Source organism: Falco rusticolus, chromosome 4 (assembly GCF_015220075.1).
Source record: "Falco rusticolus isolate bFalRus1 chromosome 4, bFalRus1.pri, whole genome shotgun sequence".
Taxonomy (NCBI): domain Eukaryota; kingdom Metazoa; phylum Chordata; class Aves; order Falconiformes; family Falconidae; genus Falco; species Falco rusticolus.
The window spans coordinates 108,910,771-109,487,486 of NC_051190.1; the positions used below are offsets into that span (position 1 = coordinate 108,910,771).

General features: G+C 40.0%; 3 protein-coding genes and 2 long non-coding RNA genes across 12 annotated transcripts; 3 read left to right on the plus strand and 2 right to left on the minus strand.

Annotated features, from left to right (window-relative positions):
* Positions 1–110,841: 110,841 nt before the first annotated feature.
* Positions 110,842–118,540, minus strand: LOC119147801. The gene is made up of 2 exons (XR_005104155.1): positions 116,795–118,540; positions 110,842–111,434 (listed from the first exon to the last, which is right to left on the minus strand). It is a non-coding gene; the product is annotated as an uncharacterized LOC119147801 (long non-coding RNA).
* Positions 118,541–118,899: 359 nt separating this feature from the next.
* Positions 118,900–313,954, plus strand: JAZF1 (JAZF zinc finger 1). The gene is made up of 5 exons (XM_037387217.1): positions 118,900–119,136; positions 225,678–225,750; positions 283,193–283,389; positions 304,369–304,538; positions 311,625–313,954. Exons 1-5 carry the CDS (start codon positions 119,022–119,024, stop codon positions 311,799–311,801), a joined length of 732 nt encoding a protein of 243 aa, XP_037243114.1. The 5' UTR covers positions 118,900–119,021; the 3' UTR covers positions 311,802–313,954.
* A 1,002-nt stretch (positions 313,955–314,956) lies between these two features.
* TAX1BP1 (Tax1 binding protein 1) lies at positions 314,957–381,366 on the minus strand. Of its 7 annotated transcripts, none has more exons than XM_037387212.1 (19): positions 380,869–380,972; positions 380,167–380,274; positions 377,584–377,767; positions 362,593–362,695; positions 358,076–358,263; positions 356,339–356,497; positions 345,152–345,300; positions 344,929–345,019; positions 343,412–343,597; positions 339,924–340,151; positions 338,463–338,609; positions 337,147–337,240; positions 335,832–335,950; positions 334,459–334,584; positions 332,651–332,722; positions 327,099–327,273; positions 326,632–326,780; positions 316,776–316,861; positions 314,957–316,123 (listed from the first exon to the last, which is right to left on the minus strand). In XM_037387212.1, the coding sequence occupies exons 3-19, from the start codon at positions 377,758–377,760 to the stop codon at positions 315,922–315,924; spliced, it is 2,451 nt and encodes an 816-aa protein (XP_037243109.1). In that variant the 5' UTR covers positions 377,761–377,767; positions 380,167–380,274; positions 380,869–380,972; the 3' UTR covers positions 314,957–315,921. The 7 variants fall into 7 exon arrangements, with proteins under 7 accessions (XP_037243109.1, XP_037243108.1, XP_037243106.1 ...); XM_037387211.1 differs by having other exon boundaries at positions 380,127–380,274; XM_037387209.1 differs by lacking the exons at positions 380,167–380,274; positions 380,869–380,972 and adding an exon at positions 381,243–381,366.
* Positions 381,367–381,522: 156 nt separating this feature from the next.
* Positions 381,523–385,449, plus strand: LOC119147800. 2 transcript variants are annotated; one of them, XR_005104154.1, is made up of 3 exons: positions 381,523–382,306; positions 383,513–383,691; positions 384,491–385,449. It is a non-coding gene; the product is annotated as an uncharacterized LOC119147800 (long non-coding RNA). The 2 variants fall into 2 exon arrangements; XR_005104153.1 differs by having other exon boundaries at positions 382,147–382,306; positions 383,513–383,665.
* Positions 385,450–398,079: 12,630 nt separating this feature from the next.
* HIBADH (3-hydroxyisobutyrate dehydrogenase) lies at positions 398,080–482,950 on the plus strand. The gene is made up of 8 exons (XM_037385153.1): positions 398,080–398,212; positions 406,595–406,755; positions 411,620–411,729; positions 414,147–414,268; positions 468,942–469,075; positions 469,630–469,706; positions 476,613–476,769; positions 481,959–482,950. Exons 1-8 carry the CDS (start codon positions 398,131–398,133, stop codon positions 482,115–482,117), a joined length of 1,002 nt encoding a protein of 333 aa, XP_037241050.1. The 5' UTR covers positions 398,080–398,130; the 3' UTR covers positions 482,118–482,950.
* The last annotated feature ends 93,766 nt before the right edge of the window (positions 482,951–576,716 follow it).

Genomic DNA, 576,716 nt, shown 5'->3' on the forward strand with positions numbered 1-576,716 from the left:
AAACATTAAGCTTTCACAGCAGAAGTCTGCCTCAGAAAAAAGCATATGTTCACTATTGTTATTAGATAAGACCGTGTCTGCGCAGAAAAATCTTGAATTAAGGGTTTTTACCTTTCCTCCTTCAGTTCCTGCTGAACAACATTAAAACCAGACGTCTAGGTTACTTCTGAGAAAGAACCCACGTTTTGAAGTTCTTCATCCATGCTGTTTGATATTAGTAACTTAAATACACTACATACATGCTCTCTATACACATAAGATAATTCTGCATCCCCATCCTTTAAAAGGTCAGCTAGGTCCTCGGGAGCTTGCAAAGTGAAGTTCTGCCTAAAACTGCAGCTTCCCCCCAGCAGTTCCAGCCCTGTAACCTTGAACTAAAGCCTGGGGGGGAGCTCCCAGCTCTCAAAGAAAACTGAAGGAGGAAACATTCACCCTCAGAACACTGTAAGCAGTTGAATTCGGGTCATTAGAATGGCAGTATCCCTGACCAGCATAAAAAAAAAATACCATTTTTTCATAACAGTCTAGGACATAAATAAGTCAATTCTTCCAGAAGTGTTTCGAGCCTGTTGGTACAACTGGTGTTACAAGCTAGAATGTAGCAGCTGGCCCACCTTAAAGCACAACATACGACTTCTGCTTACAACTGTGCCTTAAATCCCTTAAAATTCAGCCTCACTGCAGCCCCACTTAGACAAATACTTGAGTTGTGTTTGTGTCATTTTTTCATAAAACAAAGAGTAATGCCTTGATGGAGAAGCAGGATTTGATTTTAAAACCACACAAATCTGCAGAAGGACAAGTGCTAAGGTGACTCAACCATGTTTTCATTTTTTACAACTACAATTCATTGCTTCCTATTATCAGGAATATCTCTATCACACTCGGACCTGTTGTTAGAAAAGCTTTACTTTCAAAGAGGTGCTACCAACCCCTGCAAACAATAAATACACTGCTAACCTGAACATCAGCCAGACCTGTACTAAACAGCAATTATTTTCAGTGCCCTAAGTTCTCAAAAAAAAAACACCCCAAACTTTTGGATGATAACATTTTCTTTTTAATGAAAATTCATTCTAGTGGACAGCATTAGCCTGATGGGATATTTTCCTACTTGTGACCTAAAAAAACCCAAGAAATAAAAAAGGCAGCAGAGTATCCTGTACCTGACTCCACTGACTCCCAGAAGCAGCCTCCAGAAGTGAAAAATTTATATTTTTATTTGCCCTTTAACCCCCACAGGGTCACTGTCTCTTAAAGGTGATAATCAACTGATTTTCTTGATGTGGACATCTCTACCAACAACTGGCCTGAGACAAGTGATTTATTGCACCAAATATAGTCAGGTGTCAAGAAAGACCCTAACGCAGGACTAATCTATCTATCTACACAAGGCTAGAACAGAAATAACTAAAATTGTGCCTAATCTACTCCTTTAAAATTATTCATATCCTGTTTTGATTTAACTTACAGCTATGTTAACCTGAAATAGGATACTCATAATCAGAAATGAAAGAGTATGTTCACATAAAGGCTCATACTAAAATAACTAAAGGTGTTAAATTACTTCTAATTTCAGTTATTTCGGTTCCAGACTGTGCATAGACAAGCTCTTCAGAGGTGAAGCAATAAAAATGCTCTGAATTACGTTATCCTGTCTGAAAAAAAAACAGCAGCATAGAGATAACTGACTAAACAAACAAACCCCTGCAAAAACAAAACTAAAACCTCCAGCTAACTCTGATTTTCAAATTCAACTCTATTTACAGGATGTGACCCGGGATGTTGCCTTTCCTAAGGACCTTTTCACAGAAAGGAAAAAAAAAAAAAAAAAAGAGGGAAAAAAAGCTACATGTAGATAATGAAAGGTTTTATCTGATATCTCAATTAATCCTGCAACTGAAGCCCTGCCAAGGGTTCCTGTTACCCCTTTCTCCCCTTCTCGGGGGAGAGTGACAACTGCATTTTCAACAGCAGAACAACAGATGAGACTCGGTTAAAGAAAGCAAGATAGTAACAATTCTGGTCCCAAGTGTCCAAGTGAATTTCAAAACATTACCAGGAATTATTTGGGGGTTATTTTCTCATTGAGTATTGCAAGACTTCCCTCCCTACCCTGAGCTTGAGCTTTAGTCCCTAAATCCATCAGTGCGTGCTCTGATAAAAATCAAATGATTCTCAAGCTTATCTAGACAGATAAACATGGACTAAGCACCAAAATCACATACTCGATGAGGGCTAGAATCCTGAGTGTGAGGACAGACTTCAGGAAAACATGGACTTGGGTTTTATTCTCAGTACTTTGAAAAGGTGTCAGATTCAATGTCTAGTCGTTTACCACAAATGTACAAGCAACTGCTGGTTCCCACGAGAACTACTCTTTGCAGACTATTTGGAGACACTAAACTTAAAAAAATAATAATAATAAATTATAATCCAGAATGGCTATATCATGTGTGCCCTCCAGGATGCTGCCTAGCATGACAACCCATATAACATGTTACCAGATAGTACCATGGCCTCAAGACAAATTGCACCACGCAGAATTTGTATTTATGTGTGATGCTATCACCGCAGTTGAGACTGTAGTATTATTGATTCTTTTACAATAGTAAATGAGTGAAAGCAACCGCCTACTGCCTAAAATTTTTGAGAGGGTGTCTGGTGCTTGGCTATCTTATGGCAGTAATTCAAGCTTTCTGCTTGAATGTTGACCAGAAATAAGCAGCTGAAGATCTGGGCACCGTGAGTATGAACCTCCTGCATCCCCCGTTCCCGCTGAACTCCACAAGAGCTGCGGATGTACAAGCCATGTAGGATGTCACCCCAGGTTTGCAGCAGGATGGGAGCTCTCAGCAATGGAGGTGCCTTCCTCACGCACAGCACAGTTTGCACAGCATCCTTTTCAAGATGCCGACATGCACCTCCCATCCTTCAGTTCAGCATATAGACAGTCGCACCCAGCCTCTGGCACACCGTTTGCTTCACATGGCTCATGCTCATCTCCTTTTTCCACAGTGTGTGCAGGTGGTTCAGCATACACGAAGGAAATAACCAATGGCAACGTTTCAACTTCACCTAATACAAATAAATCACAGCAACCCTTCCATCTCAATTAAGGTGCTTATTAACCTTCGGGATCTTAAAAATTCAAGTTATGCTCGCGCACCTCTCATAGCACTACATATGACTGCTGCAATTAATGTACATGAAGAATATCAGGCAAACTTACGATGACTGAAAAGTTAAAAAATTGCTCCGGCTTGGATTTTTTACTTCTGTTATCAATAGCTTAATTTACTGCAACTTTGTGACCTCATTGAAGAAACAAACAAGGATTATAAATAAAAGCGAGCACTAATATTGATATGTCAGCATTAGTTCCGATATTATTAACAATAGGCATGAGTGCATTATGCAGCAGAAAAGGGGGCTGAATTTTAATAGACATGTTAACAACATCTGTCAGCATTTATTGCCCTATTGTGACCACGTAAAGAGCCTTATTGGCAGAATGTGTAAGTGAGGAAATCTGCTACACTGTTGTTAGTCTGCCATTCTCCTGACATATCACTCTGCTTAGGAGAAGTTAAGGTATGGTAATTCGAAAAATACACAAAAATACGGAAGAAACACAGATTTCTCCAAGCCATGTTACACGGAAGAGAAACAAGTTCTGCAGCAAGCCAAGATTTTCTCCTATTCCTTGATTTCTGCATAAGATACTTCTAAACATTTTTTATTATAATTAATAAAACTGAAGACCACAGCGAGGAATGCAAGAACATAACAAAGAAATAAAAAGCAAACAAAAGAAACAAAACCACCCTCAGAACACAGCAACCAACTACATCCTCTCTCAGCAGCATTCAGAGCGAACTCCCTGAGGAGTCTCCTCAGGCTCCTCAAGGAGACTTTGCAGAGCCCCACGATCATCCTTTCTGAATCAGAAAAATAGGTCCAACATCTAACACCAAGAAAGTATGCTCCTTTCTGTCTCTCTCTCCCCCTTTTTAAACTCAGCAGTAACCTTACTGCCATACTGGTAAAAACATCAAGCAGGCTTGTTTCCTGTTTCAATGTTATTCTTGAAGTGGGCTGCAGTAAGAATCTGATTTTCATTGGGCTATTATTATTTGCAGCTGCGCGACCTTTTTAACCCTCTTTTAAAAGTGACATTTCAGCCTTCAACCTCAAGCTGTCTAAATGTTGCAAGGTTTTCAGTCCTCTGATTAACAGTGAAAAAGAACTGATGGGGAGGTGTATACTACAATGTGTCTAATACAGGTCAGTGCACCCATGCTGCCATTTGCACAAGTGAGTAATTACACTCTTACAAGTAACCTGTTCGTCGAAATTAATCACCTGGGCACATGCTTACAAGACAGGTTTCTTCAGCCTGGTGTGACCAAGGTCACTGAGATTTCCAAATACAAGTATAAAGTACACAGTCGCTAGCGTTAGCAGCAGTATGCAGAGACATGAGCAATAAATGAAGCATCACCTATTTTTTAGGGTCATGGCCACAATGTAAAAAAAAGTGAGAGGAGACATGGCTATGCTGCACCTGCGAGTATTAAAGAACCCCACTGCTACATGCAGCACTTTAAACTGCTAGTCGTGGCTATTCAGTACAGCACTATTTATAGATAATTACAGTGTTATTATGAATGCTATTAAGACTTGTTCATTTTGGAAGTGTAGCACATGCAGGGGTAATGGCTACAGTTGTTCCCAATATGTTCTTGCATGACCAAAGCCAATTTTAAATATCGTTGCGCCGAAACGGTGCATGGTAGCTTTCATCAGCACGGGCTGTTCGCTGGAAGCACTTGTTTTCTGAAACCAGCATCATGCTTTCCACATGCACGCAGGCAGGGCTCATTATCACAGCCCTGCCTGCTTCGGCTGCTACAAGGAAGGGTCTGTCAGCATTTCCATTAGAAAGCCCCTCGTTTCAGGATTAAAGCATTTCCAAATGGTTCTGGATGCTGGAAAGCAATTTGTGTCTGGAGTCCCCAAGAAGGACTTTAATATGATGCACATTTGAGCTGGGGCTCGAGCCCTCACTGGTACTCCAGTGAGATTTTGTGATTGCATTTATGACATTTATATGTGGAAAAACACTCAGCTTGGGCCTTTAAAACAAATTCATTTGTTTTAAAAGAAGAGAGCCCCATAAATCTTCAGGCAGAGACGAGTGCTCTCAAAAAGCGGTTGATGTGTGAATTGCCTCAACAGCAAGCAGCCTTCGGTCCTCTCCCCGTAGCTGGCAGCACTGTCGCCCAGCAGCAGGCACCCTCTGCCTGGCACTGGGGGGTGCCTCGCTAGTAGCCCCTTGCCACCTGTGAAGTCACTGGCCACTGGCATACTTCAAGATCATTTGCAAATGGAGTAACAAAGAGATTCTTGTTTCACGCTGCCAGACACCCCGGCGTTTTTTAAAGGGCCACTCTGTTTGCTGACTGCCTCTCTGAACAAAACCCAGTGCTGGGAAGGCTCCCCAGAAGTCCTAAGGTTTTGTCCCATCTCTCTTTCCCAGGTACACCCATTTGCCTCCGAATCACCTGAGGAACAAGAGGGTTTGCTCCCCTGCTCAGCACTTGGCTGCTAAACCCCACTGTTTCTGTTATCAAGGAAAATCAAGTAGCTGCCTCCCACCTTCTGCCTATGCGGAGTTGCTTTCTTCTCACGAAAGAGCAAGCAGAGCTGAGGATAACTAAAAAAAGAAGGGGCAAAGATAAGAAATTTCAAAAGACAGCAAGAATGAAATTGGTAACTTTGAAATTGCAGGGAGGGGCAAAGGGAATAAGAAGAACCCCAAAGGGGCTGCGGGCAAGGACCCACAAGTGGAAATGGAAAAGAGGAAGAAAGTGGAAGTAAGGACTGCAAACCACTGAGGACTGGGCTGAGGAAAAGGAAGAAAGTAAAAGGATACCTCACTCAAAATAGAAAGCAGATGACCTACTGCCTTCCCACTAACAGCAGCGTGAGGGCCCAACGTTGGACATCACCCATGCAAGAGTATTTGGTAGGGGGCACAGTCTGCCCTCTGCGCTGGATGAGCTGTGTCTCAAGTCTAGGGAAAACGCCTGACTCTAAACGATTACTCTACACGTCTTGTGCTCTCCATTTCAGTATAGGAGACCCGTCATGGATTTACTTGATTTAGAGCAAAAAGATTTGCTGTTTGACAGAAATGACCATGGGCTTATTAAGCACAGGCAATAGAAGACACAAAAAAAAAAAAAAAAAAAAAAGAAATATGAGAATGAAGGTAGAGAGTGAATTTAAAACAAAACCACAAAAAAAAACGCTGCAAAACCCCAGCACTTCTGAAACCAGTTCATGAAAGTTATCTCAGCACATAAATATTCTATAGGAGAAATCAGATCTTTATGGGGCAAGATGGCTATTACTTCAACTCTGGAAAAACACTTTAAGGAATAATGTGGTTATTTTGCACTCTGCGATTGGCCAAGCAGGGCCAGCCTGACCTGGAAGCAGCCCAGGCTTGTAGCTCTGCAACTGTCCCCCACTGATGGCATTTGCAGAACAACCCTAATACCTGCTCTCCCTAGTTACAAGGCTGAAACAACACAAGAGACCAGACTGTAACCTTGCTGACAGCACAGGAGTTTGCTTAACAGAACATGCAGCAGCAGCAGCACGAGCTGTAGCAATATAACCACAAAGTCAAGCAACGCAAGGAAAAGGCACAATTCGACAATTAATATTAAACAACTCCTGTATCACTTCTCCCTTTTCCCTACATGCAATTTTCCTTCTAGCTTTTCAGTGCTGGAAATTCAACAGCTAACCCAGACCTGCTGAGCTAAACCCAGTATTTGTGTCTGTGGACTTAATGTGCCCAATGTCAGGGAGAACGCCAGGTGTCCATGGGTCATCTATATCATCAACGGCATCAGAACTTCATGTTTATCTCACCACGAACGAATACTGTCCTTGCTCTGTATTGTCAGGCGTTCAACTTAAGTGCTCGTGTTAGAAGGCTAAGTTAGACTTGAGGGCCTCGGGGCGGGGGTGGGGGGGGCGGAAGGAAAGGCTACGTTAAAGCAGGATTCAAACGCATGCCTTAAACCGTCCACTACAAAAGGACTCTCGGCTAACTGTCTCAAAAGCTTCACCACTCAAGACTTCTTTGATCAGATGCATGTAGGTGGTGATAATATCTGCCCTTACTTAAGTCACTGTCCCTCTCACAAATTGTTCTGCAGAAAGGGAGGTGGGGGAACTGCGGAACAACTGCAGCAACACAAGTGACGGGGCTTCCAGAGACAACGCTAACAGCTAGCATTTTAAAGGAAAAACATATTTGCTCTGTTCTTTCTGAGCAAGTCTTGGCTTCTCCATGTTTGGGACGCAGTCCCTCGGGGCACAGAATATGCACACAGAAGTTAAACCCACCATTAGCTGAAATCAATATTTACTACCAAACTCTTGAAAAATTTAAAGGAGAAGATACACGCAGAGAATGCCATTCCAGGCTCTTACAGTCATTATTAACAGGGATCTGATAGCACCCATTCTCTCTCACTACTAATTGTTAATGGGTTACAGCACTACAGTGCAATTTTGGATGCCCTACCGTGTTGCTAATAACATACAAAGTCTGCTTAAAATTGTATCGACAGTTACTTTCCAGGCTAAGGGATAAAAAAAGAACAGAAGTTGCTTAGCCTGTCAGATAGCCTGCCCCAATTTTCGCTCATCTCCCAAAGGTTACTAGTGTTAAGTGAGGTGGGTCCTCTGCCTCCTACAAAGCCCTTCACGAACGCAGCCCCATTCTCAGAGCTGTAGAAGTCACTATGCTTCACCTCACCGGTTCCTACGCCAAGAGCATTACTGTGGGTGTAGGAAAGAAAAACAAAAGAGTCTTCAGATCATCTTCACACGTTAAGATGGTTCACCATGCCTATTGCTGTGAAACAAACAAAAAAAAAAACCAACAAAAAACCAACAAACAAAAAAGACCTACTTCAAGGAAAAAATGCATGTGTTATGCACTGGAGAAGATCTCCAGGATGCCTGCAAAGGGCAGAAAAGGCAGCCACAACTATGGCGAGAGATGAAGCCCATGAAGCAGAGGGTGTCAATGATGAACTCCCAGTAACATCTGGCAAAGAAGCTAATCTTTTGGGACTTTCCAGTGTTGGCAGAGAAGTGTGTTGTCTGTCCCTTCAAAGGCTGACCTCATTTCTATCCTTGGGTTAATGGCATGCAAAGCCCTCTGCTACACTTACTTTTTTCACTCTTGCCCCCACCCCCAACAGTTATTATTAAACACCAAACAACTTTGCCTATTGTTGTAGTTTGCATACAATTTCATTAAGAGTTTTCCCTCCAGGAATAATATTGACTGAAGGTTTTGAAGGGTTGTTTTGTTTTTTAAGTGTACTGTAACTGCAGTATGCTAATTGCTTTGGTTTATGATACACAAATATATAAAAGAATTCACCTACCTTGCATGCAAATAAACACTTGGATTTCCAAAGGGAAGGAAGAAAAAAAAGAAAAAAAAAAGAAAAAAAAAGAAAGCATAAAAGATATCCTGGGGGAAACAACAACACAAGGCTGCTTAGCTGACTTTCATACCAGAAGCAGTTAGGGGCTTTAACACAAACTTTGAAAATTCTGCCAGCCCAAATTTTCTTTCTGCTTTATTATATAAAATAATCCCTAAACCAGAACTCTGCAAACCAACTTTACACATTTTATGGATAAAACTCTTCAATCTGTATATTCAAAATAATTTTAAATTAAGGCAAATCTCACTTTTTGCCTTTTTTTTTTTTTTTTTGGCTTTAAAGTTAAATACAAGACAGCTTAAGATTTTCATTACATAGAAAAATGAGGCCATTAATAAATCAGCTACAAGCCATTAATTATTAACTTTCACCAATTTTTAATTACAATTTTAAAAGATTTTTTTATTATTATTATTATTATTATTATTGGGAACTTCTCTCTCTTTAAATTGACCCAAAAAAATCTTGACTCAAACCTTCAGCATTCACTGTTCTTAGTATAAGATAAAATCCTCTGGGGTTAACAAATCTCTGCCGAGAACACTGGCAGCCCGCATGTCCCCTCAGGCAGTACTCAGCACTAGAAAGTATTAGACATTAAAAACCAAAAACTGTTCTTTTCAGCTCTGACAAATCAAGGGCAAGCTGCTTTGCAGCACTTCAAACTCTGTCCGTGCAAAGCCATCTCCAATACATACACCTTTTCTTCAGACACTTAGTTTCTTGCCATCATATAACGAGTTTTACTAACGACATCATAGCAACCTATTTCAGGTAAGTTTCATTTAGATTTAGGCTTATCCATGTTTTTTAGGAGGTAAAGATGGAGCCATCCTACTGTTAAAATACTTGCATTAAAATAACAGGGTTTGAGTTTTGAAACCAGTTTAAAAAGCAGTTACTAAATCAGTCCGTACTGTTTGTATTGAATATAGCACAGCACAGCTGAGCTGTAGAAGGGCAGTATGCACCCAAAGTCGCAAGCAAGGATTTGCTTGAACTAACTAGTAACTCAGAAAAACAGATACATTCAGAGAAGCTGCAGGTATTAAGAGTTTCTGTATTTTGGCAGCCCATTTACCCTTTACAACCACCAGCTCCTTCCGGAAATTTTTTTGCCAGACTGGAGGCTTTCATCTCACCAAAAGAGTTAAAACTATTGACCCCAAGACCAATTCACAAAAGTTTATGAAAGCCTTCAGGTATTTTAGCCTTAGTCTCCTGGAGTACCAGAAGCAACATCAGGAATCACGGGATGCATCCAGCGCAGGTACCATCCACGAACGATGCCCTGCTGCAGGCAGGGACCTACCCAGGGCTCCGAAATTGGGACCCCCTACCCAGACCTGGAGCCAAAACCGGCAGGAGAGGTGAGTGATGCCTGGGGCAGGCAGGCTCAGTGCTGAAGCCCCCTCCTCTCCCCCCATTACACAGGCCAGTGGCATAGAGTCCTCTGCAACACCACAGGACTCCGTCCAGCTAGCACGGGAGCACAGGCTGAGGACCGTCTGCCCCAGCAATTCAGGTATCTGACTTGGAAAGAAACCAGGATGGCCCACACGGTGCTTGGCAGACATCCAAAACAAAACAAAAAAAATCTAAACCATTTTGTGCTGCTCCTCCCCCTGCCACGGACACCCCAGCACGGCTCTGGTGTTCCCCTCTGCCCTGGATGTGTCCACAGCCCTCGGGTCAAGCTTCTCTACCGTTAAAGGAGCTGACCCAAAAAAGGGGCTAACTTTGATGAGAATCCAACACAGTTCTTCAAAGACTGTTTTGCAAATATATGCCTGTTCTGAGCACAGAGGCAGTGATCCCTATCTTCCCTGCAACTCTGGTGAAAGCAAGAGTGCCCCAGAGGTACCGGTGAAGGCTGGAGGCACTCCTCCAGCCCCAGCACTAAGGACACCCTGCAGATACACTTGATGCATGCGAGGGCGAAACAAAAGTCTGTCTCCCTCTCTGTACCCTGAATGCAGTTCAAACATCAGCATCTCAGAGGAGCCCCGGGGTAGGCAGGGATGCGCCGATGCCCAGGGCTGGGGCTGCCCTGCTCCTTGGCTGCGGAGGTGGGATGGTACAGCTTGCGCACTTCTAGATAGCCTGTCTAGACAGACCTCAAGCCCTGCTGCAAGGAATGAGAGATTTGGGATGCAGAGGTAACGGGACATGGACACAGTCATTGCTCCACTGCCACTTGACAAGCAGGGGACATCTGACATAGGTTGCCACTTTGCTCTCAACTAACAGAGCTGCTGCAAAGCTGCTACCAGTGGTTGGGCAGGGGGATGAGGCTGCTTCCCAGAATCAATTGAAACAGTGCCCATCATTAGGCAAGTGCAAATGCAAACTATGGGAAACCCTCCCAGGAGCAGCCAGCCAGCAGAGAGAACCGCTCGGCAGGCACTGAGGAGAGCGCTGCACTGCAGGAGCAAGCGTGTGAATCTGTGCACACGTGTGTGCAAATCTGTGGGGTTGGTAGGAGTGCGCAAAGTCACATTTCTTTCCCTCCTGAAAGGCTGCAAGTACCTCTCAGCAATACAAAAGTCTCCAGAACTCTTCTCAGAAGATTGCTGTACCACATTAAAAAATATCAGCCTTTCTGGCTGACGGATTATTGCCTCCGTTAAGGAGGCAGTACATCAAAATGGAACAATTCCCAGGCAGCGATTAGCCACAAATTTCTGGCAGTGACCAATCCATAACTACAAACAAGAATATTAAAAAATGACACATATGAAAAAAAAATATTACTTTTCCTAAAAAGAAAGAGGCAAAGTAAGGAGTAATTCTCCATAGGCTGTACATTCACAATCTGCGAACAACTCACAGCAACTTATAATGTACTGCAAGAGTAAAGCGGTGAAATTCAAACATCCCTAAAAACCACAGATTTGTAACTTGCGCTTATGTAAATACACAGCTTTCAAGCCTCAGCCATCCCGGCCATAGCTCTTCTGGGAAAAACGAAAAAAAAAAAAACTTGGCTGAGATTTTCAAGAGCAAGTGGTGATACTGAGCGCCTCCAGTTCTTAGGTGTCCAATCAGAAATACTTTAAAAGCCTTCATTTTCAACTCATGCTGCACACACCCTCTTCCAATCATACCCCTTTAGGGAATATTTATCTTAAAAAGCAAGCAAAGAAGGAAAGGTCAGGCACATAGACATTATTTTCTTCATTCTTCTCTCGGTATCCTCTCTGACGTGAAGTTGTAATACTATGCCAAAATTATAGACAAAAGGTTAAAGAACACACATGTGAAGACTTGAGATATATTATTTTTTTAAACAGAGCTTAAAGATGCTAAAATTCATAATTAACTGCAAGGAGCTGTAAGTATGTTATCCTTGTAGTTTCACCTGAAAAATCCTAGCTTACATGATTTATCCCGAGTATTGCAAAGTTGGTGGCAAAGCCAGGAAATAAATATGTATATATATTTATAGTTACAATGTACTGCTTAAGATCATTATTTTGGGACTGCACTGCATAGATTGATCTGGCTTTTTGCATTTTTAATGAATATAATTTATCTCATTTTGAACTAGGGTGCAGAGAGTTATGAATAACGAATTCTTTGTATGAGAACTTAAAATGGAATTTTTAAAAAACCTAAAACGCTATCTCAACATATAATTGCCTCCATTTTTAAAAAGAGGATTTAATATATAAGCTGTTTTGATGGTCTAGCAAGCATATGAGTACATAATTCCTTTGTGTCCCCCCCCCTTGCAGGAACAGAAGATCACTGAGATTTGTACCAGGCCAGTGAAAAAATACCCTTGTTTTGAAAGTAATCAAAATGTAAGCGTTAACATTGCCTAATAAAATAGATACTATAACCCATTACACAAAAAACCCAGAGCCATGACCTTTGCATACAGAATCACTAACATTGCCATCTATATGCCTGTACAGCAAAAATGTATGGATGCCTTTTATCAGCTGACCAGATCTATCTATACTCCACCGTACCTATGCTACAGCAGTAACATAAGCACAAAATAAAGGCATAACCGAGGTGGCAGAATTCCTGTGAAAGCAGATTTTACAGGTTAGTGCTATCAGTGACTGCATCCAATAAAGGGATCACAAACGCGGGCTTCAGTGTCGGGAACTGCAGAGCGTGTTCTGGAAGACGCTTTCAACCCAAGCGCTTGACGGATCCTCTCGGCGTACCGTCTGCCTCGGGGCGGGCACCTGAGCAGGGTCAGGAGTTTTTCTCACAAAGCTGTGTTCTGCACGATACTTCTTTCCAAGTCTACGCTAGCAACATGAAGGCTATTAGGTCTGTATACTCTAGCTATCTTAATTTTGCGTGACACGCTATCCGGTATTTTTATAGGTAAGGCTAGGTTTTCTTCACAAAGAGCACTATTTATACAAAGTTTCAGATACTAATACTTCTGCATTTAGCAATGCCACAAATAACTTCCTGAACATTAACATCACTAGATTTTATTTCAGGACAATTATAAATAGGTTAGCAGCAATTCTAAATAGTTGCTATTATCTTCTCATGTTAAAATGGGCAAAGAAAATGCTTATCACCCATTTTGGTTGGATTATCTAAATAATATGAATCTTTGCATGAATTCTGCAGAACAAAAGATGTTTGGAGAGTATTGAGAACAAACGGGACTATGGTGAGTCTCCTTCTAAGGACTACCATCCACCTCTTCTAGCAGACTCTTATGCTACACTTCCCTCCTTCTCCCCTCCCTTTCTCCTTTCTCACGTACTGCCTTGGTCTCACACGAAGAAGCCTCTGGTCTTGGACCATTCATTTTGCATTTAAATACATAACAATTCATTTTATGCATTTTGGTATTACTTCACAGCATGCATGTGGCTGTAGTATATAATGTGTTAACCAACTTTTTTTTGTTCCACTGTTTAAAAAAAAAAATTAGGTCCTTCTCCAAGGCACTCTGATACTGCACCAACACCTTTGGCATTGTCTTGGCTGGGCTGCAGACCGAAGAAGTTATCTCCTTTATGTAGGCAATGGTAAGAAAAGAAGCAGCAAAATATCCGTACTCAAGAAAGAACATCTGGGCTAACTAACCTACCTAAAATACTAGCAACCTTCCTGGTGTCACTTCACAAATAATGAAAAACATACCTGGAGGTATAGGGTGCATCTTCTATTTTAAGTTAACGTGCAAAAATTTTACTGAGCATTACCTAGGCTGTAACAAACACAAAAGAGCAAAGATCGATACATTGAAAACTTCATTTCAATTATTGCTTGTGAGAAGTATTCACAGGTTGTCTTGCTTCTAGCACCAATGCTTAGCTCTTTAAGCAGACTCTACATTTTTCTTTATAGATTTCAATCTATATTTTTTTATATGAATTTATATTCAACAAGGGAGCAAATGAGTCACTTTGGTAGGTAAGTATCAGAGCAAAGGCAAAGAAAAAAAAAATGCAGTTATTGTGGTCCTTCACACTAACAAGAAGGAATGTACTTCATGTTTTTCAAGAAAGTTCTATCTTTTTTCTTAGTGGCTTTCTCCAGTAACCTCATTCCCGTTCTCTTATTTTCCTACCAAAAGAAAAGAAAACGGCAAAGAAACTGAAACCACAGTGGAAAAAAAATGTGTTGGTGAGGACGTTTGTGTGACAGAGTTCAGGGGAGAATTATGGAATTATTTGGGTTTCATCCTCAATGCAGTCTTTAGGGAATTTTACAATTCCAGATCAGCTCTTCTGTTCACACACATGATGCAACTGACAACAAAATCCGTTTTACAGGAGTTGACAGGGCAACATTAGTAAGGTCATCACAGCTTCCAGACAGAGAACGCAAAACTCTTAAGCAACAACTCAAACCTCATAGTGATGAAGAACCCAATTTCAAGAGGGGTCAAGCCCATTTCACTACTGGATATGACTCCGTTATCTGGGGGGCGGGGAGGAGGAAGCAAAGGAAGCCAGACTACATACGTGCTGGCAAAGATCCCTTCTTTCCTTCAGTACTTTTCACAAAGCCTGTATAACTGGTGCATTTTGATGGAAGGCTTTAATGGTGTGATAAACCATAATTGGTAAAATAATTATTTCCAATTTAAATCAAATCCGTTTTGGAGGGCTTTACCAAGTTCTGCCCACAGATCTACTATAAGCAAGCCTGGGTAGCAAGACTAGTTCAGGCACTTGCTGATAGAGCGTGAACATGAAAATGCATATCCACCACGGACTGTGATTTTACAGTAACTTTTAAAGAAGTATGGGCTAGAATTTTGCAAGACTACTCATTCTGGTGTGTGAAAATCCCTTTGGTGTTTTCCAGTTAATAAGGATGAAAGAAGGGGGAAAAAAAAAAAAAAAAAAAAAGAGGAGAACAGAACATGGGAAAAAATTATAGGGCTGCATAGGCAGCCTTGAAGGAACATGGACTGAACAACCTTTGAAGTACCCAATTCTAAAATGAGATCATATGAGAACTTTTTAAAGCAATAAAAGTCAAGCCTCAGAAACAAGTGTAAGTTACAGCCTGAAGTGCTTTATCACAGCTCCATGAACCTTCTTCCATAAACCCTAGTTGTTTTAAAAGTTTATTTACTTCAAGGCAAAAATTGAACTGATTCTGGGGGATGAAAGGGTGGAGCGATCTATAGCTTCCCAGAGATGTGTTAATAAATAAGACCTGTATCTCATGACATCCAAGTCATTACAGAAGGAGAGTTGTCTCCTGCAAGGAAGCATTTTTCACGCAGGGGTAAGCACAAATACCAGTGCCTTACATGCTTCTTCAACAAAACTCCTGCCCTCTGGAGAGCAAAGCCTTCAATTTAACAACAAGCCTATAGGTATGTAAGACCATGAACTTCCTTCAATAACTTCGAAGTCTGTTGTCTCAAAACATTACGCCTGGGCTAACAGCACGACTGCTGTGCCACACAAAATACCAGAGCTGATTCTGAGGAAACGTGCCTGTTTACACGGAATGATGTAGAGCTGGGCAGAGATAACCAGCTCACATTGTGGAAATAGTATTAGCACAACGCTGCCCTTGAGCTAATCAGCCATGTCTTTCAGTGGGGCTAACTAATCCACACACAAAAAAAAAAACAAAAACAAAAACACTGCTAATGTGGTTATGCCCCCTCCAGATAAAAATCTGCCCAGTCATGCTAATCTGAGAGGCTTCTGGTTTGTATGATGCACACATAATCAACTTGACTTTAAGAATCTGCAGCATCTCCATCTCAGTCAATCATCCCAAACTTCATCCGTAATCAACGGAGAGAAACAGGCATATGAACACTATCCACTTGATGTAGACTCCACATCAGGCAGAGAGGAATCGTGAGCTAGAATTGCCAATTTCTCTCTACAGCTCTGAAAGAAGCCCGGAGGATCAGCTCAGACACCACATAGATGCCTGTATGCAGTCAGAAAAAAACATTCCTCCCCACCCAAAGTTGCTGCAGCTGTCTGAGCTTTGATAACGCTGGCTGCCTGTCTGCACACTGCCTCCAAACCTAGGGATAACAGTGCACTGGGGGGAGGGGGGGAAGGCAAAAAGAAAAGCCTGACACTGTTGCCATTCATATTCCTAAAGCACATATTAGAGAGGAAGTCATACGTTAAGAAAGTGTCCAAGATGGGTCACCTTTTTTTGCAACCAGATGGTGTTTTGCTGCCACCAGAGCAGAAGGCTGGCTCCAACCTCCCTGCTGCCATTGATGCGGCACCAGCCGGCTGCAGGACTGACTGGACTCAGCACCATCCCAGGGGAAAGGAGGGCTTCGCCCTGCGCAGTGACCTGCCCGATCACCTAAGAACAACCCTCCAGCTGAGGCCATGCAGACCTTCCCCAGGTGGAAAACAACCGTGACACGGAACCCCAAGCAGGGTGGGATACCACATGCCATGGGGTCAATTCAGCCCGGAGACTGCCTAAGGTGCTCAAAACATGGCACGTTTTATCACTCTCCTTCCCCCAAACTCCACCTTCAGATAATAGCTGTAAAAGATACCACTTTAGATACTGATTGACCTTGTAGGCTGTTGCACACAGGAGTTACTTTTAAGTAGATTTAAATGATAATCTTATCAATCTAACTTGCATTGGGAAGCAGTGACAAACTCCTAAGACTTTGTTTCCAGCCTCACGGTTTGGCTGCCAGCAGGTCCTTTAAGACCCAAGTTTTGTACCTTACACATGCAACTATTTGTTACACAGTTTTAAAGTACGGTGCAGGAGCCCCGGGAAAAAATAGAGCTAGGCAGCCAGAGGAGAGAAATTGTTCAGCTCAGAGACTTGCTCAGAGCCCTTTAGAGATCTGGCCCCATGTTACAAATGAGATAAGAAGTACAGAATTAAAAATTATACAAATGCTGAACCACTTGTTTTAGAAGTTTTAGCAAAATGAAGGCTTAAAATTAAATTCTTCAAGTCATAAAAGACTTGTTACAGTAGGTTGACTTCATCCTCTAAGGCAACTTTCCCTCTTTATTCTTAAGCCTTGTAACACCCTACAAGCCCAAGGGCACCCCCGCAGCAATCTTTGGAGAAAGAAAGACAGGGAGAGAAAATTGTCCTTGGACTTACTTAGCGAAAAGGAGGCTAAATCTGGGACAGGGAAAAAGGTTTGCATAGAGTCAGAGCTCTTGTGGATTTGTAAAATCATCCATGCACATGGAATATATTGAACCTTGAACCTAAACTAAGGTCAAGCAAGTTTAAGGCTTGATACAGATGTTTCACAGAACTGTGGTAAATGAAGGTGAATGTTACTGTTAAAGCAAGAGAAAAAACAAGCTATAAAAATGGCTGGTCGATTGTTTATTTTTCTTTTCAGTCCATTGTCGAGTTTACTTTGTCCCCCTGAAGCCCAGCACTGGTATTTCCTGCATCTGGGTGATGACAGCAATCTCTTATACACCACATAAAACAGATTTAGAAGTTTGAAAGCTAGTCCTGGCCTGGTTTCTCCCCGGAAATATATCCCTCCAGCACAAGGGAATATTTGAATTTTCCTCATTTGTCTTTAATTTATAAAAATACTGATTGCCTTCTGGTGGAAAAAAAAAAAAAAACAAACAACCAAACAACAGTGAAGTACCAACTACCAACCTCTCCATAACCAGTGAGAGAGCTTTTGATCCAAGATTACTTTGTTGGGTTTTTTTTTAAATTAAGTTACAGAACAATCCAAAGAGAAGTCCCTCAAGGAAAATTAACATAATGACTTTTAAAATAGATACTATGATCACTTGTGTTTAGCCAATTACTTTTCCTCCTTTGGCATGAATGTATTGGAAATGGTGCTCAGAAAAGGGGCCAAGACCTTCCAAGTGTTCAATGCCATGACAAAGCGTAAGCCAATATGGAAGAAATCCCCTTTCCAAGCAAGTTCTGACTAACAGTGATAATGTTATTGGCTCTGAATCTGGAATGAGTGTCAAGATTTGGCAAATGCAGGAGATATGCAAGTTTGGAAATAGTTTGGAAAAGTTAAAAACTTTTAGGAGATCCACGGTAAAATAATGCTGTAATAATAATAATAAGCACTCTTCAGTTGCAAAGACCTTAGCATAAATAAACTTTGTGCTGTTTTTGGCTGTGATAGAGTTAATTTTTTTCATAGTAGCTACTATGAGGCTATGTTTTGGATTTGTGCTGAAAATAGCGCTGACAATACAGAGATGTTTTAGTTACTGCTGAGCAGTTCTTAGGCAGAGCCAAGGGCTTTTCTGCTCCTCAGCCCACCCCAGCAGTGAGCAGGCTGGGGGTGCACAAGAAGCTGGGAGGGGACACAGCTGGGACAGCAGACCCCAACTGACCAAAGGGACATTCCATACCATATGGCGTCTTGCTCAGCATATAAAGCCGGGGGAAGAAGAAGGAAGGGGGGGGACGGGACATTCCGAGGGATGGCACTCATCCTCCCAAATAATCGTGATGCGTGATGGAGCCCTGTTTCCTGGAGATGGCCAAACACCTGCCTGCCAGTAGGAAGTAATGAATGAATCCTTGTTTTGCTTTTCTTGCGTGCTTTTGCTTTACCTATTAAACCGTCTTTACCTCAACCCATGAGTTTTCTCTCTTCCCTTCCGATTCTCTACCCCATCCCACTGCGGGGGACTGAGCAAGCAGCTGTGTGGTCGCCAGCTGGGGTTAAACCACAACAACTTTCAACATCAGAAGGTAGGGAGGTGGTGTTTCCTCTGTTCTACTGCCGGGGCACATTGCAAAGGGAATCCAGGGGAGAGACGGCATCAGTATCAGAACAAATTAAACGAAGAGATGATGGGCCATGAAGTCTTGCATTCAGAACAGAAGAAAATGAGACAGGCTTGAAAGTTAAAAATGTAAGGAGGGCCAAGTTGCAGGTAAGACAGGAGGAGTATTTTTGGTCTTCCCAAGCTAACTATATGAGTAAGGGGGTTACAGGATTAGCACACCTGCTTCTGTAAATCAGCTTTAAAGCGGGTTACTGGCTTTGTTTTGTTTTCTCCACGTTCCCACTGAAGCCTCAGGAATCCTGGTTCCAGTTCCCCGCTGGTCCTTGGGTAATCATCAGTGCCCCGATTCATCAAAGCACTCGACGGCATGCTTAAGTTTCAGCACACACAAGCACTCCCAACTCTCAATTATCCATGGGTGGTTTAGCCAGATTCAGTGGATTAACTACACTACAGACAGAGAGAAACACCGTACCTGGTGCTGCACAGCACCTGTGAGGCTCTGGCAGGGCCCTGAGGTCAGGTTGGTGGTTCAAACACTGCTCTGCCGCTTAAATATTACCATGAGACCGATGCAGACTAGTTTGCACTGTATCAAATTTACCCCCATAAGACTCAGAGCACCAGGAAACATAGTCCAAAGACACCCGAGTAGCTCTTCCACAGCCAGGTCTGCATCAGCGTGGTTCACCATGGGTCATGCAGATGGGGACTGCCCTGTGCTAAATCACCACAGCACCCCTGCACCCGGCCACCCAGGGAGAGTCCTGCCCCCCCCCCGCCCCGGCACCTGTAGGCCAGCAGATGAAAAGCAGTTGATTCCCACTGACTTTACTAAAACTGCCCACAAGTTCAGAAACGTTAGAGACGTATTCTGTAGTATTTTGCACTGACAAAAGTAGTGGGCTATTTTTTATCTTCAAGAAGTTTCGCTGTAGAAGCAGAATCCTCTAGCATCGATAACCAGCACCCAATATACAAAAAACATGGCAACAACCAGCCCGGTGGGATAGTTGCAAGGCAGAGAGTTAAAAACAAAGACACATGTAACTTTTAGAAACAGAAAGTACTGGCAACATGAAGGGATTCAGACTACCAAACATCCTAGATTTTCAGACAAAATGCATTGTACAAACATAGGAACAAGACCTAAATTCGTATGAATTTTTAAAAGCTTTACTACTTCATTGCCCCATCATTCCCCCAGCCTAACAGTGAATAGGGAAGAAATGGACAAAAAGTGAATGAGAAAATTATGTTTAAAATGCTGGAAAATGCTTGGAAAAATTATAAATTGTGTACAGTCAGTTCTGTGATCTCAAATAAAATGATACTAGAGAAAAAATTGATCTGATGCCATGAGACATTAAGAAGGAATAGATGCTTACATTGGAGAACTAAGAATGCAGCCACTCGCTTCAAGTTTGAGAGAGACAAAAATCATTATTCAGAGCAAGAGCATTTGTAGAATGATCAACAGAAGGATAAAAATTTAACCCAAGGTAAGTATCTGCAAACAACACAGGCAGCTGAATTACACCCCAAAAGGACCAAAACAATGATAAATTCTACTGAAGATTAAGTACCTACAGACGTGTTTGAAGACTTTAGAGGGCAGAACAAAGACAGACTAACTGAGATTGCTGGCACCCTGATCCTGTGCACAGGATCTGGAAAACATCAAGAAAAGCTGAAAGAAAAAAAAATCCACAGACTATGGACAACTGTGGGAAACAGAACCACTGTATATACTAAATCTGCAGTAGTCCTGGGGAGGGGGATAAGTAAGTAGTTCGTGTAGTTGTATGGGCAGTGATTGAGGACAGAAAAATTCCCTATAAAAGGAGAATATATGGCATGTAACCTAGGCAAAGACTGTCTGTGTACAAATACTATACAAGAAAACTATCAGCTATATCTGCAACTGTGCTACTGGATCAAACAACTAGCTAGATTCCAGCTGGCTTGTGGAGCCAGCTGCAACATGATCACTGCAATTGTGATGAGCAGCAATATTAGATGAGAGAAATGTGACCAAGTGCTGGTGATGCACAACGCTGCCAATAAGAACATCATGAAGCAAAAGATGCTCTCATTTGGCATTTATAGCAGATGACTCAACAGGAGTACCACCCACCGCTGGGCAAGGGGGCAGAGCAAGACACTGATCTGAATGCAGTACAACACCGTAACTCCTTCTTCTAATACCCTGAGGATGAATAGACACTGTGGGCCATGCAGTGCTCTGGCTGAACACATAGGTTAAGTTTCAAAGACAAGAACACCTAGAAAACAAGGTAGAGCCAAGCGAAACCAAGCTAATACGCAGTGTTTTTCCATGCTTTAGAAGAGCTGCTGAATCCAGCAACCCTGCGAAAAGGCTGTACCTGTAGAAACTAGCAAAGACTAGATCAGCTGCTTAGCAAAAAGAGGGGGAAAAGAACAGAGGATGTACACCAATTAAAAAGTGCTGAGAAAAAAGGAACAGCAAAGAGGTCAAAACCTATTAGCACCAAGATCTATCCAGGGCATCTTTGTTTATGGCGATAAAAGTAGGTCTGGCACATTGCCACATCTATTGCCTACCAAACATAAACCAAGGGCACCTGCCCTGTCTACTGTAAATTGGGCCAGACGTGAGATGAGACTTGTGTCTTAGTGTTGCTCTCATTGCAGGGGAAGATGTTCAGGAAGAGGCATTTCAGGACTGTAAGAACTGGTTTCAGTTATTCCTAAACACAAGTGGAGCAGGAGGCTGAAAACCAGTAAGCTGAAATGGAAAAGCAATACGACTTCCTGCTTTGGCCATGGGGACTCAATGCTAAACCCTAAGAAATCCAAGACCTCCAAGAAACACCCGGACACAAGTGGATTGAGTGTTTGACCATCGTTCCAGATTTGATATGCATCAGCGATGTGATGCTGGTATCCAGCAATGCACAGGGGGTGGGGGTGGCAGGGAGCCTCAAGTCAAAGCCTAGATAGCGAAAATAGGCAAAGGAGGCTGGGAGATGCCAGCTCTAAGGCAATACAAGCACGAGAAGCAGCCAGAGGAAAAACATGAATAGGGAAGCCCAGGAACAAAGCTACCCACCTATAGACTTCTGTTAGTAATATCTAGCAGACACATTTAAAAACCAAAAAAAAAGTATGTGAAATTAAGAAGGCTCTAGCAGCTAATATGGACTAGAGCAATCTCTGCAGTTCATGTTTAAGCCATGAATGTGCACCTGGTCACCAGTCATAAGTGAGAAACAACCCTGTCTCCCCCAGATAAACAAAAAAAAAAAACCCAACCCACTTGTGAGATCACACTAATGACTACAGCTCATGCATAGTTTATGTGCACCTGGATTTAGTGATAGACAAAGCTGCAGTACTCCTGTAAATACTTATCTCACTAAAAGTAGCTTCTCTTATCCACATGGCATCCACTTGCATTAATACCCACAATATTGTACATGAAATACCCACATGCTCTGTAGCGGCCACTACCCCTTCACAGCAGGAGTCTCTTTCCTGTTTCCCAGTAGTATGTTTTGTATAGGACGGAAGAGCTATAAAACAAAAGGTTTTCCCTCACACTTGTCCTTGTAGTGGCCAAATGTGTTACCATCACAGGCCTACCAGCAACTGGGAAATCAATGACAAATACTGCAGTCGTTACACCCCTGTATGTACTTGTGCTCCATGAACTTGTTTACATACTGTATTTGTTAGTATACATTTGTTTACATACTTTCGTATGTAAATAAATCTCTTTCCTATAGTACACTGACTAATTATGTGGTTTATTGTGCATTGTTAGAAAATAAAGTTTCTAATGTGTTTACTTAAGGGTCCAGCACCAAACTACGACATATCACAGACGTAAGCAGTGCCTGTATTACTGGTGCATATAGCAGTATGTGTCGTGAAAAGAAACTAAAGAGCAACTAAATATTCAACAATAAAAGCACTCACTACAATTGCATAAAGTTATTCATAGGCAGAAATCTGGCCTACAGCAGCAGTATGTAGGTCTGAAGCAAATACCTTCCACCAACGGAGCACTCCGAGCTCCAGCTGACCACAGGGAGAGCAGCGTGCACACAACACAGCACCTTCAACTTCCAGGAACGTGTCTGGCTTCACTCTGAAGTTTCACATTCAGAGTTAAAAAATTTCCATGTACGCATAGTAAATAACATTACAAGAAGTACATACACGCATAAACACAGTCTGCTAGAATGTCAGATATATATTTCATGTTCAAACTGGGCATAGCAATAAAATATGCAGAATTATTTCACCCAAAAAATTAAACTCTCCTTGTCTGGCTAGGAAAAATTTTCGATTATTTTCAGCACGCCAGCTGTTAGGATTTTAAACTAGCCTAAAGTGTAGATGTTACATGCTTCAGAACAGCAGTTATGCAAACACCAGCACCGCAGTCGTAGGCTGACTCTGGCAAGCCCTCTTTGCAGGAAGCCAGGACTGTACCATGCCATAGCTCCTTCGGAGAAAGGCTTCCAACACCGAGCAAGTGGGCAGTGGATTTACAAACTACAGTCTCTTGACATGGATGAATAATGTGACTTTACACCACTGAAGAATATAACCTCCTCTCCATCCCACGTATTTCCCTCTTCCTCTTCTCCAGAGCTGACTCCTGCAAGCAGGATGGAGTAACTGCAGCAGGTAATTACGTGTTATTATTGTTGCATTAGAGTGAGTAGCTATTCAGTAAATTAGTACATGATATTAACTAAACCTAGTCAGCTGAAGAACACAAGAATTGCTCTCAAAGTAGTAATTAACAAATTATGCCTGAACAGGTGTCACTTAAAGAGTAAGTCAGGCTATCATTTTTCTATAATTCACCCCTAAAACACTGACTTCTTCCATACAGTAAACACAATTTAAGCAGATGGTATGTTCTCAAAAGGTACAAGACCTTATGCTTAAATAAATCAATGTTGTTGGATGTGAAGCCTTACACTGGGAGTCAGCAGAATTTGTGGAGCATCTCCTTAAGATGTAGGAATGATTTACTACCATGCTGAGAGAACAAGCCCAAGATCTAAATCTTGCTGATTAAACTCCACGCACTCCCAGGGAAAAAACAGAGCTCTTGTTTGTGTGTACAAAATAATCACTGACACCTATGATGCTCTGGGTTTGCGCAGAGTAGTCTACTATCACAAAAATATTGGGAGCCCTATTAAAGCATACAGCATTTTTAATGCCCTGTGGCAGAAACACGCTCATTCATTGCCTTTTAATGTTGATCTTGCAAACACTCGGTTCTCTGCATAGCTTCCCCGCTCTTCAGGGAGATTTCTATCTGCCTTTGAGTGCCTTGAGTTACCGCACACTTGTGTATCTGGAACAAACTGACAAGAGGAAACATTTAGCTTTGGACCAAACGTTGCTCTAGAAGGCATCGGCGGAACGGATGGAAAATGTTAAATTACAGAAAATGCTCCGAGTTCCTAAATCAACCCAACAGCTCTCTTTGCAAGCCACATTTCACTGGGGATGTTTGTTTGGTTTTTTTTTTTTAAGAGGGCTTTCTCACAGCAGATAGCATCCGCCGCTGGAACGGCGCCGGTCAGTGTCCACGCCTGTGTGAGCGTGTGCGTGTGCGCTTCGGGCTCCCGCAGGCGCGGTGGGCAGCGCGGCCCGGCGGCAACCCGGGCATCCCGCACCGCCCGGGCATCCCGCACCGCCCGGGCATCCCGCACCGCCCGGGCATCCCGCACCGCCGCTCCAGCTGCGCCTCCGGGACGGGAGGGCCGGGGGGGCGCGTGGGCCGGGGAGCCGGGCCGGGGGGAGGGGGGGGTGGCGTGGGGCAGGGGGCCAGGCCGGGGGGGCGGGCCGAGGGGGCATGGGGCTGGGGGGGCGGGGGGGGCCGTGGCAGCTCCGCCCCGCCCCGCCGCCAGGCGCGGGCTGGCAGCAGCCTCTGCTGGTGAGTGCGCGCAGGGAGGCGGCGCGGCCGGGCAGCGCAACCCGCCGGCCGGGGCTGCACCCGGGAGGGGCTGCACCCTGGGCACGGGGCTGCACCCGGGAGGGGCTGCACCCTGGGCACGGGGCTGCACCCTGGGCACGGGGCTGCACCCGGGAGGGGCTGCACCCGGGAGGGGCTGCACCCTGGGCACGGGGCTGCACCCTGGGCACGGGGCTACGCGGGCCGCAGCCGAGCATCGTTGCGTTGGGGGGGAGGGGGGTTGCACAGCATTAAGTGCTGGCAAAACACCCCGGCAATGGCGAGGAGCGGTGTTTTGCCTCCAAGTGCTGTGATTCTCTTCCTCATGCCCAGCTAGAGAAGAACACGAGAAGTTCCTCCAGGTGTTCGAACCCTCCTGTTGGGAAACTGTGGAAGTAACCCAGGCTGCCGCCAGCGACACGAGGAGGCACCGCTGGGCGCGGGCAGATGCGCACAGCCTGCAGTCACTCTCAAAAAGCCTGGAGAGCAAAGACAGCAAACTCGGACCTCTCCCTGCATAGACTGCAACAGTGACAGCGTATTCGTACTATTCATTTCATTTCATTTGTCTACCAAACCACATAACTGCGACGAAAAGCAGAGAAGGGAAGATGCACTCATTGTTTTGAGGCAGAACCCCCAGACCCACCAGAAGCTGCTAGAAAGTAAACCCAGCCCTAACACCAACATACTTGCTGTCTTAATTTGCTGGTGAAAGAGTTGCTGAGTGAAGCTCATTTTCCAATTGATGTGATTAGTATAAACAATTTAGCCTTCATTACCCACCATGTTTAGCTTTTCATGAGAGTATTTTCCAAGCCTTTGGAAATGCAGAAATTACAAGCATCTTAGAGCAGAGTCCCAGCAGAAACAGCAGCAATCTGATTAATACCATACCAATTCACTGCAAGACTTTTTTATCCAGCTGGCACAGGAGAATCACCTAACCTGAATAATTTATTCCATAGGAAATCACGCTCGCTACACAACCAGGTAAAGAGAACATTAAAAAATTAAAAGCATTTAATCATCTTGAAAGTAAATTTGTTCTAATAGGCAGAAAGTTAAACAATAGTATTATATTGTAAATAGTGTAACAATGTTTACAGCCAGAAGAGAATTTGTCTTTTGACACAAAATACCTTCGCTGACTTACTGATTGATCTGAACTCACGTTTTCCTTTTGCTTTGAAACTAAAGCCAACGTTGTTCTGGAGTATTCTTTTCATGATAAGAAAGCCTACCTTATCTTATGGCAAATGAACTTTATCCTGGAGATGCGGGAGGGGCTGAGAACATCACTGCCTGGGAAATATTAAGTTTCCATACTTTCACCCCTCTTCCAATTCCCCTGGGGCTGTTTCCTACAAAATTTTTTTCAGCAGCCTTAAGAGACAGAGCACGGGAGGCCACCAGATGATGCTTCTCTAGGAGCACAGAGCTGCTCTCCTTGTGAGCATGGCCTAACAGAAAGGAAAATCCCATCTTGCAAACTGGGTCCAGCTCACAGGGAAGGAATATTCACCCACCTGCCACAACTCCTACCACCACTTGAATACCCTCAGAAACCTGCAGATTCCCCTTCTGCTCTGGTAAGCTGGTGTTTCCTGTTAGAAACACCGCAGCACACCATGTTTAGACATAATTATGACGACCCTAGATTTGGGGGAATCCCCCAATATACGTGCCGCAGCTTGCACTCACGCAGGGAGCGCAGGCAGACAGGCCACTTAGCGAGAACGTTACAGGAAAAGCCAGGGCAAGTGATTTGCCTTCCCCCTGTCCAGCAGGTACTAGTGAAGGGAGGACAGATGCCTCCTGCTTGGCTCAGAGTCAAGTGAGTGGCAAGAGCTAACCCAGCCCGAACTCTTGATGCAGAGCCTTGGCTCCCAGCAGGTCCCAGGTTTCTGCTCCAGCTGATGCAAACAGAGCACATGGTCAACCGCCACTTGCAAAAACCATACCTGTGGTGACAAGCAGGCTCCCAGCTAGGCCAAGCAGACCTCTCCTTTCCAAGTTTGAAGGAATGAAAGCAAAGATTTTGGACAGAAAGCCTTGCAGATTGGTTTTTTTTTTTTTTTGGTTTCATCACGTGGAGGGGAGGCGGTGAGCTGTGAGTTTCTGAACTGCTAACAGATTTGTAGCTGTAATTTCACCTGCATAAAGTTGACTGTCACACAGGTACCTTATAGAAAACCTAAAATGCATTTAAATTGAACAGAGTTCTCCCATCCAAGCTACGCACAAACAAAAGTTAACAGTGAAGGGAATCCATCTTCTCATTCACCACATCCACAAGGATTCATTGGGCCTTTTTTTAACTCCTCTAAACTTCTTTGACTTTTACCTACCACTGCAAGTACTCACTCTCTCCGTATTTACAGCTTCAGTCTTCTACATTTAGTAAAGGTTTTCTTCTCCTATGCTACAGGCTCTGCATCTTTTTTTCTTTTCTTTTTTTTTTTTTTTTTTTTTCAGTTGTACATGGAATTCCCCTTTCAGTCAGTGCAAGGCCTTGCGCTGATGAGCAGTAGGGCTTTTGTGGCTGGTTTGGGGGGAAAAAAACAAGCAAGACAGCACATATACAAGCTTCTCTGACAGAATGTAAATCTGATGTTATTAATTAATTTTGAGTTATCCTATCATAGTCAAAATCGGGTACAGAGAAGAAAGTACCTCCTTTCTATTCCGGCAGCACCTTAATTTGGTGGCTGCAATTTAAAATGACAAATCCTAATACTAGGATTGCTATACTAAACTTGTATTAAGACTTTTATTGTAAAAGGTCAACAGCTCTAGCAGGAATGGATTCCACCTGTGGAGGCTGAGTTCATGGCTTTTTCAGAGCCTCCACAAAACCTGAAGGCTTTGAAAAAGAAGCAGATTTCACCTCAGGCAGTCTGACCCTGGCTCTACCTCACCTCCTGCCTCCAAAGCCCCCATTAGATAGTCTTCATCTTTCTCAGTCCAAGAACAGATGAGAAGACTGGCTCTGAGCTCTTCCACATCTCTATTAGTAAAGATTTATCCCTCTCCTGCTTTGCCTTGTTGTTGCATCCAGTCACCTTATAACCTCTTGGTCTTGTTCTGTAGGATTCAGTCTCAAAGAAACATTCTGCAAACACTTGCTCATGTGAGCACGGACAGAGCCCTTACTTTGCCCACAGGATAGAGCTTTCAATATTAACATTTAAGATGACGATCAACTTGCTTGTTAAATTACTAGATTTCCAGCTACAAAGAGTTTGAACCGAAGGGGGAGATGCAATTAAAACACAAAATTAAAATAAAACTAAAACCACCCCAAGTAAAAATAAAAAAAAAGACTTGCCTGCATGCTGAAAAATAAGAGCGAGTTTGGCAAAAAGGAGTATGCCAGGACACTCCTACATGTAAATTCTTAGTGGACAAATTTTTGAGAGGTTGCTGACACAAACAGAAACAAAGAACATTGGGAATCGTAACACACCAAGGAAACCTCTTTTTCATCTTGCAGAAAGTTGTCTTGCCTTAGCAGTATATATTTTAACCTCCATGTGATCATACTGAAAGAAAGCATTGCTTTTAATTTTTCATGTTCTTGTTTGAAGCAAAAATACATAATATACATTTCACATTTACACCCTGCTCCCCCTATATACCTTTAGATATTCTCAAGACAGTTATCATGCCTGATGTCTGCAAAGGGCTCAGCCTCAGCTGCCCACGCCATACATGTACAGTAGTCATGCGGCAATCAGTTCCCATTAGGTAAATCAAATTTAAATTCTATCCCAAGACAAAGCACTTCAGTCGCTGGCTGCGTGTGGTTAATTGATACGCTCTGGACAGAAACTGAAAGCCATGTTAGCAACAAGTTAGCCTGGTTTTCAGTGTTTGGGGACGAAAGGAAAAATCATTATTTATTGTTAAGCCTCAGATAGTGGTTTTGTCCCCCTGTACTATAGCTACTTGCATCTGAAAGGTATACCAGCAGTTTTTGTAGGTTCTCCACATACAAAAATCACGTAGGAGCAAGCCGTGGTAACTAACTGATAGAGCCAAACTAAAAAAATCATCATCCTTCATCAACAAAACCCCAGACTGAGATATTTCAAGCTACCTAGAAGATTTTTCATTTGTTTTTAGAGGATGCATGCAGATAAACTGACTGGACTTTTTCTTTTTAATTGCATTTTAGATACCTCTGGGATCTGTCTAAACTCTCCTGCACAATTTCTCAGCTTTTTAATTAATTTGGAAGTAAATATGTTTGTCTAATTTCTAAGATTTGTATGTCAACCAAAGGATCTTGTAGTTACTCTTTTGACCAAGTGAGATTTTGCAATCTGTTTTTTCAAATCAGAAAGAGGTAGCTTTTGCATCTTAATTTGGTTAAAGAAACAGACAACACCAACTCCCATTGAGAAGATCCTGAACTCTGACAGGAGGGGTAACCAAATTACCAACGCAACTCCTGCAGCAGCAAAAGTCATTAGCATTGGTCATGAAGCTCAATTAAATGGATCATGCAAAAACTAACAGCCTGAAATCCTGTTACCCTTGAAGCTGAGAGCAAAAATCTCAGATTCCAGTGGGTGCATTCGTAGGCTACAACCTTGACAGAGAAACAACCTGGAGCTTTCTAATACACCTAGTAACCACTTTCCCAAGGACGTATGTTATCTACATATGATCATATCCAGCCATAAATGTAATTTTCTGTGTACTTAGAGGAGGCGTCTGAACTGATTTGCAGACGGTGCTGCCAGAAGAGATGGACAAGCCACCAAGAGACTCTACAGCAGTCTTCTAATAATGCCTGCCTTTTACAGAGCCTGACCTCTTTTCACCTTGTTAAAAGCAGTAAGTAGTAAGTAATAGATCTTGTCAAAGGTTACTCTGTAGAATAACCTCTGGAGATATTAGATAGAGGTGTCCAGAGAAATACCACAAAAAGGTGCTGACAAGGAAACCAAGGGGATTATGATTAGGAAGTGTGAATAAGCTAAGGTTTCAAACATACTCAGATTTTGGTTAGAAATGCTGAAGTACAGGAAGGAAATGTTCTACATACCATCAAGCCACCAAAAAACACACTTAAAAAGACAAGTTAAAGAGCCATCACATGGAGATTAAATGCTCCACAAGATTTTAAAAAAGCTGCAAGAAATGTAATTCCACACGTAACTAGAATTAGAACTAACTTCCTCCCCAAAACCCAGCATGTCTCACGACAAAAATTGAGAAACTAAGTTGCTCAAAGGCAAACAAAAAAATCCATACCTATAAAACATTAATTGTTCCTTCAGCTCCCTTTTAATCCACCCTTGAATATTCAAATTAATCTAACCTTCTACAAGAACTTCTACTAGATAATTCTCAACAATAGGTTTCCATTTAAGTCATCTACATTAACCCTAAAGAAGAAATAAATTTTAAAAGACCCTAAAAACTTAAGCCAGTAGCGTAACCAAGACTACTCCATTTTACTCTAATTCCCGAATTTAACAATTGTGCAATGATTTAATTGAAAAAAAATCTGAGATATTTCTGACCACGTTTCTTAGAGGACAGCTTCTACTAAATCTATTCTCAGCAAAACGGCCATACAAAGGCTTGGTTTCTTTCAGCCAATTTTTTCTGATCCCATCAGTTGATTAAGCCGATTCTGCCACTGCCACTCCAGGGAAGTCAGTCATCCTCTCTGTCCCAGTCAGATCCAACCAGATCAGACCAACGTCTTAGGAAATATTCAGAAGATTCTGGCCAACAAAAGGCCTACTACCAGCCATTTGAATGTTCTTCAACCAATCTACCGCTTCCCAAGACGACTTGCCCGCCCCCACTGTCTTCCATGCCACAGCATTCTATATTGTGCAGACAAGATTAAGGTAAAGAGACACCAAGCCCCCTCAACCAGAGTATGCCCCCAAATAAGGGTAAACATAAAAATGTTTGCATCAACCCAAAGACTTTATCAGCACCAAAAAAAAAAAAAGAAAAATAATCTCTGAAAGATTTAGTGCTCTTGTGCCTTCCTTAATATAAGTCAATATTCAAAGGAGACGTATCTCATTTTGAAAAAATGTTGAAATCTGGTATTTTGACTTTTTCACATATTTTCCTCCCCTTCATTTTGGCTGAAGCTAGTCACAAAATTTGATCTGTAACTGTGAACACTTTCAGGCCTCTGTGTTTTTCAGTGAATTTCCTCATGCAAAAGTCTTTGGTAATGTATGGGGTTTTTTTCCTCAAAAAAAAGCCACCAGTTTGTCTGCACGGGACAGATGAACTCCCCTCCAAAGGTGCTGCTTGCAGGATGCCACCGTACCCCTGGCAACTGCTCCCTGATTTAACTCAGGGGCTGCAGAGAAACCCTGTGGCCCAACTGTCTTCTCTGCCCAACGGCAAGGAAATCCCCTCTGCGCTAAATACGGGGCTTGGCAAGAGACAAGAGGCTCCGTCAGGACCGTGCACACTTAGAGGGCCGTTCTCACATACGCCTAACTTGAGAGCACAGACGGCTCTAATCAGAGTTGTCATTAGATGGAGAAATAACAGTATTTTTAATGTGTGCACCAAAAGGATGATGCTTTTTAGCATATAATTTGAAGATAGGGCTATTAGGAAGGCACAGGGTATATCAGGAAAATGCTATCCGCAGAGTTACAAAAGGCTAGCAAAGCATTGCTATTTGCATTTTCATTTACTCTTTCACTATCAGCTTTTATCAAAGAACTGTTCTTTCCATAGTGCTGAGCACGTCCTTTACCTTTTTCCCTCCCCAAGCAATAAGCTACACAGTTTACTGCTGTGTAGCATTCACTGGGCACACAAGTCTGCCCGTACAAACCAGTGCCTGACTGGAGCATTGGTTTTGCTCTTAAAATTCTGCAACGGTCAGGCTACAAATGATCGATATTTTACAAAAATGTGTTCTCCATGTGATACTTGCCTATTTCATGTCCTACACGGCACCGAAGCCTCTGTAAAATGAAGACCTGGTCATCTCCTGTCTACGCTTTACTAAGCACTGGAGCTAGTAAAGAGTTTGCTTGAAATATTCTTGGGCTTTCGGAAGGCGACCTGAAGCCTGGTTCAGCATGGCCCCTGGCAGCCAGACGACACAGCCACTACGGCTCAGCAGCAGCATTCCCAGTGCCACGTCTTCCCCTGTTTAAAGAAGGGTGTTTCCTGGAAAGAAGAGATACAACAGGAGCGTCATCGCACTCAGCATGCCAAAACCAACGCTTCACTGCAAGGCATCCATCAATACATTTAAGCTGTCTGAAACCAACATAGCAAACTCAAATTTTTAAAAAAATAACAAAAGTATCTATAGCCATGATAGCTTGGATAAGAGACAGTCAGCAGCATCTCTCACATTTTCCGTCATTATACATTAATTTAGCATTAATTGCAATGCTCAAAGTAATTTCTCCTAAGCTTATTCTGTCCCTGAAAACTTTCAGTCTGCTGAAAAGCGTTTGGCTGACAGTTGCACTGACTAAAACTCTGAAATTGAAAACTGGAAGACTGACAGCCTAGAAATAGGCTGTCTTAATATTTTGGAATACCAGCTTTTTGGGCAAGAAAAATTGTATAGAATCAGACAGCATGAGAGAGAAAATAGAAGCCATAGCATGCTAACTGCTACAGTGTGAGCAATGTTTGCAAAATGTTTCCTTGTGTATCCCGCAAGCTCCGCTCAATTTAGGTCATCCAGTAAGATGGTTCAAGTTGTAAGGCCATGGTATAGCAGTAAAATAAACCTATCTGGAACCCCTAAATTTTAGAGCATATTAAGTTGATTGACTCATCTGGGATTCATTGAGTAACTGTTCATGTTAAAAACAACCCACCACAATTTTTCTTTGAGGAATGGGAAAAAAAAAAAAAAAAAAAAAAAAGAAAAAAGGTGTGGGCTTGCAACATCATTTGATCACTTACTTTTCACAACACCTATTTTACTACACATAGCTGCATTAATTAGCCCCAAAGCTTTCTGATTTAACACTGGGGAATACAAAATCATTCTTGATAACATTAAAGATCACTTTCATCAGAATAAAATAGGAAGCGATCTCCTTATTTTGTGTAACGTAACAGACCAGGAATGTTTTCTCCTCCAAAGCAAGATTTTTGTACCGTTAAGGTATGTGCAGAATATCAGGCCCTCATTGCCGCTCTTCACGTTGAAGGACTCCTTGAGGGCTACAGAATTAGAGCACGTACTTTTTGGCTCTCTATTGAAGAGACGGAGGGTATCTCAATCTAACAAAGAGAGCTTTACTCCCAAGAACTTGCTAGGACTTTGAATTAATGAGGAATTAAGTTTAATCTCAGCAGTTCTACTAAACTTTGGAGAAAAAGGACATAGTGCCACTAGTCCCCCGAGTACCCTCAACACCCATTGACTTCAATGGGGATTGAGACGGGTTCTCCTTTCAGGTGACACAGCACCTGCAGAATTAGATCCAGTCCCCTTCCCCTTCTGCTAAGAATGCATTTTTCCCTCTAGGCGCCCTGATTTTTATTTTGCTTTGACCAGAGATTAAATTAATGTGGATGTTTTGGTGCTGACAACCTCCCTGTCAAATTATATAGTGACTTTCTCATGCTAAAACTTGTTTGTTTTCACACCGTCATCACTGATGATCTCAGCACAGCACCACTCGGAGAATAATGGTTTAGTCAAACGCAAAGCCAGCAGAGGAACATAAAACAATGTTGTGCTTATATAGGGCCTACATAAATAGTGCTTTTTTAAAAATGTTTGGCATGAAATAATAGTTGTGGGTTGTTTCACTTTTTTTTTATACATCAACCTCTGATTGTTGAGGGTCCGGATGAACCTTTCCACACCAGAGTAGTTGTAAGGCCTAAACCTTTACGTGACATCCTCCCACAAAAGATATGCAGAAGTTGCCCATTGTGTGCCATTAATAAACAACTGTGGGATATACACTCCTCAACACAAGTTTCCAAGAAGTCCATGGTTTCTACTAATTTCAAAAGTTACAGAACTGACCCTACATATCCTGGGACAAATGAAGAAAACTGGACCGAGTGTAAATGATTAAGGCTTAGAGGAGGCAGAGGTTGTACACTGGACACTTTCCTACGTATTTATGATGTTTTTTTCTCATTCAAAATTCCCTGTTGATTGCTATTTAAAACAAATCAGGGTAGCTCAGGGAGGTGATGACATTTTTCCCGATTTCTGAGGACTTTGCTCTCGCTCCCAGGTCAGCCTGGGAATGTGCAAGACGCTCGAGTGGCCTGGCCTTGCTGTCCTGTGCTGTGAACAAATATTTCCACTTAATAAAACTGCAGGGCTACACTGCCTTCCCAACTTCTTTCCCCTTACACAACCTTTTTTTTTTTTTTTTTCAAAATGAGAAAAAAAAAACACACTAAACCACCAACAAAAACTTCACAAATCAAACAAAACCAAAATCTTAAGGTATTATTCCCAATTCCACAAAAAGCATTGTTAAGAGTGAAAACTGCACATCATCAGGAACAGAATTATATCCTGCCATGTTTCACTGAAAATCTTGGTGGGCTTTTCATCTACATCATGCAAGCCTGAGGCCAGAGTGGTGACTGTCACAGCCAAAAAGACACAGACAGATAGATGATGGAGAGTGCAGACTGCGCACCCACACATAAAGCGCATGAGAGGAAGGAGAGTGCACGGAAGGAATATTAATTGAGCACAAAATAAGTATTCTCAATATACCCCTGCCTCTCAATATCCCTTAAAAGGTAGTCACAAGATGAGGAGAGCTACAAACATGTTCATCTTGGGGAAACAGCCATCCTTAATGTGACATGTCAGGTTATTACTTTAATAATGGGATTTGCACAGCGCACAACTGATAAGCTACGTTCAGAAAAGACCCCGTGAATCTAATTTTCTTCTCAATGAGTGTTACTGCAGTTGGTAACTCTACAGATTTCAATAGAGTTGCTCCAGATTTGTATTGGGGTGAGTGGAGAATTAGGCTCTACTATGATATTTTTTAAATCCACAAGAATGTAACTCTCCTTACCCAGCCATAAAGCCCATAGCTCTTTTGATCCTTTGTACTTTCATAGCAAGTTATTTAGAGAACTTGTCTTTTAAAGATTCACATCAAATCATTAAATTACTGCTTTCTCTCACTTTTTGTGATAAACCAGCAATTACTCGAATTTAACCTATTTTCATGCTTGAGTCCATGTGCTGCATTATTAGCACTGAAGAATGAAAGAGCAGTACGGGAACTGCAGAAAGTGGTTTAGGTTTTACATCATTCATTTTTTTCCCCACTGTCTTTTTAAAATACCTTTCTATTGCACAGCCAGTAAAAGAAACTTACATTCACCTTATTTAATAACAGGTGACAACTTAAAGACAACCTTTAAGTGCTGTATAGATATGCTTAAGGATATAGAATTAAGCAAAGAAGGAAAATTCCTTAACTTGTTTTTAACTACAGAGTCTTCTTTTTCCCCCTTTCTGTGCACTCTCTGGGAAATGATGGAAGTCTCTACAGATGTCGATCCTGATGTCTTCAACCTGAAAAAAAATCATATGCAAATGCCACCACCACCAGCAGCAGCAAAAGGAGCTTCTTTTTTTTTAAGTCACAAAAAAAGGAGGTTGATGTGGTGGTTGAAATCCTCACAAACCCTTAACAAAGATTTCTTCTTCCTAAACAGTCACTCAGTAATGAACGTAAGCACTAGGTAGGAAACATATTTCTTAAGAAAGAAATTTATTATCTTTCCCTACTCCATTGCTCAGCTTTTAGTTTCTTCAGGTTATATGTTACTGTCATTCCAAAAAAAGATGCTTCCTCTATAAGTGAGGTATTGGCATGCCCAAATTTCTAATACAGACTGCTCATTTCTGGACAAGCACAATTCCAGGCTCTTTGCCATCACACACTCAGGTCACCTTTGGAGCTCCTGCTGGGCTCCTAAAAATATTTAGTGACAAACTCATTCACTGACCTGACCAAAAGCAGGTCCAGATTTAACCAACCGGCTAAAATTAATTAATTCAGAGTAGTACCTGTGGAGGTATGATGTACGACTAGAATAATCTGAAGGGTCCTCACCCTGCAACTGACCTGCTGTTGAAGATGACTTTTTAAAAAAAGTATAAGTGGAGAGGTATATTTGGACCTGGGAATATGGGTAACTAGTTCACAGATGACTGAACTTACTGGCAGTTGTTTTGCAGCATCAATGAGCAACCAAGTGACCTACTAATATCATCACCCATATCTTGGAGCACGCTGTTGCTTACTTAGACAGAAGACTAATCTACAGGTAATTACACATATCAACTCAGCGCTCCCGAACTGAATGAATTAAAGCACAATAAAGGGAAAAGAGAGAGAGAGAGAGTACAATATTGGTAATATCTCATTTAGTGCTTACTGTTGTAGCCACTCCATACAACACATCCTAAACCCAACCTCAGATTCCGTTTATTGTGCTACAGAGCCCCCTGTGTTGAGCATCACATATTAACTAGCATTACTTATATTTGGCCAGGATTAAAAAAACCCGCAAAACCCAAACAACTCGGAAGTTAAATCTAGGAACCACTGGTCTAGGTTAATTTCCCACACAAGCCAAATTAATTTCTGAGTACTTGCAAAGAGCTCAGAAAAAGCTGGCTATGAACAACGCTGCCTTACATACAATGAAGGAGTAACTGAAGGCACAAGCCCACAAAATAAATAGGTAAAAAGGCAGCTTCTTCCTCTAAATGCAAAGAAGTTGACCCTAATTAAAAAAATTTCTCTGTATTAAACTTAGCAGCTGTTCAAGGATGACCAGTTTAGGCTCAGTAGTACATCCCTGGACAGCAAACTTCAAACACACAAACATACCGAGACTGGGACCATGCACTTGGTCCAACTGCATCGAAATGTTCACTGCGTGGTGGCAGCCAAAGACAAGGCCCTCAGGAAGGAAAGAAACTGACATGAGAGCAGAGAAAGCCGTTTACGCAAATACTGCAAAGGACAAAAAGGCAACAGAAACTATTTGTAGAGTTTACATGGGGTAGAAAGCTGAGGGTGAGATCAAACCATGCCCTTCCTGAGCTAGCAGAGGTCTCGGTGCCCTAATAAAATCAATGAAAACATTCAGAGCCAAAGAAAAGCACAATCAGCTCCTGATGCTGGCAAAGGTAAAAGGACTTGCAGTATTTTCCCCAATTAAATTCAAATCTCATTCCTCCTGGATTCTTCTAAAGCCATTTCCCTTCTTCTCGCCCACGGAGTGGAGCACTCAGGCCAGGCAGGGCTGCACCCCACACCTGCAAACACCTTAGGTGGAAGGGTGTCACAACAGTGACACGAGCTGTCTCAGGGGCAAGATTATTAAAACTGAACACCTAGACAAACACTGCTGATGACAACGTTTCGCGGCATTTATTTTGAAGTTGTGTGCAGGACAGACTTCTTGAACAAATTCTTAAAAAAATACACGACGGAAACAAAACCAAAAGCAAAACATCTTTTAAGCTAAGGAAATTGTTGTAAGCTTTCAGTGTTTTACTTTGAAAATCCTACAACCTTCAGCAAGATCCTTGGAAAATCTCTTTGTGTTTATGAAACAGCATTCAATATCACCATCTAGAAACCTACAAACCAGTGCAACCAACACCTCCTAAACTCTCTAAGGCCAAATAACAGCTGCATTTCCCATGTGACGGGTAGTAATAAAATGCTGATCTCAGTATTTTTAATTACAGAGTAAATAACACCTTAGTGAAAAAGTGGATGTACTATTATTTTAAAGCGTCAGGGTTGCCCCTTCAACCTGAGCCACGATAGGAGCAAACATCAGCGCACAGACAACAGAACCTCCTTGGATGTAACAAGACACAACAGCTTATCTGCTTGAACAAGTCTTTTCACCGCATTACCGAATAATTATGTGTGTTATGTTGTGCTTTTTATGTACACCTGAGAATTTAAATAATTTCTTTGATTTTATATATATAACAAAAAAAAAAAGTATTTCCATAACAGCATTTTGTTTTTACATGTCAAGTCTACAAAAGCTAATTTCTGCTGTAATGTGGCTAATGTTCAAATACAGCGTGATAAGATATTGTCTGAGATCATTGTTTTGTACGTGTCAGAGAATACTACACCTTCAAATTTGTAAATTAGCATAGTAATGTAAGTTTTGGTAAGAGGAAAAAGTGTTTTCATAGTTCTTATTCCAAACTGCTGCTTTAATTTTGTCATCAACTTCGATCATTTCTCAAGGCAGAAAAATGCAAAAGCTCTAAAAAAGTATTTTAGGGCTAGAGACCTAAAAACCCAACAACATTATGATTTGCAGCGCAGAATGCACAGTTTACCTAGAAACCAGCAGGGTTTTTTCAGGAGTTAAATAGCATGCAGCATGGGGAGAGAGAGAGGACAGATCAACAGAAATTTTTTTGAGATACTGCAGAGTGGCAACGACCTACCGAGCTGTCTCATCGGCCCTGTTGTTAGAAGTTACAACGGACAGAATCTAAAAGCATTTCAAATATTTCCACTAGGACATTCATTGGAATGAGAGTTTATACACGAAAGATTAAGCCAAATCAGCTATCTTGATTATATGTCTACCTGTTAAATTAGTATGAGAGAACCAAAACCAAAGCAAAGCAAAGAATCACCTGGGCCTACGAAGCAGAACTGAAAGACCTGTTGCTTTATACATGCATCCATGCTTGCAGCAACTGCGTCTACTGAGTAGAGTGTTCCTGTAATGAGTTACAAGGAAAATCAGAATTTGTGGGCCTTGAGAAAATTCATGTTTTGTTCCAATAACAAATCATATGGTCCTTAATAATAATAATAAAAAAAATGGTTTAAGTAGAAACAGCTTTGCTCTTCCTTATTACAAATCTTGTCCAGAAATACTTTTCTCACAATAAAGGGTTTAGAGGAAAGGCAGTCACTGAATTAAAATTAAGCTTGAAAGGTAGCTAATAATACATAAACATAGGTATAAGTCCTCAAAGAAACAGGTTTATAGAAAATCAGAAAGTTAACGGCAGAAATTAGAGACACAAGATGACAAAGATTAGAGGAAAAGTATTTCATTAACTAAACGGTTTTAAAAGCAACAACAACCTTGCAAGAACTCTTCTAATAGTTAAGATCCTCATGCCTTGATCAGGGGCACAGAGACAGGTTTTTAAAGGGGGCCACAAGAAGACAAGTTAATAACCAAGTTTCAAATCATTCTGCAAGACTTACTGAGCTCACAGAGATTCTGCCCACACAAAGCTGAAAGGTTTAGTATGTAAAAGCTGCCTCCTGAAGGCACCGTGAGATTGCCTCTCCCTTATCAACTCCAGAGTGAGCTCTGTCTCTCACGGAAACGATCTTTTGCAGAAGACTCCTCTGCAGTGCGCAGGATAAACGTAAGAGATTGCAGTGTCTTTTAGACCCTCAAAGTAGGAAGCGAACATCACATTTTTAAAGTATCTATTATTCTTCACCTGTGAAAGTCATTCTGCTAAATGGCGATACAAATAAAATGATATGTACAATCTCGCTTCTGTCTTTTCTTCTGAACATGATTTGGTTCCCTTTTAAATTCCCCAGGTTAAATGAGCAAGGTAGAGTTTGATAAATTGAAGCTGAACTGTAAGTGGAAGTGGGTATTTTGGTGAGGGGGGAAAAGGTTCTGCTTATTCTAAATGTGTAAACTTTTAAAAATACTGCAATTTTAACTCCTGGCAGAGCCATCCAATATTCAAGGGTGGCAGACAGAGCTTATTGCCTTTTTTATACGCTATTACAAAACTTTCTTATTTTAAGCATTAGCCTGACTAGTCCTAACAGTCTCCAATTAAAGATGTAACAATAGGAACAGCAGTTTTTTTCATGCCATAAGTTCATTATTCCTATTTCCTGTTTCACTGAAGTGTTTCATTTAAAGTTTTGAAACTTTATCTCCACAGATGCAAACAAACAAACATAAATCCCATATAAGCTAACAGGACAGCAGAAACAACCCCAAGTCTATGGACAGCAGGAGATACCAGTTCTTCACAATCCATGCATGATAATGAGTAATGAGAAATGCCTGGTTAGTTATCGTAAAAATAGACTCCTTACCATTCTCTGTAGAGTACAGTCAGGTCCAAGTTGTTTTGCTCAACCACCACACCAACTGTTCTTTCTTTTTAGTGACTTTCAAAAAAAAAAAACCAAAAAAAAACCCAACCCAAAACCAAAACACCTCACCTTGCCAGTGATAGCTTGGGGAAAAACTCCCGAGACTTTTAGGCTTCAGTAATTAAGGCCATCGGAACTGTACTTCATTAAAGCTATGAAACAGTTCAATCAAGAGTCAGGTCCCAGGTTGGAGCTATTTGCCCCTCTCTTGTTCTCTCCTTCTTTCTCTCACCGTTTCTTTCAGTAAATGAGACTAATTTTTCCAGCAGCCTTCAACTCACTAGATTAACTGACATGGAAAATGTGACTACAAACTCGTAGCGCTGTCTAGCCTCCAACCCAGCACAGAATCAACTTTGTTGTAAGTGTTGAAGGACACCTAGCATGCTGCTACTTGCTAAGTTCATAACCCAGGACCATGTACTCGCAAGGAACAGGACTGCGCCATCTAGTCAGCTGCCAGCAGGCTCTGCTCTGCTCTTGGGAGCAGATGCTTTAGCACTTGGGAATGTTCAGTCTCTTAAAGATTCAATTGTGGGTTGGTTGTTTTGTTTTTTTTTTAAATAAAATATCACTACTGAGATAATCCACACCTAGTGGTATGGGAAATTTAGGCTATAATAGCGCAGCGAACTTCTACATCTATCTTTGATTTACAAGATAAAAGCAACTTTTAAATTAAAGAGCCTTTCTGCTAATAGAGCTTATTATGCCAGAGACAGGAATGATTTTCCTAGAAAGTTGTCCCTGTGTGCATGCCTATTATCTTTGCTTTCCCCCTTCCACTAATGAGCGTTTATCTAAAGAGCCTGTTAATCCTCTGATGTGTGCTTCTGGTCAGAGGTAACAGTTTGAATAAAACCACTAATCACTTATCACTAATCACTGATCATTAATCACACTTTTCCCTAGTGCTTTGCGACCTGTACAGCTCCCCTTAGGATTAAGGAGTCACAAATAAGGATTTTAGCCATTTTTTATAAAGAATTTCCAGCTTTTGATGCCGACAACCTCATTCACCACATGAAAGTTACAAAATACCGAGCAGGGAGTTTCAACACTGTACACTTTTCTACTGAAAATAAACCATACCCGTATGAAAGTGTACCTCCTTCAGCAAAATCCAGACAAATTACGCTACAGTTTTTGCACTCAGCTCTAACCTTCCACCTCTCAATTTTCTTTCAGTCTGGCTTCTGGGTTCTTTCTGCGTGACAGTGTCTTACAAGAAAGTTTTCCTCCACCACTGTTAACTTGACGCACTGCTGCTTGCTCAAATGGCCAGAGAAGGCAAGTCTGGTGCAAGCCAGCGGGTGAGTATCTCTCTAAAAGCTGCACGGCCTCTAGGAAAGCCCAAGCAAGATGCTTTGCAGTAATTATATGCTTCCGTTCAAGCTTTAATTACATCTAGCTAAGCACTGTTTCTTACTGAAATATATGAAAATCTTCTGATCTTGCTGCTTAATACTCCTAATATAGCATCTGGATTAAAAAAAGAAAACCACCGAAAAACATATGGACATTTCATTTTCCTTTATTCCTACCCCCATCTTTGAACGACCTCTCTCTTTCCGATTGTAAAGCTTATTAAGCCCTAGAGATGAAGGATCACTCACCATGCTTGGACATAAATAATGAGGAGGCACAGTTTAGCAAGTATCCCCTTACACTCCTGAAGCTTTTATCGTCCTGAAAACTTCGCTGGGGAGAGAGACCCCTGTAAGAGAGGACAGTGGCGGGCAGGGGGGCGCGGAGCTGGGGCGCGGGGCAATGAGCGGAGCAGCGGGGCTGCGGAGGGGGGACCTTGTCAGCACTCCCCCCGCCCGGCCCCGACGGCATCAGCAACGGAGCATCAGCCCCGCACCGGCCCGCAGCATGACGTAAGGGCCGGGAGCAGCCCGGCACCCGGGGCGTCGCACGGGGGACGGCGGCTGCCCCGCGCCCGCTCCGCGGCCACCGCCGGCAGGTCCCGGGCTCGGCGGGGGCCGCCCGGGCGCCGCCGCGAAACTTGTCCAAAGTTTAGGGGCGGCGAGGAGGGGGACGGCGGGGCAGCGCGCCGCCGAGCTGTCACCGCCGGGGGCCGCCGGGGCACGCCGAGGCGAGGAGCCGTCCAGCCCGCCGCGGGGAGACCGCGGCCGCTCCGCCGGCACTGCCCACCCGCCGCCCCGCTCGGGGCAGCGCGCTGCCGGGGGGGCTGCCCCGTCCCACCCCGTCCCATCCCCGGGAAGCGGCGCGCACAGACTTCCCAAACTCCCGAGGTGCGGGCGGGGAGCCCGGCTGCCCCGCGGCCGTGCGCCCCCGGCCCCCCTGCCCTGCCCGACCCTCGGCGGGTGCGGGGGTCGCTCACCCACGCCCCTCCCCCGGGCCTCAGCGAGGTGCCTCAGCAGCGAGGCACGGCGGGGACGGGGGCGCGGCGGGATCCCCGCCTCGGCGGCGGCGCGGCGGGGACGGGCGCTCCCGCCCCCGGAGCAGATACGGTGGCGGAGCGAAGAGCCCCCGCGGCCGCAGGCTGCCCCTGCCCCAGGCGCTCACCCCGGCGCTGCTGCCCCGCTCCGCGCCGAGCAGTGCCCAGCCGCGCCGAGCGGAGCCGTGCGGCGGAGCGCGGGGTCGCTGCGCGCCGCGCCGGGCGCTTCCCGGGGCAGCCCCGTATTTTTAGGAACTTACCGCCCGGCGCGGCGCGGCGGGGACGGGACCGGCAGCGCGGCCGGAGGAACCACGTTGGACTGAGGGACGGTTACAATACGTTCTATTTAGAGAAGCATTACATCACCCTCCGTGACGTCACGTGGGATTCCTGAACTTCTAAATCATTGCGGTCCGTGCCGGGCGGGCGGGCGGGGGGGGGGTGAGGGGGGGAGCGGCGGAGCGCGCGGGGCTGGGGCGTGGACTCGGTCGGCCCCGCCCCCCCGCCGGCGCGGGGCGGGGGGCGGAGCGGGGGTGATCAGCCTGGAAACAATGTCCCGCCCCCCGCGCGGGGCAGCCGCGGCGGGGGCGGGCACTGCCCGGGTGGGGGTCGGCCCGCGGCGGGGGCCCGGGCCCGGGGACGGGGGTTCGGGGCCCGGGACGCGCAGCCTCGGGAGCGCTCCGGAACTTGGCTGTGGGTCCGCCCGGGCGGGGGCTGCCAGCCCCGTCCCCCTCTCGCGGGCCAGCGGCTTGGCAAGGCGCAGCGGGGCGGTGCTGGGGGCCGGGGGGAGCCGGGGGGAGCCGGGGGGAGCCGGGGGGGGCCGGTCCTCCGGCCGCGCCGAGGGGCTGCCCCGCTGGCCGGCAGGCGCGGAGCCTCCGCCGAGCGGCAGCGGCAGCGGCAGGGAGGGCCCGCGCTTAGCCGGCGCTCGGCTCCTGCAGCCCCGAACTTTGTGGGTTTTCGGTTAGTTCTCTACCTAGAAAACGGCGAATAGCGCAGCGTCCGAGCCGGGGGGGGGGGCACCTGTCCCGAGCTGCAGCCCTGCCCGGTGTGCCCGGCCCACGCGTGTCCTGCCGGCGGGCTCGGGTGCCGGGGCGGACCCAGGGCGCCGGGGCAGCGCAGTAATAAAAGAACCTTAACTGCTAGGGTCAAGGATTTCACCGCTTTTTCAACGCTTAACATGCTGCATCTAGCTGACGATGTGTCTGTGTCATTGCACGGGACGATGACCAGCGACAAATTTGCTGTTGCACCCTGCAGCTACTACCACCTAACTGTCCCCGCTGCAGCTACCCAGAGGTATTCTTAGCGAAGGTACGCGTGGTAATTAACTGTATTTGGCTGCTGATTCATGCCAGGAGGTATGACTTGATTCCAATGAAGAGTTTTAGCACCTAAGCCTGGGATGACCCATGAGGAAACCTCAGCATTTCAAGGCAGGGTCTTAGAATCTCCAACATTCTGCACGGTTTGGTTCTTCTCTAATACTCAATTAACAAGAGACAGTAATAAAACATGTACTGCCAAAAGCAGGAACTACTTTTCAAATGGCAATAATGCGGCACTTTACTCCCAGTAATACTATCTTTCGCAGGCTTCTATTAGGCTATCTAATAGTCATCCTCAGCTTTTAACAATTCCCTGGCACTTCCCGCAGGATTTAAGCAGATAGAACAGATCCTATCAGTGACTGATGATAGGGTTCTGAACTCATTTAACTACTTAGGCTAAGGCTCAATGATGCTGTCACTGTAGCCTTCCTTTTGTCAGGTCTTGATTGTGAAACTGCAGACTGCGTGCAAAGTACCTTACCTCTAAACGTCCTGAAATTATAAACCTACAGATGACTAAACTAATATTGTAGTTATTTCTGTCACACAGGACAGGGTTTTAACACGCAGAAACACTGCAGTTTTTCCAAGGCTATGACAAAAAGATTTTAAGTGTGGAGAGCAGCTCTGCCATCTCTCATTGAGATTTCAATCATACAATTGTAGTTACTTGGGCTTCTTACAGACATGCAGGCAGAGACTGTGGCTGATGGATGGGTTTCCCTGGGGTAGGCACAGCATTTTTTTCTCCAGGTTTCTCAATGATACCAAACTGGAACAGGCAATGAACAATCAGATGCCACTTCAAGGATACAGGGCCCAAATCCATCAGCAACCTGTGCAGTAAGAATCAATTATGGCAAATATTTGACACAGACAGAGCAAACAAATCCTAGGTGAAGTATTAGCCAGAGTTTTATTTACCAGCCTAGTGGTGGTGCTTTCTTATGAATGATATTGTAGACCCGTGTGACTTGTACACAGATTATAGTGAGTAAATAAATGGACCCATTCTGGGTGTGCATTGTGCTTTCGTCAATAAATTCTGTTTAAAATTCCTGCCTTGAATATTCTGATGTCTTTCTGCCCTGTCCAAAGTGTTGTGCAAAAAGGTTTCCTAATAAGCAAGATGAACAGGACTGGCCACATCAGTGAGATCGGTAACTTTGTGTGCCACATACCTGTTGGACAGATCGTACTGTTTAAAGAGCCAGGCAGCTTTCAGCAGGGTTTTGTGTGTGTCTGCTGCTGGAGGGTTGTGACAAATGCTTTGATAGGTGTTACACTGTTTTCAACTGGCAGCAGAGCAGAGATTCTGGGTTCCTGAAATGAGTCTCAGGTCCGGAGGGAAGACTCTTGACTCTTGAAATGAGCTGTAGTCCAAGGGGATGAATGAGTACAGAGTAGAGTCCAACGGTTCCTCTTGGGTTTAAATCCGCGTGCAGTATGTGTCCACATATCGTTGCCTCCCCTGTGCCCAACTTCTCCTTCCACTCGTCACCCTCAGATCCTGTTGCTCTCCTCGCTCTTGAGCTGTTTCTTTCTCTATTTCCACTTTCCTTTTGCCTGTTACCAGCCTTCCATCCATCCTAAGGCAGCTGCTCTGGTCTCTGAATGGGGATGTGAAAAGGAAGCACTGAGAGGTGATGCAGCTTTGTTTTGTTCACTTCAGTGCCTGGTGGTTGAGCAGTTCACAGAGGATAAAACGTGTCAACCCCTTCAGCCTGAGGACACCAAGCCGAGAATGGACATCAAGAAAATGTAATTGCCGAGTTCTTTCTTGTCAACAAACTGCGCGATGATGATAAGCAAGAGGGAACTCCCCTGCCGCAAAGCTGCTGCTTTCAGCTTAGCTGATGTCTGCTTCTGTGTTGTACGGCTGTGAAGAACAGCTCTTTAAGATGAACTCCTCCTACAAAGGTGGTTTAGATTAGCTATCTACTCAGCAAATGAGGAATGTAGGCAGAGTCAGTTGCCACAGCTCAGCTGACAAGCCATAACTTGGAACATACAGGGGACAAATTTGGGCAAATCTTACAGGCTCATCAAAGGCACCTCCTGTGACCAGCTAGATGATTCTGCAGAAACTTCAGGTTCCTGGCTCCAAAAGCGCTAGGATGTTTCCAGCCAAAAAAATCTTGTGAGGATATGGTGTTAGCAGAAAAACTTACCTTTTCTGGAATGAGTTGAATTTTGGGAAGCAGCTTCCAAAATACTCCCGCCTAGGGCAGGGCACCTGCAGGGAAAACTCCCATCCTGAATGGTTCAAAATTTGGCAATGTTTTAAGCGTTGAGAAAACTTACAGTGGAGAAGTACTGAGCAGGTTCACTACAATGACGCACTATCTGTTTTGTCTTTAATACTGTGTCGTAACTAGTTTAAAGGTAAAAAGTTGGATGCTGCTTTTCTATTTCTATACTCACGCTTTTATAAAGCTCTTCTCTCCGATGACAAAATCCCTACTTCATACTTTCTGGCATTGTATGTTCTAATAAATGTTTTCCAGATAGGTCCTTTGTAATTTTTATTCTTTAAGTATAAAACCCCAAAAGAAGAACATACTCTTACGGTAGTAGCTTAATTGGTATGAAAACTACTCAGACTTTTGCAGTGAAATGAGTAGAATGACATTTTTGGTTGATTGATAGTAAATGACAGTAGTGCTGTTTCAGCAAACACCTAAAATCTTTGTCATATCATTAAAATCACTGGGAAGTCAAGATATTAAAATAATTATAGGAGTTTTGTATGTCAATATCAGTCTCAGTAAGACACTGTTTGCTGTCACATGAAATTAATACTTACTGCTGGCACAGCTGGATTATTTACATGCCCGTGCTTCCTATAACATCAGTTAACCATATGTTAACTAAGCATGCTGCCGTGTTGAGTGTTACTCTCGGCTTTGGCAGTTTGCATTGTGCTTGTTACAGTCCTGTTCCAGACAATATCTTTAGTCTAATCGAACAGTAATTTATTCACCTCCTTACATGGCTACTAAAACTATCAGATCTCCACATTTATCATGTGAAACTAAACCTGCAGAAAGCTAAAAAAAGAAAGAAGTCAGTCAGCAGCTCTTCTCTTTAGTAAGAGACTATACTATCACCTGAATGAAAAACTTAGAATAAAACGGTAGAGGGAAAAATTGATTTCTAGGTCTTAACATATGCTTTAATCCATGGTGACAGTAAAGTGCTGTTTAAAAGGGTGGTGAAAAATATGCTGTTTTAAAGTATAATAATCCTAATGAATATCCTGAACAAATGTAAATCTCGGTTTTTTATGAAAGACTCAATTTCCTTAATTAGTACATCTCTGGTCAGATCTCAATCTCTACTTATTTGGTAACAGACTGAAAGGGATGTCAGCAAAGGGGAACCAAGTACTCTCGGCGGTTTCAGGGGCTGACTAGGAAGTACTAGATTTTTCCTCAAAGCCGAGACAGAAACTGGGAGAATTTCAACATTTAAACCCACTTCTATTAGCTGAAATATAACAGTAAGTAATGTTCCTGTTCAACCATGTCATTTCTCCAGTGGGCGGAGAGAAAAGGAAGGCGTGATACATCACAGGGATGTGAAACAGTCCCTGTGGGTTTTCTTGCTCTAAGTACATCGCCTCACCCATTCATCTAACGGTCTTACCTTTACTTAATGACATTCCTGTCTTAAGCAGGTGACATAAAATAAAGGGAGAAGCACATGCAATGCAAAAAAAAAACGCTTTGTGAGCGAAGGCTAAAGGGTCCTATTTCTTCTACATACATCTATAGTATGGGTTTACCTGGGAGCATATCCGGCCCCATAAGTTCTATGCTTTCTGAAATAAATACGCCTAGTAGTACTTCCTGATTTTTACAACATCAAATTGAAATCTTAACCCTCTCTTTTTTCTGAATGATTAGTTAGACTCTGGCACTCCTACAGATACTGGGTGACACTGAAAAAGGATCTAATAAGGGATTCATGCCCTCTTTGGCAGTATTTATCTGCAACTGCAAAGTGCCTTGAATTTGGGCGAGCTAAGCTCTCACCACTTCTGTGCTGCAGAAGCCACAGTCCAGAAATGTTGCCATTTCTTTTCCACTTCCTGGAAGTTTCCCTGTGAAGTATCAAATCACTTAACACCAAACTCCCCTGTCGGAACTGAATTGCTGAGTGTCTGTAGGACAAAACCAGTGTGTATTACTACTGAGAAGCAATAGTGCTAGCTGGTGGAAGGAGACTTGTTCTAGACCTGCAGGCTTTTAACCCATGTTAAAGATGTGTTGATCGGGTACACCTTAGTGAACTTCAAGCAACACTTGACTTGAAATGATGGCTTTAACACTTCCCAAGCTACCTAAAATCAGTCTTATTCAAAGTTTCTCCTTACTCTTGGTAAACTTAAAGAGAAGTCATAGGTTAAGCTTGTGCCATATAAAACGAACAGGCAGGAGAACGGAGAGGCACAGTCCTTCCTGCTGATAAGATGCAAATGGGAGCTAATCCATGCAGAAAGGTGTGTACTGGCCTCCTGAACTGGGAGAGAGCAGCCAGGGTGCGTGCAAGGCCCAGGATTGCAAGACAGAGGGCTGTCTCTCCTCTTCTTTCATTTCTCTTGCTCCACTCACGAGGGATCCCGATATGTCAGGAAGCACACCGTGTTTGTCCAACCTCTTCTCCTTCAAATCACAGTGTACATTTGTTCTTAATACCTGTGCTGAGCACTCACGCTCTCTCAGCTTTGACACGCAATGCCATTTAACTCCTCACCCTTTGTGCATGAGCGGGTACCCGATGGTTCCACAAGTGGGTCTGATCTCAGATACCCAAACAATCTCTTCATCGTAGCTGTGTGCCATGTGGTCTTATTCCAGGACATAGAAAAGCCAGACGTCATACTTCCTTCTACCTCCACAACAATTCAAAGAACACTTTGTTTCCTCCACACTCGGACACCGCTATTTCATGCTTTTTTTCAGATGAAGTAACAAAACTATTCACTTTATTATTCCTCCACAGAGCTCCTGCACAACTTCTTTTCATTTACCCTCTTTGATGTTATGCTTGTTGGAATAATCCTAGTTATAGTTTAATTGTTTTGCGCATGAATATGGAAGACTGATTTGATACACGTTTTTTTGATAGTATAGCTCCAGTCAGACACGTATGGAGTTTTATATAGATTTTTGCTATTTGGGCTTTGGGGGTCTGCTTTTTATTGTCTGGGTTGCTTTTTCGAGTCTTAGGAGCAGAATGAGAAATAAGAGGTGAAAGAGGTGACATTTCTGTATGTTTCTGAGAGTCTAATTTAGACACCATATTTAAGCAAGAAGGAAAAAATGCAAATTCTACAAATACTAATCTGCCTCATTTGGCCCCATCTCTGATTATTAATGGACTGGAATAACATAGCAGCCATATTTTAAAATTGTGGGGTCATGTGGCAAAAAGATCTTACAGATATTATAACTGCAATTAACTTTTTTTTTTTTTAACAGACATTCTCTTACCAGTTCTCTTCTTGGGCGTGTCAAGAATGTCAGAGATACAAAGGTTGCTCTTCCTCCTTTAAATGTGCTGTAAAGATGGCTCATTCACACCTTCACATGACTCACTTGGAGGTTTTTTGTTGCACAGAAGGGGAGAAAATAATCTGTGTAAGAGTCCACAGATACTTGATTTCAGGTACTTCTAACACTGTCACATCAAGGTATGAGATAAGGAGAAATACACGAACTGTCCTAACAAAGATGTTCCACAGAAATTCAGGTTATGTTGATCAAGGGTAAAGGTGTAGACTGTCAGGGGCTCATTTTCTAGCCCACATGTGAGGGCTGCAGAGGGGTTGTGATGGAGCCTCCCCACACAGTTAGTGGATTTATAACCCCTCTAAAAGTTCTCTGCATAGTCTGCTTAGTTAGGCTTTGTGCAGGGAGAGTCAAATTTCTGCCTTATTTTCTAGCTGAAAAGTTGAGAAGGAGATAACGAGGAATAACTCCAGCAGTTCTCATGTAATTGCAAAGTCCGTAATTGTGACAGCGCAGCAGCAGTGAAGTGTTTGCTACCATGCAGCACTGCCAGCATTTCACACAAATGTCAGTAAATCAATAATGCCTTTTTAGTGTGATTTGGTTTAGACACATGTAAAGAACCCTATCAGAAAGAAATAAAAAGCCATAGGAACCCAAGGGTTAAAATACCCTTTTTTTGAGAAGAAAATTACTAAAAATCATATGAAGTAAAACAAAAATCATTCTGCGCTACTAAACCTCGTCTGCCACTAAGAACTTACATAATATACTGCTGACATCATGACTATATAAATTACACAGCACTTTCACATGTGACATAGAGATTACATTACTAGTGTATGAAAAAAACCTTTTAACTTCCGATTTTTTAATTTAGGATGAACTACTGCAGTATGTATTATAAAATTAGATACGCATACCAAAACAATGACAGTAGTTTGACTTTTTATTACTTTTACCCTAACAGGTGCAAAAACATTCATTTAATCAAAAGGTTATAGATGCACAAAACCATTTTTGGAAAGGATATAGCTTTGCTTTCATTCTTGTGACACAGAACGTGCCATGGGTTTTATTTTAGCTGAAGTACAGAATCAGGTTTGTTGTGTTTTGCTGCTGTAGATCCATGGGTAAAATCCCGGCTTCACTGAAGTCACTAGGAAAACTCCCATGGATTCAGTGGGGCCAACATTTCATCCCGTGTCTGTAATCAATCATTAAAATGTAGCGGGGTCCAATGAGTGACTACACTGGAAAAAAATTACAGCAAAATACTTGGAGTAGTTTGGAGAGTTGAGACTCAGGCATTAATGCCTCTCCTAGTTACTCCTAGAAAAACATTTACAAAACTCATACGTTGGTGAGTTCCAGATTGGATTTTAAAAGCATGTTCCATATTTGACATTAAAAAATACATCAGTTTTAACTTTGTCTCTTTCTCAATTATTTACTTGTTACTTTTGCAAGTTTCTTTTGCACATTTTGTTCTTTGATCGAAAAGGAGAAACATTCAAGTATCTTCACGTCTGAAATGAAGACATTCATTAATCTTAGATAGTAATGCAAGAAAATAAGACAGATAAATATTTGCCAGTTGTGTATTTTACTTTGCCATGCATTAAGTTTGCCTCCAAACTTCAGCATAATAGTATGAAAAAGAAGAAATGGCATATGAGAGTGACAGAAGATTGAGAAAGTAGGACAACAGACACACGACGTGGCATGAACCCCGATTTCCTCTTCTCCTCCCCCTCCTCACAGATCTAGCAACACACTGTATGCTCCAAAGACAGTTATATTTGCAATGTAATAGTCAAGACAAGCAAATTTAAAAGGATTTCTAAAGGACAAGGTACATGAAATGCAGTAAAAGCTCCAAGGAGAGGTTTTTCTTACGTGTTACAGAAAGTTACAAATAAGACACTTATTCAGACATAGCTGAACTTCAGCTAAAAGCAATGCTAGCAACTAAATCAACATTATGTAAATAAACAAGAAATTCAAATTCAGACTTACCTGATACAGTAAATTAACTCCTTCTTTTGAAAGTGATGTATTTCATTTGTAAAAGCAAAATTAGAAGTAATTCCAAGTACATTCGCCATCATAAAAGTTTCTCAAGGTGCTGCCAATCAGTTACAAGGAAGCATAGGTGGAAGGGGGTTCTATATGAGCAGATAACAGGGAAGCATAGAAATTTTATCTCATCTTCTAGCTCAATGAATGTCCACCTTAAATCCAAGGGAATTTTACCTGAAAAACCACCATATGAACCAGGTACAGAGTGCCCATTGTCCCCATTTGTATAGCTGGAGTAGAGATATCAGAGTCTGAAGAGAAATCAGAACGGGGAATAAACCAGCTTTTCGTATTCTCTGCTGCTAGAAAAGATGAATGCACTTAAATATCCAGGGTGGATTACCTAGCTCCTTTAAGCAAAGCGCACCACTAGAAGTCATTCAGCTATAGCAAGGTTGATAAGAAATGCCTTTAGGAAATACGTGGGAAAAGAAGGAACTTGTTTTTCTGAAGCTGTAACTCTAAACAGTTTCAAGTATTGTTTTAGTAGTGAAGATAAATAGCTAATGTCAGAAAACACCAACACAACTCTTGCCAGAAGATCCAATGACACTCAGTACAAGGCAGCAGGAAACAAACAAGCGCTGTAAAGATCACAAGGTTAGAATGGCAATTAAATGGCCAGGCAGCAACAGAGCTGGTTTTCTTTAGCAAAAATACCTGGGAAAACACAGAAATGTACCAGCTTATTTGTGCGCAGGAGAGTAGAAAAAAGAATGCAATTGTGACTGATTGAGACATCAATTTGTTTGTGGAAAGCCCTAAGAGATGGCAAAAAGCCTGCTGGAAACTCAAGGGGAAAAAGACTTGTGCTGAAATCCTAGACTCGGTGATGCTCATACAAGTTTTACTATGAATTGCTGACTCAATGTTTACATCCCAGTTTTTCCCCACTGGGGAGGACATGCAGGACACACCAGGTAAGACAATCAGAGACAGTGAAGAAGTGCTGTGAGTTACTAAAATATACACACAGATCAACGCTGAGGCCGTCGATGACTCAGGAATGAAATTACAAAAAAAAGTTTGTCTAGAATCTGTTGCTGTTAAATATTTCTAGGAGAGAAAGACTCTGGACAAGAATAATTTTGGAACAGGGAGCTAAGCATTTCCTGAGGAGTTTCATTTCTTTTGGAAGCATTGGGCTTGAAAGTGGAGCAGAAAATAGCCAGACAAACCATGAGATGTAGCATGTGGGGACATCTTCAGGGAATCAGAGAAGACAACTGATCAGAGATTATGGGGCTATTATTAGATACTTGGCCGTAACAAAGTCATCCTTCGTCAAAGATAGCAAATGCTAGCATCTAATTATATTTTTGTTTACCATATATAGAGAAACACAGGACAATTTTTCACGCTCTGTAACCAGGAACTTTATTCAGTGTATATAAGCACTAGCTTCTACTTTGTTACAGTGTGTTTCAACAGCGATATAAAAATGAGACAAAATATGCTAAATTGTTCAATTTGAGATAAGTTTTAAAGACTATTGTAAACTAAAGGAAAAGATCTTTAATTTTTTGTTTTGAAACAACTAATTAAAAATACTATCTCATTGTGCAAATCTTTTTTCTTTTAAATGTGTGGTAGTTTTTAAAAGTATCTGTAGTCTGTGCCTGCACAGACACAGCCTGTATGGGGTAATGCAAACTCTGAGCCAAACCTACAATCAGAGATATTAACACAACTGATTACACTGATGGAGTGAAGCCACTATTTTTATCTTACCTGAGATAAGGCACACAGGATATAAACTGCTGTTCAAAAGGCAAGGGATAAAATAAATAATTAAAAAAAAAAAAAAAAAAGAAGAGGAATTAAAAAAAGGAAAGAAAATTTATTTTAAAGCTACGGCAGCAGTGAAGACTAAAAGAAGGGAGAGAAATTATATTAGTCCCATTCTCTGTCCCCACAGCAGCCCAGAAAGGCACAGCAGGAGGCAGACAGAGCACCTCATAGGGGCTGGGAGCTGCAGGGCCAGCTGAGGCAGATGCACGTGGGGTCACCTGTGGCCCAGAGCACTATGGGCAAACAACCTTCCACCTTAGAGCAATTAATAAAACCTCTTAATCCCCTTATCCTACAGAGTACTCAAGGCACATTTGCCAAAGACACCTAGGAATACCCCCCCAGCACCATTCCTGCCCCCAGCACCTCCAGGTCCTGCAGGGAGGCACCATGAAAGCAAGGCAGCTGTAACACAATTAAAGTTTGGGAATTGAAAGGTTTTTGACCAAAACCTGCCTGCCTTTACCTTTGATGCCTTCCCGTGTGGTGAGCATTAGGTAACATCTGTGTCTAGAGATGAAGAGCCAGATCTGTTTGTTGCATTTTTAGTCACAAGGGTTGTGTTTTACCTTGACAGATCCTGCACTTTCAAGACATATTTTTCCTCCTGTTGTTTCAGAGCTTGTGAAGCTCTGGATCAGAAGTAGAGCTTGAGTTTCTCTACCTCTGTCATATCTGGCATTGAAGATGAAAACATGCAAAAGTCTGTATGTGCAGCCCACCGTGCCAACAGGCGTTTGCTTGGCATGTAACCTTTGTGATACATGGACTGCTGGGATCCCTTGCTGCTGCCAAATCTAATGTTTTAAAGCAAAGCTCTGGCTCCTCTGAAAACAGCTGTAACATTTCGGGTGATTTGGATGGGGGTAAGACTTCACCCCTGAGCTTGACGATGGGAATACTCACTGACCTACCTCAGCTGCTGACTTCAAGAACACAAACCTGCAGGGAACAGTCTTGTTCTCAGCTACTGATAGAGTGACATAAGGCAGACTTTTCAGACATGAAACACTAGCTTTATGTGCCTTCAGAGCAAAATGTTAACTCCCCACTTCCGTATTAGCTTTCCTAAATTAATTTCTCCAAAGACAGGAAACAAAAATTAACAGAAATTTTGTATCTTAGCCTAGATATAAATGTCAAACAAAACCACCCTAAAAAATCTGCGAGGAAATGAGAGGAACATTGCATCTGATTGTTATGTGGTGTTGTTTTTTAATCCGGTAAATGTAAATGACCTCCCCTTTTAATTATTAGCCTAGTTGCAACATCTTGTTGCTGGCATTTTCAGAAATTTCACTAACCAAACTAGGTAAAAGAACCACTGGTTTTAAGCTAAAATGTTAATAATACTTGTATCAGAGCCTCAACTACTGAAGTCAGAGTAGGTCCCTTGATTTCAGCAGTTAACTACCCCTGATTAATGTACTCAAGTCACAAAATAGTTTTCATTAGACAACTTCCTAAAGTAGATCTTACAAACTTGGCGTCTTCTAGGACAGGGAACACTGGTAAAAACTTGAGAATATAAAATGCTCAGTTTTCCTTTCATAAATACAATCTGCTGTGCTTTCAGCACAGGCTCCATCCCAGCGTTATTTCACAAACACAAGGTATTCTAGAAGGCGATCCCTCCCGAGCTTCTCCAGTAAAGCTGTACAACGTACATGATTTATCACCAGGTTATTTGGGAATGTCTTTAATAGGTGCATCTTACCATTTTCAAGATACAGGTTAAGACTCAGGCTCTGTTTCATCTCCAGTGGTAACAAGTTCTGTAGCTCCAGGCCTTCTGTTAAGAATGCTTGTGCTGTTCCCCACCAGTTACATCATCCCGTTCATCCCAATTACATATACTGCAGCTGATGTAGTGCTTTAATAATTTGTTTTATTTGTGCACTGATTAAAAATTTCTAGATCAAACATTTAATGAAAAGCTCTCCAACCTGACAGGTTTGCTGCTGAATGCAGTCATTTACAACTCAAACTTTATAATAACCAGAGCAAGTGCTGGAAAAGCTGTTCATGCCAAATGCTCAGCAACTGACACATATAATCTTATATCTTTTCATTCAGACCTTTTTGTAAAAAAAAATATCTGAGACCTAATTATATTGGTTGTAACTGTTCTGAAATGAATGGTGGCAGGAACTAATACTTGTTTATTTTCTTTCCTGACAAGTGCTCTGAATAAAAACAGTTTCTAGACATGATGGAATGACTTTTCCTATGACTCAGACACATTCAACGAAATAAGGTTTGAAGAAACCAGAGCTTGTTTTCTGTCTAACAATAGCAATTGAAAATACCCAGAACTTTTAAGTATTTATACCGTTTAGAAATGTCGGACTAAAAAATTACATAGGGAGGCCAAAAAGTCTCCAGCAAACAAGTTCTTGCCCTACGCTTTTTCATTTGAGTGAGATATTGCACTTACTCAGTTAGGCTTATTTCAATTTAATGAATTTCTCTTTTCAGTTTGATTTTCTATTTATTTTTTAATTTGCAGGTGCCACTTAAACTAAACAGTCATATTTCCAATTGGCAACATATTTAATGTTCTTCGCAACTCCAGGGCAAACTGGAGTTTTAAAATATACTAGTCAACAATATAAGAAAGGCACATAAAACTTCATGTTTATTGCCATGTTGCAAAGCTCTAACTAGGACACTTTTTGCAAGCTGCTTAGCTCCCAGTGCCTCGGTTATTTCAGCTTTTCTAAGAGTGAGCTACCTATTCTGGCTCTGGTTTATAATTAAGTTATCCTAAAATTTTGTTATTGCTCTGCAGTTAGTAGTTTAAAAGAAACTAAATATCACTGAACATTATTTGAAAACTTAGTATAAGTGTCTACTGAAAAGAGAGAGAGAGAGAGGTGGCAATTCAAGTACAATAATTGCAAAGGCAGGAAAACCTGCTCAGAATACGTTTTTTTTTTAAACTAACTTATTAAATACTTTTGTCTATAGTCTTCCCTCATCCCTAATATACAAGCATATTGTCTGATCCCAGGAAAGCACTCGGGCTGCCAATTGTACTCCTGCAATTGCAATTAAAGCCACTTGGCCTTTCACCTTATGTCTCATGCTCAAAATGTTCAAGATGTATAAACTGCAATGCACAGCTCTTGTGTGTGCTGTATTTCTTTGCTAACGCTACCTATGGCCCGTCTGCTCTAGCACTGAAATCCCACAGGCAATTTTTCTGCACAGATGCCCCCTCCGAGCAGCCTTTTTGTGGCGTGTACCGGAGTATCAAATTCTGGCAAGGCACTAAAGTCATGTCTAAAACTAAACCCCAGGTTTAGGACGGCATGGATGCAGCCTTGGTGAATAAAGGGTCAGAAGGCTACACTCGGTAGGGGCAGGCTTACCGCAGGGCTCGGGCACGGTTAGTTTCGAGAAGGATGGGAGGAGAGCGGGGCACGTGTGCTGCGGGCCGCCCGGCCTCCCGGGCCATTCCTCATCGGAGGGCGCCCTCTAGAGGGGCACGGCCCCGCTGCCGGCGGCCCGCCGCTCCGCACCGCCACCGCACCGCCACCGCACCGCACCGCCGACCCCGCGCCGCTCCGCACCGCCGCTCTCCGCACCGCCGCTCCCGCACTGCTCTCCGCACCGCCGCTCTCGCACCTCCGCTCTCGCACCTCCGCTCCCGCACTGCTCCGCACCGCTCCGCACCGCCGCTCTCCGCACCGCCGCTCCCGCACTGCTCTCCGCACCGCCGCTCTCGCACCTCCGCTCCCGCACTGCTCCGCACCGCTCCGCACCGCCGCTCTCCGCACCGCCGCTCCCGCACTGCTCTCCGCACCGCCGCTCTCGCACCTCCGCTCCCGCACTGCTCCGCACCGCTCCGCACCGCCGCTCTCCGCACCGCCCCGCACCGCCGCTCCCACACCACTGCTCCCGCACTGCCGCTCCCGCACTGCCTCGCACTGCTGCTCCCACACCACCGCTCCCACATCACCGCTCCCTCACTGCTCCGCACCACCTCTCCCGCACCGCCGCTCCCGCACTGCCCCGCACCACCGCTCTGCACTGCCACTCCCGCACTGCTCCGCACCGCTCCCCACCGCCGCTCCCTCACTACCACTCTCCGCACCGCCGCTCTCTGCACCGCTGCTCCCGCAGAGCCCCGCACTGCTCCGCACCGCCGCTCCTGCCCCACTGGCTCGGCTGGGCCACGCTGACCATTGTGGATGGCCAGGCTTGGAGCTCGGCTCCTTGGTGCAACCCTGAGGGAAAGGAGCCACCGCAGGTGTGATGGGGAGGCAGGAAGGAGAAGCAGGAGGGAAGCAAATCCCCACCATCGTCCCCAGCGGCGTCAGCAGCACCGTTGTGCTGCTACTGAATTGAGACTGATGCCAATACCGCTTGTGAAAATAGCCAGATCATTGGCGTTCATGCTATTTACAAGAGAGCAGTTACGATGAAGCTGTCCCAGATTATTAAAATGCAGCTTGGCCTATAGGAAGGACACATGAAAACCACCCTCGGTTAACTGGCCCCTGAGGCAGGCTGCAAAAACCTCATAATGTAGCCTACGGCCGCCTTTCTTCACAAGCTTAAAACCTGCCATGTCCAAGGAGCCCGCCGCTGGCTGACGTGCTTCACCACCACCGAGAGCAGCAGATGGATTTCCAAAACACAGTGAAATGAGAGGTGGATCTGAGGGAGGGAGGTGTTTCACATTGACTTGGAGTTAGCCCTTCTGCAGAAGTAGAAAGAACTAGTGTAAGCTCAGGCTTCCAAGGATGAACAGGAGCAGCACAGCCATCCCCTCACTCCACGTTTGGGTGATGACATATGGGCCTCACAGGCAAAGTCCAGCCTGGTCTGCAGGTGCTGGAGCTGTGCTCGGCGCAGCAGTGCCTCAGCACCTGCCAAGGGAGCCTCATCCCACCGCCCTGATGCTACCGTGTGCATTTCTCTCACCCATCCCAAACATACTTCACCTATGCAGGACACGTATTCATAGTCACAAACCAGAACACTGCTACATTTTAGACACCATTTCTTTGGTTCTACTTTCATACTTAGTATGAATGTACTTAAAATACTATTTCTACTAAAGTATCTGAAATATATCAAGGCCTGATGTCAGAAACAATGTGTAAGGTAATGACAAAGCATGTTGTACCTACAATACTTGCAGCATTTTCAAGTAACTTAAAAGGTGTTCTGTAATAGCAACAGAGCATAGCATAGATGTCTACTTCTCTCATGGTAATCCATCCTCTGGAAGAGCACCACTCCCTCCACCAGCTACAGAGGAGTCTGGATAAATAGCATAGCCGAGCTTCATGTAGGTTTCAGACGTACAGGATAGTAGAGATGAACCTCACCTCTAGTTTCTGTAAGACTTGCAATTAACTGATCTGTTCCTTAAAGTCTTACCTTCCTATACCAATGGACAGCTGTACTTGGCCACCCTCCCTTCCAAGTAAGAAAGCAACGTCATCACTTAGCAGACATTTCCCCCGTGCAGTGGGAAGGCAGGCAGATGCTGCTAGCATTAACCGAGCTGGTGTGTCTGCACGGAGGGGTACAGAACCTCTGCAAGGACCCCAGCTCCCTCCTGAAAGCAGATGTATGCTGTGAGGTCAGCCTCTTACCGGGATGTATTGGCTTAGGCAGAACATAGTGCTGACATGACTATGCTGTCTCTGATTCTGGTCGCCGTTAGACCGAGCATCTGCACTTACCTGTAGCCAGCCTAAAGCAGACATAGAGATTTAGATCAAAATTGCTACCTGGAGTTTAGGAAGCTGACTAGCTCGGATCAGTGCACAGCTGATCCTGTATATACGTAACGCCACAGAAAGCCACAAACGGGGTACTCCAAAGACAATTTCAGTGACACTGTTGAAAGAAAAAACAAAACCTCAAAAATAAGCTTAAGTGGTCCTAATTTGTTTTCTTATCTGTGTTCAATTAAACAAGTGCAGTTATTTTCTGTTTATTTAGAGATGACATTTTTGTTATGCCAGAGTTTTATTATGTTGTCCAGCTTCCAGAGAACAAAGGAGTGTGTTTATAGAGCTCTTACCTATAATTAGTGTCACACAGTTAAACAAGGGACCTCTGTTTAATAACTGCCAAAGCTGTCACACCTTTTTTCAGAATGAATTTCAGTGATGGACTGCTTGAGCCACAGTTTCTTTAAGAAGTAGCACAAAAATGTGTTACTACTCTAGACCTGATATTCTAACCAACCATATCAGGTGGCAGGCTCTGCCCACAGTGCCAGAGCTCAGAAAATGCTTCCTCCATTATATTTCCACTTAATTATTCCTGTACTTTTCAATAACTTTGTGTCATAAAATCATGGCATATAGTCGATTTGGATTAGCTTTATCCTACCAGGTTATGACAGACTTTCAGCCTAGTCATTAATCTGTCGTCATAAGTTTTGGAATCATATAGACGTGAGAGCCAGCCATATTTAAATTGGGAGGGTATACTTTTTTATGAGTCTACATTTAATTAGAATTCCAATAAAAGTGACACATCCATTTGAGGCAGGCTTAATATGCTGAGTTTAACTTTTCTTCAAAACACCTTTCTTTTAAAGACAAATGTCTGCAAAGAAAAGCAGTATTTTCTCCAGGCATAAGAATCTCCTTGGCCTTTCTTAAGGAAATATGGTCCCCAGGGCAAAGGACCCAGCTGATACTGCAGCTCAGAGGAGACTAGGGAGGCTGTTGAACTAGTCAGCTTGAGTTTATCGCTTCCTCTTGGCCATTTACTCTCCTGCTGTTGCATTAGCAGTGTGAATAGTGAATCAAGTTTCGTAGGGCCAAGTGTGACAGAGCTGTATTAGGTGTTACCAGTGCTACTTTTGCTCCGTAAAGGACCTATAAGCTGGTGGTAGATCTCTCCATGACTCACACATCCTCTTCTTCACTCTACATAACTCTCCTCCCTGCTTCACATGGATCTCAGAGAGCTTCTGGCTGATGCTGATGCATCACCCACTGCCCAGGATGCTCCTTGCAGATGAAGGAATGGGGAGGTGATGAGGATGAGTTTGGATGGTAGGGAGTACAGGCAGAAGAGGCAATTCGCAGTCACAGAAACAATGTTCAGATAAGCTCTGCACCTACCCGTTTCCACAAGCCACCAGGACTCTCACAAGGCATTTCTTTGTCCTTCAGATGAAGACGTGGGTTAGTTTCCAACCTGGTCAACCATCCCCACCAAGAGGATGAGATTCTGGTCCCTCCCGGGAATCAAGGAAATAGCCTCTGCTTTTCATGGCCAGTCTATCAGCTCCCACAACGCTTTCTTATTTTTCTGGCCAAGGCAACAAATGGCCTCTCTGTCTAAGGACTTCAACTCGATCAGAATCCACACCTGAAACACCCACACCAAACTCACCATCCAACTACCAGATCTTTAGTCCCTTGGATGGAAAGACACAGGCCATCAGCATCACCAGCCTTAGCCAGCCTGATACATTTTAATTTATGTGAGCCAAAATAACCTATAAAACCAATGCATTTTTAAACAATTCTGACAGGATGAGTAACATTTGCTGCTTTATAGCAGCTAGTATTTTTTCCTATTTAAACATATTTTTATTATAGAAAAATAGGCCTGCTTAAAGTTACATTTGATTTTATAACACCCTACATTAAGGCCAAGATTTAATACCTGAAAACTGTTTATGTACACTTTAAAAATATTCTGAATCAATGAGCTCTCCTTAAACTCCAATGAGATAAAAGGTGCTATTCTTTACTTATATGTAGTTAAGGAAACTTTTGAGCTCAGCTCACCTTATAAATATGTTGCAAAGTCATGCACTACATTAAATATTTACATTATTTTCAGTCTTTGCAATTGAGCAAGTTCTGATATTTACATTTCTCCTGACTGAAACCACTTTCAGACTCTGTTGCACGTCTGAAAAAAAACCCCAGTTTTCCTGAGTTTGCCCTGAGCATTTAAGTTAGCTCGCAGGAGCAGGAAGACTCTTTGCTTCATTTGCACTGCTAAGAAATGCATGAGACAGTTGAAAAAAAAAAAAAAAAAAAAAGCAAGAAAACTGATTTCTTTCCCTGTTGAAATCATTGAACAGAGTATATCCTTCAACAGGATCAGATCTTGGAGGAAAGGCACCCACTTTTCAAACAGACAGGAAGACACAAAGGTTTCAGAGGGTGTGATTCCCATTTACTTCATCCCTCGTTGATGACTATGAAAGTGGCTGGGCATTGAGCTGGCTGGGCACTTGCAGAAATCCTTCTGAGGACAAAGACTACTTTACACAACTCTTAGGTGCCATGCTTGCTGTGCCCAAACCTAGTCTGTGATATCATTATGGTTTCTTTCATAGAGTCATTAGCTTTACTAATTTTGCATGCAAAACAATGATTCCATAAGTTATCTTCTTTACTTCATACTTTCTGACAAGTAAATTACTAAAATTGATAATGTTAGCTTTTGACCATTAACAGCTAAGTTACAGTTTCCACCTAAATGCAGCTTGGTAAAATTCCCAGTAAAACTTACAATTCAGTAAGTAAGAAATGCTTTATTTGCCATTTCTTAAGATGAGTAAACGTAAACATTGAGAATCTGGATAAACATTAAACTATATAATTGGTTAAATAAATATTTCTATATGTATTGGGTCCTTTTTGGCTAAAAAAAAAAAATCAAAAAAAAAAGTACCAAATAGAGTTTGAAGAGTTAATTTGTTTTAATTGCTTTCCTAACCAATGAAAAACAACCTTTCATAGGAAAAGCAGAATAAGTTTAAGCATCACTATTTTAAAAATAGAAGCTTACTGCTTATATCATTGTTAAAACTGGGAATTCAAATTACCAAGTATGGGATTCCTCTGATCAACTCTGATATGTATCTACATCTGAGTTTAAAGGGCTCTAACTTTCACTGGGAATAAAGAGGTGATTTTAGGGCATGCTTCCCCTCATCTTAAATCAGGTGAGATGGACAGCATTAGATACAGAACAGAGCTGTTCAGTTGGAAGGGACCTATAATGATCTTCAAGTCCAACGGCCTGACCAATTCAGGGCTGACCAGAAGTTAAATAAAGCATGTTATTAGGGGCATTGTCCAAATGCCTGTTAATCACTGACAGGCATGGGGCACCAACCACCTCTCCAGGAGGCCTGTTTCAGTGTTTGACCACTCTCTCCATAAAGAAATAGTTCCTCACGTCAAGTCTGAACCTCCCGTGGCTCAGCTTTGACCATTCCCACGCATCCTATCTCTGGATCCCAGGGAGAAGGGATCAGCACCTCCCTCTCCACTTCCTCTCCTCAGGAAGCTGTAGGAGCCATGAGGTCACCCCTCACAGGACATTCCTCCCAGCCCTTTCACCAGCTTGGTTGCCCTCCTCTGGACACATTCGAGGACCTTCACATCCTTCTTAAACTGTGGGGCCCAGAACCGCACACAAGACCCCAGGTGAGGCCGCACCAGCGCTGAATACAGCAGGATAGTCACCTCTCTGGACCGGCTGGTTCTGCGGTGTTTGATGCCCCCCAGGGCGCGGGTTGCCCCCCTGGCTGCCAGGGCACGCTGCTGGCTCACACTGAGCCTGCTGCAACCAGCACCCACCCATCCCGCTCTGCAGGGCTGCTCTCCAGCCGCTCCTCTCCCCAGTTATACTTGTGCCCAGTGTTACTCCATCCCAGAATCCCACATTTGTTTTTGTTAAATTTCATGCCATTAATGGTTGCCCAATGCTTCAATCTATCTGGATCCCTCTGCAAGGCCTCTCATCCCTCAAGACAGTCAACAGCACCTCTCAGTTCAGTATCATCATCAGACTTGATAACGGTGCATTCAACTCCTGCATCCAGATCATTGATAAAAAGACCGAACAGAGCTGGCCATAGAATTGGTCCCTGAAGAGCACCGCTGGTGGCCAGTTGCCAGCTGGCTGTAGCCCCATTCACTACAACCCTTTGAGCTCTGCCCTTCAGCCAGCTCTTTACTCAGGACACCATGTATCCATTCATCTCACAGTTGAACAACTTGTCCAGAAGGATGCTGTGAGGGACAGTATCAAAAGCCTTACTAAAATCCAGAAAAGCTACGTCTACTGCCTTCCCTTCATCCACTGATGCCTGAGCTGTTTCCCTTGGAAAATGATAATAAAACAAAACAGCATGAGAACAGCAGTAGTCCATCAGAGCTAAGGTCCCTCTAGCCCAATATTCTGTCTCCAAAGTGGCCAACCCTAAGTGTCTAAAGGAGAGTATATGAGCAGCGCAGGTCTACTTCTGTCAGGGTTCTGGGGGTGCTCATAGGCCTCAGCAGCTGGGACCTGTCTCCCCTGGGACAAGCCTCCACACCACGTCCTGCCAAAGGTCCAGGGGATGTGTCTCAGCTCACCCTGGGGCCTTCAGACCCACCTGAGCGATGCTATAGGTGTGTCCATCTCTGACCCTGTCTCCAGGATGGGCCTGGGACCTGCACTGCACATTGCCACTCTCCTGGATGGACCCCTCAGACCTAGGTCATGGCTTTGTCATGAATACTGCTAGGCATAACATTGCATAACCCTTCTCTTCCCTTCTCTTCCCTTCTCTTCCCTCTCTCCTCTCCTCTCCTCTCCTCCCCTCCCCTCTCCTTTCCTTTCCTCTCCTCTCCTCTCCTCTCCTCTCCTCCCCTCCCCTCTCCTCTCCTCTCCTCTCTCGCTTCTCACTTCTTTTCTCTCACAATGAGTTGAATAATGATGAGACTGTTATTTGCCTGAAACGCCAGGGGGTTTTCAGCTCCAAAAACACTTTCAAGGACACCAATCAGAAAGGTTACAAGTGGTAACAGAATTTTGTGTATTTAATCTGTTTCAGAGCTGATGCTCACAAGCATTAACACAATGGGCATGCGTAGCCAAAAGCAGGCTGATGTTTAGCTTCAAAAACATCCCTTGCAGTCTGGCAGAGGAAAGCCACAGAGCTACAGAAAGTAGCAGCAGGAATACAGGCTAAGCAGTCCCTGTTTCCTGAAGAGTGAGAATTTGAAGAACGAGGATCAGTACTGATTATATACAAAAGAAGAGATGTGTTACCATGGAGTATTTTCAAAAGCATGGCACATATTGATCACAATCATACTTCTTGACTTCAAAAAAGTTGTCTGCTGTGCTTCTTGGCTAGCAATGCATGAAAAGGGTTCTGTTGCCTGCCCAGTGCTTGTATGGCATGCAGGGAGAGCTGGAGAGTGGCAGTGCCTGGTGAAGCAGCAAGCCTGGAGCCCTGCCAAGCACAGGTGGTTTTGCACAAGCGAGAACACCAGTGGACATGGAATGAAGGGAAGAGCAGAGCTTGCTCCCACACAAACCTGCAATGGGAAAAAGAGCCAGAGAGAGCCAGGGCATGAGGGTGCCTTGGAGGTGCAAGAGCAGCCAGCAAGAACCTAGCCAAAATGGCCCAGAGGAGCCCTGACACGGGGTTGTGCTCAATGCTGCAAAGGCTACAAGAAGCAACCCCTGGGGGCCACCCCTGAGGCTCACCCTGGGAGTCTAGAAAGCTTCCTCCCCCTGGGTGCAGGGCACAATGGCCACCTTCATGGAGCACGAGCAGCAGGCACCTAGCCAAAATGGCCCAAAGAAGCCCTGGCAAGGGGCCATGCTCAATGCTGCAGGGGAAGGCAAAAAAAAAACCCCAGCAAAAAGAGTAGCAAAATGTCCCCAGCCTCATTGACCCTGGGGGCAAGAATCCTGCTGTGCCAGCAGGACACCAGTGAGTGCTCCAAAGCACTGGGGGCGGGCACTGGGACATCTGTGCATCCCATTTCTTACGGCTACTGCCCCTGGCTCTGCAGATGATAAGGATGGCAAGCTCTTCAGTGCTCCTCAAGTGCCAAGAATGCATTCCCTTGGTCTTGCCACTGCTATCCAGCTGAGAAAGCCTGATAGCCTTGGGCATCGCCAGGTGTAGGTGGCTCTTCTTATCTCCTCAGGAGCTTGTATCTGTTCCTCAAAGGCTGAAGCAGGATTTCCATCCATTAGTTGAGCTTTGAATGTGGCCCCGCTGGGAGCTGGAATTGCAGTGGAGAACTTCCAGCAGCCTCCTCCAGCCTCAAGTCTTCCTCCCTCAGCCTCCTCCAAGTAATTTCACTGGCTCCTCAAGGAATTCTTCTCAGATGTCTTCGGGCTGCCTCCAGGCCAGCTCTGTCACAGTGGCAAAGCCAGGCAGGCTGGCAGCGGGATGCAGGAGGATGCCTCCATTTATCCTGCTGCAGGGCATTGTGGCCGCTGTGTTGGTGGGTGGTGGCACTGTGACATGGGGGTGACAGGGCTCCCCACAGCCCCACCTGCCACAGCCCTGCCCACTGCCCCTCCACCCAGCATCCTTGGGAGAAGTGCCTGTGGGGTGCTGGCCCTGAGGCAGTCCCTGTGCCCAGGAGGCCCAGGGGCTGTCTCTGCCCTTGGTGGCCACGCATGAAGCACGGCTCTTGGGTGTCCCTGAAACATCCTCTGCCATTCCGGTCCCAAGGACAAAACTAGTGCTGTTAACTCTCCTCTCAGGCCACGGTAGAAACCAACCCTGCACCCAGAGACCACTGCTATTAGCCATGTCCTCTGCACCAGAGCTAATGTCCATGAGCTCGTGAGGACCAGGGACATGATCTGGCTAACAAAAACCCTTTCCCAGCAGGGTGGAGATGGTTTCAGCAGCTGGAGCCTGGAGGAAAGCAAAAGTGTAACCAGAGCCATAGGTTAGGATGGATGGTGCCAACAGACTGCCATGAAAATAATACAGGCTTTGAAAAACAAGGGAGCAGAGGTTGCACTGGTGTGGTGGAAAGGTCAGTCATTTTCAGATCTAGAACATTCGGATCCGTGCCCCAAGCACAGCCAGGCAACGATGACCCTTCCAAGCTAAAAACAGCCCATTGCTGCTATCGCCATCACATCGGCTTGTCCAACTGAAACCAAGCTGTGCAGCTCCTCTGGGACCCCATACTGATGGGCTGTGTTTATACAGAATAGAAAACATGCTTCAGCTGCGGAGTAAAACTTTGCTCTTTGGTGACTTAACCTATCTGAGAGATATTTGTCTACCTCATTTTGTGGGAAGGTGTTCATATCCTATCCAAAACCCTAGCAAATCTCTTTTTCCTTTAGGATTTAGTATTTTTAGTACTGAATGAGTAAGGAAGGTACTATTCTTGTCATTTTGTATGGTTTAACTGTACTTTCCTAGGCCAAAATGTTCCATGTCCTTTGATTTAGCCAGAATAAAGAAATAAATTTTAAAATCTTTCATTTTTAAACCTACACATGCCGTAGGTTGTTTTTCCCTTCACCTGCAGTGAACTGATACCTATCAAAGCCACCTCTGCCGCCAACTTCTTAAAGATATCCTGGCAGACATGCTCATTTTAGGCTGGTCTTCCTCATTTGCAGTGATTACTGAGTAACCTTCAGAAGCCCACCTGCACCTAGGCGAGAGCTGGTTAATCAGCAGCATGCTGGCAGGAAGATTTCTCATAGCCATCTCTGCTAAAGAGCTACATAGAAATGCAGAAGATTGCACAGAGTCAATCACCTGACAGATATACATGTAATTAAAGAAAAAGAAAGAGGTCATGAAAATACAGATCTAGAGGAACTATGGGGAGGTAATGAGATGCTTTTGGCACTAAGGAGAGTGTCTTTTACCTGCATTATCAGACAAAAGAGTTACAGCCCAAACTGCAACCTGGATTCTGACTTTCACTCCCAAACAAGTAAGGGAGCATGACCTCAAACAGCTTCAAACCCACAGTTATGCGACTACCACACACTACAATGAAAACACCCAAGAATGCTTTAATACCTCGCAGACAAACCCAGAAAACCTTCTTGCTCTGCCCCACACATAAACATTTACCCTCCAGTATTATACTATTCCTATACGCAGCTGTCTCTTTCTGCAGCCTGACCCAACGGCCTTACATGTCTATTTTCCTTTTTTTCCCTGTTAATTCCTGTTAAAAAAAAAATATTTCCTGTTAATCAGTTATTTGTGTTAGTGTGATTTATTTGCTTGCAAAGTGTAAGCCTCCTCAACAGGGTGTAGGATTTTTCACTCGTCCGGATGCTTTCCCTCTTGCGTAAAACCTCAGGTGATTCGTACAACTCTGCCCAGACCTCACAGGCCATGGTGATGAGGCTCTCTGTCTCTCCAAAAGCCTTATTGAGTATCACACTTGAGATACTCTTAGCCCAAAGCTGTTAACTGAAGGAAATGACTGGTCCAACATCAGTAAACCCCAACTGAAGAAGAGCTGCACGTAGGAACTTTGACAAAAGGAGGAAAGGGACAAGGTCTGTCCACAGCTCACCCACAGCATCCTTCTGTCTAACCCACCACGCTGTGCCTTACCTCATTATGCAGGAGGTTTCATCCCAAGTGATTAGGCAGCAGTGACACCTAATGCACAAGCTGGTAATTTGTTTTAATACAAAAATACTGAAGGTCCCTCTGCCTTCCCATTTCTAGAACCAGGGTGTACCCTCATGGACAGTTTGCAAGTTTTAGTGAGTTTCCTAGTGGCTCACGGACACAAGCCCATAGGCACGATTTCTGAGCACCTGCTTATCATGAAAGTCAACAAAAGGTTTTGAAAAAATATCAGACATTCTTCTGCCATATAAATGTGGTTTGGTTTAGTGCTCTCCTTTTAAAATTTTAACTGCTTAATTTGCAATTATGGTTACTTACTCATCTCTTTTAAATTCAGATTTGAAAATTTATTTTTAAAATAATCATAATAAATAAATACATATTTGCTGCTGAAGCTTTTTTTAACTGATACCAAGCACTGAGTTGGAGGAGTCTTTTCCCCACTCCATGGAAACAATATATAAATATATAAATAAATACAAATAAACTCACGACAAATACAGGCTCTTTTACAGCTCTAGAGAGAAGAAATACTCCTCATTTCTATTTATTCAGTTTTGCCAACTCAATAATGAGTTCAATCAAAGCAAGAAACTGATTTGGATTTGAATAGCAGGAAAATTTATTTTACTTTTCCAAGCTATGAATAAAATAGCTTTCATGTGCTAGTTTCTGATGGGCTTTCATGTGCTAGTTCTAAAACTGAATAATGAGTGACCAGAAATAATAAGTCAACCATTTATTGATAACATTTCTTTAAAAGAAATCAGTTTTAAGTTAATCATATTTTTTCTATGCATCCAGTATATTCCACATACTTTTTCTTTTTGGCAGATCAGATTGTTTTCAGAAAGCTGGTTTTCTGCACTGTTACTTGAATTTCTCTTTCTTTCCAAAGGCATTTCTACCCAACAGTGAGCAAGAACAAGTATTCTGATAAATAAGATCATTTACTATTTTATAACATAATAACATTTATGAATTTTCCTTAAGTTTTAAAAGGCAAGTTCTATTTTCACTTATACATGAAAATAAAGCCTTCTGTTGGTTAGCAAAAAGAAATATTGATGAAGCATAAAAGCAATCTTTAATTGTAAATCAATATATATTAATATTTACCTATCAAACCCCTAAATTCCTTAGGAAAAAGAACTAAATTATAAAAAGGCAAAACAGGATGAATGTTGCTTATTAAAACTGTGGTCTTCTGGAGGTTAAAATCTTCTGTTTAAAACAACGAGCTCTGCTTATTACAGCTGAGCTACTTGGGAATAAAGGTATTTCTCTGGGCATTGCTATATCCGTTTCTGTGGTTCTTTATACTTTAGTTTGGAATTTTGAAGGCTGGTGGTGATTTTGAAGGTTGATCACGATACAAGGTTTTCCTCCATTACGAACTATTATGTAAACCTAGCTTGAATAAGCTACATAATTTTGCCAAATGATTCTTGAACCTTAGCCAATAATCTGATTAAAGAGAGCAAGAACTCACTTTTTATATTTAAAAAGTGTGTTTGGAGAAACTCCACTGGTCATTCAGACTTCATTAACCTCCAGGTTAATAATTCACATTCTGTCCGTTATATTACATCCTGTCTTCAGGCCAAATTCACCCCTTATACATTCAAACTTGGGGAAAAGTCACTCAGAATGACTATTTGCTCAGAAACCAGTAAAAGTAGAACAAAAAGAAAGAAAACGTATTACGTTGCAGGCCCTTAAACTTCTACAAATGCACTCTGCTGCTGTAAGTCTCCTCTAGAAAGTTCATAGAGCAGCAGCTCTCAGGTGAGAAGAACAATGTAAGAGTGAATTTAAAAACTAAGAAGCACAAGACAGCAGCGCAGAGCAGGAACTGTAGAAAATAGCTTTCTTACCTAATGTGTACCCAAAGCATTACCGGCTATGCTGAACTGATTTCTGCACACTGTTAGAGGAGCAATGATGATTCATAGAAAGATAATACACTGAGCTATCTCCGACAGAGTCCATAGCAGATCTTAACAGATGGGACAGATCTCCCAGTGTGCTCCCCCGCCAGCATCCATTACCTCTATTGTAAATCCTGAGCCAAAACATTACTCAGTGCGTGACCTGTCCATTCACAGAAGTCATATGCTCCTTTGAGAAGACACAGGGAGTAGAAGCAGGAGGGAAGGCAGATTTTACGTAAGTCTTCTTTTTTTTTAATGCTGTCTACAGTTTCCTCTGTCCTGAATCCCGAAATGTGTTACTTCCGTGTTCCACTTCTTCACAGTGCAAGATGTATTTGGCCTTAAAGACATGCTGAGCCTTTTGCAGAGGAACAGCTTCACTTATACTCATCTACATCTATGAATCAGATAAAAGTCTGAAGGGCACAAAGATTATTTTGGGAAAAAAATCTTAATATTCATATGTATCTCTAAAGTCTCAGACTGGAATACCATGCCTTATCCCCCAGGTTTTCCTTGTTCTTACCCATCCCCATCAGTGATGCCTTGTGCTGAAAGACTTTGAACAAGGAAACAGATTCAGTTTATCCTTCTAACTCATTTGTGTCAAGAGCAGGTCAGTTCTCTCCCTCCCTCCCTGTCTTTGAACTTCATTGGTAGATACATTACAGCAGAAAGTAAAACAGTACTGTCTTGATTTTTCCAATGCAGGATGACTGACATCTAGGTGATAGACAGATCCTACACACTCCTTTGAATGACTCTTAGAAATATTGTAGTCCCTACCACCTAGAAAAAAAACAGTTCTTTGCTTATTTTTGTTGATTAGATCACAAAAATCCAAGACACTATTTCCAGGGAGAAAAGAAACCAAATAATCTTTGGTCATTATTTCTGAGAGCAGGCTAGACTTGAAATGGATAACATATAGTTTGAGGCTTGCCATTTTTTTCTCTTGTCCACTCCCTGCCCAAACACTCGAAGTCAAATGCATCCGTATAATCTACTTATAAATGTTTCCAGACTTCCAGACAATGCAAAATGATACTCATACCCAGCTCTGACAGCCTTTTTCACAGACATTGCAGAACATTGTCCAAAATGTGCTGATTTGCAGACACTTCTTATACTCAAATCTAAGCAATTTCACATCAAATATTTCTTGCAGGTCTAATTTTAGAAAAATTCCTGAAGACTATTATAATGTAACAAAATCTAACGTGAATGACCCAGCAAAGTGAAGTATAAAAAGCCTGCATTAATATTCAAAAGCCTGGATATTCAGTTCTTAGAGGTCTTGCTTCCCATCAGCTTTTGCAATGCTTTAAAAAATGAGAGTAGTACCAACAGCCGAAAGTTAGAAGTTGGGTTTTTTTTATAAGCTAATGTTTGAAAAAAATTAATAGGTGCCTAATACACCTGGATGAAGTATTCATACACATGGCTGCCTTCTGTTTCTGTGAAAGTGTTGCTCTCACGGGAGTCTGTTTTACAGCCTTTTGGTATCTGGCTATTGACAAGTCTTATATCAGAGCAAGTCCGATTTACATTTTTAGTGCCAAAGACCTTAAGAAACCACAGATGAAAACAAAGTAGGTTGATATCATACAAAGTATACTCTGATCTTTAGCAACCACAAGAAATGTGTGTTGTGCTGCCTTTTTTCCCATGAATGTAGCACTCACAAAAGTAAACCTCAAGAATATTGTTTCATTAGGAATCTATATAACTTTTACTGCAAGTTATCACCTGACTTGGATCTAACAACATAATTATAAATACAAAAGGATGATGAGTTGACAGTATCACAAGACCGTTGACAGAAACCAGCAAGTCAGTAATGAGCAGTTCTCAAAGATATACCGCATTGTTTCTTTTAAAATTCTTGATTATGACATAGATACTACCAAAAAAAATTTTTAAAATAAGTCCAAGATCATCTCTATTTTGCTGACAAGGTAAGCAGACAGTGTTTCATTGGAAACTGTTTTATTACAGAAAGGCACATATATTTTGCAATAGCCAAATAACAAAAACAAAACAAAACAAAACAAAAACTTTTAGGAAGAGCTGAATAGTGGTCCTTTCTTCATAAAAGTGAAGAAACAACTGACATCTTTTACTATGAGAAGTCATGGAAGTATCCCTGAAGAGGGAAGAGGACTTCATAAAACATAGGTGTCTCTTGAAAAATTGCTTTTTCAAGCAGAAAGAAGCAGGTGAGGATGCTTCACATCCCTTCAGACTCATCTAGTTGACCCAGAATATCTTTTCTCAGAATACAGGGATGCAAAGCACAAATTAGTATATATATATATATATATATATAAAAAGGGTAAAGCAAGCAAAACTATCAGAGCTGCACAGCAGCCCTGCACAGCAGCCCTGCTGAGTCAGTTCTCATGGGCTGGAAACAGGACCCTATGTGCTGAAGGAGAATTGACAGATTACCTGCTAATTAGACAAGAATTTAGAGTGATGGTGGATTTCCAGATCAATTGACAATAAAAAAGTCAGTGCACACTATGAGAAGAAATCAGGAGACAAAGCCATGGATGGCTGAGAGATCATATGTTCAGTAAGAAACACAATGATACTTAAGAATAGCAGGAAAAAATATTTATTGGAAAATACCCTCTCCATATACCATCTCTATGTCTTAGTCCTAAGACAATGCCCTAATAAACTAAAAATTTAAATAAATAAAAAAGCCTGGAGAAAAAAAGAAGAATGTGGGGGGAAATCTAACCACTGAGATAATGTTTGCTAGACAGAAGGGACCATATATGAGCTAAGCAGAATACACCAGCCTTTACAATGAAAAATCAGCTTTATTAAGAATCAGTTGATTTTGCCTTCTTTTTCTGCATGAATCTATAGATGGATAAATAATAGTTTGTTGTGAACAGGCAACACATTAACAGACTAGATCATAGGCTTCTAAGCAAAGAGGACTTCTGGTGTCATAGCCATGTAGGATGGTCGTAATGACTGGGAAGCAGGAAGACTGCTGTTCAGTGACCCAGTCCTGAGACAGAGAGAGGGAAGGAACGATTCTTCCACTACCTCAGGAGCCAAGCCTGTTACCTGGGAGCTGAACTCCTGATGGACTAAAAGCTTAGTCTATAATTATGGCATGCATCATGGATCAAACAAACGTCCCAGATATGACCCGTGCACTTTGAAAGCTTTGGTGCAGCTAACGCATCACAGTCATTCAATAACATTTTCTATAGACTGGATTTCCAGCATAATCCTGTGTTTTCTTAACTTTTTGAAACCTTTGCATTTTGGGCTAATGCCCATTCTGGGGAGTAGTACTGTTAAAATCAAAAAAGGAACAAGCAGAATGGCTGTGAAAACTTTCAAAATGAAAAAAAAAGTTTCATCATAGGACTGTATAGAACAGTCCTGTTTTTAAGTTTGGTACTTGGAGTGATGTGGGCACTAGTGCATTGCTGGCCTGAAGAAAAGATTAGAATTTTTTTTTCATATAATGTGATTATTGAATTATTACATACTAAGCATACACAATAAAAACATTAAAATAAAAGAGTCCATGCGATCACCTAGAAAGAGAGGCACTGGATAGATACACACAGCCAGGAAAGCCTGCACTAGCCTATATTGGTATTAGGAGACTTTAAAACCTCACAGGGTAAATTGGCCACCACATCTCAGCTAAGTGTGAATGCAGATAAATAGACGTATGGCAGAGAAACAGAATGATTCCAACTGAATCAATGATTTCAACAACTGAATACGTGTGTAGGCCTGAAGAAGGAGCAGGTTTAACATGCATAGTTACCTCTGCTACCTATAACAGTTTTGAATTTCAGAAATCTCTTGAAATTCACCTAGTGTCATAGAAAATGACCAACAGGCAGACTAAATGTCTCTATATACATATGGAGATATATATTTATAACTCCATATGTAGCAATCATAGTCTACCTGTCTCATACATATTATTCTTCATAGAAGCGTTTCTTCCTTATGATCCACACATCCCTGAGGTTTCAAAAGCTTCTGAAGGAAAATGGTACTGGAATTATGTAGGGGTCTCAATGTTCATTAGCAACATTTGCAGGTCTACAAATCAAAAAGTTGAAACCCCTCCACTTGGAGAACTAATGAACAAGAAGTAAGTTGTCTTACTTTGTAAACAGAAACAGATTGAATTCACCATGGTGCAACTGTTTCATTTTTATCTTTTCCCCTTTGTTGTTCTTCCCAAAGAATAAATCAAAATATTTCAACAAAATTAGTTGGAAGAAAATGGGTACTCATAAAAAGAAAAAAAAAGCTGCCCAGTTTAGTCACAGGGCTCCAACTCCAGTCCGTTACTGTCAATACCTTAGGCTCAGAATAAAACTTCGCCAAGCGTGTCCTTGATAGGATTTGGGGTAATGGGAAGAAAGGGACCTGCAGGTACAATACAGGACACGCTGAAGACTGGGGTTGATACTGCACAGAAATACAGATGATGTTTGCTCAATATTTATACTCACAGAAAAATGGTAACATCCTCCCTCTAGTACAGAATTTGGTTAGTCATGACAAGATAAATTGACCAAAGGTCTTCAGATCTGAGTCACTGGGAGCAGCTGGTGTTTAGCAGCCTATGTGCTAGATACCAAGGAAACCTTAAAAACAGGAAATATCAAAACCAACTCAAGAGAGTAGAACTGTTGTGAATTTGTACTTTTCTGATTCATTCAATGATTTGCAGATGTCCTCCAAAACCTATGGCCAAGTTATAAGAAGCTAGGCAAGCCTAGTCTTTAAATGAAGCTGACCCATAAGTCACAAATAGCAGATCCAAGCTAAATTGCTATGGATTTTTTTCCTGCCAGAGAAGACAAATGAGTTTCTAAGAAGTTTCAAATTATCTTGTTCTTAAAGAAACCTGTATCCCAAAATCTATTGGTAAAAGAAGTGGTAAAGTATTCATTATTATTTTTAGAATTTCAGTATTTACATTACAGCACATCAGCCAAATACAGATCTGCAGCCAAAATCTTCTCTGCTACGTTGGTGTAAATCTGAAATAGTTGACCTCCTTTCAGGGAAAATTTAAACTGATTTCACTGAGATCAGAATTTGGCTCCTAAAATCAGCAAGCCCAACTCTTTATCAGCCCAGTTTGATCCCATGATTCCACTCCGTTGGAAAGGTTGGGCAATTTAGTCTTACTTTGCCTTCAGGACTGTACAATGATGTTGAACAATTCAAAGGGCATCAGCAAACACCACTGGTCTCAAGAAAAGTCTCTCGGACAGTTGTTAATCCTTAGAGGAACTAAGTAGCAAATACATACATGAGAAAAGAGCTTGTTCTCTCCTCCTAAAATAATGTGAATGACAGAATTCCTGCCTTTGGAGAGAGAATTAGTGTGTTGCTCCAATATTAAGCATGGGGAATAGAAATTTCCTCCAGGAATGCAATTTATTTACTGTGCTTTCAGCTGGACAGAATTTGTTTCCCCTGTATTCTGGGGGAGCAGGGGGGAAGACTTTCTGTTCTATTTTAATTAAAGATATGTGTACACACAAGAAGACCTGCAGATCCAGGTATCTGTTCTTCTTTCCCTCCTCCACTGCAGGCAAACTTTAAAAAATACAAAAAATCATAATTTTGTAATTACAAGTACACAGGAAAGCAACAGCCTGTATGTTTTACTTTGCAAATGAGCTATTGCTGACCTAAAATCAACCTTTACTTTAACATCTGAGAGAACAGTATACTGAATTAGAGCTGAGTACAGCACTACCACCCTCATCCATAACACTGTTAGAAAACTTCTTAACCTATGGAGACTAAAACATTCTTCCTCTCTCTGGAGTAAGTTCTTCCCACCAGCTCAGGAGGTTTATTGACCAGTTGTAAGTAACATTAAAACTATTACGAAGCCTCTTAAGCAGTAAATAAAAGAATAATCAAAGGATTATGGAAGACAGCCCACCATCCGTGGGTAGACAGATTTAAAAATAATTCCCTAAAGACTACTGGGTTCTAAATTGACAATTTTATTTAAAGTAAGGGACCCAGACATTGCCCTGGACAGCCAAGTCACTTCAATGCTCAGATAAGGTCAAAAAAAGCAAATAAAAGGTAAGAGGGCACAAGAAAAGGGGTGGTAGGAAATGTTGCCATATGAATGATGCCATTATTTACATCAGGAGTTCATGCTCCTCTGCAAATACAGGTGGTACTATGAACGCTCTCTCAATAAAGACACTGTAAAATTAGATGGAATTAAGAACTGGAAGCAAAAAAGGACATGAAAAAAGATATCATAGAAAAAGAACCTGAAGGCACTGAAGTTGTCTGCTTCAAAGAGAAAACTAACTACAAGTCATCATAAGAGAATACCGGTCATCTAGGAAAAAAAAAAAAAAAAGACATTAATTTACATTATACATAACTAAGTAGGCAATCAGTGAACAAACAAAAGGTAGTAAATGTAAAACTGCAGGAGTGGACTTTCTTTATGCACAGTTCATCTGCTGAACCTTCTGAAGCCAAAAATTCAGAAAGGAAATGGAAAGACAAAAAATATGTAGAAACATTTTAATGCACAAATGCTTCATTGATACTCCAAAGAACACAGTACAAGTCCTGATTCAAAAGTTTCTGAAGGCAACGGAATGTTTTCTATTCGTCTTGAACTCAGATGAGCCTATTGTTATGAATTTCCATGATTTGTGAGAGAGAATATAAATCCAAACTTTAAAAGAATACAAATGTAGTTTCTGTGTTGTTATTATTATTTCAAAAGTACTTGTATTGGTTTCTCCCTCGGGATAGATAATGGAAATGGTATAAAAAGAAACATAATGAAAATGAAATTTGGAAATAAAATTTACCAGAAAAAGAAGCAATATCAAATAACAGCACTCCCAAAATTGAATGCAGTTATGGAAAGTTGCCATCTGAAGAGCTGACTTGTTCACATCCATTACTCAGAAACCACTTCGAAGATGGCAGATGCCTAAATGTGTGATACTTAGTACTTCATAGAAATCTACAGTAGATGCAGACACATGTAAGAAGTATTTCAGCTGTTTAAACAATCTGTTTTGCACAGAAAAGCTTTTGATCTTTTGGCTGGTAGTTTTCATGAAATATGGGGAAAGAACTTAAATGTAATAACACCAATAGTGAAAACAGTACATGGAGGCACCTGAAACAAAAACAGATTGGTAAAATTAACACACACATTCACACACACGGAGGAAAACTGGAACAGAAAATAAAATAAATGTAATTATGCAGCTCAATTCACAGAGCAACTGGACCAAAACCTTAGTTATTTCAAATACTTGCAGCATTGTCCCCCAGCAACTCAGATGTGTGAAAACTGTCTTCATGAAAACTGGAATCTATTTGTACCTTAGTGACTAATAACAAAAATCAATGCTCCTTTGTCCTTGTAGCAAGCATCATGTGGGCCTTTATCTCTAGTGCTGATCAGCCAGAAGAGCAAGGTGGCGAAAGACAGCAGGTGGAACAAAGGAGCAAACAGCACAAATAGGAAATGAAAGAAAGTGAGAAGAAACAAAGGAGACAGCAACATAAGTAAAAGACATAAAAAACCACAAACTAATATAATATCTACAGATGAAGTGATATTTCATCTTAAATTCCATTTTTTTGAAGTCAGAGAGGGATTTCCACGGCCCATTGACCTTGTGTTCACCTTTTCCAAAGGGCTCGGTTTCATTCACCATGCTCTACAGTTACAAGGACTTTGAAGTCTGCCTAACAAAATTTTGCAACAATGCTAATTACTTCACAAGTTTTTCACCAGGTACTGAAACCGTGTTTGCTACAGGAGTTGTTCCCCACCTTTATTTCTTTTCCTAATTTAGTACTGAGAGAAGAAAAAGACAGATATAACCAGAGAAAAATGTTCAAAACCACAATTTAAAAATATTTGCAGAAGAATGAACACACATACATACACTCAATGAAAACTAGGTGAACAGAAATAAATGAAGATTATGGGTGGGAAAGAAGTCTTGCATAGAAAGCAATGAAAATGACACAAAGTGCTATGGAAACTAAAAGAAAAATAAAATATGACAGAAGAAAAAATATAAGGCAACAACATCTGATTTAATGAGCGTCTAGAAATATGATAAATATTGTAGCTACTGAGATCTGAGATAACCCTGAATCTGACTCCATAATTTTTCCAGCTTGATTTAGGAAAATGCTTTAAAATGGACTTGTTGGCATTTAAAAACCATTTTCAATCAATGCAAGACATACAATCTTGAGTTACCTTGCAGTTACAAATTGATAAGATCACACAGCTGAGTGGTAAGTCACTGCAGATTTTTTACTCCCATCCCATCACCCCAGCCAGAAGCAGGTCAGCTGGGGGATAGTGGGGACAGCCTGAGCCGCAGGCATGGGGCATCTCACTGGGGATTAGGATGGGCTGAGGCTGGACCAGGATGTCCACCCATGGGTGGGGGTCAGGATCTGCAGGGTCTGTGTCCCAGCAAGCTCCTCCAGGCCCTCAGCAATGGCTTGAAAAACAAGACTTGCTTCCCCTTAGTGTCTTTCTTTGCCTGCTTCCCACTCCAGAGGAGTGGTTCCAGAGGATAAATGGTTGCCTCTGTAGTGTGGGCTCAGAGCGGGTGCCTGCATTAGACGAGAGAACAGATAGTCCATGATCCTTGCAGAAGATGGACTAGAGGAGGAGGAGGCTTCACACCCATGAGACAAAACTGAGAGGGGGTCCCAGAGGTAGAGATGGAAAGAGAAAGCTTGTAAACCCCCAAATCAAGTCTTTAATGGACCCTTCCACTCAAAACATTACTAACTCCACCCAGTCCGTTCCCTCAGCAAAACCATAATGCAAAATTTAGTAGCCCCTTCATGAAAACCCACATAGCCCCTACAAAAACCCTACTAACTGTTCCCAGCCCTTCTTCCCTCCCCATTCTCCTTTACCTGCTCCAAAACTTCTCACCCACCACTGCAAGACTGAGTCATTACGCTGCTGAGAAACTTTGAGCCAGCTCTGGGACCAGGTCCAGCAGCAGTACAGCTGCTCTCACACGATGGTGAACCTGAATCATTAAGCTCTGCCAGACATGAGCCACAAGGGTATCTCAGCACACAGACCCGCAGTGCTCCTGCTTGTCAGAGAGTTTATTAGCCCAGGCAAAGTGCCAGACCTTGGCAGACCCATGGGTCTGTGGGATGCAAAGCTTCAAGGTGTGGGAGCACTTCATACTTTTCCAGGTTTTCCATTAATTGAGGTTAAACTGAATTTGCCAAAGGGCTGACTGGTCTTGAGCTATTTTTCCCTTTTGGTTATTTTCTCTATAAACAAATTGACTTAACTCAGCATCTATTATAATTCTTTCCATAATAGGTTAGAATCTAGAATTCATGGATTATCACTGAAAAGTTTTGTGTCAGTCTTTCCACCTGCTGCTCTGGTACCTGGTTCAGTCGCGCTTTTGAACAAACTGGTAGCCTAGCTGCATCTCCAGTTCAAACTGCTGCACCTATGTGAGCAATTCAGTTGTTTGAAGGTAATCTTGAAACCTCCAAAGTAATCCATGTTATGGATCCAGTGCACAGATCTCCTTCTGCCAACCCAGTGGTCATAGGCCCAGTGTCCACCCTCCAACTACACTCCAAAAAGAGGAGCCTGGGGTAGGTTAATGACTTGTACAGGTATGATATACTAAGTACTTGGGTTACTGAGCTCCTCCACCCTTTTTTTCAATTTCTTATCAGCCCAGCTGTATATTATTTGGATTAATTTGATTGTAACATACCCAGTTCCAAGGGAAAACAGTATAATCAGAGAATGAGTTGTCAGCATTCTTTCAGAGGTTAGTAGGAAAGAAGTCTTCCTCAGAGGATAACACAAAAGATGTTTTTCTTCCTCCAACAGATAGAAAAGTGGAGGACAAACTGAAAATATAATCTAAAGTTACATAAATAATAAATACAACAGAAGTTACATACTTCTGTGTTATGTCAGAAGAAGAGTATATGAGAAGCAACAAGCCATAACCCTGCAAAGGCTAAGGAAACTATGTATTTTGTTGATTTTATGAACCAGGCTTAATTAGACAGAATATGGATTCAGAGACTTTGCTTTACCTGGAGTGTTAAAGGCTAAACTGACACGTCTTCGGAAAAGGACACAATGAGGCAGCACGTCCACCTGGTGAAGAATGAAAATCTGCTGGATAAGAGGGTTTGTGTTTTAAAATCACTTCTGCAATCACAAAATATACATCTCGTTATCATTTCTAGAGCTTCCCTTTCATGTTCCCAACAGAATCAGACAGTTGAAAGTAACTAGCATTATCATAATGGAAATAGAATTCCCCCATTCTCAATATAGAAAGTATTTTAGTAAGGTTACTTAATCATGATGAGATTCACAGTACATCAACTTAGTCTAGAAAAGTGGCTTTACCCCTGTTATGTATAAAATTTATTACAATTTCTTTTGTTGGTACCTTAAAAAAAACCCCAATCCCTAACTTACAGAAACTTAGCACTCTTTCTCTGACTGAAGTTTTATAATACGTTTATTACCATGGTATCCAAACACAAAAGAATTGTAAAATCTCTCTGTAGGAGCTTTCAGTTTTCTGCAGAGAACAAAATGGATGGCTTGCAAGTAGAGGAAGTGCAAGAACCATTACACTAATGATGGCACCAGGGAAAGGTGGGATTTTAGGACAGCATGTCAGAAGATGGACCCCTCTGTGTGCCAGTTTTTCTACCTGCATAATGAGTTTAAAGAGCACAATCATGTTCCTAGAGTGTTTGAGCTTTACAGAAAAGAATTTGTTATGGAAACAGAGACATTATTACCCTACCAATATCAAGACAATGACAGCAAAAATGCATAAGACCTTCTATGTTGAGCTTGAACAGAGTTTCAAGTTTTCGTAGTGCTGCTCATGCTGAATCTCCAGGCATTTACTCTCACTTTCTCTTTCATTTTCACTGTTTACATTGAAATAACTGCTGCTGGCCATACTCCACATCAGATGAAACAACAAATCAAACTAACTTTTCTCTCTTACGATTTTCCTAAGCATTATACTTTCTGTGACTACAGACTACCGGGTACAGAACAGAGTTTCAAATTCTTCACCAAGCACCTTATATTCTCTGAGTCATTCCCTAACAACTGTGTTCCCCCAAACCAACACGACACTGCAAGATAGCCCAGAAGGTAGACTTTCTCGAACACTTCAAAGAAGCATATTAAAAAGCTTTTGCATGCCAGGGCGGGGGAAAAAAAGTGTTGTAAATAAAAAAGGACGAAATGCAACTACTGGAAAATGTGCTGGAACTTGTCTCTCTCAGAGTAACCCTTGTGGCACCCTTACATTTGGTGTTATAATCCAGATACCCACTTTGCAGTGGCACTATGCCATGATCCGTAGTCACAAGAGGGAGCGTGTTTTAAGCTATATAAACAGTGGCTCTTGGAACATGGAAGGACATCACTACACGCAATTATCATTAAATAAAATGATCCTACTCTTTTAAGTTAGGACATAACATAAGCTAACACCCAATATTGTCAGAAAGCTAAGGAACATAGCAGACAAAAAATAATTTCTTTCTGGAAAGAAAGAATGAAGATAAAAATAAGCAGGTGAGTAGATGGGTGCACTGTTTATCTTCTCTAGGAACACTTCCATCTACCTTTGTCTAGTTAGCTGGAGAACTCTGGCAGTTTCCTATTCTCTTATTTAGCAATCATGAAGACAGATCTATTTTCAACTTGGATTATCTAAGAGACATTCCTGCCCTGATTGACTACCAGTCACCATATACAGTCACAAAAGAGCAGCATACAAGCTTTCTTAACAACACTATCCCAAAACTGTTCCACAACAGTGACTTTCAAGAGAAAAAGAGGGTGTAATTCTAGTCTTCTGTCTTTGCTGAGACTTGTAAAAGAGCAATTACTGAATGGAACAGCTGCCAGCTGAGAAATGGAACTACAGAAGCATATGATATGCTATCCATACAGACAGCAATCACTTTATTCCAGAGATTAATTCAAATTAAGATACGGTTCCCAGGACAGACATGAATTGGTGATCTAAAGGTGAAAAGCTCTGCAGCTAACAGAAACGATGCACCTTTTTGCTGCACAAGTAATAAACTATACATTGGAGATGTCCCTGACTCCTGGAGAAGGACCAAAAGTGTAGCAGTGTGTTCTGACCCACTGCAAAATGCAGCTAACAGGAATACACAAATCATCCCTCTGTTGTAGTTCAGAGCGTACAAGTATTTCATGGTAATTCTTTCTGTATTCAATGGAATCAAAGGAAGTATATTACTTCCTGGGAAACCACACATCTTGTTATGTTAGTTGGATTTTTGCTAAGCACATACTCCTGTCATCTGATATTTTGTTATTAGCAGATCCCAGAGTTGTCTTCAAAAGGTAATTGTAAATCCTTCAAAATTAATTTTTTTTCTAAATAAGAAAGGGTTGATTTGTTGCAAATTGCTAATGAAAACAGTAATTTAAAAAATACAAATATGTTTCTTTCCTTATTGATTCTGCTTTATAGCTGAAATGATGCAAAATATTATCCCTCTATATCACAGTTGTTGCTTTTCACACAATTTGCAATCCAGTCTCTGAGATTTTGCAGTTGTCTTCCTCCAGGCAACGTCTGCAAAAACTATACATTACTACAACTCTGCATAGAATCAAAGTCAATGATAAAATGGAAAGTGGAGATGGAGGAGGAAGGAACGAGAGAAGATCAAGCCTGCTAAACCATTGATTTATTAGCATATAATACTGAAAACCTTCTTCAAAAAAAAAAAAATGGCCCACAAGGTCTGTTTTTGATAACTTTGCCTAGAAAATCAAATTGACATATAGGGATACATTTTCAAAGCAGTGCACAAAAGTTTTAACAACCTGATTCCCATTGACATTAATGAGTCACATGGCTGAAATCCGGCACAGTGCTTTGAAAATATACCCTACAGCCTTTTAAGCCTGCTTTGGGGAAACCAGAGCACTTGCCTCCTAAGTAACCTTTTGGTTGCAAGTCCCAGTTACAGCTATGGGCTCTGTTCTTCACCTGCTGGAGGAAGCTTCCTCCCGTGCTGTGTGAAGATGGCCACAGCAGAAATGTTTTGTGGCTGTGCATGATGCTGCTCCAGTGACAACTCTGCTCCTCCGTGACCAGGGCAGGGTGTGGGTAGGGAAAGGAACGTGGTCCAATGGCCGATGCCATAATTGGAAACAGCTTCCAAAATGGTTTTAATTATGATGAGATTTGGCCTGGCATTTACTGTAGCCAGACTTAAGATTGCCCAGCCTTCTGTCCCGAGCTACAGTCTCACTGTTGCGGTGCAAAATCTTCAGATATGTCAACAGGCTCAAGAACTGTAATTCTCCACCCCCACCCCCCTTTCTCTACTAAATGGTGCTACAAAAGCAAACAAACAGGGAACTTTGCAGGGAAATGTGGTAATTGTATTATACCAGCTACTAATTTACCCCTTCACACAGTCTCACCTGCTTTATATCCTTAGTCCATCATAGCAATAACTTCACTTCCTCATTCCTTTCTTACCAATAAAATGAACATTTGAATTAAAACAATTCCTGTCTAGTGAGAAACAGGAAGAAGTTTCCCCTCTCCTCCTGAAAAAAAAAATAGATAAATCTATTTTGGAAAGCGTAACAGCTTGAAATTAAGAAATGGAGAAAGCCAGTAACAGAGCAAATTATTTGCAACATGCCTTTACTGATGTTAATTAAACGGAATGCTATTTATATCTTCTCAGACATAAGGAGAGGATCTTATAAACCTTTGAAATGTTAAACCTGGACAATCCATAGACACTACGGAGGAGTGTGGGTTTTGTTAAGCCTGAAAACATTTGGTCATGCAAAAACTGTAAATACTTCAGACATATATCAAAAGATAACATAGTTAATGACTAAAAAGGATGCAGTCTTTGGCTAAGCTCCATGGCCAGAGTTCAGAGCATTTTTGGTGAGCTGCTTGGTTAGATGCCTTAGCAGATCAGCTCTGCAAAGAAGCAATATTGTCTCTGTGTGGGACACAGGCACCTTTCAAAGGCTGTCCCAGGATTACTTTCTGTGATGGGTTAAGGCAAGAAGCACAAATCAAGGTTTGGATTTTTGCTGTAACTTCTTTCCAGCAGATGGCTGACCAGTGCTGCTCAGGTATTAGAAGCCTATTCCCTTTATTAAAAAAAAGAAAGCATTGAGCTTGCACAATTAGTCTGGAAAAAAAAGATCACAGAACTGGAAAGCAACACCGATGCCACCTTCCTGCACATGAACTACAAATTTATATTTTGAAGATAGATAGCTGTTTAACATCTTTGTCGGTGACAGGGACAGTGGGATTGACTGCATCCTCAGCAGGTTTGCCGACAACACCAAGCTGTGTGGTGTGGTTGACATGCTGGAGGGAAGGGATGTCATCCAGAGGGACCTTGACAGGCTTGAGAAGTTGTCCTGTGAGAACCTCATGAAATTAAACAAGGCCAAGTACAAGGTCCTGCACGTGGGTCAGAGCAATCCCAAGCACAACTACAGGCTGGGCAGGGAATGCATTGAGAGCAACCCTGAGGAGAAAAACTTGGGGGTGTTGGTTGACAAGAAACTCAACATGGCCCAGCAATGGGCATCTGCAGCCCAGAAAGCCAACCATGTCCTGGGCCACATCAAAAGAAGCATGGACAGCAGGTGGAGGGAGGTGATTCTCCCCCTCTACTCTGCTCATGTAAGCCCCACCTGGAGTACTTTGTTCAGTTCTGGGGTCCCCAGTGTAAGAAGGACATGGACCTGTTGGAACACGTCCTGAAGAGGGCCACAAAGACAAACAGAGGCTGGAGCACCACTTCCATGAAAACAGGCTGAGAGAGTTGGGGTTCTTCAGCCTGGAAAAGAGAAGGCTCTGGGAAGACCTTACAGCAGCTTTCTAGTACCTAAAGGGGGCCTACAAGAAAGCTGGAGAGGGACTTTTTACAAGGGCAGGTAGTGATAGGACAAGGGGTAATGGCTTTAAACTGAAAGAGGGTAGATTTAGATAAGACATTAGGAAGAAATTCTTCACTACAGGAGTGGTGAGGCACTGGAACAGGTTGCCCAGAGAACTGGATGCCCCATCCCTGGAAATGTTCAAGGCCAGGCTGGATGGGGCTTTGAGCAACGTGGTCTTAGTGGCAGGTGTCCCTGCCCATGGCAGGGGGGCTGGAACTAGATGATTTACCTGCTTTGGCAGGGGGCTGGACTAGATGATCTCCAGAGGTCCCTTCCAACCCTGACCATTCTGTGATCTTTAAGATCCCTTCCAACCTAAACCATTCTAATGATTCTATGACGCTATGATTAATGTTGATATAGTTATGTTATATAGTTAGGCATAAGCAATTTAAAAGTGCAGCATTTATCTTCCTAAATACACATGAAAGAAAAAAAATAAGTATTTTGTGCTCACTCTTAGTCCACAGCCAATGTAGCATGATGCAACTCAGCTTAGTTCCCAACAGGCACGTTACCTTGCATCTACTGTGGTCTTTAGTACAGACAATCACTCAGACTCAGCTGGGGCTTGGTAACAGGTTACCTTGATTGTACATTTGAGAAACTGGAGAATAAATAGCAAGGTATGTGCACAATACAGTACAGGTTAGTAACAAACATTCAATCCTACTTTTTTCTTTCAGTGTAATCTGCACAGGTAAAGTCACATAATTTTTTACAGGGCCGTTGCATTTGCTTGCATTGCAAGTGTTAACTCTTCCTGTGTGAACTTTTTTCAATAAACTGCAATAAACACCCAGTAGTCATGTACAAATTAAAGCACTACTTTCCTCTACAACAGTACTTTTCCTTTTTTTTTCAGTTTTTGAGTGAGTCTGGTTTTGTTTGTTCAGTACACTCACTGGCATACATCATGACATACAAAAAGGTAATACAAAGTGTTGCATCATTACCAGGAGCCTTATCTAAAACCAAACCAAAACAAAAAAGCCCACTTTCTTTTTTAGAAAAGGTTCTATAATGTAATGGTTGGACTATTACTTAGTTTACATGTTGGCTACACCATTTTCCCCAGCAAGCTCTGGTCAGCGAAACACAAGGCAGACTAAGAGACCTGTGACGTGACTTGGAACAATGTATGAGGTTACTCCGTTTCCCTCTATTAATGGCTGCCTTTCTGCAGAAGGTTACTGCTTCCCGAGACACAGGACCTGACGGCATGAATGCTCAGCCTTTTCAGTGGCTAGTAAAACAGGTTTATATGGGCCATCATCAATGGAGAAGACCACGAAATTCCCACAGGTTCTGTTTCTGCTTTGTAGATAAGCTTCATCTAAGGTAACAGTGCCTGTCAGTTTTAATAGCAAATTTATAGCAGTATTGGGACAAATACATTTAATAAATGAAATAAATTAGGATAAATAACAATTCTTCTAAGATAACATTTTCTTTAAAATTTCTCTGATATCTTTCATGTTTTGGCAAAACCTGGATGTGACACATTTCCTTCTACTTTAAGAATTTTTTATTCAGTATTCTAGGTTGAGTTTCAGGAATAAACAAAGGAGAAAAAAGGCAGGGAAAGAATGTGCTGCTGGCTGCAGACTTGTAAATGCAAACACAAACCAAATAAAAATGAAAAGTATTTGCTACTTTGCTTTACACAGAGAACAACACCACAAAACAAATTTTGCAAATTATTTGTTTCAATATTTTGAGGAAAGTCAAGGACTTAGCCCAAAGTCATAATTTTGTAACAGTTCTACAGCCTTGCATAACAAAAAGCTTAATTTAGATGTTTTAAGTACACAGAAAAAATATTCAAAACTATCGATGCTCGTAAGATGCATTCATTCTGCCTGTTTTGAAATAGCGTAACTTAATAAGCTGTTAAGAGTAATAAAGACAACATATTAAGGAGTTGAGAAAGAAGGGAGAACACAAGCCAGACTTTATCATCTGAAGAAAGTTGCAACACATATTTCTGGTGAGCAATCTTCATGGCCCTTTCCAGCAGTATTAACATATTACAGTGTAACTTTCTCATTCTTAGAGTCCCTTAAAAAACAAAAAAACTCCAGTAGATGCAATCAAGGGAACCGGCCATTGAGTATGGCCTTCTGTTCTAGAATTACATTAAAAATATTATGTCCAAGGGTTAATAACAAGGATGGTGTTACTGAATCTGTTGGTGCAAATCAAGTTACAGACATAGGAGTTGAAGGTTAACAGCACAAAGCAAACAAAGTTCGTTCATCCAACTCTAGAGATGGCCAGTCCTGAGCTTTATCTTGCTTTTCTAAAATCCTCAGAAATAAAAAATAACATTGTTTTGTCTTTCCTGCAAGACATCGGCTTGGACTGCTCTGCAGTCCAAGCACTGGTTCATAGATCCCTTACAAATCCTTGGGAAAAAGAAACCCCTGAGAGTACCGAACTCCATCTCTGTGCAAAATGGATGTCCAGCATACTACATGCATGGAGCAACTACAGTGAGCCAGTAGGCTGGCACTGATACCAACAGCTGTGCTGGCTTTAGATAGCCACATCCTTGCACACATTTAAATTTATGCCAGGGCTTGAGTTTTTCGTGAAGCTGAAATGTGTTGTATGTGGCAAATTTGCCACTGCTTTGGATAGTAGCTTCATCTAAAACATTTTATTAAACCCTGTGCTTCACCAGTCCTTCTAACAAAAGGTGCAGCCATGGGTGGACACCAGCTCATTCAATCTGACCCAAGGCTGTCCAGCTCTGAGTCTGCTCTAAAGCATTTGCAATACAAATGATGTGCTGTAAAGTCAGACCTTTTGTCATTACCCATCTACCATAACCTGTGGCCCACCCAGATTTCTGTTCCTAGCTAGGCAACTGTTTCCAATGGCAGAGTTACAACATTATAATATACTGAATAACACATTTCACTTGTCTCAGGTGATTTATGATACTAATACTTTTGAATCCCTCTTCTCGTAAATAGTGGAAATTAAACTTTTTACTTTATTTTTCTTTTCTACCAGAGTTAGCAACACTAATATGTACAAAGAATATCTGAACTGGTAAATAACTAAGACCTATTCAGAACAGTATGCATTTTTAGCTCAGACCAAAATTTTTTTTCATTTAAATAAAATAGAAAGCAGACAGTTAACTGTGTAGGTCCTGTCTGATTAGGTGCAGATATCACTTAACGATTACGATAAAACAAGGGCTACGTTATAGAGGTTGGGAAGAGAAAACAGACAGCGGTCATTATCTACTGAGTGTGGTTTCAAGGTGATGCAAACTATTCATTTTTCCTGGAACACTGAATATAAGAAAAGCAATTTCCTTTGCCATATTAAATGGATAACTGAATGCTTTTGCCTACAGTCCAAAGCACTGCTTCAGAGCTATACAAAAGAGAAGAGAATGAGAAAGAGTGGACAAGTAACCTGAGAAATCTGAGGATGGTTTCCCTTTGGCTGGATCCTCTCCTTGCAGAAGGGAGTTCAGCAATATGTCCCATAGAAAGCTTCATGCAACAGATTCTTGAAAAAACATACTATCAGATGTAGAAAAGAGGTGGCTCCATAACTTCAGTAACTGTTCCAAATCACAATAAAGGTCCAAGCCTTAGTTGCTTACATAAACATAAAATAAAAGGTATTTCCTGCCCCAAAGAGGTCACTATTTAAGTAGGCAAGGCAGACAAAAGCTTGAGCAAAAATAATATTTATGTTTCCCTAACACAGTTAGGAAATGCAGCACTAACTGATGGAATCCATTGTAGTCCTAAAATACTATTCACATTACAACCTACACCAGGTCATAACTTTAAAAGTAGCTTGCTGGGTTGTGGCTTAATACTTAAATATTGTGATGCAAAACACTTAAATCACAAATGTCACCTACTAAGTGTCTATTCACAGACCCAAAGGGATATTGGCAGTGCACTGAAGTTCATGCTGCCATCCTCAACAGTTATGACTGATTGAGCTAATTTAAAGTTAGCCCACATAAGTAAATCCAAGCTGCAATTACACCTCCAGATAGAAGTATACCTATTCTCGGTGACTTGCCCAGTGCAGGAAATAAAAAGACTGCAAGAAAGCTAAGGTCTGAACAAGGATATCTGACTCCCAAACTGGTGTCTCGCAAGCCTACCCTTACTCTCTGGGATCTTTTTACATGCAAAAGCTCATTCCTGTATCTGTAAAATTCAGATTGCACTATCATCTCTGACTGTGATGTATGGGATGTAGGAAGCATATGAACTCAACAGCAAGAGAAACTTTTCTTCTTCCCTCATCGCTCAAGTCGTAAACAGCTTCACTGCCAAGAAAGCCACATAACACATATGAATGCCTGTATAATTTGGGTACCTCATACCACGTTAGACCCAGCTCTGGATTTATACAGCATTGAAACGGGAGGAGGGGAAGGACAACACACCTTAGGTTGTCAGTGATTGTTCTGGGCTTGGGCACTTGTACTCTATAGTTTCGTGTTACTTCTAGATAAAATTTTTTTAAGTTAATACACTCCATAAAAAGGCATGCATTTAAAAATAAGCTTCCTTTCAAAGAAATTAAATCTCATGGCAGCTTGTTAATTAAACTGTTAGCTTCATGGAACACCTGAACAAACAATAGCAGCAAATTTCTGACATCAATATAGGCAACCTTGTCCAGAATAGGTTTTGAGCTGCTGAGCTGAGTAATAAGGACAACATATTAAGTAGTTGAGAAAGAAGGAAGAACACAAGAAGCCAGACTTTATCATCTGAAGAAAGTTGCAACACGTATTTCTGGTGAGCAACCTTCATGGCCCTTTCCAGCAGTATTAACATTAAAGAGTGTAACTTTCTCATTCCTAGAGTCCCTTAAACAATAAACAAAAACCAGTAGATGCAATCAAGGGATTTTGCTGACCTGCATCAGGTGAAAAATTCTGTCTCTCCAGTGATGGCAACAAAGACATTTTCCTGCACACCCCAAGGTGTACCGCTGGGTAGCAATCCTCTTTTGGTGGGCCACTAGCCTCTTCCCTGCTGGCACTGGAGCAGGAAACACGCATTGTGTGAAACACTGTTCTAAGGTAGCTCACCGACAGCCAGCAAGAGCCATCTTGCATACCTATTGTCAGCTTTAACGACTTTTAGCACAGCCATTTAGTTGCAACATTTTTTTCCCAGCAGGGGATGGGGCAGGGGTCAATATCTCCCATCAGCATTTTGACAGCTTGTGAGTTGTGAATATAGCTGGACAACATCTTACAATTCTGCAGACCTATGTGAAGGGAAGCAATTTTACATTTTACATTCAGAAGGCTGCACAGTGCTTCACACTGGTGGCCAAAGGATTAAAAGATAGATTAAATTTTGATAAAGAATGAAAATGCTTTTTTCAAGTCTTCCCATCTTTGGATTTTAGCAAATTCAAATTCTGTCTTTGTTTTTCTTTCTTTACTTTTCCTGAAGTAAAACATTAATTTTTTAAACTATACTTAGATTTCTTAAATTATTAGACTCTTAAAATATGTAAGATGAGCTCCTTAAAAACACCCACTTCTTTAACTTCAGTTAATTTCTTTGTAATAACCATCCCACTGAGGTAAGCCATGAAAAAAGCTTTACTTTTTCAGTCACACTTTTGTCAAAATTCTCCATTAAATCAACAGGAGACAGATCATCTGTTCAACACGTGGTTCAAAGTACTCAACACAGATATCTTCAGTTATATATATACATATATACATATATATATATATATATAAGTTCTCCCAGAGGCAGGAGCCATATTATTCATTCTCTCCTTGCCCGGAGAGCTCTGATGGAGAGGTCTTCAGGCACCTTTACAAAACAGCTCTCCAAGAATGGGCATTAGGCTCCTGCAACTGAACTTATCTTCAGAGCCACTTCTGATCTGCCATCCAAGTGAGCTGCATGCTATCTGCTTAGTTTGCCTGCAAACGGTGCCTCGTGAATACTATTCTACAAGCATTTCTCACACCTTCCACCTCTTTGCTGTTATTTCTTATCATGATGCCAAGTGGTGGGATGCATTTCCACCACAGAGAGCAAGCGGCTCCAGCAGGCTTGGCCATACACCTCACATGGGCTCTCCTGTTCACCAGGAATGGCAAAATCCACTGAGGATCAACATTTACTTGTCCTTTCAGGGAAACTGGGACATATTCAATTTAGGATGCACCTGTGACAGCCAGGAAAAACACTGTCCGTGTTTCTGGATGGAACTGCTCATGGACAGCAGGGAGGGCAGCAAGCGGACCTGGAGGCACAGGGACCAGGGACTGCATTGAGTTCTCTCTCTGTCCTTCTACAGGTACATGAATCATAGCAATGGGTGGTATTATAGAGGATCCTGCTGACTGTAGCAGAATTTTTTTTTCAGACATTTTCAGGGAGGGAAGAAGGACCAAGTCTAGTTGGACTGAGATTAGTTCAGGTGTCAAACTTAGGTCATTTAAAATCACAAATATATTTGATATTCAAATCCATGGACTGACTTTATTGAAGCAGCACCAATTCCAGCTGGAGTCATTACGACAAAAAGTGACCAGGCTACTGAAGATTTACATGCTTAGTTTTGAAGGCTGTTATCCTCTGGGCATATTGCAGTCTGACTCAAATGAGTGGCACTAAACACATACAATCAAGACCTCTGTATTGATTTTGCAAAGCTGTTGAAAAGCACTAGAATTTTTTTCTAGAAATACATTATTAAGGTAAAGTGATTTAATAAACCTTATATCACACCTGCATTCAGCCAGGAGCCATGCACACCTTCTTGGCTTCTTGTAAAGTCTCATGTGAAAGCGGGGAGCAGATATTCAACTGTCTCTGATGTAGGAGGATAGAAGATAAATACAGTAAACTCGAAGATTTTTCAGGTATAATTTCCTTCAGTGGTTTCCAAATGGTGGCCAATGATGCTCTCGTGCCTGGAATATCAGCCTGTACTTCACTGTTTCTGGATACAAAAAAAGGAAAAGAACAACTGGGAACTACCCATGTTTAGATATGTAGTTGCAGTGGTTTGAAGCTTATGCTGCTTCAACTGCGAGGCAGTACAGTGCCCCCGCTCCTCCTATCTGAATGACTCATACTGAAGCAAGATCTTTGTTCAGATGTGGTCCTCTGTGGTCTCTATGATGTTCTGTGGATTTGTCAAAATCTGTCCCTTTCTATAATGAAGCAATGCTGTATGTTGATGCAGCATTCATGGGTGATGTTCAAAGTTCAACTATACCTCTTGCACTGGAAGAAAAGCTGTCCTGTAAGAGCTGATGAATGACGTATGCAGCAATGTACTGGGATGTTTACTGTTTGACCACACGGAAGCATATAAGAGCATGTTTCAGAAATCAGTAGGGTCATTGAGTTACATAGCACTGAGTTGCTGACATGTTCCTTAAGGAAAATTAGGTGTGTCAACACAAGCATATCCACTTCCAGCCCAACCTGTCTGAAGTGATTAGGCTGCTCAGAATCATGGGACTCCTGGGAGAAGACAAGGGGAGGAAGCTAATAGCTGTAAGACAGGCATAGGTAGTGTTAACTGTTGTGTTAGATTGGGCTCCTTCAGCCAGGTTGCCCTTTCTTCTTACTTAGCACTGAATTTGGCCCTGAGATGGACCTTGGCTGACTGACTTTACTACTGGGCAAAGACTGACCAAGGGAGATGCACAGGAGTGAGAAATCAGTCAGATCTTCTAAGAAAGTGTGAAAAATAATTTGGAGTCAGCCTAAGTGAAAGAGGTGTAGCAGCCTTCCCCTACTAGGGGTGGTGACACAATACCAAATACAGAAGGGGTGCATGTTTATAAAACTCAGGACAATTTTGATGTAGCTAGTCCAGTTGCTATTACACTACTTGTCTTTATCTATTCAAAATTGTGGCATTTACAGTGGTAAACATTAAAAATACAATACTCAATAGTGACCAATGTTTGTGCCCCATAGTATTCAGAGAGGACAGAAGCTCCTTCAGAGGATCTGATGATTGGCAGCAATAACGCTTTCATTTATACTGCTTCTTTGTGTGAATGTAGCAGCTGGAGAAATTCTTTGACTGGTGTTCTTGAGACTAGAGACACCAGAAGAGAAAAGCATGCTCATATAAGGAGGTTTGTTTTGCTTCACTGCTAATATGACCATGTTTCAGTACAAGAATTAAAATTGTTTATACAAAAAGAAATGTCACTCTTGTTCCTTTGCATGAGACTGACGTGTGCTCCTCCTTCTCTCTCTGAAGGCAAGGCTTGCCAGTGGTTCCTGTTGGGATGGCACAAGGAAAACTCTTCTTTCCTTTTAGCTGTGACCTGATCTGAAACTGATGAAACAGTGTTTTTATGAGGCCCATTCCATGTTTGATTTCTCTGCTGAAACTGCTAGCAGCCATGCTCCCCCTCAGGATAGCTTTTCCAAAGCCACCTCTACACTCTGGAATTTGCTAGTGTTCTCTGCTATCCTTTAGTTTGCTCTTGCTTGTTTGGTGGTTTTATACTTTACCTGGGGTCTTCACCAACTTTGTCAAGTCAACCTGATGTAGCAAATGCTGTATCAGCCTGTAACTTAGGTGACCTCAAACAAGGCTGGAAAGCAAAAGGCACGTGGTAGAGATTATGTTGCCTAAGCAGATGAGACATGTATCTTTCAACAGCACTGGCCATGCATTTGGGAAGGTTCCAGAGATAGGACCTGCTTGCTGGTTTAAGTCACTAGGACCACAAGTGTTATTGCCAAAGGGGCTGCATCCAGCCCATCCTGTGAGGTTAGGGTGTAAAGGGATGTTTTTCATATTTCTCTGTAATATTTTGACCACTTAAAAAAGAACAAACTAGCAATACTGTAACAGCAACGCCTCACTTAACACTGAGGATGTTATTTCTAAATTGGACAAGAAGGTTTGATAATACCATTTAAATCATTTTACCTACATTTCTAATGTACTCACAAGAAGCCCTAGTGCCAACCTTTTAAATCGCTGAACAGAAGGGGGAAACCAAAACACTACAGTGGTAGTGAAAAAAGCTGCTGCAGGAATGTAGTTCTACTAACTTTGCTGTTACATACCTGTGCATCTTCAAATAGTGAGATTTAAAAAGTACCTTGGTAAAAAGAATGGGTTTCAATACACTGCTTGTTCTAAAAGTTATTGAAAGCAGGCTAAATGTAATTTAACTGTTCCATTGCCAATCTTCTGGAATTGTTCCAGGACCATCTGGATAGGTATTACAGAGCTGAGCTGAAAATGTTAAATACCATAATAACTTGATCAGCTCACCCAGTATGGGTCTAGAAGGTCCTGCTTTGTGCTTCAGCCTCAGACTGAGGAAGGAATGAGTTACTTAGGAGAACTAAAAGGCTACAAGGAAGTGGGATGAAAGAGTGAACTTCTGCAAAGTGCTCAGTTAAGAATTGTCTCAAAGACAGAAAAGGGTGATATATGGGAACCTTTTTTTATTACAGGTCATCATATGTAGTAGCATTTGCATCAGCCTCAGTGCAAGATGAATTCAAACCACAAGCAGAAGGTTAGTTGTTATACTAGGTATACAACTTGGCTCCTCTTAGTTACCAGAATTATTTCCTACACTACTAGAAACAACACAAAACTCTCTAAAAGAAAATACACTTTGCTTTTAAGGCACCTGTCTTTTGATGATTGTCTTCAAGGTGTTTTTGAATCTCACTAAGAAAAAAAACCCACACAAAAGCACAGCTCATACTCTCTCCTGTTAGTGTCAGCTATTTTTTAATTTCTGTCTATTATTACAAAAATGTATAAAGCTACACTGGACATGAGCACTGATGCAGTCCAGTTCCTCCTAAAAACAACAGTTTTCAACATTTGGTTTGCTTACAATTTCACATGAGAAGGTTTAAAGAACAGTACTTCATGTATATTAGATGCCAGCTAAATTTAAAGGTCTTCTGATGCAAATTATTGCAATCCTGCTGAAGTCTGAGATACCAATTTAGGCTATCAGATGATAGAGCCTTTAATATTCCTAATAGTGCAAGCTGATGAAAACTGACCTACAGTTACCCAGTTTTAATTTTGCTGTTCTAAAATCACTCAAATTTCACTCTGATATGTATAATATGAATGAGATGGGTCCCAACAGTATCACACTGCTGGTTTTTGAGGTACCAATGAATTGTCACTGCTGGTGTTGGTTAGGCTGTGGTTTTCTTACCTCAGTCAGCTAACCTCCAGGTATACTGCTCTAGCCTGACTTCAGAAACAGGACTTCTTGTCCATACATATGTCTTATGAGGGTGAAACTTCTGCTATTAGCAGATCATATTAATTCTGTAACAATCTTACGATTCTGCTCCATCAGTATTTGAAAAACCTAATGGTAATGACACTAGTGTGCATTAACTGGACATGACCATTTCTGTACACCACAATCATCAGCTCTTTGTATCAGCTGCCAGAGAAGCAGCAGAAATACAACTCTAATCTATCTTGAACTACAGTATTATGATACCATATTTGTGACATCATATAATGAGCAACCCAAGAGAAACATTTGCTACTTGCATTTTCTTAATAAATAACACTTCTTAAACTCAGAAATATAGCAGTTGAAAACCAAAGCCATAGTATAAATAGTTCAAAATTCTTTACATTTTCATACACAGACCCAAGCACAATGCAGAATAAATTGCACTGCTTTATCATACTTCTTTTTTTTTAACTTGGGCATTTGTTAAAAAAACACAGCCTATGACTGGAAACCCAGTTTACTCCTCTGCAATGACTTTGGAAAACTAACCTTTTAGTAACTAAATTTAGGTGTTATACAATCTACATAACCACAGGCTTAGCCAACAGACTGCTATAGGACAAATTAAACTTTGCTACAATTCACTTTTGCTTGGAAAAAGTGTTACATTTCACAGAAGCCACAAGAAAATTGTTGTTTAAAAAGAAAAAAATTAGGATAGGTTTTCATAGTAGTAACCACCAGTGAGTTTTCACAGAAGTTACTAGAATTCTTCCAGTTAGTTCCTCACAGAATTTAGCCCAGAACTTCTAATTAGAACAGTAACTTTTGGGTATCATTAAGTAACTTGCTGGCCAAATTATTCTCAAGCATGCTGAAACCTCTGCAGGCTTCTAATGTTCTGGTTAAGTGTAAAATTTCATTATTAGAAAAAGTTTAGTGTATCAACTAATGTCATATTTTGGAGGCAAGATCTTGGACATAAATCTGGAATTTTGTCATAAAATGAACAGAAAAACCTTCAACTTCTTTCAAAAGTTATGTTACACAGACTTTTAGAACAGATTGAAAAAAATAAATTATTTTGGTTCCCTCTACCCTTCTGAGGGAAACAACTACACTTTAAGATAACAATTAACTTCTGAGAGACTCCAGGATAGGACTTTGTTTTGTTTTTGTTTGCTTGTTCCACAGATAGTACACTTCTTTCCCTACACCTACACAATTTAAGCATCTGTCTGTAGATAGAATTGGCTGCACTTTTTAGCTCAAGCCAGGGAAGCTCCATTTGGAAGCTTGTATCACCCTGATGCTCTAAGTTTATTTTTGCTTTGTGGAAGAAGGGCAAGAGTAATAACTACGTTCTCTCCTTCTGGGTCTCAGTATACAAGTCCTCATCCTGAACAATAAACAATCACAGATAGCAAACACCCATGATTTACTAAAGTTAAACTAAATTTGAGGCATGGTAGCATATGTCTGCTAGTGCTCATGCCTGTCCTTGTAAGGCCAGTCACTGCCTTTTGGGGAATTGTTTCTTGTTTGGTTGACAAGAATTTGACTTGATTAATAAAGCAAGGGATAAACGTCAATACAATACACTTATTTCTCTGGTTTCAGAAGTCCTTCTGTGTCCAATCACAATTCAACATTCAAATAACCTGGAGTGAGAAACCCTGCAGTAAGCAACCTTCCTATTTGAAGGAAGAAGAGATCCTGCTCTCCTGTTATCAGACACACTCTTTGAGATATGTTTAGTGAAGCCAGAGTGGTTTTCAGTGTGCAAGCGATCAAGAGTGAAGAGCTCTTGCAGTTTCAATTTCTGTCACAGTTTTAAATAAGTCTGAACTACATTTTTACTGCGTTTACTACAAATTCTGAGGACAGAAAGGTTTTGGATTTGTGATACAGTAAAAAAACGTGAGAATTTAGTTTTCAGTGGCAGTGAGAGTAGCAACTCAATAGATGGAACTTCTGGAAAGCAACAGTTCTGTCTTCACACAAGAGCCTGTTGTCCCAGAGGCAGAGAGCTTGCTAGCTGAATCCCAGGACAGTGTTAAAATAGCTGTACCTGCCCCTTGCTCACAGCTGGCTTGCAGCCAGTAAACTTGGAGTGTGGGACGAACACCTTCTGTCTGTCTGCAGCTCTCTCTATAGATATATCCCGAGGCTTCCTGAAAGCAGCTTCCAGCTTCCTCAATTTTCAGAGCTCAGGCTTAGAAATGATGCCCATGGGGTACTTTTAGCAAGGATATTTGGTTATTGTTTCCAAACCAAGGAATATAAATATGTAGCATTGGACCACTCTTATTTCACTCATTTTCTATGCTGTGTCCTGTGAACCTTTGACAAACATGGCGTTTTCAGCACTGAATTTTCCTGCCCACCCCCCAACTTCACAAGCCTCATTAACTGAGATACAGGGTCATTTTATGAGTCTCAAAGGAGCCATAAAGAATGGGAGGGGCTCATGGCATTGTGCATGGTTTTTGTGGAACAGGGGGTCAGAAGTGCTTCACAATAAAAGCCTGGAAACCAAAATACAAAGAAGATAAATGTCAAATCAGTTAAGTCTTAGTATGTCATTCAGCAAATTCTAGCACACACCTCAGCCAGCTCTAACAGTTTTAAAAAAAAGCTTGTACAATGCTGTATTTGGAAGAGAACCAGTGAAAGACCTCATCCCGTCTGAAGAGCTGCAGAACACCCTCTGGCCCTCTCTCCTGCCAGCCACCTCCTGCACACACCTCAGCAGCACACACCTCAACATCTGGGGGGACAGATCTGAAAAGCATTTTAAAAAGGTCAAAACCACAAACAACTGGGAATCAAATCCTTGATTTCTTTTCAGTGATCTCTGTTGATCACCAGATAGCACTACCCTGGGAAGCACTTTTCTTCTCCAACACATCCTTTTGTAATGATGGCAGGATTTGAGATTTAGCGATTATTCCATTTGAAGAACAAAGGATAATGAGAAGAATGCACTTCTTCCCCTTATCACCAACTGACACAATGAGCATCCCTGCAACACTTGATACAATCACACACCACAAGTCCTATTGCCCAACAGAGTTTGATTTGCTAAGGTGAATGCAAAGCCACTGCAAAAAAGCATTTTTAAACAAATAGTCCTATTGACAACCATAATGTTAATGCATAGGATATAGTGCTCATCAGGCTAAAAGATCATTACATCTATTTCTTAGTTAAAGGTTTTATTTCCAACAGGAAGTGTTGGGATTACTGTGCATCTGCTGTGCATCTTTGTCTAATTCCACTGCTTCACCTCTTTTGGAACTGCACCTCTTGAAACTCATTTGTCACACCCCAAAAGAGACAAGTCAGCTCAGAAACACCTTAAAAATCCACTTGGAACAGAGAACTTCTACAATGAGGAGAAAGGACTTTCCCATCACACTGTCAGAAAAACTGGGAAAACTCCTAAGAGAAGTGCTCATATTGTTCATGACACTGGATGTCTTTCCAGGACTGCAACTAATTCCCAGCCTCATCTAACACTAAAAATGGATTTCAGAATTACTCAGACTAGGAAAATACATTGCAAGGTGAAACTTGACTTGTGAGCTCATCCCACATTTAGAGAACAGGAAACATGAAATAGTCAAGAAGTCTCTGAAATATGCAAAGTAAAAGTGGAAAGATCAAAAAGGAAACCACAAGAGGGCAGATGGACTACATAATGGATGATGAAATGATTAAATACAGAAGGAAAAAAAGGGAAGGTGTCCTATCTCGTAAGAGAAACCTCATCTGGGGAAACAAGTATTTTATGTAGAAGATGACAAGTTAGGAGCATGATAGGAATTCCACTTTTTCCACTTATAGGCTGTGGAATTTTTAGTAGCTGAACAGTGTTATATCAATGGTTATGGAGATTTGGAGGTCCTCCAGTTATCCATGGAAATGATTGACATATACACCTTTGCTCCCACACGCTTTAGCCTCTCTGGAGGGACTGGCAATCAAAGTGACAATTAAATCCTTGGTCTTGTGACAGAGACTTTTAAATACTCACCAGCAATGAAATCAGAGCTCAAAGGATAGGCCAAGTCTTTATTCACATATAAAGTCACAGGAAACTAACCATTTGGAAGGAGACTAGTTAGGAAAGGAATTGTTTACAGGAATAAGAGATACATGGCTGGGACCATACGCTTACAGAGACTTTCTTCACTTATGGACAACACTGTGGTTTTCTGGAAGTCCCTTCAAGTTAAAGGGCTCCCTTACTTCCATGGGGTAGCATTCACCTGTATTTATTTGACTCCTACAGGTCTAGTCAATGGCTGTACAGGAAGCTTTTAGCATGTTTTTGCTTTCTTTTATGTGCTTGAGCTCTGGATCAGGCCCTTTCAGATTCTGAATTTTCTGTGGGACACTCAGCTTTGGGTCACAGCAGCTGGGATCATGCCAGTTCCCATCAGGGCTTTGCTCAGGGAAATGGTCTGGACCTGCAGCTTTCACTGCTAAAGCAATCTGGCAATTCTAAAGCTTTCTTAAAAAGCAACGTTGCCAAATTGGATGGCACTATGCTGTGGAGAATACAAAGTAGGGTCAGTTTATAACCTAAAAGATGTAGGTTAGATGCCTGGTTAGCTATTTCCAGGGTCCTTGACTAGAAAAGCCTAAAATCACCAGCTGTCACTTCTACCAAATGCAGACTGCTCATCTTTCATTAAACGCGGCTATGTTCTCCACATTAAAATATTACAAAAACCTCCCAATCACATTTCCAATCTGCTATGTAGGTTATTGTAAATGTATTTGAGTAATCTGTAAAACTTCTGATTTCAAAGGTGCCTTTTTTTTTACGGTTACTCTACTGTCTTTTTTATTCTTCCACTTATTCCCCTTTTAATCTTAAAGACATACAGTAAAAAAGAAACACATGCCTATGCTAAAGCTTCAGTCCAAGTTCTGCTTTAATTCACAGGAGTTTTCTGCTGATTTCAGAGGGATCTGATTCCAAAAGAGAATACATGTTTAGAAAAAAACTTTAGTAAGATTAAACTGCACATTTCTTGACATCAGATCACACTGCTACACAGATGACAATGTGAAGGTCATGTGCTCTGAACAATACAAATATTCTCAGCATGGCTGAGTTTATGGCAGCAACTGTCCTAATCTCAAAATCTACAGAAAAATTAGTCGGAAGAGTTTGCACTAAGTGTAAAATGGGAAGTATCCTCATCAGGAATGTATGGTGTCTGTTATATATATATATGTCTCCAAATGTGAGACTGCAAACACTACAGGAGCAAAAGGTTGGATTCTTCCCTGGTTTATAATGTTTTAAATCAACAGCTTTCATTGCATTAGGTATATACTGGCTTAATCAAGAGTTAATTTTGACACAGAAAATTTCAGAAATGAAACCACAGCAACTGGTGGAGTGAAGGCTTTACATGACAGGTGATGGGACTGGAGACACTCAGCTCTCAGCTGCTTTTTCCAATCTCACCTCAGTAAGTATGATCAAACCACTTACTAGCACTACAACTATCTTATGATCTTTGTAAAATGAGCTTGTTGTTAGCTCAGCTGCTAGTGGATATCTGACAAAAATCGCACCACACCTTAAGTTTTTATTGTTGTTTCGGGTTAGCACTTCTAAATGGCTAACCTTAGAGATAGCCTCCTCAGAAAAGATTTAATATATATGCATGGGGCAACACAGAGAACCCTGGACTTCTGATTTCCACATTCATACGAACTATGCCAGAGAATCTGAAATATCACAGTGCCATGTCTGATGGAACTGATGAAAAAAGGTAGGTTAAATGATTGTATATATTCAAAGGTAATGGAGGAGCTAAGGAATCCGAGATAGCTGAGCTTGCCTAAACATCAGCAGAACAAAAGGAAGAGCTCCTTGGGATGTTGTTCCTCACACCTTGCTGACACAAGTTCTTCCACAAGGTTGCAAAGCCCTCAGGAATCCCAGCTACTAATCTCTGCTCCCACACAGCGCACTTCCTAAGTGGGAAGGATCCATAGAGCTACCTCTCTCAAGCAACACAGAAAAACCATCGTAACTTCTGATTCTCTGTCCAAAACTGAGGAAAAGAAAAGCCGGGGAGAAGATTGGCATGTGGTCACTTCTTAGCTGATCATACGTGATTTAGTTCAGGACATGAACTAAGATTTGAATCCATTCCAAGTTATGGAATCAGATGGATGGTAAATGTAGTTTACTAACTGAACAGCTCCATTGGATACCATTTTCTTTTTTTTTTTTCCCTGCAGTGCTGTGACAAACAAGTTTATACACAACTCTAATACTCTGTTTCAAGTTTCTGCTTTCAGTTGTTCATAATTTTGGTGCTGTCAAAACAATGTTAATAAGGTTAAGTTGCCTGTGTAATAAATACTAAAAATATCAGAATTAACTCTGACCCTCTGTGTATAGCAGAAAACAAGCTATCACATAGTATTTTTTCTGTAATTCATGTACTGCATTGGGAAAATGGTAAGCTACTCTTTCTAAGACACTGATCTGGTTCCAGATCTGTTTCTCTCCCTTATTCTGCCACAAAGATGTTATACAAAATATCATCACGAAGGTGCCTTTCTGTGTTTTAGTCAAAAGACTACCTAAGCTTCTTGAAAAAAATCTGGGACCATCTTTTGCAGCACTTCAATGAAACAATCATGTTTCATCTAAGTAAATGGCTAAACCCACAGAGTTTGGGTTTGACCATTTTGCTTGCATTGTTGTACGTACAGGAATACAGATGAACAGTTTTGCAAGCCTTATAGTCCATCAGTAGCTCACAGACCACAGGTTAAAAAGCATGGTACTTCAGGATTCACTTAAGCTTGTTGTAGCCTTAATTTTGACATTCACTGAAGAAAGCAAACTTGATTTTGAAAGCTTAGCATTTTATTGTTTATTTGTATGTTGTCACAGATTTTGCCTATAAGGTTTGTAGATGGCTGGGCTTGACTGCAGGACACTGTCTCTTTAGCTGCTTCACCTCTGAAGCAATAAGCATAGCCATTTCCCCCAAATTCTTATGTATAGATAGAATTAGTTTAGCTTTGTGCAGTACGGTTGCTATTTGTAGAGAGCATCTTCGAAGAAAAAGAAAAAAGAAACATTAACGCCTTCCTATTGTTTCCTGCATTTCTATCATTTGCTTTCTTTTTTTGTATCTGATACAACTAGAGAAGATTTTTTTCCCAAGCAGAGCTAAGAATGAATCACTGTGATTCTGCATTGCTTCTGACTTCAAGACTCCTTGAAGTCCCTCATTCACAAAGTGAAGAAATCTTGCTCTAGGGGACAGATCGTATCCCTTGACTCAATGATCACAGAAAATCCACCCATCTTAGGCAGTCTTCTATAGTACAGAGGAAGAATCCATGCTGAGAAAAATCATTGTTATGCAATCTGTAGTGAGACCACTTACCCACCTATACCTCTTGAGCTCCATAAAACTTACACACAAAAGCTCTTAGGTAATGGTCATGGGACGCACCACCTTCTCCCTCACCAACCATGAATCTTAATTTTCAGTCCCCTGTGAATTAAGACCTGTAGGAAACCAATCTTGTATTTAATATACAAAGCTATGGCAATTACTGTGTGACTATCAGAAGACTAATTTATCTCAGGTTGAAAGTATAACTTACAACAATTTATAACAACCTTACCCAGAGTGTTAAAAATGGTCTCTTTCTATCATGTAACCTATGGAAGAACATCTTCAGGAATTAAAAATACCCTCCAAAACATATCATGCTTCTTTAAAAATTCATGAATTATATTACTTACATTGAGTTGTGAATCAAAGTGAAAACTAGAATTGAAGTGCATAATTTCTCATGTCAGACAGCTTATATTCTTGATATGTGAATAAAAGGAAAAATAAGATGATGCAGAGCTTTCCTATGACTCTAAAGGAGATTCCAGCAGAGCTAGAGTCAGAACAAATTAAATAATTCTGTCATTATACTCTTTGAGTGTACCTAGGTTAGCAATTTTTCCATGGAAACTTTCTGTTTAGATTTCTATTTTTCACGTAGCCTTACTTTTTGAAGTTACAGTACAGCGTATACTGAATAATTAATATACTATATAGTGTATATTGAATATACTATCTAGTTGAGCTTATGATTTGATTATTTTTATAAGTAATTACATATCATATATATGCAATCCATCCCTTTAAGAATAACATGTGACCCTGATTGTACAAACCATTTACAGAAGACAATTATTTTACAAGGTCTTGGTTATGAAATGATGAGGTGGATTTTGTAAACAAAAATAAAAAGGCAAAGCTTGATCTAATAAACCTGTATTTCAAGGAAGCAACGCAGAGAGAACTAAGTTAGTATTTACTTGTGAGTGTTATGTGTTAAGTACTGCAAGTGAGGTATACTTTACTAATCTGACTCAAGCCAGAACAACAAGCCTACTTTATTCATTTGGTGCTTCTGTTCCATCTAGGAGATATGATAGTTGGGGAACCCAAAAACAGACACTTAACATACAAAGCTTTGAACTCCCTGACATATTCAGCAGAGAGGTCAAAGTTCTGTAGAGATTAAACTTTTCCCATAGAAGGTTCAGGCACGCTGTCAAGGCGGCCAGTATAGGAAGTCTAGTGCAACAGCTGTCCTGCAAATAAATAGAGGACAATATTTTCCAGGGATTTGATATCTTCATCAACGCTTGTCAAGATGGACTTAAGCCCACAGAAGAGCAGTCCTCTGTAACAGTGAATTATTTTTTTCCTCTAGGCTATACATATTTATTCACCCAGACAAGTTTGAGTTTGCAGTACCCCCTGCTGTCTTTGAGAAATCCATGTGTTTTCTGCTGTTCAATATGCTTGAGTTGTCTCACATGCATAGATGACATCAGTCCATTTTCCTGATCTATTCTTTTCACCTATCTTGCCGTAAAAATGGACTTTTTCAGCAGTAAAGCTGCAGTCTTTTTAAAGTGAAGATTAAGTTTGCTATATACAGCTTATTTGCAAATCCACAAAATAGCAATGAAATGTTTCACAGAAAAATGTATGGATCAGCAGTTATCTGCAAAACTTCATGCACAAAAATGGAGCCACATTTAAGCCCCAGCAAAAACTAAAGCAAGTAAAAAACTTGAGACCTGAAGAATTTAAAATGTATGCTAGCATAGAGGCTGAAACCTCCCATGGGCCTTGAATGCTCTGAAAAAGTTATATAGTTTATTTACAGTAAATTAAAGTTTTTGCTTCAGTCATATTGACATTCCTAGATGAAGAAATGAGGGAGGTAAAAGGTACCAGTCTATGAAAACCAGCATAGCCATTCAGCAAATGCTGAAGATCAACAGGACTTAATATATTTACTCAATATATTTATAGTGCAGTGTCCATAATACAGAAGCTCATTCAAAGATACATATGCCACAAGAAATATTCTTAATTTCTTTTAAAACCCTGCCAGGATTTTAGTTTTAACTGGTATTTGCAGTGAAAATATAAAAGGCAAGAATCTATGCTTACAAAATGTTCAAACTGGTATTCTTAGGCCATATTGCAACCCAAACTCCCATGGTTTCCAGCACGAACTACACTTAAGGAACGTGAAGTATACTGAACGTATTATTTCGGCACACATCTCAAATAAAATTCCATAGGCCAGCTTTGCCACTGGAAGGAAAGAGATTTTTGTGAAGGACAATAGTACTTCATGAAAGAACCTTTGGCCAATTAACTTAAAGGATGCCATCACCTGTCTCAGTAACAGACTGACAAAAGTTACTTTGGTAGTTGCCATTCATAACAGGACTTTTAAAAATAACCCCATGCTCTATGTTGTAAAATATTGATCATAATTGTTCATAAATGGTCAGCTTTACTGTACAGAGAAGAATTACAATCTACTTAGCAGTTTTTGAGATTTTTAAAAAACTTTTCAGGAAAAGAAGAGGAGAGTAGGACTGCCTAATTATTCATGCTTAGAATTTGCTTAGAGCAATATATCATGCAACATTAAAACCACAAAATCAGAGAATAATTTAGGTTGGAAGGGGTCTTTGCCTAGAGCAGGTTTCTTACAGCCTTGTCCAGCAAGTTCAGGCACTCTCCAAGGATGGAGATTGTTCACCCTCTCATTCCAGTGTTTGATCACCCTCATGGTAAAAAAGGTTTTCTTCATATCTGATTGGCATTTCCCATGATCTAATTTGTACCTGTGTCACTTTTCCTGTCACTGTACACCACTGAGGGTCTGGTGCTGTATTCTCTGCACCCTCCCACTAGGTGGGTCGCGAGAATAATTAAGATCCCCTCTCAGCTTTCCCTTCTGCAGGCTGAAGAAAACCTCTCCCTGCATATCAAGTGCACCAGTCCCTGATCATCTTGGTTGCCCTTCACTGGACCCACTATAGTATGTCAGTGTCCTTATACTGTAGGGTCCAAAACTCACAGGTAACATGTAAAGGCTATTATATATTCTATAATATACATACTAAATATGCAGATGTATAAAAGCAGAGACAGAGAGGGAAAAGGCAAAAATACTTTGCATTCCAAAGTGGTATTGTCTTTTGATTAGACTTTCATTTTAGGCCCTCATTATTTCTATTCAATTGTTTTCACTATAGATTCAAATTTAATTATGCTTAATTTTCATTTAAATAATTGATTGTATCTGAGGCAAAAAAAAAGTTGCTATCTGTGGGTCTTAAACTACAGGCACATTTAATTCTGGGTGAAAAATCATAACGCTGTAGTTGCTTTTCCCTTTTGAAGGCAGAAAGGTAGAAGCCAAACTCTGAAAACACTCAAATTATTTAAAAAACCATGAAGTGTTTGGGAAATTAGCATTAACCACACCATTATTCTAGAACACACAGAGTGAATGTTCATACAGTCACCACACATAACAAACGAAACCAAAAAACCACCAATGTTCAGTAATGTGGGCTGGCAGTGACAAGCTAGAGCATTCCCCCGTGGAGAGAAGGCCCTTTCTGGAGTTTACTTCCTTCTAAGATAGCATGGCTTCTCGCCTTCGCAGGTCTGTCCAAAGAGCTTGCTTTCAATTTTGTGGTTAATATACTTCCAAGAATTATTATTCCAACTGTGAGGGGGAACTCTTTTCTTAAGTGATATAAATTACCTTGTGCAAAAAGTGGTGAGGACAGTCTTATCCTGGTCCAGGCCAGGCTTATTTCAGTTTGTGTTACATCAACTACTTTAACCAAATGGAGACCAAACCATTTCTAAACCAAATAAAATGCCTTTGTAGAGGTCTGAAACTGCATAACCTAAGTAGAACAGTTTGGGGTGGATATAATACAGGAGGCCAAGTTTTTGTAAAACCTTATACAGTGGAATAAAATTAGAAATGGGGGGAGGGGTTGCATTATGAGGGAAATCACTATTTTGCTCCTTTTTTTTTTTCTTTTTTGCTATTATCATTGTGCTTAGCAATGGATCAGGACATTTAACAATGCCTTTTTGAAAAATTCAAGAAGCTTCCGGAGATTTTATTTGGAGAGACATCTTTTTTCTTTTTTGTTTATCATCCATGCACCACTTCCAATTATTTAAATATTGCAGGTATTTGCAGAGGTACTTGACATACTACTACAAGCATTTTCTGTAAGCAAAACACTGGCTTCTGCATGTTTCATTATTTTACTTCTCTAATGCCTTTTTCTCTTTCTGATCACACTAGTAATGTAGCCTCTGTTAATTTTAGAAGTGAAAGACTTCTAAAGGATACTGCACCTTGCCTGGGTACTTATTAATGCCTGTTCTTGTTAAGTGATTATACAAAGATTGTTTGTACAAAGCTCCACTGGCTTAACTTAAATGGGCTCTTTTTTAAAAAAAAAAAAAAACCAAAACCACCACCACTATGTATTTAGGTCAGTACAAATTCCTGGTTGGAAACGTTTAGATAATCTGAAATCTTTAGCTACATAAACTTTAAATACTTTACTGAAAAAAGCAGTGTCAATAAAAAACTTGTGCTAAAATTAAAAAAGTTGATTTTAAGAAACCCAGTTGCATTTCTGAGTAAATCGGGCCTGGCAAATTCCCCCCACCTGTTTTTATTTTCAGAGAAGGAAGCACGTCGTCTCACTACTAGAGTTGTACAGCTATAACCAATCGCTCCATGAGCGTGCAACCTGATTGCTTTTCTTTTGTTTCAGATGGAATTGAAAGGAACAGCTTCAGCTGCAGATGAACTAAATTCCCGTTTGCAGAGATTTAGTGATTTCTGCTTCTTCTTTAAGGGTTTGCAATCTTGCTGAAGAAATTTTTTAAATACTAAAAGAAAAAAATAGGTTCTCAGAGATACAATAACTAAGGTGTGCTTCATCTGTATTAGGCAACACATAAACCTAACTCAACAAAATACATTTGTAGTATTTTATACAGATCTGTTAATAATTAGGTATGTTGTAAGTTTTACCCCTATGCTTTTTGCTATATAGAACCACTGCATCATTTTTTTTCAAGTTCTCCTAGCCTCTGACATTACTGAGGCCTTCTCACAGCATTAGCCCTTGACTCTCCTGTTAGCACACTGAGAAGGCACAAGGCACTGATCTGCAGTCCAGAATTACAAAATACAATCTCCTCTCCCTGTTAGGTTAAACGGCAGTTTCATCCTTGGAACACCATGCTGTCAGAAAACCTGGTGCTCCACTAAACAAGCAGACCTATCAAAACCCTATCACAAATAATGTAAACATATGTGTGTGTGCATATTTTTACACGTATATATGTATATGCATATATGTATACATATATATAAAAGAATGTATGTGTCTGTGTATAAAAACAATATAAACCCCCTTTGTGAACAGTTCCCAGAATCCCAAACATCAAATCTTTGCTCAAACAGCACTCAGCTGCTACAAGCAAAGGAGTAAAGTAGTCCTGAAACAGAATAAGCTTGGTCTACTACAAACCAGGGAAAGAAGATCCAATGGCCCAGGGTTCTACAGAAAACTGACTTGTCACTACTCTTTCCTTAGACCATTCACTCTCAACCTACTTTAAATTTAGGGATGCCAGAGAATCCTTGTGCTGCTTCTAATGAGTCCACAAAAAAACCCCAAGGTCTTTGTTTGTGCCTCTGTTAAAAAAGCTTTAAGGGATCTACAAACACTAAAAAATTACGGGTTTAAGCCAGACACCTCAGCTGGCCTCAGGTGCATTAGTGTACCATAGAGTTGACTCGGCTAATTAGAACTATGGTCACTTACAGTTTCACAGTTCACAACCAAGAGCTAAAAATGAGTCCGGAAACCTGAAGGAGAACAGTGTAGACCATAAGGAAGACTTACAATATAGCTGGGAAAGAGATGATGCTTAATAAGCAAACCACCCATTTTTTCTGCAGTGGCTCCAGTTTGTTTGAGAAAGTTTTCTAACAGACTAGTCTACAGGAAAATAACCAACATGTATAATGTTACAAAACTGCACTATCCTACTGATTTACAATACCTTCACAATCTTCTTTGTACTAGTTGTCAGCTTCCCTTTGCACTGGGTCTTCTGTCCCACGAGTTCATATCTCAAGATGGAATGAGATTGATCACATCCACCCAACCCCTCACTCCCCCGCCCCCCCCAAAAAAGTATGGCCTTGCCATCCTTGAACAGGCAGCTTCTATCCCTGCTGACAAGAGAGGAAAGAATGAGCAGCTACGCATCTAGCAGGGTAGTCCAAGACTTCCTGAAATCAATGAGACAGAAAACCATCATTATTTCTTCCAGTTGTTGTACCATGTTGCTCTTGCTTTGATGAAGTCACAACTGGTGGCTCTCATATGCATTAAATGAGGGGAAACAGCAGGTACTGTATGGAACTCAGTGAGGCGACAATCTCTGGCCACTGGAAATGCTCAGCAAGATGAGAATACCACCATCCAAAGAGTAACATCCAAGACAAAATCATTTTGTGATCCAAGGCAATAAAGACGCTTAATGCCATCAGCACAGATCTTAACCCATCTCCAGGAGGAGATGCCACTATCTCTTCTGTTCCCCACTCAGCAAACAAAATGATGTGGGTCAGGAAGCACTGTGGCCAAAAGACAGTATGTTAACTGTCCTCATACAGCCTCAAAACTGAAATGGAAAAATGCTAGGTAACATCTGGTAATAAGAAGAGTATTGGGTAACAATTAGCAATCGATTATCAGTAGACAGTAAGGAAATTGTGTGCTTCTTCAAGTTGAGAGTTTATGGTTCTTAAAGAAACATTGACAACTACTGTCACTACAGGACCCAACATTTTTCCATACACTTCCAGAAGTAAAAAGATGAGCCTCAAACAAAAGGAATTAGAAGTGCCCCCAAAATGTCTATTATTCCAGTGAGAAATGCTTGCAATGAGAATGTGGCCCTCTGCACTTCTACTCCTCCCCTGCAAACGAACAGTTCTGACAGAATTAAGCAGCATCACTCACAAAGTAAGAGGCAGTTTTCTTGCAGTGAAGGATATTCAAACAATTTGGATAAGCAATGCTGGTCTGGACTGACTTAACCTGTCCAGCAAAATCAAATCTGCTGATTATGATTATGCAGATGCTGTGGTGAGAACATAAACTTCCCCATTTCTTAAGCATGAGAAGTCTGGCCTGATGAATCCAGAAATAGATTTAGCCTGGAGCGTTCTATGAAATAGACCTCTCACTTGAAAATAGCCTGCACAAGCACAAGTCCACTTTGCAAAATGAAGAGGGGCACTGGAAACATGCTTAAATCAATAATAATGGCAGTTTTCATGGATAGATAGTCCTTAGATTCACTGAAGTCCTTAAAGACAGGTCCTTAAAACTCACTACCATGTTAAATGCTCCCACCTGGAACTTAAACAGCGGTGAGTAAAATAAAGGCCATTTTCTTCCACTTGACCAAACCGTCTACATTTTTTGTAGACCAATAAACTGCCCTTTTTCCTGGTTTTGATTTGTCCTGGCCTATTAAGACAATACACAGCAGTTAAATACTGTCACCTACACTAGCCTCCTGTGGTCCTCCAGAGATCATTATTTTTATGCTCAGATGCACCGCTGGGAGGTGGGGGAATACAGCGTGCAGACCCTTCTCTGGGCTCATCACCATCATTTCACCAAAGAAATCATGCTCTCAATAATTGGGTTGAGCCACCATCATAAACCTTCTGCAACATTAAAGGTGCACAAGACAGCCAGTGCAGAATCAGGGATATTGCCTGAGTACTAATAGTCCTTTCAATATGCTTATCAAAAAAACCAACATCCCAGAGGAGGGAGGAAAAAGTATTTGGCTTCTGCTTTTCCAGACAGCAGAAAAAAAAAGAAAATCAGAACCAAACCAAAGTGAATCATAAAGTCCCCACTGCCAATTTTGATAGTTTGACACTGCAGATCAGAGGGAAGAACTGTACTCAGAAACCATCATTAATGCTGCAAAGCAATTGTGAACTGCATGTAAACCCATGAAGGTGTGGAACCCCTCCGACCTCAGCTGGGGTTAGTTAATGGACGGGGAAAGGAATCCATCTGCTTTCTATGATCGGGGCCTAAATCAGCAGTAGAAAACGTGCAGTGTGAATGTTAGGGTACGGATAGAGTTCCACATCACAGTCTGCTCTACTCTTGTCTCTGAAATCCTACCCCAAACGAAAGCTCCAACAACTTTTACAGATCTATGATCATTTACTTCAGCTGAAAGAGCCCTTCTAATCTAAGTTGAAAGATTTGATTATTCTTTTATCCATATAAAAATTACTGTGACAATGCTCAAAGGACAAAGCCAAGCAGCAACATCTGACTGCTAATCCAGTGAGAAGACAGAAAGAAAATAGTTATATACTAAGAGTTTTTAATTAAATTATATTTTTTCTGAGTTTGTACATCAAAGAATCATCTCAGGTTTAAAACTTAAGAGGCAATATTTGTGTGTATACTTCCAAGACAACACAATGTGGAAATGTTTCTCAAGCTACAGCTAAGCTGGAAATGTGCCACACAAGCCAGTTGAAGGTGAAGTGTGAGCCTGCCAATGCTTGAATACATTTTTACTATCATCATAAGGAGTCATATCAGTTAAACATGTAAGAAGCCTCTAATTCTACTCTTTGATAGATTCACACATCTATATACCCCAAAACTATACAAAATGAAGTACTAAAAATAGAAGTAGAACAAAAAAAATCAACACATGTATGCATTGGTGAACCTTTTTCAGAGAAAAGCTAAGCAGGCTTTCTGTTTATTAACCTTTCCAAGTCTTTTTCTGGTACAATTTTTGTGTTCAAATTATATACTGGAAGATGGATTGGTACAGAGAATGAATTAAGCACAAGTAATCTGAACTCCAAACAAGAGCAAAAAGAAGTGAGTGACCTCTCACAAATAATATCCATTCTCGTTGGACCACATACAGGTGAAATGCAGGGATAAGGATTTTTGTTTCACAATGTCCTTTGATACTTTTGTGGGGATAGCCGTAGTCTAGTTACAATATTAACACACAGCAACTGGAAAAAGAACTGAAGATGTTGCGATTGTTATCTTAGATATACATAAACATATATTATAAAGATACATTTCCATATAAGAGTTTTGTAAGAAAGAAACTGAAAATTAGTAGGGCTTAGTATATAGCTTTTGGGGGTGTTTTTCCTTCTGTAAGATCAAGTATTTCAATTTCCTTGTTTTTTCTTCTGCATAACTGTAGTTTGAAAAAGTTGCTGTTGGACAGTCAGTAGTTTGTTTAGGTTGAAATATGGTGAATTTGTGAGATGCAGATATAAAAGCTGGAAATAAGAAGACACTTTAGCATTCTACCAGTGCTTTATAATACCTTCCTAAAGTACCACTAATTTATCCTCTTTTATTTCATGCCTTTCCTCACTAGGAGCTCCTGGCATCTAACGTAGAAGTGTGTTAGCTTCTTTTGTTTCGTAAGATAACTAAATCAGGAGATGGTCTACAGAGTGAGTAATGTCCAAGTTTGTTTCCAAATACTACATTATGTATAGGCATTTTTGTTTGTTTGTTTATAAAGCAGACCCATGACTTTCCCAGACTATGATGAGTAGTTTTTTGTTTATGTAAAGCAGGAGCTTCTGCAGCTGTTTACAGATGATATTCTCCAAAGTGCTGAATACCTAAAATCACACTGAAGCCAGTGGGTATACACCAGTCAGAACGTACACAAAATGAGTGGGGGTTTCAAGTAATTGTGTATCTTGCAGCTTGCAACTCTTATACATTGCTGTACTGGTGAGGAAAAGGATAAATTTTGTGGAAACATGCCAACTTTTTTTTTTTTTTTAGTGTAAGATTTATGACGTAATACATACTGAAAGGTATCAGAAGAACACCTTCAGCCCTCACAACTGTGTATTCCTCTGAAGGAAACAAGGGAGCTTTTGGATCATCTTGGCACTTCTCTTCAGTGGGCATTCATATTTTCTATGATACAGAGTTGCACCCCTTGCCTAGAATGGCAGACAGCAAATAGCATCTTCCTGGAAGCGTTAGATCCCCAGTCTTGACCATCTGTCATTTCCCATGTTTCTCATACTTTCTCTCCTTTCCTTTCTATTTTTTACTTTCTATATTTTTACTACACTGGCGAGTTTCCTCCTTTGGGATTTTTTTGCACGACACTATTATAATTTTCCACCGTAGTGTTTCTGAGATTTTTCTTGTTACTCTTCTTTTCCTGTTCAATAGCTACTTCCAATGATACAATGTATTTGTGGATTTGAACAGGTGATTCAAGTAAACCATGTGCGGCAATCTGCCCAGTGGAGGCCACAGTATCTTCATAGGACCTCAGCGGCTACTGGAGAACTCCATACATTTTCACTAGCTGATGTTCTTCTGTTCTTTCATACAGGATTGTAGTGGTCATATTCAGTCCTCACAATCCATGTGATGATAATAGGCATGTTATTTGTATCTCTAATTTAAGCTGTCACAAGAAATACACGTTTCTTTGACAAACTACCCTTGGTGGTGATTGCAAGTGATGTGCAATATTTATGCAGCTGAGCTTCTGATAGTTCATTGGCCATGGAAGATCATGAGAGCTTTACTAAGATGCGGGTTTCTTTCCTTTGCAAACAAATCTTATTCTGAACTGTGGATCTCCTTTCTAATGATGTCAGACTCCACAGTCAATGATTGCCAACCCTCCTGTTAACAAAGTTACCGGATTTCCTTTCCTTAGAGATTGAAAACCATCCCTAGTGCTGTAAATTAACTTTATGCCAAAGCAGCCTTCTCCCTAACCTAGTTTAAGAATGTGAGAAAGGCACGTCTTTTAAGAACAGGAAGAATCCCCTGTGTAATTGCCTGCTTGAACACTAGGGATTCTCTGACCCTACATACTATTTAGCAAGTGGATTTTTGCTGGCGTCTATGCCTCAGTGCAGAATTCTCCCTGTCACTGGTATTCTTGGCTCAGTGAAGAATTTTTAAATGGGAAATGCTCAGGCTAAACAGAAGAGAGTCTGTTCTAAATTTGCAGGCTCTAAAATACACAGCTCCCTGTGACTAGGAAATCCAGAAACGAAGGACCTGGATTTTCCTAGATAAATTTTGATTTGGGGCAGAGGAATAGGCGAATAGGAAGGAAAACATAAGATGGCATGAAACCACATGGGACTTGTGTACCACGTCTTTGCACTCCAGATCACTGATGCAAGTTAGAGTTGCCTTAGGATTGCTTTAAATCACCCTGTAACTACAGCATCCTAAATGATCTTTGAGGTCAGAGGATGAGAGTCGACACTCTGTCATTTGTGATGACACTTCTACTCCAAACAAAGAAAACTAGGAAGTGCTCATTCTAATTTATGATTTATTTTTGTGAGAATGATGCTATAATCTCGATGCATTTTGGAATTAATTTACCTTTAATTTACTTAATTCTTATGTCAGTAGATGCCATGAAATCTGCTTACAAGTTGGGTACACCATTTATGAAGTGAAAGTGGAAAAGGCAAAAATTTCAGAATGACATAGGCTTCTGCATTTTTCAGATGCTGTAAAAGCTATTAAACTGAAAGTTTCACTCTAGTATTCATCTTTATTAAAGAACAAGTTTACCTTTCATTGAGATAAACTTACAAATTTGAGTTATTTCTCTAGCCAGTTATTTTTAAAACCATATGTTAATTACCTCCAAACGTCTGAACGAAACAACATGAAGGGTTTTAGTAAAGTATTCCACTATAACCCATAGTAAGAATAGAGTAGGTTATTTAATACCTATATAATTGCGCGTTCTTGCAAGAGACCACTGAAATAGCTTTTATTTTACAATTCCAAGGCAAACTAACACTGTAACAATGGTCTATGCTATAACATCATGTTATCTCCAAATTTCCTGAAGTAATCAAAACAAGAAAATTCCTTTTTCCTAGGCTACAGGTAACTGGAAATACAGAGGCAACTTTGATCTCCTGTTTATCTGAAACTTTGTCCTTCTGAAAATGTGGAAGTCTCTCAGAAAGTTCAACGAAGCAGGATTTCTGTCTATTGTTTTGGGGCATCTGGAACTAGTGGGGAATACAGTGCTTTCCCAGCTTAACATTTTGTTTTTCCATTGCACCCTGAAGCTACACAGTGCACTGCCAAGAGAAAACTAATTCAGCAGTATAAATTAAAAATAGGATTCTCATGACACAAACTGCATAAATATGTTGTACTTGTATAATTATTTTGCAGCAGTGATATGTCTCTGTTATGAAATCTTCCCAAATCGTGCAACATTTCTTATATGGCCAGTATGCTGAAGCAAGTAGAGATAAAATGATTAAAATTGTTATTGAAAAATGAATCAGTAATTTTTTTAGGGGTAGGTGTTGTCAACCATTTCTTTGTAACAGCCAATTATGCTTGGTTTATTTTTTCTTCAGAACAAACATAAGTAGATATTTTCAAGTATGACTTCAATAGTGTAAAAATCAAAACTGTAGTAAGACTGCAATTTTAAAAGGTTTCACAGATTGATGTTATCCTTGTGCAAGAGTCATAAAAATCTTTCATTAACACTCCACTATTATCAATGCAGCTGAAAACAAGTACTTAAACTATGCTTTTAAATAAGACTCTGAAGCAAGTATTGGCTTTTCCTTAGAGGGGTGGTATCTTCAATAAAATTCTTATGACACTCAAAGCACCAAGGGCAGCAACTATCAAGTTTCTCAAATTCAGATGTCTAGCCTTCCAGAGAGTGCTAGGACAGAATAACCAGCTTTTGGGAATCCAGAACAGTAGTTGGTAGCAATCTATCCCCCAAAAAGGCCCAGCAGTTACAGCAGTTAATTACCATAAAATAACTACTAAGTTATTAGTAAAAATTGGTTATTAGAAAGACCAGCAGCCAAAAGTCATTGAAAAAGGTCTAATAGCCAGACCACCCAAGGAGATAAGGGATCTAAGACCATAAACCCATCAGTTTAAGGAAGAAATGAATTTAAATTACTCTAAACACATTTCTCACTTTATCAAAACGGACTTAAAATGATGCACAAAGATATGAAGAACAGATGTAGTCCTAACATACGCATTTGTAAGCAGGTAATCAGATGATCTAGAAATCTTCTCAGTTAATCAGCTCTTAGCCTTGTACAGAGGTCTGAATAGCAGCACATCCTTCCTCTTTCACACAGTCCTGCTCTCAGTTGTGCCTAACAGTCTGCTTAAGCTGAAATAATTGTTAAACCAAGACTCTTAGGGGTCTTCAAAATAACTTCTTCTAAAACAAATAAAACAGGGCTTACCAGCCATTTGTGCTTTTTCTCAGCTCCATTTATTTGAAGTATCCTTTAAGATAGCTATTACCACCTCTGAAAGGGATCTGCTCAGCAATTAGCCCTGGCTTGACAAATCACTTTGGTCTAATTTCCATTTATTTCTCCCACAGAGCAAAAGACAGGGGCAACTACTGAGCACTTTGGCAGTGTGTCATATGGATACCCTTGTTCTCTATCCCAGTAAAGCTTGAATAAGAAAATGATCATTTATAATAAAGAACTTCCAAATATATTTGATCAGGTAAGCTACTGATAAGAAGTTTGATAAAATTACTTCATCTCCCAGATATTTGAGGAAAGAACAAGTACAGGGGGAAGAGCACGTGTTCCTTCTACAAACACCACTTATTATCAGGACATAATGTATTTTGCCTGTAATAACCAGATGGTAACACAACAATGGTGAATCAGGGACGCTATGAGTTGTTTGGGGCATTCTTCACTGGGTTTGTTCATGCCCATCTGTGATGTGCCTGGTCCCTTGCCTTGACACCGAAACCAGGGGCAGAAGGCCCTTACGTAAACTGGGAAGAAATCCCTCCTGATTCTACGGAAGGAAAAAAACCCGTTCCAAGTGCTTAAATCATAGGGGAAAAAATGTGAAGTGGTTTAACTAACCTAACTTCTAGTGAAGCCATCAAAGCTGAGTATCTACAAAATCAGGCCCCTCAGAGTCGGAGAAATAATTTCATCAAAAGATACTGACCTGAATCCTTACCCTATGGGATACTAAGTAACTCCTGACTCTCAAGCTCTTCCTGATGGCTGCAAGTTAAGTGCTCTCCTGAGTTCAAAAGGTCTCAAAAACCCAGAGAATTTAGCAAACAATGAATGAAAAGAGACCTGCAGCTAACTGAACAAGTTCACATGTCAGACAGCAATCATTACATTGTCTATTGCTAGCAGGTGGTTAACCACCAATGTTTATTACTTCACAGCTACAAAACCACTTTGATTTCTCTGTAGGTGACCAGTGTTCTTTGTTAACAGCTATTAGAAGTTATTGCTATCAACCCAATGTCCATCACAGTTTTGTTTCATAACAAATAGACTAAAATACACATCTGTTGACCTTGACAGATCAGCTACACGAAATTCTTAATACTCATTCTGATTATTCTCAATTTCCTGCCTTATAAATTTTCTATTTGAATTATGCCAGTGATCAACACCCAGACAGTGCCTACTCATATGCAAACAAAAATGTAAAATCTACAGTCCTGATATTGTTTACAGTGCTGAGGATTCATGCTTACCAAAACCACTATAGGTTTAAAAAGGCCTATGTGTTTGACCATGCAAATTAGTCTCCAAAACTGCAACTTATTACAGAAGATGCTTACCTTACCATTTTACTCCTCCACTCATTATTTATTGCTTTATGTCTTGATCACAGGGACACTTGCATGTACGTGATTTTTGTGGCATTGTTCACGACAGCAGCTTGGGTGGCATGAGTTTCCAGGATCATGGCCTTAAGCAGGAACAACTCCTCCTTTGCTGAGTCAACTCATAGTGAGAAAGTTCCTTTGATAAAATCAGAAAGACAGTGGAGAAATTAGAAGAACAGTAAACTGTGAAGTAGCTATGCTTGAAACAGGTGGATCAAATAGCAGATGTCTGATACCAAACCTTTACGTATTATTCAAAAGAATTACACGTTTTCATGAAATGGGTAACAGCAGCAGTTCCCCAAACCTCTAGAGTACAGGTCAACCACAGTCAACCTTGAAAATGTACGTACTATGGACTACCATGTGTCCACATTACCTTTTTTTTTTTTTTAAGCGCAAAATCTACATCATCATTATTGCTCTGTGGTTCAGCGTCTCATGGATATCCAAACTCTATTTACAAACTCTAGCTCTATGTGTTGAAGAGAAGGCTTCTACACATGATATTTTTCTGGAAAATAGAGTTTGTGCTTGTTTTGTTTTCCTCGATATAAACTAAATGGAGTGGATCAAGAAAAACATTGAATGAAGGCAAAACATCGGAAAAATATTAAAGTGAATGTGTAAGAAAATGACAAAAATAATGTCCAAGATAAAGCTTGTTCTCTCACCATGAATGAATAGGTTCTCTGATATACAGGACACCAGGAAGTAGCTCCAAGACTTTTCATGCTTTAAGCAAATAGGCAAGTACTCATCTTTCCCTTCACTAACCACCTTGCTGTGGTTTTGGGCTTTGCTATTCTCTGGCTCCCGCAGCACTGCCAGGAGCATCCCCCCTGCACTGTAGCTAATAGAACAGGCAAGGGCTCTGCTTACTCTTAAGCACATGCTTACTTTTACAGAGATGAGAACAGCCTGGGACTGTTACCCATCAGCAGGATCAGTGGACTCACGACTGTACCATTAAGAGAGCCTTATGCAGATTTTGAGGATTTTTTGTCACACTTTTGCTCAAAATCATTAATAACACTGCAGAACCGTATAAATATGAGGAAAAAAAGAGAGGATTATAAAACAGAAGTGGGAAAAAAAAAGCCTCCCTGACAAGCAATTTCTTTTTTTTTTTCCCCCTTTTAATTTTAAATAAAGCTGTCTGTGAATTTGAGCCTAGGGAGACCTTCATTAAAATCAATTAATCAGTCAGGCTCTCTGCTGAATAGCTTTCTGGAGACAAGAAGTCAAAACAGGGTTTGGGAGCGAGGTGCGAGTGACTTCTGCAAACTCTCCCCTCAGGGCCGCAGCCTCACACCCCTGCCCCGCCTAAACGGGCATGTCGGCGGCCGCCGGGCGAAGGCGGGAAGGACCCGGCCCGCGGGCTGGAACCGGCTGCTCGGGGGGGCCGGAGCCCACCTAGCGGCGGGCGGGAAGACCCCGCTGCCCCCGAGGCCTGGCCGGCCGCAGGGCGCGCAGGTGCCCCGGGCCTCCGGCTCGTCAGCGGGCAGGTGAGGGCTGTGTCTGGCGGCCTCCGCTCCCCTCAGGGAAGGGGCGGCCGCCCCTCGGTTTGGCGGCCTCGGCGGGGACTGGTTGCTTCCCGCAGGGCGGCGGAGGTGACGGCCGCGTCAGGAGCCAGCCCGCCGGCCCCAGCACCTACCCCGGGAGCGGCTCCCCTCGCCTCGCCGGCCACTGCAGCAGCCCCCCACCCCGCCACCACAGGCTGAGGGGGAAAGTTAGCGGCGGGGCGCGCCCTCCGCCCCTCCCCACCCCCGCTCGGTGCCGGACGGCAGCTTCCGCCGCCCCCGCGGCGAGGAGGCGCGGGTGTCCCCCGGCGGCGGCGGGCGCGGAGGGCGGCCCGGGTGCCCTGCTCCTCCCGCTGCCGGCGGCCGCCGCCGGGGCAGCACAGCTGTTACAGAGCCGCGCTGGTCCCTCCTCCCAGCTGCGGCTGCCTCATCTCCCCCCACCCAGCCCGTCCCTCCCCTCCGCCGCTCCCGACGCTGCTGCTGCCGCCGCCGCCGCCGCGGCCGCCACCTCCTCCTCCTCCCCACCCCCACCCTCTCTCTCGCGCTCCCCATCTCTCTCTCTCCCCGTCCCGTTCCCCCCTGCCCCCGCCTCTCCCCGCCCTGCCGCCACCGGCCCTGGCAGAGCAGGCACCGCAGGGGGATCTCGATGTAACACCATGACAGGCATCGCCGCCGCCTCCTTCTTCTCCAACGCCTGCAGGTTCGGGGGCTGCGGGCTCCACTTCCCAACCCTGGCGGAGCTCATCGAGCACATCGAGGACAACCACATCGGTGAGTGCCCGGCGGGGCCGGGGCAGGGGCCGCGGCAGGGGCAGGCGAGGGCAAGGCAGGGCAGGGCGGGCGGTGGGGGCGCCCCGCAGCGGCGGGCGCGGGGGGCGTGGGGGCCGCGTGTGCGGCGGCGGCGGCGCGGCGTGAGGCGGGGTGGGGGGGGCACAAGGTGCAGCGGGAGCCGGGGCGCGGTGGCGGCCGCCCGGGGAGGGAGGGAGGTCGGTCGGTCGGCGGACGAGGAGCGGCAGGAGCGGTCCTGCAGGCGACGTGGAGCGCTCCTCGGGGAGGCGGCGTGCGGCGCGGCGGCGGCATGGGTGGGTGCGGGGGAGGCGTGCAGCCCGCCGGCCTGGCGAGGGGGAGTTAGTTTGCATTAGCAGGAGGGAGTGCAGAAGCCCGGAGGAGGCGGTGGAGCAGGGAGGAGGACGGGCACAGCACGCCGCCTGCTGCTTCCGCCCCGGCTCTGGCTGTCAGGGCTCCAGGGAGGGAGGGAGGGAGCCGCCGCCGCGGCAGCCATTCCGCTTCCTCCTCCTCCTCCTCCCGCCGCCGCCGCCGCTGCGTCCTGTCAGCGCTGTTGCTAGGTGTGGTGGGGAGGACGGGTCGCGCTCCGGCCGCGCCGGCCGCCGCAGCACTGGAGGCGCCTCTCGGCGGAGCGACGGCGTGAGGGAGGCCGGGGCCGGCGGCGCGGTGGGCGTGGAGGGAGGGCCCGGCGGCGGCGGGCGGGCGGGCGCAGCCCCGCCGGTGCAGCCCCCGGGGCCGGCCGGGCGGGAGGCGAAGGCGGCCGCGCGGGGACGCGCTGCCGTTACCCGCGGAGCCCAGGCCAGGCCACGGCGGGCGAGCCGGGCAGCGCCGCGCTGGATCATCACCTGTAGGCTCCCCGACCCCCCCCCGCCGCCGCCGCCGCCGCCGCGCTACGGCCGCCGCCCCCCGCTCCCCTTAGCTGCCCGTCCCGCCAGGGGCGCGGGGGCGGGGACGCCGCCGGGCCTGCGGGCGGCGGGGCGATGACTCGTCAGTGCCTTCCCGGCGAGGGCGCCTCATGGGCGGCGGGCGGGCGGGAGCGTGCGCAGGGGCCGCCGGGGCCGCCCCTCGGCAGAGCGGGCGGCGCCCAGGGGAGGAGGGGGCGGCGCGGCTCCCGGCCGGCCGCGGGCGCCAACTTTCCCTCTCCCCCTGCGGCGGGACCTGCCTGCCCGCGCCCGGCCGGGCCTGAGGCGTTCCTGGCGTGCGGGAGGGTCCGCCGGCCGGCACCGCGCCGCCCGCCCCGGCTGCGAGGGGAGCGCCTGGGCGCTGCGCCGGGCACGGCACTGCCGCGGGGCCGCCGCCGCCCCGCACCTTGGCGCTCCGGCCTCCGCAGGTGCGCTGCCGCGGCTTCCCCTCCGAGGCGCCTCGGCTTTCTCTTTTTGCTAATAAAATGTAATGCTTAAACCGCCAAAATTTGAGCTACTTCTTTGAAGCAGACCGAGTTTTAAAATCGGGGGGGAGAGGCCGAAGTTTTAAGTGCCCAGGGGCTGGAGACTCCCGTGTTTCACTAGAGATACAAGGAAACGTGCTGCTGCAGCACCGTGCCTTGCAGTTTATTAAGTTTTAATAGGCGGGCCTGAATACCTGAAAAAAATGACTGAAGCTTAAATTGCAAGTGTAATGTTACATTAATGTAATGTTATAGGTCAGCGAGATGAAAGGTGTGGTTCTCATAATTATCACGATGCCTAGTATGAGGTAACAAAACCACACACCGCAAAACTCTGTAATTTATGACTCGACGTGGTGCAGGCATACTGTTGTGATATTGTTGGGGTTTTTGTGGATCTCAGATTCTTAGCTTTTCCTACACAGTGTGCCACGTTACGCCAGTAAAGCTGGGGGGGGGGGGGGAACAGTTTCCCAAAATGAAAGCTCGTAAGTCATCTAGTGTGGCCCTCAACTGGATTATCAGCCTTTAGGTGCCACAGCCCACAAGGTGTCAGAAAAGATACGGTCCAGCCCATGTGGTCTGTGCATTGCTGTTTAATCCCCAGTCACCAGTTCTGAGACTTCTCTGCAGAGAGGAGCTGAAGTACTGTAATTTCTTAATAATTGTGTATTCTACAGCCAGTATTCATTACTTTTTTTTCTCACCTCAAAGTTAAAGTATTACAGATTGAACACACATACATTTAATTGAGTATGTCTTTGCCAAGACTTGCAGGACACACAACTGAAACTTTGCACGTACCGTGTCACACATGCAGCTGATTCAGTACAGGCTGGTGGAGAATGACATAAAGTCACTTATGTTTCATCTTTAATCACCTGAGTGTGATGGTAGGTTAAACTTGACCTGCTTGTGAATACAAGATGCAGCTGTGTTATGTTACTCACCTGTGTCAAATACTGGAGGAATCAGTAGGGAGTTACACTGGTGGCACTGGGTACGGATCTCAGTTCTCAGGTGGAGGCTGAGCTGTATGGTTTGGTGTGTGTGAGGGGGTACTGGCATAGCTGGAAGGATGAGAATCTACAAAAACTCACCAGAGAAGTGTTCAGCCAAAAGGTGGTTAACCTGAATAGGAGCTCATGTCGGAATTACTTTCTGGGTAAGTCTGATGCAAGCAGCATCCAAATTTTGCTGTCATACAGGTCTAGAAATATGTGCTAATTTTTTTGCTTTAAAAATGGACTGTATTTTTTGGCATATAGAGCAAAGAGTAAAATACCATATAAAGATGTATATTGCTTTGGACATTCTGTGTGTGTGCTGCAGGAGTAATGAAAACTTGATTGAGTTAATGTATTCCATTATTAGCTTAAACTGAAGTGGGTGAGTGCTGGGCAGGTGGTGTTACGGTGCAGATAATAAACTTGATGCTGCAAATAACTCCGGTGGGAAGGTGTGTATGGCATGGGCTCTTGATGATCTGGTTGCTGCAGTGCTTCTGCTCTGCCACATTTCACGGGATGGGTTGGTAATCATTCACTTCATCAGTGGAGTGCTGCTAAGAACTTCATCATTTTTCAGAGCCGTATTGTGTCTCTGAAAAAGTGGCAACAAATACTTACCAAGGGATGTTTTTTTGGTCAACCTTGCAAGTAAGGCTCAATATAAGGCAACACTGTTGGGGCATTCTGGGGACAGAACATAATTGGTTTCTTAAGGATTCTGTAGTTGCTCGTCTTACGCATAACATACACTCTTGAATAATCATATGGTAATGAAATAATTCAGTGTACAAGTGTTTTTTTTCTCTTAAATTGTAGTGGCCACCAAAAAGTATCGGTGCGGATAACTTTGGGAGAGTTGTGCCCATTGGATTAAGTATTTAACTCTGAGGTGGTGCTATGCATTATCGGCTGCTTTCTGGGGTTGGTGTTTATGTATTGAAGACTTGGAAGAATTAGGCTAGCTCGGGAGTGGTGCTCTGGTGTCTTCTGTGATGCCCTACTGCAGTGAGACCTTCTGCAGTCTCTTTTAGTCTGTAGCAATACTATCAAACAGTGTATTCACACCTTCTGTGGCTCACAGCTGAAAAGAGACATTGTTATTTAAAACTGCTGATTAGTAAATGCTGCTCTGTGAGCTTTTTCTTCCAGCATGTTGTCCAAGCAACCTAAAATGCTGTTACCTTCTCTGCGAGTGTGCCGAGAAGAGAGGCTGTTTGTTAGGCCATCTCGATGCCTCTTGGTTTTAGCTGTTCTGATCCCTTGTGGGTAGATTGGTTGACTTTTCTGATGTTTCTAGTCTGGGAGCAAAAGGCCTAATTTACTGCTGTTTGCCAGATTCACACTGTAAAATGGAATGGACTTCATCCAGGCAATTCCCCATAGTAGTGTCAAGAGAGGAGAGAAAAAAAAAAAAAAACACACCACAAAACCCTCTAAACCCAAAACCAAAACCCAACCCTGAACTGCTGAGTATTCAGCTGCGCCAACATGGCAAATTTTACTGCATTTCTGCAGTCCTGGCTGTGTCTTCAGCTGTGTGTTAAGAACAGCACCTCTGGTTGCATGGAGTGTTTGTGAAATGGCATTTAAGTTTAAACGTGGTATAAGTAATCTTCTGGGGCATTTTCAGCTGTTCATAGAGGTCCAGGGGGTCACATGCTTTTGATTCTTTGATTTCTGGGTTTTGGGGGGGGCTTCCCCCCACTCCAATTTGATTCTTCCTCAATCTACCCATAGCTGAACTGCATCCTTTAGAGTGTGTGTGTGTGGGGCGAGTAGCTCCTTAAAGCTAGTTGCCAATACAAAGTTTACTCTGATGCTGAAGAGCCAATATTTAAACTGAATCTCTTAATCAGATTTTGGTGACATCAGTTTCTTCATTTTAACTTTTGCTTTGTATTTATAGTTGAAGAATATTTTCAATCACATGTGCAGGTGAGATGGTTGCTTCTATGAGCCACTATGTGTTCACTTGGTTCATGAGTACTGATACGCCATGTGCATCTGTGTAGCTGTAAGGCTGTTGTGAGCAGTCCTGCTTCTCATGAGATTCGTCGAGCATTTGAGGAAATGGATGTGAATGATATGAGTATCGGAACATACAGTGGTGGACCCAGAGATGGAAAAGTGGGTAGGGAGAGATACAAAAGGTAAATCTGAAGACGCTGCTATGTTAGTGGAAATAGAGTTTGTTAATGGTATTGCACTGAAACTGCTAGAAGAATTTGAAGGGAAAAAAACCCCCAAACCATCTGCTTGTACAGTAATTGTACAAACTGAGATGATCTACTGTTGCTGAGTATCTCATCATAACTTTGTAAGAATTCCCAGTGTTGGATAGCTTCCAGCGAGGTATTTGTGTAGTATTGGTGTTGGAACTGGGAGCTGTGATGCTTCTCGTCAAAGTTGACTTGATTCCCAAATATTAGGATGGGTCCTGCAACAAAACAGTACTTGCTTGTAGGAGCAGAGGCAGCTGCTTTTCTAAGTGGTAGGATTAGCGGAAAAATAAAACTTCTTCAATAGAAGAATAGTTGCAGAAGACAGACCAAATGAAATACTACCCATCGGGAAAGTTCAGGTCGTATCGAGCAGGAAGGAGGCTTATGAAATTCTGTGTTTGATGGTAACTTTGACATTTGCTACCCTTCAGTGCCTTCAATTCTTATTTAATAGTAGACAGTCAAGGGGCCAGGCCGCACAGCAAAGAGCTCAAGTGGTTTAATAATCCATTGCTGAATGCATGCAGGTTGCTTAAAGTTGGCCCTTTCAGTATTTTCTCGGTGATGCTAGTAACCCTTGTGCCGTGTCCTTGCTTTGATAGTAAAAGGTGTTGAATTTACAGGCTGGCTGTGAGCATATGCAAAAATGGCATTTGGTGTTGCTAACAAGCGTGCCTCGCTCCCCTCTCCTGTGTTGCCCAAACTTCCACCAGCAGCACGTTGGATAAAGTGCAGGATGACGTAGATCACAATTCTATATTGGAGCCCACAGTATGTTGTGTAAAACAAATATAAAAAAAATGCAACCCTTTTATGTTGCCAAAGGTGAGGATGAGGGGCTACACACCAGCATTTACGGTCTGCCCAGCAAACTTAAGTCTGTGTGAAAGGTGTTGTTTGCTTGAAGCTGAGCCCTTCAGGAGAGTGTGAATCTTGTTTAAGTGGTTACTGTCATGTAACTTTCTTTTAGCGTTTGCTCAATGTGTAATTTAACATGAGACTGGCTGTTTTAATTGAAGAGGTGATAGATCCTAACCCAAGGCTTTTTACACTGGGAATGATGTGGCAAGTAGGTGTATGGCGTGCTTTGTTCCGTGTCTGGAAATGGGAGGGCGGACCCGAGCTCAGTTGCCAGTAATGCACATGAACGCGTGGCCTTGCAAAATAAATGAACAGTTACATGTGTTTACCTCAGCAGTGGTACTAATTATGTTCATGGAAAGCAGCTTTCTGCATTTCTGGTTACATTTATCTGAAGTTCATCCACAGTACTTTTACATCTGCGACTTTTGTTATTTATTGAAAATGCATTTCAGAGTCATGTGGAAGGATGTATGTTCCAAGGGTGTTAGTTACTCGCTTTGCAAGTTCATCTTGTGAGAAAGGCTCTTCTATTTCAGGAAGGCTTTCCCATCAAATAGTCTTTTTTGACTAACAGTTCCAATCGGCACTTTTTTCCCCCGCTTGTAATCTCGAGCAGAGCAGGTTTTTGGATTATTTTCCAGTTCCAAGTGTGGTTTCCTTTGCTCTTCAGTTTTGAATTTAAATTGTGGTAAAATATAAGTGCAACATTTATAAAAACATTCTAGGTTATATTAATCGTATGATGGTAAATGGAATTGCCATTAAACTTTAACTAAAACACGATTTTTGATACTTCTGTGAAGTGAAATCTGTTCTTGTTCTGAGGTCACCAAGTACATCGAGGCTAAGGCATGAAGTATTTTAATGGCATAAAGCTTGAGTGGTGTATTTTCTAGGAAGAAAGTGCTGAAAACAAAATCTGTGAACATGCTGCAAACTGTTTTTTCCTTTATAAGAGTGAAGGCCTCACATAAAGCTAGTAGGGATCTTTCCTTTTTCCTTCCCCGGCTTGAGTAGCTTTGGGTGAGGCCCATTGCAGGGCTGCATCCCTACCACTGGCAGAGATTGCAACTCCTGTGCACCAACAGGCCTACAGAGATACAAGTCAGAAAAACTAAAAAACCATCAGGTAACTTGTGGCAGAAGGTTTATACTTCACTTGTGCGGGGCATACTCACCTTTGTGGGGGAAACTTATAGTGATGATAATTATCATGTGTATTCTTCTGGGCGTGAGAGGATGTTTTCGTAGCTAACCTGCAGTCCATACGAGAATTGTAAAATAATTAGGTGGCCGCCAGTCAGATAATCTTTTTTTCACTTCGTTATTTCATGGGGAATGTGAAAAGACCAGGAATTGTATAAGTAAAAATAATTTGAGGAAGAGGTGATGCTGGGAGACGAAGGAACAGATCTGTTCAGTCTGTAGACTTATCTTACCTACTGTTCCTTCCTCTTATGTAATATAATGCAAGTACAAACAAGTAATCAGAAATATTTTGTGTCAAGCTGCAGAACACTTTAATGCAAAAGAAATAAACAGTGAAGGCCAGCTGCTTCCAGTGTACTCTTTATGTTGCTCCTGAGTGTGCTTTTTTTGTTTGTTTATAGATATTTTTTTTGAATATGCTTTTTTTCACTGGGAATTAGTTTTATTTGTCTCTAGTAAGCAACGGTAATTCAAAATTTGGATGATAAATGTCTAAGTAAATAGCGGCTATATACACTTTGTGAAAGGCAGAGACAGAAATTTTAGTGTTAATTTGAAACAGTGGCAATTAGAGAATTGATTTGATAAATCAGCTGTGTTTAACAAAAAAAAAAAAGTCCTTGGTTTTGAGGGACTGTCTCAGTGAATAATTTCACAATTAAAATTAAACCACCAATTCCTGTTACTCAGTGTCTAATTCTATCTTGGGACTTTTGGAAATGCTTTCAGGGGACTAGATGTGATTTATTACACTTTTCTTTAGTAAAGAGAGGCTGGAGCAATATTCTGATCTGTAGAAGTATTATTCCAGTTTATGGTTGAATTATTTTTCTTTGCTATTACTATTTGTGTTCTTACCCGGAATTCTTAGGAGGCTCCTTCTTAACTTTGTGCCATAATAAACAAGGGGAATGGGTTTCTTCACCAGGGATGCTGATGACACCGTGGTGCTGTTGGTGTCTCTGATGAGTGCCCAGGATGGAGTGTGTTACTACTGTGCAGTTTCATTTAAGATACTGTAATTCATTGAAGAATTAATTTGACTTAAGTACAGGTGTTAGTTATATCTTTTTGATGTTCCAACTTGTGTTAAAAAGGATGGAGTAGACATAAAAGAAATTTAGCAGTTTAAGGGGAAAAATTGAGTGGATTTTGAAGCCAGGCTAGTCAGTTCTCTATGGCCAAAAAGATTAGAACTCAATTGTGCATGAATTTGGAAGCATTTCTTCTGATTTTGGGAAAGATTTCACTGCATGCTAATAGAGGCCATCTTATTTTTTAAGTTTTCTGTGAAAAGCGGAGTGCTTTCATTTTGACATGTTGGTGTTGCTGAAACTGCTCCAACAAAATGATTTTATTTTTTTTTTTAAATTTATGAAATATTTGGACACTTCTGAGATTTCCCTCTCCCCTCCCCCCATTTTCTTTTCTTTTTCCCCCACCCAAGACCTCTTTGTCAAACTTAAGTTGCAAATGTTTCTGTTCCTTCTGGAAATTAATTTTTTCCCCCAGCTTATTTTAACAGATAGTAAAAATTCTTTGACTAAAAATTGAACTGCTGAATATCCAGGTATGCTGTGGAAAGGAGAAATAGTTGTAAAGTATCACATCTTCAGTACTGTAGTCACCATCTTACTTTCTGGGAATTACCCCAATAGAAGCAAGTGGAACTGTAACCCAGAAACCGGGAGGTGGGTTAAGGATTTAAGACGCAAGAGATCATGCTACATAAGATTGGCATGGGCCCATGAATGTGGACCGAGCCCATCATGTGGTAGATGACAGTGGCATTCAGTGAATAACACTATGCCATTATTTCAGTTATTTTGATGCGGTCCTGCTGTGTATCATCAGAGTGTGTGTGTGTGTATTAGCGTTATGGGAGTGACCTCACAATGCATTTAAAGCCTTCATGTAGGTATGAGATGCTTGACGGCAGGTGAAAGCTGCACACCGAATTACTGCGGTCTACCCTTGCTTACTTTGTCTTCAGATCAAAGGACTGATGTCAATCCAAGTGACAAACTTGTAGGGAAACCCTGACAGTTCATATGTTTTTTCTAGCAATCTGTTGAAGTGTTGCAACTTCCCTACTTGCTGTTCAGTAGAGAAGTGTCTGCTGCCTCACAGGCATCATTGATGGTTGTACTGGGTTAAACTGGGTGATGTAAGAGTTGTTAAGGTCCCAGTTTTGATGGGGGGTGGGGGGGAGTGAACCACTCTTATCTCTCTCAGTTTGTGGCCAGGGAGCTGGTTTATCCTGTTTAGCTCTTGGGATGCCTGCAGAGCCTTCCTACTGAGGCATCAAGTCTTCATTATCTGACCATATATTTTTTTTTTTAATAGAGGGAGGGGAAAGATAAGTGGAATTCTAAGGAAAACCCCAAATAACTGCTTTTTCCCATAAATTTGTTTGGGCCATACTGCAAGAGCTTCCTGACTCACTCAATGAGTATGCTAATGTGAAAAAGATGAATTTGTGGAAGAGGAGCAAAAAATCTCCACAGCAGGAACAGCAGAGAAAGGGGAAGAGGCTCAGGAGTATGCTGCTTCGTGCGCCCGGGCTGGCAGTTACTCATCCAAATGTGGAGTACCATGGATGTGGCAGGGTGGACCAGGCGTTGACAACTTCATTGACAGTAACAAAGCCACTAAAGATTGCTTAGAACTACTATGATATTTGGAAGGAAAAGGGAAAGCTGAAAGATGTTTACAATAAAATCCTATGGTTGCACAGCCTTCCAGGGAGGAACTAGGAAGATCTGGGGTCCTTTACTATAGTTGTAAGTGCTCTGTGCTCCTGGGAGGACATGGGGCAAGGTAGTAGTGTGATGATTGTGGAGGGTGGGAAGATAATGTTATGTAGGGGGGTTTTTTGTGTGCACTTTCATTTCACATGACTATGGTAGGGGGTCTTCCTTATCCCAGGCTCAGTGTAAGCACTTGCTATGCTTCAGAGAAACTTTCTAGCTGTGTTGTAGGACTCTTGCCACGCAGCCCTAGCATTGCTAATAATTGCATTTTCCTTACACTTCTGAAAATCTCTTAAATTGATTACGTACTCCTGAAGTATGTAAATGCTCTTTCAGATGCGAAATGCTGGCACTATAGCTGTTATCAGTCCTTGTGATTTATCTTCAGCAGCCCTGCTTAACAGTGGTTCCAGATTTTGGTCTCAGTCCTAGGGCAGCTATCCAGGGAGTTAGCTACCTGTACCTGTCTTCTTCTTGTTTCAGCTATCCAGAATAACCCCTTTCTTGCTGGCAAGTTTTTTGAGAGGGTGCAAGAACCTGCCTTCAGAACAGATCAAATACCCCGTCTTTGCTGACAGTTACCTTGGGGCAATTACCTGGGGTTCTTGCTAGACCCGATTCAGTGAGGAGATAAAGTCTATGTTGGATACTGTGATGTGGAACATAGTTATATGCCAGGGAGCTTTAGTGGCTTGCTCAACCTGCTTCTAGAGCCAGGGTAAATATCAAGAGCTTGCTCAGGTATGTGACAATAATTGGATGCCCAAGATGGGGAAAAGGTATTTGTTGCTGTTACCTTATGTGGATATTTTTGGTTGCATTCTTGTATTTTAATTCTAAGTGGTTGGATTTTAACTATTTAAAAAAAAAAAAAAAAAGGTTTTGACCAATGTTTACCTGAATTTTAGTTCTGCAGCAGTTTTCATACCTGAGTTAGAAATCATCATGAAAGATATGGGCAAGGTATACTGTATCTGCTCTTGCTATACCTGAACTGTACATATGGCCTCAAATGCATTTCAAATATTAAAACAAATATAATAAAAATGAACATTAATTTATAAGCTTAATGAATGTTTTGGAGATATATTGGGTTAATTGATAGCTGCATTTTTTTTCCTCAGTGGCAACCCAACTTTTTCCTTTTTTTCTTTTTTAAATAAAAAGTGTGCTTCCTGTAGCAGTTACACCCTAATTCTACACTATTCCACTGACCTCTGAAGTGTGGGTGTACAGCTAATGCCCCTTCTGTTCTTGCAAACAGCACAGTGTGCCAGCCACAGGATTGCTTACTACCACCAGGTATTCTGGAAACAAAGTAATGCCTCTTCCCTGATCCTGCCTATATGGAAGCCATAGAATTTGCATCTGGAAACAAAATTCCCTTGCTCCAGCTCCCAAACCCTAAGGAAAGGAGTGGAGTGTTGCCTGCAGTGGTGTAAGTGGCTGCTAAAGATAGCTGGTACCTTGTGAATTCAAGACTGGGCCCAAACACAAAATTTTGCAATTGCTTCTTCTGTAGTAGCAGGTGTGCATAAATATTGAAGGTGTGTTAGTATTTGTTCATAATCTCTACTGGTGTTGCGTGGATAGAACAATGGCATGGAACTGCCTATACAGTTTTCTAGAAAGGATTGTTAACTTATGTCATGTAATTTAAAATTTATTATGCAGTCATTGTATTCCATTAGACATGTTATCTTGATAATTGGGAACAATAATTCATGCTGATCTTTCTGTATGTATAATTTTAAAATATTAGTTGTAATTGAAGACCAAGTGAGTATTTCTTTCAGAAGCCTGCAGTGATGCAGGTGGTTAGGATAAGAAGTGAGAACTGAAAAGAGGTAGTTAGAAAGAGCTCAGATACTTAGTTTTGGCAAATTGACACAAGATGGTACACTGAAGAGGTAAGAAGAAAATAAACTTTCCAGTGTCTGTATTTTGGGAAGACACTTGTGTGGGATTAGTCATCCTTTCATGACTGCAAAAACAATATACAAACTGGGGGGTGGAATTAAAAAAAAAATATTTGTTTCTCATCTGTGTTGACCTGTGGAACAAAGATGGACGTTTATCTCTTTCTTTCTTCTGTTCTGTCCTAGCTTTGCTTCCTAAACCAGGAAAATCCAGCTCTCCTCATCACCTGCTGTCTTTCTTCTGATCTGCCAAGCTCTGACTGGTGGTGGAAGGAAGGGGATTATGAATTCCATACCTACCCATTACTGTCCATGGAGGAAACTGCTCTGGTGGTGTTTAGCTTTTGATCAGCAGTTATGTTCAGCAGAGTGTTCTGCTACACATACACATAGATCCACAGATCACAGACTTTGGTTCTGGGTACCCCAAAGCGGTTTTTCCTTTGCATGATAAGTTTTCACCTAGAAAGGTGTTACACGTGCATTCTGTGGTAGAGTTGGTGGTACCTGCTTTAGGCTTTTTAGGGAAATCAGAAATTGCCTACTGTTCTGTTACTGCTTTAATAAAAAAAAAAACAAAAACCAAACCTCCAGCTGGTGTGTGTGCTTACCTACTGCTGACCTGTCTGACTGTTCGTTCTGTTCTCTTCTGTTGCTCCACAGATGAGTGGTTTGTTGGAGCCTTTCTATCAGGCTGCTGCTGCTGCTCCTCTGTCCTAGAATCACTGAACCGCTTCACCCTGTAAAATCTCAAAGTCGTCTTTTGTTGTAAATGCTGGTTGGTCTAATTTATTTATTTTTGATGCCTTGTAGGGCAGGTGTGGCTTAGAAACAGGACACTTAACACAGGCATAATAGTATGTACTGTACTCGCCATGTCAGTACATTAACCATATAGATACAGAAGGTGCCTTTCTCATCTTCATGTGTGCATTATGTTTGGCTTTCAAACTGAAGAACTAATGCAGTTTCAGGGTTGAGGTGACTTGGATCTGCACATACTGGTTCCATTCTTTACTGATGTCTGGTATCTTTTTCCTAATGCTCACTGTCTGTCTTCTAGAGAAAACAAAGCAGCAGGGTATAGCAAGGAGTAAAGTTGAAGAAAAGTTGAAGCAAGGAAGGAAGGGAGTTTGTGAAAGACAAAGGATTCTGTCTTTTTTTTAATGAGCTCTTTAATAGGAGGTCTTGGTTGGAGTTTTTGAATTTCAGAAGCTAGGCAGAGTTACCTGTCTGAACAAAAACGTTTTTTTCTTGCTAGCCAGAGACATCCCTAATTCAGGAGCAAGTATACAGGCCACCTACTTTCTCCTGAATCACTTTGGGGTTGGATGTTTGGGTTGTTAATGCAGTCTGCTTGTACTTGATGAGATTGAGCTCTTAGTGGATGCCAAAAGTATCCTGAGTACACTGCCCACAAAGTCCTTACCTAATTTATCTTGAAAACCTCTCTTGTTCATATTAACTAAACACCTCCTCCTATCAGATAATTTCTGTACGTTATTGTGGCTACCTTTTCACACTGTCTCAACTTCTCTTAGTATTTTGAATTACCCTTCTCTGCAGGTGACCTGTGGTGGTGCTGGTTTTGAACTCATTTTATGTAGCTCTGTATAGAGGCAGCTCCATAATGATCTGTATGTAGATAACTCCCCTCCATATTTTCATTTTGAAGCAGACTACATACCTGAGACTTGAAATTTTTTGCTTGGCTTTGCTGCTCAGGATGCTGAGAACCATATGTGCTATCCAAAGGGCAGTGTTCAGAACACTGGCTCCAGTTACTGGTTGTGTGTGCTGAAGCACTCCTGGTGAAGAAATAAGCAATCTCCTACTTGATAGGATGTATCCTCTTCCAAGAGTACAGTACACTTTCTCTTAAGGTCAGTTTTAAAGCCATCCTGTTTGGAGTCCTTGTATTTGTTAAATGTTGGGCTGGTGGCCCATCCCTTGTAAACAAGCATTGTTTTGTTGCTGCTGTAGTAGAACTGCTTTTTTTAATTATTCTTTTTGTTTGTTTGTTTTTCTTCTCCTCCTTTCCCTTTCTCCTTCCAGTGGTTCTACAGCAGAACAGATCTTTTCTCAAGATCATAAAGGCCTTCCCCTCTGGGTACCCTTTAGTTGCTTCCTACCTGGTTGTGGTGGATAGGTGGCTTAGTAAAACAAACTTCTTAATAGTACCTCCTCTGGTAGGCAGTCTGCAGCTAATTTTGAGACTGTTTATGTGGACCTCCTTTCCCAATCTGTACACTGATTTACTCACCATGAGCTCATTGCAGCTTCCCACCTTCGAACCTCTGGACTTAAGCGGCTGCACATCTTGCATGATGGCAGTTTTTAGAATCCAGTAGGCAGGGCTAATGTCAAGCACTTAAGAAAGCAAAGTGGTTGGTTTGTTGTTTCCACCCCAACCCCCAACTTTTTCCTAAGAGCAGAACATAAGCATCAAGTTCATTACGAGAAGGTTTCACATTTGTGTTTGGGTAGATACAAATCTGATTTGGATTCCTTTTCAAGCTAGACTTCTATCTCACAAGCATCTGAGACAGCAAATGCAGTGCACCAGGTTGAACTGCTCTGTATTGTAAGTTTTGAGCCCCAGAGCATCTTACAACATGGCACATGAAATCTGCTTCTCTTGCTATCCTTCTTGCGCGGTGGAATATAGTGTGTTGTTGATCATTAGGCAGATGAAGCCTCACAGTCCTCCTGTCTCCTTGCTCTCTGCTAGTTGATGCTATGTTGTCATGGATTTGCAGTAGGATGTGGAAAGATTGCTAAAAAAAAAAAAACCAGCTAGTGAGTAATCGTGCCCTAAGCAGTATGAATTTACCTGGGCAGACAGCATACTGCCACTTCTAGTTGAGCACATACCCATGTGAGTTCAACAAAACAGGAGCTTGACCGTACGGTATCTGATGGACTGTCACATGCTGGCGGACACTGAGACCCATGCACTCTTCGGTGCCTCCGCTTGCACAGGTGTTTGCTGGGCTGTGCATCCCGGAGAAAAGCGCAACTGTGATACTGTTCTGTTTGTAACACTTTGACTGTCATACATCCACAGATACACTCTTGAGTTTTCTTCACTTTGAGAGGGGAGAACGGGTGAATTGGAGGATGACAGCAGGTACCCTAAGTTTTGCATAATCAGCATAGGATACTTTTCTAGAGGGGTTGTTATTTAGGAAGTGCTGAGCTCTTCACCCTCTGAAAACTGATGGTCTTCTGTGGTGTCTCTTTTCGATATGGAGTGCGTTTTTAAAATTGACATACGTGCTTTGGTTGAACAAAGCTGATCAATTGTTACGTGGAAAAACTGTAGTACTTACACTGACTAAACTGAGCCTGGCTGCTCTTCCTACCCGGTGGCCTGAGAAAAACCATGGTAGCAAGAGGTAATCTGTATAGAGGCAGCTCCATCTTCCCTTCTTGGATGCTGTTTCTGGGGCTGGCACAGGGGAAAGCACAGAGCTGTTTCTGTGCTGTAGAAACGCAGTGCGCTCAAATCAAATCTCGTGATCTGATGGACTTTGTTTAGTAGGCACTTGTTTAGCTGTAATTTTGTTTCTGTTGCTTAGGATGTGTTGTAATATGAAAGACATCCAGTAATGATGATGTGACCTTATGAGAATGGCTTGAATAACACATTGGCTGGCTTGGGGAGATGTGGACTTCAGCAGATATCTTGGTTTGGAGGAGAACACAGAAAAGCCTGTATGTTTGCCTGCCTCAAAAATGTAGTAATAATGAAGTGTGTTGTTAAGTGCATGTTTGTCAGCTGTGTTCAAGTGCTCAGATAACCGCAGTGCTGGTCACAGTTTAAGGAGTTAGATAAATAGTATAGTGGCTTGCAGTGTTTCAGTGTCTGTGTGGGGCTTCGATTTGAGGGTTGCTTGTGGGTGTTTCTTGAGAAGGAGCAAGTTCCTACACGTTTTGTGATCTGTGGGTCTCTTGCTGAGTGAGTGTGTGTGTGTGGCTGGCTGGTTTGTTTTTTTTCTTTTCGGCATATATCCAGTGTTCCCAAAGAACTGAACATGCCAAAGATGACTGCTACAAATCATCAATGCCTTACTATTCCATAGGGATTTCTGCATCATTTCTGACTTCCATCATTTCTTCTCTGCACCCAGCTTTAAAGTCAGTTGACTGAGGATTGGGAGTCCTGTATTTTTCTTTGCCATTTCCCACAGCTTTAGCTGACTACAGGTGAGCAGATAAAGCATTGCCATATGCAAACACTTTTCTCTGTATATATATGGATCACAGAGGAAACACATCTGTTTATTAAATACAGCGTAGAAGTGGAATTCACATGTTTTTGTCTTTATGTAACTGTGAACTAGCATTACTGGTGCAGATTGTGTCTAGTGGGGTGAGAGAAATAGCAAAGCCTGTTGCAAAGCAGGTTGGAATAATATCCAAACTACTTTTGTCTACACAGTGCTAAAAGGTCTGGGGATTTATAAGATTTGCGTTGCTTGTTTTGCCATCTGATCTCCTCCTTCGTGTCTGTTCCATTTGGTGTAATAGATCTCAAACTTTTGCTTCAGCAGTAATATTGTAGAAGAGAAAAGAATAAAATGCCAACTCTGTGTGGTGGTGGTGGGTTCTTTTTTGAGGGTGTGGAAGGGCTTTTTTGTTTGATTTTTTTTTTTTTTTTTTTTTTTAAAGCTGTGCCACTTTTCCCTTTCTTGTGAAGTCTTTCAACTAATCTTAAATTTGGTGAAAATCCTAATTCTCAGCTTTCCTACATCTGGCCGTGTCACTGTAGAAGTGAAAACATTGTTCCAGATCTTGGTCTGATTCAGGAGCATTCACCTTGATGAGATCCACCTAGGTGGGAGGAGGAGGGGAATACTCTATTACAGAAGAAAATGCTTGAGCTCCTCACAAGTAAAGTAAACATACCTTGCACTTAAGCAGGAAAAGGGTTGGTGGGTGACAATGGTAGGATTATAGTTCAGTTGATTGACTGTAATAATAAACACTAATGTTTGGCAGTGTGTCTCTTTCATTTAGAAGTGACTGCAAGGATTACATGGCTCAGCAAATGAGAGGAGGAGAACCAACCTGGGAAGGTGGAACCAGTCTTGGACTGGTGGCAGGGCTGGGTCTTCTCCTTACAGGAATTATGAGGTGCCAGAGAGGTGCATGCGCAGGAAAGATTTGTGTACCGAGGATGTAAAGAGGTAATTTGCACCTCTCAAAAGCAAAACCTTTGGATGATCCCTGACACTTTTGGATTGCACATGGATGATTTCTCTGCTGAAAAGATCCCAGTGAGCATATCAGGAGACACAGGGTCATAAATAAGCCTATACATAAATATATAAAAACAAACATATGCCTGCATGAAGGATGTTTACGCTTCCTTTGTCTGTGTGTAAATATGTTACATGTAAGTAGATGCTTTGGTTTTGTTTTGGGTAGGAAACTGAAGTCTGGTTTCACTGTCAAGGAGGCGTGATCACAGTGTTAAAAATAGGTTTTACTCTAGAGAGAGTAGATAAATACTTTCTATTTCTGATTGCCTTTTTTTTTTAAAAAAAAGATGTTTACAATAACTATACTCTTGCCATTGTTTGTCACACAAATTGTGCTGCTAAGGCTTTGATAACTATCTCTTGTCAGTTGGTTGTGAAGATGATCTTAAATAGTCCAAATATGTGGGCAGGTGAGATGACCCATAGATATTTATTCTAGCAGCCAACTATTTTAACTTCTAAGCTTTGTATTGTGTCTGTGAGCTTTAATTTCAGAGCAGTGTCTATGAGAACATTTCTGAATCCAAGGTTTAAGTGCTCCATTCATTACGTGCTTAACTATTTTTATAAGTTGCTCTGTTTATTTCTTGCTGTCTTTTAAATCTTCTATTTTTATATTTCTTTGGTGTTGATTTTTTTTTCTGATTTTCCTGTTCTGAAGTTTATCTGCTTAGAGCTTTCGATGTGGCAAATACTGAACAACTTTGCTATACGTCATCTGACTACAGTAGGACTTAATGACTCTTACACATTCTTACCTGTAGCTGCATGGATTGGACAATAAATCATTGACTTTTTGACACTGATAACCAGAAGCTGCTGTAAGATGTGTGCTAGTTGTATTTGAATGTGGCTTGGGGGGGGGGGAAGGTATACCCTGAAGGAGATGGAGAGTATGAGAGAGAAGTTCCAGAATATTGGCACTGTGAAGACCAGCAGACTGTTGTGTGTAGGGAGTAAAGCTCCTGAGACTGGCAGACTCCTGAGTAGGCAGCAGTGCTCTGAAGGCACCGATGCAGAATTTCAAGGGGGATGATGGGTTTTCAGAAGAATGCAAAAATGCCTGTGAGCGAGAGGTCAGCAAAGGGAAACTGCCTCTCTCTGCCTCCTTTTTATCCTTCTCTGAAGTGATGGGATCGTGCTCTCATGGGACTGTGCTTCCATTGTGTGGTATCTGGAGCATGTGATCTGAAGTCAGGATCACAGGTACTGACAAGGGTATCAGAGATGCTCAGAGCTATTCTGCAGACCCTGACACAAAGCTCAGAGGGGTCAGCAGACACCCCACCACGTCTGGGTCAGGCTCAGTGAGCTTGGACCAGGATGTTGTGCCAAAAATAGCCCTAGGAAGGTGAGGGAGAGATGGAGACCCTGGATCGGTAAGAAGGTGCTGTTTCTGACTCTCTTACTAGAGTTGGAGAAGTACTTTATCTCTTTTTTAAATGATCTGAGAATATATTTGACTTTGTATTGAGTAACAAAAATGTGCTGCCACGTTGTTTTGCAGAAAGAGAAAAACTGGAAGAAGAAAGAACTGATGAATAAAACATAAGCAGTGGTTGGACTGAGATTGTAGGAGTACTCTTTCTTGCAGTTACCAAACCTTCCTGTCTTCTATTTTGTTTTTATTTTTCATGCCTCATGTATCTATCCTCTCTGTTCTTTATAAACTTCAAGAATTGAACTAAATGGAGTCTTTGATGCAGGGGTAAAGGATTATATTTGCTAATAAGAACAGATTAGCTAGTTCTTTTAAAGCAGAGCTGTATTAAAAGATTCCCGAATGATTGCTTTTTCACCCAGAAAGTAGTGTTATGTTAAGTTCTGAAGTCACTGAGGATCAAAGAGGGTGCTGATGAGCAGCTCGTCTCTTAAAAAGTGTCACTTGCCTCATCCTTATACCCTCTTGGTGTGCCTATCCTGCATTTGCGTTTGTTAGACAGGGTAGCTGGAAAGGAGTGTGCCTATGATACTCGGTTAATTTAAAGATGCTTACTGAAGCTACTTGTTCCTAAATCAGATAGTTTTATCTACTGCCCGTAAAAGAAGCTATGGCAGAAATCATAGGCTATGGACCTATGGTAGTTTCAGTGAATCAAAACTGTATTGTGGTCTGGCCTACTGAAACATGAATTATGCTCATACTCATTTTCTGTCTTCCCCTCTTTCTGTCACCCTCCACCCCTACACGCTTCCACCTTCCGTCAGGAGCGTGAACGGTAACTGAGGTCTCCCCCATCACAAGGCAGGGCAGTGCTGCTGGGTCACATTCTGTTCTTGAGCAGCACATACAGTTGCAGGTGTGTGGGTTTTTTGGTTTCCTTTTGCGTGGTTGTTTGGGTTTTTTTTTTCCCTTCTCTTAAATCTGCAGAGGTTTGCCTGCAACATAAAAGATTAAAGAGCTTGCCAGGGTTATTTAAAAATGTGTGTGGTTATAACCAATTTTTACATAGACTCTAGTTGTGCCCTTCCTCAATCCATGTCACTTCTTCACATGAATGCTAACATGCCTGAAGACCCAACAGGGGGTTTTCTGTTGACTCGTAGGTTATGTTAAGTGTAAATGTTGCCCCTGGTGTTAGAGGGCTAGAGTAAGAGTTGTGTTACCTTGACCATATTTACCTCCCAGATGACAACAGGGTTTTGTTTTGATTCTGTTTGCTGTAGGTCCTTATGACAGAATTGTTTTCTCTTATAATTCACTAGAAGAGTTAGGAACTTGGGTTAATATTTTGCAGTCTTTATTGTATTTTTTGCTCCAGTCTGTTTTCCTTTCTCCTCTGAGTTTGCTGCTCCCCACCCTTAGTCCCTCTTGCATTGATTTGTCCTTAATCCTTTTGTGCCTCAGTTTTGTGCCTTATTCTGCACAGGACTGAATCGAGGTCTTCTGGATCATCACAGTGCACAGGCAATTGTGTCTCATAATCCTGTTCATAAGTGTTTTGACTTCTGTTTTAAAACACATTATGTTAAGGCCTCCCATTAAGAACACAAAGTGTGGTAAAAACTAATTTTCTGCCATGTTGTTCAAATTTCCTGTCTAAATCTGGGTTAGTGTTTCTTGTCTCTTTCTATAGGTTTTCTCTTTCCTATTTCAGCATCAAGCTTACCACATTTTGCCCTCTTCTTTGTGGCATATGAAACTCAAGGAGGAACATTTCAGTTGACCTGCTGTGGTCTTCAGGAGTGTGATGAGTGGTAATAAAACCTTTTTCAAATTAACTTTGACATTTGTCATTGTTTTAAGTATACCAAATTGAATGCTGGCCCTAAGCGTATGTGAGCAGTTACATGTACAGCTATGGGCTTCAGGTGTCGTTTTTTCCAGAGTAAAACTTTTTCTGTGGGCCACTAGTTAATTTAAGGCATTTTAATTTTCTCAAAACCTCAGACCCTAGTGCATCACACAGCTTGAATAAGCATACTCTCAATTTTTAGGAGGCCCCACAGCACCTCACCTGAGCGATTCCTTTGAGATTATTTCTGTGACGTTATTTCTTTCTATTAAGGCCTGCTTATGGAAGTAATGGTTGGTTGTTGGTTCCCTGTCTGCATTCAATTATTTTCTGCTGATTTTTAAGTTTCAGTTGTTTAAAATCTTTGTGTCTAGAACTTTCTTGGCAGTGATAGTCCATATGGTGTAGGATAACTTGTGCATGTCTTGCCTTTGTTTTGTTTACATAGTTTTGTTCTGTAGCAAATGTTTCTCATGTTACTTGTAAATGCGCTTTTTCTCTAGGAACTTTGCATGCTGCGTAAGAGTCAATTATTTTAATTGCCAACTGCAAATGTCCTGCTGGTTCAGTAACTAAAACTTTTTATCTTTCGGTCAGTTGTGGGTACGAGCTCCCGACCCGTTGTGTCATAGTCTTGAGGTGAGAGTCCAGTTAGCTAATGATCTTTCAACACACAGCTGTCACATCACGTACACTGATGGTGTATTTAATGGTAAATCGTGCAGTCAATTATTTAAGTCTTTCAGATTTTTTTTAAGGTTCCAGCTAAAAATATAGTTTGGAAAAAATCTGGTTGTTAGCCATCTATTCAGAGAGAGTCATAAGGTCAAAGATGATTTTGCTGTGTTTAATTATAGTACCATATGGTCAAATAAAGTTACTTTTTCAGTAGAGTGGATTGTTGGAACCTAAGTGTGACCGACTTGCTTTCTGACTGTAGAAGTCACTTGAAAAAAAGTATTAATAAGGAGAGAACAGTATTAATTGTCATGTGTATGTACTATACTACAGGAGTTTCTGAAAGATTTCCCAACAAAAATCAAATACAGTATCCCAAGATTTTCACAAAAGTTGGCATTACTCTCCTCTTTTCTCCTATCAGAAGCTAGATTTGGATGGAGCAGCACATGTGCAGCATAAGGGTGAAGGATCAGTGAAGTAAGGTCTAGAGCTCCTGCTGCTTCAGGCTTTGCTGAAGAGAACCAGCTCATGTGTGATCAGGGTGCCTCTCCAAGACATGAGCTGTATCTTTGAAATGACTCTGGCTAATCCTTGTCTGGCACATAAGTTTGTAAGCAGTGGGGGAGCAGGCAGGAGATGGCATGGGAGGATGAAGCATTCTTGTGTGTGTCATCCTGGGTTTCCCTTCCTTCCCAGCTCTTGGTCAAGCCCAAAAATCACTTTCAGCTCTGTCCCAGGCCTGTAATTTTGAGATGGGACTGGCTTTTTGAGAAGGGGATTATTTGTATTTAATATGGATGGAAACATTTTTACTGATCGCACCTTCTCAATACTCAATCTGTTGTGCTCATCAATTTATTAGAAAGTCATCTGCTTCAGCTTTTAGGATCTGACATGGCTAAAGTTTGCAGCCTGGGTCTGTAGAGGGGAGGGAATTATGTCCTGTATAAAATATTTAAATTAGCAACTCTAATCTGGGATAGAAAAGATAATCCTCAACAGGCTTGTAATAACTATATTAAAACACTGTACACTGGAGGAAGAAAGTGCTTTTGCTTTTATTTAAAAACATAGCACCATAAAACGTGAGAAGATGGCTGATGTATGCTAAATTACCCATTTCCCACTGATGTAGATGATTCTGTTGCAAATCCTGATCATGTAAATGTGCTGGACTGGTACAGGCATGTCGCAGTGTCTGATCAGTGCCTGATCAAGGCACCTGCCTACATTGGTATGGAAATCAATATCTCACCCTATGGCCAAACACAAGTCTGTGTAACGTCGTAAATGTAAATCCTGTGTTTAAGCCTAGTGTGCTTGAGATGATTCAAAAGAAAGGGTGGTGGTATCTGTTAGAAACTAATGCTACTCTGCTCTCGGCTGCAGGGGTTCCTGATGAGTACTGCTTTGTCCTGAAGTGTGTGCTTAGCTTCTTGTTACTTTTGGTTAACTTGTGGTAAATCAGCCTGACGTAATGCAAATACTGTAAACCAACGTATTTTAATGCCCGTATTGTGGAATGCTGCAACAAGAAGGAACGTTTTAACATTCCCTTTGAAGCATCTTCTATGTTTTATGCGAAAATAATCTAGCCCTGAGTGAATGCATACCTGACTAAGGTGTTTGAATCCCGTAGTTGATTAACTGTGCAAAGAATAAACTTTTAGACTTTGGGAGTAATGTATATTCCTTTTGCCCCACCTCCTGTTTTGTGGGGTGTGTTTTGTTTTTGTTTTTAATGCAACAATTGCAGCTAAAAGAGGCAAGAAAACTTGCAAGCTGTCAATGACTGCATGATATTATAAGCTTTACAGTCTCCCCTGTGCTGTATTTCCTGTAATTGGCACGTTCTGTGACTAAGAAATAAAACAGAATTTTCACTCCATTGTATTTGCTAGCAACACAAGGTATGGCATTCAGATAGAGTTCACATGTTGCACTTTTAAACTGTTGGAATTTTGCATACAATCCCAAAGGCTTTATATTTTTGTCTGTTTTGCTCTTAAACAAAGAGGGAAGGAAGGAGATGGAGAAGGTTATTCTCTATCCAATTTCCATTTCCTTCTGTCTTTAGAAGGTTTGTAATAATGTTGCTGTGTACATGCAAATGATGTTAATCAGGAGATTTTTGTATCAGCTTTGTCAACGTTTACATTCACTTTACACATTAAATTTGCATTTGAAAAGGCCTGTTATAATCAACATTTAAGGGATAACATAGTCAAATTTACATTTGATTGAGTAGAAATGTTAAGTAATTTTAGCTGAGCTGTTGCTAGGAAACAAGCCAGTGTTTTTTGTATATTTTTTTTTTTATCCATACTGTCTTTCTCTGTAATTGGCAATTCATCTGGTAATACAAGAACACCAACAGTCAAACAGTATAACTAATATCTTTACTACATTTCTTGATGAGTAGTTCTACTTGTCAGGAATTAAGGTGAAGTTTTGGAGAAATATGCCTGTAAATGGTCTGATAGTCATCTACTATGTGTGTGTGGTCATGGGGTAGGATCAGCTGTTTGACTTCTTTTAAAAAAACTTCTAAAATTTTAAAAATAAAATCTGGATGTTTTTATGATAAGCTATCTTTTCGGTAGTATACTAATGTTCCCTTTTTTTTGTGGTTGATGTTTATAATGTTATTTGCCATTCAAAGAACATCACATAGCTGCCCAAGAACTGAGTTGAGTTTTATTTATGACTCCTCAGGGTTTGTGTAGTGTACTGTTTTTGTCCTTATCCCGGGTGATGATTTTGATAATTGTGTTATTTTCATTTAAGTGGGCAAAATGAATTTTAGCTGCAAAAGGAAATCTTCCGATTTCGGGTGTGCTCTGGCTGTCAGTTGTGTATCTCCTGGAACTTGCAAGGAGGACTCCACAGCTTGGCACTTCGCAGCAGTGTTCATCTGGCAAAAATGCTAATTAAAGGGAAGAATAGTTCCTATTCATATCAGTCCCAAAGCATTTCAAGTGCATTATCTGTGTGGTGCATATAAATGTGGCTATCCCCTGAAACTTGTTACAAGGCAGTTGAAGGAATGTGGCTCCTTACAAGGCTAAATGGAGACTCTCTTGCCTCCCCACCCCACTGAACCAGACAGATTACAATTTTGCTGTAGATATACTGTCCTTCTTGCTTTGTGTACCCCAAAGCTTTTTACAAGACAGTCGGTCAGAGGCTGGTGGTACGGTGGCTGTAGGCAAAGATTGCAGCTGTTCTTCACATGTCAGTAATTCACTAGCATCCCTGGGCACCCAAACTTCTGCAAACCTGGGGAGAGGACTGGCCTGATAGTATCTCCCTTTTTAATTCCTTCTGAAAGAAGCGGAAATTCTTACCTTTCCACCTTCATGGTCAAGTGAAGTTGGCAGATAGGCTTCTACCTCGCATGCAGAACTAAAAGGATTTTAAGTCTCAGCGTGACATGTAAACCTCACGGCTTTCTGGCCGGGGCTAGGAGTGCTGCTGGCTTTAATTTATATTGACAGTAGTTTTGGGGCTACTATTATTGCAATGCTCTGTAAACAGTACAGGCATTCCAGATCCATGCTACAGGAAAGACTGCAGATTCCTTATATTTTTATGGTCTCCCAGTGGTATGGGCTGCATTCCTCAGATTCTGAGTAATCCATGCATGTGCAAAATATGTATTATAAAATCTGATCAGGCAGGGCCTACTGTCTAAGTGGAGCAGATGTGGGTTTCCTTCAGCTCTTAGCACCTGTTGCATTCCTTACTGGAAAATGCTGATGAAAATAGCTTTTTCTCACTACTCGTTCTATTTGTCTTTAAAAATACCAACCAACCAACCGAAAAAACCACCACCAAAACCCCCCAAAAACCCCAACAAACCAACCTAAAAAAAAAGCTTCCATGGTGCAATGCAGTTGGAAAGAAAGCTCAGACAGCTAATTCTCATTTGCATACCTAATTTTCACGTGTTGATAGGGTGTGAACATGTAGTTCTTCAGTGGCTTTCAGACTTGAGGAGGAAAGGCATATGAGCTGTGTAGCTTGAGCCCCACTACAGAGCAACGGAGAGCTGCATTTATGGAGGGTACGTGGATTAATTTGGTGGTAGAAGGTAAGGAAAGAACAAATGAGGAGTATATCTGCACATCAGCGTAACAGAGTGTTCCTTGTTCATAGAACAGGAGTAAGAAGAGCAAACCCCCGTGCTTACATGTAGCAAATTCTAGTAACTTTAAATAGGCAGGAGAATTCAGATGCTCCACCCAGCATTTTTAATGTTAGCCTTGTAACATGCTCAGGCTGAGTGCAGAAAACTAGCTGAACAAATTTGAACCAGGGAATCGATGACTGTATTACTGTGGAGTGTGGGGCACATCATGTGTGGATGCACGTATGGATGCATGTATGGGTGGGAGCTTGTGCGTCTCACTCCTTGCGTGTCTTACTTGTGCCTCCTCTTCCGTCAAGTCTTCAAGGCATAACTTCATCTAGCTTTCTCAGTATGAAATCTTGGTGGAGACAGAATGCGCTTACAGATGTCATATGTGTCTACATAAAACTTCCTGTAAAAAATTAACTTCTTTTTTTTTTTTTACACTGAGGCCTTACAGCCTTAAGGTATAGACAGGATCTCAGGTGGGATGCATAACAAAAGACAGGAGCAATCACTTAGCAAAGCTGTCTGGTAGTTCTTTTTAAGAGTTACTTTTTAAGTGGCTGTTACTTCCCAAGAAACTTAATACCTTGCACTGGTCCCATGTCTGATGTGAAATGTTCAAATAGTGTATGTGGTTGCCTTTTGGGATGCTGGCCACTGATACTACATCAATGTTATGTAGTGCAGGTGTACAGAGTGTAGTGCTAGCTTCTGCTAACTAGCATGCTTACAACTCCTTTAGAACTTCAACTTCTGTTACCCATGGGTTTTTTTTCTTTTTTTTTTTTTTTTTTCCCCTGGAACAGTGACTGCAATACAGAACAGGTGTGAGGTTTTGCTTTGGTTTTTTTTCTGGACAGTATTGTACTGGAGATTGAAACACTGTCTGATTTTACAGGCATGAAGATACACAAAAAATATGCTAAACTTTTTTTTTGGGTGCTGGATTGAATTTTTTGTTATACTTGAATTTGTTTGTTGCCCACACCTTTTCTGGGAAGGGGGAGGATAACCTAAAGATGGATACATAAAGGCATAGAAAATATACTATGTTATACTCCTCTTCATTAGAAAAGTTTCCTGACCAAGCAGAGTCTCTTAAGTAGGTGAACTTACTTGTTCACCCCTTAATTTTCAATACTAGTAATAAAATACCCCTGTGTTTTGTTGTTTTTTTTCCTTTTTTTTTTTTTTTTTTTTTTCCTCTCTAAATTGATCTCAGGACCATCTCTGAACCTCTTTATAGTTCTTTTCCTGGGTATATAGCAGTGCTTATTCACTCATGCATTCACTGTGTTTTATTTTCATCTTCAGGAAGGAAGCCCAGGACTTGGTATGTGTCCCCAGTTGTGCTGATCTTTCAGTGGTTTAGTGGCTGTATGTTATTATATGCTTGTAGAGCCATTCATTTTATTAGTTGCTGCTTTGTTTAAGCTTTAAAGAACTCTCTTTGTTACTCCTGTCTTACTAATTAGCTTCTATTGCTGTAGTTATTACTGAGGTTGCTTACTGTCAAGTGACTAGTGGATTTATTTTCTCCATGTGCTTACTGTATAGCTGTTTCATGGTGTTCAGTTTCCAGGTGTTTGTATGTACCTCCCTCCTGAGAGATTCCAGTGATGGTGCTGTTTGTAGCTGCTGGCAGATAGATGTTTACATGATTTCAGTAAAGCTAATTTCTTCGGGGGTATCCTTCTGCAGGACAAATTAAAGCACAGCAGCAGTGGACAGCCAAAGGGGACTCCTAATACAATTGAAAAAAAATTACCTAGAGTCTTGAATATTTACTGCAGTAGTCAGGTTTTTGAGAGTAATGACCTACTGGATTTATAACAGTGCTTTAAATGTGGAGGAAGCAATCTTTTTTTTTTTTTTTTTTTTTAAAAAAAGAGTATACTGATGAGATACAAAGGTTGTTTATGTATTCCTTTGTGTTTAAGCCTCTTTGCAGGAGGTAAGCATGATAGCAAAGCCCTAAAAGCAGATATTCATCCCTTTCAGTGACAGATTGTTAACAGCAATTTAAATATATCATGGAACTCCCTACAGCTTGAGATATCCAGCATATTTTCATTGCATGGCTGCAACATAATAAGTATTGTCTAACGTGAAAGTAAAAGGATTTCCAGCTTTCTTCCCCATAAAATGTTTCAGCTTAATGGGTATAAAAGGCACGGTCTACCCTTCCCAACTGATGTGAAGTATCAGTATTTCTGTTTGAAATAGTCTGTAAAATTCAGCTCCATGGGCACTTGAAGGTTCAAGAAAGAAAAGAAAAAACTTCTAATCTCGATAAAGCCTGTAGCTGATTTTTGGTCAGAGCTGACCTCTCTAAAGCTCTCATGTATACTATTAATACTACAGGCAGGTTGTGTTTGATCAAGGTCTTCAATTATAGAAGAGCAGCGAGGTTGATTATTGAAGGCAGGTATATTTGCTCTGTTATAATGATGAAATTCCATGTGTGAATGAGATGAGAAGCAAAGTTGTATCAGTTCTAGTGATATTCAGTTGATAGTTATTAATAATCTGCTTGAGCTTCTTGTAACTCTGCAGCTTCTTCCTCAGGAGGCAGCACAAATTATTGAAAATGGTCGATAATGTAGGTACTGAGAATAGGCTCAAAAAGCAGGGAGGAGGGGACAAGAAGAGGAGGTTTTTGTTCTGTCTTTCCTCTTTTCATGACATCACAAAATACTGTTCATTGGGTGTTTGCTGTATTCAAACATTGGTGTGTATTTGGTTTTGGCTCCCTAAGATATTATTCAAAACTTTTTTTTTTTCCAGCTTCATTCAAAAGTATATTTTGCCAACTTATGGTTTAATGTATAGGTGTGTGTGGGGGGTGTGTGTTATGATGTAATGTTATATTAAGTCAGCATCATTATATTTGTTTCTTTGTAGGAGCTCTAATTATAATCTGAACCTCTTTTATTAGAGGAATGAAGAGGTTGAGCTGGTTGCTAAACTTGATTTTGCTAAATCATTGCTTATGTCATTCTCTTGCCACATTGCCAAGAGAGTGATTTTTGGCACCCTGGTATGAAAATGATGATTTAGCAAGATTTTTCTATCCAATTTCTGTATGAGGCTGTCTGAAGGCACGCTGTAAAAGGTGAAACCCTCCACAGTCTGTGTATAAGGGAGACAGAATTGTATTTTCATACCCTTGGAGCAGAATAGGCAGCCTTTTGAATTATCTGCTGTTTTGGGAGCTCTGGCCACTCTCACCCATGGAGGGCTGCTGCCTCCTCCTCCTCTGTGTTGGTGGCGAGGGCCAGCTCCCTGTCCCTCCTGCCTTGCTGATGCGCTGGAGTTGCACAGCTGGTCCTGACACGTGAAAGGGTGGCAGAAACGTGGCATGTGAAGGTGACTGGCAAACCGCAACTCACTCACGGAACGTACATCCCTACAAAAGCAATAGATACTGTCCGGGGCTTGAGGGAGGGACTTGTCCTATATGACTCTGGCTGGAGGCCCTGACACGGTGTCCAGTTAATGATGATGATCACTTGAGGAGCAGAAAGTTTGTTGGCACCATGGGGTAGACAGAGTCTAGCAGCTTGTCTCCTGTATATCCTTCTGGATTCTGGACTGGCTGGTCCCTGTGCTATGAGGTAAAGATTGTTCAGTATTTTTCTTCTGGTCTTGGCTGTGGAAATGAATTTGACCCCAGCACTGTGTCTGAGATCATCTCATGACTCTGCTACCTCCCTCTTCTAATGCTTGGTTAGTGTGACGACAAGTCTGAGGTTTTTTTTTCTTCCCTCTAGCCTGGTTTCACATGCTTTCTCTAGTATATGTAGACCACTTTTCTTCCGTCTTTTTATTCCCCCACGAAATTATTGTTCAACTAATTTTCTTTATCACTGTAACTTCTCTTAAAACCTTCTAATGAACTTCATGCATGATATGATGAGCTTCAGGTAAATAAAGGAACGGCATGCCCACTTCAACGGCAAAATGGACAATGTTAAAAAGGATGTGCGACCACAATTTTCCATTTTATTTCCATACCAGAAGGAATCCTCATGTTCTTCCTGCATGAACTGGGAAAGAGAGGATAACTGAAATACTTTGCCTTAGACCTGACACAACTCTGGTGTCAATGAAATTTCAACTACTTTGTTTTCCAGGCTCTTTCCATGTCCAGCCTAGCAGAAAAACTCAATCAATCCTCACCATGGAGTCTAATTCTTATGTATCTGAATATGCAGGAGACCCCAATCTCAGATGTGTAGGGGTCTTCTGAGTCAGCACCATCACTTTCAGGCCCTCAGCTAGCCACATACACTACTTAAACATTTGAAAGCCAACCCAAGGAGATCAGAGTTTATCTGCTAAACTACCAGCTGTGCCTGTGTATGAATTCCCTATGAAGCAGAACTAGATGGGGCCTCAAGCTTCAAAGAGAAAAACAGTCCTGTCAGAATATGCCCTCTTGTACTTTATGGTGAGGTATCCACTCTTGTATTTCTGGACTACCTCTCAAAAAACTCTGCTTCATCCGAGAAAAAAGCCACCAGTCCATTCTAGAAGATCAGCCAGGAACCCCAAAGTGGCACTTAAAGTTTTTTGTGTGCCAAAAGAGCTGGTAGTGGAGCTTGCTAGTCTATGTCCTCTCTCCTGACCTAAGTTTCTGCACCTTCTCTGAGCCAGACCTCTGTAACCTTCCAGTCTTTGGCACAGATGCTACTTCTAGCCCCTTCAAGGCAGAGTGCATCCGAGGTTTCCAAGCCAGGATATCTCCCTAGGTTTCTTGCTGCCTCTGAAAACCAACTTCTGGATCTTCTGAAGGGAAGAAAAGTATCTGCTAAGCTGGTATGGCTCCTGGCCTGTGCCATGTCTGGAAAGGGACAGCAAAACCCTAAAGGCACCTAGGACATTGTGAACTTGGGAGGACTGGTTGTATGCCCTGTTGTTTGATGGTGGGGAAGAACGTCAGCTTCTTCTCTTTCAGCTGTCCCCACTGGACCATCACAGGTTATTAAGATTACTCAATCCTTCAGGTTGGAAGGGACCTTGGGAACTCATGTAGTCCAACCCCCTCAAAGGGAACACTGAGTTCAGGTGAGGATATTCTAGTAATATCCAAACTTAAGTGGCTGTCTCAATTGGCTGAGTTAACCTTTTTAGTGTATTGTACCTCTTGCCTTAAAATGTGTGCCTCAGTCCTCTTGGTGTCTGCACCTCGTGGGGCTGCCTTTTGCTGGTGATTCTGAATGCAAAAGCAAAATCCCAGACCCGAGGATTCCCCATGCTTCGAAACCAGCCTTGTCAGCTCTTGCCCTAAACTGCACAGTGTTCTTCAAACTGGTGGCAGCCTGGCACAAAGTGTGCTGCCTGCTTGCTCTAGCAAGTAACGTTAATGTGAAACACCTGCAGTTTCCTAAGGATTACTTACTTGAACAGGCTTTACTTTCAGACCGAGATAATTTTTTCTGACTTCATTCTGGCAGTACCCTCCAATGCCTGATGTCTATGTTCTGATTTTTGGGAGTGGATCTCAGTTTTGTTGGTATCCATTCTACCCATGGCAATCCCCAAGGCAGCCAGAAGCTCAGTGCCATCTCCGGTACCCGTTGCATCTGCAGACAGCGAGTTATCAAGGTGACATGTCTGTGGTATCTCTGCTTCCTCAGTCAAGCTGCTCACGTATTGAGCTGAGTTGCTGTGCTGCTGAGCAGCAAATGTCAAGCCTGTGCTGCTGGGTAACGATATCACGCTGTCCTGTAATGGGGAATCCTCAGTAATTAAATGTCACAGATAGCAAATGGAATGTCGACTTTATTTAAATTTTTATTTTTAATATAAGCAGAGCAAAAAACTTCGGCTCTGGATTACTGCTGTGGTTCGTTCAAACGTCCAGTAACACACAAACCCAACTGGTGGGTCACTCTTGCTGCCTGCCACTCCGAGCAGGAAGGATGAGAAGAGTTGCACAAGCATGCCAAGCGGGCTGGAGCAAAGTGAACTGCAGGGGATTCATCACTGCTCTGACTTCATTGCTACTTCTGATTTTGCTGCACTCATCCGGGTTGTCGTTGAGAAAGTCCAGTGCAAATTGCACCTAGAACATCAAAGCTCTGCTTTTCAGTGTGGCTTCCAACAGCATATAACCCTTTTTTGAGGGATGTGTGTGGGTGATGGTGATGTTGTTCTGTTTCCTTTTTTAAAAAAATTATTATTATTATTAAGGTGATTGCAGAATATTGCCAGTAGAAATCTGTTAAAAGAAAGAGAATTGTGAAAACAATCAAAAAAATTCCTAAATTTAAAAGCTAGTCAATCCCCCTACTACTTGCTGCAGCTCCCTGTCTGCCTGGACTGTTGGTCACGTTGCAAACGCCCAGTAAAGTAAACCTGAGGCATCCGCTGTGCACCACTTGCTGAATTGGAGCTGGCTTGCCCTCTCCAGCATTATGATGACACTACTGAAAAGTGAGGAACTTCTTCAAATTACTGTTGGGATCTGAAGCCCACTCGGGCTATTTCCTCCATTCTCTTTTCATTACTTTCCTTTTTCTTTTCTTTTTTTTTTTTTTTTTTTCCCCTGACCCTCTGTGCCCAGTGGTAGCATGGAAAGCTGTGAGTCCAGCTGTGCTGGAGACAGCATTTCAGCGCAGTCATGGCACCCTTTATTCCTAGATGTGAAAAAAATGTGGGTCCCCTTCCATCTGGGGAGGTGAAGAGCCAGCCTTCCTGCTTGGGTACCTGCCCTCTCCATCAGCGGTGTTTCAGGCTGAAAGCAGTATTTTGCATCTTTTTAAAATACAGTAACACAAATTTTTTCCTTGTCAAGATTTTTTCTTAAAAAGAGGGAAGAAAAATATTTTTTCAGGAACACAAATGCTTTCTTCTTTGTGGCTTACATTGTTCATCCTGTACTGATTCGTAACTGCGTTCCCTGCCTACAGTGTGTGGTGCCAAAGCTGCCACTTGATGCTTCATTGGCACCATCTGAACTTTTTGGGGGAGGTGGGGAAAGGGATGGAGATGGCGCCTATTTGACAGCAAAACATGCTTAACACAGGTGGGTTTACGGGGGAAGAAGCTCGCCTTCCCGTGTCCGTTCCTGGTACGTGGTCTGACACCATAACTCAGAAGGGCACGGAGGTAAAATGTTGGGGCAGCAAACTGATGTCCCTGTGGACAAGATCTTCATGTTCCCTTTGCTGTAGGGTGTTGTGCAGTGGTACATCTCCCCTGCGGGCTGTGCAGGGCTGCGTCCATCGCTGCGCCCATCGCTGCGCCCGCCTGTCCCTTGCTCTTCAGAGGTGCTGGTGGGTAGTTTGTGATCAGAAGTACTTGGTTCCCATCTCTTTTATTTGATGGGATGCACTATTATTTTTCAACCTGAATATAGGTTATTGAAATTTGGGGTGGTTTTTTTTTCCCTCCCCCTCCTGTTGCCAAAGCCTAAATCACACCTGGAATTTTGGGAAGAGCCGTAAGCTGGCAGGAAGAGCTTTGCTTTTTACTGAAGAAGGGTTCCTAGGCTGCCTTGCCGCTTCCCCAGCGATTAGTGGCCCGTGCTCGTCGTGAACGCCCTCAGTAGCCGAGAAACTCACCGGCGATGTGCCGCAGCACAGGGTAACGCGCCTCGAGCAGCGCCTGTCGCGACAGGCGCGCGCGCCGGTGCCGCCAGCGCCGCCTCCCGCGGGCCCGCCTCTGCGGAGGGCGGAGAGCGCCCCCGTGTGGCGGCCGTGGGCGGCGGGGCCCCGCGCTCCGGGCCAGGCTCCTGCCGGGGGGTGCCGGTAAGCCAGCGGTCAGCTGCTGTGGGTAAGCATTTGGGTTGGGGGGTTTCTCTCTTGGCTTCGTGGTTCGTGACAGGGCAGGTGTAGAAAAACATCATTAAAACCACTGTGAAACTCACTCCCTTTGCTTTCCAAACAAACTGGTTTCACAAAGCGTGTAATTTCTCTGCTTCACAATGCTCGCTATAGTTGGCCTTTGTCTGATTTATTACAGTGCCTGTGCTAGGTATAAATATTAAACCAATTTATCATAAATTGAGTGTTGTGAAGCCAACATCTGGTTTAGATAATGTTTTTTTGAGGCTAAACTTTCACTGTACAGTTCATAAACTACACAGAGGTTTTAAATCCCTTTCTTTAAACTGAGGTCTTTCATTCTGTTGGTGACTGGACCAGCGCTCACAATATTTATTGGCGCATTCATCGTGGCTTTAGTGAATATTTTTGGAGCTGAATTGTTAAAATTCCCCAGATAACGCGTGGTGGTAAGGATGCACTTTATAATGACAACTCTGGGTCCGTTACTGCTTTCTCTCTGCTGTGGCTGTGGTGTTTCACATGAAGTGTTTCTTGTTGGGATACTTGGTCAGAAGGCTGAATACCAGCATTGTGGTAGTGTTTACGTAGCTATGGTACTACCATTAAAACTGACACCACCACCCCACCCCTACCCTCCAATTCTTTAGTTACACTGACAACGTCCTAAGGAGAAAGACATCGTGTAGTTTTCCACTTATATGTTGTGAATGTGTTTAATAGCTTAAAAAAAGGAAGTAAAGGCTCTGCTTCCCTGTGTCTCTTGCAGGAAGAAACAGGCAGTTGGATTGACAGTTCAATGTATTATAATGGGTTCTGCCCAGATTTGAACTTCTGTAATAGAACAAGTGTTTCTGTCATACGCTGTAATCCTGTTCTCTCATGAGATATCCTGAGAAACCTCAGAAATGGCATATCAAAATTGTAAACCACAAAGCATAACCCTTAATATAGCCCTGGGGCAAACCTCTGTCTTCTGAATTGCATGGCACAACGGAGATCATAGAACAAAAGATTGTTTTGCCTTGGAGGGTTTTTCCCTTTCTTTTTCCAAGCCAGTTCTAATATTTACAGTATCTCTGTTCTCTGTGGATTTAATTGAGTCAATTAAGATTCTTAGGCTTGATTCCCCCAGGTTTAGGTTAAAAGTTTCTCTCCCCCCACCCCCTTTCCCGCCTCCCTTCTCCTCCTTACCAGCTGCTGTTTCTTGTTCTTGCCTGGCTATAGAAGCAGCAGCTAGCTGGGATTTTGGTACAATGTGAAAAACTCCCTCAACTGCAGCAAGGTTATCTACTGCACGTGCAAGCGTGAATAACACCTGACTTCATCTGCCTTTATTTTTGCTTGCTTTTCTGCCCTTTACAGTGTTCCAGCTCTTCAAATTGCGTCTTCCAAGTTTGGCGGGTTTTTTTTATGTAGAAAACAATCTCTGTGTTTTTCATCAGTCTTACCACTTTATAAACAGTTGCCACTTTCTTATCCCTTGCTGCAAGAACTGGCAGTGGGCATGCCTGTATTTCAGCCTTTCCCATATTCAGTTCTGTTCCTTCTCAACACCATTACCAAAGAGCTAAGTTGGTAAAATGCGGCTGTTGATGGCCATTGATGTTGAAGCAGCAAACCTTTCTCAGGTCTGTACTTTGTAAGCCATGTAATCCTTTTGGATATTTCTGTACGCTGTTAGTGATGTGGTGTCTCTCGCTTCTTATTTAACTTCTTCCTTTGCTTTTGGGCTAGCTGAAAATACGGGTACACCCAGAAACTGCATTTTCTGTGCGTTTAGGCATGTGCTAGGCTCCTGTTGAAGTATAGCTGCCATCGGTTTCGGTTTAGTTGCTCTGAGGATGTTTGGTTGGCATACATGTCTTGTACATCAGATGGGATGCTGCCAATGAGCGTTTCCCTGGAAGCCCAGGGTAAGAAGTGTTGTGACTGTGGGTACCAGGAACGTTTTTAGTTCATGCGCACAAAGAAGCACTTTCTCTTCTCTAAGATAGGTCTTCTTCCTTCGGCACAAAGAACAATGTTGTTCTTGGTATTGTACTTTGCATGTGACTCTTGCATTTCAATGACTATTTCATGCCAGTCATGACGTTTTAAACATATGTTGTTAGAACTCCATAGTCACTTGTGTGGGGAAAAAACAAATTCCCACATGGTTTTCAAGAAAGTGCTGCTCTAGGTATTGATACTCTTTCGGGTTATCTAAACTGATTGTCGATATGACAAATTTAGCTGGCGGGTATGTAACTTTAATGGAATGTAACTATACAGGAATATTGGTGGGAGTCTGTGTCACGGCTTTAATCCCCAAAAGAGTGCCTCAAAGCAAACATGGTGGTCTTAGTTTATCCAGTAGGTCCAGAGAATAATTGGAAGTCTGCTCTGGGAGCCTTGTTTCAGAGGCCAAGTTAATGCCCTTTTTTCTGCTACTCTGCCTTTGCCTAAAGGTTTGAGAACAGCTTGCTTCTCCTAAATTTCTTACGTAGGCAAGATTAACAAAGATATTTGGTAAGTTTGTTACAGGATTGGCAAGAGGAGCAGTTGATAACTCTACTCCAAACAGGAACAGGGAAGAGTCAGTGCCCAGAAGACCCCTGGATGTGGTTGCAGTGTGCATAAAGACTCCAGGTTTGCTGAGTTCTGGCTTGGAGGGGTCTTCTTCAAGGTACAAATGTTAGCTCGACCTTAAACTTTGCTAAGGATTAGGTGCTGCTTTGGGATTTTTTCCTGTGTGTAACCTGGTACAGAAATTTGTGAGGTGTTGAATACTGTTGTAAGTGACAGCTGTCAAAACAAACCAGCAAAGGTGCATCTGTGGTGGACTTCTCCTTTTTAATGGTTTGGGTTTTTCGCTGTGACAAAACTGAGCTACTAGCAATCTTTTCCTCCCACTTAATCATGAAGATTGGCAAAGCTTTAGAGCACGTTAAACAAAAAACAATCCTACCTGACTTTGAGCAGACAATAGGCTTGAATGTCTTTACGTGCACATCAGGCAGCAAAATCTGTGCGTTCTGTCTAGAGCTTTAATTTCCCTCAAAGGACCAAATTCGTGGGAGTGAGTTGACTCCTGGGGCAGGGAAAGAGAGATATAAACACTGTGCAGACAGCTTGGGTATATGTGGAAATGCACAGGCAGAAAGATAAATATTTGCAGTGGATTTTAGTCTCAGTCAGGTACTTGCTTTCTCGTGTGCAGACATTCATGTATCATCAGTGTCCTGGGAAGGGTCCAGAAGCGTGGTGAGGTTGGGTGGGTTTTGCCTGCGTAGGGTGAGGGAGGAAGAGGTTCACGCCTGTGTGATGTGGGTTCTTTTGACTGTTTTTGTTGTGGTGATATCTCACATCGAGAAAAAAACATTACATGTTGTAACTGGTAGACAAGTAATATTGTGCTATTCTGTGGGATTCCCCAGTCTGTCAAGTTCGCTTTAAAATAGCGGTCTTTTTGTTTGTTTATTTATCTGTTTATTGGGTTTGGATTCCTGTTGCACGAGGGAAGTCTCAGCTCTTGCAGGGCTGACCCCATGCTCCAGAGAAATGAGTTGTGGGGTGAGAATTTCCTGGGCTTGATAGTGTTTGAGCAGCAGGAGTTTTAGTTCTGTTTGACGTGCTTCTGTAGATAATCCTGGCTCACAGGCACAGATAAAAGTGACTGTGTACAACTGTGATTTATGTTTAGGCTTCAAGACTGAGTATTAGCCAGCTGTCTGTTCTTCCCCTTGAGTGCAGCGGCTGTTTCAAGTTTGAAAATTTTAGTTTAAAAAGCTCAACGAAACACTGGTATTAAAATTTGGTTTGAAGACCAGGAAACTTCACTGTGTTGCTCTGCTCTGAGCCTCTTGGCACGGCACTGATTACAGGACTTCTTTGTCCTAATGCTTTCCTGAAAGCATGTATCCTCTGATCTTGAGTTTAACATTTCTAGCATCCAGTCATCTTAATACTCTATAAACTCTTCCAGTGGTTTATTCTTAGTATTAAAAACATATGCATTTAGGAATTTGACTCCTGTGAATTAAAATTTGAAATCTTTCTATTACAGCCTTCCACCCCACTGCCCAGCAGTTATCCCACTTGATTCCCTAGTCTTTCCAAGACAAATGTTTGCCGGACAGACATCCTCTCTCCACCATGTTGTTAATGTTGCAGGCGTTCTCGAGGTGACTTTTGACGTTCAGACCAGTTTGGGTTTCTTTGATACTGATTCCTGTCAGCGATGTTCCACAATTTCTCTCTGTATCTCAGGATTTGTATCCTGCGCGAAGAGGTCTGTAAGTGACTTGCCCAATAACGTAAGCTTTAAAAACCTGCATAATAAAGGTCTAAGAACTAGTGTAGCAATGAGACTGCTAGAAGCTCATCGGCTTGTGATGACTTCTCAGTTACAAGAACCTTTTCAGACTTGCTTTCCCAACAGGCGACTGCACGGTGCTCTGGTGGTGCTAGACTTGTGCAGGCTGTTTCGGCACTCCTTGTGCAGAGGGAGGAGGAAGGCTTTTTTTTGGCTGCTGTAATGCTTGGTATGTCTGGCTTAGGACAGTCTCTGTGCCACCAGATCTTCACTTCTGTTTGCCCAGGCAGAGAGCTGCGGGAGATGTGCTTCTTTCAGCCTAAAGCCTTTAGGGTGTGCTTGGAGAATACTTTTTTAGAGTTGCTGGTTTTCTTTTTGTCCTCCCTTTCCCCCAGCTCTTGTGCATCCCTGGGTATCAGCAAAACCTGCTAAGGAGTTTCATTTGTGACTTAAATGCTACTGACTTTATCAACAAGAAATTTAACTTTTTCAAAGCAGCTAGAAAGCTATTAATTAGTTGGAGTTGATCTTCTTTCTGTAAGTCTGTAATGATTGGCATTAATTATATTCTCTTCATTTGTATCTTTACATATAGAATGCTGCTGTAGTCACTGTGAGTGTTGGGTTAATATGTTAATTACATGTGTTACCCTTCTTTCAATGTTTCCTTTCAAATTTTCTGAAACTCTTTTCTATGGTCTTTGACTTGTTGAAAATAAATTTCATGAGTAGGCATTGCAAAAAGGCTTGAGATGCTGCTGCTTTCTGATTCATTCCATGTCTCCAATAAATACAGGCACCACATCAGCAGCAATTAGGGGTTTCCAAAAGAAATTTCCTGAATGCTACATTGGAGAAAAGTATTTCTGAAATGAGTTTCCATAGCTTTCAGCAGAGTTTCCACGCCACCATCTCTTGGTCATACCCATGCTTGTTGATGAGACAGGAGGCAGCTCTCAGTTGGGTCAGGGGCCGTGCAGACTGGTCATTTTGCTCCCTGACTTCAGGTTTTATACCTGACGCAGTGCAACATGCTCGTTTGAACAGGAATTGGCAGTCATTCTGTGGCCTGTGCCCTCCTAGCTGTGCTGACTGCTTTGCTTTAACATGAATGAAACCCCACTTCCTCACTTGTGTGAGTGACAAAGAAGGTAAATGCTTTGTAATGTTTCATGAGCAGCATTAGAGACTGAAGACAATTTCTTACTGTGTTTGTCAGCTTTAAGAAGGCATGGTTTTAAAATTGGTTCACGTTTATAAATGCAGAGTTAAGAGCAGCCACGTGTCCTATTGGTGAAATCTTATTGTAGCTGTGAAGATTAAGCAGGTAATCAAAAACTTTCTCCTTGACCTGCTAGGGATAGTAAATGTTCTTTACATTGACATAGGTCCCTTCTGTAGCCCCAGACAGATATGTACTCACAACTTCCAAAAACATTTGAAGTTTATTTATTGTTTGGATGAATGACTTTTATTTCTACTAACAGATGTCACACATACTAAAGACCTGTGAAATGGCTTGACTAGTCCTAACATTATGTTTAAAAAAGAAACTTCAAAATAACATCCCTAATAGAATTCTGTTACTAATAGTGACACAAAAATTGCTTTTACTGTTAATTGTTAATAAACTCCCATGCATCTTAAAACAAATCCAAATAATTTTGCCCCAGAACACCAGCAAATGTTTTGGCAAGGGATTTGTATGAAGATTTTTTTTGTCTTTCAGGTTTTGTTTTATTGCCACTTGAAGATTTTAAAATTTTACTACTTTCTTTTAAAACTTCTGTTTGAGAGATTTCTAATTCTCATTTAAAAAAAAAATAAAATCCTGTGAACAATATTGGGTATGTCCTTTTAACTCAGCAGGAAAATAAAAGGCTATGAGAGTTAAAAAGTGGTGGATTTTCAGCAGCTTAAACTGCAGTCTGATCACAGTGGATTCCAAGTTCATCACAATGCAGTATTTAATTTTTAAGGTGTAGAGCACAGAGAGCTGTGGTTTAGGACATGAAGGTCAGGTAGGTCATTTTAGATGTGCCCTGTCCAGGGAGGGGAAGCTCTGCAGGCAGTTAAGATATTTAAAAGCAGGTGAAGGATCAGTGTTCTGTATCCTTAACTTGTGCATTTGCTCTTTAGGGAAATGTGTGGGAATAAAGGTTTCAATTTTCCTCCTAAACAGTGCAGAAAAGATGTCTTAGAATTGTGCCATGTTCATACTTAAGTACTGTCTGTCTACTTCCAGTTAGTCTTGAACAGCTTCATTTCCAAAGGCAAAACTTTTCCATTTTGCAGGGGTGAGGGGAACTACCCTGCAATATGCAGCCGTAGAGTTTTGAGGGTAAAAAATACTACGCATCTGTGTTATGGACCATTTGGTGTGAATTAGTGCAGTTTCAAAACCTAATGAAATCGGGAAGTAGATCGATAGCGTTGTGTGATCATTTAGCCAAGCGAAGTTTTAATCCGTTCTTCTTTGATATCAAACCCGCCAGTGCTGTGGAGGAAGTGACTTCTTTGCAGCAAGTCCTCTGGGCACTCTTGGTACCTTCTCAGGCATGGCTGAGGCTGGCAGCGCTGCGATTTCATGACTCTCGTCACCCCGGCTAGCAAGGTCATTGCTGCCTAGCCGTGTCCACGTACGTTGCCATCCCACCTCTGATGGCACGTGTAACTGCAGCGATGCCTGGCTAGCTCTTGCATTCATGGAGCAGACATGGTGGTAGAGGTTAGTGATACATGGAAGGTCTTTTTTTTTTGTTGTTTTCCCCTATAATAAATTATTTTAAACTAAACATAACACTGGTTTTATTTCTGTGCTCATTCCATTGCACTTAGTTCTCTTCTTAGCAAAGTTCCAGCAACTTTGAGGACAGGGGGGGAAAGACCCTTGGTGGTTAAGCTTTACGTTACAACCGTACGACTGTCTTTCAGTGACTTCTTCCATGAGTGGCAGGCTGATGTACTTAAAATTAAGAGTGAGAAACATCTTGCCTGCTGTGGGTTTGGTTTTGTCTTTGTTTACTAATTATTCTATTTATAAACTCGAGAAGACTGCTTCCAAGTTTTTACTGTCTTAAAGAAAACGGGGAAAAGTGAAGCTCTTCCCCAAATACCTTAACAGTAACTCCTCTGATTAGAGCAAAAGGTGGGGTAGGAAAACACTGATGTCAAAGAATTATAGTGCTGAATGGCCAAGAGTTAGCTGGTCTTTCTGATAGTTATCCTCTAAATGATGGAGAATAATCTGTCAGTTCTCAGCTTGTGTATTTCAAGCTGCAGTTAGTCACTGAGATTTATTCTAATGAAATTCCTGCTCTAATGGTTGTGGTTATCACTGCATTAGTTTTATGTACTTGCAAGCAGTGTTTTTAAACTTTTTTAATTCCTACTTTTAAGGTGATTATTCTTCATGCGTAATGTACTGTCTTTGTGTGTAGCTTATAGCCTCAGCTTAACAGAGAGAAGAAAAGGAATTATGGTGCAGGGCTGCTTTCCCACATTTATTATTCTCTGGGGAAGATGCAGAAAAACCTCTTCCTGCACTTTTTAGGATAATGTGTTTCAGTGATGTATGACTGTGTCTCTTTGATCATTGCCTTCCTCTCCAGGCTGTTGCACTGCTTAGCCTGAGTTGGTGGCTCCTACCAACAAGCTGGATGTTGTGGCTTGTAGCTCAGAAGGGGAACTTTCTGCACAGTTCTGCAAAGTGGCATTTAAAAAACATGCGTTCTAGTGCCTGAATTGTTAAAATGTGTGTGGTCTGTCACATAAATGATAGCTTCTTGTATTTTACTTATTATTGTTTCTTTTTCAGCAACCCACTAAAGTTAGCAGCATTCTTTACAATTCTTTAATGATCATTTTAGAAAGGGGTCCTTTTTTTGGTTTGTGTTTGTTTTTTGGGGGGAGTTGTGTGTCTGTTACTGAACTGCCTGGATGTTCACAGTTACAAAATAAAAATATAGTGACTGCAATTCATCTGCCATTACTAGCAGTTTTATTGACTGTTTCACAAAGATTCTGTCATGGTTTTGCTGTCTGGAATTCTGAAGAAACTGAAATAATACAATTGAAAAGAATTACTGTAAGAAGAAGAAACATTATTTGAAAATACTGGAGTGTCTTTCACTGAAGTGGAAGAAGCATTTAATGGAAGTACTTGTGGCAGTAATTGAAAGACATATTTCGTGTTTCACTAGATGCAGACAGCTTAGGACAGGAAGTACATTTTTGTTCAGTGCAGGAAGAAGAACTAACATTAAGAGATAACTTAATAATTTCAGTTCAGGTTCAGCAATTTGATTATTCCCAAAATCTTAAATACCTGTGCCTGCCGCTGCTTGCAGCTTCAAGTGCATATGATTTGTGATTTGACAATCTTACGGCATAACTACCTTTAGAAATACGGTTCTTTTTATTTAAATGCTTGTTCAATGCAATAAGCGTAGCTGTCTGAAGTAATTTGTAACAACGGTTAACGATCAGTGGCTCGCCTATCTGCTTCAGCATTGGTGGCAAAGCTTGGCTTAATGTTGAAAAAAATACATGACCTTCTTCCCATGTAGCTGCAGAAAACTCGATGTCTTTGTCGTAGTAAGGGGCCCAAAATAATTTGTTGATGGGGGCAGAGGAGATTCCCAGTAGCAATCCTGAGCCAAAACTGTATCTGGCTGGATGTGTTGCGGTCACTTGGGCTGAGTTCATCTTGCCTGCAGGATCTGAGGACCATACAGCGCCGCATCCTGGGACTAGCAGCAGTGCTGCCCTTGACTTCCAAGGACTGACGTACCAGTGCTGGCTGCTCCTGAGTTTCGCTGTGGAGGTGGCAGCAGGGCTGAGCTGACCTCCCTCCTGGGAAGCCTGAGGAGCTTCCATTGGGGAAATGGGCACCTGGGGCCGGGACTTTCACCTTGAGATGTGGCCTGAGCCTGAGGGGTGAAAAGGCAAAGCAAGCCAAACCGAGACAGCCCCTGTGCGTGGCGGGGGAAGCGCGCTGTATGTGGGCTGCTCAGTCGAGTTGTGCGAAACAGTTCTGAAGGGTCTTCAAGAAAATCTCAAGATTTGATGATGTTTTTGGTTTGGAGCAAAGTGCGGTTTCTTATTGTCCCTTTGTGTTGTTTCGAAAGCATCTCTTGTGGGAGTATCCTACTGAAAGCATCTGTCTGTATTGCCTTTTTTTTTAAAAATAAAATAATTGCATCGTGATGGGCATTGAAATAAAACATTCCTTCATTTCTGTGGTTAAGGTTATGGGTGTTTATCAGTCTTGTAGCTGGGAAGAACAGGACTGTGTTCTTTGTAGCTTCCGAAATCTGAGAAAAACAGGGGACCTGGAGTTTTGTGAACAGGTGGAAATGTATTTCTTATTTTATATTTTTATGTTCTGGGTGTATAATATATATTACATATTGCTGGTTGCTCCTTTTTCAGGGAACAGTTGTGTGGCAGGCTTGTATTTCCTCGTGGGATTTTGTTCAAACGATGCCCTGTGCGATTTAGTGCTTTCCCCACAGTTACCTCTTCCCATCAGACACGTGGAGGTGGGGTGACCCCGGGGCTGCAGGGGGGCTGCACGAGGTGGTTGTGTGACACCCGGGTTTACGCGGGCGCCGGTTCCGCGGGAGCAGCAGCAGAGGGCACTGCGCGGCCGCGGACGGCACGGCGGCGCCTCCCCGCTGCCCCCCGCTCCCTCCTTCCTTTCCCACCGCTGGCAGCTGCTCGGCGCCTCGACTGTGTTAACCCCCTCTTGGAAATCGCACGCTTATTCCAACGCTGATACGACCCATAGTTCCAGCTTTCAAATTCCAGTGATGCTTCAAAAAATAATCGGTAATTATTAAAAAAAAAAACAAAAAAAACAAACAAACCAAAAAAACCCCCAAAAAACACACACACACACAAAAAAACCCAACCCAAAACCCACCCAACCAACCAAAAACCCCAACATCACTATTTACAGTCCACCTTTATTTATCTCTTCAAAATATCATCCTGAGGTCACTGACAAAAAATCAGACCGGGCAGTTACAATGATGCCACGTTAAAAGCATCGCCTCCGGTTTTATTTATGAACAGAGCAAACGCGGGGGGTGCTTGTCTGTAATCTTGCTTTTTCTCACAGCACTGTAATCGCTTTTGAGAATCTTTGTGACTGGAAGCCATAGTCCTTCCTGTAACGTTTAAGGCAACATGACTGAATTGGAGATTTAGTTAACTAATTTGAGAAAATTACCTGGAAACTTAATACCTTTTATTTATTTAAAAAAAAAAAATATTTTAAGCCTGATTTATTTTCATGTAATTTACTGACCGGGTCTGACTAAGCAATTGGGTTTTAAAATGCGCAGAGTTCTGCAAATGCGCAGAGTTCTGCAGGGAGGGTTCTGGGGATTGCGTGTATTAATCGCTTGTGTTATCAAACTGACTTACCTGAAAACTGAATATAATTGTTTTATATTGGATCCTGTATAAAAATAGATAGGGTTTGCAGGTTTTGATAATTGTTCCCATTTTACTTGCGTAATCAGTGTTAGATGATCTGTTTCTTGAACCTCTTGATTTAGTTAAGCACATTTAAAATTAGCCTAGCAACACTTCCAAATGAAGACATTCTGAGACATTACAGACAGTAAGAATCTGTTCCTGTTGATACTCACAAAAGCAAGGGCTTTGGCATTTTTTTAGTGAGTTTTTGTTGAATATCCTGCTGTCATTCTACCTGCATTTCCTGATGGTGTTTGCGTGTGTGTGTGGTACTTCACTAATCCCTTGAGAGGGGAGGCAGTTTGAGCAAAGCATGTGATTCAGAACAGTTTTCTGCATATTTAAATACATGCCTACATGCTGCCTCCTCAGGGCACTGCTTGCTTGTGGGAAAGCAAAGCAGGTAATTTTCTTTTGAGCTCCCTGTGTGCCCATATCTGCATGCTGCACCACTATTTCATTTTGCCTGCAAAGTAATGGCTTCAAAAAAAAAAAAAAAAAAGTAAATATATGCCGTGTTTAATTTCAGATTACGAGTTGTAGGCATTAATGATGGCTTTTTAAATTGGCACATAGAATTATACTTCTGTTCTGGTTTCAAAAATCCATGTTTTTTTTTTCCCCTAGGCTCAGATCTGTGCAAAAGCTACAGAACGAGATGAGGCTGCAGTTTAATTGTGGCTAAATCCTGTCCCTTTCACTGCTGCCTTCCTGTTAATGCTGTTGGACCTTTGTAGATTTCTTAAAGTTAAATTTCTACCTAGGGCTTAAAGAGAGTTTGGAATACAAATCTGTTTATCAAAGAGCCTGTTAGGTTGAACTTGGGGTGTTGGGATGGCGGAAAGTGTGTCTCTACAGTCACCCAGCGGCTGGTGCGGTATGTTCTCGGCATGGTTGCTTTGCTGTCAGCTTTTACGCCGAGGTGGCTGTAGTCAGTCAGAACTAAGGTCCCCGTTAAGCAGCATTTTGGCCCACGCTTCATTGAGGATGCCTTCCTGGGCAGTAGGAATGGGGGAGCTTGTGCTGATCCTGCTGGAGAATATTCTTCTCGTCACCTGCAGGTTGTGGCTTGAGGCCTTCCTGAGCCAAGGTGGCACCTCTTTATGGTTTACAAGTAGAAAATGAAAATTGACAAATGCTGCTGTGAGCACCTAGAAAGAATCTATGTCTCTGGTCCCGTTTTTCAGAAGTCAATCCTCGTGTGAGGGAATGACTTTATAATGCAGCGGAGAAGCTGGGGGCCTCGGGACCCATCTGTGGGGAGAAGGATAGCCCGTTGGGCCCTGAGCCCCTCAGGTCCCTGGTGGCAGCTTTGCCTTCTGAGAAAATTCTGGTGAGAAGAAATGTTGGAGGTTTCCTGATGTCTCTGGCCACGGATGGTGTGATGCCGTGTGCTTGACTTCAGGCTGTGTTGGAGTAAGATTCACACATGAGAATGTGTATGAAGGCAGGAGGGCAGGAGGGTGTACGTAAGTGCAGGTGTACACACGCGGAAGACTTACGGGCTGATTGTAGTAGTTACTTCAGACAGACTTCCTTCTAGGACCTAAACCACAGGCATTTCACATTCTACGTGCGTTTCATTAAAAACATGGCTTTTAAAATTAGCGTAAATAGTATTAAGTCAGCTTGATTTCAGGTAATTTTGAAGGAAAGCACATTCACAAGAGTCTAGACTTTCAGAAGAATGGAAGGAGGGAGGATGGCACAGTAGCATTTCAATTCTTGTTCTGCATTTAAATATAGGTAAAGATTTTGAAAATCAACCCAGATTTTCTATTTTCAGACAAGTTTCACTCAAGCCCAGCTAGCCCTGTGACTGAATTGAAAACTCTTTCTGCAAACTTACAGAATAGTTTCTTAGTTTTCCTGTTGTACTGCTCTGACAAGTTGAACGTTGGATTCTGTGAGTGAGTGTGTGTGTTTAAGTTTTAAAAAAATAAAAAAACCCGTGTGGGTTATCGGTCAGTAATAGTCAGACCATGGAACAGCTGAAAACATGGAAACAATTTCCTCCCTAATTTGGGCAGATTGGAATGCATCCCCAAAATCCAAACGGAAATAGTAAAATTTAAAAACTTTTTATTAGTACCTAACCCAGCTGCACCTGGCCAGCCTAATTGCCTTCAACCTGGTCATTACTCAAAGGCATGAAGTTTAGCCACCAACAGCACTTATTAATGTATAATAGGAATTTACTTGTAAAACAGAATTATTGGAACGGTGTGATATCATAAAGACTGAGGTGCTGACATTTTAGATTGTTTTATATAGGGATGTTGAGTTATAATTTAGGAGTTGGATATTCTTTGGGTGATTAATCATTCTCAGGTATGATTTTAAACGTCTAGCGAATATACCTAGCATTAATGTTTGTAATGACCAGCTCATGAAGCATACTTACGTGAATAAGGTCACACTTGGTTTCTGGACAATCTACTTCTCTAGCGTTTTGCAAAAGGTTGGTGCAAAACCTGGAAATGCTGAGGCAGCAGATTAATGAAATGTTTCAGCAAGACAGCCCCTCCCTGATTTCTGTAAAGATGTCAAAGCCTAAGCCCATAAAAGTGCCTGCAAATTCTCCGCTTCATATCGATGGTGTGAGAAACTGAATACATCAATTCTGTTGGACCTCAAACTTAGAATCTGTCAATATGATTCCAGTGATTGATGGTTACAGACTTTTACCTACCTCATAAATATAATGTGCCTTGATTACAGAGGCACTGCTAGTGCTGCTATAGTTAGTTATGTCAGCACTTCCATTGTAAACCCTGTTTCTTTAGGGGTTTATAACTCCATCATAAAAATTCACTCTGGGATGAAATTTATACCACTGTAAGCAAGTCATTTAAAATACAGATATACTAAAAAAAAAAATATCAGTTGGACAAAGGTAAGACCCACAAATGTGCTATTTTTTTCATCTGTACGTGGTATTTCTGTAGCTGAGAAACTACTTTGGTTTTGAGATTAAAGGTTGCTACCTTTTGCTCCTTAGTGGAAGTTAGGTTCTGTGTGGGTGTCTATATGTAGACACATACATACATGTATATACTTTTGTCATAAATATTTTTAAAACATGGTATGTGTGCAGTAACTTCTAAAAAATTCTTGTAGTGTTAATACCTTGAAGTTTTTATCCACAACATAAACCAACACTAAACACCAATTTATAGATAAAATATAATTGCTGCAATGGAGTGTGAAGGTCAGGGGGAAAGGCATTAAAAACATATTCAGTTAAATACAAGGATTTGGGTGTGATCCTCACCTGGGCTAAGTTAACTTCAATAAATGTATATAGACTTCTAGTAGCAAAATATCACTGACCCCATGTGTGATCTTTTTTAAAGGATTAATTTTTTAAGAGCTGATTTTAAACAGGGTCTAATGTGTTATGTTAGAAATACAAAATATATTAATACTTTGATTACCTGCTAGAGGTTTTACTTTAGTAATGTTTTGTGTGTGTTTCATCTAATGGAGTAGAACAGTCCTAGAGAGGTTTCTGTGCTGTTGGTGGTAAACAGCACCATAAGATGTGAGTTTTCTTAAATTATAGTAGAGGTTTTTTGAATGCTTTTAAACGGTCTTTCTTAGTCATTAATCCAGTATTAAATGTGGGGTTGTGTTTTGTTTTGTTTGTTTTTTAAATACACATTCCTGGTTTGGGTTTGTTGTGTTTGGTTTGTGGTTGTTTTTTTTTTTTTCTTCTTGCTTTTACACAGTTTGGATTTCAAAGCAAGCTGAAAACAGTACATGTAACATATACCAGAAAGGTGTTCCCATATTCAAACCTGGTGATAGGATAAATAATTATTGGACCTTAATGTGTGACACATCTTTCCAATGGGGATGTATTTACAAGAAGTGTAAAACTGGCCCATTACCATATAATTAATTAAAGTGTCTTAAGTTTTATTAATCTTTTCTTGCTGTATATGTCTATGCTTTTCAAAGACTACTGAAACTTCTTTCCCCTCTTCTTTCCTATTGCTAGTTAAAACAGAAGATGTTTAGCTAGCTATCATTTTTATGCATTATAGATAGAAATAGCAGAGGAGGAATCAATTAAAATATATTTCTTTCTCTAAGTACCTAAATACCTTTAAAAAAAAAAGTCTAGAGAGTCTGAGATGATGGTTGTTTCCATTACTGCAAGTCCTGCTGCTTCAAAATAGTACAGCTTTTGGTAAAGAATCTAGCTTAGCCTCTTTTTGTTTTAAAGATACAAGTTAACCTGGGATACTTTAATTTGTTTTACTGACATTAGCTCTCCAGTTTATTCACTTTTGGGTTTTTGGCATATAATTTCTAGCATGACCGTGATTTTTAGAAGCCTACAACTTTTCCATTTTGTAATATAAATTTAAGCTGCATAGCTTTGATTCTCTCCTCTCTCCCCCTCCCTCCTCCCCCTACGCCCATCCTATCTGCAAATAAAAAGACCAGTCCTCCCCAAAAGCAGCTTGCATATATCAAAGAAAGAACCTGGAATCTTAAATAACTTTATTTATGAAAAAGAGGGAGTGGGTGGTGGGACGCTAGCACTAAACCTTTTGAGGGTGGGCATCCGGCTCTCACAGTTTACTTGGCTGGTTGGATATCTTGAAAGCCTTAATTTAAAAGTCATCTTACAATCCTTTTTAATTGGCTCCAAAGTAAGTAGTTGAACATTTGTTCTGATAAGGAGGTTTTTGGCTCTACGTGTGCCATAAAATCAGCAAAAAGAGGGATCTGTTTAATACAACAATGATGCTGGGCTTTTTTGTTTCTAGGGTTTGCCCTAAACAGGATTTACCCCTTAAGGCAGCAGTAGCACACCATAAAAAGGCCATTCTTTTACTCCACAGCAGCAAGGCTTTAACTTTCTGGTTTTCAGATTTCTTTTTTTAATAGGCAGCAATAACAAGACTTCCATAGGGTGGTTGCTATAAGTACTGTACGTGGTGTCTAAGATCAGAATGCTTTGCCTGCAATGTTTTATTGCTTTTGGTTTATACAGGCCTGGGAAAGAGCATCTAACAAACTTCAAGGTTCAGCTCGTGTTTCTGGAAACTTTTCTGGGTGGGGAAGGCTTGTAGATGGAATAAAGTCAGCCCCATTTTGTATTTAAACTTAGGTTATTGCTTCAGAGTTCTTAAATATGTGTCCTCCCAAACCCTGACGAATATCCTAAGTAGTCTGCATTGTAACCAAAAAAAACCCACCACCAAACAGTGAAAGCCAGAAAATTTAATTGAAAACGTGGAATTAAATACTTCCATGCACCATTAACTCTGTTGCTATAGAAATGTCAGCCTTTCTTTGCTCCCACATATCTATTCATTAAGTAGATGCGGTTTTTATCTGAGGATTTGTTCCTGCTTCCCCAGGAACTCGAAATCTAGTTTACAGCTGTGGAGAGTATTTATTTGGAGAAGCTAGTTACTTTATACCACCCTCTCAATTCCTTTTATCATCTGTCTTTTCACAAAGTTGTTAAGTCTCCTCCTGACTAAGCTGTAGGCAGTCTGCTTTGGCAGGTAGCATGTAGAGCAGACACACACACACGCACCACTGTCTAGTTCACATGTTCAGTGTGTATGATATGAAATTTCATGCAAGTCCTACGACATTATAATTTGCTGGTTTGCATTAAAAGACTCTTTTATGTTGCTTGTCCAGCAGGTTGGTCGTGGTTGTTCATTACTTGTTCATTAAAATTCCATTGGCAGGCTCTTTGTCTAATAACAAATAAATGTCGTGCATTGTATGGCTCTGGGAAGGCTGACTTCTCTGGAATGTTGCGTTTTTCTAACACTGTTGCAGTGTGACGAGCATCCTGTAATGGTGGTGGTGGTGGTCAGATGAACTGTCTTCAAATGCCGCTGAAGCATGTTTGAAGGTGCAGCCATGCTCCTGAGGATGGGGAAACTTCCCTCTCCTGCCGTGTGAGCCCATGGTCCTGAGTGCTCCTGGTGCACTAGATAATGCTGGTAAGAAGACGGCAATTTCAGAGGGAAAAAAGGAACATGCGGTTCTGACCCAAGGTCTCCTACTATTCCAGCTGCTGAATAATTCTTAGTAATATTTCAGTTTTCTGGGAGTTACCAGGAACTCCTTAATTGAAAATTGTTCTTGGCTGTCCCTGTGAAGTCAAAGCTGTATGAGTTCCTGTCTTTTGATGCTTGTTTGCTCATTCACACCCAGTTTCTCATGGTTCTCATTTACACTGATTGATTCAGAAGATGTGGCAGACTTTTTCAGATGTTTGTTTGAATCGGGTCATCTTACTGCCATGAAGCTCTTTGGAAGAGAAAGACTAGCAAGTCAAAAGAAGGACACTGACTGGTACAGACGAAGCAACGCGTCTTTGCCCTTCTCCAATAAAAACGGGTCCCCTGACCACCTCTCCTGTCTTCCCTAATCCTCTTAAAGTATTAGTGTGTCTGCTTTCTTCACACCTAGAGGTGCAGTGGGCTTGCAGGAAGGAGTGATTATATTCATTCTGATAATGTGAGCTGTCTTGGAGCACTGCCTGCTGTCCTATTTTTTGCTCGCGTGATGAGGTGTAAGCTGAGCCTGTGCCTCAGAAGAGATTATTTATTCAGTGGTCGCATGCCAAAGTACGTGTGAGGTCTGGGGAAAACAGTGTATCAGTCTGCCTTCATTGAAACTGGTCACTCTGGGAAAAAGCTGGCCCTGTTTGGGAATCTAGGTGGTACTTTGGACTGGGGAGCTGCCCCGTCGTGCAGCCCACGCCGACTGTTTTCTCCAGCTACCCTGATGTCTTTAAAACGCCCTATGTAATTGAGGATGCCAGGAGCCTTGAGGTACTTGGAGCAGTGGTCTCTCCGTCCCCTGTAAGGCTCTGTGTATATGCTGACAACTCTGCAAGATACCAGCAGTAACGGCGTACCTGACTAGGGATCAGGTGCTTTTTCTCTCTCCCAGTCCCTCATCCCCAGTGTAGCATAATTCGTTGCTGTATCTAGCAACAGAATGGCCTGTCAAAACGTCTTCTGGTGACACTTAACTTCAAAAAAATTTTGGTGACATTTGGCATGCAGTGTTAACAGTGAGAACCTGAAGAGCATATCTGAAAGGTCATTTAGATGTATAAGAACAATGTGTCAGAATCTAATGATCTTTCAGATGATCGTGAGGGGCTCAAAGAGTCTGTAGGAAGGTAATCTGGGTGCTAATGAACTTTACAAACTGTCCAGCTCTGCAGAGGTTGCTTTAATGCCCCAGTTAACTGGTGCGTTTCTGCTAATTCTGAAGTATGGCTGTCACCTGAATGCTGACAAAATACAGGGGATAACTTTGTGGCTTTTGAGGCTTTTCTTTATTCTTTTTGTGAAATCAGGGACTTTTTTACAGCAAGTAACTCCTTCATTAGCTTGATGGACTATTCTGACATTCTTAACTCAAGAATAACTGTGTCCTTTTCCCCTCTCAAAAATTGTTCATATGCAGTAGATTCACTATGACTTTTCAAGCTAGGTGGTTTTTGGAAGGCCTTGGGATGTGAAATTCTTGAGATGGTAAAAAAATTAAATACTGATGGTCTGTCCTTTAAAACAGTGAGGATGTTTGCATGTATATGCACATGTGTGTGTGCATACATGCAGTCTCCCATAAAAACCCCTGACTTTCAGATCACTTGGAATATGGAAAATACTTCTTTGGCGACTGTAAAGTGCACATAAAATTTTTGAAGCTTCTTTGATAGAATCACAGAATGGTTGAGATCGAAAGGGGCTTCTGCAGATCATCTTGTCCAACCTCCCCACTCAGCCAGGTCACCTAGAGCAGGCTGCCCAGGACCGTGCCCAGACAGCTTTTGAATATCTGCAAGGATGGTGACTCCACAACATCCCTGGGCAGTCTGTGCCAGTGCTTGGTGACGTTCACAGTCAAAAAGTGTTTACTGACATTCAGACAGAGCCTCCTGTGTTTCATTTTTGTGCTCATTGCCTTTTGTCGTGTCACTGGGCACCACTGAAAAGAGCCTAGCTCCGTCCTCTTTGCACCCTCCCCTCAGATATTTGTACACATCAATGAGATCCCCCTGAGCCTTCTCTTCTCCAGGCTGAACAGTCCCAGCTCTGTCAGCCTTTCCTCATAGGAGAGACGCTCCAGTTCCTTCATCATCTTGGTGGACCATTGCTGGACTCCCTCCGGCATGTCCATGTCTGTCTTGTGCTGGGGAGCCCAGCACTGGCCCCAGCACCAGCACCTTCCCACAGAGGGGAGGGACTTCTGCTCAGCACTGCTGCCAATACTTTGTCTAATGCGGCCCAGGATATAACGGTCGCCTTTGCCACTAGGGCATATTGTGGCTCCTGTTCAACTTGGGGTCCACCAGGACCATTAGGTCCTTTTCTGCCAAGCTGCTTTCCAGCTGAGTGGCCCCCAGCATATACTGGGGGTGTCTGGGGTGGTTCTTCCCCAGATGCAGGACTTTGCGCTTCTTGCTGAGCTTCATGAGATTAAGGATTCTGTGAATGACCTGCATAAGTTTTATATACCTGAGCCTGGCAATTATTTTCAGCTTGAAGTATGCTGTATTTGGCTTTGTATTAGTATGCCCAAATGTTAAACCGGTCCAAATTTTTCAGTTTATCTGGGGGGTGAAGGGGAAGGCATGAACTTTTTCTTTGTTAACTAGTGCTATTGTGAAAGTTTTTAGTAAGTCAGTAATGTACACTGTATTTTGTTTCCTCATATGAGCATTTTGTACAAAACCAAATCCCATAGGATCTTTGCTTTTGAACTGATACAGCTTAATACTTCGAAGCAGAGCAGACATACTGTTGTGACTGTTAGCCTCAGGTTTCATTATTTTCCTCAAAGAGCGGGTAGCTGCTGATAAATTAGCCTACGGCATTTAGTCACACAGAAGTAAATGAAATACAGCCCTCCTCATCTCTGAGTGTTCTTCGTATTGCCTTAATTTTGTATCATGGCTACTGGTGTTGTGTAAGTCTCGGAATTTTCTGAAAGCTGAGGCTAGCAACAAATTGTAGGTATAAGTCCGACTATGAGGATCAGAACAGTCTTTTATTTTCTTCCCCTGCTGTTCCTCCTGAAAAAGGAAGAAGGAATGTCTGTTTCCTAAATTGAATTTATTTAGAAGACGTGTAGATGCCACAGTAAAATTTGTGGGGTGTTCCCAAATGAATAGACAGAGCTCTACAGGTTTTGTCATACTGTGGTGTTAAAGGGGTAGATAAGCCAAAGAAGAAAAAAAGGTAAAATTGGATAAGTTTTCTTTTTAGTCCTCTAGATTTGTTTTACTTAGTTTTTACTTTAATCCAGTGTCGGATTTTACCCTGTTGTCACCATTCACAAGATGATGGCAGGAATCTTGCAAGTAGCTTGTGGTCCAAGGATCTGCTCGGAACTTAAGCTAAGCAGGATCAGGTGGAACTGCTGAAGCTGGAGGTGAAAATATGACATCTGTGCTTTTTGCTAAAAAAGATGGTTGCTTTTTAAAACTACAGAAGATGGAACACTTCCTTAAAAACACATCAAACACACAGATATTATAATGCAAGAATTTCTTAATGTGTTTTTTTCAGGTACTGTGGCCCATAAGAATGTTCCTTGCCATTCTGAAGTGCGTTACTGCTCACGGCACTTTTAAGAGTCAAACATACTAGCTACTTTAATCGGGATAATAATTTAGAGTGTCAGAAAGGTAGTGTACCTTCTCAGCATTTCCATTTGGTATTATTTTACTCCTTTAATAGTACTTTATAGTTCCCAACCTTACCTCAATTAACAGTACTGACAGATGCTAGTTCAGCATTTTACCTCTAGCCAGTAGGGCTTTCTTTAGAATAAATGTCAGTAATTTTATGTTGCTAATTTGAGGTGATATACCTACATGTAAAATTACATTTTAACTTTCTTGTTATACTTGCAGTGAGAGATAGCAGCATAAAGAAATATAAGTGAACGCGCCTGAGAGAGAGTTCAGGGCTAGAAGGTTCATTATGGAACTTTTATAGCTCATTTTGAGGTGTACTGCAGTTTTTGTTAACTCTTTCTTCCACTTTCCATCTGTTTCTCCTGACATGTCTTCTCTCTTTCCTCATGAGGTTTTTTTACTTTAAAAACTGTTTATTTCATTAGAGGCTTTGGGGAAAAGTGGGGTGGGATTTGGATTTTTAAAGATCTTTAAATGCTGTTACGTGCCACTTAATGACAGTCATTGCTTGCTTAGTGAAAAGATGATGTTTGTTAGTACGCCAAAAATTGTCAGCGTAAGTGTTATGTAGGTAAAATAAGGAAACGTGGTGTTTCTTAAAGTCAGGCTGTTCTTGAAAAAGACCTCAAGGAAGCTTGTCCCGGTTAATAGTAAGCGAACAGAAGGAAAATACTTCTGAGAAGTATGGTGCTGATCAAGCACAGTAGTCCTGATAATACTAATGATTGGTATCAGCAGATGCCATCAAGAAAAGCCTGTGCTTGGGCATTGTTCTCTAATTCACCGTGCAGAATAGAGGGGAAGCTGCATGAGAGGGCAGAGCTGCAGTTTAAGATTACAAGAAAATGCAGTATTAACTGCTCCATAAATTACTTGGGATTAACGTTTTAACTTTCAAAGATTTACCTGGATAGAATCATTTAGGTTGGAAAGGGCCGTTAAGATCATCAGTTCCACTGGCTAACTCAGGACTGCCAAGTCCACCACTAAACCATGTCCCTAAGCACCACATGTATGCATTTTTTTTGAACAGGTATGTTATATATTTCTTGAATGAGTCAGTCTTCCTGGTTTTTTAGTCGTTTAGATTGTACTGCAGCTTTTCTCAGTCGGTTACTAAACTACACTTTTATCTGTTTGGTAAACAAAAATACCACATGTGTGCATGCTAATAACTTCATATGAGGCAGCAAATCTGGACATACATACTGATTGGAAAGTAAGCCAGTAATTGCCAAGTAGGAGAAATAGATGCTTTCTACCGCAGTACAAAACCCCGTATACCCATTAAAGAATTTACTTGCTCTTTTTCAGTATGTTCTTGTACCTCAATAGAAATTCCAAGGCATAAATCTCAGATCTTTATTATAAATAGCACAGAATAGCTTAATATAGAATAATGTGTCATGTTTTTGCAAGACACATTTGAAATTGTTCCTAAATGCTGTAATTTATAAAGAGTTAATTGACACTTCCTATGTCATTGCATAGTTTTTCTATAGTCTTTGCTTCGCTGCGTGGATATGCATTGATTACTGTGAAACAATGTCTTCAGTTTCAATTTCCAAAATTAAAAAAAAAAAAAAGTTTAGTGTACTGTCTGATCTTCAGTCATTCTGTACATGAAAAATCTTCTATAAATTTACATAATAATGGTAATTTTAATTTAGTTGTAGCTGCCTAAATAGTTGCCTGATTTTGAGTTGCACAAGAGTTTCATGTTCATAAAGGTTATTAAAAATAGCAATGTATTTTTGAAAGAAATTGAGATACATTATTAAAACCTCTTTAACACTATAATAAATTTCTTAGTAATCATTCAATCGTCCCTCACTACTGATCTGAAGATTTTATAATACTAGCCTGTGTACATCTCCCCCTGCACCTCCAGTTAATTTGATTTTTAGCACTGGGGAGGGGCACAAACCAGTCAAGTTAACATAAAAAGTAGAAGAATTTTCCATTCGTATCACTTGTTATTCTGCTAAAGCTGAAATGTGCCACTTTCGGGTGAAATGAGTGGTACTACTTGTAGTCATCTAGCAGGATGAAATTAAATATGTCATTTTTAGTAAAAGGTCAGCATTTATTTCGAGAAGTTACAGAGTTTGGTTTTTTTTTCCCCAGCTTCCAAGCTAGCAACACAGGTTTCTTCTTTTCTCTGCCTTGAACTTTTGGCCTTACCCACAAGAATATGGGTGGTATCTGTTTTAAAATTGATATATTAATGTTGAATTTTTATTGTCACCATTTCTGTTCGTGCGCCTTTCAAATCCTTCATTTGTTTGTTTCTGAACTTTAGATGTATCGTAAAAATGTCACCATTGTGGCTGAACATTAAGCACCTTCCCATTTTGCTCTGGGCCGTTGAAATAAATTTGGACCAGGTGCTCCTCTCATAACAGAAGTCCTTGATGTGCCCTGATAGCGAGCGGGAGAGCGGAAGCTGTCAGCCTTCAGCTGGCTTGAAGAATGCAATTAGAGCAGTTTTAATACTGTTGAGGGACCCCATCCAATCAAAGCTGTTTGAGTTAAGCCAAGTCTAGGATCCTAAACATGTACTTCAAGTGTTTCAACTTTGTCTTTTTAGTTGGAGCGGATCTGTTCCCACACATTATATGAGGGTGGCTTTTTGGTGTGGGGTTTTTTTCATGCTAGGAGAAATACTCCCATTCCTTACCAATTCACTGTTATTTTATCTGTTGTCTTTGTCTTTACAGCATTGTTAATACTCATGGTTTCAAGTATTTATTGTCAAATTAAGGCTTAAAATGCATTTTTAAATGTCAAAAGTGCCTATGCCTTTACATATCCTAGATTAGGTAAACTCGTAAGTAGTTCATCGCTAGGTGTTCCAGAGTTGGCTGGTGAAAAAGAAGGGAACATAAATATAGGTTAGAACACAGGAAGAATGTAGAAAAAAAAAAAGCTAGAAAGAATGCAGTACTACAGTAAAGTCCTATTTTAACTGAAAACTTAGCTCAAGTTAATTTCAAAACTGGGTGTCATTCAGTGATACCAAAAGCAAATGGTTGGAGAACTTGCAGGCTCATAGGGGTTTTTTTTTCTTCTCCTTTGTTTAATCAGGATTTTCAAGTTTGCTTGTGGCTTCCTCCATTGCTCAGTGTTAGGGTTGACTTCACTGGAATTAACGCTTCCCTGAGGGATACTCCTTAGCTGGGTGTTTCATTTGTTTCTCTGCTTTTCCTTTGTTGGTAAAGTTGCGGCTCAGTTGCCTGTTTTGAGACTCACTAGGCTGCAAAGTAGATAACAAAAGTAGATAATGAAGAGAGATTTTTTTATGTAATATTAGGGATATTTTTTTTTTCATTGGCTGGGTAAACCAAAAAAAAAGTAACAACTATCTGCTCTGATGCCTCCCTTGGTAAAATCTGGGTTTTTTCAGATGAAGATGTGGAAGGGAGTAGAAAGTGAACTTAGTTTGTGTGGGATTTGATGGACTAAATTGTGCTTTGTTATATCTTTGGTTAAATCAATTGCATTGGTGGCTTAAAAATATATGATTGTCTCATTATGAGTTACGATTGCTTAGTATGAAAACTCTTTAATTGTGTCCATAACTTACTGCATAAAGACATTTCTAAGGCTCGGTTCTTCATGTTGTGAGTTGGAAAGGGAAGTACTTTGCGCTTTCTAAGTAACTGGTACCCGTTTCAGGAATTTTTATATATGTATACTAGAAATAAGCTCTTTTTATATATGTATACTAGAAAAAAACCCAGCTTACTGCCTACCCCTTAAAAGGCTGAATGGAGAAATTGAAGATTGGTTATCTTATTTTTGGTTCCTCAGAAGATACTGGGACAAATCATTGAGAGAGTAACAACGAACTGTGGTGTTTGTTCTTATCAGATGTCTGCTTCTTCTCTACAGGGAGCATCTCTTCCTTCTCCCTGGTCTTGTCTGTGCTAAGGCTTTTCACGTAGCTTCTCATGAGAGCGCTGTGGGGTAGTAACTGTAAACGTGTGCTGTAAGAGGGATGCCAAACTAGAGGGGAATCGGCTCCAGGCAGACAGTGATGGATGGACTAGGTTCTGGAGAGCTTGGTTCTAGACCGAACGCTCGTTCTGTGCTTTTGTTTTCAGTGTGGCAGGCGTGCTAGTACAGGGAGCAAATCAGTATTTAGTTCCCACTGCCGGTGAATAGTTCTTGACCCGTTTCAGTGGTGCCTGGCCTTTGCCCCCTCGGTCCGAAGCACAGAGCAGAGCCTGTGTTTCACTGTTGTTAGTGGTGCTGGGAAGGCCAGATCTGAAATGGTTGTGTCCAGTTCCGAGTCAACAAAAGCAGCAGGGCAGCCAAGCTTAGTCCCAGCGCCCAGAGCCCTCAGTGGGTCAGAGCTGATGCTGTGTAAGAATCGGGGAGAAATCTGTGCCCTTCGGACTTCCCCAAAGGCATGTTTGAACAAAAAGCGACCACCTGAATTTGCAGTAAGATAGACTTGGGTGTGACAGAAGTAGTTTGATACTGGTATCTCTGTTTCTTGAAGTTGTTCAAGCAAATGCTAGGAATGGTATCACTGATCCTTTTGGCAGATGAGTGGACTAATTAACTACCTGAGGTCCCCTCTCATCTTTTTTTGTCTCTTCTTTTGGCCCGTTGTAACCAAATTTGCTATTGGGATGGAGATGTCAGAGGGGTGGTGTTCCTGTTAGATTTTCTGGAGAAAGACTCCTTTTATGCCCTCAGGTGGTGAACAGGCTGTGCAGTGTGTTGCCTTCCTTTGTCATCTAGGGTGATGGAGAGGTGAGGAGCGTTGTAAGCACAGGGGAGTTTTCAGGAGGAACTAAACAATGTGTTAAATATTTAAAGAATGGACTTTCCAAGCAACGTTCCTTTCCATACCGATCCTCTGGTGTTCATTCATGTTTTAATCTCAGACAAAATTTTTTCTGCCACTGGAAGTGAGTTTGTGGGAAGTTTCTGAGCCTGCTGAAGCCCGTGAAGCATGGCTTGTTTCCTTTTCATTGCAGAGGGCCTGTCCTTTGCAAGAACTGTGTGTCAGGCTGTACCACGGGATCGTCTTGAAACCAGTACCGTGAGCGTAGTTTGGGCAAGACTACAAGTGAAGTCAATGGTGCGTTTTTAGTTCTTCTGGGTAAGCTGTTGTCTGGCACCGTGCCTACCAGGGGGCTGTAGGAGCTGGAGAATTGTTGAAGCCAGCACACTGCCCACAGGCACAGTGCCTAGATTGAAAAAGTGCTATCAATCTCCCATGTAAAAAAGAAAAAAGAAAAAAAATGTGTTAAAAGTTATTACATCTCCCTAAAGCAATTATTTTTTTAAAGTGTAGGAGTCAAATATTTTTTCTGAAGACTAATATCCTTTAAAAAAATAGTAAAGGATTGGATTAATTTTAGACAAGTAATATTACATCTGTTTCATTTCTGGGGAAGAAGAAGATTAGTTGCTGTATTTGACTTGACTTCCTTCACTCTAGCAATTACTGACTATTTTAAACATGCAAGAGCTATGTCCCATCTGTAATTACAATTATTTGCTTTCCTGATGCATTGAGGATGGTGAAGGTAATGATTCTACTGCAAATTTAAAGCAGCTTCTGCTCATAAATTATTTTCCTTCTCTGTTGCAGAGCTGTCCTTGCAAGCCGTCTGCTGTTTGAACATATTTTTGTCGTCATTTGCAAACACTTTAATCAGCCCTAAGTGCTGTTACTGTGGATTAGAATACTTGCAGTGGAGGAGGGCACAAAAAGAGGAAAGGAATTGCAGGAAAAATATTTGGAAGCAGCAGAGAAATAGCTTTGACATGTCGAGTTACCAGTTCTCCTGCACTCCAAGGCAAATAAAGTGTTGGAGCTTTGCAGAGAAATTTACTCAGATTCTGCTGTCGCAACTCTTTTCTCAGCAGGAACTGTATAGCAGAGCGGTGGCTGCCAGACTGCCGCTTGTCTGATGCGGAGACGAGATGCTTTCCGGAGTGACAGAAAGGAGGAGGATGTCGGCGGAGGCAGCCCTCTGCCTTTTAGCAAGTTAAGATAGGAAAACAGAAAGTCCCTTCCTTGTTGTATGTGATATATGGCTTAGGGTAGTTGTTTGCCTAGTGTCAGTCAGGAGATGATGAATGCTGGGGCAGGGTTTTAATCTCATCGTAGGGACGGTTCCTGTCCGACATGCATGCCCGCATGGGAAATGGTTGGCTGTCCCCTCTTTAATTCCCTTTGCTGAACTTGACAGCAGTTAATACAGTCTAAACAGTAGCTCCATTTTATGGAGGGATATATAGGCAATAGCTTTACATAACATTTAACATCGCCTTTTCTGCAGTGGCACAAAATCTGACTGTGCATTATGCTTTGTGCACAACAGTGCAAGGTAATTCTGTGCTCCTGCTGTTGTATAGTTCGACTTAACCATCTGCAGAAGCACAAGCACTAGTGATTTAGTGTTTGCAGGGCAGCCAGACCTTGATGAAATGTGCAAGCCCTTCTCCTTAATGCTACTGTGAGCTGTATCTCTGAAACTGTAATATCTAATGTATTGACCTTCCTCCAGACGCGTACCTGCACAGTGAACTGTAAGTTCAGTTTTATGATACCTCTACAAAAACTGGAAGTTACTGAAATACTAAAGATAGAAATCCTCGGTCTGTATTTTCTAAGGTTCCACATTTACATCGTTCCCTTTGTTCAGCTCCCCATGCAACCGGAATGCTATTTCCTCACGCCTGAAATGCTGTCTGAGCTCCTGTAATTTTCTTAACGGTGTCCTGAAAACATGGGGCTTATGAAGTGGTCATTTACCTGTGAATGAATGTGTGCGTGCAGGTGTAGATGTATGTAAATATATCTATACATCTTGCCTGTACATGCGTGCTTATATATACACAAATGTAGTGTATGTGTGCACATCTCTCTCTCTCTCTCCATGCGCAGAATTTGCTACCTAGTCAAGAGATGGTATGACAGTCAGTGTTTATATTTACCTGCATATATGGAGCGCTGAGAGAGAATACAGGCAGGGGAGGATGTAAGAATGCGATCATGTGAGATCACACTAGAAGCCTTTCTGCCTGTTGGCTGGATAAACAAGGAGCTTCCTTCACTCATCAGCGTGAGTTAAGAGGAACACGATGCCCGTAGGCTTGGTTTGGCGTCTCAAACTTGAATACCTTCCTCCGGCTACATACACATACTGTGCGCAGCAAACAGATGAAAGTTTGTGCTGCATTGAGGAGCAAGCCTGGCTACAGACTGTGCCATCACACGTTGAAGGCAACTGCTGGTGTGCGTAAGGCATAAGGGATTAATTTCTGTATCGGTTTTTGGCCCTCCCTTCCCAATAAATAATAGGTGGCAACTCAGTAGCTGCCTGAACATCAAATGAGTTTTCAGTTTCTGGTTTTCTGAAGTAACCTCTTCAGAAACCTCTTCAAATGATATGAATTCAGGACTCAGAGTTTCGACCTCTTGAAACTCTCCAAGTCTTGCATTCGTATCATTTAAACTGTGGATCATGTCCTGACCCTGACAACAGTTTAAAATTCTTCTGACTTAAGCCGAACAAAGATTTCTGCCTAATGTCTGTCAATGACTGTTCACTCTTAGACTAAGTACCGTTTATTTATTGTTCAAAAAAAGCCAAGAATAAAAAAAGACAACCTTCTTGTGGACAGTGGTCAATGACTGAGATTTTTCTGTAAGAACAGGTAGCAAGGTCTGTAGTTATGTTTAGCTTAGCTGTTGGTTGCTATTAGTTTGAGACTTGATTTTACCACAAAAATAATTTGATCAGCTATCTAAATGAAGTTGTATAAATCAGAAGACCAGGCATGTATTCTTATCAGTGGTAAACCAATAAGAGAATTAAATTAGGTGAATAATAATACATAAGAAAAATAAGATCAGTACAAGTCTAAGAAACAAAACCCAAAATCCAGCTGCAGTAACCTTTAGCAGACTGTTAAAACATAAAATTGTCATTATTATTCTGTTATTTAAAAAGAGTAAATGCAGGAGTCCCATGGGGAAATATTGCTGTCAGTGTTACTCTCATGGAGGAAAAAGAAAAAAGATATATGGTGGTTACGCTTTATAATCTACAGGTTCAGGGTTTTGGTTTAGGGGTTTTTTGTTTTGTTTTTTTTTACAGGGTCTACTCTACAGTGAGTATCTTTAGTTTTATCTGTAGGAAAGCTGTTACAGAAGTCTTTCAAATTCGGGACTGATGGTACATTCTTGCGTGCAGCCTCTTCATGCTCACCAGCCTTAGGGGTGGTGTATGCAGGTGTATTTACGAAGAGACAGTCCATCGGTCATATTGACCCTTTAAGACCAACGTGGACTTCAAAATATAGGGGAATGTCTGTGGGTTTGTGCATGTAGCTGACTGCAAATACTAATCGTTATAGTAGGAAAAGTTCCTATTCAAGCACGTATAGATGGTTCAGTGTGGCTTCCCAAGGTCCCCCAAATATTTCCATTCGGAATTTCAGTGTTCACTTTCTTTCCTTTTCTCTCTGTACAGAACAAGAGGCTTGTGTCGTGTACCTTTGCCACATAATCTGTCATGATCACATGGAACTCTGCTCTAAGTGGATGAGAGCTTTTTTTGTTGGAAAATGCTCCTTTGGACTGAAAGAAAAGCAGCTTAAGGGGGGCAGTCAGAGGAGCTTGTGCGTTACGGGGGAGATAGTAGTAGAGGTCTGAATGGGAGTGCCATGGTGATACTTGCAAGCAAAGACCCATATTCAAGTCAAAGACATTATACGTATTTTATGTGTAAAATGCCAGGGATCAAAACCAAGGTATCACCGATCAGGATCAGTTAAGAAAGCTTAAAGCTGGACAAGCTTAGGTGTATAATGTTTTCCTTTTTACCCAGCGTCTCCAATTGGTAGGGAGGCTGTTAGCAAGAAATAAGCTGTTACATTTTTTAATTTACTTTCTTGTCATGCTCCATGCTAGAGGAGAATTAACACTACTAATCAGTACTATCGTTCTGGGCAGAATCAAATGGAGTTGGGTTAAGTGGTAGTTGAGAGGATGCCCCACTGGAAACAACGTTTGATAGCTGAGATGGGGCAAAGACTTTCTTGGCAGCTCTTTTTAGCATTTCAAGTGGAAATCAGGTAATGATACCAACTAATAGTTTTCCTGCAGGAAGGTACTGAAACGTTATCAAGCAGTGTCTAGCAGTCTTCTGTTTGAAAGACCAGAGGGGTTTCAAGGTAAACTTCAAACTCGAATAAGCAGTGAAAATATTAGAAGAAATATACAGCAGGCAAGTTCACGAAAGACATATTGGGATATTAGCAACGTGCTTATTTTAGGGAGATGTGTAGCGTTGATGATGTCACTCAAAAAGTTTCAGGCATTGATTTTGTGAAAACTGTTGTGAAACCAGTTTGATAATTAGAGTGCAGAGAAGTACATTGTTCATAACAAAGTTTACCCCAGTTTACCAAAAGATAGGTAGACATTAATTAGAGGCATGCTCCTTGGTTAGTTGGTATAAAAATCTCTCAACTTTGGAGTCTACAAACTCCAAAGTTGTTTCAAAATATCGGGAAGTAGAAGGCTTGCCAAGGATACATTAAAGTGATAAAGACACTTGAAAGAAATTCAGAAGGAAAGATAACCTTCAAGGCAATTAAAAGCATGCACATTGGTGTAACTCCAAAAATAGATTGTATGGAGATAAATGTGTGTACAGCCTTTCACAAACCTGTGTGGACGTGTGCTTTTGTGGGAGAGCACTGGTATGTGATCTGTAAATGAATACGCCACATTAGGACAAAATACAATTTGCCCTTTGTGAGAACTTTTGGTAAACGTACCAGCAGAAAATGAAATGAAAAAAAAGGAAAAGGAAAAAAGTACTGTCATCTCTTGTGCAGAATTTACTGGTAGCTTTTACTTGGGGAGAGAGGTCTCTGATGGAGAAGGAAGAAATGTTTTTAAATTGTGAAACCACTAAAAAGATGGATACTTGCTGTCATCCTTCGTCTGTATTGTAAACACATGTATTTACATATTAATTTGCAAAATACTCCTGGGAGGGTAAAATAGGTCATTAGGTGCTTGGGTTTTCTTCTGTTGAGTGAATACAGCATCCTGAATGTTACACGTCCCTTCACTAATAAAGCAATCTTCTGTTGAACTGCTTGTTACTTCAGACAAAAATAAGCTGTGATAGCCTTTTTGTTTGTTTGTTTGATATTTAAATATGTATACCAGCTACCTTCGTCTGCTTTGGAATAACTGGCTTCTTCCTTGGTTTCATCCATCCACTTTTACCTCTTCAAATAGGAAGAAAGATGCAATGGTGGATATGGAAAAGAGGTTTCTGCTTTTTTCAAGAATGTGTATTTGTTCAGGTGAAATTACAAGACAGCTTAGAAGTTTGTGTTTAAGTAGTGCATGGATGTGTGTGGTGTTAGTTGGTTTTAGTATTTCACAGCTGATTAGCACTTAAACGTTGCATTTCAGTACCCGAATCTATTGTTCTGTCTGGTAGTAATACTGAAAACTACTGGTCCTGCTAAGAGATCGTTTTTTACCCTTGAACTACAGTTTCAAAGCTGTGATATTCCTTTGAAGTTTCCTGTTCATATATTATCACGGGGAAAGCTGTCATGCTGTGTGACAGGGACTGTGGGGTGAAGGACTTTGGGTCGGGGGCTGCTTTTCCTCTGGACACAGGTTTGCACCTCGAATGAACATTCTTTCCCTGATTACTTTTGGGGCACTTCTTTGAAAGCAATTCATAGTAGGCATAAAATTTCAACACAGGCTATTTAAAATGCTGCTTTTATTCTTTCTTCCCTGTTAACTCTCACAATTGAAACCCTAAGGAATATTGCAAAAGCGCTGGTCAGAATTTCGCAGGTAATAGGATCATAAATAAACATCTATATGCAGATAAGGACTTAACAGAAATCCATCCCTTGAAGGAAAGCCTACTCTGCAGCTCTAAATTGCTGGATTTATCTCAATAACATGCAAAGTACTACAAAATACATGTGCACAACACCCCCTAAACAATTAGAGACATCTATCCCTTGTGGTGGGATTTAGGATTGGAAACTTGAGGTCAGATTGACTAGATATTGTGGGGGAGGGGGAATTGTGTTATATTTGGAGTGGGTTTTATATTTTTTTTTTCCTCGAGGTGATAAGTACCTGCAGTTCCCATTGAATTTCCCTCTAAGAATTTCTCCAGCCACAATATGACTGGACTTACACACACCTCAAAAAAGAAAAGTTAAAGCTTTACATGAATTTTCACTCTGGTGTATTTTGTTATGTCTATATATGCATACACATATATCTGTTAACATGCAGGTAAGTGTAAACTTTCACATACACACATGGACAAGTAGATAGCAAAAAATTGTAACGTTTTATTCTAAACTGTATGCTGACTGCAAAGGGCTGGGGGAGAAGCTGGTCTGAGTGGGCCATGAGGAACTGGAGGTGACAGAGGTTCATTTGAACCCAGTGGAGAAAAATTAACTAATGTGAGAAATAAATGTACAGTGCTGCTCTTCTTTTTGCCAAGAAGTGGGTAAATTTTGGCTTGACTCAGCTCTGACAAAATTATTATTGATGCCCTATTTAACCAAATTATGGATTCAAAATTACTCTGACAAGCACCAATGTGCCTGTTATTTTGTGGAGAAAAAATTAATTGCTCTTACCCAGGGAGAGAAAAAAAAAAAAAAAAAAAGGAAGCGTTAGGTTAAGGTAGCTCTGCTTGGCAGTCTAGTTTATGTCTGAAGAGAAGGGGCAGAGGGTTTTTGCTGCGTAAGAACCTCAAGAAGATCATGAAGTAGAAGATGAAGAGGAGAAAGTCTCCATTTTTGTACCATTGCTCCATTTTACTCTAAAATACTGCTAATTTATTTGTTTATTGCTTCTTGTCTCCTTAGAAGTGAGTCTGTGGTTTTGATGGGTTTTTTTCTTTTCCTGACAAAATCACTATGTTAAAGAGTAAATTTTAGTCACTGAGTGCATGAGTTATTAGTAAGTCCACTATCACTATCATCTAGAGTTCATGAATTAATGTTTTCAAAACCATGCAAATGGAAATTCAAGGCCATCCTTCTGTTACAGGGTGTATCTTACTTAGTGTTTGGTATCTTGTATCTCAGCAATGCTTGGTGGTGTAAATGCTGGGGTAATGTAACAGCCTTGGAAAAGAAGGTGCTTATTTTGAAAATAAATGAAATGTACGTTTAACAGATACCACTGAAAGAAAGGTGTGACCTGAATTTGTAGGGAGGTAAGTTATGCTGCTGTAAAATCTGTCTTTGGTTGTTCACACAAAAATAATAGCAGAAATTACTGTTGCTCAGATTTTTTACTAAATACTTAGGAAATGTTTGCATAGCCAAAATTCCGCATGTGTTCCTTGATATTTTTTTTAATACTATTTAGATAGATAATATAAAATTATATATATAAAATGTGCATATGGGTCAGTGGGGTTTTTTTTGTTTGTTGTTCTACTAGCTGGTAGATGAGCAAAAGCTACACTTTCTTATGTATTGCCAACCAGCCAGAACTAAATATACTTCAAATAGCTAAAACACACAAATAAGCGTTCAAGTTTTCTTTGGCATTATTCAGTGAAGATAGAATACGGGTTTTTTTCCTCTGTGTGTGCTTGTTCTGTGCCTGTTATTCCATACACCACCCAAACTTAATCCTATTGCTATTTTAAGTAGGAATCTCTTTCCACTTGTAGTGTACTTCCACTTGCACTTGTGATATCTTGAGAGGAGGAATTTTCTCCTCTCGTTCTATTTGCCTGAAAGCCAAAAATTTAGCAGCGTTAGCAAACTTTTTTTGCGTGAATGTTTCTACATTATCCCCCCATGGTTTTTTTTCACGTCCATTAGCAGAGGTGAATGGGCAGGAGGTCATATTTGAGGACCTTAGTAATTTCATCACGTTATTTTAATGCTGTTTACAACTGCGATGATTATGAAGACCTCTGTAATTTGCAGGCTGATTTTTTTCTTTTGCAATTTTACCTGTTTTTGAAATATTACAGAAACTTTGTGTGTAATCAATTAATTACAACTTCCGTACACATTAGATACCTAATGTTCAAGCCTCTAATATTTGTTGTACTTTAGTACTTCTAATGTTTTCTCTGTTTTAAGTTTAACAATGGAAGTACAAAATGAGTTCTTGCAGGCTTCTTCTTTTATGCTGCAACTGCACCTGAGCCTTGCAAAATACTACTTTTACTTTCTTGTTTTGGCGCTTTCTTGAGCAGACTGCCAAATACTTCAAATTCCTTCTCCATTTGACTGCGTCTGTAAAAGCTGTGCAACTATTCCTAGCTTTCTGCGCTCTCGTCCTAGAAGGAAATTCCCTCCCTTCCTGCCCTGTCCTGGATACTGTCAGTACATGGATAACTGTAATATTTGAAATACCAAGAAAATCCATCCCCTGTTACGGGCTGGAGTGATGGGAGCTGTGATGTTCTTTCAAGACAGGCTATCCCATGTGCTTGTTTGCTAGCTGATCTGTGTTCTGAGAGGTAAAAACAGTAAGCCCTTACACAAATCCCGAGATCCACCTTCTAACTATAGTTAATAGCTATTGTAAGTGTGTAGACAGTAATACAAGCGCTAAGATCTACAGTGGGGCAGGGTGTGGAACCCCATATTACAGTAGTACCTCATTAAAAGTTTCTTAGGTACACTTCGTAGCTTTCCAGTGCGCAGCGTTAAAGCGGGAAGAAGGGAAGCATTAAACATGCCTACACTTGTGATTTGGAGTGAGTTTTGCCCAAAATAAATAAAGCATGCATGTCTTGGGCTAATTCTCCTACTCACAAGCAGCAGCATATTCCTGCCTTGCAGAACACCTCTTTTAGTCACACGATGCTGTTTTCAACTAAACCCAGTGGGCTGGCTGGTTGGAATCTCCCTCCTTAATGCTTTAAAGGAAAATTAGATGTGGAATCAGAGAAAATACTCTTTAATACTTGACAATACACACTTCGCTGTTGTGCTTGTGGGTATTTAGCAAACAGAACACAGTTTCTTGGTCTTCATAGTATAACTTGCTTAATAACACTTACTGCTTCTGTCTATATGTTCTACATTTGAGCAGGGTTTGCAAAATCTAAATATTGGCAGGTTTTTTAATTGTTTCAGTAACCCCACCATGCCTGTTTGCTCAATGTCCATATTGCCAAGAGTTTCCCAACTAAGAGTTGTTCTTGCAGCCTTTAAAAATGAAGTCACTCTCCACTACTTCCGAAGAGGAAAAAATGGAATTAAAGTTCCATCAATTTATTTACTTTCAAGTCACAGAATATGCTAATATCTGAACATACGAAGAGTGGTACTCCACATCTTTGAGTTTCATTTTACATATGGTGGATGACCCAAGGATTTAAGTAGAAACAGAGTTCTATTCTGATTTTTATATGCTGAGAAGTAAGTTATTTCTTCCACTCCACTACAAGTGCTGGGACTATTTTGATACACTAATCAGAGTGAAGAGAAGCAATTTAAAATCTGAGCTGTCACATCAGTAGGAGAGTCCCTGCTAAAATAGCCCCTCTGTTTTGACCCAATAGTGTTAATATACAGGGGGTGAATTTCTTCTGCTGAAGTCAACACAACTTTACTAGGACAATGTTTTCAGATGTTATTACTTAAAATAACATTTATGTCTTTTAAAATTGCTATTTATTGCCATGTGTGATCCCAGATTAAACAAGTGTTAATTCTTTCACTTTTAAGATTTTCTCCATTGCACTGAAATGATCAACAATATTTTAATGGAGCATCAGCATTTATTACATTTATTTATTTTTAATGGTAAGTCTATTTACATGATGTACTTATGCTATTTTCTGTATTCAAAGAAAAGTAAATGTCTGTTTCTATACAACATTTTATTCTAAAAAGTATGTTTCTAACTGGTGAAATCTCTCTTTTCCCCATAGGAACTGTAAAACTCCTACACTAAATATAATTGTCCAACACTGAGTAGTCATTGTATGTTTGACATCAACAACTGTTGGCCGTTTTCATATTATTACAGCTGCTCTAACTTCAGATGGTAATTTTTTTTTTAATTAACTTTTAAAATAAAATTCATAATGAAATATGCTCAAGGAGTGTCCTTATTATGTCCAGGGTGGGGGTGTGTGTAGAAACATCCTTATCTCCTCAGAACAAAATACACAATTACATTAGAAATTGGAACAAATTCTTGTTTGCTTGTGGTTTTTTAGTATATGGGAAGTCAAAGTCACACTAGAAATGCTAAGGTTTTAGAACTGCTATGGTAGAAAAATACCTTTCTGTACTCAGTATATTTAAGTTGTTAAGGCACTTCCATCCCATCTTTATTCTACGAGTATTTTGTCATCTGCTGTCTAACGAAGCTAGTTAAAAATAAAGCTGTGTTTGAATCTTTAATAGATGAATCTACTAGATTATTATTTTCTTTTATGATTTTCAGTAACAGCAGTCTCTTATGAAGACTGTGCAAAATACAAAAATCTGTCGTCCATCATTATGGCAAGCAACATTGGTAGCTAATTAATGCTATATTACATTTGTGGAAATACTTCAAGTTACTGTGTTTCCCAGGTTGACATTGTAATGGATGTCTATTTTTGAGAGAGAGAGAGAGAGATGGTAGCTCGATGTCAATTTCTGTTGATTTTGTTGAGTCTTTGGAATTTAATTAGTGTTGTGCCCTTGAAAATGTCCATAATAAACACTCCAATTCTGTACATGCTTTGCAAAGGAATGTATGGTAACTAATTTATACACAGTATGGTAATCCCATGTGTAAGAATGGGGCACGTTTAATACCAATGTAGTGATTTCTTTTTAAATTCAGCAGCCTTACTCAGGATCTACATTTTTGGCGTTGTTGATACTAGAATTGGAGTAATTGTTAAATGGTCCACATATTTTTATAGTACTGAAAGAGGAATGTCCACTTCATATTAAAATATAATGTCTCTGCTGGAAATAACAGACAAGTCTTTCTAGGATTGCCAGCAAAAAAAAACCACCAAACCTTCTATGATTATTGCCGGGTTGTAATAAATTAAGTGTGTCTATTTGCATACATTTTTAAGAAGTTAGGAACTTCTGGGGGTGGGGGGAGATAAAACTGTTATGTTTGTTCAGCAGTGACTTCCAGCATTAAGGCTAACCTGCTAGATTCTGTATATAAATAATATCTTGGTTTTGTCTTGTGGAGTTACTGCTCGGAAAAAATGGCTATTTTTTTGTCAGCTTGGATTCCCTACACCACTACCTGAGCATGTAAGGCAGACATCTCCGTGTGCGAGGAGAAGGTGGTGTAAGATACCTAGGTGCTATAAATTCACAGCTAATGCGGTGTGATGGCTTGGAAAAACTCAAGACTCTGTCTTTTACTTCCATGGGAACAATCACAGACTCTGTTCTTCCATCAGTTAAGACCTTAGATTTCCAAACCATTAAGGAAATGCACTGTTGGTATGCTACCAGCAGAAGCATTCATAGGACCATTGTCTAAGGCTGAAGTGATTGTGAGTGCTAGTAATTAACTTGACAGTTCCTAGGGGTTTTTTTGTTTGCTTGATTGGGTTTTGGGTGTTATTTGGGGTTTTTTTTAGTATCGGAAGAAATAAAGAGCACAGCATTGGGTGAAGTCTAGAGCTTTGTTGGAACTAACTTGAATGTGAAGTTGGAATAATTTACATTTCCAAGGCTTATAATATTTGTGTCCATTGTTAATCACACTAGCAAGCTAGCCATCTTTCAGCGTTGACATGATTTACAGTACTGGTATTAAGTTTTGCAGTATACCAAAGGTAAAGGTGATTTACCAGCCTCTAGTTAGCGTGTTTCTTCTGATTATGCAAGAAATGTATCATAGTTTATGACAGACTAAACATGAATCATGTTTATCATTAACAAATATTTCTCTTTTAAAAGAAAGAGGAGACCAATAGTACCAGGGAAAAAAAACAAGTGGCAAAACAGTGTAAGTGGCAAATGGAATACGAGCCAAGATTCAAGGCACATATTGGTAATTTAGAGATTAAGTCACCATATCCAAATATGGGTTCATTATCCATATCCATAAACCGTATTGGTGCTGTGAACCAGATTAAAAGAGTCTTCTAATGAAATTACCAGTTCAGCAAGCTGCTTTTCAGTATTAAATTACTCTGCCTTTTCTCTTCATTTCTCCTGAAGGTAAATTTTAAAAAGGTTGAATGATTTTTTTTTTTTTTTTTTTTTTTTATGAACAGCTAAATTACCATAGATTGCTATTAAGGTTTGATATCAGGCCAAGAATCATTTTTACTTGATGTCTAGTCTTTAAGAACAAGAGATGTCTGATGGGGTACCCACTCTTTCTTGAGTGCCTGCCAAATCTTGTATGTCAGGATTCCCTCTGATCTTTTAATGGGGGTTAAAAGGAGAAAACCGAGGTTTTTATTGCAAGTGAAAAGTAGTTTGCAATAGAGAGACTTAGTTTTCTTTTAGTTACTGTAATGTTGGTAGTGCATCAAATACTATTTTATGGGAGTTTTCTCCTCTGTCTTTTTACATTTATTTCTCTATTTTTTTCCCCTGAAATATGGTGTAAAATAGGAAGAGGGAGACCTCTCAGAATTTTTGTTAGGTACTGAAATGCTTTAAAAATATTCTTTGAAGTTTAAAAATGAATGTTGGACTGGCAACAGTTTGGCGCCTTTCTAAAATACCTTTGTTAGCGTTTGGGGATGTGTTTGGTATCCTGTGCCCGCAATAGTTGCGGGAGCCGTTTGATCCCTTTGATGCAATGTGCTGGGAAGCAGCCAGTGAGCCACAATGCAAATCTCTGGCTTTTTCCTCTGTGCTTTCTGTTACGGCAAAGTCCGGGGCAAATTAACAGAGCATCGATGTACTTACTGAAAAATTATGCTGTATTTTTCTGTAGTACTTAATTGAGACTATAATCCCCTCAAGGGTTTAGCATCTTTTTAAAAATCTATTAATACTGCCTTCTGTTCTATTACATTCTACTTCTGAATAATATTACAGTTTCACCTGAATTAAGCCCTTCAGGTTTGGGTGGGTTTGGTTGGTTTTCCCCCTGCCTAACTATGGGAATTCAGATCCGTCTTCCATTGTGCAATGCTGCCTGTCTTCGCTTTCCTGTATAGTCCCCTCAGCTGTAGCACTAACAGTGCCACCAGGAAGAAAAGCAGACTGCAAGCCTGCAGCTCTTCTGGGAGCTATGGAAATCCATTGATCTCCTTCTCTGACCACATGCCCTGAAATGTGAGAGAGCTGAAGCTGCTTCTGCAAGTGTGTTTTTCTGTGGAAAGTAACGGCTATGCTCTTGTCAAATCAAAAATCCACCTTTTCAGGCAAAAATGGGTGTGTGTTAGACTACTGGATGACAGTTCACGATGTGCTCTATGAAAAAGTTGCACTCTGCACAAATTCTGATGCTGTGAGTATCAAACAGCAGTTGTCAAAATCACAATTTAGAAAAATGCAAACAAAACCAAACCTACGTTTAACGTCAGGAAAATAATTTAGTCTCCTGTAGGTGGGTGGATGATGGAATCACCCACACAGATTCCTTCCACAATTTTGGGGTGGTTTTTTTTCCCCTTTCTCTTTTCTTTTCAGATGAGGTAGCAAAAAAGTAACCTGAAGTGCTGTGTTTTCTAAAACTACGTATATGGATTCCTCATTCTGGTCCATTTGGCCTGAGAATAAGCATGACGGGTTTCGGAGTATTTTCGTGAGCATTTTGCTGTACCTTATTGATCAATCCACTGATAGTGTAGAAAACAGTTCAGATTATGATATCTCTGGTGAAGCAGTTCAAACTTACTTTTTCCATAAAATCAGTGTATTTATGACTACTGTACCCTTCATAAGGAGCCCATTTGAAAATCCATTGGTAGGATCCATTCATCCTACTAACAGCTCTGGTGAACCATGTCAGTTCATGGGGTTTTAATACCCATATGCTAAAATAATTCTGCCTAAATCTCATGACTCTACTTATTCCAATCAATACGCAATGTAATTTTAATGCAAAAGAACACGGAATGCTGTTGCAGCTGTTCGATTTCAAGTGGTTGAGGGATGGCAAGAAGTTTCAAGGAGGAGACAAAGACACCCAGTAAAACCTTGGAGATACCTTGTGGTGGGCGGCAGTGGCTTAGTGCATTCAGAATGGGGGCCGTAATTCCCCTAAGGACTGCCTTGTGTCTAGCCACAGTTTACAGAAAGCACCTTAATTTTTTTTAAAAAAATATGTAGCCGGATGGAATGAAGAGCAGAGCAACCCGGCGGTGTTTTGGCTCTTGGGAAACCTTTTCTCTTGGGCTCCCTAGCTGGTGCTGGGTGCTGGCCTGAGCAGACAGGACTTGGGCACCTTTTGCCTCTGCCCCTGAGAAGCTGCTGCAACAGCTGCTGTGCTGCCCTTCCTGCAGCTCTGGTGAAGATGGAGTGATTTTATTGTCAACCACAGCTGGACTGCTTGAATCTGTGCTGTTGTCAGTGAGCTTGTATGTCTCCCTTTGTTGATAGACAGCTAGGCAAGAATAATTTGTGTGGATGGAGAAAAAGACAGAAGCTGTATAAAGCGTGCGCTTGATGTAATGTGGGTCAAACCCCTGCAGAAAGAGGTGTCAGAGATGTAATGTTGATTTTATGTGCCATAGTTGGGGGTTTTTTTGGATGCAGTTCCCATTGTACAAAGTTCGGAGGAGGAGATGCCTAATTTTTAATACGAGCAGTTTATAGCCATTCACAGTTAAACAGTTTATAGGATTCTTGGTAACAAAAGGTGGTCTAATTATAGAGGAAAGGAAAACAATATAGTGAGGATATTTACAATGTGTGACCTATTTGAATTATGATCTTGTTAACTATGCAAAAATGACAAAAACCAGAACCATCCTAGTGGGTTAAACGTTTAGCCTTTCATTAATGAACTTTTTTAATATAGAAGATATGGAGGAGGTTAATTTTTTTCCCTTTAACATCAAAAGAAGCTTGCACTTTGGTTGAACCTGTACTTTCTTAAGATTCAGCGCACTAGACTTCAAACTGGAAAAAAATGACAATATTTTTTCTTTACAACTAGCCCACGCTAGAGTGTTTAGTTTCTGCCAGTAAATCACATGCCAAGGTTTCTACTGCCCTTTTAAATCAATTGAAGGTGTGATTCCTTTCCCTGTGATTTTTGTTTAACTTCCCTTTTGTAGTTGATGTTAATTGTTCTTATTTGCAGGCTTTAAATGTTGATGGACTGTGTCATTTATAACCCTTTTTCATTGCACGATGACCTTCATAGGGAAATTTCATACATGTTTTCATTGGGTTTTGGTGGCGTTCTTGTTTTATGCATGTAAGTGGAACTGGCAATAAAAATTAGCACGCGGAAGTATGGCTTTTTGGTTAAAGCAATGTTCTAAAAATCTGGTTGCACTAGAGATAGAAACATTTCAAAATGTTTTGCAAACCTGCACTGAAACTGTGCTAACACAGATGCCAAACATACTGTCCCCAGTGAATGAAATTGCAGGGGTTTTCCTGGACAAAAGCAACCAGCTGTGGATTTTGCCCTTAGACTAACACTTCGCACTCTCTCTCACACTATCTCAGTTGCAGTACTTCTACCCATTGTATCTTCTCTACATCTGTGCTCGGTGAGAGGAGTTGCACCCTGAACAAACTGACGTGCGGAGAAACCCTATGTACCCTGTTAGAGGATTTATTGCTCACCCTGTGAAGATAAATGAATTTCACCCAAGATATCCTGTCTCTGCCATGAAGCTGTTGCTGAACTAACAGGGTGGCAATAGTGTGAAGAGGTGTTGGAGAAAGGGTAACGGAGTTTCCTACAGTGCAGCGATAGCACTGCGTAATAAAGTTAAGGTAGCTTTAGGTATGCTCAGCTCAAGTGTAAGAACAGCAGTCCGCCCATGTCTGCATGTGGCTGGGCACAGGCTGCAGAAATGTAGAACAAAGCAGAGTAAATTAGATTTAACCTCCAAGGTAGTCACAACCATCTTCACATTGGCTCTGAGATTAAATTAGACATGGAAGACCAAAACTGATGGTTTGATCTGATTATTTTCAGTAGCAGTGGGCAAAAAGACCCCTTTTGTGTGTTCTTGCTTATTTGCCTTAGTCAAACTTGATCTGCCTTTTTCAAAATGATACGGAATAGTTAAGCGTGACACTCCTTCATTTTTTCTGGCCCCATCCATTCCATGCAATTTTTGAATCACAGACTTTCTGGCGTATAGGGCGGATCATGTGAAAGCTTTAGCACTTGGACTGGGATGTTGTAACTAGTGCAAATTTGTGCTCCTTGCCTGAAGGTTGATAACATCAGCAGCTCATCTCCAGGAACAAGGTGACCCTCTTCCCCTCTTGGAAAGGTGCAGTTCAAAGTTAAAAAAACACTGACTAGTTTGGTTTTAGCTAATTTATGGCTGTACAAGAACAGAACTTTCTCATCTTAGTTCTTGCATGCTGTACTTTTTGAGAAGCCTGTTCCAACCTTTTTTTCCCCCCTTGTTTTGGCCAGAACGACATTAGCTGACTGTGTTCTCTTATTTTTGTTTGTTTTCTATTTTTTAGGAAGCAAGGCAAATCACACGCTTCTATCACTCAGTTCTTTTTCTCCTTCCACTTTCGACTTTTAAATACATTGGCTGGTTTCAACCAACCCTGAATCAAGAGCAGAAACATAAGAGATATTTCTAAGTTGCATTTTAAAATTTAAATAATAATTAAAAAAAAAGTGGGTGGGTGTAAAGGGGGAGAGATGCTGTTTTTCTGGAGGAAGAGACTGTAGAAGAAAGGAAAAGATAGTGGCAGAAGCCTGGCTGTGTACCAGAGTCCAGGGGCACAAAAGCCCCTGTGGTACAAGGGAAGTGAATATTCTTTTACTCTAGTGTTGACAAAAGACCTTCAGCTTTGCATTTGTTTTTTCCTCATGGCTGCTGTTAGAGCTGTACTGTGAGCAATGTCTTTAGCGTCTAAATAAATGTCTAAATAAAATCCTCACCGGTTTCTCTTTGAGGAATTTCTGTGTACTACCCGAGAATAAATCAGATTGTAAAGGTTATGCGTTTTATGCTGGGTTTTGAGTGAAAGTATCATTGGTAGCAGAAGTCCAGTACAGAAAAGCAGAAATGGACTATTTAGGCTGCACATTACAAATCAGTGTTTCTGTCTCACTGCTTAAAGGGACGGCTGCCTTTTCATGTGTTACACAGAGTAACTTCTGACAGTTATTTGAAGGAATGTATCCAAAGTGATAGAGATGTGTTCTTTGGCGGTGGTATGTCAGCTAAGTGATGAAGAGGCTGCGGTGTTTTCTGTTGGGTATGGATGCTGTCAGTTGTGCTGAGAGAGCGCGCTTTTTTTAGGTACCGAAGTGCTATTTGAGTGCCCATTAGTGCAGCATGACATGCAGAATGAGTCTATTTTTATTGCATTAATAAACAGAGCTTTGTTTCTTATGGCTGTTGGTGCTGCTTCTAAACTTCATAGGAGATATCCTTTAGGGCTAAAGGGGAAATTAAAGATTTGGGTGCTGCGGATGCTTAGACTGGTATTGCATTTCCTGTTGAATAATCTCCAGGTTTATCTGTGTGTAAAAGGAAGAAAGCGAGCCTGCTGGTCTGTCATGGAGCAGGTTAGAGGGCAGTATGAAGAAAATCCATTTGATCTTTTTGCTCCCCCCATTCTCTCTATTCAGTAGCTCCACTGTGTCATGTTCTCCCTTTCTCTGAGGGAAAATGTGAGCATGTTATACGTGAAAATACTATGCTTTGAGGATACAGCTAGTACTGCCAGCAGTTCAGCAAAGCTGAACTAACATATTTGGCTCATAATAGCATTTTCTTCTTTAATATGGTCTCACCCCATCCACTCATAAATTAAGATCATTTAGAATGGGACAGCTATCATTTATGACTGTGTTAGACAAATACAAGAAGTTTTTCATAATTGTTTGGCATGGGCAGATTAGGGTTGAACCATGGTCTTCAACTTTCCACCCTAGTCCTGTCTCACTGGATGGTCTTTTTCTTGCCTTCCTTATACTGTTGTACATTTTCACGTTGACATCTTTATTTTGCATTCTGCTGAGAGAAGGTAATGATGAGGATTGCATCAGATGATTTATAAAAGGTCATTCCACCCCAGCTAAGAGACTTTACTGTCTATGTATTGTTGTTTCCAGACTCAGGAGAATGACTTAATTGACCAGACATGAAAGGAGCCATTAGCCTTTGTCCTAAACAGACTTACCTAGACCGCAAGGCTGGATTTTGTTTGACAGTAGCCAAAACCGTAAAGGTTTATGCTATGGGAGTGCAATTTCTAGAAGAAGCTGAAGTGACTCTGACGAACTGACTTAAAGCTTCAGTGCTTGGCGGACAACTACTCATCAGTAGTTCTGACTGGAACAGTCCTGTGGAGGAATGTAGTAAGTCATCAAAATTAAATGTTTTAATCGGATTTCTAATGAAAACCACAGAGGGTTCATTGACGTGTATTGCACATTAGAATGGTTCTCTGCAACGGTCGTCTTATGAGCACTTTGCTATTGAACAACATTGCAGAAATCAGTATATAGCAAAACAACGTAAGATGCGAGAAACTCTGATCTGTTCTGCATAGTTCATTTAAAAATCACTAACTGTAGCACACACGGTAGATCTTGAGGTATTGCGTGTTAAAGAAGCACTTGAATGTAGTTTTAATTGTTTTCTGCCTTGGGTTCTTAATTCAGAACATAAAGGGCTTTGCCTTAAGAGTTAGGTGAAATAATTAGTCTTCCAGGTAATTTTATTTTAAATTTAATTGATTTTGCTGCCTCGTATGGTGCTGGTGGTATGATACTAGGTTAGAGTCCTAATGGAAAGCCTTTTATGGGACTCACATTTTGACTGTGAGGTCTTGTACTTAACCTCAGGGTCTGAATCGTTGAACCGTTAACACAGGTTGCATTCCCAAAATGTTGATTAGGCATTAGATTTGGAAAGAAGAAAGCAGCGAAACAGAGCTTAATTGCAATTCACTCTGCTGCTTCTTCATATTGCAAGTTCATTGTTTCACTAGTTCTTTGTCACAGTGGTCTGCTAGAGTAGACAAGACCTGCATTTTAAAATTTGCATCATGATCCCTCTTCTCCCACAGCTTTTATCGTTTCTTTAAGGGTATGAGAAAGAGATTGGTATTTTTTCCCCTAGTGTATTGCTCCTAAAACGGAAGTGTTAAGCAAGAGAAGTGAGATGGAAAAAACCTGCTGTGGCTTGTAGCATAAATACCCTATAACCTTTCACACAGTTTAGGTGTTCAGCTTCCCCCCTTTCCCCAAGTCTGTTTTGAAATTGTTCTGTGTTTGGTGTCTCAGTAACAATCTGGTGGCTTTCCATGCCACTCTGTAACCTGACATGGCTGGAAATGTGCCAGGGATATTAGGAATCATATGCAGCTTCATAACCTTAGGATGTGTGTCATGAGTGTTTGTCCACCCTCAGCAGTTTCATGTTCCAGCACCAAAAGGCTGAAGTATTACAACTGATTTGCAACAAGTAGCATTTTTGTCATAAGATGTTCTGTAATTACAGGAAGAGGATTGGGTCTATGAAGACAGCAAGAGAAAGCAACTGAAAGCAGATAATAGCTGGAACAACTTCCCAGTTTCAGCGTGGCTGAGCATTCTGTTCTGTTTGCATTTAAAAACGGGAGGAGCGGTCATCTTGCATTTGCACCATGCTGGGGAATGAAAAGCTACTGTGTGTGTGCTGCTGGCGGTGGAGGCTTCCACAGCCCAGCCAGCACGCGGAAGAGCACCCCCAGGATGGCAGTCATGCCGCGGCAAAGATGCTTAGGAAGGAAGAGGCCGTCAGAGCAGGCTACTGCCGGTTTTAAGATTTTGAATGTTTCTCCTTTTGGCTTTATAGTTACGCTTCAGTAGGTCATGGGGGAGTAGAAGAGGGGGAGGCCACATCAGGGTCAAGTCACTATTGCTTCTACGTTCTCCACAAAGCTTATGGCTAGAGGAATTAGTAAACCATGGAGATGGTAACATGCTAAACAACTGGGGGAGTGGGGGTGCAGCAGAGGCGATGGTTTTCCTTTTTGTTTGGTTGGGGTTTGGAGGGGGGGGGTTGGTTTTTGTTTGGTGGTGTTTTGGTGGTGTTTTTGGGGGGGGGCGGTTGTTTCGTTTTGTTGTTGATGGTTTGGTTTTTTTTAAATAAAACGTGTGCACACATTTAATTACAGTAAATCTTACCCAGCCCTTCCTGGAAGATAACAGCAATTGGTTTCTTTTTAAGGCTCACTAGACACAAAATTTAAAGGCCACTCGATCTACTTCTAATAGCTTTTGAATCTGTTGGCAGGTGTACGCTACAATTCAGCTGTGGGATTAAAATCTCAATGATAATAAATTTCCAGAAACTTTGTACAGACTTTGGGGGATGGGGAGATTATTGCCTCTGCAGAGTAAGTGACGAGGAGAACTGTCAAGTTTCCCTTTATTTGGCAGTCAGTTGATGTGCATGGAGCTCAAGCGGGGCTGTTTCTCCCTGGCCCGTTACAAGCATAGGGTTGCATATTTCAAGCTGTGGGATGTCCTGGGGATACGTATGGAAGCTGAAGATAGCATACGTGGGATTTAGAGTGCACGCACTGGCACTGGCAGGGAAGTGTCGGAGGACAGTAGAGGTAGTACTGTAGAAAGCAGGGTGGCCACTGAAGTGGAAACAGAAGGTACAAGTGACATGCAACAAATCCAGTGGAAACTGGTTTGGCTTTCTCTCATGTTCATAAAACAGACGATCTTCTGAGCTGAGTTTTGGGATGAAGTCACGTGGGTTCAAGTCAGAGAAGTTCTGTTTTAGAAAGACCACTCTAGAAGTAGCTGTGGAGGTGCTTTTGAGGGGTAATGATGAATGAATTCATAATTTGGTCTCTGAAGCAAGAAGTAAGGGCTAATTTGTGAATTTAAAGTGCTACAAAATTGTGCTATTTGAGGGATACAACTGTGCTGCTTAGATTTGACACAGTACTTGGAAACAAATTATGGTGCTCTTCCCCTAATTGCTGGAGGTCTGCAAAGTGAGATTACTGGTTACAGTCTTTCTTAAATCAATAATTGAGTTACTGCTTTTTGATTTACAGTTCTCTGGTTCAGATTCTTGTAGAATCTCTAGATTACAAGTAACTTGCTAGACTGATGCTGTTTAATTAGTTTTGTGTAAAAGAATTGCAAAACAGGCTCTTGAGAGCTGCTGGAGTAGGGTTACAGAAGAGCTAAATCCATTAGGTTCAGCCCAGGTTTGTGAGAGTTCTTGGGGCTGAGGAGCAATTGCTATTATGAATGTGTTTGTCAACTTCATAAAGTTTGTAACTACAACTGGCATTTCTTAGCCTGTTGATACCTGGAAAGAGATACTATTTGTGACGCTTGTAGTTGGAGAGTTTAGGGTAGGGGAATGCAAACCACTTGATTAAAACCTGCTGTTGCTAATTGTTTTACTCTTGGGGGAAAATACATTAATGTTTTACTTGAAAGTATTCCCTTTAAAAATGTTAACTTTTAGAGGAATGTTGGATTACTTTTATATAAAGAAATAAAACTGAGCTGTGAAAATTACATATTCTATTTGGCTCTTGAGTGCGTGTATTTCAGTTTAAAATGGCTACAAATTTAATCTGAGCAACTTTTAGCTTTGCTTATGGTAAGAACTGTATCTTATTCCTTCAGAACTTTTATGCAGCTGGTTTAAATAAAATAAATGCAGATTTCCTTTAATAGCCTTCCAGTGTATTTAACTACTATTAGACTTTTCTGAGGCTTCTTGATGTGAAGTTCCCTTGCACCATTATTAATATAATTGCAACAGGGAATTACTGTATTTAGTGCTCCCTAAATTGTTTTAATAGGTTTGGAGTATGTGTTTGTTCTTCTTGAAACTCCATTTGAATTTCTAACTTCCTTGGGCACCTGAAGAGAGACTTAATAACTATGTAAGTCTCCTGAGGCATGATCCCAGGCTGATGATAAAAAGCACTTGCTGACTTCTGAGTTTCAAACCAGAATGCTGTGGGGGAGAGCAGCTGATAGCTTTGCTATAGTATTTTTGCGTGTGTTATGGTAACCAGTATGAGATTACTTAGACTGGAAACAGAGACCTTACTAATCTGCTATCATAACTTTACTTGTGTAACATCTTCTCTGGGAAGTAAATGTTTGTATTATTCTATCCTGTTCAGGTAATACATCGGAATAAAAGATAAACGTTTGCTTTAGTAGTATAATGTTGTCTTGAGTCTGTTACAACTCAAGCTGAAAACGTGAAGTGTTGTAATGGTAGTGGACAAAGAAAAGGGAATGAAAGAATTTGTTGTTGTTGTCTCCTCCTGTGGCTTGTACAGCAGATGCCTGATTTGATTTCTCCTTTGGTTTACCTTGTGTCCTTTTAATAATTGTCTGCCCTGATTCAATTTTGAGTCTATAGCTCTGATGTAGAGCACTGTTTTTGAAAGAAATGCTGGCAAGAAAGTTATAACTCTGTCTGAGAATGTGACTACTTTGGAAACTGAGATAATTTTAACCTTGGGCACCATATAATGTATTTATGTGTAACTATATTCTTTTCTTGGAGATGAAACCATAGTTCCTTTATATGCATACAGAGAAGCATCATGTTGTGTCTGTGATGTGGCTTCTAGCTCCATTAAATCACAACGATGTGGCTTATAATGTGCATTTCTCTGTAATCTGTGTAGAACAGATTATTTGGCTTGCCCTAAGAGTATCTTGTACAGATGGTAAATTATCTCTACATCATGATTCTTAAAAATTAAGTCTGTTGAGCATCCTAAAAGGTTTTCTCGTTCCCAAGGAGAGTGGATGGTGTTTGTAGAACTGGTTGTGTTGGTTATCTCATTGTTAAATTCTTCAAATCAGGTATTTGAGGTATTAATCTTAAAAGAAACCCTATATAAAAGAGAAAAACCATTTCATGTGGTATTGCCTCTAGATGACTTTGGAGAAGGCTCAATGAAGTTCTTTCATATGTAGAACATAATACATATATAAAAAATCACAAGTTGTGAAGAACTACAGATAAACTTATTTTTCCTCAATAGTTACACTGGAATTCAGGGTGTAGACTATAATTTTGAGACTTCTGTAGGGGCTTAGCATGCAAACTGTAAAAGAAATTAGATGCTAGAAATATATGTGGGCAAAGGAGGGGAAAGAGTGTGAAAATAAAATCCAGGAAAAAATTACCAGCTGCATAGAGTAGTTTCTGACATTTTCAGTTAACTCAGAATGTTGTCATTTTTTCCCTGAAACATTATGTTTTCCTAAAGAAGTTACCTTTGGGACATACTCAGACTTCTCTAGGTCTGTAACACAGATCTGCCTTTTGAACTGTACGAGAGAAAACAGCAAATCACTTGAACAATCTTCATGTCATTTTGCTGTGTACATTAAAACAATTTTTTGCTCCAAAGTGTTAAACTCCATGTTTCGAAAGCTGATTATCAAAGCACCTAAGTGCTTATGTTGTCAAAACTTTATAATCAGATTCCATTACTAATCCCATGAAAAACTGGAAGTGTATTTTTTCTGGTGCTCCCCAGCTGCTTCTGTATTTGAAGAGACTTTATATCAGTTGGGTTTGTATCGATTTGTAGCACTGTCAACTTAGTATGTATTTTTAAAAGTAATAAAAATCATTGAAATACCTCATTGCTGTCTCCCTATCTTGACGATGTATTTATCTTCATCCTTTTTATAAAATACCATGCAGTCATCATGTTTAACACCTCTAAAACATGCTGTTACCATGAAGATATGCTTGCTAGTGTTGTCCAAGGAATGCCACTGCTTCAGTGCTCTCCATTCTCCCAAACGATGTCCAGTACAAATAGAGATTGCTGGAACTTACCCATTTGCAGTATGTTCGCGAAGAAGAGAAGCAAGGTGAGATGATGTATTGTTTATATGGCATTTGTTGCCTGTGGTGGTAGTCAGGCCTGCATCATGTGGGTGCGCAGTGGAACATACATAGCAAGTTGTCTAATGGAAATCAAATCCATGCCCATAATAGTGAAAGTTCCAGTAATGAACCTTCCTGAAAAGAACATAAGCAATCGCAGTGCAAACACTTTATTTGTCTAGGGTGTGTGGTCTTGTGACTACCACAGCTGCTTGTATTCTGAGCCACTGGTAAAGCAATGCAAAGTGGGACCACTCCGGATACATCTGTCCTCTGGTTTTATGTGAAACAGTTGTGATCTGATTGTTTGTTGACAGCAGGTATTTCCATCTCTGCAATGATTCATGAAACCCTGCCTCTACTCAACTGAGAGCCTTAAGACAAACCATTGAAACTCAAAAATGCTTTGCTGAAAGATGTCATAATCCTGTACTGAAAGGTGTAAGGCCGTGGCAGGAGTTGCGGCAGCTGTGGCATGCTATCGTGAACCACGTGGAGGGGGTGAATATATGGCCTTTCTCACTTCCACAGAAGTGGTTCTATTGAATACGTAGGAAGTAGAAAATTAGTGGAAAGTATGAAAGTGGGACAGAACTTAACACTGTGCAAAAATCAAGATTGTGATAGCAGGTGAGCTCACAAGATTTATGGGCATACTCTTATATATCAGTGCTTGTGTTAGCTCGGCGTTGTCCCTGCTGGTCACTTCCTTGACGCTGCTGGTTTCCTGTTCCTTAATAACGACGTGTTCTCGTTTTCTTTCAAGTTCTCATGTGCATCACCTTTCACTGTGCAATCACTTAGCACAAATGTAAGCAGGCGTAAGAATTTTAACTGTAATCTTTGTTGCAACTTTTGAGTGAATTCTGACTCTGAAGGAAGCTTGTTCTCAGAGGCACTGCCGCCCTTGTCCTCTCTTATCCACGACGTATTACGTATCAGAGGTCTTGGTTTTGCCTCATGAACTTTTCACAGAGCAAATTACCATTTATCTGAAGCTTCATAAGGTACAGTTCCTGCACACTTCATTTTATCCTAGCTGATAAACTCGGTAATGACAAATTAATTGCTTCCATTTTTGACTGCTTCACTGGAGAGGTTTGACCCCAGAGTCCTTTTGCGTGACAGCAGTAGTATTTTGAAAAGGAAAATCTCTGTTCTCTTTCTGTAGCTGTGGCCCAGTGCAGCCTACCTATTTTCCACTATGGCAGCTATTTCAAAAGTTGAACTTTTACTACGCTCTTACTAATATGCTACAGTGCTGCCTGGCTTGCAGTTTATGGAAGGCAGTGCCTGATTTCACAGGGCAGCCTAGGTCTCTCTGCTACTACCGCCGTGATTATTTCAGAGAGTGGGAGCATCTGATAAGAGCGTTCTCAAACTTCATCTTCTGTGTTCTGCTGCCAATGCTGTCATCATGGCCTGACAGCCCGAACGATGAATGTAATGCATCACAAGAATTCTAAAAACAAATGCCCTCAGTCCTACTTGCACCTAGTTCTTAACCAGTTAGACTCAGTTCTTCTAGTACTTTGATATCTGTCTATCTGAATTATTTGATCTCAGGGCCTCCATTGTTTACCCTCTTACTATGTGTGTTACTCAAAGGCAGTAAGATTAAGCTGTGTGAAGAAGGGTTGTAGGATCATGCCATTTTTTTCTAAGCTTATGCCAGAGGCAGTAGCATATAAAACGAATCAATCTTAATAACTGTCTAAAATACCTGGAAATTTGTTTTGTAAATGCCTGTTCCTTTCTTATCTCTCTTATTTTCTGAGTTCATTTTGGTTTTGAATAGTATTACTCTCTCACATCCTAGGCAGGAAACAGCAACAAAGGAGACAGTTTTCTATCTGACACGCAGAAATTTATCCCTATCTATATAACAAGTTGTAAATTGATTTTGCATGGTTACACTCTTTCCAAACTTGTGAAGGGGAAAGTATCAAAAGTATGAAGTTTTTCCATAGTTTGTTCAGCAGGTTTGAGTTGGTATGATGTACTCTGTGATTTCCAGATGAAGGATAAAATGTTATGCTCAGCTTCAGACGACTTTTACAAGTTAAATTTAGCTTTACAAAATTATTAAATTCAGAAAGCCTTTTTATCCCCTTGTTTGCGGTCTTATCCTAGGCTCCAGCTCTTGCACACTGTTACTGTACCTTTTGTTCCTGTCTAGCATTTTGTCTGGTTTATCTCTGAAGTCTCAAAAGGCTGGTTGCTCATCTGGACAGGCAAGCTATCTGTCCTGGCAGTATTTAAGAGTTCAAATGTCTGGCTTGTCTTTTGGTGAAAGTATCTGTTCATCTGGGAAGTCAAATACAGACTTGAATTTTGTTATTGGAGATCATTTTTTGTTAATCTTCAGATTTCCTCTGAAGTTAAAAAATTGATGCGTACCTGCTGTAAGGGGGAAAGAGAGACAAGAGAGAGAACGTGTTAGAATGGGTAAAACAAACAGGAGTTACAGCAGTCCTCACATACAGCAGTGTTTCCTGGTTGAGCTTGGAGCCAAATGCCAGTATTGTCTGGTCCACGAAGTTCCAGGCACAGCAAGACTGCAGCAATCATGCTGAATGTACCAATTCCTGAAACTGGGAGTTCTCCCAGAAACCGCTGTGAGATGTAGCTGGGCTGTTGCAAGACGAAATGCTGCTCCTTATCCAACAAAGTGAAAGGTTCCTTATGGCCTGATATTGCAAAGGACATGGGAGAACCTCCATGTTATTCATCAGGATGAGAGTCAAAGAATGTACTGCCACCTGGAAGACGCAACAGTCTTTTGGGACTGGTGTTTTCAGGAGTTCTCTTTGTTTCAGTAGGCTTAAAATTCCTAGCTTAAAATTTCTTGATGCTCTTGAGCTAGTCTTCGGAGCATATGGATTTTTAGGATTTTTTGGGGGGTGTGTGGTCAAAATACACAAATAAATGGGTAAAATATACAACTAAACTAACTGTTAAAAACTTTACTTTTTTAAACTGAAGCAATGATTTTTGCGAAAACAAATATTTCTTTGCTACTGATTTCTGACTGACTTAAGTGGTGTATTGAAGTAGAGTACTTTTCTGAAGAATGTGCCATAATTTTGGCATTGTAGATACAATATAGTCCCTAACTAAATCTCTTAATGCAGCCAAAAATCTTATTCAGAATACTACTTTCACAATAGTCTGATTTTTATTTTTTTTCCCCACACGTTTTCATTCATTGCTCTCATTTCAATCATCCTCCCCTATATAGCAGGATGATGGTAAATCCTGTTCTGTGGCAAATTATTTGGGAACCTCATTAAAACCTTAAAAAAGCAGGACTTGTATTAAAAGGATTTCAGTTGATCCTGATACTGTAGAAGCAGTAGTGCAGCTGATTGTGATGACAAAATAAACATTAGATGAGATCAGAAAATATGTACTTCTAAGAACTTGCTGTCTTTTTGGTCTGAACTGATTCCCTTTGTCAACTCTGTACTTCAAAGGATGTTTCAGATGGTGTGTGTGGAGCTTGCTGAAATTTCAGGTCTTGCAAAAAACAAACTCAGGGAGCAGTCAAAAAGTTAAAGGCAATTTGATAAAATAGAACAAGAAATAAATGCTGACGGTGCCAGAGGCTGGCACAAACTAAATTGGGAAATTCTGGGCTGGGAAGGGTTTAGTTTTCCCTTTCAGAGATTGGCTTCTATTAAATAGATAAGGTGCCAAGTTACCTGGCAGGTTATTTTCTCCATCCTTGTTTCAAAGTAAAGACAAGGGGTTAAAGATACACTGAGAAGAGCAGAAGAAAAAAGATTCTAATAGATAGTATCTCCTTCTGTGTTCATGTTGTCAGGATGCTCTTGTTTTGTCAGTAAGGCTATTTTGTTTATGGTAGTTCCTTCTATACCTGTTGAGCAGAAAATTTGTAAAATACTGAGCCGCCTGAGATCTGTAAAGGAATTGTGGTAAGACCTCTCAATGAACTTCTATTTTCTATTTAAAAAATGGTTTTAATTCTCTCTTTTCCACATCTGAACCATTTGGACTGGCGTTTCTGTGTTCTATGTCTGCTTTTGGACATGTTCTTTGTTTATAATTTTTAATAAATATCCCATGTGTTTTTTTAAAGAAAATTAGGAAAAAATGGGGTTTCCTAATGTTAAAGAAAGGGGTACCCATTTCATCATGAAGATGATCTGTACCTCTGTCTTGGAGCAAGTTTTAGAATTCAACAGAGGGCAGAGGACTTTTTTTTAATAAAAACTGTTCAAATTTGGCCAAGTTACAGGTCTCTGAAGATTGTTCATCGTTTTAGCCTAGTAATGTTTGTTAAGAGATTGTAAAGAAGCAAAAATTTCTACAAATTCTTTGGGTTTGTCAAAAGCTATTTGTTGAAGAGGTTGAAAGATTACTTCCTTGCAACTCTTCTTGTAGGCTGCTTGAGTCTCTTGGACTCCAAAGTATTAGAAGAAAGAACTAAAGGCTTTCTCTCTTGTTTAGATTTTTGTCTGACCAAAACATGCATCTAAGCACAAACTACCTTTATGGACTGCTGACAGGTGAGGAGATAAGGAGAGGAAGAAAAGTTTTTCAAGCTTGGGTTTAAAGGAGAATGGAAGATAAAGGAAACAAGTCAAGTTTTAATTTAATATAGTGCTCTTCAAGTCATGATGTTTGAGCTTCTAAATTCTATACACAGTCTTGATAGGTCAAACTAGTGAAGTTGGCTTCACTGGGATAAGAATCTACTAATCTGGTTTTTTTCTCTTGACTGATTTCCAGGTCTGGGAAATCGAGGTTGTGTGTGTATGTATGTGTGTGTGTATATATATATAAATATTTTTTTTTAATTATTACCTAAATAGGATAAAGAAAGTTGTGGTTTTTTCATTTAAAAATACAAAACATATAAACCAACTTTTTTTCTGGAGCTGTCAGGTTTACCTGTCTAACAGAAAGGCTTAGAATACAGACTATCTCTTATTAGTAACTGAGTTTTCTTACAGAAATTAAAATTTACTTTTAAAAAGCCCAACTCAAGAAAAAAAAAAAAGCCAAACACCCAACAAAACCACACCTGGTTTCAGATGTGTATATTATATTACCAAAACTGTTTTAGTTTTGTCTGACAGTTGATTCTTCTGGTCCTTAGAATCTTTCCTCCTATTTTTTTATGCATACAAAGGGAAACAAGTAGAATATGATGGTCTTTCTAGGTTGTGTGTGCCTCATGTAGTAACTGTGAGGTCATCGATGATGGTTGGTTTTGTGGGATTTTTTTTTCCATCCACTACAGCATCAGTCACCGGAAAAACAGCTCTTACAATAAGAAGTCAGTTGACACAAGGAACACACAAATAAGTTGTATATCTGCTCTGTCATGAAAACTACTTGCATTTAATTGTGTGTACTCAGTGAGAAACAGCTTATATTCATTGCTTATCAACAATTAGTTCTTAAAATTCTGAACAATACACAAACTTACTAAAAGAACATTCAGCAGTACATTTTTCAAAGTCTTGTAAAGTCTTTGTATTATCGTCATATTTGATTCCTCTGGGTTTACATTAAACTTGAAGGGGTTTTTTTCCATCACACAATGTAAGAACAACTCAGGATTTTGTGGCAGATGAAAGTTTATAACATAAAACATAAATCTCTATGCACAACCCACATCCTCCAATACAAAATAAATGAAAACTGAAGGTTACATGCAGTAACACCTATTACTTATGCAGACGTATCCATAACAACTAGTACTTACCTCTGCTTTCTGCTCGAGGATGATGAGCATATATATACACTGGGTTTTTTTCTCATCAAGGCATACTGTATCCCCTGTGTTTTCATAAAGCACTGTAATTGGAAATAGTCTGACAGAAGCCTTCCAAGTTTTCATCTTGGCAATGAATTTGGCTGCAAAGTGATTCTAGTTGTATGAAGCATTTGAAACTGTTTATCTCTCACTGCTGGTATTCATTGATTTGTTTGTATTCCTTCAGTGTCTCCTCTAGGCCTATAAAATTCTCTGCAGTGCTTCAGCAGACATTTTGCCAGGAACATGACAGTGAACTCAAACTGAGTGCTGCTTTTTGATTTTCAGGGTGGTAGTGGTGGTTCTGGGTGTCATCCACCCCACCTCCCCACCCCACCCTGATCGCTCTGTTTTGGCGGCTCTAAGCCCTTGCAGAACGTTGAATGTTTAGATGCAGACAGTGACTAGTGTTACATATGTTGACAGGATAGAATCTGTTCCATTTTCTCCTCAGTGTTGTACCTTATGGCTTGAGTTCTTTGTGGCTTTATTTACAGTGGTACACCATAAATTATAACTTTCAATACTACTGGTAATAATGTGGACAAATGGCATTTTTTGTTGGATCTGTGAAAAGAAGTGTGTTTATGGCAAGATTTTTAAGTACAGTTATGCTCACATCTCACTGTCTGTAGATACTCAGTTGTGTCAGCAAATATAATGTAGCATAAGGAATCTCACTTAATTTTATCCACAGCAAACAGAAGAAGGGTTGAGGGATAAAAAACCCCAAATAAAGGTGAGCTGAGCAAAGAAATGAGTTTGTCAGGACTGTTAAACAGTCTGTGGCTGAGCCGAAAATGGAATTTGCAGCTTTTGATCCTAGCCAGTGCAGAATATTCACTCTGTTTATTTAAAATTTGGACCAAAATTAACTTTTGTACTTAATACTTTTCCTTAAGATAAGCTTTACAGTTAGTGATAGTGGGCTAAATCAATACTTTATGTGCACCGGTTTTCCAGTTGCCTCATGACAATTCTTTTTCATCTTTGCTTTAAACCTGGAGGGATGAAGCTGATCCTTGTTATATGAAGATCTTTATACCTGGACAGAAATCAAGATCTAGAATGTCTTGGTTATGCTGGAGACCAGGACTGTTGTCCAGACTTGCTGTAAGAAGCAGAAAAGAATGTAAGATTATGTCATCTCCTGATCTGTTTAACAGAGTCCACGAAACTCTTGCATCTGCTTCGCTTTTTAGGGGTCCTATCTTAGAGATACATGGCATAGCTTGGTACTGTCTCCACGTACACTTTTCTAGACAACGTGTTAGCTAGTGGGCTCCCTTCTTGGTACGTGTTGAGCATAACTGGACTTTTGAAGAGTAACTGGTTCTTTTACTGATGGCATCCATTCAGATTTTGTAACATGCTGCTATTCTCGCATTCAGGGTCCAAGTCTCAGTGAAAGCACTGAGCAGTAATTGAAGCTATTGATCATTGTTAGCCAGAGAAGTCAAGGATCATTTAATGGTCATGGCAGAACGTTTTGAGACGTTCCTTTCCCCTCTCACTTCAAACCTGCTCTTAAATAAACAGGTCTCGTGTACGGCAGAGATGTAATTTGCATAGGTAACACATGATGGGAACTTTAGCTGCTGCTAAGTTGTAGAAAAAGTAGTCTGCTTTTCTTTTTGGTAAAGTGATCAGCTGGAGATCAAGAGCCCTTTGACTTCATATGAGAAAGGATACTGATTAGCGATGACCTTTTTCATGCCTGTGTGAAAAGCTAGTGCATGGATTGCCCAGACCTGTGGTTGCCATGCTGATCCTTCTGACAAATACCTCAAACTATCCCCACTATTAACTTGACATGCATTAATAGCAACCAGGAGATGAGATCTGGAGATGTTCTTCAACCTCGGTTTTTGTCTTAATTAAATTTAAAAACATCACAGAATATACAATGTAATCTTTTTAAGAAACGGTGTTAAAACCTTTTTTTAAGAGCTGGATTTTTTCCTCTTGGGTCCTACTGGCTTGATCTGTGAATTAAATAGTTCATACAGGTCTTTTCAGTCTGCTGTAATAGAAACTAAATTTGGCGCAGCTATTTTACAGCTGTCTTAACGTTCTCAGGAAAGCCTTGCTACTGCCTGATGCTGTTTGAAGATGCATTGAAAAGAATTTACGATCTTGGGTCCTTTGCAGCTGGAGTGGCTTTTAGTATTGCAAAACATGCTGATTTATAATCTTAGCTGGTCACTGCAGAGAGGCAGCCATTTATTGCATGGACATGGAGAATGGACTATTGTCTTGCCAGCAGACACCACCTCAGGCTGCATCGTGACTGTAGTGCAGTCTGCCTCCTGTCATCCACCTCTGTCGTAGCCCGCTGATGATTTAGCCTGAGGGATGTTAGAGCATGGCGCGCCTTCCTTCCACAGCCCACTCCACCAGATTTCTTTCTGTTGAAGCCAGATTGCAGTGGGTTGTTGGAGTACTTGGGTCTCATCCTCTATTGGAATGATATACCAGTACATTCCTTCTGACTTGGAAGCTGCAAAGTGTTTACCCCAGTGATATAACAACAGAAATACTTACAATCTGACTTCTCACATTGAAATTCTGCTTACCAGGATATTAAAGAGGGCGTTTTCTTGACAGTCATCAGTCTGGTGCCTTTCATTGTTACTCAGTTTAAAAAAGCATTTTTCAAGTATGTAAAGGAGAAAAAGGTAGATCTAATTAGGAAAAGTTGTAAGCGAGGCTAATTACCTCATTAAACTGGCAAACCTGGATTTGGAAGTGATGCAGTGGAGCGTGCAGACCACTCCTCTGGTAAGGAGTGTCTGAAACTTTTTATGATTTAGCCAAAATGTATGACACTCTCTTACCCCTTTCAAAACAGAAACAAGAAACCTTCAACCCCATCATTTTACGTTAGTACTTGGCATGGGTATATTCCAGCTGGCAGTAAAAGCAATCTTCTTCAGATAAATTTTGTTTGTTTGTTTTGATTCCAGCTCCCATCTCCTCCCCAGAAAGAAGAAAAGCAAAAGAAAAGTTACTAATGTTTCTGGCTTCAGGGGTGGTGCTGACATGGGAACCCTCAAACAATATGCAGCTTTTTCTTTGTTATGGGACTTTTCTAACCATCTTCTGCGCAGTTCATTGGCAGACAGACAATGTCAGTCTCCCACTGAGGTGGTTTGTTTAAGGTGTTTATTTCCATACTCTTTAGTTCATGCCACCTTCCCCACAGTTTCCTGTCATAGAAGATGTTTGTCTTCATTTTGACTAGGCTATTAGGTAGCCTACTGACTGTAGTGAAAAGCTTTAGAGCTAGAATAAATTATGGAGGTTGTTACCAGGCTTTTCTCTGCTTCTCGCTGCAAATCAATACCACTCTGTAGAGCAGGGGTTGAGCACACTGACACTGCATTAAGGAATGAGTATTAGAAGCTGCTAAAATGCGAGCTGAATGTAGAGGGAGATATTTCACTTGGCCTTAGCAGACGTATTTAGAAACTGGAGTAGGGAATAGGGAAGGGTTAGAGGGAGGGGGTAAATGCTTTGGGGGAGAGGAGTATTCTTGCTGGTGGTCTTAATTTCTTGCATAATCTAACCACCACGCTTACTTTTGCTCCGTGTTAGTACTGAATACAAAGAGAGTTCAAAGCAACTTTAGGTAAATATTGGGAACTAATCCTGGCAGGAATGCAGTTATATTGTCCTGATGCTGATATGCGGGTGTCTGAACCCAGAGATCGATTTTGTTGCCAGGTGCATTCTTTCAGTAGTTTGTTTAGAAACAGCAAAACAAACAAGCTCTTCCTCTGAAAAAGTACCCTTTTAATAGGCCATACCTTTTAAAATAAGTGTTCAATAGAAATGTTTTAAAGAGTTTTGTTAAACTTTTTAAGCTATTTCTCGAGAAGAGAGAAAAAATACAAATGGGAAGCCATCTGCTGTTGCATGTGGTAACATACTTGAAAAGGTGGTATTTTTCTAACGTTATGTGCAGTTACATTTGTAATATGATTATTGAAATAGCTTTTGAGAAAGAATTATTATTTTGAAGATGAAAGTATCTTTTTATACAGTGGTAGTCTTTTGGGGCCAAATTATTTAATGCTTTTCAGAGAATTTTGAAAAATTGTGTTTAAAAATAGCTCAGTAAGTAACAGCATAGCTGAATAAATATTAAGCCAAATTCATCAGTTTAAATTGTCCTTAAATTTGGCATCAGAACCTTTATCTAAGTGTCTCCATTTTGTCATATCCCTTAAATCATTTTGATAAATGTATGCTGTGCTTTTTATTTCATAATCAGCTGTTGATTAGAGGAGGAACAGTACAGAATAAAAATAGTATTAAGATTTATTGCTGTAATAATGGATAATGCTATCAACTTCTAACAGTTAATTGCTGTTTAGTAGTAAAAATAGTAGAATTTAGAAGGTACTAAACCATCACTTTAGGAATTAATATTTTTTTTTGGCAGCAATTAAATGTTAAATTAGCAGCAGTTTAGAGGAATGTGCATCTTTTCTTTGAGATACCAGGAAAGGTATGTATATACTGTAGATACTTTTGTATCATCATCTGAGAAGGCCTTGCTTGAGTTTTCAACATCACTGGTGTCTTCCTTTCCCTCCTGTTTCCAAGTTGTTCTTGATTCTAATTCCTTATAATGCATAAGAGCAAAATAACTGGTGTTTTGGTGGTTCTGAATAATCCATTACTCAAATGGTTACAGACCTGTAAATACAGTAAATTAACACTGTTTTGAAACAGAGCAGTACTACCTTTTGAAATAGTACTGAGCTAGGAGTGAGGCATCACTTTGTCTACATTCTTACAAGATACCAGAAATACACATTTCACTGTCACATGCAAAAAAATGAGTGAATGGATTTTCTTTGTATGTAATTCAATGCAAGGAGAAATTGTACTGTTTGCAGGAAGCTTTCTTTTTTCTATCTTTTATCTTACCCTAACTTAATTAAAACGCTTTTTTTGAAATATCAGTGCGTTAATGGTTGGACTTGATGATCTTAAAGGTCTTTTCCAACCTGAATGATTCTGTGATTTATTAGATTGCTTGATGCTCTTACGGGTTCCTGAGCAGAACGTGAGCTTGCTCTGCCGAGAAGCCTTCCTGAGCTTGACTTGTATGAACCTGGAGCACCACTTTACCTGCCAGAAGTGCAGTGCCCCTCTGTTGATCGGTATTACCTGAAACATTAAGTACAGCCACTTCAGCTTCCATGAATGCCAGGCAAAACCGTGGAAGCCGAAGAATTGCATGTAATGCTTTGTGAGCTTTTTAGCAAATAGTTTTCCTGTTGTCTTAACACTTTTTATTTTAAATTATGGTAAGTAACTTTGTCTGAATTGGTGTGACTATTTGATTAGTAAGTCTACATTCAAATTCTGTATGAGGGCAAGGAGAATATTAGAATTGTAAAGGAACTGGTAACTTGCTGCATTTCCTTTGTGTTCACGCTGGGAAATTCATTTTTAGTTGTTGAACACAGCATGTTTCTGATTGGGATAATGAAGTAGAAATACAACGTGTAAGAACATGCCTTAAAACATCTTTGATCATTAAGCTCATTGATTTCCTTAAATCTGTACTTAATGTCAACATTTTTAGGCTTATCTGAATTTATTTTCTATTTTAAACTGATCATTCACCTTTTTCTATACTAACACCCCCCCCCCCTTAAGTTTTCTCTTTCAAGGACATTGAGGCCTAGCTTAATTCAGTCTGATTTGGGTTTTCTCTACATCAGAGCTATTGGAATTAGAAAAAGTGTATCGATACAGATGCTTTTCTGTTTTGAAGCAGGAACTGGAAGGAAATAGCTACAGGGGAATGACACACGTAACTGTGGATAGGTATTTAACAGGAGTGTTTTAGTAGTACTGAGTGGCAATAAAGGCCTCGGGTTTCCTCTCAGTTGCTTGCTCTGATTGACTGCTCTGGCTTCCCCTGACAGGCACAGTTGTTTTTTTTTAAATTATTGCCGTTCTTGTTGTTGTACTTAAACGTGTTGCCTCCCTACCATCATCCTTCCTGTCACTACTGGCATAGAGCTCCTGCAAGTCTACGTGCCTGCCAGCAATGAAAGCTGCAACACCACGGCGGCCGCCGGTGCTGCTGAGGTGAAAATTCAGGCGGTGGGAAGCGGCTGGACACCCCTCACCCCCGCCCCGGTACCGGAGCTGAAATAACGTCTGTCAAACGGCCGCCCCGCGCCTCGGCTGCGCCGGGGGAGGGAAATGGCGGGTGAGGCGGCCGGGACGCGCTCTCGGCGCCGCCACGAGGGGGCGCGGCGGGCCCGGCTCGCCTCCTGCGGCGGGGGCAGGTTTGCAAAGGCCGTGCTAAAGCCAAGCGCGAACGGGCCCTCGTCACTGCCGGCCAGCCCCGGCGGCCGTCTGCACACACCAGAGCTGAATGCCGCCTTACTCTTTTGTCTTCCACTAAGGGCGCGTAGGAGGCGTTTCTTTGGGCTTGTGTCTCCCTGTGAAGGTGTGGCGGCGGCTGCCCCTTTGGGAAGGGCTTCCCCTCCCTGGCTGGTGGGGTTAAAAGTGCCTTTCTGTCAGTTACGGCTCGGCGCGCCTTCCCCCCACTCGCCTTCCCCCCGCTCGCCTTCCCCCTCTCGCCTTCCCCCGCGGATGACACACGCTAGTTGGGGACTTGTTTGAGGGCAAAACCTCAGCTCTAATCTTTGTGTTGTATCAGCTCAGACCAATGTGGTGAGGCTGCAGGGGACAGGACCAAGCTGTGGGGCTTCACCGCTTCCCTGCTCCGTGAACTCCGGCCCTCGGGCTGCCGCTCTGGGCGGTGTAGCCAGGTGTCGTTCAGTGGAGGGCACCAAACCACTCGCCACACTTGGCCTCCAAGTGGCTGGACACGCTGGGACTGCAGCGGTAACCGTAGCGCGTGAAATAGCCTATTTCACCTCACTAGCTCTCAATGAAGATAATTTGAAATTCTCTCCAGAACAGATACCAAAGGCACAGAAGCACAGAGGATCTGCCCACGGTTAGTATTAAGCGCAAACAAAATAGTCTTGTTGCTCAAGGTTCATGGTTAACAGCATTTAAAAAATTTCTCCCACACCACTCCTTGTTAGCCCGATGGTTGATGCTAGATTTTTAAAAGGTGCAGTTTGGGGTAATGATTTTTATTTAGGTTTATTGTCAGTTTGTTTGCAGAGAAGAAGATTTTTCATCTCACAGTATTAGGTTCACATTTGAGTTCTATTTTCAGTGATGGTGTTTTCCTCTTAGAGAGAGTGAGACACACGTCACCCCACCCCTGCTCCCTGCAAAAAATGTACTGATGTATGATATATGTGTGTGTGTGTGTGTTTCTTGTTCCCTGTGGGGTAGGCTTGATGCTGGATGTTCCATGTGTAGCACTGGTTGTCTTGAATAAGGCACATTGATGGTGAAATTATTTCCAGTGAGATAAAATAATAAAATTTTTTAAGACACGGTATGTCCAAATGAATTTTGGAAAAGACATTTTGGGAAATAAAGGTTATCTGAGCACCTGGTATTCTTACACAGCTCATTCCCGTCCTTGCCTCATCAGCCTCTGGCTCCTCAGGGCATGGTTGCCATCTTCTGGAGGGAGCTTCTCTTGAGTAACACTTGAGTAATGATGCTATTTCCTTCTTCCTTACAAGAAGTTGCTTCGTTTTGTGCAGTCCCTTTTCCTGTCAGCAGGAATTTAAGATCTAGCCTGTCTCCTACAAGACTGTGCAAAGTAGTAGCCCAGAAGATAAGCTTCTTATAGCAGTTTTAGTGACTCACAGGAAAAAAATGTATTGTTTACTTCTAATACAATCCTTCCTCAAAATAAACCAAAAAAAACCCACAATCACTGTTTGCAGAGGAGTGAAAGCACGGTAAATAACTTCCAGTAAAAACCTTTCCTTTTTGATTCCTGGTAAAGATGAAGAGGCTTAACTTGTGAAATACTAGCTGCATTGCCTATAGTGGTTCATTTTAGTGTTTCCAGGCAAAATTAGAAGTGGCCTGTTTTCAATGACACTTGAAAATTTAGTGCTATGTTGATAGTCTGCAATGGAGATCTTCTGACATTGCAAATGAAATATGTGCCACCGCAGTTCAGTTGTGGTTTAGCTGGCCATGGAGTTGGGATATAATCATATTATTTTAACTCCTGGAGATCATTACTACTTTGGGAAATAAAATCCTCAAGAATCAGAACTGTCAAGATATATATTTTGAACTTTTATTTAAAGTAATACTAGGTTTTATTTATCTTGGAATGTTTAGTCAGGTTTTCATTATAGAAACCTAGATGAGAACAAGGGTTTGAGTATTTGAGTAATAATAATAAAAAGGCAAAACACAAACCTATAAATTTTCAATTTTTTAAGTAGGAAAACTAGCTGTTTTGCAATGACTTCTTGCTTTATACAAAGCTGTTTATCCTAGAATATGGATTTCAGCATGTACTCACCTCACGTGCTTGATTTGAAAAAGCACGGACCTGTGGTTTATGTAAAGATTGCTCTTCTACTACTAGTTACCAAATCTTGCCTAAGAAAGGCCAAACCTGGCGTTGCCCAGGCCAGGCCTGGGTTCGCACAGAAACCCGCTAAACTCAACCCTCAATCAGTCCTTTGCATGCAACTCCAGAAATTATTTTCTCATGATTTTGGCAAAATACTGAATGCAAGTTGAGTGCTCGTTTTTCTTTTGTCAGCTTCCAGATGTAATGGGTAATGATGTGTGTGACCTTAGAGAGTGGAGAAATGTGTGAATTCTGGAAACAGAGCTTTTTGACTGAACACCTAGAAAACCTGCGTGCAGGGCTGGGTCTGCGCTGGAAGCACTCTCCAGCCCTTTTCCTGCTTTCTCTCTACTCTGTCAGCGCAGGGGATGGAAACCGCTTTCCCTGAGCGGCATCTGCATAGCAGCTTACCGCCGGGAGGTCACAGCTGGGCAGGCACAGTGGTTTCAGTGGCCTTGTGTGTCATCTAGGGAGGCGATACGACTATGTCAACAAGAGAAGTCCCTGGTGTGCTCTTGCTGTGTCCCCGTTAGAGGTCTCTGCCGACATAGTGGTGGTGGTACCACTCGTGCAGAGGGCACTCGGTGTAACCGGGGCCTGCAAAAGTGGTTGCAAAAGACCATCGTTCTGGTCCGTGTGTTTGGGGGCAGTGCTGCATGCCACAAAGGTGGTCCAGTATAGAATAATATCCCCAAATTTGGGGCTTCTTTTTCTTTTAATTCATTATGGGGATCTTCCCCAATTCAGGGGAATTAAAGGCGAGCGCGTTTCCACAGTACGTGAGTTTTTAAAACTTGCAGCCAAAAGAAAGATAGAGTGGCGAGGAATAAAAATAAATCATTTCGTTATTGAAATGCGATCATTTTAGAGATTACTAATAATGGATGTTATGTCCTATGTGCTTGACTGTTAAATGCGAATGGACCTTTTATTTTAACACTCTCCAGTGGCATGTTGTGAGATTATTTGACTTGAATTAAATGTTGGGACATTCCATAAAAATTGCATTCAAATTTCTCTCTATTTCAAGCTTCATGAAGTATATTTGCACTTAGAAGTTGCAAGCAAGATATTAACATTCAAATGCTTAAAAATTGAATGTATCTCATAATCAAAAACAATATAAAGTAGCAGCAGACTTTTTTTTTTCCCCCCCCTTCTTCAAGGGACCTTTCCAGCACTGTGGTGATCTGTTGATTTGATTAATGAATATTTTGCCTATTAAAAGTAACCATTAATTATCACACTTGGTTGTAACAATAATTGTATGTTTCAAATAGTTAACATAATAATTAACATAATAAGTGGAAAAGCATCACAGAACATGAAGTGTGCTTGCAGCTCACTACCTCTGAAGGATCATGAGACACCGTTTTGACATTTGTAGTTCTGCAGCTAGTTACCAGCAATTATGTTCCATTTGAATAGAAATCAAGTATCTGATTTATACCATTACTTTTTATATTATGAGACGTGAGCTACCAAGAATATTATGAGGATGCCTGCAGTCACAGTCCACACTAATATAATCTTAATGAATTACATTTATACCTTCCTACGCAGCTTGCTGCTGGAGTTTGGGTTGGGTTTTTGGAGGAGGGGGTGCATGAGAGGTGACACAAAAACTTGGTTGCTCAGACGCCATCCTTCTGCCAGAGGCAGCTGCAGGCTGTAGGTGGTAGCCTGTTCTTTGGTTGGGCCAGAGGTCTGAGGAGGCCCGTGTGGACTGCACTGTATCTCAAACCAGCACTGCTTCTAATGGGAACAGGAAAGGCCCCAGCTTGAATTTCTCTGGTGAGAGAGGATGCTGGTTGCACTCACCTGCTGGAGCGAGGCGGGTTGGAAAGCAATGGGAATGCAGGATGAGATGTAGAGAGCCTGCACACCCTGTGAGGACCAGGAGGGAGCTGTGATATTGTTCTTCACCGGCTGTGTATGACGTTCAAGCTTCCCACTGAGAATGATTGTGGTATATGATGCTTTTTCTAAAAAAGAAATACATAATTTCACAAATTCTGCACTTAGTTTACGTACTGTAAATTGGTGTAAAGCAAGAAAGCAGCTCTTAGGGCAGCTGCAGTTCTGCAGGTGAACAAGCAAGTTTTGGTCACCCATATTGCCTCACTGAGGAACAAAGGAATAGATTGGTTGCTTGGATCTGTCCACTGCCTTGCAATTATCCTTTGATACTATCCAGCCTTGGTTAGTGCAGATTATTTTGGGGGCAGAGGAATGGAAAGTTTTTTTAAATTTCTGGCAAAGGAAAATTCCTCTTAAGGCAGTAGATTGTATGTAATAAGGACCACAAGAGTAGCAAAGTAATATATTTTCAAATAAAAAGATGAAGGCATGAGTAAGTTGATCAACTGGGTTAAGAACTTCTATCCTGTTCTTATTTGTGTGTTGTGTTATTCATATATAATATACCACACTGGAAAGTTATGTGCACACTCATTTTTCACTTTAATTGCCTATTTGAAGACAGCATGGCAGATCCAAAGGTTGTTTTCAGCAACTGAGGAGCACTGTGGTCCCTTACTAGTGTGCAATAATTAACTTAGTTGCAGAAATTGGAACATTTTAAAGATTCAGCGTCCATAATTGGACTCCATGCATTCTTTCTCTTTTCTGTTGTCTATAGCGGAAATATCTTTTCCTTACATACAGTTACATCACAAATATTTATTTTTTTTTCTAATGAAAAACGTTACAGAAGATTTGCAAATACTTGTGTTTGTTTACTTGACTATTTGGTTTTTAAATTAAAACCTGAAAATGTCAATTGATCTACTCTGTTGTGTCACTGAGCTACCATTTTAACCTGAAATCATTTTAGTAATTATGCACTAAATTAGTGCATGTGAAGCTGTAATTGGAACCCTGTTTGGCTGGGCAATTGGAGGTGTAAGGGATGGACATTACTTCTGAAGAGTTCACAGTCTGAATTAAACAGTGGCAGCTCGCAGGGGTGAAACATGATTGCTCATTAATAGTTACATAAAAAAATGCTCAGCTTTTCTGTTTGCTTATATGAAAACTTTTCTACTCTTCTGTTTGCTATAAGACCAAAGCACAGCTCTGTTTCTGTGTGGGTTATCTGAAATGCCATATATTACCTTACCACCTCGTAAGATACCGTTTTCTCGTACAACAAAGCTCTCGAGTTCTAGTGTCTCACAAAGTTTGAGTTATAAAATGGAGTTTCACATGTGCTGGTCTGCAGCAGTGAATGGATGCTGTTGGTTGTGGTGTTTTTGCAGGGTTTTGCGCTTTAAACTTCAGCATGCTGCTTTTAACTTGTGTCCCCCGTTTTTGTACAGTCCCTCCTGCAGTGTTGTCCTCTGACTGCTTCTTACAGGTTCTGCAGTCATAACATTCAGCAAAGGTAAAGCGCTGGCATGGTGTCCCTGGGATCAGGCTGCCTTTCCTATGAAGAGGCGGTTTATACAAAAAAAATGGGCGTTAAGTCAGCAGATACTGCTTTTCTGTGCCTTCCCGCTACCTGTGGGTGCATTCCCAATATATATTTGTTGGCTTTTTTTTTTTTTTCCTGAGGCAGTCTTCATTTCAATAAACTCTGTTTGATATTTCTTTTTGCTAACCACTTGCCTACATGTGTGGTATGAATTCGCAGTTGTTAATCGTAATGCTAAAGTTTTTTTTGTGCTTGCAGGCTTTAGAAGTCCACAGTAGTTTAAACTTTGAACTATGACCTGGTGCTTTACCTTGGCTTTGGACTCCGTTACCCTTCTGCAGTAATGCAGCAATTGCAATCAATCAGTTGCTGAGTGGAAAGTACACGGGCCTGGTTTCAGCAGCAGCAACTGGAGCACTGTCCTGATAGAGCTGTCTCCCAGTGGGCCAAAAAGACAGCAGCTTCATGACCTTCTCGTAATATTTATTTATGTGGCCTGTGGTTTTCAGGGTGGGTTTGGTGTTTTGGTTTTTGGGGTTTTTTTCCATGGCTTCATGCACTTATGAGCAATTTGACAGGGGAAATAAACTTTTTGCAGCTAATGGAGAAATTTTTGCAACTCTGGGATAGACCAAACGGGGAAAATTTTGTACTAAAAAAATATCGCGAAGCCTCTAGTGTTCACTGAAACTTTGAAAGTTGAAATACAGTGGTTTTTTGTTTGAACTTGTTTGAATGTAGCTCTCTTAGTCATCTATTTAATGAGAGCTTACTCTGGAAATGTGGAAGTTTGGTATCTAATCTATTTCACACATTTTGGTGAGTCCATCTCTGGCATTTTAACACCTTGATCTTGGAAAGAACTTAAACTTGTACATAAGTATTAAAGGAGTTCTTGAAATCAGATAGGTTTAAGACTCTTGCAGAAACATGGTATTTATCCTTCAGTGTTCTGTCTTTTGAAGTGTAGAGCATCGTCTTTTCAGAGATGAGGGAAAATTTTTTTCTGCTAAAGGTATAATTAGGGGACCATGTTAATATCTGCAAAATCATAGTTGTGATCTTATTCTTTAAATTAATAGGAAGACCTGAATAACACTGCATTTGGAATTGAAACTGTGAAGGTCATAATAGCTTCCTTGTAATGGAGGTTTTGGATAGGGAACAATTTACAGTAACATTGAATTTATCTGTTTCTTTTTAAGCTACATCCATGTAAGAACAATTGTGGACTTTTGAGGAAGCCAACAGAAATGTTTGCCTTGGCATCATTAGTGAGGCGAGCTAGTTTCAAGGGAAGTGTAGGTTTTAATTAACTAGCTGAGCTGACTTATATCAGGCAGTTTCAAGGCCAAGTGAAATACAAGACAGGCACTCTGCAAACCTGGTGGTGGGTGAGTGGAACGTACGGACGGACCTTCTGACAAAGCCCGTTGTGAGTCTGAGGGACCTGTGTGTTGGCAGTTGACCTTAGTGTGATCTTACAGAAAAAGGTGAGATTATCATAAACATCTTTGAGTGTCTTGGGAGATAGTTTACACTGTAAGTCTTTGGTTTCTAAATATGAGGTTTAGTGCTTTTAAAATCCTTTGCAGGGCTGTTATTTTTAAACATTTGAGGCATTTTGTTACTCGTTTTGAGAAACAGAAATGACATCCTTGGGTTGGCAAGGGGAGTTGTGTCTTTTTGCTTTTGTTGCAACGATTTGGCTTAAGTATGGCATGGCTGATAGAAGACATGTTTTTCAAACATAAGTCTTTTTAAGATACGGACACTCCCCCTAACACCCGACCACCAACACCACCCCACTCCACCCCCAAAATATAATATCTACGTCATCAGTGAAGTTTGTTGGAGGGTTACAGCTACCAAAAAATCTTGACAATGCAGGTACTTCATTTGTATGTGAGCAGGGATTCATGTGTCCTTCTTTAGGTACCTGGGCTCTTGTCAATCTTTATTTCAATTTCTGGTTGTTAAGTGGTGGCATAGGTCGAGTAAAAGCAGCACTGGCCACTTCATATTCAAGATGTTGAAGAGTAGTTTAAATTTTACCTCCTCTAAGTCATTATTTTTTCTTCTGAGACTATCTTTACCACTTTGCTAGTGATAGTGACCTTTCCTAGTCCCTGTAAGAAGAAAGCTTGTGGTTGTAAAATAATGCCACTGATATTTGTTAGCAGTTTTCTGTGTGCCCTTTATAAGGTGAAGAGTGGTTTTTCAGTGATTTAAGTGCAGGAATTTTATGAAAGTGAAGTTCTTATGTGAAGTTGCTTATGATAACTTTATTGTATCTTGTAGGACAAAACTTTAATAATAACGAAGGTGTGGCATGTGGCATTCTACTCATGTAGAATAAAGGTATATAATTGATTAAAACTGTATTTACACAGGATGCATATGCCTTTTTTTTATTATTTGCTTTCTTTAAAATGCTTCACCAGGTTAGGATTTTACAGAGTTTTCAAGCTGCAATTTATCTCTGCATGGAGTGAGGCGATTTAGTAATCGTAGCTTGGTTCAGCAGTCAGTGATTCATTTTGTTAGAACATGCTCCACAGAAAATGCCTGGCTTCATCTGAGCAGTTTAAAGATGGTGCAGTGCAATTTATGGTCTTAGCTTTAATTACACACTCGCACTACTTGTCTGGTTGCCCAGTATGAAGCAGGTTGTGGGTGTGAGAAATAGGGGGTGTCTAATCCTATAGATGATTGATGGTGTAACTCTCTATTGTGGGTGTTAGCACCCACAATTCAGTCTTTTAATAGTGAGGTGGTGGGACCACTATAACCCTGGGGTAGCTCATACGAAACAAAAGTTTTATGTAAATAACATTTCATTAAAGAAAAAGAGATAAAACCAGGGTTTCCAAAATCGAACACCATAGTAAAATAAGAGAATGTAGCTAAAAAATCCCCACAGCATTACAGAAAGTACATGGTGCTTTTCTTCTTCCTGCTGTGGAATGAAATCAGTGGAACATAATGCTTATGACAAGGCAAAAGCAATGAAGGCAGCTAATGGACAGCGGGTGGCAATGTGTTCTACCACATTTAAAGTGTTACTGCAAAACTAATGAAGTAGTGAGTCTTTGATAGCCCATTTTAATTCAAGAAGCGAGGGTAACTAGTTAAAGTAATACTATTCAACCAGTCCATTAAAAATCTGTAGTTGTTTTTGTGCACGTTTCTTAGGAGAAAAGGAGCTCAGATCAGTCCTAGGTTGTACTGCTTAAATATCTTTCAAGAAAAAAGATTTGTCATCTGTGAGTGTTTAATCCATTATAGGTGTCTGTTTGGAAACTATTTAGGTTACTTTTGGCTGACTTTCACCAGCCTGTGCACGTTTGAAGAAACATTGACTAAACATTTAACATTATACAGGGCCATTCTGTGAGATTGACAACAGATTTTTGCCTCCCGTGCTCCTCATCCCTGAGTCAGCTGAGAGTGTTGGCTGATACCAAACATCCTGGTTAGAGGGGCAGCACGTGTTCAGAGGCTGTGGCTTTGGGCAGCACGTGTTGTGTTAGAAAATGGTGCTAGTGTCTTTATGAACATGCCTAATTAGGTGTGAGAGCAGCAGAGCACTGGTAGTCCAGGCTTGAAGGTTGAGGATAAGGAATGCTGCTACTTAGCCTTACTGTAACTGTATTTGCTGTATTAAAAAAAAAGGGGGAGGGGGGGGGGAGCAGGGTGTGTGTGGAGGCTGCAGGGAAAAGGGCAGTACAGGGAACGAATTGTACATATGTTCAGTCCTGTGGGACAAGGGTGAACAAGTGGTTATAGACTTCTCCATGGGATTTTTAACTTGTTCATGTCAGGACACTTTGAGGGGAGAGGAGGGGGCAGCAGGACAGTGAGAGCAGGAGAGAGCGATGGGAGGCAGGACAAGCAGCAAGAACTGGGGTTGGGAAGAGGCAGGAGAGAGGAAAGGCGCTGCGTGAGGCTGGGCAGAGCAAGAGGAGATGGAGGCAGGGAGGAACAGACCCATGGCATTTAAAGACAGTCAGGAAGAAAGCTTGGCAGTATTGAGCGAGGTGTACGTTAGCAAGGCTGCGCGGGTTTTATGTGGGTGCAGTGAGGCTGCCCATGCAGCCTTCGTGCCCCCTTTGTGCCCCTCCACTTGGGGAAGGGCTGTGCTGGGGCCACGTGGCTATTGGCACCCATGGCACAGCTGGCCTGATCTCTGTTCTTTTCAGCTCTTCTCTGAGGGCCATGCAGGGTGGACCCAGTGCACGATTCCGTGATTTCTTATCTTATTTCCCTTCCCCACCTATAATAATATCCAGCAGTGTTATGTATAGTTCGTGCTACAGTGCGGATGTGAATGCATCATTGTCATGACTGGCAACCCGGCAGCTGGTGGCAAGAGGAATAAAAATGTGTCAAGCACTGTGAGTGCTAAATTCATACAAAATTTTCTTGACCACCTCCTGGATTACTTTTTTGGTGGAATTGGTATGAGCAACACAATTGACTTGAAATACGTGTGAAGTCTGATAGGTGGAGGGGAAAGGGATTGATACACTAAACAGAGACTGTGCAGTGTGTGCCTTGTGTTTCAGGCGGTGCGTACTGAGAGATGGGACTGGTTTTAGCTGGTACCAGCAGGTAGATTTCTCTGTGCTTTGGTAACATGCTCCTACAAAAGATGGGGCTTTTGGGTTTTGTCTTTGCATTGTCATCTTTTGCTGGTGTTATATGAACTGCTGGCGAGCAGTGGCAGAGTGGTAGACTCTTCATTAGAGCTTTCCCTTGTCCTACAACTCCCACAGACACATGCAGCACTCTGTTGTAAACCAGCCCCAGTTTTGTCTCCTTCAGTCACAGAAACTGTTGTTTATAGATGGAGGTTAATGCTATTTAAGAACTGGATTAGCAAAGACGTAGTCATTTAACCACCGTTGCCTAAACTTGGATCGAGGCATTTCTTAGATTGTCCTGGCTGGGATTAATGATCTGCAGACATTCTGGATCGAGACTTTCATGGCAGGCCGTGCACCACTGAGGTGTAAATCTGCAGAGCTCACCATGACAGCAGCTGTATGCTTCGGCTGCTAAATGACTGTGGGTTTTGTAGAAACAAAGGCAAGTAAAAGACCTTTGTGTGTTGTGTGAACCTAACTTCCTCAGAGAAGTGAATTGTAAAGATAACACAGAAGATAGCTGATGCTTTGCTGTCCTTGGTTAGCTTAATACAGAGCAGAGTGTGGTGTGCTGGTAATTACAGCAGAATTCCCAGGCACCAGCAAGATCTGCTCCTTTTAAGTATTACAGGCTTGGGGTTCCTGGTTGGATTGGCACTTGTGCTTTTATCCCTCTTCTCTGAACTTCCTTAAAGGTATTTATCACTTTAGGGACATATTGATAAAGGCATGTTAGCAAATCTTGGAGCCTGAGCTTTGCAGGAGCAAATGTAGGAGGAAAGACTAGAATCGGTCTGAGTTTTGAGGAGGTGGGACAGAGGATTCCTTGCTCGCTGAATAAAGACATTATCTGCTTTGGGCAGTGGTGTGACAAATGCACCTACCTCAAGCGCAGTCCCATTCAGTTCAGTTAAAAGTCTTCCTTAAGGCAGGACAGCAGAGGCAGATTTCAAAATAATGGTGTCATGTTTTTAAAACAAAATAAAACCCACAAAAGCCACCAGAAGCAAATGTGCGGCTATCAAGAAACAAATGCGGCTCTCAAGATAATGAGCTTTTAAAGATTAACAATGCTTAAAGTTGCAGGATGAAGGGAGAACAATCCAAAACATGGGTTGTGCCTGGGGTGCCTCTTCCTACCCCCCCCAACACAAAGTAGATGCTTCTCAGAAATAGAGGATGGATAGCAGCAGTCCCATGGAGACCCACTTAATAAAATCCGTTTGTATTCTTTATAGTCAAAATGTAGAAGTTGCACCCAGAACTTCTTTTAAAGTAATGCATAAAATATGTTGTTAATGACTATGTAGTAATCTGCACAGGCATGATGAACAGTTTCCATTGGGAACTTCTGAGGACTGTTTATGTTCAGCTCCTACAGGTGCATTTCTACAATGTAGGGCGAGGCTGTATTTGAAACCTCAATGTAATTCTGGTTTTTTGTATAAGAAAACTATGTGAACTATGGGCATATTCCCTTGGTTTTGATTTCAGAAATTTAAACCAAGACTATTACTTTGTTAGATAAAAGCAAAACTTAACTGAAAAGGACAATTAAAACAGTGATTGAAAACATATTCTTTCATTTGAGTGAGAAAGTTAGCACTCAAGGGAACTGGATTGTTTGCTTCAGGGCTTTTGGTGGGTAATGCTCTGCTTGGCAAGCATTTTGCTTCAAGTACATTTTTGTATGACTTTCCTGACTGAGAGCTTCAAAAATAAGCTGTAGGGAAGGGAGAAAGCAAAACTCAGAGATGCAGAAGAAAAGTATGAAGTCCCGGCTGAAGAGATCTAATCACTCTTGAAATATCTCAAAACGTATCAACCACGTTTAGAAATAGCTACATTAAAAAAGAAGGAAGCTTGATCTTTTTAACACTGTAAATCATGGAAAGCAGTGAAAACTAATATTTACGAGGGGGATTGTGAAAGCTTGTGTGACAGTTGGAAATTACATCACTGTTGTTTCAAATTCTTGTGTAAAGTAATGCAATACTGTGTTTATGAATGAATGAACAAATGATTCTGCTGTGCTAAGTGTACTCTATATGGATAAACTGGATTGAGTTATTTTTGTGTCTCTTGTCTTCACTTATGTTACTGTGCGGATTACAGTCCCATATGTTTCAATGTAAATAGAGAAAACTCAGTTCAGTGTATGTATTTTTTTTTTTTTTTATTCCAGATACAGACCCACGTGTATTAGAGAAACAAGAACTTCAGCAGCCAACCTATGTTGCTCTAAGTTACATTAACAGGTAAGTCTGGTTATTTTTCAGGTATAACTGATGTTGGTTTACACAAGATGTGTATATATGCATATGCCAAAATGGTATGCTTATGTATGCACTCTGATTTGTCTCATGTTATATGACACTATGATAACACCTGTTTTGGAAAGACAGTTGAATTAAATTTTAACTGAATTTTTAATCACTTTTACATAGGGCACAAGCAGCCCTTCAGCTGCACCACCCAAATACAATGGGGGATGAGGTTTTAGCCTTTTATGTTTAAGCTAAATCTTGTGCAAAACAAGGTAATTTGTCTTTGTTTATTTTTCTACTTTATTGTACTCCACAAAAGTGAGTGGGGAAAGAATTTGTTTTCAATCAAAAGGGAAATTTAACTTATAGTCATTCAATATGTAAGATATTTTTTTTACAGAACTTCAGAAGTTTTTCAGCCACAGTGTAGTCTTTTAAAATCTTGCTTACCAGCCCTATATAACCTAAAATTTGAACAATTTAAGAAATTGAACCAATTTTTACAGCACTTATTTAGATAACAGAGCCTTGGCTTTTCAGTTATTGATTGATGGCAGAACTGAAACCTCCAGAGTGCTCCACCATGAAGGTATGGAAGGGCTGCTAGTGTTACAGGAAAGAGCAGCCTGAGAGCTGCTCCTTATTTTCCCTCTCATCTAAGCACATTGCATAATTCAATGGAGGTAGCTCAGAGTATTTTTCCTCTTGGAGGAGACTGACCCATGGAGCATGCTGCATGAATGGAAAGATGGCAAGGTTTTGTGCAGCTGCAGTGCCCCTTTTTCAGTATGTTTGCCAAGCTGTCTTCTAATCCTAAATGAACACTGTACAGGAAGTGTAATTCCTCATTTAAAACCTTTTTCTGTTCTGGGTAAATCAGCATGCTTCTATTCTGGGATTATTTTGCCTTCTTTTATGTCACACTGGCTTTTTGATTGGGTGTACTGTGGTTGAAAGTTCCAGTTAGTTGCATTTTGGAAATATATTTCTCGGAAAATATTTTGTATGAGATTATTGGGTCTTATACATGGGATACCAGTTTCCCTTTGTATGAGATACAAAGTCACCAGCCTAGAAGATTAACTCAAAATTTAACTTAGGATAGACTGAGTTGATTCAAACTCTCATGGGTCATACGTAATGCAAAATTTTTCTAATTCTACTTTATTAATAATGAAAAAAATTAAAAACAAATAGACTCCACCATTTGGCTTTGTATAATATTTGCTGTAGAGAAGGGTGTTATAACAGGGGAAAATGAAGACTTTGAGGTATGAAAGTAAGAAGTGGTGTTCACTTGGTGAAATGACTAAATTTTCTCCACTACATGAGACTATGGTGATTAAGAATAGCTGGTATTGACATGATTTCCTCCTTGGCAAGTAACTCTTGTTCTTCCTGGAGACAGCCCTACCCTTTAAATCATATTTTGAAATTAACCATGATCCTTTTTAACACTTACTTCTGTTGATCTCATGTAATTTATAAAACTTTTTTTTTTTTTTTTAAGTTTGTAGGCTTGGTATGTTGTGTATGTTGGTTTGTTTCCCTCTTTCCATTATATACTTGGGCGTTTTCTCTTGTTGCTTCTGTGGTTATTTTACGTAATGGGAGGGAGAGGGAAGTCTTTTGAAAATTAGGGGAAAGCTGTTTTAAGTCTACAGAAGGTGCCACGGGACTTGATTGTCCCATTTGGAATCAGACTACTTTTAAAGTAGTTTTGAAAGTGATACCTCATCTAGATTTCATTATTTTGGTACCCTTTTTAACAGAGTTCTGTGTGACTGAGGCAGTTTCAGTTAATCACTACATATTTTGTCCAAACTTTCTTAGCCTTTCAGTTTTGAGAGATAATTCTGAAGAACTGAATTGAGTTGTTCTTATGGTAAACCCAATCTGAATTGACTCTTTTATTTAAACCAGCTGCTACTTAATTGCTCTTTTAATTGTATTTTAATTTTTTCCAAAGTGCTGATATCTTTCATTGAACCACCTGCTCTATGTAGCTCAAACTCTTGAGGGAGCAGCAATATCCATTACACTACAAGACATGCCTTTCTATTTCCCATTACATATGCCAGAGCAGAGTTCTGCTTTGTTGTCCCAGGCTATGAACTCAGATTTTGTAGCCTAATACATGTCATAAACATGTTGCAAACTGTTAGATACCAAACACCAGATACTGCTGCACTTTTTTTAAACCCATACTTTTATGACTTCCAAGTGGAACTGAACTTAGCTCAGTTCCTGCTGTGAGTTCCAGACCTTGAAACTATCTTCCTCTGCAGGTTTGTGTATTTAATGTGTTCTGTGTGGGCCACACGCTCTCGTGGAGCCTGGGAAAACAGGGACTTCTGATTCTCAGGGACTGTCAAAATTGTATGATAAGATGTACACTTAATATAGTGGTGGTAGAAAGATTAAGTAGATGTGCTTTCTGCTGTGTTCATTGTCTTGTTGTATGGAGACCATTACAAGTTAAAAGAAAACAAAACATAAATCTGGGTTGTGTGGTTTTATAGCTGAGAGGGTAAAGTATCAGTAAAACAGAGAGAGTACATGAGTCTTTGTTTCCAACCTGAAACATATTCTTGTTCTCTTCCTTCTACCCCCGGTTATTTTCCTTCATTTCCCTTCCACCCCTGGTTATTTTCTCAGGCATATTAATACAGCAATATTGTATGTGCTCTTTAAGTTCTGAAACAACCTTCAGACTGTGGATGTCTGAATCTATAAGGCTCTGTCTCTTTCTCTGCTGGAGATTTACTGCCATTACAGCTTTCCGTAACTACACACAGATGCAGTTCCATAGTGTGTGATCCTTATGTAGACAGATAACATTCCTTTTAAAACCGGTGGACAAAATATAAATTATAGGTCATAATGGGTTACTATCGCTACATCAAACACTTGCACCAGGTATTGACTGAATTGCCACAAATCCTTTTCTCAGACAAAGTTTAGTGTAGCCTTAATGCAGTCCCCAGTATTGATGATTGTTCCCTACTTGCTTTTGGTTTGCTTGCTTAGAAGTCAAAATTGGAGTCAGTAAGACACACTACTGCCAACGCAGATGTAGTTAATCTGCTTCCATCCTATAAATACAGGAGTGGTTTGTGTGCAAGAGTTCCGTAGGGCTGCTACACGAATGGGATGCTGACTGTGATCTGTCAGGAGTGGTTACACATGAGCACTTGGCCCAACGTCCTCCAGTGGTTCCTAGAGGTATTTCCTTTGTATATGAGTTAAGACACCTTTGTATTTTGTATTACATTAAAATGTAGTGACTAGTGGCACTAATTAATACTGCTTGTACTGCTACTTAGAATACAGTATTTATAGCTTGACATTAATTAGCATGACTATGAATTTTGCTTAGTGTTTATTGGAGCCTACATAGTGCTGTTTGTGCCTCTGAGGTTGTTAGTGTGGCGCTTTGGAAGCAGTGGTGCTCGAGTTTGCTGTACTGTCGTGGAACATGAAGCCCTGGCATTGCAGCATACTGTCAAGGCTTTTAGGCATGTGCAGTCTAATGGAGGGAGAGTCCTCAGTATTTGCATATTCAAAAATGTGTTTAATATGGATACTGCTGGTTACCTGTTAGAGATGAGAGTAGCTGTTGTGCAAATGGATTTAATTTTTAAAAAGTAATAAAAAACACCCCAGCATTATTAGGACAAGTATGAGACAACAGAGGCATAAAAATAATTCCTCTGGCTAAAGAGGTGATACTAAAAAAAAAATGCTAGAAATAAAAACTTAATGAATGAAAAATCCTTTACAATTATGTTTTAAAGGATGTATTTCAACTTTGAGATTGTAAGTACCAGAAATAGGAAGAAAGCATAATTTATTGGAGTAAATTCCTTTCACATTGAAAATGGAAGGTGGGAAGTGCGATAGTAACTTGTATTATTGGAAACATATGCCATAATAAGAACAACTAAATGTGCATTTAATACAGTTTCTATAAAATAAATTTTCTTTAGATACAGAAATTGTTTTGATTAAAAATAATTCATCACGGTGGGGAAAAAATGAAACTAGATCGCACCTACAATTGAAACTAAGCTGCCCTAATTATATAGTTTTACTGCGGATCACATAATAGCTGTATTAGGGAAATGCTGAAAGCAAAGGCTGTTGTAATCTTAAAATCTTTGAAGATACCAAAATACTTTTAATTACATTAACCCTAGTTTCTTTTTTAATAGTGGTTTTCTGTTGATAATTGATATACAAGAAAGGTTATATAGTAACGGTTTCAAGCATCGATCCTACAAGCAGTTACAGCACAGTGGGGTGGGTGTGTTCGGTGTTACCTGTAGGCAGTCTAGTGGATGAGGCTGCTGAATGTCTATAAAGTTTATGCTTGCACACAACTGGGAGCACAAATGAAGCCTGTGATCAAAACTGATGGCATTCTTGGGTGAATAGTCCCATCTCTGAGCCAGTCCTAACATTTTTGCCTCTCCTCTCCAGATCTTATTTTTAACTGGCAAGATTTTGCCTCGCTGCTACCATTATAAATTCCAGGAGGCTCCAGGCTTCTCCCCCATTTCCCTTTCCTTTCAACGGTCATTGACTTCTCAAGAACAAATTTCCCTACTCCGCTTCTTTTTTTAATAGCACTAGAAGTAAAATCAATCACTTCTGTGAGCGTATGCATTTGTGAAAGGAATTAACTGCATGTAAAGTTCTAACCACTGCAGACTGTCCCTGTGTCGTGTCCAGCTCACTAATTCTCGTTCTACTGCTATTACCTATTTTTTTCCAGGAGCAGTAATAACAGCCGGCACCATAGGATTTAATGATCATTTGAAAGTTATTTTGAAAAGTGCTAAGTCTTTTAAGTAGTGATATATTTAATATGCACTATGTTACTAATGCAATAACTAGAAGAATGTTTTGGATTTGGATGTAGTGCCCTTTGACTGCATCCACGTGGTTTCTTAGCAGACCATCTAAACCACATGATACTGGTTCTTTATTTCTTCGGCTTTAACTGCTGGGTTTTTTAAGGTACCATGCTCAGTCCTGGATAGAAATGTGAAGTGTTCCTTACTTCTTTCTATACAGGAGGTTCACTCTTGCCATTAGCAACTTCCATTCACATCCATTCTTTATCAATAGGGTTATCTTCTGCTGTGTGTTTAGCAGGTTTCCTCTGACAGTTCGTTCCGTGTACGTGTTTAGTTGTAACAGTTAAACATGCTTTCAGTAAGTACAGCAATTTATGTTAAAGCTGCCTAGCAGCATCCACACCTTTTGCTACACGTTGCGCTTTTTCCTGTGGTTCTGCTATGACAGATTTTCCTGGTGTAAGCTATCAGCAGTAGTTAAGTAAGAAGCTAATGAAAGACTGTAGCCTCTCAGAGGTCATACCCAACAAGTGGATGTGCCACCAAAAGGGTCTATAGAACGTTTTCTCAGCAGCAGTACAATCCTATTGCTTCCTTTTTTTCCTCATGCTCAGAGCATGAGCATTAATTTGAGCAGTTGTTTGAATAACGTGGAACACCAAGATTCAGTTTCTTCCTTTCTGATCCCTTAGGAGTGTTTTAATCATAAGACTGTTACTTGGCTTGGGGTAGGACATGATTTCTTCTCTCGACATTTCTCCTCTTTGCCTCTTGATATCTGTGTACTGTCACTGGAATGGCTGTTGCGGCACAGTTTGGAATCAAACTTAAAAGTCCTGAGGCAGAAGAGAAGTAAGTTTGTTTCTCCTTGTGTTCTTTCTTAACGGATGCTTTTTCAGAAGGCATACGCAAAACGGAACAATTCTGAACAGTGAGCATCTTCCTCTAAAATAAGTATTCTCTGCATCATTCACCTGATAAGTGGAAGATCAGACTTCAAGTCTTTCTAATTCAGGCCTGAGATTTCATCTTTGAATGTGTATTTTTGGTGGCATCTTATAGTTGAATTGAGGCATGCTACAATATAAATACCCTTAAAAACTGATTTTTAATCTCAAAATACTTAATTTGACGGCTTGAATGCAAAAGCAGATTTTTTTTATGAAAAAGTGATTGAAAGAAAACCATCCTAACTTTTTTTTCAGTGTAGCATTCACTGTCTTAATTCTCATGTCATGATTCGGTAGCAAAAGGTAGAGACAAGAGTCTTACCCATTTTAGGAATCCTACTGGAGGAGATGAGTTTTTCTGCACAAGAAAATTCAAGCCAGTGGATCTGGTAACTAGTGCTGTGCCACCTGTTCAGACTTGCTACATTTTAGGGTGCCTGGTACCACAGTTCTTGGCCTTTGTCTTAAATTTTAACTTTTCCTTTCTGTAACATGATACCGTCTTACTTGAATCAAGTACCACAGCTCAGTAAAAGTGCAGCAGTTCTTTCAGACTGTTGATTCTCATCACGTTAAAGGTGTGTGCCGATGCTTCCAGTAGCTGCTGGATTGAATGCATGTGACAGAATACAGAAACGAAGGGATCAAAGTAGCATGTCAATTGCCAGATAATATTTTTCTGTCTGAGCTTATTTTTAGGTTTAGCAGTGACCAAGTAGATCATGTGTTTTTATTCATGTAGCCATATCTTTATGCTCTGCTATTTGACTTGCTCTGGAGATGGAACAAGACAAACTTCAGATAATAATTCAAACAAGATGTGCAGAAATGAATGCTAGCTAGGGTAAGGGGAATGCCTTTTGGTTTGGAAGGATTTATGCAGTTGGCTTTGTTTTCTCTTTCTCTTTTTATCAATTTCAAGCTAAGAGAAACTGAAGATTTATATAATATACAGCTCTTTTATTTCATGTCAACAGTAAAGATCAAAAAGCAGACTGGCATTTTGAGGAAAAGCCTTAATGCCATGCCCTGAAATAAAAATTACATGATGAATTAAAACATGTAGTACACTGAAGGAATGTGTTTTAGTTGTGCAGTTGTTTTTTTGTTTTTAATTGAGCGGTAATTAGCTTTCTTCTGGCAAGGCTCATATGGAAGACTCAGGGACAGAAAAAATTCCATCTCGTGAATCTCCAGGGAAAGAAACGTTGCCAAGTCAGCACCGTCCTTGCGAGTATGTGTGCAGACACCTCTCTGTGTGTAGCTTAGCTAGCAAACACTAGAGCTGTCAGTGTAAATCCTCAAGACTTTCAGGATTCTTGTCTTTATCAGTTTTCTTCATCTTTTGTCAATGTGGCATGCCAAAATGGAGGGAAAAATAATCTTGTCTTTCTAGCACTGTTTTTTGCCTTGACTGGTCCTGTTTCAATTGCCAGCTTTCCGCGTAGGTCTCTTGCACCAGGTCGCTTAGTTTTGGGAAGGGAGGGGTCTTCAGTTTCCCTTGCTTTAAAAAGAAGGGCACTTCTTTCCTGTGATGTTGAAATTTAATCATAAGCAGTAGTAGTAGTGCTCTCAGCACTGTGTGTTTGCTGTACAAAAAAATTGTATTCAGATATTTCACCGTCAGCTACGTAGGGTCACAGCTCTATCGGTATCTATTTCTCTGTACGATAGCACAGTGAGGCCCTTATTCTTATTAGACTCTGGTAATAACATACATTCATTCTTTATATTACAGTTATTTAACATACAAAGCTATTTGAAAAGCACACTGATGTGCCAGTTTCAGATCCTCTGCAGAAATAAGAATTTGTGGAAACTCTTATTATGCTTTGATTTCAGAGAAGTATGAGCAAAACCTTTACATTTATGCATTAATTTTCTTTCAAGTACAATCAGAGATAAAATGGCTGAAAACAGTAGCTTTTCTTACCATCTTTACGACTCATGGAAATGGCTGCTGTGTACAGCTAGTTACCTCCTATCCTGGTATGTTTTTTTCTTTAAATCACCATTAACAACAGCCACAAAATATTACATGTGCAAGAGAAAAATACAGGTGGAGTAAATAACTTTTTAGGAAAGGTCCTTGCTGTCTGGTGTTTTGCTAAAAGCTTGTCATGACCATCTAAGCTACGTGTGATGGCCTAACAGGTTGGCAAATTTACCATCCCAGGAGTCCCAAGGCAGTCCAGACCAGCTGCTGGTGAGATTCATTGACTGTGACCTTATTAATTTTTTTTTAATCTAAAGTTTTATTTATCACTGGTCTTCTGTTCTGCTTTTTCTAACTTTACTGATATTTTTTTTTTAAGTGGCAATATTTCATGGTAATGCTAACCATTTAGATGTGTTGTACAAAAGCATGCACAGGATTAATCTACACTAAACCTAAGATTTTTAAATAAATTTAGTAGTTTGAAATGCAAATTATTGCGTTACCTTTTTTTCTCCTATGTTAGCTTTTAGATATGTTAGTATATTGTGTATTCTTAGATTCCTTCCAGTAATGAATATCCCACTAATTTGTAATTTATTAACATGTAACAAACTACATCCTGGAATAATTCCTCAAGTGTCTGTGGGCACTTCGTGTTTCCCTCCCTTGTTCATTCTCATTTTTTTGCATACCTTCCAGGTCAGGGTGCTCGCGTATCATTTGCAAAATCTTGCTAATCTTCAGCGAGGGACGGGGACTGTAAGCCTAGAGGCCACGTAACAAAATAGAGTTGCAGCACAAAGTATGTCTTTGATTCTTGTTGTAGACATTCAGAAGTAGGGCTGCAGTTTGGAGGTTGCATACCAAGGCTATCCAAGAGATTAAGTGCAGATGAGAGAATATTCTTAGTGCTGGAGAACTTGGCTCATGAGGAAAGAATATTGATGTCATCTTCCGCTACATAAAATCTACTCCAAAGTGTTACTCTCAGCCTTAATTTTCATTAAATATTTTTGCAGTTGGGTTGACCTCTCAATTTGATTTTGAGCCAGAGAGAAAGTTTGTATATCCTGCAAAGATGCATTCATTATCCCACCACTTCCTCCACAATACTCCAGTGTCCCAAGCAATGGAGACCAGGTGGAGAGCTTGACGGACTTGGCTTCTCCCCTTATATTCCTAATGAGGCTGAGGGTGCATACAGCAGGCTGACAAGGGAATTTTGCACTCCATCAGCAAAATGCTGTTGGAGGATGGTTCTCCAAGATAACATGACTGGGCTAACACCAGCTGTAACCGTCACTAAGCACCTTCAATACAGAGCTGAAAGGATCCCGTGTTGTGCACTGGAATCCCAACTAGGCTTAATGCTGCGGAAACGCAAAACAAAGTGAAGGTTAAAACTGAAGTCAACTGAAAGCAACTGGTGGATATGAAACGTGAGAGAAAAGAGAGCAACGAGGATCTATATTATGGCAAGGAAATTAGTGAAGCCTGACTGCCTTGATTGTAAGCAGGTATTATATAGTAAAGGAACTTTTAATATGATCAAAACATAAGCGAGAAAAGGTTCCTGTGTAACTGAATTTTGTTTGGCATTTGATTTTCCTTTGGTTTTGCTCTCATAAACTTGCAAAGTGCTAATAGTGTTAAGAGGAAGCCCTGGCATATCATCAGTAGATTATTATTTATCTAGTGATTTTTATTAAGATAGTATGGCATCGTGTAATCAGAAAATAATTTTTCAACAGTGTAGAGACATATGCAAGACCGTGGGACTACTTTGTTTTTGTTGTTGTTACGAATGCAAAACCAGAGGATAGATTGCTCTGATCTTGTCCTTAGATTTTTCTGAAACTTCTTGTCCACACCTCAGAAAGTGAAGACAATTTACAAGACTGTAAAAATGAGAATCTGCATTATGAAGTAGAAAAAAATGTGAAAGTGCTGTGCATACATGGGCAGCTTTTGATATACGGCTGTTGAATGTGTTTGTGAATACAGGTGGACAGTCACATACCTGTGACCTCGGAAAGTCTTAACTCTAAAACAGAATTCAATGCATTTTAACAACAGTTGTGTATGTCGGCATTACACGTTGTTTAAGCAACTTACACTGGATTAAGGTGGCCTGAAGCACTCAAAAAGCTTGCTTGGTTCAGCGAACATGCTATTGAAAGGAGGCTCTATTCAATTAATTTGGCTCAGTTATGGTACAATTAGTCAGGCTGATTTAATACTTTCTGAGTCTTGGTTTCCCTAAAGCGATACATTTGCAGACATTAGATTTCATGTTCTCATTTCCCTGAGAACTGAGAAAGGTTTTCTTTCTTTGGTAACATTGGGGGTTTGTTTGTTTATTTTTAAAATCAGGCACGTTTTTTTTCCCCCAAGTGGTGTATGAGGATACAGGCAGAGATGGAAATAATTGCAACAGTACTTCCATCTACAGGTGTAGATGGTCCATGGGGGTAGACACTGCTGATTTTGTCTTTGATTTACAGAGGAATTGTTGTGGGTTTGCCTTGCAAGGCAGTTTAACATCTAGTAATTTCAAATTAGAGTAGATTTTGTAATGTATGCAAAAACCACTGTAACAGAGAGGGAAGTAGTTATGAATTGTGGTGCATGCTCTGCAGCCTTGGTGCTACCATCTGTACCGACGTAGGTATTTTGGTGAGACCAGCCTCGTCACGCTAAATTTGCATGACAGGCCATGTTATACTCTCTCTCCTGTAATAGTATGACCTTTCTTTTTCAACATCCTGTAGTTTCTTTGATATGTGCTGCTGTGGTATACTACAGGGAACAGTGAAGATCTGAGTAATTTTCGTCTGACATTCTTTTAATGCTGTTAGACTGAGATTATGGAATCCGGGGATTTTGGTGTGGTGGTTTGTTGTTGCTCTTCCAGCTCCTCCTCCGTGTAATCTTTCCTGGCTTTTCTTAATGTGTCAGGTGTGTGAATCTTGTATTTCCAGCAAAATTGTCAGTGAGGCCTGCCACCTGTTGTGTTTGTAACAGCGAAGCTCAAGGGTCACTAACACTTTGTAGCTGGCTTCTGCTCCTACTTGTCTGTTCTCCTGCTGCCCTCAGCTTCTTTAGGCTTCTGCCACTGTCTCTTTATGTCCCCCTGTGTTTCTGGCTGGGCAGTGCTAGCAGTTTATTGGCCTTAAGGAGAATGTACGATCTTGGTGCCCCTTTACAAGCTGATGAAGGGGCACTCTGGATGGAGGTGCAGAAAAGGCAAGTTGTTCCACAGTTGCATGTAAGTAACATTTCACATTTGCCACTATCAGTGTTGGAGATTGACATGTGCCTTGATTCATTAACTTTTAAAAAGAGCTCTTGAGCTGGGAATGGGTTGGGTTTATTACTTGCTTTTGTAGTGTGGGTAGCAAGACCATTCCTATTATCCTTCACCCATAGCTTCTGTGGTGGTGGTGCATTCCTTGCCAATTTCTGGTGGTAAGTTCCCCTCCTCTTACACACAATGTAAAGTAGTTTCAACAAAACCAGAATTTTTGTTGAAAGCCATTTCCTTCCCTGCACTAACTTCCAATGTGAAACACTCTTAACAAAGGGTTAAAAAAAAATCCAAAGCATCCTTCTGTTCAAGGTGAGGCTATGCATTTGTGTGACTTTCTTTTCTACTATTTCTGATTTCATTTGCTCATGTATCATTTCTAAAAGGTCAGCGTTTACCAAAAGTTGTTATAGCAGTTTAAACCATGTCACTTGGACAATACTATTTGCAAGAGGTAGCTAACAGGTTCTGTACTCTATATAGAGGATTGCCAGGGCCGATGCTGACTTTTTAACATAAAACTTCCATTTAAGCTTTTAATAGTCTAATATTTTTAATATTTTCAGCACTGAAACTTTAAGCTTATGCTTTTAACTTGTTGTTTGAAATCTGACTGACTACAAATAGTCTGTTGCCTATGTTGAGATCCTAGAAATGGCCCGAATTTGCACCCAGTGCTATATAGCAACTGTTTAATAAAAAGAACACCAAGAATGTGTTACCATTTTCAATAATGAGAAAATATCTCTTGCTAAATGTAATTCTCATAATCTGTTAAATATACTGTAAAAATGACATTTTGTGGGGGATTTCAAGTACACGTAGGGGAGTACTTAGGTTTGCTGTTCCCGTTAATTTTGCCATGTAAAACATATCCCTTTATTTTTTTTAATTTTTCTACTGATTTCTCTTTCACGGTTCTTTAGTCATTATGCACCCAGAGGTTGCCCTTTTGTTGTTGTTGTTTGCCATTTAATGTAGAAGGCTGGAAAAAGGTTTTGTAGAAACTGTAGCGCCTTTATATAAAATTAATGTATTCTTCTTTGTGCTAGTAGAAGACACATAGAATCAATATGTAAGAACTCCTAATTTTTCTTTTAATACTCCTTGTAGTGCAACCTAATTTATTCTTACTGGCACCTAAGGCCCTGTGCACATAATTGATCATTTGCATCGTACTTTTTAAGGGCCTGTGAAAGGTTGCTGGTAGCTTTGATTTTGTCGTCTGGTTCAGTTAGAACAATGTAACTCGAGCACAGCTAGGGTGGAAATCGTAGGCAGTATCACAGCTCTACTGGACACCAGCATAAATCCCTTTCAGTTAATAATGATTTCCCTTTAGACTTAGGGCCAGTCCAGTAAGGGCTCTTGACTGGAACGGTACATTGATTTGAGGTGTATCTGCCTCAAAATCTGTTACAGGAAACTTCCTGCTACAGCTTCTAATTGACTTCATTTACAAATCACATCTGCATAAATGAAGACTAACTTAAGTCATCTCAGCAGCACGTTGCTTGTGAGAGATAGGAGTTAGCTGTCTTCCTATATGACTTGGACCATTAATATTATGAAACTTGGGGTTTTTTTAACAATATTTTTGTGCGGGTATCAAATAATTTCCAAACCTGAAAGTAACACTGATGAAGTTTTGATTTCAGACTACAAAATTTAATAGATTTTGCTTACATGTTATGCAATATAAAATAACAACCTATGTCCCTTCCCAAAAGTAAATTGTCTAGGGATATTTTAATTTTAATTATTGTTTTAATATGATTGAGAAGTAAGGAAACATTGCCAGAAGTACAAGCTTTATTGGGAAAGATGTCATATGTTCAAAGAGCTAGGTAACTTGCAATTAACTTGCATTTTGGTTTTGTATTCATGTGACCCATATAAGATGTTCAGTGTCCTCGTAATTTTTTCCTTTCCCATTGCTACCTCAGTGATGGTACATGCAGGCTGAAAATACTGCTTTACTAAAGTTTGGGCTTAGTTATTTCACATTCTGAATGTCTAAAAAGTATGCTGGGGGGTTGTGCAAGTGTTGTGATGGAAGGGCTAACAGTTTCTTTGTAAATTATTATAATAGGGAAAGAAAAGAACTATGGCCCAGAGGTATTCTGCCCACATTTCTTGAAAATAGTTCCTTGGCAAAAATTGTAATAAAGTAGAAGTCCATTAACCATGAACAATTTTTGATTTGTAACAGCAGTAATTGTATGCATACTGCTTGTCAATGCATGTTCTCACATATGGTATAAAACTAAAACATTGCTATCTGAAGAGTTCTTCATTTTTGCTGATGTCCTCATTTTGTTTGAGACATCATTTATTGGGGCAGCATGTAGGGCACAGTTGAAACTTTCATGATGAAACCTGAAACTGGATGAAACAAACCTGAAGGCTGGATCAAGTTCACAAGAACATTTGCTGAGGTTTGTAAGTCTGGGTTGAATTTGCAGCCAATCTGTGCTCACTTACTGTGCACTGAAAGAACCACAAGAAATGTATTGGTTTCATATGGTTTCAGCCTCTAGTCATTTCACACTACTGGTGACTTCAGTAAAAGCTGGACATTGCTTTCTCAAACACCAGTGGAAGTGAACGGAGGCGCATGTAAAGTGATTTTAAAAAGTCAGATGCGGTAAGTGGGTTGACAGAGCGTCATCAGGTAGGAAGGATACAGAAAGCGAGAGACTTTTGTGCTCTTGAAAGTATGAAGAGGAAAGGCAGGTGTCAGGTGTAGGCCAGACCTCCCATCACGCCTGAGGAGCTCCCACTTGGTCGTTATCAGGCTGCAGTACAAGTGTCAGGATTGGACCGTGCGTGCAAGGTGGGACTATTGTTGGCAGGGCAGAGTGGACAGGGAAAGACTGATGAACAAAAGTGAGGATGGCTTCCCTTCCCTGCTGTGGGTATAGACATAGGAGTTCTGTGGAGGATTTCTTCTCTTCAGGGGAAGAAAAAAAGGGAGAAATTTTAATTGTGCGATATGAGTATTTTGGGGGAATAAAAGACTGGATCAACAGATTTATAAGATGACTGAAACACACAAAGAAAGGAGAATTCAAGGGATGGGATACACAAACTGAGTCCAGGAAGAGTTCTTCAGTGTCATGGGTGGGGGCCAGTATCTCATTTTGGCAGTTTGAGAAGGGAGGCACTAAATTTCTTGGTGTAGGGTTATTTCTGGATCCTGATGAGTAGATGTAAAAGGAAAGCTTTCAATTTTGAATCATCTCTAGTAAGTATAATTTCTTGCTGCTGGGCGTCGCTTAAAAACTTTGTTTCCTCATCCTCAGAATATAATTGCTGACATTGGTGCTTGCAGCTCTCCCTTATGAGCACCGTGTCGCGGAAGTCTCATGGATGCATGTTTGAATATCTAGGACTTTGTATCATTCTTCTGAGGTAATGCTGCTAACGAATGGTTCCCTTCTTATTTCTCTGTCAGTGATGTCAACAACAATCAAATTAGCTAGCTCTTGAAGCTGCTGAACTTTGGGCTTACTTCCAAAGTATTTGGAAATGTATTTGGCAGAAGAAAATTCAATAATAAATAAAAAGTGATCTCCCAAAACATATGTAGGAAGCCTGGTGTCTGGGAACCCATTACACTTCTTGCCAATCAGAGTTGTGGGACCTGCTGGCTGTTTGTGGTTTTTTTTTTTTTTTTTTACTAAGCTTAACAGTACGGTAGAGGTCTTAAAAGTTAAATAAATTAATCTAATCTTCATCTAATAAGTTGTTGGCTGGGCAAGAAAGACCCAAATGAGTTCTCTGGGTACTGAGGGGAAGGTCTCAGCTGCTAAATGCTTCTAGCAGTGCAACCCTGGAGGAGCCTTGGCACATAAGAGTTTAGAGAAAGCAGGTTTCCATTATTTTTGCTGGTCATAGTCAATTTGTTTTCTGTCCATATCATCTAATGGAAAACTCTCTATGGCCTTCTGTTTGGCACTCTTAACGTTTCTCGCAGTACTTCCCAGAACTAGTGGTTAGTAGTTCTAAACATCTATGAGAAATGAAGTGCCTTGCTCTAATACTGGCTTCACATCAGCGGGAGTTGTAAAGAACAGTGTAAGGTAGAAACAGTTATAGGAGGAACTTATAATAAGAATAATCACCCAGATATCTAAGAAACCTCCCAAATTAAATCTTCCAGTTTTGTCTCTTTGGCACCTGTCTTCCTGAAGATGCTGAATGCTGCAGGCAAAGTCTGTCAAGCCAAAATTGGGACTGTGCATCCCGTGGTAGCCATGACAGAGAACAGTATCTAAAGGGATGAATGCTATCGGTCTTGAGCAGTGGGTCTTCAGGTGGGTCTGTCTGCATGCTTCATTTGTAGCCAAAACTTTTCTGCTGACTTTCAACAACTGGTCCGCAATACCTGAACTACAAACCCATTTTTCAAGTGACAGATGCTGAAGACTTGGCTAGACAATTACATTAACACTTACTTTTGGGTGTCAAGCCTAAAAACCGTACATGCAGAGAGCATACTGGCAATACTTTTACATGAGAGCAGCAGTTCACAAAAAGTAGCATTTTCATGATTCTGTCTGAGGTGCAGCTTTTGAGGAGAACAAAACCAGATAGTCCTTGAGGAGCAATTCACTTAAAACAGCTCACAGTTGTAATAACTGGCTGCCATTAGCCTTGTAGCTCTCGCTACCTGACTGCATATTTGTACTCTTTGTTTTGTTTTTCCTGCCCCCCTCTCCTAATTTCCTGTGAAAATGAAATTAATGCAGCTCAGACTGTGCCTCTGGTGTTTTTCCCCCTGAGTAACTTTAGAGCATTTCTCAGTACATTGAAACAATAGGGACAGAGCTGGTGACTTAGATTGTATTTGGTGAGATGCTATGTGATTTAAGCAGCGTCATGTAGGTTAAGAGCTGGTGAGAGGATATCAAGGAATCATTGCTGTGAGGAGGAGCATAGCATCTCACCAGATAAGAAAGAACAGTAAAAGGAGAAGAGAGTGGGGTCTACAGGAGGACCTATTTGCTCTTTACCTGTGTTCATGCATTATAACTTTGAGACTAAGAATATGTATTTTTCAAACACTGCCAGGTAAATTACAGAGGAAGGGAGGTGTTTTGCATTAAATCCCTTCTGTTGTACCTCTGTCCGTGAAGACTGTTTCAATCACTGTTACTGAAGAGAAGATTACTGACGGCAGACAAGTTAAAATGAATGTACACTTTCAATTCTTCTGTTTATTTCATGTGGGGATGAAATGGGAAATGTTTTCTATGGAAATTAGAGGACAACTATAATAGATATTCCCAATAGCATGTAAAATACCTCAATCTATTTTTCCTCAAATACGGTCTGTGTTAATGTAGCACAAGTTACAAACTGCTTCTTCCTTGCATCATTTGAGTTTTGGGAAAGCCATTAGCAAAGGTATGAAGCTGTGAGTCAAGATGCGCAGGTTCTGTTCCCCATCCCATTAATTACCTGCTTCACGATCTAAGGCAAGTAATTTTTCTGCCCCTGTGTCACTTCCTAACCTGTCTGATGCTTTGGCTGACTGTTGACAGATCCCTCCATCTCTATGATAAAAAGTACTTTATATCAGACAGGTGGTGTTGTCAACTGCACCCCTCTAGTTGGTGTCTGTTCCTGCAGCATATTGAGAATTACAGTTAATAAGCTAATCAAATAGAAGTATGTTAATTTAATTTCAGCGAAACAGATGTTACTTTAAATTCCATAATGCATAACATAGAGGTTAGTTTTTCAAGACTGGACAAGGTGGGCAATTCAATGTGAATTAAATGCAGAAATTTCCAGTAACATAAGTGGTTTATAAAGGTTTGGTTAGTTTTTCTGCCCTCATCTGTTCATTTTCCTACACGTTTCTTCTGCTTTGGTAGTCTGGTTTAAACGGGAAGAAAACTATCAAGGTGTTCTGTCAAAGGTTGCTTTCTAGTAAAAGTCTGCACAGAATATTACAGTACTGACAGCTGTGTGAAAATGTATATGCTGAGAGACTTCAAATTTTGAATTCTTTGTGCTTGGCATTCATATAATAGGTTAGATCTGTTGGCTCCCTCAACTTGCCATTTGTCGGAAAATGGGCATTTATGAACTTGAATGTATGGTGTGTGTACAATACAACTAAAATGAGGCTGTGTAAGCTTCGAAAATTATATTCCAAGAAAATACTAAAATCAGTTTGTAGTCCATTCTCATCTTTTCTGTTTTTTAAATGGTGATTGGTAAAAATCCCACACCTCAAAATATCATTGTCCACATTTCATATATTGTCCTTAGTTCTGTGGAATTAGTGAGCTTGAAATCCTACTGACAGGAGAATGTTTTAATCCAGATGGCCTCAGCTTTGCGTAATTTACCTTTTAATGTATGGCTTGCCAGCTGGGACAACTCTGCTTTGGGTGAAATTTGCATAGCCATCAGATATTTGTTACATGCCTGGAAAGAAAAGTGGGAGCAAGTTCTGGCTTATGCTAATACTTTGCTATCACCACATGCTACCACTAAAGCAGCAAAAAAGAATTACACTTTTCATTTGTTCTCGGCAGTTAAATTATGAGCCTCTGCCTTATAAAGATTAGATATTTTTCTGTAAGCTCTTTAGTACCGATGAAGCAGGCAGTGCTTTAATCGTGAAATTGTTTCACCTTGTTAAAATACTGCTGTTCTTGTTGAACAAATTAAGTTATAAAATACTGAATACGTGCAACAGGCATTTCCAGACTTCAAATAAATTTTCAGACAAAACAAACTAAAACATTATGGGAATTCACTTTATAATGCTTGTTTTTATTCTAGATCTATTTTTGTTAACAGGAGTTTTAAAAGATTAGACATTACTGGTTCTAAAATAGTGCCATGCTGTTCTTGTAAATGTCCCAATAACAACAATAATTAATATCCCCACATTTGCATTTTAAGCCACTCCATTTTCCTAGTCATCTATTACTTGGATGTAAAAAACCATTTCTAGTCAAAACCTGGCATAAAATACCTGAATTTCGTACTTTTTACCAGACATTAAAAGAAAAGTGAACAAACTCATCTTCCCCCACCGCTGCCCCCCACTAAAGTGTTCAATAAAGTATGAGGTAAATTCTGTCCTTGTTTTGATAAATGGTTTTCATTTTTTGCAAGTTCAGAATATCTCTGATTTAGAAAAGATTTAAACAACAAAGATGGGCGGTAGAGAAGGGGGATCTGCCTTGCGATGGTTAACAACATGTAAAATGCTGCCTTCCAGAATGCTAAGCAGCCTCAGCTCCTTGGTGATTTCAGAGGAACACTGGCTTGGTATGGTGGAGTACTGCAAGAAAGCATTCACAGTCTCCGTTTGGCCACTATTTAGATGGGTTTGGTTGCAGACTGTGGTAGAGTGCTGATCACATACGTCTCAAAATATTTCCAGGTTATTAATTCAGGCCAAGGGCCCAGTCAGAGATATAGTTTCTTCAGAGTAATATGTGTCCTTGTCTTCCGTGAGAATATAAATATTTTTCACCTACATCTGTTTCTTATGATGACCCTGGTTTGCCCAACCCAAAACTTACTACAAAAGCCTGTAGTTTCCTATTGAACCTTCTGGAAGGAAACTCCTCGAGCCTGGTGTGAAATTTCTGGATATACAGAGAGAGACCCATTGAATGATGGATTTAAAATTATACTTGATGAGGTGCAAGTTTTATTCTGTTTTCGCTGTTCTAATTTTAGTTTTCATTGGGGGGAAAAGTTGAGAAATTTTGACAATCTTCCGAAAATGACAGAAGCATCTCCTGCTTTGAGTTAATGGCCACACAAAACTCACCAGTGTGCCAGCCAGAGCCCTACCCTGTGACACTGGGAGTGGGTGGGTGGTTGTTTCGTACAGAGCTGAAGGGCGGTTTTCCTGGTGGATCGGTAAAGGTCTGTTGCAATAGTATTGGTTTTATACCAATGAATCATCTCTAGTCAGAAAAACTTTTTCTTCAAGCCTGACTTCAGTTCATGCAAATATCCTAACTGCGTCTCCCATCAAGGGAATTGCATGGTTGTGGCAGATTTCTGTCCAGAAGTACTTGGCTTGCACAGTGTGTAGGTGTGAAAGTTACACATAACTCAAGTACACTATTTTCTCTTCAATTAACGTGTGTTGCCACCACCTGAGGAGACTAGGGCAAACAGCGGCATATACTGACCAGACCAGGTTTGAAGCCTGCTGTCAACTGCTGTTCTTATTACCAGCATGGTTTTTTTGTAGCACTTCGGCTTTGTTCCAAATTGAGTTGAAGTCTCACATCTATCTTTGAAAGCGGTATTTTTTGAAAGCTGTTCATGTGTGGATGTACCCTCATGCGTCTGCAGGAGGAGCAGGGGGGGAAGGGAACAGTACCAGCCTGTATTGCTGGAAGCACGTTCCCCCCGTGCAGACTGCTCTGCTACTTGCCTTGACGGAGGACAAGATGCTTGCCCTTGACGGCTGGTCTGCTTCATGCCTTGCATGAAAGAGCACACAGGTCTGCTAAGGCTGTGTTACATTGACACGGTCTTTGTGAGCATAAAATACTCATTCATTTCAGTGAATGAAAAGTTAGGCTGATGTTGAGGTTGAAGAAGAAGGGGAAAAAAAACAGAAACCTTTCTTGCCCTAAATAGGTAAATATTGGCATACAGGAATAGATACTTAAAATTTATCACAGAAGGGAGAGTACTTTGCAAGGCAATGCCCTATCAGAATGGCAGAAGAACAGGCATGTTCTGTAACTTAAAACTCGGGATTCCTTCGTATGCCTGTCTCCAGTGGTTAGAGTTCTTCACTCTTGCTGGATTACAAGTCCACAGGGACTTTTAAAACTACTTATTCAGACTTTACTGTTTTGGATGTACAAGAGTTAGTTGCATTAAGCTGTAGCTTGGAAAAAAAACTGAAACCATTTTTATAGCGTTTTTAAAATAACTTTATTAAAGGATAGCATAAAAGATCACAGTTTCTCTATTTTTACAGCTCTGCTTTGAAAAGATAATAAAGCTACTACACAGGACATGTATTAGGCTGGTGATTAATGTGTCTGTGTGTTACAACTCTGAATACTCTGAAACTTACTTTATATTGGAGTGAATGAAAATGTCACATAATGAAACCGCAGAGGAGGAGTACAGTGCTAAGAAAATAATGTACACTAGTCTCTCACTAGGTAACATTTTACATGTAGCAGAGTGCACTAAATTTTTTTTTTTTGCTTTCCATATGGGGATCTTAAAGTACTTAACATCAAAGAGGAGCTCTGTTTTGATAGAGTAATTGATAGAGCCTGGGTAATCCTATTACCCAGACCTTAGCAGGAAGCTGGGGCTCTTGACATACTGAAGAATACAGTGGAAGTTTTAAAGTAGCTTTTCTAAGACTATTAATTTAGTCACAGATCTGTATTTCAGGCACTTGAGTTTTAATAGCTTGGTTTTAAGGTGTGATCCAGCATTGAACATCAAAATGAAAGTTGTTATTGGGAGGGAGATGCTAAGACACTCTCTTCTTCCTCTAGGGAGGGAGGGATATCTGCCCTCTTTTAGACACTGAATAGGTTGGAAAGGATCCCAAGAGGTTTTGTAGTCCAGCTCCTGGCCCCAAGTAGGGTTAACCTCGAAGTTAGATGACGTTGATTAGGTGCTTGTCTCTTTGGGCAGCCCTTTTCAGTGCCAAGATGCTCTTGTGAAAACTTCTCTTTATATAAAATGGAAATTTTCTGTGCTAAAACTTCTGTCCATTGACTTTTGCCCTTTTGATGTGCACACATCTCTGAGGAGAACCTGGTTCAGCCTCCTAGCTAGACAAAACCAGCCAGTTTGCTTGGCTGCTTCACAGTTGGCATGGTCCAGCCTCACCCACCTTAGTGCTTCCCTGCTAAACTGGCTCCCATTTATCACTTTCCCTCTTTGTTAGAGTTGCAGAAGTGGACATGCTCTTCCAGATCTGTCCTCACAAGTGCTACACAGAGGGGAGTATATGGCTTCACTCAACCTGCTGGCTGCCATCATCCTAAATGTGACACAGGCCATGATTAGCCTTCGTTGCTGCCTTGATGCACTGCTGGCTCATTTTCTGCTCCTTGACAACCCGAATCCCCAGGTGCTTTTCTGAAGAACTGCTGTTCATCCGCAACCCGTACCTCAGGGTGGGGTTATTCTGTCCCAGGTACAAGGCTTTGCAGTGGGTTTTGCCACCTAAGAAACCTGTTGTGCTCGGTGGGAGGGGCAGCCTCTTTGAGGAGAAAGCACGTCCTTTAGTAGAAGCCAAGGTTAGGGCCGTATGAGAGCGCTTGACAGAGATTTATTAAAAGTACCCAAGCTCTGGCACTGCTGCAGAGGGACCCCACCAGCTGTGGCTTTTTCCAGATCTCCAGGGAAAAGCTGCAGACAGCAGAACATTGCAAAAGGAAAGCTGTGGCTTTATAAGCGGTCAGCGGGAGAAATTCGATGCCCTCGTGTCATTTTCAAGATGATGTCCTGTACTTCGCAGCCATAAGGACTGTGTGTGCGAGTTGGGGGTTGCTGCTGCTGCAGGGCTGTTGTTATTTTCTTTGAAAGGAGAAGAATGTTGTCACTTCCAGACAGCGAAGATGCTTCTTTTCCATCACCAGCTCTTTGCTAAGAGGTAGCATTTCCTTAAACCTTACTAGCTGAAATGATCTGTGGTAGCAGCGCTGTACTTCGGAAAAAGGTAAAAGAGGGAGCTCAGAGAGGTATAGATGACTTGTTGTCTGTTGTATGTTAAACACTAGAGTATCATTCACCAAATACTCAGTTGCTGACTAACCCGAATTCGTATGAGGAATTCCTCTTTGGGTAGTGTGCCTCAGAGAGTTTGCTCTGAGGACATCGCAGGTAACCTAGTCAGCTTATGTTTTCAGTGAAATTTATCTCAATTACAGATAAAACCACCAAGTGTTTTAATAAGTATATCACTAATAGTTTAAAAAAACCACAGAGGATTAAGGGCCATATGTTCTTCCAGGCACGTGAACTTAACAAATGCAGCATTTTGCTTTTTCTTTTCTTTTTTCTTTTTTTTTAACTGTAGCCACTCCATCCCTTGGCAGAAGCAGAATTCTGTACAGCAGTTGCACAGGCTACAGGCAAGGGTGTGTGGTCTTACAGCAACATGGGAGGAGTCAGGTCAAAGGCAAACTTTTATATACGCACTGTGCTACCGAGGGGAAAGGAAGCAGTAAACCAGAAAGGACTGCCTTCCTTCAGTACTGGCTTTTTTTGGTTTCCCCTTCTGCAGCTGAGGAGTCCCCCTCCCTTTTCTGCTTCTTGTTTAAGAGCACAGATGCAATATTAGAGAGCCAGTGGAGCTGTGCTAATAGGGTTGAAGTCTAAATGAAGAACCTATCCTGCAGAGCCAGCACTGTAGATTTCATTGCCTGAGATGCATTATGTGGAATACAAACCATGTTGGATGTATGCAGTATATGGTATATGAAAAATAAATCAAACAGTGAGGGGAACAGCATGGTATTTTCTGGACGGATCTGCACTTCTGGATGCCAAACATGGTTACAGTAATCTCATGTGGAAGGAGTACAAATTGAAACCTGATTTGAGCGTAGCCTGACAGTAGAAGTATTTTAATTGATGCAGCTCACAGCTACAGTTTGCTACACAAATTCTTCTCTTCCCTGTGTGTGGATGTGAATCATGAGCGTTTTCATTATTCCTTTTGAATGCACGTAAGCACAAGAAAAAAGGGAACAGTGTAGTAAGTTCAGTCTGATCTTTAATGCTCAACTTCCAGATTGATATACTTTAAATAAGAAAGATGCCTAGCTACATTACTTTCATATTTCTTTCATACTGAATGGTTTTATACTATCCGATATTCTTGGGTCAGATATGCTAGAGTATATAAAAGTCGTATAGTATTACCACAGTAACTAGTTCAGCTTCCAAAGAACAAAGAGAAATTCTGTTTTTAAGTCAGAAGGCAGAATGGTGTGAATCTTCTAGTCCGTATTCAGCTTTATCTGTTTCAAGTGCAATGGTTGTGCTTGCACAACTCTAAAAGCTACAGAAAACAGCTAGCGGTTCAGCAAAGAAAGCAATTAGACTAGCATTAAAGAGCAATCAAGAGCATTTTCTTTATAGAGAAACAAAGAGTAATTGTAAAGGATGATCACTGAAGGTTAAATGCAGCCTGAAAGAAAATAAGACCATGCAGAACATGTGAACACTTGATTTCAATATTTGCTGTACTAATTTCATGTACTGTTGGCACAAACATCAGGTTGTAATGCAGAACTCGATTATGAAAGAAGAAATAACGCCGTGCTGAAATATCTTCTTTCAAAGCTTTTATATTTTTTTCAAAGTTTTTGGAGTTACTTCATTACGTTTGCAGCTGGGATTGCTATCTCCTTGCTTCACTTCAGAGAACCATCGGGTCTGAACCAAATATTCCTTTCTGCTGTGGGACTGTTACAGAGGATATGTTATTGGAAGAATGTTATGCAACTTGATATAGACATTTGAATCTGTTCCATCTTCTTGATTTATATACTGACATAATCTTCACACATTTTTCATATATAGTGAGGTAGACTCCTTTCTCAGCATTTGGAATCATTTAACTGAGCAAGGAACTTAGTCTATAAAATCGTGTGCAAGGCCGGGCAGTATTTTAATTTTGCTTCATGGCTGTATGAATGTTGGTTATCAGTCTGTTATGGTCTTTAATCCTGCAGTTGCTGGAAATGTGTTTTGTAGGCTGAAAATTGAACAATGAATGAACAACCCAAACAGAACACAGCTGCATTAATAAGAACTGCCTTGGACACAGTGACCATCACAAGTATGGCTGTGAACAAAAATGTAGCAAAAGGCTTTTTTGTGTGTCAGGGGGTTTTCTTGAGCCCACATCTTAGTTGAAGTATTCAGTGTCCACCTTTTGGCTGTCGTTTTTCCAAGATGTGCTTCATAGGTTTCCTGTCCGCCCTGTGAGCTTCTCTTTTCTCTTGCTTTCTTCTGTTTATGGTAAGAAAATACATGATAGTTTAACTCTTTATCATTCACTTTGAAATCAGTTCAAAGAATTCATCAACTTTTTGCTTTCTTCAAGAAGATGCAAATTTTATCCGCTTCAGAGTAACAAATGTGTATTGGGAATTGATTGGACTGAAACTCTCACCCCTCCCGGCCCCATCCTTCTTACGTTTCTCTTCTCCATGGTGCACACACCTCTTTTGCAGGAGCTGATGACATGGGAGTGCCGGTTGTCAGAGTCACATAAGAATATCTTCCCCAAATGCAACACATCATCACGGTTCAGATTTTTCTTGTACTGTTTAAACAGCCATATCCTTGGTAACAAGGCTGTAGGAGTTGTAGCTCAGTGTGCGCTCTCAAATATCTCGTTGCATGCAATTGAGAAAATCCTAAGTAATTTTAGTGGCCAAGTTGCGCTTTCAGAAATAAACTGTTTTACAAAGCAACCATGCATCAGCTCCTTTTAAAAGACAGGGTTTTGACTGATACTGCATTCTGCAGAGCCCGATGCTTTTAACAACTGCAGCCAGGAGGTAGCTGAAATGGAGTGACTAGCGCCAAAATCAGAGCAGACTTTTCCAGTTTTAAATCTCTAGTGCAACATCTGGGGGTATGTTGTAAACTTTTTGGATGATACTCTGGTGCAGGGGTCCCTGGAAAGCTCTGAGGGAGCAGGAAGAAGATTGAACAGTACTGAACAATTTTCAACTTGCTTTTCTCTCTAGCTTACTTGTTAGCCTTATATGTGTATAGCATTTTAATGGGGGCACTGCAAGATGCCTTGAGTTTGCAAGAGGGTTCTGGAGGCTGAGGTGTGTTTATCTACAAAGTACCGGCTTGCATGGGCAGAAGCATTTTGCAGAATCCTAATCTTGTTAGCTAATCTTTGTGGGTGAAAGGATTATTTGGTTTGTATGCTTTTGGTACTTACCCGTGTTCTTTTTGTCTGTCTCAGTAAGTTGCTATGGTTGAATGTCCTGGGCTCTGAATCCAGTTCTCACCTGAAGGGTTTAAGTTCTGATTAATGTTTATAGTGTGGTGATGGAGTTCTGGGGGGTTTCGATCTGACTGATGTTCTACAGAGAGTATCTCAGTTTTATGCATTACTGAAGCAGATAATTCTTTCCCAACACTTGTATTTTTTATATGTATGTTAAAAAGTATATAAATTATTTCATGATTTTTTTTTTTTAAAAAAAAACAGGCATCATACTGAAGAGGAGAAGAAAAAAAAGGATGGAAACTCTCCTCCTGTGGGTCAAAATTACATTGCTATCCCTTTCTGATGTGAAATAAATGCCTAACCCTACCGGTTTGGATGACCTGTAGGGTCCATTAGCAGGGGAAGTCAATAAAATGCATTACAATTAACAATGTCTTGTTGATCTCCCATGGACTGGAACTGTAGTGGGTAATTGTCTAGTAGTGGGAGTTTTGCCATGACTAGCTTTATCATTTTGTCAGTTTGCTAATAAAAGGTCACCAGGGGTACAGAGCATCTGAGATTTACATATGGCAGATAAGAAAGCGTTCTGGGGAGCCTGTTTTGGAGAGAGGCCTGGGCGTTTGTTGCAATTGACACCCATGCTGTGATTCCAGAATTGACAAGAAACGCTATTACTAAGCAGATCTGCTGAGATAATTAGGATTCAGGGTTGCATTTTTAATCTGTCTTGAGTCAGATAATTTATCACAGCAGTAGCAAGCTGTCAGGGTCACACAATAAATACTGATTACGGAAGAATAAAGATTAAGTGCGGACTCGCAAAAAAATTAGGCCAAGTAGTACTTAAGAAACATTTTATTTCAATATTTACCGTGCTAATTTCATGTAATATTGGCAAAAAGATCATGTCTCTAAAATGAGCTCATTTATGAAAGAAGATAATGCTGTGCAGGAGCGTCGGTCCTCAGTATCTGTTTAAATTTTAAATTTCATTTCTAATTGATTTAAAAGAAATACTAATTTTGAAAAGCTGATTTAGCATGACTGTTCCATTCCTATCACCATCATAATTTGATATGTTAAAGAGAGAAATACTCTATCCTGAAGGCAGACTAATTTGTTAGCATTAATAAGATACTGCACTTTTAATTTAACACAGCTCTTGGTTTTGACTCACACGTGGATAGTTTATGGTACTTTTATTTAATTTAAAAAAATTTATTAAAATATGCAACTGTGAAAAATGTTTTTGTAAGCCATTTACAAACCAGTGTGTTAAGGATTCAGCACTTCCATATTCCCCTATGGCTTCTTAAAGATATAAAATCAAATGAGAACATAGCATTTATGAACATAATAGGTCTTCTTGAAAAAAAAAGGCGTAGTGCAAAGTTGAATCATAAATAGATGCATGTTGTATTCAAAAAGAAATTTCAAGAGATGATGAAATGCAGTAACTACCTATAGAATATGGTTTCCCACTTAAGCATCTCGTACCACTTCAGCAATACAAAGCACATTTAGCAGTCATGTTTAGATGATGTGTGGTATTTGTTATATTGCTTTCCTTTTCTTCTGTAAGATCTTGATTTCCTATTTGTCTCTGTAAGAGCTATTTAAATATGTAGTTTGTTATTACTGAAATCTCTACAGCTTAATACTGTCAGCTCTGCTCAACTGAAAAAATGTGTTTTGAGATTAGCAGCCCTGCATTTTAGAGTCCTTTTTGATTTGCTTTGTGGCATTGAATATTTCATGTAGAGTGGCTGATGTTTCCACTTTTCCATTGGCAGCATTTGTGGTTAACTCATTATTTTGGTTCTGGAAACAGAGCTTGTGGTCCTTTTTCGTAATGATAGGACTCTAGTAATCATCTGTTTAAGGAGAGCATTAATTACTGTGAAATTCCCTTAGGTAAAATTGAGACAATGAAGCATGGATGAATGACATTTTAAGAAATAATACGCTATAAAATCTTAGGAATATATACTTTTTAAGGGTAGCTCTAGGAAATGCAAAATACGTTGAAGTATTATTTCAGTTCCGGAAAGTAAGTAGATACTTTCAATTATTAAATTTAGTAACCTTCTAAATGGGGGGATGTGTGTCTGTGTTTTTTTCAGAAGATTCTCTGCCTTTGTCTTAGAAGAGAGCAAGGAAGGTGTTTGCGTTGCTGCGTGAGAGCACAGCTTTTGGATCAGGAATTGCAAAATTCCTCAGTGTTGACTCTAAGGCATAGTTAGAGAATGTTTCCCCTTGAAGTCATGAAAATGATGAATTTTTTTAGATGCATTAATAACGAAGTATCTTGTTTGTGGAGAATAAAGCACTCAAATCTCTCTTTTGTTATGCAGGTCTGTCTTGTGGCAGGCACTTGAAATAAAATGTCTATGCCACTGACTCTTCTACTATACCTATAGAAAGCTTTAGTCTTTAATCTTTTGAAATATCTGATGTAACCAGTGCACAACTTAACCCTTTTGTGTTATTTGTGTGACTGCCAGGAAGACATTCCATATTGTCATTGTTGTTATTCTTACTATTATTGTTTTTATTTTATTATTATTATGATGATTTCAGATTATTTTCTAGGTAGGGAAGTGACTTGCTACCCCGCTTGAGTAACAGAGAACAGAAGCATATCACTGTAGTTCGCTTAACACCACGCTGTGTACGAGACTAATGCCTGGGCCACAAGGTTTAAAGCCGAAGTTGAGACCAGGGGAGAGAGCAGAGCACTACGCTGACTGCAGCATGTGGGTTACTATTGCCATTGGGCAACGAGTGCTGAGGACCACTAACCTAAGACAGCTTTTATGGATCTAGCAGTCTACCCTGCCCGAGTCTAGGGTAGAGTTTTCAAATTAACATTGTTAATGTATTGTTAATATCGTGTTAATAACGTAAACAAATCCTGGGAAGGTGTGAGCTTAAATTCTGCACAGTGAAAGAGCTGTTTGCAGGCAGGTTGGGAATCATCTGCTCAGAGGGCATTATTTAGGGATTTGGTTTCCAATAGATCCTTTCATAGTCTAAGTACAAGGGACAGTGGCTGGAGTTGTGCCTGGAATAAAATAGGAAAAAGAAGGGAGGCCACTCCCTGGAAGCGTGGCAGCTCTGCGCCCTGTAAAACCTCCGGGCTGCTGTTCCCTGGGTGCGTGTACTGTGAGGGTAAAGAGGGGTGGGCAGAGAGGGGTGCTGAGTGCCTGGGCAGTGAAGGGAGCATGTTAGGTCAGCCTTGCTTGATCTAAACATCTGTCTCTTGGGCATCTTTTTAAGGAGCCCTCTGTGCCCTCCCGCAGAGCACCTAGAGCTGTTGTCTGTTCCCAGTGGCCTGTAACTTGCGTGGCGGTGCATTCAGTACACCTACCTCGGCAGTGGTGTGGACAAATGCCCTCGGTGACTTTGCTTTCTGCATACAGCCATATTCTCTGCAAGAGCTGTTTCTGACAGCATGAGGTTTCGCAGCTGACAAGCTGAGCGACACACATAACCTCTCCTGTAAAAGTATTGGCAGAAGATGAGGTATCAACCTTCCTTTTCATTGTGATTTTCTATTAATAGTACAGCTCTTAATTTTCTATTAATAATACAGTTCTTAGCAGAACTCTCTGAAACCGGTTACATCATTTACATGCCTGTTTGTCAGAAAGCTTGCTTGTTTTTGGTAGTGCCATGTTAATTTACAGACAAGGAAAGTAAAAGGTCAGAGGAAGAGAAAATTTGTCTGTCTTCTGTAGTGGTCTTGCACTGATTAATTGATGAAGTCTTAAACTTACATGATACCATATGTTATGACAAATTAATTCCTTATAATATAATAGGAGAATAAAAAGCAACTTGAACATGCTTGTGTTCCTCACTAGGAGCGTAATTCAACCAACACTATGCAGTCAGCCACAGTATAGCGATTAACCTAAACGTGCAAGTCATAAAAGACCAAATGTGATGTGTTGGAAGAGTTATTTTCCGTGGACGTAAGGTGAGAGCAGTGCTGTTGCAGTGAGCGTTGGAACTCACTTTGGAATGTTGGGGTATCGTGTAAGATGGCAAGTGTAGCGAAGGGAATAGTCACGTAAGAGAAGGTTAGCTCTCCTTTAGAGGCTAACCAAGGCTGGGAGAGAACAGCTTAGTTTCTGTGAATTGTTACATGGAGAATAAACAAGCATTGAAGGGAACTATCTGTAGCTAGCAGAACATATGGTGATAAATTTGTTCACCTACTGAGGCTGGAAACTGGGAGAAATTTCTTCTAAGAGTTGTAGAGACCTTGATACTTCAGTTATTTTAGAAAATGCAAATTCTGCATCAGGGGGCATTTGTGTGTTCCGAAACTTTGGCAGCGGTGACTAGGGTAGATGATTTGTCACAATATTTTAATGCTTTAAAAAATTCTGTTGCCCATGATGTGTTTGAAATACAATCTCACTTAATTTCAGAGTGGAAAAATCAGGGGTATAAATGTATTTAGCAGTTGAACCCACACCCTTTGATTCATACAGTACTGTGAGCTGTATGGAAATCTAAACGTGAATAAATATGTATCACGATTTGGTTAGCCAGCACTCAAGCCATGAAGAAATACCAAGCTACAATTTTATAATGCATGTTACAGCTGTATAAATACGAATAAGAAATGTGTAACATCTCGGATGACTTTTCGCAGTGTCTTAGATGGGCCTTAGGTGGTGCTGTTGCATTTTTTGCTTTCTGCTGTTGCTGGTTTTAGAGCTTCAATCACTTTTATTCTGCTTTGCTTTCTAGATCATACTAGGAAACTAAGAATAGTTGGCTACACCAATATTTGTAAAATTTACCAAGGTGGAACACTAAAACGTAACCACTTGTAGGGTGCACTTCATTTCCTAATTTGAAACACTTTAGCACCTTTATATAAGAACTAAGTAATACTGAACTATGCTCTTAGCATAAGGCATATCTTGTTCTACGTGTGTTATTTCGTCTAACGGTGTATAAATGTGAGTATAAAAATAAATTAAAGACACAAGATTGAGTAAAACCTCTCAGAAATTAAGCTCAACATGTGGGATTGATGCTGTAAGTTCACAAGTCTTTCAACTTTCCATATGGCTAATTAAAAAGAAAAAAAGTGGCTGAATTTTAGAAAAGAAATGTGTATGTCACATTGGCAACTTGCAGAGTGCCTCCTCTGTTAAAGGACCTATGCACAAGTTTTACATCCAATTTCCTGCCCTTATCTTCCTCATGCCAGCTCACAGTGTGGTTCATTGGGAAACAGTTTGCTTTTTTTTTTCCTTTTTCTTTTTTCACAACATAAAAAAAAATTCCCATGAAGGTTTTTTCCACTACAACTGCCTACCCTTTATGTTCTGCAGCCTGCCAAGCTTGCCAAAACTCAGCAGGTAGCCCACATGGTATGCATGTCTGTGTGAGAACGCTCCCCTGATGTGGACAAGATGTTGGTTGTAAAATGAAGCCAACATCTTGTCCACAAGTGTGCAAAAAAAATATCCTCAATCTGGACAGACATGTTTTTGTAGGCTGAATGCATTGACTGTATTAATTCAAAGACTAAATCTTTTAAAACCAGGGAAAAATAATTACATAGTTACAGTACCAATAATGCTATCAGTAGTAGTAAGCTGCAGACATATTTGTTAATCTGAGACCATTTGGTTAGACTTTTACTGCCCGTGTATTTACAGTAATCCTTTTGGCATCCGTAACTTCAGGGGTATTATTGCTCCTATTTTAGTCTGTACAACCTGGGCAACTAATGTAACCCCAAGATCTGTGGGCTAGCAAAGAATGATACGGGAATTAAGAGGAGAGATGCTGTCAGTTCAGTCTGTAGTTAGCCCAGAGCTCCCTTCAAGGTGGACGTTTTTGCTTGGTACCTATTCTTTGTGGGTTACACATAAGGAGCGAGAGGAAAAGTAACGTATAGAAAGGGAGGGACAGCAGTGACAGATAATCTTAAACCAGACTCCCTTACACCAAAGTCTGACATAAATGTCTGAGGCAAAGTTGGTTGCTTAACGAAAATCAAAACAAAAAAAAAGCCTGCAGGGTTATTCCCTGGAACTTTATGTGTCTCGTATTTTACAAACTAAAATTGTCAAAATGTTCTGATTAGTTTAAAACTTGGAAGTATTAGTTAGGGTTTTTTTATGGGAGCAAACGAAAAAATAGGCACAAAACGTAAAGCTAAACTTGGGTGTCTTCACTTATTTTAGACTGAAGTGCAGAAAAGGACAAAGTTTGGTTTTTTACTTTGGTCTTCTCAGTTCAGGTTTGTGGTTTAAGCTTTTTGAAGCTGTCAGATTTTGAGTACTTGTGTGAGTTAAAGGTCTTCTGAATTGCCCAAGTCTGCCTAAAACTAAAGGTTTTCTGTGATCCATGTTAAGGATTGTTTTCTCAGAAATTTAAAACATCACACTATTACATTACACCTAAGGGTGCATGTAGTGATTAAGTACATCTACACTTTACCTCAAGATGAAAACTCCTGCTGATCCGTACAGCTCACACCACTGCATTAGGGCAGAAAACCAGGATTCACCCTTTGCTCTCAAGGATGCCTTTCCCTATAACCTGATAGTATGTGCTTAGCTTAGTTGCTTCTGTTACTCTCATCTGCCCTTCCACCCTGTGTGCTGGGGCTTGCGACACCTGGACTCCAGAGCACCCCTGCACTAGTGTGGGTGCTCTGCAGAGGTAAGCTCGGAGCTGCAGTATCTTCCTCTAGATTCCCACTTGAAGTTAGTGGAATACAAAGGTGCTTAGCATACCTGGACATTTCCAGTAATACAGATTCATGGCATTTCAAGCATTTCACTTGTTATTTTTTTTCGTTCTGGTGCCTTTTTTCTTCTGGTTCCTTTTTTTTTTTTTTTTATAAAAGTTCTTTGCATTTTACCTGGCAAAGTACATACTACATATTCTCTGTTTATTTGCATTATTGAGTAAAAGTCCATGAGAAGGTTTCTGCTTCCTAAATACATTTACCTAGCATGTGTACAGACCTTTTGCATAGATATAATGGTCAGCAGCTTTGAAAGAATTTTCAGCTGTTTCAAATTTGCAAATGTAAATAAATAGCTTCTGGTTTTGTCTTGATTCATTTTGGTTTGAAATTTCATGTTATACAAGATTAAAACATTGAACTTCAGCATAGTGTTCTAATTGAAAGGCAAGATTAGGCAAGATTTTTAAAAAAATTGTTTTATTTTTTTAGGAAAAGATGCAACCTTTTATATGTATGGGGATTTTCTTATGAATAGTTCATGCTCTGTTTCAGGGAGGTAACTTTTTTCATTCCTTTAAGAGATCTTTCTTGATGTAGTAATATGCATGACTGTCTTGAAAAATGACTGCACACTTGTGTTCAGTATGCAAGATAAAATTCGTATGTATAAAAACTCCTCCTTGAACTTGCATGACGTTGCCCTATTCATAAGATCTTGCAAGTGAAGAATAATCTGGTTTTAAGTATGTAATTGTTTTTGGCAGGCAGGTATTTCAAAATATAAAACTTTTTTCTGTTCTGACTGTACTGCAGATTGTGTGCTATTCCCATTCCCGTGGTAGAGAGGAGTTTTTCATTTTTCTTCATAAATGTCAATTTTGAAGTTTCATTTCAGTCTATTACAGGTGAACATGGCTCATAATTTATGTGTTACGCTGACAGACTACAAATAATAATGTCTCTTGGAAAAGCAAGTCAGAAAATCAACCAGCATATTAATTACGATTGTCAAGCAATGACTGGTCATAAATCTAATATCAAAGACCCAGACTTCTTAAGAAAGCATCTTAAATGCTCCATTAAAAAAATTTGCCCTTGAAGTTGCATGTTAGATAGTATGTATTAAAATGTAACATTGGATTTCCCGCCCTGCCCCCAACATCTTTTTTAAATGACAAATTGGTATAAAAGTTGGGGGGTGGGGGTGGGGTGTATCACTTTATCTAACCAGTATAAGAATTCTACACCTACATGTCAATAAGAACGTATCATTGAAGTTAGTTAATGGTTTTGGTTATTTAACATCACTGCAGAAGCACCTTGAGAAGCTTAAGGCAGCAGAGAAAAGGGCAGCATCCTCCATGATGATGGGTAGCTGTGGTGTGTGGTGTGGCATGGCTAAGCCACAGCCGCCTTTGTGTGCCCTTGTGTCTCCAAATTCACATGCTGTAAACCACGTTTTTGAGGAGCAGCATATGTGCCCTGCTAGAGGGGCAGTGGGTGCCTGGACGTGCTACGTACCTGCTTGGCTCCAAGGCCATGCAAGGTCACCTTCTTCGAAGAAAGATTCCAGCTGGACTTTTGTGTCCTGCATAGACCGTTGGATTTTGCTCCATCGCAAAGGCGGTACAGTAGGGGATTCAGGTGTGGTATGCCTTGGCCACCTGGCCCACGCCTTGTCGGTGGGTCACACTTGAGTTCTGCCTGTGGAAGCTGCACAGGTTAAACATTTCCCCCTGCCGTGAGTTGGAAGTTGCCTGGTGCTGTGTCCGCACTGCTTGCTGTATGCAGCCAGGATGAGAGCCAAGGTCTGGCTTGAGTGCAAACCCCAGCCCATCCTCAGAATGTTTCCTGGGGGTACTGGCTGAGATGGCTGAGAGTTCTGGGCTCAATATCAAAAGTCAGGAGTTTACATGAGGATTTCTAACTGACTAGTGGTTTGAAGGACCCAACTGTAGAGGCTTTTGCATCGGCCTGATTTTCAGAGAACATTGTTGCTATTGAAAGTCAGTGGGATACAAGTAAGTACTTAGAGATTTCTCTGAGGTTCCAGTCGTGGCTGAAACAGCTATAAACACTGTGAAAGAGGATCTGGGCGTAAATGTGGAAGGAAATGGGTCGCAGAGGAAAATGAAGACGAGAGGAGGGAATTGCAGAAGACACAGAAGGAGCTGGTGTTTATTGCACTAGGAAGTCAAAGGAAGTGGTTTGCATGTCCTTAGGAAATCCAGCTTCATTAGTACTGTTTTTTGCATAACTTTTTAATTTAAGCTGGATGGGTAGTGGACTCGCAATGGGGGAATGACGTGGTGACAAATAGCTTTTAGGTTTTTGCACAGTTGAAGTCCTTTCTTTTTCTCCAGTGTATCTCAAAAATTGCTCCCATGGTGTACGTCCAGCCCAATGTCTGGATTCGTATATGGGAACAGGCAATGGAAAGACTTGTCATGCAAAAAGATTTATTTGAGGAATATTTGGAGAGAGTCTGTGATGAGGCAAGTCAGTCTAAAGTTGTCATCACTTTTGTTTGGCATAAGTCGGTGCTGCTGCAGAAAGGAATGATTGCCTCTCCCTGCTCGGGCTGCGTGTTCCCTTTGTATGCTGTCTTTGTGCATCTGACATAGTTTTGGTTGGGTTAGCTTTCATTTGGACCAGTCCATGTTCCAGCATGCCCACAAGCGCACAAACACTTCTGCTGGGAAGAGACAGTGGTAAGAACAGGCAGGTTGCTGTGGGAAGAAAGGTGGAACCATCTGCCTTGCCTGACAGCGGTGGGGAGTTAGGCCAGGCAGGGGGATTGCAAAACCATCACCACCTACACAGGGACAGAGAGGGAGTCGGAGGCTGCATCCAGTGAGGTTTGGTAAAGAGTGATAATCAGCAATGTTTTTAAGGACTTCTCAGAACCATAAAAATAACATGTTGTGTCACTGAAATTATTTATTTTTCAATAATCTTTCAGTAATTATAGTGTCATTAACTTCTGACAATATTGACAACATAATACTGCCCCCTTTGTACCTTTTTTTTGTTGTTGTTGTTTTTTGTTGTTTTTTTTTTTAACTAGGTTCCATTAGGGTACTTTTTTAATATTTAGGGCCATCACTTTTGAGGGTACAAGGCTATATTAAAAAACATTACTTACCCTGGGAGTTGAGGGCCTCATGTAAACCACAGTGCTGAGGGTATGGGAGCGGGGTAGAAGACACTCGGAACATCCATATAGGCTTACCAGCAGGCCTTAGACAGAGACTTCTAGTTTTTGCTGAAATGAAACCAGTTTGAAATAATGATGTCCAGGAAAAGTAAGTAATATCTGCATATGTTATCTCTTACCTGGATCCAAGGCTTACTTGACAATGAGACTTACTTTTTGGAAAAGATAAACATATTAACTTCAGCATTGGGTTTGAAAATCAGGAAGCAGACATAGGTTTGTCATGTTTGGAATCCCAGATACATCACGGAAATGTGCTCTGTGGTTTTTAAGGTACTAATTAAAATACAAAGACTGAATTTCAGTAGAACAAGATACTAGCAGAACACTTCGTTCGGTTCGTGTTGCTCAGTCTGTGTTTCCACACCCATATGAGATGCCTGGGCATGGTACAGAAGTCTGTCTTCCAGTCCTGATAATGCACAAGTTACTGGTGGGACAACCATCAGATATTGGACATTATCCATACCTGGGGGAGGTTTCTGGGGTTTCTGATGGTTTCTGAGGGACTAGCCCTATGTTATGGTAGCACTGCATCTGCAGGGACTGAGTTTGAGACCTGACATTGTTCAAAATGTCACTAGTTTGGGCTGCTTCATTGTGAAAAAAATAGCAGGTCTGTCAGATGGGAGGCATTAGTAAAATCCTAAATTTCCACACTTTAACCTTATGGAAAGACAGAGTTACAGTGCAAAAATAGCTTACATGGGCATGTAATTTTGCAGTTTTCTTTCTGAAAGGCAATGTGGAAAAATACAAGACTGGGTGCAGAAGCCTATTCGCTGTTTTCAGTTCAAGTGACTTTTTGTAAGCATTCGTCTTGTATTGTTTGCAGAGCAGAATGCTAGTTATCACAAGGCCTTGGCTGATAATAAAGATGCTGAAAAATGAAAAAAACCAGTAAAACTAATATAGTGCATAAAAGTAGCTTGGTTTGGTATGTTCTTTTCCAGATTTACCCTTGAAATTGCAAAAAGGCTGTTTAGAACTGTCTGAGTGTTGAGGGGTCGTTACGTGGTTATAAGATGCCTTTGAGAGATGAAAATGGGGAGGACAGACAGCGTCTGAGGCTGTGCTCTTACCATTCCTATGTGCTTTCTTACGTGTACTGGCTGAGGGAGTTTACATGAGGAATGTGTAACTTGTCCTGTAAAGCTGTTTCTTCTTATTTTCCCTAGAAGCAGCCTGTGGATCTTAAAAGATAAATGTTTTTTCTTTTTTGGTTTAGCCAGCCCAATTGCCTGGGCAATGGTGAGAGCCCTGCCATGCTTTTGGGTAAGCGGAGGACCACATGAGCAAGTGGAAAATGAACTTGGGATCTGAAAATGGATATACCATTGCCTAGTTCCAGGTGCAACGTGTAACATATGAGAATAATCAAGTTCTGAAAGGGTAAAAGTAGAACAGGAGGTCCCCTTGCATTCTTTACAGAAATCTGTTGTTAGTGTGGTCTTCTGCATGTAAATATCTGAGGAGTTCTAGACGGGAAACTCAATACTTAAGAGCCAAATAAAATCTACTGTAGTGGATTAGGCTGAAATGTACTAAGAGCAGCCCCTGTTAGAATTACATATTATTTCTCATTAGAGTGTAAATTGCAAAGGATTGTCAGCAATAAAATTGGAGTTAGTCTGATAAAAGACATCTTCTGCAACTTGTGAAATCTAATAAAAATAATTAATATGCCATGATTCAAGATTTCTATAAAGGTGAGGAAAAATATAGCTAAACCTGAATAAAATATTATTAATCATGTGTTTATTCAAGACTTAAGCCATGTTAGCAATTATATTTTCACTTCATTGTTCAACAGTTGCAAATGTACCAAAAATTACTGGCAGAAGACTGTTCCTTAAGTGAAAACAGATAACCTTAAACTTTGGAAGGACCTGAAGAAGAGCTATTTAACTTTTAAATATATAAATAATTCCATTAACATTAGAAAGAGAAATCAAATTATTCCTTTCAGATTCTGTTAGGACCTTGCAATAAAATGCATGATTTTAAGCACTGCAGACACTGTTTGTACAATGCAAGTGGTGACTTGAAGGCCAAGGAATTTCCTGGAAGAGCTTGTTATTTGGGCAGTAAGTTTGTTGCCATTGAAGGTGGTGAGCTGTTTGGCATAGACTTTGTCTTGGCTTTCAGAAGTGAGTAACAGTGGGTTTCTAGATAAGAGTGCACTGCTGAGGAGTCAGAGGGAACCTAGAACTGTATAAATAAACAAGGAAAATGCATCTGGTTTTATGAAGGCAATACAAAAGTACACAGGTGTGTATGTCAGGCTAGCAGGTACACACAGAAACTCAACTGAATGGGTTATTACTGAAAAAATGAACAAAATAGCGGGCAAGTAATCACAGAGGTTGGTTGGGGTTGCATGTTTTAATGTGGTATTGCATTGCCCTTCCGTGTTTCTACAGCGCAGTTGGAGAACATTCCCCAGTTGAGTTCAGCAGGTAGGAAAGAGAGATTTAGATATTTTCTATTGCAGTTTCACCTGTAAGTAAATAAAATAGAAACTGGTTTTGTTTGAAATATCAACAGAGGTTTCCCTCAGCAAACGTCAAGTTAGTTGCTTCTTTCTCTGAACTGGCACCTCTCACACTGTAAGAGGTGTTGCCCCTGTTTCACTGGAGTATGTGAGAAAAACTGGGATTTGATTCAGCTTCACCTTTATACCAAATTTCAAACTAATCCTCCCCCCTCCTTCTCTCATCAGAATCCTGCATGTCCTAGGTTTAATTATTTAATGTTTGGGTTGTTTTAAAAGAAGACTATGAGATAGTATCTTACGAACCCAAAAGTGGTGATTACCCCAACAGAGAAACCAGTTGTGAGCTTTTTTGTCAGTTCGTGAACGATGATTATAGAGGAATGGGAAAAGTATGTTCTGATTCAGCTGTTTATTCCCACATGTAGTTACTAGTTTCTTAGTGATGTTCGTTTCCTTGACTAAGAATTGCAAAACCGAGAATAACAGTGGTGAAATAGCTGGAATATTTGAAATCACTTTATTCCAAAGTGGTGATAAATAAGATGTGTAGAGAGCTAAATCTTTATGGTTCTTCATGCTGATCGTCTTGATTATCCCCAAGTTTTCAATTAAAGAAAAAAAAAAGTGAAACAAACCACCATCAAAGCAACTGTTCTTCATGTTTCTTAAAGGACTAGGTTTTGTACATCAAAGCATCTCTTTTGTTTACCTGTTAAGTTCTTACTTTGACAACAGAGAACCACCATGTGAAGACAGCTGTAGTACTGATGTTATACATCTTGTATGGTCTGCAGTTCAGCATTTTGGAACGAAAACTATTCCTGTGTGTCTTCTGTCCTAGAGGAAGCTCTTTGAAATTTGCTTGAAGTGCAAACATCTGGCCTCATCTTTTACACTTATATAAGTACTTATTGTTTTGTTTGTTGGTGGTTTTTTTTTTTTAAATAAGTGTCTGATAGCAGGAAGGTCATTTTTACATGTGGCCTCATGGGGTAAGCTGTGTTCAAGTAACATATGGTTTAGAGGCCAGCTCTATAGACCTGAAGAGTGGTGACATCACTGCCTGTCTTACGTATACTTTACCTGAAAAATTATTTCAGAGGTTCAGGTTTCTTTTTCCTACCTTACCTCTTCTGTGTAATTTCCCTGGCAAATTGACTCAGAGTTTTGTGATAAAAACTTGGGGGGGGAGGTGTGCGAATGTTGAGGATAAAATGTACTATGCTGTGAAAGATGGCTAATCTGATTGGTGGTATATTCTTGATCAGTATCTGGTAGTTGACCTTGAGAAGGTGTTCACAGCAACTAGGGATTTGACTCCCCAGGGAAGGCTGAACTGCCTTCCTCATTAATCAGTGGAGGAGAGAGAGGCTTTTCAAGGAGATAGTTCAGACCACCCAAAACCCTTCCCTCTGCATCAAGGACAGTATCAGTGAAATGGAGTAAACCAGCAAGATTAGGCGAGTGAAGTACAGTGGGCTGGAGAGGTAGATTAGGAGGTTTGTGTATTGCATGGAGATGAGTTGGTGGGGAGTTGGAAAGACTAATTTGATCTTGGTAGCTAATGGAAGGAGGTTCTTCCTCACCACACAATGGTGGTTTCCTGCTCATCTGATGGAGTAGCAGCTCTCTCAAATGGCTTTATAGAGATATTCACTACTGAAAGCTGTGAACAGGCCCCTGACCAATTTCTGTATCCAGATTTACAGAGCTTTTGATAGTACAGGATGAATCCTTATGGTTACCTATCCTTACTTCAGGAGTAACACAGGCAAGGAAGCTCCCTCACCACTTCTGCAAAGGAGCTGTACTCTTTTGCGGGATTAACAAGAGTATAGCCAAACTCTGTAACTTGTGACCTGAAATAAAGCATACATTTTAGTAAAACATCCAATACTGGTTTGAAGCCAAATGACAAACTTCATTTCACTTGGTAAATCTTTCTTGCTGTTAACTAGGTGTTGGGGTTTTTTTTTAATTTGAAGTCAGAATGTTTCCAACGGCTATTCATTAGATAATGTTATTCCTCTGTTCATTTAAATGTAAGGGCCTTTATGTATGTGAATGGATCATTAAGTTATTCTTTGAAAATGGATCATTAAGTTATTCTTTGAAAAGTTAAGAGCTTTTTAAGATGCTCACCTAAAATAAAGTTTCAGATTTCATTCTGTGACTGTTGTGGTGTTTGCATGCTCTGGAGTAGCCTCCTGTTTTTTAATGAGTAAAAATTATGAAGAGTTATTTTCCAATTTCTAACTTGCTGTGATAGCCAAAGGCTTAAGGAGACAAGTCAACCACTGCATCAACTCTTGGACAGGAAATCAGCAAAACATATCTATCTGGTTTAGCACCAGATTTTGGCAGAGAGGCAGCATTTTCCAGTAGTAAACTGATTAATATGGATAATAATGTTTAGCTTGCATGGATTGTTTTTTAGAGTGTTACTAGCTAATGATGGTCATTAATCCATTGGTAAAGTGAGTCTCAAGCTTTCTGTTCTCATCTCTGGTTTTGTTTTGTTTACTTGAATGGATTTTTAATGTGATAATGGCCAGATTATTTTTGATAGCCTGATGTCATGGCTGATTGAACTGTTCTGTTTCTTCCATTAGCTCTCATCTGCTCATCACTGCCAATATTACTCTTGAGTAGCTTCCCTCCTCCACTCCTTTATCACTTGAGTGGGTTGGGGGACAAACAGGTTACTGTTCAAGGGTATTGGTTATTTTGTGTCAGAGTTTGCTTTAAATTTTATGCTTTTTGTGTTCATATTTCTGCCATTAAATCATGACACTCAGTGTGGTTTTCCTCTGCTATGCTGAAGATAATTCAAATTTTATTTTCTCTTAATCCTCATCACCTGTCCTCTCCCATATTCGAAAGGGGGAAAGCATTGGCATTGTTGAAATTACGCTCTGGCCCAGAAGATTTAGCAGCAATACCCCTGGGAGGATGGGGGAGCAGCCTGTGGATGTTGCTGGGACTTTAACCCCATGAACTGTGCCAGCTTTTATGCAGCTCCCATTCTCTTGGCAGTACAGTACACTGAGGCACGCAGTGTACTAAAGTGCTTCTCCAGTTGTGTGATGTCAGATCAGCCTAAGTAAGGGTGATGCCCCCCTCCAGTTTGAAAGTTACTGGGAGAGTCAAATGATCATGATTTAAAGAGAGTTTTCTCAGTGAGTTCACAGGCATACATGGACACACTGTCATTTTTAACTAGAGAACTGGGCAATGTCTTACTAATCTTGATGACTTAAGGACAGCTATATGAGGCTAGCTGTTTGGAATGAGACTGTCAATTTATCTTCCATTGTGGTAGTTGAGTTTTAACCAGCCCTCCTTTTCTGTTATCATAGAACTATTGTAATTGAAACACCCACTTTAACTACTCCTGACTTCTCTACCCTGCCCAGTTCTGCACATTTTAATTCACCTTTGCAGCATCTTGTCCCATCAGGTTGCCATACGCTGTTTTGAGTTGCTGCTGACGAGAATGTGAATACCCCCAGTATCGAGTCCTTCTGTGGTAACAGTCCCGTCTTATTCTGCTTACGCTAGCTACCATTCCAGTGCCATGGTGACCCTGATGATTTCATTCTGCTGCGTCCAGGATTTGAGCAGTGCTGAAGCTTGCTGCTGTTTGTATTTGACTTTGCAAGCTGCTGAGCACCTCATCCAAATGTTTCCAATTACTCCAGTGTCAGTGGGACATGAAGATAAAAATGGTGCTGAGCAGCTCCAGCAAGTTGCTGCTATGTCGCCCCTGAAAACAGGCCAGCCCGTATCACTGTAAAGTTTATTATCTAAGAGGGAAGGCATTAACTTGGTGGGATGGTTAACTTTTCATGCTAAGTGTCACAGTCTTTACTGGAAATACACATTTCTTAATATTTTTTTTTTCACTTTTCAATTTTGGTAGACTTTTTTTTTTTTTGCTTTGCAATAATTTCCAACAAAAGCAAATAAAAATACTTTATCTTTTAAGTATTTTGATGCCACTAGGGTAAAGAACCTTCTAGCTCAGGAGTATGTTCAGCAATATCCTGCTTAATTCTGATTCATTTAATCTGAAAATCGCATTTAGGGTTATCAAACTAGGGTCAAGTGTTTGACAGCTTTGCAGTATTTACTCCACAGCTATTGAAAAATTCACTGAATCAGTTTAGTTTTAAGGGACAAACAGTGCTTTTGGACAAATACCAAAATCAGTGAAAGTCCGGGGGTATTTTTGCATTTAAATTAGTAACTTTTTTTATTCTTCTTTTCATAGTTGTCATTAAAATCTGTATTTTTATTAAATTCATATTTTGCCTTTTAAAGATTTAGACTCTTATGAGCCTTCCCTTTAAAATGGTATGGACCCTACATACAGGATTTTGTTCTTCTTTCAATTATGCAGCACAGTAGACACGATTTATTATGGGGATGGAGATGAGTTTAAGTATTCTAGCTGATTATATTTGAATGTTCACATACAACTCGCATAGCAAAATACTATAAAGGCATTTCAGAATTCTTCCCTTTATAGAAACGGGTCTGCATCAAAGGGCAAGCCTACCTGAATGAAATCCAGGAAATCCCAGTAGCTTTAAAAGTTCTTGAGTAAAAAATTTGTTGCAAAACACTGTTCCTATATTGTTTAGTCATGCTGAGAGTTTATTATGAAGAAGTGGCAGTTCAAATAAAAAACAACTTCCATGAATGAAAAACTGTTTTATAAAATTAGATTGGACAGAAAAAAGGACATTAGCACTGAAGGAAAAAGATGATGATGAAGGGAAGACAGTTCATCATGCAACTTTTGCATTTGCAGATGTTATAAAAAAAATCTTCCTTCTTTGAAATGTTTCTTGTTCCCTTCTACTTATGAAAGACTGATTAGAACTTTAAGAGTTTCTAGGAAGTCAACTCCAAGAAAAATTGTGAAATATTTATTATCATTGCATTTCATCATTTCTGTAGAAAATAAGTTTTAAAAATCTGTTCTGAACCATGATCTGAGCTCTATCTTGAGCCTATTAATAGAACAGCCTTAGAATTGTTTCGATTGATAAGTACAGAAATGGGGGGGGAAATCCATTTTAAAGAGCTGGCCTTAGAAAGAGCTAAAACAGTTTTGAGGACTTGGATTAAATAATTTTCAGATTAAAACTTCTTACAGATTTGCAACAAGTGTTTTGTGCCAGTGCACTATTCTAAAAGTGTTGAATTTTTTTACCATAGGTGTTAATTGATGAATGAAAAGCATTAGGAGTAGCTATTATTGACTTATATTGATAGCAGTCCATAGGTTGTTTTCTAGGCCTGTAGGTTGTAAAATGACTCCTCTGGTGTTTGACACAGATTTTGAGGAAAAAAGAAAAGGACGTGTATCTTTCCAGTCTCTCAGTATTTGGTCAGTAGTTTATGTGGTAGGAATATGCCAGGGTAGGCTTGGAAGCTGGACAGAGTGGGAAGGAGAGTGGGGAGGTTTAACAGATTTTTAGCCCCAGTGAATGAAATAAAATCTGAAAATCAATATCCCAAAGATGCATTGGTTTTTTTTAAGAAAAGTCCTCCCATCCTCAAAGAGAGTACTACATTAATAGGTAAAGCAAAGTTTGTTAAATACTTGTGACAAGCAAGCAACAATAAGCTATTTTGTTGTCACCCTTTTAACTTTCTATGTGACGTTGCTTATGTGAGAGGACTGCCTGTTGCTGAGGGGCCACTGGGCCCAGGTCTGGGGTGAGACAAGCAGCTGAGAAATGCTCTTGTGGAAGTTCCTGTGTGATGCTTGGGGCAGAAGCGGAAGCAAATCCTGGCCCTGTGCCTTTCAACCAGGACAGTGGTTCTCTAGCGCAGCAGTTCAGCAGACCAGAGTCAACCCTCAGTACTTACTAAGACTGTAACGCACCAAATTTTACCCTCTAGCTTCTAATGAACTGCTGTTTCATATAATTTTGTAGACCATCAAGGAACCACTAAGCATATGCTTGTGGGAACCACTGTGCTAGCTGAGAGGGTCAGAGGTTTCAAATCTCTGTAGCTGGTCAAGTCAGATATTAAACATGGGTAATGTTTGCACAGAAGTTGTTGGTGTGGTTTAAGATCTACATTGGATGAGCACAAATTTGCATTTAAAGCCTTTTATTAGACTAACTTTTTGCAGGTAGCTGAAATAAAACAGGAATTTGAATATGCATTGCAGGATACTGTGGCACGACAGCTTAGGCACTGGAGGTAGTGGTAGCAGTGTTTGAGGCTGTTTCTGTGTTTTCTCTGCCACATTCCCCATTTGCCAGCCTCTCTGGAAAGAAAAGGGGATGCAGGGGAATATTTTGCATGCATGGTATCATGTCTCATTACTGACAACCTCAGAAATTCAACAATTATGTCAGACCTGATCACAATTCCTTACAGTATGTCAAAATTTGAATAATAATTAGGTTTCTCTTTTCTTACTTTCTGGTTTGTGAGCTTTTAAGATGTTCTCGAAGTGTATTTGCAAACTTCTCTAGAGTTTAAACCACATTAAAAAAAAAAAACTCTAAACCTATGTAGGTTAGAACGTTTCCCTTCTTTATATAAATGCTGTGGTCCTCTTCTCAAACCAGATTTTTTTTCATCGGGGCTTACCTTTAAGAACCATCAGGAATCACACAAATTGATAATTCTGTTGTGCGCACTGAATCCTGTTAAGTATGTGCTGCACGATTAAGAGCTCTGCAAATTTTGATGGTAAATCTACCAAAAAAGCTGAGGAGATTCATTAAAGAAGGCTCTCAGTTTAATTATTTTCCCTTTATGTATTTGTACAGCATCAAAAACTGTGGAAAGAGCAAGGAAGTAGATAAATTACACATCTTGGCACACAAGCCAACTTAAAAATAATATAGAATGTAACAGCCCCTGGATACCAGCCGGAGTTTGATCCTAGATCGGTACTGCTTTAGGTAGCACCACCATGTGTGTGTGCCGTGTGTATGGATATTATACGCTGATGTCATAAGAAGACATACTTTGTGGTGTTGAAAACAGAATGTGAATGCCTGTGCTTTTGGGTTCCCCTAAAGGACGTGGGAGGTTGGATGGTTTTGCCGTTCCCTTTGTGACAGTTGCTGCCGGTGTTGTTTCTGAAGGTGAAGTAGGTGAAGATTCTAGGCCTTGTTCTGCGTTACCGTTACTGACACAGAGCTCCACATTGACGGAGCTGTGCAAGGCCAAATTATCTAAAGCATTCTTGGGGGTGTCCAAATCTACTGTGATATTTTTGAGTTGTGCAAGCTGATCGTGGTTTGGTGCCACGGCACGAGGGGCCTGTTGGGGATCTCCTAGGCCACCAAGTCTCCTTTCCTTGTGTCACCTGGCTTCATAAACCCACGCTTTGAAAAACCGAGATCTTTGGGGCACTGCAAATACGCAGGTGCTGTTGAGGCGGACTTTCCGCCTTCCCAGGAGGAGTGCTTTCCTCTTTGCCAACAGCTCTCTCCGGACCCTTCTGGAAGAGGAGACTGCTCACGCAGGGCGAGTAAGCAGGCTTGTTTTGGGGAGGCGGGCTGGTGGGGAGGCAAAGCAAGGCAAGGCAGGCCGGCGGCGGGGCAGTGACCCGGGCAGGGCGGTGAGGCGAGGCGGGCCAGCCAGCGGTGAGGTGGGCCGGCTGGTGGTGAGGCAAGGCGGGGTGGCGAGGCGGGCTGGCGATGGGGTGGTGGGTGAGGCGGGGCAGCGAGGCGGGCCGGCGACGGGGCGGTGAGGCGGGGTGGTAAGGCTAGGTGGAGTGGCGAGGTGGAGCGGTGAGTGAGGCGGGCCGGTAAGGCGAGGTGGAGCGGTGAGTGAGGCGGGCCGGCGACGGGGCGGTGAGTGAGGCGAGGTGGGCCAGCCGGCGGCGGGGCGGGCCGTGCGCCGCCCGCCTGCAGAGGGCTCTGTGACACCGCGTTTCCCCCGGCAAAGCGCAGGCGGCGGCGGGAGGGGGGAAGGGAGCCGTGGGGCTAATGCTTCCAACAGTCTGGTCTTAGTCTGGTAAACAGACTAGGAATTGTGGGCTAAGTCCTTTTCCTCAGGCTTTGCACCAAGGCTAAGATCAGATGACTCAGTCCGGACTCATTATTTTAATAGCCTACAGCTAGTTCACATAGCAGCGGGAGTCCACAAAAAAGGCATTTAATTGTTGAAATTCAAACTGGTACATTGTAACTGCAGATTATAGTATTCAGATTTAAGTGATTCAAGTAATTTATAAAGCTTTTGCACAAACAAACTGAAAGTTAAAATACTGATATTGTAATAAAAAGTAAATAAAACATACTTTTGTACATTAAGACCCAATTAAAGAGCATGATTTCATTTAACAAACTTAAAACAGGCAGGTGATATTTGCCAACATTACTACAGCTGTGTTTTACATTAGGAAATTAATTAAAATAGTCATTTATACTTTTTTCCACTTGCAAGTCTTAGGCCTTTCTGTATTACACCATCTAATTTCTCTTCAATCATTGTGTTACGGTGCATTTGTAATCTCACTTAGCAGGCTGCATCGCAACTTTTGGTTGTTGGGCTTTTTTTTTCTTACCTAATGAAAAACCGGCTTTCTGCAATAATGCCGGCAAAGCAGATCAAACAGCGCTGAAGGAACTTCCCTGCTGTCTGCCTGAGAGGCAGCGCATTGTTAGTTATTCAGATGTCAGTCCTTTTCTTCCACATCCTAGCAGGGTTTCGCTGGTTTCATCAGATCACTCGGAGCTGGAGGTGGGAGGGTGGCTGCCGGCAAGGGACGTGAGGCAATGGTTTCTGTTAGCCTGAGCGAAACTGGGGGATTCACTGCCCTCACATACGTGCCTGGGTCTGGTACAATTGCATACCCTGAGACTAACAAGGACAGAGTTTCAACATGCAAATCAGTGTTCTGCTTTTATACCTCGCAGTTAGGTACTCTCCCACCACCACTAACGTGGCGATTGCATAATGAACTCTTAACTTTGTCAGTCATTTCTTCCTCCAGGCAAATCAGCCTAAAGTGTAGAAACGTACATTTTTAAAATAACACGTAATTACAGAAACAAGAGTTTGCTCTTCCTTTGTATGAAAGAGCAAAAAATATATGTGATGGTTAGCTTCTTCCTTCTCCACTTTCCCTTGTCTACCTTCACCTGAACTTTCTTGCCTTTTAGGAGGAGTCTTTTGTATCAGCTATTTTACGTGATTCATTGCAGCAGAGTCTCAAGGATTGGGAATGTTCACTTCGCCATTTTAGTGGGACTCTGGGTTGTTTCTAAGTTGCTATCGTCCTTCCAAACAACTCACGATGCCTGAAAATTTGGTTTATTAAGACCAGACATTTCACATTCCTAATGTTAAGATTGCTGCAATTTTCCATTTCAAGTTTTACCCCACCCAGTCCTCTGAATACAGATTTATAAATTGGTTTTGAAAAATATTTCTCCATCTAAATTTTCACTTACGTTTTAAGCTCGGGAGAGCATCTTTTGAGCTGAATGTTCTTTCTCAATAGAGGATCATATTCTGTATTGGTGTTCTCCCAAACAGATTTAGCATTTCTTTAAAAATAAGATCAAACAGTGAATGCATTGTAAGTGACTTTGGTGTCTTTGTATTTAAAAGAAAATTGGCGTTATAGGTTTTAAGAATTAATTTATTATGCAACTTATTACCACAGTTTCTTTTTACTATATTTTTGTTGAATGAGTATTCTGGATTGCTTAATGTATTGATGCTGCTGGAGGAGCCACTGCAGATAGTATGTGATATATTTCTTAAAGAATGAAAAATGTGGTGTTCAGTGTGTTTGACTACTACTGCGTAAAATAGCAGATTGGCTTGTTTATGCAGATTGGTATTAGACATCCTTATAGCTAATAAGCAATGCTTTGTGATAGCTATTTTTAAATTCGTGCTTGATTAATCTGTCTTTGGGTGTCAACTTGAATTCTCAGAACTCTGTATGAAATGACAAAAGAATACTCAGGCTTAAATGGAACATTTACAGGAATAAAATATCAGACGTTTTAGCTCCCTGCTTCTTAAAGCTAAGAGTCCGTGGGGCATCGATAAAGCAAAACCAAGTCCAACAGTAAAGTGCGTGTCATGCGTACACAGATCTATTTCTATGTAGGGCTGACCGAAAGAAATTGTTTTTGCATAAACAGTTATAATAAGCTCTTCAAGAAGGAAAGAGGGTGGACCAGTAATGGAAAAAAATACGATATTTTAGGTTAAGCACATCTGAAAGTAAAATGTCCTACTGAAACTAGGCAATTTGACAATACTGAAGCTTGTGCAGAGAGCCAGAGCAGGGCTGGTACACTACTTAGTCCCACATGAGAGCTATTTTGAGATTCAAGTCAAACTTAGGAGATACAGACCCCTTATTTTTATTCTATGAGCAGCTTAATTCCATCTTCTCCAAGGAGACTGAAAATTTATTAAAGTTTACAAGTTCTACAAATAAAAAAGCAAATACAATTTAACTCCCCTGCACTTTCCTTGCACTAAAATAAAAGTCAATTTTTTACTCTGCCTTCAAGAATTTTGCACTTCATTCATATGAAAGCATAAAGTAGTCTAATAAGTCCTAAAATACAAAATTACAATATTTAGAATCTAGAAATTGAATAACTGATAGGTTAAGTTAGAGTATTTCTGAAAAGATACCACCAGTATTCTTTCATCCGAGACCATCTTTAGTCATTATAGTAACTTGATACTAAGGAAATTATTTTGGGGGTTTTGGATATGTGATGCAAATTTAAAAACCGTCAGTGTGCGGGTTTTTTTTTAATTTAAATGTGCAGATACGCTTTTGTATTTCATGTTATTAATGTCTGCTGGCTGTGTGACATTACATTGTTCTTGTATATTAACAAGGGTATGAACTGAAATGTAACGATTCATGAAGTTATATTCAACAATTAATTAAGCAATAATCCATAAAATATCTGTTGTTAGCAGCAGGCGATGACTGGTTTGTTCGTTAATGGCCGTAAGCAAAGGCAAGGCTGATGAATGTCCTAATAAGCCTGTTAGTAAATGCAGGGAGGATGATTTCTGAAATGACAATTCCTACAATACACTAAAGATGTAAGAAATAAGTTGATGTTGAGGCAGAGCACAGTGTAGTGAGCACCTTGATCAGATGTGCTTGAGAGAGAATTATCACAACTTTTTAAACTCTTTATTTTTTTTGTAACAGAGGTAACAATATCATACCAAACAGTAGTTGCCTTCCTGCTAATTACCTCCTTGAAGTATTTCTTTTGCTTAACTATTGCTTCTCACTCCATGGAAATTACATAGTTTTGAAGTTGCAGATAAGTTACAGCTCCTTTCTGAAACTCACTCAGAAACTTACTTCAGAATAGGGTGGAAAAAAGTGGGGAAGGAGTGGGAGGGGAAAGGAAGAGAACTACCAGTATGTTTCTAATGTTTTGGAAATTACTGTTGCTTTAAGTTGATTTCAGTGAGCTCTACTTTTGTTCCTTTTAATGTCATTTGTTTATTTTAACAATGGCAGAAAGACAATGTGAGCTTCTCCTCGAGTCCCCATCATCAGTCTCAGGTATAAGTAATACATTTGCATTACAAATGAAATGCTGAAAATGAGACTGCATCCGTCCTGATTACATTACTCTTCTAATGTTATCTATCCCATGTGCATTTTTTGTCTGGTAATTTAAAAAGAAGGAAAAAAACAAAACACAAAAAAAGCACCAGTCCTGGATTTTGCATTTGCTGCAAATTCAAGAAAGAAAAGGCCAAAATACCATGTTGTTTAAAAAACAAAGAAACAAACAAAACCCTAAAAAAATAAAGTTCTTTCTTTGGAAGGTTCGGAACATTCATTTCTAAGTAAGCAGCTTGCTTTTTTTTCTTTTCTTGGGGGGGGTGGGGGCGGGGTGGACAACATAGAGCACTGATATAATATTTTTTCATTTTAATTTTAGATTAAAGATTACTTTGGTGCTCCATGAAAAGTTGATGTAGCACAATAAATGTAAACATGGTGCTAACAAAAAAAAAAGAGCGAAAAAAAACCCAGAAAGAATAAGAAGAACTTTCCCAAACAGAAAATATTAAAATAAAAATATATATATAATATAATACATAGATATGAAATTGGAAGGGTGGGCTTATGGTCCAGTGTTTGGGATTTATGTTAACCTAAATATGAAATGTAGTTCACACTGATGTTTTTCCCTGTATATGCATGAAATCAGGAGAGACGCTAAATCCCCTTCCAGTACTTTTAACACTGCTTGTATTGATCAACAGTGAACAAACACGCGTGTTTTACTGTGGGCAACTATAACTATATAGTTTGGGATGGTGAGGTAATTGCTGCTTTATTTTTATTGTTTGAGTGATAATAAGATTGTTTGGCGTATCACCGTCCATTAGCTCCCCTTACATATGTTTAAATATGAAATTACTGAATCTTCTGAATCAATTTTCCGTGCTAGAAGAACAAATTATCTACTTGGTGGGTATTTTATTGTGTCTTACTGTATCTTTTAAGAATGTGTGAACAGCAGGCAATTAAAGCAAACCCACTGAACTCTTCCTCATATTGAACAGATTTCCTAAGGTTGCAGCCTTGAATCTACTGACAGCAATATGAGTATGACTGCATGTTGTGTTTGAGTCTTCAGTGATGAAGCAGAAATGCAAAGTGAGGTCTGCTTTTAACTTTTTTTTTTTTTTAAGGTACATGTACATACTAATAATCTCTACTGCATCTGCTGAAGACGCACACGTGCAGAAAAATGTGTATTACACTATAGCTGATTTTGTGGCGAGTAATATTTACATCTTGAGGGAACAGGTTGAATAATGGAAATAAAGGAATTGTGCCAGCAATAAATTATCCGGAAGACTAAAAAAGAAATCTGATTCTGTCCCACCTCCCTAAGATACTTATGGGTTTCTCATAAATATTCCTTATTGAATATTTATGGTTCATAATATGGATATATTATACATAAGGATAGCTTTCAGTATCCAAGTACAACTGGTACTGAAAACCAACACTGAATTCCTTTGTAAGACCTGATCTCAGATGAATGTGCGTATTGAAATCCAACTTAGATGCGTGGTATTTCTGGAATAATATTGGGCAGGGAGAGTTCTTTCCAGAAGTTCAGAAATGCCCTGTAATGATTTCTTTGATCTGGTCAGTGCCTGTTGTGAAATGTAATACAGGTTTGGAGGAATAATTCAAAGGTGGTTATTATTTTGTGCTGTTTCGTCCTCATTTTTTTATGCTTTTTGTGAAATAAAAAAACAGTAAAAAGGGAGTTTTGTATAAATAGTATGCTTTAGTACTATGCAAATAGTTCATAATTTAAATAGTGTAGAGGCATGTGTATGATTATGCATGCATCTTAATGGGGCTTTTTCACACTGACATTTCTTTTTAGGGTTTTGCTAAAAATATAGTGGAAGATCTCTAAAGAAAAAAATGGTTGCTAGCCTTTGTGAAGCAAGAGAGGTTTGTGCAGAGATGCAGAATACTTGTTTCCCTCACACTACAAAGAATGGTATGTGAAAGTGCTCAAGGGTGTTCATCAAATAATTTGAGTTAATGGATGGCATGAAACTTGCTCACGTATTTCTTTCCTCATTAGCACATAAATAGTGTGGCAAGGCTTTACTGAGTACATCATCCTTGCTTGGGCCCAGTTTTGTGAAGTTCAGCCGAGAAAAGCCTTTCATCCTTCCCAGGAGACAAGACAGCCTACTGCTGAACCTTGCTATTTAGATTTCACAAGATTTCTCCTTCAACTTAACAGTTGTCTCTTCCCAGCATTAGCTAAACTGGACTATCTTGCTTTGTCTTTGCTTCTAAGGGCAGCATAAGGTGTGCCTGAATAAGGGGTTCACTAGTGTATTTTGGGGTTCGCTAGTGTATTTTAGGGTCCACAGAGTCCCACCCTACTGAAATGGGTTCCTTCCTTGAGAAGTGCATACTCCTGATCCCTCTTCAAAGCAGAGGTCTCCTGAAGTTGTAAAATGCTGTACAGCTAGAGGTGCTTTGCATCCTAGCCTCTTTTTTTCCTAAACACTGCTAATGTGATGAGGAGGGCTGGGAGCTAAACTTACCATCTCCACCTCCTTATTTCTCTTGGTACAGCACTGACAAAGAACTGTATAAACATCTTTAGACAAAAGTGGGAAAAGGTTGAGGGGAAAAGCAGATATAACCAACACCTGTGTGAAAAGTAGCAGAATTAATGTCTTTCGCTTATTTATGTAAAATATGTAGTGTGTAGTTAAGCTAGTGTGTGCCCCATCTGTCAAGTAAGTTTGATCACTTTTGATCTGAACATAATGCAATCAGAAGGTGGCACAGATCTGCACCATGGATATTTTTTTTTTCTCCTCCTTCCAATCAATCTTGAAGTTAACCAAGTGTTAGGTTAAGGACCAGGCTGTTGAAATACAAGTGGTGGAAGCTCAAAGACATGATTTCTCATGTTCTGGTAAAGGTGACGGGCTTTTCCCAGTACAGTCTAGCCAAACTGGGCAAACATGAGCATACAACAATGTTACTATCAATGTTTTTCCATAATGATCTGTGTGATAATAAGAAAAACTCAAAATTAATTCTGTTCTGCTACTTTTTCCTGTTGTGGCTTAGTACTACTTGTCAATGGTGAATCACAGGACAGGTTATATATGTTAGCTAGGTAGCACTGTCATTTTTTTTTAGGCTTGTGGCTGGTGGTTTTTTAGGCTGGGCAGTGGTGTGGAGCAATCCTGAGCTTGAATATCTCTATAGTGTGATCATCTTCTTTTGCAAACTCAGAATAATCCCCCTTTCCTCTCTTAGATGCATATGCAGTAACTGGAGAATGATAGATTTGTGATATGCCAACAGATGAGATGTTGCAATGTTTTAGAGACTAGAACATGAAGAAACCAGATGTAGCAAATTAATATTCAGATCCAACAAGATAGCTGTGATGCACCGTCTTCACTGTCAGTGTCAATGTTTGTGGACATGGAAACACACCTGGTCCAAGCAGGGTTAACTTGCTGCATCAGCAAGCTGTAACAGGAAAGAGGAGGAAAGGGTGCCTCATACGCTGATGATCATCATTAAGAAGATACATTCTGAAGGTCAGCTGGGTTGGTTTTTATTTTTCCTTTTCAAGTGAGACCTCAAGTAAAATTTTTCAGTTTATTTACAACTCATTTTTGTAACTACCTTTACCTTCAATTTGGCTGTTTGAGTCCAGAGCTCTTAAAGTGTCTTAGAATTGTGTGTGGTAAGAGTTTTATCATATGCTAACTCTGACATCACCACATGAGTCACACTAGGGCATCATCCTGAAACAGTGCATGGTAATAGCTCAAGGAAATTTCAGGGAGAGTGTGTTCTGCTTCTGTTGATTCTTGATTCCAAAGCTTTTGGGTGTGACAAGTCTTAGAAACATTGCAAAGGTTTGATTTGAAAAGGCTTTTTTTTAATCTGAACATCACCACTGCTTTTTTGTGACTGTACGCTGGTAACAACAGCTGATGCTGTTTGTGTTATATTGCCATCTATATGGAAGGTTGTGCAACACTTTCCATTTTAAGACTGTTTCAGTTGCTTATTATGTTGCCAACATTCAGCTGTTTGGGCTGAAATTTTCCATGCTGGGCGTCTCCTTCAGGGTGAATTTCTTGGGAAAGTTTCAATAAGAATACTTGACCCATTCCAGGGAATGAGAGGAAGGGGAAATACTATATTTTGCTCATGTTTATTAAAGTTGCTGCAAGCACTTGATTCAGAAATCATTGCACTTAGGGACATGAATTACTAGGAGGATGAAAGAGCAAGGAAAGAAAAAATGGGAGTAGAAGAGGTTTTTTTCTAAGGAGTGGGCTCCTCCCTGATGTTATGAACCATCTGCAGCAAAGCACACAAACCTCATGCTTTTCAAAACAGGATCAATGAATGACTGGGAACTGAATTATTCTTGCTTCACTGCACCGATGTGGTATATTGGATTTGGAGAGAGAGGCTTATGAAGTGTAAACACCATCCCATGCAACAGGGAAGACAACAAAAATTGTGTAGTGGTGGGACTGGAGGGGCAGAGTTATGCAGTTAAGGGCTGAAAATAGCAGAGGTAGATTTGCTCAGCAAGGAGATGGATGTGAAGACGGTGAGAGAGACTATTAAGCAAGGGGATGGGGTTTAACCTAAGTGGCCTTACAGCAGCCTTTGTTGGTTACAGTTCATTTTCTCTTTCCCACACATCTTGTGCATTTAAATGAGGCAGGGAAAATTGTATGCAATCATGTAATTTAGAGACCAGTATTCAACCTTAATTCCAGCATGTTTCATTTCTGAGCACTTGATGTTGCAACCATAATGTACTTTCAACATGAAAATTAAAGCCTTTGTTGGAAATGTCATTCTATACCCATCATTAAGATGCTTATATTGTAAGCTTTGAAGAACACCACATAGTTAGGTACAAGTATAATACTGTATCTCAATTAAAATACCGAAAAATGTTTTACTTTAATCGATTTAGACAAGTTTTCATTTCAAAACCATATCACTGCCAGTGTCTCAGCAAACTTATTTTGGGGAGTATTTGGATCTGAAAATTCCATACTTGAGGTATCAGGAACTGAACTTCTCAACAGACTGCCTTCTATTTCTCTCAGGTTCACTGTGTAGACAACAAATGATGTTTTGGAATATTATCCATCGTGCTTAGCCCAAAAGGGAATGAGTTAAAAGGACAGGGAGAAGTTTCAGCTATAACTTCAAATTCTGCTAATTTTTATGGGCTTCAACCAGACTGGTTATACCTCAATATTATTTTAACATTGTTATTTGTGGCTCAGCTTATTAAATAGCAGTGTTCATGCTGCTGCTTTTAATATCTCACAGTTGAGGTTATCTTCCAAGTTTTCAAGGATTTATAATGCTGCCATAACATTTTCTTAAGGAATAAGGCTTCCCATACAGAAGCAAGCATACAGCGTAGTACAAATTCCAATCACAGGGAATTAGACGTTTCCTAGTTAAAGGAAAGCAAATGTGTACTGAATGCCCATTTTATTAAGATCTTTTTACTACTTTTCTTCTTGAGTGAAATTTAGACTTCTGTTTGGGGACTGTTTTGTCAGTAATATCTGCACACTTGTTTAGAAAAGAGAAATTTAAAACAGAACTGTTACTATGGATATCTGCTTTTTAAATATTAACTTCATAAAAATGCCATATCCGGATTTGACATGATGTATGGTCTCTGTTCAAAGAAGATAAGCTGTCATGTCATATACCTGTTTATTAATGCCTGCAGATTGTGTGTTGATGTTATGTATCATGGCAAAGATCCACTTATTAATGCCTTCGTGGTATGGATGAACAGGATGCATCTTTATAGCTCTAATGGTACTTAAAATTTTATGCCACAGGTTTTTGACCCTGTGTTAAAGTACACAAACCTGTCTTGAAAAAGAGCTGGTTTTTTGATATCTAAGCCAAAGGGATTTTTTGTGTTTGGCATAGCTGCCTAAAGCCCCAGTTTTTTCTTTCTCTTTTCCCTATGCACCCCTACTGTTCCACAAGAGCTGTTTTTTCTCAGAGGTCTCTCCATAAGCGCAGTCAGGTTTGGACTCAACAGCCATTTGAATCTACCCAGCTTCTACCCAAACAGCACATGTTGTGAGCAGTCACAAAATGTCAGGTTTCTATGAAACGTAAACAAAAATAGTGATTCATATTATTTAAAATGTTGGTCGGGGCCCAGAAAAGAAACTGGACTGTCTCACAGCACCATGTTGCGGATGCTGTGACAGATATTATATATTGCTGTGAGACCCAATGTGACCTGGTGGTCATGTTCAGTGCAGTTGCTGGGGTGGGGTGGTCTACAGAACCAGTTTGTCCAGCCAGCCAGTGGCCTGGTCCTTCATATATAAGGTGAGGATATAAACTGCAGGCCAGATGATTGGTGTGGCAGTATTCCGTCTGCCTCCCTGTCCTCATGGTCTGCTGCTCTTCCTCGGGAGCTAAAGGTGGATCTCCTAGTCCTCTCTTGGATTCTGGACATGTGGCAAGATTTGCTTCCATGTTTTCTCATAGTATAAGCGACATGAAGACACACAACAGGCAGTTCAGTCGCATAGCAAATACAGTTGCTGCATGACAAGAAATTTGGTAGAGTGATGGGTTGGCCCTGGCTAGCAGCCAGATACCCACACAGTTGCTTGTTCACTCACTACTACACCCCTGGCCCAAGCAAGATGGGGGAGAAAATAGGAGCAGAAGCAAGAAAACTCATGGGCTGAAATAAAGGGAATCACTTACCAAGTACTGCCATGGGCAAAACAGACTCGACCTAGGTAATTTAACTTAATTTATTGCCAGCTAGCATAAATATTTAATTACTGATTTGGGTATTGGTTATTGGGAAACAAAATTAAAACCCTAAAACCCTTAGGGTGAAAAAAGCCACCTTTCCTCCCTCTTTTCCAGGCTTATTTCATTCTAGACATTTCTCCTCCCCTGCTGCTGCTGCAGCCCACGCTCAGTCCCCTCAGCGAGGCAACGAGTGCTGCAGGGGTTGGGGCCAGGTTATAGCGGTTTCTCTCTGCACGCCCATGGGCTGCAGGCTGCAGTTGCCTCCAGCGGTGTACCTGCTCTCCACCATGCAGCATCTCCTACTCATCTGACCTTGTTATTCTCTCCTACCCTCTGTTGTTTCCTCCTCCGTTTCCTCCTCCTCTTTCTCTCCAGCGTTTTCTACCCCTCCTTAAATACATTTTAACTGAGGTTGCACCAGCTCCCCTGATGGGCTCAGCTGTGTCTGGGTGTAACTTAACTTTTTATTCTGTATCACGTGCTAGTGTGTATTGTTTTATTCACTGGCAGGTGTAGTTTGTACTTTAGCATGAAGGACAGAGGACTTGTATGGACAAGGTGATTCACTTTAGCCTATATTCTTAGGAATCCTTCAGGATGGCTGCTTATGCAGGGGAGGGAAAAGGCAAAGGATTAAAACATTGCTTGAACGCTAAGCACAGAGCCGCAGAGATGCTGTTGTGGGGGAATGCTAGTCCTTTCAAGTGAGGGTTAATACAGGTGCCAGCAATAATGCTTTGAATGTCAGCATAATGCAGTACCAGGTGTTCTGGTATAACTCTGTGTAGGCACTTGGAATAAAAGTGGTCTTTTTCACTTCAGGTTTTCTTTTTTGGAAGGAATCAGAATAAAAGTGAAAAATCTATTTTTATTCCAGGTGAGAGAACCAGTGCAAAAACTTGCACTGCTAGAATTACTGCCCTACTGGTGCACACCTTGCATTGTGCTGGTAGAATTCCCTCTCAGCATCCCGCAGAGATGAATGTTGAGTTGCGTTAGGCCTTCAGCAGCACGTGCCAAAGCTCTACAGAGAGACCTCATTTGGTTTTCAAGAGTTGGGAACTTGAGGAATTGCAGTTTAATTAGACATCTTTTATGTCAGGCAACACTGACTAAAATCTTTTTAAAAGCATGTGATTATCCTAAGTTGGAAGTAATGTATATACACAATGTAATTCATACTATCCCTTTCACCTTCAGATTCGATACATTTGCCTGTAACATTTTTATCCGGTTTAGCTAGTTTTTCACAGAAGGATTGAATGTAGTTACTGTAAAGGTTTGAGTATAGTTATTTCATTATTGTGTGCAATGCTGATCTCTGGTTGGAGTTTAAAAAACTTGTAAGTTTACACATGATGCAAATGTCTAATTTAAGTTCTACTGAAATCAGAAGCAAATGGCCCATATCTTGAACACTGGAATAAAGCTGTTGATGGAGAAGTTTGTATTATTGAAATCTGTGCATTGCAGGGGAACTTGCCGTGGCTGAGTTTGAAGCTTCGTATGGTCACAGAGAGCAAAAAATACTTCACCTAAAGCTTGCGAACAGTGTTTGAAGCCTCTTATCCTCATAATTGTCTTTGTTCTAGATTTATGACTGATGCAGCTCGACGTGAGCAAGAGTCTTTGAAGAAAAAGATTCAGCCAAAACTCTCTTTGACTTTGTCAAGCACAGTGTCCCGTGGGAATGTATCTACTCCACCTCGCCACAGCAGTGGAAGCCTTACTCCTCCAGTCACCCCTCCAATCACCCCCTCCTCTTCATTTCGCAGTAGTACTCCTACAGGTAAGCACCTACAGTTTGGTTTATCTCAAATAAACTAGCAATTTTGCTCATGGCATTTGGAGAACAATAGACATACTGTGGCATTGAGAAGAAGAGCCACTAAAAATAAAACAGAAAAGCTTTGGGCTCTTTTATTTGCATTTGGTTTGCACTTTGTAAAATGTGTTTGGGCATTTGTTTCCAAACTCCTTGCTAAAGCAGAGAAAGGCACTAACTTTAAAAATCACAGCTGAAATTATTATACAAAGAAACTAACCTTACCAGAAATACCAAATGTGCAAAAGCCCCCCCCCCCCCGATGTATCAGTAGGAGAGCTCTGCGCATGGTATGGTGCCCGTTTAAGATACAAGTAAAAGTGTTTGAGTGTTTGGGATCTTCCTCTCCACCCCTCTTTTATTGTGGGGGATTGAGTTCATAGATAACTAAGCAGACAGCCATTTAATGTTTTAGTATTAATGACTAAATGGAAAACTCATAGCGGTCCTTCTGACACTTTCTGGAAGTTCTGAAATGAATTGATTGTTAAGTATGTCCCTGGATATGAAAAAGGGAAGCATGCTGAGAACAGCTAAACGATAAAATCACAATGTAATTCAGAAAATTTTAGAAGATTTTCTTAATTACCTCCTATGTGAAACAAACTGATTCATTTCCTTGACATCTGATAGATGTCAAGGAATTATTGCTTTCTTTTGTTTTTGTAAAACTTCTGAGAAGGCTAATTCATGATGTGGTCAGTAGTATAACTTGGCATTATTTGTCAGGAACATTGGTTAGCGATATACTCTTTGACACATATTCCATCAAATATTAAAGAAAAAAAGCCAGCAGCTGTCTATTGAAATACTTTTATTTTTATTGTTTATATGTTTCAAACTTGTCAAAATTCTCAGAATGTTACTTTACTTGTAGTTAAGAGAATCAGCTTGTTATGGCTAACTGAGTATCTGGGAATCCTGCCTGCCAGGTTATAAATAATACCAGCTTCCACTTTCTGCACCCTCTGTTCCAAGTTCCCCGTTGGTGCCCTGTTCCAAAGTCAGGGTTTGTAATAGCCTGGTAGCAAAAACCACATACTCTTTCTTGAAGATTTTTTTTTTTTTTACTTAACTATCAACTCAGTTGCACTTCAGCAGCCTCAGCCCAGAATTTCCATTTTTGTCATCTTAAAAAGTTTTTCTGAACCTAAAAGAAGCATTGAGGTTTTTCTGATAACTACATAATTTTCCCCAGTTGCTTGGCATAGGATTTTGTCCTCTGCAATGGTTCTAACTTGCATAGATGAGGTGCTCAAGAGTCATGAGGTGGCTGAGTTTCTGTCAGTGCGGTGCCTCAGAGGGAGCCCAGCAGACTCATTTTAGATATGCAGCTCAAGTGTGTGTTATTGGCTGATGCAAATCTTTTTCCCTCAAGTGCAAGTATATATGGCAATTGTCTAGCAAGGTGATAAAACCAAGGATAGTTAGGCAAGATCTGTTTCAGGGAACAATTTAGAGTATGTAAATCATACAGCATTTCGGCCTCGCAGTGCCTACGTTCTCAAGCTCTACAGGCATACCCTCCACTGCATCCAGTGAGGATGAAGAATATTGCTGTATCCCTTCTCTGCGATCCTGTTTGATTTGTACTCCAAACAAACTCTTGTTAACTTGTCTTGGAATACAGATAAACATGTATGTTGTGGTAACTTAAGAAAACAAAGAGGCAGTTTCTCCTTAGTTGCCTGAAAGGGTGTCAGCTGGGTTGGTATTAAATATTTGTTATAATCCAAATATAACCGTTATTCTCATCCTCCTGTAGACCTATACTTTGTCAAAAATAAAATGGGATTGCTCTGACCCAATCTATTAATGAAAAAATCTCAATTCCCATCTCAGATGTTTGATACTTTATTAGGGTACCAAACTTCAGCAGTGTGCCTGGCATCACTGTTACTGCACAAGGTGTAACTCCAAGATGGTGCCGCTTTAGATGCCAGAAAGAAAGCATGCGTTACGGGCTAGCGAGATGGCATACAAGTATATGTGTCCCTCAGCAGAGAGTGTCTGTCCTATATGGCTCTTCGCCTTTTTTGTTTGAGGTGGAAAGCAGGATCTTCACTAATCTTTTGGGTCCCATTTTCTGTGTGCTGTCCTCCCTTTAGGTATGCTGCTTGTCTTAGCTTTCCTAGGTGTGGGTAGTCTTATCTTGGGTGAAGCCAGCAGCTGCCTGAATCCCAGACACCTTTGTGCACGTCCTTACAGCTAGGTCCTGCCGTTTCCTGATCCTGTTAAACTACTGTTGTCACCTTTCAGTAAAGTGTAATTTCGTATAATGATCTCTCATTCACGGATTGACCAGACTCGAACCCACTTAGCTTGTGAAATTTGATAAGAAACAGTTCAAGGTGGTTTGGCTGCAGAGAGTGGTTAAGTTTTGCAGTAAAAATCTATGCCAAAAGACTACGGGCCAAATTCGCAGACAGACCTGAGCAGCTTCCAAGCTGACACACATACATGCTGCAAATGTTGCATGCATATGTATAGCACCTTCTTCTGCGTAAATGAGATTATTCATGTAGCGGCAGAAATACTCACCAAAGAAGTGTGCTCTTTAAGGCTCTTCTCAGGTAATGAGGCAGACATGTATTTATCTGCAGACTCTGTATGTGTTAGTCCCCTGAAACGGCCCGTTTGTGGTTTTGGTAGGAAGTAGAAATGCAGCAGTTAATTTTCTGTGCCTCCCTTCTGTTCCCTCAGTGGTGACTGGCATGTGCTCTCTGCTTACATTTGGCTTTTTGTTCCCTCTCCTGTAACAAGTTTTCTCTTCTTCTTGAGACCTGCATCCTCTAATGGTTGCAGAAAGTTCACTTTAAAAATTTGTTCCAGTTTTTGTTTTAACAATAGTGTCTCCTGGGAGACACTGTTTAGTAGGCTTAATGCTCTTGTTAGAGTTTGCAGGCGGGATTTAGCAAAAGAAATGGCTTCCATCAGCAATACAGGCTCCTTAGGGTGATAGGGCAATACGGCTAAGTAGCACCAGCACATAGCTTATTTTGGAAAGATGTTAACAGTCTGCAAACATTGAAATGTCTCTTTATTTAAGGAGCGCTCAATTAAGTCACAAAACTTATGTTGCCTTTATTTTGAAATGTCAATTTTAAACCCACAAAACTAATGAAGTCTAGTTATGGATAGAAATGGGGCTGACATTGCATCTTTAACATACGCTGTTAATTTTTTAAATGTTTTCATACATCTGTGTGGCTCACAGATGAAATTTCTACCCCTGACTTCCTGGCTTTTGAGTGTAAGTCAGAGCATTGATGTTCCTTTGAAAATTAGGATATCTCTTCATACTGGAAAGCTTTAAGAAAGAGTAAGTGATAGTAACTTATTGGTAATTCCTTATCAAAATAACCTGGTCCCAATTTTAGTTACAGAAGTAATTCATAGTAATGAATCTCAGACTTAAAAATATATTAAAAAAATAAAACTATGCATTGAAGCAGTGCCAAAAATCATCTGAAACCACTGGTTTAGTTTTGTTTGTTTTTTCTTCCATATTTATGACTTTTTTTCCTTTTCCCTTTCCTTTTCCCTTTCCCTTTTTTTCCTTTTCTTTTTTTTTTTTTTATTTTTTTTTTTAAACAATTCCAGGCCTGGTATAGTAAATTTCAGCCTGGAGTGAAGTTTTGGCCTCCTTATAAATCCTAAAGCATGACTTTAATGCTACCAACTGGCTTTTTAATGGCTCAACCCTAAGTCTTGCCCACACCCAAAAAAAATCTAGAATGTTTTAAAACCTCATAATTAGCATTACATTTTGCTGTGAAGAAGCTGGCTCACAGACCTCCTTTCCTGTTTATTTTGATTTTAATAGATTACAAGTTATAACATTTATGCTGGTTTAATAGGTTTATAGACCTACTTACTGCCTGATCGTGTTGGGCAGTGGATGGCAGCCAGTCCTGGCAGCGAGCGTGGAGGATGCTATGGTTGGCTGGAACAGCTGCGGCCGTCTGTCAGTCCTTCCACTTGTAAAGGAGATGAAAGAGCAAAGATTTCATGGGTGGTCATAGCTGACCCCATGGGAGAATTGGCAAGTCCCATTTTGATTTGCAGCTGTCATTTAAGTAGGTGACTAACTATTGGTTTATCTTATTAATTAGGATAAATGCCTTTCTGGGGAGTCATATTTGTGCAGTCATTTTTGATTGACTGCATTTGAAAGATTTTTACCTTTCCTTAATACGGCAAACTTCCTTGAAATTTCCCCTAACCCAATCTTAATATTTACAAAAGTGACCCCATTTTCTACCCACAGAAATACCTAACTTCTCAATCTTTTTTTCTTTCTAGTAAAACATGAAAGTAATAATTAATTTTAATTTGGAGTAAGAAATACTTTGGATTTCTTCATTACTTACTTAGGATTGACCCTAACCTTTAAGGAATCTAAGATCTAATCAATGATGTTGTAATCAAATATCTCTAAAAATTCAGTACAGCACTATTTTAATGTCTAAAAAAACTAACAAACTATGAGGCTTTCAAGTTAGTGTTACTGACGTAGAAACCATTAAATTTCCCACCTGAGGACACTATTTGAATGATGATTTAGTAGATGTGTAGTAACTGAGTTTCAGCCAGTTAGAACATATGATGTGAAATGGGCCAATTTTTTTCTGATAAATCATATTAGTGGTGAGCCATGACTTTATATAATATGTGATTGAAAGACAGAAAATGAAATTCAATATCTTTTCAATAAAAAAAAATCAGTCTTCAACTAGTGTGTATTTTCAGAGCCTGGTGTAATTAGAAGTAATGTTGATACCATGTGTGACTGCATTCTTAAATAACTACAATGATTTTAAATATATTTGTGTTTGTTGTAGGTTTAGTTAAAAAACTAAAGAGAATCGTGTCCCATTTACATCATTAGGGAATATCTTCTAAGATTGTAATAGTTTATATATAAACTGTTATTCAAGAAAATTAATAGATTCTTATAACTCAAGACTATGAATCTTTTCTCTTATTCAGCTGGATTTTGTTCAGGATTTGAATGCAACTACTGGCAAACCCAAAAAACTTACAGCTTCCTTCTTGTGTTAATGAGTGTTCTTGCCACTGATGAAATAATTTAGAGTTTCATTGTTCCCTCTGTGGGTGACTAATTTACAGGGGTGGAATGTATGTGTATTACAACTAAAGAGCTCCTTTCTCCTCCTGCCAGAGGCAGCTGGGACTCAGAAATTAATCTGTAAGGATCCACCTTGCTTCTGGTTCATTAAGGACTTGTCTGTCGTGGGAGCTTTGATTCTCAGAAGCAAAGCACTGTGTGGCAGTTTATGAATTTTCCCAATAAACCTTGTTATCTCAAGTAATGTTATGTCAGTGACGTGAGATATTGTTCCTATAATTCTGCCCTATAGCACTTGCCTTCATGGATAACTCATGAAGGAATCCCAATGGCCTCCTCGAATCTGTTCCCTTTTCTTTTTTAAGAATGCAAAAGTTGAAAGAAAACCACCCATTGTTTGCTGGTAAAAGCAATCAAAAATACAATGGTAACGAGCCATTGGAATTAGGCATTGAAACAGAGTAACAGGCATGCTGGAAACTAATATGGTTTAGATTCCAAATGTGTGTTTAATTTTTGTTACTTTAAGTTGTTTAAAAAATGCATTGTCTTGTAATGCAAAAGCTCATTCCTTTTCGTAGGTATCAAAGCAGCTAACATTTCAGTACAGTTTCCATATGTTATGCTTTCAACAATGAAGTAATCATATGGCAGAGACAGCTGTTTTGCAGAGTGTTTTAACAGCACGTTAAACAGAAACCAGCAAGAAAAAGAGATCTGCTCACCTAAGCGACTTAGTAAGTTTAAAGTGGACAGTAGAAATGTCAAATAACAGGGTTCCGTCCCCACCCCCAAATGCACTGAGGAATGAGGAGTTACGTGCTCAAACTGTTTTTGTTTATGGATGCGCTATTAATACATAGCCAAATTAATCTGAGTTTGTAGCAGAACTGCTATTTACATATTTGGCTTCTGTCAGCAGGTGGCATTTTTGAACTCCATATTAGGTTGAATCACAGTAGACTGTGAACCATTAAAATCACTATTAATTTTATAATCATCTGCAACAGCTTGGGGGTGCAATGCAGATTGGCTCAATACTGCTACAGCTAGAGAGAGCTCGCTGGTTTGAGGTGGACTTTTTTTTTAAGGATAGAGCACAGCAAAAGATTATTTGATTAAGATTTTAAAGATGCTTGAAATTAGACTTTGGAGTCAGGACAAGTCAGTGGAAACAAGTACACATTACTGGCTTTTTGAAAATCGTGCTACAGGTTCAGGTCACGTGCTTAAGCACATGATTAATGTTAAGCACCTAATACTGAGGAGGTGAATGCCTGACTTTGAGCACATAACAAGCATTTTGTCAGACTGGAATGAAGTACTCTGCACTTGCAGAGTTGCAAGCTCAAGAATTCACGTATGTACAAAAGCCTAACTTCAGCCATTCACTTAAAAAACTCTTCACCCGTATTAGTGTATTGTAAATGCTCAGGTTTAATTATTACACCTTATGTTAATGTAGTGTAGTATCATGCAGATGTAATTGAAAAAATAATGAAAAGTAGAAATATGAGATCAAATCCCAGGGCTCTTATATTAAAGAGTTGCTGAGAAATGGGCTGAGAGTGCTACATTTTTGTGTGTTTGACTTATGGGGTGTCTTGCATAGTAAAGCACAAATCAACCAAGTTCTACTGCAGCTTGAAAAAACACTTTCAGATGTCTGAGGAACCATCTCAGTAGTTGTTCAGATTGGCAGAAATTTCTGCTTGCTTAATTGCCTGTTCAGAGACTGAAGAACTTGTATGCTATGTTTTTATTAAAAATTAGAGACATAGACCCACTCTTGTATAAACAGTATGGGCAAAAAACTAAGCCATACTTCTCAAAATGAAGACCAAATTCTGTTCTCCAACATAATGGAAGTTTGTCTGAATGCATTCAATATTTCAGGCCTGCAAGGTACGATAAAATCTGTGATAAAATACTTGAGGCAACTGTATTGTGGTCTGTGGCAAAAGTTTCCTCTGAGGGACTTCACTGGTGCCAGGATTTCACATTTCTGTGCAGATGACGAAAGAGAACTTTCTTTATAATTATTGGAGCCAACATGGTTCCATCTAATTGCAGGTTTGGGGGCCTATATTAATCCTGCATGCTAATTAATATATACCTATGTTTGCCCAGCATTTAGCAGTCTGAGGCACCTATTGTAACAGAGCCTTATGGGTGTTCTTGTAAAAAATAAATACATAAATAATAATCAAAAAAATAATGAATGGCATTGTACAAAACAGTTGATCAACATATGACTTAACTAGAATGTACGTGTGTGCTTAGACATGGTATGAGACTTTAACGCGAGCTTTTGGCTGGGGTTGTGGCTGAGCATGAATAATGCATAAAATCTGTGGTAGTTTCTAGTTTCTGCCTTAAGGAATAAAGCTATAGTAGAAGGTTTCCAATAACAATGAAAATAATAAGTAAAAGTGCAATTATTTCCTATAGCGGTTTTCTTAGCGCAGGTGGGATTTGTTCCCAGCAACAGCTAAAAGATGTTAATTTTTCAGCACTAGATGCCCCATTCCTGTTCTAGGGAGCCAGGCTTTGACCTGGTACGTATTCGACTCTTTCCTCTAGTAATCCAGAGTGAAAAATGCTCAAGTGCTTGTCACTGTGCTTGACTAAGTGCTTCTGAAATAGATCTCTTTTTCTACCGGTCATCTGCTCTCAGGTGGCTGTCCAGGTTCCGTAGAGAAGCAAGAGTATGTATTCCGTTGGTTACTCACTGCCAAACCCAACCCAACCAAAAGACTTACGTTCCCAGAAGATACTGAAACTTAAGTTTGGAGGATCTTTGGAGCCAAGATGATCATGGTATTGCATGCGCAACAACCGTGCTGTTGTGTCATCTTGGGCGTGACTGCACGACAAATAATAATTACTAACTTAAAGCCTCAATCGAGCGGTTTGAAATTATCACGAAGACCAGGAACATTATCTTAGTCAAACCTGCACAAACTGGTGGCTCCAAGTACACCTAGACTGTATGGAAGGAACTGTATCTCGATGTCCCAAAGCAGCTGGAGGTCTCTTCTGCCGAGGGACCACTGCCAGGCTGCTGGAACTCTTGTTGCCTGTTTTCTTGATCAGTTCCGTGGAATTCTGATAATGCAGTGGCAATAACTTCCAGCAATGGACCAGTTTCTCATCATTACTTTTGGAGATAAACAATAACATCCTGTAGGAGCATGGAGGGGGCTGTAGCCCCTCAGTGTTGCTGAGGGTCAGGAGGGAAAGTGGCATAGATGTGCAGAAAGGGAAGGGGAGAGAGATTTTGCCTAAGAGATCTAAACAGGACAAGTGTTTACAGACAGAACTTTTCTGTTTAAGTTTTTTCATTTTCATTTTCAATCTACCAAAGAGTATCTTGATCTTTATCCTTTGTAGCATTTTGTTACATGCCATTTATTGAAATCTAGCCGTGTGATTACATGGCTACCTGCTCTGCAGTTTGGCTGGACCCCAGATGCAGGGCAAGGGTGGCCCTAGGCTTGACGGCTGGATCTCTTGCAAGGGAGGCCATGGTGCCCTTCTTTTTGTCCGCTAGGCAAAACTGGAGTCTTTAAGGACTCCGCAAACCCCAGCCCCCATTTGCCTTATGGGGGTTACCTGGTTTGTTTTACAATAGGTTTGAGACTCACCAAAGTCTCTCACCTCTGCCAGGTGAGAGAGGAGGGTCAGTTAAGTGTTTGCAGGGAGCACAGGGGCCCCAAGAGAGCGTGACACTGGTTCTTTCAAAGTCCTGAGCTTTGGGGTATGGATCCTGGAGTATTTCTGCAGGGCTGTACTAGACAAGTCAACACATCCCATGAGCATCTTACTTTTCCAGACATTGGGGATTCCCACTGATTCAAAGCTTAACTTTGTAAAGACAGAGCAAAATGATAGGGATTCTCGTGTAACTAACCTCATCTATGGTTTTCACGAGGGCACGTATTATGATAACCTCCCCTTTTTTTAATTCCATCCTAAAATAACCTAAGTACAAGAAGGCCCATACTACATTCACAAAATGAAATTATTTAACAGTGGTGTTTACAACAATTGAAATTACTTTTGAAGTTAAAAGGCCATTTTTAAGTGTATATAGAGGAAAGTAAGATTGAAGTGAAGATAGCTGATGGGGGAAAATAGGGCTGTACTGTGGCAGGAAATACGTGAAGGCTTTTGGGTTTTTTTATTCACAATTGTTCTCATAGCTTCTCTCTGCATTTTCTATGTTTCTTTCTTTTCCTGCCTTATGGGTGCATTTCCCTTATAATTCTGTTCAATTTCTCATTTGCTTCTTAACTTGGCAGTAAAAATGTGTTGAGCCCAGTTTGCAGTAAAAATATGTTCTAGGAAGATTGACTCAATTGTCAGATTCCGTGCTTTCCAGTAGAACTCTGAATCTTGCCAGAGGAGAAGGCACATCAAAAATTTAACATTGCATCTTAATTACCTCATCACACTCACTACAGGTAGCTTTACATGTAACACCCTCTTTGTTGTACTTCATCTTCCCAGCCCCTTCAGAGCATTCTTGTTTGATACAGACATAAATTGCACTGGCAATTGTAAAGCTACTGTGCTGTAGGATTGTATTTTAGTTGCACATACCTGTAATTAATTGTATGGGAATTTTCACAGTATTCTCCCCAAGGAACAATTTCATTGAAAAGTAACAGAGTTGTCTAGACTATAGCAACTCATAAAATCATCACTAGTTTTGGGGTTTGAGCTACAAAGCGGCAATAGAAACATGGCTTGTAGATTTAAAGTACTTCCAAGCACAGGAACTGTTTTATAATCCCCATCGTAGTAGTCTAACCTGGCAAACTTTTTAACAGGGTGGAGAACAAAAAATGTACAATAAGCTTAAAGTAAAGATTATCTCTGTGCTAATTTGTGATAGCTTTTTTTGGTGCAGAACCACACCCACTGTACCTTTCTTCCCCCAAATATGTAGAAGAATACACATTTTGTAGAAAGCGCATTGTGCCTGCCTTTCACAGCTTGTGGCATAAAAGGTTTAACGTAGGAACAGCATGACAGTCAAAAAGGAGCTTCAGTGGTTCTGGGTAACAATGACTGCATTTGTGTTTGTGTGTTTATTCTGCAAAGGCCAACTGGTGCAACAATTATTTTTTTTTACTATTTAGCTTTAAAGTAATCTGCTAAATTACCTAGAAAATTACTAATTGAAAGCACAGATTTTTTCAGAAAGTTGGAAACTGTAGTTGGGCACATGGAAATTTTACGTGCTTATTTATATCACGTATATGTATATGCACGTGTGTGTGTGTATACATATGTATATATAAAATACTACACTGCAAGATTTAACAGGATTTGTACCATTGTAGTGCCCTGAGAACTGAAAAAATTGCTCTAGCTGTACGAGTGCTGTATGTCTGCATACTGAAAGCAGTTACGGTTTTCAACGAGTTTTTATAGTGCCTAGCATTGAAAAAGCATACTTACTTCGGCCAGAACTTCAGTGTACTGAAGATGGTGAAACTTAAGCAAATGTTCGAGTTTTCCTTGCATTGTAGCCAAAGCAAATCCAAAGTAGAAAAAAGCAAAGACTAACATACCATTTCATACTCAATGACTTCAAACACAGAGAGGTTTATTTCACAGGGGAAGCTGTGTGAGTCCATATGAGCCAGTCAATGGCCATCAAAATGATGTAAAATTATAGGGAAAACAGGGTGGTTTGTAGCTTTTGCGTATTACCAAGTGAACTAAAGGCTATGAAACATTTGCCAACCCCCAAAACTACATATTCTCTTGTCTGTTTAGTACTTGTGGCCTGGCAGGTGAAAGACATCATCCTAGTTCTTGCTGAAGATGAAGGCTGGTGCTTTGTCCGTGCTAGCATAGGGTCCCTCTTGTAAGGTTTTTCCGTGTATAGTCAGACAGCATCGTTCATGGCAGTTTCTGAGCACTTCTGCCTCTAATGCCAAAGGATACAAGAAGCCAAGGAGCAATGGAAAATAACAACTTGAAAAGTACTTTCATTTCAACCTCAGCCCAGTGATAATATCATCTGAAACACTGAAACAACTCACACCTGCTAACATATGTTTTATGTACCTGTTTGAAACAGTGATAGCCTCAAAGAAAGGTCTGTGACAGCAGACCCGGCACAGTGCGGATTTTATTTTATCAGTGTCTTTTAAAAAAAATAATAAAGGAAACACGACGCCCCACTGAATGCGTTCTTATGTTTGGGTGTTAAAAATGCATTTCGTTCTCATAAACACAAAGTAGGACTAATTAAAAAACATAACTGATCTTTTGTGTAGGCAGGATGACAAAAGCCTTGATTCTGGCTCAGAATAGGCCAGTATATAAAAAACCTAAAATTGGCATTTTAGTCCTTACTGAGTAATTCTGAGTATTGTCATTAGGACTATCTTTCAAATTATACTGATGGAGTTTCTTAAACCTAGATGCTCAGAGCATTTAAAAGCAGGTAGAGAGAAGTGGTAGGTATGTTTTTGTGCAAAATAAATCCTCCAACCCATCAGTGCGTCAAAGTAGAGAATCTGCCATTGCCTCCATCGTTGCTGGTCAGGGGTTTGTAACCCTCCTGGGGCTCATAAGCATGAAATCCCCTCAGCCCAAAGCTGCTGAAAGAGCGCTGAGCTGCCCTGGGTCTCTGGAGCTCTGCTGCACCCTGGTCCTCCATGGGCAGCTGCCACAGGATCCCTTTGGTGTGCTTCAGCCCATTCACACGTGAGGGTCTAAGGTCCAGCCCAGGAGCATCCTGGAAATCCCCACGTTTTAATTCAGCTGAATCCTGCTGAAATCAGTGGTGCTCTTCGTGTGGGGGATGCTGCCTGCACAGTGATAGCTGCACAGTGCCTGGGACTGGAGCCTGGTCCTAGCTCGGTGCATCCTTGCTGGCATTCTGCGCTGATTAAGGCAGAGCGCCCAGCAGTCGCGGTGGGTAAGGACTGTGTGCATTAGCAGTTTTATGGCCTGTATGTAAGTGGCTCAATAGCTTTTGTACAGCTGTAAAGCATGTTCAACCCAATGGTATAAAACACATCTCAAATGTATTTTCGTAGCTTCATAAACCGTAGTTCATTTATGTAGGTACTTTTTATTGTAATCCTTTATCTTAAACAGGAAGCTGTTTCCTGATACCATTTCTATTTTTGTCGTCTTCTTTATGAAAAAAGGGATAAAGAAGAGAAAAGAAAAACTACCTTTTTCTTATGTGCACCAAGAGAGTCCTTGAGTACAGTAATTGTGCCCTTAACTTGTATTTTTGTATTTCTAACCTCAGAATGCAGGGCTAGCAACTAAAAAGCCAAAATAACATTAATTATGACTGTTCTTCGCTGTGGTTTTTGGAGTATAAGTTTGTAACAGATGTTTGGGGGGAGAAGAAGGGGGAGGAAGGATGGATTGTTTCTTTTTCTCAGCCCCAACTGGTTTTAATTCTTTCTTGAACATTTTGAGAATATCTTTAAACATTTGCCAGAGTTCAATTAACATCCTGTGACTGAAGGTGGAAAATGTCCTACTTTGTTTTTCTTCAAACATATACCTGCTCTTGCTGCTCATGCCAAAGCCAGAGAAAGAAAGGATTCCAGCTGGCATAGGTTTTATTACTGTTACATTAATTTGCAGGTTAAGCCTCCAGTGGGGAGGGGTCTGCTGGATTGATTTATTTATTTACTTTTTTTATTTTTGTGATTTTAAGAAAGTGCTGTGTAAAACATTGCCATTTAATTGCAGGAAGGTTTTTCTCTTTTTTGGTGAGCATTTAACAGCTTATTGTTTACATGGAGTTGTAGAAACCTAGTTTTAAAATATGTTTAAAGTAGAGATTGTGTTCTTGGGTTTATCATGTTTTTCCTGTACTACATATAAACAGAAGATTGTACATTATTGAAAGCCCTTTTTTGTGGAAAACAGGATTGGGGAAAAAAGTTTATATAAGAATGCAAAATAACTTCCCGAGACTATTGGCGCAGTGTGACCATAAAACCTCAACAGCACATTGTGCAGTGACATTATAACAATTTGCTTTAGCACCTCTGCAGCGTTCTCAGAAAGTCCTGTTCTACAAAACACATGCCGTGGTATCAGTTGACTGTTTTTTTCCAGAGTCAGTTCTTTACATGCATGTTTTTGTGATTAGTTGCTGTTTTGCAAGTAAAGTAATTGGAAGTGGCAATTTTTTTTTTTCTTATTTGGCTTATTACATTTTTTTATTTGCATACATTTATACATTCAATAAGTTGTAACATATCTGCTTATATAGGTGTGCAGGCGCCTTTTAGTGGATTTATAATCTCTGGGTTGGGATTTTCTGTGCCTTAGTTTTAAAGACTGTTCTTTCCTATACCGATATGAAGATACGGGTACATCAAAATAGGAAATGGCATACAATTGCTGCTAAGGCCAGATGAGAGTCCAGCTGCTCTACCAACCCCTGTATTGGCTCTGGAGGACTACTTTTTTAAACCTGAGCGTTACTAGTTTTGTTTCTCTTGTAGCCCAAGACGGAGAGCAGACCTCACGTGTAAGTAGTTCCCAATTTTTCTGACAGTGCGTAAGAATATATAATACTAATGTTATACTAATAGTACTTTAAATAAAAACCTTTATGTATATTTTGTACCTTTATCATTTTAGCCTTTTACCACCAGGATTTTAGGGTCATTTCCCATATAGGCTAGCTCAGCTGCAATCATTCTATACCAAAATACAGTATATTCAGTTCTGCGTTTTACCTATAGGATCTGAAACATCTGTGTGCTTTCCAAAGTGTAATTGAATATATTTTCAGTCACTTAAAATTCTTCATGTGCTTACATTGAGCATTGAAACGAAAACTAAAGGTGGTTTGAAACGTTGGACTTGACCTATCTACCATAGCATTTAAAACACCAACATTATCCGTGGATTGGGTGCATAACTACTTGTGGGTTCATCCTGTTTGAGGTACCACCCTCCAGAACTGCTTTGCAAAGTACCTTTTCACACTGTCTCTGTCACTGTGCAAGTTTCAGTTGCCAGTTGTGTGGTGACTGTGAGAAGGAGTTGAGGGTGTCCAGAAACATCCACCTATATCCTTGCTTGCTTAAATGTTCCCTTCTTTGGTGTAGCAGACCCTACTGGCTGAAAGTTACTCTTCAAATGATGCAAACAAACAAGGAAAAGTATATTTTTTTTTTGGTCTTAACTCATTTTCTCTAGTGCTTTTATAAGTACCTTGTGCATAAAAATAGTATTAAAAACCATATTGCCTTTTGTATTTGAATCCATATTCGCAGCATTACATGAGGTACATTTTTAAAATTCTCTTGATGGTTATTCACTAACTAAGCCTTGCTTCATCCAGAGACAATAGAAAGTTAGTTCTTCCGAGTAGTGATAGTTCCTAAACAGCTTGTTATTTAGCGCTTGATACTTGGTCTGAGCTAGGGGAGGACTGCAAGGATGGGTGGTTTCTCCAGAAGATGTTTTTCTGGCCTGATCCTGCTCTGGCTAGTGTCGTAAGGAAGAGTAGGATGGTGGCAATGGCAACGGCTGAAGTGCAAGATGAGGGACGTGTTGCTGGCGTGAGTGTGTGTAAGAGCAGCCTGGCAGCAACCGCTGCAGACCACACAGCCCGTGGGACCTGCTGTGCAGGGCTCAGCACAAGGCCAAGTCAATAGTAAGTTGCAGTTGCTATTTTGATGGCTCTTTTGTGATCGTGCAGAGGGATGGAGGTCTCTGCCAGCCTTGGCAAGTGCCCGTTTGACAAACCATAACCATCTCAAGCAGCTCCCTCGAGTGACAGCAGAGCTGTCAAGCATGCGGTTGGCTTTGAGAACAGATTTGCCTCTCCTCTTCCAGGAACGAGGTTGAGATACTTACTGGGATAAGAGAGAAAACTTTTAGCTGGGTGTACTTATGCCTGTTGGCGGAAGGAAGGCTCCAGCCTTCACAGTGGTGAACCTACTGCTGGTGTTACGTAGGTGCTCGATCCAAACCCTGGCATTGCACTTGAAATTGGAAATACCAGTGTGCAGCGCTACACAGTGCTCTGCTTAAACCACTGTGGGGTTTCTTCAGTTGTATTTACATGTACATTTACACCACCTTTGTGGACATGAATGATTAAAGTATTTTTGAAAAGACAAGAAATTAATCAGAATGGACCTTTCAGAAAGGCTGGGAAGTACTTTTTGTCCTCTGAGCTCCCTTTTCCCCCTGCCCCCAAAACAAACAAGCAAGCGAAGGAAAAACCCTGGCTTAGTCTGTTTGGATGATCCAGGGTCTGAAATTTGTTGCCCGAGTAGACATTGTGCCACCCGTACTCAGCTCACAGCCGAGAGTTCTGCTGCAGCTTCTAGACCAGCATAGGAGCCGTGATGTATGTTGTTTAACTGTTTTGTATTTCACTGCCCCTAGCATTTATTTCCTGTGCTTTATACAAAGGAAGAATATTTCATCTTTAACTACTTGATACATCTTTGTATCAGCAATGAGTATCAGCTGTGGGAACGTTCTCCCTGCTGGTGAGCGTGGAGGAGACTGTGTGCGTCAGTGGGCACAGAGGGAAGAAGTTTGACAAATCCATAAATGTGCTTTAGTGTTAGACCAAAATTCACATAATATTAATAATTCACCTTTTTTATCAAGGAAGCTGTCATAGTGTATGGGAATGGAAACTTCATAACATAAAAAGTGCTCTCATAAAACTGTTTCTATGAAATACAAACTGCAAGTCCCGTGCGGGACAAAGTGTGAAGCTGAATTTTTATGAGAGATCATTGGAATTACCATGAACTTTTAGTGACACTAGCAATGTTGGTCCCCACTGTAGTAAGCTATTTGCTCATAGTTATTAATTGTATGCTTAAATGGATGCTTTCTGGTCACAAAAATAATTGGCAAGTATGATTTAGGTTTGTTTTTCTTCATGGGAGGAGAAAGGAAGGACTCGTAATGTTCTTGATCAGAGGTCGAGATAGATCATATTCATTGTAATAGCACGCACAGCTTGTGCTGGTTTTAATCAGCTTTGTCTTGTGCACCTGCTAGATTTAAGATTCATTCAAAGTTAAGGGAAAAAATCCTCTGTAGATCTCATGGTGGAATGAATTCAGTCACGCAAAAATCAGAATTTATTTTGGCTGCAGTGGTGTGAATACCAAATAAACCCCAGCAACATAAAAGATAAGGCTCCAGATTTTCAGCAGCGTAGCTGGGATGTTGTCTGTTGTAATTGTCAAATGATTAACTCCGCAAAACGTTTCTCAGCTATTTAAACTACTGACTTCATCTCCTGGAAAAAAGTAGTAGATGGGCATTCAAGAGGTGAGATCTTTGCTGCAGGATTAAGTGATGTTCTCGCTGATTTTGATAGCAAAACTGACTGAAAGAAGTAGAGCAAGTCTTTATGGTACAACTTCGCTTTTCATCACACTAGAAAGACTTGTTACCATGCAGGCAGTAATCATCTTCCCTTTTTGTGCATGTGTTTACTTTTGGCAAGTAAACTGCTGTGTTGCAGGCAGCCTTCTCATTTGTGACGGGTTGTCTTTAAATGCAGCATCAAAATTAAAAGAGAAATAACTTGCCAAAATACTTTGTGACCCGCTATGTTTTCTGTCTTTTCATAACTAGTAATTTGCTGTAGTACCTGGCTCTGATATGTCATGCTGTGCGAGCTGTGTCTGCTTCAAGGCCATCGCCACCAGTGGAGTCCACCTCCTCTTCGAGCATGGAAACTTCCAGGGGGGAACAAACTGCGGGCGTTCTTTCCTTGCCTGTGTTTTCTTTCATTTTTTTTTAATCTGCTGGGGGCAGCACAGATGAGGTGAACCTTTTGGCAAGGCCAGTGGAGCGAGGAGAGGGGAAATGGCTCTGTGGGCCAGGATTGAGGGAATATTGGATGTGAGGGCGGGCCGATATTAGGAAGACGTTACTGAGTCATTTGGACAATAAAGCAATTTGGACAAGAAAGCAGTGGGTTTAGGTTGGGCTGAGGTAGAACTATGTTTGGTCTCTGAATGAAAGCCAGACGGTGAAACTGGATATGGCGAACGGCAGTGAGCTAGCGAAGAGCTGCAGAAGGCGGTTGCCAGAGGAGAGGGGTGGAGAAGGCTGTTTTCTTGCTGTTGCAGAACGAGTATTTAGTCCAGGTGATACTGTGTATTTGTACACGGCCTTGCTGAAACATTGTGCTTCTCTGTGGGCCTTTCCCCTCTAGATATTTAGACACTTGATCTTAGAGAAATGTGTGGTGTTGAGTTTTGGGGGAGTTTTTTTGTTACTCAGACTTCTGAAGCCTAATTCTGATATTTTTCCTTCGAGCACTGATGGGCGAATGATCTCTCTGCCTCCAAGCATGACGGCAAACGGTAAAGCCATGAGCACAGGTGCTCAGTGCCCCCGAAGGGCAGCGTGCCCCAGCAGTGTCCTGTTTTCCATGTGCATGGCGATATCCAAGCAGAGATCAGCGAGCCATCTCTCTTTTGGAGCTCTCTTAAAGAGTTATTGCAAATACTTGTCCAGGTCACGCAGTTGTTACGCTCTGGAACAGCCCATAGGTTAGATGCAAAGGTGGTTGCTTTTTTTTTCCTTTTACGAAATAAATATTAACAATGATTGTTGTGAAATGCTAACCGAGTTTCCAAAAAAAAGAACACAAGCAAGCTATATGTTGATCAAAGTGCACTGCTGTGAGCTTCCCCTTCAGCATACCGCTGGTACCCTGGCAAGCTGCCCCAAGCTGGAGTTGCAGTTCGGACACCTGACGGGTCCAGGGACTCCTGCTCGGCGTGGGAATGGCTTCGCAAAGCCACCGTCCTCAGCCTTACAGTACTTAATTAAAATACCTCATCTAGGGGCTGTTTATTATGGCAGCACCAACCTGTGTGTTGTGCTTTTTGTTTTTTCTCTTCCCCCCCGCCCCCCTCGACCCTCTCTAATGTGTTGCACACAGTCAGTGAGGCACCACATGGGTTGCTGCCCTTAGACATTGACAACCAAGGAAATTAAATTCTGAGGCAGAATCAGTTAAAAGCCTGACTAAAGCAGGGTTGTTTTTTCTATGACAACTGAAACAACATAATTATTTAAAGGATCATTTTTTTATTGCTAATTAATTTTTTCAAGACAGTAAGGTTTTTGCATTTTTTTTTATTCCAGGACCCTCTTAAAAACATGTAGGGATTTTTAATTTATTTTTTTTTAAGAAAGAACAAGCAATTTAGTTCGGTAGGACTCTGTTAGATAAAAGCACTGATAGACTGCAGTTCCAGCTTTGTTTAAAGTAATATGCCTTTCAGGTGTTTGGTACCATTAGTATTACCGTTTTGTGCAAGAAGAAATATATATTTACATGGTTTTTCACACTTGAAAAAGCTTGTCCTATTTGCAAAATCTGTAGTGATAAGTCTGAATATAAAAACTTAGAATAACGGAGCATTAGCTTATGCTGTTTAAAAAACTATACTAGACAAAATGTTTCATTTTTGTTCAGGTAAGCTAATTAAAAGAAAACCACAGGGATGGTCTGATCTCACAGATGCTTATGCAGGCATTTTGGTCTCTTCTGTCTCTCTCCTTCAGTGAGTCTACCTGCAAGTGAAATACAGACAAAAGTTGTTACACTATTGGGTCTTACTGTACAAAGTTACTAGAAAAATTGAAAGGATGCCCTGAAAGTACGGGAAAACTAATGGAAATGCGTAATTGCAATGATCACCGCCTTTCCCTACTGTTCTGTTTATCTTCTCCCTTACGTGCCATATTGCATATGAAGTTCTATAAAGCACCGATTTGTTGTTTTATAAAAGCATTCTCCTTGTTATCACTAAAGGTAGTGATATCTTTAGTAGATGTTGTACAGTCTCAAATGATGTTTTCTTTGGGAGGACAAAATCCTATTTGGGAGGAAATCACCCCCTCTTAAGGGGGCTTACAAGGAGGGCAATTATAATGACAGAAATTGTTGGTATCAGTGTTTGGAATTGTTGTATATTTTCTCATCCTAGGAGTGCATACATGTATTTACAATAGGGTTTTCTGTTGCATTTGCTTAAAAAAAACACCCCACTGAGCTAAAAAGTTTGAAAGGAACAGCTTGAGGAATTTTTTCCATCAAGATACAATCAAGGGCAGGAAATCGTAGAAGCAGAGTTGCGGTTTTGCCTCCATTTTTTTATTAGTTAATTAAACTATAACAACTCTTAACTTCATTTTAGGTTAACTGTTCCTAGAGTTCAGAAATATTTTAAGAGGTCAATAATGCTTTCTTTGGCTTTCACTCATTTGGTGTGGGATAAGGAGTCGCAGTCAGCAGGGCAGAGTTTTCCAGATGTTCTGCAGAGCGTGTGTGCGTGCACTCATGTCGACAGTTGTTGACGGTGGGAAACCATCCATCTTTCCTCATCTGCGCACCACCCTGTACAGATGAAAACCACAGGAAAGAAATGTGGATAGCCTGACATCTGTAAGCGAACTTACAGTGTCTGATTAAAGCTCAGGAACCCTGAGTACTTGCAGCTACCAGTTGACACGCGTTTTTACTCGGTGATGGAGAGGTGCCGAGTCTGAGGGAGAGGACTGGGGGAAGGGGAAGCTGAAGGGAAAAATTTGAAATGATAGGTGTGTACTTTACTTGCAGCAGAAGCAAAAAAACACCAAAGACACCCCACTGTACGTTGCAGCACAGATTTCCTTTATCGTAAAGTCGGGACGTTTCTTTTTTAAAGCGCCGTGAGGCATCTGTCTGCATTTTCTTCTCGGTGCGTAGAGCTGCGTAGAGGCATGCACTTAAAGGGCATATAGGGGAAGCAAACAGAGCCATGCAAGTGTCACATAACTGTCTTTAGTAACGGGAGCTATTCCAGCACTGGGAGCCAAATCGTCTTTCAGCAGAAAGGATAAAATTTAGCAGAGCTGGGAAAGGGAAAGAAGAAAGGGGAGGGGAAACACAGCACCACCTCCTGCTGACACCACAGAAGTTTCCCTCGGCTTTCCCTCTCTCCCCCTCTGTGCATATATTTTCTTTTTAATCAGCTGGGGCTCTTCCCTCCCCTGCTTTTTTTTCTTTTTTTTTCTTTTAACTGTATTTTTATAGTTGGAATTCTGCTTTCCTAATTTCTCTTGTTCCACATTTAACTTCTTCAGAGGATTTCATTAATAGTTACTGCAATTAAAAATAATAAATAAACTCAGCACCAGCTGCTCTAATGGCTGTCATAGCATATCTGGAACATAATGCGGTCTGTTCAGGGCAGCCACACAATGCAATTTATCCCCACACCTGAGGGAATGAATTTCACAACCATAATTGCTACAATATAATTCTTATTAATGTTGTGCTATAATTCCTATTAATTCCAAAGGGCTAGTAAATGCATTAGGACTTGTCAACATATTATTTTACACTGTTTATGATCTGTAGAATTACGCTCTTCAGTATTGTATTGCATAAAGAAAAGCCTTAAAATTAGCTTTAATTGCAGGGTGGGGGGGACGGGACACAGACCACATTTGCTGTTTGGGCACTGGGAAAGACGGAAGGATCCTGGTGTTTGAGGAGTAATGAAACTGCATTTTAAAATCAGTCCTTTGAACTTTCTGTGCCACGCAGTTAGCAGTTTATGAAGATATATTAATAATGCCTGTCCTGGTTATTAGAAAGAGAACGACTGATGTCTTTATGAAGGAATAAATAACTGCAAGAAAGATAGGTTTATAAAATTAAAAATAACTGTCTTCCAGCAAAGACAAAAGTGGGGAAATTACAAGTCACTGTAACTGATGTAATAAATGCAGAATGTGTTATCTTGCTGTGCTCTTATTTATTCTTGTTTTATCTCACTACCCCGCTCTTCTAGGTAGTGAATATGATGAGGAGGAAGTAGACTATGAAGAATCAGACAGTGATGAGTCCTGGACTACAGAAAGCGCTATCAGCTCTGAAGCTATCCTTAGTTCAATGTGCATGAATGGAGGGGACGAGAAACCATTTGCCTGTCCTGTTCCTGGATGTAAAAAAAGATACAAGGTAAGCAGTAGTGCAGACCTACCTCATGTCCCACTGGGGGGGGGAGCCTCGAAAATCAGTCTGTACCTTTCTCATTTAATAGACATTTTGCATTTATTTGTGTGGTATTTTAGCAGAGAACACGTTTTAGTCACTGGTTTCCTTTCAAGCACAGCCAGGTTACCAGTTTTACAAAGGATGTAGCCTTTTGCAGCCCTGTCTGTCAAGAGAAATTACATAGTGACTCTTTTGCTTTACAAATTTTAACTAGCTTTCTGTTGTTCAGACAAATTAACTGCAGAATGCAGAAGGTACTACCAGCAAAATAATCTCCTGGGTCTCTTTCAGAGACACTAAATAAAAAGCTTATGCCCGTCCGTGCCAGAATGAATTCCTCCGCTTAACTGCTAGAGATGCTGGCTCTGGGTGCCAGACTGTGCCCTGGGTGCTTTTCCTGGTAAAGGTGATGTGCAGGAAATGGTGGTTAACGTCTTGCAAGTCAGAGGTCACCTCAGCAAGGCAGAGCCTTGGAGAAATTCTGGGTCTGAGTCCCTGTGTCTGTCCCCTGCGCAGCCGTCAGCGCATCTGCCCTGCGTGCAGGGCTCGCATCCCTCTGTGTGACACACTGGGAAACAATTCCAACCCCTGCCCTTTTAAATACTCTTCATCATGAGAAATTTATGTCTGTTTATGGGGGTGAAACGTCTTTAACTTTGAACCTTGAGCTGGACTGTATAGAACATGCCATGATGTGAGGACAGGAGTGTGGCTTCGCGTGAACCAGTGGAGAGACCGATGAAATTGTATTGAACAGCTTGGACTTCAGTATGGCATTCTATAGTCACTGACATTTGGGAACAGAAATAGCATGTTGGCACAGTTCCTCTAGATCATTTTCTGAAGTTTTTGCATGAAGTACTGGAAAACTCAACCACTGACCTATACCCTAGAAAAAGCAGTAGCGGTTGGGTTGGTTTTGTACTAGTTTTATTTTATGGCTTCTCCTTTAAATAACTGACAAGTAGGGACTTAAAAGAGAACAGTAATATGAAAGAAATATAGGAAGACCAGTAACATTTGAGATAAAACAGTTGTGACAAGAATGAATAAACTGTGCATGAAACCATGTAGTGGATGAAAACGTGTTTCAGTAATGCTGCAGCTGTTCTGGACTGCAGCAGCTCCCATAGCAGCAGATCACAGGACTCGGATTCCTGTACAGATCAGGTAATACTGACAATACTTCCTTAAAACGTGAGCAGGAAAGCAGCGTGCTCAATTCTTAGTGGCATACCAAGTCTTTTTTTGCAGAGCTTAGCCTGGGCTATGTAGTGGTTATTCTCCTCTTCGGTGACAGGGAAAACCGGGCACCATCTCCAGGGGCAGGGCAGAGGGCAGGATGTTTTCGGACTATTTGCGAGCCTTACTTTGCAGATGTACCCGTGTTATTCAGGATTAATACTTCTCTTGCGTGTGGTAGAAGCTGTGCCAGATGAAGGCTGTAGTATAAAAGCTAAATCCCTAGCTCAGGAAGCAAACAAGCCGTGGTGATCGTTAGAAGTCACTGTGCCCACAGGGCATCTATGCGTTGCAGAAAACATGCACTTAATGGCCAAGGCTAGAAGGAGAACCCTGTAATTTGCTATATCCTGTCTGTTCTCTGTTTGACTGCCAGCCCTCTGTCTTTTTATTGCCCAAATAAGCAAGCTGTTTCTGCCTGCCTCTGCTATCTCACTACCTCCATCTCAGACGCTGAGGACTGTCTAAGGGGTATCTTGTACACCGTTACTATTAGAACAGTCAGGCGGGGAACAAATTAACAACCCTTAGAGAGGCTGCAGACAGAGCACAGCAGCAAATGAGAAGTACCATATTTTCCTCAGGGACTCGTCTCCATTTCGTCCTGATAGCAGAACACACGTCCTTAAACTCTGGCTCACCTCATTCCTCTTTTCTGTGGGCTCTGTTTCCTCCTTTTTTCTTTTCGGCCTGATTTTTTTTCTTTTTACATTTTTATCATTGTTTCCTTCCTTTTAGCTTTGTGTCAGCTGTGTTGCTTGTTTCCTCTTCATCTTCCTTCTGCTTAACCCCCAACTCCGATGAATTATTTGCAGAGGCTGGGTAGGGAGTCCTGTGATCAAAGCACTGGGATTTTCTGGTAGGTACTGGATAATCACAGTCAGGGCTGTAAAACAATTATAGTGCTCCAAACAGGAACAGGGACGTGCACATACAGTAATTGCCAGGCTCGCTTTACGGCTGAGAAAGGATGCATTCCTTTAGGGAGCGAGGAGGAAAGGAGGATATACACAGTTTTCTTTTGTCTGGCCTGAGGTGACGTACGTTTGAGAAGCAAAAGTGTTATTTTTAGGTATGTTATTTGTATTACAGTACTGCTTAAAGGACCCAGTAGGGATGGGGCTCCTTTTTGCAAACAATGTACAAGGGTAAAAGACGGCCTCTGCGCTGAAAAGTCATTATGGAAAGGTAAATAAGGCACGAATGAGTACAACAAATACTCCCAAGGAATGGGCTGGGACGGACAATGGAAACTGTAATGGGAACGTGTTTATACACAAGCCCAGATGAGTATCAGAAGACCCTACTGGCCTCCCGCCCAGCTGCTATCTCTTGGCAGTTTCCCACAGGCAGTGCAGCAGAAGTGAGTCATAAACATGTAGTTGTTCTTCAGGAACTTTTATTTTTTTAAGAAAGAAGATTGCTTGCTTATAATATGTGTTGGTGCTCTGTATCGTATGGCACAGATTTTCTTAAGGAGCCAAAGATTCTGAGGAAAAAAAGAAAGTTTTTTTAATGATGCGTAAATTTGTTTGTGGGATAGGCAGAAACGGCTAAATGAATCTGGAGCGCGCTGGCTTCTACATGCTTCAAACACAAGCCTCTGAAACTAATTTCTGAAGCTTGCTTTCTTCTTCTCTAATTATGCTTACTGACCTAGAGAACAAACTATAAGTATTTTACAGTTTGCTGTTTATGCATTAATTTTTATTCATATGATTTGTATTTGACGCGTTGGATTTGATTTGTAGAAAATCATCTGCATGAGTCAAAGGAACACCAAGGTCTTAGCCTTGTTTCTCTGGAGTTCACCCTCACCAGATTTTGGATTTACATCCACGTTTCGGTGTCCTGTCCAGAAGCACGTGGCGTTGAGCAGTTAACATGCTTTGCAAAACGCTACCCCTAGAAGCTGAAGTGTGGATCGGTGAAGGTGGCATTGGTTTGCCTTTTGTTCAGTACTACCTATGTGTGCCAGTTACTTGGTCTGTAGCTCTGGAGAAGGGCATTCAAAATGTGTATGTGATGTAGAGAAAGTTATTCAGGCAACTTCCAAAGAGCAAATGAAGTTTGATACATAATAGATACGGAAAAAAAACCCACCCACAAATAATGCATAGATACTATTATAGAGAAAACCCTAGAGTATTTGTCATAATTTTTCTAGTTTCTGCAAATACAGTAATGGAAGAATAATAGATTTCTGTGCGTACGAAACGTCGCTTATATGCATGACTGCTTTTTGGCTTTGGGCAAGAGAAGTGGTACCTTCCAGGAACGCCGAGGCATTGGGCTTGTCTTTCTGGCAGGTAATGGCATGAGGGTCCCAGGCCCGTCGGGTGGGACAGACCCCTGGTAAGGTTGATCTAAGGTCAGTGAGACTTACTAGAGCTTAGGGAGGGAGAATATTGACGCGAGAGAGGGGAAGAAGGGAATTTACTTGAAAGAAAGGAGCAAGCCAGAGCTTGTAAGTTGAGCAAAGAGGAACAGGACCCACAAAGAAAACTGCAGGAGGAAGAGGCAGGAGATACAAAAACATCTGCGAATGTCCAAGTCTGAAACAAGAAATCCTCCCAAACCATCCTTGATGTCTCTGTTCCTGCTTGAACAGGGTGGCAAGCTCTGTGCAGTGCAGCGGCTTCGTGGTACAGGTGTGGCCACACAGGGGTCCCTGCCCAGCAAGTGTCCTCGTGGCCATGCAAACCAGGCTGTGCCAGTCTGAACTTCTCTATCTCTTCCTGATCTGGTCCCAGGTTAATAATTGTTTCCTCCTGTTTAAGATTGTAAGCGCCCTTCTATGCTGCCATCTTCTTCCTCAATCATTTGTGAGAGTAAATAATGAGCAACCTAAGTAACCAGAACAATAAAAGTGATGTATGAGTTTGGCAGTGGCTTTTGCCATACCTCAACAAACTCAGCCCAGACATACAACAAAGTGTTTACATTACAGCAGTGGAAAAAGTGCTGAAGAATCAACTGTAATTCAAACAACAGTTTTCTTTTAGACAGGAGTACAGATCAAATTTCATGTTATACAAACTCTTCATACTCTGCGTGGTTTACTATTTTTCAAACCTTCCATGGCCCAATTCATCCCACATAGGTTTCTGGTTTAGCATTTCCTTAAATTTTTCTGCCTGAAAGTACTTCTCTCCCTTCATCAAGGCACGTGGTGTACCTGAGGTTAACTGGATCATTAAAAAATCTGGGTCAGGAGAAGAGTGCCATTGGAATGGAGTAGCGAGGATAACCGTGATTGCAGATTTATGGCATCTGTAGCAGTTTATACTGGTTTAAAAGTGTCTTGAAGTGATTTCTTACAAACATTAAAAATCTAAACAGGTTTGTGTAGTTTCCAGAATGTGTATTGGGTTTGGGGATAGCTTTGTTTTGAAAATTTTACTGCAGCAGCAAAAGTTTAGCACATCACCCCCAGCTTTTCTCTTCTTTGCCGGTGCAGGTCCTTAACGGTACTTAGATGTTGACAGATGCCCGATGACAGTCCCCATGCCATCCAGTGACATTCCTGGCCCCCTCACCCCAACAGGTTGTGACGATGTGCAAAACCATCTAAAAGCTGCCTCAGGATCTCAGATTACTTAACAGGGAATTCGCTTGACTGCTCTTAAGGATGATTTGTAGCTTTGCTGTGCTCCCGTCTGTCTCGGCGGTGCAGCATTCTGCCTCCTCTGCATGCTTTTCACCCAGAAGTAACCTGCACTAAAGGCTCCTATCGATGTCTGGTTTGTGTTGGAGACTGAAGATTCTTGTCTCCGTCTCAGATGACAGCTGTGCCGCAGTTGTCCGGTATTTTTAAGGGTGTAAAGAACAGGTTTGGGGCTGGATTTGCAACTTCAAGTGAGGATTCAGTGCCTGAATGCTGTAGAGGAGAGAAACCTGCATTTGTGGGTAGAGCAGCTGCTTGCAGCCTTGCACCATACCCTTTTTCCAGGGTGGATTTTTAGGCTAAATTTTTTTCTGTAAAGGGTTTTCACAAATCAACCTCTCCAGGCACCCAGGCTGCCCTAAAATGCCACTTTAGCAGTACAGACTGCGCTGGGCATTCAGGGTTCTGACTAGAACAGCACCACACTCAACTCTGATTGAAACCAGGTAACTATTTTTGCTTAAAGATTAAAAATGCGTGGCTGCCATGGCAGTTAACTGTAATAAATACGGAACTGCATGTTGCATTGTAAGATGAGCACACTGTAGCCCTCCAGGCGACTGGGTTGTTTCTCTTGCAGTAACAGTCCTCCCTGCCTTCCTCACGGGAGCTGCAAGTTCCTCATGCTGCTTTTTCCTGCTGTTGTGAGCTGTGGTTGGAGCAGGGACACGGGGGGACAGTCTCGTGGGAGCGGGACACACCGCTTGAGATTCTTACTCAATGCCTCGGGTTAGGAGTAGGGGAGGAGAAAGGCAAGCGTTGGCAGGAGGGTGGTATTGAAGGTGTTGAACTCGCGCTTTTCTGGGGTTTGGTTTCTGATGTATACAGTCTCCTGAAGTTTTAGGAGTTGTAGCTCTGTTCTGTTTACTGAAGCCCCCCCTCCCCCCCCCCCCCATTTTTTTAAATAAGTTGCCAATCTTGTCTAATTGCTGCAAGCTCCAAGCTGGAGCTTACGCTTACTGTAAGCTGCGTGTTGATAAAACAACTTGTTGCTTAAAGAGCCAAGGGGACGTTTTATTATGTGCAACAGCAGGCAGTGGTTCAGCAATGACAAAATCCCTAAAACTTGATTTAGTGGGTTAATTAATATCTAGGCTGTTAGCTGATTTTAGCTTTTTTTAATAGTTTTTTAAAAACCCCGAGATACGTAACTGGAAACTTTCAAGAGGACAGAGTAGAGCCTTGGCGCTGTATCTTTCGGTCGCAAGCTGTCTTGGCATCTTCGTTGGTTTATTCCTAGGAGAAGCTCTAATGAAGGACAGTTTCTTATTTATCCAAACATTCAAGCAGATAAGAGAGACTCCAGTAAGACAAATCCTACCTAAAGCGGTTGTTCACAGCAGCTTGTGCCATTTTGCCAGAAATGCGTGAAAAGGAGGGCAGGGGTACAATTCTGATGTATGTTTAGCAAGGTTCTTGATTAATCTAGCAAGAGTGTTGCCAGTTTCCTGACCTTGCTAGTGTAACAGCAGGTGTGTTGTGGTGCCCTCCTTCGCTCTTCCTCTCCAAACTAGTGGAGATCGTGGCTCTACTTTTAGCAGTAGAATATTCCCAAACAATAGCTATTTTGAAGACAGATTCTCTGCATTATTTTCTAAGTGTGTGCTCTGTGTAACTCTTTAAGTGTTTCCTGCAGTTAATTCTTTGGAGGCAATGTGTAAACTATCAGAGTTTGCTGGTGCCTAAAGACATCTCTAGAAACAATGACACAAAACGGAACAAACACCATGATGGGGGGGGGGGGGGGAGCTTCGGCTTTGGAAGCAGTGTGACTGGAGTCTTCATGCCAATTCTTTGTTTAATTGCAACTGACTCTGAATAAAATCTGTCAATGCTTTATGAAAAAATGTCAGGAAGCAAAAAACATCCGTCTGTGAGCTCATTAAATGGTATTTTTTGGAAAGTGCTATACAGCAGGACATAAAAATCGGGACTACCCGGGCAGGGAAGATTCCTACGTTAGAACTGCACAGGTTATTCGCCTTCTTGTCCCACCTTGTATCACGCATGTAACACCTGGCGGGAGTTACTAGCAATTTGTGTGACTTTGCCCATAATGTCAATCAATTTTCGGTTTTTACCTAGAAGCTAAGCCATCATCAGACCACTTGACCACTAACATTTTACTTTCTCACTCACAGAATGTGAACGGTATAAAGTACCACGCCAAGAATGGCCACAGAACACAAATCCGTGTACGCAAACCATTCAAATGTCGCTGTGGAAAGAGTTACAAGACAGCTCAGGGCCTGCGGCACCACACAATCAATTTCCATCCCCCCGTGTCTGCTGAGATTATCAGGAAGATGCAGCAATAACATGCTGGTCACAAATGTGCCAAGAAATCCTCACCAGCAGTTGCTGATTCTGAGAACAGCCACCTTTTTCAGGGGAAGCATTCAGCAACCCTTCAAAAAAATTAAATGCATGCTTTAAAATTTTCTGTAATTTTGGAATGATGTATCTTTGTAGAGTTAATGATTTTTGTACATTTGCACATGTAATCATCATACCCATTTTCATTACTTTGAGATAAGGTGCTATAAAAGCTATAGGTTCTAAAGAACATTTTTCTCCGAAACAAAACAAACCAACAAAAAAACCCACAAAATTGGGGGGGGGCATTGCATATTTAGTTGTACTGAAGTGTTGAATAGGAGTGAGAAGAGGAGAGCTTGGCACTGACATCTGTTCGAGATTGTAATGTGACGAAGACTTTTGATGCATCTGTCACTGTGTGTGCAAAACCAAACCAATACCACCCTCGTCAAACTCTAGTTAACATGCCTTACATAACGGAGTTATCAGTGGAGTAGCAAGTCTTTTAGGTAATGGAAATATAAATAAGAAAGAATGTTTAACATAATATGCTAAAAATATTTTCATACTTAAATAACATACATAAAAAGGTGTGCTTGCTGTATTTTATATTATCTTGCAAATCTTTTTTTTTTCTCCCTCTTGAAATGCTGAAAATCTTACCATTTGATCTAGTAAACAATCACGTTAGTGTTAGAAATTACTTTTTTTTTTGTACAAGATGTCATATTATGTTCATGCCCATCAAACTTTTGAGGACCAATATCCTAGTCCAACTAAATATTTACCCCTGAACTATCTGTTAGAAAGACACTTGGAAATACTTAAGTGCAAATTTATGTGTGTGTGAGAAACAATTATCTTCATCTCAGATGAAGTTTTAAAGCACTTTGTAGTTCTCTATTGCCAACAGATTTAATGTTTTATGTGTTGCCAATTCTTGCAACTACTGTACGAGCATGTGCCTGTGGTTGCAAATAAAAATTCAAAATTCCACGCATGGTTTAAGGAGGTCTATTACTTGTGCTAAGGGAGTTTCTAATGCCTCTCCCTCACGTTCATTGTATTTTGAGATTTTCTTTGTGCATTTTTTTGCTTCTCATTGCAGGTAGCTGCATTCCACTTGGAAGTGTCTGTTTAGCTTTATGATTAATTTTGCTAAAATATGACATACGAGCCTTATTGAAGATTAAGTGCTTCTTGCAGCAGGTGGTCAGAGACTGACTTAAAACAAAAGCCAACGTGAGAGCGCTTCGTGTCTGGACCATACCTGAACGTTTCTTTCTTACCATCCTGCCTTGAGCATTCTTCTCTCACAAGTGCTATTCTTGGCGTTCATTCCTACATGGCGAGGGTTAGGGAGGAACTCGCTGTGTTCAGCACAGCCATCGCCTTGCTTACTTCCTGTTCTTTTAAGTGCAAAAGAAAGCTCGGATAAAGGACGAATGAGCTTTCCCACTGGCTTTTTTCCAAAGCTTTAAAGGAAAAATTTGTAAGGATGACAGTTACCTATCCTCCAGCAGAGTAAAAGTCTCGTTAAAACAAACACTTAGGAATCATCCTAATGAGTGTTTAGAACACCCAAATTTCAATAAAGCATCACTTGCTCAAATCCTAGAGGTGACCGTGGTTGCATTGTACAGTGCTGTCAGCTGGGTTTAAAGGATGATCCAGACATGAGAGCCAGAGGTACACACAAGGCCCCAGGCGGCCGCTTCCCACCTTCTGCGGTTTTGGCAACAGATCTGGCCGACAGCTACGTTTTGGCTCTGCTCCTAGTGCAAGAAACTACAGGCTGGGTAAGTTTGTTCAACAGCTAAACAGTCGTAAAACATCATTGTTGCATGTAAATTCCTTTCAACTATAAAAATGAAATTCCAGTTTCTATTTACCTATTCATCGTGACAGTATTATTAAACAGGTAAAGATGGGACTATTTTGTTATACTGTGTATAGTGAATGTATTGTACTGTGTCTGTGAAAAGTGTGCTTTAAATTATATTTTCATATGTTTTGTTGGGGACAAAGTACTTTAAGTTTGAAAGTGACAGAGGTTTGTTTTAGAACTGAAGGCAACTTAAAGAATTCCTGTCGGGAAAGCTGCTTATAAATGTAAATCAAATCACATTTAAAATAAACTGCCTCTGACCTAGAAAGACTGCTCTGCTCGTTGCTGAAGTTCTTGGGCTGCATATCGTCTTTCAGTTGTCTATTTTACTTCGCTATCATCGAACTCCGTATTCAGTAAACACCTGAAGCAACTTAAGCACTACACCATCATGCACGAAATTACACAGAATGCTGCAGCCTTTGATTTAATCGGTCAAAAGGACTTCTGGCTTCACAGGCTTTTTTCTTCCAGTGTCACAACAGGGCACCAGATAAAACTCGTGTCAGTGCGACAGAAGCCCCCTCTTAATGGCAGCAAACCCTCTGAAGGAAGGTTTTCAGAAGCAAAGTGGCCATCGCTGCAAAAGGAGAAATTAAAACCGGAATTCAGTGAGGATGGGGTAGGGGTGGCTGGCTTCTGTCACATACCTGCAAACTCCCTGGGCAGGGTCCCGAAACAGCCACCCTGGCACAGCTGCTTCAACAGGGAAACCTGCGCAGCAGTTGCCTGCGTACACACACCTGGGAGAAGTCCCTGCTCTGGCACCCTCAGGGTCGGAGGTTGTCCTGCCCGTGTGGGAAACCAACCAGAGATCTCGGAAGTCTTTACTCGTACAACCAACAATATTCCGGGTTTACAGCCTGTTCTCTTACGCTGTTGAGTTACGGTAAGACAAAAAAAACCTGACAACATTTGTTTAGCACTTGCATGCCTTGACCTCAGCCCATCTCTTGACATAAAGTTCACAGTTAACAATTCTGCAAGGGCTACCGCAGTAGCTGCTACCCCAGACACGCCATTTGTCTGTGTCACGCAGTTTTCAATAAACCCTGCGCCGCGCAGGATATTGCCTGCGTTCGCGAGAGAACTGCAGCCAGCAGAAGCTACTCAAAGCCTTAATCCCCAACTCCCTCTCAAACAAAGAGCACACAGCGATGTGAGCAACAGTTTGTCATACAGAGCTGGAATGCCATTTACTTTATGTAAAGCTTAAACTCTTTTCTACTTCAGAATGAAAAAAGTGGGAAAAAAAGGACCACTGACTCCATGAATAATTTTGCTTTTAATGTAACAAGACTACTGTACAACAAGTGGAAAGCAGATTTACTTAATACAGTTAAAGTAAATATAAAATATTTAGATATACACACATGGGTTTACTTACTGGAAGGAAATACATAAAGTTAAAACGTGGAAGGTTTTAAAAGCCCTAAGCCAAGAGGAACACAATTCAGTTGTGAAAATATAACGGTATTTTCTACCAAATGCAATTGCAACATAATGGCAATGGTGTTTTTAAAAAAAAAACAAACAATTACTTCTAGACACTTAAGCACAGCAGTTTCTTTCAACTCAAAAATACTGCCTTAAGGTACAACCTACTGAATGTAACATTATCCCTCAAGGCAAACATTCTACACGTAAAACTGAAGTATTTGCCATTCCTTTGTTGCAAGCATGTAATCTCACAGTACATGCATCTACATTTCAGAAATGTGCTAGAAAACTATATTTTCATAGGGTAAGTAATGTAACTTTCCAGTTTAACTGTTACTCAAAGAAAAACTACACAAATTTGCTAGGAGAAACACCTGATCATTACATCTTTAATTGTGTCTCAGTTACCACGGTTGAGAGAAACCACAGGTGTTACGGGGACACTTTTTTTACGTAGCTGAAGAGCATCATGAAGCTGGTCTCATTTTTTCTGAGGCCAAGCCATCCCTGTGTCCTTGCAAATTCTACTAAGAAAAGAAATAAATAGCTACATAACACGGGGGGGGGGGGGGGGGGTGTTGGTTGTTTCTTTTGTAGTATAACGTTAGGTAGAGAAAGAAGATAACCCAACAGCCGCTTACAGCCACGACTTACCACGGCTCCCGTTAGAGTATATTAATTAGCTTTTAATCGGAGGTTTGCACTGTTACAGAAAAGCTGCACTGTCTTTGTTCCAGAACTGGACTACTCAGAGTGGTGAGGTTTTTAAGCTACACTGCAAAACAAAGTATTTAATCAAAATTTAATACGTTCTGATCAAAGTGCGTCTGAACATGCCTCTCGAACCCCTGCTGATCATAGTCGGGCGGGAACTGCTCACTGCACATGGGGCACACCTTCCAGTGGCTCTCAACGTGTTCCTCAAACTTGCTCTGGTCGTAGTTGGGTGGAAACATCACATCGCACAGAGGGCACTTCTTGTGCACGTCGAAACTTCACGAGGACGTGGAGAGAAAAAGGAAACTTAGTTAATCTGTCGTTGCAAAACGAAATACAGCAGTAGGATCCTGCTGCCACCGACGTCAAGAGCTTTACTGCAAGCTTACATTTCAGCAGGCTTTGTATTCAACCAAGTATCCTACAGTTAATTTCAATGTATTTTGCTGAAAGCGCTCAATACAGTTAAAGTAGTTTTACGCAGGAATTCCAAAATAACCTGGCATTTTAAAAGCGACATAATTTTGACATAATTCCAGCTACCACTGAATACAAATCTAGTGAATGTCTTAATGGCCAAGCAGTTTCATGGGAAACCACTCACTCTGCTCATAAATGCTTGCTCTTAGCAAACATAACACTTTATAAAAGCTCTAAACTTAGGTTCACAATTAGGTTGGAAAGAGAGAGGGAAAAAACCAAAAGTTATTCATTCATTTACTTAAAAAAGTGTCCAAATTCCATCAAAATAAGGTACAGCACAAACAGCCTACCCCCTCGCCCAGCCTATTCTCTGACAGTTAACTGTAAAACAAACACTGATTGAAAATGCTTAACTGTCATCTCCCTCCGCTGCCCTTGAGTAAGAAACTCCAGTTACATAGAAACCCATCCATGCCATTAAAGACCAATAAAAGATAACGCGTACCTGGAATCAAAGCAGAAACCCGTTCCACGTTCATGCAAGAGAAGACTTGGAGGATCAGGAGCTGAAGGAGCAGCGTTGTCGTCATCCTATTAAAAAAAGGACGTATTTTAAATAATAGCCTCTAGAGACAGCTTTTTTTTTTCCCCTCCATATGCATTGCTGCTATCAAGCATAAACATGATAAAATGAAAGGTAAATTTTATCCATCTCTGCAGCGTAAGTTTCACTTTAGCATACAAAAGGGAGACATGGTTTGTGAACGTTAAAAGCTAAGCACAGGCTGCCTTTTGACCACGGATCTAGAGCAGAACTCTGTGCCGGCACCGCCAGAATGCTTCTGCTAGTGCAGGAGCTAAGGACATGCTGGTCACCTCGCCGTTAACGCCTGGGGGTGAAGTCGGAACAGAAAAACCTGTGTTGAACTGAACGCAGGGCACCACACTACAAACCGTACTAGCATTCGATCGAAAGCTGAAACTCAAAAAATAAACTAGACAATAGAATGTCAAGTCAGCCTTCCAAAAAAAAAAAAAAAAAAAAAAAAGCGTCAATTTGAATTTCAGCAAGGTGAAAAGAGACATCGATTTTAATGCAGATGCTTGCCTCCCAACGGTCAGGTGCGAGTGATCTGCCTACACTGCTCTCACCAGCCGAGCATGTCACGTTTCACGCGGCCGTCAGGCACGTCAGCTAAATTGCCCAGTTCGGCTGCTTCCTCTCATCAGCTCTGTCAGCTGCGCTCTCCCTCCAGGGCCACTAACAGCACATAAATAGCTGCAGCAGGCACTGATGAGGATCGCTCTGCTGATGGACGAGCAGGATTGCCTCAGAGCTCCTACCAGGTTAGGAAGGCAGGTCGGCCTCGAGGGAATACGCTGCTCCGCACTTCTCACAAAAGGAGAAAGAAATCTGCCCGCAGCGGGGAATTCTCAAGCAGAAAAAAGAAGAATACCTGCTACAGTGACTGGACTCCAAGAGTCCCCTTCTGACAAGCAAGGGGTCAGCACACTTACATTTTGCAGATTTTAGGGTTAGTTTTTTTAATTCTGTGATGACATTATTACAATTTAGATTTAAATAGAACAGTGATGCAAGCAAACGATCAGTGGAAGAAAACAGCACAAGTCGAAGGAGAAGGAAGAAAGTCAGAACTGTGTTTCTAAACCCATTCTTTGTGCGGTATCAAACTATATATACAGCATCTTGGTTCTGTTTTGCAATTGGATAATGCAAGCACAAAACCTGCTCATTTCAAGGAGGGAATACGAGTAAATTCAGCAAGATTTTTGAAACTCCAACTCCTAGATACTTTTAATTTCAAAAACACCTTACATACAAGAATTAATAATTATTTAGCTGATCTTCAAAAATGGATGTGCAAGGGACCATATAAAACAGCATACGTGCTGTGTGTTTCATACAGATAGCTAATATGGATATTCAAACACATTTATTTCTAGGCTAACATACTTTGTCCTTATGAAGAGTTAATGGAACAGGGCAGGATGGGAAGATTCCCTCAATATTTTCCTTCTCCTGACAACAGCTGTTTAGTTTCAACCATTTAACATTTCCATTAAGCAAATAGCAGGGCTGGCTGTGACAGATGCTAGCAACAGACATATTTTCCAGTCTAACTTGCTTGCTTTGCACCTGCAGTAAAAAGGCCATATGGGTTTTTAAATATTATTTGTTCCTTTCATCACAGAAGAGATAGGATGTATGTATTAAAGAAGAAAAACTATTTAAGTACTCGTGCTACAACGCTACAGCTTATATACAGCATCAAAACCGTGACAGATTTGCTAAGTACCAACCAGACTGTAAGCAGACCAGGACGTATCTGAGAAAATCAATATGTACCTTCCTTAAGAAAAAAAAAGTTCCACTACAAACACAGGCTGAATTAATATTTAAATCCCTAGAAAATACTGTCTTATTCTTCATTGTCACTCAAGTTACTTGAACACAAGGCATTTTTGTCACAGCACTTAATACTTGGTTACAAGACGAAGGTGGAAGAGGTACTTTTCTGGTGAAAGGGCTCTTCAGCCTCAAATTCCCTACGTAAGCTTTGTTTAGGACAGATTAGCCAACCCAATGACAAATGCAAAGGTTATTCATTGTATTAAGTGTTACTCATTTTAGTTGAGTAAGGAGTCTGGATTTAACAATGCTAAATATTAGCTTAGTCTATAAGGGCATTAACCTAAATTACGTGGCTAACGTGATGGAGATGTGAGTCTTTTCCCATTCCAAACTATCGATGCATTCAACAAAACCCAGCTTTTAGAAAGGGGCTTGACACAGGCCTGAGAGAAACCCCTGACCTGAGCGCCCAACTGTAACAGAACTCATCATTCCTAAGTAATCCATCTTCCATGCAAGTGTTAAAATACCACAGAAATTTTAGTTTCTCTGTCAGAAAAGGAAATCTCTCCGTCTTTATGCAGGCATTACACAAAAATTAAAATGCACTGAGTGAGTGGCAAATGAAATATGTTCATATAACACATTATTCAAGTAGAAGTGATCTTACCCATACCCTCCATCCATTTATATTAGCTGTGTCAGCAGAAGCAGACTGCTTTAGCATCCCCACATGTATATTTCTGCTCTACCAACCACAGTCCATGGGAAACCAAAGGTTTTAATTAGAATCAACAAAATGCAAACGAAGGTTTGCCATTTAAAAAAAAAAAAAAAAAAAAAATCAGCACCGCTTGTCCACCTTACATAAAGCTTTAATAAGTTAATAGGTTGGGTGAGTTTTTCACATCATTCACACTAGTTAATTTAGTTATTTGTTCAGCATTTTACCCACCCTATTTTTCTTAAAAAAAAAAAAACAAAACAAAACAACAAACAAACAAAAAAACCCACTGGTTACTGCTGGTTGCTTGGCAAGATTAAATTGTTTACATCTCTTGCCTTTTCAGCTTCTAGCAAGCATGATACCCTGCCGTGTAAAAATGTAACATTCCTCCTCATTCCTCTTTTCACAAAACTGATTTGAAAAGGAATATGATGCTTTCCCCTACACTGGCACACACGCTATATCCTGCATTGCTGCCTTGTAACCGCTAGCTTGGCCAAAAGGCAAGGACAAGTAACTAACAGTTTAAAAAAACCAAAAAAAAACCCAAAAAAACCCCACCAAAACCTAAAGGCTTTTCTGATGTCACAGTAACATTAAGTTTGGTATGTCCTAAGGATATAGCTTTCTCATGACCCAATTCAATTAATTGTAAAAGTCATACTGTGTGTTCCTTATAGCAGCTTCCAAACTGTGCACCACAGAAAAATGACATTACCAAATATGTACTGATATCATGCTGTTAAGGTAAGGAAAGTCTGATGTACTTTTGCTCTTGGCCAAGTATATAAAGAAAGATCAGTTCTTAACCTTTTGTTATGCTTAATCCAAACAAGAAGAATGCAAATCAATAGTGAGCATACAGAGATTACCGTGTCATTAAAGAACGGTCAAACATTAACAGTGAGAACTTTACATACAGAATACAATCACCAATAACTAAAGATTCTCATGCACTGCCCTCAGGTAACCTGGAACTTCTGGAAAACACTGAAAATATCCCATTGTACTGGACTCCAACAACTGTCTGTCTGTCATTTCAGATGGGCAAAACTCCTAAAGTGTACCCTGTAAAATGGAACTATACGAAGAGAGGACGGATCTTACTCATCTGCGTTCACAATCACTCAGTGCCCAGTTTCTTCCAGCTAGTATAACCAGTTATATGCTCTTTACTCTAAATGGCATTACACGTGCTTTACAACCCAACATTTAAAACCCAGTCGCTCTCTCGTGGTAAAACAAACCATGTCCTGAAGATTCAAAAGCCAAAATAAGTCCAGTTGAAGCTGCTTTACCGAACGAGTTTGACAGTAACTGCCCGTACACCAGAACCCCATGGCTCAGCCTATGCTGTACTTTAAGCACAGACATCAGCCTGCCCTCAGGACGCCACGGGCAAGTCATCCAAGTTAGGGAGTACGGGCTTCCATCCAAGGATTTTGAGAAAGAGACAGTTTAACCTGCCCTTCGTGTAGACCCAGAGCCAGCTTTTTTGCACTCCAGACTGACGACTAGGGATGTGGCTGCATGTACTTAGTCAAAGACCTCTACAGTGCCCTGCAGTGATGTAACGCAGTTGATACGTGGCCTCAGGTCCTTAAGAGTCTGGGATCAAGTACCCACAGGCTGGCACAGGTGGTTATGTAGCATAGTAAGTACCAGGCCTTCTGAATTTAGAAGTTTGCATAATTACGTTAACGAACTGTAAAATATGCCTTTAACATCATGACAACTATTATGACTGGGCTGTAACTCTGACTCTACAATTGCCACAGTGAGCTCCACAGACTGTATGAATCATAAAGATAAAATACAGTATTAGACAATAAAGTATGGTTTAAAAAAAAAAAAAAAAAAAGGGAGGTGGGGGAGGGGGTGCCACTAGAAGAGGAAGAAGGGAAAGCCAGACATTAACTGGCAGAAATAAGCGCAACCCACCTAGTTTTACCAAAACTAACCAATTTTGTCTCATGTACTACTTTCATAATCACAACTGTAAGCAGTTCCAAGATTGCCAAACAGAAATTAGAAACAAAGCCGTGTGACACTGTACAAAAGCCACAGACTTGAACACTCCCCCTCTCCAATTTCTACAGATCGTTTTAACACGCAACAGTAAGCAAACTGATACCCACCATAAGCTTTAAATAATAAACGAACAGGCACACTGCTAATGTATAGTGCAGGTAAACTGGGAAGAAAAGTACGTTTTCTTTCTGTGCTTCAGCTCTGCTGCAGGAGGGATATCAAACAAACTCTCTCAAGTCTCTCTACCTCTCTGCCAGCAGGCTGATGTCCCAAGAGGCACCTGGATACCAACAGCTCCTTACATGTCTATCCTATACAAAAGATAGTAATTGGCTGACAGGGTAAGATCAGGGAAATAAAGTGTAATGTTTTGTTGGGGTTTTTTTCCTAGAATAAAGGCCACTTTGATTTAATCTCAAAAAAATATTCTGACCTGGTTGTCAGTTGCCAAAAGTTACACTCTCCATCCCCCACAAATTTACTGTGACTAACAACATTGTTTAAGAGTCTCAGGACAGTTATTCTGGGCTTACTGCCAACTGTAATCAGGACTACAGTTCTAAAACTCACACTTCAGCATTAAAAATATGAATATGTTTTGTTTATGGATCTCTCCCATACATACCCTGCTTCTAGAAACTATTTGCTCCAAATGAATACATTTTGGTCAATTATGGGAGCATGAGCAAATGGAAAGTTAGTGCTGAGTAGATGACGCAGGAACTGGTGGCAGGTCAACTATTCTACACAAAATCACCACTGTGTGGACCAGCTTATCCCTCTCAGAAATCATGGTTTAATTAGCCTACGAGTTCCAAAAGCAAAAGTTATCAAGAATTTTGGAAAGCCTTCAAGTCACACAAAACCGATGTTTTGTCATGTCAACCAAATACATGGATGTGCCCACTCCCAATAAAAAAAACCCCAATTTTGGGAGAAACTAAACTGGAACACAAAAGCAACATCAAACAAAAATTAAAGAAACATCTGCAGATGTATCTTTACTTGGGTCTACAACTCAAAGTAACTTAAGACAGTAAAGGCAGCATAAGTTTCAGTATAGCAGGAGTATCACCATCACCTGATCTTACACCACTAGTCAAAATAATGGCCAGTAACAAAAATATATTTACTCAGAAAGGGAACCCTACTACACTTGGGGTAAGGGCAAACAGTGTTCTCCTTCGGAATGTGGAAACCAAGTTCAGGTCACATTAGAAGCGAACACCTCAGCAAAAGGACCATCTCAATCATGAGCTTGAGAGGTTTGTAGCTTACCAGTAGGAAAGACAAAACGACTTTGCAGAGGCTTACAAAGATAGCAGCTGTACTCCACAGAACTGAAGATCAAATCATTAGCTGCAGGTACAGAAGCATCCCCAGGAAAGTAATTCATGCACAACTTCAGCATGATAATAATCCTCCTAAAGTGAGCTCAGGGCATCTGTGATGTCTTTCCTTCTGTAACTGGGAACGAAACAAACCCTAGCACTGCATCCAGTACTATACAGCTATGCAGAAAACCCTGCCTCACTAGGCCAAACATGCTCTTAAGGAGTGTACAGAACTCCTGACGGTGGAGTAAGAAAGCAGCAGTGAGTGAACACAGACTAAGCTGGTACCCTTCTTCCCCATCGCCAACCAAAAGGATAGTTACCATCTTGTGCCACACTCCTAATCTATTAATATAATTAAAAGTCTCACATTCCCTCCTTAGGATAGGTAGGAAGATCAACCAAGGCTGGCTCACTGAGATTAAAGAGGTGTGTTGCTAAAAAGTACACATGATGGCAGCCACATTAGCTCAACAGATTGACAAGTTTTTCTTCATTGGGAAGGGAAATAGAGAACCACCTTTCTGTTAACGTACAGAACTATGGTTGATCCATACCAGTAAGCGATTTACAAGTCTAGTGACACAGAACAGAAACATGACCTTTTTTCATACACTGCAGACTAGGTACCCCCAGTTAGATCTTTTCAGTACAAGACAAAAAGCATATAAAATGGATCATTACCCAGGAACACAAGATGCCTTCAGGCAAAAGTAAACTCAGCATCTCAAACAAGTCTGTTACAAGACTGATGAAGAAAGTTTGCATTACAAAACAAACAAAAAATCCAATCAAACAAAAACACCCTCAGCTCAATTAAAAGAATCAAGTTTTACCACACAAGAAACAAAAGAACTAAGGAATCCTGACTTTCTCTGGATTCGCCTTGCACTCCCTCTGATACTTCTCCCCCCACATCACCTCATGTTCTCTTTTTTATTTGGATTAGTGACCAGTTTGCAGCCATAATCAGGCTGATGAGCCAGCTGTCGGCTGCCTGTTAGAACAAGAATTTGTTAAGATCTCTATCTTATCCCAAGCAATTGTCAAAAAACCTATTAGAAAGTCAGTATCTAACACCTCTACCACATGTCAAACATGGCTGAAGCTAGCAGAAGCAAGGAAAAAACAATATTCAGAAAGAAATAAAAAATGGGGGCAAGAAGGCAAAACAAAAATCTGAACAAACTGGAAGAGACTCTTGTTTTGAGCTAATGCCAGAGTACAGATGAACAGAAAATGGGTATTCCACTTCACGTCAATTCACAGCACAAATAATGCTGCGTAAGTAGTTTAAGTGCTGGAAGGGTCCAATGAAAGCAAAGGCTTTAAAAATCAAGGACTATCAACATGTGAAGTGGAAACATGCAAATGGAAAAACGCACAAAGACACTCGATTCTTTCTGTGGTGCTAAGGCAGACAATGCCGCAGTTGGAAACAGCGTAACTCAACATTTACAATGAAAGACGGTCAAGGTAGTAACAACTGCAGAGATGGGGTCTGTAGGCCTGAAGCAATTATACCTAATTCTCCATCCAGCAAACACCTCTGGGAGAAGCATTCCAGTTTTCTCCTCTGTCATTGAGATTCTTTATATAGTTACTCAACTGCAGAGGAACATAAAACAGCAACTACAGCAGGTTAAGCTTGACTTGCTAGACCCCCCTCTAGTTTGATGACTTAGCCCTTAGGCTAGATGAATATCCTAAAGGAAAGGAGCTCCCATTCATTTGTAGCCTTCATTCTGTAGAAGCAAGTCACAACGTTTTTCTCACACATGCGTGCACAGACTTCCCTATTCTTACCTTACAGACTGAAAAAAAGCCTATTTTAGTCATATCTGATAAGTCCGTTGACCACTGTGTGTATACAACCTCTACTTCATTCTCCTGTGCATCACAGTACTGGCCCAGGGTCTCAAGGATGTGTCAGCTTAAATAATGTAGACATTTCTCATCACAGGTACACCACCACCAAAGCAGCCATGAAGTGGTGACAGTGACCACAACACCCTCAAGTTCTTAAACTGACATAACAGGTAGTAATAGGAACGTGGAGAGGATGGAAAGGAAGACGACAGAAAATGGTAATAAAGAAAGCAAGGCTACAAGTCCTTTTCTTCTGGGAGGGAATCCTCCTCCAACAAAAGGCTCTCTACATCTCAATGGTTTAAGAATGCCAAGAACTACATCTTAAACAGTTTATTTTAAAAACCAGTACAACAACCAGTAATCTCTTCATATTTATCACTTTGTATTTGCTGTTTCTTCTGCATAAATGACAGGCATGCCTTATACTGAGTTACCAACATATATGAAAATTTTCCCTGGTTATTTTTTTAAATACTGTATTAGAACTGTTTTATCTTTGGCAGATTATTAAGTCTCTCTAGAAAGTTTCCTGCAACTACTCATTTCCATGTGAATTTGTACACTACACATCCAGTCTATTTTTGAGAGGAGCAAGCAACTGTCTCTCATTTGGAAGCGAAAAAATAAAGGTATGAATAATTTGATTTAAAGGCAATTTTTCTCAAGTTGATCTTTGTTTAAGTCTGTTATATTCCATCTCATTACAAAAATCCAAGCTGTGTCAACAAATGAGCACAAGACTCTAGCACTGTTTCTCTTGGGTTTGCAAGAGGGCAAAGCACATAGATCAGAAAGAACGCACTGCTAATTAAACTGAAGCAGATGACTAAAGAAGAGAAGAGCTTGTCATACGTAATATCTACATCAAGAATGATCAGATTTAATATGCAAAATGTGAAGTAAAGGTGGGCAACAGCATTAAGCTCACATTCTAGACCTTGAACAGGCTGCAAAAGTTCTGACAGTTTCTCTAATTATTCACAGTAATGGACACTGGGGGCAAAAGGTAGGAGGGAAAAATACATTTCTCTCCATTATAGGTGCTGAGCACCAGGGCTAAAATCATGCCTGTCTGAACACTGATCAGTTTCTGCAAAGGTTAATAGCAATTAAACGTGGCAAACTAGACTAAATGAGAAACGGGTCATGATACCACTGTACTTGCAAAGAGCACAATACTTTGTGGAAAGGTATTTCTTGTTGAATATTTTTGAAGGTGCCAGAGTACTTTGAATAAGAGTAGTAAGTCTGCTCCTGTTCAAATGAAGACATACAGTCCAGTTTATTAGAGAAGCCAATGTTTTTATACAGGATGTGCTAGTTAACTGTACTAAAAAGAAAAGCTAACCAATTTCCAACTTAAAACATACAAAGCCCTAAAAAAAAAAAAGGGGAGAATCTGTCACTTTCAGTTTAATCAGCTTTAGGTAAGTCAATTAGCTCTTCCAAATACATGTCTACCAGCAAAAACATTCAAAACTGAAATTAATAAATGCAGAATTCCAAAAGACAGAACAAGAGATTAATAAAGCATCTAATATGATACAAATTTTCATCCAGCATTTAACTGAAAATACTGGCATCAGAACCCTTTAAAATTTTGTTTTGTTACAATTTAGTTCCTACATACAGCTATAAAATGAACAAGAAGCGGCTACATTTTGAGCCCACATTCTACCACACAGGAGAGAAAAAAAAATAATCAGAATGGGTTGAGGTTACTTGGATATTTCTACTTTAGTATTTAAAGAGATTAAGAAGCTACTTGTCCTAATACCAACACAAGCTGTCAGTAACTCAAGAGACTGGGGGAACAAGTATATTATCATCAACAGACGTGCAGTGTTTTCTCCTTCAAAGCAAGCAAAATTCACCTAGAACATTGTTTGGGGAAAAGAAAACATCAGTTCTGGATTTACCAAACAATAAATCAGGTTTATCAGATACTGAAAACCTATGTGCAACTCTTGATTACTCATTAGGAAACATATCAAGAAAAAAATTAATAAAAAAGGTAACTTGCATTGCTGTCCTCAGGATCTTCTAAACCATCAGGCCGACTAAGATTGCGTGAAGGCTGACTACACACTACATCATCTTCTAGCTCCCAAAAGGAAGTTCTAACAGGTGGTCGTTGGATCTCATCAGGATTAAAAGCACCATCTGCTCCATCTGAAGAAAAATTAATTAGAGCATCTTTGTTCAGTAGTTTGTATTTTGAGATTACAGATGCGCTACCTTATATTTAAAAGTCAAAATTTAAAATACATTTTTAGTTTAGATAATACAAAACAATAGAAATTACCTTTTTCAATAGGTGTTTCTTTCTCATCAGCAAAATAAAGGCACTTTATTGATTCTCATCAGTCAATAAAGGCTCTGTACACCAGTATAAAGATTGTTGGTACTTAATCTGCATTAAATGAGCCATTGTTTTTGAAACAATGAAAGAGAAATTACATGGGGTGGGGGAGAGTGGAATTCACTTACCTCTTCTTTCCTGAATTGCATAAGGGTTTCCATATTGCAATACTGGTAGTCTACTTGGCACTGCAGGAACTGGTCCGTTTTCCTCCGAATACGGGTTGCGAAAAAGTAATGTCTGTTGTGAAATCTGTCCTTCCATCATCCTTCCAGCTTGATTTCCTGGTGTCCTGCCAAGTTCCTAAATAATGCAAAGTTTAAAATGTATTTAACCTATGGAGCCATAGCAAAGTTTGATATTTTTATCAGCTATTTAATTTTTTTAAAAAAAATCTGCTAACCTTCCCACTGTATTTTCGTCTTGATCTAGTGCCAAATATACCACACATACAATAGTCAAAGAAAATGCAAAGAGATCTTAAAGAAATTTTTTCTCTTGTTTCGTCACCAGTTAATTCAAATTACAGAAACAGAAATGCCACATTTTTCAAGAAAAATCTGCATCCTTTTTACAATGAAGAAGAGTCAGTTAAATAGGTAAACAATGTGTGGATGAACAATAACACCTAAAGACAATGTGCAGTGTGAAAATGTTTTTAAAGTTAACATCTAAAAAAAATTTTTATCATACCATACTGTTCAAGAATAAACCATTCTAGTATGTGATATATACAACCTTGACATAATTCCTGATGAAGTCACGAGTGGCAGATATTTTAAGAATAAAGAGTGTTAAAACAAACTTTTGCTCAGTGTCCTTCATATGCACACACACTGTGATTCTGCTTGGTGATCACGTTCCACTTGTAATTATTAGGGGTTTTTTTAGCTGTTATTATGTCAAAATATTTCTATTACTATTATACCACGTATAGCCAAAAAGCTCCTTGTCCTATCACTACTAACAGCTCACTACTAACAGCTGAAATTTTTGAGTGTTTCTACTTGTTGTGAACAGAAAGAAGAAAAGGGAATGTTTGGTTTTTTCAATTAATATCAGTATTATCTGCAATGTGGAGACGTGGTTTGTGGCTTGCAGTAACCGAAGATATGAGAACAGTTTCGAGGGGCACTGTAAAGCAGACTAACCCAGATGGCACCTTTTTGTTCTTACATTCAAAAAACACAGATTGTACTCTATAAAAAAATTACAGTCTAAATGTAAATCAAAGGGAGAGGTTTCTACATCAAGAGCATGAAGTTGTCAGCTTCATAGTGGGCACGAGCAAAAGGCTAGTTTGCAGGAACACCCTGAAGAAAACCGGTACTCAGTAGAAATCTCTCTCCAAAACATAACAAACAGCAAGGAAAAAAGCACACAAGCATGCATATTTGAAAATGTAACAGAAAAATGAAGCATGGTCTCACAGGTCAATTCATGATATTTGAATAGGGGAAGGAAGAACATAAAGAGACTAGTAGGTCAGGAAAGATCTGGAAACGATCCTGAAAACATAGCAAGTAACTCCTGATAAGCAGACACTGACAGGCAAAACAACAGGATAGGAAATGCTGTGTACCCTACAACACTGTCTGATCGAAAACAAGTAAGAGAAGGTTTCTCCTGTCACGGCCAGAACGGGCTACAGCAGGTGTGACAGTTCTATCAAAATTCCAGGCAAGATTTTAATCTTGATGAAGGAGCTAAAGGAGACCATATTATAGATACTTTACTTCAACAGGATTTAGGTAAACACTGGGATAACAAACACTTAGATGTAGGTCAGACTGAAGACAATTTGCTTTATCTGTACTTTTTTTCTGTAATTTATTCCGTACTATAACCTAGGTAAGGTGGTCATGGCACTAAGCAATCATAAAACGGCCCCTGGATATATAAACAAACTCAGCACTAACTGCTAGACTGATTGCTTAATTCTCTTTCCTTGATAAAACTCAGACAATTGATTCCAGGAAGTAAAATGACTACTCAAGGTTGGTATTTTCTACTTATATTAACAAATAGAAATTAGTGCTATTTTTCATAAAGGTAATCCAGACGAGGTTACTTGCTTCAAGTAATATTCATACTACAAGCACCATACAGAACAAAACCACACTTGTCTAAAATGACAAATGAGGTTTTCAATCCGTGAGAAGCTGTATTTTCATACACAGATTTCAAAGTTACTACAGTTCCTGTGAAAAATAATTTGCCCTCTATGAATGTAGCGAGGAAAGTTCTAATTCATCCTTCTTCCTGCTTCTTTATATCCTCACCTGCTTTATATATGTATATTTACAGCTCAGTGAGGGTTTGTGTGTAGCTTGCTTCCAAAACTCAGTGTTTTCATATAAAATATAAAACTGTTCAATTTGAGGGGCTTAAATGCTTTACGCAATTCTGTTCTGCAAATATTTGTATCAGAAAGGCAATTATTTCAGAAAAGCTCGAACAGAACTCTTACAAAAATTAATATACTTAAAACACTAGATTATTGAATATAATCCACAAAGATTATTATTATAAACTACTAAAGGGTTTTCATAATGTATAAACCATTAAAAATCTAAACCTATATATATGTGTGTGTGCATGTTAAAAGACAGCAATTAAAGTGACTTAAGTGTGGTCAGTGCATCAGCTGTAATTTATCCAAAGAAAAGTATTCCTCATCCTTCCATTTATTAAAATGGCTTTAGGGAGAGAGAGCATGTATGCCAAGAATATCCAAAGGAATATGCCATTTACAATTCAGAACCAAGAAAAAAAAATCTGAGATGTAAAAATGAAAATCATTAAAAACAAGAGGTTGTTAAGAGAGGTATGCTTTCCAGTCATTTTGTTCTTTCTGGTTAGCATTTTATTCTGGGTTCATGTTTAATATTTGCTAATGTAATGTCAACAAAAAACTCAGAGATGGAAGTGTGCCATTTCCCCAAAAGACTTTAAATTGAAACTCAAAGCCAAGACTTCGACTACCTATTTAACTCAATACGTTGTTTCTTAAAAACAAGCAAACTTCAGCCCAAACTCTAGAACACAGAAATGCAAAAATCAAGTAGCCGTAAATACGCTGAAAACGAAACACCACTCAAATGAAAGATGACAGAAATTATACATTTATTGTTAAACATGTACTATCAGGTTTCAGGCCTAAAATGTTTAGACTCCAACAGCAACATCTTAAAGTCATTTTCAAACAGGAAAAAAGTGGTATCTACAAATGGTAAGGCAGCTTCCAGAAAGTGACCTTTTTTGGCACACTGGCCATAAACACATTAGTGTTTATTTTCTTTTAGAAAAAACTTCCAATACAGGACAACACAATTTCTGCCTAACACCCTCCAAGTAAAATATCTTCCTGCAGATATGACCTAAAACTATGCTAGCATTACTTTAGATTTACAGACTAAATTGCATATATGATTGAAATGGTTGGGGTTAAATGGTTAGAATTACATCTTTAAAGTTTTAGTGAGCATGTAAAATCTAAATAATTCATCTTTACTCAATACAAAGCAGGAACAATTAATTATCAGTGAAATTAAGATTTTCCTTCTTAAAATCAATTTCTTCTGCAATATGGAAGCAGTTTGGAATGAGAGGCAGCGGTATTAATACTTTAATTTTAGCATCATATAAGATTAAAACAGAATCTAGATCAAAGTGACTGTAAAAAGGTGCTGTAAAATAGCCTGAGTCAGAAGTTGGATAGCTAGGGTACAGACCGATTAAAAAAAAAAATCTAAAGAAAGAATCAAAGGCTATAGAAGTACATAAATAAAATAGAAACTAAGTAATTTTATAGGTTTGAAAAGACAGCAAATGAACATTTTTGGCATGCTGTGTTTAGTGACATTTATAAACAAACACTGATAATGGAGTATAAATTGAAAAACTGTTTACTATACCATGCTTAACCTTTTAAATAATGGTTCCAGTCTAGGAAGGCACTTTGATTCTTCTTTGTAATGTAAATATCTATAAATTTGGTAGACAAAGTTCCAAGCTTTTACAAGCTCCATACATTATTATTACATTTGCTCTCCTTCTTGTGTGTGGTGTTAAAAATTACTCCCCCCAGCTCAACTAGATTCATTGAAACTCAACTCCTATTTTGTTTTCTTTTGAATTAGAAAAATGAGAGATCTATTTAAAAATACATCTTTGATTAAAAAATAAAGGAGCATTTAACTACCAACACTTGAGAATCCAGAATTTTACAGAATACTTACCTAGCTTAATCTGAAATTTTCTTAAACTTCAGAGTATGCAAAGTCCTGGTTTTACAAAGTATCTGTTCATACTGGATCTTTTCAGTAATCTGAACAACCCTAACTTTTCCCCAATATCATGCAATACTATCTGAATGTAACAAAGACATTTTATTCTTAGTTCTCAGTAAAACTTCGCTTTAATTAATTGCCATATAAATCTTTAGAGGTACTTCCAACTTTAGAACATTAGCATTAATATTTCAGAATGTCTGGTTTAAAGTAATGGTAATGAATTTGATTAGACAGTGAACTCCTGAAAGTAGCAGTCCATTTTCTATCACGTATCTAAAAGTCAGAGTACTGTTTATGTATCTATCTTTTCTGATAAAGATATTTTTCTAGTTGTAGTTTACTGAAGTCACTAGTGTCACATGTCAAGCTGCTCTTACTATTACAAGCAGTCAATAAGAGAAATGCAGATGTCAAAAGGATTTGGTTGTATGCACACATCATGGAAAACGTGAAGATTATACTGCTGAAATGTCTACATCTCTAGTTATAGGACAACATTGGATAAAAGCAAAAGTAATCCTAACCAGTGATAGAAAAAACCATCAAGCTAGATATGTACCATGCATGCTTTATGCCAGGATTCCAAAGGGAACAGGGTTTACTAATTGTGCTGCCTGTCAGCCCGTAACTCCTGGAAGCACTGGGGGAGAGAGTCTCCAAGAAATTAAATTCCTGCAAGTTTTGTTAACTGATGACTGCTTAGAGGAGAGAAAGGCTGCAGCATGACCTGAATAATAATCTTTTCTACTTGGCAAAGTAGCACATGCACTAAGCTGGTATCAGCCCCTAGACACAACAGGGCTGAACTTTCATTAAGAGGTAAGAGCTGTAAAGCAAGAAGGAGGCTGAAAGTCCACTGAAAAACTTGCAGAAAAACAGCGATGCTACTGAGATGAGAAAGGAATACAGAACAAAAACTGGTAAGAATTCCTATGTTCTGTGAACTGTACAGCTAGCTGCAATCTCAGATTATTAATTCACACAGAGTAATCCTTATCTTCAAACACAAATTATTACTTTACATCCTGGATGGAGTATCATTCTAGACAGGAACAAAAAAATAATTTTTGACACTAAACATTTGTTAGATTATATGTATAAAATATTCTAGAACATTATTACAAAAGAATAAATGACAATATTTTCAAAAGCCAAGTCAGTTTTGGCAAGCTGGTGTACTATGGTGTACATTTTTAAAAAATGTATTAGTATTACTAACAGAGCTTGTAGTTTAAAATGCTAACTCATTTTGGCAAATATCCAAATTACCTAAATGTATGTTCGAAGAGAAAACAAATTCTCACTTTAAAATATATTGCAATTCCTCAAACCAAAGAGCCACGAAGTGTTAATTTACAACGTTTTAACAGGAATCCTGACAATACCTTCTCACTGGTAAAGAGTTCCAACTGTGATGCCAGTTCCTTTATTCGTCTTTCTTTTTCTGCCAGTTGAACCTATATGAAAAGTTTAAGGTTCCTGTATTAGTGAACAAAAACCATTTCCCTGAATTTTATATTGTGAAAACAAAATTCAGTGATTCAGTTTACCTTTCAGATGAAAGTAATTTTGTCTACTATAATTACATGCAACAAACAACAATTCTCCCTGAGTTTATCTACTGGAGAAGAACAGTAGATTAGCAGCCTTGTCTTGCCAGTTTTGAGAAAATGGTTGTGGAATTAAAAACATCCTAGTTTAAAAATGAGCAGTAGTATCAGTGATACAAATGGCAGGAGGGACATCACTGCCCAGAAACAGTTGAAGGTCTGCAAGCCTCACCTCATTATTTCTGAAGGAATCCATTGGTATTTCAGTGATTTATTTCACTCATGTCTCTCCAGCTTTTATGTCCCACCACAAAACAGAGAGAACCAAACCCTCCTTCTGCCTCAAATACACTAAATCTCTTTCATGAGCATCTACCTTGTGTCTCTGTTGAGTGCACTGGGAGGAGATGCAACTGACACATTCCACAATTCCTCCAGGCTTCCTCCCTACTTCAAAATGATCTTTCTCTACGAAGGGCTATATTATTTGGACTCTGGTTACTTTGGAGACTGCCTCTCTATTTTTTTTTTTCTAGCATATAAGCTCAATACTCTGCACAGATCAGAGAGCAATCTACCAACCGGGAAGAAAAGCTCGCTTTTTCTCCACCACCTGCACCCTCTTAAATGATAACAAGTTTTGCATTACAGTCAAAATGCTTTCAGTTCTGGAACCAATTATTTATTACTCCTGCTGTTGAGAAGTTAAAAACAAGCTTATTTTAAATTAAGTTATGCATGGCACCCGATCACTTCTAATTAGTAAAATTAAATAAATTGGAAAGAGTCAATTTTGTAAAATTGAAATTAGAGCTTTGAAAAGTGTCAAAAAAAGCACCAGGTTACAGAGTGCTGAAACGAGCTGTAGAATAGTTCAGTATTTTATAAAGAAAAAGTGCTGTAATTTCTAACGGAAAGAGGTTCATACTAGAACTGATACAGTCAACAGTTCAACTTAATCCCTGTTCATCACAATGGGCAAAAAACAGACCACAGAGAGTATTCTAACTACACTACCACCATTAGCCTAAGAACAAGCATAAAAGCTGGCCTTATGAAAATTTGTTGCTCTTATCTTGTCCTTGTTGATCCAAAAAGCCACTTCAACAGATGTATTACTATCACGTTACATCACCCTACTAAGTCAAGATCCTCCAAATTAAAATTAATTCTTTCACGATGATTTTAAAAACAATTTATCATTCATTTTTTGTATCACTAGTTAATTCAGATAAAACGCATTGCGTATTGCTACACTGGTAATGCAGCATGCACTATGAAGATTTTAGACAAACATGCCAATCAATATTCCTGTTGGTATTAGAGCAAGCAACAGGAAATCAGAACTCTCCAGCCCTTTTTTTCCTGTAATAAAAGATTAATGTCATTTAGAGGTTCGTCTAAATCCACAAAATTAAAAGACAGCCATTTGGTAATACACTTAGCAGATCCGTCTTACTTTAAAAGAAGCATTACAAGACTGCGTCGTTTCTACAAGTGCAAAACAGAATTTCTATTTACAGCAAAGATACATTTAGTGTTTTTTTCCCCATTAAAACTCTTCATTACTTGAACTATTAGAAATGAGCACTATGTTAAGAATAGATTACCATTCATTGTCATAAACAAAATCTGTAACTTACTTTATACTGATCTTCCATTGCTGCTAGCTGTAATTTTATACCCTCATTGATTTTCACTTGTTCCTTCCACTTCAGCTCCAGTTTAGCTAGTTCATCAGCATAAACGCTGCATTTCATCTTCTCATCCTAAAATAGTTCATACCATGGCATGAAGTATTTGCAATTTTAAGAGATTTCCCCTCCCACCCCCAACAATGACGCTGTGTAACTCCATGCTTTTAGAACAAGACCATTTACAAATGGCTTCACCCAGAAATAAAGCCTGACTCAAGACTTTAAAGAGGACAGGACCACTGCATAAGTGATGTTCAAAACATTTTTTTTTTCTTGCCTGAGTTTTCAGTGAGCTGACAGTCCTCTTCAGCTTCACAGTTTCAAGTTTCTTTGTATCCTAACACTACACTATAATAATGATTACCCTTCCAAGCGTCTCACTTCAGTACAAAACCTTTCCCCGTACAACTTTCACAGCCTAAATATCTTTCATCCAGAAGGTCAGAGGCAAAGCTTTCCTCAAGCATTATTATAGAAGAAACAGCCAGCAGAAGCTAACACAGGCTCTCCATACACAGAGTAATGAGCAGAATTACAGGACAGCTGTTACACCCTGGAGAGCACATTAAAATAGAATAATCTCATTGTAATAAATAAGAGAAACAAGATGAACGGAAACAAGACAACACCCAGGAAGCATTTCTTAAAGAATTCTACAACAGTCAACTTTTCAACGGCATCACTGATGCAACGCTCCATCATCACACATACATGCATGCATACAAGATGGTTAAAAGAAATTCAAGTTAGTACTATCAGGTATTAATATTTGAAGGGCATTACTAACGTGGCTACAGCACTAGTGCCAACTTTGGTCCAGAGACCCATACAAATGCCTTCACGCATGACTGAGACCAAGCCAGTAGGCAACACCCACTTGGACATCAAAACACTGTAAAAGCCCAGGACGGTGGGATTTGGAGGAGTTACACTTGAACAGGGTTATCAGCTAAACCCTGCTATACTTGTTCCAAGTATCAGCTGGCTTACAGCAAACATGCTGTATTTGATTTATAAAAGCAACTACACTTACAATATAGTGAAAAAAAGTATTCAAAACCTTAAGCATAGAAGTAGTTGTAGTTTTGTTCATTTGTTTTACTGGTTCTCCTGAGGGGTCCTTGTCTGGAGACTAACACCACAGGTAATTGAGAGCTGACTTAATAAAAACATGTTTTCTAATGTTGAGATTTCTACCATAATCATAGTGTATCACACAAAAACAAGCAAGGAAACTCAGCTGGGTAGGCTTTGTGGTTTTAAGACTTAGCACCTATAGCTACTTTCTGTTCAGCTTTCCGAAGCAGCCATTTACTTACTGCCAACATTTGCTTGCATTTCTTATACTTCTCTGTTTTCTCAGCAATTTCTTTATTCATTTCACGTACTTGCTCCTTTACCACGAATTCCGAAACTATGTCAGGTGAAATAGGGCTAACTGTGGACATTGAAGAAAAACAGTAATATTGGTGTGTTTTTTTTCTTTCATGAATTTTGTACAAGAGAGATGACAGGCCAAATTTGACAGGGCATCAAGAACAGAGTGCTCCATGTTATCCAAGTAAATAGTTTATCAGAGACAATCAGTATCATGTGGCTAGCGATATGCAAGATCAGCAGTCACTTGACAAGTCTGTATTCTGTTCTCTCACACACTGAAGATAAACGTAAATGTACACATACATAGTACAAAGGTCAACGTGGGGGGGGGGAACAAACAACAGACAGACATCCTTATAGTCTCTATAAACAAAAAGAATGTGTGAATTATAAAGTAACACAAACAAAATTGTCAGCATCTGCTGGCATTTATCAATTTAAATTGAATAATTGGATCACAGAACGGTTTGGGTTGGAAGGGACCTTAAAGATCACCTAGTTCCAGCCCCCCCGCCATGGGCAGGGACATCTATCACCAGACCAGGTTGCTCAAAGCCCCATCCAGCCTGGCCTTGAACACTGCCAGGGATGAGGCACCCACATCTCCCCCAGGCAACCTGTCCCAGTGCCTCACCACCCTCATAGTGAAGAGTTTCTTCCTTAGTTTTAACCTATTATATGCTTATGGTTTAAAAGATTAATTTTTATGAACTATTAAGTTCTTACAAAACCGTAACCCAATTAAATATTTTTTAATAAACCACTAGTGCTTATAAATCACAATAGTCTCTAGATTTGACCTTGCCATCACATAATCAGAACTTTTGAGTGGATTCGAATTTACAATAGGATGCTATCGTGGATAGTCATTATAACATGACTGCAGAATTACCATGCTGTTTACATACAATTTGCAAATTTGGGGAGGATTTTTTCTTTTTTGATGAAATTGTTTATTAGTTTGGCAAAACTGGCTCTGTGTTAACTACCAAGCAGAAATTCAAGAGTTTAGTCCTACTGACATTAAAAAAATATCAACTGAATTGCTTTGAAAAGATACATGAAATTATTTATGAACATTACCACTTATCAAAAGACACAGGATCTTTAGATGAATTTTCACACGTCTAATCATTGTTCTAACTACAATAGAACAAATACACCTACTTTGTACTATAAATACTATTAGGGACTACTTCACGGAGACGACACTTTCGGGCTGAGAGAAGCAGACAAAATTTAAGCTATTGATACCTGGAGATGCAGACAACTTTTTGTCTGTAAGGAGGGCAGTAGCTGTCTCAATGTTAGATGCATCTGTCATTTTCTGTTGATGCCCTGCAATTTTCTTTGTGAAAAGAAATTTTGGTTTGGTATTTAATTAAATGAAAACTAAAAGCACAAAGTAACATATATCTTGCACTATCATCACCTCCAAAATTGGACTAGACAGAATTGCTCATTGTAACAGGAGGTAATAACAAATACACAAACACATTTAATTCCTCTAACACTGAAATTGCCCCAGACTACGATTTTTATAGTCTTACTTTATAAAGTTCTTTTCCCCCAGAAACAGTAATTTCTAAGCAAATTATCAGAAAAATCTCATTTTCTAGAGAATTGGTTACGTTTAAATCCATCAACTTAAATCTAATATTCCATTAGAAAATGGGAGTCTGTATTACTAATGAGTGCTGGACTTCTGGTGTCATAGTAGTGAAATCTGGTGTTCGTTATCAGATGTACAACATAGCCAAAGAAGTGGAAGACTTTTAAAGAAAAGCCACAGGCATTCTGATATGACACCTCATTCACCATTGACCTTCTGGATGAGAAGACAACTTTGAAGTAACCTGTGGATCAAAGCTGGGTAACTACCCCATTTTTTTCTGCATGTAGCAGAAATACTTGTCTGTTTTTCTTAAGAATTCACATTTGTACACTTTGCCATTGCTCATATGCCTTTTCCCCACTGAGCTCCTCTCCAACTCAGCCACTAGGTTTCCAGAGAATTCTGAAGAACTCTGCTCTCAAAACTGTTTGAAATTCACTGACAGGTTCAGTTACTATGTGGCATAAGACTCACATCATCATTGCAAAAGCCTCATTAACTTAGGGAGCAAAGCTTAAAGTGGTAAGAATACAAACACATATGGAATACAACTATATACAGTGTTGTAGAAATTTTTTCCCCACTTTGAAATGCACTTACAAGTTCTCCCATTTACTTACTTTTGGGTTTGGGTGTCTGGGTTTTTTTTAATGGTAAGTATGGATTTTTCCCTGCTTCAGTTTCAAAATTCTTCCTTGATCAACTGCACACTTACAGGTTCATCCAAACTCTGTTAGCTTTCTACACACACCAATTACTATAAATCCTATGCTTGGTTTCAACAGCTATCAAACAAGAATCATAGCAGTAATTTGGCTTTACAGAAGAAAATGGTAAATTAAAGAGCCATTGCTTACCGCATGTTTTACTCCTTTTAAAAAGCACCGGGTTTTGCAGAAGGAAATTAAATAGTTACTGAAAAGTTATAAAAAGCAATTTTTCCAGTTTTACTTACTGCCTGTTCTGTAAACTTGTTTACTTGTTTTTGAAGTTTTTGACATTCTTTGAATTTTTCCTTGTAATGGTCAGCAGCCATCTGCAGACGAAGCTTCAGATCTTCAACTTCTCTGCGCAGTTCCTGCTCTACTGTGTTTGAAGCTTCCTTAAAAACAAAATTAGAAGCTGTACTCCCTTTTGTTCAAATGACGCTATTTCCCAAAAAGCCTTTTTTCAATTAAAGAAAGCATAATGCTCTGTGTAAGTATAGAAGAAGTTCCTATTTTCTTTGTGGGAAGGAAAGGAATACGGTAGCAGAGCACAGAAAGACACCACATCTGTGCTGAACTTCATTCAAGCAGGACACACTGATCCAGTAAATAGGCACTGGTATAATACCAGAGTCAGGTAAAGAGGTTTCTTATTCTATGGGCTGAGTAATGTATACCAGAAGTCCAAACACCTTCCAGAAGGTGTGCTAGCTGTCTTATAGACAAGTAGAGCCACATGGCAAAAATGGACAGACCATAACTGTACTCTATCACACTCACTATGTTTCTACTGGAAGTGGTTCAGCTGAGCTGTAACATCAATACACATGCTAAGGAATTACATTTACCAACTGGATATATGCCATATTCAGATGCTTTCTGGTAACTTAAGTAATTCAGATTATCTGCTACTTCTTTCAGGATGCATTTCAAATACATTGTAAGTAAGTGAAACTCTTAGAAAACACATGTAATTCTTGAGCATTTTAAATAGTTCATTTGAGAGTTGTACTATTCACTTTATATTTGCTACACTATTTTATTTACTGTTCAGCTCAATGGATTTTTTTTCAAACCTCTAAATGATTACAATAATCCTAGTAGTGAATTAATCCAATACAGTTGCAGTCACGGAAGATCTGGTACAAAGCTCATGTAAGTCAGAATGATGAAACTTATGTTACCTCACTAGATTTTTATCTAAGACTAAGACAGGCAACACAGTTTCCATTATATTAATATTTTTATAGTTATAAATACTGAAGCAAGCTAACTTTGACCACAAATATTGGAAAGACTTCTAAAAATCAACAGAATCCATCAATGAAGAAAGAACCTTACAAAAAAATTCTACCAATCGATCTCTTTCTACCTAAATAAATTTTCAATGCTACCATGGCTCACAGAAAAGAATGATGACGGGGAGAGTATTCAAAATAATACAGATAAATACTGTATTATTCAGTGAAAATAACTGGGGGGAGGGGGTAGTTGCTGTAAGTAGTAGCAGAAACCTCCTTTCTCAGCAACCTTCCACATGAGCTAACATGCACTGGAATTAAGGTCCTATCTTGAGTGCCAAAAAATAATTTGATAATCATTAGCAAAAATTATCAAGAAACATGTTTTATTTCCAAACTTTAGCAAAGCTAGCTCTGACAGATTTTATAAATACAGACAAACTTCAGTACTAAATACTGACAATTTACCTGTTCATTTTTCAGAGCTGTGATTTTTTTAAGTTCAGCTACAGCATCAGCAAGCTGCTTTCTCAGGTTTTCGTTTTCCAGACGTGCACTGTGAAGATCTGCCATTGTCTTATCTCGCACATTTACTGCATCACTCAGCTCTTTTGACATTAGGACAGCTTCTTGTTTGCTAGCCTGAATCTGATCTTCAGCTTTCCGAAGCTGTTCTTTTAGAATACTTGCATCCTCCTAAAAAAGAGAAGAAAGGGAAAAGAATCCATCATTTTTTAATCTAAAGCTTAAATAAATGCTGGTATAGGGATTGGAAACATTTGAAAGGAAAACCATGATTTTTCTAGTGACTTTAGCAAAACCACTAATTCAAGTTAGTACACAAGTACCATTTCCCCCATTTGCTGCCTTTGCTAACACTGGCGTGCAAACGCATTTCACGATGACGTAAAGGGAAAATTTAAATACGATTTTATCTATGCTGGATTTTTGTTGTATTTTCAGCTTTAGTTTTAAACTGTTTTCCAGAACATTTTTGTTCTTACAGTCACTGAACTCTCAACATGCACATCTCAACATCCAATTTCAAAACCATAGTTACGTCATGGTTGACATAAGACACTATAAAGCAGCTTTGGGATGGTTTTCTCACAGCTCCATCTCCCAAGATCTTGCACAACAAGCTTTTTAGAAGGAACTGAGATGAGAAACTAAAGAAGAGCAAGCTGTAGCATGCAGCACTAAGACTCTCAGCACTGCTGCAACTCCACAGGGCAGCCCAAGAGCCAACTGCCCAAGTGGCACTACTGGCCTCTCATTCCTCAGGGAAGCCCAGGATCACACACACCAAAAAAGTGTTTTTCAAAGCTACTATAAGCTACTCGCACCTCTGTGCTTCCTGAAGGCATAATCATCTCATATCCTTGAAAATTCAGGTACCTCTAATCAGTTATTTGTTAGTTTTTGAATAATCACTTGGTAATAGCAAGTCCAAAGGAATACTATATGTTTTATAAACATTTATGAAGATGGATGGACTAAGAAATGCCCTAAAGTCCTGTCCCTTAGCTATTTTTACAGCACATGGTGCATCAGTTACTTATTTTAATAAGTAGCTGCAGTTTCAGAGTTAAGACAAAACCATCAATGATTCCACTAGAAACATGACAAGCAGTTCAAGATTAATAAATTTTGTTTGCTTGCTTCAGTACCGGCACACACACACACCACTACCTGTTTTTACTTCAAAGTAAAACACAGTAGTAGCTTAACACATTCAGATACAAAACTGCAGAGCAGTCAAAAGACTAAAACAAGGTAAGCCGTAACTTCAAGCAAGATAGCACGTCCTTTTCATTTTGTTGCTATTTCCATTCTCAACAGCACTATCTTCTACTAAAAATTTACATTTATAACTGACATTACTATAACAATTTCTATTCTTTCGAGACCTAGATTACTTTCTCTGTGAGAAGACTGTCAAGTTACACAAGGTAAGAGTTACCTGCATAATCTGACTTTCCCACACTGGCCTCAAAGGCTGTGTCTAAACTCTAATTTGGATCTAGAGCGTATTTCTGAAAGCCAAACTCCCAGTCAATTCCATTATTACCTATCGCACTGTAGATCACAGGACAGAACAGTCTCAGGGCACAGAAACTGCATTCCTTTTGGATGAAACAGAACAGCAAGATAGATGTACACCAGGAACAAACACCTAATGGGTATTCCAATATGGTGGGATGACCCTAGATGGATGCCAGGTGCCCACCAAAGCCACTCTATTACTCCCCCTCCTCAACTAGACAGGGGAGAGAAAATATAATGAAAAGCTTGTTGGTGGAGATAAGGACAGGCAGAGATCGTTCACAATTACTGTCATGGGCGATCTGACTTGGGGAAAAAATTAATTTAATACCAATCAAATCAGAGTAGGATAATGAGAAACAAAAACCAAGTCTTAAAAACACCTTGCCCCCACCCCTCCCTTCTTCTCAAGCTCAACTTCCCTCCCTCCTCACAGCAGGGAATAGGGATTGCAGTCAGTTCACCTCACATTGTCTCTGCTGCTCCTTCCCCCTCAGGGGGAGGGCTCCTCACACTCTTCCTCTGCTCTAGCATGGGGTCCCTCCCACGGGAAACAGTCCTCCATGGACTTCTCAGCGTGAGTCCTTCCCACAGGCTACAAATCTTCATGAACTGCTCCAGCACAGGTCCCTTCCACAGGGTGCAGTCCTTCAGGAAAAGGCAGCTCCAGTGTGGGTCCCCTGTGGGGTCTCAGGTTCTGCCAGCAAACTCGCTCCTCTCTCTCCACGGGTCCTCTCAGGAGGCTGCTCTAGCGCAGCTTCCCACGGGTCACAGCCTCCTTTGGCCACATCCACCTGCTCCAGCATGGGTCATCCATGGGCTGCAGGTGGATACCTGTTCAAATGTGGACCTCCATGGGCCGAGGGGGACAGCCTGCCTCACCATGGTCTTTACCACGGGCTGCAGGGGAATCTGCTCCAGTGCCTGGAGCGCCTCCTCCTCCTCCTACTTCACTGACCCTGGTGCCTGCAGGGCTGTTGCTCTCACATTCTCACTCCTCTCTCCAGCTGCAATTGCTCTTGCCCAGGTTTGTGGGTTCCCCCCCACCTTCTTAAATATGCTATCACACCACCATCGCTGATGGGCTCAGCCTTGCCTGCAGCGAGTCCATCTTGGAGTCGGCTGGCATTGGCTTTATTGGACACAGAAGAAGCTTCTAGCAGCTTCTCACAGAATCCAACCCTGCACCCCCTCCCCCACTACCAAAACCTTGTCATGGAAGTCAAATACATCTAACCATAGCACCACATAATAACTAGTCTGAAGTAACCCCACCTGAACAATGGACAGCATAGATACCAGTTCTTCAGCAATTTCAACCTCCTACTATACCACATGCTTGCTAACCACAGTGTTACCACACCGCATAAAGTCGCCCCTTACTTAGAAGTCCTAGTGACACTCTTACTGCTGAGTTCTCAGTCAATTTAGTCCGCTTACATAGTATCTTATCCTTTCTCAGGTTCTACTTCATTGTATCTTGACAGTACATTTACCTAACAAGTCCTTCAGCACATCTTTCAACATCTATTTTCTCCTCCATCACCTCTGCAGTCTCAATATAGCTACAATACTAACTTTCCTCTTTTCCTTAATCTCTTTCCTTTTTCATGAAGTTAAAAGCAACTCGGAGGAATGCACCACTTTTACTGAACTCACAATCACACATAGTTCATCTCACAGTTCTCACAGTTCATCACGTGAGAGACCTCAACAAGCTCAGAGTGTGTAAAACTAAAATAGAACTCACTCTTTCACTCATTTTCTGCATCTACTGAGAACATCGTAATTCTCTTGCCTCTCAGCCTACACCCTGGTGATATCTTCAAGTTCCTCCTTTCTCTTGTCAAACACATACAACCTTAGATACGTTTATTTTAAACCAGGCCAATTATATTAGTAATGCTTACCTTGTCTGATGAGGAGAGCAAAAAAGCTTTCTTCTTATTTTCTTTTTCAGTTACAAATAGCTGTAATCTGCCAACCTCCTCTTTATAATACGATATCATGTTTTCTTTGTTTGCATCCAAATTCTTAAACATCTGGATTTCTTTTACTAGTTTGGTGTTTTCTATTTCTGTATTCTTCAAGTGTATCTGTAATGATGCTGAAAAATGTCAAACTCCTCTTCCACGTTACGAAAACTACTGTTCACCTGTCCATTTAAGTGTTCACTAAATTCTAACTCATGTCTGAGACAGATTAGAACAGCTAAAGAGATAAGTTAAACAGTTGATAGTATCACTGCCCTCCAGGACAAATTTTCTGGCCTGAACTCTTCCAACTGGATTGTTTAACAACAGCTACACTTCACAACTAGAAGTTAAGGCCCTGATTTCTGTCTACATGAAATTAAGTTATTCAGAGTTCACTCCTCTCTTCACAAATGCTGGACTACGGACAAGCAAAGATGAAATTACTTGTAGAAAACTAAAGAGAAATTGCACTTCTAAAATTATCTACTTGCAATCATCTACGCAAACAGGACTACAGCAGCAATATTAATTTCCAAAGACAGCAAATTAAAAACTCTAGAGCTGTTTTTAAAGTATCACCGAGTCTATCACATTCTGCCCAATAAAGGATAACTATTGCAGTCAAGTGTTGTCCACTCAAAGACTAGAAGATCCATGTTGCTTATTTACAAAGGGATTCCGCGCTTGTGAAAGATGATTTGAGATCTTATGTCTTCTGGTGCATATTGAATATTGCCACATAATAACATTTTCCTATGAACGGAAATAATCTTTTCAATACACTTGGTTTTGTTTTGTTTCATACAACCTGAGGATTTTATTATTTTAGCATATAAAATTTCTTTTGCTTGGGGAGGGGGGGGGGAGCAGGACGACAGATGGTGGATGGGGAATGACTACACCATATTTTATTTCAAATATGGATGTGTCTCAATACCAGCAAAAGAAATCAGCTATGCTAGTAAAAAAAAAAAAAAAAAAAAATCAATGCAATATAGATCCTACTAAAGCTTATCAAGAGTTATGCACAAGACTCAAGAATAGGGATCTAGAAAACACAGTCTGGAGAGAGGACTTAAGAGTAAAAAGTAATTTACTTATGGAAAAAGTGTGTTAAGAAAACAGGTTACTGAGTGATGCACTGTATAACTAAAGAACTTCCTCACTAGCACCTATTACTTTTTGTTACTGTGCCTGCATTTTAACAAATTGGTGATCCATTCTCCTCCTTAGAGACCTTCTTATATCATGGGATGAATTCAGATGTTATTTCCTTCATTCATTTTTATATGAGAACATCTGTAACTGTATTTAAAATCTGTTCACAGAAATTACACATTTCCTTTTTTCCTTAACAAATTCAATTTATTAGAGTAGTCCATAAAACGTTACTACCTTTGTTTCAAATCATTTCATTTCAGTGTATATACAGATACAGGGAATAAAGTTACCTTATAAAGTTCTTTTTCATCCTTTTCTGTCTTTAACACACATTCAAGTTGCTCCTTCTCAAGCACCACTTTCTTCAGTTTGTCCTTCAGACTAAGACATTGACAAGTAAATAATAAAGAACTATTAATACAGAAACAAATGCATACATTAAAATTTGTTAGTTTTAAAAAACACTTATGGAAAGAAACAGTAAAATACAGAAGGAACAATATCACTAAATACCTGTCTAACTCTGTTTCCTTTGCAATGGCTTTTTGAGTAACAGTCATGATATCTTCTTCAAGTTGGAGAACTTTTGAAGCAGCCTCATCATGCTTCTTCTTCAAATCATCAATTTCAGTTTTAAGACCTTCTGATGCTTGAATATTAGTCTTTAAAAAGATTGCAAATAGATGTAATTTAAGAATGCGTATCTTAAGAACTACAACATGCTATCTGAATTAATGCTAAACTACAGTCATTACGATTTCTTCCTTACAACGTACAAGACCATTTCAAGTATATATAAAATACATAAAAATATATTAAACTTGAAATGCACAGTTATTAATAAGGAGTCACTGAATTGTTTGGGTTTGTGCAAGCATTCAGCTACACAGACTACCAAAGACTTCAAACAATACAGGATAAACAAAGCTTATTTCATATCTTTTGTCCATCTCCCTTCCGCAAACCACCCTTATCTAGAAAACAAAGAACTTCTATTTTCCTTTGTACTTTCTTTTACTTGAAAAGGAGAGTTTGCATTTGACCAGCTAAGAAAGCCACAGTGAAGACAACTGCAGGCAAAAGGAAAAAGATGTACGGAAGAACTCCTTGATTTAGAGCTAGTTACTACGCTACAGTCTCTAGCTAGAACATATGGAAGGTTCTCACAAGGCTCATGGAAGCTCATGAAAGAATTGTGGGACTTATGTCTTGGACATTGGAAGCTGAGACAGAAGATGATGACAACACTCAAACCAGATTCCTTTGTCAGAAAGTTGACAGATGCAAGATGGGAAGCCATTTTTAAGTATGACATTCATTATCTAATGACAGTAACATCCATACCGTTGTAAGGCAGTGGACAGCTAAATGTAACCACCACCACAGTAAAACAGCCACTTAAAAACAGATTATCTCAAATACCCAGAAAAATTTATCTTCAATAGAACACTGTTTTCTTGAGAAAAAAATTAGTAACACTAAAGTAGATATTGAGATAACATGCTACTATTTCTGATACCAAAATCCAATAAAGCTCAGCTTAATATCAACCATGCCTGTGGTGTGAATGAAACTGTAAACAAGGTCAAGACAGACTGACTAACACGCCAGAGTACAGCATGACTTACAGTGTTTGCGCAGACACTAAGGTACAAGTTGTCTTTCTGCTCTACATTTGGAAGATTAAAGCACTAGTTCATCTATTCAGTTTTAAACAAAGCTTAATGACCTAAAACAAGATGACTGTACTGTTACATCAAGAGAAACACATCAACCAGAGTTTATGGAAAACAACTACTGGCCAGACTCCAACCTAACTAACAATGCTTTAAGTACAATAAAATATTCTGAGGACTGGTTTTACTCATTAATTGTCAAAATACACTTTTCACAAGTGCAATTAAGCCCCACTTTTACAAGTAACTAAAACAGAAGTTTCAGCATTATAATGGGGGGGGGGGGGGGCAGCGGTGGCACTGAATTGTGAGGCGTGGCAACTTTACCTGATGTATACCAGCACATAACATAGATTTTTCTTTGTTATATATGCTATAAAAAAAAGAGAAGAGGACTAATATATTACAACTAGTTAAACTCTAAATGGCTTTATTATATACCTTAATATAATAAAGAATTTCAAGGGATCATGAATGCAACATCTTTTTTGAAAACAGCACTGAGGAAGATGACCAACAATTTTCATAAGGTCTTTATTTTTGAGAAACTATCAGTTTCCTGCAACCAAAAATATATGCACTTGGTCTACTGAAGGCAGGATATTTTAAAGTCAATATTCCAAGTAAAACTTGCCATATAACCAGCAGCAACAACACACATTATAACTGCTTGTCCTTCCCTAGTCCAGTGGAGACTAATTACTTTACCCTGTTTTGAAAGCCTAGTATAGTAAAAAGTCTATTTCAATGCATATCTGTGTTTTCTCTAAACACCACTTTGGTATAACTGTAACTGTTATAACCCAAGTGCCTTCAAAAGAATTTAATCTGATACATTATATATACGAACTGTACAAACAGTTCAAACAGCCTGCCAAAGGTAACATATATTAAAAGGAATTAATAGCCTGAAAAAAATTCACTCCACAAACAGCATTACAATTGATAGTGCTTTGCTAGGTATTCTAAAGGGACATGGTATTAAAATGTAAGAGTTCCATACTTAACAGATTCTCACCTAATAAACTTGTTTAGATACAACTAGAGTCTACAGTTTTGAAAGGAGAAAAAAAAGGATTAATTTTTTGAGACGACTTGTTATTTTACAGAATTCTTAGCAATTCAATTTAGATGCTGCAATCCTAGTCCCATACACTGGTTACAGCAGTTTCAAAGCCTGTAAAATTTGAAAAGAGTGCTCTTAAGACTATTTTACAGGTAAAAGTTGACTGTGTTTCAGGAGAAATATAGAGGGGAATAATATAATAAACACATCAACTGCATGTACAACCTCTATTACAAAGAAAGATAATTACTTTCTGTAATTTTTGTTTACTTAATTTCTCTGGTACACCTACAAATATTACACCTTTTCTTCTACTTTTTTTAACAGAAAGAAAGGCACAGCAAGAGCATGAACAATTTTAATGAACTGGTTTAAAAACACTCAACAATTTTAAGGTTATTTTTACTCAGGATTGTACTTTTAATCCAGTCACAAATGCAGCTCCCCGCAGCCCCCCCCACAGAGGTGCAACAGCCTTATGAGTGGAGAGGGGAAGCAAACTGCACCACAAGGGTCAGAATAAGCAGCTGAAGTTACCTAAGTCAGCCTCACTGCTGCAAAACAAAAAGCTACCAAAACAAAAACTCCTGTAACTACTAGGAGTCTCACCAGTGAAATTAAACAAAGCAAGTTTAATGTAATTGTCAACTGAATTTATTTCCCCAAGAATGGAAACTCCACTTTGAAAATTTTGATGTACCTTCAGATACGAAATGAGAAGATAGATGAGGGCACCAAAATCTTCACTGCTATTCTAAATTGGCAAAAGATTTAAGACTGATTATTTCAAAAATAATTTTATAGCAATCCCAGGAAGCACTGTCTTCCCCCTGCAAAGAACTGCTGTTGCACATAATGTGATTGGTTTACAGTGCATTATAAGCAGCTGCCAGGAGAGAGTTTTTACATCAAGAAATTCTGAATTACAGATCAGTTGCTTCAGGTTTGTATCACCTAATCATAAATACACTGATTCAAACCTGATAAAACTATCATGACCTCTATCTAAGGGATATGCGAAGATCATGCCTGTGCTCTTCCCTGAAACATTTAAAATCTCTTTGTTAAACTTGTGCTGCAAAAGTACTAATAATCTTTCACTTGAAAATGGAATGGACATAAAAGGTTCTAGATTCTTATTTTTGTAAAATAGAAAACCAGGGCAAAAATATGTATGTTCAACAAGGAACAACATGCTTTCCCTACTTGTTTCTTACTTCTAATGGATTTTTGCAACTCCCGTAAAACATCTCAGAGTACAGTCCAGTTAATGGAAGCAAAGTGGTACACATATCCCTTCCTGTGAATCAACACACACAATAAGTTTTTCAAACACACCTAAGGCAGATCCAACAGAATAAGATACTTGAAAAATACAACCCAAGACTGTTTCTAGCTGTGACATCTTGCAGTATGGCATCGTCCCCTTTCATAACATGTAAAACTCCCTAACCACTGTTCAAAAGCCATTCCACACCTAAAGCATTCACCTTCGATTAATGGCTAGTATCTGCGATCTTTATTTTACTTTTTACAGAATGCATACATTGTATTGAAGAAGAATTTAAAGGTTATAAACAAGCTATGCAACTCTGAAACCAAAGAGAAATTCACCAAATGCAAAGTAATTAAAAAAAAAAAAAAAAAAAAGCAGCATTTTTCAGCTGGTTTGACTTATCTGGATGTAATTTAATGTCAGGGGATCCATTATGCTTCAGACCCTGTAAAGAATTTAGGGGATCTGGATGAATTATCTGCAGGAGCTTTTTGTTTATCCCATTGACATCATAGCAGCTCCAACTGTATCATGTAAAACACCTGGCTGACATCATACTCTGTTTAAAGGACCTCTGAGGAGAAACGATGAACACGGCATAGTACCATTGCAGCCACTGCAAAATCCAAGTGTGCTCGTAACACAGGGCTTGAATGTTCTGAATGGAAAACTCAAGCTGTAATTTTTCTTTCTAAAATAAATCTTAAGCATTCAGTAAAGTAAAACAGTAAACCAATTCCAACTAAGCTCAATTAGATCTTTTTTTGTGACTACGATTGCCAATAGAAATACTGTTTCAAAAACACTACAGTCTCTTTATTCCAAAAACCTAAGATATCACAGCAGCAGTAATTTAATTGTGTTAATCTCTTCAACTAACATTGTTAAACTGATCAAAACTCTACAAAACTAAGGCCTAACTCTAAAAGTTCACCTAAGTAACATCAGTCACCCAATTACAGTCACGAAAACTACAGATGTGCAAGTTTTTGCAGCAGGCAGCTGAAATATTTACACACACTACAACTTTGCAGCATGCATTTACATTTCAGAAAGCTAATTTCTTAAAACATAGTTTCACTATAAGCTGACCATTTGCAAATGCGATATTCTCATGAATACATAATTTGAAGTGCAGAATACCTCAAATAAGTTTGTTCAATCCCGTTTAAGACATATTCATACACAGAACAGTCATTAAAACCATAAAACAGGGTTTTCTCTTCATAGGATGTTTATAGCACCCTTGGGTGCTATAGCTGCTGGTGCCAACCTGAGCAATTCTGAGTGTTTGATTTCTATCTTTAAATCATTATTTACATAGAATTTGGCGGGGTTGTGTGTGTTTATTGTGTGCTTTCTGGGTTGGGGGATAGGATTTTAGGGGCCTGTTTGGGTTTTTGTTTTTGGGGTGGTTTATTGGTTTTTTGCTTGTACTTGTACTGCTGACTGCACAACTGCACACCAGCATTTTGCCACTAACCAGGGAAACTCCCCTTATAAAATAGCATCAAAAGCCAATTTACATGAATCCCTGACATGTGAATAAAATTCTCCGATGAATAAAGCCACTGTGCAGGTAAAACCTGTCAGTAAAAAGTGAATTTAGATGGATGTCCTACTAGAAGTCCCCATCTGATAGATGAATTAGCCCACTTCTTAAAAGTTAAAAAGTGAACTTAACTTTCAAAAAAGCATGGAAAAACAAGTTTATCAAGCTAGCACATTCACTTCTGCTTCAATTTATGCCAATGTCCTAATAGAAACACTATTCAAATGTTCACAGTATCAAAGAATGAGCAGGTAATCTAGAAGACTGTCGCTTTTGACTCAGGTTAAACATTTACGGAAACTACTGCCACAGGAGTAAGACTAAGACTTGTCACCACTGTAACATCAAAGAAATCGGTTCAGAAGTGCTCTCGCCCCACTAGAGGGAGACAAACGATTGCAAAAGCATCATTTGCAAGCTCTGCTGTCTACCGAAGCTGCAAAACCTCTTTTCACAAAATCCTGCAGTGTCAGAAGAGCAACTGATGAAAGACTGACAGAATGGCTACTGCATCTTTCTCTTGTTCAGCACAGCAATGTTAAAACTTAAAACAGTAGCTTAAATCTTTAAACAAGTGCACTGCTGCCAGAAAGCTTACACACAGTTAAGTACACACAAAACTGTGAACAAAGATCAAAAAGCATGTGTTCTTATTTACACAGGTATATATTTTTTAGATTCATAATGTAGAAGATACAGGTTAGAAATATTTACAGTAATTTTTTTTTAGATAAAAACACAGTATGTTTTTGGGTCAGTGTTCTCAATTTCTCCAAAAGCAAAATATATTCAGATGAATGCAGCCTACTAATGTGACTCAACATACTTAGTATCTACCAGTGAACAAATTATCTTAGTAGGAAACCAAACAAAAAGTTGAAACATTGAAAGCAACCTGAAACAGTTCTGGTGACAATATATAATGTCTCATCTTCTTAAATAAAATAATCATAGTGAGTAATTACATCATTATTTTAACAGTGTTGTATTAGTAAAGTTGCAAGCTGTATATACAGCACGATTCTGATGAAAAGTATGCTATCAGGGAACATGTTAGTAGAAAAAAAAAAACCTCTGAAACACCAACTGAGTGTTAGGAAAGAGATGTGACATTTTTGAAATATTTCCAATAATTTCACGTTTACTCTGAACTCCCACACAGGGTTGCTGCAGATTAAGTTAAACCTTTACACTCTGTAAGAGCTAATTTAATGTCATCTGGGGAAGAAAAAAAAAAGAAAAAAGAAAAAAAAAAAAGATAAGAGTCTAGGAATGGTTTAACTAGCATGAAAAATGCTGCAGAGGAATACTGTTTTCCTGTAACTGAAAATACAGTGCTTTTCAGAACACTCTAAAAAGAGCATGCATGTTGGGGGGCAGGAGAAGAAGGGAAATCTTACCCTCTCCCTAAACTGATCTTGTCAGAACAACTACATACGGCATTAAGCAGCCACTGGAAAAGATCAACCTAAAAGAAACGACTGAGTTTGTCCCAAATTCTACACTATCTTAAGCTTTGGCAGGGCGCAGTAATTAACACAACGGTAATAGTCACAACATACCAAGTGCACACTAAAAACAGTGGGACTGGAGAGCATGCTCTCCCTGAGCAAAAACAGCGACTAGCACAGAGCTAAAATATATATATATAAATATAAAAAAATAAAAAAAAGATTAAAAGATAGTCTTTTTCTGTGATGGCGGCGATGACAACCCGAGAAAACTATGCCTGAGTTGAATACAAATCAGAAATACAGATATTTTTTTATTCCCACGTGATAAAATACTAAGAAAAAAACCACCAAAAATCCCACAAAGTTAAAAAAATAGAAGCCTTTAGAGACAAGTAGTCCTTTAGAGGGCCAGCTGTTTCAACAACTCTAATAGCACATTATCACTTATGTCTTGAATACACTTGTGCCTATCTTTGGTAGAAAATGAGACAGCTATCTTATAAGAAGGCAACAAACAACTGTTACCTCCTGAACAGTAAGGGCAGTTAGTAAACAGAAATCTGCAGTTTGTTGTGGTCCTTACAGTCTCAACTACTACAAACACAGCTCACCTGGTTTAAAATCTCATGAAACAGGAATATTTTCACCACAAAAACATGCATGCAGCCCAATATTCAAACTTCGTGGAACACTGACTGTATTACACCTGACTAGACGGTTTATCATGCTATGTTCTTAAAAAGACTGATCTACTTTTAGCTTATTTCTTCCTAATGTTTTCCGGAAGAGCCTCTAAAGAACCACTTACAAAGCATCCCAACCAGGCAACAAGCAGACAGAGAAGACTATAGTTCCACCGCCCAGAATTCTAATATAGTAACTAGGTGGGAAAGAAAGACCAAATAAGAGTGGTAGGGAATCACTAACATACCTGTTACACTTCCTGTCAACAACTATCCTGTCTATATTAAGAAATTCGTTTTTCTACAGGTATTTCTCAATGATCCAAACTACTCCTAAGCTATTTGTGAAAACAAATGACTGAAAAATCAATACCAGAAAGTAGCCTAAAGACATATAAGTGAACATAAATAAAAAGTGGATTTTAAGACAACTGTATTTTTTAACAAAACGTTTTCATATTACGAACTCAGAGCTTTTCCACCATTAATCTGCTGACATCTAACATTGTCACCTACATTCTGTTCAATTACAAAAATATACAGTAGCTTAATAATGCATTTGATCAAAACACAAAGACATGAGCTCAGATTCCCATATTATTTGGTGCAAAGAAACTGAGTAAGGTTTTAAAAAAGGGACAGCCTGAAGAGTATTTTGTATAAAGGGGTACATAACTCCACGGCCCCCTTGTCACAATACAAATGGTAATAAACAAATAGTAGTTGCCAATACATTAGCAGCATAAAGAGCTCTGTACTCAATTACAATCAGATGCATGAGTCTGTACAGATGTATCCACTTTCTTTGCTCATCCAACTGCTGCTTTTTAAATACAGTACTTCGTATTATTGTGGTTTTTTAGAGGGCTCTTAGAACAAGCAGAAATACTATCTGTGCACTTCTGATGGAAGTACTTGCAAAAAGGAAAAAGAATTAGTATGTTAAGAGGTTGTAACATGGGTCAAATTTATCTTATGTTTTTTTTTAACAGAAATAAAGATTCTAACACATCTTCCTCAAACTACAAAGGTAAAGATATCTAGCATTTACAATAATTATATTCTCTTATGGGCTGTTTTGTTGTATTGTTTTTCTTTAGCCTAGTAAGCTCTAAAGTATATTGAGAGATTTTTTTTAATAGAACTCCAAATAGTTAAACTTTTACCTCAGTTCAACGTTCCAAAAAATACAAATTTTAAATTCATCAACACCACTTTTTATCTATTCACGTATCAGAAGTTTAGAGCATAACAAAAATCCACCTGCACATGACAAAAGAGCACTAGGAATAAAAGAAAATAAAAATCCCTCAAAATTACTTAGTTAAAATAACCATTCTGTAACTTAAAAAAACCCAACAAGCCAAACCAAAACAACCGAGCTCATACTAAAGTGAAGATTCTGCTGTTAAATAAAATACAAATGTATTTTGACTACTTAATATTTCAAGGTTATCCCTTGTAATCTTACATAACACATTGTTTAGGTTTATTGCCAATAATCATTCACATCACATGAAGCTGACTAGATTAGCTGGGGGGGGTTGGAGGGTTTGTTTTTGTAGTTGTTGGGCAGCGGGGAGTGTGGGAGGGTACTGTTTTGTTTGAGGTTGGTTTGTTTGTTGTTTCTGTAAACAAACCACAAGGAAAATAAAACCTAGGTACTGTAAACCAACTGAGTGCTGCATAACTGTTGCTCAGGATAAATCAATCCATTATTGCACTGTATGCATTCCCAGCAAAGATAAATCATGTAATCCCTTGACCCACTGCTGTATTTCATGTATTGGGTAGAGAGGCAAGGAGAGCAAGACTGGGAAGTTTAGAGAGTGCCATATATTAAGTATTGTTTACTAAACTTCCCAATTATAAGAAAAATTAACTTCTTGCACCTGATTTAGTAGATGCTTGTTTAATTCTCAATAGTAATACTCTATTGTGCTGATGTATATAAACAAATGAGAGATTTTAATTCATTTGGGTTTTTTAGATACGTAAAAAAAGACTAGAACATAAAAGATGCGAAATAAGACAGTGTCAAAGACTTAAGAGACAAAAAATAACTGTGTGAGTTAGAAAAATTCTATAGTATTCTAGACATGTGAAGAGCTGTACCAACTTCAGATCAGACACCTACTTATAGCCCTGCTAAATACAAGTGAGAAGTTCTTGACACTGCATCTTCATGTCAACAAAATACAAGGCCAAAACTAAAAAAAAAAAAAAAAAAAAAAAAACAAACACAACCCACACCAAAGTAAGACTTTTTTGACCCTGTACAATTTAACTATGTTGCAGAATCACAGAATCATTTAGGTTGGAAAAGACCCTTAAGATCGTAGAGTCCAACCATAAACACACAACCCTCCTAACGCCCTGCAAGTTGGGAGGCCATCTATCTTCCCCAGGCAGGACCAAGAAATCTCTGGGTCAAATGGGACAACATCCATCAGTCCAAAAAACAGAGAATGGATCTTTGCCATGGACAGGACTCTGGAAGCCACAACAACCATTACCCCAGAATATCATTTGACATGCAGGAACAATTTGCTCACTAAGTGTTTTGACCTTCTTTAGTCTCTGTACAGAAAGTGATATACCCATCATCTGCAGGCAAACTAAGCTACTTCTTAGCTCAAGTAGGATAGATCAGTGCTCCACTGCTCAGCATCACACTTCCAGTGTTATGCGGTTTTCTTCACTGTGAGAAAAACTTCCAGAATTTTATTACCTTGCTGGACAGCCATCAAAATCCCATTTAACAAATTGTTCTAGAACAGCATTGTAAAGCTAGCATGAATTAGAACCAACAGTTTACTTCTAAACATTTTTTTAAAATTAGAACCTCACGTGACAATGAAAGGTATCTGTGTAGCTCATTCAGATTTATCCACTAAGCTTATGATTCTGCAAATCCATGAAATGCATACTTTCCAAGTATTTAATTTTCATCTCATTGATTTAAACTAGTTCTCCCATGTACTTGAAATTAAAATCAGTATTTTATAGGAAAAATTTTCTAAACAAGAACTTATCCTTTCATTTTTCCTTACCCAACATTCCAGTCCATTTCACTATAATTGTTCAAAAGAAACTACAAAGTTTCAACAGTTTCAGATTCCTTCAACAAATTCCTATTAAAGGTGTATCACACAGAACTGTTGACATATACATACTAGGACTTAGAAATAGCCTATTAACTGCTGTCCACAGCTAAATTATATAGGCTTCATTACTTCAAATTTGTCCATGTCACCACCTCCCTCCCACATGTTTTTAATCTTCTCCTAAAAGTTTTTTATAAAGCAGCAGCTTAAAAATAGATTAGGTCCCACTTTTTTGTGCCTATTTTATAATATTAGATTTCCTCCCTGCCATATGTAGGATTCCAAAATAAGCTTGCTTTGTTTTAGACTAGATTTATATTTTCACTATCAATTAACACTATAAATTGATTTTTAGGTTTGTGCTTCTTTTCCCTTCGAAAAAATTCAGACCTTTGTGAAGCCTTTTAGAGAGGTAACTAGTTACTTTTCACATTTTGGATGCACTGGCAGTAGTATTCTCTGTTAAGTCTTGATCTTTGCTTTCCATAACAATTTTTTTTACCATTTTCAATACCCTGTGTTCTATGTAGTTATTCCTTAATGGGAGTTTTTTGAAAAGCCTTCCTCCATTTTAAGTTAATGTAAGCAAACTTTAAACTATTACCTACTTTCCATTATGAACTCCACAGCTAAATGTCAAACATCTGGTAACAGTTGTCATTGATTATCTTACCAAGCCTGATACCAAAAGCCTTAAATATTTTAACCATTTTACGACATAAAAGGAACAGTGGCAGGAGGTTAATAGGAACTGACCTATTCTAGTGTAAATGTCTGTCTAACTGCTGAGGGGGTTTGAGAGCTGATTTTCACACAATTTAACTGGTTCTTGGAAAAGGAGGACTACAGAAATTATGAGTCAGCTTTAATAAGTTGAAGAACTAACCTTTTGCTCTGTTTGCAGTTGGTCACATCTCTGCTTTTCATGGTTAAGTTCTTTTTCCAGTCTTTCAACTTGATGTCTGAGTTGTGCTGTTTCCTTTTCCAGAACAGAAGTTACCTTTAATAACTCTTCTTTTTCTTTTATTATTTTTTCAATTTTAAACTGTGAAAACAAAACCATGGGGTTTTAGTAATTTTCCTCCCCTTCGTTCCTATCAAGTAAGTGGATAACAAATTCCTCCAGTGTTTCTGCAGAAGCACAAAATGTGTGTCCTCAGGTACGTTATTTTATGATTTTTCCCTTATACCCAAATTTCTGAAGTTTCATTGCTTTAACTGAATAGTACTATATTACCATTAGACAGCACACTTTGCAGTTTCTTGATTCATACTCAAATTTTCCCTCCTTAAGTAAAGTGCCTTTACTGTACCTAAGTGACATCAACTACGGAGGAGCTAATGATGATTATGAGAGCTTGGTAAAATATGGCTGCAGAGTGGAGAGACATGTACATACTCTAAAGCAATGTTCGATGAATTTCACCCAAAAAATGAATGCACAGCCAAAAGTAAGGACTGGCACACGAATAGCAGCCTTTCAATACTGAAAGGGGGCTTATAAGACAGGCACAAACTTTTTAGTAGGGCCTGTTGCACTAGGACAAGGGGTAATGGTTTTAAACTAAAAGAGGGTAGATTTAGACTAGATATAAGGAAGAAATCTTTTACAATGAGGGTGTTAAAACACTGGAACAGGTTGCCCAGAGATGTAGTAGATGCCCCATCCCTAGAAATATTCAAGGTCAGGCTGGATGGGGTTCTGAGCAACCTGATCTAGTTGAAGATGACCCTGCTCATTGCAGGGAGTTGGACTAGATGATCTTTAAAGGTCCCTTCCAACCCAACTCATTCTATGAACCAAGATAATCAAAAACGTCTGAAAAATTAATTTTTTTATTACTGTGAGTACATATCTGAAAAGTAAACATCTCACAGATGCTTCTCCGTACTAGGTCTCTTACCCCTAAATTTTGAAAACTGTGAATTTGAATACATGCATGTATGTGCCTAGACGCAGCCGATAAAAGGGTAAAACATCTGACGACAAGGTAAGGAAACCTTACTGAGCAATTTTCTAGTAAGCAACTCATACAATCAAGTTGGTTTGGGTTTTTTTGTTGTTTGCATTTAAGTAGTTTTCAGCCCACAAAATACCAACAAGGAAATGGAAACATCTTGACTCTGGAGGTAAGCATACAAGTCTAACCACTCCATCTAGCAGAGAACATAAAACACAGAACACTGCTTTAAAACAAGAGCTATTCTAATATACTTGAGCACCTACAATTATTCAGCTTAATTTCCAGGGCTCTTCACTTTGCACAAACAAAATATATGGGTTCTATAACTTCTTCCCATACAACAAGCCATTTCATACGAAGGGTATCTTCCCCTCCTCCAGTTAGCTGGAGAGTACAGCTGTGAGAAATGGCCAACTATCTGCTCTCTTATGGCTTCTCAGTCTCTGCTTAGTGCTATACCATACCTGTAACCAGTTTAAAATCTTTACTCATTTAACGTGCAAATGTTCTGAACTCCAAATGCTGGAGAACAAGCCAGAAACATATATATTACACATACATATGTAGCTTTTTTCCTCCTGGTTTGTTCTGCAATACCTGTAAATATATGTATATACTAAAAAATAAAAGGTCATATTTTAAGAATCATTGATTCAAACCTCAAGAAGTCCAGCTTTGGTGGTCACCACTAACATATCAGAGTTGCCTTCATCTTCCATAGTGAGCAATTCTTCAATAGGGGATGAGGTACGGAACTGGAAAGGTGTGCTTGCTCCACGGATTTCTCCTTTATGAGTCACATAACAGAACTGGTAAAATTCTCCATCATCATTTGGTAGATAATACCCTATCAAAATAAATTCATATTTGAAGAAATAGTTTACACAAGCATACAAACCTCTATGTGGAAACAGATTACCAATTCATGTTTGACTTACCAATGTCATGCTTATAACATAAGGCACATATAAATCACCAAAACAGAAGAAAGGAAATACCCTATTTAGTAACTTTCATCCCCCAACCATTTTTCCCAGTTTTTAAGACAAATGCCAAAGCAGTGTCAGGTAATACGTGGTATTTGTACATACCACCTTACATACATTAGGTAATAGCTGCTGTTTGTGTATTTATGAAACAGAATCATTAGCAATCAGATGCCCTAAAGCTGGATCAGGACCATGTTATTATGTAACTTGTACACTCACAACAGCAAAGAGTTAGCAGTTTTTTGAGCTTGGAATACCTATATAACCAAAAAAAACCTAGACAAAGACAGAATAACATGCAATGATAAAGATATCTGCAACTTTATCAGGTTCAATATTTTGCATGTTTTTTGTGAAGTAACCACAGTTTGCTTTTACTATTTGTAAATGCCAAAGCACAGGAATGCTCTGAATGGATGAACAAGCTGCAACTTTCGGGGGAGGGGCAGGGGGGGAGTTTAACAAAGGACTTATTTTTCAAAATTAAACAAAAAATTTCTTCTAGACTTTGCAAGGTAAGAATAAGTCATCTTTCTGGTAGCTATGCAATATTGTAAAGCTTCAACATCAAGCCTCTTACATCACCTAGATTCACATGGTAATATTTGTGGATGTTAAAAAATAATTTCCAGAACTCATGAGATTTTTGCCTTTATTAGTAAATGCAAAAAGCCATATGCCTTACCCAGTTTAATGGTAAGAAAACCAATTGATTTTATTCAGAACACTTAATTATCAGATACTCTAGCCAGCTTGAGTATGATACTAGCACAACAAATCCTCACCTAATGTTCAACCCAGCAGGTGACATCACTCATTTCTGTTCATATTTCGCCACAATTCCCCTTCTAACTTACCATTCATTTCTATTTACCAACTTTTACTCCAGATTCCTGGAAGACTCTTCCTACAACTGGTAAAACATTACGCATACTATACGGACAGCACTTGTACCAAGCACTTCATGTTTCCATTAGTCTTACACTTTATTAACTGTAGCTCGGAATAGAATCTTAATCTAAAAACTTCAGGATTCTGTGCTTTTAGACTTGACCACTATTTCCTATATAGCACTGCAGTTCAGTTTACCTGATTCAGTGCTTAAATAAGGTGACACTGTGCAGAAACAAATTCAGAACAATCTACTTTGCAGCTCAAACAAGTTTTAATACTGGTTCAGACAAACTTATTTTAATACTACTCAGTCTTTTTTCCTGTATCAAACAGGTATTGGAAAGAACAGATTCCTAATTACTTTCTCCCAGCACACCCACTTGATCTTAAAAAAAAATACTTGAAGCATGCTGCACAACGTTTACTATTTATCTCAGTTAATTAAACTCCTGTAAGCTCTACCGATGTCATCTCAGTAGCACTAAAATACCTTGCCAAACACAACTGGGAGACTGAATGGAGACTAATCTGGCAACCCTGTAAAAGTAGAAAACTGTCAGCATGGAACATAACAGATAAGGCAGTTACTTAAGTGTCTTCATGTGTGGTAAAACTTCTAAGGACGAAGGACTGAAAATGGCATGTAGAGTCCTAAGTTTCTAGGTCACTTCTAGTCTCAGTCCAACCCAAATTCATTCATTCAGTGAATTTTGGTAACTGCAAAAGAAATGACCTCCTTCCAGTTCCTACAGATCATACATACTTTTCATATATTTCAAGGTTATAAAATGATCAGATCACATGGATATGATCATCAAAAGTACCAGAAAAAAATTACTTGGTTAAAGAGAAAACACAGTGAACTTATCGAAGCTACCACTATTTACAGCTTTGACAAGACAAAAAACTAACAAGGTAGTAGTCATTTCAGGATTTCAGTTATCTCTTCTATAAACGTTAAGCTTTTAAAACACACACACACACACACAAAGACTAAAGCCAACTCTGGGAAGTAAAAAAGAACATAAAATGGTACATAAAATTCTGTTAATAAGCAGATAAGCATTAAACAAGTTTAATGGAAGTGCTCTTTTTACATGCAACTTTGAATGCGTGTTGATTTTTTGAGATTTGTGATGTCCTACAGCAACACATTTAACGCAGTCAATGTGCGGAACAAGTATCATCTCAACCTCTGTTTTGAACCTTTAATTTGGTAGCTTATATTGAGGGCTCCATTTGCTTCTTTAAATACAAACAATGGACAATCCACTCATACCATGAGCAGCTGATTTTAGTGCCATCACCCACTATTCATTATTTCCCTTTCCCTGGCAGAAGTAAGTTCTGAAGGTCACCTAGTCCAGCTTCCCACTCAAAAGTGTTGTCAGCACCAGTCTGACACTACTATGGCTGTGTCTAAGCAACTGTATGGAATTCCCATCCTCCAAACCAGGGATGCCTTTTCAAGTGCTGCACTGCTCCCTCTTGGCAGAAAAAGAACCTCCCAGGCCACAATCCATGGTTATTGTCCCTTTTCATGTTTAGTGAGAAGAGTGTGGCCCTCATCTTGGTAACACCACACCTTTACACGGAAACTATTTGATTTTGATCTTTCTTGTCACACTTCGTTCATTCATTCTACTACATCTTATCTGAGATTGCAAAGTAGACTGAGATGATCTGATCTCCACAGTGTTGAAAATGCAGTTGAACTATAGATTTGTACAGCAGCGTAACATTTCCCATTTTGTTCTTTATTCTTAAAAACCTCAGTCCTTTTCATCGTTTTCATCAATTCCTCATTGTCAAAAGGTCTTCTGCAACTCTGACTACTCTGAACCTTCACCAAACCATCATCTGTGTTATTTATTATTTGACAAGGATCACTTTACATTGAGAACGATGTTTAAACTTTGGAGACTGAAGACGATGTAAAAACATAATGGATTAAGAGATTCCAACATTTAAAAGCCCTGCTGATGAATAAACAAAGTCACTTCCTGTATTTTAATAGTTTCCAGTGAATCTGTTCTTTCTATTAGTCATTAATATTGTCCATTACTATGTAAAAAACATTGTCATATACTACTCACAATTTTGTTGACGTCTAAAAATAAGACTGGACTTCACACAGTGAAATGTGGAAAATCCTCCTCCCATTTACGTCTGTTGTAGTGGCCAGACAATTGCTGAATACTAGGTGCCCACCAAAACTGCTCTATCACTCCCCTCCTCGACCAGACAGGAGAGAGAATAATATAACAAAAGGCTCATGGGTCAAGACAAGGGAGACCGCTCAGCAATTACCATCACGGGCAAAGCAGAGTCAACTTGGGGAAAATTAGTTTCATTTATTGCTATTCAAATCAGAAAAAACACCTTCCACCCACCCCTTCCTTCTTCCTGGGCTTGACTTAATTCCCGATTTCTACATCCTCCTCCTGAGCAGCACAGGGCAACAGGGAATGGCTGTTACAGTCCATTCATCACATATGTCTGCAGCTCTTTCCTCCTCACACTCTTCCCCTGCTCCAGTGTGGGGTCCCTCCCATGGGAGAGAGTTCTGCATGAACTCCTCCAATGTGAGTCCATCCCACAGACTACAGTTCTTCACACACTGCCCCACTGTGGGTCTCTTCCACAGAGTGCAGCCCTTCAGCAACAGACTAGTTTGGGTCCCCCCACAGGTCCACAAGTCCTGCCAGCAAACCTCCTTCAGCATGTGCTTCCCACAGGTCACACAGCCTCCTTCCAGCTTCCACCTGCTCTGGTTTCGGGTCCTCCATGGGCTGCAGGTGGGTATCTGCTCCAGCATGGACCTCCATGGGCTGAGGGGGACAGCCTGCCTCACCACGGTCTTCATCACAGGCTGCAGGGGAATCTCCGCTCTGGTACCTGGAGCACCTCCTTTCCCTCCTTCTTCACTGACCTTGGTGTTTGCAGAGTTGTTGCTCTCACATATTCTAACTCCTCTCTCCCACTGGTGCAGGTTTCCCTTCTTAATACGCTATCACAGAGGTGCTAACACTCACCGATTAGCTCAGCCCTGGCTGGTGGTGGGTCCATCTTGAAGCCAGCTGCCATAGGCTCCATTGGACACAGGGGAAGCTTCCGGCATCTTCTCACAAAAGCCACCCCTGTAGGCCTGCCACTACCAAAACCTTGCCATGCAAACACACTACAGTATGTAAAAGTCTAGAACTGTTATACGACCCTCAGCATCATAATGAAAAAATAAATATTTAAAAAGCTAGGCTGGAAAATACAGGTAGACACTGCTTTATATTCACCTTGAAAAGTCAGCACACAGTTAACAGTTGATCCTTCCACATAATTTTCTGGCATAGGTGACCAAAGAAATGTGTAATAATCTCTTGCAGTACTCCAACCAACCTAAAATAAAAGAAAAAAAACAAAAAACAGAAAAAAAAAAACAAAACACCAAAACGTTAAGCAGGAGAATTTGTTATACACAGTTAAGATATCATGGTCTGGCCTTTACAACATACTGTAATATGCATATTTCTGCTTCAACGTGCAATAAAAAGATACTTAACAATGTTTACAAATCAGGAATATTTTAACAAGCATGTCAAAAGATTTAGCATGAATTTTATTAAGTTGTTACCTAAGGCAATAAATGGGTCTAAGGCAATAAAAGGGTCTATATAAATTAAAGCACCAGAGAGTTTTCACTATACATTAAACTACTATTTGGTTCGTGATTTTTTTTTCCTATAAAGATATACATTACTATATTAAAAATACACCAAGAAAATCTCACTATAAAATTCAGAATTAGTATTTTTGTAATTTCTGTCAACACTTGACTATTTTGTGTCCATAACCCAACAGGTTTGTCAGAAAACAAAAATGAAGAAATTAAAAATAGCTCTCTTCTCTACCAAAAAGGCCAAATCTGACATGGCTACTTTAGACAATTTCTGCAATACTAAAGACCAGCATTTTACTGGAGTACTAGTGCTCCCATACATACATGCTATGGGTGCACGGAGGGAAAAAAAAATGCATGAAACCCTAACTTATTGAAGTTGGAGCAGTCTTCCCACTAACTTCAATAAACACCTGCTTTTAGATTTTTTTGTAACAGTACAGTTCTGTACAGTAAGAACTGCTATCCTCTGGAGAAACGTATCCCAACAAGTTTGAAATACATGCACCTAAATCTAAAACCCAAAACAACTACTGTAAAGCAATGGATATTAATAATAGTGTAATAGTAAAGGAGAAGAAGAAACCTGCTTTATTCCACTGACTAAAAAAAATTATAGAAAAGCTTGTCAAAAGCTAGGTGTAGTATGATTTATCAGTAACTGAGTATACTGTCTTGAAAGAGTTAGAAAGAGGAAAGGAGAGAAATTGTTTACCAATTTTTATCAGGCAAGACAGCATTTCAAGTAGAAGAAGAAAAAAAAAAAAAACACCACAACACAAAAACCCCACCAAGAATTATGAAGTTACCAATCATTAATTTTATTACTTCAATAGATGCGACTTCTGAACTTTAAGCTCATACCAAATCCTCCTTTATAAAGGATACATTGCAATAGTATGTTTCAAAAGCATTAAGAAAATTTTTAAGGAGTTGTCAGCTTTAAGAAAAAAAAAAATATGGAAATTTAGGCAAAGAGAGGAGCAGAACTGAATGTCATTCAATAGCAATTATATATGTATACAGGCATTACACATTTCATGTATAAAAATAAATAATTAGCATTAGAAAAAAATTGTGAATATATTATTCCATAGATGCCCACTATGCTTCATTTTGTATTAAAAGTGTGGGGAAAGCTAATGTTGGAGGGGACGGACAGGACCTGGTCTGAGATGACCAGGCCTTCTTTATATTCTTTAAAAACATCAATGAATAACAGCAAAATCAATTTTCATTTTGCTAACTACAGTCACTTCTTTAAGGCAACATTTATTAGAGACAAGCAGTTCAGGCTTCTGACTCATCATCTAGAATGGAATCATCTACTACATCTTAAGTCTATTCTCAGGCAAAATTTTGAAGATTTCTGTGTCTCCTATCAAGGAGCTTTTACAGATGTCAGTGAAATGAGATTTCCTGGGGTTGTTATTCCCACACTGTTAAGCACCTCAGAAATAACAAGAAAAGCTCTTCCAGTAACTTGAAGGAGGGTGGTGAAAGCAATTTTTCCTCAATAAAAATTCACAGGGAAAAAACATTTCGCAAATTTTCACATTAGCCATGTCTTCAAATCGAAGTCTGATGTTAATTACATCTTTTTTGCTGAACCTGCTTTTACCTCAAAAAATGGAATCATATACCATTACTTGTTGCCCTAAATAAAGCAGATATCGCTTCAAATGTAGTTCTCAATGTATGAAAAGTCTCCATCTTGTTCTTTTTAACTTCAGAAGGGAAACTGAATTCTGTCAGGAACAAATACAGAAGTAATATTTTCATCCTACTCTAGTTTTCATTTCTGTTTAAAAAAAAGCACACAACACACACACACTCCGATTCTGACGTTATTTTCCTGAGTGAAATAATATCCTTCCTTCTGATAATTAATACTTTGGAAAACTTAAAAGGAACAAAATCAAGTTATTATAAAAACAAAAATGGTCCCTCTGGGAGATCAGCTCAACTTCTGATTAAATTTTTCTCCGAGATTGTAGCTTTTTTTTTTTTAGGTATCACATTGATTTGTAAATTAAATGATCTATTCTGAAACCGTAAGTTATTTTTATGAGTACTTTACCTGTACCAGTAATCCACATAAGCTTTACATAACCTTAAAAATCCTTTAGCCATACTGATAAAAACAAGAGGAGCAATTATGCTGAGAACAAATAACTCTCCTGGCCTGTTTCTCAGCAGGTGATGTATTTCCAAGTGTGACTCTAATCTGTGGGATACTGATAGAAAGAACTGTGTGACACATCAAGAGCTAGTGAGCGATACATGTGGGGTGAACTTCCCAGGGTATTTTCTCCAGGTATTTCCTTTCACCCACCATCTGCTTCCCCTACCAAAGCTCCCCATCTTATACTCTTACAATCCCGAGAATCCAATTATTTCTAAATGGGCACACGCAAGGTATCAGCAGGTGCAGACTACACAACGGCTCTTTCCGCTGCGCAGGATTTCAGCAGATGAGGGTCTTCCCTGCTACAGGTTGCACATGTCAAAATGTGACAGTGCAGAGAAGGAAGTATTAACAAATCTCATCTTCCTTACAGCTGCATATATTTTAAAAGGGGAAGTTTGTCTATTCTGCAGTAAAGCAAGTTAACTTGGTAACATTATTCAACATCCTTCCTACTGAGCAATCACTATCATTAACTGCCATAGGATTGTTTCTTAGATGAAAGAAACAAGGAGCAAAACCAAAGTAATGACACGCCAAGAAGAAAACAAAGGCAAAATTAAGTAAAGGATGTTTTAGGTCCAGTATCTAGATCTTTAATTTTTTTTTTAATCAAACCTTTATATCTTTTGACAATATTGTCTTTTACAAGTCTAGTATGAAGTACACAGTGGTTCAGAAACACTCTATGGCAACAGATTATACGATCAGATACAAGACTATAAAAACACATTGGGTGACTCAGCAATAACCTAAATGTGACCTCTGACAAAGCTGTTTCTTTCAGCCTAGAAGGAAAAACAATAGCTGCCTAAAAATAGGGTTACAACTAGATAAAGAAATGTTAAGATTGCTTAAGGGGAAAGTAAATAAAATTTAAGATAAACTGAAACTAGTGGCAAAAGCACAGAAGAAATCAACAAAAAAAATGATGAAGAGGAAGATGGGAGTACTTTTCAACAGCCCCACAATGATTTTACAAGAAAAACAGAACAAAACACTGTAGCTGTGGAAACTAAAATGAACAGCATCCTCATCATCAGGCATATTAGCTTGGAAAAAGTATTTTCATTTAAGTGAAAGGAATCAGAAAACCTAAACTATTTATCTGATTGCTGATCAAAGCAACAAAACTTACTACAATTAATACAGACTATCTTCCAGGTTAGTCTCCAGAGGGAGAGAAGAGTCCAGATTCCCCACAAGGACCTGTTTGTTGTGAAGACCTTATCTAGACGGCACCAACAGGAAAAAAAATTGCTACTTAAAGCAAATGTCCATGAAGGTGGTTTTGTTGTCTTTTTTGTTGTTTCTTTGTAATTATTATTTTTAATTAAAAAGACAATTACAGCAACTGGCCCATACAATTACAATTCTGCTTAGGACATACTAAAAAAGGGCGAATTGAAGCTTTTCTTGTAAACATAAGAGTTTGTGCATCTGCCTGGTAATAGCACAGGATTCAGGAAATCGGACGATTCGACAGGTAGGTGTTGTCAACTACAGTTAGCATGGGGTAAATAGTATCGATCAGTAGTGTACAATGGAGAAAAACTGAGAATGTTTTAAAAAAAATAATTTATTTACTTATTGCATATGTAGTTTTAAGAAACTTTACAGTTACTGAAATGCCACTTCCTGTGAAAGCTATAGAATTTGACATAGTGATACCTGAGCACAGACTAAAAAGAGTTCCCTGGCCAGAATATTCTTTAATCTCATAATTTGAAAATTTTAAGGTAAGCTTTGTTAAGTTAAAAGCAGATAAATTAATCCTAGTATTTCCTTTTCAGAAATATTTTCTCCATAGAACAACATTCAAGAAGCAGATAAAGGTTAACTTGCCCCCTCGCAAAAGCTTTTGCAGCTGATGCTCCAGTTCTTGGGATGAGGTAGCTCCTTTGACCCTACTATGCTTACACTGAAACACCAAGGACACAAAATCTACTGGGGGGGGGCGCGAAGTATCTAAATGAATCCTATAATCTGTTTCGATTATTCGTATCTCCAAGCTTCTCTATGTAAGAGTTACCATGACAATCCCAGAATAGCAACAGAGCAGAAGAAAAGTTTCAAACACAGACTTTATGTTAGAACTGGAAATTAACAAGTAGAAGCAGAGGAATTCTCAAATATTTCAGAGGGCCTCAGCATGAAAATAGAAAGTAGCAGAGCAGCTTCTTTAGTTTGTGCCCAGACTCTCTCTAGTACTCTACTAGAACATGAACGCGTGTTAAAAAGTAAATGAAGATGCTATTTAAATACTATTTAAATGCTCCATAGAACTTTTATCACAAATTTGTGTCTATTAGTCTTTAGTCATTCCTTTTCCACATCATTCAAACTCTACCTGCCTCAAAGTTAAACAAAAAAGCCAAAACAAAACCCTAACAATTTTATACCAAAGTAGAAAATGGAAGTAAGTGGTTAAGTATGTAATTTACTGGCATCTTGCAGTATTATTTCTATTCAAAAAAGTAAGAAAATGGAAAAACAACAGAACTGGCATAACACGTCAGAAAACAAAAGCAGTCAAAGTTCAGTCTTTTTTTATCAGAAAAAAATCTTCAAACCTTTAAGAACAGGAGTTTGACCATTGCAACTACCAAATCAGCTGATGACTAACAATGACCATGTGTATTCATGAGAACATTACAGAAAACACACAAACGCTTCTAAGAAAGATTTGCAAATTTCATTTCTGTATTTGAACTTCAATAACAATGAAAAATAAGTCAACTGAAATTACAGCCATTATAAAATATAGTTGAAATCAAGCCTTCAATTGCATTGTTTCATCTTCTGTTTCTTTCATTTACTGACCAAGTTGTAAAAATTTATGATCTAATTACTCCAGCTGCAAGCATATTTATTTTCATTAATAATTAGAACTTAAAAGCTGTTAAAAACCTGGATGTGAGAAGAAAGATGTGGAAATTCACAATTAATTCCTGTTTAGGCCTCACGTGAAGTTACAGGCCTATTTTGCAACGAAGAGTGTATTCTGATGTACTAAAATGTGAAACCAAATTAAAAAAAAAAAAACCACACCACACACAACACTTAATTAGAATGCCAACTAAAATGGTATACAAACAACCCAGAAACAAATACTTACATAATATGCTTTTTCATTTTAAATTTATACTGCTGACTAGAAGAGAATACAACAACAACAACAAAAAAAGTACTCAAAATCTAGAGTAAGACTTTCAAAGTGAAAGCAATTCAACTGAAACAGTATCTTGACCAAAATCGCTAGACTTTGCTGTTGTACAAAAACCTCAGTCAGAACTCCAGTTGGGGGTGGGGGGAAAAGGGGGGAACACACAACACAGCAAACAAAGTATTGTCAACTACTAACATAAACCCAAGTTCCAATCAACGTGCTAAAGCTGAAACAAATGCACATTAGTACTTTCTTACCATCAGAAATCTTAAAATAAATGAGAACTTTCAATGGGACATACTGGGAAACTTCCTGTGAGCCAGGATGAGTAAAAGGGGCACAGTTTACTAGTCTAACTTAAAAACTTGGCATGGGTAATGGCAGACATTACAATATCCACGTTCAATCACACAAACATTACAAATTACACAAGAACTCCAGCATAAATGACCTGTCAAACTACACACAAGACTTGTGAACTATGAACTCAAGTTCATCATCTGATGTGTTGACTGGCTGTGCTGATACCACTGCTCTCTCAGGAATTCACTGAAAACATTTTGCTCTGAGTCAACTCCTAAAAAAATATATGAACTTGCTTACTTCTTAAACAAAAAGAGCACATAAGACTTGGATGATGCAACTCCCCTAAACCAACAACAACAAAAAAATAATCCATATAAGATTTAGAAATAAAGTCTGCTAACCTAGTATTAATGCATTCTACCGTCTCCATTTCTCTACATTTAATTCTCACAAACTCCACTCAGATATCCATTTTTCAATTAGAAAGTTGTGCATAAATTCCCATACTCTTGCTTCCAAGATGTTAACCAATAGATTAATAACCCAGGAATCAAATCCTACTGTTACCTTCTCAACCCATGTTTTTAAACCAAAAACATGACTAAACATCACGTCTCCTACAAACACGTCGTCATATCCAGATTATGTTACGTACAAATGTGTTAGTAAACCAAGCCTTATTTTATTTAATTATCCCTCCATAAAATGGAAAGCTTTAATGGCCATTACAGAGTAAACTATTCACTATATACCTACTTCTAAGCAAAAAGGCTTATTTCAATTTAGGACATCATAAACTACTTCTTAGTCATAGAAACCAACTCTGTAGTCAGAGCAGAAATGTTTAAGTCTAGTAGAGGTTAAGACGTCTAACAGCAAGCACTCTGCAATTTCACTGGGCAAGTAGGGACAACCCAACTGCCTGCAATACTCATACCAGACAGGTTTTCCTTCTACTAATAAACAGGCACATAGTCATCATGAAAAGTTTTTTTCTTCTTCTGTGTTGCCCCACACTTACAAGCAACTTTCTTACTGAAATGTCACTCGGTGCAATTAGCTTTCCCCATATTCACATTTCGCCAACAGCTGCTAATGAGTAGTTTTTATACTAACTGAAGGACTTTTCAGCTTCTTGTACCCTGTCAGCAAAAAGCCTGGAGGGACACAAGAAGTTGGGAGAGGACACAGCCAGGACAGCTGACCCAAACTGGCCCAAGGGATATTCCGTACCATAGAATAACATGCTCAGCATATAAACTGGGGCAAATTGGTGGAGAGGGGCAAAATCACTGCTCAGGGACTGGCTGGGCATTGGTCAGTGGGTGGTAAGCAATTGTACTGTACATCACTTGTTTGTTTTAGGGTTTTTTCCTTTAATTTTATGTCTCTCTTTTTGTTATCTCCCTTTTCATTAGAATTATTATTAGTGGTAGAAGTATTATATTTTACTTTATTTCAGTTATTAAACTGTACTTATTTCAACCCACAGGTTTTACCTTTTTTCTGATTCTCCTCCCCATCCTACTGGGGGGTGGGTAGGTGAGCAAACAGCTGTGTGGTACTTAGCTGCTGGCTGGGATAAAACCACAACAGTCTTTTCTTCTTCTAAGCCAATTAACAGATGGAAAAAGTAAAACATCTGGGGGCAGCAAACCTCATACTGAGCAAACTTACTGATAATTTACTGTTAACACTGACATGCCGCTAACATAATACAATTTTGAACACATGCATAATCATTGAATAACCATATAGAGATGCCAATTCTGAAAAAGTCAAACTGTACAAAAGATTTCAGAACATGGACATAAGAAAAACTACTTATTAAAGTATTAAGTACACCTCAGTAACATTAAGGCATAGGCATTTCAAAATAAATTAAACAGTGAAGTCAAAGCTACACTCTTGGGTTTTGTAGTATGTCTGTGATCACCTTATATCACATGCAACTTTTGACTTACCACAGACCAAGCCATTTAAGACTTCTCTTCAGACATGACCTTGCTGCTCACACAGAGAGAAAAATTTGTTTTACAGCAGTATCCCTAAAGCTGAAACATTCTGGGGTAGAAGACGGCTACAAGGTACTCTAGACTCTTAACGAAAAGCCGTAATGTTAAGACGTTCTCTTATGCCCAGACCTGAACCAGTCCATCTCTGCTGAACGTTACGAATGTATTCAGGCAGTTTTTTTACCTTGGGCTGTTGAGAACATATGGTATTTGCTGCAGTATCAAAGTACTATCAGAATACTAACCTATCATCATCATTATTGGTTGTATTTCTATGTCATAGTTCAGAAGAATATGTCAAAATTACGTTGGCAGACTGCCTAGACCAACAGGATCAACTTTCTCTCTTATTAGGTATAAATCAAAATAAAAACCAAAACAATATGAACTCTCTAAAAGAAAACCTGTTACATATGTAAATGACTGTCCAGGAAATTTTATGACAGATCAAAGAGTAAAAGTTACAGTTTACTTTGAAAGATAAGCATAAAAATGTAACAAAAAAGGGTGGCTGGAGTTTAAGTGAAATACTCATTTACTATCACATCTCATGATAACTATAAATTAGCACAACCTTTTACTTCAAAATTCTTACCAGCTATGGACCACTTTGTTATGCCCGCTCTACCTCTGACCACACAAACCTCCCACAGCAAATATTTTTAGAAAAAGAGCGACACCAGATTGGAATTAAACTTCAAACTGCCTTGTTAAAAGTAGTATCACGTAAACCCAGATCATCTTTCTCTTCATCTAGTTTAGAAACAGTGAACAAGGTTGCCACAGATTTCTTTTTTTTTTTTTCCCCTAAGAAAAAGATTATCTCTGTTAACAATTTACAACGTGTTTCCAAAGAAGGCAAATCAGAAATCAACAGAATCACTCTAATTCATGGACACAGCAATACTCAAAACATTCTGCATTCCAGTAATTCTACTCCCAGCTATTTTAACAATAGGACATACTGTGCACTACGCATTCCTGTATCTATCATGCCCTGCTATGCAGTGATGATTCCATGCCAGAAAAGTTGTATTTCTACATGCATGTGGACAGTAACACATCCAGCTTTCGCACTACACTTCATAACGTGATCTGTATATATGGAAGTAATTGGTATCCTAAAAAAAAAAAAAAACAACCAACACCCTAAACTACAACAAAATCAGGACATTGAAATGACTCACACAAGTTGTACTGTTATTTGCAGTCCAAAGGAGACTAAATAACCCAGGTACTTTACAAAAACATATCTATATTGTCTTGATAAAACACAACCACCAAGCTATTTCTTAGGTGTCCATCAAATCCACTGTTAAATTCTGCTACGGAACTTTCTGACCACTGACAAGTTAATTCTGAGGTTTCCTATAAATCAGTACATTGAAAAGACAGAAATAAAGTTGCATGCAAATACAGGTAGTGCACTGATGCACAAACAGTAGTTCAGGTGCGACCTCCTAAATACCGAGTACTCTCTCACAGCAAGCAGGCACTTCTTGTGTTCAAATAAGTTACTAAGAGCTTCCCAATCCTGGTTATTTAGTTTTTCCTTATGTTAAGTTACCAGAATGTCAGATCACCATTTTTAAGCTGTGTAGACTTCAAGAAACTAATGATTTCCTTGGGGGTACATGTCTACATGTCAACATTCTCAAAGAATGGTAATGTAGATTACTTAGAAAAATATACCAACTAGAACCAAGGAACAGAAAAGTTTTGATGGAACAGCTAATTAATGACACAGCAAGACCAAAGCCATTAGCTTAACATTACCTGCTGTCACAGGTCTTTCCAGCATGCTAGCCTCAGCAAAATTAAATCTTCAGAAACCCAGAAAGTATTATGATACACCCCACAAACACCCACACCTTTAACGCTACTCTCTTGAAGCAATATCTTTATTATGACCGTAACATTCTTTCCTTGTGCCTTTGAGACACATAGTAAACCTGCTTCCTTTAGTATACTGAACGCCTGACGGTCCTATTTGCACACATATGCCCTAGAAAGAAGAGTAAACCCTGCTTGCTAAAAGCCAAGCAGGTTTTTCAAACAATTATGCATATCTTGACATTATGGAATAATAATGCAAGAAATATCACGTGGCGATACGATTATTTCACCCTATTGTGAAATAAAGTCACAAGATGTAGATTTTCCTATCCAGAGATTAAGGCTACCTACCAGACAGACTGTTTTTGCAACCAGACATAGCGCATGTATTATTTATTTTTCCTCATTTCAAAGGTTTAGATTTGGATTGCTCTTAGGGTCCCTCCAGATCTCGATTAATCACAAATAAGCACCAAAGGATAAAGAGGGGACACTGGTCTTGGATGATTCTGGGACTACAGATATCCTATGAAATTAATCAAGAATGATAAGCTTTCTCTCCTGACTCCACACTATGAACCATCAGGCTCTTCCACGCAGACATCCTCACTAAAGGGAAAGCTGATCTCAAATTCTAGTTCCCATAAAACTGCGTGAAGAGACAGACTCAGGATCAGGATGTCCATGCCAAGTACTAGAGCAGTACTATCTGTAAAACTGCCTTTTTTTTCTTGGTAAGAAGCAAGGATATAACTTATGAAGATCTTTTGGCACTTGATTACAGATGACCCTCCAGAACATCACAAAAGCAAGAACAAAGAGCTGCAATCAAAGACAACAGATTTGAAGACTGAGTCAAGACCTGGTTTTAAGCCTCCTGTAGGGGACAAGGAAAAAAAAAAAAAAAAAAAACCATGAACATATACAAAAAAAATAAAAACATCATCGAGTATTCAGAACTTCTGCTGTGAAGGGTAACATCACCTTTGCTATTGTACTTCCTGTCCCTCCAAGTTTTTGCCAAAGTTCCAATATCAAAAGTAACACATGCCTTTAGATAAAACACAGTTTGCAAGAAAATTGGTATATCTGAATTAATCCTTTTATGTGCAACATTATCCTTTCAGTTTATGAACAATGAGTTTGCGTTTTTTAAACCTACTACCAAAGTGTTTTACGCTCAGCATTACAGAAGTTCAGCATTTAGCAACTTAAATCACACCAAGAACAAAAAACACATCTCATCTATGATATATGCAGAGAAGTTGGTAGACCCTTTTAAGTTTCAGAAGAACTGTTATTTGTTTGCCAGTGTATTTACTCCTTTGTCATAATGTTGTATGCCACAGACCTAGCTCAGGTCTGAAGTTCTAGACCTATTCTAGCTCCCAGTAAGTCCTTTTTGATACTTCTGATGGAGAACAGGGAGGCAGTACTTTATCTTGCTTGGCTCCTTATTTTAAGTTGCTTTATATAACATCCTTGAGAAGAAAGTATCTGTAAATATGCAAATGCAAACATGAAAGAACCTGCTGTGGTACCCTTCACTTAAGCCAGTATCTTTTCACAGTATAAAACAGAAGCCAATACTCAGTGATGAAATATCTGGAATACTCAGCACTGACACAGGAAACTGGAAGCACTCTAGTGAGGGGGGAAAAGTTCACAACCATTAAGTTTAACAAGTGAAAAAGAATGTGTACCAGGTGGAAAAGACTGATATAAAGAAGAATAAAATGAAATTATGTAATAAATACCTAAATGAATAAATAACCACAATAAGACACACAGAAAGGAACTCTTACAAGCAATTTATGGCTCCTACCAAGGATTCAATTTCTAACATCTTTTTTTCACGTAAGCTGAACAACACTAATGGCAACTACAACACTCACAAATGCAAATCTACATGGAATAAAGAGTCTATCAGACATGGAGTGCACATTATGGAAACATTTAAAAAAATCACAAGCTAGAAATTAAAGTCAGTATATGAAATCAGGTTTTGCTTCTGAAACTATTAGCTCCATTTCCATTTAAAAAGGAAACAAACTACAAACCAAACCCTTAAAAGCTGCTCTTCAGAACAGAACTCTAAAAGGATTTGAAAAAGCACCTTCAATCGTCATGCCACATTACACAGCCAAGCCAGTAAAGCAGGCATAGTAGCCCTTCTCCCACACACCTTCCTAGTCCACTTGTTTCCATCACAGTGATGCAGCACAGTTGCCCACTGCATCACACAGTGATCAAGCTGAAGAACCAAACCAGTTGTGAAATAAGTTGGTAAAAGCTGGGAAGTAGGGACTACATTTTTCTGGCAGATCGCTTCCCTGATCCATTCCACTGTGCAGCTGCACAAACACCTGGAGTAGCAAAACAAACAGGGTAATAATACAAGGATATAAATAATCAATATCTACTCCAGACATCATTGCTGCTGAAGAAATGTACTTGTTCTTGCAACCAAAATGCAAACCACTGACTTGAAAAGGTACTTATGGATTTTGTTCAGTTCAATAAAAAAATTCTTAGCTGACCAGCTGTGCAAACACAGGACAGAATACAGTTGAAGCCACTGCCCACTGAAATGGAACAAAATCAACATTAGAACCAAAACCAACACAATGTTTCGGGGGTGGCGGGATATGGAATAAATCTTACTTTCTACACTAATCTGAAATTACTACTAGGGTTTTTTGATGGGGGGGGGGAGGGGTGGGGGTGTTGGCGTTTGGTTTTTTTTCTTTTTTTTTAAACATGATGCCTTCTCCCTCTGTCCATTAGTCACTACAACAATAGTAATTTTCTGTACAATTCCAGGCAAAGATTAAATAACACCATTTAAACAGGTTTGTTTTCCAAGTAATTTATTCCTCTCAGAAAAACAAGGTGGACTTATATCCCCTCTATGTGAACAGTTAGTGAATTGATGCCTTGAGTTCTCAGAGAAGCCTCACTTTCCTTGTACACTAGGCCAATACAGAAGGCCATTAATTACTGTTCTCATAATTAGTCAAGATTTGCCTCTTTTTCTTTTTTAATGCTGAAAATCACTTTACTAAACATGCATCACATTCTTCACATCATTCAATGTGTTTTAGAAAGGTAAATGATAAAACCCCTGCCTGTTTCATCAGTTTTCAAACCACCTCCAGGTAGTTTGTTGATTCTCCAGGAACAATTAGTTCTCTACATGTCCCTCATTTTTACACTCAGATCACAGGGTAGTATAGCTTCTGTCTATTATCTATCCCAAGATGACTACATTTTCACAATTTATTTTACTGTAAGCATTACTCATACACACCTGCAGACACATTTGGACAGGTGGCTCCGTTTAACTCACTGTACCATAAATATACTAAGACAGTATATTCATAACACTCAACTGACATAGTCACACAAAAAGAAATTAATTTTCAACATCTCACAATGCTTCCTTCCCTTATCTTGATGAGCATTAGGTGACCTGGAAATTCAGTTGGGGAATTCCACTGAAAAAATCCAGACCCAAAACGTTGGTCTTAACGTCAATCAATTCCCTGATTTGACTCATCACACAAGAGCTTGTTTCACTTGAAGGACAGGAAGCACAAGAAATAAGCCAGCCTGTGTAAAAGGTGATGTTTCTTTCAGAAGTACCACCTTATGCCAATTCAACATGTTCCTCAAACGACTGCCAAAGGTGTATTTATTACCTGTCACTGCTATATCAGAATAAGAACTCCTATGTCAATAGTTTATAAAACATATCATTACAGTCAAGATGAAATCAAAGATACCTGTAAGTTGTACACAGCATTTCATGCAGTCACTGAAAAACTGTTCACACTTTTTTCCCCCCAATTAGTATTTTTAGGGTCCTGTCTGATTGCCTCCCTCACTTAGAACAGACAGAGCCACAATAATCACTCCTCAAAGTTATGTTTAAATAATTTCAAAATGTTTATGTGTAATATGAACAATATCCTCTTTAAATTTTTGATAGATTTTTTAAGTTTCATTAATGCTGTTAATTAAACATTCAAATGTGGTCAGCTACACTATTCATCAAAACTTTGCAGATAATTAAAAATATATGTGTGCATATATGTTGAAAACCTCCCACTAGAGAAATGTGCCTGTTTGCAAGTTAATGCCTCCCTCGCACGATTTAGTGACTATAGTCATTGCACACAGCATTAAAAATGCTTCTGCTTTGTTACAAGACACAGTACTTCTGTTTTATAGAAGAGTAATTTATCTTGAACAAAGACTAACAATCCACTGGTAATCTGCAGATTACAGTGAAGCCATGCATTTACATTCTTAGACAGCGGACAGTTCTAAGGGAAAGGTCCTCCACTACCAAGATATTCTGCTACCTTTCTCCTTTCCCCACTGCCAAAGCATCACTCCTTTAAAACTTGCATCAAAACCTCTATTAATCACTCAAGCAAGGAATTTAAGCATCACCTACTAGAAGATACGCTGACAAAGAAAGAGAGATCAAGATCTTAAATAGATGCAGATCTAAGAATTAATTTTTCTAATCCCATAAATGAAACTTTACTAACCTTTAAAAATAACTCCAAATAACTTAATGTGGCCTCACCCCTCCTCCTTTTTCAAGGGTCTGTTTTGAATAATTTTAGTGATCTATACTGTTCAGCCTGTTCTAGCAACAAAAATGAGTCAGGGACATGCGTCAGGGTACCTCCAGCTTAATTTTTTTCTTTCTGCACACATTTTACCCTTACTCTGGCTCACATTCTTCACCTAGTCCTGTTCATAATGTCACTCTGTGCCCACACATCTCTTCCCGAGTAATTTCCATTTAATTCTTCACACCACCACCACATCACACCTTCCCTTTACTCCAGTAGACTTACAGTGTACTCATTCCTCTAGTTTCAATCTCCAGATTGATCTTTGTTAGGGAACTCACACTGTAATAGTAGGAACCAATACATCGCTTAAAAGTGATGTTCCACTTAAGTTTGAGAGAGCTTTTATTGTTGTTGGCATTTTAGTTTTGTTTTGGTTTTTTTAACTGTTAAGAGAGAAGACAGTAAACATCTGAAAAATAGCAATAGAACAAGCTTTACTTACCTTGAAAATACCAACCCAGTCTTTCTGATGAGGGTGGATAAACTGAGTCAGAGTGTAGTGACATTCAAGGTGTGTGCTTGGAAGGTAACTTTTCGCCACATTTTGAAAAATCACATGTGCAAAATTGGAAGTCTGCAAAGTGTTAGCTGAAGACGGAACTTCCTGAAAGGATGACATGTTTGATCTGTAACAAAATTGTAGAGGTTGCTACTTCAATATAGTGGAAAAATTAGTTAAGTTACAAAAATCGATCTATTTGAAATATACAAAACAGAGAAACAGAACCATTAGTTCCTCTGTTCTGAAAACAGGTAACTATAGACCAAGTCCAGCAAAGTGCACTGCCTCAGCATCACTCCAAAACAATGTCAACAAATAATATACAAACAAACAAAATGGCAGTCATTTCAGCAATGACATCAAGATGGAGATAAAGCACTGCTTAGCTGAATGCCCTCCCCGTGCCCCCCCCAGTATCACAGCTCAGATACAGCAGCAGAAAGTAGGAAATTAAAGCGGTGGTGTGAAAACAAAACAAGCTTCTAACTTAATGAAATATTCTTAATGGTTCTGCATGTGGCAGGGAAGGAGAAACAAAGCTCCACAGTTTCCCTACCAATCTGTACTGCTCAGTGCTTTTCACAGCATTTTTATATATGAAGTTTTTCTTCCCCTCTCTGTAAAACTAACAAAGTTCCATTTTAAGACATTTTTTAAAAACAAGACAGTTTGTCTAAACAGAAGGGGATTGGTTGGTGGGGTTTTTTTGTTGTTCTTCAAAAAGAGTTCTCTTGCCTGGCTTTAGCAGTTGTGGCCATCTTTTACTGTTCTCACTGTAACACATAAGCTCCCAGCCCTGCACGTTTAGCTTCATTACCATAAACAATGGATTTCATTGATAGAGGAAACACTAGGTATGCATGCAGTTTGATGGATCAACACTAATCAGCTGGACTGCAAAGGCTTTTAACTATGCTTTCCATTCACCACCTCCTTTAGGATACATAGTGCTAAAAATTACAGCAACGCAAGATGCTTCACAAGCAGAACAATAAAGTCCCTTCCATGGATTCAGCAAATCTGCCAAAAATAGAAGACAGGCACCTGAGAAGTTTCAAGTGTCAAGATTTCAACATAAAATCACAGATTCGTCAAAACATTCGGTATTAGGAAGATTAGGGCCTTATATCTATCTGTCTTGTATCTATGTGTTTTATCTAACGCATTTCTAGAAACATGAGCCATGCCATTCTTGCAATGGCTATTAAAAGTCATTTCATACAGCCCAGGCAAATCCACACCTTGAATGAGCTAACTGCCAAGCGCATGACATATTACATTCATTGAAGATACACATGGAAACCAATCCCAAAAAGGGATGGGTCACTGCAACTCTCATGAAGTTCAAAGATTAAAGGCTGCCTGTGTATTTCCTTCAGCCTTTAAAAATTTCTTTTCACCAGTCAAGAAATAAGTAGCAAAGAGCTCATGTTTTCTGAAATAAAACGCACTCTGAAACAAATAGGTATTCATCACTCAAAACAAGCAAAAGGTAAATAAGGATTTTTTAGGTTTAAGCCCTCAATGTTTTAAGCTTATTAATGCCCAATTTAAAATAATACATGAAGTACTTATGGGATTCCATGACATCATTTTGATGTATCACATGTTAAATATAGAGCAGTTTTTCACCCTGAACAACACAAGTAAAAAGATAAAATGCCAAGCTTGTAAAGATTAACTGATGCAAAGAACAAACCCAAGAACTTACACAAACAAGAAAATGAGTAAACATCAAAAGACAGCTTTTTAGGGACCAGGGTACACATAAATCCTGTCTGTTATCTAGCTTCAGAGTCCAGAAGACTATAGGAAATTTAACAACATAGTAAAACCCTGAAAACTCCCACACCTCTCAAAACAGAGGATTACATTTAAGACATCTCTCAAATCTACTCTGAACTCTAAATGATATGAAGCAACAGTTTCTACAATTCTAAAAGAAAAACAGCCTTTTTTTGAGTGCAATAAATTCATTTTTAGTAATTTAGCAGTACCCAAAGCCAAATAATATTGACATGAAACAGACTGTTTCATTACCCAAGAAAACCCAACAGTTTTCATTACCCAAGATAAGCACAAAAAGAGTAAACAAAGCATTAATAACAAAACCAATTGAATTTAACTTCTTTTTAAAAATAGGTCTATTTTTAGAACTGGATAGTTTATTCTAAGCACATGCTACAAAAAATCAAGAACAAACAAAAAAAGACCACATAACCCCGACCCACACTGCCAAAAAAAAAAAAAAAAACAACAAAAAAACAACAAGAAACAACCAAATACTAATTTCCACACGCTGGTTGCCTGCTATCGCATATGAGTACTAGCCTTAGCGCAACCAGTAAAGGGAGGCTTGGTTTCCAAGCCCAGAGCAGAACTATCCACAAATCTGAACTCGTGCAGACCAGCAGAATCACCTGGGATTACTGTTCCCTAGCAGGAAAATCCCCGGAGCTTAGGGGAACCTGAGATCTACTTACAGCTCAAGGACAGTTTAGGGGATGCCGGGTGCTCGCTTACATGGCTCACAGCTACCGGCTGGCAAACAGGAGAGGAGGAGGAAGAGCTACGCTGGGGCTTCGTTACTGACGTGACAAGCGATTCTCTTGGGGAGGCTGAACAACACGTCTGGGTTTATGCACCGAAAAGGACGTAAGGAGGGAAACCTCGTCAGGCAGGAAAAGCCAAAGCGGGACGAGCCACACCGCCCCAGCCAGCTCCTCCCGGAGCCCTCCAGCCGCAGTGCCGGCGGGACGGGGAGCACCTGACGCCCCCGGCCCCTCCCGCCCTCCCTTCCCCCGCGCCGCGGGCCCCCTGCGCCCCGCCGCCTCCCGCCCCTTCCCCACCCCCGGCTCCGCCAGCGGCCGGCGCGGCCTCACCTGCCCGCCGCGGATCACCTTTGCTCCGGGACCTTCGCAACGCGCTCGCCGCCACGGCGGGGGAGGGGAGCCCCGCCGCCTCCCACAGCACGGCCGCGCGGGACCCGCGCCCCCCGCAGCGGCCGCCTCTCCCCGCTTCTCCCCGCTTTCTCCCCTCCCGACCTACGATCGGCCTAAGACAGCTGGGAAGGGGCGGGGGAGGGGGGGGAGCACCTTCCCGGTGGCGCAGAACCGAGGCCCGGGGCCTGTGGACCCCGCCCGCCCCAGTGGCTTCCGGGGGCCGACAGAAATGAGGGTGTCAGACCCGCCCGTCCCCCCCGCCAGGCCCGGGTGGGCCCCTTACCTAGACCGGCGCGGAGGGCGCCGGGGACATCAACATGGGGCCTCCGCCATCAGCGCCTCGCAGCCCCGCCCGCCAGCGTCACTTCCAGCCCCGGCCCTGCCCGCGGGGGGGCGGGTCGCCGGCGGGGAACGGGCTGGAGGTGGAGCGGGACCGGCCGGGGGTGCGGGGGGCCGGCCGGGGCTGCGGGGGGCCGGGCAGAGCAGCCGCGTCCCGCCGGAGCCGCCTCACGCCGGGCCCGCGCGCCTCTGGCGGGCCTGCGTTCGCGGCGCGTGCGGAGCCGTGGCCCTGCCGCCTCCCTGCACGGCGCCTGCCCGTGCCACGGCGCCTCCCGTCCTGTGCGTTATTCCGGCGTTGCCTCGGTAATGCTCACGTACCCTAATTTAGCCATCTCCTGCTCGGTCCCCCGTCCAAAACACTGGCGTAGTTACGCCTCGAACGTTGCTGTTAATCTCCCAGCCTCTGCAGGTCTTCCCGAGCCCGAGAGGGGTGAGATAAGAGTGACTGTAAAGGCTTGCACGGTTCTGCTTGCGCACAGTGGCAGATCTCCACGAAAGTACATTCTCTTACAAATACACTGACTCTTACTTAATTTTCATCTGACATCGAGTCATAGGTCACTTCCCGGAGTAACCGGGCTGGGTAACCACGAACAGTGCTGAGTAATGTCCACTGGTATGCGGGACTTCTCCCAGTGTGCCCAGCACGTGTTGCTACCACAGACTGTCCTCAAGATCACCGTTACTTCTTTGTTTCTACTGTTTCTTACACATTTCGTGTGTATTCTCAACAAACACATTATGTGGAGAGACGTAATATTATCATTATAATTACTACTATATTATAGAGTATTACAGAATTTATTATTGGTGTTACTGACTTAGGTTTTTGACAAGTTCGACAGCTTTTTCACGGTCAGTCCTAACACAAATGAAGCTAAGACAGAGCATAGAAACTGTCCTGGTAAGTAATTAAGGTCATCCATTTTACTTGTTTGTTTTGCATCTCTTGTTTCTGAAAACAATCTTACGTCTTCAGGTGTATCACAGGTTACTAAGCAATCCTTTGATTTGTATACACAATTAATAACCTCTTATATCATCCATATATTCCATTTTCCCTGGAAAGCAATAAATTCCATGCACTGTACTAACAGACCATTTCAGAAGACAGAAGTGTATGTACAGCACTTTCTCCTTTGAGATCAAGTATTGTAGTGGAAAATTAAACTAGTATGTTAATCAGAAAAGCAATAAATATTTCTAAGGAGGTGGGGAGAGCTATTACTTCTTATCTCTGCCCTCCATTTCTTCTCCTTGCTGTTTTCTGCTCTGTGTGACCTGATAAAAGGGCTAAGAGTCACAAGACCTGTTCTCATGTGGGATGGGGACTGGGGAAGAACTTGGGGTTTACAGTCACTAGCTGTGGAGTATCAATGTTGGTAAGTATAAGTAGTTTTGCTTTCATTTAACACCATTATAATGCTGGTTTATGGGAATATACAGTGAATGCCTGGGGAAAAAAATGTTCATTCAGTCAAAAGAGTTAGTTACGGTTTAGTCATAATTCAGTGTTAAGTTATTATTTTTATTGCTAAATGCATTTGTAGGAAGTAAAACAAATTACATATGCTAGTTGTCACATGTACAGTGTAAATATTAGAACAAATAAATCAAGATAATCTTGTCTTTTCTTGTACTTCTATCCATAATTTTCAGAAAAAAATGTATTTTTAAACTTTATATCTTAACCACATATACACAGTGGTTCTAATAAAAACATAAAAAAAATTCTTCTATTATTCAAATTAAGAACATTTCTTGCTGAAATAAATGTATGATTTAATAAGTGTTCTCATGTATGTATTTGTATCCTAAGTTTAGATGCCAGTCTTACCCCTCTAGAATTTACAGCTATTCTACAGAAAGACAGTGCAGGGCTTTTTCTCATTTTTTTATTGCCCCTTTGAGAAATGAAGAAGTTTACCCAAATGGACAAGTTGTGCACTGTGATCCCAGGATCAACAACCCATGTGCTTGTACTGGTACAAAGGTTTGAGTCAAGAAAAATGGGTTTGGAACTGGTGCAAATTGCACTTGCTCTGAGAATTAATGGCTGAGTGCCTTAGTCTGAATTTTCTAGGCAGGGATCATGAGATACTATATCCTGTGATATAAATATATATCCATGTGATACAAATCTTTTTGAAAACTTGCTCTTGAGTACAAAAAAACCCTCACTATTTTTCTATTTTTGTCTACCTTCTCTGCAAAATATTTAAAATAAAAACTAAGTTTTATATCAGCTTCTATTGGATATCATTTATATCAATTTCTAGTGGATCCCTAGCCTTGTGAAACTCTGACTAATACACTAATTCAATTAGAAAAGCTCATTACAGATATGATGGCAATAATCCCATCTCCCTCTGACTTTTCACCTTTCCGACCCCACTGATTTCAGTAACAGGAAACTTTTGATTCGAGCCACTATTTTACAACAAATGGTATACTTTTCATGTATATCAGAATTGTACTCTTAAGCACGTAGTATCAGTGTTTAGTCAATATTTGGGTGGGTTTTTTCAAAGGAAAAATGGCGGATGTCAAGTATCTTTTTGATGCAGTTCTCCCTGTATGTGTCATAGAATCAGAACCATGGAGATGGGGAGGAACCTCCAGAGCACTGCAGGGAGAGCATGCTGCTCAGGGCCTTGCCCTGCCAGGATTTTGCATGTCTCCACAGACAGAGATTCCACTGCCACTCAGAGGACCTCTTCCAGGGGCTGAAAACACTCATTGTAAAAACATTTCATTATATCAAATTGTAATTTATCATGCTTTAATTTTGTCTCTTGCCTCTTGTCCTTTCACCGTGCACCTCTGAAAAGAGTTTGGTTCCATCTTTTCCACACCCTCTGCGTAGCTGATTGTAGATAGCGATAGGGTCTCCCTGTGGCCTTTCCTTCAGGCTGAAAAAAATCAGTTCACTCTCTTTTTGTGTCTATATTCAGAATTCCCAAAGAATATATGTCTCATTTTGTTGGTGAAATACATTTTACGAAGGTATTTATTTGGAAATAAAAAGCTGGAAGAACTCTTTTCTTCTCAGTGTCTCAGTTTCTGAAGTGCATAAATATGAGGACAAATACACAATGGCAAACTCCGGTTGTGGTTTTGATGGAAATATTAAATAAGGTAAAAATGTATGTGAATGCAGTAACTGGATTTGAACATTATTAGATTCAAAAGAAATTTGAAATTCAGTCCGGGACATAAAAATTCCCCTGCTTTGTAATTATACTGAGACTTTCCTGGCCAGCACGAGAGTAGTCCCTCTTCAGCGTGAGATGAACGAGGAATAAAAGCTGTGAGCACCTAACCGGAATTGCCAAAGGAAGTGTGGGGCAGTTATGGGCTCCCAGGGAACACAGTCTTGCATATTTGGGAAACATTTACTATTTTCGTAACTACACTATCTTTTTAAACCCGTGAGCTCCTTTAGCAATTTATAGCCTTGAAATTAGAAATAGGTCCCCATCACATCTGTTTAACCTTGGATATATTTGAATTTTTATTCCGATCCAAAGCCTAACATTTTTTCTGTTTACTTTCTGTGTTAATAGCCTGAACCGAAGCCATGATGAGTTTTGGATCCAGCCCTGAATTCTCCCCCTGAGGCCCGTCTTTGCTTTGTATGAGTGACAGAAAAATCATACATTTCTAGGTTTTATTACCAAAGAAAGATACTTTATGTTGTGGATATTCAATCTATTGGCATGACACGATGCTATTGATGAAGTGTGTTAAGGAAATGCTTTGGTTCTAATGATTTGATTTCATTTTGGTTTGACTCCTATTTCAACACTCCCAACTTTTAAAAGTATGGGCCATGTGAGATGTAAAATATATATATCGATGTCACTAATCGGAAGCTCTTTCTGGTCACATTGTAAAGCACACTTAATCAACTTCTTTAAGATCATGTTACAGAAGGCTATTAACTATACTCTTAAAACAGTTAAATAGTTATAAATAATGTTTTATATTATGGCTGACAACACTGAATTGCCCAGCGTTTAAGGAAATCTAATCACAAGGCAAGGAGACTTTGCCTTCCAGTAAGATGGCGTGGCAAAACTTTGGAACATATTAGAAATCACATACTATTGCTAACATTTCCTATTAAGGAGAGAGTCTCTCTCTGTGTATTTTGGATTTCTTTTCCAACACTTAATTGCAGCTGATGAAGAAAAGCTATTCAAAAGCTGCCAGGATTTTTAAATCTGTATGAGTGAGATTGATGAAATTTGTGGGTTTTCCCAAAAGAGTATAGGTGAGAGCAGACATGTACATTTTGTATGTGTGTGCATGTACGTGTGTGACAGAGGAAAGAGCAAGAGCTTACTCCTAAGGTGTGAGACTTGGCAGCGCTGCACTGTACAATGGGCACAAGAAACCGCATGTCTGTAAATGACCGCATTTGAATTGCTGTTATTTCACTGTTGGGTTACTGTATTGTTAAAGTGAAAAGGAATGTTTTTAATAAATGCAAATAATGAATTAAATGCTTGCACATACTGAGGCTTTACTCTCTGGTGTGTAATTAATATATGTGCACTGGAGACCCAGGTCTGGGGGAGTGTTTCATTTCTTATTTATGATGTTTGCAAGGGTTTTTTTCCTACTAGCATACCTCTTACTGGCATACACAGAACCACATGTAAATGACCACTGAGTAGGTGTCACTTAAATCTTAGCAGATATAGAACAGGTAAATACCTTTGTTTGGTATGCTTTGGTAGATTTACTGTTTCTCTCAGCCTTTTATCTTCACTATCTGAAAGTAATAGGAAGCTCCCAAATGACCAACATTTTGTTTTCAGAGGCAGGAAAACTGCATGTGGCAGGAAACAAACAAGCAATGAGATTTCAAAGTTCTTATACCTCAGGCCACAGCATTTAACCCTGAGGGACTGAAAGTTGAAAGACACTTCCCACAGTTGCCTACAGCATGCTTCTCGTATCCCCTTCTGGGTCCCCCTCCGGCACTGGCTGCCACTGCTGACAAAGCACAGAAGTGTCTACTGTATACTGCATCTGCAAGAAGCTTGGCAGCTTTCCTATTTTCTCATAATGATACATCTTTTTCTCAAAGGACCTAAAGACGTCTGAGTCCTCATAATAATGCTGTCTCCTGCTCCCCTGTCCTGGCTCTATCTGTTCTTGTGTCCCCACCAGTTTACTCGTTTTTCTTACTCCTTGGCTCCCTGAGCAGCTGTGCTCAAACTGGGGAGCTTGGTGCTGTCCCACAACTCCCTGCCAAGGCTGGTGCCACCTGACTGATGCAGGACTTGTGCTCATGCTTGACCCAGCACTGAGGAGAAGGGCTGTCAGGTCACGCAGTGCACTTGTGAGAGGTTGTGCCCAGCCTGGGACTTGAGACAGAGAGTGACTCACACTGCTTTTCCCCATAGCCCCACATTCAGTGTGGAGAGGGGTCTAAACCTCCTGTGTTGCTATTTGTATGGCAAGCTTCACAGTCAATGGATCTTCAGTCTAGGTTCTTATCTCCTCCTACTGCTTGAGTTCTGAAACTCCTGCATTATGCGTTCTTAGATGCTCTGAAAAAATACTAACCGTACTGTTATATACATTCTGTACAAATCAACTACTAGGAAGCACAGTGCTAAAATTAAAAGTTGCCTTTAATTCATCCCCTAACTATTTGATATTCTATTGTGTCTGTTAACATTGTACAGAGAAGAGAATGTTGGATTTGCTGTGCAAATTTACATACAGAAAGCAATGCAGTCTTTCTGATTTTATTTGAGCAGCACCACTTAGAAATGCCAACTATATTTTTATTGTATATATCCTATCATTTTTTCAAACTTTCACACCTTTTCTTATTTCACAAAGTAATGTCCTTTTATAAGGAATATTTTTAAAAGGCAGAATACTATAGTGCTTATTACATTTCTACAACTTTCTACAAAAAGAAACATTTAATAAATGGCTCTACCTTTTGCTAATAAATGTCTTACATTATAATGTAGCAAGGTTAGCAATATTGTCCAAAGTGTGGTTGCGTTTTGTTGTGTTATGGAACTGGAATCATTCAATCAAAATACAATTTACATTATAAATATGGGTAATAATTCTGACTTTTAAAAACACAGTAATGTCACAGCCATGACATATGAGTTTAGTTCACTACATGGCAAAGGATCTGTTGGGCCTGTAATAAGTGTTCTGTACACAAACAACATGGTTCGAATCTGTTTTTACAGCGTGTGTTTCAGTTTTCTTTACTGGGATATGTCAGTGGGCAGCACTTGGTCTGTGCATCTGCATATTTTGAATATACCATGTTTGTGCTGGAGGAGACTTTTTAAGGCTTTATGGAACTGCCTGCTTAAATGCTACCACTGAGACCTGGCTGAGCTCATCAACATTGTCTGTCACTGTCTGTAAGTAGTGCAGCTTTTCCTTAAAATTGGGTGACAGAGGCATATGAGTCTGAAAAACACTGTTATCTTAACAGTTTTTGAGAACTTTACCCATAATAAATGACTTATTGATATATATATGTACCTACTAGCATTCCCAGAACTTGGGCATTTTTCTCCCTGTCAAAAGAGATGCCAAAAGCAAATTCAATCTGTAGTTCCCTCTCCCCTTCCCAGACCTTTGTTGACTGGCAGTCCCCATTCTGCTGCAATTAGTCAACAGCTGAGGAAGAGTTCATTGGCTCAATATTCATCCTAGTACTTGAAAAGTCAAATATAGCTAGCCTTAGTTTTTTCTTGTATTAATCACAGGGTTGCTGGGGCCAAATCAGCTCATTTGTCAATGAGAACGTGCACAAGCTTCCAAGTGGGATGAATGTTTCTGCACAAAAGAGCAGATCTTACAAATTGCACCCATTGGATGTCTAACATCATCCTGATTTTCCACTTACATACTGCTTTTTAGTAATTTTACACTCAGTATTCATTTAGAAATCATTTATATCACAACTATACTTGGCCCTCAGTATTATTTGGTAGCATGAAATATACTCAGTGATGGTATGAAAGTTATTTCCAATAGGGCTTATGAAGAACAGCTGAGCAAGTATGACCTCCTGCCCTCAAAGTGTTTGTTTACTGGGAACTATATTCCAGTTCTCTACATTTAATCTGTCTTGGACCAGGCTGACATTCCCCTGATAGATTTATTGTATCTCTAGAGGCTATTACAAACACAACATTGTCACTGCTTATCTAATAAAATGATAATAAGATTATATTACTTTAGTGATAACAATATATTTATGTTCATTTTTAATAGTAACAAACCAAAGTTTGACTTCATGTTCAGTGAAGATAATGTGTTACCAGGGGAAAAATATTAACCATTCAAAAAGTATTTTTCTTTCAAACAAATCAGCCATGGAAAATACTTTTTATTGCACGTTACTTGTAAATCAAAGCATCAATTTGTATACATTAGCAGGCATCCTATATCAGTGTTACAGAAATAATAATAATGAGGAAGTCTGCCTCAGAAAATTTATTTTCCTAAATCAACAACTGGATTTTGGAAGCTTGCCGTGATGGTTTTTGTTGTGCATCTTTTCCTAGAATTTGTCAGATATCAAAAGGCAGGCACAACAGACCAGATTTGCATGTCAGTTGTATTTTGTTATATTCAAGGTGTCCAGAGTAAATTAATTTGTTATTAGTGGTGGTATTGTTATTGTTATTTTTCATTATTACTAGTGGCACTAATGATTATTAGTGGTAGCATTAGGCTTAAAAACATAGACACACTTTGGTTTAGTACTGTGTGCTTTTACAAGAGACCCAAATTTATTTCTTACTTAAACTGGTGACTTTTAGTGTAAACAGCATCTCTCTCTGTATAATGTAAGCTCTTAATTTATCTCCCAGCTCAGACAGCAAAAATCAAATTACTTTTTAACATCAGTATATTGTACATTACCAAAAGTTAGCCTTTTCTTATTTTAGAAACACAAATTACTGCATCTCCCCCATCCACACACCCTGCCTTTTTTTTTTCCCCAGTAGACTCTGATACTGTAATGCTAACCTTTACCAAATGATCCTAGTGTTTTGGTGGCCAACACCCTAGTGATTCTGCTCTACTGGCATTCATATCACAGCACAGATGAAACATGGACCATTTTTTATGAACAAACAGCATATTCCTTCTAAAAAGTATTGTTATCTGATAATTTATTCTGCAATTTTTCACTGCAGCTGACTATTACTTTTCTTAAATGTTGTTACTCAAAAGTAACCAATGAAAATAGTCTGCATTAGAGAAATGCATTAACGTATAATAGAGATTTAAAAAAAAATCAATAATAAGCAAGCTATTCCATAGGTATGCAAGCTATATGGTGAAATTACAGTGCTAGACTTGAACTCAATGTGCAGTTTGTATTTAGAACTCTTAAATGTTACATAAAGCATATTAATATTAAATTTTCAATAGGACAGATTAGAGATTTGTTAAAATAAGGATTCTGCAACTAATTGCTTCACGTTGGTATACATTCCAAGTCTTTTTCTTACAGTTCCTTTCAGGAATCTTTCAATGGACAGGACAGCCTAGGCAATGCAAGCAATATAGACAATAGAGGACTACAATAATGGCAGTAGTTTTGTCTTTGTGTGGAACAGAGGAGATATTTTGATCCACTCCTCTTGTATGTATTGATTTCTGCACTCCTCTTGTAAAGGTCTTCTCTGTCCTTTCGCACGTGAAGTTGATGCTTTTTATATCCACTGTATAGTTAAAATCCCAGAGGAATTAGGTTTATTAATAATTGCATGCCCCAAACATACAAAACTGAGTTAAAATTTTGCAACCAAGTATAGAAAATAAAAGCTAGGTCTTTTATATTGGATTATATTACTTCAGTAACAGTGGGGCTTTGTTGAACATTAATTAATTGTGTTCTCAATCTGCAGTAGGTTATGTTCCTGGGTACTAATTCTAGCGAGCCAGTGATGAGGAATATCCCCTAATGCACCTTGCTCCCCCAGGGACCTTATGTTGCTTCCTCTAAAATCAGGAACAAAGTCTTAAGACTGTCAACAGGAGCAAGGTCACCTCCCATTTTGCCAAAGCTAAGGCTGCTCAGAAGCATGCCACACAAAGGAAATGTTTCTAAAGCAATATGCTTTACATTCTGGCGTAGGAAAACCTAAGAACTGAATTAGTGCCAGAATTCCTATTTCTATACCATAAGGAGGTTAGTTCAGGATTTTATCGGAGTAATGTGAGGTTGATGCTTTTAGACTGATACACATACGTTGGTTGGAAAAAATGGAACTATTTTTGCTGTGGGTTATATGCGTGCATCTTTTCCTGGGCAACAATTACCTCCTCATTGCTTGGACTTCTTAAGTTTCAGATCAAGTTACCATGTAGCTTTTCCATATTGCTTTTCCCTGTTGCCCTACCATGTTCATTTTCTCTTCCTATGTCAGTATCCTGTAACTGCCAGGGCATTGACTGTTTCATGCAAGTCCCACACCAACCATATGTTCTATAGGTAATGCATTGCAGGTAGAAGTGAAAATAAAATTACTGTGACTGATACCAACTATTTATCATATGTAGCAACAGTTCTTTTGGACTTTTTTTTCCTTTTTCAGCTGCTTTTACAGAAGCTGTTTGTCTAAATCTGAAGAAAAGCCATCCTCCTCTTTGCATTTCTATGTCATGTGAAATAAGCATGTAAAAATAAGATATTGCACACAATCATTGAAAGATTAAGAATCCATAAAAATAATCTTAAATTTATTTTTCGGTTAAAACACAAAAATAAAACCAAGCCCAAATTGCTATGGCATGCTATACAGGTAACTGTCCTTACACTTTAAATTTTTCTTGTGTCACTTCTCCAAATGGAACAGTTCTATATTGTTCACGGTACACCCTATATGCACTCACCCACATACAATTTCCTGCTTGTTTGTAAAAGATAGTAGTGATTGAAGTTGCTCATAACCCGAACTGTGAAAAATTCCATTTAGCAAAATGCTCTAATTAAAAGGACTGGTTCTTTGGATGAAATCTCTTCAGGATCTTTGGAAAATCCACAGCATTTTCCATGAAATTCAGCTAGGTAAATTATCTTTAATGCATTCTATCTGAGCGAGATTTTGAAGAGAACTTGAAGGGGATGATTGAATTCTTCTAGGAAATAGGTACTTGAATCTTTTCAGCTCTTCTGAGAAACCCAGTCAGCACAGTCTAGCCTAAACATCCTAATGGGATTTATCAAAGCTAAAAAGACGGGAAAACCTCTAGTGCTTAACTGAACTTAGTACCAATTAGTACAAATATGTATGTACTGGTACCCTGTGGTAACCTGCCCATTCTAACATTCACCTGATGTCCCAGTGAGATGCAACTGCTTTCCAAACTAGAGTACGAATGCTTCTGACAAAACAGTAAGTCTTCATACCAAAACAAAGTTTCTATGTTCCCCCAAGGCACTACATTCCTACAGAAGCCTGGAATTTACTTCCCCTTAAGATATGCAATATTCCAAATATTGCACATATTCAGGTCATGGTTGATTACTAAATTACATACTGCTACAGAATATATCATACAATTCAGCAAGAAATAAAGCAGTTCAGATTACACAAGGGTGGGTTTTTTTTCTGTAGGCAAAAATAACCACTTGCATTGCTGCTTATACATTCCAGTTAGTTATCTAGTGAAGAGCACACAGCTAGGAAATGAATGCTGCCCTGAGAATCCCAACTTGAATATTTACAAGCGTGAAGTATGTCATATTCTGTTGGACTCAAGGTCCCTCTAGCCCAGTAGTCTGTCTCCAGCAGTACCCAGTCAGAAACAAAATATGCAGGGATATTTCTCTGGAATGCTCTCCCACATCCAACTATTTGCTGCTCAGGGATTCCTGAGCAGTTCCACTGTGCTTTCATTGCATTTTACAAAGACTGTGAAAGCTCTCCAATGCAGAGAAGTAAACACCACAAATGCAAGATGGAAGGTTAGAAGGAGGAATGAAACACTGTAGGCTTGGCTGCCAATTCATATTGATTCAAGTTTCAAATGCGCTGCTCCATCCACTGTAGTTTCTTTTAGCTACACTTAGTGTTAACGTTGAATTTAAATATCAGTCTGCAATGAGGGTCTCATTTTACAGGTGTCATATGCCTGTAAGTCTCACTAAATTCAGTGAAAATTGTTCTTAGTTATCAACCCAGACTATAAAACTCCCAAGTCCTGAAAAGGAAATGTCCCAAAAGTAATTAAAAATTTTAAAAAACCTGATCACCTGTAATTATCCTGCATCAACAGATTTAAAGTCAGGGGCAGGCTCTGAAAGTGAATCCAACCTTTACCATAATTTGACACAGGGCATATATTTCCCTTTGCTTTCAGAGGTTCCTTATTAAGGGGAAAAAAAATCCTTAAATGACAAAAAATACTATAGATGTTCTGTGTTTGTAGGATTTTTTAAGTTCTTTGTCCTTTTATATGAGACCTGTAAAGGAAACTAAGATGGACACATTTTCAGCAGTAAGAATGAAAAGAAGTTGGTTTTGTTACATTATTTTATATTTACACATTTGTTTATGTTTCTTTAGGTCTCCTGGAACTTAATGAACACAATGTACCAGCAGACAGAAAAATATAGCAGCTGCTTTCTGTATTACAAGTGCTCTGACAAGTTCTTATGTTTTAACATCCATGTTACAACATCACAAATGTTATGGAGCACACCTAAGGTCTCCACATACTTCTTACAGCATAAGAAAATAAATCTGAGCCACTTAAAAACAAAGATTTAGATTTACAACATCACTGAGCATTCATTGGGTATGATGTAAGTAAATATACACAAGTTTTTGATGATCTAACAAGCTGGGATACAGGGATACAGGGCTATGCAGTATAAAGGTACTGTATCTTTTTCCCCACAGTTCTCATATCCTGCAGAAATGTGCCAGCAGCAGTCTACAAAGCCAGATGATATGGCAACTATGCATTAGTAATAGCAAGGCAATGTGGCTTAATGAACATGGTAATAATGGTAATGGGTATGACATGGTTATATGATAATGAGTGTCAAGAAAGTTGCATTCTCTTTCCCTTTTCTGTCACTGTGTGTTATACGACACTTTGAACCTCGTTAGTCTTCCCATGACCAAGAATTTGGTTTTACATTACCAATACCCAGTAGTTTAGGATTTAAGAGCTTTCTGTCCCACTCACTCATTCCAGCTTGGCCCATTCAGTCCCTCCAGCGTGAGGACCAGTGTGCCAGTGCAAGCATTCGTTGGGACAGACTGTCAAACAGATGAGCGAAAGGATTAACAACAGTTACATTGGCATACCTGAGAGGGCCATAAATTGTAATGCAAGGATCGGGATGAACAGCTGGGGCAAAAGCAGTGGGGATTTTTTTTTAAATCCTACTCATTTCAAAGGTCTGGTATAGAAAGCTGTCAAAAAGCAATTGAACTGACTGGACTGACTGAGGCAGAGCTCCAGGTATATCTAGGTTTGGGGAGCAACATGACTTAAATGGATTTGACAACTAAAAGATCGGTTCTTATAATGACATCTGTACTCTTTTTTTATAAAGCACTGTAAGATCTACTGATGAAAACAGATACATACCAGTTACAGGTTTACTACTTGTCATTCTCATATGATTTTTATACTGTTCTATTTTTATGTGTTGTAAAAACTGAACCCTACCTACACTACAGCAACAAGTAGGCTAGCAAGTTTTCCTTCAGAAAATAGTTCCTTGCTGCCATAATCAGTCAGATATTTTGAGGTCTCATTTCATGCCTAAATAATAAGGTAGGCATTACTGCTTTTAAGATACAATACACCATTGATAGAACAAAACTTTAAAGCCAATTAAATGTTGGCAATCTTCCTACCCCTGGCAAAGGCACACTTGTTAACAGTTCACCTTTGTGGCATGTTTGCAGTGTAATCACTGATTTCTGGAAAGTCTTTTTGGCACTTCCAGGTATTTTAAAATACCTAATGAATTTATTTTTATAGACAATTTTAGACTTCACTCACATTACTTTAAATCATTTTACTTTAAAATTAGAGGCTGTATGCACTCAAATGAGGTATGTATCCCCATTCTTAACTCAAGGAAAAAATAGTGATTTGAGGAACCAAGCTATACAAATAACAATTTATTTGCATTTTAACTAGTTAACAGTTGCAGAAATCATCACATACAAATCTTTATGAAACACTATCTTACTAGGTGTGAGTAAGGACATACTGCTGCTTTGTTGGAAAAAAAACAGAACAATTTTATCCTGGGTTTTAATATAAGTAAAAGCTTTCATGGCTAATTACTTAAAAGTATTTTGAAGTTAACAAAGCTTTTTTTCTTTATTTTCTGTGGAAAGAATGTAATTAGGTTGGTAAAGAAATAACACAAAAACCAAAATTAACTAGGAAGTCTTGATTTATAGTGAGATAAAAATTTTATGAAAGGCAAAATTATTTTTAACAAAATGAGCTAACTTTACTATAAGCCTACTAGAAGTTCAAACATCACTAGAGGGCATTTTGGAGAAAATAAAAACCACAGCAACACTATTAATTTAATTTTCTCCCTTCCACAAATGCTCTACAGTATGGTAGCCCTGCACCACCTAGTCCTGCAAACGCTTCCTTCTCATACTGGCTACCTTAAACGTACTAAACTACTAGTATCAGTTATATCATGACGTGATCATGATGTTCATTATGTGAGCAGAGATTCCATTTAATCTAATCTCAAGGAATTTCATCTGTCTGCAAAAGCATGCTCTGTACAAAAGCAATGTAAAAACTATAGTAAGGTAACAGTGGACATGTCTGTAAAAATAAAGTTGATTCACAGGTGTGTTGGCCAAGTAATATAAGGTTGTCTGATACTCTTTTATCAATAGGACTCTCCTTTAACAGTTTCTCATGCTTTGTTTGGAAGTGGTTATAGTGTATTTTTATTATGCTGGTACAAAGTGAAATTCTCCTCATAATACCTTTTAAACAAAGAATGTTTTACTTCTACCTACACAAGTAAAAAACCCTCTTAGACATGATAAAGGTCTAGAGAAGGATACAGCTATGCATGTAAAGCTGCATCTTGTAATGAGAGGTAAAAATCTGAATGCAAGGACCACATTGAGTGTAGCATTAGAGTCTTCACTTGATCCACCTATCTATTCTTAACCCCCTCAAAAATAAAACTAATCACTTTTCTCACTCAGTTCAGATTTGATAGGACTCTACAGCCAGCTGGAAAAGCACCAATTGCTCTGAAAATGTAAGGCAGTGAAGAATTGGGCTGGAAGGCAAAAAATCATGTTTTCAAAGTTCTGTGTGATTACGTGTAAAATTCAGGTTTTAATAACTTTCAAAGGCCTTATTTGGATGACACCTCAGTACAGATTTCTGCCAGCAGAGCTGCCTCAGTGAGGAATCACACTTCTACCAACAAAATTTGTGTTCAAGATGGTTGTCAACCTTGTCACCACTGAGGAGAAAAGTAAACAGAGCTCAGTAGCTTCATTCACTTGGCGATCTTCAAATGGCATGGTGGAAGAAACAAGTGAGCTTATGAAAATATTGGTACATATGAGTCTCTGGGGCTTCAGATGTTTTGCAAAGTGCTAGCAAATTAAAGAGTTTCAGTTTTTGTGTGACTCTTTCCATTGCCTTAGCTGCAGGGTTCTTTTTTTCTTCTCAAGCCATACTGGGTGCTCATAGTCATACTGAGTGAGAGGCAATGAGAGAAAGCAGCAGCTGGGTGAAGGCAGGAGATCGGCCTGTTGAGCAGTAGCACTCACACATGCCAGAAAAAAGCTACTATATAACCACAGCCACCTTCACTGCCCACGAAATTCCTTTACGTCGGGCTAGGTTAATTTAACTGTGTATTGTCCACTGCTTTATAGGGGCAAATATAAAAAAATGTATTATGGTACTGATAGAAGAAGCAAGCTAATACATTGAGCCTGTTCTTTCTGTGCTAACATATGAGTGAACAGCTGACTTGGTTAGACCTGTACTCCTGACCACTACATTCTCCCAGAAGTCTGTAAATGATACTACGTAACAGCTACCAAAAAAGCTCTGACCTAGCAAGAGTAACCTGATGACCGAGGGAGTACCCAGCACTCCTCCATGAGAAACTAAGGCAAGGGTTTTTGTCATGAAAATAAGTTTTGTTCAAGAGGGATGAACGTGGCAGATGCAGGACCGGAGCTGAAGCCTTACTCCAAGGAGGCAGCATTTGCCTGCCTCCAGCATGCCCTGTCTCAGAGCCTGGCTTGCTCCCTCACAGCCCTGCAGCACCTGAAGCTCTCTCTCCCTGGACTGCCAGCAAGGTCTCAAAGCCCTGTTAGACTTTAGGCTGCAGCTGAGCAGCACAGCTCTTGCTAGCTTGTTCAAATACAAATCTTACTGATGTTGATAAAACCTGTATTAGGCCTTTGGGAACCGTGCTCTGGACATGATTGTTTTGGGTTTGTGTGGCAAGGTTTTAGTAGTGGGAGACTACAGGGTTGGCTTCTATGAGAAGCTGCTAGAAACTTCCCCAGTGTCCAGTAGAGCCAATACCAGCTGGCTCCAAGACGGATCCGCTGCTAGCCAAGGCCCAGCCCACCAGCGACAGTGGTAGCAGCTCTGGGTTAACATATCTAAGCAGGGGAGGGGAACTAGGCAAGAGCAATTGCAGCTGGAGAGAGAGGAGTGAGAATGTGAGAGCAACAGCCCTGCAGGCACCAGGGTCAGTGAAGTAGGAGGAGGCGCTCCAGGCACTGGAGCAGGTTCCCCTGCAGCCCGTGGTAAAGACCATGGTGAGGCAGGCTGTCCCCCTCGGCCCATGGAGGTCCACATTTGAACAGATATCCACCTGCAGCCCATGGATGACCCATGCTGGAGCAGATGGATGTGGCTAAAGGAGGCTGTGACCCGTGGGAAGCTGCGCTAGAGCAGGTTTGCTGGCAGGACCTGTGGCCCTGTAGAGAGAAACCCACACTGGAGCAGGTTTGCTGGCAGGGCTTGTGACCCCAGGGGGGGACCCACGCTGGAACAGACTGTTCCTGAAGGACTGCACCCTGTGGAAAGGACCCACGCTGGAACAGTTCATGAACTGTAGCCTGTGGGAAGGACTCATGCTGGAGAAGTTTAAGACTGTCACCCATGGGAGGTACTCCACATGGGAACAGATGAAGAGCATGAGGAGCCCTCCTCCTGAGGGGGAAAAGAACAGCAGAGACAATGCGTGATGAGCTGGCCAAAGCCCCCATTCCCCATCCCCCTGCACCACTGCAGGGGAAGGAGGTAGAGAAAAGAGGGAATGAGACTGACCCAAGAAGGGAGGGGTGGGGGCAAGGTGTTTTTAAGACTTAGTTTTTATTTCTTATTATCCTACTCTGATTTGATTGGTAATAAATTAAATTTTTCTCAAGTTGAGCTGGTTTTGCCCGTGATGGCAATTCCTGAGCGATTGTTCTGCCCTTATCTCAACCAACAGGCCTTTCGATGTATTCTCTCTCCCTGGCCCTGCTGGGGAAGGGAGCGGTAGAGGAGCTTTGGTGGGCACCTTGCATCCAGCCAGGCTCAACCCACCACAACGATGAAGCCAGTCACAAGCTCCGGCGCTTATTTGCCATCTGACTGGGCAAAAACGGCGCGCAAGGCGGCCCGCTCCCTCACCCCGAGGCCGCCGTTTACCGCAGGCTACCTCAGCCCTCACACGGCCAGGCCGCGCGTCCCCACCGTCTCGCACCACAGACCGCCTCCGCCAAACACCCGGCCCTGCCTCCTCTCAGCCAAGCGTCAGGAAAGGGAAGCCACGGCCGTCAGGCGCAGGCAAGGAGGGCTGGCAGGAGACACCGCCCCGGGGAGAGCCGCAGGCAGCGGCACAGAGTCGCTCGCAGCCCCGCCGCCGGCCCTGCTGCCCCAATAAGACGCCCCAGCGCCTGCCCGGCCCCCGCCCCGCCCCGCTCCGCGCTCCAGGCGCGGGTAGCCGGGCCCGCCCCATCCGTCACGGGGCGGCGGGCGGAGCCGGCCGGCCGCGGGGAGGAAGCTTGCTCTCCCATTGGCTGGATCCCGCCGAGGGGTGTCTGTGGTTGGCTGCGGTATCTGCCGCTCACAGCGTGGCGGGCGGTGGGTGGGGAGGTGCCGGGGCGGGTGGTGGCTGGCCGGAGGTCACTCGGCGCGGGGGCGCAGCATGGCCGCGGCTGTGGTGCTCGGGGGACCTGCGGGCTGGTGGCGCTGGCACAGGCGGGTGCGTGCCGCCCGCGCGGCGATGGGTAAGGACCTGCCCCTCCCCTCGGCTCCAGCGGCTCCGCTCTGACTGCCGGGCGGGGAAAGACCGGGCCTTTCCCGGGGCTCGGCCGGGGAGTGCTGCCGCCGCGCTGCCCTTGGCGGCCGCGGCCCTCCGCGCCCGACGGGCCCGGTGCAACGGGCGGCCCTGCCTGGCGGGCCCCGGAGTCGCCGCGCCGGGCAGCGCCCCCGGTGAGGGGCCGCCCGGGGGAGCGCGGGGGGCTCTGCGCTGGCACGGGGCGCTCCCGCGGAGCGGCTCCAGCTGCCGCGTTATTTGCGGCCGTGCCGGAGTGGCTTTGCTCAGTGTCTTCACTCGTTCGGCTGAGGGAGCATGCCTGGAAATCATCAGAGCCCGCGAAGGTTTCCTGTGGCACCAGCGACACGTTAGCGGTACCTGTCACTTAGGTTTGGGCTGTTCAGCCCTCTTGATCATTGCACCCGAGTATTTTCCTTAAACTGAAGGTAAATCCAGTGGCACTTCTTCCCGTCCCAGCTCCGCAGGCGCACACACACGTATGGCTGGTTCATGGGCACTGGAAGGTGCAAACACCTTTAAATGCCGTGTGGGTGCAAGTGAAGAGGAATATTTGCAGAACTGGACCTAGACGTTTCCCCTTTTCAGAGTCCTGAAAATCACGCTGCTGTTTCCAAGTAGTTTACCTGCTGAAGTAGATAACTGAAAATACACATTAAGTTGTCTTTTCAATGTCATCTCAGTAGCACTCTGTTGCTCATGTATGCCACTGTATAGTTAGGCTCCCAACAAACAGGTGAAGGTTTTTCAGGTAGCAAAGTGGAAGAAATATATTATTTTAAGTTGTATGTGGTTCTAAAATCTTGATGCTTAACAAAGTGTTTCAGGAATTAATTACTTCTAAGTAACTCCTTTAAAACCTCATTTAAACTGATCAATGAATACTGTTTGACATTTAATTTTGAAATTAGCTTTCAGTGTTATTTTGACTTGACTGTCTTTTCCACTAACACTTTAACTTTTTTTTTTTATAGTTGCAGCTCTGATGGTGTGCAAAGTAATAGCTCAGGTGCAGCAGGCATATTGGTCACATGCTAGTAAAGTTAAATACAGGAGACCTGTGTGTGTATTTAGTGCCTTTTGTGATACCACGCAAGCAGTAGCTTTCAGTGTATTTTGAACTTGCTGTGCATGGTAGCTCTTGGATACTTCTGTAAAAGCTTTGAAATCCACTGTCTTGGTCAGTATTCCAATGGTCATCTTTAATGTCGAGAAGATGGAAGGGGTCTTGTTTCTTGGTGAGCCCAGGGTGTGAAAAGCAAACCAAAACAGTACACTGGCCTTTAAAGTTGAAAAACATAGTTTGTCTTTGCCTGAAGACCTGAGTAAGAAAGTGTGACTAAGTCTAAGAAGAAATTGTGACTCTCCCAAAAAACTTCCATAGAACAGAATTTCAGTCAGTAGTGACTGTGGTGGAAGTCCTGCTGACTCCTTTAAGTGCTTACGGGTTGAAGGTCTAAGCATTAAGCCTTCTTAACTGCTGATCTCTGCTGCTTAGTTATATGTCGAGGTTTCTGTACATCTGCTGTGTTTATTAGGTTTGCCATCCTTTTCTTTAGTTTTGAGTAGTCTAAAAGTTGTCTTTTGAGTAGTGATTTCATCAACGTCCTGAGTGAAATGCCATCCTAGTGGAGGAACTCTGCCAGCTCTGAGAGCTGTCCAGCGCCACAGCTTGGTTAGCGAGCGGGCTGTCTTCATTCACTCATTGAATACTCCTTAGTTACTCAGTCCGTTGCTCTTTGCAGCTAGCACAGACCATGATGGATTGTTTCTTCTGTATGTTTATACCAGAGGCTGTTAGATCATCTAGGAGGAAAGTAGCTGAGGGCAAATTTCAGAGGAACGTCTTAGGTGTGTTTGTGTATTAGCAAGTTGGATAGAGACCATGTAGTCTTGTGATCTGCAGCTGGCACTGGCTGGAAAAGGTGCTTCATGGAGAGGGTGTGTGTGACCTTATTTAAACATACATATTTGATGGATGTGAAGAAGTCCTTCTTGGGGACTGTTAGGGGGATTGAAGGGGAGGTTAATGAGTTGTGATGGCTGAGAAAGGAAGATTTTCTGTTGAATGAAGATTCATCAGCTGAAGGAGCTGTTCATCAAAAAAGACAGTACCCTGCTAGAGAATGAAAATGTCCTTACAAATAGTTTTGGATGAGTAGTAGGGACCCATGCAGTTAATAGTTAAATTAGTACTTTTGTTGATGCAGGAGCTGTGTTTGAACGGTTGAATGATTCCGTGCACTGGTGCAGAGGCGCATTAATTACTAAGCAAGGATTATGACAGAAAGACCTGCTGCTCAGAAGTCCAGCACATTATTTAATTAAGGGATCAAGTGTACACTTGATATTCTCTTTAGATGAAAAGTACTTACTGCATGTTTTTGTCTTTAATGTATTAGCAAACATTTAATGAGGTATAGCTGCAGATAAGAAAAATGAGGTAAGACGACTCTGACTGTTACAAGCTAGCATGTCTGTTTTTCATCAGCAGACCTTTACAGAGGCAAGGAAAAGCAAGTGGGATGTTTTCAGTGTAAAGCTGGCCAAATTTAGAGTCTTGTAGTCTTCTTAAATTATGATTTTGGCAGAGTGCAGTTCTCAAAATCATTGCATAACCTTTAAAAGCCTGTGACCCTGGGGCAATTTAAATTCCATTGGCAAAGCTTCTAGGAGCAGAAGGACCTAATTCTGCCCATGTACAGCTGGCCTTTCAACGTCTAAGTTTCTGCATCTAGTTCCCTCCAGGATCTAGTTCGGTAGAGGTTTTATGAGTTTCCATAGAGAAGTCTGCACAAAACACAAAACCACAGAAGCTCTCTCTGATCTTTTCTTTCAAAGCAGGAAGGAGAAAAGGGTTGGTATCTTCTGTTGTACTTGTACCAGAACTGAAGATGCTAAATCAGTGACAGGATCCTTCATTTAGTGGCTTATATTGAGTTGTCATCATGTTTTCTTCTCCTTGTCAAGTTACTTCATATGCAACTGTACTTTCTCATAAAGCCTTGAGCAAAACCAGCAGCTTCAGTAGTTGAGCTTCTTCTGGGCATCTTCCCATGCTCCAGTTAAATCTCACCTACTGGATTGGAAAAGAGCTCAAGATGCACTGATCCAGAGAGATCAAGAATATTAATATGACTTGCAACCACTCTTGATTAGGAAATCCATATGGGACAGGAATATGTAGGCTATTATGCCTTGTGCCAGATTTATTGGTTTCATTTGGCCGTGGAGTTAGGGATTCTGTCCCAGGAGCTAGATGTTTTGGTGAGCATGGTTCAAAATAGATTTTATAAAGCCAAAAATAAGTAATACATTTGAGATCACAATTTGTGAGTTACTGGTTTCCTCAGTCCTGTTCTTGGCCAGTTCGACTGTGCTTTCCCTCAGAGTACAAGCATATTGGCCCTTTTCCAGCTCTACTGTCTGTGGTCCTATCCAGCTATTAGTTCCTTTTTGTTTGAATACAAAGAGGTATCCTCTGCACTGTGTATTATAGCATCAGTGCAGTCTATTATTTGCAGTGAATTCAAGACACCACTGGAGCTGAAATTCTTTCTTGAAACTGTAAGAGTCATTACTTTGGGGGATAGTGTAAAATGAAATGTAAACATCTGAAACGATCTAAACTTGTAACTGTCATTCAGGTAAAAAAAAAAAAATTGCTTTCAGTATCTTTATGTAGAAGCTTGAAAAGACAAGTTTTAGTCCATTGGCAGGCCAGGTATTCTAAGGACAGGATTGCAATCTGTGCATTTCTGAATTTACTCTCTTAATGGATGCATTTTGTTCAAGAAAAGGCATTCAGAGATTCATAAACTCTTGCTGATTTTTTAATTAAATTATTTTTAAGGTAGAATTCTCGTGAAACTGTAGCTTAGGCCAAGTGTTTCTATAGTAGGCTGACTTTTCAAAGCATGTCAATACATTTTTATCTATATTGTTTATAACCCCGCAATATAGCCAGAGGGTCATAAATTGATCCTCCTCCTCAGCAGAGTCTTCATAGTCACAGGGCTCTGTGAGCACATGGTCCCTCAAGAGAATAATGAAGGATCTCCTGGGAGAAGCCCAAATTCTTTGGAGTCAGTGTAGCTGTACCTGGTTTTGCTGACAATTAACTTGATCTATAGATTAACCTATGTTGCTGGTTCTGTTCCCAGTGAAGGAGACTTAGTTGCACATGGTTTCAGTGATTATTTTAAAACTAGCTTCTCTTGTTCCTACTTGTGATGTTCTGCCCTCTGTTAGAAGTTGAATGAGGACTGGGCATTTTTCCAGCCATGCGATTGCAGCAGGTTACTGTAGATTTTATGGTTGAAGTAAAATGGACTCAATACCACAGGGACAGTTTCTGCAAATGCTTATACAATTAAAGGGATTAGTTAAGTGTACGTGTATGTGGTTTTGCAGAATATCAATGCTTAGATGTTTGAATTATACAGTTATTTCAAAACCAAGCCTGTGCCACATATCAAATGGTAAACAGTGCCTAGATATTCAAGCTGGACATCACTTTCTGTGATAGCACCTGTGGAATTTCATCTAACATGACGATGTGAAAAATCATGTTATCTTAAACATCCTCGGTTTGGCAAACCCCCACTGTCTTAAGTAGTCATTAAAAAGTAGGCCGTGATTCTAAATGCAGTTGATTCAAATGTAATGGAAATCAGCTCTATTAGCTATGTCTGTAATTTCGTCAGTCCTTTAAAGCAGTTTTCCTGTATTTGAGTACCTGGGGATCTGGAGGTTTTTCAAAGCTGTTAATCAAATTATATCAATTTAAAGTGGCTAATTTAGTGCTGGGCTGTGAAAAGTTAAACCAAACTAAGAAGTCAGAAACTGAGCCAGGAATGACTAGTTCTTTAACAGGTCCCAACTCCTGTGGATTTGAGTGTGTTCTAAATAGCACACAATAGCAAATGGTCCCTGATTCATAAACTAAGACCCCCCAAAAAGATCAACAGAGACAGACAAAGGCGGAAAGAATAGAAAACAGTGGCACAAAACTAATACTACCAATCAGCATGTCGCCTCATGTTCCAGCCTAACTGTTGCTATGCCTTCTGGAGATGTTGCACAGTGAATAGTTTTAAGGAAGGCCTTACAGTATAAGAATGAGTTAGTTTCATGGGTATTTACATTGTGAAGAGCTGCCTTAGAGAAGTAATAGAACTGCTTGTTGGCAATAGGCCTGTCATTGCAGTCCAATTACCAGTTGATGTTTAATAGTAACGTGATGATAGCCATGAAGTCATGAAAGCAAAGCAGTCTTATGTGACATGGTAGAGAAAAGTAAGGTAGGATGCAGAGGAGTGACAGAAAGTAGCATGGATAAAACGTAATTCTGAATTCCCAGTATTTCCATGAATATCAAGGCAAGATTATGTCTGTTGAGGCAGGTGGCCAGGTTCTGAGTAGTTGGTATCTCAGATATGATGAAGGAGGAAGCAATGAGATTTAAGTAGTTCATGGATGGGTCTTCTAGGCTGTAGGTATGAGTGACACGCATCACTGCTGGTGTCAGAACTGATAAAGAAAAAAGGTATCAAGGAAGTTTTCTGAAGACAATTAAGAGATTTCTTGATGTTTAGTTTGAGGTGATGGTTAGATGTCCACGATATGGTGAGAGAAAAGAAGAGATCAGAATAAAATTGAAGAGTCTACAAGAATAAGCCTAAACACAGTAGCCAGATTTATAGTTCTGATGAGGTTACTTGGAATTCACCGAAACAAAGAAAACTGAGATTTGGAAGCAAAGCTAACTGTAAAGATAGATCAGGTTGCTCCAGGCTTGCTCTAAGGATGGAGGTTGCATCACCTCTCTGTGTAGCCTGTTCCACTGCAGAACCTTTCTCCTCATCAGGGATGCTTTTCTTATTTCCAGCCAGAATTTCCCTTCCTAAACTTTTGGCCATTGCCCCATGTCCCATTGTTGTGCACCTCTGTGAAGAATCTGACTTAATTTGCTCTGTAACTCTTCTTCCCTTCTGTTCCGTAGGTAGTAGAAGATTGCAATTAGCCTTTGCTTCTCCAAGTTAAGCAAAGACAGTTCCTGTAGCCTCTGCTCAGACACCATATTCTCCAGCTCCTCAGTCATACTACTTGATGTCTGTTGGGCTGTCTGCAGTTTGATCACATCTCTTGTGTATTGTGGTGTGTGGAATGGAATCCCCAATTTCTTTGACTTGTTGGATATGCTCTTGCTAATGTAACGCACAGTATGTCTTTAACCTTTTGCTGACTCATGATGTTGTCTGTGGGAATCCACAGGTTCTGCGGAGCTGCTGCATGTCTAGCTGGTCCTCAGCCTGCACTGATGTCTCCTGCCCCAAGTACAGGATGTTGTATTTGTCTTTGCTGAGCTTCTTGAGGCCCATTTCTCCAGTCTTTCTGAATGGCAGCCCTACCCTGCAGTTTTTCAGCCATTCCCCCCAGTTTGATGTCACACATAATCTTGCTGAGGGTACTTATGTCCCGTCATCACGGTCATTGATGAAATTTTTAAACAGCAGCAGCCCCATTATTGATCCATGAGGAACATCACACATAACTGACTGTTGCTAGTTTTTGAACCACTGAGCGCTGTTATTTAAGCCCAACAGTCCAAAAATATTTCTTGCAGTCCAGTCCAGTGCATACTTTCCCCATTTGGCTACTGGGATATTAGAAGAGGCTGTTTTGAAAGCTTTACTGAAGTCAAGGTAAATAAGATCCACTGATATTAAAGGACAGAGAAAGAAAGGTGCTGCAAACTGGGACTTGAACCTTCTCAGGAAGCTGGAAGCTTTGGGTAACAAAAGGAGCAATTTTAGATTAGCATAAATGATATACTGGGGAAGACTGACTCATCGAAACTATGAGAAGAAAAGACTCCAAGATGATTACTATGGCTGATGATGGCTCTTTGTTCATTTGATTCCTAGACTTGACATGTAGCACTTCTTAAAAAAGTAATGTGCTCTTTTCCTGACTTATCTCAGTTTGCATTAAGCATTTTCCCAGTGCAGTTTTGTTTTAAATTGTGCTACTTCTTTAGCTATGTAATTGCTGCAGGCATCTGTGGAAACTGTCCCAGACCAAAGTTCTTTCAACGAACCTGATTTATTAAATGTGGCACTTTCAAAATAGTGCTACAGATGAAAGAGCATGACCATTGCTGGCTAAGAAGGAGCTTAAAGTCAGAAAGACTTTAAAATGATTAATCAAGTGTTATTGGCCTAGAGAGGATTCTTTGCTAAGCATTGAGACCTCTTAGAGTCTCGATCCAGCTTAGGCACATTTTCTGTATGTACGCTTCAGAGTTACTGCAGTTCCGTAGTTAGCCTTGTTTCTGCCTGCTTAGTTGCCACATGCCTTAGTATTTATTCTGCATAAATTTTTTCTTTGTTGTAAAAGAGAAATTATTTTAAGTAATTGGCAAAGAAATCTCAGCACTGCCAAATTGTGCTGCCCTTACATTAGGAGTTTTAGAGTGATGAGACAGTGATTGCAGCAGATGAATGCCTGCAATGCTACTTACTGTCCGGCATTTGATACTCACTACCTACTTTAAAAAGTAACTTGCTGAAACTGCAGCGTTTTCCACAGATTGTAGGTTATGCTTTATAGTTCTTAGTAGTACAGCAAATAGACTACAGGAGTTATTCCTATAAAAATTTCATAATTTTGTGGTTTATGCTATAGTTTGTTCTGGTTTTCAGTATTTGCTTTTAAACTGTGATTACATGGCTCAAAGGATTTGCAATGATTTATTACGGAGACTTTTACCTTTAAGTTAGTGGCTTATATCTGAATGCACGATCAGAAGACTGCAGTTACTATCTGTGAGGGGCTGCCTGAAATGAAGTGGCATCCTCAGTCCATTTCTAAAGGACAGGTGCTATATCCTAAGGCTGCAACCAAAGCTGTAAATAAGGCATCTGTAAAATATATATAAAATTTGATTTTGCATATCCAGTTTAGGATTTAGACATATAACAAAATACAGACAAGCCTGTATATTTTAAGTCTGTGTTTGAGCTCTTCTCAGACCTTAGCTTTCAGGGATGTTGCTGAAGTTTATTACTGTACTTTTTGAAACACCCACATTTTCATAATTAAAATAATTTTCTTTGATATGTAGAAAAATCATTCTGGGATGGTATATGTGGCCCAATGTGAGCTATAATTCATGGTTTAAATTGTGTAGAATAGGATTCACATTTATACCATTTTTAAGCGTAAAGTTGTTTAAATCAATGAAAACAGATTACGTGCTAACTTTTGTTACATCATTGTTACACATTACTCTATAATACAGATATATTGATATTTATTGTTTTGAAATCAGTGTGTTCTAGGGCAATGGCTTCCAAAACCCCAGTTGGATTCATTGGGCTGGGTAACATGGGAAATCCAATGGCAAAAAACCTGGTTAAACATGGATATCCAGTTATTGCATATGATGTGTTCCCAGAAGCTTGCAAAGAATTTCAAGACTTGGGTGCTCAGGTATAGTAATGAACTTTCTTTATTCCAACAATAACTGCATGTGTTGAATGGATCTTGCATGCAATGCATCTAAATAATCCAGAGTTTTTTCTTGGTTAAGATCACGATCAGAACTAAAACAATGCAGTGAGTACAATCTGAATCTGGGAGGTTTTACTTGGAGCAAAGACATGATTCTACCCTAAGTAGTTTTCATGCTGTTAGCCAGTATTCTACCTTGTTGGGCTTCTCTAGTTGGTTTTCCCCCCCGTTTTTATGAGAGGAGGTTGATGGCCTGTTCTTTCACCTTCTTCTTTCTCCTGCTTCCTCCCTCAGGTCTAGATGGCCAGTGCACTGCTTTTCATCTGGTTCCTACTTTGACCTTTTCAGGTTAAATGACCCTAGTTAAAAATTCCTGCTGGCATAGCTGTAAGGGTTATAGGGACATATGAGCTTTCCTGCTGCTTCAAGGTGCAGTCCTCAGGGGCAGGGGAAAAATCTAATTATATAAGTGCTTATTCTCTTGGAGGTGAGGAAGGTTATGGTGAGAGAAGAGGAAGGAAAAAAGGAAAAAGGAGGGAAGGAAATTGATCACATTAAGGAGGTTTACCTTCCTGCTGTATACCCTGCAAAATCTTGGCCCTGTTCCAGTCAGTGCTGTTGCTTTTGTTGATCTGTTAATAGATCCAGAAACCAAATTCAGTTGCTGATGGGTCATTTCTAAGTGTCTGAAATGTATTTGAATGTTTTTGACACACTTCAAAGCTATAGCAGCTTAGGTAGTTGTGAGTGGCTGGGTAGGTGCATAAAACACTGAAACAAAAAAATGTACTTAAGTAAGGAGAAACCAATGCAAAAATAATACTCTGATGTGACAGTGTAGAGGATGGGGAATTTTCCAGCTGTCGTAAGGAAATTGTAGGTAGACAGAGGAACTGTCTTAACTTGGAAGTCTTAACTGTTGGAGCTAATTGCAGCTGTTCTAAATAATGAGGTAATATCAAGATTCCTGAAAGATAAAATTATAAAGTGCACCTGTTGATAATTAATTGCAGCTCCCCTTGAATAATTACAGAATCCCGGCATTCAGCGGGAAAGTAAGCTTCTCGGCTCCTTATCCTAGCTACTGGTTTTATTTTGTTAAAGCAGCTGAGACCCTCAGGCATGAACCAGACCTGTCCTGAGTAAGAGTCTGGGCAAATGGAAAGGAAATCTGTTTTGAACAATTGGTTGTATTTTTAATTCATATGCTGCAGTGGGATCTCTTTGCTGTGGCTGCTCATTTGAATAGCTTACTGCCATAGTAATAGAATCCTTGTCATCCACTGCAAGACTTAACGTGTGATGTTAAAGGTGAACTGTAATGCTTTTAAAAATAAAGCCAAAAGTATGTTTTACGTTCGTAAATCACTAAGAGAATACATAGGTAGGCTTAAATACAAACAAAACACACTTGCAGAAAATATGTGAACATAACTTCCTCTTCTTGATCTGTAGGCGTAAATCCTACCCCAACATTTTTTTCAGGAGTTGGAAACTTGTGGGTCCAGGGGGCCTTGTAGAAACTGCTGTAGAAGGAACATTGGACTCCAAGGGCTGCTTTCTCTTTGGTCTGGCTGGTAAGGTTAAACCCTCAGGAGTGTTACAGAGGTGAAAAGATGCCCCCCAGGAGACAGTAAATGTTGTCAAATGTCCACTGTTTAAAGTCAGTGCTACTACCAAGGTATATGGAGGATGAAGGATGTTTGTTCATAAGTCTGCATATTCTGTGACTCCACTTTCTGAAGCCTCTGAAGTGGAAAACTGGGAGGTAGTATAGGTCAGGAGGCAGCCACCTGCCTGCTGATGGTGAATAGTAAGGAGAAAACTGGCAGAGAGAAGCATATGGAACCACTTGGGGTGAAACTTGGAGAAAGTTGCAAGGCTACAAACAAGGGAGAATACTAAATAGTGCTGTGAGCAAGCAGGCTGTCTCCACACTGTACTGTCTTTCCGCTTCCTCACAGTTACCACTTTCTTTCTCACACAGCAGGGTGTGCGTGTCACACAGTTACTTTGCATCAGTTTACCTATCTTTGAATCTTATCTCAGATTCGAAGTTTGAGAGTGTTACTGTAGTCTTCTGATGTATAAAGCAGCATGAAAATAGAGCTTTCTTCAGTGTATTCAGTAAGAATGCTATTTCAGGCAAGCAGAACTATTAATTGACTTACTGTAAATATAAAGAAAAAATAGGGAAGCATTTTGGAAAAAATATAAGCAGATGCACATATTGAAGGACATAAACCAATGACCAATATGAAGAAAAGTCTCCCCTTTCCAGTTGCATACTGCAAAAGTTCACTTGAACTGGCAGGTATAAGAACATGTATGGAACTTGGTGGGCTGCTACTCTGAGATGGTCTGTTAGTAATCAGCAATTAGTATTTGGTATGTTTTTTTAAAGTTACACACATATTCTTAATGATTTCCAATGCTTTAATGTTTCCTAATAGCTTTCAAATAATGCAACTTTATTTCTGAGACAGGAAATCCCAAATAAATAAAAAAGTTTTGTGTGCTGCTTGTTGAATCAGGTAGGTGGGTTTCTTCTGGAATTATTAATCATATTTATTAACAGCACCAAAAAGCCAAGAATGACAATTCCCACTTTAATTCCCACTGGTTTTGCTACTTACTTCAAGGTAGCAACATGATTTTCCTTTGTATGGTTGTGGAAGTATTGTCCCAGTCTGTGTATGTTTTTAATCTAATTTTCTTCATGTAAAAGGCATGTTAGTATTTTGAAAGACATGGATGGAATAAATTCATTTCTGTGTAGATGACTACTATGTCTTCTATATATCTGTGTTGCTTAAGAATTGTTTAAATCCGTAACCAAAAACAAGCTGTACCCCATCTACATAGCCAGCTGATGTAGTTTTTGTGTGGGCCACAGAGTCTTCAGCTGATAACTTGCAAACCTCTAAGAATACTGGAGATAATCGCTTCAAATAAGAAGATGTATATAAATTCAGGTTCCAATTACACACTTCTCTCCTCCTCTATTAATAAAAATTGGGACTGAACTGAGCCAGAGATACTCGGACCTAAAGACAAAGGTGTCGTACTCCTGTATAAAGAGCTAGGCTCTCTGGTCTCCAGGGAAGCAAGTCATAAAATTAACTAAACAAATGTAGAAGTTTTTCTGCTTGTAATTGCCTCATTTATTCCTCCTAACCTTTGTTCTTTAGACTAGGGTACGTTTCCTTTTATAATTGTGTGGTATACCAGATGTTTTGTGTAGTATTAACTTATTCTTTCTGAACAAAACCTACATATTTCTAAGTCACATCTCTGTGTTTCTTTACTTTTTGAGAGCTTTGTTTACTAAATATATATAGTCTTCCCTTTTTTTATCTGTAAGTCAAATAGAAATCAAGAAGTTTCTTGTGCTGTATCCCAGAAGTCCTTCAAGATGTTATTCAGCATTTCTTACAAGTGTGTACATAACGTGCTTTCTTTGATGCTGAGACCTTAAAAATGTGTTGTATATAAAAATAGAATATATTTGCATAAGGGACTTCAGTATCAAACATAACAAAAATGGAAACAAATACCTGTAGTTATGAATAGTTAAGGAATGGTGAAATGAGGCCCTCAGTTTGTTGATTTGTCTACATTATGGAAAGGAACCAAATTTTCAGGTAGCTGTTAAACTGCTTTTTTTTTAACCCTAAAGCCATTTGATATGGAAATTCTATATATATGTAATTTGTATGTAAAAAATAAATATAAAAGTTTGCTTAAGACATTTCTTGAAGTTTAAAACCCCAAGGCATATAATATATTTAGCAGAACAGAACATTGTAATATTGAAGTTACTCTTCATCATTCAGCAACAATAACTGGAAAACATATATCGCATATATGGTAAATATCCACAAACAAAATTTATTTTCTGCTCATCTTACTTCCTGCTGGGAACCTAATTCCTTTCAGTAAAACTACCGGAATGAGTGAAATCAGATTTGATCCTCATGGGCTAAAGATAAAAGAATAAACTGTATTTTTTTGTTGCTGTTTTCCCTGAGCTATGAATGTAGTAACAAAGCATTTTAAAAATAAATTAATTACTTAAAACTAGCATTGGACAAAAATCTTGGTGGCAGATGCCTTCTGGATAAAACTAACTACTTTAGCCATCAATATTTCATTGCTGTGTATCTTAAATACCATACTGCCTGCCTCTGAAAATGAGCTGTGGAAGGTAATATACCTTTAAAGTTAGGTGAGTTTATTGAACAACCAATACCTAACAATATATTTTGAAGCTTGTTCAGCTCTTTTTGGTGAAGAATGCTTGAGCTGATAATTTTCCTTTTTAAAAATGTCAACCATAATATTGTGAGAAGCATCGGTTAATCTGATTAATTTTTTTTAAGGTGAAGCTCAGAGGTGCATTGAGTCAATTTTTTCTTTTTTCCTCAGTCTTCCTCTCTTCCAGTGCTATATTAGAAGACAAGAAAAAATAGTGAAATTTTTGTAATCCTTTGTGTTGTCCCTCCTTAGAAATGTTAGAGCAATATTTCGTATAGGTGCATGGTTTATAGCAAATTGCAGATTCATGAATGGGTTGATGGGATGCAAGCATCCCCACTGATGGATGTTCTGGAGGAACTTCTGTGAGAGGACATCCTTTTAATTTTTTTGAATTTTTCTGTTACTGAATCCATTTAATCAACGTTTCCATTAGGGAGGCAGTTTTTCTTGTGTTCTGATTTTTTACCTGGCTTAGTTGTGACCAGTGACCTGTGAATATTGAAAACAAACTCTGGAAATGTGTCTGACATCTCTTTTCAGGAAGTGTAAGCTTAGATAATTTTGATTTTTTTTTCTTTAAAAGGTAATGGATTCCCCAGCAGATGTAGCAGAAAGAGCAGACAGAATTATTACCATGCTGCCTTCTAGTCCCAATGCAAAAGAAGTTTACACAGGAGCAAATGGAATTCTAAAGTAAGAATTTTTTGTAGTTTGGAGAGTTCCCACTCCTATTCAAGGCCATGTTGCTTGTCAAATGATCACTGTTGCTGTAACTGTTGCTGTGCGTGCACCTGATGTTTTCCTCTGTTTTTTCACTATTGATATGGCTAATTATGTGAGCTCTTAAACTGTGCTTGCTTTTGAATGGCTTTTGGCTAAACTCTTTATCTTATTTTCAGTAGAATAATAATCTTTGTGAATTTGAGGCAACTTAACTGACTTATCTGCCTTCTCAGTTAAATGTTTCTTTTACTGTAATGTACTACAGACAAGTATAACTAGAATATTTGCTGGCAACAATTATTTGCTTAAATAGTTTTTTCTTTAACTTGAAATCCTGTAAATGAAATATTCTGAAGAGATAGCGTTGTGTCTCAAGGTATTAAAGTGCATTAACATAGAAAAGCTGACAAGACTTTATTGATTTCTGCTTACTGTCTGTTTATTACACAAGAAAATATCTGAAGAGTTTGTTTAATGTGTAACAGTGGTTTTTGCCTTTTGCAGAGGGATATCCACTGAGCCTAAAATCTGTAATTCACAGAATTCTAATACTCAGAGGTTTTGGACTTGCCCAATTAAAAAATAAACAGTATTTTAAAAGGCTCTTCTAGCCACGTGTGCGCTGGTCCTGACAGGCTGACTAAGGCTACTCAATACCTCTGAGGATCATGTAGGATCTTACTGCTATCCAGGTTAATAATGTAAAGGAAGAAACATACAGAAGACAAAAGTGCAGTAGATTGTCTAGACTCGATACCTTTTTTAGGTATCGATTGTAGGCAATATTTAGGTGCAGTGATAAGAAAATGAAATAGAGGAGAGGGATTTCTATTCTTGCAATATAGGAAATAATAGTTGCTTCCTTCCCTTACTGTCTGTAGTTTTAATTCCTCACAAAGTAGGACTGAGCAGATCTAAGTATCTGTAGCTTAGACCCTTCAGGGAAGAAAGGTAATGAGATCAGTCCCACAAAGCTGGGCAAACAGCTGCGGGAGAATTATATCCAGGATGGCAGTGCTTTGAAGACCAGTTGGCAGCACTTACCGATATAATACAGCCAGTTAATCTTTTGAGTATCTATATGTGGAAAATTCTGCAAGGGACAGGATCTGGAGGGCAGTCCTGTGCTGCTGCAGTTTCTCAGCCTCCTATTCAAGAGAAGGAAGTGTAATTTGACAGTAGAGGTTAATTGTTGCTCTGAGTGACCTAGTCCTTGGTGACCAGTTTGACTTGGATCATTTTCTGAAGCTTTTTAACCTTTACTGAAGAAAACATTGATGCTTTGGAGTGTTTAAGGATTAACTTAGTCATCCTGCTGTGTTACCAAGGAGCCTGGGCTACTGCTCCTTGTTCTGAACATCAGGGGAGAAGCTGCAGTACTGTGTCTGCCACGCTGGTTTGTGTTTGCATGTGTTCAACTGCAGCAGCACATCTCTCCTGTGAAAAAGGGCAAGGTCTGTGTATGTGGCAGTTTGAGTCTGGAGCTACAGTGGGGTTCACAACCGTATGTATATATTGAGAGACTATTTCCAGCCACCTAGGTAATTAGATTCAGTGAAATTCACTGTACCACCAACAGCACGCAAGGTGCAGTGAAGCTTTTCAGCTTTCATGTGTAGCTTTTAATTAATCACCTTTTTATGACTGAGAAATCACGTTGTTTGATTTCATGGTGTTTGCTGGTCCAGTGGACATGAAATCACAATGCAATTGAATGGAAAGATGGATAAAAGCATGAACAATTCTTTATTGTTGAGGGGATTAAATTTTTTTAATTGCATTTTTTAAATGCCTATTTTATTTTTATATATAATATTTATAGAATATTGTGTTCTACAGTTCAGGATAGAATTCTTCTGCCTAAATTTACTGTCATTGGGAAAACTTAACATTTTTCTCCATGCTTTGCTCTAGATCTTCAGTGGGCTTTTGTGGTGTTAGGTATGGTCTTTATGCAGAAATTGTGTTGTTATACACGAAATTTTTGTCTGTATCAACATTTAGTTCAGTTGCTTAGAACACATCTTAGATAATCTATATATGGTATACTGCTCAGGCTTACATGATGGCAGTTTTTCCTAGTGCACCCTTTTTGTATAATTTTTTTATAATAGTGTTTAGAAGAACATTCTTTTTTGTGTTCAGGGTTTATTGAGTTTTGAGTAACTCAAAACTGCAGTATACATATTCAGAAGTCACATACTGATCAGATCTTGCTCAGTAGTTTAAAACTTTGTGTTCATTAGTGTACTGGAAAGTGTCAACATTTCTCATGCTGAAGAAAGCCGGTGCCATGGTAATAGTTGTAGATGTCTTGTGCAACAAACAGTTGTTAATAATAATAATAGTAGTAGTAGTAGTACTACTAATAATAATCTTTATTTTAGGAAAGTGAAGAAGGGCTCATTGCTAATAGATTCCAGTACTATAGACCCTGCTGTTTCAAAAGAATTAGCCAAAGCAGTTGAAAAAATGGGAGCTGTTTTCATGGATGCCCCAGTTTCTGGAGGTAAGTCTTCATTAACAGTTTCCCTCATATTGGACAAGTTGTATCTTTGCAATCTCAGCCATGAGTTTGTACCCTTGTTGGTACAAGTTGCTTTTCCTTCCTATATGTACAGGGGTGGGGTTTTTTGTTCCATTACATTAAATAAATGTATGTTATTTTAGGAATATCGTTATGGTTTAGGAATATGCTTTTGTGTTAGACCTGGAGAAACTGAGCCTTCACATGGTATGGTATGGTGATCCTTTTAATTTAATTTCTTTTATAAAGTTTTGATTTTGTGCAGGTAGTCACATCTCTTCAGTTGTCATCCATTTCTTTCTGTTTGGGAAAGACTGTTTACCAGGAAGCAGTTCTGCTGCTTTTTCATTAATTAAAAAGGAGAGAATGAAGGGGAGAATAAGGGATTTCATTGTCAAGGAGCTTTCCTCTGGTTTCATGCAGCTGAAGAATGCGGGTGATGTTTGTCTATTCTTGAAGTTGCTAACTATTGATCTCTGAGTATTTTGTCTCTTGTAAGAAATAACATAGAGCAGGGAAGTCTTCCATTTTGTGGACAGAGGAGAGCAGAAGTGTAAAATTAACACTTTGAAAACAAAACCGTAGCTGACTATTACTATTGTTGAATTCTCTAAAACCCCTAGAAGGTGAGGAAAACCCATTTTGTGTGGGAAAATCTTGGGGTTTTTACAATCAGCTCTAAAAATTAAGGTAAGTGGCGTCATGAGAATTCTTTATTATCCTGTCTTTAATGAGGTAATTCAGGTAGTTATACCTGAAAGAGAATAAAAATGCAAGGGGTAGGAAAGAATTTGGCCTTACAGAGTTTATAAAAGGTGCTAGATAGAGCATAACCTGAATTTCAGATCATGAGGGAGAGTGTGGGTGAGGAGCAAAAACTAACCATCTTTTTAATTTTCAACTGAAAACTAAGGGAAGATTTGGCCACACGCTAGTAGCCAAGATTTTCACCGGATTCTAACGTGAACAGAAAGTAGGAAGACCCAGACAGGTGATATTGAAGAATATAGTGGGGAAGACAAGATTCTTGCTTCCCAGCCAAAATATTAACCCTAATAAAGTCAGATAACTTGTCAGGCCACCCAGGCACATTGTGGGTGGATTATATAGCTATCTGATCCTTTTCTAAACACAGAATGGCCTTCTACTTATCAGTTGGGCAGTTCTGACATCTCGTATGTGGTTGTCTTCAATCTCTTTCCCCCAAATATGTTGTTTACCCGAGGGAATTATTTACCTTTTAGAAATGTCTGTAATTTGTTTTTACCTGTTAGCTTTTATACTAAGGATGACTATGCTGTAACTACAAAGAAAGAAAGAAAAAGAAGTTTGATTCCAAAACAACCCTAGCTGTTTTGGGGGCTTTGTTCCTTGAGAAAATGGTAATGCCCAGGCTGGGTTGATATGATAACATACAGTTGACTAGTCTGAATACAAATGGCTCTTTTGGTGTTAGTGGTTTATCCAAATACAAAATTATTTGGTGTTTAGTGTGAGTTACAGATTGGGTGTTATTCTGAAGGAGAGGGAAAGAATTGAGACCTCAGCTTTCTAATGCATAATGTTTGTGAATGCCACAGGTTCTGTACAAATCACATTTAAAGTGGGCAGTTGCTAGGAATGCGGAGAAGTTAATGTTGGAAAAGCTTTAACATTATGCTTGGTTCTTTCCATCTGTCAAGACCTGACACAGAAAGTCTTTGGGGGATTTTTGTACGTCCTGACTGCTTTGTTGGCCTTCAGACAGAACACTAAATGGAGAAGTATGCTCAGCTTTCCAGAAATTGGCAGGCATTGCTCTGTTTCTGTGCGACGCAGTAGACTTGGCAGGGAGTGTGAGGGAGGGCGTTTGTGGGATGCAATGAGGAGGAAGAGAAAGCAGCATGCCTGAACTGTCGTCTTTAGTTGTGTCTGTTTACTAGCTGTTATTGGCAGACAGTTCCACTTGTGTTTTTAGGTATTTGGGTGTTGCCTGGTGGAAGGTAATGTTCATATGCACTGTGGGCAAGTTATTTCACAAACTAAATAATATTTTGAAAATTGCTTGGTCTGTGAACCTTATGAAAAAACAGCAGTGATTTTAATCCTGTCCTGACATTGCAGAAGAAGTATTTTAAGGCCTAGCATTAGTGCCAGATTTTAGTGGCTTGTTTGCAATGTTACCCCTGAAAGATTCTTTCCCTTCGTCATTTTCAGATGAGCCTGTGTGCCAAGGTAGTAGTGCCATCTTCTTCTTGATCGGCCTACAGCATTTACTTGCAGCTTACAGTCAGGACCCATTAAGTGGAAGTTCATGCACCAAGTTACTATTGTGTTATTTTGTATTAACTGACTTTGGAAAATACCTCTCATCCCAGTAGTTGCATGCAGATTATGCTGCTAATGCTGTTTAGAGATAGCAATCGCTTTACCCTGGGATTAGGATCTCTTGTGAGGACCACACGAGAAAGTTGTGTCACAGTTCCCAGTGCTGTCCTGGTTTGTCAGCTCTTTGTGAGCATATGACAAATGAGGAAACATCTTCAAGATCTGTGTGTATTTAATTTTATTTTTTTCTTAATCTAGGGGAGTAAATTTCTGAGAAGATGAGATTCTGCACCTTTGTATGTATAAAAGGCTTTTAAAGCGTACATTATCACAGGAGTGTATTTAAAACTAACTTCTGTTGGCACCAAAGACACAACTGGCAGAGTAAGGGATCTAAATTTATCCTTTAAGAACTGTGTTGAGTTTGCCCTCCCACTGATTTCACTGAAAGTATGATACAGATTCTTACCTTAAAATTCAGAGCAAACTTTACTAGTGGTTTCACTGATGCTGCTTTAACGTTTTCCCCTTTTTAATTCAGTACTTTATTTTGTAGTATATTTATATTATAAAAAAATGAAACTTCTAATTTCAGTACAATAGAAAATATGCGTTGTCTAAAGTGCAGTGGACAAAGTGGTTGTTTTTTTTATTTCTGATGTGATGCATTCTTTATTGTAAGCATTCAGGTACTACTTTTTCAACTGTTTTTCCCTTCCACTGACTCTTGAAATTATATCAGCTCCTCTTCTGCTCAAAATACATTGTAGAGCATTCTGCTGAAACTTCGTAAAAAGATGTGACAGCTTGATTTGCTTTTCTGTTTTTGGAGGTACAGATAAACTGTTTTCAATTCTTTTGTAAGTATGGTTCTTTAGATCTGATAATGAAACAAGTAGAAACTGTCTACTTCAGTCAAGATAGTTGTCAATAAAAAATTCAGGCTGCTAATTGTTAATAACAGCTGTCATGTAGACATCTGTAGTCATGCTAAAATAATAAACGGTAGAATGAAAAAATTTTTGGAGGATCCATGGGTTGGAGCTGGTTAGAAAAGGCTGGAGTTTCTATTCCAGCTGTCATTTCAAACTTTAATCTTACAGTACTACTTCCATAAGCTCAAGCTAACCATTAAGTGATGGAAAGAGTATTAGTAATAACACTGACAAATTGAGATTTCAGCTCTCTGTTAATGTAAAATGCGAGTCCTTGAAGGGTGAATTGCGGACTTGTTCCCTGTATGGCTGGATCTGTACTTAATATGGAGCAAAGAAAAAGAATGTTAAGAAGTACTGTGGAGATCTTTTATTTTATTCCCTTTCAAAGACCAATATATTTCATGACTCCAGTTTTGTTTGGTTTTTTTTTTTAAAAAAAAAAAAAGAGGACAGCTTTAAGACTGGAAAAGTGAATGTATTTCAATGGCATGACCAGACTGCTAGCAGAGATTAAATAGGCCAAACAGAATAATTGGTGAATACATTTCTCTTACTTGAATGTTGAAGGTTTAATGCAGTGTCTTTTCCAAGGGAAGTGGAGGACAGTGCCCTGCAGAAGAGTTAAGACTATGTCTGTGGACATTGATACTTGCAAAGATGATTTGGAAGATATTTCAGGACTAGACTAAATAATAAAAATTAGTAATGAGTGGTTCAAACATTACATCATAGTTTGTAAGTTCTGTTGTAATAAGGAAGCATCATCGATACATTTGCCAGAATAAAACTTGTTTAATAGACCTCTCTGTTGGAGAGCCTTCATAGAGCTACTTTTTACTGGCTTTCCTAGGTTTTTGTCTGCTTTGTTTCCTTAGCTTTGTGCATTTTTAGAGAAATGCAATCTTACGACTTCATCAAAGAGTTAGTTGATTGATTCAACATTTTTAATTTGAAAGATTATGTACTTCTTTAATAAACAGAAGGCATGAAATAAGGAATCTCCTGTATTCAATGGTATAGAGGCTTTGCTTGGTTCTGTCTTTTTGGCCTGCTATTGCTTTGATTTGAGTATTTGTTAGGATCCTTGAAACATTGTCAAGACAAAGCAGGTTTGTGAATTAAAACTAATAATTCTGACCAAATTCATGCTTTTATGCTTTATATTTTTGAAGCTTGAGTGTGTGTACTCAGAGTGGCCACAATATTCTTTGTGCTCCTGATACCAACCACAGCATTTTCACCTCACTACTTCTTCTGCTTTTCCTTAGTCTCTGATGTCTTGCTTAATCTTTTCTTTCCTGACATGTTTCTTAATTTCTCTGTTCACATTTTTTCTGAGTGCATCTGATCATACCCATTTTTTGCAATGTTTGTGATCCAGGGAGGGTAGTAGAAATGATGATGTACAACCTTAATGTTAAAGATAGTATGACAAATTTTACTGAGTTACTTTGAAATCTAAATGAGGTAAAAGTAGCATAGGAAGTAACTGATAATGAAAAAGGGAAGAATCAGGTGAACTGATTTAAGGAAGCTGGAATGAGGACAAAGAAATACTTTGAAATCTGAGATGCTTGAAAAGCTTCTGATTTCTAGTTAGTAACTTATGCTTTAAACTAACAATACTTACGTTTTGTAAGTATTGTTAAGTATTTGTAAGTAATAAAGCTAGTTTAATTGTCCTGTTTTGTTGGAGAGAAATTGGAAAGGAATGAAGATTATGAAAATGTTACAGTTGGCAAAAAGGTGTATTTTGACACTGGGGAGGGAGGGAGTATAAACCCTGTGCACAAATCACAATGTTGATAGCAGCTGCTGTTGCAGAATGTACTTAGATAGTACATTTACTGGTGTGCTGACTTGCAAGGGTATTTTTCTTCTGTGAGTCTATTATGCTTTTTTTTAATGGAGAATGCAGAAGGTAGCAGAAGGCAAGGAAGAATAAGCAGATTCGTTGAGAGTATAATCTAAAAATGATAAATAAACTTTCACTGAGGTGGAAATTATTATCCTACAATAACTAAAAGGGTGGAATGACTGATTTTATTGAAGTATAGTGTATATTTTGGCTATAAAATTGTGTGTTGTCTGGCCAACTAGTGACCCATGTATGGGGAAACATACCTGTCTCCATTTATTCAAAGGTGTAAAGATGAGTTACTCAGGCTGGCCCAATGGGATATAACCAGGAATAATAGGCTGGAAATTATTAAGGAAAGAAAAATGCATGCTGTGTCTACCAGGAAAAACTTCCTAATGACATTCTTCATACACTGTGGAATAATTTTCCAAAGGCAATGGCTGAAGCCAATTATCTCGACATGCTTTAAACTGTACTGGGCAAAGCGCTAGGAACTATTCTGTAGGGAAGAATCTTTAACTGGCAGAAGGATGGCTACATGATCTAATAGGTCTTTTCCATCTCTAATGTCTACCATTCTGTTGTATTCTCACACATGGTGTTCAAAAACAGTTAAAGGAAAACTGTCCAGATGGAAGTTAAAAATCCCAGTGGCACTCTTTGAAAAGAATTAGAGCCAACATTCCTTTTCTCAGTAAAACTGGTTCTAATATCCATGGCTGTATGTGAGCTGTTACCACATTCCTAATAGCTGCTCTGTTTGCTTGTGGTTACTTTAATGCTAGTATCTGGCTCATCCTGTCAAGTATTCTGAGACACACGGAATAAGAATGATCTTCAGATTTCTGCCTGTTGTAAGTTCTAGGGAATAAGAATTTATTTAATTTAATTTTTTAAATTTTGATTGCTTCTTCTAGAGTACTTTTAAATTTAAGGAGTTGCAGGTGGTGTTTGGAAACACTTCTGGAATGCAATGATGACTTTGAAACTTTCTACAAAGTTTGTTTTGGTTTTAAATGCTCATAGGCTTCTTTTTCTCTCTATTTGCTCTTTAAATGGAGCCTTTTGTTCAAAGTGTGTATTTTTCATGTAGTCAAAAAACCTAGCGTGACTCCTGTGCTTGGGACAGTAGGGATGATAAGCACCAGACCTTAAAAAAGCCCTGACTCTTTCCGAGTCCTAATTCTGTACTATGCTAAATGTGGACGGCTCACATGTCAGCAGCACTGAGCCCAGCACCACGCACACCAGAGCAGGAGGTACAAACTGGAAGGCACAGCACAGAGTGGAACTCGGAGTACACTGTGCCCACACAGCAGCCGTTGGTGTGGGGACAGTTCCCATCAGCTACAAGCATTGGAGGTGCCACTGGAGAAAATGCAACTTACTCTGAATCTTAATGGAAAGCAGTTGTACTTGCAATTCAGTGTTGCCTTAAACAAGACTTTTTCAGTGGGTGCAACTCCTGTTTAAAAAAAAGAAAAGTCCAGAGAAAGCTGACTTACTTAAATGGATTAGACCTCTGAAAACTTTGAAGACTTAGAATTACATATTTTATTTTGTCACTTATTCAGCAAGGGAGCTCTTCAGATCTTAGACTAGACACATGAGAAGAAACATTAACATCTTAAGTACCTGAACCAAAGTCTTAGAACATATTTGTTGAAACTACTCTGTGTTGAAGAAGACTCCTTTGTAGGCCCATTAAATACTTAAACAATTTTAAAGGAGTAGAAAACACCAATCCAGATGGGGGGAACTTTGCAGGCAGGGACAACTGCCCTTGTCTTGCAGTGCAGGCCTTTGAAAGTAAATTGTTGATCCCCTAAGTGGCTGAATCCAGGATCAGCAGGAATGAAAGCAGATCTTCTATTGACCTCCATCTGGATGATGCTGGTATTCTGGGTTACTTGTGTTTCCTTTCTAAAGTCATAGTGATGAGCTGGATAAGGATGGGATTTATGTGTGACAGTATTATTTGATGATCTGGAGCCAGTCTCAGTCACTGGTTCATTGAAGAAAATTTTCTTGTAGTGGAGGACATCTTTATGTTTTTACAAGTCTCTTAAGTTGTGTTAATAAAAAAAGGGAGCAGTATTCCCTCTGCACCTTAAATAAATACCTGAAAAAATCTTGATATTTATAGTGTTTACTGTAGTATTGCCCACTGTGAGACAATTCAGTAGCTTGAGTTTTTGTCCTTAGCAGAGCCGCTCCTTGGTTAATCCACAGAAAGCATGCAGAAATATCAGGATTTCCTAATTCTCCAACCACACTTTGAAAAACCATGATTTATATGATTAAATAAAAGTTTGAGGGAAACAGTATTGCCTTTTACTGTTGATAAGCATTTAGAATCCAGCTGTGAGCGCACAAACTATGTAAACATTCACCTTTCAGTTTGTCCAACAGTATTTAGTCCTGTTGGCTCACTGCTTCGATCTACTGAAATGCAGAGGATGGAGAAGAGTCATGCAGTTCCAGAGCTGAAGAGTTTTTAAGTACAGTTCATTTCATGCCAAGCACAACATAGGACTTGAAGTGAAAACAAAAGTGACTTGCTGCACTGTATTTCACCTACAACTTTAACCCTTAAAATTTAGTTATTTTCATTCCTATAGTTTTGCCGGGACACAGTGTGTGGAATTTCCTAGACCTTAGACAGCTTAAACCTGTATCTGTTCATAAGAAGCATTAAAGAATGGCTTGACAGGAACAGTATTATGCATGGAAGTGTCACCCTAATGCTGACCCTTCAGTTTCTGTTCCTGGTTCTGTAAGCAGTTGTATTTTATTTATTCTGAATTGTGGAAGAATGTTAAATTTGTCTGCAGTAAGATGGGGAGGGGGGGCTTGTGGCTTTTAGTATATTTACCAGTGGGAGTACAGAGAAAGTCAAATTGACTTTTAGCTCTGGCTGAGGAGTGTACTACTTCTGTTTAATTTGTGTTACTTTTCTTTGTTACGCTTAAAATTATGACTTCAGAAATCAATATAAAGGTAACGTAGATAATTTGTACAGGTATATGACTATACATAGTTAGCTTTTCAAACTTCATTGATTTCTGCTGTCCAACATTTTTCCAATTAAACTACCTCCCAGAGTTGCTACAATTGCTAGTAGTCTGAAAGCAGTATTTGAGAGCAGCTAAATGCTTTTTGTCTTGAGTAAGGCATTTTACGTTGAGTATGCTGGAAGAATAGAGATTTCCTCTCTTCTAAAAGTTGGAGGACATTTGGAGAGAGGAAATTTTGGTGGCATTATCTGCACATGAAACATTGTCGTAGTAGAGCTCTAGTTAGAGTAAACTAGGAGTGTGTATAGCTTTCCCGTTTTTGCAGATAACTCATCTTAGAATTTTTATTAGTGGGGAGTTAGGGGTGATGCTGGGGCAGCGGGAAGGTTTTGTAGCGGAAGCACTAAATGAGAAGCTGATGTGAATTTGGCAAGCAGGAGAGTTTCCTGAGATGGAGCATCCTCTTAGCAGCCTTAGCCTGAATCCTGGCTGCCTCGGAGGGCTCCCACCCTGTCCAAGATGGAAGTTCCTGCAGAGAGCACTAATAGCATCCATCACTGCCTCAACATGCCATGCTGAGGCGGGGCGGGGGGGGGGGCTTGACTGCTGTGAAACAATGCAATAAATGCCTCCCAGGGCCAAAATGAACATACCCAATCACCTAAATGCATCATTCCTGTGCTAGAACAAACTGGACTATAGGAAGGCATTTGTGTTACTGGAGCAGCTGCTGGCACACCTAAATAAAGAAGATGATTAATCTGTTACTGTTTGGTCACTGGCACTTTTTTCCCGCTGTATTAGTATGTTTAGCAATTCTTAACACTAAATTAACTATGTACACTTACTTAGTATGTTGTTTTCCTTGGTAGACAATTATACCAATATTGAACAGAGCATTTTTTGGCAACTGGGTTAAAGGATTCTTAAAAGACTGAAACAGTAGGCAGCAAAGCTTGTTAAGGAGTTTTTATTTTACAAGCCCTCAAGAATTCAGAATATGGCTTGCTTACTACTTTAAAAAGTCCAAATGTCCCTTATAGACTCCAATTCAGTGCCAGCATCAGATCTATGCTATACTTGTCTAAAAATCCAAACATGCACTCTTGGCCATTACTGTTTACTGAATCAGAACCCTACTGTTTCCACTTGCACTGTATCTAATTTATCGTAAGTGACCACAAAAACTAAAATTATTTATATGTTGGCACCTAACAGCTCCACTATAGTTAAGGGTCTGTTGGCATTTCCATTATAAACCTTTCATTTGAGAGGTTTATAACTTGGCGGTTTTACTTTTGCTTCAGGCTTAAATGTGCCATTTTCATCCAAGCACAAATTCTTCTACAGAATTTCATTTAAATCAGTTTGGCCATTATTTATTTTAGAGTGTGTATGTTAGCGAGTGGAAGGGAACACACTATTTAATTTTGGTTTCAGAAGCTTTTTGGTCAGACTATATAATGAAAGAAAAATGGTGCTTTTTATTTTATTTTGTAGGTACTTAACCCTTCCTTGGATGTGTCAAAGTTACTAAAACCATGCATTTTCAGGGTGCTCCCGAAGCTCGTGTGCCACACATCCACTCCCACCCATCTCGCCTGCTCCTACCCAATGACATGCTTTGAGGAAGCATCCCCTGGCTTCTGGCAGTGAAAGGTTTTTGGGGGAGTGGGGGCAATAACATACAGTGGATGTTCTGTTGAGAGGCCTCAAGCCAACCAGTCCAACTGAGGAAACAGATGGAGCTTAATTGGAAAAAGACAGGCCGAATGCAGTTGTCAGTCAAATGGAACCCTGTGTGGTTAAGAGTGGCATTTCCTATGGCTCTGCCATTTCTTGTGGGATGTGTGTAAATTACTGCTTGGGTGCAGTAATCCTCGGAGTCTAAAAGTGGTGTGAGTTGCTGTTTTCCCTTGCTTCTGAATGCTGAACCACAGAGGAATTTCAGCTTTTTTGTAGTCGTAAATTCTTGCCATAGTAGTGTACATTATTATGCTAATTAAATTCCTGCCACACAAATAATACATATCTATCATGTTTCAGTACTAATCATAGTAACACAGTACCAGTGTTCTTTAACATCGTGGTTTAAGAATACAAAGAAGGGAAATTGTGTACAGAAAGGTAGACACTTTTATTAGACCAAATAATACAGCTGAAAATAGAAAACAAGTTTCTGAGTCAGTTCTTTCATCACATTGTGCAAGAGGCAGTAAAGTACAATAGCTTTTTTTTTCCTTTTGCTATTGAATTACTCAGAAGAAAAAGCTACTCGATGGAAAACAGAGTGGGGAGAGGATATGCGGTTTGGCAGCTTCTTGTGTACTCATAATTTTAGGGTTTTCTTTTTTCAGGTAGTTCATGCAGGTTACTGATGGGTTGAACAAGTAATGAATCTGCTTTTTTGTATTTTGTCTTCTGTTTTACTAACAAGAGGCAGAAGGGAAGCACGAGTGTAATTAATTATGGTGGCAGATACCAACAGCTTATTGAACCATAAGGCATTATAGTCCATTGAAGCATTTGAAAGTCTTCTCCATCTTGCTTTTTTTTCCCCTAGTTCATGTTATGAATTCATAGGTCAAATATTCCAAATCTTGAATGTTTTAGAGACAGCTCATTTTAAATTTTGTTAGTTTATTTTTAGTTTGTTGGCACTAACATTTAAAAGCACTGAAGGCTAAAACTTTAGTATATATTAAAACCTGCTATTTTTAGCTTTGGACTCTGGAAACAGAAGCTTACAGAAACAGTATATGTCACAAGACATATGATTAGTTAATCACTATCAAAACTTTAATAACATTTTCACTGGTATCCCTTTATTGCTAAGAATCAAGAAATTTAAACTACATGAAGTCATGGGAAAGATAATTATTAGAAGTACCTTAATAGAGCACATCTATAAGGCTCCAATGCAGCATTAAACACTTACGCATCTACTCAAGTCCATCCATTTCAATGGGAATTTAGTGCAAGTTGAAGAGCTATGTCCTCAGTGTCTGTTAAGTGTCTGTAGGGTAATCTGTCTGTTTTATACTACTGAGTTACTGTCTTTGAAACTCAAGAATTTCAAAGCACTACATAGAGCTGACATCCTGGTCATGATTTGGCTGGACTTTATAGCTTTAAGCTAACAATTTTAATTATTTGGAAATATCCTTCATCCTGGAAGTAAGCATAGCAGATTTATTATTTGATGTTTTATGATTTATTGTTTGCTATTTTCAGCATCTAACCTTATGGATAGATTATTTAACCTTGTTGAAATACAGCTTAGCACAATGACATACTCCTTTCTGCCTTTCTTGGAAATGGAATAAATAGTATTGGGTTAGAATATTTCATGGTTCTTTTCAAAGCAGCATCTCCTCCAAACATGACCTTGAAGCAGAACTGTGTATTTAGGCTTTGCAAGTTGTTATGTTTCGTTACTACTCTATTTATGTCTCTGCAGCACAACAATGACTAACTCACTTTAAATGCTGTCTCTCACTTCCTAACTCTCTAATTGAAGCAGAAATAATGTCCGTTTTTCCTCTCCCTTCATCCACTCTAGTAGGTATATTGCCGTTTCTCATGAGGTCGCAGCTGGGAATGAGCGTTCCTGAATCTCTGTCACTTATATTCTCTAACAACTTGAGTATCCTATACACTGGCTGATGAAATAAAACACATTTTTAAAATTCCAGTTGTTGTCCGGGATTTCCAATGGCAAAACATTCAGGATTATGGGAGAAAAGAGAACTGGAGAAAGTTTATTAGCTGAAAGGTACTTTCTGTAAGTACTTGTCATAGACTGCAGCTGCAAAGGAGTGTCTCTTTTATTGATGCATGGCTTGGTTTTAATTGTTCCTAATGCTCATGTAGGTTGCTGAAACCACTGAACTTTGTCTGCAGCATTGCCAAGGTTTTTTAGAATATGTACCTGAACTGACAGCTTTTACTAGGAAGGTGTTTACCCGCTCTTAGTCACCTGTGTGTGTTGCTTCAAGTAGATCTGAAGTTCCCAAGCTGAGGATCTCTTTTCGGAGGGCAATACAACTTTGATCCCTTAGAACTCTGGAGCTAATTTGTGCAGCCCATCATTACTTTGCCTCCCTAATCAGACAGTTCTTAGGAAAGCCAACAAATTTAATTGTTACTATGAGTAAGTACTTGCTCTGATGAGGTAGAACTCCACAGTTACGTATTTAAATAAACTGCATCAAAACTAAACTTAGGGAGAGGGAAAATTAAGCTGGAGAAATCACAGTTCAGGCCTGAAGGCCCTGTTTGTTAAGTGTTGCACGTAGGCTGTCAACATTTTTCTTTTCCTTAAAAAACAAACAAAAGCAAATAAACAGAAAATCATAGAATCACAGAATCATAGAATGGGTTGGAGGGGACCTTAAAATTAATCTAGTTCCAGCCCCCCTGCCATGGGCAGGGACACCTTCCACCAGACCAGGTTGCGCAAAGCCCCATCCAGCCTGGCCTTGAACACTGCTTCCCAGCTGCTCTGGGAAACCTGGTCCAGTGCCTCACCACTCTTGTAGTGAAGAATTTTGTCCTAATATCTAATCTAAATCTACCCTCTTTCAGTTTAAAGCCATTACCCCTTGTCCTATCACTACCTGCCCTTGTAAAAAGTCCCTCTCCAGCTTTCTTGTAGGCCCCCTTTAGGTACTAGAAAGCTGCTATAAGGTGTCCCTGGAACCTTCTCTTTTCCAGGCTGAACAACCCCAACTCTGTCAGCTTGTCTTCATAGGAGAGGTGCTCCAGCCTCTGATCATCTTCATGGCCCTCCTCAGGATTCGCTCCAACAGGTCCTTCTTACGTTGAGGGCCCCAGAGCTGAACTAAATGCAGTACTCCAGGTGGGGTTTCACAAGAGTGGAGTAGAGGGGGAGAATCACCTCCCTCCACCTGCTGTCCATGCTTCTTTTGATGTGGCCCAGGACATGGTTGGCTTTCTGGGCTGCAGATGCCCATTGCTGGGCCATGTTGAGTTTCTTGTCAACCAACACCCCCAAGTCTTTCTCCTCAGGGTTGCTCTCAATGCATTCCCTGCCCAGCCTGTAGTTGTGCTTGGGATTGCCTTGACTCGCATGCAGGACTTTGCACTTGGCATCGTTGAAGTTCATGAGGTTCATGTGGCACAACCTCTCAAGCCTGTCAAGGTCCCTCTGGATGACATCCCTTCCCTCCAGCATGTCAACCACACCACACAGCTTGGTGTTGTCGGCAAACTTGCTGAGGGTGCACTCAGTCCCCCTGTCCCTGTTGCCAACAAAGGTGTTGAATAGCACTGGTCCCAGTAACAACCCCTGGGGAATGCCACTCATCACTGGTCCCACTGGTCATCACTGGTCTCCACTGGTCATCACTGGCCAGAAAGATGTAAACATGCTCCCAGAAAAACAGTCCCTGATATTTTTATACTTGTTTTACTTTTCATGTATTTGTGAAAACTTCTGTAATTTTCCCCACTATTTAGAAATTGTCAATATTGGCTCACACTTACCTATGTTTTAGTACATGTTCACTGTAGAACAGTTTTCAAAAGTGCACAAAGTACATTACAAGCAGGGGTTCTTGTTAACTCAAATGGGAGATTTTTTCCAAAAATAAATCCTGTGGCTTAAATCTGAAGTTACAGGAAAGACATACAATAAATCTGGTGTATTTAATTGATGATAGTGGAAATGCTATCGACAAATATAAATAACTGATGCTCCTTCTAAAATATGAGATTATAAGAGAGTAACTTATGTTATTACAGTACAGTAAAATCATAAAACTTTATACGAATTAGTGTTTTAGTTAATAACAGTTAATATCTGAATGTTTCAAATTCTCCTTCCTCTTTACATTGACTCCATGTACAGCTCAGTCAGCAGCAATTTCTTAGTATAAGCTTCTTAATGAGCAGAGATGTTACAAAATAAATTTTATGGACTTTTTCTTTGCTTTCCCTAGTACTGTAGTATATTTTAGACCTCTTACTCATGTAGAAAAGTAAATAGGGATTTAACTGCAGTTCTCTGCTCAATTCTGAGCTAGATACTTGGCTTACAACTGTCATAAGGGTTTCTCTGCCTTGCCATGACCTTAACTTGACCTAAAATGACTAGTTTCTGTACAAATTGCAGTAGCTCAGGCTCAGAAAGGTTCTTGTCTGTCATTTGGTGGTTGCTTCGTGTGTGTATGTGTTTTACATGACATCATAATATCTGTACTATCAGTTCCTAAGAAAGACAGAAAAACTAGTTCCACATATTTTAATGCAATTTGCATTAAACTGCTTCCATAGACTTGGTGGAGTAGCAGAGACATCTAGACACCGTGTTTTCCTTTTTAAATAATATATGCTGGAAATACAGTAGGTTTAAGATACCTGTCTGTCTGTTTCATTATGAAACCATTTAAAAAACTAATCATAATTCATGTTCACTCATTCTTTCCACATCTAGGGGTGTTACCTGGGTTTGGAATAGCCAGCTGTCTCAAACACTATCTGCATTTTTAAAGGAATAAGAAGTCTTGGCAGACACTGGAACAATTAATTGGCTTTTTCAGCCAAGTCAGGTTAGGAAAGTATTTTTTGGGAAAAGGGGCTGGGTGGGAGGGGAATGCAACCTCCTGGTTTCAAGTTTGAGTTCTATTAACCCTTTAGGAATGGTAGTCAGACTTTTTGCTAAGCACAGTTCTCCATCTGATACTTGTGAATTTTATTTCTTAAGTGGAAAGTTTCTAAGCTATTAATATACAGGACAAATATGTTTTATTAGAGGGAGATGCCAGGGATGAGGTGGCAAGTGCTGAATCTAAATCATGATAGACTGAAAAATCTCTGAGATTAAATTATCATTAGAACCTGTATTAAATAACTCTAACCTCCTCCAAGTATATACTTTTAGAACAGAAGAAGGAGGAAGGTGGCCTCTGAGGCACAGGATGATGCTGTCTTCCGGTAGAGTTAGGATATAATCTTTCCATGCTGGACTTGCTCACCACATTCAACACTTTGGCTTGACCACAGATGCTTAGTTAATATTTAATTTGCAGCTCTATAGCTTTGCTAGTTTCTATTCTAAAACCAGAACAAGTACTCAACACCACATTTTAATTACTTGTATGTCCTTGCATTCCTGAAATGTTTTGTTCAAAGTTTGGAATTTTTATGCAGTCTGCTTTTTCACAATTCTCTGTACCTTTTGGTACCATTGAAGCAATTTATGGTAAAGAATTTTCAACACAGTTGACTGCTCTTGTTACAAAAACTGTTTGTTTGTTTATTTCAATTGTCCTTTATGGAGTAAACTACTAGTAGTTTAGAATGGAAATTGTAAAGTTAAACTTTTTGGAATCATTACTGCCCCAAGTGGGAATATAAACCATATTGAACAAAATTTATTTAGCCTATTAAAAAGCCAGCCTAAAACTACATTTAATTAGTTTACACTATTACATCACTTCTAGTGGGGAGTAGAACTTACACAGAGTAAAAGGAGCTCTATCAGGTGAGCTGACTGTGGCCCATATGGGGCTTTAAGATAATGATGAGTTTAAATTTCCTCTTAGAGCTAAGTGAGAATAAAACTGGAGGCAATAAATACTCTTGGCCAAAGCCATTAAATGAAAAAGCTGGGAATTCTCCAGCTCTTGACTTAAATTGTTTGTTTATCAGCTGGCGCCTAGTCTGGAGTCAAGAGCTGGAGATTTCTATCTGTGACAGAACTTTGAAACTCTTGCAGGACACTTTCATTTTAACTTAAGGTAACTTGAGTTTATAGCTTTGGCTTTAAAGATTACTAATGATTTACTCATTTCCTTACCATTTAACCAGAGAGGACTTTTTCCCAGGAAGGGATCTGTGTTTATTTAGGGCCTTTGTCTGCGGAGGGATTAAAAGGCAGCCCACCAGCATTGTGAACTTGATGGTAATAAAAGGTCACCAACACACACCATAAAAACGTTCTTACTATGGAATTAATTATACAGTGTAATTTTACAAAGCATTTCAGTAACCTTCCTTTTAGACTTCTGCTGTACTTGATTTTTCCTCAAATGGGGAAAAATTCAACTTTTGGCATTGTGTGAATTAGACTCTGTGTATGTGTACAACTGTTTACAGTATAATATACTCATTGGTAAGTTCAACTCACCATTGAAAACAATTGTAAAATTCCAACTGAAGTTAGATCTGGACATGTGAACTTTAAAACTTAAAATACTGCACACCGGGAGCAACAGAATGAAACAAGCCTTGTTAGATAAGAAATAAAGATTATTAACTTAAACATTGTTGCCATGTTTGGTATTTTTATAGAATATTGCATGTTTTCCAAGCCATTAAGCACTGTTCAGACAGAATCCTGTTATTTTTTCTAAGCCACCAGGTGGCATTGCAGCCCAGGCTGCTCAAAATAGGCAATGATAATTTATAATATAAAGATTTGTACAGAAGGCATTTGTCCCCTCCATCCCATTCATTTGCTCTAACTTTTAGGGTTTAATTTAGAATACCTGATAATAGTGATTAATATTCCTGAAAAGCAAAGTGATTTAATTCTAGATTTTATTTACAAAGGTTAAAAGTGTTAAAATTGCCAAGTCAGGGATATTGGCAAAACTTTTTTTGGTTTGGTAAGGTGATAGGCAGAGTTATGTCCCTGTTTAACTTAATGAATGAGCTTAGATTCATCAGCAGTGAAGGTCACAATATGTTCTTAAAAGCTGTGGAGTGGACAGGCATAGAAGAATACATAGAGGAATCCATGTGGTTTTCTGTATCGAGTGCAAAGATACCTTATTCATATTCAAAATAAAGATTAAAAAGTACAACTATAAAGTTGGGGTTTTTTTCCTCTTTTGCCTTGAGAAGGTATCTTTCCTCCATTTCCAATTATCATTTAGTCATACTTTCTATAGTCTTTTATAAATGGACAAAAGAAAGCACATACCCATGAAAAATAACTAGACGATCATCTTTCACTAACTGACCAAATTATTAAATAGCTAGTAACTTGTGTCATGTAGCCTGTTTGACAGTCAAAAACATAGTAAATCTCTAGTTTAAGAAGGGACTTTTTTCCCTAGTTTTGTATTTTTTGAATGTGTACTTTTATGCTTTCTCCTGAAATGGATGAATTTAAAGTGCTAATGCACTAATTATGCAGCATATTTACTAAGTGCCACTTCTGTTGCAGTGTTGCCCTTTTTCTTAGGCCATTTAATGGGCATAACCTGTTTTAAGAAATGTATATGTTTTCAAAGTAAGTGTCTCTGACCTCCCACCTTGTTGAAGTCCAAACATGTATGTTTTGTGGTGGTCTGAGTGTCTGAGATGCATCATAACTGAAATACTAAAAATTCAGATGCTAAGGGAATAAGAAAAACTCAATGTGATAATTTAGGTAATGCTTTCAGCAAATCATACTTTAACATTGATTTCTTCTCTAAGTAGTAGTGGAATAGGTAATTGAGGCTTTTGACCCTAGATATTAAACTTTTAAACTTGATACAACAGTCTGCCTCTAAGCTTTGTTGTATAGTGATATTGCTACTTACTTAACATCAAAAAGCTGTGGTAGTTTGCCTTTATAGATTGCGCCTGTGTTCTGGAATTGCCTCCTGCTGTCCTTGAACTGTTTCTTAGTTTAACGTGTTAGATTTTCTCATCAAAGCTTTTAAGCATGATGTTTAGTTAACACTTGTTCTATCAAATCTGATACAGTAGACTGGTTTGGAATAAAACTGTTCTTTTCATTAACAAACACAATAGCTTGACAGGCCTCTTTCCCAGCACATCATGGGTTTTTTGTGTAATGATATGCACATGCAGATTTTACATTGCATGTAATCTTTATGTTTGCCCAGTTTGCAGTCATTGCTCTAGGACTAGAGTAAATGACTGTTTTTTGCCAAGATTCCAAAAGTAAACTGGCCTCATTAAAAATAATGGTTGCTGAGGAAAGAATCTCTGTAAGTTGAAGCAGTTTACTTATAGACCTGTTTAACCATAACAGTTTTGATTCCCTGTCTACCAGTTCAGTTCAGTGTGACACCACTGCTGCTGAGAGCTGCTATGGGTTTCACAGCACAGACGTGAAAACCAAGAATGTCTGAATGAAGGGAAAAAAAATAGAGTCATAGTACACATTTAAGATCTGACGCATTGCTTGGGCTAGCTAGATAAAAATTGGGGAGTGAGGGAAGAAAGGAGAAGAACAAAGTAATGAAATGTCTTTTAGTTACTTCAGAAAACAGAATTCTCCTTGACTTTTCATTTTATGTGAGTAATATGTGTGTGTATACATACTGTGTCAAAACTACGGCAGTGTTGTGTAGTGCTTTGCCCATTTTTAATGTAGTTTGAGAAACATTTTTTAAAATAGAAAATTCAATAAAAGCATATAATGGGAATGTTTAATTACTATAATCAGTTACAGCTACAGTCATTTTAGAGTGGCTGAGTTTTATAGTATTTGTGTACTTACTACTTTAAACTTTACAAGAGTTATTTCCTACATAGACACTTCTAATTTTTTTCATCCTTCTGTTTGTAAATGTTTTTGCCTTGAGTCAGTGAAAATGGAAATGCTTAAATATGCAGCATGTGGTCTTGAGAAAATCTGAAATAAGTTTGACTACTTCATTGTCAAAAGTTGGAGGTTTTTTTAAGATACATCTACATGTATATAAAGGATGTGGCTATGCATATGATTTTTTTCAGTTGATTTTCCTAGGAATATTTTGTTTTAACCCTACAGGAAATTTCAAAAAGTACAGAAAGACCTTTTTTTAAGGGAGAGAAAAAGTCTGCACATTCCCAAATGCTCTCAGATTTGTAGCAGATGTAATGGAATCCCACTAGTAAAATAAAATCCAATTTTTTATTTTATTTTTTTAACAAAACAGAAGTTAGTGGCAGAGATACCACACTAATGGTAACGTATGAAACTCCTAACCTCTGCTTTATATTCCAACTCATACCTGCTTGGAAGTAAATACAGAGGAGGAAATTTAAACTGCTTCTATAGCAAACACCCTCAAGCTTTTAAAGTTGATGCCCAGAGCCATTGTTTTCACAATTTTCTGGGATTAGAGAATTATAATTTTGTAAATTGGGTGTAAAAGAGATAAAGAGATTGTAAGGTAAAAAGCCTTGTAAGCCCCAGGAAGTTTCAGAACTGAAATCTGCAGAATCTGCTTTAGAAGCAGAATTCACAGCTGGCCTGTGTTGGATAATGGATCAGGATGGAGAAGAGTTAGGCACAGTGTCTTCAAGAAGTGTAGTAACTTTTCAAAGGTCAGTCCTGTTATTATTTCCAAAGTCTTTCTCCTGTAGTTGTACTTGCCTGTATCTTTGCTCAGGGCTGTGCCTTACTGGATGAAGCGTGGCAAGATTGCAGAGCTACTGCCTCCCAGAACACAGAGTAACTCCAGTAAGAAAAGCTGGGTTTGGGGAAGCAGGGTGCAGGCTGGAGTGTTCGTGAAACAAGTGGTTGCAGCGTTGAACAGTGAGAGAAATGGCTATTGGAGTAAAAACTATTCAAGAACAACTGGAATGTAAAATCCTAAGTCTTTTATGGTCTTGTGGCCCACTTCATTTGTCGAGAAAGAGGAAGGAGAAGGTGTCAGAGAGCATCTTCTATGTGTGTGTTTGGTTGTCTGTTTCAGATTATTACTCTGTTGAAAAAACGAAAAAAATTACGGATTAGAGCACCAGGCAAGGGGTTTCCTCTCGTGGAGGAACAATATGGATCCTGGAAAAGCATGCATTTCTGTCTTTGCTGGTGTGTGAACAATGTGGCTGATATAAATACTTTTGGATAATTTTTTTTTTTTCTTAAAAATAAAACACCTATCAAATAAGGTGACAACCAGTAAGCTGAGAATATTTGATCTTGAAATTTTAAGTACATCATTGCTTGTTCCCAGTTTGACTTTTTTTAATGACTTCAGAAATGTTTCAAGCAAGTAATAGTGTACATAAACTGTTTAAAGTTCTCACCTATGAACTATATACTTTTTAGGTGCTAGTAGATGGGAGATGTTAAATAGCACGCATGTGTGCATTTATATCCTGTGTTCTTTTCTCTTATCTTATAGCACTCTAACTTACATATCAGAAATGACCCAATAAAGTGAACAACAAGAAGTATAAAGTTTCCTTACAACAACAAGAACCTAAAATAACCATTTTATAATGCCAATGAGGTAGCTGACTGTGTGCGTTATTGGGTAATAAGATATTCTCTGATGTGTTTACTGCATTCAGCCTTCCACACAAATATGTATTGAAGCCATAAAATGACAGTAATTGTAGTAGCGTACACCTTACCTTTTTGCTGAATTATTTCTGTTGCATTAATGGTTATCTTTTGAAATAATTTTTGTTGCTACTATAAAAATTTTATAGAAAGGAGAATTGATAGATTTTCACTTTGTCAGTAACTAATTGTTAAAAGTTGCAACACTGCAGTGCCTCATAAGACTGAGATAACTTCAAAGTTATTTCTGTATAACACATTTATTATATATATAATGTATAGTAGTATAGGAAATTCAGATTAATATGAGTAGACAGTGGAAAAATATTTGTTTCCATTTTTTGCAAAACTGACGTTCTTTGTTAGTTCCACACTGTGTATTGAATGACAGTGGGTGTGCTCTAAACATAGTATCAACACTTTGCCTTCTTTAATAGTGTCAGGGTTTATAACATTGTAGATAAAAATTAATTTGTCTTTAAAAAAGAAAAGTTTTCCATCCATATTGCTAGACTATAGGAAACTTGTTAACGTCTTTTGAGTGAGGTGCTTGTGTCCTATATTATGAAAATAACCGGTATCCTTTGAAGACCAATAGAGTAACAGTAAAAGTAATCAACAGTAAAATTATCAAACAGTAGGAGTAATCAATACTTTATCCAGGGTATGCATGAGAAAAAACTAGAAAATAGCGATTGAGAGCTGTAGATAGTAACAATGAACTTCTGAACAATGTGGTTTTGTTCTGCTGATAGGCCGATTTGAATGACGGAGGGCGTAGATGTGTACAGAGAAAGGAAGTGGGGGTGGAAAGGTGTGTGCTTCCCAGTAAAAATGGACAGGCAAGTAAGGTGTTGGAGACTGTTTTGGAGGAAGAACATTCTCTAAAGGAAGTCAAAAGGTGAGGAGAAATAAGGCTCTCCTAGGAGTCTTAGCTTAGCCTAAAGTTCTCTTTTAAAATTCCTTGGGGAGTGAGAGGTGGTGACTTTTTGGGGGAAATTTTTCTCTAAAAGCGAGAGCAGCGTGCTGAAGATAGTGCTTTGCTTCGCCTGTGGTTTTCTTCATGTAGTCTCTGAAGCATGCAGCTCTTCTAGACAGGAGGACTCTGAAGGAAAGTATCTTAAGTAGAAAATGCTGTGATGAGTACTGGGGGGAGAGTGTAACACTGCTGGACTGCGATTGCCTAAGAAAATGCTGAAGTGTCATCCATGTAGGTAAGACAGATCCAAAGTTACTAACTGGAACCAGGAAGGGGGTCACAGGGAAGAGAGGGGACTGTATGCATATGGGTGCTGGCTTGGAGAATTCTGTACTGATGAATTCACAATGCCAAGGGTTTATGTCTGTGTCCAAATGAAGAATGGGAAGCTTTTACATCTTGTTTTTGTGGGAGGAGTTTGAATGAGTGTATTATGCCATAAATGGATAGCTTTGTTAATGTTAAGCTTGCTTTGTCTAATAGAAAATCTGTAGACCTATTGGATGAAGAATATTATTTCCTCAAGGCTTTGTCATGGGCACAACCAACCTGTGAAAGCATTACAATACTAGAAAATCTAGAAAGCATTATTGGTTAGCACACCCAAGACTACTTGCATGCCAGGGCTGTTCTGAAATCTGGACTATTTAATGGGATTGTTTTCTGTTACTCATTGGGAAGGAAATACCAACCTGCTGTCCTGCTGTCTCATTTTCAGAGAAGTCCTGATTTTATAGGGACTTCTGGAGGTCATCTAGTCGAACCTCCCCCTTGAAGCAAGACTGCTGCCAAGATTGGATGAGGTAGGCTGTGTCTTTCTTTTGCTAAGTCTTGAAGACCTTCAAGGATGGAGATTCCACCACCCATGTGTGGTTAACCAGGTTCAGTGCCGAACTTTCCTCCCAGCAAAGAGGTTTTGTAGCCAGTGCAAAGAGGTCAGACACAGATCCCAAAATGCTAGGGAAAAGAAGCACATGAAAAATGAAAGCTCTTTGTAGGTATACTTTTCTAGTCAGTCCTGATATTTTTGAGGTGTGAGAGATCCAAAAATTCTGTGTCTTGTTTTATGAACATTATACCCTAGACATATCGTTGGAATTCTAAAAATAACTGTTGTGAGAGTCTCAGAATTGGTCTTAAAATATTAAACACTGCCAGTGATCCAAAGACACATGTGGCTGGACTTAAGATTCTCATTATCTAAATAGTTTTGAAAATAGGCTTTGCATGTCAACTTGTGTTTGAGATCCAGAATTCAGACAAGTTGACACATGTTCCTATAATTTCTTTAACCATGTGGTTTTCACTGCATGGATTCAGTCACAAATGTGGTGGTTTGTCTTTGCCTGGATAGATAGTGACAAAGCCAAAGGAAAGTAAATAGGCAATACATAGTTCTTTTTCTAACTCTGCAGCCTTCAATAATCTGTTGATGTGTTTAGTCAATCACATCCATGTATGCTTCTATGAAAATGTGACTAGGACATGTATAGCAAACCCATGACAAAGCAGTTGTTAAGCGGGTCTTTTATTGTCTGGTCATATGTAATCTTTTTCTCAGAGATGGGTCAGTTTATCACAGTGAAAAAAGCTTCTATTCTTCTTCGATCAGGTTTTTTTTTTTTTTATGTGTGCTAGCATTAATAAGTCCTGGGAATTCCTTAAGAGTGGAAGCCTAGTAATTATCTCTTTGCTGTCAGAGAGCTAGTCTGTTTGATGCTTGGTTTTTGCAATGTCTAATGTCAAGGTTCTATACCAGTAATTAGTACCAACACTTCCCACATACTGAATTTATGGCACTGTGACCACATTTTTACATATGTTGAGGGATACTTCAGTAACCCTCTTAACATGAGGATATTAAGAAATATGCTCTGTTATCTCTCCCTAGAAATTTAGTTTGCTGCATTTTTGGGTTTTGCTGTCTGGCAGCAAGTGTAATGAGATCAAATTGTGTTATTCTGTAATGCTTTTCACCTAATTATACATGATATTTAAAAGAAATGTCCTTGCCATCCTGCCAATATCATGTGAAAATGCAAAATAACTTCTGTTGAAGACCCTTTTAACTATTAGAAGATATTAAGTGGCCAGATAAAGCAAAAACACTGTCCTGGAGGCCTGCCAGAGTGTAAGTGAGCTATTGATATTGAATCTTTGACCTTATGGTATTCTAGGAGTGAATGAACACAGGACTTTTTCTCATGAGCTGGTGCATAAGTAGTCAATGAAAGTTGGATAAATATAACATTTTTAAAAAAATGCTACATGGAAGCACTTCTAATAGAGTCTCAGAAATTAATTTCTGTTAATTTCTGACTGAACTAGTACTAAAAGTTTCGTAAGAATCTATTTTGAAAAATGCCTAGCAGAAGCAATGTCTGCAACATACATGTATGTGTTACCAGTCTTACCAGCAGTACCAATGTATTTTGCTACAGGTCTAATAGTCAAGCTCCTTTCCGACTATGAACAATACATGAGCCGTAAATCCTTACACCTAAATTTCAGTGTTACAGGACTCTTCAGTCCGTTGCCATAATAACAGCTGCTTCTGCTTTATTTTTAAAACAGAAAATACGATAAATGTCTTCCTTTGAAAAATGCTTAGTTTATAAGTCATTGTTTTTATTTATATGTGGGGGAAAGTGCACAATCTGTTTTAGCTTGAAATGCACTGTATTTAGTGGGTGACTTCAAATTATTTTCTTTTATTTTCTTTTCACAGGATTGAAATGCATGATCTTGGTCTAACTGCCTTAGAGTTTCCCTAACTTGCATACATACATCAACTGTTGGTAGATTAATATGGTAGATGGTATTTGTTGGAGTCTGTATTTATCAAGAGAAGGGTATGTCTTTTGGATAGCTACATCCACAATTAGGAACATCTCTAGAAAAAATGGTAAAGATTGTGAAATCAGCTTAGGTCACTGAGGGACTAATGCAGTGGGGTACTATTGGGAGAGGAAATGTTTGCTCACAGTGTCTTATGCTACTACTTATTTTTTTAAGTGAATTTGGGTGTTGGTTGAAGTTTCTGCGTTATGGTGTGTGGTGGGGATTTTTTCTGCGGCTCTGCTGGACCTTGCTCTTTCTTTGCCACCGCTTCATTTCTGTGATGTAGGAATTCTGGCCTGATTCTGCAGTGTGTTGTTGCAGTGTGTCCAAAGCCTGATAGACTGGCAGACTAATGGCTAGCCACACGTTGTGTGTGTATGTTCTGCTGCCAGCTTTGGCAGGATTTGGTAGCTCTGATACTCTACTTGTCTACTGTACTGATGCTATGGAGTGCAGGTTCTTCAGATCATTGCCATATTTTGATGACTATAAATACTTGCTGCTAGTGGCATTTATTTTCAATCAGCTGTTTTTCATTGAGCACTGATGGTGGTTTGCCTCCTTTTCAACTTTGAGAAAGGTGGGTGACTATCAAGAATAAATCAAGAATAAATATAAACACGATGTAGTTCTGAGCTTCCCTTCACATATTCCTGGTGCTTCAGCCTATGCTGTTTCACTGGCTTTCCTACAGATCATAAATACTGTTTGAGTGAGAGCTTTAGAGAGTGACATTTAACATCTATAGATGGTTAGTGCTGCCTTATTCACTGAAAAGGCCAAAGAGTAGCAGGAGATGAGGATTAAACTCATGGGCCCTCTCCAACTCCAGTGTTAAAGTATAGACCTTACCGATGATTTTCCATTCCTTGTGATGCAAAGAGTTGATGTCTGTCTGGTTTGATGACATCAGTACAGCTTGTTCTCATGGTAAATAATCTCCACAGCAGATCTGTAGGAAGGAGCCTGTATGCCTTTTCAGCTTAATATAGCCAGTGCTAGCCATAGATACGGAGATTGCTGCAGGAGTTTCCAGTAAAGAAAACTTAGCTTTAGGGGTTTGAAACTCTTGCTGTAGAAGTACTGCGGGGGTCAATGTTGCGGCTCACTGGGGTGATGAATCTTGAGGAATACTTAAATTCATTCCTCCTGACATAGCCTCCAGTTCTGGTACCTGAGGTTCAGCAGTGTTTCCAGAGTACCTAGAGCACAAGCACCCTTCTTTCTGTAACTCACAAAATTCTACTGTAGGAGCTAAGGTGACTTTACCCTTCTCTGGTGGCTGGGGAGATGTTTATAGAAATGCTCGTGTGGGTTCCATTTTTGCAGTGGCTCTACCTTATCACCAAGACCAGCTCTAACAACTTTGAGTCATTAAACATGAGATAAATGTATTCAATATGAGGGCAGATTTAGAATGTTGCTCTCAAGAACAAAGGGAAAGAAGTAATTGATAAAATGTCCATTTCCATCTCTGCACTTGCTAAAGTGCAGGAGAGCATTTATGCTAATGATTCTTATCCACTTGCACTTTCTGCAGTTACTATCTGCAGATTATATATTATATATATTATATATAATATATATTATATTTTTTTTCAAAAAGGAAATTATTCAAAGAGGAAATTATATATTGTATGATATCCACTGTGGCTTTTTTTTTGGGGGGGGTGGGGGGGGTGGGGAGGCTGAGCACAGCAGCATTTGAATAGATCCCTCAGCTAATAGAGCTAGAGCAGAGGCTTGATCAACATCAACAGGACCACAGACTGACAGGATGAAAGGGAGGGCACAGCTGCTATAGTGAAAGGGATGGTATCAGACCACCATTGTGGTGGACCTGTTGCAGTAGATGTTTGGGGAGAATTGAGGAGACTGGCACATGGTTCATTGCACGCTGCTGCTATCCCAAACCTATGACTCACGGTCTGTGTGTTCAGCAGAACCTTAAAAGGGAGTGGATTAAGTGGCAAGAAATGTAATACAGTGCTTCCTGCTTTGAAGTGAAGATGAGCCGGCTGCAGCTTTCATTTTGCTTGGGAAGCGATGCAGCAGGCGGTACCCCACGGCAGAGTGGAAGCAGCCAGAGTAGCAAAACAGCTGGACTAAAAAGTTCCTGCCTGCCATTCCATGAGATTAAATTCTCTGATCCAGCACCCTTCCCCGCAACACTCACATCCCCACCCCGTGCTGCGTTATCTTATCTGTGGTATAGCTCACTTTGATGGTTTAATTGTATGTGTCTCTTGACCTCTTTAATGATATCCCTCTGTTGGCCTACTCTTCCTTGCCATGACCAGGTGGCCATGTGGCATCATCTTAACTTCCTCCAGCACTTCAAGGAAAAGTGCTTCTCCCATGCAAGAAAAGCTTCCTATAGTATATATCTCTCTGCTTGGTCTCCTTGGGTCTCCTGTTTGTGACCTGGGTCTCATTGTGACTCCGCATTTTCCTCCTTCCAGTCTTCTATTTGCAAATCAGCTTCAAGCCATCTCTGTAGTTTGCCATCATCTTTTATTCCTGATACTGCAGACATTTTTTTCCATGTTTCTCTCCTCATTCATAGCTTTTGTGACTTGTAACTTCTTTTCTACAGTCCATCAAAGTTCAGGAGCAGATGCTGGGAACAGTGGGGAAACTAAGAATTTCCTTTGCCATAAAGAAGATATAGCCTGTCAGGATTGGGAAGTACACTGATTTTGGCTTCACTTAAATCTTCCTAGTTAATGCTGCCCATTAAATGGTTGAAATACAAATCTCAGGTAACAGCCTGTTTGGACAAAGCAACCTTGCAGAGGAAAGTGTAACTTGTAATTTTTGCTCAAACAACAAAAATAAATGCTAAATCCAAATTTCTTAGATTTAGTTATCATAAGAATTTTTTCATATGAGGCCTGAGAGACTCTTTTTGAAGGAATTATTGTTCCAGGGAACATGATTGAAATTAAAAAGATGTATTTGTAATTGACATCAGCCTCACAATTGGATGACATCGTTTGTCCTTTTTTCATCAAGGTAATAATTATACTTGTTGCTCCCAAGAATGCTCCTGTGTCCCTCTGTGTCTGTTCTTCTGTGGTTTATATCTTGAACAGAATTACAGTTTTCTCAAGAAAATTATTTTCAGAAGGAAATTAAATGCATTTTGGGTTGATTGCGTTATTGCTAGAGTCATAAGTTGTGCTTACATGTCAGACTATGTTGTACTACATAAATACCAGAGTTAGCTGTAAAAAGGAGCAGGAACTTTATATTGCTGTGGTTGTACATTTTGAGTTTGTGGGTTAACTTGTTTTGGAGTTGGCTTGTTTGTCTGACGTGAGATATAGATTGTGCTACAGACATGCTCAAAGCGGAAATCTAGTGACACTGGCATAAGGTTAAAAACTGGAAAATAATTCAGTATGATTACAGAGGTTTTATGACCCAGACTTGATAATATTTAAATGTAAAGTCAAAGGGCAGAGCTGAAAGAAGTGAAACGTCTGTGTACAGAGTGAACTTGTGTATTTTTTGCCCAGACTTCATTTTACAAAGTAATAAAGCTGCAGTAGTGGTGCATTCTTGTGTCAAAATTATACAAATGTAAGTTTGGAACAAAAATAAGTCAAGTTCAGAATTTCTTCAGGCAGATCTGCGTCATTAGAGTGCATTTTTATTAAATATTCATAGTTGTAATACAGTCTGTATCTGCAGAACAATATGCAGAGATATACCTGTAGTAAATGTTCTTGTACCCCTGTGTTTTGGTCTTTTAAAATGTTCTTTTTACATAGGTGGAATGGAAGGTAAATGTAAATATCAAATTTTATGGAGAAAAATATGGTGAAAAACATCTCCCCGGATTTTCACCTGATGATAAAGGAGGGAGCAACTCCTGGGTTTTTTGCAAATTAAAGATTTGTATAACTTCTAGAGGTAGCCATTGTAAAATATGTTTTTGTTTTCTTAATTGCACTGCCTACCTATTTACAGGTGCTTCTGTTGGGCCTTGTCTTGCCTATGTCTGCAATTATATTTTTTTCCTTTCCAAAGTTTCAAGTCTGCAGTTCATCTTGTGCCAAGTTCTGTGAAATGTTGGCAAGTGTGTATTATATATTCTTTTGCTTCAATCACATGTGTTAAAATCTTGCAGATTAACTGTATTTGTGGGTTTTAGTGCAATGGAAGCTTGCTATATGGAAATAACATCTCCCATCTGTTTTGGAATAAATTACTTGTCATAGTGTCTCTGCAAGGTGAACACTTGTCATAGACATCCTTCTGTTTCTGCCTTGATTATATTTTTGACTTGACCACTTCAGTTTTCAGAGAACTTGAAAGTTGCTGAAGAATGACCTTACAGTCTCCATTATTAATCTCACGTACATAAAGGAATAGTTTTCACAGAAAACATTCAGCCCTCTCTTCATAATGAGCTGAGGCAAGGGACATACATCTTCCTACTTTGTTATCTTCTTCCTTTGGCTTGTATTTTAATAGAAAGGGATAAGATTTTGTAAAAGCGGATGAGCTAAGTTTTTGTACCAGATTAAATACGGAAAGAATTGTGTTCAGGTCCACACATATACTCCTTTCTTCTGGGCCCATATGATGTCTGCTCTTAATATTTGTGTATGCATTGGTCTACTCATAATACCTTTATGAGAACAGGCTCTGTGAAGAAGCATGGTGTCTTGCTGGGAATGTGGGAGAGGTACAGCAGATACCAAGCAGCTGCTGTTGAAAGGTTCTCAGCACCATGCAGAAGCCACCTCTGGTGTAAAGGATCTCTTCTCCCTCAACTGTATTCCAGTGAGCCTAGGAAAAACCCTTGTCTGCCGCCAGTAGTGACTGGATGTGACAGGCTGCGTAGCCAAAGCGAATCGTTGCAAAAGGAGAGGACCAAGCATTTTCTGGCAGCCTGGATGACTAGAAGCTCTTGTTGGACATAAAGGTTAACCCTTTAAAATGCCCTTTAATCAGTGGCAGTGGCCCTCAGTGAACTGATTCTGATCTAAAGAGATTTACTTCTCTAATCTCTCTGAGATCTGTCTCTGCTTTCAGGAAGAGTACAGCTCTCTTATTCTTCCTTACTGTTCTGCACCTCTTACTACCTCCTGCCACTCTGTGAATCTGGAAGTATTACGGGTGGTAGAGTTCCCTTCCACCCCCACAGTTTCATCTCCACATTGCAAACTGGTTATCTGGAAGAAAAGAAAAAAAAAGTTGTATCTTTTACAAGTCCGTTAAAATTATCTTGGTCACTTGAGGGTAGAAAAGACCAAGATTCATTGCGTTTTTTGGGGCTATGATGACAAAAGTACATTCAATTAAATTGTATGGCAACAAATTAAGATACGTGATCAAGCAGCATGGAGTCAAATACAGTTCAATGTTGATAAATGTAAAGTGGTACTCACTGAGGAAAAAACACTTGATTAACTTTTCATTGCTGCCTGGTTTTGAATTAGCTGAATGCACTTAAGACATTTTCTTTTTTTTAAGCCACTCGCTGTATATCCTTGCATGCTAATTAGTGAAAGCTTCTGTTTAATGTGGATCAGCATACAAAACAAATAAATGATAGAGTATATGAGAAGCAGGTCTGAAAAAATACTACTAAAATGTAAATCCAGTATAGAAATGTGTTCTGTGCCACAGCTTTATGGTTAAATATTCTGGTTGTACAGCTTTTACAAGTATGCATCTAAAATGGGGAGACTTTCAGACTGTTGAAAGGGAAGGTGAAACAAAGGAAAAGGATGAAAATAATAATAGTTTCCTTTTTAGAATTAAACCTCCAAAGGTAGGTACTGGTGCAAGTATACACTGGCATAGTATAGATTGAATAAAGAGCCTGTCCATGTTTGGCTTTTCTCAAGGTATGATGATCAAGGGACATTCAAGAAAATTCTAAGGCAACAAACTAAAAACTAGCACTCTTTTTTTCTTTTCTAATGCAGTGCAGTATTAATCAATGAAATTAATGCACTGACATAAGTTACCGTTTAGAGCAGAAGCTTGTTAGGATTAAATTAAAGAATTAAATCAGTATATATATATATCTACCAAGAATACCCACAGCTTCATTAGACACAATTAAACAAAAATCCAGGAGGCATATAGATTTTCATACTTCACTGCGTCAGGATCTAGGAAATGACAGAGGTTAAGAAAAAATAATTTTCATGTTATTCTCATGTAGGATTTCAGCCTTTCAGATTGAAAAAAAACCCACCCTCTTGACTCTTCTTAACTCTGGAATTTTTGTATGTGTGTGTGTGCAGGAGGCTAAGCTGCTCCACCAGTTTTAATGAGAACCTTGAACCATGTGGGCTTTAAAGTTGATGTTTCATGTGAAACATTAGTGCAGAATCCTGCATAATGTGGGAATAAAGCTTGCCATGAGAATTGCCTGAACAGTCTGTGATTTCTTTGGCATTTTTGGAGGAAAACCACAGTGCTCTAATAGCTTGGTTTAAAAATACCTGTGCAGTGCACCTCTTCTTACTTCTGGTAGGGAACAAGAGGTTGGGCTAAGAATCAACTAAAGGAGCTATTTCTTCAGCATCTACTTGCATTCATTCTCTTGGTGGGAAATAGTTACACACTGGACTATTAGGAGCTTGGCTGTCAGTTCTGTGACGAAGGAATACAGAAAGTGAAATTACTAGTTGATGTACTTAGGGTGGGTCAGAACTGGATAATATCAAATGGTGGAATCCTATCATCTTGAAGGTACTTCTCAGGTGGCCCAGTTAGCTGACATTAGATTTTCTCCATTTTATTGAAATACCTGTCTTTGGATTATCTGTCCATGTCTTTTTTGCCAATTGAAAGTGGGTCAGTATTGCTTCTTTAACTTCAATTTATACAGTTGTATCTTGATTTGTAATAAATAAATGTTAATGTCATGTAAATGGAGAAGGATAACCTGAGTCTGAGAACAATATTTACATTATTGTTACAGAAGTTTTGTAGCAAACTGACTTGGTTTTGTCAGACACCCATAGCCTGAGGGTGGTGTCATCAGAGCTGTCCATGTCATTTTGTCTGGACGGTGTCACTCAGGATTAGTTCAATGAAACAGAACGAAACAGAACTTTCCCAGAGTGCTAATTTATCCCTCAATAGGGATACTGTGGTTTTTGTGGGTAGAAAGTAGAATGAAACTTGTTTTAGATCTGGTATTCTCTCAGACTTTCCTAGTCTCCCATTTGTTTAGAAAATGCTTTTACATGCCACCTCCTTAAGAAGAGGATGGGGAGAGGGATGTGAGTTCCATGCACATCCCTCAGTTGATTTTCACAAAAATATCTTTGGCTTCATTAGAGGCATTAAGGAGCCCTTAAAGCTCCTTAAAAGCAGTGCTCCTAAATCAAAACCAGATGTGCCAATAGTGTGCATTTCTATTATACTTTTCTTTTGCTTTTTCCCATCTACCTCTGCCCAATTCAACAAAAATAAATTTTCTTTGGGAATGGTAAATTTTCTGACTTCTTTGAGATTGTTTAGAACATTTATTAGCATCCTTCAGTGAGTTTGACTTAAATTATCTTGCTTAATTGAATTTGAGTACCTTTATAAAAATGGAAGAATAAACATGAGGCTGTTTCAAAATCACTTTTTCTGTCTGTAGCAGTTTTGTTCTGAATTCAAATATCCATTTTCTTGTGTACTTGCAGATGTGTCTTAGTTTCTTTATCATGTGCTCTGTTTTGCAAAAACATCTTTCCATCTCCCACCATTTTACAATCTTAGAAAAGTTTTGCTGTTGCACAGTTCTAGTCAGCTGTGTCCCTCCCCATCACTAGTACTTTTCTCTTTCACACTCCAGTCCCAATATCATATTTGATTTTTTTTTCTCTTTTTCCAAGAAATTGGGTGTGTTCTACATATTGCAGACGTTTCACTTAGATTTGTTTGAGAATCTCTCCCTACTATTGGTATGGCCATGGTCCATGACCCAGTTATCTCAGGCCTTGGCAAAGTGTATATTTTAACTTCTCCTTGGCCTCTCATGGTCCTTTGTCTCCCTGCTATTATCTTTCATCTAAAGTCATCGTTTCTTGCAGTCTGCTGTAAATGTGTTCCTGGAATCTTTTTCCTGGTTTCTGTCTGCATCACATATCTCCCCCTTTCAAGACTTAACACAATGCTTCTCTCTCAAATATATCTTTCTTCCCATCTCCCTTGCTCATGCCAAGTGTTCTGCCAGCACGGTGTGTTGTGCCATCTTTCCAGTTTCTCCCAAAGCTTGACTCATACCTTCCTTCACAACAGCTCAGGTTCCTAGGCATTAATCAACTCATAGTCTTATGATTGCATCTAAATATTTTTCCCCACAGTCTTCCAACGCTGATTTTTAAAAAATCTGTTTAGCAGTCATTTTTTGAAGACAAAACCTTTTGAGGGTAAATGATGTTTTTTAAGTAAATCTCCCCTCAATCCTTTTCTCTTTGCTGAAACTTCCTGTTGAATGGAGTTGAAAAGATGAATCAACACTTAGAAAGGCCACTTCATTCCTATGAAGGGAAAGAGAAGTTGGTTTGAGAGACTTGGCTGGATTTGTTATCGTCTGTCCTGAGACCTGAATTGGTTGTAAAACACACTGCATATTGATCTAGCTAAGTAACGGTGCTGTAGCCTTGTACTCATTATAGTTGCATTCTTTGCTTAAGAAAACCTCTCCAGTATTCTTGTTCACTAACAATACTTCTTTTGCTTGGTGATAGTTTGAAAAACACAAATATTTTAAATATGTCTTGTATGTTAGATATAGATACTTATACTAGTTTGTTCTAGCTAAGTGTTTTATCTGCTAGTGATTCTTGTGTCAGCTTTTGAATAACTTTTCAAAATGTAGGCATGCAATTTCATAATCATATTTTGAGTGTAAACTTTTATTTCTGTACTGAGCAAATCGACAGTGCAATGCTTAACTCTTCCTTTCTAAATCTTCACCAAACTTTTCTATTTTCCATTTTTGTACTTCCATGATGAATACTCTAAGTAAAATCTTTCATATCTCTGCATCAGGGAAAACTACTAGTAGCTCAGACTACATCTAAATTAGATTCAGTAAATAAATATGTGAAAGATGTAGGTGGTTATTGCTGCAGCAGTCCTGCTAGTTGAACAAATCTAAACAGCAGCATGCTAGGTAAAATGAAAAATCTTGCTTTTCATTACCTGTACCCCTGTATCAAAGCAAATACCTCAAACGCAATTCACCGCTTTCTTGAATATTCTGTTTCATGTTTATTTGCTTGCCTTTTAAAATACTAGTCAGATGAGCTAGAATTCTGTCAAAGTTTGGTAATTCCTGTTTCTAGTGGTAAATTATGTAGATAGTGTGGCTTTAACTCATGTTTGATTAGATGCTGTATGTTTTTAAATTAATTTCTCTCTAAGCTCTTTGCAAGGAATAGTAACCCACTGCAGAGAGGTTACAGTACTATGGACTCTGTCTGTTCTGCCTTAATGATACAAGGGAGTAGTTGAGCAAGAATAAATGAGGTACTTTTGGTAGGTAAAAATGTGAGCTGACTGTCAGTGTGAAATTGGTTCTAGGAGCAGTTAGCCAGCAGTAATAGGGCACACTTGAGTAATTGAATTTGCATAACAAGGCTTGCTGAAGAGATCTGACAGGCCCAGAGATTTGTCTGGCTGGAGATCTCCAGATGGACGTGACCACACAGCAGCTGGGTGGCACGTTTCTCAGCATGGTCAGCAACACCCAGACTGTCAGCTGGCCTCTGCAATTGCAAAGCCCTGGCAGGCCAGCTGGTGGCTTCTGACAGCTAGTGGCCCCGTTAGAGAATCTTTTCATTCTGCCTGTCAGGGTACAGGACCTGCAGGGACCAGTGGTAAGATGTAACAAGTCACCAGTGAGAGTTGTTAAGATGCGTCAGAAACCTGCTTCTGTTAAATAGCTGCTGCTTTACTGCTGAGAGAGAACCTTCTGAAAGCTTTTTCCATCCTTTAACAAGGACAGGACTAACCTGTTCTCCAGCATTTTGTTTGGTAATCTATCACTTGATGTTAGTTTCTACATGTTTAGATTCAATACCGATGTTTCTGCATCTAGCCAAGCATGCCCAGTCAGTGACAGAAATGCATTTATGCACTTAATACTTTTCTAAGGCGAAACACTAGAGCTTTTTACTCCTGTATCCCTTCCATGGGTACTAATTTTGCTGTATTCTAGCAGGTTCAGTTAAATGAAGCAGTTTATGGAAATACACTGTAAAGGAAAGAATAACAAGGCAACAACTATTTTACTTGGGTAGCGTGCACAAATGTTCTGTATGGGTAGGGAAAGAATATGTAATAATACTAGAAATCTCTTCCTCTGTCGTCCTCCAAGAAATGATGTAAAATACTAGGTCTATCCCTCTCTTGTTCCAAGTTGCTTGGTCCTAACATCCCTGAGCTCCAGACACCAAGCATTAAGCTGTCGGATTTAAATTCCGTCCCCACTCCCAAACTTGGGAAAGTTCCTCTTCACCAGTTTAGAATCCAGGTCATTCCACTCTCAAAACAGTAATAAAACCACTAACAGGAATATTCTTACCCATTTATTAATTCTGTCCTCATTGATGTTACTTTTCCCTGTTTACAAGGTGACATAGTTGGAACAAGTACTTGCCTACTGTCTACTGGTGTGGGCAGACCCTTTCTTGATGTATGCAAACCCTCACAAACTGAGGAAACTAAGAATAGGGTTTTTACTGGATGTAGTATCCCTCACCATCCTCATTTCTTAAGGATCTTCTTGCTTCACTGAGTTTATTAATTCACTTTCTTTTGGGAAGGCTGGAGGAGATACCTGTTTTCTATTGTTCTTCAAGCATCAGTGTCAGAACTGTTCCTATGGGGTAGTCATCCATAGACTTCTGTCAAATCAGTAGCCCTAACTTTTACCTTTTTGCTGAAAAATTCTAAGTCAAAGTTGAACATTAGTCCCTTCCTTGTTACTGTGTTCTCTTTCTTTCTGGCAAGTAGCATTCAGCCTTTGTAAACCTGACCAGTCGATTCTGCCACCAGGTTTTCTGCCTTCCTCACTTGATTAGTCCTGTCACTTATGATTATGACTTGACTTACCACAATGCTTACCTAGGCCCTGCCTTACACTTCTGAAATCTTGGGCGCCTTGAATAGTCTTGCTTAATTCTACTGTAGCCATGCTGTGTTACAAGTCAGGGCAACCAGGCTGCAGGCTCTTCCCTGCCCTCTTTGTAACCTGAAGGTAGCGGGGGGGGACTGCTGTAAGCCTCCTCTCAGTGGTTCATATCTCTGCAGGTGGGCTAGGATTCCCTGCGTGGACTTCTGCACCCTGACTTTAATCAGGCTGGAGGCTTTTTTTGATGGAGCGGGGTGTTGTACCCAACAGCGTTTAGGATACTTGATAGCAGCAGAGACCTTCAGGCGCACAGAGGGCTCTGTATTGGTGACAGCAGTGTGAAACAGCCTTGTGAAGCATCCCATTCATCCAGTCCTTGAGTCTGCTCTAGCACGCTAATTTAATGCTGAGTCCCTATTCTATTTTCTGTAAGCTGGCTCGAATTCCCTGCCTGAACTACTGCACCCTGGATTTAACAGGCTGGTGCCCCTCTGGCACTATCTGGAATCAGCTGTATAATGTCCTATAGTAATTTATCTGTTTAATCCATCTTGTTCTGTTGCAGGATGTGAGTTCCCTCCTTTTGTCTCAAGAAGAGATAGATTAGACTGTTAAAATAAGACCAAAAACTTCCACAATTTGGAGGGATGGGTGGGTTTCTTTTTATCAAGAACATTTTGATACCACTTAAGAGACTGTTTGGAAAGGGTTCTGTCTTTTAAAAGAACTCTATATGAATGGAGAATGAATAAGAGAAATTGTCAAAATAAAGACTTGCTTGATTGTTTTATAGGCTTTAGACATTTTTACTTGGTTTTTTTTCTTATTGACTGCAGTAAATACTTAGCATGCAATAAGTAATTCACAAGAAGTTCTACTTTGAAAGAAGTAGAATAATACCATTAAACCTTTTCCTTAATTTTTGTATCTATTCTGTTCATCGAAGAAGGCTGAAATAACAAGTTATAAATTTTGTTGAGCCCTGTGATACTGCAACGTAAAACTCACAAGATTTGGCTTGTAGAATGGGAACTTCAAAGTATTTCTGTTCAGACAGCAATGATGACTGAGAAAATCACTGGTTTGTGTCCATTGGATTTAATTTTTTAATTAGGCATGTAGAGAACATACTTGACAAAACTGTCTTCCCTTGCCACCCTGAATTTTTTTTATATATATATTGTTTTGGAGTGGGGAAATATTTTAAGTCTGATGAGTACATAATCCCCGTAAGTCCATATGCTAAATAAGCAGAAACCTTTTAAGTGCATTTTTATCTGATTCTGTAAATGTCCTTTTCAGGACATTAACCTGTCATTTAGAAATTTTTTTGCATTAATTTAAAGATACTATTATTAAGAATACTATTGATTGACCAGTCTCTGCCAGCACAATAGTGCAAATCTCAAAGGAAAACACTGAACAGCTACCTCAAAAAGGGAGACTTTGGAAACATTTGGAGATGCTTACATAACCATTTTACAGTTTCCTGTGATAAGTTCTAGCTAACCCTGGACATGAGATGTAAACCAGCATTTTTAAAAGCAAGTGCTGCATCTTTGCTTCTTGTAGGTGATTCTGATCCCTTTTCGGGTTTTTTTGGTGTGCATTCTGCACAAAGAAAGTGAGGAGTTGTACTTCTTTATAAATATATAGAGGCTGCGCAGAGACAAGGAATGTAGTCTGAAAAAATCTACTCTTCACAATGAATTGTTTAAATACCAAAGTTCACCTTGTAAGTTTAGCCAAAAGTGATTAAGGGGCTGGTATTTCTAATGTAGCAGGTATGATTACCTTCCCTGATAAAAGCTTAATGTGAGACTGTGTTTAGCAGGTAAGATTACTGTCTGTGTATAGTCTAAGCCAATTTGACTAATTTCTGGTGTGGATGCTTTATTTTTATGCCAGTTGCTCAGTAACTGGTTCAAGCATTTAATTTTTGATGTATTTTTGAATACTCAAATTTGGAGCAGTTGTGTATTTAAAACTATATAGAATTAAATATGCTTTGTAAGTCAATAAACACCTCTGTCTTCCTTCTTTCCCCTGCTCTCTAGGAAAAGGGAGATGCAGGTGTCATCAAAGCCTCTTCTTTGAGGTTTCTCCGTACAGAGAGCACAGATTGACTTCCTGCTGAGACTCTAGATATGCAGCCAAAAAAGTTTATATTAAGTACTGACCTGATCATATTTCTGTATTTTCCTTATTAAAGCCCCCACTGAACTGCAGTATGTTGATGAGTAAGTGATACAGCAGGAGCCAGAGCCATACTTCTTATACATGATCCACCCCTGTTAATCTAAGCGAAGAGACAATACAAAAATTAGGAAAACTTCGCTGTTTGAGAGTTTTTATTAGAATTAAGTTTGTATTCTGAAATAAATTGCTGTACATCACTTATCCTTTCCAGTTTCCTTATCATTCTTTGTGAAAGAAAGCCCAAAGCTCTGATTGGGCTGCATTTGGGGCAAAAAAAAATGAATGCTTCCTAATTATATATTGTAAGACCAGAGTAATCACAGAAAGATTGCAAGGCCAAATCTATTGAACCAGCTGTTTGCATGCCAAAATATTCTAGAGAATACTTGAAAATGGGAGGGTTTGGGCTACTCTCTGACTTTATTCTTCAGTACTCACAATAATTGCATCTCTTCAGTGCTTATGATTCAGTGCATTTCTAATGCAGTCTGGTTTTTTCTGAATCAAAAAATTTGAAAACAGAAAATGAATGTGGCTTAAAATGAGAAAATTGTTTACCCTTCAAGGATGGCTCATAGCTGAGCTAATCTACAATAGAGTAAAAGGGCACCATGACTGTGAAGGCGGTCATCACTTTCAGATAACAGAAAGGATTTGGGGCATCCTAGCAGACAGGTGAATGGTTTGTGCTTGATGGAGACCTAAGTACAGCCGCCTCTGTATTAACACTTCCTAGTACTAGGTCTGATGTTTCCAGGAGTGAACGTGCCGTGGCCGTTGTACTGTATGGCAAACCCCTCTTTCCCTCTGTAAGTTCAGAGGAGGTGTGCAGAAGGGGTTTTAAACTGCTGCTGGATATCATTACCCTTTCAGGCACACTGCAGCTAGCAGTGTTTGCAGCTACATAGGACAGCCTTTGCAAAACAAGCCAACACTTATTAGTCAGCTGGCATACAAGAACTGTTTGGTTTCTGAATGGAAAAGCAAAGCTTAAACATATGTCTGTGCTGGCAGCATGAATTACTTTCCTGCGTAGGTGTCCAGAATTCTTTTATTCCTTCTTTAAATTTCCAGCAGAGCTCTGAACTAGGAGTTCAGACATTGGGGTTCATGTTTTGTCCAAGTTTTAGTCAAGTCAGTTTGACATGTTCTTCTTTCCTCAACTGCCAGTGGTTATAAGCCAATACTTGGCATAATCATTCTTGTCTCACCCACGGTCATTCCATTCACATGTGGGCAGTTTGGGGGATTTCACCTAGTTCGTTTCTAGTCCCTTGTCCTGAAAATCCCTTAACCCTTTCAGTACCAGGTGACAACAGTACAAAGTGAGGGATGAAACTGTTGCGGTTTTCCTTTTAAAAGTAACTGCAGCAGTTTTCATCTACTTTGCAATACTGCATTTTAACAATAAACCATAGTGGTTACTATGCTTATGTCAGTTAATGTAATTTCAAAAGCTGGCTTAGAAGTTCTGCATTTTTTTATAAGACTCTTAGGCAGGTTAGATTAGAGAGGGACGTGGAAAAGAGATAGCAAAATTGTATTAACCTCATCATGACTGGTAAATGTGGGGGGTTTCTTGTTTTCAGGGTTTATTCTCCACAGATAATAGATAAATTTATAAAAATTGTGTTGACTGGAGCTATAGCATGATTATCATGATACTGAATTACAAAAGCAAGAATCTTCATTGTCAATATAATAAAATGGGTGGGTGAGGGGTGGGTGGGGTGTCCCTTATATTCACGAATGTAACTGGCACAAGTTTCTAACTGTTTCAAAGTGTATTGTTCTTATTAACCTGAGGTAGCTTTCTTCTGTCAGCTATGCAGCATCACTCATGCAAACCGTTTCCTATTTATGGATCAGTATTTTTATTGCCATGGTGACCTTAGAAAAGCAAGAAACATTTCTGATCATATCCTGATACAAATTGACAGTAGCAAGTCCTACACTAGCATATTCTAATTTTTTTTCTTATTTGTATCAACCTGGGGTTTGTATTTGGACAGCCATTTTTAAATGTTTCACTGTACATCAGAATAATAGGTCCTAATGGATTGCTTCCTGCTTCACTAGACAAAAGTATTTATTTAGAATTTAAAAAAAAATGCCTTAGCGAGTTTAAAAGAAACAATAGAGCAAAATAAAGTACGTTTTCTGTTAATGGCTTTGCTTGATCAGGCATTTGTATCCTGTGTATTATTTTATTATATATTAAATTCTGACAATAAGGTAGCTTTTTCTCTCTGAGGTCAGTAGTGTTCAGATTAATCAGGCTGACATTTCATGCCGGTGGGTCATGAACTGTTGATAATAGCATTAAATGGTGATTCACTTGCTGCGGGGAGCACAGCTCATTATCCAGTCACTATATTAAATCATCGCCACAAACAGCTAGAATCCTCTGTGTGTGTGTGTGTGTGTTCACACGTGCATCTGCGCGCACACGCACACACACGCAAATTGGGGTGGGGATCTCTATCCTGTAGCTATCCATTTCTCCGTTTATAGTAATTGTTAAAGGTGTTTCCAGCGTACAAGGATGACGGACTTCTCCCCATTTCGGAGACTGGAGTAGTTCTCTAAAAAAATCTTATGTATGAAACAGGACTATGCGATTTATTTTCTGGCTTTTCTCCGATAAAGGAACAGAATTTTTGTAGCCAGTTCCGTGTTAGACAAAAGTGAAGAAAAATACATGTGCATCATTTCTAAAATGTTAGTTTTGGAAAAAGAACAAGATGCAAAATGAAAACAACTGAAATTTAAATAGCTTGTATTCATTGACTATGGATTTTTATTTAACGCTGGGGTTCAGGGGCTTCTATATTAGTTTCAGATGTGCTACTTCCTGTTAAAAACGTTCATACTTTTTAAAAAAAAGCCACTGTCCTAGTGCAAGAAAAAGCGTATCTACCATAGTGGAAAATTTTAAAATAGAAGACTGCCTAAATAGCTTAACAGTGGATTAATTATGTTGAATGAGGGGAAATTCCACTCTTTAATGCTTAAAAGGCTACGCAGTTTAAAGCAAATCTTACTTAAAATTTAAGTTGCATTCATAAAAATGAAATCTGAGTTAAGAGTTTTGCAAGGCATGTGTTTAGCAATTAATGTGAAATGTTGGGCTTTTTTTCTACTACCTGGAGCAGAGAACTGGGGAGTTTCCTCCCTCCTTGTCCTCTGCCCCCTCCATCTGAGCCAGTATAACATTTTTTTGGTGCAAAAGTGACTCTTGGTACAAAGGCTTACTTGAAGTATGAACTTCTCAAGGTCTTTGTAACCTCACTGGAGAAGTGATTTTTTAAAATAGTATTTTTTTCTAGAAGGCATTATGTTTAATCAGTGTTTAAGTATGAATTAGCATGAGAACCATGTTAACCTCAGTATTAACTTTAAAACTGCGAAGTTGGGAGGGGATTCACAAATATGTACATTTTTACACTTTCATGTAAATGGTTACAGAAAGTGAAACCTTTTTCTAAAGCAGTTGCTACACTATGTACTTTAAGAGAAGGAAAAAAAAATAGGAATTATGAAGGGAAACATTTTAAATTCCTCCAATTGCTTCCTCCCCCACCCCCCGGTTAAATAGCATCTAAAACGGCCAAGAGAAACAAGATAGCATGAAAAAGCTGTGAGCCACTAGGGGTCACTGTTCGGTAATCAACTTCTAATGAACCAGAACTGTCAGGAAGGCCAATAAATTACACTGTGGATTTTTCTAATTATGAATTCCTATTTAATCATTCAATGACAAGTTAACTGTGGCAGTGGTTCTATATACTTTGCATACACAGTTATGTTAATGTACTATTATATTTCTTAGGATGGAGGTCCTCCATCATTAGAGCAGTTCATTACCAAAGACTCTCTTATCTAATCATAATTACTGATTATGAGAAATAATTAACTTTGTTACCCTCTTGATTCTGTTCATAGGCAAAATGCACTCTTTTTCTTTTCTTTTCTTTTCTTTTCTTTTTTTTTTTTTTAATAGAAAACCAGGGAGAGTATTGACTTTAGATACTTTACATTAAAGAAAAAAGGTTAATTTGGTTTTGTGCAAAATTGCCTAAGTTATAGTGTTGGAACAGTTACAGGTAGTGGGGAAAAGGAGGTACATGAATTATTTTATACTGGGTCTCCTGAAGTTGTCATTTAGTACAGTTAAATATGAAAATGTGTTTTGTTTCATGGAAGTGCAGCATTTGGAGCAAGTAAAGATTTGTAAATTTGAACCATATGATTGCATATGTGCTGATCCTGAAATAATAAAAGTAATAATAAAAATAGTCTCTCTTTTTAAAAATATTTCCATACTAAACTTAAAATTAATTCATACATAAAGAAGTATGACTTTTAATTAAATTACCAGGGTTTGAACTCATTGGATAAGTGGTATCAAATACATTTGAGAACACTGAAAAGTACATTGCATTTTAGGCTGGATGGCAAAGCTAAATCTTGTCGCCTGAAAGAGATACACTGTTTTGCAGAGGAGTAATAATGGAATTATGTGCAGAGGTTCCCTAAACAGGAAATAGAACTGGGAAAGGCCTTGTAACAAAGGGATTCCTTAAAAGGAAGCTCTGTATCTTTCCAGTTTAGGCAGCTTTTCTAGCAGTTGTCATCTTGCATTATTACACTGCTTTGTCTTTTCAGTGCCAAATAAAAGGTTTGAGAATTAACTGTGAATATGCTGAAACTGGGCAGCAGAAAATGCTTTGTTACTTTATGGATGTAGAGTTAGGCATGCTTAAGAATAGGCATATATTTTAAAGGAGAAGCTGAGAGATGGACCGTGTGGGCTGTTTACTGTATCCAGTGGCAAGATTCAATGCCAAAGTGCTGGCAGAAAGGACGGACATATCTGAAGCAATGCACTCTTGACAGTGGTTCAGATTCTAAGAAAAAATTTTGAGTCTTATACCACTGATGACAGTGACAAGGTTCAAAAGTTCATTCAAAAATGTTCAATGCGGTCTACAGTCCTATTATTTAAGCATTCATTTCCGATTTCAGTTAGTAAAGCTTTATCAGTTGTCCTGTCATAGACTGTACCCAGAAACAGGTAAAATTAAAACTCACAGCTGGGCAACTCTCTAGCAGAAAATACTGCAGATGGATTTATTTTAAAATTACCTGTCTGACACTTCTTTCTGGCTGTATGTTGCTATTTTATTTTAAAGTTCTGTTATATTCCTGCTGTTAAATACTAGCTAATTTTTAAATGCTGTGAATGTAAATATACCCCTACTGCTTGGGACTGGCGTATAGCATTGCTACATCTTCAGCTCTAAGGTGAACTAGAAATGCTTAGGAATAGGTATGCTATGCTGTTCCACCTCATTTTAATGCTTATTGTTTCATTTTTCTGTGTTTACGATGTTTTTATTTTCTTATATAAAGGAAAGGACTTATGAATGCATCAATAGAAATTTACCTGCATGACTTTAGGCTTCTGCAGCTGGCTTTCTAAGAAGGAAACATTCTGTTAAGAACACTTTAACCCCTACCTGTTGAGCAATGCAGTTTAAATGCATACTTCGGTGTGATTTTTTTTTTTTTGCAATGTGTTTAATGCCTTTGTTATTCAGCAAAAAAGCATGCTACAGTATTTTGTTGCTTTTGGGGACCTATATGAGAATACCATGTCAAAGAAAATCATAAAGGACTAAAGCATTTCAAGTATTTTTTTTTTTTAAAGGGATTAATTGCTTGTTATGGTTGTACCAATACTGGAGAAATAATGTAAACAATAATATTAAAAATTCCTGGTTTATTTTTCCTTCAAAAGTTCTTGGTTTTTTCTTTGATAATAAAAGGGTTTCAGCAATTACATAGCTATTCCATGATGCCATGTAAACATGCTTGCATTTTACTGTGGAGTTAAGGCAGAATGCGTAAGTATTTCATACTTTGCATACAGAGACATTCAAGTCCAACTAGCAAAATCTGCAAATGTAGTGGTGTATGGCTAACTGCTTTTTGTAATTGACAGAGCTCAGCAAGGTTGGCCACACATCTGGTTTTGTTGGTCATGAATTTGCCTGTATGTTGCTCAGTCAGAAGAGATGAGATGAAAAGTTGTGACGGCAGGGTGGACTATTGGTTCTATTTGTGGCTTTTGCTATCCCACACAAATATTAAGCTTTTGTGGGTTTGATGTTGTTAATTTTGGTATTGTCTGTGGATTCTAGTTAGAGCAGATAGAACAGCTCTCCTGGGATTTTACCTTCTCTTTCTAAAGGGACATTATAGACGTTCATCCCTTTGAGCTTTTTCTCCTATAGTCCCATCACAGTCTTATTTTCTGGTTGCTGATCTGCTGCATAGAGTGGAATCTTCTGAAGAAAAAGGTTGTGATGACCTCAATGGGTGTTAAATATGCAGCTCTGTCACCTTTCTAATGCCAGACAAAAATTACTCTTGTTTTCATGCTGTGTGACTGAGATGAAATTTTATTTCTAGGACTTGAAGCCTCATCTGGGCAAGACAGGAATAGTGCTAGAGCCCGTTTGCTAAATTGTTGTGCAGGGGGTTAGCGCTGGCCCACGTATCTGAGAAGTTGTGTGATGTTCATATTTCATTTTTGGATCTTCTCTTAGAAATTCAAACAGTAGCACTGGGCACGAAGATGATGGGTTATTTTCTTTGTTTCTCTTGTATTCAATATTTCTGTTGTATTTGATGCTGTGCTTACTCAGAACTTAGCAATGGTTAATCAGATAGCTTAGTGCCTTGTGCTTTACATTTGGACTGTCCTGAAGTCCGCTTTGAGACTTGGATATCTTGGAAATACGGAATATGCTGCTCCCATTCTTCACTGGCTGTACAGCCTTCTTGCTGATGTTCAGATAAAAAATGAAATACTTGTTTTGAACTGTGGTAAGTTCTGTGCAGTTAGTTTTGCTGTCCACAACTGTAGATACTTAGTGTTGTGTTTTAATCTTTCTGTATAGGTCTGCAGCCCCAAATGACATTTGGACCATGTAACTAAATATTAGGAATGGGTAAAGAAGTAGCCAAATCTGGTACTTCAGCAAGAACACCTAAGGAATTTTTCTGTTGTCTAGGCCTTTTATGGTGGAGTATGGATTAAAGGGAGAGAATAGGAAAAAAGACTGATTCGAACTACTGTTTTAAAATGTTTTTGATAGAGTATTTTGGATATTAAAAATAAGCAAATAACTTAATCAATTGTACTTCATTTCCTCTCTTATTGCAGTGCTGTTAACCTTTTTACCTGGTAACTTTTCAGGTGCTTTGATATTTCTGTTTGACTTACAATGACTAGAACTAAATGTGGTGCTTTTAAGGAAAAATGCTGCAGACAGAACGATCTCATCAGGCCTTCCAGCTTGTACTTCTGTTGAAAAAGTTAAAGTATCCTCTGTATGTATTTGCCTTTTGCAACTTATTTTCTTTGGCTAATCCTTTTGGAGACATCAGTTGCTACTTAATACTGTCTCGTAAAATTTTCCTGGTGCATTCCCCTCATATTAAACTGCCTTAAAAACAGCGTCTACTCAGTTTTTGTGTGATTTATATATTCTTTTCTGTGTTTTGATGTCCTTCTATAATATATCTAAATCAGATTGAAGATTTCTATTCTAGCATCCGTGGCCAAGTTCAAGTACTAATCCCTATACAATTCCACTTAGGGCTTCCTTTAAAAGCATAAAGCTTCTCATTACCATTTTGCCTATTTTGTTTAATCAGTTCTTTATCCTTTCCTCTACACTACTTCCTACCTTCAGTTCCTGGGGATGTTTACATAATTTTTCTGTGCCCAAAAGGGATATCTTAGGCTACTATAATACATGTATGTACCTATTGTTTATATACATGTACCCTCATGATTCATGTAAAACCCTAAGTGTATTCTCCTTGAGGCTCTTGAAGATCCTTTCGTTTACAGCAACACTTCTCAGATTGGCATGTGGGACTGGAGAGTTTGGTACTGTCTTTTGTCTTTGGACAGCATCTTGCAAAACAGGGACCCAGCAACGGAAGTGCTAAAGAAAGGCTATTACAGCAGTCTTACAACAGAAGGCTGCATCTTCTGCCTTCAGGTTATTGTAGGAGGCAAACTATTTAATTCTCCCTCTCTTGCTGGGCTGCCCAGAACAGGTAGCATATTGTTCACCTCTCTTACATCTTTCTTTCAGTCTCTGCTACTACTAAGAAAATAGCTGCATTGAGCATTAATGCTGATGCACACAGTCTGATCCACTCGCCTTCATTCTTGCCTGTGCTTGTGGGAGGGGGAGCGGAGGAGGAGGAGGGAATTATTATTCTGCTGCTGACACAGGGAGAATGAGAGTGGCTTGATGCAACAGAAGATTATGTTCCCTGAGGATAAACAAACAGAAGGAGATAAATTAGGAGAGAGGATAATCCTGTTAATATGTGCATTCCTTAATTCTGATTCAGTCTTTCAAAACATATGATTTCACAGAGGTTAGAGATTTAATTAGTACCTGTAAACCATCTCTTAAAGTTTACCTTTTTGATTGTGGAGTAACGCTTGGAGTTGGCATTTGAGATGCACAAATTTGCACATAAACAGGAATTGTAGGTCGTGATATGAATATTGCGTGAGGGAAAAATAATAATGTGCACATCACCATACCTTCCTCAATTAAAAAAAAAAACAACAACCAACTTCATATTCTCTGGACTTTTTCACAATACTGTTTGTTAGGAAGTCAGAGCAGCTTATTCCTTGCAGTCTTCTGTTGCTTTTTCAGCAGAAGCTGGGCTATTGTGATATTTATCTGAATTCAAAGAAGGCTAATTAAAAGAGCTGCTGACAGTTGTTGTGATCTGACTTTGACTGGAGCTTGATGGTCATTATGGGTAAATAATGAACCAGGTCTGCAAATGTAGCAGCTGCCAACTTGGGATAGAAGAACAGCTATTGCGTCCAATTTAAGGATCTATCGACCGCTTCCCTTCTCCCTGCAGATCTTCCTAGCAGAAAACTAGTGTTTTCTACTGCTTTGTTTTGTGGTTTCAGCTATTTCTGATATAGTCTATAATTTTCTCTTAAATATTTAACCTAGTCCATTATTAGCTTTCAGAGTTAACAACTTTTCCATTGGGCTTTCTTTGCATTTTTGTTTCGGGCTTTGGGTGAGCTTTTTTGCAGTTTGTTTTTATGTACGACGTAACTGCTTAAATAACAATGCTAATGTGTATTTAATTTGCTGGTTGCTGCAGAATAAAAATCCGCTAGACTTTTTTTCTTTGTACAGCCATACTCTTAAGAAATTGTAAATTGAATTATGCTGTGAAGAGATGCTTCGACTTCCATAAGCGTGCTTTGGTCTGGAGTAATATTGAGTGCTAGCTGTATAAATCTTCAAAGCATTGACCTGAATCTCCATTTCCCTTTTTGTTCAAACATCACTAGTTTATGAGATACGGTGATGCAAAGCTCTATTTATCAGAAGAGAAAAACAGCAATGACTTTCATTAAGGCACACTTCCAAGTACATTGTCACTTCATCATGAGCTTTGCCTTGTCCCATTAGCAAGCAGGAATGGTGCGTTAAAGGGAAAATTTTAATAATAGATTAATTCAACTTTCTTCTAGAATCTCTGCCATTATAAATGCAGTACAGGTATTTAAAAGCCACCACAGAATTTGATATACACAAGAAGTTAGCGCATCTACCCAGCGTTTGCTCAGCTGCCATTAGAAAAGGCAGCGTGTGTTATGTAAAATGTACGAAGGCGCTTGTGCATAGTACATAATGCGGCAGAACTAGGGATCTTGCTGGGAAGAAATGATCCCAAGCGTGCCCCTGTAAGACAAGTCTTGCTTTGAGATATAATGATGAAAAATTGCCCATTAATTTGTGTCTTTGCGTTTCAGCAAAAATGAAACTTTGAGTCGTTGTCTGTGGTGCTGCTGCAGGGGTTTTATGCATGTATGTGTGCGTCCGTGTGCACGGGCGTTTCTGTTCTTGCTCTGCAAAGGCCAGCAATACGTTAACAAGGGGTTATGTTATGCTGGTTTATGTTAAACCAGATCACCCCCTAACATGTGCGGAGCCATTCATCTGTGTCACCAAAACCCAAGAGAACATCTGACATGGACTTTGAAACAGAAACAGTGATCACTTACAAATCAAACATGGCACGCTCTAAACCGATTGTGCACGGCAATCTTTTTGAGAAAGGACAACTAATTGAACATGATAAAGTGTAAAGTTAATTAACACCCTTAAATTTGTTGATTACTTTCACGGGATTATATTGTTCGTTGAGGAGCAGCTTTCTGTCCCAGCTGTCGCCTTTTTAGCAAACGTCCTGGTAAACAATAGAGACACCATAACAAGTCGTAAATGGTCCCTGTGACAGCAGCCCCTTGTGAGGCTGCATCTGTAGAAAATGATTAGAACAATTGCATTTTAAAGACGGCTCACATTGCTGCTCGGTCCCATCGGCCCTCTTCTTTATCTCCGCTGATGGCAGACTGGTTAAAACATTTAAGTTCTTTTGAGCAAATTAAGTGATTTACTGTGTTTTAGTTATATGGCAGCAGAATAGCTTCATAGGTCTAGCTTTGATGCTGATTTTTGCAATAGGGAGAAACACAAGTGCTCTGAGTGGTGGTTTGTTGTGGGCTTTTTTTTCTGAGACGGTTTAATGTGTGTGTTTCCTGGAAAAAGATTGAGGATGGCAGACGGTGTCTATGGAGCAAGTAGAAAAAAATTATACCCTATTTATATTTTATGAAATAAGTAGTATCCTCATTGTTATTTTAAATTTATAGTGTGGTTTAAAATATTCTGCATTTATTTCCAGTAGGGATTTGTAGCTGATTTCGCCTATACGTGCCTTTTAATTAGTTTTGCATTTATATATGTAGCAAAACAGTGGTAACCTTTTCTGTTAATCTTTCCTTGTGTGTCTTCCTTTAACTTTTTGTGAGTTGCAAAAGACAAAGTATTTCATGTGAGCTGGCAGGTACTTAAAAATAATTGCTTAGTCCTTAAAAACACACACACACAAAAGATACACAGATGCAGGCTTTCAAGTTCAACCTATCTGAAAGAGAGCAAACATGACAAGAACCTGCTTGTCTGAGGCAACTGCAGTCACTTAAGCTGCATTTTTGCAAAAATACTGGAATAAAGGACCAGTGTTCCCTTGCATTTCCCAAAGCGCAACAGGCAAAGCCTCAACTCTTACACTTGAGAGTGCAACATTGTAAAACGGGAGACAGGATTAAAACTCTAGCACTGTTTTTCTTGTTTATTTTTTTTTCCAGTTTAGATCACAAAATTAGTTGTTAAAAGTGCTCAATAGACTATGTTGAATTAAAAAATGACAAAATAGATGGTTTTTTGCCTAAACTTCTTGATGTTACAGCCCTCATGTCCAGCTTGTCCTTTGGAGTCTCTGAAACAGCTGTATTCACATTGTTTCAGTTTTTCTTCTCAACTTTGTCAGCAACAAATTTTTTTGTCTGCAGGTGCAAGGCAACAGTGGTTTAAATATTTTGGCACAGCGATATGCTTGGGTGCTTTGTGTTTTCAGCAATATAACCGTTTTCAGCATCACCACTGTGATGATGCTGTGACACATAGCCTTATAGTATCATTTGTTTTTAACAATAAATGCATTAAAACCAAAAGCAGATACTCTCTTGTCACATCTTTACATGAACATTGTTTTTTTCTAGCAAATTGTATTCTTAATAATAAGCAAGGTGATTGAAGCCAAGCTGCTTTAATGATGTAACTATAGAGGTAAGACTTCCTTTTTTTTTTTTTTTTTTTTTTTTGTACCAGAAACATCAGTGGCCAATTAAAAAGACTTTTTCTAACACACTAAATACTGTTGTAATAAGCAATGAAAAGTGAATATGGAAGGCCAGGATGCCTTGGCTACTGAACTAGGCTGCCAGGCCTGGAGGCTAAAACTCGAAGTCACCTCCAAACTGTCCCAGGATAGCTGGGACCAGTTTCTGTTGTCATATGAGGGCTTCTAAGTCACCATTCACATTATTCACATTTTCATCTAAAATTTTGAACTTGGGAACCACTCTGCATCAGGTTCATGGAGCAGTCCAGTGGCAATGAAAGTGAGAAGCACGTGGATTGAACTAATCCTTGCCCCACATGTAACTCAGCTAGAAGCAACAGGATAGTTTGAAGACCAGTTCTTTATGTACCTCTTCTGATAAAATAAATTAATTTTTCAGATCTTACTGCAAAACCTTTTTGCACCATAGCAGGAAACCCATCTCCACGTTATATGCTGTGGTATAAAGTACTGCAGCACTACTTTATAACTTCTCAACATGGTTCTTCCCAGATACATTTTTTTGCATGTCTCTCCACTAGCTAGACCTCTTATCATATATATTTGAAAACCTGTTCCTGCCAGTTTATATCTCTGGGAAAAACTCTGATGGTGTTATGACCTCCTGACATGGAGCTGAGCTACTCTGTGGGATCTGCTGGTGCAACCTCCTTCTGCACACAGGTGTGGGGGGATCATCCTAGAGAAGATGAGCGTAGGACTTGGTAGATGAGGGGAGAGCGGTGGGTGGTGCCTACGCTGACCTGAGCCAGGCTTTTGGCAGTGCCCCCCCCCCAGAGCCCCCAGGCAAGCTCAGGAGCTGGCTGGGTGAGCGGGCAGTGATGGGCTGAGCGCGGGCTGAGGGCAGAGCTCAGGGGCTGCGACCAGCGGCGCAGAGCCCAGCCGGGGGCCTGTAGCCAGCGCTGGGTCCCGTCCTGTTCAGCTGGGTCATCGGTGACCTGAGGGGACGGAGCGCAGCCTCGGCAGGTCTCCCGATGGCACAAACTGGGAGGAACCGCCGGGACACCAGCAGGCCGTGCTGCCCTCAGCGAGGCCTGGGCAGGCTGGAGAGCCGGGGGGAGGGGACCTCATGGGGTCCCACAGGGGCCAGCGCGGGGTCCTGCCCTGGGGAGGGACAGCCCCTGCACCGGCACAGGCTGGGGGTGGGCTGCTGGGGGGCAGCTCTGCGGGGAAGGGCCGGGCGGTGCTGGGGGACAGCCGGTTGCCCGCGGGCCAGCGGTGGCCCTGTGGCCGAGAAGGCGGGTGGGAGCCTGGGGCGCGTTAGGGGCAGCGTGGCCAGCGGGTGCAGGGAGCTGATCCTGCCCCTCTGCTCGGGCTGGTGAGGCCCATCGGGAGTGCTGGGCCCAGCGCTGGGCTCCCCAGTCACGGGAGACGGGGAGCTGCTGGGGAGGGCCCAGCGGGGGCTGCGGAGCTGGTGAGGGGCCTGGAGCACCTCCCTGGTGAGGAGAGGCTGGCAGAGCTGGGGCTGTGTAGCTGGAGAAGGCCGAGGGGGGTCTCACCCGTGCGTACCAACACCTTAAGGGTGGGTGGCAGGAGGACGGGGCCGGGCTGCTTCCAGTCACTTCCAACCCTGACCAACCTGTGATTCTGTGACTGCAGCCACAGGCTCCAGCAGTCTTGCTTTGCAGCAGAGGAAATCTTCATATGCTAATCACAAATACAGTTTCTCAGAAAACCATTCCCTGAAGATGAGAAGAGGCTTTTTGTATTTTAGAAAGAACAAATCTGTTCTGAAGGACTTTTGACCCTAATGAGCAGTGGTACATACATACATCTCTTAGGTGGTAAGAGATCTTCAAAAAAAATCAAAAGATAAAAAAAAATCATTGGCTTTTTAAAATTGTATTAGCTGTGCTGCTTTCTTCATTGCTCTTTTTACTGTTAGAAGCTGATAATACTTTACTGGCTTGTGTTGTTGGTAAGGAATCTGTGATTGTGAAATAAAGCTGTGCATTCTTGTCTAATGATTTTTTATTTCTATTTTTAGCTGAAGTTACAGTTCTTGTACTCTTAGACTCCCTGCCGGAATTTTTTTAAATTGCCAGTGTTATAAATTCGCTGTGTTGCTTGTGATAAAATAGCTGATAGTTGGTAAGAACCCTAGATGATAAAATTTACCCTGAAGGAAACAGGTTTTTGTTTTTAAAAAGAGAATTTTCCAAGCCTTCTGCATTATACAACAAATTGCTCTTTTTTTCTACCTAATTTATTTTTTCTATGTGAAATGTGTTTGAACAAGTGAGAGAGTGCAGCTGTCAGAAGATTAACCAGCTGAAAACTATTGTCAGCATTAATTTTGCTCTAATAAATGACTCTCTGAAGCTATTTAGCAGTCTGTAATCTAGATACAAGGCTATTGACCTATGATGGATAGTACTGGATTTTGTTTGTAAGCTTTGACTTAAATTGTCTACTTAATTTGCTGCAGGTCAGATCACAGGATTAGTGGTAAAGGCTATTATGTGGTTTGAATAAAAATAGCTAGAGGAATGGAATGAAAATCATTGTGTTTATTAATGTAGCAATCTTTGTGGTCATGTACATAGTAAGCTGGTAGCCAACATGATGACAATGACCTGTTTGTGTTAGCTCTAAATCTGGGCTTTGCCCTTAGCACAGTTCTTGTGAGTTGCCCAAGGAGGAGTTGTTCTAGTGAGATTTAAGGATTGGCTGCAAATAGGGTGTCTCTCAACCTGAGCGGGAAGATCTTTACCAGTCGATATTTCAGTACCTCAACAGTTGTATGTACAGACTGATTTTTTTTGAAGTCGTGGACCTGACTGAGTTCTTCTGGATGCTCCAGTTACTGCACTCACCAGTACAAGAAAGATACAGATTTACTGGAGTGAGTCCAGCTAAGGACCATGAAGATGATGAAGGGACTGAAGCATCTTTCATATGAGGAGAAACTGAGAGTGCGGAGACTATTTAGCCAGAAGAGAAGGCTTAGGGGGAATCTTACCAACATGTATAAAAACCTGATGGGATAGAAGGAAGAAGAGGGAGCTAGAACCTTCTCAGTAATGCCCAGTGACGGGACAAGAGGCAATGGGCACAAATTAAAACACATGAAAGACTATCTGACACACAAGAAAACACTTTTTTACTGTTAGGATAGTAAAACACTGGAAGAGGTTGCTTAGAGAGGCTGTGGAGTCTCCATCCTTGGAGACATTCTAAAGCCGACTGAACATGGTCCTGGGCAACCTGCCTCAGCTCGAGCAGCAGGGTTGAACTTCCTGATCTTGAGAGGTCCCTTGCAACCCCAGCAATCCAGTGATTCTGTGATTCTAGGTGGTAATGTAGGTTGAGCAGCTACTTCTTCAGTGGAAGCCGCTTTTCTCTGTTGCCTATTTTCACATGATTGGTAGGTATTTACTATTTTTGAGAGCTTGATCTATCAAATTTGTCTGAAATTCTTCAGTGACTTCAAAAGGAGATACATGTTGGAAGGCAGAATGGGGGAAATAAATGCTTGACAGATACAGAAAGGGGCATTGGTAGACATAGTCACACAGAGCAGTTGCACAAAGACAGTACATCAATTGAAATTTTAATGGGAAAGCTATCAAAAACTCTTCAAATTCTTCAGCGTGAGGAGCTGCAGTGTAACTGCCCTTGATGTCGAAAAGGAAGTCCAGTACTGACTGCTTCACTCTTTAGCTGTGGTGCAGCACTTACAGGGCCTTAAGGCTTTAAGCTGAGAGAAGCTCTGATGAGCTTGGTATGGTTGCTCACCTTAGCAGGACTTTTTGTGCAAAAACTTGGTTGCCATGGTGGCTTAGTTGTGGCCTTATTGTTTTTTCTATTGTTTTTATTGCATAATTTCATTTATTACTGGGGCACAATGAAAACAGAAATGTCCTGTTTAAGTAGGATATATTTCTAACAGAATAACTTTTTTGCTATTTGAGGTTAGATTGTATTTTTTGTTTCTTTGCTTATTTTTTAAAAAAGCTCTGTCTTCAACTGATAAGCTTTTTAAGAGTGCATTTTCACTTGTCACTACACAACAACTAGCTCACTGAAGGCAGTTCCAGTTACACTCTGGAAACTATTTCAATAGAAACATTTATTAATATTTATTAATGTTTATTATGGTAGCTAGTTGGCAACAAAGAACTGTGAACCATAGCTGGAGAGCAGCCTGATTTACTGTAGAAATGAAATCCAAATGGTCTGCCATGTGGAGGAAGCACAAACTGTTTCACTGGGACATTCTATTTGTAAGAACACTGTACCTAGTTGAGCACATTTAATTTGAAAGTAGGTTGTTATCTACAGATGTACATGCTAACAGACCAAGTTTGATGCATAGAACAGAAAATATACAGGGGCTATGCTTCTTGCTGGAGTGAAAAATAGTGAGGAAGCTGTGTTCATCAGTTTGGGCCAAATTTTCCTAGCAGTTCGATCCATTAAATGTTGGGGATGGGGAGATGGAGGATGTACGAGTAATTCTTACTAGAATTGGGCTTCTTTTGAGGAATAGCGTATTTCATGGAAAAAATTGCTGGGTTTGTGCTTAGGAAATATATAATCAAAGAACTATGTTGTGTGCTTACTGACCTATGATAAAGACAGGACAGGTTTATAGGAATAAAACTGGGCATAGTGTGTTTGTGTGTGTGAATCATTTTTATATTGTTTTTTTACATAGTTCTTTATGTCATTGTATATGTGTTAAGTTTTTATGTTGGAAACTCAACGTTTCTCAAATTAAGTAGAATTTTGCTTCAGATTAGAAATGTAATAAACTGCAGGGATTCAGAAGTAATGGTTTTATATGTCTGTGTCTTTCAGATGTTCAATTACATGAAAATCAGAAAGCATTGATAAAAATTAGCCTAGGTTTGGAAAAGCTGGTAGAAGCAGACTTAACTTTGAGCAGTAGTTTGACAATAGTTGTATGCAGAGTAGTTATAAAAAATAGATATTTTTTTTAGTAGTTCAGATACAGTGAATTTTGTTGGGTGCAAAGTTGCAGGGAAGGGTTGATTGTTTCTTTGTATGAAACTATAGTGATACTGCCAGTTGTCTGTAAATCTTGTGAATTGTTTATCCACCAGTATGCCTGAAAGATAAGGTGGCTTTATCTTCATCAAATGTTTGAGAATTAAGATCTCTGATCCTGCAAGTAATGGGACTGTAGGCTTGCTTTTACTTAGGCTTTGGGAGATTTATTGTAAGTGAAGTGTTAAGCACATGAATTTTACATCATCAGACCCTTACTGGTAGAATAAACTACCACAGTTTTTTTAAATAGTGATATTAAATTCAATGTTGTCCTGATTCAGGTGTTGGAGCTGCTCGAGCTGGAAACCTTACTTTCATGGTTGGTGGAGTAGAACAAGAATTTGATGCTGCCAAAGAGTTACTGACATGCATGGGTTCTAATGTGGTCTACTGTGGAGAGGTTGGAACTGGACAGGTAATGCTTCCTGAGGGGTTACTAGTCATCTCAGTCTTTTATTTTTGTTGCTTTGGTTTTCTTTAATGATACCTACTCTTTTATTCCAGTACTAAATGCATGATAATGTATCTTCATACTCCTTTGCTTGTTCACTTGTCTTCAACCATGTGTTTGTAAAATAACTTGTATAGCTTACCACAAAAACCATCTGATGTGGTGCTTTTCTCCACATTGGCTTGTTGAGATTATACTCCTTAGAGGACAAAGATTTTGATTTTGTTTCTTCTAAATTTAGATTTAATGAATGTTCTGAAGGACAAAGAGCCTTTACATGCCACGTATGCTAACCAAGCTACTAGACTAAGAAAAAAATATTTCCTAATCTCTGAAGGAGCCACAGGGCAGCTTTCATTGACTTCATCTATCATAGATTTGTGCTTTCTGGTGCTACCTTTAGAAGAGAGTTGTCGGGACACATTTAACCATAGTGTCCCAGACCTAGTTAAAGAAGATTCTGCCATGTTAGGACTGTGAAAATGCAGAAAGTAATTGATGGTTTAACTTATTTTCAGGCTGCAAAGATCTGCAACAACATGCTCTTGGCCATCAGTATGATTGGAACTGCTGAGGCTATGAATCTTGGAATCAGGTTTGTTTGACTTTTGTATTGGATGCAAGCATTTTTTCTGTGTTAACAGTTTTTGTGGATTATGGCTGACTTTTGCTGAGACAAGGATGATTAGATGACATAGATAAACGCTTTCCAGAAATTCTTTTATAAAGCCATTAACATGCTAAAGGGATTATTTAAGTAAAGTAGGGCTCTTCAGAACAGGAATATTCTCCTGTATTGGCTGTATACTCGTCGCATTCTGCATCTGAAGTTAAGAGTTTATTTGTTCTGTTGTAGTGCAATGTACAGTGTCTGTCTTGCATTATAAACATGCAAAGGTAATATAGAGGTAACTTTGTGTTTGCATTCTAAGCTAATGTACAGTATATTAAGAGTATTATACTCCCATATGGCTCTTCTTGGCTTTTACTTTGCCAAATTAGTCCAAAATGCATTGTAAATTAAAACCTCTAGTACAGTATGTATATTAAATGAAGACCAAAGCATTAAAAAGTATCTACCTTTCTGTTTGACATTATCACTGCAATTTGTCATAATCAAAGCTCCTACTTTGTCAAAAAGCTGGAGTATGCTCCACTACACTCTTGCCAATGCTAAGACTAGCATTTCTTTTCTAGCAGTTGGTACGTCTGACTTGTAAGTGGCAGCATATTCAAACAAAATTATTTTTCCTTTCCAATTGTAACCTATTTATTTTGCTGTGGCCTTTGAGATTTTGTTTTGTTTTCTAATAGAGTACATGCAAGTACCAGTTCAAATCACAGTATTCGATCCTTTCATAAACTTTTTTAGCCAGATCTAAATAATTTGCAAATTTATAGACAGGGAAGTCCTATGTTGGAAGACATTATCTTGCAATTGAGTATGTTTTAAGGCTCTTCATGAATTATTTATCTGCACAGTTGCATCCTTAAAATTGGCCTGCTAAAACTACAGATATTGTAGATACTTATCAACTGGCTTTAGACCGTGTGTTCATGTGGATTTGATGCACTCTAAAACCAGCAAGAGGGCATCAAATGCTTAAATAAATAAATAAATAAGCCTACATATGTGCACATACACGAGGCAATGTAATGGATTCACATTTCCTCTTAATTACCATATCAAGATGCAGTTGTTTTATTGAATTGCCCTTGTCTCAGATGTTAGACTATCTTGACCTATTAAGTTGTCATGTTGTAATTGAGATAAAAGAGGAATTTGCTTTGCATCAGTGCTAATTGGTTTATCAATATCCTGTACCATTTACATTTTCAAATTGAGAGTCTGTAAGATACTGAAGCATGTCTGCATCAAGCCATAATAAAACAGTAGCATTGTTTACAACTATTGTAATTCAGTGTAGTGCAGAGCTTTCATCAGGTTCTGTTTTAAGTCATGGTTCACTTAATAAAGCATATGTAACTGATTTTTCATTATGTTTTTATCTACTTCTATAGGAATTATATAAAATAAAATCAAGAGATTTGGAAGACAGATATTCTGGGTGTATAAGCACTGTGCAGGATGGGTTGGTGTCTGCAGTCATTGTAGCTTGAAGGGGTTGAGAATTTTCATTTTTCATTTTGCCCTTTTCCAGTTTAAATTTTGGCTGAATTTGTATTCAGCGTTTGTAAGCAAAAATCCAGTGTGAAGGTGGCGATATACAAATCTCCCTACCCTACAATCATGGTAATTAAGAAGGAAGTGTACTTACTGCAGAAGAAACCTGCTGATTGTAACCCAAATTATACAAAGAGCAAAATCTCATTTAGTCCGAAACAGCATGAGTTTTAAGACAGAGGCAGTCATTTAAAGCCTTATGAAGTCATTTGGAACCCTTGCACTGATTTTAATGTGTTGTGATTTAAATCCTGGAGAAGATCACTTCTGCTTGTAACTAGAATAAGAGCTTTTCTACTTTTGGTGTGTACAAATTTGTAATATACAAGTTAACAATTGCAATTCTAATTATTAGAAATGTTGCTATATTAATAAAACTAACAGATTTTTTTCCAAGTCTAAAATTCAAAAGAATTGTGTGGCTGCATAGTCTGGAGAGAGTAGGAAGTTGAACGTGATTTATTAGATTGATGCGTAACTGGTGAAGGAATTCTGACTCTGATCTAACGATGGTAAAAGACACTGGAAATCTAAAAAATTCATAATAGGAATTGTGGAGCTTAGACATGTTCTTAACTTTTAGATAGAATATAAAATATCTTCATGTCATGCATTGTGTATATCTTCTACATCATTTAAATCTTGAGTTTTAGGGACTTTGGATAATTAGTTATTCAAAATATTGCTAACTGAACTAAATGTAACTAGAAAGTCGTATTACAGCACCTTCCAGAAACAAATATATAGTCTGAGCTTAAGTCTTCAAAACAGTGTGATATTAGTTCTATTAATAAACCACCTCTTCTCTAATGTTTTCGTAAACCATGAAGCCTAAATTTTCATTTTCTGAAGCAGAGGGTTACTGTTTTATTCATTTCACATTTTTAAATTACATCTGCTATTGTTTTATTTATTTGATATTTAAAATTATAGAATTGTTCCAAAATTCAACATAAGTAGCAAATAGAATGTGGTGAGGAGGAAGGAAAATTGACATTAATGAGCAAAAATTCCACAATAAACTTACAGAAAAATAAGCAATATTGCTATGTAATTGCTGCATTTATATTCCACTTGCTTTTCTACTTTACTCTGTCATCATCTTTATTTACTAAACATCTTCATTTACTAATGAAGGTGTTCATTTGCACTGGAAGTGATTTGATTTAGATTCCATAACTAATTTAAAAAAAAAAAAATCCACCCTGAGTTCTGACCACTGAAAGGCTTGTTTTGTTTTTTCCATTAATTTCCTGATGCTTTATGAATGTCGCTACTATGAATGTCTAAAAGTTAGAAGGTGTGGCAGACATTCTGGAAATGAATTCACATTGTCATTTGTATTTTCTTTTTTTCTAGCATGGTAGTGCAACTTGTCAGTAGAAAAATCTTGAGTAGATTTTACTATATGGTTTTATGGATAATGTGCATATTGGAAAATACTGTACTGACGTACTGTTTCAAACCAACACACAGAGTACATGTAAACTTCACAAATAAGAAATAAAAACGTTAAGTGATATAGTTCACAGCCAGAGACTATTTTTCTTTTTGCTGATCATCTCAGTGTCAGTAACTGAGTTCCAGTGAAACAATGTCTAATACTAGCAAAATAAAGCTCGGAAATTAAAATACTGCTGATACCTGGCTTGTGTTTAGATCAGATGGAAGTTACTGCCTGTCAGGCAGCTTGCGGTCCCTTCAGAAACTGCCTGCACAGAGTCAGGGGAGGGCTTATGTGGTGACACAAGACAGGGCAAGATTGCTTAATATGGTTGGGATATAAGGGACAAGGAGAGCAATAAGGGCTCTGTGGCAATAACCTCCCTGCAAAATGACATTTCTACTTCCAACAGAAGAGGAAGTTGTCTCTATGATGAGGGACTGCAGTGGCACCCGGATTTATATCAAAAGCTGCAAGTACAGCTTTTTCCTAAGCAATTTTACTGTATATGGATTTGTGCCCGCTTGCTTTCATAAAATGAAAACCAATAAAAGAACTTTGCTCTCTGATGCTGAGTCTAAATGTAGTTTCAGTCTTTAGATCTGGTTTCTGTGTGTACCGCTGGGCTGTAGCTGGAAGACATGAGCAGAAATGGGAGTCAACAGCGTAGAAAGGAGCATATGCTGCAGGCTGAGGGATGATTAGCCCTGGGCACATCCCCATGGCAAATTTTAGAGAGTGCCTTGAAAAAAAGAATTCCTCTGGGAGCACTGTGGCTCTGGCATTTTTAGCTGTTGTAGAAGGGTCCTAAGGTTCTGCTTGAATATTTGCAATGTCGTGTGATATTTATCTGAAGCACCTTGAGATGAGAAACTCTCTCAACAGCTCAGCTACTTCTGTTGTTACACCTTAAAATGAGACCAGGATGTATCATTTTTGTGAGGTACCATTTCAATTTTTCTGTCTGTTCCAGACTGAACTCTTGGAGGAGGGTATGAAAATTTCAGTATGTGGTTTTATCAAAGCTCAGCAAAACTTGAGTTTTTAGCAGTGGCTGGAAGGGTTCCTGCTTTAACCTTTTTTTGGTATGTGTGTCCATTGCTGAGTTTCTGCCGTTCAGCTCATTAGGAATGTTATTGAAGAAGCATTGATTTGAGGAAAGCAATTGTTTTTGCTCTATTATAAGTACAGTTAATACATGGGCTTCTTTTCTGCTTATAAGGGAGAAGAACATTTTGGTAATTGTAAATTCACACGCGCATGCACAAGCTCTTACCATGTCCAATGGCAAGTTGTTATGGGGACTGGCAGACTGTCATCATTTTGATAGCTTGAGCAGTATATCTCTTGAACAGCAATGGAGCTCTTATGCAGAGAGTATCGTATGTTCCCAGCCAATTTACAGGGAAACAGCAATAACATTTTATCATGGTTGAGAGCCCAGTAGCTGCTTCCTATTAAACTTGCCCTTTCAGATACCTGTCTTGGATTAATTTGTTGATTTCAAATGGAAACTCAGTCTTCTCCACTGAAGCATGACTTTCTAGGATAGACTCTCACTGAATGACAATTACTGTATATTCTAGCTGGTTTCAGACCATTACAAGCTTTGGGCACAGTGGAAGACAGAGGATGACTTCAGTAACTGATTTTAATATATGTCTAATTTAACTGTCAGTTATATATGCACCAGTGGATGAATCCTCAGAAAGATGAAATGCAAAGCACTTCTAACTTGCTCTTATTAATGATACACTTGCTGCAAAGGAGAAAAAAAAAAACCCAGGTTCAGGTCTCCTGAAGAGAATCTGCATGGTGTTTAAGAGCAATGAATTTTGAAGAAGCAGGGATTTAAACTGACACTATCTTCCTTTCTCTTTTCCTAGAGCAAGAGTAGCCAGATCTAGTGCAGACAATATTTTACACGTCTGTATAATACACACATATCTTTTAAAGTAAGAGGTAGTTGGAACACTGTGAGAAGAGCATTCTTTGGGAGGGTTATATGCATTTTGAAATAATAAGCTCTCTGTCTTGTAGTATACTCATAGCTGTAATTACAGGCCTCTGCATGCACCTAGATATGACACAAGCAGGCACTAAATTGTTAAAAATACTGATCTGGATGTAACGACAATAAGGAAAAAAACAAGCCAAGAGATTTGTTTTGGCCAAAAATAAGCAACCTCTGTGTATCTGAAAGCTCAGGCATTGTCTGCTCCCAGTACGGGATTTTTGGATGACAACAATTAAAGCAGATATTCAGAGTGGCTCTTGATGAAGACTTTGATGCACTATGCAAAGTAGAAGTACCATTCAAATACTCTGAAAACATATTGCTGCTGGAAAAAACATTTTTTAAAGAAATGGCATTTGAAAGCATTCATTTGAGTCAGAAGGTTGGGAAAAAAATGGGGAGGGGAATAAAGCTTGATCCCATTCAGGCCAGCAGGAGACTTCCCATTGAATTCCAGAGGCTGCTGCAAGCAATTCATAAAAAAGAGTGCACAGCGGTAATGCTAAAAAGCTCCCTTTGCAGTACAGAAAGTGATCCTGCTTTGCATTAGGAGGGCAGAATTGCAGAAGACACGTGCTGTTACAGGAACAGGAGCCATGCTGTAGGGCCCACTGTCTTACATGTAGTTTTACAAATCCAAAATGTCTACTGGAATAAATAGACATAAATTTTAGCAACTCTTCCATTGGTAATGAACTTTTCCCACCTACAAATTAAAATGTTGAGTGCTACAGCATTGGAAGTGGTACTAGGATCGCCATGGCTATGGAGATTGGCAAAGAATCTGTGGTGTAACAGCTAATGGAAAGAGTGTTGACTTCTACAAAAATCCTTTATAGAAGGTTGTGATATATTCCTTTTACAATGTCCTTTTCTCATCTTGGGTTGTTACTGGAGATAATTCCATTGCTTTTCTTTTTGTCACGAGTATAACTGAACATTTGTACAACTGCTGCTGCTTGTCGTTGGTATAAATGCGATTGATATAAAATTACACTTGCAACTTAGTATCAGCATAAATATGAATTCATAAGAGGGTTAATTTCCTATAATATTGAAGAACTTTCAGGGTCTACACTGAGCAGCAGTTTATGCCATCAGCTCCGTGATAGAACAAACGGTGTTTCTACTTGGACAAGCTTTGTTGTATCAGAATCAGTAACCTTATCAACAGTTGACCCAGAACTAGAATATGTTTGCGAATAGATAACATATCTCACAGTGAGAGGCAGGCTTGCCCCACAAGCAGGAGGATATAATGAAGATTTAATAATAGCAAAGCAAAGAATGTACAGGTGTATACAATAGTAATATTTTTGGGTAAGTGTAGCATTTTTGTTCACATTATTAGAGCAGGATCATTTGCATTGTCTTGTTTACATCAAAAATGCACTAGCATTGCTGTATAAAGACATCACACAAGTACTTTCACACTGCCATACTTGCTTGTGAATTTTTTGCTTTGTTCAGCTTTAGAGAATACAATTTTGATATGAAGAACAAGTATGTGACATAGTAGGTAGCAGAACAGAGAATGCCTTTTAGTAATTGAAATACAAGGGAACTGCTGTTCTCAGAGGACCTTTATTTTGCTTGCACTTTCAGAATTGCTAGGTGAAGGGGATTTGCTTAGTGCAAAAGGAAAAAAGCTCTGAAAGCCTAGTGCTTAAATGGTGGATTGATGCTCTTTGATTTAAGATACAGCATCCCTACCCCCAATATCAATACTCTGTCATTTTTCATGACTTACATATAATAAAGGGAGAGAATTACGGTAGGGTCCTAAGATATAAAACAAGTCACCCGTGTCTTGTGCATTTTGACATTAACACTTCTCTTCCTTGACCTTTGACAGATTAGGCCTTGACCCAAAGCTGCTGGCCAAAATCCTGAATATGAGCTCAGGTCGCTGTTGGTCAAGTGACACATACAACCCTGTTCCTGGAGTGATGGAAGGAGTACCATCTGCTAATAATTATCAAGGTGGCTTTGGAACAACGCTTATGGCTAAGGTACATAACACTTGCATGTAAAGTATGTACAGTTGCTTCTTTCTGGGCTTCTAGCAAATTCTCTTCTCAGTGAAAAATTACGTTTACAGGGAAATATGTGTGCATGAACAGAGGGGAACCCGATCTCTTACTGTAGCCTTGAATTACTGAGCTGTGTGGGGAGATTTTCCATAGCCGCCAGCCTCTTTCCAGCCACTATTACTGCTGAGCCACTCAGTGAGATTATAGGCACTGTCTTTTGGAGTTCTGTCTTAATCCAGGAGTCCTTATGGACTTCTGTGTATGGCAAGCATTCAGCAAGCCATTTAGGTACCTCTTGCATAACTGCTCTAAAATTTAGGAGCCTAAACTCAAGCGATTTGGGGAAATCCAGGTGACCTAATTAGGTGCAAATAGTGGCATAAACATCTAAGATTTTGGGCCCAATCTCTTCCAGACGTGCCCTCTAGCATCCCCTTCTTTGCTACACCAGCTGCTTATGTGCTTGTCTTTCTGCCTAAGGCCATTTGGAATGCAGAAAGCAGACAAGTTACAACCCACACCATTGCAGAGTTATTTTCTGCAGGTATCTGCACCTGTGAGCTCTCCTGTATCGTCTTTGTTGGTAGCAGAAGTAGTGCTTCTTATGAGTAATAACCTAGTAATCTAAATTACTTGTCCATGATGTAGGAGATCTGGGGTTTAGGTCCTTCTCAGCACTCAGAAGTTGTAACCTACAGCTATCCCATCCCAGGAGAGTGCACTTACTGCCATGCTCTTGGCTGTTCTAGGAAAAGCATTGTCCTGAGTCACCCTGTTGTCATGAAAGCAAAACTCTTAGAGGCCAGAGGAAAGTAGGCAAGGAGGTCAGGGCTCTGCATCCCACTGGTGAGGACACAGTTAGAAGAAGGAGCTGTAGAACTGTGACTCTTGAACTACTTTTGCATTTAGCACAATGCTTGCCTAAGGTAAATTATAAAACCAGCCCTGAAAGAGATCCTTCATCAAAGCATGTAAATGCAGGAAATAATTTCGCACTGAGTATTAGTTTCATAGGGATACTGTCCTGAGGGAGGCACCTGAGTTCATATAGGACAGATTTTAGGCATACCAGTTTATGAGCACTCCCAACTCCATCTGGCCATTTTCAGCTCTTCCATGTACAATGGAAATTAAGCAGTTAAAACTAAAACAACGTTCTCAGAGCTGGTGATCAAACTCACGCAAATCTCCACAGTGCTGGAGTTCCTGTATGTAATACCTGCCTACTGATACTGTTCCTGTCATTTTGCAGTTGACTTATGTCAATTGGTGCATTTGCATATTCAGTGGAATTAGCCAAATTCTGTCCAGAGTGGGCCAGAGTATTTTTGCATGTGGTAACACCAAAAGATTTTGCTAATGCTGCGTGTCTCAAAAGCCCTCAGTGGTCAGCCTACAACATTTTACATTTATAGACCAACAACCAGGAGCTTTCATTTCTTTGAGGATGTGTTTAAACATGCTGGGAAAGCAGCAGGTTTTACGTCATGTATGCAGCATTGAACACAGGGGACAATAAAGTGTTATTTAGATAACTGATTTATAAAATGTGTTAGGTTATTGTTTGGAGTTTGCTGGGCTATTGAGTAGCGGTAAGCAACCTGATCTTGGCCCTGCCTTAAAGCTCCTGCCGTTTCCAGAATCTGTTCTGCCTGTTGTGCCCTGTGTAACACTGCAATCTCTGTTCTCATGATTCATAACTCTTACTCTTACCCAGAATAACCTCATAGTATAAATGAGATGCGGGCACATATTTCCTTCCCTCCGTTTTAAATTTCTTTGTAAAGAGTTTTTTCTTTTGGTCTGCTTTTAAGAGGGATCTTCATCTCCTCTGGAAGCAGCCTTGAAAGATCTTCCTTTCATTAGAGGAATAGCAGCCTGGCTTGTGCCTGTTGAAACTGCCATCTTCTGGTTATAAAGCATCAGTGATAACTAAGAGGAGAGGTCCTCAGAGAGGTTTGTAATTGCTGTTCGCCTCTTCTGATTATGCCTTCCAGCCGGTCCTGAAGAGTGCCTTCTTTAGGCTGGAATCCTCAGTAAGAAGGAAAAGCACTGCATTTCTCTCATGCCTCTTGCACAATGCTATGTTATTCTATATAGACAGAAGATTACCTGAATGAGTAAGTAGCCAAGACAGCTGATCACGTTCAGGGTATTATTTGTTGCAGTGGTGACCTCTTTTAAGACACTGCTCCTTAGTTTGTGGAAAGACTTGCTACTGTCCATTTCATTTGGTATGTGACATACCATGCAGTTTGTGAATTGTTTGAGACGGGGACTTTTTTTCCTAGGAAATACAGAGCATGCTTTTGCCACTTAAAAAAGAAAAGCTATATGCAAAGGAGAAAGAGGTAGGAACAACCTGGAGGTTGAGAAGAAAATACTCCACCATGAAAATATCTAAGAGTGACTCACAGTCACTAAACACAGTTACCGAACTTCAAGTTACTGCTCACTTATCAGATATGGTAGAAGTCAAAGGCTTTCTTAAAAATATTTTTTCAGCAGTGGATCTGTCAAACAAAGCCAGGTGTTCCTTATTTTAAGTGTCTGGGACAGAAAAGTTTGTCAGACACCTCTGAAAATCTCTTCAGTCTTGAAATCTGATATCGAAACATAGACTTTAGTCAGCTTCATGAGAAATCTGCTCTAAAGATTTTGCATTTAAAAGATCTAGTTTACTTCCCCTCGCCATCTTTGTGTTCGAGGCATTGCAGGCCAGAAGTTCTATCTTTCACTCACAACACAGTGGCTAATTAAATGTCATCTTTGAATCCCGAGAAGAGCTCAATTTGTATCATAATATTCTCGAGTCATGTTGAGACAGCCTTTGAGCTTTATTCCAAATGGCAGTTTCATTTATGTCCTATGCAAAATAAATGTGAGGAAACATATTTTCAAAGTGAGCATTGGAAGCATATTCTGAAAAAGAATCTGTTTCCCTATTCCAAGCTGAGAAAAAGTGGTCAGAATACTCAGTACAGTGATACATCTGGAAGGTGTTGTCAGTTCCAAAGAGTATGAAAGGAGCCATAAACTATGCTCTGATTTTCACTTTTCCAAAAAGGTCAGCAAAGGGCAGATTTCTTTCAGAGCTGTTTTGTACTATTTTCACTTTAGGAATCTCCAACCTCAAGAGAAAAGATGCAAAATACTTTACAACTTGAAGTTAAAGATAAACTTTACTTACTTTTCGTATTATTTTTGTTTCCTTCAAAGCTCTAATTTGTAGAATGGTATTTAAATAACCAAAACAACCTTCCTGCACTTCAGAGTCAGGAGTCCTTGTCCATTTAATTATTGAGATATTTTCTGATGTTTCAACCATCTTGGAGTCAGAGTTTCATTACTAAAGTGGTGTGCTTTATGAAATTGTATTTGTGCTAGCAGTCTGTTCAGAATTTTCAGGGATTGCTTCTGTGAATGCCCCTTCAGAGAGAAATAAATCATCATCACCTCTACCAAAACCAAGCACCTTCACTAGTTTGGAGTTTAATAAAATAGATAATATGGCAACAGATTTCACAAAGAGGATTTAGAAGAGGCTAGGAATACATTATGGAATATCTTCTTGCATGTGAGGCTAAGATAACTTTCTAGATTTGTCAGGTCATCAGTCTTTCAACAGAATTGCTAGACAAGAAGGAATGATCTGCCCTGATGCAGGTGAAGAATATTTTGGATCGTGTGACATCTGATACGTATGTTTTTCCCATTTTGCTAGATCTTGAAGTCATTTGAGGGTAATAGGAAGAGTAACTATAATTCTGATTTGTATCAGAATGACCTTTATAGAGCCGATTTACAGATCAAAGTGACATTTAGGGAGTAGAGTAAGATCTTGAATTTCCTTGTGCTAATTCAAATCCAGACACACAAAGTAAAGACCTGTCTTGTAAGTCATCCCTGAGAAGCCAAAGGTGCTCTCAGCAGTACTACAGTCTCTCAGTTCTTCTGTATCAAAGATTTTTATTTTTTTTTTAAATAAAACCACAGCAAATTTAATAAACCACCATAGTCTTGGATGGACAGAAAATCCAGGCACTTTCTAGTAACACCTGAGAGGTTCTTTTGCAACTTTCTTGAAATGTAGACCACAACATTTATTTCATTAGCAAGACCTTATAAAGGCAACCTTGAGTGCAGGCATTACTTTCATACTTAGACAAGAGCTTTGTTTATACATCCAGGCCCTTGTTAGCTTTTCCTTCTTTGGCTGGTTTCATGTCTGATTCAGCTTAGAATTCAAGACATCCTCCAGCCTAGCTTGCCATTTCTGTTCAGCACGCACGCAGCTGACTATTTGTAGCTAACTATGGTTATCACCTGGTACTTGCCTTTGAGTTTCGTCCTATTTATTTCAGATTATAGCTGTATTTGACCAAGGACTCTTGCAGGACAGATTACAAATTCATCCTGTTTGCAACCTCCTCTCCTTTTTTTGCCCCAAATTTAGTGTTTAAAAATGCAGTAGAATTATTCTCTGTATCCCTTTATCTTCAGTCATTAGAGAAAACTTTGAGTTGTAGCAGACCCAGGACAGTCCCTAAGGAACCTTTAAATACATCTTTCCAGTTAGGCTGCAAACCATTCATATTCACAAATTTTGATATTAACTGGTCACGTTACAGTAAATGTATGCATGCTGATTGGCTTCAATTTTGTTGTTATTCAAATTCCTCCTGCTTGATTTTTAACCTGTTTTTAGAAAGAAAGAAGTCCTTTTGCCCGAACAAGAAAATGATGCCATCAGAACCTATGTGAAATGCTTAAGTGAATAGCCAGGGCAATTTTATATTTGGAAATGACATAACAAAGTGGGGAAAAAGTCTGAGTCTTGCTACCAGGTTATATAGCGATCTAGAATCTTACAGTTCTTCTTGTCCTGAAGGCAGTTGCCTGCCTTTCAAAGTTTGGTGGTTTTGTGTTGAATAACATTGAGTTACTGTTCTAAAAATGAAAAACTAAACAAGACTCCCTTCTCCTAAGACTGAAATTTTGAGGCTGAAATATTGTGTTTGTTGTTAGTAGAGTTATCTTCACAATGGAAGCCAAATAACCTATAATATGTACATGGGTATTTATATCCTTATTGTTTCTCCCCTGACTTTTTCTTTCCTTCCTTTCTTCCTGTCTGCCCTCTTCCTCCCTCTTCTCCCTCCCCACAGGATCTTGGCTTGGCCCAGATTTCTGCCACCAACACAAAGACACCAGTTCCTTTGGGATCCCAGGCACATCAGATCTACAGAATGATGTGTGCAAAAGGCTATGCCCTGAAAGACTTCTCAGCTGTGTTCCAGTTTTTACGTGAGGAGGAAACCTTGTGAGCTGTCCTTTGGAAATGGGCACAATAACAAACCACATTTTTTTTATCCTTATAGTTCATTTGAGAAGTATGTGGGTTTAATCAAGTACTGTGCATCCTGATCCCATACAGACTAATCTTTGGTTGTCTAGATCACAAAGAACTCCAGGGTTTTTTCATAGTTCTTGAAAAAGCAAGCCAGAGGAAGGAAGGGATTGTTTGGCAATTAGCCACACAGTGATTTATTTTAAGAGCCATCAAAGTTTTTTTTTTTGACTAGATGCAATAAATAAATATTTTTTTTATGAAACACTTAACTGTTTGCATATAAAGTAACTTACATTATGGCTACAAACTTAGGTGAATCTTCAATAGTAAGACAATGTTGTATAGTGATTTTATGATATATATCAATCTATTAAAATGAAAAAAGAATACTTTATGGAAAAAGGGAAAATTTATTCAATGAAGAAACACAGCTTGAAATTAATTATTTTTTTCCTTTGACCTACTAGCCTTGAATTGGTTCAGTAGTGAATTTTTCCTGGGATTCAGGTTGCAGATTAAGTTTATAGGCAGGCATTTCTACGTGGAGAGCTGTTACAGCATGTTTACCTGATAGACTTAGTTAAAATAACATAGAATGTGTGTCCCTCTTATAAAGCTCCATTATTGTATTTTGCTAACTCAGTTTTGTATTTTCTTGTATTCTGTCACACATTTTCAAAACTCAAGAACAGCACTTACCAGAAGTTCTAACAAACTGTACATTTGTTTTAGGCAATTACTAAAGTATTTTAAATCTAAACAAACCCCATTATTTTGAAAAGAAATAAAAATCTATGCTGGTAAATATTTGCTGTATGATTACTGCTTTTTGTTTTGGTGCAAACACATTTAACACACACATTTAACACACACATTTAACCTAAAGCTTATACTAATTTGTCTTATATTTTAATGTGCTTGGTTTTCTACAGGTTGTCTTGCAAAACCAAGCTTGTCAAGAGCTCTCTGAAATGCAGATGGTAATATATTTACATATGTATTACTGTAACCATTGACCATCTCCTTGGTCTGCAGAAGTACAGGTACACACTTGGCTTTATGAATATAAATACTCATGTTGATTTCGCTAGAACTACTCACATTCAGACTTAATTGCAGGCTCTAGGCTTCATGGTCAATTACGCGTTTACATTCCTATTTTGGTTGTATGATGGATCCTGTTATATATGCACATTTGAGTAACAAAATCATGTGCTTGAATTAGCTGAAGTCTGTGAATAACCTTCTGAGAACTTGGACAATATATTTTAAGACATTAGTAACATCATACAAAAGTCATTAAACAGTACTGGTTGATCTGTTCTTTCAGTTTTCTTTGAAAACTGTTTGACATTCTAGGTAATTCAGGGGTTTGGGGCTCATGAATGTTATACGTGAATATAGGACTGCTGGAAACAATCTAACTTTTAAAAAATTGTTTTGTCTCTCCTTTGATAAAACTACTGTTTCTACAAGATTGCATTCATTCAGAAATCAGATACAAAACTACCTACAGTAAAATCTATTAGAATTGCAAAATCAACCCCTGAAGTGCTGGAAGACACAGAAACATGGAACCATAGTTGCAGATGCATGGTTCAAGCTTTAATAACAAGATCACATGCTACAACATCTTTTCCTATGGAATTCCTGCTCTAGGTGAACCTGCTTTGGCAGGGGGTTGGACCAGGTGATCTCCAGAGGTGCCTTCCAACCCTGACCAACCTGTGATTCTGTGATTCCTGCCACACAGACACAGGATGGATCTAGTCTCATAATGAATTTGGGGTCAAGTAGTGAAGGATGTTTTTGCCAGTAGGATCCGTGTTCATTTGGAAGTTTTACAACGAATGAGGTAAGGAGTTGTAGGAGAGTCCTGGTTAAGTTTGTCTCCTGTATACTTGACTTGGAGACCTGGCTGGCATCAGCAGGACTGCTGAGAGACGCTTTCTTCTACTGTCCACCCCAGCCTGTAGCAGGGTTTTCTCTGAATGTGTTTGCTGGTAACCCTCGGTTTACTGGTAACTCTGGTTTACCTGTAACCTTGGGCTTGCAGGAAGCATAATCTTTTTTTTCTGAAGACATTATATGCACACATAAATGTTGGGACACATGAGGGAAGAGACTCTGCTCAGCAAGACACACTCTTTGAAGCTTGTAGCTTCTGAAATCATAAAGTCTCCCTTAAGCGTGTGGAAACTTCATTGTTATTTTTGTGTTTCTCACAAAGGCTTGTAGCTTAGGCTTCCTGGAGTTGATTTCTCCTCCCCCACAACCTCTGATCAAATTTTAAATTCCTACTTCAAAGCATGGGGTGCTCAAGTTGGAGGAAAGGCTGCCAGAATGCTGTTTTGGCAAACCAACACAATGCTCTGTGGTCTCCTTCTTGGAGGAGGATTTTGGCTGAAATTAAAAAAAAAAAAAAAACTAAAAAAAAAAAAAACCCACACACAAACCAGCTTCAGGGCAGACATCCAGCATGTAAAGTTTTAAAACAACCAGTTAGTTTGGCAAAGTTAGGAACAACTTTTTAAACATGTCTTATTATGGAAAGTGCCTTGAAATGTTTAATGATGTCCAATACCTGAAGCTAGTAACACAGTTTATATTAGAATACACTTTTTTTTTTCCTAATTCTGTAAGCAAATACTGTGTGACCGGATACATATGATGGTGGTAGTATTCATACTAGCTATGGCCATTCTGCACGTGCATATGTATTTAATGTATCTTTTACTTGCTGTATACTTCTGGTCTATGGAAATCAGGCAAGTACTAAAACTATTGTCACTGCCAGAAACAGGTGTTGAAAACTAATTTGTTGAGTTGAACAGAAAGATTGTAAAATTGGTTTAATTTCTACACTAATTACCTCCCAGTACATACACACAAATTAGGTGCAACAAATTAACTGCATATTTTGCAAATGTCCCAAAGGGAAACTTGAGGTAACCTCTTTTTAAATTAGTTAGAATGTTAAACTAGCCCTCCCATCATGCTTACTTTGGAAACTCACCTATATCAAATACATTTATTGACTAACAGGAAAACATTGACAACCAATAAAAGTAGTGATGGTTTTAAAAAAAAATCTTAAGCAGCCTTCTCTCATTTATGATTCAGTATAACCTGTCTTAAGCAACTATTTTTGGTGGTCGTTTAACAGAGGAGGCCTTCTATTAAAACTGCTGAGTACTATATTGCTTTAACTTTATTTATGGTTCTTACAAGCCTCAGGAGGAAGAGGAGGTATTCTGACCAAGTACAAGTACTATACGTGGTATTCTGGCTCTGCTTTAATCAATGGGAATTCTGCCATTAAGTACAATACTGCCAAGATTTCACAGAGTGTGTTGAGCGCCCATGTGATTCCAGTGCAGCTGTGGCCGAGAGGCAGCTCTAGCGTTGCTCGAGCACATCCCTCTGGCAGGGTTTGTGCCACGTTACTGGCATCAGGAATATGATAAGCTGGAGTGGTGGCTGTGAGAGGAAGGAGCCAGCACAAGCTGCTGCAGTTGGTATTGCCGATCTCCATCCCAGCCTTGTCCCACAGTGGATGAGAGAGATGCTATGGGGGACAGAGCAGCTGCTGTCCTTGCCTGCCTGAGTGTCCTGGTTTTGGCTGGGATAGAGTTAATTTTTTCCTAGTAGCTGGTACAGTGCTGTGTTTTGGATGTAGTTTGAGAATAATTGGGCGTCATTTGTTTTTCTTGAGTTTTATTCCTTTCTCTTTCTCTGTTATGGACCTTTTCATTGCAATTAGTAGTAGCAGTAGTATATTTTACTTCAGTTGTTAAACTGCTCTTATCTCAACCCACAGGTTTTGCCTTTTTTCCCTGATTCTCCTCTTTGTCCCACTGGGTGAGAGGGGAGTAAGCAAGGGGCTGTGTGGTACTTACTTGCCAGCTGGGGTTAAACCACAGCACTGAGAACAGAGCTACCCATCTCTTCAGCTGCTTAAATCTTACAGGTCTTTGCCACAGGTTTTTATTAAACAGTTTATGGAGCAGAAAGACTGGGGCCACCCCTGGAGCTAGTGGAGAATGGCTACCATCACGCAAGGGCTACTGTACTTATGCAATAGATGTTTTTCTATGTTTTCAGTCCACCAGCTTGATTTGTAAGACCAAATCTATCCAGGCACAATTCTGAAGGTACTAACTTGATCAGTAGTGATACCTGTTACTTTCAATTTGTCTTTACATCATCATCATCATCTTCTCTTCCTTCATATAAAAACAGATGTATTTCTGCTTTTCTCAAGAAAAGTTGAGAATATTGCCTGTCTTCACAAGGCTGGCTAATAAGTTGTGGAAACCTTGAAGCAGTTTAGAAACCTCTGTTGCATTTTCTTGATGCACTTACACAAGATGTGGAGCTAGGGTTCTCTGCAGTATGTTAGACTAAAGGTTTGCTAAGACCCTCTTTGAGTTTAGGGGACTTGCAGAGGGGAAGCCTTTTTATTGGCTTCAGTAGCAAGTTCTTAGCACTTACTGCAAGCCTTGCAAAATTGAAAAATCATATTTCAATAGTGGGAGAAATTTAGTTCAATGTCTATGAACTAGAATGAACAGTGCCTTTGAAAAGCTCGAGCTTTCAGTAGCAAGGATGGCTTTAGCATTCTGTGCGACAGCATAATAGATGTATGGTCTTTAAAGGCTACTGTTATTTTTAAGATTTGTTGCTTTCTATATGTGATTCATCAGAACCCATCCTGCCTGCTGGTACAGTTACACATTAATTTTTTTCCCAATAAGAATAATAGCAACAGTTACAAAGTTTTCTTAGGTGGACAGAGAATGAGTATGTTTATGATTGGTGTGTTCAGTAGATGTATGACATGGACCTAGGCATCCATATGGCAGTGATTTTTTTTTTTGGTTTTGACATTCATTATGGATTGTGAGCACTTGGGGTAAATTGAAACAGGTGGATAAACCTTTCTGAAGTACTGCATGTCTCATAATAACTACTGTATAATTAAAAGCCGTCTGGCTCTTTTTGCATTTACACCCAACTCTTCCTTTTGACCTTGACCCTGAAATGAGGTCTGGATTTTCATTTGAGGTCAGAGATAACTCAGTCTGTTTCTTCATTTAGTTTTACTGAGCTCCATTAGTGGTGACAGGGTTCTGTTTGTTAAAGTAAATGCTATCTACGGAGATAATAAATGTGCTAACATATGTTTTATGAAGTTCACCATTTTCAAAAAGACTTGGAACACTGGACAAAAACAACTGAAATGCAACTGTTAAAAGGTAAGTTTGCAGGTACCTGAAATGCAGCTACCCTGGAAAGAAATGCAAATATTGGTACAATACATTTCAGTCCTTACAGTATTTTTAGAAAAGAAATTGTATTTTGTCTTGTTGAAATTCAAAGGAGAAACCAGACAAGTAAAACAAAAGTAATAGACTTCAAATGTGGTCAGATATAAGCTTTATTTGGCCAGAATCAAGTGTTGCTGCTGTCTGCCTTCCAGTTTGAGATGCATGACAAAACTAGCTTGGATTTATGCGGGCAACTTAGAGCACCAACAGCTGTAGGGAAGCAAGTGATGTGGGAAGTAAATTATTTTAAGAAATACTTTTTAAAATCTCGGAGCTGCCTACTTTGTCCTGAGTGCTTTCTTCCAAATGATTTAACAGCGTTAACTGGGCTGTGATCACTGGTTGCAGGCATACCTGACCCAGCTGTAAGCTAGCTTGTTTGCATATCTGCAGCTCTCTAGTCCCAGAGGCTTTGCTGGGACACTGGGTAAATACTGGGGCAGCAGTGCTGTGTAGACACGCTGTTTCCAGTACCTAAACTGGCTGGTTTGTGGCTAGCAATAGTAAGCCATTTTTGCTTTCCAGTCATGTTATTCCGTGACTATAAAGCTTGGAAGCTTTCTGTGACAAATATTTAGTAGGCTAATGCATTGGGTGTTGTAAATGTTATCTGTTTTACAGCATCTTCTTGGCAGCCTGTGCCCTGTTGTTTCTTCCTCTGTTTGTACAATGCTAAGGACAAGTCCCCTTGGTGGTGTGTAATTGCTGTCAGTCTGCAGTCCGCAAAAAAGACTAATTTCAGCCACTCACTGGTGATAGAAGCTGGAGCTTCAGACACATGGATATGCTTGGATTCCTCTCCATTTCTACGTACAAGGTTGTCATACAAGCTCTGCCTTGTTTGAACCTACGTATTGCGTGGCACCAGGAGCCCACAGTATGTGAGCTGATTATTTTTCTCCTGCATTTGACTGTGTTAGAGCTACATTTGCTGTTTGTGCTTAGAAATAGCTGATTTCTGGTCCCTATCAGGAGGAGAGGAAAACACTGCTAAGGTAGGTCACAGGACCTGATGCCAACATGTTACTCTCACTTGAAAGCCACTGGATGCTGTACTCACCTTCTATTGCTCTGACTTTTTTTCCTCTGCTTGTCCCTGGGTAGATAACTGTGTTAGCTTATGTGGGTGCAAACAGAGTCTGTGATTAATAGAAGAGTGAGCAGCATCTTGTGCTATGTGACCTGCTAGGTCTATCAGGGGAAGGTGGTTCCTTGTAAAATAGATAAGGGAACTGCAATCTGCTTCCTCTGGCAGCATGATAAAGATGGAGACATCGAGTCCGCAGACATCACTAGACACCACCACTAAAGTCACAGCCAGCAGAATGCAGTTCCTGTCCCGCATCGCACCACCCAGCTCTGCCGTCTGAGCAATAAATATCACACCAGCCTCTCCAAACTCTCCCTGGGGCTGCTTGTGGCTCTAGTTTTGGCAGCTTTGTCTGCCTTGGCCCTGGCTGCCTGGAATCTACTTCTGTGCTTCCTCCCAAAAATTCCTTTTTCCAGTGCTGTGCCCGAGCTGACTGTAGGCCTTCAGTGTGCCTGAAAATAAGATGTTAGGTCTTACTTGCTTTCCGTGTGCTCCCAGTAGTGCCAGAAAGCACATAATGAATGTGTCTCCCTTGTTTCTTCCAGACTTAATAAGTAAACGGAGCTATAAACAGTAAGCCAAAAGGATGGGGATGGCAGGCATTTATGGGGTAATAGGAATTTGTTCATTGAACTGGTTGTTGTGCTACTTCGTGACTGTGGTATCTCAGCTTTTTCTGAGAGCAGGAGCAATGTGTGTTTCTTTTCATATGAAGAGGAGCCAAAACTGGCTCTGTCCACTGACCTGTGGCTGTCATTTTGAATCAGGCTTATTGTTTACATTTACAGTAATGATGAAAAATAGCCATTTTCTTGTATTAAAACATAGCTGATTTGCTTTGCTGGGTTTTTCTTAATTCGTTTTCCACAAATGGATGTTCTCATCTGTTTGCTAATATTTTACTTCCTTCTCCATCTATGTAACAGCCTGTGTATTACAGGCTACAAATAACATCTAAAATCACACTCAGGAATCTATGAGAAACTCAAGTCTTAAGGTAACCCTGCCATGGTGCTGTTAATAACACATTGCAAACAAGAAAGTAGTAAGTGGAAATAATGCACTCATTTAGAAGTAATAAATCCTTTGATCTTTCTTTGAAGCAAGGGTATATGCTTAAACTACCAATTCAGGGACAACCAGATGCCCATAAAGAATGGGTCTTTGCTTTGATAGAAAATCGCTGAGGCCTGCCCAGCAGCTCTGGTCTGTAAACAGATTAGTTAAGTGCTCATCAGCTCTGATTTGCATAGGACAGTCTTTGCACACAAACCCTATTCCAGCCTTAACGAGCTATTTACTTGCAGGAAAGCTACTGGGTTCCTTTTAGTTAGAAATCTCAGTAGAAAATTGCTTTGTGAGAAGGGGCAGGATCCGGATTTGGAAATAGTGCTTTTCCTCTACATAGATGGTAACAGGCAGCTGGTGACGGGCAGTCTGGCATGTTTGCTGAGCCTTTTTAGTGCCGGAGTGTGGGAATTAGAAAAATATCTCATACTTGCAAATTTGGAGAAGCGTTACTTCTCTGTGCTCATTGGTGGCTTTCGTCCTTGGCTGGATAAAGAACGTTGATGGGAGAGGGCAGGGAAGCAGACACTTGTGTCTGTGGGACAAGGAACCCAGAGCTGAAGCGTTCACTGAAGAGGGTTTCACTAGGCTGTAAAATACTCATCACTTTTGAATAGAAATGAATGCCTCATGAATGCTTGCTGGTTTGTGTGCAGAAACTGGGTGCAGCCTGCACATTTGGCACTTACATTTTTCCCCATTTAAAGTTCTTTTGATCCCCGCAATTACTTTTGCCTAATACAAAGGGAGGTCAGTCTCAGTCACAGGCACAGCAGATGGTGAGATTCACCCTGGAGTACAGAAGAACTACAGCTACAGTGCTTCGGTGTCTTTTACATTGTAAAGTGCATTACTTCTCAACTGAATTCAGCCTGGCCAACGGTTTGCTTTTCTTCTGAATCAAGAAAGCAGCAAAAGTGCAACTTTTTCTGATGGGTAGACAAAAATATCAGAAGGGGAAAAACCCACAAAATATTGCTGAAACCAGCGTGAGCAGTTTCAGTGCAAACCTGCTGCAGCTGGAAAGGTCTTAAAAATGATAGACTAGATTCTTTCCGTATTAATGATCTCACAAACTTTGGGGTGACAGGTATACAAATAAGGGTATAACGTAGATATGTGTGGTTTAAAACACAATATCCATGTTAGACACAGGAAAATTAATCATGTAGTTCTGCCTTACCCTAGTAACAGTGAAAAATGTTATGAATCTGTTTTTTCACTGCTTACACTCTTTCCATTTTGTGTTCCCTTTTGCTTGGAAAGTAAACTTAGGTTACTGTCTTTGTGCCTGAAAACATAGGGTGGAAGGCTGGAATGAGGAAAATACATATCATTTTCACAGCCAGGCTAAATATAGTTAGAAACTCTTCCCTGTAAATCCCTCGTTGGTTTTCATTTATTTATTTCATCAGCCAGATGCTAGTTTTTCACTTAGGCTATGATAAGAACATTACCCAAACACTTCCTCAAAAAATAAAATCTACATTATTACAGGGCATTCTGCATTAGCCCATCAGCCGTCTGCCTTTGAAGGCTTGTGTTCAGCCCCTCAGTTTTATAGTGCCAAGATTCAAATATGGGATTGCTAGAGGAAATTAATTACTAGTAAATTTAGAACAAAGGAAAGAACCTGCAATTTCACAGCATGTAAAACACCTTCTGGAATTTTTTGCTCTCTTCTTGGAAACCAATGTGTCAAATTCTTGGAATTATTTTAAAGGGCTTGGTAAAATACATAGCTATCCAACAAGCCATAATAAAATCTTATGCTTAAGGATATGAATAGCAGGCAGAAAATTATTTTGTCTCTAGCCACTTTGGACCACGTCTGTGCAATGTGAATTGCAAAGCAGTGCGGGGCTTGCTTTTCTGATGCCCTGGGTGCTGAGTATGGCCGCAGGCAAAGAGTAGAATGTGGTAGGACGAAGTTGTGTTCCAAGGTGGGACATCCTCTGTTGCTGTGCCAGACCCCTGAGCTCTGCAGCTACCGCCGCCTTCCCTTCCAGCCCAACTCCTACCAACCACCGGAGCCCAGCCAGGGGCGGCAGTGGGCTTAGGGACACACATGGCTTCACACATCAGCTGTCCCACACGTCCAGCAGTACCTGCATCTTTCTGAGCTTTCTGGAACCCTCTTCTGTCTTCAGCCACTTCCTAGATGCCTGTATCTTCTCATACTGCTTCATGTCACTTCCAAGGTGGACAAAGAAATGTCTTTTGTTTAGTTTGTATAAACCTGACTTTTCTGTTGATTCTCTTGCTGCTGCTTCCCAGTTCTCCCTCTTTGGCAGTTCTCCTTTATTGTTGCCTCCAGATCACAGTCTGTAAAAGGTGTCTCTCATTTGCCTCTTCCCATAGCTGCTCTGTCCTGTGGTCTTCTCACTTCTTCCATCACACTTGAATATGTTTGTCTTTGACCCCAAACACCATCCACAGAGGCAAATCATTTTCATCCCTAAAAGGCAGCATGTGATCACGCTCTAGCGATTGCGATAGTTTTCCTTTTTCCTTGTTAACTAGCATGTTTTGTCTCCCTTGGCTCTCCTGCTCTATTGGAACCGCACTTGCTTTTTCTCTTGTACCTTGCAGCCCCTGATACTCACACAGATGTTACACATGCTGTATAGTCAGTTTAAAGAGCGATTCCCAAATCACTCTTGAAGTCATTAAGGAGGCTGGATTTTATGTTGCCACATTTACTCTTGTTTCCATACCTTGTACCTTGCTCCTGCTCCTTGAATTGGCTTTTTGACTAAGTTGGCATACATGTCCTCTCACTTTTTCAAAAGCAGCTGCATCAATACCAGCCTTTAAGGCTATGCCTAAGCCGGTGATGTAGTCCAGAGCAGGAACCTGCTTTACAGCGCATATTCTGACTGTATCCTTTTACCATACTTGGATCCACGTTGCAGAGCAATCCCAGAGTACGCGAGTGGGGTTTTCTTTCAGATGAAGCTACGGAACTAGGAAGGTGCTCCAAGGTCTCTCTCAGGCCTGACTTGCTGATGGGCCTTCTGTGCACTGGACCAGACTGCAGCTGGTCTGGAGAAATCTCCAAATATAAGACCCATACTGTGGGCACTGGCTCCTCAAAAGCAACTGCGTAGCTTTCCAGGTTTGCTTCTACTGATGGTGTAGACAGATCCTGTACATCCTTTCAGAAGAGCTGATTTTTCACTGCTGCTGTAAACCTCTGTTACTGTAACAATTAAGAAATACCAGTGCCACATCAGATCAGTGTGGGATTGCAAACCTTAGCCTTCCAGCAGCGTGAGCCTCTTCTTACTGACATTGATTTTGTATCCAAGCACATTCATGGACTTCTGTGGGGATTCTCTTAATGTCCTCCAAACTGAGATCTACACTGAAATGTATTTTCTGTTTGGTGAAATGTCGTGTCTGTGACCATACTCTGCATGTTGTAAATGCTTACTCTGGGAAGCATACTGATACTGGCCTAAACAGTATTTTTTTCTAATAGAGGAGTCCCAACACCTGGCTAGCTTTGTATTCTTATGGAGCTAACCAGGTTACTATTGTGGGAACAAGATATATTAACTTGATTGTAAAACTGTTCTCTGTGGGGGCTTGTTTTTATGACCCTGGATTTTAGAAGATTTCGAAATACATTTGCATTCATGAAAAATGTATTTTAACATAATGGCTGACAATCCTGCTAGTTGTAACGAATTCCTTTGATGGTGAGCTACGAAGTCCTCAGTAGCCCTGGTAGAGGTACAAGGTTTCTAATCCATTACTCTCCCCTTTATTTTATTTATTTTATTCAAAAGCTTCCCTTTCCAAAACCCACAAAGGAAGAATAGGAAGCAGTCATCAATGTGGAGGTGACTTTTCCACTTCCTTCTCTCTCATGTAGTTGTTAACAGTAATTTACAGTTGCTCAGTTACATTGAGAAGGCTGTGATCTTTCTAACTAAAGTAATAAAAATCAATGTGTTGTTCTTATTAATTTACTGCATGCCATAAAGGCTAACAAATTGTACTGTACTAAAAGAATATTGCCGAAGTATTTACTAAAAAGCATAAGATATTGAAAGCAATTCTTCTTCCCATGGACTTCCTTACCTCTATGGGGAAAACTGTCAGCATTGGGCATGTCCATCAGCTGTGCTGTATGGCAGACCTGAGAAGTATTGTACTTTTCTGAATATAAAGGAGAAAAACTGCAGTGGATATTTTTGATGCATGCACACATCTTTATTTACATCTTTGACTTGAGTTGTGCCACCTGAACATGATTGCTATCTTAAGCAAGTAAAAAAACCTGAGTGCTTCTGGAGTCAATGGAAATTTTACCATTTATTTCAGTAGGACAGGACTTTTTCTCCCATATTATTGTTTTTGGCACAATTCAAATTGGAATGTGGCTTTTCAAGTGTCTTAATGATAAAATCTGTATCATTAAACCAAATAATTTTGAAGAAATAGTGAATATGAAGATTGTAGCTGACTTCTGAATTGTATTACTGTATGACAGGATCTTTCAAAAATGGACAGAGGGGCAAATTGTCTGGACTTGAAAGTTGAGTTGAGACCAACAAATTTGTTGATGAAAGGTAACCAAATATTAAATAGCTAGTAGTCAGGAATTACAGGGTCACAGTTAGGAGCCTGGTTTATTTAACATTTTCATAGATGAAGAGGTAAAGGACAACCCATTGCTGAAATTTGCAGCCACTGCTGAGCAGCAGTCTGTCATCCCTGTGGCCTCAGATGTGTGGAAGAATCCCAGAATCCCAGAATGGTTGAGATTGGAAAGGACCTCCAGAGGTCACCTGGTCCAACCCCCCGGCTCAATCAGAGACATCTAAAGCCAGTTGCCCAGGACCATGTCCAGACAGCTTTTGAATATCTCCAAGGATAGGGACTGCACTCCCTGCGCCAGTGCTCAGTAAAACAGTGTTCCCTGATGTTCAGACAGAGCCTCCTGCGTTTCAGTTTGTGCCTGCTGCCTCTGGTCCTGTCACTGGGCACCACTGAAAAGAGCCCAGAAGCTCCATCTTCTTTGCACCCGCCCCTCAGGTGTTTATATACATTTACAAGATCATCACTCAGCCTCCACTCCAGGCTGAAGAGTCCCAGCTCACTCAGCCTTTCCTCACAGGAGACGTGCTCCAGTCCCTTCACAATCTTCACGGCTTTTTGGTCGGACTCATTCCAGTATGTTTCTTGTCATGTACAAAAGCACATGTTAGCATCATTCCCAAAGGCAGAGCTTCTCTGGGGAGGGGCAGGGACTTAGCCCTGCTTCTCTGCGCATCCTCTACAGGCACCCAAGCACACTAGTCTGCAATGAGATGGCTCCGTGCTCCTCTACCCTGTGGTGGGGTTAGAAACCTGTGGCTTCACGGTAGCATTCTGCTGGCAAAGGGGCTGCTGCACAACTGTAGAGATCCCCAAGTCCTCAGCGAGAGTAAACAATCCTTTCTAAAATAGAACTTCCTTGTTCTGCTCATGTTATAATAACCAAACCAGCAAAACACAGGCTCTAGGTGAAGGACCTGCGCCAGTGGCCAAACCAGCTGTGTAAAAGGAGCCAGAGTGAAAACAGTTGGGGGTCTAAGTCAGAAATTCTTCTTAGCATGCAGTGGCTTTGACTGTGAAGTTAATGCTTGTTACTGTGGGAAAGAGTTTATGTCTGATACTGGGCTGGTGCTACAAATTTGTCTGATTCCCTTTGTAGGGTGTCCCTGTGACAGCTTAACCAAGGTGAAAGACCAGCTTTGCCAGGCCACCCTGAATGCAGCGGCCATGCTCTATCTCAAAGCTATTCTGCTAATGGGCAGGAGTATATACTCAGAGTTCAACTGGCAATAATTTCGTTTGCTGTAACTTGATGAAGTATGATGATTTTGCACGTGACAGCCTAAATTTTCCATTGATCTAGGCTGAACTACTCTCCCTAATTTGAGATAACAAATAGCAAGCTGATCATAAACAAATAATGAACAGAAAGAAAATTTGAATTGACTGAATAGGCTATTTGCTGTGAAATATTCACTCAACTCTATAAATAACATTTGGTTTCTATCCAGAGGAGGAATGATTTACTTCACCGAACAGGTACAATAGAATAAATAACAAGACCCTAATACACTGAATCAAATGAGAAAATAAAAACTGTGATAGATGTGACCTTTGGAGAAATGTTCAATTTTGTTTGTCACAGCTTGGAAATAATACAATGCACCTACAGGAGGTAAGAGCCAGGCAGAAGAAATGTCACTGTTTTCTGTTATTATCTTAATGTGGAATCCAAGTTTATTAACAGATCTAATATATTTTAATAGATTGCTTGTTTTCTGTTATTCATAGAGGTTTTGTATGTGGAATCACAAATGGGTGTATCTCTCCACCCTCTGCTTTATAGCTCATCACTGTCACACATGACATCAGTATTGCTATAATGTGCTAATGTCTGCAGTTTTTTCCACAGTATTCCTGAGTCTTTAGTGTGCTGATGAGCTGGTTTTATACTTTATTTCTTCTGATTTAGGTCAAAACAATGACTTGCACACGGATGAGTCCCTTGCAATACACTTAATGCACTTCCAAAACAGCACCAAGTGACAACTCCCATTTTTATTCCTCTGTTAGTCTGCATGGTCAGTATGCAGGAATTTCCCAGAGTCTTTACTCACAGACCTTATACCCCCAAAAATTAAATCTTTGGTCTCATAAAGACCATCCTCAAAAGAGCCCTGGCTACCTTATGTTCCTTCTTCTTTTACAATCTACCTTTAAGGAGGGAGCATGTGTGTATTGACATGCAAATCCAAGCTCCAAAGAAGTGACCCTGCTGTGTCTGACAATTTCTCTATCAGGTACCTTTTAAAATAGAGTTAAGCTGAGACTTCAGCCAGTCTGCTCATTTGCACATCAATATCCTAATGCTCCTCCTCAGCACTGGTGATGGCCCAGTGTTGCCTTTAGGATAAGGTGACTAGCTTTGATATTTAGAGATACGCGCACATTAGAAAGCTGGATGTGATCCTGGATAAAGTTCCAGGAGTGTTTAGGCCAGCTGCACTGGGCAGGACTAGTTAGTAATACCAGTAAAAGCTACAACCTGGAAATTGCTCATCACATGTCTGCACTGTCACAGGGAAAGATGTGCTTTGGGCACCTGTAGACAGATTATACCAGCAGAAGTGTCATTTCAGTGCTGGGACATCACCTGCTCTGGAACTTCTGCCAGTGCCGCTACGTTGGCCAAAGGCACCTCTCTCTACCACCCTGCCTGGCCTAACCATGCCGGTGGCATCCTGCTGCACAAACATCGTCTTGGTGGGTGGAAAGTGTACCTAAAGAGCAACGCTGAGGAAGTGTGAGTCAGGTGGCTTTCCAAGGAGGAGGTGAAGAACAGACCTGGTTATGATGGGACAGCATGTCTAAGACCGGCCATCCCTTTAGCGCAGCAGAGATGCAAACTCCAGTTTACTTCCAGTGTTCAACACTGAAACCCGAAAAACACAGCTGAGGGAAGTAAAAGTGCTGTTTGCTGACAGCAACAGTAATTAATCATCAAACAGTTCACAAGGAAAAGTGACAAATTCATCCTTGGGAAGCTTTTAACAAACATATTCTAGCTCAGTCACCCACCTACTGCATTTCAGAGTTAGGACCACTACATGATGCGTGACAGTATCATTGGATCTTTGTTGTCTTCTTTGCATTTAGTACTAAAGGGAGGCTCTGGCCTTGTAAAGATGCTGCAATTAGTGTGCAATACATTTGTCCTTTAGGATTTAGGGTGGTTTTTTAACTTTTTGTACTAATGATTTGTGCTACTAACGCCCAATGATAGCTAAATGTGAGATACAGGTGCATTCTTGATGGATTTTGGCATTTACTGCTATCTCATAGCAATAGAAGCTATTTCTGGGTCTATCTTCTCAATGACATCAATAACTGAATTTCTTATTGACATGAATTATGTTCTCAGCTGTGTCTTCATCCAGTTCTTCCTTCCTTCCTGTTCAGACTCGACAGTGCTTGTAGAATTGCTTGGAGAGGAAATCTTTGAAAGTTTGAAGTTTGCACCTCATGGAAATACAGCTGTTAATAAATGCTGTGATCTATTTCCTGTGTGAATGTCTGCTTGTATAATTGCAGTGAAACAATTCCTGTGAAAGTTCTTTTTGAACTGTAGCCTTCTGTAAGAATAGAAAAGCACCGTGTCAGGTCTGACCATATATCTCTGCCTCCTGTCATACACAGCAATAAGTGATGGATGTGGAGGGTGTGACAAGGAAAGCACACCATGAAATTGCTCCAGTCTGCTCTCTTGCTCTCTTGCTGGTTTGCACCCTTTTTTCTAGTTTTCTACTGGCCTGATCCACTGAGTGGAGGGCACTCGGCACCTCTCACCACGTGCTTTGTATGACTTCATGAAAGATGTATTAATCTTGTCAGGTCCCTGGCATATGAACTGAAAGCTGCAGAGAAAAGTGCGCCTCACCAGCAACCACTGGGTTAAGATGGGCTTTCCTCTGAGGACAAAAGCCACAAAAGAAGCTGTCATATAAGTTGTGGAGGAGGGTAACACCAGTATGGCTATTTCAAGTTTTGCTGTCAGGGAAACTGCTAGTTCTTGATCTCGCTTGTGTTACATGTACAGAAATAATCTCTTCAGACTCTGGAAATGTTAAATTTCCTTTTAAAAGCCCAGGGGGGGAACTCAAGCACACAATCAATGCTTGTATTCTACTGGTCTCAATTTCCAGACTGTTTCCAACTTTTGAACAGCTGCTTCTTCCATTTTCCTCCTATACCTGCTAATCAAGGAGTGACCAACATCTGAGTGGAGAAAATGTTAACAAATTCCACTGATAGCCTTCTTCTGTCAAGTCTAGAATTGTGGTTGTTGGGTAACATTAAAGTAAATTAACCCTATAAAAAAACCAAAAACAATCAAAAAAACCCACAAACCCTAACCCCCAAAGATTCTGAAATTCTAATATCTTGATATTGCCAAAGTGTTGTGGACTTGCAATGCTTTAATGAGCCGTGTTGCTGCCAGTGAAGGACCATATCCTCAGTCAGGAACCATTCCTAACCATCTGACCGACATCCTTTAAGCATGGAAATGTACGTTACAATGTTTTCCTATTTAATTGCTCCGATTTTATTTAGAGAGGAGGTTAGGGTATTAGGAAACACCTTCAAAGCAAGTAGAAAAGATTAGTTGTGGGATAGGTAGGAGGCTGTTTTCTTGCTGGGATCTTCAAAAAGCAAAGATTTGTAAAGCTTTCAAGATGATTGGGGACAGGATTGACTTCTTGTTAAATCAGATAGGGACCTAATTAGAGATGTATGAAAGCAACAAAGCGCCCTGCAGCAGGCAGTTTCCCTGCTGGGAGAAAACTCACTGAAACATAAGGGTAAGGCTAATAGCAGCTACTAAGGGGAGAGAGAGAAAGAAAGGAAAGAAAGGAAGAAAGGAAGAAAGGAAAAAAAAGAAAGAAAGAAAAAGAGAGAAAGAAATGAAAGAAAGAAAGAAAGAGAAAGAAAGAAAGAAAGAAAGGAAAAGAAAGAAGGAAGAAAGAAAGAAAGAAAGGAAGGAAAAAGAAAGAAAGGAAAAGAAAGGAAAGAAGGAAGAAAGAAAGAAAGGAAAAGAAAGAAAGAAAGAAAGAAAGAAAGAAAGGAAAAGAAAGAAAGAAAGAAAGGAAAAGAAAGAAGGAAGAAAGAAAGGAAGGAAAAAGAAAGAAAGGAAAAGAAAGGAAAGAAGGAAGGAAGAAAGAAAGGAAAATAAAGAAAGAAAGAAAGAAAGAAAGAAAGAAAGGAAAAGAAAGGAAAGAAGGAAGAAAGAAAGAAAGAAAGGAAAAGAAAGAAAGAAAGAAAGAAAGGAAAAGAAAGGAAAGAAGGAAGAAAGAAAGGAAGGAAGGAAGAGAAAGAGAAAGAAAAGGAGGAAAGGAAGAAAGAAAAAAGAAAAAGCAAGAGAAAGAAAGAAAGAAGAAAAGAAAGGAAGGAAGGAAGAAAAAGAAAAAAGGAAGGAAGGAAGGAAGGAAAGGAGAGAGAGAGGAAAAGAAAGGAAAGAGAAAGCAAGAAAAGAAAGGAGAGAAAGAACCCCAAAACAAAACCACATCCCTTTTAACTGTTTTAACCCCTCAAGCAATTGGACATGCTAGTCAGGGTTTAGAGGAGATAGCCTAATGCCTCGTATGAAGACAGGAGACTCAAATCTGTTGCCAAAGGCCATAGGGAAGTGTTGAAAAAAAAAGACGAAGGTGGGCAGCAGATAAGCAGGTATCTCCCCTCCAAGTAGAGGGATGAATTAGCCTTAGAGTTGCTAAACTCCGGATAACAAATCTGCCTAAAGCCTTGCTTCCTCATTGGGAAAATAACCTTTGAATGGATCTCTGGAGCAAGAGAAAGAGATCAAGGAAAATGTGTCAATTTGGGATAATAAAGGAAGCAGAAGGGCCATAAATAGAGCAGATATGCATCCCTAGGCAGCATCCACCTTTTTTTCTTTTAGCAATTGACAGTGGCCCTCAAGGTGCTGTTACACATGATGGGTTCTCAGACTTGATACTACATTTCTTCTTACTGCCATTTGCATAATGTATGACTCTTTGCTTTCCTGTATCTGAAACAATCTTTTGATAGAAATGTGAACACACAGGGGAAAATTATCCACACTCCATCTGTTTTGGTGCATTCGAATTGGAAATAGATGTTTTTCTGAATGCATTTTTACAAATGGAATACAAAGACTAACCTGAAATTTTTATTTTGCATTTCTTTTTTCTGTTGTAACCAATAGAGGCTGAAGTCTGGCAACTGAGAAACCTTCAGGGCAGAAACTTGAATAGCTTCACTTACAAACATTCTCTCATAGAAACAGGCATTCATAGCTCAGAAACAACATTTCTGTGTTCAGCACAAGCTAGGCAGCCTGGCATGATGGACCTTCTTTTGCACTTTCTGAGTGAAAAAAATGCTGTTCATTGTTTGCATGGGTAAAATTATAATTACTTTCATACATTGCAGCATCAAAAATAATGTCCTGAAAAATTCTTTAACAGGAAATAGTAAACAATCGAAATTACTGAAAAATCATTTGCCTCTAAGCATGATAAGCTCTCTCACTTAGCACTAAAGAAGTGACAAAGGTCATGCCTGTATGTGATATCATTCTAGACGAAAACAAAACTTCTACTATTTTCCCTAATAAATGTTGACTACTTCAGCAATGCTTGCATGTGTAAGTAATATATGCATGCTCTGCTAGTTTAATTTTCATAAACTTGATTGATTCAAATGTTGACTTTACTACCACAGCTTTTATATCTTCATCTAATCAAACTACATGTTTATTATTTCAATTTTACATATTTTAGTAATTAGACTGTGTACCTTAATGGTACAGTAAGATTTTGCATAGTTTACTAAGGAAAAAGCTGACTTGTTACTGTTTCCTACTTTAGTGCGGTATTCTTAATTCTTCTGGGCCAAGCTAAGCTCTTCAGAATTTACAGGAATAGTGTATGATCAAGTTGAAGGAAATTAAATGAGACTCAATTCATTAACTCTTGCATCCCAGCATTACTCCTGCTTATCACTTGGAACTCTTCCTCTGCAGCTGCCTTCACCTGACATAGTGGTCATAGCTTTCCAAATTCATGCAAATGGACCCAATCCCTGTATTATTCTTACAGCCTTCTACTTGGAAAATAAAAATGGCTGGGATCAAAACCTGCAACAAGTACTTAGTTTTGTCTGCTCCTTCCACTTTCCTGTCATAGACTCAATACACAAAAATCATTTGTTCTTCCTTTCCTTTAATTTTACTTTCCAGATAAACTATTCAAATAGCATTTGCAATTTGGAGTGCCAAATTCAAGACTTCTAGTGAAAATTAAAGGTGTCTCTAGTTGGATATATACAAAATGAGACTTCCCAACTTGCTGGTCAGACTTGAAAAACTTAGCCTTCAGCTTTAGCAATTGTAACTCTTGTCCTTTGAAATATATTTTGGTCTTGTTTGCTGGCCTCCTCATTTACCCTTATGACAAATCTTTTTTTCACTTCTTGCCCTTACATAATCAGACTTGTAAACATATAAACTGTATAAATATTGAAAGGATTGTTTTTCATCTCCGCATATTTTCAAAAGGTTGGTAATTAAAAAAGTTAAGGAACTAAGTCTCCATTTTATCACAACGCAAAAAAACTTTTTTAGATAATTTGTCATCAAAATATTCAGGTTGATTCAGAAATCTATTTTTGCTGATGTACTCCATGAAAAATAGCCTCTGTGAGTTGCCAGTGTTCTTGGATGAGGCTAGGATTTCTGGGGAAAGGGATAATTCAGGTACCATTTGAAATGTATACTCTTTTTGTTCATGTTTTATATTACCAGAGGAGCTGTTATGCTTCTTTTTAAAACAGATGATGTGATCAATACATGAATTAATGTAATTTATTGATTAAGCTTTATATGTTTATAGTTTGACTTCTATGTCTCAGTGGTATTATGTTTTAAGCAAGTTCCTTTATGCGATTTTTATAAACAAGATGATAACTGAAAATAGACCTGACAGGTAGATTGTATTTTGGCAAGAAGAAAGTGTAGATTGAGTGGCAAGTATTTTTTCTTTCATGTTCTCCTTCCCTTTACCACCCTTTGTTACACTTTCCAGCATAGGCATACTGCATCCCTCAGGTTGGAGTAGATTTGTGGCTGACAAGGGCTTGAGCAGAAGCGCTGAGGAATGTGCTGGTGCTGCCGTGAGTGGCATCCATGATTTAGTAGGTGGCAATATCTCTTTGGAGTCGGAATTGAACTGCCAACCCAGTCTGGAGTTTCAGAGACTGTGCTGATGGAGCTACTGTGTTTGGGGTGAAACTTAAAACCAAGGTCCTGTCTGTTTGTGGTCATTAAAGACTTCTGGCATACGTCCTCTACTAAGCTGCTGTATGGTATTGCATTAAGAGCTGTATTTCAGAAGTGGATTAAGAGATCCTTTTGTATGGTTTCTAAAGCACTTTAGGATTTTGGGAATAAAAAAATACTATATAAATGTAAGTTACTGTAATATTAAAATGAAAACACTCACTTTTTCACCTCTCAAACGGGAGCACCTCACCTTTAAAAAGAACAAAACCAGCTCAAGGTTTCTTTAGCATGTAAACTCAGAAGATGTTGTCCAGATGTGGGTCAAGATCAGCTTTAAATCAGAGTTTGGGTTTCAAGTTAAAGGCTGAACCTTGGCCAAGTTTCAGATTCTGGCTTAATGGCAGGGAAATCCCGTAAGAGCCTCCAGTGAGATTTCATCTCAGCATCGTGAAAATTTCATTAAATCACCTGTTCTCCTGAACCCTCGTATTTGCCCTCATCTTCGGAGAAGATTGCTCACCTCAGGCTGTGAAAGATAAAGGAGGGGAGAGACTGGATTTAAGTCTTTGAATACGACAGTGCTAAGACCTGGATGGCAAGGGTTCATGCCTCGTAGTCTCACTGGGGCTTGGTCCTTGTGCCAGACATAGAAATAGGTTTGGAAAGAGGGAGAGAAGGAAGTGCTACACAATGTCATGTAGCTTTACTGCAAGTCTTTCACTGGTCATTTTTAAGAGCCTCTTGGTAAGCAAAACTGTGTAGGTATTTAGGCAGCACTTAGGCTTAGATCTAAACGATCCATGCATCATTTGCAAATATTCACAGTTAGCACTTTGGGAACCAATGGAAACACATGCCTTCAACCCATCACTTTCTAATTCTGCAATAATCCATTTTGCTGGATACTTAACCTACCTTTGCTCAGATCAGCACATTTCTGTCACACAGGCTGGCAGTACTTGTCTGAGCAATATAGTAGTAGATCGACATTATCTGTAATCAAAGCATGAAACTGTCTTTGCCTCATCTCCTCCATTTACTGTAGGATCTGTTTTAGGACAGAATGGAAATACTTTCTAACTGGCAACTGTAAAAAGGGCTCCATCCAGGTGGGTATATCAAAGAAAATTTCCCTCCAGAATAAAGACCATGGTGGAAAAAGCTAATCTGGGGATAACTCAGACAGCTTTATCAGAGTCTATGTGATAAGCAACTGTGGGCAGAAATATTTAACTATCTGAAAACACAGTTGACTAGTAGTCATGAGCTACAGGGATCACGTCAGGAAGAAATACTGTCCAACAAAATGTGATATGAAATCAGAAAGCTTATGCAAATAAAAGATGACAGGGTCACCAGTTTTACTCACTTAGGTAGGAGTGGCTGGAAAACAGGAATTCTGTTCTGGAAAAAACAAATCCCAATGCTTGGCATTCACTTTTGTCTTGCAATGCAACGAGACCTCCAGCTCAATCAGTTTTAAAGGAAAGAAAAAAAATTCCAGCTCAGAAGATCCATCATTTCAAGAACTGAAGCAAACCCAGGAAATGTAGGTGTTTGGGAATTTGACCCTGTGTGTTCACAGCTTACTCTGTTCCCTCTGACCAGCCATCCCATCCTGGATCCCCCAAACCTTTCCAATATTTATGTAAATAACATCTTCTCACAAAATGTTCGGATGGATGGATCTGCATTTTTCCATTAAAAATGGTTTAAAGTATTCTTTACCTATCATTTTCATTAATAGGTGAGTAGGTGTAAAGGAATGTTACTGTTTGGAGTAGGAGAAGCTGGCAGTCATAGACCAAAAATCACATAGCTCGTAAATATGCAACCTAATCTGTGTCTGCCTGCTGAACAAAATCATGAACCCACTGAAGACAGTAAAAATCTTCCTGAAGATGCATCAGGCTCTCGGTAGAGTCTTAAATTACTTCAGTTTCTGTTAAAACTACAACTTTCAACATTGTGTCCTGTATGTAATGGGTATAACCTTGTAATATTTGCATTACCTTTTCTGTGTCTCTGGAACCAAGGAGAGTACTTGGGCTGAGAACATCACAAGACTGGGACCAGGAACATCAAAATATATGCATGTACTTTAAGTTGTTCCAGCAAAGGAAACTCACTTTCATTCAAGTACTGTAAGTTGATCTCAGTGAGTTTTCTGATGTAATGAACTTTATCACTTTGATCCCCATGAAGAATCCATCTGAGTCAGAGCCAGAAAAACATGTAAATCTAACACTACTATAGGAACATTTGTTTAAAATGAGTAACACATCTTGATAGGGGTTTTTTGATAGCTAAAATAAACTTTATGCAGTAGTGTCTTGAAAGCTTGTTGAAAAATGAATGGATAAAACGTGTTTTAGCTCAAGAGCCAGCCATTCAGTTAGATTGCTTCCTTCTTTTCATTCAGTATAATAAAAAGTTAAATCCTCTGAAGAGTCATTGGACCAAACTGACTGGGTCTGTTATAGTAGAGCACATATGATTGTAAAGAACCGCTTTCATACAGATAATTGTCATGGCAATAGAAACTGAAGCAGAGATGCAGATGCTTGTTGTGCACTGCTAGTGCTGCCAATGGTTATCTGGAAGTCTGCAATCAAACAGAAAGATGAGAGCATGAATTAGGTTGCTGCGCAGAGTTCTTTCCTACCAGGGTTTATGCAAACAAATAAAAATATATATTATCAAATAAAGTTATGCTCCTTCGTTCTGTCCTTTCTCTCTATACCTTCTATGAATATATCAAAAACAAGACCCTGGCAACTGCAGATTTTGATAATAAAATCTGATAGGAATATGCTTAACATATTTATTTCAGATTATTTAAGTGCCCATCAGTTTATCAGAGTTCTTTACAAAAATACAAATTTTGAAGCTTAATGCACGCATAACGGTCATCCCAGCTACATGGCTCTCAACGAGAGACATCTGCAGCCAGTTCCCCTGCAGGCTGTCAGCTGATACATTATCAATTAGCCAGCAGACTGACCAAACACATCTGTGCTGCATTTTGCCTGAAGATTGCTGAATCACGTTGCCTGGTACTCTAAAACAGCGATGACTAAGTCTATTAGAAAGGGCAAGATGGTGCTCAAGCAAATATAGGGAAAAACCTGCTCCCTGTTGTGGAAAAGACCGGTTTTCAAACTGCTCTGTACCCAGCTATGTTTATGACCTTTTCTGTACGGCTCACCTTGAATTTCCCATGTAGTGAATACAAGTAGTCTTCAAGCGGCACCACCAGAATGCTGCAGTCTTAGTTCTTACATGAGGGCAGTTTCTCTAATTTTTATTAAATATTAATAAAATTATTTTATTAATTATTAAATAAAAATATTTAAATACATTTTACACGGTAAAGAACTAAGGGATGATGGTTTCTGGAATAATAGGTGTTAATCATTAGTTCACTAGCTCACATTTAATAAAAGTATTAGACTTGAATGAAAACTGGCAGGAAGAAAATATAAAAACTGAATTAGAAACACCCATTTGTGCAAGAGGCTGGGAGGGAAATGTCAGTAACAAAATTTTCACTGATTTTTTTTGGCTCAATGGTGTATGGACCTCACTACATGCCATAATTTATGATTTCTTACAGGGAGTGTGATGCTGGCATAGCAAGAAACAGCAACTGAGGTGAGTGGCTGGCTGACAAACCAATTTAAGATGATGATAAGCACAGCAATGATGAGAGGATGTGCAAGGGTGAGACTTCCCCACATCTTAACTCCAGAAACGCTGATTAATGAGTTCATTGTAAGCCCCTTGCTTTTACAAAAGCTTTGGATGAGATGAAGTATCAGCAGATGAGTAACAGAAGAGGGCAGTGAAACAAGACAGTAAAGAGGCTAATCTTTCCCAGCTGAGATGGGAAGGTTTTGTGAAAGGACTAATTTCAGGCCAAAAATATTATGAATAATAGAGATTATTTCTGTAAAGGGAACATCAGTTTTAAGCCTACAGGGACAATTTCTAATAATAACACAGGAAGAAAACTAACAGAAAGCATCCTAATTTTTGGGTTTTAAGACATAGAATCAAAAACATCAATGCTTATGGATGTGAACCGGAGAAAATGGTATCTTCCATAAGGTGAATTTGCTTCTTCACCCAAAGTGGAAACAAAACTCAAAAAAATATGTTTTATTGATTTCTCCATCTCTTATGTATGCTATGTAAATTAGCCCTGGTCCTGTCCTTTTGGGTTTTGAGGATTTCGGATTTTTCAAGTCCTTGGTCAGCACCAGAACCACTGTGCCTTCTACAGACAGGAGCAGGGTCAGACATGGGAAGGATTAAGACCCCAGTGTGGCTGTGGGGGCATCACTTGGTGGTTCATGGAGAGACTTAGGCACTGTCTTTTGCAGAACTGTCTGCTGTATGTATGTTGGGTGACTCTGAAAAGTTTTATGGGGCACTGTCTTTTGGATTGTGCATGCACGTATGTGCATATGCACAGCTCTCTGTGTGCATGCATGCACTTGGGGATCTCATTTGCAAATCTAATTAAGCTGATCAGGGGTCCCATCTTTTCCTTATGTTACCTTCCTGACTTGACCGACAAGAATAGTGCCCTCCCTGATCTGGTCAAAGTCTTTCAGAGCAGAAAGGCAAATACTCTGGGTCACCACAACTGAAGCAGCTGGAGACACAAGCAGCTGCAGAACGTTAGCCACGTCGTTCAGCTTGCTGTTAAAAACTGAAATTCCAACAGGTTTAGATGAAAGTTTCAAGGATCTTCGTTATGGACTTGGATGCTCGTGTTCTGCCAAGTCCTCTGTGGGTCCGTAAAAGGACAGGCATCACCTTTTGCTGTGTCTGCCCTGACAGGGAGCAGGGCAGCAGCAGAGGCCAGCAGTTGTCCATGCTCTTTAATTGCTAGCACACTCCGGAGCGCAGGCCTGGCTGTGCTGATTGCCCTTCTTCCAGACAACACACAGACATGCTTCAGGGGAGAGCATGTGCCAGGGACCATTCCCAGCAGGCAATTTCGACTGAAATACCCTGGGTTTGAGGGGGCGGGGAAGGGAAAGAAGAGACTATGGTATGTAGAGCTGAGCCATGCTGTGCTGCCTGGCCTCGGGGCCAGCGCATGGTCCCTGGTTATTTTCCTTACTAGACATTTCCTGTGTGTCTCAATTCTCTGTCTGTTCAAGAGCAATAGCAGCACGTCCCTGCTTTGCAAAAAATAAGTGCCTTTTTAATGTGGTACAGGAATAGGTGCTATTTTAAGTATTCACCAGAGACGAACCCAGTATTTCCGCAGTCCTCTGCGAGAGTGGATCCACGGTGAGAAATCTTTGTCCTGCAATCAAGATTTTGAGTGGGTTTCAATCCTGCGGTGGTCTCCAAATCTGTAGTTGTTTGAATTTGATGTTTAAGTTCGGCCCACTGTGGTAATAGCATTTGTCTGAAGTTCAGGCTTAAAACTGGAGTGAAGGACAAGAAGGGTTCAGCTTAATCGCTCTGCCTGTTCGGTTGCTTCCTCTCTGGGCAATGTAAAAAAGTCAACTGTCTTGTTTTTCCTTTTCCATGGCCAGGGCCAAAGAATGCAGGAAAATTAGCCAAGAGTAGGAAAATACTGGAGCTTTGCTACAGCTTTAGGGATCCAGGTTACTTGCCTTTCTCATCAGAGCGCGAGTGACTGGACTGATATACTATTTTCCATCAATCAAGTCAGCAAAGCCAGGCAGAGCACTTCCTTTGACATCAATGCAGTGGTGACAGTTGTAGAGTTAATGCATTCCTTCTTAATGGAATACCATAAATCTGGGTTCAATGCTGCCAAAATAGAGGCTGCGGTTCTCACTGGAGAAGTCAGTTCTCTCCCTGCATTCCCATGGGCCTAAACCAGTTTGGTTATAGAGCTAAGAGTAATTATTTACTGTTATTAATAAGGATCTCTAAGACCGTTTACAGGGATAGTTTACCTGTTCGAAGAGATGCTACTGCCTCTTGGTTGAGCACACCATAGCCTTTTAATAACTGCACCATATTTAACAGTTTCAGAAGAATTATATTTCTCGTTTGAAACTATAGGGCAAATCTAGAAAGGAACAATTTCTATTTTTCCAGGAAGTTGTTTGGGTTGTGACAGAGACTCCCTAAAGCAACCACAGCTTCCTCAGGTTTACTGTCTTATTTATAAGGAAGTATGTAAGGCAGAATGCAAATGTGACAGTAGTATACAGTACTGATACAGGGGGGAATAATTTAATTCACGAGTTGCATTTTATTTGATTACAAAGTTGGGGGGGGGGGGGGGGGAGGGAACAACAGGTATACCTGGTCAGGAAATCGTCAGATCAGATTTAGAGATACTTCAGAGGTTCAAATGGGAGTCAGAAAATCTCTTTGCAATCTCAGAGAGCTGCTTTGCAGGGGGGTGTATAGCCAAGCTGCCTGAGGGTAGGGGAACAATGGGTGCACAGTCTGTGTCACAGGCAAAAGCCCTGACAACACCCGCAGCACAGCACCTACTGAGGTTTCCCTCACTACAGCTTGATCCTCTTCCTCCTCTCCTGCAAGAATTTACTCAGATGCCAAAGGGATATTATCTGACGGTGTCTAACTTGCCAGAGTTAAACAGCTTTATAGCACTATTCAGGCTCAAGGCTTTACCTCTCACTTAGAAGTGTATTTCACACTGCCGGGATCATAAAGCACCTTCCAAATGACCAGCCAGTACTGCTGGGGCACAGCAGAAACCACCGAGGTACAAAGTCCATTGAGCATAGGATATTAAGTGTAGCAATGTTTTAACCTCTCTCTGCATGGGAATCTGGAGACAGATGGTAAACAGTCAAATGATAGGTGGTGCCGAGGGAGGGAAGAGGTGGACCATGAGCACAGGGTAACCCGCATTCTGGTGCATTGCACTTCCAGAGTGCTAGCACGTGAGCTTTGTCGGAGGGGATCCCTGCAGTGAGAGCAACAGCACCCCTGCCTTCCTACCCGTGTGAGGGGGCCTCACCAGAGTACAGGTGGTGATGAGAGCAATGCCCTAATTCTGCCCACCCTCTAAAGGAAATGCAAATTATTGCCTGTATTTTACAGTGGCCTATTAAGTTCGGTGTTTGATTTAAGCACCCACATGTGATCATATGAAAAGTTCAGCTTTGGTTCTGTTTGCAGACCTAGACACTCACTTATAAAGAAAATGTGCAGGATGCAAATAAAACATAAACAGAAGGTAGCCTAGGGGGTCCAAGCCCTGAAGGCATATAACGTGTTGATCCAATTTTTGGAAGGGATTTCTTGTTTATTAAACCAACCACTTGAATTTAATTGGGAAGTAAAGGCTTGATCTTGGCGCATCTAAATCATAAATATTCAATTTGCATTTAGTTCCTAAATAGAGCCAACAGCAAAAGTTATACTTGGAGAGGGATAGCAGGACCTACGTACTGTGAGTCAGGTGAAAACTGTTCATGTTGGCTCAGATCTTGGGACATGAATGGAGGGAGAATGACGCTGGCTCTAGTTGCAAATGCTTGTGTCTGGGTGTATGGAGGTTGGCCTTTGGTCTACAGCTATGAAGAAACACTAGCAAAGAAGCAACGCACGTTAGGTTGCTCATGGTACTGGGCTGATGTGAGTGTTTGGCTTCTGGGCCAGACAGGCTTGCATCTGTCCAACTAAGAGTATGGGCTCATCCAGGCAGGCATACACTAAATCTGATCCCAGGGCCATTCCCTGACAGAACCGCAAAATAAACACATGTGCATGCACTGCTTTCTAAAGCATAGCCGATGTTAATAAGCAGAATTATTTGCAGTGGCTCAACGGCTGCCTTTTTTTTTTTTAACTTGTAGCTAATGCATGAAGGCATTCCTGATCATAATTATGCCAATGACCTATTGTCACATCAGCTATTGCAAACTGCATTTACTCAAACAAAAAATTGATGGTGTTCTTTTTTTATTGGACTGAAAAAAAACAAGTGGGCAAGCTTTCAAGAATCACAGTCAGAGTACAGTATGTCTGCATTTAATTATGGGGTTGGAGCAATTAACACTTGGGCTCTGCTTTGTTCTGTATTCCATGGCTGGTTGTTGAGAAAATACAATTCTCAAAAGCTTGCCATTTAAAATGTATTTAGCCTATTTTTAGTTAGCGTGGAGGGGTTTACATACAACTGCTTAGGGCTGTGAAGGTTGGGCTAGGACTCAGGAGACCCTGGTTCAATCCAAAGTGTTCTTTGTGACAGTGGAAAAGTCCTAATTTGTGCTGGTATCTCACTGGCCTGCTAGAAAGTAATTCCTTGCTGTAAGGCAAGGACTCTGTTAGCCATAAGGTGCTCACAATGTGGGCTGCTTAAATCGTGTCAGTCCTTTCTCTGGTTTTATTCTTAATGTATGTGACTAAACATGATTTACATCCGTTTTATTCTCTGATAACCAGAGACCCTTAAACCAAAGCATTACACAATGTGCAGCGGATATAGCTTTGCCCTTCATTCATGAATTCTCTTAAACGTCTAAGTCTGACCTAATCCAAAGCAATATTTCTCAAGCATGTACCTTAGATTAAAACATATGATTCCGACCCACTGAAGTAAAAAAAAAAAAAAAAAAAAAAAAAATTATGATACTAAAGACCTTTTTTATTATTTCCCCTCACAACTTCACCTTGCAACACTTTCTTAATTGCAAAACAATTTTGGCTTGAACTTCTGTGTCTCAGTCTGCTGTACTGTGACCTAAAGAACAGTACATACACATGCAGAAATTAACAGGTCCCTTAGGAGTACTCTTGCACTGGAGAGTGAAGGAGGAGAAGGCATATTTGCAAATAGCTATATTTTCTTTCACCAACTTAATTGCTTCTGTTTGGAACTTTTAAAATCTCGCCTTACCATGCAGTCATTTTCAAAGTGAGCACAGCATGACTGACCCAAAAAAATGTTTGCTTTTTTATTATAATTTTGGTTGTGATATTTTATTAGCAGGGACTGCAACACCCCAGAGGAGTAACAGTTGGCTGGTTGTGGCACTTCTGGCATTTCCTAGCTTATACTCTGATTAACTCTCTTATATTAATAAAGCCCTTTTAATATGCTTTTGTGAGAGTAATTTCCTAGGGCTTTCAGGAAAGCATATGGAAAAACAAACTTCGTCACATGGCATCACGGTGACACTCCTATGGGTCATCAGCAGAGCTGGACCTTTGGACCTCTGGTGTGGACCATTCTGTGATTCCAGTAGGTGAGTTAATGCAGTAACTGCTGATAGTACTAAGCTTTCACTGCTTTGGGAGATTTGTACTAGAAATATGTACAGTTTCCATAGTTATTTGTTGACAGAGGAATAGCGAGTCTGAGGCTGGGGATCTCAGTGACCATTTACAGCTCTGGAAAGATCTTTCTCTTCGTCTCCCCTTCTGAAGCACAACCCTTTGCCAGGTCTCCTACAGCCTCTTTGTGCAGTATCCTCCTCCCCCACTGCCCTTCTTCACTGAGCTGGGCAGCCCCTCCTTCTCATGTTCACCATGTACTCCTGCCTCCTATGTGAACTCTCTCATCTCCTTGGTCAGTCAGACCAGCCTCCATGCTCAACGCCTTGTGTGACCCGTCTGGTCCCTTCAGGCACACTTCTGTGTCACAGCCTGGTAACCTCAGCGGTGCCTCTGATGCAGGCTTTCTCCTTTCTGCCACCCCACGGTTCCTTCTCAGTCTCCAAATCCTCCCTCCTCACCCAGCTAGCTGCCTTCTGCCTGTCTTCCCTTCACTTCTACTTTTCCATGTTTCCTTGCAAGCCTCCAATGTCAAATTCTCGTATTAAAACCATTGGTCCATCTTCCCCACATCTCCTGTCGGTCCATCTTCCCCACATCTCCTGTCCTTCCCTCTTCCTTAAAGTCAAAAAGGACAGTTTCTGTTCCTGAGCTGGCCTGGCTTAACCTCTGCCCTTCGCTTGGCACCTGACTCAGACCAGCCCAGAGGCAGGAATGTTTTGGAACAAGGTGATACTTGTATATGGTTGTTGAGTCTTCATGGCAGTTGCTAGGCCACTGGAAATGCATGCCTCTTTATAGAAAATTGTCCATTTTAACAGTCCTCCAGTATTATTTTTCTCTCTATAATCCTTCACATTTCAATGCAAAACAAAGGTAAAGTGATGATAATGGTGGTACAGGACAGGTTAACCCAATCAAAAGGGACTCTTCATGTTTTTTGCAGCCATGCTCACAGCATTTCTTATCCAGCAGAGCACATAAACTGCACACAGATTCCCACATACACACAGCCCTTTGCGCAGCCCTTTGATCTTTGACAGGAATCTTCACCCACCCTCTGGACTGGGAGACACTCTCGTAGTCTTTTACAGTGGAGGATGTATTTTCAGTCTGGAGTAAATACTCGATCTAGTTAGGAGAGGTTTTCTTATTCTTAAAATGACGTTAAGTCCTCAGAAGGAGATGAAAGTACATCATCGTAGCTTTGTACTTGTGGGAATATTAGATGTTTATAATTATGCGGAATAAAATAGAAATGGAAATATGGAGAACATGATGCATAGTAAACAATGACAGACCTGTAAGACATGTATTACTCGAGAACACAGGATCAAACAGCTGCTTTTCCTGCCTTTTACAAAGCATTCCTGCTATACTGTACTCCTCAGTGAACAATTACTTTATTTACTGCACTAGTATCTCACCTGATTCCTAACCTTTTTCCTTAATTTCTTCTGTTAAAATTCAAGGAGTGATCAGGACATTTTGTTCTATAATGTCTTAATGTTTTTCATCTCCAGGGGTCTAAATCTACAGAAATCCCTGCTCTTGTCCATACCTACCTCCCAGTTAGTGGTGGGGTTTTGTCTAGCTCTCTAAAACAGACTTTTCCTTCCAGCATGGGAGGCGTGAGACCCTGCTTAAGTTAGGAGTGCAACATCAGGAACCACAGTTTGCAAATTGTCACCTGATTCATCAGATCTCCAGAGCTTCCATGCACCAGAGTGCAACCACAGCTGCCTCCTCTTGGACCCAAAAGGGACAGAGCAGAGAAACAAACCTCCATTGCCTTCTCTGTTACAGCTGCAGAATTAATTCAAGAAATTGCTATTGAGAAATACATCAACATATTGTTGATGCCTTCGGCCTAGTGAGTGATGATCTAATTTCTGTTTAATTGACCAACAGCCAACTTACATTTGGATCAAAGTTTGAATGTAGCTTGTTTCTTATTAGGGTGAGCTGGTCATTAAAAATATGAATGATAACAGCCCTCAGCTAGGGATTAATGCTGCAAGATGCTGAACACGCTGCGTGGAAGGGCAGGTACTCAGTACCACCTACCTTACTCTTCACATCATCAAATCACACCATTTCTCTGAAGCTGATCTGACAAATCATTCATGAAGCCCTATCCTGTAAATATAGGCATTCATACAGACAAGCTTGTTGTACTGTTCACTGAGGAAGCAGAAATTAATTGTACTCAATGATCCTCATTCACACCTGCATTACTGAAGACTTAGGTCAATCTAAATCCATTACCAACTCAAAACTGGTGGGAAATGGTCTTTCAATTATTTGTTTGGTTTACTCTGATTTCTGTCAATTAGAGATGGCAAGAATAAATCAAATGCCTTGGTCATAGATATAACCTACTTCTTTCTAAGAAAATAATCTGCATTGAGTTAATCAATACTAGCATATTGCATGACACAACTGAGAAAGTAATTGGAATTAGTTAAGATAATAAAAATACACTGTGTCCCTCATTAAAAGTCTTTACAAGAGTAACCAAAATTGAAAGGAACAGTTGAAAGATCAGGGTCTCAACAAGCTGTTTCATTTTTAGCTATTTTAACTCTAGTTCTTAATCATTTTAGATGCTGTTCTTAAGGGTTAAAGGAGAAAGCAATGGGAAGAAGACAACATTCCTCAGGGGCAAATTCGTCAGTTAATTCAATACACGGTGTATGAGAAAGGAACAAAGAGAACAGAGCTCTCTTTGTGAGAAGCTAATAATAAAGTCTCTAGCCAATGTCCAGGGCATGGTCAGACCTTCAGCGCTTTGTGTTTCTGAGTGGTGACACATTGCTAGAAGTCTAGTGCACATGCAGAAGAGGTTGTTGTCTTCGGTGGAAGTGGCACTGACAAGAGTTATCCCAACAGGTCACATTTTGTCCCGCAGTGTCCCCAGGTTTACAGCACCTTAGTTCGGTGTGTAGCTAAGGGACTTCCGTGAAGAAGAACAGCTGATGGAGGCCCTTGTGCAGCCGACAGAGGCAAAGACAGGGAGCCCTCCAGAGGGTCAGTCAGATTTCTTGTGGGCTTTAACCCACAAGTAGCTTGGGGGGGGGGGGGTTAGCCGTCAGCCAGTGCAAGGTATTTGCCTTACCTCAATGCACAACAAAAGGGCTTTAAGAGAAGTAAAATGACCTCTCACTTACAGGCAGCCTGAAAAGCAGAAAGTAAACTCTTCTGTCTTCTCCTTAGTTTGACTTCTCTCTTGGCTGCTGCCTGGAGCCTGAAATCTCTGGATTCAAAGATGGAAAATGGAGCACGTTAAAAAGACGAGTTCCTTCTTTCTCTGTGGGGATTCTTCAGGCTCTCCTTCACGATGTAAAGTGGAGCAATCCAGCTAGCCTTTTTTCATTACAAACTTTGCTAGTAAAAACCAAAATCAGACAATAAAAGCACACTTTCTCCTGATCCTCTGTTTTCTCTTCCTTTCCCTCTCCCTGGCCCCACCTGTACTAACACAGTCACACTTTCAGTAGCCCTTATTGGAAGCAATGCCAGCTTTCAGTTTTTATTAAGAAGGCTAAATCAGGAGTTTATAATAGTTCTTTTATACTTTTAATGTTGCCCATTTTACTGCTGCTTTAACATTCACTGCCCAGACCTGGCTTGTATTCCATGTTCCCAGATCAGAACAGAACACCCCTATTAATTTAACCATGTCCTTTCTATTCCTACATTTCTTAAGCAGTACAGCTGTGATTTTGTCTTAATTTCCCTGTGGCCCTTAAACATCTTTTGAATCCATACAGGCAATCACTGCAAAGGGAGGAGGTCAAAGGGGAGTCTGCAGTTCCCTGTGCCTTCAAGAAATACGCAGTTGTACATTGCCTTTGCCTGGGCAGTGAGGAAAACATGCCCTGTGCCAAAGGGGCACAGATGCTGGGTGCACTCAGCGCCTTGACATGCCCAAGACCAGGGTCACCCAGCTATACTGGTGCTTGAAGGAGAGCCGCAGGTTTTTGTATTTAACTCAGCTCTTGCTGAAAAACAGGGTCTGAGTGTTATCCTTCCTGATTTTGGTATCTGCTTCCAAACCGCAGGCCACACAAGGGCAGCCTTCTCCCATGCACCCTTCTCTCAGGTTGGGGTATCATTCAGCTGCTCGTTGTTTCCTGCAGCCACCTGAAGATGCCAGAGACAGGGAGATGGGGAGGAAGAATGATAGAAAATCTTGTTCATGTCGGCTGCCTGTGCTTTGGTGATGGTCTGTAAGGTGCTTCTCTGTGCAGCTGATTATGGAGCCAGATTTCCAAAAACATCTAGGCCTCTAAAACGAGAAGCAGCTAGGATCTTTCTCAGAGCTACTTTGCTACTAAGCTGTACTTGGTATTACAGCTAGTGGGTGTACCAGCATCCAAACTCAATTCAAATGGGAATTCAGGCCAAAACTGAGATTCAAGCCCCTGTTCACATGCTGCTCCCTGAGGTGCCTAAAATTCCACTCGGGCTGCACTTTGTTGCCACAGCCCTTTCTTGAATTTAACTCCAGCCATCTACCTGTGTTTGCTGGTGCTCACAACCTCATACAGCTTGCCTGTCTGGACAAAAACGCCTGAAACAAATATTGATCGAGTTTGTGACACAAGCCACTCCTTAGGCATACTGTTGCTTAAGGCAGGTCAAAGATTCATCTTGCTTATTGTAAGGTTAGAAATATCAGAGAGAAAAACATTTGCACAGCACTGTTCCTGAATGGAGATTCGTCCGCTCTGGGGTCATGCACCGATGTACCTCTCTGCCCTCAACACACTAATGAAAACAAATAGTGTGGTACAGTGTGACCTCCCTACAAGCAGAAAACAAGCACCATCATGTACCTAAATGACAATATATTAAGATCATTATTGTATTTAATGTAGTCAACACTATCACTAATCAGTAAAAACACCAGTGGCATTATGTTCTTTTCTAAGTGACAGGTCTGTCAATAGAATAAAAGAAGTTTTTCTGTTGAGACATGGTAACATAAATACAGGCATCTTAACAGAATATAAAAGTAACAGCAGACAGAAAGGAGATCTCTTACCAAAAAAAAGAAAAAAGTTCAGTTATTGTCTAATATGTTGTAAATCTGTCTTTTGCTTTCTAATCAATCGTTAACAATCAAAAGCCACCTGGTTTAACTGAGCCTAATTTTCGGGAAGCCTGATCTGGCATTCCTCGCACACTTCTTGGCTGAAGTGAATGCAGGAATAGGAAAACAATAGCACTAGTAAAGAAATGAAGAAAACCTGACATTAAAGCATCTTTTCAAACATCCACAAAAACATTTCTTCAGTAGCAAAATATGACAATCAGTGGTCGTTCAATAAAGTAGCAAGAAAACACTTTTTTTCTTCTCTTAAGGGCTTTTAAAGGCAGCACACACAAACAATCACAGTTGCATTTATTTTTTAAAGCTGAAAAGCAACAGCTTATAATATGACCACTTAGCTACTGAAGTGAGTGGTTTTGTACAACCACCATCTTGAAGACAGCCTCTGGCTTGTGGGTCAGAGAAAGATTTTAGAGGATTTCAGCCTAACAGGGTAAATGAATATCCTAGACAACAAGCTTCCTCTTTGGCATTGGGGAATACTTCAGTGAAAGCTAATTAGAGCCCTAGCAGCTCGCTTTCTTGTCTGCAGGAAGGTCTTTTCCTGTTTGGACTCTTTACCTGGTTTCACTTTCCTTGCAGAAGCAGAAGAGCAGCTCCAACCCTCGCTTCTGACAGGACATGACACCATTTACAGGGGGTGAAGGTTTTGAGGGCCTGGTCCTGGGGTCGTTGCAATGGTCTGACTGCACGCTGCTGATGAATGAAGCCTTTGTTTTACATTCTGCCTGAGTAATTGTGATAAATATTGATAGGTGTGCTCCGTTATTAATTTATTTTGGGCAGAGTGTGCCTGTGAAGCTGTGGAACGACCTTGACAGAGGAAGCAGTGCTTACCAGGCATAAGTATCCCTGCCGAGGGCACAGCAAAGGCCAGGGGATCCTGTCAACACAGCTGAAAGATACTCAACAGTAGCTTCCTTGGTGCTACAGAAAGGTAAGGCATGGCTTAAAGGCAGAAACTGAAAAGTATCACTTCAGTATTTTTTAAAGATCTCTCCCAAATGAGGTCATCAGAAGATGCAATAATACTGGGGCATCGAACTGTGAAAGGAGGCATTTCGTTCCTTTACAAGGAGCAGATGTGTCATTCCTGGCCCGGTCTTCTTCGGGATTGAGCCCCAGGTCTGGGTTTTCCTGCAGCCATGGCGCTGATCTCCAAGCCATTCTGGGCCATGTCACCCATGTGGGCACAGCGCGGTGCTTATGTGGTGGGCCGCAGACAGGTCCTGTCTCAGTAGGCACAAAACACTGCTTGGTCCAGTCTTCTTATAAGATCAAGGCTTTAATCTCAGTTTAAATTTCCTCCATTAAATTTGTATGCAAATATTTTCCTAGCTCACAGGCCTACTATGAAGGGGATTGCCCTCTGGGCGGTTGCCATTCAGCTTGGCTGCCTTTGATATAGACTTTACTGGTTGGCATCAGAGTTGCTTTGCATGTACAGACCCATCTGCAGCTGTAGCAGCAATTTTTTCCCCAGCTTTGCCAGGTGTTTTTGCATTTCAGAGGTGGCAACCTATTTGTAGCACTTTGTTCATTAAGGCACTTAGAATACGTACACAGCTCATTTGTTCATGGCATCATCCAGACTGAGCTGAGACTTAGAAACATATTTCTTTCCTCCTCCCCTGCACCAAAGAGGAAACAGTTTGTGAACAGTCTTTTCAGCCCATAGCTGTTTCTCTGTTGATTAATATATAGTGAGGGGTTTGATTTTTCTGCTCTACCTGGTAAGATCAGCCCCTCTGTCCTTAAATAAGTTACTCTTAACTCATACATGGTCTCCCTAAACTGACTGTTAATTTAAATAGCCAAAATGATTGTGCTTTGCATTAAGGTTCTATTTATGAGTAACTGATAAAGGACTAATAAATGGTTAATAGATGTTGTAATAATTTGTTAATTGAGTATTATAGAGTCCAACAGGTTAACTGGTTTCAAATAACAATTGCTTAAAACTGTTATTCTTCCTACTGATGTCCTTAGTAGGCACATTGAATTTAAGGCATAATACATAACTGGTGACACTGGTATATGTATATGTGTAGTTACTCTCTTAGTGCCTCAAATATGGAACTTTGCAATCCCAGATATTTTAAAACAGCAACATATACACAAAAAAATCAAACTAAAACATTACGAAGCTAGTGGAGTTTTGTAGAAACTTTCCCCCATACCTTTTAGCTCAGTTTCTTGATGATAGTGAGGCATTTTTGAGAATGGGCGATTTGTGCTTTCTCGTACCAAATACAAGTGCATTTTCCCTGTGTGCTGGAGGCTTTGCAACTCCTAAGTGTTTCTCTGAGACATGTGTCACTACTTTAGTGACAAATTTCTGAATGCTCCAGAGAAACATGCCAGCTGCACCCTCTTTATCTGCTAGATATCTAAGTGTGCTTTTGCCTGATAAATATCAACTATAAAAAAGTAATGTTAATGAATGTCCCCCTCCTCTCCACCTTTTTTTTGTTCTTATAGTAGCTTTATTATAAGAACGAAGGTCTGAAACTTCTGCATGCCTGTCAAGGCAGACCAAGCTGGCCAATGGGGCAGAACAATGTATTTCCTGAATCAAACTAATACCAACGAATATCTGATCACACAAAAGTCTTGTATTTTCCAGCTCCAATGCATCCATGAGTCCCACTGTACCAGAGATGTTTCTGCTGCTCTCTGTATTTCCTACATCTGGGGTTTTGCTGTGCTGCCCCATTTTACCCGGTCAATGTAAATTAGCCATACCGTATTGAAAAAATCTCATCCATACTTTTTCACCTATGAGAAAGAGCTGGGGATAAATTCTAATCCTCACTGTGAGTAGCGAGTATCTCCACTTAAGCCAGCATGATACCACTATGGTCACAGAGATGAGACTTCATGGTGATTTTGACAGAAACAGAGCAGGAGAGACCCAAAGTTACACAGCAAAGGTGTCCCTGTGTTCCTGGAAGTTATCCACTGTTGATGAACTATAACCAACTAGCCTTCACTCACTATTGCAGATTTCCAGTAACCAAATGCTAACATTTAGTCCTGCCCTGCTAGTGCAATGGTTCATTAATAGCAAGAGTGATGCTGGGCACTGGGGCAATCATTGTAGCGTTCTGCAAAAACATCTAGGAGAGCACCTCAGTATACCCACACCAGCATAACTGATGGAGGGTATTTTCGACCATGAAAAGACAACTGCTCTATTTTAAGGCCATTCACATAATTTGCTTCATTCTTATCGGAAGAGAGAAGTTTATACTAAACAAATGTTCACTTTCTTCACATCAGTCACTGTCAGTTTGATATAGAAAATATGGCCGTTAATAGCTTGCAGTGGAACAAACATTTGCATAACTGTTACCTCAGAGCCCATAACTCCAAGCTAATTGGCTGATGGTGATTAAAATGATTAAGTGACTGTAATTTATATGATTAACCAATTAAGCCATTCTCTTGCGATTGGCCCAGGGTAAGCTCTGGGATGTGAGCTTGTTTCCCAGCATGCATGCCAACAGTGCACAGTATTAATATTCTTTTAAATACTTGCTGTTGTTCCTGCCAACAGCACTCAAGGTGCTTTAAAAGTAGTTTAATTACTCCATATCATTTGTGTAGCACAGAGAGTCATAAGTTGAAGGCAACCCATGAATTATTAACAAAATAAATCTAGCACTGGCTAGGATAACACAGAATTACTGAAGGCAGTAAATAGGACAGTGAATTTGATCATCCAGAACTGATGGATGACTGACTGGTGTAAATGCAGACAGTATCACTGCCTTCAACAGAAGTTACACAGATTTACCCCGGCATGACATCCAGATTTTGATCCTTGCAAACAAAGTTCACCAGAAGGTCTAAAAAAAGTTAGAGGAAAATAACTGCAATGCCTTCTAGGTAAAAGAAGCAACTGATTTGGTTAATTTGTAACTGCTTCTATTAGGAAGCATTTGCCAAGGCAGTGACTGTTATTTGAGTGAGCTCTGGTCCTTGAAGGAGCAAGGCAGGTGGGCAGGAAGCAATAATTAGGCATATTCTTTGTTAATCTCCTGCTAGGTACACTGAAGGGAAAACTTGCTGTGGTTTCATCCCCCTCTTTCCTTCCCCCTCCCACCTTCCTGTGGTTGCTGTTGCCAAAACAAGGGACTGCTGCATTTCCAGCTCTTTCCCCTCTCACCTCCTACCAGCAGACAGTTTAATTCAATGCTTCCTGAGGCTAAACACATCACCTTCATCCACATTACTTTCAATTTCAGCGGCTGTGTGTCCTGAAACCTTAAATCCATTGCCAGTTAGCCAGGTCTATCCATTCTGATGCTACAACATGGTAGCCTTTTAAGAGATGAGAGCAATACGCCTCTCTTTCCAGCGTACCTCAGGACAGACTGCGATTTCCTTTGTGTTTTCTCATCTTTCTTAACTGGTTATTAAATGTCAACATAATACAGATTGCTAATATTGTATTATCATGTAGGTTAACTAGTTCCATGTGCAGTTTTGTCCCAGATGTGAACTTTGGCAAATGGGCAAATATTACGCTTTGTTGTTGTTGTTGCTACTGCTGCTGCTGAACTGTATTAAGCATCGTTGTGATGCTGAGTATTCCCCGTGCTTCAGTGGATGGTTTCTTAGGGTATGGTATTGTATTTTTAGGGTAACAAGGTTTGAAAAGTCAATTGTCTCCCGAAAGATATCAAAATCTGAACAACTGCTTTTGATCCAAGTGTTTTGTTCAAAAAGGCTTTGGCAGGATGGCTCTAGCGTCAGAATGTCTGTTTTACAGTACACTACAGAAAAATTAAATGAATTGCCAATAGTCCCATGCTGGGCGTATGGTGGAGCCAGAAATTCATCCTCCAGCTTTGTGTCTGTTGGACGCCATTGTGTCCGTGTTGCTCACAGAAGGTGCCCAGAGGAGCTCTAGGGATGTCTGTGAAACCACTCATGAAGCTTCAGTCCTGAAGTTTGTGTACACGTGTATCCGCCTGGCTATCTATCACATTACTGATAACGCCACAAACATTTGAGACTTGACCCTGGGAAGTGTCGTGAAAGCTCTGGCTCCCACCAAAGTAGCTATAGCTTAATCAAAAAGGAGAGCAGTAGTTAAGGAGGGCTGAGGCTGGGGCGCAGGAGATTCAGCCTCAGACTCTGTGTGTGACCTTGGCCCGTCACCTCACTGCTCTTTGCATCAGTTCCCTGTTGTCAGAGGGAGGACAGAGCAATTCCATCACTCCTAGCATAGCTTGAGGACAAGGCCATTAATATACATAATGCACTCACATAGTACCAGGATGACGTCCATGGAAAAGCTTATAAATAAACATAAATAAGGACTTGATGAGTAAAAGGCTGGGTCCTGCCCAGGCTTCAGAGAGACTTAAAAAGACCACACAGAAAATGCATCTTAAAATAGACTATTTGAAGGTCATAGCCTCCTACCCTTACCTGTCAAGACCTGAGCAGAGACTTTGCCTGCAAAGTGATGGCACTGCTGATGACATCAGCACTCTCCATGCAGGTTTTGGCAGGTGTGAGCCGTTTGTTTCACCTTTGCTACTGTTCACCCTGGAATTTCTTCAGAGTCATGACTCGCTGTGTGCTTTCATGGCAACTACCATTTAGTTGTATGAAAAAACACATTTCTGCTGAAGATCTGCTGCCATGATAATCAGAACTTGAGAAAAGGCAGAGCCTTTTCTTTTTTTTGAGAGAGAGAGAGGTTATAAAGTATTAAAAGCCGATAAAGTTTTAAAACTCATTTTTAGGTCTCTATCTACAGCCAAGTACTGTTGGCCTAAGGGATCAATCAATGAAACAACATTACATAGAAATGCTGAATTCATGTTATCCTGGATAATCTATATTTCAAAAATGAGACTGAGCTCTTAAATGACCCGCACATGGATTTGATCTGCTCCTCCCTTTTAACTTGCACTTCAGTAGCCTGGCTTTAAAAAAATTAACTGTTTCAGTAATGTGGGAGTCCTTTCATTCCTACAGTCTTCTGATTAGTTCCAATAAAACTGGATAGTAATAAAGTTAAAATCCATTAGTGGGTACAAGACACACAACAGAACTTGTGCTGGTATTTAAAAAAAAAATGTAAAGCCATTATAGCCTTCTGTGCAAGTTTGAATTTAGCACAAATATATTTTGCTTTTTGCTTTATTGCCCTTTTTTTAAATTATTTTATTTCAAACCTCAGCAACATGAGACTTATTTCCCCATGTAATACTATAAAAACTGTTCTGGCAGAGTACTGCAGTAGTGGCTCAAAACATGACTGATAAAAACTATAAAAAAAATGACAGAGGTACCTTAAATAAGAATTAGACTGATTTTGAATATTTAAGACTTCATCTACATGTAAAGTGGTGCAACTGGAGTGGATCTGTAAAGGGAAATTTTTGGTACTGAGGACCCAGTGTCCACATTGTGTCAGGGCTGGGGGGCAAATTGAGGAGCTTTCAGACCAGCACCAGTAGATGCCTGTGGGTGACTGGAGCACTCTGTGCTCTCCCAGAGAAGATCTTGCAGTTTGGTTTCACCCAGAACAGTGCAGATTTCACGATGAGGCAGCACCCCAATGCAGCTTCAACAGCCTGAGCAGGAGCTCAACTGCACACCTAATGCTGCTGGACAAAATGGTGCAAAACATCTCTCTTCGGCTCCTGGTTCCTACTGGTGCTTCCTAATCATACATTGCAAATCTTCTGAGACACACAGTGTGACTCTGAGGTTAGTGCTGGCCTAACGTGTTGTTTGCACCAACTCCGCTCCCTAAGCCAAGAAGGAGGCATGACCCGATGGGCATTTCCAGACCCCAACACTCAGCAGCAGGGTCAGGTCTCATACGAAATGCTTTTCTTTAAAAGATGATTCATGGAGGAATCTCCCCCTTTCTGGGCTAGTCCCCAGGAAGGGTGGCCAGCCCAGCCCAAGGGGCTCAAAAACCTTGTCTCCCTCACTGCCAGGCAGCCGGCAGGGCTGCAGAGGACATTTCTCCAGGCTTTTAGCACCCCCTGCTCAGGAGGAAACTAGCCCTGGCATTCTCTTTCTCTGGTTAAATGCCCTAACCACTAAACACCTATACAAGAGGACAGGCATCCCTCAAAATCTCCACCGACAGCCAGTTTTTAAAAGGGAAGACAGATTAACACAGTGCATAGATGAAGTACAAACCTCTGACAAGTGCTTGGATCAGAGGGTTTCCTCACAGGAAAAACAGTAGACTTTCTCCTCCTGAGGAATAATTGGAGGCCTGGCAGGTGTGCCTGGTGCTTAAAATAAAATAAAAAATTCCATGACTGCACTTTTCAGTGAAGTCCTCTTTTCCTGGATGAAAATCAATTAACTCTTCACTGTGCCTTGAGGCTAACAGACAGGAAAGAGATTAACAACAGGAAAAGAGACTTCAGCTTTATTGTACAGCAGCATAGGGCTCCCCGTGCTTGATCCACTCCATGAGTCCTCTAATCCAGGATCCCGTCTCTACTGTGAAAGTCCAAGGCATTTAAGCACACGCTTAACTTCAGGCATGGGAAGATTTTCAACAGCCTGGTGGAAGTCTGGCATTTGCCTCTCCTCCTCCCCCCTCTTTGGGTGGGAGTTACACACCTAATTGTTTTCTACCCCTTTGAACATTTTCACTCAACATCCTTTCCAAACCAGTGAAGAACTGCTGAGCTGGGGCTTTCTGCAATAACTGCTCCGTTAGGGAAGCTGCTCGTTAGCTCTCTGTCATCTAGTGGCTGGCTTTTGTCCTCGGACATGAGGGTTTATTTGCATGCTTAGGAAAATTCTTTTTTAAATTCAGTTTAAGATGATGCTAGCCATTCTTTTAGGCAATGATCTTACCTTTTTAGTCCCATTGAGTACCTGGCTAGAGTAAGGATGTGAGTCACACTGGTTAGGCACTGTTAAAAACAAAAGTGTTGCCCTTTATTTATATTGACTGCCTTTCATTTTTTAATTAAGATGGAGGGTAACCAAAAGTGCAGTGTCCCATCTTTATACTAACCGTGATGCTGTATCGTATTATTAGCTGTTAAATTTGTCTTCTCCTTAATGTAAATCCTCTCAAAATAAAAAGCTTTTACATACTCCTTATCATCTTTAGCTATTTCCAAGCTCTCCAATTTCTTTCATGTCATCTTTCAGATAGGAGAACAAAAGAATCCTGGTAAGATTTATATCATGCCATTATAATAGACCCTGGATTAGTCTCTGTTCTCTTATTTCATGATTTTTTTTCCCTATTTCAGGTGGTGCTGACAGGTGATTGCAGAGTAGCTATAGTGAGATCAGAACCAGGTATGATAGGATAGTTCAAATTAATCATTCCAGTATGGATTATTTTCTATTTGTCACTTAGAATTACTATCAACGTATTGCTTTTTCACCTAATTTGGATAGGACCCTATCTGAAGTTCCTAGAACGTTTTGCATTCTATGCTCTTACAAAGAGTGATGGTTGTTCTCCCTCTCCCTTTGTACAATGCGGTCTGTAGGGAAATGTGTGGCCTTACACACTCTTTTTGGTTTCTGTACTTGATAAGATTGGCTTCCTCAGATACACACTGGGGCAGCCTGTTCCATGATGCGCTGCATACAGCCGTCCTCTTCTGATAAACTGATAAACAGTGAAGACTATACGGAGCAATAAACATCATCTTAACAGACTGTTCACATAAACTGTACATGCTCAGCTGCTGATACCCACTTTTAGCTCAGCTACAGCACAAACATGAGTGGACAATCTGATTCAAAAGCATCAGGCTGTGGAAAACTTCTTCCTCTATTGTCAGCCTGTTTTAAGAGCTGCTTTGTTCACCTTAAAACATTTATGTTTCTAGTTTCAGTTCTTCTGCTTTTGGTTTCTGCTGACTGGCTGCTGTTATGCATTTGTTAATTGAGAAGCGTCAGGGTTGGTGGATGTTTATAAACCAGAATTAAGTTAGCTCTTAAATTTCACTTTCATAAGGTGAATATATAGAATTTCTTTCATAAGGCAAACTTTCCAGGCCTCAGATTATTCCTATAGATCTTTTCTCAACCAATGGTTTGATATCCTTATCAAGGAAGGACACTAAAATAGAGACACAGCGTTCTACTAGTATATTAACTGATTCTGTATGTATAGACCATATCACCCTGTTATCCTCAGTTATATAACAAAACATCACATAACACTTTTGGCCATAGGTTTACACTGAGAAATCATATTTAATAGTCTGCCTGCTGTGACCTCTCAGCCCTTTTCCAAAATCACTTCTTTCCCAGTGTTAATAGTATACATTCTCTCTACCACATTTCTTCCCACCTATATCACCTTGTAAATGACTGTTAAAATGCATATTGTTTGACTGTTTCCAGTTCATCACATTACAAGGATTATAATAATACCTGACCTATCCTCATCATTATTAACCACTTCCACCATCCTTATCAGACATGCTTCATAACTTTTACATTCCATATGAAATTTTTAATATTTCTTTTTAGGAGGGAACAAATCTCCACAGAGCCCCACTAAAAATGCTCTCACACATTCAGGACTTTTCATTTATAATTATGTTTTAAGATATATCAGGTAGGTAATTTTTCACATTAATGTAAGGGTTTTAACGGTCTGTTTGCATGAAGTGTGTATGTTCTGCATCTGCATGTAAAAAAAATATTAGGACAGAAAAGAGTTGGGATTAATTTGTCCTTTCAAGTTTGACAAACATAGGAAAACATGATTGTCATCAAAGTTTTCTACTGAAAAGTCTTCTTTTTCGCAATAAAAAACCAACAGTTCAGCAGAACTGAAAAATTGCATTTCAAAAAACAAACTGGGAGTCACAGTTGAAATGCTTTAATTTTTCTTCTTAACTCCCTAATTAGCCCACATATTTGACCTTACACCAGAATCTCTCTCTGAGGTATGATGGTGCATTTTAAGACTCCTTGCTTCACTATATTACAGGCAAAACTGGTGAATCAACATTGAAAGAGAGGAATTCAGGTTATGAATAGCATGTCTGCATAGACACATTTGCGGTCTGAAAGGAAAATTTACATCCTTTCTGGGTTTTTTTAAGGAAGGACTACTTTTTCTGCGGAAACTCTTTGAAGCCTTAAATTTTATAACATGCACCGCTGTCCTGTGTAGAAATGCACTCAAACGTTTCCTATTTTCTTCTTCTTCCTTTTCAATAAAACGCTTAAGCTCATTACTTAAAATTGAGCTCCTGTTTGCTTTGTGAGTAAAGCTGTCTTGCTTTGTGTAGCCCCCAAATTTCTAGTCTGAGTTGCTTAATACTGATTTGGTGGGGGGGGTTCTGCCCTCATTCCTTATACCAACTCAAACCTTTCAGTTTTGGTTAACTCAGCAGATTTCCTTTACTTTCAGAAAATAAACTTCTTATTCCTGCTTAGCTTGTGCCTGTCCTCTGAGTAATTCTCCTTGCACAAGACTTCTCTCAGTACCCAGGTGCATGCACGCACGCACGCACACTCCTCTTTCCCTTCTGGTCTCTCTCCGCTCTTCCACTCGACACAATTCTTTAGGAACTACTGCTGAATGCACTTCCCTGTAAGTTTGTCAAATGACCTAAACGGGGCAACCTTTTTCTTGGTTTCTTGGTGGCGTATCGAGATGCAAAGCCACGGAAATTTTATTGTGCTACAAATCTGAGTCAAATGTGCCTTCTGAAAATGCCACCTTCTACTGAAAATAGGATGCTTACCCAAAGACATTTGTGTTAGTCAATCCATTTCTGCCTTTTTTAAGAACTATTAGACCTCAGTCTGTATGATTGCCTGTAACAACTGTAAAAGAGGATTCAGGTGGTTTCCCACTCTGCAGCTGGCACTTTGTGTGGTGTTTAACAGGCAAAACATCTGATTGCAAATGCAAATATACTTTGTTGGTATGCACAAGAAAATTCAAACCCTGATATCATCTTAAGTGAAACCAGTTTTACAACCATCACTATTCAGCTGATTACATATCTCTTTTGTAGTTCCCTTCGTCTTAACAGAGACAGGATACAGGTTTAACTAACGAGAAAAGATAATTTATTCAGGCAAAATAATTTATTGGCATAAATTGAGAGAACACTGGTGATACTGGAACTGTGGTGGCTGGAGCAACCGGTGTGGTGCTGGTGAGGGTGCATCCTCAGCTATGCCAGGGGAGTCTGCAGGTCTGTACAAGTAACACAAGTGCCTAAGTCATGCCCTTTCTCCTTCATCTGGACATCATCTGTCTCTTCTTTTTCACTTGCAGGGTGTGTAATTTATACAAAATACTGCTTAGCTTTACAGTATTTTCTCATTCAAGAGGAAGGTTATATTCAAAATTTTGGTATGAGTGCAAAGGGAAGTGCTCAGCAAATTAAAGTAAGAGGAAAGTAACAGGGAAGAAAAACAAACACTTGGCATGTTTCATAAGCTATGGACAGGCAAAGGAACAAGGTGCAAGCTTGCAGGCAAAATAACATTAAACATCATCAATCTTTGCCCTAGAAATAGGGAAGGACAAGTGACAGAATATCCAAAATTAGACCATCTCAATGGCACAATGTGGTGGCAACTCTAGACTTAGCTCTAATTTGATTTCATAGTTACATTTTACCTGCTCAGAAAAGGCTTTTTCCTAAGTTCTTAAGACATTTCCTCCTAAAGAAGTACCCTTGTCTTGCCTAATATGACAGATGTGTTCTGATTTAAATGATTTTAAAATGATCCCTGTTTAACTTTGAATCATTTCGCTACACCAGCCAGAAATGCAAATTTTGTTATAAAAACCCTTTTAATCAACTTCCCTCTAAATGTTTATACAGCTTACTGCCTTGATTAACTCAATCCAAAAAGCCCAGAATATGGACACAATATTCTTTATAAACGCAGATCTGCCTGCTCTGAGATTGGAGCTGCCCGTGGTCTTTATAGCTGCTCCCCATGCTGTGGGAGACTTGGGTCTGGGACCAGTAAGCCTGGATGGTTCCGTTTGCATCTGTATTCTGAGCTTTTAAATGCACAGTTAAGAGAATAGAATAATGAGAAGATGTTACACCTTAGTGCTTGGGGACTTTCTGGCATTGGCTACCCAGAACAAGAGTGGTCAGAAATTACTCTCCTCCCTCCATGTCCCTTATAACCTTTGATTGCATGGGTTTCTCACTGTGGCAGATGAAGATCAATTAAACTGTCACAACCAAATGGTCGTAGAAGAGCTCCCTGAAGAATAATGACAAAAAAAGTTTCTTGGAGACTTGCAGCATCTTAGGAAAACAGCAATACAGCCACTATGACCAATATACACTTCATTATGGTAGAGAGTCGGGATTAATATCTGAGGCAATCACTGCAGTGTCTATTCCAGCAATTATTTGTATATGCACGCACATAGGAGATGGAGCAGGAATAGCGGAGAAATGGCACACAATGCCTCTTTGCTTCCCTAGCGATGTCACACTTGAAATATGAAGCACTCTGAGCTGATGACTTCCTTGTGCTGCTTATACATTATCCTGCCTGGGCAACAACCAAGTTCTGTGCAACAGTACTTCATTATTTTAATTAAGCTTATTGCAAGAGTAATCATCATTGCCATCAGTATCAATCACCAGTAATATTTCCAGTGATGCCTGTAAGTGATGAAGGTCCTAACTGACAATAAATAATAGTGTTCCTGGCTTGAGTTGACACTTCATTGGACTTTGCTGGGTTGCTCTAAATACTCCAGGGCTTGCTACAAAAAGAACTATTTATCTATGACAAAAGCCGGGTCTACATCATATTTGTTTAGACTTCCCAAATGGATGTGTTCATAACGTTTGCAAAATTTATCCTTTTGATTATGGCAGCTACCATGTCTGAAACACATTTTAAAAGAAATTAGAGAGACCTCACTCCTCTGCCGCACAAGTACTTTCCTATGTATCCTTAATTAATATTGAGTAATTTCTTTATTTTCTTGGAAGAAGACAGAATACAAAGCTATTGGGATTACAAAAATGCTTTTGCCATTAGCAGGGGAAAGTCTGAAGGGACAGCTTTCCACTCACATCTAAATAATCCCACAGCATCAAGATCTGATTTAAATGTATTATTTACGTATTTAGTCCAAACCATCAGTACACTTGCTTGTTCTTGTGATTATGCTTGCCACAATTTAAACACTCTGCCTCTTCTGGTTTGTGCTACAAATCTTCTTAGCTGGACAAAGACATTTCTGGCATTTTAGAACTGGCTTTCCTATTCTCATTTCTTTGTGTGCTTGTTTAGTGCTCTGAGGATGATCATATGAAATTCAGCAAGAGGAGATACATACAGTTCCAGAAACATAGAGCTTAAAATACCAACGTAATATTTCCAAGAAGTTTCAAAATATTAGTACCATGAACAATAACCCTAAATTTTCTTTTTATTATCTCTCATAAAAAAGCAAAATCCAGGACTATTCAAGAACAGTCATCCACCTCAGGAATACTCAAGCTCAGCTATAAGGTCAATAGCTAACAGTCCACCCTTCTTTTTTCCCTCTGTCCTTCTTTCACCTCTCTCTCTCTCCTACAAAAGGCAGGCACTGAGCAGATGTCGCTGGGGTCTTTGATGGGTGATAGCTTGTTTATTGCACCAAACATTAGACAAGGCTGACATTTTCCTGAATCAGATTTTCAGGAAATTGCAAGGTTTATAATTTGTACATATTGATAGGTAATACAATGCAGAAATTCTTTCTAATGACACAAAACAGCAGAAAACACAGCACACGGCAATTTGCAGGACAAGAGCTCTTGTAAATACCCACCTCAAACTGTGCGTGGGATGTAATTATTCAATAAGCTCCAAAATAAAACCTGTTGGAAGCAGTCATCTAAAGGATCATGTTATACAGCACTTTGAGCAGGGCCACACAGGTGTCCCCCAGAGCCCTCCTTGGAGGTGTGGGGCTGTCAAACAGATCAGGTCATCCCAGCGGGGCAGAGATGGGTCTGGGGTGGACTCCTGCCTCCTGCCCAGTACCAGCTCTCCCCAGCCAGGGACTGAAGGCAAAGGGGCATGCAGGAAGGGTTGCAGGGCCTCTCCATTGTCATGGTATGAACATAATTTTCATGATCTGTGTTAGACGAAGCTGAAGATTTCACTGATTTTCAGTGTTCTCCATGGAAGGAGCTCAGGCAACAGAATTCTGTATCCAAAGGAAGCCTTCTGAAAGAGTGAGCAGTGGAGAAACTGGAGGCAGAGCAATTAAAAGGAATTGTACAGTTCTCCTGGATGAAGCAATTCCTTCTTTCCCCATCACACACACTGCAAAGGGACATGTGTCTGCATGAAGCACTGACAACACTGAAGAACATTTCCACATTTCTTTCTTGACACCAACACTCATTTGTCCATGCTGCCATTTGCCACATCCTTTTTTTCTCATGCTAATATTTTATACCTGTTTAGTTTAGGAAATACATTCTTCTGTGTATCTGTCTGTCTGCCTGTCTATTTACCTACCTACCTATATCCCTCTTCTTACTGAGTCACTCCAAAACCCAATGTAAAAGTGCAAACAGTGCTCTTTTTCACTTCCAAGTGGCTGAACCAACAAAGTGTTATTCTAATAGTTTTTTCTTTTATTCTATTTTATTCTAGTCTATTATATAATTCTATTAAACTAAATAAATTTAATTTAAAAAAATATTAGAATTTATTCTAATATTTGGACAATTTGGCCCAAAGGGCACTGTTGTGTCCCTCTTTGTGGCTGTTGGCTGCTGGAGAGATGCAGCCCAGTCCACCCTGGCTGCTTATGGAAAAGAAAACCCTCAGAGGTAAATCTCCTGTTTTGCATCAGGAGCTTGTCACACCCTCTGTTTTCTGAACATAAACACAATGTGATTTTGCTATGAAAGCCAGCCTGTTCCTGCCCGATCCGTCCCTCTGAGGGCTGTGAACATGGAAACAGAAACATTACCATCATTATTCTGGAGCTTTGTTCAGTGCATAAAGCTATCATTGCTTCTCTGAATGGGAGTTGCTCTTTCCTTTTTTTCCATTTTAGTGCTACAACACACCTTCACAAGATGTCTCACTCTCCCAGTTTCTTCTCCTTACAGGTGTTAGATATGCCGTATACCTCTTTCTATACATCATGCTACAGCAAGTCATGCTCCTGGTGCTTTCGGCTCTTTTTAAAATTACATTTTACACATCAGTAAACTTGTAATGTAGGAACTGCTTCCTTAGTGTTATTTATATCCCCGTGTAGCAAAAGAATTTGTCAGAGAGTAATATGAATGTTATTTATCTGACGGCTCAGCTTTATTGACTGCTGCATTTCATACCCTTCAGTACGTTTTGTCAGAGAAGTAAATAACAGTGCTATTAACCTCTAGCACCAGTATAAAAATAGGCAGTTATTAAGGGGTAAATATTACTTTGATTATTATTGCCCCAGTTTGCTTTCTCTGTCAAAAATGAGATCCCATTTGGGTCTAAAAAACCCCCAAATTTTATTTAAGTTGTAGACAGTTATCTGGCCACTTGCTCTGGATAGTTTCTGGTACCTTTGGCAGTAAATAAGGAATGTATCATGCTTCAACCAACTGACAGGATAGGATTGAAATAAGGATATGAAAATAGTAACAACTGAGTAAGTTAAACCAATGTGCTTAGGGCTACACTGGCATCTGTCTGTGCTGCATCAGTGGCTGCCTTCGGTGACCTGTTCTAACCTCAGATAAATACCAAGCAGGGTATGAAGGGACCAGACCTATTACTGTTTAAACAGCAGAAGTCTCAGTAGCAATAGGAAATTAGTTAAGTCCTAAACCCTCAGCCCTTTCAGCAAGAATTAAAAGGCATACAGGGCTCACATTCTCAGAAGTCTTTTTACAGCAAGCTTCCTTTAGTTTTGAAAATCAGTACATGTGATATATGTAAATACCTTGTGAACCAGGGTCCCAGCACCTCACCAGGGGTGTTCAGCACCTTGCAGGATCAAAGCCTTTGCATGCAACCCTCTAAATCCCCTCAAGTGGCAATATTTCGTTATAGAGAAGGGAGAGCAGTGTAAGTGGCATTTCAGTTTCTATGGCAATTTCAGCAGCCGGAAGCATTGGGGTTCGTTACTGCAGAGAACACTACCTTCTGCTGCTGCATGCAACCTTCCTCTTTAAAATGTCATCTGCTTCACCTAGAGAAAAAAATAAATGACTGGTAGCATGACGAGATTTTCAAATATCTAGTAAATAAAGCAAGTTTGTATATAAAATGTAAATATACATATTGGAGTACATTAAAATGTAGAATTAGTATACCCGGTAACTCCCTGATGTCTACTCCCTCTCTTACCGTCTCAGGTTTAACCCTTCTGTGTAAAGAGATCAATACCAAGTTGGAAGTGTCATTGCTTCAGACTACAGAACAGGCTGGGGTTTGTCCCATGGAGTATCTTCGCTCTAGTATGTATTTTCACCACCTGTTTCATTCCTCAGGTGGTTTATGACAATTGTTCTAGTGATGAGTAGAGCCAGCGTCTGCCTGGCTCCGTGATTCACCTCAGGAAAGCAATTGCTATCCTTTCAGAAACACGGAGGGGACGACGTGTGAGCCTCACAGGGCTTAGCAGCACCTGTGCTAGTGGCAGGATGGGAGCAGCCTCCGTGCTCTTAAGCACAGCCCTCCCTGATGGCTCAGTGAAAGTATTCAACCTTTTAGGTTTGAGAATCGCATCAATATGAAGCGCTGAGGCTTAGCCTGAAAGAAAACAACAGAGGTGCTCCTTTGGCTGACAGACATGACAAGGTGAGATGTTTTCTGCAGCAGCTGGCCTCTGGAGCCCAGAGCGTCAGTGAGGTCCTCTTCTTGATGTACACAAGAGCTGAAGTTGGCTGGCAGACAGACCACAGGCTCACCCCTCAGCCACGGTGGCAGTGGTGAATGGCCTGCAGCCAGCTCTCCCATCCCAGTACCAAATAGGTCACGGCAGGAACGCGATCCGCACGGCACCTAGAAAGGCTTTAATCCTGGCCAGAGGAACATCAATATGCACATGGCCATTAAGGTTGGATGTTTATGGGGCCACTACAGTAGGAAACACATAACACCATGTCTTGAGTTTCTTGACACGGTAAACAAATCTTCATTTGGTCTTGCTAAACAGAATCACATCTGTTTTGAAGGAGCATTCAAAGATCTCTGGCAACATTTGTTGGGTTTTTTTAAGAATGGGGAATCAATTTTTTTTGTGGGCCTATTGGAGGTCACAATCATTTAGAGCCAAAACTTTTTTGGTATTGTGATCAGGATTAAACAACTTAGAGCTTTGACACTCAAAATTCAGAAAAGCGATTTAGGGAAGAAGACTGGCTAAGAGAACTGAGAATTTGGAAATGACAATATTGAAAGTAACAATGTGAGCCCTTAACACTTGGCCCGATTCACTGTGCCTTTTCATTGAGGTGGAGAAACTCTTGCTACGTGCCTTTCATACAACCAGGCTCATTATACGCTTGCTGATCAGATAAGAAGCAGACGGAAAACAAAATTAATTTTAAGAAAGCAACAGCTAAAGCACAGTGTTCTTTGTACACAAAGTTGTTTAATGAGGTTATATCTGCAGTTTAATTGCTGCAAATCTGATCTTCATCCATTCCAAAAAAATTAGTCACTACTAATAAAAATACATACATAGTTTGCAGTCTTACTCCAGGGACTTTTGCAAATTTGTTGTCATCTGTTTAATTAGAAGTTTACCAGCTTATTTTGAAAGGTGGTTCCAAGTTTTATTCATACACACTGCTTTAAAATCACACACAGAAAAAGATTTCTATATTGAAAATTCTTATTTTCTCTCTCTTCTGGTAAGAAGGCAGGAAGTTAACATGGGTTCAATGGGATTTACAATGGAAATTACAATGAAGCATGCTATATCTTGAAATCTAATTTAACTTAATATTTTTAAACAGACAGAGAACAATAATCCCAGAACTGTATCTGAAATGAAATTAAAATCTGTTTCCTGAACAATTGGGTCCTTTCCCAAATGGATTACAGCACTGAGCCAGATGACTGGATTTGATATAAGGTGACCCATGTATGATATATGTTATGTTTTAGAGAAGGTATATGTCATAATACAATATTTTTGTTGTAAATAACATAATGAAGTCACATTGAGAGAGATTTTGAAAGCTCAAGAGGGCATTTATTCTTGTAGACTTAGAAAGATGTCTTCATCCCTCCCTCCGTTCCTCCCTCCCTTTTTCTCTCTCATTTGCAGTGAGACTCAAATCCCAAATCCTAGAAACACAGTAAGAATTTTTTCACTTTCCTGTTTATCAGTTGGGCCTTTTACCTCAACCCTATGCGTGTTGACTTTTTCAGAAATAACAGGTCATGTAGGATGAGTTACTATGCATGCACACAGCTGCTGCACAATGGCAGGGCACCGTGGAAGCTCATGAAGATTGTCTTCAGCTCAGGGGATTCCTACCCCCTGACCTCAGGAAGAAGTTGCATACATTCAAAGCTCTGGAAGTCACAGTTTACCCAAAAGATTTTTGAACCACATGAATCTAGTGGATGGATTTTGTGCACACATCAAGTTTGAATATTTCTGTCTCCACTCACAGAGGCAATAACGCTGTTGCAGGTGACCTCATTGCCAGCTCTTGTTCTTAGACATGATGCATTTTTCTAGTAAGGCAGAGCCAAAGAGAAAAAACCTCAGAATGGATAGAGGTCTAATGGTGCAAGAGCTCAAGGAGAAAGGAATATATGACCGGTGGAAACTGGAAGTTCAGGAAGAAGTTAATTTCTAAGCATCAGAGATCTTCAGAAGAACGTTTTGCTATAACCTCATGCATTTCAGTGCTCCCCAATAGTACTCAGTTGCCTGATGCCCTGGACAGTTTGTGCTTCCTTAGAATCTAATAACCCATTTTTTCTCTACCGAGGAAGCTACATTCACAGGGAACGTTGCAAAGGAAAGTGTCTGGGGCAACATGAGTATACCAGGGACTCAACTCTGCATAGAAAATGTATGCCTGCAGGTAGTGAGCACATTTTTGTCTCTCAGTTCTTTGTGGTCATGGCAATTAAAAAGAGATACAGGAAAAGAAAGCTGGATGGAAAACGTAGTAAAGGGAGAAAACAACAAACTAAGGCTTATGGAAGAAAGAAGAAGTTAAGAGGGTTTTGTGAGTTCTATTATTTGTTCAGTTTTGTATATGGAATTAAGATTTGACAGTGAAAAGGGTCATAAATTAGATTCAGTAGAAAAAGAGAGATTAAAGGCTTCACACATGTAAGCAGCTATGCAGAAAGTGACCACAGATTTACCTACCAAGCATAGGGACCATTTGATTAAAAATTACCATATCAGCAAATTAGCCAGCAGAAAAGCAAACATATTTCATAATCACCAATTTCCCTACCGTTCCCTATTATGTCAGATAAATTAGTTCTTATACGTCTTGGTTTGCAATATGAATAATTCATCTTTTAAGCTCCCAAAGCATTGGTTTAAGAAATGTTCATTTTATTTATTAAAAAAAAAAAAAAAAAAAAAAACACCACCACCCAGCAGCTACACAATTCTCAAGTCCTAAGAGACGTGTAGAGTGATCTTGTCTTTTCAGAGTGCTGTCTTTAGGAAGCAACACAGTATATTGACACAAGAAATGCATCCACTGAAAAATAACTTAGATTTGTGTATAGTGATTTCCAGTCTTCTCCTCTATGCAATTTTATCATTGCATTTTTATGATACAGACATAGCTATGCAATCAGGCCAGTCATTCAGGAAATACAATACTGATTATATTGATATAGTTGACTCAGGCTTCAGAACCTTCCATAACAGCATGGTCTAGCCACTGTTTTACTTGTGACAAACAGACAATTTATTTTTAGGCAGTTCCTTGTAATTTTAAACTTCTGCATTTATCTGAATTGATACAGAGAGGTAACCAGCAATGCAATAAAAGTACATCTTTTACATCTTCCTACATTTAGATATATTATCCACGCTGAAAGTTATTAAGAGCAAGTTATTTATTTCATACTCAGGGTTTCTGAAGTCTGCAAAATCAGCAGTATGGAAATGAGTAATTTTTGCTCATCTCACATTGTTTAATAGGTTAAACTGTGCATAAACTCAACGGCAGCATTGTGATTCACATCTAAACTAAGCTTTGTTTCTGTTATGGTATATTCCTCTATTCCTTAAGGGCCTCTCTGATTCCCACTGAAGTCAAACAGAATATTTCCCTTGATGCAGGATTACTGTATAAGATCCTACACATGCATTGTGTGCAATAGCTATTGTAGATGTAAATGCCACAGCCCATGGAACTTCAATATGCTGTAGTGTGTACTCATTTCAGGGACTTTAAAATCTCTTCAGGCAAAATCTTTCTACAGTAGAAAGCATGTAGTTTTATTAGAAGAATTTTTGTTATTCTAATGGCATTGCATAGTTTTACACGTTTTTTTAACATAAAAGAATATTCATTAATTATTTCTTTAAAATTAAAAAAAAAACAATTAATTAATCCTTTATTTCCAAGATTTAAAAATTGAGCACTTCAGAAAATATTTTTTGTCATGTGAGTCATTCCTAATGTGGAGTAGTCACTTTGTTTTTTTAAGTTACATTAATTGCTTTATTTGTTTTCCCTCTGGAAGCTGTAAACGCATGTATAATTACTGTAAATGGGTTTGTTTTTCAGCTAGTAGGGAATTACAGCTGGTTCTGCAAGAGGACTTAGGTGCCACCATCACATTAAGTGCCTTTGCTGCCTCAAGCCCAAGGGGATCTGAAACAACTGTACAAGGGCATGCTCTGTCTGTCCATTAACTCTTACAGAGCTCTGGGATGGCAAAGCCTTTCTTCCTCCTGCTGAAGCCCATTCACTTTGTTTTAATTAAACATTCTTTAGAATAAATGTTGTGCTCAACTGTAGAGATCTTGGGGTGGAGAGGCCATCTAGTCAGGGCAAAAATAAATGGCTTGGAGCACCTAGAGACTCTTCCTCCCCCCAGCTGCCACCCACCTGTGTGCAGCACATCCCATGCCTCTCACTCCATTCTGGTGATACCCTGGAAATCCCAGCATCTGTTCTCACTCAGTGGTGGGGGATAGAGAAAGACCTCCAGGAAGAGGCAAGGACGGTGACCTTGTGGAGAACAGGTAGCACAGGGTTTGCTAGTACTTCTGCTTGTCCCTCTGTGGCCCCAAGCAACCAATGCCTGCTTTTTCTTTCTCCTTCCTTCCTCACCATGAGTATTTAACTATCCTACATTAGCAGAGCATCTTCAGCTGAAGTGGTTGAATCTAACTTCCCACATTGCCTGGTTCAACAGGGCTTTTCAAAGAGGCTCTGTAAGCATCAGCCCTCCTTGGAAGAATGCTCCCTACCCAGGGAGAGCCAAGTGAGATGATCTTGCTTTGGGAACATGGCACGCATCCCTTGCAATTGCATTCATGTTAGAAATACAGTCTAAATTCTTGTCTTGCTGACAAAGCATTGGATGAGAAAGGAGAACAAAGACATGCTGCTTGCTGGGGTTACAAAACAGAAAAAAAGTCTATCAGAGTATTATGACTTTTTAATAGCTGCTATTCAAGTACAAGTGAGGGGTTTGACACCTTTCTTTCTCCCCCAATACAAGCATTCTTCTGCTTCAGAGTATCTGTATTGTTTCCACATTCTGCTTCTCCTGGAAGATAAAGCTCTCTGTCTTTAACAAATTGTCAGAAATATAATGGCTGAAAAGTGCAATCAGTTTCTTCAGAGTTTACCTGTTTATAGATGAACCTTTACCACCAAAAGAATGGCTAATTTTTCCACAAAAAGGCAAAAAAATCCTGTGGATCTTTAGGTGTCTGGATAATCTTTTAAATTTGCATATAGCAAGTGAATAATGTCAGTAGTTGCGTCTTCCCCTGTCTTCTCCACTTTTTTCTGGGTGAGAGCTCAATTACACAAAAGCTTTCTCTTCTTTACATGGGAGAGTTATTTGCTGTATTTGATGTGCAGAGCAAATCGGGTCCTTGGTACTGCTGTACGTAGTATTAAGCCATGATTTTCAGCGAAAAGGCAATGCATGAGCACAAGTTGCAAATTCAGATATTTTTTCCCAAAAAAACTAAGTCTGTTGGATAGTTTCTGTCTTCCTTTCTTTACTTCTTCTCTCTTACCTTTCTGACAATTAATAACAGTACAACTAAGGTAAAAATCACACAACGAGAGTTTGTTGTTGAGTTTATTTGCTGTTTACAGGGCTGAGGTATGTGGTTAGGAATTAAAAAACAGCTCATCAAAATTTAACCTTCCCCACCCCTTTTGTTTTTATCAAACTTCTTAGAGGCAGATCTACTTTTTCCTTACCCACCTTCCTTAAGTGAAATGGCATGACCGAAAAACAGCACGAGCATATCACAAATACCACCATCACGTTAATTTATTTATTCACTCATGTGTCTTTTTTCAACGACAGAATGCAAAGTTACAATGCGGGCTGACATACAGCAAATACATAGGATATACAAGAGGAGAAGAAGACAGCGAACAAAAAGGATGGACACCTGCCTGAGAGGTCATCTTTTACTTTTAGCAGCTTGTAGAAAACTAAAGTGAGGTTGCTGAGCTGGAGAAGAGACTCAAAAGTCAGTCAGTCAGCTACATCCTCAAGGTGGGTCCATAAACCCCTCTGGAGAATATACTAAATGGTGTAATCCCAACTGGTGTAAGCCATAAGATAGCTAAAAGCTCCGTCACTCCAGCTTAGTGGTAATATACCTGTCTCTCAAGAGGGTTTAATTACTTAGGGTACTACTACCCTTCCTACAGCTACGTGACCTGTAGTCAGCTCAGAAGTTGGTTGCAGCAAGCTGGCAGTGGCTCGTAACAGAACAGAGCAAGTGTGTAGGTGCTCCCTGTAGGTGATCCAACATCTGTTGGCCGACAGACCTGTAAGAGACAAACATACAGGTTTTGTCTCACAAGTGGGTCCTTTTCTTCTCCTACATGATTGTCATGGTTTAACCCTGGCCGGTAATTAAGTGCCACACAGCCGCTTGCTCACTCCTTCACCCAGAGGGATGGGGAGGAGAATCGGAAAGGAATGGTAAACTCAAGGGTTGAGAGAAGAACAATTTAATAGTAGAAATAAAATAAAAAATGAAAGAACAATAATAACAATAACAGTTATAATGAAAAGGAAGGACAGGGGGAGAGGAATGAAATGCAAATGAAAGGGAGGAAAGAAAACAAGCGATGCACAATAGCATTGCTCACCACCTGCTGACCGACGCCCAGCCAGTCCCCGAGCAATGATCAGCCCACCCTGGCCAACCCACCCCCAGTTTATATACCAAGCATGACATCCCATGGTATGGAATACTTCTTTGGCCAGTTCGGGTCACCTGCCCTGGCTGTGTCCCCTCCCAGTTTCCCATGTCCCTCCAGCCCTCTCGCTGGCAGGGCCCAGGAAACCAAAAAGTCCTTGATTTGGTATAAACATCCCCCAGCAACAACCAAACCCATCAGTGTGCTATCGACATTGTTCTCACATCAGTGCCAAAACACAGCCCTGCACCAGCTACTACTAATAAAATTAACTGTATCCCAGCAGAAACTAGGACAGTGATCATCAGCAGAGAACTTTCAGACCACCTTGTACTCTGTGAAATTTTTGTGCAGCCCTGATGATGTTTACATCTGACAAGAAAATAACCAAGTTGCTGTGTCTCATTCGCAGAGCATGAAAAACTTTTTTTTTTTTTTTTCTCGTGAGTAGTCCAGTGTGGAATAAATGAGCTGAAAATGAGCACCTGGAACCCCACCATGCTATTTTACTGAGTCACCCTGCAAAAGCACAGCCGTATTTGCAAGCAATACTAGGCTCAAAGCCATGCCTCAGGCCCCACATCTTGATCCTATTTTTATAATAGTCCAAATCTGAACCTCTAAAATCTGGGAAAGTCCAAATCTGGATTCAGATTTTATGCTACAGCCATAAAAACTAATAATAACAAACTCATTGGAAGCAGGATGCCTTCCAGAGACCTGCCACGGTGAAAACATTAACAAAATATAAAAGGAACAGTTAGGATAGATAAAACTGTTACTGATAATCTAAATTAATCCCTTGCATTTGTGCTCACTAAGAGGACCTCAGTGAAGTTCTTACAATAGAGCTGTTCTTTATTGAGATGAATCTACAGAGAGGTTGTAGATGCCCCATCCCTGGAAACATTCAAGGCCAGGTTGGATGGGGCTCTGAGCAACCTGATCTAGTTGAAGTTTTCCCTGCTGGTTGCAGGAGGGTTGGAGTAGATGACCTTTAAAGGTGACTTCCAACCCAAACTATTCTGTGATTCTATGATTCTATGAATTCAAGGATCATCTTCACATTTTAGTGTTAATAATACAGGCTGTAGGATAACTCAGTAAATAGAACAATAAGAAATTGCCAGAGTCAGGCAATATTCACACAAGAGGTCTAAAAGAACTTAAGTATAAAAATGCTTTATTAACTGTGGTACAGGTAAGGTAACTTACTGATCAAATATGCCTTAATACCAGATGAATATAAAGTAGCAAGGTGATATCAAAAAGGACCCGTGGGGAGATTATGGGAATTACAGATCAGTAAATCTGACTTCACTTCCATGCACCCTGGTAATTATAGCAAAGGGAGTTAGTACTTATATAGATAAATGTGCTGTAACAGGGAAGAATCAACAAGGCTTTTGTCAACAAGTCACATCTCACAAATCTTACAGAGTTCTTTGGTTCACCAAAGTGTAGGAGAAAGACACGCTGCTCAGTCACGTGCCAAGCGTGCTCAGGACAGCAGCACACCAGGGCAGGATAGCACTGCAGCTCTGAGGGCTCTTGGAGGGGTTTCTCCCACTGCAGAGATCTGGTGCCTGAGTCTCCCTTGCTTTACTAGTGCAACTTCATAACCACAACAACCAGGATCGCTCCAGTGTAAAAGACACAGTTTCATGGGTTTGTTTCTTTTTTGGGAAAATAATTTGTAAACAATAGGTTTTTAATAACGTCTTTATTTTTAATCAAAATCCTTTTTTTTTTTTTTAAATATCACAACACATGCCCCCCTACAATTTTCAATTAAAATTAATTTGCACTTCTGATCAACTGCAATAAATACAAAGTATTTATATAACATAGTGTTGAGGTATCTTGCCTGGTATTTGTTGTCTATCTCTTTTTTGTTGAAGTTCTAATGAAGATTGTATTTGCTTTATTTAGTGTAACAGTGTGCTGTGCACTGTTTACTTTTGAACTACAGTGACAGCAAGCACAATTTTTGCACCAGTGTGGGCATCTTGCAATAAGCCATTTTCACACATACACATTCAATGCGCTTTCTCCAGTGCCAGCCTGAATACCAGAGCCTTGGGAGTGGGAGAGGGGTGTCGGGGAGGTGAGGGCTCTCTGGCCAGAAGCTGAATGGGAATACAACTCCACAGCTACTTGGAACAGTGACAGGCGTGCTGCGCCTGTTGGCTGCTAAAGGATTTGATCAATAATCACAGACCTGTGTGTCCTGTCCTGGCACAATTCCCCTACTCACAGTCGTGCAAACAGTCCCCAACAGAGGTGTGTTCTGTGGTTTGAGGGATACACTGCATGTTTTTTTCTCTCACAGTTAACTTGTCCTTCCTTGAGTCTCTTAGCTCGATCATGAAATTTGCCCCTGCGTGCCGGTTCTAAAACCTTGTGCAGAATTTATGACTGTGATAAACATGCAGTGTGCTTCCTCCCTCCGAGCTGCCTGCTTTTCAGTAAGGAGGGAAGTGATCTGTTTATATTTACGGGCTGTTTCCTTGCCAAAAATATCACAGAAATAAAGGGCAGTTTTAACAGATACCAAGCCTGTCAATTTGGCATGCTAATACTCCCACGACTGAACTCAGTGGTTTCACACGATTCTTTTTCGACTTTAAGTTGTTTTGCTGCCACTGATGGATCGCGAATACACATACTCTGCCTGTCAGGCAGTGGCCAGATTTTTTGGCTGAGGTTAGGGAGCTGGCGGGTTACCCGCCCTGTGGCTGTGCTTGTGGTGTGCACAACACACATTGCCCCCCTCCCTCCATGAAACTCAAGCTGGGGCCTTTATGGTTTGTAAGCAGTAATTCTAGGAGCTAGGCAGCTATCAGCAAGCTAGCCCAAGCTGTGTTAAGCTTTCCTCAGTTGGAAGTTGTTCTATGTTATATATCACTCAACAGATCTATACACTGTGGCGCTTTAAAGAACAGAGCTCTGTCTTAACTTGTAATCATTTTCTTTGAACTCAGATACTGTGAGAAATGCCAATAAACCCAGCAGAGACTATTTCTTACCGAGAAAGTGGGACTGTACAGGAATGTGGATTTGAACAACAGGCTCACAGATCTCATAAGCGGTAGGGTTGCTGGAGGAGGTAAAGGGGCACACACAGCATTTTGGTGAGAAACAGACTAATTGCCCTTATCCAGATCACTGGCACTATGTAAAACAAACATGTAAAAATGGAAACGTGCAACCACTGTGTCGTTGCATTGTGCTAACTTACATTCAAATTCTTGGCACGAGAGCATCTACCTGGAAGACTCAGAGCACTGTTATACCTGTGTTGGGTCTGTCGATGCATTTCATCAACAGCCTAAGAACTCAGAAGGTTACAAAAAAGTAATAGCAAAAGGGATTACAGAAGTCTAAACCAAACTGATTTGCAAATTTGCATGGAAGTGCACACATAGGCAAAACCACAACTTCAAGAATGGGGAGAGAAAAAGCCTGAGCCCCGGCTTAATTTCACTTCTGTATCTCTAATGGATCCCAGCCAGAAACATTACATCTGATCCTCCTCCAATTTTGATAGGGTTTTCTAACCAAACCCACATCCAAATGTTGTTTTTCAGGCCTATGTTAATACATGGCTGTGTGTATTTGCAGTAAAGCTGCATAGCTGTTCATATTCACATGAGCAATGCCTCATAGCTGGCTGACAATTTAATGAGACATTCTGAATTTTACCTAAGGCATTCTCACCAGTAGGAAATCCTGTTAGATTTACAAGTGTCCATCTGTTAAAATCCTCCAGAGTCATTTTAGATGCTACACTGTTTGTTGGGGTTTGACCTCCTTTGCTGTGATTGTTCAATTAGTTCTGTTGTGTTCAGAGCACATTTGTGCTGTGCATCTTGGAAAGCACAGTAGGGAAAGAACACTGCTTTGATGAGATTAAAATGCCAGCCAGGATGTGGCACACATTCCTGCTTACTTATTTTCCAGGGAAATGCAAGCTAATGCTTTCTTATTTTTCTTTATGTGGCTTCCCTTGTAAGCAGAAGGGTTACAGTGCCTAAACTGAGTTTGATGTGCTTCGATTAAACTTCTTTTTGTCCTGTTAATGCATCTTGAAGGCTTTAAGTGGGATCAAGTGGATTAAAGTTTCAAGGGTCTTTGCATCTATTCATAGACCTGCAAGTGACACTCTATTTACTCTTCACTTTCTGAATCCGTTAGCTTATCCATAAAATGGACATAATATATATGAACTGTGTGAAAAAGATTGTACAGTATTTGAAAATCCTTGAGTGAAATAAATGTCAAATTCCAAAACTGCTTCTCTAAAAAAAAAATCCTATTCTAGATTCCCTTACTGGTTTATGACATCTACTCCCTCCCTTAGCTTTCCTCCTCTTCGAAAGTGCAAAACCAAAATTCAGCCTCTGCTGCCAGAAAAAGCAGAGGACTACAGATCAGCGTGGCTTACACCTACACTTCATAAGTTCTTTTGGCAGAGACATTCAGACCCTGCCAATACTACACGGCCAAAATGGCTCCGCTTTGTCCTGCGCGGAGACCTCTCTCCAGCTCTCTTATCTGCACAGCTCAAGCAAACACGGCAGCCATAAAATACACCCCCTTTGTATGTTCAGCATGCTCTGCCTGAAAAGTATATTGAGCAAGGGTTACAACAATTGCATCATAAGGTCATAAACTTATAATTAACTGTAACTAAATACACAGAGCTGGTTCTTCTCCTCCCCCTGCCTTACTGAGGAGCTCTGTATAAACCCCTTTCACCCCCTCTCCTTCCCAGCTGCTGTGCAATGGCTCAGTAGCACGGGAGGACTCTTGGGCTGGCATATAATGTTAAATCTTATGGAAGATGGCTGTGGCTTTTGGGAATATACTGTTACATGCATTTTGCAAGGCTAGAGCAATGAGTTTGGTCCCAGGGTGCTAGGAGCTGTACAAACAGTAAACAGATAGTCTTTTGCCTCTCTTAAAAGACAGGGGAACACCAGATGGATAGATGCTAATGGGGGAGCAGGGGTGCCCACAGTAGACAATAAGTCCAGCAGCATTTTCAAGGGCAGTGTGGTAAAGCAGAGCATCGAGACAGCGTTCAGCTGCAGATAATTCGGTCGTTTGGTAAGGATTTAGGGATGTACCTTCCATATCTGAAGGAAAATAGACGAGAAAGCACAAAATATTTTGGAGGAATGCATACCGATGGGAAGTACTAGAAAGGGATGTGAAAGAGAGTGAGTACATGATGCAAGGGGGCCTGAAAATGCATACATGCCAGAAGTGGAAGGTGACATGGAAAAGCATGATGGGCACCAAGTGATTGGCTGAGAAGTCAATAGGTAAGGTTCCTGACCTGACAGCAGCTTTCTTAATGGCCAACAAGCTGCCACAAGTCTGCTAGCCAAGGCCAGAGAACAAAACATTCCTCCTCTGACATCCATACCCACGCTGTGCACGGGGCGTGTTTGGGGTTGTCCAGTGCCACTGTCTAACAGTTACGAGAGCTGGATTAGAAAGACTGATTCTTAGTTTTTTTCTCTGCCTGTAGCCAGAATGCAAGGACCCAGAGGAACGCCCAGTAAAAAAATAGTGTCTGAGTTATGAACTACAGCGCAAACAGGGTGGTAACCTGCTTTGTAGTAATTAAATAAGGAAATAGAGGGCAGAGGTTTGATTACAGAAATACACTGAATATTGGGTGTTCTTTTCATGTTGAGGACATGTTGACTGGTGGGATAGTTCATGGAAAGCCTCATATAAGGTTACTATGATGCTGTTTTGCCTGTGAACTGTGTATTACTGGAAAGCTAAGACCTCCGTGTTATATTGCCGAGTATTGCACAGATAGTTGTTTCTTGAGTGTGCTAGGAGTCCACAAGCAACCCCTGCCTCTCAGTCAGTATCCTTTTTCATTTAGACACACCTCAGATTTGGAAATAATTTTTAGTATTTAAAGGAGCCAAGGAGATGCAAGGTCTCACTCACGCTAGGCTGACTGAAAGTAAATGGGGGTGGGGACAGGAATCTTATCTACCATGATCCTTTTATTCATTACAGTTCTCTCCCTAGATTTTCTTAAGTTTACTACTTTCAATCTGCACTATTCTGCCAGTTGTGAACTCTACGTAGATCTCTGGATATGTGATCCCTGAATTTGGTCCAGTGAATTTAAAAGAGCCTAAGTAGTTACCCAGGCACCAAAATAGAAGAGCTAAGCAATAAAAGACATTAGTAAGTGAACATTAATGCCAATAAGTAACAGGCTACATTTTTATGTCAGATGCAGTCCCCCAGATAGCACGTTACATAGCTGTGCCATTGCAGCAGGAGCCCCCCGAGGCACTGTAACTCAGCGGCACACCTTCTCCCCTCCTACTCCCTCGGGCAGTCATTTACCTCTGGCCTAAGCCAAGAAATAAAATAATATTCCACCCTTCCTCCCCCAACCCCCTCAAGCTCTCACCAGCTCAGCTGAGCTGGCAAGCGAGAATGGACCCCAGGCTCTACTCATTTCCCACCCTCCAATTTCTAATCCCCAGAGAGGAAATAAGCAGATGTGTGGCCCTGCTTGTTTCATGCACCTGGACAAAGCCAGGGTAATCCATGTGGGGTTGTAAGTGGGTTCTTACTCCCTCAGGCAGCGGTGTACTACACACATGTAAAGCAGAGCATTGAGGTTTTCTTTCTTCTGGCTCCCTTGCATATAAATTCCACCAGCGTGTACCCTTTCTCCTACAGCCAAGAGACATTTTTATGTCTGGATTTGGGTGCAACAACCCTGGCTTAAAAACCTTAACCCACATCCCCCCCTGTCACTGTCCAAGGAATACTGGACTTTCCCCTCATCCTCAAAATGTTGTGCTTTGAAGCTGGCTCTGGGCTCCAATATGGTCACGTGGCTGCTAAGCAAAGTGCTGTCAATCCGACCTGTGGGGCAGGGTCCCAGCTGGGAGGGGGGTGGCATTCCTCAGGAAACAATGGAAATATTTTGAGCAAAAATAACTACCATTTTAAAAGGAATTTATTGGGTAGGGCAGGTGGAAAGTTGAATTAGATGGGAGTCTCAGGGCGCCTGTAACAATAAGGAAGCTGATGGCAGTGGCCCAGAGCAGCTGGAGCAAAGCTCTCCCTTCACTTACCCCAGATCTGCAGTTCTCCCTCTGGATTTGCTCCTTTATCTCTACAGTGCTTATCTTGGGTCCAGTATATGACTTGGGGTGGTATGGCACATGTTTCATCATGGCATTCCTGGCAAAAAAACCTCCACAGAGAAGTACTAATACCTGCAAAGTCCTCTGGCATTCTATGTCCTGAGAAACTTGTACAGACTGTACCAACAAAATAATTCAGCTGCTAGCATGAGCTTCCATTGGGAAGCTCTCCAAAAGTGTGTATGAGGAAGCACTACCGCTGCCTGTCTAGAGCATAATTCTTTGCTATGGATGGCTAAAGATGAGGATGAACCAAAACAGTCCAGGAGGAACCTGAATTCAAATGTCCATCCCCTTCCTATGAAGAGAGGCTGAGAGAGTTGGGGTTGTTCTGCGTGGAAAAGAGAAGGCTCCCAAGACACCTTATAGCGGCCTTTCAATACTTAAAGGGGGCTTATAAGAAAGATGGGCACAAACTTTTTAGTAGGGCCTGTTGCACTAGGACAAGGGGCAATGGTTTTAAACTAAAAGAGGGTAGATTTAGAGTAGATATAAGGAAGACATCTTTTACAATGAGGGTGCTGAAACACTGGAACAGGTTGCCCAGAGATGTGGTAGATGCCCCATCTCTGGAAATGTTCAAGGCTGGGTTGGACAGGGCTCTGAGCAACCTGATCTAGCTGAAGATTACTCTGCTCATTGCAGGGGGTTGGACTAGATGACCTTTAAAGGTCCCTTCCAACCCAAACCATTCTACGATTCTATGGTTCCTCTGAATATCAATTGAACTCTTCAATCAGTGAAAGCCACTGCACAGAGAGACTACGGCACCTCTAATGGGGAAAAGAAAGGCACATCTTTGTCCTTTCAGTGTTCCAGCAGAGATGAAGAGTTCATGTGAGCATCGAAGGGATACAAGCATCTACAGTAGTGCCACGGTCACCCAAGGAAGCAGCAATAGCTGGAGAGGTGGGTGGAAGCCCCCACTTCTTTTCCCTGGGTCATGGGAAAAGGTGGTGGGAATGTACCCCAGAGGTCTGGTTTCAGAGCAGTTTTCTAACAAAAAGCAAGTGTGATAATTTAAAAATAAAATCTTATACATTTAGTAGGTCTGATTCGTGCGGTGCTTGGGAGGGCAGGGTCAACCAAGGGCCTGTGTGGAATCTCAAAACCAGATTTGCAGAATCTGTGGATGGCAAAACTCCCTTAAAGCCAAAATTCATTGACCTTACCGCAACCACCCTGAGTTACACTGGCCGGTGAGGTGGTCATAAGAATTTTTATAAGCTTGTATAAAGCTGCCAATCCCGCTCTCACTGTGACCACTGGAATACCCATTAACTACAATATCTCAGTCTGCTTTGTGTTGGAAATGGATTTAACTAACATTCAAAGTTAGGCTGATCACTGAGGCGATTTCATTTTAGTTTTAAGAATAGCACCAGCTGACTCGTGCCTAGAAAAGGCATTTGATTCATTCATGCTTTTAAACAAACAAATGAAAATGTCAAAAAAATGTAATTGACTGACAAAACAAAGATGGAAACAGGCTATGTTTGCAGAAATACAGCGACTTACGAACATTCACTGAAGTTGGAAAAAGATACACACGGGGAAAATTTCAGTGTGCGAAAAATAAAAAAATGCAAAATAGGAAGCTATCAAGAACACGGGAGGGTGGCTGGTCAATTAAGTACTGTGTAAAGATTTCCAATTTTCTTATAGTAAATTATTTATTTAGCCCTTGCATGCCATCAATATATTTTACAAGTGTAATACCCAAATTATAGCTACCCACCCATTTATGGCCTTGTAAATGAGTCCTGACTTATCAAAGTGAATTCTTGTTCTAGGCAATGTCAAATTTAGATTGGATTTGGATGTATTGCTTTTACCCTTATCAAGAAGGTTTGCTAGTGTGGTATTTTATTGCCATATTTAAAATGGAAAGTGCTTTTAAATAGACTCGCCTGGATAGCACAACTGATCACAGCTCAGATATGTCATTTCCCAACTTAAAAACCTGCCCTAATCTAGGCAGGAGTCTTGGAGATCCAGCGGAACCCATTTATACTGAATGCATTTCTCTGCGAGATCAATCCTTTGTGATGAAGTGGAAGAGCTATTGTGGCAACAGTGACTTTAATCTTAAGTAAGGATGGCAGGAGCTCTTAAGTAATAAAACCAAATGGTAATCTGCATGTTTCCTGATACTTTATAAGAAAAACAAGCAATAAAGAATGCAAATGAACAAGTGTAATGACTTCCTAAAGTACATTGCATTATATTTGGTTATGCTTAACGGCTCTTACTCATGTTTCACTTTTCAGTAAAGGTAGGAAACTATACAGTAAGGGTAAAGGAAATATCAACAAAGGAGAGCAGTATGTAAGTGACCAAGAAATTAAAAAGGCACATGAAAATAAGAACACTGTTGTGTAAAATCATATCAAAGCAACACAAGTATCTGGAAAACAGAAAAGAAACCAAGCAGAAACATTACTTGCATTTGACTAACTAAAAGCAGGATGTGGCCCAGTGTAGCATTCATTTGGAAGGTTAATAAAAACAACATTTATATTCATGACATTAAAGCTAGCTGAGATGTGCATCACCAAAGGGCATATCTAGTAAAAGGACAAAACAGAGGGGGAGCAAGTAGAGGATAGGTTTATAACAGATGAAAAGGGTAGCTGTTTCATTATTGACTGCAGCCTGCTACTAACTTTTCTGGGCCACAATTTTTTAGAGCATTAACTGTCACCAGCAGAAGATCCTGAGGCAGAAAGTGGGCTGGGTTGAAGGCTGCCAAGCAGGCAGTACAGTGTGGGAAGAAAGCCCAGAGGAAGAAAGGGAAGGCTGAACGGAGAGACATGCTCAAGGGAGATGCAGAACTGGAAACTGACAATCACATGTAGGGCTGTCCACCAGATTTTTGCACTCTGGTTTCCCAGTGCTTATTCTAAGTGCACTCCTGAGGCTCAGCAAAGACGTACAGCTCCAGCAAAGCATGCTACATCCCTATACGAAGCAATGATGGGGAAAGAGGCTATCTGACAACAGCTCAAACAAAGCTTTGGTAATGGACCCATCTGCTGACAGACAACCAGAGGAAGAGTAAATGAGTATTGTGGCGGAACAGCATAGGTTTGGCTCAGTAGGGCTAGCATAATGGATTGCATGCAGCAGTTAAGTGGGCATGAAGGTAGCACAACTGGGAAAGCAAACAAAGCCAGGGATCTAAGCAGGCAAGTACAGATCCAGCTCTCTAGCTGTTTGGGCTTGAGTTACCCATTAACGACATATGGCTGCATCAGAGTAAGCAAGCATGCACAGCAAGGGAGAATGGAGCTTCCAGGCAGGCCTTTTTACAGCCATTGACATTAGGTGCATCTCATGCACCATGAGCAGTCCAAAACCTTAGCGTCTCAGCTGTCTAGACTTCTGCAGTTGTCTCTGGATGGAGACAAGCTCCTCCAGAGAAGATCTCATCACATCTCTTCCCACACTTGTCTTACAATGGGATGAAAATCTCTCCTCTCAATGGCTAGCTTAGACTAAGAACATTATTTTGTTAGATAGCTGACAGTACAGGATTTGGATCCCACCCTTAGTACCTACCCTTAGTACACAGACATCTGCCCTGTCAAAGAGGTCAGGACCCGATATCAGTAGCCTGCTACTGGCCACTCTCCTGGATCTGCGGCCAATCTCTGTCTCATATCACCCACCTTGTATCACCCAGCCAACTCTGAAAGCACTTTTACTTGGGAAGACTACTGTGATTATTCAGCTTCATTATGTACAATACCTTTTCTTGAATCCACAACAGTTTCTTCTTGTTTTCCCATGTGCACTTGCTATCTATCTGAGGCCAATACAACTTGTGTCTGCTGGAAAGTACTGCTAACAGTAAACAGCATAGATGACCCCTGTATATTGCAATAATTTCTGGGTAGAGCCATTTGTCTTCTGCCTCTCACATGGCTGTGTTATTTTGAGGGGTCTGCAATACAGATGAAGGCAGATTAAATTCCTTTTTCTGTCCCTATCTGAAAATTCATGAACATTCAGATTTTAAAATAAATACTAAAAAGTTCTAATTTTTTTTAGCTACTGACTTCAGTGGGAGCTTTTAATAACTTCATCCTAAATTAAGATTGTATACTGGCCACTTAGAATACTCCCCAACTTATTTGTTATGGGCACTGTCCTATGTCACACTGATCTCTCTTGTGAATTTACAAGTGCATCATAACCCTGTTATCTGGGTCAAATTCCCTGAGATAACTATTTTCCAGGCTTGCTCTTGCTCCCACTTAATTCAATCTTAAAACTCCAATTGTGTTCAGGGGCAGAAAGACTGGGTCATTGAGTCCTACTATTATTTCAAGTTCAGGTTTATTCTACAGTTTCTGTCCCACATGATTTTGTTGTGTTTTGGAACTGCTAAACAGCATAGTCCACTTGAAGGAGGCATGTTAGTTGTAAAAGCATCATACAAACTCTTGTCAGGATCTAGCTCTCCTAAAAGAAATATATGTTGCATAAATGAGGTGCATTGTTCATATGTTTCTAGTTAGTCCTTTGTATTTCATAATCAGCTCTTTTTTTTTAATTACTTAACATGACTGTATAATTGTGGTCACATGTTAAGACTAAAATCGTGCTATTGATGCACTGTAGGAGTGGGAAGGGGTGGGGGGAAATCTCCTGTTGAACTATAAATAGCCCTTACAAAGTGAAAACAACCTAATCCTTGTTAATCACAAATTAGGAAGGAGCGTGCCAAAAATAGCACAATGATGGAGTGTCAAATCAAACGCCTCTGTGCAGGTAGTTTGTACAATACCAGGTGACTATAACTGTTGTGGGAATATCCTTGCTCAGGAAAACAGTCTAACTCAGTGCCAACCAGCCATCAATGACTGGCTTTCTCAGTGACTCTCTTGAAAAGGCATCTATACAACAGAAATCAGTGATATGCTCCATTCCTTCCATGTTACTCGGTCTCACTGGCAGTACAGTATAGTTGTTGTAATCTAAAACCAGGCAGTTGTTTGTACAGTGGTTAGTGTAATGTGAATCTAACAATGGCTGTGCCAGATAACTCTCCTACACAACTTCTGAGAGCACGGTGAATGTAAGTTTGTATTAACAATTTGCCCTGTAGGCTCTGCTAAAATGCTTCCTCTCAGCAAACTAAAGGTCTCCTGGATTTTCAGGCTTTGTGACAAAGCCTTCTGGCTCATGCAGTTTGATCAATTTCTAAAGTCTTGACTATGTTCAAATATTTTATAATAAAAAACTGCATATTTTCCACTCTTAGACTCCCCTCAGAGTGTTTATTATATTAGATACATTACATAAGCTGGCACTTTAGGTGCTTTATGAGTTTTCCATAAACCCTTATTTACTAATGGCTAGCCTGACTTTGTGAGTCTACTGTAAGATTTGACCTTTCCTAGTAATGGGAACCTGGTTCGAGTAATGTTTATAGTACCTTTAAAAAAAGGCATCATAGAACCGCAAAAAAAAAAAAAAAATCTTAATAATTACGATAAAAATATTTCCTCTCTATCATACTTCAGCCAACTTTCCTTCACAGGCTGAGTAGTGTCTTTCCAGAAACTTGTAACATGCACCTTTATTTTTCTCAGCTGTGAATTCCAGGCTAAGAAGTAAAACCCTTGGAATAAAAGCAGAAATAGACTAAATCTGGCAAGCTCTGCTGAAAGGTAAATCTCGTTACCTTTGCTAAGAGTTCCATACCTAGCGACCAGGCTCACTAACTCCACCAGGCTTACTGACGGCCTACTTTTTCATGGTTTAAGAGCTTCAAATGCACAAAATCTCTCATTATCTTTAAGACAGTAGCCCTGATTTTCAAAGGTGCTGGCACTGGCAGACCCAGAGAAATAGCTGCAGTTTTAGTTTGAAGGTAATCCTCTCCAGCTGGATAGGAAGCTCTGGACTGGAGATCCCATCCTGAGCCATTGTCAGCCCCAGCAGAAGCTCCATCAGCCTTGCTTGGGTGAGTAAGGGCTGGTAGGATTAAACCACTGCTACATGACATGTTACTATCCCTGGATTTGAATTTTGGGGGGAGGAAGCAGTTTAAAGTAATTCTGGTGATAGCCAACTGGAAGAACTTTTATTGGTACCCATGCAGAAGTAAAGAATAATTTCGGAAAATGCTTGGGAAAACTTCCCGCCTCACAAACAAGTGTGAATATGTACTAGATAGGCCTGCACCTTAATACACTTGCAGTTACTTTACAAAGATGCGCTACAGAGAGATCTGCTCTTAATTACCTTAAAATACCAGCACAGGAAATGGCACAAGGCTGTGATAGGCTTTGCAACCTTGAATTCCTACTTTTAATCGGCATTAGTCATTTTAAATTCAGCTTCTTAAAAGTCTTAGTAAAATTGACCTTAGGGAACAATAAAATGGCAATTACATACGACAAAGGTATGGAGCAGAAACAATTAGTTATTACCTCAATAAAAGAAGAAAAGATGGGACTGTGAACCTACTGGCCAAATTCCAGGAAACAGAGTAGGCTGCTTGACCTTAAGGAAGAAAACCCAAATATTTGGAGAAGGTGTTCTTGGTGTATCTCTCTAAGGAAATCAGGGAACTTTTTTTAATTGCCCCATTTCCTACCGATACTGTTCTATATTAATTTAATAGCATTGATCAGTCACTTTGATAAATCACCATTTATTTGCTTGCATTACAAGTCTCCTAATACATCATCATGTTCTGCAGAACATGTTACAGTGTACCCTGAATAGTCACTAGGTGGTAACATATGCAGGCTTGAGCGCATTTGGCCAAATCCTGCACATCCAAACACATGTCCACACTAGAGAAACCTGGTCCATCTTCTGGTGGAATGATGAGAAGTTTTACCATGTTTTGTAATGTTTATTAGAGACAAAACCTAGAGAGCTAATTAGATGACTAAAACCAACCAGGAGACTTTTTCACACTGTTTTGAAGAATCCTGTAGCCATGTGCATCTCCACGCTTGTCTGTGAAGCCTGGTCTGGAGGAATCCCTATGAAACCTGATAGGAGAGTTTGGAAAGGTGTTTGTTTTCTATTAAATGCAATCAGCCTTTCCCATGAGGATAAAGAGACTGCGGTTTGCAAGTTTCTGCCTTGGTGCTTTTGATATATTTGCTGAACATTTCCTGCTGATACAGGGCAAGGTTGGCCCATGCACCCACGCCAGGGAATAAGGAAGTGAAAGTCTCCCTGGGTGGCCCCTGCGTATCCCCGTCTGTGCCTGACGGGCAGAGCAGGCTGCCAGGGAGCCAGCGGAGCCCCAGCCCTCCGCTCCCCCACTCCAGCACACAGTGGGAAGTAATCCCCCGTGATCTGGGCCAGCAGTACTCTGCTTTGCTCCCTGGTTCACGGGAGAAGCACAGACAAAAGCATAGCTCCCCAACTCCCAGGGCAGGGCAGATGAGAGCAGCTCTTCAGCTGTGTTCTAGGAGGATGATGAGCCAGATGGATCTAGATGGACCTGTACAACAGCTCCAAAGCTCAAAATCTGTTTCCTTTGGGGGCGGGGGGGGGGGAGGGTGCACAGGGAGCATGGCAAACTGTAGGCCATATCTGCTGGTCCTTTCTGAAAACATATAACAGCTTTCCTACAAAATAGTAGCAAATAGGAGAAAGCATGAGAGACATAGGATTATCTAAGAAGCTACAAGATGGTCCAGATAGAAACAACAAGAGGGAGACAGGCTGGTTCCCGACTTTTCATCTGTGCAGAGCTAGGAAGAGTTCTGTTCCTAAGTGCAAAGCACTACTTTAAGCCACGGTCTCCCATTTCTGAGTTAATAAGCCTGCCCTGAGGAAAGGGAGGTGACTGAAACAGGAGCATGTGGGCTTTATTTGGATTGTCCCAGCTACTGAGTCTGCCCTGCAGCTTACTAAGTGATTGGCATATTAATTAAAAAAAATCCCCAGACATTTTAAAAACAAACATGCTTTGTCCTTTCTCCCCCTTCCTTGAGATATTTGTTACCTTTCCAATAGGCTTAGCAAGAAAAGAGGAATCAAGTGAATGAGCTGTAGAAGTGGTAATTCTGAAGGTCTGTTTCCTTACCTTGACTGTGTACATTGTGTTGCCTAGTATAGCAGTTTAAGAATGACATTTTCTGAACCATCTAAAGCAATACATGACACCTGGCATGCTGAGAAGGAACATGGGAATCAGTGGTGGTTTAGTCTGTATTTCATCATCTGTCAGATACATCTGTAAGAACACAGCAAATGCTCATTCGCTTATTGTCTTGGTCTGCAGTTGGAGCATTTTGTCTGCAATGCAAATGGAATAATGGAAGAGTGAATCAAGAATAGCAAACAGATCCACATGGCTATTGTATGGAACTACGTCTTCATGTTGGCTGAGTTGAAGGACTTTTGCCAGACTTTTTTATTCATGTTCATTTTCTTTGGCATCCATTTGTAGCACTGTAATCATGATGAGATTTTTATTGTAATCCTTTATTGTAAGTATCGTTATTCAGTAACAAGTAAGACGATTTAAGAAAGTAAATATCGATAGCCAGTTCATGATCGTTGCAATTTGAATGGATAGAAAAGGAAATGCAGTACCTGAAAGACTCACATTGAAGAACTCGAATCTGGAGTAAGCTTAAGCAAGTTAGAAACTGCTTGACCACCCGGAACTTAAAAAAAAACCAAACTACTGTAGACTTTGAACAGGAAGAAGAATCTTAGAAATTATTTAAAAACTGGGCTAAAATGGACTCTGAAGATTGTCCAGTTCTTCTCCTGACAGTTAAAAAAAAAACATCCAGAGATGATTTTTTCACAACTTCCCTACATGACCAACAGGAATCTCTAATTATCTGTACTGTTAGCCATCTATAGTGCTTTTTCTCAATGTCTACTCTAAACCTCCTGTGCTGCGATTTAAACCCAACACACACCATTTTATCCCCAGCAGACACAGAAAAGCTTATGTCCTTTCTGTCTGAACTGCCTTTTACATATTTGAAGACTGCTAGCACTGCTTTAGAGCTGAAAAGAAGCAAGCAAGAATACTTCCAGTGGCACTGCAAGGTCTAATTGAATCCTTAGCAGGACAAATCTTCATGTCATTCAGGATAAAGGATTCTGGGGATTATACTGAATTTTGCCTAGGTTCTGAAAGAGGCATGACACTGCCAAGAAGCGGTTGCCAGACAAGGAGATGAAGGTTCTGTAGACTTGCCTGTTGCTGCATCCAGAATATATCCAGCAAAACAGGAGTGAGGATGAAAGACAGGGGCAGCTCTGAAGATGTCCTGCTAATTTCCCTAGCAGAGGAGGAGCTCCCAGCTCCTGTAGTGCTTAGGGCAGGCAGAAGTGACAGGGACAAGTATCCTGCTGGGACCTGCAGGGACCCAGTCAGCCTGAGCCCTGCTTGTCTGATGGTGAGGGACAGGCCACAGGGCAGAGTGAGGCTAAGAAATCAGACGCATCTGAAGCACTCCTCAGATTTTCAGGACCAAAGAGATGAATTAATTCAGAATGATTTAGATAGATTTCTGTAGAAATCTAGAAAATTACATAGATCTAATTCATAATGCTGTTGATTTGCAAGGGGAAGTTGGCACTCCTGAGAGCGAGCTACATGTGATTTCTAAAAATATTCCATTTTAATTATAAACTAACTTATGGCATCATTTTCATTTTATAGTGTTTAGATTGTATCTCTGGGCTCACAAGGAAAAGGATTCTTTCAACAAGCTTTAAACAAGAGCCAAAAAAAAGAATCAAAATGGTGGTCTGATACATTTTTGTCTACATTAAAAGGAATTAGCATAGATCTGCATTTTTAAAAACAGTTCTTAAAAAGTGATAAAATAATTCTCCCTCAGAATGCAAAAATATTTACACAGTATTGTTGCACCAGCTTTGTTTATTCTGTTCATGTTCCAGATAATATTAAGAACCATTCTAATTGTGAGTGTTCGTGTATGCTTAGGTCTATGTGAAAAGCTCCACACATAGCTCCATCACTAGAAAGGAAGACCTAGCCTAGAGTGATAACTCAAGACCAGATGCCTATGTGGCTGCTAAAGAGGAAAGTAGATTGGTTCCTTTTGCCGTTAGATTCTCCCCTCCCCCACACCTTCTTTTTTTTTTTTACTTTTTTTCAGTTCCTCAGCTCTCTTTGATTTACACTCTTGCTGATCTACTGTTTTGAGAAGCCAGTGTTGTAGAATCCTTAAGTCATCTGTGACCTAGGTCACTACAGACAGGAGCAATTTAGTAAAAGTATTAATTGAAACTCTTCTGGCAAGCACTACTTTGGCAGATGAAGTTACACATCAAACCTACACAGACTGCAACTACACTTCCGAACAGACTAAGATTTTCAATATCTCATAAACAGACTCCTCAATCACCAGAATCTAATAAGGCTATAATCATCATTGACACTATAATGATTAAAATGAATAAAACCCATTAAGAAAAGTCATGTTGAGTTATTAAAAGTTTCGCTCTGTGTGATATGTAATCTTTTATCCATTTTTTATGATGAAATCTGTAACCATCTATCCACAAAAGACCATTAATTTACTGCTCTGTGGATGTTACCATGCTCTTTAGTTTAACAGCTTATCATTGATTTCTTGAGGGAGATATTATATTTGGAGAAATACACATGGAACAAAAGCCAGTATGTTGCTGTAAATTTGCCACTGACAGGATGATCAAAGTATTTTGGACTACTCAAAGCAGAGGGCTGGTGAACAAGTTCAGAAGAGCCTATGGTCATATCCCTGCTGTTGTAAGCAGACCCTGAGGCAAGGCAGCAGATACATGTTTTCAAGAATCACAAACTCTTGTAAGAAAAGGTCATGTGCACTGCAGGGGGGAAAACAATAAAATTTCCATTAACTAGAGCCTAGTTAACCGGCTTATTGGCATCTATTAGAAACAAATTGCAAACAAAAGTGATCCTATTATAAACTTCCCCTTGTTCCCTCAGTAAAATAAAGTCACTGAATGGCCCACAAAAGACAGGAGGAACACAGCTTGTCAGATGACTTGCTTTATTTTCAAAGGAAGTATTATGTTTCACCCACCAAACGGTCTACGATCATGACTGGCAGAAAATTGCATAGATATGGGAAATACATGGAACCAGTGCATCAAGAGTAACCTGGAGAGGGGAGGCAATGCACTCCTGCTCACATTCTTTTAATAGGGACAGTTTTTTCTCCTAGGCAAACAGCAATAAAAAAATGTGAATGGAAGGATGTGTACACAAACTTTTGGTCTAAGTGGTGGGAGAGCACTCTTCCTGAAGTGTACTTCTTCTCATAATAAACTTGGCTCCAATATCTTTATTGCTCATCTCCTTTTTAATCTTATTAACAATAAAGCCTAAAAATGTTTTGAAGAAGTCAAATAAAGAGTGTTGCCTTTCATTTCTGAGCATTCTTTCCATTTAGCTGGGATGAGTAATTAACTGTCTTTCCCAACATTTTTAATGCTGGGTCAAATCTTCAGCTGCGCAAAGTCACTCAAAAGCAGTGTGAATATGACAGTTTTTACTTGCTGAGCATCTGACCACATCTATATTTTCCATCTTTTTTTTTTTTTTAGGCACGTCTTAGCACTTCAGATACAGCTATGAATCAAATAAAAGTCCTCTTGGTTTATCTGAATAATGAGCCACAAGCCAGTACCACAGAAATTTAAGTCACTTTGCAAGGGGATTTAAACAAAGAATATTTGCTTTTCAAAGAAAGATTGGCAAGACAGTTATAAAAGTCAAATATCACCTTCCACTTAGCAAAAGAAAGTAGGGAATGGAGGATGCAGGAGCATGGAATGTACAATAATGACTATGGACGTCACTTTGAAATAGAATAGATCTGTAGGGGAAACGGCTCTGATCTGGGGACTTGGTTCAGAGACAAGGGTGTGCCAAGGGATTCAGAGAGAGGAACTTGCTCTGGCCAGCCCTGCCCTTTCACGTGCTCTGCCAATGCAGGATGCTGCTTATCTGAAAAGCTCAATCTCCCCAGAAACGCTACTGAAGGAATAGTAGAAAGGTTTCTGAGTAACTAATGTTGTAGCAGGAATTTGGGAAACCATCTAAAAAGGTAAGTCGTTCTCTTCAGAGTAATAACCAACACTTGCTTTGAATGCAGTGACAAATATCTGTCATGATCACCTGGCTGTATACAACAGCTACATGCTCTACTGAAAAAAAAAAAAAAAAAAGAAAAAAAAAAAAAGGAGATGAAGGGGACCACCTGCTCTGACATCAGGAGTTCTTCCTGAACCCTGGATCCTGGATTTACTGAGTCATCCATGCTGAGTTCTACTGCAGCATTTCTTTGGTCCCTATAATGCTATTTTTCTTCCCTTGCAAACATAAGCGAGAGATTAAAATTCTGCTGCACAAATCCCCCAGACTCAGAGAGCCTCTTGCCGTGGGGGTATCTTCCACATTGTTCAGCCTGACCTTTTGCAGAGCACAAGCCAGGCAGTTTAGTACCGTTGTTGACAGATTGAGTCCAATGACTTAGGTGAATCTGAAGTATTTCAGTTCGTCAGTCATATGCTGATTACATGCCGTTAGTAGAAAACGGCTAGTCTGAGGTATTTATGGTGAAGTCTCCAACCATCTATCCGCTGAAGAACATTAATTTACTGCTCTGCAGATGTGACCACGCTCTTTAGTTTAACAGTTCATCTTGCTGCAGGGCAGGGAATTTGTAAGAAACAGATTATTCTGACAGGTGACCTATATTCCATGTTGCAGAAAATGGGGTTCCTGACAGTCCTTCCCTCAGCCCAGTTCTGGCCAACAGTTTGACTCTAAGTCATAACACCATGTACTGGGGAACACCTGAGAAAGGAGGCTCAGAGTGCTGTGCCGTCCTCCTGGGGTCCCAGCCCCAGCTGTTGCCAGAGCAAATGCCTGAACAGGAGTAAAGAAACCAAATCCAAATTCAAATTCCAGTTGCATACCAAAGTGCCGGGTATTCTTTCCTGATCCTTGCAACTAATTCACTAAAACTCTATTAATATCGAGCTTCAGCTGTTACAAAGGCAAAGATTTCTCCTCTGTCCCTGGACTAAAAATGGAAGGGAATAAATAGGAAAATGTTTGGCTTCACAGGTGTTTGATTCCCAGAGAAATACTACAGACCATAGTGAATGATGCCTGTTGTCAAAAGATTTGAAGGGGAAAAGTTGTTAGGTAGATGAAAGCTTGTTAAGAAATTATCTATGGTAATGAATGAGGAAAACCAGAGAAAACTGTCTCCATCCTTGAAGGAATATTTACTTTAACACATCTTAGACAAAAGGTAAACTGACTGCTAAAATGTGTATAATTTTTTAAGATATTAATTAATTTTATTTTATCTTCATGTTATTAAAAGTATACATCTTTCTTTCAGCAAGACAGTGAAGTTTGTTGCATGAATGTTTCCCTGGTATTAATCTGAACTGTAATAATTGTAATAATAACTGTAACCTTTTGAGATGGCTCTTTTACTGTCCAAAACAGTGAGGGGGTTGTGGCAGGGAGAGTGCTTGCAGGAATGATGAGAAAACAAGTCATTTTGAGAGTTTTAGTGAAGGTGTTCATTGGTAAGGGATGATTATGACTGATGAGTCAGCTCGTTCACAATTACAGGTGGAGAGAGCAATAAAACCTTGCTGAGTTTGACTATTGAAATTATATGGTTTCATAAATAGTATAATGTTGTTCTCAGCAGGTAAATGTTATATTTTCAAGACAGCCACATCACAACACGTAGAAATATTCAGTGGCTGAAGGTCAACAGGCCACCTCCTAAATGATAGCATAAATCCACAGAATTACTTGATAGGAAAGTAATTGCTGCAGGTTTGTTCTTGATGTGAAATTATAGATTACTGAATAGGCAGTATTTTCAGTGTAAAAATTTTCCTACTAATGTATCAAAGGATAGAGGGCAGAAGAAAATTTTGCCAACATGTACATCTCAGCAAGAAGAACCACATTTCATTACAAACTAGTCATAATCGTTGGTCAATTTTTCCTTCCAGATGGTACAGAAAAAAAGAGTTTTCTCTTTCGTTTCTTGCTCAAAGTTTACTTTTAGAAAACCAACCTCATCACCATCTTTCAAATGGTGATAAGGGTATGCATCTACAGATTCCCAGATGTGACTGCATCAGGGGTGGCGAGTTCTCGAATGATGCCTTTTACTAAACAAGGAATGTCTGCCCTTAACAAAATACAGCATAAGAGGAAAATGAGCTAGCTTGCCCTTCTTTAGCCCCCAATCACATTTTGTAATTGCTCCTGACCCTGTCTTTTTCTCTCTGCTCTCTGACTGTATATTTATGAGCAGAAGCAGTTGAGTGGTTTCATAAACAGCGCAGCAAAGTTGGAGAAGTCACTCAGAGAACCGGCAACACTGCATGGAGAATTGGTATGCCACACTCCTGCCCAAGGCAGTCGAAAGATTATTTCATTAGCAAAGCATTAACCAGATCTTGGGATACCCTCCCAAATGATAGCCCCTTAGCAGCTGGTGTTCAGCCTATATCCATTCCAGCCCAAAAATCAGCTAACATTTTCTGAGGACTGGTCTGTTAAGACTGCTATTATTTCAGAGTAGTACAAAAAGTTATCCACACTTTTTATTAATCATCATACAAGTGACCTGTGTTTCTCAAGTCAAATGATATCTTAATTATCTTTTCTATAAAATGTTCTTTTTGAGGAATATTTTTTACGAAAGGACATATAACAGACACTCAGGAGTATTCACCAGGTAGCAAGCTTATTATACCCAGCATGATGGGTGTTACTGTTGTCAAATTACAAATTTCTTGTTCTCACAGTAGATGCAAGCAAGGTTCAAAAAGATCTCAACTGAACCCAGACATTTCAAAATCTAATGCAAATTACTGCCACGAAAAACTGTGCCAGTATTTCAAAAGATTATTAAACAGAAGGATCTGTGATAGAAAGTCATCTTTGAATGGTTATTTCCACATGTGTAAAGTGCATAGGCTTTCAAAGGAACTATTAGGACCTGTCTAGGTATAATTAAAATGCCATAATTCATCAATAATAAATCACTTTTTTCAATTACTTTTCTGCCTAATTATACATCAGTGCTTAATTAATATTTAGCCATGGTGTGCTCTGTCAGTACCTAGGTCTTTATGTAAAAGCAGGAAAAATATTTTGGGTTCGAGTCCACCTAGTCAACGTCTCACTTGCATTCAGATATCTTTCTCACACGCAATAAAATATAGACAGTCTAAAATGAGAACCTAAGTTGTCTATATCACTACGTCAGCAGTGAGAAGCAGGTACATTTGCAGGCTTTATGTGGGAGAGTTAAGCTAAGCAGTAAGGTCTCACCCAAGACATTTCACGGTTTGATGTTACGGATGCAAAAGACCTTAAAATATGAGTGTAAGGGTGTAAGGAGGAGGAGTACCTAAAGAATGGCTAGTGGTGTAGTGTAAGGCACTACATACTAGAAAAAAAATTCTGTACAGCTCTGCTGGAGATGAGCGTTATTTTTAAGTGGGTAAATAACCAAGAATGGTTGCTTTATGTGACGACTCATCTTGCATGGACAACCATGCTCAGAGGCAATATTTGCCTCAGATCTCCACAGATAGTCTGCAACAGCATTTTGCTGACCAGGAGTTTTATTACTGATTTCTTTCCTGTCTTTCAAAATTTGTCATTAGTTTCTATTTTAGCATAATAACAATGTATCTGTTGGCATATATATTATGCTGGCATTTTAAATGACTATTGCAATTACTGGATTCCTCCTGTACGCTTAAGCTGAAAGGTATTCTTTCTCAGATTTGCCATAAAGTCTTGAGTTTGACCTCTGAACTCTGCCTGACTACCCATAGAGTCAATCAGATGGGAAAGTTACACCATTAAGAATCTTCCATTATGGCTATTTCAAGGTCCTAACAATCCCTGTATAGATACCCACAGGCAAACTACATACCACTTTGGTAGCAATGCTAGAATTGTGTTCATTTACAAAGCTGACACTGAATTTGCAGTGGTGCTTGGTACTTAGAATATAATTTGTTTTCATTTATCTGAAATGATCTATCTCTGCATGTATCTTTACTGATGTGAGGATACACGTGCCTTTTATTTGCTGTATTTAACATAGAAGATTCTCTCTCTTTAGTAGCTGTTTTGCCTGCTATGCTACCCAGGTTAGGAAAAGAATGGCAAATATTCAGAACAATTCTGTTTTCATCTGACTTGGTCTGTATCACAGCATAATACCTACCTGTTCATATTTAAAATGTAAAGTCCAACGTGAATGAAACTTTCTAGCGTGAACTTCTTTCCACGCTAACTCAGCTATCGCATACTATCCTGTACATAGTGAAGTGTGTGCCATCCCACTGAAACTCAAACACATGCTTATAATTTGAATGGAAGTGGGCCAAATGGTTTTACAATTACTGTAGTTCTGCAAAGGCAAGTCCTCTGTGTAAGGGATGTAAGATGCTTTTTACCTTTTTTTCCACACAGTAAGGGGGAAAACATTCAGCAGCAATGCATAAAGCTTTAATGTCTCCACCCTTGGTTCAGTTTATCAATGTTTCTAATTTTCATATTTCACTAAAAAATTACAAAGGTTTTTACATGAGAAATCCTAGATAATATCTTTGCAGTACATTTGAGACAGGTAACTGTTTGCAACTATTTAAGCAAAATCTAATGTCAACAAACTTCAGCTTGGCTGGCCTTCAAGCATCACTTTAAAACCATTATTCATAAAAATAACAGCAGCAAGGTAATAGAAACAACGAGCTTGGTAGAACTTGCAGTATCATTATTGCATATAATTCCAAAATCAGGAGTTATCCAAAATATAAGGAGATCTGTTTAGAAATCAGAGTATTTAAAACAGAAAGTTCTAGCCTTGAGGTCCACACTCCATATTTGCCTTTCAGATCCAATTTCAAGCTTTCCTTCACAAGGAAGAGGACTGGAAACTCATTTTCTTTGAAGAAAAGGAGAGATCCTCTCGGTCCTAGGACCTGGGGCTTCAAATAAAAAACAAAATGCTACAAGTATCATGGTATAATCAGGAAAGCTGGCAGCCCTGTGGCACCACAAAACCGTTGCATTGACTTGCTTGATCTAGAATAGAACTTGCTAGCCTGGGCTTCATGCAGCCAAAGAGTTTGCTGAGCGCCGCTTAGCCCTGAGAAGGGACCTGTTGTCAAGAAGAGCTACAAGCACTCCCACAGCCTCATGTCGAGGCCTTCTGCTGCCATCGCTTGCATATGGAAAATGTTAGAGAACCCAAATGACTAAAGCAGGCAAGAAGAACAAAAAGAGAGTAACAATGACTTTCACGTGTCCCATAAATATACCTTGGCAGTGAATCCATTTGCAAGCACAGCACACTAGACAATTAGGGGCAAATTTTCAAAAGTGTTCTCTTAACTTTGAATGCAATGTTGCATGCCTGGTTTTCATAGGAAAATTTTTGGCCCGTGTAAAACTCATGTTTTTGAGTTGAGTTGCATGTGGAAGCTGGCATGCAACCATTCCTTGTGTAATTTCAGAGGCTGTGAAGAGAGGCCTTTGAAAACTGAACCTGCTAGTTACCATTCTAATGCAGAGATAAAATACTCTTTCTTTCCCTTGATCTTGCAGGGTTTTCACAAGCTTCAAATGAAAATAAGTGTTAATGCCTTTAATTTTCGCAAGATGTCTCTGGTAAATTACCCACAAGATATAAGTCAGTTCATCTGATAGCTGGAGACCCTTAAAGTGTCTATTATAAAACCATACTGATAAAAGACTTTCTTATTGATTGCAATCATTATTAGCTCAACTAGCCTGAGACAGAGAATAAATATGCATTATATCTCTTGAGAAAACAAGTTTCACAATTATACAGATTTTATTAGACAAACAAGTTAAAAAAGCATGTATGGTCAGCTCCTCTTTGGAGAGGCCTGTCCAGCTTGGAATCATTACGAGAGCGAACAGCAGCGCTCTGTACTGTATGATTCATCTGTCCCTATAGATAGCCCTATATATCACTGCAGATTGTGCTGATTAGTAGGGATGTTACTAGGACCCAGACGCCTAAATTGACATTTGATACCGCATTAACATTTCACATTTATTAACTCAACATACAAACTATTGATCTGAAAATAGAATTAGTGGTTGCTCTGGCATAGTAGTGAAAAATAGCTCTTTGTAACGGGGGAAATCTCATTCTTGATTGCATAACAGTAACCATTAAATTTCCTTATTATAAAAGTGTCTAATTAGCAAAGATTTTCATTTTTTCCCTATACCACAGGGGGCCAATCACTATTCTGAGCACATATCACTTAGGTGCATAAAAATTTGCATTGTGCTGTTGGTTTTCCTTTTGAGAGAATGCCTGGGAATATCACAGAATATAGATATGGCACAAGTATTTTCTACATAAATTAAAATTCAGTTCAGCAGAAAGTATGCAGGAAGGAAATGTATTTGAAGGTTCTGTTTCCTCTCTGTCTCCTTGTTCTTCACCACTCCCACCTCTGAAAACTTTGTAATGGATGGTGTTACCACAAAAAGATAATTACTTTGTTGTTTGATATAAAAATCCCCTGCAAAACAAATAGAGGTTTTTAACAGGGCTCTGCTTTTTTGAACATCCTCTTGCCTCAGTTAGACTAGAGATGCCATTTAAAACCATAGCTTGCATTTCAAGGATGCCTCTGTCAGAAGGCATGACTCAGTTTACTTCGATTCTGTCTCTGCCATGCAGTCCGATGCTGTGAAACAGAAAGGAAGCACTAGGAATATATTGATATACACAATCATCAAATGAATGACTTTGACGTTTGCTTTCCAAATACTTGTGTGTGCATATGTGATTACACTATAACTATAAAACTTGTCAAGCTAATCGGTACGGCTGTCTTGTTGATCTGATTCTGAGAGGCCAGTACGAGCATCTCACCGCTTCGTTATGCTTAGGCCAGCAGGTTCAGTAAGTGCAGCAGATGCACTGAAGTGTGAGCAAACTGTTTCGAAACACAGTAATGCAGTGTTCTTTCAGAGACTGTGCACCAAACTTAGTACTATCTCAGGTGACGTTGTCAAAGTGCACGTGACACCTGGTGAGCGTTAATCTGTGCACATGCCCAGTCCCTGTATGTGGAAAAGTCCCAGGGAATATTTGTATCCTGGGTGTGTCCTATACATTTTTAATTGAGTACAAAGAAGTGTACATCCTCAGAAGAGAGTTTTTGTGACATGTTGACAATGCATGCGATACAGCACCTGCAATTTAAAAACATGGTACCATCTGGGTCGATAGGATGAGTTTTTTTCTTTTTCTCCTATTATTTTACACCTTTCTACCTTTAACTATACTAAGTTTGTATATAACAAGTGAGATTAAATTTGTAATGCTTATATGAAGGTGGTATACGGATTGTTGTCAGAATATATGAATTTCATCTCTGGACTCAGAGTAGCTCAGCTATCTATGCCTGCTTTATGGAATAGCTGAATGGAATGAAACAGCATTATGGACACAAGCACAAACTCTCAATTATTTTGAGGGCAGAGAAGGGGAAACAAAAGAGGGGAAAATATGACTTAGCCTGTACATTATTCTTTCAGTCATGGCTTTCAAAGGCTGAAATAGATGCATAAAGCCACAATCCCGCCAGTTGCTCCCTGCGACTGTATTGATTTCAAGTGAGATTTCAGCACCAGTTGGAACTAGGGGAAAAAAAAGAAAAAAGAAAGTCAACGTATTTATATACTTCCTTGTCCAGCTAGAACTGCTGTTTTGACTACAACATCCAACTACTCAGGACAGTGTTTGAAAAGGGTTTTCGGCTCCTTACAGCAGCCTCTGAACCATCTCTTGCTGTTTGTGTATTTCTTACCATTTCTGGCCTCTGTTTGGAGAGCAGTGGAAATGCAAGTTTTCTCTCCATCTTCTTAAGTAGCAAACCCATACCCAAAATGAAGGAAAGGTCAAACTGGTGGTTAGATATATTGTCTTTCATTCCAGATCTTCTTATAAAAGTGCAGCTAAGACAGCTGTGGTAGAATCAGACTGCCAAGAACGCCTTCTAACACAAGGGTATACCCAACTGGTTTATATAACCTTAATTCAAGCAGCACAACTAATGATAATGATATGCTACAGTATTATTATGCCAGGAATGTATGAAATCAAGAGAGAACATTTCATTTTCAACTTTGCTGATTTTTCACATTTGCTTAACATTTTCTCTAATGATTTCTTGCACTGTTTTTATGCCACCTCAGATAAAATGCCATTATACATGATATTTGCACCATTAGGCACAAAGTAAGCATTACTTATGATTAAAGGCAATGCTGTGAAGCATTAAAAAAATGTAAAGGAAATGGTTTTCAAGCATACTCACAGAGACTCTGAAGCTTGAGTGTCATTTGCTTTCACTATGCCAGCTGGGTGATGTTCTTGCATTTCAACAAAGCTGGCTACCATTTCCAAGCAGATCCATACAAGATTTTCATTGTACATATTTGAGTGAGATGTCCAGCATAAGATACGTTCACATGCATACATACACAACAGAAGTCCAATGAACCTATCTAAAGGGAAATAAGTGAAAGAAAACACAATAATTACAATTAATCACCAGTGAACACGATCATAAAGACATCCTTTTCAAGGAAAGGACACTATTTTTTGTCATAAGCTGCATCTTGTTAAACAACACCTCTAATGTTTGGGTTTTATTAAGACTCTTGTCTTTGTGGAGCATAACAGTGATTTTGATTTGCTGCATAAATAAGGGTTGAATAATGTAATTAAATTGGATCAATAAAACTCATGCTTTTGCACTATTCACATGTCAGTATGGGAATTTTTCCCAGATATTTCCTAATGCTGGAATCTAATGGAGTACAGTTCCACAGGATTAAGCCTCTACAATTATTCTGTTAATCCTCTGGGTTGTGAAGAAGAAAGAATAAGATTAATTTTGAGCTGTGTGAACTGTTATTTCAGCATTTGGCTAGGTCAATTAGAGTGCGATAAGTAAAACACATGGAAGAAATACTGGAACAAGCTAAGACCAGCTGAAATCAAGTCCCTTGGTGTGTATGTAGCCCAGACCTTTTCATATTCTTGTCCCATATAAATTATTATAATTTTTCTTAGGGTTTGTGTTTTCTTAATTTATTAACCCAGAACAGGATCTGGTTTTCTATGAGGTCAGTGTTTGTAACACTATAGTTACTCTTTTTGAACCATCTGAGTCATAAAAGGCATTCAGATGATTTATTAGAGTGGATCTTGCTGCCAGCATCTACCCTGGTGTGAATGATATGCATGATTCCATCACAGTCCATGAGCATTAACCCAGCAGCACTCAAAGATGGAAGACAAAAATATTGCTTCTGTAGAAAACTATAGTATCCCATATATCCACACTCTACGCAAGAGACATTTGCCATAACTTCACATTTATCCTATAATTTTGATGTTGATCATTTTAATAAAAAAAAAGATTAAAAAACCAGTTTAGAAGATAAAATAACTTTCAGATTAAAATGATAAGTTGTCCTCAAAATTAAGGTGATTTTGCAAGGCAAGAAGGAAATCTTGAATAAGACCTACATAAAATAAGTACACCTGTGCCAAAATCCTCTCACAGCACGGCTGAGGTTGGAAGGGACCTTGGGAGTTCATCCAGTCCAACCCCCCTGCTCAGGCAGGGCCACCTACAGCCAGTTGCCCAGGACCATGTCGAGGTTTCTAATATCTCAAAGGAGGGGGATGCCACAGCCTCCCTGTGCAACCTGTGCCATTGCTCAATCACCCTCGCAGTGAAAAAGTGCTTCCTGATGTTTGGACAGAACCTGAGATTCCTTTCCTTTTCCAAACTTTTCCAAACTTTCTTTGCTTCCACTGAACACAAGGAAGTGTAGAGTTCAGAAGAGCTTATGGGAGCTGTGTCCCTCCGTGTCACAGAGAGAAGGCAGTGTGGAGACAGCTCTGTGTTTCCCTGCAAGTAAGCTCAAATATCCCCTTTCTAACACTTGCTTTTTAATAATATAGTTACTTCTGGAGACACCAGAAAAAGAATTCTACAGGCTATCAACACAGTATAGACCTCACAAAATATACCAGCACGATACTTGCAGCTCCTTCTGCTTTTAGTTTCCTGTCTTAAAAAATAAATTAAAAAAAAAAGAATACACTGAGAGGAAGGAGAATTTCCCTGGTATACAGCAGGGCCTAGGGGAATAAGGAAAAATATCATCACAGGCAAAGAACAAAAACTCTGGAGTAGCTACTTACTTTCAGCAAGGCAGGATGCAGCTATAACATCCAAGAAAGAATCCACCCCCTCCTGCTCACAATGAAGCTCAGACGTTGGCCTCCCTCCATTTGTGGTACCATAACCCTAGAAACAGAATGATTCTGTTACAATTTTCAAGCAGATCTTTTAATCAATTGCTAATTGACAGTGAAATAAATCCGAAATGATGGGATAGGGTATTTTTTAGTCTCAAAGGTCATAACAATAGAATAGTGCAGATACCTTTAAACCTCCAATACATTTCAAATTAGTATGAATCATCCAAACAGGCTACATTTGGAGAAAACACATTGTTATCAAGGATTACTTCAGCTAATTGTTACAATTTCTGAAGGGACAATAGCATCAGGTTAACGTTTCATGTAATTCTTGAGAATGTGTGCTGTTAAATGCCAAAATCTGTCATTCTGCTTCTTCCAAGAAGAGAAAGGTGTCCAAAAAAAGTCACCACAAATCAGTTTATCTGTAACTGAAAACACATCTGTCTTCCTCCTAACTTTCTTTATTCCAACATGTTACTGGTAAGAAGGGGCAGAGCTGCTGTTACTTAGAGCTGTATTTCCACATCTTTACCTGTTTGCATTTCTTTGAAGCACAATTTAACCATTAATTTCCTGGGCTTGTAATGACTAGGTTTTGGGTGATTACAGCACAGCCATAATGCTTCTGTATTATCAATGCATGTTTTTAAATGTCACTGAATTCTAACATATTTTGGCCCTGAAGGTTTAATCAGCTAGGAAGTGTGGAATTAAGCAGAGATGGAGGTCTTTGTATACATAACATACTGGCCTCAGGCTTTTGTCACTCCTGCAATGCATTCAACGATTTGAGTCTACATATTGTTTAATGGGATTCGATGCTGTGACATACCTTTGTCCTTCAATCTAGCATATATTTGTTCCCTACAGGAAACGCCAAAATGCCAATGCTTTCTATGAGTCAGGCAGATCACTGATGGAAGGAGAACTGGTTTATCTTCATGCTGCTGGAAACACTGGCCTTTGTAAAGCTTCTCTAGTCATTAATGCACTAGGCTTTTAACAGTAGTCTACCGAGAGGAAGGAGGCTGTGGAGGCACCACCCTCAGCCTTACCGAGGTAAAGAAGACCCATAAACATCAAACCTGGAATGGCTACTCTGGATTTCAATGCAGATTAAGGATTAAGCAGCCGAGTGCTCTTTTACATGTGAATAGGCTGACAGAAGTACAAAGAGAAAGCCAGAGAGCTTGGTGTTAGCTGCTTGGTTTTGAAGCACAAATGGAAGATCTAAAGGGAAAATACAACAGTTGCCAATAGCATGGGTCCAGCTAAGTGACACGGGGAATTTATTTTTGCAGAAACAAATTCTTACACGTTATTTTATTTGAAACACTGATACTTGAATTACTTGTAAAGTCTTGAAATTTATTTTGTTACTCCAGGCTTATCAGAATTCATTACAAGATATTTCATTCTGTCCCAGGAAATGTCTTTCCTTTTTTAAAAGGAAAGATAAAAACATACCAGCCCTCAGTATTCTAAACATGGAATTAGTGTCAGATAAGTGACGGTCAAAATCATCCCCTATCTCAGACTCTGGAATGAGAGGATCTTCTTCAGGCTTTAAGAAGGCTGCAGCATCCCGTGGCAAATGGATAGCTCTGAGCTGATTTTTTTTCCTTCAGAACAGCTTAGACAGAAGTTGTCATATGCAGAAGGAACAGCTGTGCCATATATCCTTCAAATCTACAAAACATTTGCGTTAAATCACAAAGGAACCTCCAAGAAATAACTTCAGAAGAGCCTGAATTCATCCCTTTCAGGATATGCAATCTAATCAGCACCAGGGGAAGGGGGGAATAGATTAGAAATAGCAGGCTGTTTATTTTTGTCTGGGAACTATGGAATGTATATTTATGGCTTTGTTTGAGATCTCAGAAGTTATAAATACGGTCTATAACTCAATATTATTGCCTCTGTACTCCCCAAATAACTTATATCACCAAAAAAGCCATTTAGAAAGAGACTGGTCAAAGCCAAAACTTCAAACCCAATTTCATTTGTGTTTTAGGGAGCAAAGACATTTCACCTGCAGACTTTCAGGTATGAATCAGCTGGTACTGGTGCAGTTCTGAATCATATTTTCTGGTTCAGATTAGGTACCTTTAATATCCTTCCAAATATCCAAAGTAAAAATGGACTTTGTGAGATTTCTGCTTAAGTAAAAGTCTCAGAAATACACTGCAAAAACTGAAAAACCACTTTAAATTTACCATATGCCAAATTGTACAGCCTATAATTTTTTATAATTGTTGTCCTAATGGAGAAGTTTAGTTAACACATTAGTAATGTGGCTGGTTGGTGAGTATAACTGTCTTAACACTTGGGCCTACCCAAAGAAACCAAGTGTACTAAATACTTTCCTCTTCCCTGGTGTGAAGGAGGAGAGAGAATGCACCTGTTTGCTCAGAAATCCTAGCATTTTTGGTAGTGAGCTCCTAAAGGAAAAGTAAAGGAATAAAGGCTTCCTTGACTGACACGGCCAGGGATGGGGCCGGAGGTTGGCATTACCGCCTGTCTGCGCAGCTACCTGCAGAGCAACAGCTCTGTTCTTAAGCCCATAGGAAAACATATTTCCCAATCCAAAGACAGTTTTCCCTTCTTCACTTCCCTGCACTTTTTCTTCCTTTTCTTCCATTACTTGCAGTCACACACTCCCTCTTTCTTGTTGCCTGTCCTTGTTTCTTTGCCTCTCAGACAGTTTTTCCATTGAGGTGGGTTTTTTTCTACACTATTAGCTGCCACCCCCTTTTTAGCTCTGTTCCTAAGCCAACCCAAAGCCTACAGGCCTTTCCCAAGGTCTCCCAGAAAATCTTGCCCATTTTACCTCACTGTCACGTGGTCCTCTCTGGCAGTGCACTCCCCTGCCTTAGAGGGCAGGGGGAAATAGCATCCTCTCCTCATCCTCTCATCCCTTGTGTGCTCCCTGTCCTCTGAGGGAGTGAGCAAGACGCTAGTTCATGCTACCAAAGGGGAGCACAAGTAAAAGAAGAATTTTGCTTGCCCTGCTTATGAGTGACTTTTCAGCTGAGAGGGTATAAACATCTTAACCAGGTTTGGCTCCAGACACCAGGAAAGCAGGTGGGACAGCCGAGGCCAACGCAACAGCCCCACAGGCTGTAGTTAATGCCAGAGCCCAGGGTGGCTGCTGCCCCACAGGACAAGGATTGAGACTGAGACTGCCAGGAAACTCACAGCACCTCTATCCCAAGGGCTGCAAGCTTTGCCCTCATGCCTTCTCAGCACTCGCTCAAGCTCTGACTCCTTCTCCCCTTTCTCTGCCTGCAGAGGCTGAGCCCTGATCCTGTGATTCCAGATCAGCTCTATCCGTGCCTGACAAACTGCCTCTACCTTGCCCAGACACATACAGACCATGTAGAAGGACGGTACCCCCAGGCACAAGTGGAAAGAACAGGAGATCACTCTCGAGGAAGCTTCTGCACATGGAGAGAAATGATTTGCATTTTGGTTTGGGAAAATAAATGCACTGTGCTAGTCTTACAGAGGATGAGGAGAAAGGACAAATTTTAAATGGCCAAGCTTTGTAACTAGGACCAAGATTATCTATCAAAAAGATTGGGCTAAAATGGCTGATTATTCCTGACCTCATGACTCCTTCCAGTAGCAACACTTCTCTTCCCACACGGCTTACCAGTGGAAAGTGTATTATTTTTGTACGCCTCATGCAAAAAAGTAGCTTTTATTTTGTTTACAGAAAATTAGCTAAAACCAGGCACAAAGTGGAAATGATCCCACAAGCTGGATTAGATATAAATTTTACTGACAAACTCTTGAATGCCTCTTTTATATTTTTTAAAAATTCTCCAAAGATACCATTCAGTCCTAGAGTGGCTGGAACAAATGATGGGAAAAAGTCCGATCAGATGTTCCTGTCCCACAATCTCCATGAAACACAAGTCATCTTTATCACTATAGAGAGCATTCTGGGGAGACTAACAATTTGCCATGGATGCCATTCATCCATGTGCATGGAGCCAGCACCCGGCCAATGCACCGTATGAATTCCACATAATCCCTCTTCTGTAGGCTTCAGGGGTATACAGGCTTTATCCAGATCATAGAAAGCCAAGAATTTTACCCATGGGAAGTAAAATAAAAACAATTCAAGACAAACTGTAAGGAAAATGTCACTGATAAAGGACTGTGGGAGCAGGTTTGGAGAATGCCCCTACTTCATTGAGCACTGGGGAGTTGAAATGTCAGTACAGGGAAGATACAGACCACTTAACAAGTGTTGGGTCTGAGCCTTCAAACAATTACTTGTGTGAGTGATTACCAACAGAAGTTAATTCCATGAAACTCATGTCTAAACCTTTGCAAAAATGTCCAAACATTTTTTTCAGTCACCGAATAGAAGCATGTTCCCAGCATCATCTGAGGGCAGCAGACAAGGTATAGACAGTCTGAGCAGGTATTTTTTAGTTTGTTTTGTTCAAAAGTGGTTTAAAATGTGATGCTTCGGCCACAGAAGAGGAAATAATAGGAGAGAAGGCAGAGTGTAGGAGAGGGTTATGTTCAGAGAAATCTTTCATATAAATTTGCTGCTAATTGCTTCCTTCTTCTTAAGACACCAAATGATGCCATTGATCATCTGCAAGTGCTGAGGACAGCACAACGATGGTTAAATGTATCAGTAAAGAAACATTCTTAATGAGACAGAAAGCAGGGTAAATCTTGACCAGCAGATTTCACTACTTTCTAATTTAAAGGAATATTGGCCTTATCATTGGGTTTACTTAATTTTTTACCTCAAAATTTGAAGGAAGAGTGAAAATCAGGTAATCATAGGGATCTGTGACTTGCTGTCATTCATCTGTTTCAGTGATCTTTAATATAACAGTAAAAATCCCAACGACAAAAAGGATGATCTAGGTTTTCTTGCTGTTTCACAATATCACGCTGTGAAAGTTTAGTGAGATCGTCACACAGCCACAATTAAAAAAAATGTTCATAATAACAAAGACAGATTTACTCCAAAAGTGTTGATGCAAATTTTTTAATTCATGTTTTGTCAAGCTGCTATAAACAGCCAACCCTTGTTGTAAGAATATGCTAATATGTAATTAAACTGCACTCACGTCACGCCATATGGTACATTTGAAACATAAAACACTGTTCTATTATTCGGGGAGGGTCGTTTGAAAAGGAAAGAGAAAGAAAAAGAGAGAACCCAGGGGAAAAGACGGTTTATCTCTCCTCCCACACTTTATAAGCCAGCTTTAGCATTAGGCACTGTTATTCAGGATGAGATCTGACAGTTTTGGGGTTAATGGATCTTAATCTTTTATTAAAGAGAAAAGCATGTGCTGATATGCAACAAAGACCATTGAATGGGTTGTGGGTTTTTTTTCTTTAAATTAGGCTTAATTAAGTTTTTAGGGAAAATATTTATTTTTACTATGAAGCCATGAGCAGATAAACATGCACACATGGGGGAAGCAAGCTTTGGAGCCAGTGGGAGTTTTGCCATTGGCTTCTGTGGGAGCAGACCCTGTTTCTCTGCCATTTTTCAGTTTGATATTAACATGCAAGTTGGGATGGGTGAGAGGAGAAGATAAAGAGATAAAAGCTGGATTCAGAAAGAGGGTTGGGCAGTTAGGTGCTTAATTACATAGAGCATGTGAACAATGTTTAAGTAGGAGTGCAGACGCAGGCAAAAATGATTAATCTCTTGTTTTAATTATACTTGATCATTTGATTGTGTGGTCATTATTGGAAATGACCTGGCATTTCATTTGGGAACTTCAAATGAGCAGGAAGGTGAGGAGATGCTGTAGTCTAAGGCATTAGCTTCTTACTAGTAGATGTTTGTATTTTAGTGTGCTTGACAGGTCACAAGTGAAATGAGTGATAGGCTCAACCTAACCTTTGCCAGATGATCACCTACATTAAAAAAACCTGCATAATTTATTAAAATCATTCAAATACATTTCTCGGTAGAGCATTCATTGTCTACTTTTCTTTTTAATGATAACAGTCCATGATGCTACCATCTGATGGCTATTCAAACAAATGTACATTAAATTAGTCAGCCAGTTTTTTCAACATAGTTCCCAGAACCGAAGGCCCAGGTCCTCAGAAGCATGTTAGTGTCTAAAAAAAAAAACAACAACTCCTCCTTAGCGTGACACAGGATTTAGATACAGTCACTACCAAAATCCAACCTACTTTGAATTTGGTAGGTACCAGCAGAGAAGGCAAAAACTCAACAGTGTTCTGCTCAGTGATGTGATGAAAAACAAGAACCTCTTGAAATGAACGCTTCAAGGTGAGATTGTGGCAAGAAGCATGAGCTGCTATATAAAGAATGTTAGTTTTCAGAGTTGGCAGGCAGTAGCTTTTCAATGCAGGGTTCTTGCACTCAGAAATATGTTTCTGGCCTCATGGGAAGAAAGACACTGCATTAAATTCTGCTGCAGCATGAAAAGGTTGAAAGGTTTCTTTCACACGATGTAACCTCTTAGGAAATCTAACCTGACAAACAAAATAAAAATACCCTCCCCTCTCCTTCATCAACAAGAAAATAACCATCTTGTTAACCAACCCAGAGTGTCATATCTTTTACCTCAGCTCTGCAAAGTACTTGCTTATCCTAAAGGACAAAAACCCATTCCTGTTCTGCAAGGCAAGAAAATAGGGTGTGCAGCGTAAAACATTTAAGGCCATCATGTCACTTGATAAACTGCTCTTATGGAATGACATGTGAAACTGTTGTTGGCATGAGGCTGCCTTAGGACAATTTGACATGTGGGATCCACCACAGGCCAGCAAGCACTGAAGGGCAGAGGGAGGTCTGGCTGTTGTTTGTCCATGGCTAGCCCTATTTTTCATACATGCCCTGGTTAAACTCTTGACCCCTCTGAAATCAAGAATATTTTCACTTGTTTACA

Bases quoted from the DNA above. Each gene is read 5' to 3' on its own strand.
- HIBADH (XM_037385153.1), top strand. From the start codon at position 398,131: ATGGCCGCGGCTGTGGTGCTCGGGGGACCTGCGGGCTGGTGGCGCTGG. The intron at 406,756-411,619 runs GTATAGTAATGA...TTTCTTTAAAAG, and splicing joins TTCAAGACTTGGGTGCTCAG to GTAATGGATTCCCCAGCAGA. The intron at 476,770-481,958 runs GTACATAACACT...CCCTCCCCACAG, and splicing joins GAACAACGCTTATGGCTAAG to GATCTTGGCTTGGCCCAGAT.
- JAZF1 (XM_037387217.1), top strand. From the start codon at position 119,022: ATGACAGGCATCGCCGCCGCCTCCTTCTTCTCCAACGCCTGCAGGTTC. The intron at 225,751-283,192 runs GTAAGTCTGGTT...TCTTTGTTCTAG, and splicing joins GCTCTAAGTTACATTAACAG to ATTTATGACTGATGCAGCTC. The intron at 304,539-311,624 runs GTAAGCAGTAGT...TCTCACTCACAG, and splicing joins GATGTAAAAAAAGATACAAG to AATGTGAACGGTATAAAGTA.
- TAX1BP1 (XM_037387209.1), bottom strand. The intron at 345,301-356,338 runs GTTAGTTCTTCA...ATCTTTTTAAAG, and splicing joins AACTGCAAACAGAGCAAAAG to ACTAATATTCAAGCATCAGA. The intron at 327,274-332,650 runs GTATTGTCAGGA...TGCATTATTTAG, and splicing joins AACTCTTTACCAGTGAGAAG to GAACTTGGCAGGACACCAGG.